Source organism: Aotus nancymaae, unplaced genomic scaffold (genome assembly GCF_030222135.1).
Source record: "Aotus nancymaae isolate 86718 unplaced genomic scaffold, 86718_ANA_hifiasm-v0.15.2.pri h1tg000020l, whole genome shotgun sequence".
Classification (NCBI taxonomy): Eukaryota; Metazoa; Chordata; class Mammalia; order Primates; family Aotidae; genus Aotus; species Aotus nancymaae.
In genome coordinates, this window is record NW_026988432.1 from 20,559,782 (window position 1) to 21,136,497 (window position 576,716).

Here is a 576,716-nt window from a genome sequence, read left to right on the forward strand (position 1 = left end):
CAGCTAGTGTGGGCTTTCCCACAGCACATGTACAGACTTCCAAACAATGGAGCCGAAATTTAGGAGCCACTGTGACTGACGGACCCATAAGAAACAGGAGTCTGGAAAACAGCCAAACCAAGGCGGAGAAACATGAAACAGCCACCCCCCTCGCCCCACCCTGAGGCCTTTTCAAAGACATAGACTGAACCATATTGTCACTCCCAAGCCAAGTTTAACTTCTAAAGAAATCTTTTCAAGATGTTCAAAGCGCCAAATGTAGTTTTGCTCTAAGCGCTACCATCTGCCACTACAGACAGGCCCATCCCGTAATCCCTGGCTCAGGCAGAGGCCCGTGGAGCAGGGTTGCCTGCTGTGCCCACTGGAGAATGCACATTGGCTCATGAGTGACAAAGGGCCCGCCGGGGCTCTGCCGGCTTCTGGGCAGTGGCACACGGAATGCCTCAGGGTGTGGGAGTGGTGGAGGAGACAGCACATCTGCATGGACAAACAGCACACCTGAGCTGGAGCCGGGTCTCAGAGCGACACCCAGAAGCCCCGAGGTCACTGTGAGCAGGGAGGGAAAGCTCAAGGTCTGCCAGCGAAGCTTGGAATTCCTTAGCCTCCAGAATCTCAGGTGCAAATAAATGGACACGTATTTGATTTCAAATGGAAACCCATCTTGCGTTGGTTTTAGTTTCTCTCTTTTTTTCTCTTTTTTTTTTTTTCTGTTCTGGAAAATTCCATCATGAGTTGGCAGGAAATTAAACAGCTGCCCATTTTCATGGGTGAACTAATACTCCTTGTGAGCTCTACCTCATCCACCAACTTCAAGTTCGTATGTCCAGAGTGCAGGAAACTCAAGACAGGCCAGAAGGTCTGTGACTCTGGGGCCAGGAGCACAGCACGGAGACTCAGAGCCAGAGAAGGAAGAGATGCAGGGGCAGGGCCCCTCTCGGTGGAGGGTGAAGGGGCTCAGGGATGATCTCAGGGTTAAGGGAGATCAGGGAGGCCCAAAGGATCAGAGTGGAGCAGAAGAAGGCGAAGTCAGCCAGGAAACAAGGTGACCACGAGGGCCTCAGATGTGCTCTCACCCTCTGAAATCCCCTGGAGCCCTGAGACTCAGTGTGGCCTTAGCAGGGGAGAGAAAGCCCGGGATCCATGGGCAATGCCTGTCCCAGGCACAGGGGTAGGGAGAGGCAGCATGAAGACCACATCCTCCAACATAGAGCTCAACTCAAAACACTGTGATCATTGATCCTGGGAGGCAGATGCCCAATTTGCTGTCCCCTGTGCTGGGTGATGAGGGAAGCTGGAAGCCAGGCAGGAGGGGTTCCCTGAAGCTGTATGTCGCTCTGGGCGGCAGCAGGGGGCAGTAGGGTGGAATCGTTAGAGACGCAAAACTGGGAGCCATGTACTAGCTGGGATGACCCTAAGCAAATCACTGAAACTCACTGGCCTTCAGTCTTCCCATCTGTGAAAAGGGCATAGCCGATGATAAAAGCACACAGCTCACAGGGTGGTGGCAAGGATTAATAGACATGAAGCATTTAGAATGGTATCCGGGACTTCATAGATGCCAGAAGAGTCTCAGCTGTTATCATTATTATCATGCCTTTATTTATCACAGGAGTGAGAGGGGGTCGGTCTCAGATGGCATCTTGGTTGGTGGAGAAAACAGAAGAGGCAGCTTTGACCACAAAACAAAGCTGGGCTCCTCTCCTGCAGAACCAGAGGCGGCATCAGCTGTGGGATTCCAGAGCTGATTTGGCAGCTTTCCTTCTGCCCTCCTGGCACCATGCCTGGTGGCTTGGCAGATCTGAGACCACCTGCAGAGAGGCTGGGAGTTCGGTGCAGATGCCTGTCAGGAGCTCTGGGAGGAGAAACCCACTCCTCGGGCTCTGCACAGCCACAATTGCCAGACGTGGTCTGGCAGCAGGCGGGTCTAGGAATCAAGGTTCAGATGGGATCCAGCCCATACTCAGGGAGTCCTGTGGGCCTGGGGACAACCCGGCTGGCTTGGGCCACAAAGAGCCATGACTGAGTTGTAAGAGGATAGAAACATGAGATTGGCTTGGTTTGGGGTTGGGGTTTCATTTTCTCTGGTGCCTGACCGGAGTCTGGGGGAAAGCTGTTAAAACGCCTTGAAATCCGCAGCCACCACTTCAGCCAAATGCCCAGCCTACCACGCAGGCATCTAGAAGCACAGCGAAATGGCTGCACGAGGAGGCTCCAGATTCTTCTTCCCTTCGCCCTTCCCTTTCCTTCAGGGCCCCTTGCACCTGACCATCGTGAACTGTGTAGCGGGCCTGTGGGGAACATACTGCTCCCATGGGTTGGGGAGAAGTTTCTGCAAGTGTATTTATTGTCCCAACAATTAGTAGAGGAGATGCCACTGGCATTTAGAGGAGGAAGACTGGAACCACTAGAGATCCAGACCCCTGAGTTTCAATCCGAGTTCTATCACTGATTGGCTACGTAAACTTCTTCAGCTTCAGTTTCCTCATCTTTAAAATAGGAATAATAATCATGCCTACCTCCTAAGACTGTTGTGCACATGCTGTGAATCAATCTGTACAAAGCCCTTAGAACAAAGCCTAAAACTTACAAATATCAGTGATCATTATCCTGAAATCTAAGGGACAGTCCCACAGAATAAATAATTGTCCTGTGTTCTGTGTGACTTTCAGATGTTCCACTGAACATAGGAATAGATTGAAAAACGTCTTCGTAGTGATCTGAGCCTGAAACGTAACTCTTTCTTATATATAAACACAAAACATTTAAAAGGTTTTAACCTACGGTGAGTCTCCCAGGATTACAATCACTGTATTGAACCAGACACAGTGTATTCACCTCCTCAGATGCTCTTCACTGCACCTTGCCACCCAGGCTTTCAGCTCCAAGTGAGTCTCAGCAAAGCATCCTCGGGATGTCCCACCCGCTGAGGCCCACCAGCCATGTGCCCGTGTGCCATGAATCTCAGGATGCTCCTGTTGCTTCTAGCATCACATCACCTCAAGGAGGTGCAATCTGGCTTCCTGCTCAGTTGCCTGAGGGACCCGATGACGTAACCCAGAAGCGCAGGAGAGTCAGTTCCCCATGGAATGAACTTCAGCCATTGGGTATCAGGATTCCCACTTTCCTCCTTCTGCCTGGAACTGTTCTAAAGTTTGATTTCTCCATACAAGCTGGCTGGAGACTTTCCATGTGGCCGAGCGTACACACCCACGTCGCAGTGTGTCTTGAGGCAGCCGCTGTCCAGCAGCACATCGGTTTGTGTGGCTTTCCACCTTAACTGTCGCTCTTGCTTGTGTTTCATGCTTGCTGCCCTGGGATTGCACCTCTTAGAGAAAGCATCGCCACTTTACCCCTGCCTCATGCTGCAATCTAGGAAACAGGCTCACATTTTTCTACAGAGGGAGCTTCCAGTGTGTCTTTACCAAGAGTTAATTGCCATTTCAGAAAGATCACATAATCAGCCAGCTGTGGTGGCTCATGCCAGTAATCCTAGCACTTTGGGAGGCTGGGGTGGGTGGATTACCTGAGGTCAGGAGTTCAAGACCAGCCTGGCCAACATGGTGAAACCCTATCTCTACTAAAAATACAAAAATCAGCTGGGCGTGGTGGTGCTTGTACGTAATCCCAGCTACTTGGGAGGCTGAGGCAGGAGAATCACCTGAACCTGGGAGGCGGAGGTTGCAGAGAGCCAAGATCACACCACTGCACTCCAGCCTGTGTGACAGAGTGAGATTTCCTCTCAAAAAAGAAAAAAAAAAAAGAAAAAGAATCACGTAATCAACAGCAACAACACTTTAGGTATTGAAATCGCAAATACAACTTGCCTCCATCAGTCTGCGTGAATAGCTGTGGCATTCATTTGAGTCCAGTTGTGCCTGTGTATTTGTTATTGAATTACTTTATTATAAATGACTTTCCTTTTATTTCTCCCTTATATTACAGGTAGGGCATTACATTGATTTTTTATTATGGATATAGGCAGGTTATATTATAATGCAATATCAGGATAGTAAAGACGTCATTACAAAATATTTGTCATGTAAAGAGGAGACTAGGTTGACAATGCTGAGAAGCCATGGTAAAGGAGAAAGAGCCCCAGACTGGCCCTAGGCCACTGGCCTGCCGTGCCCTAGTGGATAAGACACCAGTCTCCGCAGGCATTGGTTTTTCCTCCACAAAATGAAGAGGTGGAGTGACAGGCTCCCTTGAGTCCTCTGCAGTTCTGCCACCCAGAAGTTTAGTTTCCAGAGCTGTTATCTGCTGCCATTTTCCCTTTCTTCCCTTTTTTTTTTTTTTTTTAAGAGATGGGATTTTGCCATGTTTCCCAGGCTGGTCTTGAACTCCTGAGCTCAAGTGATCCACCCAACTTGGCTTCCCAATATGCTAGGATTACAGGCATGAGCCACTGTGCCCAGCCAAAAGCCCAAAATGTGGGTTTTATGTTATGTGAAATTTATCTCATAGCAAAATTATCACACAGAAAAAAGTCAGCTCCATGTTCCCCATTGCCATCTCCCCTGCACACAGCACTATCCTATCCAGCTTGATATCCAAGCAAACATCTCTACTGACAGCATTTCCATTCTTCCAGGTCTCAGGAATGGCCGGTCTCAGGGCTGTCCTCTCTCGGATCTCTCACCAGCCACCTCTAACCAGTTGTTTGCCATGGCCTGTCTGTTCCCACTCAATCTCCTCCTCCCCCATCGACTCCCTTGCACACCCCAATAACCTTGAGAGAGAACTCTTCCCGAAACTCTGCTCCAAACACATCACCACTCTGCTTAGAAACTTCAATGGCTCCTCATGGCCTAGCAGGGTTCTCTCCCATCTGGCTCCCGCTGACATTTCCAGCACCTTCTCCCGACTCCTGTCTTTTCTTGAACAAGTTCTGCCCAACAAGGAGGAAAGGGCTGACAGAGTGAAGGCCCCAAGGTATGTGGGAATGTGACTCCTTTCACTTTAAATTCTACTATAACTAGAAAGTTTTGGGCAGAGTTGGACATGTGCACTTGGCTTCCAGAAGACGGAATTCTTTTAACAGAGTCAGAGAAAACATTGGCTTCCTGCCATGACATGAGATGCAGAGAGGAGAGTTGGGAAGCGTTTTAAAGATGGCACTGTGACTACACTCACAAATACTCTCCATGAGGAAGTAAAAGAAAGCACCTGCAACTCCAGCTGGGCAGACCACTCTCTAATGGGCTCAGATGTGGACGAGTGTGTGAAAAGGTGGGTCAACCGGTCAGATGTCACAGACTTGGAACATTCGTGGTGGAAAGGAAAAAGCCCCAAAGAAGAGACTTCAAGATAAATGAGAAAACACTCAAGACAGCAAAAGTCTCTTTTAGTAATGTTGGAGAAAGAATACTTATTGTCAATAGTTGCTGTTGATTGATGACCTTACTATGTAGCAGGTGAGAAACCTACTGTTCAATTCCCTAAAATCAACCTATTCTCCCAATCATCCTATGCAGGGGAACCATGCTGGTGATCCCCATCTTATACATAAAAAGTAACGGAGGTTTAGAAGGATGAACTCTCTCTCTCAAGGCTACCCAGATCATTTTGCAGAAGTCCCTGGATTTGAATCACGCTCCTGCTTTGTGGTTAAAGACACAGGGGAAGTGGAGCTCCTTACCTCTTTCTATATCCTGAATAGGGCCAACCAAACACGGTCAAGAGGAGAGGAAGCCTGAGATTTGGCATGAATCAGAGCACTGGGCAGCTGCTGGGTTGATGAGGGAATGTTAGAGTGAGACCTGAGTCCCCTTAGGGTGTCTGAGCCGCTGAATGGTTCATGCCAGCCCCATGCACACGGGAGCGAGGTTTTGAGCAGTGCGCCATAGGGACCTGTCCTACGTTTTATCAATGACTTGCATTAACACAGGAAATGTGGATACAACCAGAAAGTAACAAGCCAATTAAAAAATGGACAAAAGGCGAATAAACATTTCTTCAAAGAAGACATACAAATGATCAAAAAGCATATGAAACAGTGTTCAACATCACTAATTATTAGAGAAATGCAAATCAAAACTATAATGAGATACCACCTTATATTCATTAGGGCGACTGCTGTGAAAATAGTAAACAAACAAACAAACAGAAAATAACAAGTGTTGGGGAGGCTGTGGAGAAATTAAAATTTTGTGTACTGTTAGTGGGAATGTAAAACGGTGCAGCTGTTATGGGAAACAGTATGGCAGTTCCTCAAAAAATTAAATATAGAAATAGCCTACGTTCTAGCGATTCTATTTCTAGGTAATATGCCCAAAAGAATTAAAAGCAGAGTCTCAAAGAGATATCTGTACACCCGTGTTCATAGCAGCATGATTCACTCTGGCAAAAGGCGGAAGTAGCCCCAGTGACCATCGCGAATGAGTGGATAAACAGATGTGGCGCATATGCAGAATTAAATATTATTCAGCCTTTTAAAGGAAGGAAACCCTGACACATGCTACATGGATGAACCTCGAGGACATTATGCTAAGTGAAATAAACCAGTCTCACTAAAGGGCAAATACCATAGGATTCCACTTATATGAGGTACATAGAGGAGTCACATTCGTAGAAACAGAAAGGAGAACGGCGGTTGCCAGGGGCCAGGGGAAAACGTTTAAGGAGAAAGCTGCTTTGAAAGACGGAAACCGTGCCTGGAAAATAGAGGTTATGAAACCTGTATTCCAACCCTTGGTCTTTCTGCATGGAGCCAGGCTCTCCCCATCTGATTCCTCATGAAGTTCCCACCCACCCCCTCAACTCCTGCACAGGCAGAGCACAGCCTGGATTTACTGTGACAGGGTGCAGAGGGAGTTCTTTGCTGCTGCCTTTTGGGGAGGGGGCACAGCTGGTTGTTCTTGAACCCTAAGTAAGTCTTGGAACAAAACAGTTGCAAATGAAGCTATTAAGAACCCTGATTAGCTTAATAAGGGCTTTTGAATAGCAAAACAAACAAACAAGTAGGAGTCTTAAATCAGCATCATCAGCTCTGTGTGTTCCTGGAGCTTGAGGGGTTCCTGCCAAAGGAGCAGAACGAAGGAGGCTCGGGAGAGGCTCCAGGGCCTCTTTCTGAGGTGCTTCAGAATTTGGTAGAGGTGGCTTCTTAGCAGGTTAAAGAGTGACAATTTTACTTACAACTGGGGCTTTGGGGGAAGTTTAGACACCACTTGCAAGTTTCCAGAATGTGGTTTATTTAAAACCAGAATTTGCTGAGGACCCACTAGTCCAAGGTTCTGCCCTTATAAAGCCTGACTTCCAAAGATGGTCAGGGCAGTCACAGCCGCCAAGATCCAACAGACTCAGACTCAGGGTCCTCCCGTTATAGTCTCCAAAGCAGAGCCCTTACTCCTGAACAACTCTGCCCATCAGCTGTTTTGTCAAAACCAAGGCAACAATCAAAGCAAACCAGAAAGCAAATTCTGGGCACCCCATAGCAACCAGGGTTGGCCCTGGCATCAATCTGTGGGTGCAGGGCATCAGAGCGCCTTGCCTACCGGGTGGAGTTGGGGGATTCAGAGGGCAGTTTCCACACTGGGAGGAGTGGGGATGGCTGGGCCTGAACCTGCTGGGGACGGCTGCCCATCCTGCTGGGTACCCTGTCCCAGGCCCTTGAGATGCCCCCAGGACATGGAGGGTGACAGAGTAGCCACGTCAGATTGCAAGGGGTGCAAATGCAGAATCCTGGGGCTCCCAGGTTCACCGAATGGGACCCTGGAGCCGTATGGCTGGAGTGTGCATGGCTAGGAAGCTGGGTTTCTGACACACTTCCAGCAGATTCGGGCACACTCCAGTTTGAGGCCATCCTCTGGGTGACAGCTTTGCTGCAGGGGTCAAAGGGTGACGGATGAATCAATTGCATTGACTTTTAAGGCTGAAGGAGTCGTGAAGCCCAGCCCAGCACACTGGGCCCAGAAGCAGCACATTGAATATTCACCTCCTCCTTCAGCGTCCATTTCCCTCCATCCATCCTGGCTGTGTTTCAGGACTAGCAGTAAACCGGACAGACAGAATTCCTGTCCTCAGGGAGCTGCCGTTCCAGATGATGACAGTGCCTTAAATTCAAATAACACTGTCACGTCATAGTCACCCATGGTTCTATCAGCCTGTTGTCGTGTCTATTGTTCTGCCAATTTACAGATGAGAGAATAAGCCCCAAGAACCCCAAGGGCTTGGCCATGGTCTAGAAGCTTGTAAGGGAAGGACAAACCCTTGAAGGCAGTGCCTTCTGCCCCTCAGGCCAACCCGTGGAAAATTACTGGGCCTCATCTCTGTAGAGCAGGGGTTCTCAATGGGCGCACATCTCCAAGGGACACTTGGAGACATTTTTGGTTGTTACAACTGGGGTTGCTACTGGCATCTAGTGGGTAGAGGTTGGGGATGCAGCTGAGCCTTCCACAAAATGCACAGCAAAGAATGATCCACCCCAGATGCCAACAATGCCGTGGCTGAGAACAGAGGCAGGGCAGAGATTCATATTATTTACCACAGTAGCTCAGCTGCTTCATAGAAGTGCCATGAGATAAATACATTCTTCACTTTACAGAAGAGAAAATTAAAGTAATGAATGCCAAAGGTCCCATAATTAGAACCAGGCAGAGCTGGGAGCTAAACCAGCGTCTGTCCTGCTCCAAGTAATCGTGCTTTGCCCTTGAACCTCCTGGTCACCTTGGTGCCAGGAGACTAGGCTTAGTGCAGAAGGAGGAGGCCTGGGTCTGAAACAGCTTAGAGAAGCACCTTACTCCAGATCCCCGCAGATCTGAGGGCTCCTTACTTGCTGCTGTCCCCGGGGCCCTGCCCAGTGCCTCATTTCCCACTAAGGAAATTCCCTTGAATTTTTTATTTTTATTTTTTTGCAGATGCTGATGTTCAGGAGTCTATGCTCAGCTTGACATTGAATCAGGTTTAAACTGGAAGTCTGTCCAGACTGGAGCGGGTCTCCAGTTACCTTGTGTGACAGCCGCAGTGGCTCGCCCTGCTGCCACCACCCTGGCCCCTGCTCTGGGGGTGCATGGAACCTCCCCCAGCCCACCAAATTGGGCCCATTAAAAGGCTTTCCAGGCCACACTCAATAGGTTCACAGCACCCACTTCCCTGGCAGCCTGGGGCCAGGAGAGGCCCTCTCTTTCCTTGGGGATGAGCTGAGCAGAAGGCAGCGGGAGGGGGAGATCAGAGATTCCTACCATCCAATTCAGAAATAATGGATTCCTACAGGAAAGTCACTTCCAGGGACAATTTGGCGGTATCTGCTGATTGGCATCACTTTGGAGGATTTATTTATTGAAACCTACTGGGAGGTGGGTGTAGCACCAAGGACCCACCAGAGCAGGGCGTTTATGGAAGTAGCGCAGCTGGTTCCCATGGGAATGCAGATGCAGACGAGGCCAACCCAGCTTACCCCAGCATAGCAGCCATAAAGTCAGGGATAGAGAGGAGGGAGGGAGAGAGAGAAAATGCTTTGCAGGACACTGCACACTTGCCGGGCTTCTCCCCAAAGCTTGGGGTTCCTCTCCTCACTGGCTTCTGGCCCCTTCCTTTTCTCACCCTCCTCACCCCACCTAGGCTCTAAGTGAGGAAAGAGGTGCCACTCCCAGGACTCATCCCTCTGCTCCCCAGAGCGAGCCTTTCCAAAGCCTCAGGAGGAGGACCATTCCAGGACGGAATCGTTCCTGTGCTTGAGATGGAGAGGGTATGTTAAAGTGGTCCAGCGGGCAGGAGAGATGGTCGGAGGCATGGCCCATCTGTCAGTCAGGGCTGGGGTTTGCAGACATCAGCCTGGCCAAGCTGGGACTTTTGTACCCCAGCCCAGGTGCCAGCGAGTTCAGCGAGGCCACGTCTGAAACGTAAAATGCAATCCTGGCAATAATTTCCCTGTTTTCATATCTCCAATTTATGATACATTGCTTGGCTGGGATTCAAAGAAGCAGAACCATGAGGAGTGATACAGAATGAGGAGCCCACTGCAAGGATTTGACTGCTGTGGGAGCTGGGCACACAGTCTTATTTCCTCTGAGTAGGGTCATGTGCCTGAAGTCCCAGGGCCAGTGTTCAAATTGAAAGATGGGAGTGACAGGGGAGAGCAGGGACAATGGGACCCCCTGCCCTGCGCAGTGGACAAGGTGGAAGCTGCCTTGGCCTCTCTCTTTCCAGGCTCCAACCTGGCTACCCGGGAGGCCTGCCTGCAGGAAGAGGCACGTTTCTGCCCCGGAGCTGCACTGGCTCGCACCTGGCCACAGTTTGGAGCAGCTGAAGGAAGGAGTCCTCTGGGAGGTGGGAGACTGGGGAAGGTGGAGGGTGGTTGGGGAACTAAGAGGAGGTGTGGAACATGTGTTAATAATATACCCATACTGTCCAGGCACCGTGGTTCACGCCTGTAATCCCAGCATTTTGGGAGGCTGAGGCAGGCGGATCACTTGAGCCCAGGAGTTCGAGACCAGCCTGGGCAGCATGAAGAGACCCCTGTCTCTACAAAACAATACAAAAAATTACCCAGGTATGGTGGTGCGAGCCTGTAGTCCCAGCTATCCAGGAGACTGAGGCAGGAAGATCGCCTGAGCCCAGGAGGCGGAGTTTGCAGTTAGCTGAGATCATACCACAGCACTGCAGCCTGGGTGACAGAGGAAAACCCTGTCTCAAAATAATTCATCATCATCATCATCATCATCATATACCCATACAAATCTAACTCAAGGGAGGTGGGAAGAGGCAAGGGAGGTAGGGGAGTTGGGGGACTTGCAAATTGGTTGGGGAGGGGAAAAGGTATGGGTAGATTTGGGGGTTGGGGGCTGCCTGAGGTGCTTTGGCCAGGCATGAGCTACAGCAGCGCCTGCACGGACACGCCAGGAGCCGCGTGGCTCAGCATCCCTTCCGACTCACCCATCGCGCACAAATCGCACCTGCACGATGCTGGAAAGGGAATTACAGAAACTGCTATTCAGCTTAGAATTTGACACACTGCAAAATCACAAGATTTTAAAATTCTATATATAATTGTGTTTTGTTTGTTTGGTTTTATAGTTCTTGCTTGTGCATTTTTACACATGTGTGTGTGTTTGTGTGTTTTTTTTTTTTTGTGTGTGTGTGTGTGGACTCTCCTTGGATTGAGCATACCTCTGCTTTTCTCAGCTGAATTCCTTTGAGGAACCCTTGAAATTCTGACAGAAAAATGAGCACCACAGCAAGAGATCTGCTGGAAAAGATGTGGGGCGCGCGTGTGTATTCAGGCCGTGTGTGTCTGTGTGTGCCGTGTCTCCAAACTCATTTCATGCTGGGGGTGGGAAGAGGAGAGGAGAGAGTCAAAGACAACAACAGAAAATGAAGCGGCACATTGCGGCTGTGAGGCCAGTGTCCTTTCCCCAAGAACCAGATGCAGATTTCAATCAATTCAATCAATGGGCAATGTTTGCCGGCCATAAAAATAGCCCAGAGGTTGCTGGTCAGCGGCTCTAAGATGGATGACCAGTGGCCCTGGAGGTCCCAAAGGTCAAAGATGACTATCACCTTAAAATGTAATCTGTGCCGGCCCCCAGCCCTGGGACTGGCGGGTGGGGCGGCATCTGCAGCCCTGCACCAAGCCAGGCCACTGTCAGCCACAGACTGGCAGGGGCATCCTTGGACCTGGGCCGTGGTGTCTGCCTCACCCTCCTCACTCCACCTAGGCTCTACGTGAGGAAAGAGGTGCCACTCCCAGGACTCACCTATCTGGTCCCCAGAGCGAGCCTCCTCAAAGTCTCAGAAAAAGTAACATTCCAGAAGGGAATCATTCCTGTGCTTGAGATGGAGATGGTATGTTAAAGTGGTCCAGCGGGCAGGAGAGAGAGTCAGAGGCATGGTCCATCTGCCAGTCAGGGCTGGCATTTACAGACATCAGCCTGGCCAAGCTGGGACCTTTGTACCCCAGCCCAGGTGCCAGCGAGGTTGGCGCGCCCATACTCCCGAACCCTGGCCTGAGGCTGCCATTATGCCTGGCAGAGAAGCTGCATATTTCTCCATCTGTCACTGCCCACTATGGTGCCCCATAGGCGGCTTCAAAAGGGCAGGGCTGCTGTTTGGCTTTCAACTTTATGTCCCTTTGCACTAGGCAGACCCTCGCCTCCTGCCACTCTGCATGGCTGTGGCAGTTTCTTAGGTATCATCGTCTTTCATCTGTTGCGATGAGAAGGGAAGATGGCAGCCATCCCTCTGTCCCTGGTGAGCGATGAGTGAGTGGCCTTGCCGTCCTCACCTTCCTCCCCTCCTTGACTACGGCTCTCTCATTTCATTTGGCTTTTCCCTCCCTCCTCAGTCTGAAGTCACCTGCTGCATCTTCACCCAGACATTCTTTCCTGGGCCTTCCTGCATCAGCATAGAACGGGAGCAGCATGGGTTGCATCTTAGAGCCTCGCAGCTCATCTTCAAAGCTCTCTTCCCTCTCCCTGCTCACTGTCTGATGAATGCCAGATTTCTTCTCCCCATTTAGGTTCGCTGGTCTCGTTACTTTTTCCATCTTCTGTGTTGCATTCGGGCAGTGCTTAAGGATGAGAAAGGTCTGATGAGCACTTTGTTGAACTACATTGTCTCCTAAAACGGACTGCTTCCCTTCCTGTCCGCTGTTGCTGGCTGGTTGCTGGGGCTGCGGACTCGAGAGCAGGGTCTGTCTACTGGTCTGCCTATTGTCCTTCCACAAATCATCGCTGTTCGGCTATTTAATGGTCGACGTGTCACCGGAAGATGCAGTATTTCCCAAAAGTCAGGAAGCAAATAAATTATTATAGTTTAAAAATGAATCTATTTATTGATCTCCTTCTTTTACACTATTAATGCTAATTGTTTTTCATGGTGCATGCATTTGGGATTCATTGAAATGCATTCTTAACGAATTTCCAAACACAAAAATTATAGCAGGATAACAGATAGCACCAAATCATTGTACCATTTCTCAAAGGCCTTCTGCTCTGAAGAGACCTTGCAAGGTGAGGAAGAATCGCATGTGTTTGTCTCTAAGATTTGAGATAGTGCGGCTAATAGTGTAGATGTGTGGGTGGACACTCTAGCTAGCTGCATTGTTTGAGTACCTACTGTGTGCCAGGTTCCAGGCTAGCTTGTTTACATTGTTTCACTGAATCCGCACAACAGCCCAAGGTCAGTTTTACCATTTCCACTTTATTTACTCAGAAACTGAGACCCAAAGAGGGTCACACATCTATCAAGTGGAGAACCCAAATACAAGCCCAATTTAATCTGGTTCTAAAGCACTTTTCCCCTGGGCCCCTCTCTGTGCTGGACTGGTATCACACTGGCTGCAGCAGATTCATGCCAGCGGATGTGGTCCCTCTTTCTGCCTGTCTGTCCCCTCAGAGTACATCTTGGGCCTTGCTGCTGGATGAGTCCAAGTCACAGCACACAACTCACACTCACATTGGTCTGTTCCTTCTTAACCATCACATCAGACAAAAGGCAGCATTGTGCCTTTACAAGAGGAGACCACTGTCTGTCTCTCCTTATTCCTCTGTAGTAATACTTGAGATAGACAGGCGGCCAAGCTAAAGGTTATACTTCCCAGGGTTCCTTGCAGCTGAGTGTAGCCATGTGACTATCAAGATGTTAGCAGACTTGACGTGTGCCGTGAGTTTGGATGTGCGCCTTGAGTCTTGATGTGTATCTTGAGTTTTGTCTTTAAATGGAGGAAAGAGTTTATTCCCATTGTTTTCCCATCTTATTGCTCTCTGGAATATAGATCTGATGGTAGGAGCTGAAGCCGCCATTTCAGACCATGAGACAGAAGTAGTGTGGTAAGGGCAACAGAACCAGAGGATAGACGGAGCCTGTGTCTCAGATGCTATGGAGATCGTGTCTCAACTGGGAAGTGCATGCCTGGCCTGGGCTATGAGAGAATTAAACACATCTCTGGTGTTCAAGTCATGATTATTTTCATCCTCTGTTATAGCAGCACACTTTTGTCCTAACTCCCGCAACTGCCCAAGAGAGTGCGTGTCATGATGGAGGTAGGAGGCTTAATGATGAACACCCACAGATGTCCACATCCTAGCCTGCAGAACCTGTGAGTATGTCATCTTGTTTGGTAAAAGGGACCTTGGAGATGTTATTTAAGAAACTTCAGATGGTGAGTTTATCTTTGGTGGTCCTAGTGGACCCACTGTAATCACAAGAGTTCTTATGACTCAGTGGCAGGAGGATCAGAGAGAGAGAAGATGTTATACCACTGGCTTTGAAGATGGAGGAAGGGGCTATGAGCCAAGGAATTCAGACAGCTTCTAGAAGCCGGAAAAGGCAAGGAAAGAGAACCCTCCCAAGAGTATCAGCCAGCCCTGCTGACATTGAGACTTAACCCCGTGAAGATGATTTTGAAATTCTCATCTCCAGAACTGTAAAATAATAAATTTGTCTTGTTCTAAGGCACTAAGTTGGAGAAATTTATTACAGCTGCAATCAGAAATACAATGGGAGATCCAGATAAAAGGAGAATTCAGTCCATGAAGGAAAGGGTATGTTGGGGTGAAGTGATAATGCTGTTCTGCATGCTCCCAAAGCCCGTCAGTGATCTTCTCCCCAGCCTTCAAGGTCCAGCAGCAGCCTCCTCTCAGAAGCCTTTCTGGATCATACCAAGCAACTGGCTTCCATGCTGATCTCACTAGAGAAACTACATATTGGTATAGAAAGATAGGGCCTCCTGGGGAGAAACTGCGTATCACCCCAACCCTGCTAATCCAGAGCCTGGCACAAGTGGCCCTTCCTTGTGGAAACACCTGGCACCATGGTTGCCATCTGTGCAGACCATGGTGCCTTTGAGCTTCAGCCATTCAAAGGAACAAAATAGGTCCAAAGGAGGAAAGAGGTAAGTACACAGGCTGTATCCCTTCTAGCCAGGCCAGTGTGTATTGGCCTGAAGGCCCAACAGGCAAGATCTATCTCTCCAAAGGGAGAAGAGACCCTCCTAGAACTGCCAACATGGCACCTGTCTGCTCCCTCCCCACTTCCCCTCACAAGATTATGAAAACTTGACCTCACAATCCTTCCCCTGTTAAGAGAACTTGACTTTTCAATCCTCCTCACATAGAGTTCCAGAAGGCCACCACCAAGTGGTTGGAACCCACCATCCCTGCCCTAGATCTTAAGAGTAAGAAAAGCAATAATTAAAACAACTTCACCATTTGCAAAGCAACCACCACTATGATTATTACAGGCAGGAATCATCAATGGCTGCCAAAATTACTGCAAAAAAGGATGATGGGGAACAGCATCTTTACATAATCTCAAAGCATCTCCTTATAAGATACCTTAATTACAAAGAAAAAAAAAAACACAGTTTACATAGTTTATAGTTGAGAAAACTGACAGATTCTACCTTATTCATGTGATAAAAGTGAACACCGCCAGGAATGACCATTATGTACCTCTTGATACACTGTACTGAGGAGGACAGTGTCACTGCTGCGGTCTCCTGGCAAAGAGTGCACAATCTGAATCTAATCATGAAGAAACATCAGGCAATCCTGAATTGGGACTGTCTGTAAAGTAACTAACCTGTACTCTTCAAAAGTGTCAAGGTCATGAAAGATAAAGGAAGACTGAAGACCTGTCAGAGATGAGAAGAGGCTCCACTGGTATCAGAACCAAAGAAATTGTGGGGTCTTGGATTAGATCCTGGACCAGAAAAAGAACATTTGCTGAGACATTTGGTAACACTTAAGGTCTGTAACTTAGTTTAACAGTATTGGTCAATGTTAATTCATCGGTTTTGATTCTTGAATTATGATTATGTCACATGTTACCATTTGGGATGCCGAGTAAGGGTACATGGGAATTCTTTCTGCAACTTGTTCATAAGTCTGAAATTATTTCAAAATAAAGAGTTTATTTGAAAGCCTTCTCAATTGTCTGAACACTTTCATATTACCGATTTGATTTTATCCTAATTACAGCCTCTCAAGAGGGTGGCATTATCTGTATTTACTGTGAGGAAATGGGAGATTAAGTAAGGAAAGTGATTTATCCAGGTCCACCAAAGAGAAGTGGCATGCAGACCTGAGACTCGAATCTGAATGTCCTATTTCCAAGTCCTAATTGCCTTTCCAACTGGATGAACTGGTTTAAACCTAATATCCAATGCTACATGTCCTCATAAAAGAAGCAGGTGACTTTTTGAGAGACTTGGGTCTAATTAGGACATAGTCAAGAGTTCCGCTCTGGGGGCAATTCTGGTTCCATCTGCCTTCCCTCCACCCATGAGTCCACAGGCACACGCACAGCATCATCTATGATCAGAGATAGGATGACCTCTTGCCAGTCTTTGCATTCGCCAGCAATTCCACCCTTCTCGAGGCTAAGACAGGGGCTCTTTCCACCAGAAATAGTGTTAACAATGCACTGGGGGTAGAAAAGGATGCTTGCAGGGTTCTTAGCCAGTCAGGAGTTCAGTTCAGCAGGAACTTTGAATCCATTTAATTCTGGTTACAAATGAGTTGACTTCAGCTCCCAATCTATCAAAGAACTATTGAGAAACAGAGCGTTGAACTTGGAGGGAGCACATTTGGGTTCTGAGCTCAGATTGTCAGGGATTTTAATCCCAGTTTTCCCAAAATTGGCTAGGTTTATGCCTGCTGTCCTGGGGTAATTATTAATTGTTCCATCTTTCACCCTCAGAAGTGTCCCAGTTAGGACAAGAAACTATCTGGTCACCATACACAGTGATTATCTGGTTGAACCTTTGTTTTTCAAGGAAAGAACAGAAGGCCCAGAGAGGTGGAGTAACTTGCCCAAGGCCACACAGCCCTTCAGTAGCAGTGTCTCCAGAGGCTGCAGTAGTATTCTCAGGGGTGACCGCTTTTAACTATTTTGGTTGGGGTTTTGGTGGCAGTGCCTTCGGCCTCAGTTCTCAGTTTCATCCTTGGTTGCTTTCTCTGGGGCTCAGTCTCACCCTCTGCAATGGAAGGGGTTGCCCTGCCTTCATCGTCTCCCTCTGGGGCAGCTGTAGCAGCCTCCTAACTGGTCTCCCCATGCGCACTCTTACTCCTCTCCAACCTGCGCATCAGCCAACGGTTCCTTTGAAACACCAATCTCATCGTGTCCTCTTACTCCTAAACGCCACAACCACCTTGGGAGCCCTGTGTGACCTGACCCCTCTTGCAAACTACTCCCTATCCCCGTATCTTCCTTTCCCTCCCTTTGCTTATAACTACTGCTCTTTATCTGTCTCACCCACTGGAATGTAAGCTCCACAAGGGCAGAAACCAGGTGTCTTCTGATTCAAGGTTACATCCCTGGTGCCTCTTAAATGCTCAGCACCATGGATGATGAACAAAGATGAGATGACTTAGTGAATGATGTGTAGTCCTGACATTCTGATTCTATGGAGTTGATCAGAAAACACCTTAAGGCACCCAGGCCCCAGTGGTACAGTGTTTTCCCTGGAACTGATTCCTTTTGCCTGTGATGCAAAGAAACATATAACTAGAAGAATAACCTTATAGAATATGATCTATTTAAAATGAAACATCCTGAATCCCACATCTCAAAACACTATTCTCATCTGGAAGCTGCTGTTTCTTGTCCCGCCTTTTTCATCTCAACCATGTTTGTGGAACATGGACAGGAATCATCCTGTCAACCCCCTTCAAACAAAAACCAAACAGACAATAAAACCATTCTGGCCTTTGGACATCAGCTCTTCCAACTCCTCCATCATACAGATGAGAAAACATATGCCCCAGAGAAGCTGGCTTTAGGATCAGGGCTTGGGCTCCAGGGCTTGAACCAACCTTTTGATGGCCAGTTTGGGGCATTTCCTGGGAGAGCAGCATACCTTAGTGAACCCCTGTGCGAGAGGCCTGGGCTTCCACCTTGGGACATACAGTGGATGGTGGTGCCCAGAGCCAGCCCCAGCCTGGTGCCCAATGAAACTGTCAACAGCACCTGTGAGGTTCCACATGGACTCCATGAAGTGTTCTCAAACTTTAGGTGCACATGAATCATCCAGGAAGCTTACCAAAATGCAGTTGTGACCCAGGAGGTTTGGTTGCAACCTAAGGTTTTGCATTTCTAAACAGCTCCCAGGGAATGTTGATGCTGCCGCTGCCCAGACCACACTTTTTATTATTATTATTATTATTTTCAGTTCTGGGATACATGTGCAGAACATGCAGTGTGTTACACAGGTATACATGTGCCATGGTGGTTTGCTGCACCAATCAACCCATCATCTACATTAGGTATTTCTCCTAATGCTATCCCTCCCCTAGCCCCCAACAGGCCCCAGTGTGTGATGTTCCCCTCCCTGTGTCCATGTGTTCTCCTTGTTCAATTCCCACTTATGAGTGAGAACACGTGGTGTTTGGTTTTCTGTTCCTGTGTTAGTTTGCTGATAATGATGATTTCCAGCTTCATCCATGTCCCTGCAAAGGACATGCACTCATCCTTTTTTATGGCTGCATAGTATTCCATGGTGTATATGTGCCACATTTTCTTTATTCGGTCTATCATTGATGGGCATTTGAGTTGGTTCCAAGTCTTTGCTATTGTGAACAGTGCTGCAATAAACATACGTGTGCATGTGTCTTTATAGTAGAATGATTTATAATCTTTTGGGTATATACTCAGTAATGGGATTGCTGGGTCAAATGGTATTTCTGGTTCTAGATCCTTGAGGAATCACCACACTGTTTTCCACAATGGTTGAACTAATTTACACTCCCAACAGCAGTGTAAAAGCGTTCTTATTTCTCCACATCCCCTCCAGCATCCGTTGTTTCCTGACTTCTTAATGATCACCATTCTAACTGGGTGAGATGGTATCTCATTGCAGTTTTGATTAGCATTTCTCTAATGACCAGTGATGATGAGCTTTTTTTATTTGTTTGTTGACTGCATGAATGTCTTCTTTTGAGAATTGCCAGATCACACTTTGAATGGTACGGTAGTAGTAGCTCAGAAATCAGTTACCCATGTGAACTGAAAGATTGTGTCCCCTCCAAATACATACATTAAAACCGAATCATGAAAGCAACAGTATTGGGAGATGCGAACATTGGGAGGTGATTAGGCCATGAGGGCAGAGGCCCAGTAAATGAGATTAGTGCCCTTATGAAAGAGGCCCCAGAGAGCTCCCTCGTCCCTTCCACCATGTGAGGACACAGCAGGAAGATGCATTCTGTTACCAGGAACTGGGCCCTCCCCAGACACTGAACCTGCCCATGCCTTGATCTTGGACTCTCCAGCCTCCAAAACTGCAAGGAAGAAATTTCTGTTGTTTATAAGCCACTCAGCTTATGGCAGTTTGTTATAGCACCCCAAATAGACTAAGACCGCCATCTTGTCCTCTGGAAGGCCAGCTAGCAAATATTTTAGGCTTTGTGGGCCAAGAGGCAAAATTGAGACTATCGCACAGAGAGAAAACAAATTTCCATACATTTTTTATAGATGAAATTCAAAATATAATAATAATTGAATACAATATTTTTTTGGTAATGTGGGTCCACTAATAAAAAAACTGAAATTCTTTTTTTAGGAGTTCAGTAAGGAGAAAATCACGCTAAGCAGGTTTTCAGCATGAGGAATACACACTCTACCCGTTTCCACCCAGACTCTTCTTTGCTATCTAACACCATATTTCACAAACAGCAAGAAATATAGGTCCCAGGAAGTGAAACAACAAGAATTGTTTTCAGTGCATTTCTGAGCCAGCAATGAAATAGGTCCAATGTGACAGACACTGCAGCTCTGTATTTTTTGGCTATGAATCAATACATTTGAAGTAATTCAGCCTCCCACTCACCCCACGGCTTGTCATGTGGGATGGTGGCGTTCGGAGGGTCACGTAAATACGGTTTGTAGAGGCGGCTCTCACTCCCGGGGCTTGTGTTCCTGACTGAGGGACTGCAAGTCTGAATGGTGTAAATTGAATCTGACTTCCCCATGGCAGCAATGCTATTATGTGCGATTACGTGAATGGGAATTCGCTGTGGAAGGATCCCACGGGTGAAGGGAACAGTAGGAGTGAAGGAATCGAGGTGTGGTATTTTCCAAGAATGTGAGCGTTCTGGACTGGCAAATGCTGTTGGTCCCCATCTCTCCTCCACACTGGGGAACCCTGGGCTTCTGTCGCCTTCCTAACTCCCGCCTCTTAGATGTCCCTCAGCCCTACCTTTTGGTGTCCATCAGAAGGACACCAAAAGGAAGGGCTGTAGTCTGAGTTCTCAGAATGTCTTGATTAGATGTGTAGCTATCCCTGGCCTCCCTGGCACAACGATCTCCATTTTCTCAACGATGATGCACCCTGCCACCAGGTTTAGCCAAGATATGGGATCATTGTCGCCCTGAAAATCATTGAGAACTCTCCAGACCTCAGAGGAAACAGCCTAACTGTGTGTCACTGACTAACAATGTCTTCGTGCTGGCCTCAGCTCACAGCTGGAATCACTTCCTGCCATGTCACTGTGCATTGCACAGTCTGTTTTCAAGCGTTGGCTGCAAGGGGCTCAGCCAGTGGGGAAGACGATCATATCATATGACAAGGAATCAGAGGTGGATGTCTGCAGGGCTGGCGCCTCCAGAAGCCCAGGATTCTCAGGGGTGCCACTGAGGATTTACCCCAGTGAGTTGGCTTGAGCCGAGGTGGGTTCCAACGTAGGCCCAAAATGGCTTGTGGGTTCCCAGATATCACAGATTCACACAGCTATGTCCACAAATAGAAACTTCTACTTGAATGTCTCTTTTACTGGGGAGGAAAACCTTTCCCAAGAGCACCCCTCCCACCTCATGGGCCAGAATGGCATTGAAGACCTTACCTATACCACTAGGCATTGCATGAGCATGCTGGCTTGAATTAATCAAGCTTCCATTTCCAAGGTTGAAAAGAGACTCCAGCCTTGAGCACATGGTCATGTGGTGCAAAGAACAGAGCCCAGCCCAGGTTTAGAATCGTGGAATAAAGGGGAACATGGCTCTGGGTAAGAGACTGGCTACATCTGCTGCTCCCTGAAAACATCACCCGCCTTCATAGCTCAGTGCCTTCAGTGACGTCTCCCCTTTGTCTGAATGTTCTTCCAACCTGGGAAACTCCTATTCATCTTTCAAGATCCAGCCCTAATGCCACTAGCCCTGCAGAGTGACTGTGCTTTAAGTGGTAGAGAGCTGGGGGAAGCCTCTAGGCTCCAGCCAACAGCCTGCAAGGGCCTCCAGTGACAGCCAGCAGGAAAGTGAGGCCCCCAGTCCTACAAGCAGAAGAAATTGAATCCTGCCAACAATGACATGAGGTTTGAAGCAAATTCTCTCCACACAAGCCTCAGATGGGACCACACTCCCAGCCAACACTGTGATTGTAGCCCCTGAGAGATCTTGAGGCCAAGGCTCCCAGCTAAGCCGAGCCTGGATACCTGGTTCGGAGAAGCTGTAATGCTGTGTGTGTGTGTGTGTGTGTGTGTGTGTGTGTGTTTTGAGACAGAGTCTCACTCTATTACCTAGGCTGGAGTGCAGTTATGCCATCTCCATTCACTGCAACCTTTGCCTCCCGGGTTCAAGAGATTCTTCTCTTTCAGCCTCCCAAGTAGCTGGGATTACAGGTGTGCACCACTACACCCGGCTAATTTTGTATTTCTAGTAGAGACGGGGTTTCACCATATTGGCCAGGCTGGTCTGGAACTCCTGACCTCAAGTGGTCCTCCTGCCTCAGCCTCCCAAGGTGCTGGGATTACAGGCATGAGCCACCGCGCCTGGCCAAATGTGTTTTAAGAAGTTTGTGCTAATATTGTTACTGTGTAGATAATTAACAAACTCTGTTTCTCCCAACCCTCTCTAACCCATTCTCCTCATTGCAGCTGAGTGCTGTTTTCTAGCTAAATCATATCACATCTTTCAACTCGCAACTTTAGGATGGCTTGTGAGTCCCCTAAGAACGCCCTTGACCATTGTCTATGAGATTCAATACCGTCCGGATGCCTCACATGTGGCCACAGCTGGCTCACTACCTGCTGTCACTCTTCCTTCTGCCTCAGGGCCCTCACATGTGCTATTTCCTTCTCTAGAAGCTCTTCCTCTTACATCTGCTCTATTGACATCCAGCTCCTTCTCTTTCTTGAGGCCCCGTGTTATCTTGCCCACCCCTTCCCTGGGCTACTGGGTCTCAGCCTCTCCTTGTTTCTGTCATTGCTTGCGTTACACTTTGAGGTTGGCTTAGTCCCCACCCCAGCCCACTAGACTGTGACCCCACAAGGGCAGCTGTCACAACTGCTGCCTTCCCTCTGCAATCCCAGCACCTAGTTCTCTGCCTGATGTGTGGTAGATGCTCACTAGATATTTACCAGATGAATGAATGCATTTAATTCTCATCGGAATCTACCAGAATGTACATGTTCAAATGAATGTTTATCATAATGGCTCATAACTCTACAGTCAGAGGAGACATTCCCAGGGTGGATGCTCATTTCTTTTCTCTGTCCCCTCCTCCTCTGTGGTCCCATTGTTGCTTCAGGCTCAGATCACATGTCCTGGGGAAGAAAGCTCTGGAGACCAGCACTAGAAGATTAAAAACAAGGAATGATAAGGTGGCTCATGCCTGTAATCCCAGCACTTTGGGAAAACAAGGTGGGTGGATCACGAGGGTAGGAGTTCAAAACCAGCCTGGCCAACATGGTGAAACTCTGTCTCTACTAAAAACTATAAAAGGTTTTTCTATAAAAATCAGCCAGGTGCGGTGGCAGGCGCTTGTAATCCCAGCTGCTCGGGAGGCTGAGGCAGAAGAATCGCTTGAACCCAGGTGGCAGAGGTTGCAGTGAGCCGAGATTGTGCCAGTGTACTCCAGCCTGGGCAACAGAGTGAGATTCCATCTCAAAAAAAAAAAAAAAAAAGGAATGAAATCAGGGATGGACGGAGCTCAGGCGGCTGGGATCCAGGGAGGCAGAGCTGGAGGAAGCACTTAAGGCAGGAGACAGAGGCCTGAGATGCCAGGGAGGCAACCCAGAACCCAGTGCCTGTGTGCACAGTGCAGGTATCTGGCTATGCACAACCACTCAGCATTGCTCCAGGTTAAACCATCAGAAGGAGGGGTTGCCTGTGTGTGTACACTATGGATAATGGGCCTCACAACATCCAGCACATTAGCTAGATAGCCTTTGAGATGCATAAAGGATATGAGTGCCTGCACCGTATTAATTTCAACCTTGCTAGAAATGCCTGGAAAATAATAGGCATTCAATAAGTCATCATGGAATAAATAAATGAAGATTGAATTTTGAGGTCCTTGGTTTTTTATTGAGGTCAATATGAGAATAAAGCATGTCTCTTCCGCTGCTATAAAGCTGGCCTTGATGATAGCGTCCACTGATGGAGAGGAAAGAGCACTTTGGATTTTAATCCCAGCTCTACCACTTTACTAGCTGTGTGACCTTAGGCCAGTTGCTTACCCTGTCAGTGTATCAATTTTCTAACCGATACAATGTGGGCTAATTCGGAATTATTGAAAGACTTAAGTTAAATTGCATATGTCAAATGCCTAACATGGCCTCCAAGCACATCTAGACCCTCAACCCCTTGGCTTGTTAGAAGAGACCTAAGATGTGTTTGTCACAGAGCCACAGCCTGGGGCCTGCTGCAGGGCAAAGCTGAGGCTAATGGACGTGAGTATGGAGGAGTATTATGGTTTGCTCTAGCAAGTTCTGATATATTCCATTATTTCCTGGCATGAGATTATCAGGGATGGGGAGCTAAGGCTATGTAAACCTGATATGTGACAACAGAGACTGGAACGGCCCCTGTACTGGCAGGGGGTGCTCTTTGCTGAATCTGGCCAAGTAGAGAAAGTAAGTTTTGTAATACTTCTCTGTTCAAGTCACCTGGGAGGCAAACCATTTTTCAATCTGAAGTTTCGGAAGCATGCTTTAAACGTATTGGTGACTCTCAAGTTTGGCTGTAGGAGAGGAAGCTCTCCTTAGATGTTGCTAAGAAGTCCCTCTGGCTTTCACATTCAGCCTCTAAGGGGTGATTAATCACCCTTCAGCTTTTCATTGTCTTTTTCCAGAGCAATCCCACAACAGTCATCCAAATCTATTGTCTTTATAATTCCTCCTTTCCCTTACTTCTCAATGCCTGCCACATGGTACCCTCCGGCAAGTCCCCCTCCATCAGTAAGCCATCCAAGTATCATCAAGGAAAGTTTTAACAATTGTGCAGCCTAGCATGCCAGAGGCTGTCCATGAGGGACCACCAGTGATGGGTCCTTCTTGTCATGGGTCAATGGCTCAGCTCCCAAACTCCGTTTTAGAATCTGTTTTCTTGGGCCACTCCTAGTAGGTTCTCTGGGATGCAGACTGTGTGTGAGAGAGGTCTGCACATAGGAAGTTTATGGAGCAGTGTTCTCAGGATCAACATCTGTAGGGAAATGCTCAGGTCTGGGCAGAGAGAGAGGTTGAGCTGGGAGGCAGTTCACTGAAGGCTTCAGTCAATGCTCAAGGGAGTTCTGGAGCTGGAATGGCCTTTCCAAGTGGTTTGAAATGGAGAAATGGAGCTCAGGGATGAGTCTCTTATTTTATTTTATTTTTTTTTGGCAGTCTCACTCTGTCACCCAGGCTGAAGTGCGGTGGCAGGATCTTGGCTTATTGCAACCTCCACTTCCTGAGTTCAAGTGATTCTCCTGCCTCAGCCTTCTGAGTAGCTGGGATTACAGGTGCCCACTACCACACCCAGCTAATTTTTGTATTTTTAGTACAGACCGGGTTTCACCATGTTGGCCAGGCTGGTCTTGAACTCCTGACTTCAAGTGATCTGTCCCCAACCCCAGCCTCCCAAAATGCTGGGATTACAGGTATGAGCCACCACACCCAGCTCGGGGCTGGGTCTTTAAACCTCCTTCCTGACCCATCATGGGATGTGCTTGTCTCCCAGGAAAGGGAACACGACCTTGGATGAGACAGTCCTCTTTGGCTGGGAAGCAATCTTCAAGGAAGGACTCAGCACACAGCTGTTAGAATGCTTCAGTCCTGCGGTGGGATTTGGGTAGGGGGTGGGGCGGACCTGGGCAGTGCACTGTGTCAGGCATTCAACTCACCGTGCCAGTCACACACTAGATCCAGGATTAGGAGGATACACAGTTTATATTTAAAACAAGAAAAACTTAAAAAAAAATGAAATGTGGAAAATAACACAAAGCTGGAAAATCTTTTATTTGGGTTTTTGACACAGATTTCGAGTGTCCTTTGGTACAGGAGTCTGGTTTTCTGAAATTGCAGTAATGGCTGCAAAGTGAAGAACTTTCTGGATTGTTGGCAATATCTACCAATGTCCTTCAGGTTGTAGGTCTGAAAGTAGTTTATACCCATTCCAGTCACGCAAAACTTTGGCTTCCATAAATTCCTACCTTATAACATCTCCAGTGTCCTACTAATTAATTCCTATCTATTTGTTAAGGCCCAGCCCAAATGCTTCCTCTCTGGGAAACCTAAAGACACCAGCTCCTCAGAATTGATCACTTCCTGTGTTCTCATTACTCTTGGTCTTAGCATTTATTCCATAGTGTTATGGTTCTTGGTGAGATAGTGAGCTCATCAGCAAGAGGAAAATAAAATAAAGAACATACGCTTGGCATATTCTGAGGTTCAGTAAAAAATGCTGATTGAATACAAATGTTTCATTGCTGTATCTTTATTCATATCTAAAATAAAATAAATACCAGAATACATGCCAATGGAGGAAACTGGTTGAAGTTATCACTGATTCCTCAAAAAGAAAGATCACCGCATTAAATTTAGGAACTCGTATTAGCATCAGGGATGACTTTGAGTTTCTTAATGAGTTTCTTCCAAATATGCATCTATCAAGATTGAATAATACTCTAGGCAAAGTGGTCTTTCACTAAAACTTGAAGTGCCACTAGGTGTGTCAAGTTTTAGAGCATCAGTCCCCAATCTTTTTTGCACGAGGGACCAGTTTCGTGGAAGACAATTTTTTCAGAGAGAGTGGTGGTTGGGGACAGTTTCGGGATGATTCAAATGCATTATATTTATTGTGAACTTTATTTCTATTACTTACATTGTTATATATGTATAAATGTATATATGTTATATGTGTATAATAAAATAATTATACAACTCACCATAATGTAGAATCAGTGGGAGCCCTGAGCTTTTTTCCTGCAACTAAATGGTCCTGTCTGGGAATAATGGAAGACAGTGCCAGGTCATCAGGTATTAGATTCTCATAAGGAGAGTGCAACCTAGATCCCTCGCATGCACAGTTCACAATAGGATTCATGCTCTTAGGAGAACCGAATGCCGCAGCTGATATGACAGGAGGCGGAGCTCAGGCAGTAATGCAAGTGACCCGGAGCTCTGTAAATACAGATGAAACTTTGCTGGCTCCCCACCACTCACCTTCTGCTGTGCAGCCTGGTTCCTCACAGAGCACTGACTGATACCAGGGGTGGAGGACCGCTGTTTTAGAGAATACATTTCAAATTTGGGAAAACTAAAGCACTAAGTCATTAAGACGCTAACTTGGAACAAGAAGATACCGGCAACAGAACGTCCACATTGTTTCCTTTGCTTGGGTGATTCCATGAAATCCACTCTATAATACTTTGTCCAGAGTATTATTCAATCTGGATAGATGCATATTTGGAAGAAACACATTAAGAAACTCAAAGTCATCCCTGATGCTAATACTAGTCCTAAATTTAATGCGGTGATCTTTCTTTTTGAGGAATCAGTGATAACTTCAACCACAACCAACCAGTTTCCTCCACTGGCATGTATTTTGGCATTTCTTCATGCCTACAAATTTTGGTAAGAAGTGGGATGGCAACACAGCAATATGGCAAAGCAGCTGGGGAATACAGACAGAACCATGAGAGCCCTCCTTTGGATAGGATGTCTAGACCTATTTGTGGAGTCCAGATAGAGAGGAAAACATAAAACAAAAACCCAACAGTTTTGCAAAGAACACAGGTAATCTTGTTTATCCATTATCAATAAGGACTCCTGTCTCCTAAAAATACTAGCTTACATCTATTGAGTGCTTCCTATGTGCCACCCTTTCAAGCATTTGGCAGGTGCAATACAATGGATTTCACAAATGCAGCACATGTTTACTTGATACCCCTACGATTCAAGCACGTGCTAGACTCCTGGCCTTCTCTGGGAAATCTCAGAATATTAAGGAGGTTTGGCTGGCTTTTATTTTGAAACAAAACAAAATAAAAATTTCCAGCCTGATCTGTCTCCTCAGAATAGAATGGAATTTATTAAGAAGGTATATAACTAGAAGTTATATTTTCACCATATTTTTAATACTCATTAATTAGCATATGTTTGCAGCAGGCCTGATGATGTACTTGAGATACTTAGGATTCCTTTGTCCTTCTCAGCTTGTCTGGAAGGTATGGGCATCATTGGCTTCTTAGTTTTCTTATCAGTAGAGAAGCAAAGAATCTATATCCATCTGATGGAGGTATTTGTCTACAGAATGAATGGCTCTAACCTTGCTGGTAAGAATGAATTGTTCACCATCTTCCTAGAAGTGCATAAACCTCTCACTCAGAAAGACACTAATTAGAATATCTTCATAAGTAATTTTCTTAAAGGGACTTGGGAAACTAGAAAAAAATTAAGTTTTAGGTATAAGAACTCTTTTCTCATGCAAAAGATTGAACCGAATGTGAAGGAGGATCCAGGATTTACAATGCCATTGTGGCAGAATCAACATGAATTGCAAAACCAAATTCTGAGATATTAACACAAAACAATGTAACCACTAAAAAAAAAAAAAAAAAAATTGTAGCCAAAAGGTGTACAGAAGCAGGAATGCCTCTTGAGCATTCAATATTCATAGTGCTACTGCTACAAAATTTGAGTTTTGACTACAGAGAGATGAGCACCTTGAAACACATCATTGTGAGCTTGGTTCATTAAAGGAAAATTACAAGCACAAAACTGTAGTCTTTTTTTTTCTATTTTGTCAACGACAAAAAGAACTGAACATCTAATTTTCGAAATTCTTCTGGCTTTTCTTTTTGACCTTTGGTATTTGTATGTATTGACAATCTATAAACCATTGCACAAAAACACCTTGAAGTGTCAGGCTTTAAAAATGAGTCTTCTTTTCTCTTTCTCCTGTGCAGCTTGGATTATCTTGGCCTTGTCAAAATACATTCTCTAGTTAGAGGGTGGAAATATTTCCCTCCTGGCTCCAAAGTATTGATTTTCTTCACCACTCAGCTCTGTCAGTCAGCCGGAAGGGGTGAAAGGTGAAAGTTCACCCAGCACTGCTTGGCTTTACCTTCCTATTAATGTCATGGCCTTTCCACATTTGATCAGTTTATGTGATCACTGATCATATAGAACTGTTATTGGCCCTATTTTCCCTATAAGAATACATTTAAGTCAGATGTTAAAACATTTCCTGGGGCCCACAGTGGGCATCTGATAGGGCCAAAGATGCCTCAGACCACTCCTGTAAAGTTCACCAAATTCTTGTAGAATGTTATACTGTTGCATGATAATTGACTCAATTCAAGCTTTTCTGTGTTCTTATCTGAAATTAAAAGAAGTACATACGCTATATACGCATAACACTCTATGAGCAATAAGGACCTATTTCATTATTCTTGCTTTTTCTGAAAACCAATTACACTCTTTACCTCAGGGATTAAAATTCAACTCCAAACTGACTATGAAATGCAGTGAATTTAATGATCTCAGCCAGCTCCTGAGAGGCAGCCAACCCATGCCATCCAATCTGACAAGATATGATTTGGTGCCATTAACAGTCTATTTGGGAGCATGTGGGGTAGAGATAAGGCAACAGGCATGCAGTGCCCTTGCCCAAACCACAGAGGGTGCCATTGAGTTTCTGGAGGGAGAGTTTCTCTCTGGTTGTCTCACTTCTGCTCTACTGTCCTCTGGGAATAAGTCACCTTTCCCAAGCCAGCTCTCCAGGGAAATGAATGATCAGAGGCAGCAGGGCGAGGGGAGCATACGGATTTCAACTGAGGATGTTTAAGATGAGTGAACACCGGAAAAGGTAATAATGTGAGAAAAACAGTTTTCAATACAATTGTTTTATTTAACACACATATGTACACAGGAACATTCAGCACACATATAATCTATTAAGTGGAATCATTAAGAAATGTCTATTGAGGCAGACATTTTAATTCACTCGCTGTACACAGGGAGTTCAATCATTACATTTTCATACAGGCGTCACGTCATGTCATCTTTTGCTTGTAAATTACCAATGAAACCACATATGTCTCTACATGTACAAGGACAGGTCCAAATACAGTGCCAATGAAATCAATAAAACATTAAAGGTGTACGCTGGGATGACAATGCAGAGTTTATCTCAGTGCTGAGAAATCTAAGCTGGGATGAAGTTTGGGACTGTGGCTATTAAAATAGCCAAGGAGAGATTTATATTAACAAGAATGCGGGTATTAGTTTAGCAGTTAGAGATGACCTAATCATCAAATAGCATCCACCCCAAGGTTTTGCAGCCATAGCTTTCTACTGGCCTTGGCTGTCAGTGCAGACAGAATACGTAAGAGGCTGGCCCACCCCGTGGCCCAAGGCTGTTGCCCCTGTGGGGCTCCTGACTTTGTCTTAGACCTTCTTGGCTGTGGGAGCCATTCGTGTTTTGCGGTGGGCTGCCTACCGCTCCCACACCTCTTTCCTGATGCACAGAATATTTTGTCAAACAAACACAATGCTAGGGTATACATTTACCTCATCATTCCAAATAGAGATGTAGTCTACGATAAATTAATTTCCATTTAAGTTCATAAAGTAAACATATTTTGGGTCTAGAGAAGACTCTGGGCCCACTGGAAGACAGAGTGAGCCTTTTAGTTGACCTTACGTTTCTCTATCTGTACCGGACACGACAGCACGTTCATCAAAGTCTACGCTGTATAGGTCTTTGTTTCTCCCTTGGAAACTACATATATAATTTTTATAAATACAATGTACATGCATGTGCATAAATTCACATTTGAAAGAACACCCAACTCTAAAACCAAGGAACAGTATAGATTTGCCATCAATGGAAATAACATCATATCGATATGAAGGAGATGTTCTAGTGATCTTAATTTCTTAATATGTTCTTTAAAAATCTGTTTCAGTGAAATAACCAATATTTGTTCCTAGACCTTCATCCTCCTTTTTTGTATATTAGATAAACTCTGACAACCTAAACTTTTAAGACTGAATCCTCCTATTATCATTCTGGTTCCTTTGTAAACTTCACATATTTTCTCTGAATTTAACAAATAATTTTCTATGTTTGCATAATAAACTATTTTGTCCAGCTAACCACCCAATCAACAATTAGCCAACCGAACAACCCCCCACACTATATACAGATCAAGGTTTGTTAGGAGCAATTCATAGAAAATATTATTCTATAAATTTTTTTCATTATGAGCTAGAACCAGCACAATTAGACATAAGAAGAAAGTGATCTAGTTAAAGCTTACTTAGAAGTAAAATGAACACACTCATTGCAAGGTTTGCTCGAACAAATTAACTGAGAGCCCACACATTTTTATTCACACTCCTGAACATTTGTGCCATAGTTATGACTTTTCCAGAATACTTGTTTAAAAGAAATACCTTATTAGCTTTCCTTTAGTTGATCAGTAGTAGTTTGAAGGCTGAGTTATAATAACTTCGTAACTGACACATGCCACACATATAGGAAGTACAGGATTGTAAGGTTTCTGGGGGAAAGGGGTAAGCTCTTTCTTCAATAGGATCTTTAGCAGTAGATAGGAGATTCTTCATTTTAGGTACACGCTATGCTTCTGAACTTGGCTCTTTATCACCAAAGTCCCTTCGAGAGGTTAGTTACAGTGACTGGATAATTACATTAACTAGATCATAAGGAGTAGTCATTTTTATTTTAAACTACTAAATACACTATCAATTAAGCAAGAGATGAGCACTTTGGAAGGCTGAGTGTCTGGAAAACTATTTTCTGCAAGGAAAATATTTTTTTTTGTGTATATTTTCTCACGAATCTCAAATCGGTTAGCTGTTGATAAAGAAGGTAGTAGCTAAACTCTAGGAAATTGGATTGAGTAATTTCCTAGCAATCACCAGAAGAAAAGAACATGTAAACACAGAATCTTTTTGGTAAACAATATTTTAGGAAATTCAAAGGGCAATAATTTCCACCATGAGGACTGCCACATGACCTCAACAACCAGTGTCAGAACGGCCAGATTCAAGCAGCACTTCAGAGATGGGGTTGAGATGGCTAAAAATGCTGATCTGGGCTGGGAGTGCATCACAGTGTTTATTGATTTTTGTGCTTCTGTTGCACCAAGCAACAAGAGCGTTCCCAGGAACCGCAGGCTTTCCCCTTCCATCTCTGGTAAGGAAAAACTACCTGGTGACAGGATGGCCACATCCTGCAGAGCATGTGTGCGTGTGCCTCTGAATCGATAGATGGCCCAAGCGGGGTCTGTCCCCAAGAAGCATGCACAAGTGACAAGACCTGGCCACGCCCCTGGACGGCACTGGGGTGGGCAGGCCCGGGGAACAATCTGGTGTGAGGAAGGACAGAGTAACATCGGCTTAGAGAATTGAGAGAACTAAAACACAGTCACGGTGGCAGGCAGCAGTGTTAGACCATGAAGCGGTGCTCCTTCCCGTCATGAGCCATGAGGATGACGTTGCGGTTCGAAGTCCAGATGAGCCGGGCCAGCTTGAGGGCATTGTGGGAGCCGGGGGATGCGGGCTGTACAGGCGGCACCTGGTAGGTTTTAATGCAGCGCAGCTGAGGTGCCGAGTTCAGCATGCCAATGCTTCCCAGCAGTGATGTGTTCATCTAGAGGGACAGGAGAGCACATGTGTCACTTGAAGAGCCCTCTCCGTTTCCCTATCACAGAGATTGGGTTGATCTCTTCTGGCCACTTTCTCCTCCATCATGGCTATTCTCCTTCACCTGAGCTTGTTCTTAACCTCTCAAAGGTTCCTTTTGGTGTGCCTGGAAGGGTTCTGATGCTGTTACAGTAAATGCAGAAATCTAGAGGAATTTTATGGCGGCAGAACCTGACAACGGGAGAGTCCACGGAGCTTTAGGAAGAGAGCTAAATTATAGCTCTCAATAAAATGGTTCATTTAGACAACACAGGTATTTGGAAATTGTTGGTATTTAAAACTGCAGACCTTTATGTTCTTTACAACAATGCTAACTGCATTTCCTGAAGGATGAGTCAACGAAGACAAGCTTTGGGATTTGTAATTAGTTCAAGAAAATGAAGCAAAGTTAAGTAGTAGATAGAGTGACAGTTTACTGGATCAAACAAAGCTCAAAACTCCTCCCACCCCCATTTCCCACCTACTAATACCTTCACTCCTCACTTGCTTTTTAAAAACGTGCTCTCTGGAAAGCTCTGGCTTATTATAAAGTGCAGAACAAGAACCAATTTCATCTCAACACTATGTCTGTGCCTCACTGTTGCTATCATACTAAGGAGAGTCACTCTTAATAGTTTATTGACAATACCTTTTTATCAATTGATGATTTCTGCTTTTTGGCAGTTTTTCTGGATTTGATTTAAATTTTCGGTTTTCTTAATCCATTCATATAAACGAAAAATAACATGGAAATTATGAATCATGAACAACGATGCATTCAGGTTGAAGTACTAAATATTGAATGGCAGTTGCCTAAGTGAACTGCTTCCTAAGCAACTGAGTCTGAAGATTTCTTTGGATTCTAAATATTACTTAAAATGTTTTCAATAGCATCATTTGTGCTATTATAAAATCACATGGAAAGAATACTGAAAATCAGGAAAGAAGCCTGAGAATTAATATTTTTTCTTTGCATTAATTTTCATTTCCAATGCTTCTCTCCAGTATAACCTCCACCTCAATGTGTAAGATTCTAGAGATTTGCATGAAGCATGCAGATTATGATCCAACATCTACAAATGGTTGATCCATGGAACCCTGGCAAATCCTAGGACATTTAAGATGTGTTATCACTGGTATCATCCCCTGCATGTGGATCAGTGCAAAACACAAGCCATTCCTTTTTCTAGCCCTTCTCAGCAGCAGGATGGTGTCAGAGGGCGTAAATCATGGCATCTCTGGCAGAGTGCGTGCAGGCTCCACTGACATTTTCACAATTTAAATCATCTTGAGTAATAACCCTTTTAAGATGACTAATGTTACTGATTTTCCTGCATTAATAATAGTGCCGAACACAACACAGAGGTGAAAAAAAATCACTAGTGTACGAGGTCACATTTTAAAACCAAATGTATGGTTATTGTTAACTCTTTCTGTTAAAGTTCGGTTCCCGTTTCCAGCCAGGCGGTTCCTTACTGTCACCTTTTCAGAAGCTTGTTTCTCTGCTTCCTTCTCTCCTTTTCCCAAAAACTTCACAAAAGATAAAATCAAGGCCTTATTGCTTTCTTGGGTGCTTCCAAATAGTTAAAATACAAATAATGATGGTGAGCTTGATTTGATAGTTTTCACTTACACAAAAAGCAACAGCACACAGTAATTTAGTCTTCTCAAAGAAAAGATCCGAATGACGCAGAAGATTGCTGGTTAACATTAACTGGCATCGACGGGCATCGTGTTTTAGAAAAAAATCTAATTTCTCAGTTGATAAATAACTACAAGGTATTTTTCATTCTTTATAGATTTTCTATGCATATATGTACAAAGCTTGACTTCCGCTGGTAACTCAAAATGCAAGGGGCATATATATGCTCAGACACTTCCTTATTTTTAATTCCTCTCTTCAAATTTAGCCACAAACAAAAAATGAGTTAAGAGCTAAACACGAAAGGTAGAGAATATCTCATGGGAATGCTATAAAGATTCTAGAAAAGGCCAGTACAATTGCGTTCCTCCTACAGCCTGAGCCATCCTTACTTTGAAAAATGCCTTTGGTTGGGTCAGATAGCCTTCCTGCCTCAGAATAGGGATACGTGAAATTCTATAAGAGACATAACTATTATAGTTGCACACAGTTGAAACGATAAAGACCCCCATATTCGCTAAAATTCAATGCTCATAAGCATCCTTTCCCTGTGACCTCTTCAAATTCGGCATGAATCTTAAGTATTATAGTAAGTGTATTAATTTTTCCAATAAATCAGTTAAATAACTCTCTTTGAAACAACTATTTTGTTATTCAATATTAATGCTTTTTTGGCCAGCAAATGGCTACAAATGATGCTCAAGTGAGGACATCCTGAGTCTTGAATGAATGCAAATTATGTGGAATTATGAGATTTGGTAACATTCACTTTTTCTTGATTACAAAGATAGTAACTACTCACTGTGGAAAATTCAAATAATAAAAGTAGAAAAAAAGAAAGCAAAAATCCCCTGAAATCTCATGTCCCAAAGATAGTCACTGTTAAAATTTTGGTAAACAACCTTCCAGACCTCCACATATACATAAAGATAAAGAGGAGTAGATTTAAAAATTTTATATAAACAAGCTTATATTAAAATGTAGTTTTATAATTTGCTTTTTTTGTTCAATAAAATGTTGAGGGCAATCTTCTCTTGCTAATGACTACAGATTTACATTAATCCTTTTAAATGGCTGAATAGTATTCTACTATATAATGAAGTAAGTAAAAATAAATGAAACCAGTATCTACCTAATTTATTATTAGCATTTCTGAAAGAGCGTATTTGTTGGACGGTGGTGATAAGATTTAGGTGAGAGAATTGTGACTGTATTTCATTACCAAACTCCTCCTCTTGCTCAAATACCAATGGATACAGAGAAGTGAAATATTCACATTGTAGAAACATGGGGTTAGAAAATCAAAGGGCTTGATTGCCAAATTACATCGTTCGTAGATGAGAATGTCGATTCACTCAAATGCAACTCTGGCTTTTTTCTCCCCTTCGAAAACAAATGCTTCACAAAACTGGTTCTGTGAAGATTATTTTCTGAACACACAACACACACAGATATAATTCATCACAACAGGAAATGTTTTAATGCTATTCTCAATGTAAGTAATGCTGCACACAGACCTTACTAAGTCACTTGAGTAATTATCCAACCAATATTTCTCATTAACACTCATTTCTCAGCAAAGATTTTAATAGCTGATAGTTTTAGTAAGGTTCTGTATTAATAAGACTTCATTAAGTTTTCAAAATATATTACAGTACATTTACTGGAATAATATAAAAGTACTCTCCTACATCATTACAAGAAAACAACATGTATCTACCTAAATCAGCAAAGCCCATTTGGGGAAAGCAGTAGATCTAATATTGTTTTTGGACTCTTTTTAATTCAAATAAGACAATGACACTTCTGGAAGAGATTTCATCGTATTTTCCTGAGAAAGCTGAAATAACCTGTTTTTGTATCTTTCCTTAAAATTTCAAGACTGAGTTGGGTATAACCTAAACATTAAGAAATGGGTGAATTTTAAATTCTCGCATTGATTTTAGAGGCAAAAATGACCTGAGTGCTGCCTGGGCTGCTTTGACTCTGGCATGTACAGATAATATGAAGCAGCCTTTGGAATAGGTGAGCTTATGGACTAAGAAACGTGCTGCAGCCCCACTGAGTGCAAAGCCACGGGTCCAGGCACACAGATGTTATGGCCGAAGAAATGTGCTGCAGCCCCACTGTGTGCAAAGCCACAGGTCCAGGCACTCAGATGTGAGTGTACTTGGCAAAGCCCAGGGTCAACAGCAGAAGCCTTCAAAGAGGGGCTGGAAGATGAAAAGATGTTATCTCAAAAGGAAGCAGCCGTCTAATAAATGAGCTTGGTCTCTAGGTGAAAAGCATGTGACCCATAATCCCATCAATGACCTGGACAGTAATTTTGATATAAATAGAAAAATATTCAAGGAAGGGATGAGCATATCCAAATAAAACCTTCAAGATCTAAGGCAAAAAAGATAATTTACCATTTAGAAAATTCCATTTAAAATATTCCAGAAAATACTGGAGAAAGTCTCAAATCTGGCTACTATCTGAGGTATTCCTTATATAACAAATTGCAACAGGACCCATGACTTACTGATCTCTGTGTCTCTAATGCACAGGCCAGTACCTACCACTCGGTTACAATAAATGTAGAATGAGTGGAGCTTTATATAAATATTCCTCTGAGATCCCAAGAGAACAGGAAATAATAGAAAATTTTTATCAAAGTACAGCTGACATAATAGAGGCCATGGAGTTAGACATGAGTGGGGCAGGGGGGTGGGTGGGGGGCGGACAACAATCAGTAGCTAAACTCCTTAAAGAACCACTGCTGCAGAAGCCCAGTTTATGGACATCTAACAGAATCACTGTGGAATTTCAGGAGTGGTAAACACCAGTGCTGTGATTACTCACGAAGAAAATGAGGGCTGGGTGTGATCTCTGATAAAGAGAGCTTAATATGAGCGAATTAAGATGCTGGAGATATATTCTGGAGGAAAGGCTAATGAGAAAATAAACTGGAAAACTAAATTAGATAAAAGAAGAAGTCTGTGACAGATTTTGAAGTTGTCATGCTTTAATAGCATGTTGTTAATTAAGTAATTTATTGTATCCGTTTTACATTTTATTACCTATTGATTTTTTTCAACTATCACCCAATTGTGCTGAAGCCTTGTTTAAACTTTTGTTTTGTTTTAGCTTTCAAAGCAATCATCTGAATCTCATAAAACATAATGCCATCCTAAGAAAATAAAGGTAACAACAAAATTTTAAATTAACTTTTTTGGGGGTGTTGGTAATGTTTAACTTTTGATAATTACCAGAACTAAAAGAGTAAAGCAATTATAAAGAAGATGGGATAGCAATTAAGCAGTGAGGATAAAACACATTCTATTGCCAAAACTAGTGGCTCAAATTAATATTTATTTTATTCAGAATTAAACATAGGCATTCTCATGAACTGCTTACCAAAGACTATTTGAGATCTTATGAAATGTTTTGAATAGTTTGAGAATTATGAGTATTATGTGAGAAATTCAGAATGCAAAGAAAAATGAGATAATCACAAAAGGGACATGAGGTGTACACGAGGAAAACACCTTATTGTCCTATGCCCTACACGCTGCTAGAGTCACAGACCCAGGGACCTTTTGTGAAGGCCTCGTGTAAATGAACGGCTGGAGCCAGTGAGGCTTCTCCTGCCTGATTCCTCTTGGGCCAGGCCCTCAAACACGCCCGCCCTTGCTCACGGCTACTCACGCACCTGCGCCCCCTTCTTAACCACCCACGCCTCCTGACGCACTGTGAACATCCAGACCTTCCTACACATCACTCAAGCCTCAGCTTAGGTGTCACTTTCTCTGGAAAGCCTTCCCACAAACTTACTCTCAGGCTCCCCTTGGACCATAATTGCTTATTTATGTATGTCTACTCCAGACTGCAAGCTCCATGAGAGCAGAAGCCCCTCTTTCCAGACTGCTAATTGTATTCTAGGCACCCTGCAAGCTAGTGCCTGGCATATCATCAGCAATCAATACAGACTGGACGTCTGGTGAAAAGAGGGAGGGAGGGCAGGAAGGAGGGCCAGCAGGTAGGCTCAGCAGGGAGGCTTACTACCAAAGGCATATCATGCAGTATATGCTTTAAGACCCTGGAGCATCTACCCTTACCTGCCAAAAAGAAATGTGGCTGTCGGTGTTTGAGTAGGTGGCAAGATATCGTCCATCAGGAGCAAAAGCCACTGCAGTGATTGGTCCCTTGTGTCCATGGATTGTCTAAAATAAAATTCAGACATCATTAATGGTAAGCATTCCACAGGACAATGACAAATACACACATAAATGCATTCAATGTTGAACGAGTTGCATCATGGGTATTAGATGCTGCTATCTTCTTTGTTTGTAAAATTTAGCTTAGAAAAATAAGCAAAGCAACTGACGTTCTCTCATTGAGGGAACTCTCCAAGGACTCCAGTCTTATTCTGAGGTGTCCACCTGCCTCCTAGTTGGGAGGGCAGCATAAGCTCAAAGAAAAAGCATATATTAATGGGCAAACCAATGTGCTAATTCATTTATGTCCATCGCAGGGGAGAATTTTACAATTAAAAAGGTAAGAAACGGATACCAAAAGTATCCAGGAACCTTGCTCATCTGAAATAAAAAACAATCAAAGCTGTACTATAAAAATCCCCGTTGTGGAAGGAGTTAAAGACTATAATTCCATCTCCTTAATAATCATGCTTTATGCTTCATTTTCCACCAATTAACACTGTGTTTAAACACATATAGCTGCAATTAGTAAATATACATCCACACCCATGTGGGAGGTTTGAGCATACATATAAATCAAATACCATTAAAAACAAGTTAACAGGGATAGTTTTGAACTTCTGCCAAATAGCTATCATTGATTTAACCATGAATAATAAAAAGGAAGTTGTATTTTAGACTAGGTCTTTGAGAGAAGGTCCTCTCTAATAAAAACAATACTCAAGTCTGATGATATTAATAATTACAGAAGACACTGGATACTAAGCAAATTAGCATAATATTGTATTAATCTCCCTGCACTCAACTATTAAAAACCATCCTCGTGCCACACTAACCCATATTCAGTCTGGTTTACAAGCTGTAGGTTGGTCTCCTTCCTTTGTCTAGAAAGGAATCGGAAATATGTGCCCTTAAAGACAATTCAGGACAGGTTGGCTTCCGGCTGTCATTTTTGATAAAGAATTGTGAACCCTGAATCTCAGTGGGAGCATCAGGCTTGTTATGTGATTCAGCTCATATATACTGTGCATTTCAGACAACTTTTTTCATAATACATATGTGAATGCCTAAGATGAGGAAGAAGACAGAAAACAGGTCTAGGGACATAAGCACATTCCTCACTGCCTTTGCATTCTGTCCTGTCTTATTATTAGACTGTCAAGGGACTGTGGTGTCCCAAATAACACTGGTTTTCTAACACTCAGAAAAGAGTTACGTTGGTACGGAACTGGGCTTTGGGCAGGGAGAGAGCACTGATGTGAGCCAGACTTCCTGGGTTTACATGTGAGCTCCACTAGGTACTAACTGTGGAACCTAAGACCATGGGATTTAAGGCACTTAACATCTCAGAGTACCCATGTTTCTAAAGTAGGAACAATGATGATGATAATCTCTAGCTCAAAGAGCTTTGTAAAGCTTAAATGAGGTAATACAGAGCGTTCTGCACAATGCAAGGCACATAATAAGAATTCAATACTGTTAATATTTTTCTTACTCCTGTTTTAGAGATGACCAGACACATATAAACAGTCATATAACTCAACCACTTGAGTATATCATTAAATGAACCCTTCTCCAAAACAATGCCTTAATCACATATCTCAGCATCAGCATCACGTAGTGTAGCAGGTTGCCTACAAATACAGACTTCAGACCGTGGCATGTGATTAAACAGATGTGATTACTCATGATGCTGGCCCATAAATACACTAATTTAAGAAATGGATTGCACTTGCTGAATAATTATCACAAGAAACCAGCTTAACATCAACTATTCTAGAATGAGAATTATTCAGGCAGGAAAAAAGCTTTTAACCAATTAAATCGGAAAAACTGGTCATTCCCACTTACTAGGTCAGTTTAATGAGCTCGTTGGGAAAGCATTTTTAAAATCAAGGTTCAGTTCTGCTAAAAGTCTGAAATTCTGCTGGGCCAATCTGAAGCCATTTTATGGTTAATATACTAGAACAGTAAGGCCCTGACTTATAACAGAGATTGCAAACTCAAAATCCTTAAGCTGAGATCAGATCAAAAATGTGTTTGGTTTGGCCTGGAAAAATGCAAAAAACAATTTTTTTTTGAGCCCATATTTCTAATTCATCATAACTTATGTAAAATCAAGATTTCCAGCCTCTCCTGAAAAACTGGAGGATCGGGCAACAGTGGGCCTTTGTTCACACGTGGCAGCATCAGCCAGGGTGAGTGGCGGTGAGCACTTCAGCCTGGGAACGAGCTCCTCACTTCACCAGTCCAGAACTGACACAAAAGAAGACTGTGTACCAGGCTGCCCAGCTCACTTGTTTCCTGCCTGGTCCCTCCTGGCATTGAATGCAACCTTTCTATTACAAATATTTGATTCAAAATCCAAAGCTTCTTCCATGATCTGGGATCCTAATATTCTCTAAAACTGTGAGTAGACTAAAAGTTTTTCTAAGAAAAACTGACCCTTCTTGAAAGCCCCCAAAACCCAACTCTGTGTATAAGTGGACTGAGCCTCCTCCTGGAGATTGGGACCCTCAATTTCAAAAGAGAATGCCAAGCCTGCCTCCTTCAGCATAGCATCCTTCCTTAATCAGCAACCAGAAGGTTGCTTCAGTAACTTAGAGAACACAGCAGTGAGCAGGGTATAACAAGCAGGTCCAAAGGATGTTACAACCCAACGGACACATTCATAGCCCTTTCTTTGAGGCTAGCAAGTTAGCTTTTTGTAAAAGTAACAAAACAGACTCACTGGGACCATATTTGCTTCTTCAGAACAGTCTTCTCTAAATATTTTTTTGTCTTCATCTGGCTAGTATTTAAAACATCATGTGAAGAGTACGTCTATGTCAGCTGAAGAGACTGTTCACTGAAGTGTCTCTCATAGAAGATCTTGGGAAGTAAGTTCAGACTGTGATTTTCTGCCGGGCAAATGTTTGTTTTTCCAGATAAATTTGTTGTTTTATCATGTAACAATAATTACATAACCTAACACTGGCTTTACTGCCAGGAAGCTCAGAACTAAATTTATGCTCATTCTATACATCAAGTAATAAATACTTCCTCCTTCTCACTTTCTTCCTCATTGTTCTGTTTTCATTTGTTGTTGAAGTCCTGTCATATACTGAGTTCAACTTTCTTTGAAGTCTTCTTTGGACAAAGGGGGACTACATCTTGGATGAGAACAACATACGCGTGTGCACACACACGCACACACACTCACATACACCCCATGATGCTGCTAGGTGCCCCACGCGGCTACATTTTTAAAGCAACCTAAAGTAAAACCACAGAGTGCTGACTGCAGCTGACAGACAGACCTGCTGTCTCGTAAGAGCAAATACCGATCCAACAGTGCAGGGAAGTTCGCCGTTGTAAATGGCTTGGTACATCTGGTGAGTTCATTACAATCTCAGCCTGAGAGGTGCTTCAGCCCTCACTGTAATGGAAATGTTGCCATTGTCTTCTGTTCAGACTCTCTGAACTTGTAAGATCCGTGCAGGCACCACCTGAACTGATTTTAACCTCTACTCTGGTATTAGAGATGCAGCTGTGCGGATCACAGAGAACAACTTGTAAGTGCTTTGTGATGGAGCGGATTGGATGGTTTGGGTCTCAAATGCTGGACCCTGAAGAATATTTTCCAAAACCAGCAGGTTTCAACGGAAAAAGAGGTTTGGTAGACTTTTTATATGCAAATGAGCATCATGCCTTGTTATGTTTTTAGTCAAATAAATTGCCGTCTTGAAAAGACAGAAAAGGAATATAAAGAAATTAATCAAATTCAGGAAGTGCTATGAACAATTACAAAAATTCAAGCAATTATCCCTAGCAGGAGATAGAGTGTTGAACTGTTAAACACCTCCACCCCGTTTTCTCATTAAAGAAAAGGTACTGATAAGTAGAATAATGAACAATACTTAAGGTACCCAACAACTTTTAACATACATTTTCAATGTGCTCTGCAAAGAAATACCATTAACCTAGTTGTACAGAGAAGGAAACAGAAATGAGAATTTCTAAAACGATATGGTCAGCATCAACAAAGCCATGACTTTCTAGAATATTCTCTTTAAAACTGCTCTGCACATGGTCTGTCAGCTTCCTAATGACAAGTTTGGGACTTGAAACCAACCCACTTTGAGGTTGAATAAAATTAAAGAGAACATCTTACATTTATTTGCAGGTCTCATGTTTTCTTTAAAGGGGAACACAAAATCCTACCTAAACAAACCATTTTCTTAATTTTAACACAAATTATGAAAACAAGATTTCCAAAAGTAGGTAAAATTCCCCTATCATGCATACCAGCACAGGAAAAAGATTCGTCCCATTTACTAACAAACTGCAAAAATGCCGGAATGTGGACCAAACCTTGACAGCCCCCAAAGTCTCAGGGGCTGAGAGGGAAGCAGCCGGCGTGGCTGTGGGCTTCTCGGGAAGCAGTGTGGCTGACTTTACATTAAGTCAGGCAGCTGCAATTTGAGGGGTGCTTGAAAGGTCTACTGAGCCGAAAGATGTCCTCCCCAGTTGGCTGCACATGGCCTCTGAAATCTCGAAAAACGTAATTATGCCTTCACCTGAGGCATTTTCCCTAGAATGTGCTCTGGCAGAGGGCAAACGGGACAAGCTTGTTTTCATGAGGTACAAGCATGGCAGATGCCCTGACTTCAGGGTGAGCCTGAATGAAGTGTCTGTGTGTGTACGGAGGCAGGAAATAGGTGAGACAGGCCAGAAATTCAGGCAGTCAGTGCCTCAGAAGTGAGGAAGAACTCTGAAAAGGAGAGGCAATACCGAAGACCTGCAAATACCTGCATCTTCCAGTGCGGCTCCCACTCAATGATACTCGACAATGCCAAGTGAAGTGCTGAAGTCAGAAAATGGGCAGCTAAGGAGGGTGAACCAGGGCCTGATTTGCATGCCTTTCTGACATGCCAATACAGGAGCCTGTAGATTTCATGGCTGGCTGGCAGGGAGGTAACTGCTCAAGGCAGAGAGAAGACAAAGACATCGCTCTGACTGACAGCTCTGTTAGGCAAGGGAAAGGCTCATCAGAAAAAAGCCATTTCAAAAGAGTTCAAAAGTTAAGAATTAATTATGTTCAAGGAAAAAAAAATCCCCCCTTCTTTTCTCCCAAGCAATCAATTTATGAAAATTTTATTAGATATTTAAGGTTCATCTGCTCAAGAAAATAAATGATAGATTCAACAAATAATTTAGGCAGATAATAACGCCATTAAAAAATAGATAAGCTCATCTATGGCCGATTAGAAGGCTCAAGTCCAATTTAATTATCACGATGAACTAAGCCTTCTCAAGTCTTTTTGTGCATAGACTCTTAAGAGCACATGATGTTGCCAAGAACACTGAAAGGTCACCCATTCTGTTCTGTGTGTGGACAGGGCTACGGTGAAGCAGGTCAGACAGATGAAAATCTATTCTGTTTTCAAACATCTCTAGAGAAAGATTCCCAAATCGTCCCTGAGGACCCTTTTCAGTATTTAACAATGTGTGCTGTCAGGAAATTTTTCCCTATATCAAATCTAAATTCAAAACACTGCAGTTGAAGCTTGCTTCCTCTTGTCCTGGCCTCAGTAGGGATGGAGAACAGTGGTGAATCTTAGGGTGACAGCCTTTTAAAGGGCTGAGGGACTGTTGTGGCAACTTGCCCCCTCTTTTACTTATTGTTTTCAGGATTAAAAAAAAAAAATCCCAGTGACTATGACCTTTCCTTTCAGGTCTCATTTCTCAGCTTTTTAATAATTTCAATGGCTTTTCCTTTCCTAAACTCTAAGCTTTCCAATCCAGACATCTTAGAGTTGGATGGTATCTTAGAGGTCACCTTATTCGACTGTATCTCAAAATGTGGAATTTCTTTTTTTTTTCTTTTTGAGACGGAGTCTTACTTTGTCACTCAGGCTGGAGTGCAGTGTCAATGGCTCAATTTTGGCTCACTGCAACCTCCGCCTCCCAGGTTCAAGCAATTCTCCTGCCTCAGCCTCCAAGTAGCTAGGATTACAGGTGCATGCCACCATACCCGGCCAACTTTTATATTTTTATTGTAGACAGTGTTTCCCCATGTTGGCCAGTCTGGTCTCGAACTCCAGACCCCAAGTGATCCACCTGCCTCAGTCTCCCAAAGTGCTAGGATTATAGTCGTGAGCCACCATGCCAGGCCAAGATGTGGAATTTCAAACCAGACTGAGTACTGAAATTAGGATATTGGATGTCATTATAGTTTCTCATAACACTAAGCAGAATGGCCAGCATATGCTTATTTTATAAGAAAATAGCAATTGTGGCTGATGATCACCATTAAAAGATAATTGGCTAGAACTCTTTGAAAAGAAAAAGCTTGTACAGTTATTGGCATGCAGATGGCTGACATTTGAAGTGCCCCCAAGTTAACTTTAGGAGAGTAAGATGTGCACACCTGAGCCAATGGGCAGAGTCTTGGGGGTGCAGAAACATCGCGAGAGGCATCCACTGACAAAACCCCAGATGATCAGCCCCTGCTGTAAGTCCTCTTCTACCATTTTCCAAAAGACATTAGTACTCATTCTGCACCCTATTTTCATTAAACACGTACTCCCATTCATTTACCCATTAACTCTCTTCTATGTCCCTCTAGTTTACCAATTGTCAACACTTACATCAAATCACTTAGGTGCTTAAAAAGGCTAGTTTCTGTCTCACCATTGGGTCTTGCTAAAATTGCATCATATATTTTAATTTAAAACAAAAAGTGGATTTAGCAAAGGTCAACTACAAAACAGCTGTTGTCATCCTTCAAATAAATTTTACAATGGCATATAGAAGGGTGTATAAGCATGCATTAGTATGCTATGTTATAGAACAGGGCCTCAACCCCTGTGCCATGGACTGGTACCTGTCCATGGTCTCTTAGGAACCAGGCCACACAGCAGGAGGGTGAGTGACAAGTAAGCGAGCCTTTGCCTCCTGTCAGGTTAGTGGCAGCATTAGATTCTCACAGGTGTGCAAACCCTACTGAGAACTGTGCCTGCAAGAGATCTAGGTTGTACACTCCTTATGAGAATCTAACTAATGCTTGATGATCTGAGGAGAAACAGTTTCATCACAAAACCATCCATACCACTCAGGTCCATGGAAAACCTGTCTTCCATGAAAAGGTTGGGGACTGCTGCTATAGAGAATCCAATAAGCATAGCAAAAAGGCAAACTTTTGTAGCACGTGTGATGTGCCAGGTGCTGTTCCAGATGTTTTTACATAAACTTCTTAATCTTTGCATATCAACCCAATGAAATAAGCAGACCATGTTATTCCCCACTTCGTAGATGAGGGGACTGAGACCCAGGGAGGTGGGATAACTTATTTTGGTTATAATCCAGGCAGTCTGGTGCCAGAGTCTGGTGCCTCACAGAATAACAAGTAAAAGAAAGCTATGAACTGCTGATCTTCAATTTTCTTAGGTTGACTTCCCTACAACTGAGAAAGTCTTATGTATATTATATACTAACATCTATAAGTGACTTCATCACACCAAGTAACGAAGACCTTGAGTGATGTCTGGTGGCACTTGGAGACTGGGTGCAGCCCCAGCCCAGGCAGCTACAGCAGGGCTGCTTGGAAGCAAGAGCTTGTGGTGGCACTGGGCCTTCGGGAAGTGTCTGTCCCCTCGTTCTGGACAGGCAACAGTCAGCCCATCTTGCAGACCCTTCTGAATTTCAGGAGGCCTCACAGAACTCCTAGACTCCCAGCTCCAGGTATCATGGAGGTGGCTTACACATACACAGGAAGGTCCCTGGATTGGTCCAACCTCCCTTCCTATCCTGATACTGTCCTGGTCCACAGCAATCTCCCCTGCCCTACCATCTCTGTGAGGACGGCTGGGATGATGGTACTACCTGAAACATAGGAAGCCCATTTTCCCAGGGGAGGCTGCACACCTTAGCAGTCCTGCCTCCGTGTGGGGTAAGGCAGGGTCCTCTGGCCCACTGCCACAGTGAGAATGAAGAAACACTCTTTTCCTTTACCCACCTCCAGAGTTTAAACCTCTTAAAACAGAGTTTTCCTGACCTTCTTCACTGGATGAGAAGGAGGAGGGTGCCTATGTTGATTCTCCCAGACACCCAGGACAGAGGGAGATGGTGGCCCCATCTCTCTTACCAGTAGCCTCCCTCCCTGGTCTTTACTGCCTGAAGGTTTTCACCCTCCCATCAGCTTGTCTGTACCCCACAGGGGCAATTTAAAACAGAGTTTTCCTGACCTTCTTCACTGGATGAGAAGGAGGAGGGTGCCTGTGTTGATTCTCCCAGACACCCAGGCCAGAGGGAGATGGTGGCCCCATCTCTCTTACCAGTAGCCTCCCTCCCTGGTCTTTACTGCCTGAAGGTTTTCACCCTCCCATCAGCTTGTCTGTACCCCACAGGGGCAATACCTTCCTACAAGAACCATAAATAAGCTTTTTTAAAGGAAAGGATAATTACAGAATTAGGAACCTGTTTATTTCTCATGTGGGACCGAAAATATAAAAACTAAAAATATCGACCAAAATGAAAGTACATTGTAAATGCAATCCTAAAACTCTCTAGTATTGAAAAGAGCTCAGCTTTATCTTATTGGCTGTACTATCTCCTACAGTCTAAGCACATAAGTCTAGATGCTGCCCTTTGGCGGTTCTACAATGATTTTGAACAGAGATTTGAGAGTTGAAAATGGGTTGTTTATCTCTATAATTTCTTTTCTTGATGGAGGGCTGAGGCATTACTTTTTATTCCCATTATGCCAACTCTGTTATAAAGTCAACCCGTTTTGGCATTTTCCAAGCCAAGTTATTGAAACTATTCAATGAATTATTTTCTATAACCACTTAATTGAAAAGAATATATATTCAGAGGGAAAGACAAGTAGACTTAGTATCATTTAAACATCTTAATGGAAAATAGATTTAAGGATAAATATAATAAAGTGAGCTATCCTAAGTTTTATTGTAAGATATAATGCCTCAAGTAAACAGGCTTGCTTTATTCCTTAAAAACAGGTTCAGTGTTTACTGCCCATTTTCAGTTACTAAAAGTTACTTATATGTCATTCGAGGACAAACTGACATTGATGAATTAAAGCAGCTTTTCGATATCTACATATTGATAATCCTTATGACACAAGCAATAGTTTTCAATATTTCTGTTGGGGGTTATATAACATGCATGTGCATTTACACGCAACACCCTTATCTAGGAATAGTGAGAATCAAAATACATGCTCAAAACTAGTAAGTTCCTAGTAAGTTTTTCATGGTATTGAGGCTTATATTTTCACTAAGATACATTACAAATTATCAGAATTATTTTTAAAAGGAAGTTTTATGAATGGAAAAACAGAATAAACATGTAAGCCAATCGTTGCTTACCAAACTTAAAAATGTTGTAATCATCAGCAAACTCTAAAAAATAGGTACTGATTTTAGGAGTATTTTCCCTTCAATTTAACTGGGAAACTTTCAGATTTAAAGAAAAGTTCTCCATCAGTTAGACATCAATTCACCTATTAATGTTTAAGCCCTTCTTTTCCCTTTTCTTGCTGCAGATAATGAGGAACTAGCCTTGCTCTTCCCCGTTCTTCTGATTTATTAGGCCCAATATTTCCAGGATAAATGATAGAATATCCAATTAAATTATACATAATTGATATGTCCTTTCTTTGCATGTTGAAATGATTATATAGACTCATACTTTGAAAATTAGGTTTGCTAAAAATTCCAAACATCACAACCTGCCAAGTTAATATATTATATGATCACCACAATTTTTTGGCTAATAAAATTATAGCAGTATGTTTGTACTGTGCAACCTTTAAACTCAATAATGAAAAAAAAACACCCTAAAGACATAAATGAAAACATAACTTTTTCATATAATTTAACATTTTAAAATATAATTATAAAGCCACACTTAAAGATGATTTGTGGATACTCTACTGCTGAATACTAATGTAATTTAGATAAATATGGTTGAGTTTTAAATGAAAGATAGTAAATTATCAAATATTTACACTGCTCATATGAAATATTTATTGAAGTTTCACTTGCATATGCTTAAAAAGTCACACAAAATGTTTTCTTCAGATTTGGGCAGATACAAAAGCTAAATGTTTCTTGCAGTATTTCTAATATAAAACTATTTGAACACATGCTAGAAGTCTTATACTGCACTATGAGAATAAATCCCTCCTGCTTCCACGTGGAGTTCCTTAGCAGCATGAATGGTCTTGATTATCTCTACCCTCTCTAGACATTTCAGGCCTTCACATGGCAGGACTTGAGCGGACACATGTCCACACTAACTGGCCGGACAGCAATCACATTCTTAAGTAAATGTCCATCACGATGGGACTTGGCATTTTCGAGGGTCCTGATTTGGGTTATGGTTAACAGAAGAGGGTTTGGTTAGAGCAGGTCAGGACCTTCACATGCGTTCTCTCTCCTTTGTCACCTCTCCTTTGCCTGGTATAGTGCTGGTGACTACATAGTGTCTGATGTAGATTATACTAAAGCTAGAGAATTTGTGTTTTTCAAAAATAAGTTACAAAGGTATTTAACATTTTCACCATTCCCAAAAGAGAAATGGCTTGAAAGTGTAAAAAAAGATTATGATGTCAAATGAAATTCTAAATTTTATACATATATTAACCAACATTACCATACCTTTGGATTCATGTTTATTTTGGATAATGATAGAATGTATCCATTAGTACACATTACAGATTCAGAAATTTTACACTTTTATATGTAGTTTATTATGCCTCCTCCACTTATTAAAGGAGAAAATCAGATTAGTCTGGAACATAACCTAATTCACGTTGTTCTGCATTACAAGGTCCATTTCTTCTGTTAAGAAATGCCAAGTTATTTAGTCATGTAACCAAACACCACCTGTTTCCCTAAAACCTATTGAAATAAAAAAATAAAAAATGAATTCCCTTGATGATGGTGACTTACTACAGACTGATCTAGAATGAATACCTCCTAACTCAAAGTTCCTTTCACATTTTTACTCTTCTCAATACAATTTTAATAGTAAAATAATTGCCTTTTTCAAAATAAGTACAATAAAAATATAATTTAAAGAAAAGAAATACCAAGTTACAAAAAGATAAAATTAACCTTCTAGTTTTGATATAACTTGCAACATTTTTCTTACTAATAAAATCATAATATTCATAAAATATGCAATATTATGTCCTTTTTTATATAGCAATTGCATTTGCAAATCTCCCAGAGTAATTATTGTGGTAAAATAACACTGACACTAGTTGTATATATTTATGTATGTACATGCCTGTATACATATATACACACACACGTATTGTTTGCTCACTTGTATATGCAGATCCTTCTTGAACATAAAAAAATTAACCAAATTAATGACTTTTAAAAATCCACATTAATGATCATAATGACCAATTTGGTTTTGATACAAATTTCAATTATTCTCTGTTTTCATAAACTAGAACCAATGCAAAAAATGCTGGTTACATTACTACTAATTACAGCCGTACAATTCATATTAACACAAGCATTCCCTAAAGTTTAGCCAAAGGGAATTTACCTGAATGCAAGGGAAAGTGAATTAAATATCTATCACTAAAATTAAATTTTTTTTTTTTTTTTTTTTTGAGAGAATGGGAGTATTGCTTTCTTGCCCAGGCTAGAATGCAGTTTAGTAATGGGTATTGAAAACCACTTTTATGCCAATAATTATACTTAATGATGTAGACAGGAAGGAATAAGGGAAGAAAATAACAAACAAGCAGCTAACCAATATTTCATTTAAACCTATGAAATGCTATGCGCTTACTGAGGAGTGATTTACTTCCAATTATGTAGTCACTTTTGGAATAGGTGTGAGGTGGTAATGTATGTTTTGTGTATTTGAAGTGGAGAGTTCTATAAATGTTTATTAAGTTTACTTGTTCCGGGTCTGAGTTCAAGTCCTGGATGTCCTTGTTAATTTTCTGTCTGGTTGATTTATAAAATCGTTAGCTCTTCTTGTTACATTGATCCTTTTGCCATTATGTAATGTCCTTCTTTGCCTCTTTTGATCTTTGTTGCTTTAAAGTCTACTTTATCAGAGGCAAGAATTGCATCTCCTGCTTTTTGTTTATTTGTTTATTTTTACTCTCTGTTTGGATGGTAAATCTTCCTCCTTCTCTCTGTTTTGAGTCTTTGTGTATTGTTTCATGTGAGATGGGTCTGGATGCAGCATACTGATGGGTTTTGGCTTTTTATCCAATTGAAATATATATAAGTTTAATACTGGCATTTGATGCTAGCTGGCTGTTTTTCCCATTGGTTGGTGTACATTTTTCATTGTGTTAATGCTCTTTGCTTTTTGATATATTTTTGGAAAGGCTGATATTGGTTGCTCCTTTATATGTATAGTGCTTCTTTCAGAAGCTCTTGTAAAGCAGGCCTGGTGGTGGTGAAGTCTCTAAGTACTTGTTTGTTCGCAAAAGATTTAATTTTTCCTTCGCTCATAAAGCTTAGTTTGGCTGGATATGAAATTCTGGGTTGAAAGTTCTTTTCTTTAAGGATGTTAAATATTGGTCCCCACTCTTTTCTGGCTTGTAGGGTTTCTGCTGAGAGATCTGCTGTAAGTCTGATAGGTTTCCCTTTATGGGTAACCTGACCTTTCTCTCCGGCTGCCCTTAGTATTTTCTCCTTCATTTCAACCCTAATAAATCTGGCAATTATGCGCCTTGGGGTTGGTCTTGAAGAATATCTTTGTGGTGTTCTCTGTATTACCTGGAGTTGAATATTACCCTGCCTTGCTAGGTTGGGAAAGTTTTCCTGAATGATATCCTGAAGAGTATTTTCCAACTTGGATTCATTCTCTTCATCACATTCAGGTACACCTATTAAACGTAAATTAGGTCTTTTCACATAGTCCCATATTTCCTGGAGACTTTGCTCATTCCTTTTTATCCTTTTTTCTCCAATCTTGTCTTCTCGTTTCATTTCACTGAGCTGGTCCTCGACTTCTGATATCCTTTCTTCTGCTTGATCAATTCGACTGTTTAAACTTGTGCATACTTCGCGAAGTTCTCGTGTTGTGTTTTTCAGCTCCATCAATTCACTTATATTCTTCTCTAAATTGTCCATTCTCGTTAACGTTTCATCAAACCTTTTTTCAAGGTTCTTAGTTTCTTTGCATTGGTTTAGAACAAGTTCTTTTAATTCACAGAAGTTTCTTATCACCCACATTTTGAAACCTGCTTCTGTTATTGGAACACATTCGTTCTCCATTAAGCCTTGTTCTGTTACTGATGAGGAATTGCAATCCCCTGTAGAGGGAGAGGAATTCTGATTTTGAGTATTCTCTGCCTTTTTAGGCTGGTTTCTTCTCTTCATTATATATTTATCCCTCTGTTGTCTTTGTAATTACCGACTTTCTAACTAGGTCTCTGAGAGGACATCCAACTTTGATTCCCAGCGCCGAAATCTGAGCAATCCACTGCACCGGCCAAAACAGCGGTGTTAAGATTGATGGTGCTTTTCTGCCCAGGAATCTCCGGACTCTGCACCTAGAACTGCTGCTCTAAGGCGCCAGCAAAACCGCTGTGCCGGCCACAAGAGTCACTTTGGCGACCCGTGGGGCTCCTCTGCTGGGAATCTCCTGGTCCGTGAGCAACAAATATTCGTCTGAAAGTGTGGCGTCCTCTCGTTCTCTGTGCTTTCACTGGGAGCTACATGCCCGAGCTGCTAGTAATCAGCCATCTTCTAAAATTAAATTTTAGAGGAATATCTATTTAATGTTCTTCAAGTGGGAGATACATTGGCTTAAACCTTTGTATCTTCAATGCAATCATATTGCCTAATGATAAGCAAACCTAAAAGGCCAATTCATTACAAAATTCAATATTTGGACCATCAAACTCTAGTACTTAATAAGCAATTAATATTTGTCAATGAAAAATGTTTTGGTAATACAGGTGAAAATCAATAACACAGGCCCACTTGTACTCTCTACCACTGACGAGCTATCTAAATAACTACAATCTTTAAGAGAAAAAGAACTGCTTTGATGTTTTATGTTCTTTCCAAGTACACGTGAATCCTGTGATGCTCTCTGTTTATGATACAGAATGCACTTTGTTAATAACCTGCTTATAATTACCATGATGCATGTGACCCACAGACGTGAGCTTGAAAATAACATTCTATGCCTTATTACAGATGCTATTAAAGGCATACTTTAGTACTATGCATACTAATTTTATTCATTTTTAAGAAAAAAAAATTTTAAACTCAACCAAAAGCTTTTCATTTAAGATAATATTTTCCTTTAAAAGTAAGTGTATGAAGAAGTTAGTCTGGACACACTTCTGAAGGCTTAATAGATTTTATATATGAATTTGGCATTAGCAAAAATAATTTTTAGCAGAAGCATAATTTTTATTTAGATCAAGATGTCCAACCTGTGGTCTATGGGCCATATGTGGCCCATGATGGCTCTGAATGTGGTCCAACACAAATTCATAAACTTTCTTAAAAGATGAAGTGTTTTTTTTCCCCTTAATAAGCTATTGCTAGTGTTAGTATATTTTATCTGTGGCCCAAGACAATTCTTCCTCTAATGTGGCCCAGGAAAGTCAAAAGATTAGATATCCCTGATTTAACTTTTTTTCTTTGAAAAACATAGGGAAAGATATTTTAAAAAGGAAACTAAAAATTACCTATAGTACCACCATTTTTGAGGTACTTATAATAAAACTGAAAACCCTACCCGAGTATACTTACTCATCAAATCTCATCTGTTAGAACCACCAGGAGTCACTGGCTTATAGTCTTCCAGATTTCATTTAGCTTGTATTTGAAATCACAAAGTTTATCAGTTTTTCCTAGTATGAAGAATTTCATACTCCTATGCACTATTTTATTTTGCCATAAAAATATTTTACTTGCTCAGAGATGAGCTTTATAGTTGCCAGATCATTTTAAATGTTAAAATTAAAATTATAACATTACATAGTAAGTGTAATATTACATCATGCTTTCTAAAACTGTGCTTCTTTTTTTTTAAAAAAAGTATTAACAAAGAAACATTATTTAACACATATTTTGTTGCTTTTATAGTTTGGAAATTTTGAGGACTTATTTTTTTAAACAGATTTTTAAATAATAATATAATAGTTTTATGCTAAACATTTCCATTTCACAGTCAATTGAGATGAGTGGTTAGATACAGCATTGTACCTTAAGATGCCTGACATGGTGTTATAAAATACTTGTGCTTATAGATTTTTAATTTATGACTGTTCAGGTGTTGGAGTTTATCACTGCTTTGCCAAAGGTTAAGTTACAAAGGAAGTCAACCAGGAAACCTAAGAGTGCTCCTTAAATACACTACGGGTCTTCAACTCAAGGTGTTAGTACCAGTTAATACAGAACCGCAAATGTCATTTCTGAATTTCATCTTTGGAGAGTTTAGAATTAACTGAGAATTCCGACTCCTACTTCCTGTTTCAGCTATGAAAAACTCAGAACTCAATGTCATAATGGGCTCACTGAAAGGCAAATTCTGCATGCAAAGTTAAAAGAGAGTGAAACTCTAAGAACTTTTTCGATTTTAAAACTTTAAATACAAGAAATCCTTCTATTTGTAGTTCTGTATATTTACTGTGTCACTCCTCGCTATTCCATATGCAACGTGGTAATTTTTAAAATCAAGACCTGTTAGTGACATTTTTCTGTGCAGTACGTTGCAGTGTTTCCATATGGGCAGCCATCAAATGAGAGGTCCTAAAGTTTGTTTGGAATTCAGTTGTTTGGAACTCTGAACACATTTATCTGCAGGAACAATGCAGCAAATAGATTTCTGGGCCAGCTTCCAAAAGCCAAGATAATTCTTAATGTTTTAGAATTTATAGTGCCAGTTCAATCGCCTAAGCACTATTTATAATAGTTTCTATGGGGAAAAGCATTTCAAGGTCCAAGCCAAACCCAAGGAACCTAATTGTCTACTGTAGACACCAGAGACGTATAACTTGTAATGTCTCTGGCTATACAGGGGGAATATATGTGTGGCAGTAGGCAAGGGCAGTATGTGTGGGATGTCAGAGGCAAGGATGAGATTACCTATCTGGAGCTCCAAGATATTAGATTCTTCCAAACTCTAAGCTAAAATCAGGAAGACATTCATTTACCTCCTCCTAAACCCATGCTCTCAGGTGGAAGTTAAATTATGGGATTACTGTAACGGCCAGGTGTGAAAACTTGGAGATTTTCTGGGTATGAATGATTATATAGGCTAGGGTGTGTGTGTGTGTGTGTGTGCGCGCACGCGCGCGCACGCACACACACATGCAGAGGGTATGATATAACATACACATAATATAATGTGGAGGGTACAATGTAACACACATTCTCCATGCACAGAGTATACTATAATCAAAAGCCTTGAGGAAAGACTGTATAGCTTGCTGGGGAAAAACAAACAAATAAAAACCCTCCAGAACAATCAACGTTTACAGTGGAAGGAATTAAGTAGAGTGAGAGAAGTATTGATGGCAAATTAGTCTGAAGACAGGCCATAAAGGGCCTGGTGATTTTCTGTGAATATGCACTATGAACACATATTTAACATAAGGATTCTTAAAGCCAACAATCATAATATTTAAAAAAATATTTACTAAAAGGTATCATGTGATCCAAACCATCACATTTTGCATATAATTTAACTTTGAAAATACAGCTATTTAATATCAATCCCTGAACATTTTGCTATTTATGGAGATTAAAAACCTGAGTAACAACACGGTTTTGTTCATTCTATATTTAGAAAGTGTGTTTGAGTTTTGAATAGTAAAATGGTGAATAACTAGATCATTCTCTCTCTGAGTAATTACGGAGTACTCATTAAAGTGTTAACTACCATGTTTAAAAAGTTAGTAAAAATATTTTCTTTGGATTGAGGCAGATCTAAAAGCAAAATGTCCTTTTTTTTTGTATTTTTTAGTATAAATTCTATTTCAAACATAGCATTAGTCTTAAATTGAAAGTAGTTTTGTTTTGGAATGCTTAGGTTATAAAAGTTCTTTACGAATTTTAAACACTGAAGAAGCACACAACACAGAAGGATTAATTACTGAAGTTCATCCATGTTCAAGTTTGGCTTCTGTGAACAGTGTAGTAAATCTATACAAATACATCTCGCAAATGTCTCATAAATTCACATCTTCTCTGACTTCTCAACAATTTTCAACAATAGCAAGATAAAACTGCAGTGAAACAGAAAAATGTATAATTTACATAAACGATGTATAAAATTAATAACTGATTTTTTAAGTCAGGCATCTTTGCGCTGATTATTAGAACTGTTTAGAATGTGAATTGTATGACTTTTGATGGCTGCACACTCAAGGACAACAGTGAGTGACCTTGAACAGCAGTGTATAAAAATACATTTATCACTGAAATGGCATGCTGGCTGCCAGTCAATATATGCCTCTCATTTGTTAGGAGGCTCTCCCGCTGTGATTCCCTCATTACAATTTTGCTTTTACTTCCTGGGCAAATGACAACTAGAAAATGAGGCAGTTTCTTTCTTGACCAAACTTAATCCAGAAAAAATGAGCTGACAGCTGCAGCCATTCAAGTGTTACAGAACATTTTACACGTTTGTAAAAGACATGATTATATATTCTAAATATTGTATCACTAAATGTGACAGCCAACAAGTTATCTTACTTTCTTGGTGTCTTTTTGCTTACAGAATAGCTTCTTATATCCTCTTCAATCTGTTTTTCTAATTAAATAATTTCTGGTGCAGGATGCGATAAACAGCAATTCAGAGACACACTGTAGAAAACATTCTTGGATACTTAACAAAAATGTATCCAGCTAAAGTCTGACTACAGAAATAAATAACTCCTGTCCTACTTTTTATGATAATCATTTTCAATGCACAGTTTACATTTTTCTAGGATGCAAAATAGGTGTTCGTTTATTTGTACTATCGATATGTCCATATCAATAAAGAAAATCGTATATAGTACAGTCACATATAGGTTTAAACTATGTTTAATTTTGGATGTGAGCATTTTCTGACCCAAAGGTTTCTAGTCCGGGTTTAAGACAACTCAGGGCATAGTACATTATCATAGACACTATAAAATTATCACAAAATGCTGAACACCCAAACAATTTTTCCTTTTATTTAAAAAAAAATAGATAATATAGAAAACACCTCAGGAGGGGTAAAACAAAGGGAATGAAAACCTGAACAAACAATAATAAGGTATAGAAATAAACACCAAAAGTAATGACTGCTCTAATCAGGGGTACTTTGTTTTTTCTTCATTTAATGTGGTTGAAGAATTTCAGTTCCAGTGTAGATGGGTCCGGTTTTCTAGTTAGGGCTCATATTTGGGATTCTATATCCAGAAATTTAACATTAGTTCTTAGTAAGGAAACATTGAAATATAGGTTAGGTGGAGGAACATAAAAGTGATGCTAAGTGAAATAAGCCAGACAGAAAAAATTACATGCTATATTATATAATATTATTTATATAAAATTCTTAATCAGGCAAAAACCACAGTGCCAGAAAGATTGGTGATTCACAGGAGAAGAGGACTGACTGCAAAGGGGCAGAAGGACACTTTTTGTGGTAATGGGTATGTTCTTATCCTGATTGTGGTGGAGGTGACATGGCTGTACACATTTGCTATCACCCATCGAACTGTGCACTTAAAACAACTGAAGTTATTTTATGTGTATTTTACCTCGTTAAGGCAGTTACATATGCCACATGCACAGAAAAATAGATACATCAGGAAAGAGTGAGCTGTGGGAGCTTTTGTTGCTCCTGCCTGGACCCACTGAGAAATGAACATGTAGGCGCCTCACTATTGCGAGCACAAGGCTAAGGCTGTTCCCCAGAATGCATTTTCGAGTTTTCCATCAGGTCTCAACCGACAGTGCTCCCACAATTCCCTTGGGGAAACTTAACCACAGCCAACCATTTCTCAGTAAGGATGCCTTTCCTGTAAATCTGCTGGAAGCGTTCTTTTCCTTGAATTCTGGTTCATCACTCCCTAGTAGATTCATGTATGCCACAAGTGATACTTCTTTTTTTAAAAAATGTAAGCTTAATTTATATTATTAGCTATTGATTCAGGATTACTTGTTCAAATCATTCTTAATGTTTTTATTTTTGAGCTCTAAACCTAAACTTACATCTCTCTCTGTCTTTCTTTTGTAGAGATGGGGTCTCACGGTCTGACACTATGTTGTTCAGGCTGGTCTTCAAGTCCAGGGCTCAACTGATCCTCCCATGTTGGCCTCCCAAAGTGCTGGGATTCACTGTGCATGGCCCTAGATTGACATCTCTTATTGTCCACCAATATTTATATGCAACTGAAAAGCTAAATGATTTAGAGAAATATTTAAAAAATTTTAGAATCTACAATTACAAACTTCTATACACTAAAGATTCTACACCAGAAATTTATTAAGATCTATCTAATAAACAGCACAGTCCTGGAACTGACAGTCTAGATTTTACAAGAAAGCTTGTGAACATTTTCTAGAACCACCACTAAACTATAAGAAAACAATACAATCATGCACTTCCTGTGTGCATCACTGCATAACACCCCCCATGGGCATCAAGGAAGGAGAACTATCCAGACCCCAGGCACAATTAGTGCCTGAAGAATATCTTAGTTTATAGTGTTACTGCTCAGCTGTTTCCTTTATATAATCCTTCATATATAATCATATATTAGTGCTTGAAGTGTAACTTACTGCTTACATGTATCTAGTTTATATAATCATACTTAATACTTATATCTAGCCATACTTAGTTCTATATAATAGAAACTATTAAAAAATTCTATATAATTCTATATAAAACTATTAAAAATTCTATATAAAAAAGTTCTATATAAAAGAAACATACTTTTTTATATAATCATATAGGTATTGTAGTCGGAGCTGTACTGACACATTTAGTGCTGATTTATATAATCCTTCTATATAACCACATAGTAGTTTGTAGTAGGAGGAATGCCTAGAGCAGTCACAGAACAGAAGCAGTACATGGGAAAACAGCCAGACCAGGACGAGAACCAAAAATCAAGGTGGTGGCATCCCTACCTGAAAGGGCAGACGCTGTATAGCAAGCTTGGAGCAAGGGCCTCTCCTCCTGATAAAGGAGATGTAGTACCTTGCATCCAGTTCCTGTGGAAAGCAGGCCTCAGGCCTGAGATTCTGGAAATAACTGAGGGAGAAGAACCCCTCTGATGTGACCAGTCACGGCAGGTGTACACCCTATCAGTCTTTTCTCACTTCTGTGCTGGCTCAAATCCTCCTCCCATAAATATCTTAAGAGAAGAGCACAGTCTGTCAGCTCCCACTGCATTAACCCTACAGTATCCTCCTATTAGAAATCCTTTGAAGTCTCCAGCCCTCAGATAAGAAGTGTTGCGCACGACACCTGTTGCACACAGTCCACCTCCTTGCCTCAGTGACCTAATGGGGGTGGACCCCTTTTCCGTACACGGCTCTCTACTACTGCACATGGCACTGCCCCCTGCTGCGCAAGGCCTACCTCTCTGCCCAGGTGACATAATGGGGTGGTCCCCTTGCTTGTGACTCACGTGATTATATATGAAGGATTATATAAAGGAAGCAGCTGAGCAGTAACACTATAAACTAAGATATTCTTCAGGCACTAGTTGTGCCTGGGGTCTGCCAGTTTGCCTTCCTCGATGCCCATGGGGGGTGTTACCCACAGGCTTTCCTCTTTCTCCGAAGAGTAGAGAGTAATCAGTTAAGTATCTGCTGTTTGAGCTTACAAATGTTCAATAAGCAAATTCTCTTCGAAAAATAGATTACAAAACCACTACAAAACAAAATGATTATGGTCCATTAGAAAAAATAAATCTTTTTACAGAATATGGTATATATAACTAAAATAACCCAACAATGCAGCATAGGAAACAAAAATAATATTCGTTGAAGGAAGAAAAAATCAGTATTTTTATATCATGCTTAATTGACACCTTCTTTATTAAGAAAAACAGAAAATTAAATAATACAGGATCAGTGGAAATCAGCAAGAGTACAATTCATTAAGCCTTCTCCTCTTCTTGGCCACTGAATTAATTCTGGTTTGTAACAGGCTTTTAAAAGTATGAATGTGATTTTAGTTAATTAAATACAAATACTAATAAATCTCTTTTAAACCACTTTATAAGGAAAGGATTATGCCGTCAGGATTTTAGTTGACCGACATTCTCCCTGAATGTTTCCATACTAGAGCTTTTATTCTATGACTAGAAATATTCGAATACCTCCAATTCTTCATGTCCAGACTGCTCCCAGTGAGGACACTGTGATATTCTGGCCACCTGCAGCACTGTCCCAGGTCCAGAGGATAGGAATTTGTCACAGGGAATTCTGCCTCAAATGCAACTGAAGTGGAGGGAATTTTGTTGACAGGAGAAGCTCATGGTGGCCAAAAGATGGAAGATCCCTTCTGTTCACAGAACCATCCTGACAAGGACATGGAGTGGTCTGTTCTCTAGGCGGGGTTTCTAGCAGTCTATTTCTGCCCCAGCTACAGGGTTCTCTGCAGTTTTCCACTTTTCTTGCCATCCCCTTGGTATTGCTGGATATATTGTATAAGATGACAGTGTAAGAGCTTTAAATTCTCCTTATCAGTTTTTGTTATTTTTCCTTAATTGTTTTCTCTACTCTAATGTATCTCTACCTTTTCTCAGCTGTCAACACAAAGAATATCTTTCCTTGATAAGTCCCCGACAGCTTTTTTTCCTAGAGAATTTTCAAGGACTTAGATAGCCCAGACTAATATAGGGGCTTACACCATGGAGAAAGATTAAAAATATTTTTTTACTTCTTTTTCCTATTATTTTAGTCACCTCAGAATAAGTGGTTTAAAAGAGTTCTATGGATTTCTCTTTCTGTCCAACTGAAGTTTAATACATAAACCATTATCACTATTTAATATATATTATTTCCTAATATGTACTTATTCCTAAAATATTTATCTCTAATATCTCCACCCATCCAACAAATTTAACTTTTCTATATTTCTCTATTCAGAAACATTCCCCCAAACCCTAAATTCTTCACCAGGTTTCTTCTAACGTACACAATACAAGGAAACGAGATGGATTTTGTAGAATATGAAAAGACTCAGAACTCTGTTATTGTTTGCCATGTAGTCTCACATCAGACTAAAAGGTTAGACTGAGGATTTCATTTCACTGACAGTCTCTGTAAACTTCTTCATACTCTATTTGCTAATATAAGACTCTATGAATATTTTCATAACTCTGACTTCTTCCTGCAGGACATCCCCAGACACTGGAAATTAGGAGATAAATTATTATGCCTCCTATATGACACATTATTCATACTAGTAGTTGGAAAACTGTTGCTGAAAGCTTTTCTTCAGCTATTAAGTGCTATGATGTACCATCAAGAACTTGAGACAATCAAGAATAAGGCTTGCCATTTCTCAAGTATTCAGTATTTTTATATTTTTAAAATATATGCTCTCATTTTATAAGTAGAATAATCACTTATTTCTCTTATATAAATGGGCATTAAAATCACATTCAGACCCACAAAAAAAGACTATTACTTGGGTAAGAAAGATGACGTTCTATTCACACAATTTTGTACATTTAATTTTTAGTGACCAGTTTTTGTATAATGACATTTTACAAAGATTTTAACAGTTCTTGCATCATTTGATGATTAACTCGTTGAAGTGGACCCTCTAACTTCAGCTCATATTCCTTAATAGAATTCGATGTGGGATGTGCTATAAAAGCAGACAGCACAGTAAAGTACAGAAGTTAAATGATTAATTCAAAGTTAGTTAAGATCACTGGTTTCAAGTCTGCTGATAGAGTTTAACTCTTTCCCTGCAGATCATTTTGCCCCACAAAGGATGCCCCATTCCCATGTTTTAGGAAGGTCTACTTTGACCCAATGCTATCAAATAGAACCCATAAAAAAGCCTGCATCATGCTTACAACTGCAGAGTCAAATATATGTGCAGAGAGATGGCAGCAGTTGACCTTTGCTGCCTTGATGCCCAATGAGAATCCTGGGGAATGAGCATAGCTCCCAAGAGACCTGTAGTTTAAATCCAGTCTCTCATGGGTCCACGGGGGTAATACAGACATAAAAATTACGGATTCTTGTCTTCGCTGCTTATACCATGGGGCTTTTTGATATCAAATTTCTTTTGAAGAAAACACCTCAGCACTCTCCTCTCCGGTTTTAGAAGCCCCATGATGTCCAAATGTACAACTGATTTGTCTTCACTCTTTTGTTTTGTTTTGCACAGAACATAAGGAAAGCCATACGTGATAAGAAGTATGGCTTCCCTGCTGCTCTTCATCCTTCCTGGAAAGATTACCAGGAAAAATGGCTTATCTATGATCAGAACCAAGAGAAAGGAAAGCTGTGTAACACAGACACATATACATTCATTATTTAATCAGGGGACATATTATTGGATTTAAAAAACTGCAAGGGAGAAAGGCTAATCACCTTCTCCAACTCGTTTAGCTCTTGCTATATACATTTTACATCCCACTGTTACAGGCAGCTATTTGCTCATCTGTTTTCAATGTAAGTAATTTATTCATCTTTCTTCTGAAAAAGATGGAATCTAGAGATCAAGTGCCAAAAAAAAAATCCCAAGATAAATTAAAAAATATTTTTTACAAGGAGTGAATAATTTTCAAAGGCTTAAAAAAGGCTTAAAAAAAAACTGTAGGTTATATTTGCTTATTTTTAAGAAGCTCTAAATAAACAACTTTTCCCTACCTCTTTCAATTGACAAGGTCTTTGTCATCTGTCCAAATAGTGATAAGCACCCTTTGGATAATTCAGCACAACTCTATTTTACTTTGTCAAGAAACAACCCACCCACATATATTTATAATAATGCATTAGTTTAACTTCCGGTTTGAGTCATTAATACCCAACCTTACAAGTCAAATAGTAAATGCCCCCCAGATCTGACCCATGGGGAAATTCAAGAATGAATGTTGTCTTCTCAGCAAACACTTTGGCTTTGCCTGAGATGTTTACAAGTGTGATAAACATTTATTCTTTTTCTATATCTGCCACTACTGTGAGATTATTGATCAAATCATAGTTGAAAACACTCTGCTAGGGAGCATGGAGAAGGATATATGTTGTTTCTGAAAAGTAATTGCTTCCTTTCCTCTGAACAATTCGTTGTTTATCCAGGTTTGTTTTAAATTTGATTTTTTTTAAGGTCTCAAGGCAAGTCATACTCTCTTATAAGGTGCTCAGAAAATTAAGTATATAAATTCCATAATTTTCAGTAACAGTAAGGTTAAGAAATGTTATTCTTTGTTACTCCTTCTTCATTAAGCTTAGAAAAGATCTTTTTTTCCTTCTTTTTAGTATATTTGAAGGTAGATTTTATAGAATATCACATGCTCTTTTCTACTCAAGTGAAACATGAGAGAAGCATTTAAAAATAAGTTTAAGTGCCATATAACTGTCGCAGACTAAAAATAATGAGGAATATTTGTGGATAGGTAGACATGGAACGTCCTGCTGTCTGCTGAAAGCCTGATTTTAAGCCCTATTTTGTGCTGGTTGAAAGCAAAAGGAAGTAATGAGGCAGCCTCCACTGCCCGCTTCCTACTCATTCTGGGCACTTCCACCTCTACTGAGGGTTCTATTAGACCAACTGCCTCAAAGTTGAAAGTAAAACAACATTTTTACCATACATTGTCTAATTCTACACAATTTCCTAATCTACAAGAAGCCTAAGTTTACTTCTCTCCTAGCTGATAATTTTTTGGTTGCATCCATTTGTGAAAACTACTACAAATTTTACATTTCCGAATTAAGAAATGTAATTTCTCTGATAAATTTGGTCATAATACTGTTTTATCTTTCTGAAAATGTAATTTCTTAATGCTTTCTATGATGTATGAACTATGCAAAGTCTCTTTCAAAGCCCCAGAATCTACGAAATGAAGCCCTTATTTTTCTCTCTATACTTATATGCACAAAAGAGCATGCTTTATATAGAATCTAATCTTTCCTTTTAATTAGGTTCACCTAAAAGAGAGAGAGGGGGAAAAAAGAAGCAATGACCAGCTCTCAGGCAGACAGTAGATGCTTGATGACCAATTTAGGAGCAGAAACAGATTCTTAATCAATTTATATTACAGGAAATTTTTAATGCATGTGTAAATTAATCAAGGTAAGAAGAGATCACAGTCAGCTCCTTATTAAATACTTCTAAACTCACTTTAAAAAGTGGGACATGCTGATGCTCATATCCCTTTGGCAGTCCTCTCAAATTATTGCTCTATTCTGTGCTTTGGAATCATTAAGCCTCAAATACAGCAAGCGGCCCAGCTACCAAATGTGCATTAATTCCAACCACCCACTCTGTGGAGCCTAGCTTCCATATGCATAGTGCAATGGACAAAATAGCCCTTAACCTGCAGACCCCATTCTATCTCCATGACAGTGCCTTGGGAAAGGAGCCCACAGACATACATACATCACACCAAGCTCAGAGAGCTGATGCTGGGACTTAATCTGGGGATGTAGTACACACAGACAAGAAGCAGAGGTGAGGGGAACGTCAGAAACTGGGAGCATCCCTGTCTCATGAACTCTCAAGCGAAAAGAACTTTGTAACACTTTGTGTTATAAAAGACTAAATTTTAGAAATTTGGGATGAATGGAAGTAGAGGATGAAAGAAGGGCAAATCTATGACTTCAGGAAGAAGTAGGAAAGGCTCAGAAATAGGAGATTATGAACATGACTTAGAAAAAAACTGTGATGTCAAATAATCCTGGCAGTGTTTACTGCAGACAGAATGAGTGATGTATGGAACATACTTCTTAGTACATTGTAGATCTACTTTCAGTAGTCTGCAATTCTGGCATCAATCAGATCCTTTCCCAACCCAAATAGACGCTATGCATTCTATAATCATTTATACTATGCTTACATGAAACACACATTTTATACCCTTAAAAACTTGTTTCTGCCATGGAATATCAGGGAATAACCATTTTGAAGAGGAACCATTCCTATGAATTCAGGTAAAATGTGTGGTTCTGAGGAAATGGGCAGGATGTTACCAAAAGGTTTCTCAATGTCCTCCTCTATTTTAATTTATCCTATAACTATAGGCAGATACTAAGCACACCAGCAACCCCCTTCAGAATTTAATATCCTTAGCTTTATACCAGGCTCAGAAAATTAAAAAGTCTGAGTTTCAAAAGGAAGTTATTTTTCTCTCATATTCTAGCTTAAATTATTTCAACAAAACAAATATGAGCAACTAAAAAAACTAAATTGTTTTAGTAACTTAAAATCTAAATCTGACAATTCATGTGAGAAATGCACCACTGTTTCCTGAAATGTCTGTTGTAAGAATTAATAACGACTAGAAATTTAACATTGTCTAGCGTTTGGTGAGTCTGTAAAATCCTCTCTTAAAATCTTGAAGCCTAGAACTCTGGATGCTAGAAGAAAGAGAAGCTATGCTATCTCAGGGTCTGAAAGACTGAATATGTGCTAGAGTAGCATGCAATTGGATGTTTTTTTTCCCCTCCATAATGGTCACTACAGAGTATAGTTCATGGATAGTTTACCAACATAGGATGCTGAAAATCTTGCTACTTATTTTAAAAGCACAGAACTTTTTCGATTATGTTCTTGCAAAAGTAAACATATTTGGCCAACATCGTAAGAGTTTGTAATTAAATTTTTCAGGGAAATAGGAGAGAAAACACACAAAAAGAAAAAATTCCCAAGACTTACATAAACAATGTCTTTTTCTTAAAAAGATAAGAAAGCACATTTAATGGTAAAAATTTAACAGAATCATTGAACAAATAACTCAGAAATGCTACAAGCATAACAAAACTCAGGTGTTTCCAAGGATTTTCATTTATTTCAACAGAACATACATAACACACACATAATACAGTAAAAATGCCCCTTTAACTAGTAATGAATGGACTGGCACAGTGGCTCACACCTGTAATCCTAGCACTTTGGGAGACTGAGGCAGGCAAATCGCTTGAGCTCAGGAGTTTGAGACTAACCTGGTCAACATGGAGAAATCTCATCTCTACAGAAAGAATACAAAAAAAATTAGCCAGGCGCGGTGGAGCATGCCTGTAGTCCCAGCTACTTGTGGGGCTGAGGTGGGAGGATTGCTTGAGCCGCCCAGAAGGTAGAGGCTGCAGTGAGCCAAGATGGCACCACTGCCCTCCAGCCTGGGTGACATAATGAAACCATGTCTCGAGACAGAAAGAAAAGTAACGGATGAAACAATAAATAAAGAGTAATGGATAAGCGATGATGTCTGTTCCATTTAAATCAACAAGTAAAAATTAGTATACTAGTAAGGAACACTCTGTCTCCCAAGCACCTGCAATTGACTGACAACAATTTATCTGTTTGATTTCTGCCAAATATGTATCCAGTAATCTGAAAATTACCCTGGGAAATGGCTGATCACTTTACAGGAAAATACCATTCCTGTGAAGGAGTTTCCTATAAATTTGGATAAACAGGAAAAACACACATCCATCCCCTCCCACATCCCACCATCTTCCCTAGACAAAAGCTCCTTTTGACAGCCTGAACAAAAATGCTTTGCTAACACACTTAAAATGGAGCATTTACAGAGTTAAAAGCTGAAAAGGCCTATCCTGGGAGACTGAGGGAAATTAGATACATTTTTGCATTTCTTTTGATGCAAATTCAATTTTTTAAGAGCCTTTACCCTAGACACGACGTCACACTTTTTACGATAATAAAAATTTAAAATCATGGTACTGGATGATGTGGCTTCAAGAGTGGTCAGCAACTTTACAATTTTTCCAGGCAGCCTCATCTCATTATAGCAGATGGCATCATTCCAAAACAAAATAAAAGAAAAAAATTAAATTGATTACTATGTCAACCTTGGCATCCATATGCCAAATTGTTTTTTGATAAGAGCTAAGTATTAGGTAGAAACTTGAGAAAAATTATTTTCTCAGGGATACAAATTCTTGCTATATGAATTTCTTAAGTTAATAGATGCATATTTAAACAATCTGAGTATTTCCAAAATAATTAGCTTTTAAACTTTCCTTCTAATGAGGTCAATTTATTCATCTACTAAATACCTCGTTTCTTCCCTCAAATTACTCTATTTCACCTAACCTATTTGTTACATATGTAAAAGTAGATATAATATATAGTCAACTACCAGCAATGTTAATACAATATAGCTTTGAGTTTGGGAGGTGTATCATTTCAGAAAATGTTAGGTTATTATAGTAGCGAGTTAGCTTGCAGTTTGAATCAGCCAGGATTGTAGCTGTCGAAACATTAGTATGGTTCACCTACTTCTCTCATTCAAGCCCCAGATGAGTACGAACAACTATGCAGACACTGGGACATGTCTCTTCATGAGAATCTTACCAAATGCATGCTGTAGGTTCTTTTGACTATCCTATCCCAGAACTTCGAGTTCAGTGAAATATTTGGGAATTGATTGGATTGGCTTAGAGAAGTCTCAGGACAAAACTGGGCAAGGCAAGGCGCCAGAAAAAGTCTGGTTCATCATACCGTCATTCGACTATGTCTGCATTACATCATTTTTCAAAATAATTACTACCTTTTACCTGGAATAGTTCTCCATTACCGTCATATGCTCCATGTGGCCCTAATCTTGACTTCCAATTCATACTCCTAATTAAGACTATGACCTTTTCAGAGTTAACTATGAATATGTTCAACATTGTAAGAAACATGCTATTTTCTACTTTTGGCCAAAATTCAAGCTTTAATACTTTTAAATTAGCTTAAGAAAGTTCAGTCCTTTGGGAATAATCTCTGTGCACAAAAGCTCCACACAATCCCATGTTTGCTTTGATACTGGTCCTACATTTTTGAGATGACGAGATTTGTTAAGAAACATTCCATATAGATAATTTCATCATCATAGATATTCTATAGTTTCTTCCCATAGACATTTAAATTCACAAAACACCAAGTTGCTCTGTTCTATTGCTAGTTACATAAAGAAGGCAGGCACTCTCAACTTTCCAGCTCTAAAGGATTCATATTAATGCATTTTGCTACCGATAGGTCTAGCTCGGAATAGATTCTTAGGCTGAAGGAGTGATTACAGAAGACCAGCTGTCTTAAAATAGGTAAGGAAAAAGGAAGTTGTTATTTGATTAGCTGAATTATTCTTTTTCATTATGAGTACCTTATAAAATTAAGCAGCATGGGCTTGAGGTTACTTTACACTGAGCAGGACTCATTTTCTATTTTAATTGATTAATATGATTAATTAGAAGAAGAAATGGAGAATGTTAAAAATCAGGCAAAATACATTTGTAACAAAAATAATATATTTTGAAAGGCATGAATAGTCTGAACATTTTATTAAATTACACATGAACTCATAATGAGTAACTGAACTGAAAGATATAGATCATCTCTCTCCATTAATAGGTTGTTCTTAGAGATCGCTGGGATCACATTTTAAAGCAGGGTATTCGTATTCACAATTTAAATAATATCTTGGGCTGTTGCCAATAAGCCACATTTCAAAAAAAGGTATCAGTTACAGAGAGTTCAACAGACAGATTCCTTTTTCTTTCTTACTCTGTAATCACTGATACTTCTAAATCCATAGCTATGGACTGCCCACAGGCTCAATGTTATCCATAAACCTGTTTTGTTTGGTCCACATAATGTCTAAAATTTTTAGAGTTCTTTTTTTCCCCCACAACAGGGACAGGCAATCTCTAGTTTATCACGGTGCCTTGCGTCCTTCAAGGTTACTCCAACCCTCATTTGGCCAGTTTCTCCATTTAAAAAATGAGGAGAAGGCATATGGTAGCAAGTAGGAGGTGGTGCTGTCTTTGTAAGTTGTGTCCAAGGCTGAGAAAGGCATGTGCCTCAGACTTTAATCACAGGAGAACGGGGGTGAGCAACCTGACCTGAATGGGAACTGAATGAAATGAGAATCAGTCTAGTATCTAACAATACAATTTGATGTGCTAGTGAGGTAGGAAGTAGTTATTGGGTTTAGGAACGAAAGAGGAAGGAAGAGAAACCCTGAATGGGGAAATGGCATATGCAAAGGTCCTGGGGTGAGAGAGAAAAGCTGAGATTGAAACAACAACAACAACAACAAAAAGTCAGTCTGTGTATCCTGAGCACAGAAACTGCAGGGGAGAGTCTGGTGAGAAAAAAGCTGAAGCAATAGGTAAGAGAGTAAGATAGAATAACTATGGCAAATATAAGTAAAGCTACCTTCTAAGTATTATTAGTAACATAAACATTTACATCAACTCAGCCTTTATGATATTTGCATTTTAGAATCATTATGGAAACTTCTGAAGTGCATAACAGTAGACAGACTAGTACCTATAATGAAACTCTGTGTACCCTTCGCCCAGCTTCAGCATAATTTTGCTTTATCCAGATTCATCTTCTTTTTCCCCCTCTCCTATTGTTTGGAGGAACACCTTAGAAATCATATGTTCTCCTCTATAGGATATTTGTTTTTAAGGTAACTGCCTACTATTGTGAAAAAGAAGTTTAAAATAAGATGTAAAGGTGGAGTGAGGTGGCTCTCACTAGGATCTGGAAAAGCACAAGGATTTCCATATGGACTTCTGGTCCACAGCTCAGCACCTCTGATTCCCTGATTGCTCCAAGTTCATTTCCTGCTAGACAACAAGGACCTCAGATCTTTGTTTCAGACAGTTTTACCTGCCATGAATGGCAATGCAGTTCACATAATGAAAGGGGAATTCTTGGGTCTTCAGCTCTGTGTCCTTTGGTTTCCTGAATTTAATCCCAAATTATATTTTCTGCCTAGGATAGTCTCATCTTTTTAAAAAACAAAATTAATAAAAAATAGGAATAGTAATGAGTCAGCATATGCTTTAAGAAGTGTTTACTTTCTACCTGAAGAAAGATATTAGTTTTATATGGTCCTGTTTGCTCATTTAGTGGACACTTACTATAGACTTGGGTTTGATAAATATTTTAGTTTAAAATCCAAAGACTCTTTTAAGAATGAACAAACTAAGCCATGTAAGTGATATGAAGGCTGGATGCCATCAAGAGAGCAGTCAAGGTTTCAATAATATCCTGGACTTTTTCAATGTAGGAACTGTACCTACAAGAATAAAGGTAAGCTTGGCCACTATAATTTTTAGGGAAAAAAAAAAATACATTCTCTCTATTGAGACAAATATAACTACGTGGTATAATCAAGTATCATAAGTTATTTAATAAATAGGCACCAAAAGTCCTGACATTTTTGGTTGATAGAAATTTTTCCTAAAAAAGCCTTTCACTTTGCCAAGAATGTTATTATTTAAATTTCATAAGTAGATTAATAGTTCCAACATACCTTAAATGCCTAACTACTTGACAAGATCTTCTGAAAATTGCATACAAATTAGAGAGAGAGAAGTTGTACTAAGAAGAATTTTAAATCTTAATAAAACGAACAGACTCATTTCTTATTTGAACACCAAAAGATAAAAAAGACCATAAAAAAACTAATTACTTGGAAAAAATATCATTTTTTAAAGCCATAAGGTAATTCATTTATTGGAAATGTTGTGACAAGCTTGAGAAAAATTAACTTTCAAGGATTTTCTTTAGAATATGCCATCTAATATGTTAGTCATTAGCCATATGCAGCTATTTAAACTATCAGTAAAATAAAGAACTCAATTCCTCAGTCTTATTAGCCACATATGACTAAAGGCTATCACACTGGACATTACAGATACACAGTATTTTTACCATCACAGAAAGTTCTAATGAATAATGTTGCTTTAGAAGACACAGTTAAATTCACGCTGAAAACATTATAAAATTAGCCATGGTATTCTCACCATTTTTTTTTTTCAAACAACAATACAGGCATACACTCTAGAGAAGTATATCTAAAGGTAGGATCTTTTTCTCCATTAACAATCAAACCAAAATTACTGTAGATAATTCTTTTTTTTTCTTTTAAATACCAAGTCAGAGCCAATATAAGAAATATAAATTATTCTTCCCTGAAATATGATCAATTCACAAGAAACCAGAACCAAAACAAGGTTACAAAACTAACGTTTTGCTCCATCCTCCTCTCCCTAGGTCTATTACTAACTATGATAATTGCAAATGATAAGTTAGAAGGAATTTCCTAAACCAAACATCCAATTAATATTCCCTATAGAACTTCTGACTATTTAATAACTTTGTTTGAATTAAAGCACAACCATGCTTCTTCCGAATTTATAAGAATGCCCAATGTTTTTACTGGAGTAGGGTCTATTAACTGCTGCAAAATTATGATGACTATATATATTTGCCTTCCATGAGGTCTTTCTGAGGAAACTTACCTTTAAATAATAAATTTATATTTTTTAAAAGATGTACTTGCATGATCAATTGATACCACTTAAACAATAAAATCAAAGCTTATGGGTTTAAACTTTGGCTTATAAATCTGAGATCTGAACCAATAATTTTATAAAAGCACCAATTTGGATTGGCTGAGAAGGTGGGTAAGGAAATGTCAATTCCACCTCAACTGGAATGGTGCATACATGCAGCAATGATATCAATGAGCAGCAATGTGGTATGTTTATCATGAGATAATCACACCCCTAGAGGTTTAGAAGCACTCAGCTGAACCTTATGCCTCACAACACACTTGGGGTGTCATTATCTCATGATAACCATACTCCCTGTCAAGCCTTATTGCTTAATTAGAGGTTACGAAGGTGATAAGACTAAAAGAAATCGGATGAACAGTACCTAAGATGAATGATACCTTAATCAACTTAAACCTGGTGGCTGAAGGAAGCATGATGAACAAACGCATACAGTGAGTTACGTGCTGTTTTTAGAGAGATTTGTTAATAATAAATGAGGAAAAACCCAGTCTGCATTCCCAGATTATTTGAATTACATTTTCCAGGAGACGTGATATTTATGATCAATAATTTAAATTGTGTTTTCACACAGTATGTAAAATGTTCAAGAAATTAATGATAATGTGAAATTTAACTTTGACCTAAGATACCCGGCTTATGCAAGACAGTGATTCATCATAATCCAAGCATAGGATTTAAGTATTAAGTCTGCAAGGGAGCTGATCAATAACACCCACACCATGCACGATTTTCACAAAGTAACCTGAAACCAGAGACAAAAAATAACGTGACATGTCCTTTACTATTTTTTCTCTATTACCCCTTAAAATAATAAAATAAAAGCTTATGGGTTTAAACTTTGGCTTATAAATCTGAGATCTGAAAAGCACAAAAAGAAAAAAAAAATCATAGCACCAAAATGCTTTAAAGGCTATGCCGGAATATGTAACTTCAGTTCTTTTGTTCTGTTTTCATAAACAACTGCCATATTTGTGGACAGAATATAGCTCCAGATATGGCGCACTTGAAGCTGCTTTCCAATTCACTGTGAAACATCAATTATCTTTATCAAATAACAGTATCTCATCTCAGTCCATTATCAAGATGGAGTCTTATTTTAGCTGGACTGCAGCCCTATCTGTATATCAGGGCTGGCCGTGGTGGCAGAGCATGAGTGAAAGGCTGTGAGATAATCAATAATAATCATCAAATTGTGGTCGAAAGGTTGTGAGGATGGAAGTTTTTGATGAAACCTCACCTTTTTTTTTTTTTTTTTGGTGCAGATGATAAGGCTTAACCTTTGCAATACCTGATGACTATGTCTCAGTTAGAGGAAGCCTTGTGTACACTTTCAAGTGGTTCTGAACGTCCAAAGACACACTGAAATACTCAGGCTTAAGTGCAACACAAACCTCATGCTATCAAAAACCATCAGGTGGAAGGGCTCGAAACAATTGTGAACATGGTTATTGTAAACTTGATCCGCAACTCAGACACAGAGAATTCAAACCCTGACTTACTATGGCTGTTAAATCCCTGTAAGTAAAGGTCAGCTCTGAAAGAACAATGTTTGCATAACAATAGGTAAAACATACCCTGTTGTTTTTCCCAAAGGTTACTGTGAACTGTTGCCTAAGCCTATGTTCCTTGATTTTAAAAACGTTCTGCTTGAGACTTGAGAGGTTTAATGGCATCTACTCTCATCCTGTGTCCTAAAATGTTATTAATTTGGCATGAAAAATGATGAGAGGAGATTAAATTTTTTAATTCATGAGAACAACACTAATTTGGAGGGATGAGAAGTGGAATGATTTTCCTTTTTTTTTTTCTGTCATTGGGTTCTATTTACATCAAGTGGACACAAACTGAAGTAAATTAGCTGAGAAACAACTAGATTCAAATTAGGGACAACCTTGTTGTTTGGGGTTCTGTACAGATCTGTCATACAGAGGCAGCCCACTAAGGCTATACTATATACCACCCCACCCTCTGAAGCCACACTTGTGAAAGTTTTAATTTAAAAATCCTTATTTTATAATGGTTTGACATAAAACTATGTATCCCTCCAATATAAAACCTACCTACTAAAGTTTGATAAAACATATAAACTAAATCCATGAACCAGAACAAAGGAATTATTATTTCAAAATGTCAAAGTGTTGGTGGTTTGATAATACGAGAGCTTAAAAGCAAGATCCTTTTCTTTCTTAAATTGCAAAGTTCACTGATACAAATGGTCAAAATTTTAAACATCTTAAAGTGGTGAGCTACTAATCATTTGAACATATCGCTATTAGTATTACAGGAGATGTTTTGGAAACAGACCCTAGTTCAGGGAATTCATGAAGTGGAATATATACATACTAAGAAGTTGAAATTAGCTCTATTATAATTCCCAAAGTCTGAATTTATTTAAAGTAGGTTAAAGAAAATTCTGTTCAAATGAAAACACTCTAAACAACGTCAGTAAAAAGCAACCAACGATATTAACCTAACTTGTGACCTATCTTTTCTATAAAAATGTTCAACACAAGCATAGAGAAATTGCCCCTTTTTATGCTATATTGCCTTTTCTATAGTAATAGTTAAAATACATTAAAATATTTAAACTATCTTTAAGACACATGCACATTTTATTCACTCTACCAACTGAAAAAGCCTGTTTCTTCAGATTCCTGAGCTCCTTTTGAAGTGCTATAATTTTCCATCAACACTCAGAGCACAATATCTACTAATGCTAAGTGTGGATTAGGAAATATATGAAAAATAATTAAAATAATATTAATAAAATATATAAAACCTCCAATAAAAGTATGCTCGAGGAGACCCATTTTCCACTGATTAAAGCTTCAATTAAAAAAAGTCTTTCAGGGTAACTAAGAGGAAAGATTTACTTGATTACATGTAACTTGATACAGAGAAGTTAAAATGTATCTTGGAAGACATTTTGACAATGGCAAATTAGAAATAGACTAATCAAATACAATCAGAAACTTCAACATCCCCCACCTCCTCTCCATTCACTATAACAAATATGTAGCACATAACAAATCATAGCATAATCCTTGTGCTATAGTTTTAAATTTAGTTTTGAAAATACATGTTATAGCAACATGTCAAGCTTAATGTTAATACAAAATATTCTTTTCCTTAGCCCAATACTTTAAAACTGTAACATTTATATTAATTAAGCTAAATTTCATATTGACAATATATGCAAAGCTAGCACTGGCTTTTTTTTTAAGAAGATAAACGTTTAACAGTGTGTGGAATCTTGCTATAGAAGTAGCTATTAAAACTACACAGGACAGAATCCTAAAATTGCTACAACACTTCACCCCACATACAATAAATGTTCTCCAGAAACACTGTAGTGTTCTGAGGCTGAATCAGTTGGCTCCCAGAGCCGAGTAGCAATAAGATAGTATGTTTTATTATGAGTGTCATGGAGACGGTGTGAAAAATCAAGAGCCACAGGCAGTCAGCAGCAATGGGTCAATAACGCTCCCAGAGACATTGTGTAGATAATCAACAACAAGGCCCGAGGTTCTCTCGGCACTGCACACAGCTGAAGGGCAAATCAATACAGCCAGGGAAGGGCACTGCCCTGCTCCACTTCCCACAGTACACTATGGCTGCCGGAGGAAAAACACCCCCAAAACGAAAATAAAGGAAACTGGTTGTGCAACTAGCAATCACGAATTCATCCTTCAAAGAGGCTTCTAAAAAATCCAAATAGGATTCACTATGAAGTCTGCCTAAAAATGAACTCAGGGGAAAGTTTCATTTAAAAAGTGCTGCATAAATAGAGATTAAGACATAATGACTTAAGTATAACAAGGGTAAACATGGTGTTATGAAGTATTCCAGTTTATAATATTAAAATCAAAGTTTAACTAAAATTGTGCTGAGTAAAACATTCTAGTTTGGGAGATTTTACTTCGTTAACTTTGGTGCCTAGTATTGCTAGTGCTCAAACAGATCACGTTCATGTTTATCATCAGAAGAGTAAACAAGAACTAAAACCAGGCTACATTTTAGAAAGTCTGAATTATATTTAAATGACTTTGTTTCCAAAAAAGGAACGTAACATTTAAATGTATTCTATTGGTTCTGAGGACATTTTGCCAACAGTTTTTGTATCTGACACCTTGTTAAATATATGATGCTAATATTTCATATATTTCAGTAAAAATTCATGGGTAGGAATATGTTGATTTATTATTTCTCAAGAAAAAGGTGATTCAACACATCCATCATTCTGTTAATCATTAGGTGTTATTTCTAAGTTACTATGTAAAGCCATCTTTCTTGAAACATGAAGAAGAGGTGCTGAAAGAAAATATGACAGTGAAAAATTTTAAGGTTTATTTATTTTTCACAATTAAAGCCTTTTTTTTCAAACAGATAAAATAATATTTCTAAGCATTAAAACGTGCCCTAGCTCAAGACTGCGATAACTGTAAACACTCCTCAAACGCTCCTATTGTTACAAGATTTAAAAAAATATTAAAAAAGAAAAAACTGCAATTGTGTAAAACAGCATGTAAGTGAATTTAGGAAACAAATCACTGATCCCTTATAGCGTTTAAATTGTTATTTTAAAGGAATGTTATCTATTTGCTTATTCTAGTGATAAAGAATACCTTGTTTTTTGTTCACTGACAATTATTTATAGATAATGAAGAAAACAGTTCTATGCTGTTTAGTAAGATGCTACCATAAGAATGCTCCAAAATTATAATTATTCTGGGGACACATTTTTTGACTAGTAAGAATATGAATTAAAAAATACTTTCTTTGTTGATGGTTATATTTCACTGTTAGGAAACAGGGAGTGTGTGTGTGTGTGTGTGTGTGTGTGTGTGTGTGTGTTTATTGAAATATGACATCTATAATGTAAACGTAGACTCTAACTAGGAGAGAAACTGAGTATAAATTGTCCACTCTGGACTCTACATTTACGACTGGGAGGTTGGTGCAATACAGTTAGAAGCAGGTTTCCATTTTTGAAAAGTTATATTATCTAGTCACCATGACAACAAAACTGAAGTATGATAGCAAGCCACAGAAAAATTACTGCCTTTAAAATAGGAAAGGTGGCATCTTAAAGTAGTTTGAAGCTTTGTAATATTTACTTCATTAAAACACCACTTTTAGTAAAAATCTAAAGTTATTTAGTAGAAAATAGGAACCGTTTCATTATCAAATAAGACAGTTCAGACTGAGATGCTGATAACAACGCGAAGTGAGAAATGAAAAGCAAGAGTATACGCAGTCTTTTAAAAGGCAGTTCTCCTCTGGGATCCCTTGCTGTCCCTTCACATCTACCTATTATTAGAGAATTTGTGTTGACCTATTTAATTTTAGACCTTCCACCTCTTTGTCAAATCTGGTTGAGATCAGCTTGCCTAAGTCCTGCTGTTGTCCTGCAACTGAGGAGTGTGTGACATGACAGCTGGTTGATTTGCATATTTTTCTCTTATTGGCTGAGGAAACTGCCGAGGCAGTGAAATATTCCAAGACATAGATTTTAGATGCTTCCTCATTTTGAAAACTAGGAACATTTCTATATGTTTAGAGAGCATCTACAGAACACCAGACACTATACATTATGATGATGCTTTTTTTCCACCTAACATGAGCAGAAGTTAAGAATAATTTAGAATGGACTCCTATGGACAAAATGCTAGCAGATTAAAAACCCCTCAATTCTAATTGTGTTTAGAGGCTTTGGTGTTTGGTAGGATTTTTTAAAGTCCCATAACCACATGATCAATCCAGGTGATTTAAAATCAATGCCAAAGCCAGACAAAGGCTGTAGTAAACAGCTCTCTATTTGCTTCATGGAAAAAGGCAAAAAATCAGAGAGAAGCTCTTCTTGCAGTGAGATGCCTAAACCATATGAAAATAGCTCAAGCTTATGAAGCTTCTTGTATTTCCTGATGAAAATTTTCCTTGATGAAAATTCCAGAACTGAATCTTCACACACAAAAAATTAAGAAAAAACCTCTAAAAACTGTACTGCTCAATTGTGATACCTTTGCTACTATGAAAAGAAAGCCTTTGTTGTGAAACGAATAATGCTCCATACTTGGCAAAACAGATACGGTCATTAATCCAGTAAGCATAATTTCTTTTAAGAATATTCAGAAGCTGGTGCCTTTGAAACCTACCAAATCTTAAAGTAAAGCATGTCTTTGAAACCTCTGGACAAATGGCCCTTGTTAAAGTCAGATATGGACTTTTGGCACAAACTTAGGATTTCAGGTTTGTCTCAAAGTCCTTTCATTACTTTCATTAGCACAGACCTTGATGCCCCTTGGATTTTGGGGTTAACATTAAATTGACATTAAAATGGTTCCGAACAACAGTGTTCACATTGATCCATATACAGACAATGTGCAGGAGTATTTTTTTTCATGGCATATCCAAAGTCATATCTTTCACATCTCTTTTTAAACCCTTTCCTATTGCTGAGGGTTTTACCTTGGTAAACCTTGTTCTCTTGCAGCAGTGAAATATCCTATAGCACATTTAATAACAGACATCTTAAAAAGTAAAACTCTATTCTCTCCTCTTATTTTTCAAGCCAAGCAGGGTTTCAACTGGCCGTCTTCCCACTTAGTCCACTGCTGCCAGACCTTCACCTCACTACTGCACAGCGCTTGCCTTTGTAAAGTCACCAATGACCTTCTGTTGCCTAATCTGATGGACTTCTCACAATTTTTCTCTTACTTGACCTTTTGGGAGCATTTCTTCCATGAGACACTCAAAGCTCTTTGAGTATCTAAGGCACCACCATGTTCTGACGTTTATCATGCCCTCAAACCATCCATTCTCCCATTGCTGTCATATGCATCTCTCCATCTTATCTCTAAACACTGAAGTTTTTCAGGGCTTTGTCCCAGCCCGCTTTTCTTCTCACTCTACATTTATCTGTAGCCATGGCTCTAAATACATCAACAAGCCAATGATGTCTAAATATTTATGTCAAGTACAGGCGTGTCTGTGCTCCAGAGCCATGTATACAGCTAAAACCTTCGCATCTCCACATGTATATAGCTGAATACTTGTCAGGTATCTCGGAGCTAACATCAGAAACTGAACTATTAATTTTCTTCTACTCCTTATTCCATAAATTGCTCCTCTTCCAATGTTTCCTATCTATTCAGTTCCTCATGCCAAAAACTGGGAATTATCCTCAAAACATCATTCTCTCTTAATTACCATACCAAAGTCATCACAAATCCAGTCAATTTTACCGTTAGGCTTTATCTTAAATTGATTCATTTCTCCCTATTTTCACTGTCTCTATAACGGTCAAGGCTATCATCATCTCTAACCTGGAGTACTTCTGGAATAGCCTGAAACTAGTCTCCTCATTTCTACTTTTGTCTTGCTGAACCCATTCACCACACAGCAGCAAGAATGACCTTTTTAAAAAGGGAGATCAGATGTCACTTGCTTTGAACCCTTTATGCTTTCTCACTTCACCGAGGATAATACCAAAATTCCTTGTCCTGACCAGCGAGGGCCTCTGGTGAGCTGGTTGTGGCCCATCTGTCTGTCTCGTGTCAGGTTCATCTTTCCTCTCATTCGCTCCATTCAGTTCCTCAAGTACCCTAAGATCTTTCTCACCTCTGGGCCTTTGCACATGCTCTTCTTTCCCATCCACTTGATGCCTCTGTAATCCTTACTCATTATATATAGGTTTGAGTTAAATGCCACTTTCTTACAAAGGTCTGACATCAGCCTTTTAGTTCTCCTGGTTTTATACTTTTTCACCACACTGTATAGTTTTCTTTGTAGTATTTATTACAAAATGTAATAATGTGCTTGAGTAATTATTTGCTTGACTTCTTCTTTAGCCTGTAAGCTCCACTACCTGTCTTGCTAACCATTCTACATCACTGGCTGACACAGAACCCAGCACACACACCTGTTCACTAACATGTGGCAAATAAATGAATGAATGAATGAGCTCGCCTTGTAAAATCACACTCCATATGTCTTGGACTTCTATACACAGCTCTGCACCACTGCCAGGGCTTCTGGTATGCGAACGCAATCTGGGGGTGCTAGCCACAGCTTGTAGATGGGGATCAACACTCCCTCTGCAAGGGCTGTTCTAAGATGCCCCTTTATATTAGAAATATGGCTAAGGGAGAGAAGATAGCTCAGCAATTCCAAACAGTCTAAGTCTCTAAAAGGAGAGCACGCAGGAACCAACCTGAACCTCCTCATATCTCATCATGACCTTAAGCCAGAAAAGAGCTCTCTGGCAGAGCCTAACCTGAGTCCCTGCTTCTTTGTGTGTGTAATTGCCATTGTGGGTGGAGGACACTTAGCAGAGACCTCAGAATGCCTTGTAGTTTTGGTAGAAAAAAGGCTGTGGCTGCTGGTTAAGGAAGTGTCTCTGGTTGCTCTACTATAAAGCCTTGGTGCATAATTTCTTTTAGTATATCATTAAGGATGTAGTAACGAACTAAAAGCTTAGTATTTTCCCGAAATATAGAAATGGCTCATATTTTGGTAACTTCGTTGGATTTACCACTTGGAAAAATAAGGCAGCTAAAAGTGTTCTTCTAATTATCTCTATAGAAGAGGCATTAGTTTCACATAATAATTAACTAGAAATATATTACTTCAATAGTGTGGAGCACTAGCCTAGTGGCCAGCACACAGTAAACAGTATTTGTTAAATTTAGAAATTATTTGATAGATACTGCAGCAAGAGAAAATAGTCTTATCAAATTGTGAGAGAGATCCAGAGATAGGGACATCCTGAATTCTGTGTTGATCCGAGTAGTTAGAGAAAATGTCCCTGTTCGGGGCAATGCTACAAAGGGTTAACAAGATATTGGTGACTTCCTTAAGCACATTTTCTATTATTGATTTTATCAGATAGAGGCTCCCTCCTGTTGTAATTTGAAGAACTGAAAAGACATCAAAAAGGGAACTGTCGAGAGAAAAGGAGGCTATACGTGTCCTCAACAGGAGGGGCTTAAAATTCTGGCTGGGTAGTTTAGCATAACATCACAGGAAAATTCTCAAACTTAACACAAAAATCTAGGGATTCTAGCCCTAACTCAGCTCAGGGCAGTGAGAGAAATTTCTGGGTAGAAATACCTAAAACCTTATTAACTAAAATGTTATGATTTTAGGTAATATTTCAAAGCAAATATAGGAGTATGTAGACTGACTGCAACTATCTATAAATATTTATATGTATGAATAACCAGTATATAGCCATAAAATCATTGTTTGTGAGAATATCATGGGTTTGCCCCCCTCTAAACCTTTGTTTAATGCTGCTGCTACATTGCCTTTTCAATAATAAATCAAATTCCACTCATCTTAAAGTTCCATTTCAGCCTATATGATTCCAGATCTAAAGCAAATGACTTTTCCTTGTTTTTAAATTTGATTTTATAATGGGGACTTAAATATTAATTCACACATTATTTGTTCCTCATACAGTATGTTATTTTATTCCATAAACTCAGAGTTTCCAAATCCAGCCTTCCTTAGAATTACATATGAGCATGCTATAAAAATGTAGATATCTGTGTCCCTGCATTGAAGATTCTGATTCAGGAAGTCTGAGGAAGGAGGAGTCTACTTTGAAATTTCCTACATGATTCTGATATGTCACGTGGTTTGGGAAGAACAATGCTAAATGGCAATACCCAGTGAATTTAGATAAAAGGAAATCCTAGACAGATGAAAACATCCGTGGAGAACTAAACACACAGACATCATCATATAAAGGAGATACTGGGTTTGTATTACAATTAATGATTATTTCCCTTGAAAGGGCCTTGCAATTTTAAAAGCCCTTTCACATACCTACTTCTGGAAGGCACCTCACCTTTCTGGTCTCATTCCCTTTTTTTTTTTTTTTTTTTTTTTTTTGCAAAAATAAGGATGTTGGACAAAATTATTTCCTTTAAGCCTAAACAAATAGTCTTGTGTCCGATATATAGTAGCACTCAATTAATGTTTCTTAAATCAATGAATGCATGCATGGTTACCTCAGTAAAAGTCATGCAGAGTACACTGGGGGCATTGACAGTTTTTTAAAAAAATTGTCTTATACCTAATAAACTTGGGCTCAGAGAAGTTAAACAACAAACTTGGTAAATGGGTATACAAGTAAATTTTATGACTCCTCATTTGGTGCTCTTTGATGCTAGCATTCTTGCTGAAATTCGTGCATTAGGCCGTGTTGGGTGAAGGACAGTCCACATGCCTGTATTTTGTATTCATATCACTACCAATGAATGACAAACTGCTGTATAGGTATAATGGCATGTAAGTTGTTGCCTTCTTCTTTAACCTCTGTCTACAGTAGAGGCAGTAATTCCAGAGCCTTGATATACATGTCTACAAGTAATAAATCTGTGTGAGTTATGGCTGTGTCCTTGTAGATTTACAACTATAAGTTTTAATTCATCTCTGACAACACATTTACATAAATTACAGCAACATAGTAACAATGCCATATTGCTGGGACTTTCACCCAGAGAAACTCAAGAGACTTAAGGCAGCTGGCTTTCTTACTACTATAAAGGGCCACTCTCAGGATATATGAGATAGAAACATTTTACTTGGTGTGGTGGCCATTATATAGATGTTTTCTTGCTCCTTTAATTCCTCTGAAAGTAAACAGTTTTAAATATCTTTCTCTGCATTAATGAATATTCTAGATTAAGATGATACTTTAATTACTTAAATAGTTAAACGTTCAAAGCAACAAATGCAAATTATTTCTAAGCACCTACTTTGTCTACAAGCTGCTTAACAGCTCCCTCTAAAGCAGGAATACAGATCAGCTGAGCTGGGAGGGATGTGGGACACTAAGGTTTGCAAGGCCAGCCTCGCCTCTCAGTGCAATGAAGCCACAGGGAAGTGGGCCTTGGCCTCTGTGTAAGGCACCAGAATGGATGAGAGCCAAATCTTCCGAGGCTTATCCTGCACTCTTCCACCCCAGTTCAGTTTCTGTAGGAATAAAGGGGACAGCTAAGACTTTTAAAAGTAACTTTACTATTAATGTCTAGTTAGTTTTAAAATGTTTCCTGTTGGCAAGAGTTTTGTTCTTGGACCAAGGCAAAAATTCTCTTTCAAATTAACTGGACTGCCCTTTAAAGATGATTATTAATCAACTCACCACCATGATTTATTGAGTAGTTAAAAAGGAACAGTCATGAATCTAAATATCTTACATACATTGGCTTGATTAATCTTCAAGAGGCTCTAAAATTATTCCTATTTTACAAGCAAAGAAGCTGGTTTAAAGAGAGCGAGTCACTTGTTCTGGTCTCAAAGACAGTCAGTGAAAGGGCAGCTACCCAAACCCAGATCTATCCCAAAGCCTCTGCCATCAACCGTTACTTTCCTGTTGACTTGTCTCAAGAGTACTCCAGGGCAGATGTTACCAAGTTCCCTTGGGGAGGCAAATGTTGGTTGCCTTCTTTGGGCCAACCTTCTTCTTGTGCTCAGGGAAGGGTGAGGCCCTCTCCTCTCTCAGGAATGAGTCTCAGTCAATCATGGTAATTCCATTTTCATTCTACTGTAGCACCGAAAACCTTTATTATACTTGTTTGTTTCATCTTTGTCTTTTCTGCCAGATTGTAAATACCCTGCCCACTCAAGTAGTCATGCCCTTCTACATTTCATAGTGCCATGTCAATACTTTCAGATATCATGTGTCAAAGGTATTATAATACAATCTCTCTTAATTGACTTCCAATTTACTGACTCCCAGGGTTAACCAAGACTCTTATTCCCTCTGTCAAATATCCTAACTGGTGCCCAGCACATGAGTAATGCCTGTGGTTGGGAGGCTACTCTCTGATAATCCCACTCACTATTGCTCTAACTAGTTAAGTTCTATGACCGAGAGTTAACCAAAGCTGGATAAGGGTGGTGTGTACCTGTAGTACCAGCTGCTTGGGAGGATCACTTAAGTCCAAGAGTTCAGGGCTGTAGTGTACTAAGATCACCTGTGAACAGCCACTGCACTCTAGCCTGGGCAACAAAGTGAGACTCCCAACTCAAAAAAAAAAAGAAAAAAGAAAAAAAAAAGATAAAAGACAAGCTAATGCTAGTTGTGCTTGGCAATGTACATACGTAGACAGAGTACATATGATACATAATTCATAAAAGAGTGGAAAGAGGGCTTTTAAAAAACACATGTACACACATGAAATTAGGTGTAAGACAACTGTAAAAGATTGGAAAAAACACAAAAATCTACAATTATACTCCAAGAATGCTTCATGAGTATCTTTAATTTGTAAATCCACTTAAACAGAAAATGGTATGTCTTAGCAAGAAAAATGTGCCAGAACTACAACTAATGGACCAATATGGAGACGGGAGTTTTTGGGCCCACAACAAAAGAGATGGGAAATAAGATTGTCTTTAGAGAACTTAGAAGGAAATGGTTTAGGACATGTGTCATTTTACATGATTCTACACTTGAGCAATATTTTGGATGAAGTGACTGACTGCTGGGGCTGAGGTCCATCCAGGGCTTTAATGATACCCGGGTATATGCCTCTTCCTCTACCAGACTTGTGGTCTATCAGAAGTTCCATTTGAGACAGCATCTATCAAATCTTGACAAAACCCTCAAAATCAGCATCAACATCTCTTTACAACCTATCAGGAATGACAGACTCATGTCCTCATTACGTATGTTTTAGAGTACTTATGAGTCATATTTGGTAAATAACGATTATGATACCAAGCCTTGTTCTAAATTCTTTATATACTGAGAGTGGCTATAAAGAATACGAAGCAGTGAATTCTATCTAATATTTTCTGATTTTGTGGCCTATATATACGTCCACATATATGTTATGCTTCAGGCATAACAAAACCTTACAGTCCCTGGAATGCACCATCAGCAAAATGATTCTCTCTGCTTATCTTGATGGTTCATCCTCTCCCTGAAAAGTTTTCTTCTCTCATGTCTGCCCACAGAACACCTACTCAGGGGTCAACTCAAATATCACTTTTCTCCCCCAGAGACAGAAGGGGAATATAGATACACATATATGTATAATATATGTATATATATTTAGGCATTTATATTTTCTTTTTAGTGTTGAAGAGAAAAAGAGAATGGCTAGATGGAAAACAATGGCACTGAGAAATAGACAAAATAATGTGAATTTTTAATCAAAATACATTTTAGCCTATCTAATGCTTTTGCAAGGATGCTGAAATGCTTTTAATTACTGATCAGTGTGTAAACAGTATAACTGTCTTATCCCATTATAAATACTACAAAGAAAATAATTTATTTTTCTTGGTGCAAAATTCTCCAATACTGCCATTCAAAGTGTAACACAGATATAAGAAGTACTCATGGCCAAGTGTGGTGGCTCACGCCTGTAATCCCAGCACTTTGGGAGGCTGAGGTGAGTGGATCACTTGAGGTCAAGAGTTCGAGACCAGCCTGGCCAACATGGTGAAACCCCATCTTTACTAAAAATACAAAGAAAAATTAGCTGGGTGTGGCGGCATGCACCTGTAATCCCAGCTACACAGGAGGCTGAGACAGGAGAGTCATTTGAACCCAGGAAATGGAGATTGAAGTGAGCTGAGATCACGCCTCTGCATCCCAGCCTGGGCAACAGAGTGAGACTCGGTCTCAAAAAACAAACAAACAAACAAAACAAAAAATAAGAAGTACTTATGAGTGGTGGAATAAATAACAGAAAAATACTCCTCCACACAGTTAAAAATATTCTTTAAAAAATTTTAAACTTTCAGAATAAATGATGGTCTAATTTCAGGCATTGTTCTGGGTATCTGTTTCTCTTCCCATAGTTCTTCTCTAAATAGCATTTCACTTTTAAAACTAGAAGCTTGTTAGGCAATTCTTCAGTGCAGTGTCAGGAAGCCATTGTCTTCTCCAACCATTCATCTTATGATCACCCCCTGATGCCATATTTCTGGTTGTTGCTCCAGAATGTCACAGAAAACACCTGCCATAAAACCAGCTACTGAAAAGAACAGAAAGAAAATATCTAAAATGTCACTGTCTAAGAACTGTAGTCAATTCTCACTGCAATTTTTGCAATCACCACGTAAGTGACCTTGATGTATAAGCGTTATAGACTTCTGCTCAGTGAAAACTGTGCCCGAAGCTTAAAACTCTGCCTCAAAGAAACATCAATCTTACTGTCCACAAGATCCCTAAGGTCCACCGCTCCTCCTAACTAGAAGTAAAATCTTTGTTATTTTTAGAGAGAAGAACACATTGTTTCCCAAACTTCCATTAATATAGGTGTGTTTGCTGACATTCTGTTTAGGCTTGAATATCAGCTTTCTTTTGATATCTCGTATCTTAGAGTGCTTGACAGAATTAAATCTGTCATAGAAAATTACATTGGCTCATTTGCCTTAAATGCTTTAAATCACACACTGAAGACATTTTCATACTTTGCTAAGCCCCCTTTCTCCCAAAATATAGTTTTAGCTAATAGAAAATGTCAACATTTCATTATTTAATACTTTGCTAATACTATGTAACTGTTTACAACATCTATATTACTGATTCTTATAACAGATAAGAAATGTCTCTACTTATCTATTGGAATAGCTGTTTCTCACTTAAGATTTGTGAAATTCCCCATATCATGCTGATTTGAAAACTGCTGTAATACGAACCATTTAACACGTATCAGGGAAGACATTTCTGATGTTTCTGATAAGCATGCTTTCCCTATGTTTTCTGGGGTTTGCATATGTTGTACCTTCTGCCTGGAATAATGTCCCTTGCCCTTCCCCTCCTTTCACTAACTTCTAATTGTTAATTGCTCAGTTCAGATATCCGCTCCTTCAGGAAGCCCTTCCTAACTAATCCTCCCCAGACACTCAACAAATCTGGGCTAGTGTTCTTCTTGCTTTCTTCCCTAATTACTCCAGGCTGCCCTCCTTGAAAGGCTGAGCATGGCACTTCAGTGATGGATTTAGACCTGCCTTCTACACCAAATCATGTTCCCTGAGGGTAGGAACAGTTCATATTTATTTTTTGATCTCTTGTTTATAATAGAGTGTCTGGCACACATAAGAGCCATCATAAGTTTGTTTTATAAACAAAATGAATAATAAATCATGAATAAATGGAGAAACAATCTGTTGTCTAGAATGACAAATACAGGAGGCAAAACAGGGTAACAGTGGGGGAGTTCTTTTTTTTTTTAAGACGGAGTTTTGCAATGTCGCCCAGGCTGGAGTACAATGGCATAACCTCGGCTCACTGCAACCTCTGCCTCCTGGATTCAAGCAATTCTCCTGCCTCAGTCTCCTGAATAGCTGGGATTACAGGTGCCTGCCACCATGCCCAGCTAATTTTTGTATTTTTAGTAGAGATGAGGTTTCACCACATTGGCCAGGCTGGTCTCGAATTCCTGACCTCAGGTGATCCGCCCACCTTGGCCTCCCAAAGTGCTAGGATTACAGGTGTGAGCCACTGTGCCCTGCCGGGAGTTCCATTTTTTATGAGAATACCTGCAGTTCAAAAGGCATACCATTATTCACAGTTGCTTGTAAACTATTTGTGAAACAGTATCAGAGTAATCTAATAATAAAATGCACAAATCTTTTGACTTAGCAGTGCTCATCCAGGAATTTACCCTAAAAAAAATTCATGAAAGTTACATAAATAAGGATTTTTTAGGGCAGTGAAACTATACTGGATGATACAATAATGGGTGAATACATGTCATCATATATTTGCCTGTGCATGAGTGGGGGCAGGGGAATACGGAAAACCTCTGAATCTTCTGCTGAATTTTGCTGTGAATCTAAAACTGTTAGAAAAAAGTCTGTTAAATAACTGTTAATCACTTTACGCAGAAGGAGCCTAATATGGCAGTAATATTAAAAGCAATATTTATAATACATTTTTAAAAAATACTGGAGAACAAAATATCAGTAGGACAACAGATTAATGTGCTGGAAAAAATCAGGATAGACAAAGTGACAATTATTCAGCACAGATGAATGAGAACAGATCAGTAATCTTGAAATTTGCTAATTCCTTAGTTGATATTGTATTCATTCTGTTAGTTCAAATAGTCCTGGAAAAAAAAAAAACAGCAAAAAAAAAAAAAAAAAAAAGAAAAGAAAAAAATCCTAAGAAAGAAATTTCAACAGAGCTAGCCAGTATGAAGTAGTGTATACTACAGCAGGAGGGAACAGAATGGGGTGGGCTGAGGTAGTCTTATTCAAACCAACGGTTAAATAGGTTTAACCTACTGAGGTTAGGATAGCTAACATTTTTTAATATTGTTTTACATGTTTATAACACAATGCTAGAAGTGTTATTATGTCCATTTTATAGATGAAGAAACAAGCACAGAGAGTTTAAGTGCCTTGCTCAAAGCCACAAAACTAAGCAGCAGCTGAGAAGGGACTTGAATTCAGGCAGTTCAGTTTCAGAATCTATTAAGTATGCAACCACACTGCCTTCTCTAGAAAGAAAGAGGAAATAAATAGCCTAGTAATTGAATTTAGAAATCACATTAAATTTGGCATATTATAAACACCAGAAATAAAATAGTTATTTTGAGCAACAAATATGAATACAAATAAAGAGTTTGAGAGGGTTGTGTAACTTACAAGGGGTGTAACTAATACAAAGGGCAGGCAAAATAAATTTTAATAGAAGCATTAATGAAAACATTAACAAACACAGAGCCAACACTCATGGTTTAATGTGGATTGTCTTCAGCATTTTTGTTTGCCAGGAGTGCTTCACCTATTAGTATACAGTAAGTGTATTTACTCGGTGAGACATTTCAATATAATATAAAGATAAATGTAACTGGAACCAGGCATCTCCTGAAATCCTTACTGTGTTTATAATAAATCATCCAACAGATATTTCTGAATGCTTCCTGTGTAACCTGGGAAAGGATGAGGATAGGGAATGATAGAGAATGGGGTTATTGAATGAAATAGCTCACAGGAGGAGAGGATTATGTATGATGATCAAAACCAGAATCTCAAAGGCCTTGAAGAAAGGCCAAGAGCCTACTTTAGGCTGTTAGCAGAGAGAAAAGGTAGATTTCAGGTAAACCACTAAAGATAAGTTAAACTGGAACTTAGTAATTGGATATGGATAGGTGAAGGACAGGCGACATGACTTGAGGTGCCGTATTATCATGCCAGTTACAGGAAAAGGCAGGTTAGAAAAGATGCTGGTAGAAAGTGGGGGCTAGAGAGACTGACACACTGAATTTGAGACAACAGGATATCCAAATGGAAGCGGCTAGCAGATTGTTAAAAGTCATGAAGCTAGAGTTTAGGCAGGGCCCTGGCTGGAGACCTGATTTGTCTTACCTGCTTTGAGGGAATAATCAGTATCAATAATAATGTATGGATTTTCAGCCAAAGTCAGGAAAAAGAATACATGGAAGAAGAAATCTATATCCTGGGATTTTAGTGGAGTGGTAAGAGTTAACATTAAGGTCCTCTAAGAGATCAGGAAATGCAGTAAAAGAGATAGATGCAAACCAAGACAGGTGACAGTGCTATGGAAGTTAAGGAAAGATAGAATTTGAGAGAGGGAAGTCAGTTGTGTTAAGCCATGCCAAGGGTGTGTGTGGTTTCAGGGGCTCAGTAAAGGTGGAAGCTAGAAGGTGAGGGCTGCTGTAGGCCACCATTCACTACATACAATAATAAGGGAGACAAGAAGAAGGGTAGCTACAGAAAGGATAAGATGCCATTTTACAGGCGCTATTAAAAATAAATGTTCTATGGCGCTAATTAAGTTTATTTTTTATTTTATATTGTTGCACGGGCCTCAATTTCTTTTTCTTAAAGGTAACTCCCCAAATTATATAAAAACCAGGTCCCATAAAACCTGGACTGGTCCCTGGAGCCATGAGGAATGAAGTAGAAATATATACACTCCGCAAGTTAATAAGACGAGTCCTCAAAATTAGTTTGCATTTGGGAAAATAAAAATGTGAAAGAGAGAAGAAACCTTAATGAGGTTATCCTTCCCATCTTCCACGAACACTTTAAGGGGGTCGTAGTTAGTCTGGCTTTCCCATTAGTTTGTATATGCAAATGCTTGTATGTAACAATGTTGCTGGACTAGTTGGTGAAACCTTGTTGGCTGAAGAATGAAAGTTGCACAGTGATGGGATAAGTCAGGGTTCAAAGACTGGCGGAAACGATCTGGACAACACTCAGGGCTGCTTTCACTTCCATACTTCTGAATTAACAAGAGTGGGACAGAGGATATTCAGGAGTTAAGGGTGCAAGTAAATGCACACAGTATCCTACTACTGACTCCTCTTCTCATGGAGGGATATCTGAAGATCAGAGGTCAATGCATCCATCCCACATGGAGAAAGGAATCTGCAAGGCCAGGGGAGCTGAAACCGTAGGCTCAGTGCTCGGTAGGCAGCATGACAAGGCACATGTTAACATTCCAGAATTTACCTCCTGCTCTATATGGGATTAGAGTTAGACCACAGTTGCCACAGTTCTATAGATACCATCAATCTTTGCTTCTATTTTATTTCTTTCATTATCTGGCCTATGGCATGCCTGGTCATGGTTTACTATAGAAATATAGATATCTCTTTCATGACTCATAAGAAAGGTTTTCCTATGATTTTTCTGAAAAAATATCCTATTCTCTCCATATAGAAACAATAATTTGATAAGGTGATTCTGACATTCTGACATACTGAAACATAACTGTACCCAAACTAATATACTTGATATAATTATGGCACAATTTGTTTTGGTTTACCATGTCATATTGTATTTTTAAAGTTTTTTTACTCTAAAGCCTCAGAGTTTTTTAGTTGAGCATCATGCATTTCATTGTGCATCTACTATGTACCAGGCACTAGAAAACCGGAAGCTTTAAGAACAGGTTCTTTAAGGAACTTAAACTTTTCAATAGTAAACTTATTTTAATAATTTGATATACAGAAGTCTTCAGGTACACTTTCTTTCTCTCATCCATCATCGCTTTTTTTTTTTTTGGTAGCCCTATTACAAAAGCATGAGAAGTACCTACATCTACCAAAGTGGATGACGCCTCCAAGTGACACAGTACAGTCGCTCCGTGGTTTTCTCATCCTTGGATTCAATCAACGGCTGATGGAAAATATTTGGAAGCAAAATGGATGGCTGCATCTGCCCTGAGTGTGTATGGACTTTTTTTTGGTCATTATTCGCTAACCAATACAGTGTAACTATTTATATAACATTTACAATGTGTTAGATGTTATAAGTAATCTAGAGATGATTTAAAGTATATGACAGGACGTGCCAAGGTTATATGTAAATACCTCAGCATTTTATATCAGGGACTTGAGCATCCATGAATTTTGGTATCCCAGGGTGGTCCAGAACCAATTCCCTGTGGATACTCCACCGACGGATGACCATACAAACTTCATGAGGAAAGCTAGTTAACATGGACCTAAGAGAATCTTGCATAGAGTGAGCAGTTATTACAAAGAATGCATTCCAAAAGGATTGGAAATCAGTGAGATATGATATCAAGTCTGCCAAACCAAAGGCAAATACTGCTAGAGGGAAGATTTTCGTTGTTGATTTAACCAAACACATGCCTGGATCTCTAAGGAGTCAGGGACCCTAATTCATCTGCTTAGCAACAGCACAGAATATCAACAAAATTTAAGCACTTCTTCATAGGGAGTTAGATATTAAAAAAAAAAAAAAAACTAAGCAAAATTCTAGTCAGGTACATTCCTAAATCGCTGGCAGGCCCCAGTAAAAGCATAGTCAGTAGCAAAGCAGGACTTTAACTACTGAATCGCATCAAAGTTTCTGATCTCCATAATCAGTGGAGACTCAGCTACCACAAGCAGGAGCAGCCTGCAGAAAGGAAACCTTCACGTGACCTAAGGCAGTGCTGCTTTTCCACTCAAGCGCTCCCTACTGAGCAGGGTGAACTCCTAGCCCTAGCACCTACAAAAGCCCAGATGTCTCCAGTTTCATCTGTTAAATTCCCTAAAATTAATGGAATTTAATTGTAATGCAATATATTTCCAATTTTACTTTAATTTACTGAATGCTAACTATTTGGCTGGTGCTGTCTAAGAATTTTACATGAGTGACCGTATTGACTTCTGACACAGACTCTCTCCTTTGACCAAAACCTCCATCAGGCTCCTCTGAGTTCCCTGCTTGACTAGGCCTGAACTTGGGCTTCCCTCTCTGCCCTTCTTGAATCCAGTTTGAACAAGAATCCTAAGTCTGTTTAGAGAAAATCCCCCTTCCTGGGCATCTGACCATACCTCCAATATCTTAATCCCCTGGCCTGCCTTCAGCAAGAATCCTGTCAAGTCAGCTTAGCCAGAAACCCTTTATCCTTGATATTTCTTTGTAGTACAGCTGACTCTTGAAGAATACAGGGGTAAAGAGAGTGCCAACCCCCGCAGAGTTAAAAGTCAACATGTAACTTTTTACTTTCACCAAGTTTGACTACTACTTACAGAGCGCTAGATGAGCAGAAGCCTTACCAATAACATACAACAGTCATTTAACACATATTTTGTATGTGTGTTATATACTATATTCTTATAATTATGTAAGCTAGAGAAAAGAAAACGTTAAAATCATAAGGAAGAGAAAATCTATTTACTCTTCATCAAGTGGAAGTGGATCATCAAAAAGGCCTTCATCCTCCTCATCTTCATGTTGAGTAGGCAGAGGAGGAGGAGGAAGAAGAGGGGTCGGTCTTGCTGTCTCAGGGCTGGCAGAGGCAGAAGAGGTGAAGGAGGTGTAAGAGGGGGCAGGAGAGGCAGGCACACTTGAGGTAATTTTTATTGAAAAAAACCCCCAGGTATAGGTGAACCCACACAGTCCAAACCCTTGTTCAAGAGTCAACTGCAATCCTCCATGTCCTGACCCCACTCTGCTCCTTGGTTACAAATCCCCAGTTGTCCTTGTAGGAGCTGGAGTCTCTCCCTCACTGTGAGATCTCGCTGCGGTCACTATGCCCACCACCATGTCCCTCTTTGATAAAGTCTGCCTTACCATTTTTGTTAACAAGTGTGTAGAAAAATTTCTCTTTAACAGTTCTAACAATAATAGACATTATTTCTGTTACCATTTTACAAATGTAGAAACTTCAGCTTACAAAAGTTAGTAAACTTTTCCAAGGATACAAAGTTAATTATATTAACCTTATATTAATATAATTATATTAACAATCATTAACATAGAGATGGAGTTCAAGCCCACACAAATTTCTAGTTATCCTTATCCACTATATTATACTATAATGTTTTAAATAACTTTTAGTTAAATTAGTTAACTCTTCCTCCTCAATTATCTTAGGCAGGGGTTAGCAAACCCTTTCTGTAAAGGGCCAGATCATAAATATTTTAGGTTTGTGGATCACAAAACAGTATTTGCCAGTGACAACTACTCAATTCTGCCATTGCAGTAGACAGTATATAAATGAATGTGTGTGCCTGTGTTCCAATAAAACTTTATTTACTAAAACAACTGGTGGGCTAGCTTCGGGCCACAGTTTGTCAACCCTTGATATAAGGACAATTCATGTTTCAGACCAACATGCTCTATTATCCTGTGGTTTTGCATAATCTGTTTGGGAAGAACAAATTTAAAAAAAGGTTAAAAAAAAAAAGGCAGATGTCAATACCAAAAGCTAAGGGAAAGGGGCTTAATTTTTCCTTTATCTTTTACCAACCAATCTCAAAATGACAACAAGAGACATATATGACCCTCAGTCTCTCAGTCATGGGTTCTCTGCCCCACTGGGCCTCTTCTCAGCCTCAGGATCCTTTCTTCCCCTTCAGTGTGATTCCCCTCATCTAAGTGGTCATGCCTCATTTTTCCATCCAACTGGGACCATACCCCTACAGCCAAGTGAATTTTCTAGCTATCCCTTTATATATATATTTTTATGTGATAGCCCTATGCCTTTGTCCATGCTAAAAAAAGTTGTCTCACTCTGTCAACTGATTCCAACAGATTCTTTAAAAAATTCTTCACTGCATTCTTAGTTCAAAATGATCCTTTGATTCGCCTTATAATACACATCATTTCTAAACATGCTAGCCATATATCTACATATTTTGTTTCTGATGTTGGCTCATTTTTTCCAAATATTATAATGCTAGTAAAGTAAAAGAATTAAGAGAATAGTTTAAGGGTTCAGTGTCACTGGATATAACTGTAACTGACAAAAGTAATGATTGACATTAAAGATTTAGCTTTGTTTTCATGTTCTGAATGATGAGAGGAAGGTGCAGCCTTCCCTTTCATAAGAAGTGGAAAGTAAAGGTTATTCAATAATTTGGGTTGATAACTTTGGGTATCAAAATCAAGAAGATGAGGTAAGAAAAAATTATGGGGACACAAAAATGTCTAAATAGGCTGGGCATGATGGCTCATGCCTATACTCCCAGCACTTTGGGAGGCTCAGGTGAGCAGATCACTTGAGGTTAGAAGTTTGAGACCAGCCTGGCTAACATGGTGAGAACCCTGTCTCTGCTAAAAATACAAAAAAAATTAGCCGGTCATGGTGGCACACGCCTGTAATTACAGCTACTCGAGAGGCTGATGTGAGAATTGCTTCAACTGAGAATCACTTGAACGTGGGAGGCAGAGGTTGCAGTGAGCCAAGATCATGCCACCGTTCTCCAGGCTGGACAACAAAGAGAGACTCTATCTCAAAAGCAAACAAATCAAACAAAAATAAAATGTCTAAATAGACTAAAATGATATACATAAAATAGAATATGAAGGACATTACATATCCACGTTAAGAAAGAACATCTTTGATAAATGTTTCTCAAGTAATTTAGTTGAAAAGGATAAGATATTCAAAATCTTAATTTTTTCTGCATGCTACCAAGATCTTCACTGAGACGCCTAAGTAGGAAGAACAATAAACAAACATATCCTTAAGTACAACGTGGTCCTTTCTCATTAATTCTTAAAAGCTGTTCTCTCACTCATCCTGGGGTCGCCTCACTTTTCCCTCTGCTGGTGGCAGCTGTGTCTTATGTGATAACAGGGTCCTCTCTGTGATTTCCTCACTTCATTTCTAAAGAGGCCCCACAAGGTCACCTTTGTTCTTTTTTTTTCTTTACCTGGGAGATGCTTGTGGTTTATGTCTCTCAAATCTACTAGCAGTAATATACTCCAATTTAAAAAAATGGTCTTAACAAAAGAGAATCTGAAAATGCTATCTAAAGAACCTCTCTTATGAAAGGATCTTACAAACTACATGGAATTTAACTTTTAAACAAGTATTCAGAGTAGTTACATTGTTCTCATTGAGAAGAATATGGTGGGGAGTTAATGTCTTTTAAAAAATCATATACACAAACAAAAATTGACAGTTAAATAACTATGGCAAATAGTGCATCAACTGCACTCCCAAAAATGCACAATATACAGTCGCACGTTAGGGACGTTGAGAAGGCCTGAACAAAGAAACGTATTTTAACATTCTAACAGTATGATCCCTGACCCCTGAAATTTTTACCCCCCAACACCTGAAATTTTTACCCCTCAACACCTGAACACCTGTTACCATCTCTTAGAACTACTTCATGGAAAAAAAAGCCAAGCAATCTTTTAGATAGTTAATTAATAGTTCATTAAATTAAACAGACAGTTTAACATTTCAGCCACATCCTGATGAATTTCTTCCTATCCTTCTGGAAATTCCTAATATGATAATATGGTTGAATATGTCCACATTAATAAATGCTACAAAGAAATATAAGAAGCTATGACTTGGAACTATTTACCAATGCAACATTATAACTTTACCATGATCATGGTGGAGCCTAACCCTGATTTTGGTAAGTAACAGTGTGACTCTGGGATAAAGTGATTTAAGGCTCTGTGCCTCAGTTCCTTTATATCTAATGTGGGGTTAGATTTGCCCTGTCTTCTCAGTTGGTATATTTTGAGAATTAGGTGATTAAGATCAGGATCAAAATCAAGAAGAATTTTTCATAAACAGTGAAGTGTTATAAAAGCATCAAGAGTGTTATAAAAATGTAAAAAGTAGTACTTCCAGTACAGCATCTATTTCCTTTACATAGAACTATAATAAATGCTGTTGTGATTTCTTCTTTCTTGAATTGACTAGATCCCTGTCTTATAAGTGTGAAATACCTGATTTCACTTAGAGAGAAAATTAATTTTTGTTCATTGTGTCATAATAATGTATCCTTGAACTTTTCAGAAAACACATGGCAAAAATAAAAAGATCAGAAAACTCTGTTTAACATAAGAAGAGATGTATTGCAAAAGAGTTTGTTAGCAGTGCCACCTCACTCTGGGCTCTCTTACGAACTCTTCTGCGGCAGCCCTTCAGTCCCAGTGAATGAAGACAGTAGGGCTCTATATTCTTTGCGTCCTTCATTAAACTATTGATCCCTTCAGCATTATCCATAATGTTCCAGCAGCTCAGCACGTCAACTGCTGAAGTGCTAGTCTCTCTCTCCTTTCAATAACTTCCACGCTTTATGGAGAGGAAGTCACAATGATTTATTTACCTGACATTTTCCAGTCCGGATGTCATACAGGGCCACTGAACCATGGCGAGCTCCAACTGCTATTCTGTGATTCCGCTCATAGTAGCTGACCATGTAGAACCTGAGTTGAAATTTTAACAACAAAAACAAGAAGCCAGGTGAGATAACCTGCACGTGGAGGTGGACGGCAACATTTCAAAGCTTAAAGCCAGCTCTGATATACATTTTGAAGTAAATATATCTATAATATGTTATGATTTTTCAAAAATGTTTCGTTTTGGTAATTCTTGAAAATCAACTGAAAGAACAATGATATACATTATCACTTTGGCCTCTTAATAATTATTTTCAACAGAAAACAACTTATAATCACAAACATGCTTGAATTTTTGAAACAAGAAATAAGGGCTAAATACAAAAAGATTATATATGAAAATCTGGTTTTGCTACAGTGACTATTATGCAAATATTTCTATTTGAATTGAAATGGAAAAGATGAAAAGGGTTACATATTCCATGTAATTATGTCCTCCTGGTTTACTACAGTATTAAAGAGTAATATATACTTTCTGGCAGAACAATCATACGAAGGCTACATAAAATTTATGCTTAAGTTCGTATTCATAATTTAGAGTAAAATTAGAAAGCTATCCATCAGAAGAAGTTATCCTGTCAAGTTCCCCTGATTTCCCATGTTTACCAGCTTATCTAAATGATAGCTATGGCTTTTAGCAGTATGAATAAGCATATTTGGTGCTTATTTTGTATTGCATAAAAACAGGATTTAGTGAGGATGGTTTGAAGATTATATGAGATTGATTTATTATTTAATTTTTCTAGATTAATTTTCATGATGAGGTTAAGTATTTGAATTCCTTATCTGTGCATTGCCATACTGATTTCATGTCTATATGGCTAGGGCCTGAAGGTAAGAATAAAAATTATTTGAAGTCTAAATAAGAAATGATTTTATATCTGCAAAGAGTTTTGAATATATCTTCTCATTATCTAGCCCTGTTGTCTTGGTGTGAGCTGCCCAGATGAACAAGTGGTGTACCCTAAATGTTTAGGAGGAGTTTGCATCAATTCTACTGTACATTCCTTATCTTTTCCTCTTTGGTTCCATAATACCAAACTAACTTTTCTGTTAATATTTATATTTTATGAGCAGGGAGGGGGAAGCAAAACATGACAGAAAAAGAATCTCATTTCTCTAATGCTTTCTCGAGGTAAATATACTAAGGCATGGGACAGCATTTCTGAAATTCTAGTAATAGAGGCTGAGAGACACAAGATGTTTGAATGTGGGAGAATTCTGAAACCAGTGATATTCTGACAAAGCCATTTGGCATTGGCAGACACTATGACATTCATATATATTTCATAAATCCGGAAAACAAGCCATTAAACTTTTAAACTTTTGTTACTTATTACCAAGTAATATACTGAACAAGATGTTTGTGCCATCCCTAAGCCCCGCTGAATAACCAACCTCTTCCCCTTTAGTGGAAGGTTAATGCTTCATTTTTTTGAACTTTTAGTAACAGGAAGGAAACTACTTTAGTGTGTCCTGCTGGGAGGATTTTCTGTGCTCATGACTGGCACTCTCCTCTTTCTACATTGGTTTGAGAGAAGGAAGGATACAGAAAACTCCTAAAACATATGACGCTTCCCTGGCTATTAAGTGTTTAGGAAAAAGCTGGTTTCTCAAAGCTCTTCTTGCCCAAAGAATATTATTCCACCTTAAGAGAAAGTGGGAATCAGCATCTAAATCCTACCATTCTTATGCTTGAAAATGAAAATGATTTAGAAGAGCTTAAAAAACATTGACTATTTTGTTATTCAATAATTACAGTGTGTAAGTATTGGGCATCACTGTATCTATATGCCTATATCTACATCTGTATTTATACACATATACTCATGAATAATTTATCTCCTATTTGAGTACATGGAATATAATATATAACAAATGTTTTAGCAAACATCTATTCTATGCAGGTTAATAGGCATAGGAAAATACAATTTGCAGTGGTCTTTTGTTTTACCTATTATTTGCACAAATTTAACAACTATATTGCTAACATCCTTCTGCAAAACCGAAAATAATTACCCCCAAAATAACCCTCTTCAAAACAATACATTGGTAAAATATACTTGTGTTGACAAAATCTTACTTAGTGAAACTGGAATCAAAAGAGGTTTTGTTACACTGCCCATTTTCTATGCTCTGGATATCAAACTCATCCTTCTATATCATCTACAAACACCACTATTTATGGCAGAAAGAAAGATCAGATCTATTCTTAGAATCAAATCTTTACTCTGCCTGAAAGGGCCATATATATTACAGGTCTGCATTTTTCATTCTTTGGAATTTACTACAGGACTAATACTTGTAAACAATAAAAGAATTCTGGACGCTGAAGGTCTTAAGGCATGTTTTAATCTTAGGGTTTCTTGTTAAACTTTTTATTCCTTTAGCAGTGGCCCTCTTAACAGAAGAAATCAGTGGTATGTACGCAGTCACTTCCCAAGTATCCACCATGGGAACCAGCTGCAGTGAACCGATCCCTGCTGAGGCTTCCGGAGCCCACCATACTCCTAGTCTACTCTTTCCTGGAGCCAGTCCTCCTTGTGGGGTCTGTAAAGATGAAAGACAGTGAGATATGCATTACTTGCTTCCTGACTTGAAGGGATCAATGGATTGAAGAGAAGGGTCCACTACAGTTTGTAAAGCTGTACTTTTCTAATCTTGACCAACCTTGCATGACTGGATTTTTCCTAAGGGATGAACATTCCTCTAAAATTTGGGGGTCTCAGAGTAAGGGTTCTTGTGTCCTGAGCTTTCTGGAAATGGTGTCTCAGTCTCCAGTTCACTGTGTTGATAACACGTCACTTAGACAGTTGGTCATGACCTGGCAAGAATCCTTTTTTAATATTGATGTTTGAACAACAGTTCTCCTCTGCTAGGCAGACCACAAGGAAACTGTGAAGCCAGAGAGCACAGCACCACTCAAATCAGTGAAAGAAGAATAAAGTAGAAATGGGCAATGATGTAAAGTGTATTTCTTGCTGGAGCTGAGGTGGTCATCAACAAGTTGAAAGTCACTGATGTCCGGGCTTTCATCATTGCCCACATGCAGTCAGAGTAACTTTTCAACAATAAATCAAATCACCTCTGTTCTGTTCACAACCTTCCTTCAAGGTCTTGGCATCTCTTGCCTTTGCTCATGCCGCTCTAGTCACAGTGATCTCCTTGCACTTTCTTAAATATGCCAAAGGGGGGTTCCCGTTTTGGATTTTGACAGTTGTTGCTCCCTCTGCTTGAAAACCTCGTCAGCTTGTTACTGCCACTGCTCATGCCCTCACTTCATTTAGGTCTCTGTTCCAAAGTTATCTTGACCAAGGAGGCCTTTATGGGCCAACTTGTTTAACACAACAGTCCTTTACCCATTACTTTTAACCCAATATCCTACTTTTTGTTTATTATGCCCATCACCATTAAAACATTAAACAACAATTTTTATTTATTGCTTTTTATCCTCCATCAGGGACTTTGTGTTCTGCATGAATACATAAATATGGTCCAAACAAGCAGGATGCAACAGTAAGTGAAGTTTAAAACATTACACTTACCCTTCAGTCGCCAGTGTATAATCTATGCTAAACATGGATTTTTATGACTAATGGATACTCTATAGGGTCTAAAATAATCATTGAGATGAATAACAAAGGAAAGAAAAACTGTCCAAAAATGGCAGAAATCAAGAAACAGGCTCTCCCATGACCCTTCTAAAAATGTATTTTCAATTGAGACAAAACAATTGTAGATTTACAAGAAGTTATCTGTAAAGGCTCCTGGAGTCTCGGTATCATAGCATGAAACTGACAGTTATATAATAAAAATAGGTAATTATATGTTAGGGAATTAGAAAAGATTGCATGAGCTGAAATTCAAAAAGGTAAATACAAATAGTCTAAATAATAATATACACAATAAAATATATTTTCAAACTAAATGTTGTCCTGGAAAAAAAATGATTCTAAGAATTTGGCAAAGATTTATATCAGCACGCATAAATTTCAATAAAAATGGTATCATCACACAAAACATAATTAACAGATCATCGTTTATCAATCATTATTACTATTACTAGAACAGATTATTGGGGAGGAGTGATAGAATCCAGTTCTTTCAAGATGTATTTGCGACTTCAACTATTGAGGAGCAACTCACAGTGCGGTGTACAAACCCAAGACAGGGATGGTTTGAGTTAGAAATACTAATATGAACTGAGTCTACACTGGCACAGCAAATCACTCTGAAGCACACTATGTTGCTTGGGAGTTTGCCAAATACCAAGTGCCTGAGTTTCTAAACAACTTTGGCACTCCCTATTCATACTTTTCCTTGAACTGATGAACTTTTAATCTTAATCAAAAATGGCCCCCAAATAAGAGAAAATGCATGTAATTTAAAAGTTAATTTGAAAAAAGAAACAGAAAACATGCAACTCCCGGCAGAATTAGGACTTGGGAGAAAGATGGAAACCTGTAAAATCACTTCAACTATGACTTTGGCCATTTGCAATGATCTCAGGATGTTAAGTTACTGCTGTGTATCATTTCCTCGAACATTAGAATGCAACAAGAAACACTCTTCAATTAATCCAAGATTAACCTCCAGCTTCACATGAAACCACCTTAAATCTTAGCATATACAGAAGATAATATAGGGAATATAACTATCCTTTTTTCCCCCTAAAATAATACCACAATGACTACTATGTGCAGCTAACATTTACTGAGTATTATGTATCAGGCACTGTCCTAAGTATTTGTATTTTCATAAGTAACTGAGGTATTATGAGCAATTTTTATGAAGTTGTTTTTAGAAATTCTTAACATTGATTTAAAATGGTTCACAAACTTTTGACTGTTTTTCTTAAGACAATATCAAAGCAATATATACTTGTAAAAAACTCAAAACACACCAATATATGTAGGAAAAAAAGTAAGTCTTTCCTCTCAAATCCCTACCCCACCAACAGTAACTGCTATTAACTATTTACTGGATCTTCTGAGAGCTTTTTCTACCTTTTGTTTTTTTAAACAAACAAACAAGCAAAACCATTCAGACTGTGTCCTCCCCCTCTTACTCTTGCAGAGGAAAAGAACGATCATCAATGGCAAAGGCCGTTGCAGGGAAGCAACACGCTCAGGAGAGGATGGTGTGCCTCCTCTTTGTGGTTTCTGCTCTACATGTTCAGTGCAATTTCTCTACTTAAGAACCATAGAAATGATCCCTGAAAGTATAGTCTATTTTCTAACCTTTAATACAAAAGTGATGTGCACAGTACACATACTTTTCCGCAACTTCATTTTCCTCATGGGACGTCCCCTCATGTCAGCACACATGGATCTCATGTCATTCTTGCTCACATCTGCACTGTAGTTCTGTGTATGCGCATTGCATTATTTAACCATTCTTTTTCTGATGGGAACGTGGGCTATACTGTACATAGACCCTTGTATACCTAGGTATTTTTGTAGGATACATTCACCAAAGCTGTACCAAAGCATATGCACATTTTAAATTTTAATAGACAATGCAAAATTGCCTTCACTTTTCACTAAAAGTGTTCCTACTTGGTATTAGCAAACTTCATACTTTTTTGCCAATAAGAGGACAAAAAAGTATCACATTTTTGTTTTAATTTGCACAAAGTGACTTTAGATTGACTCGCATGGTTATAGTCTGCAGGATGTACATGTAGATTACATTCTTAATGTAAAGAAAAATTATTTGAAATCTAATCAACTGCACGTTGCATCCCTTTATTCATCATGCATACTGGATGGGAAAGGAAATACCTATGACGTATTCCCAATAAAACTATAGGAAAGATTTGATCCCACCACACAGGCAAGCTGGTTCTACAGGAAAGAACAACAGGATTTCTACAGTGGAGCAATGTACATGTCACTTTCACCCCAAGAAGGTACCAGTGACAACCAACCACCTCGACGTCCTTGATTAGACAGGACAAGATGCCAAAGAGCTCTTTCAGGGCCACACACTTGAGGAGCTCAGCCTGAAAGATTCAAGAGTAGGTGTTCAGAGAATTGGTCAACAGCCCCCACAGATGCCACAGCCACAATCAAGGGGGACAGTTTTGTTCAGGAAGAGGCACTTTCTAGAACATGTCTGTACACACCCTCCAGAATTTCAGACTGCCATGCTGCTAATATGTTTGAAAAATTCATAGACATCAAAGTGGCTGTGTTGTCAGTTTCTGGGGCTACGAATGGTGGAGGGTGGGGAAATGTTTTCCAGAAATGCTTCATTCCTGTGACAAGCATTAGTTCAAAAAACCAAATGAAATAGTTCTTATTCTGGGATGGTGATGGACACTGAGTAATTCCATTTGAGAGTCGCTACTTCCCAATCGGGGTCTTGCACACTGTAAATAGTCAATAAGTATTTCCTGCTGAGTAGTTAATAATCAAATTGGTTTCCCTCTCAAAAACTTGCCATAAGCACACTGTAGCTGGCATGTTAAAAGCAAGATCAAAAATGCTTCCTGGGCTGTCCAGGCATCAGAAATCCTGCAAGGAAAAACACCATGCATATCTAGGGTTTGAGGCACAATGGCTGAGAAACAGGTTCCTTATTGCCTGTATCTATACTTACTAATTGTGTGACTGTGAGTAAGTCCCTTAACTTGTCTATGTCTCAGCATCTTGATATGGAAAATGGAAACGACAATACTACTTATTATGGTGTTGTGTAGTCGAAATAAGTTAATGCAACAGAAGTACCTAAAACAGTGCCTGACACATAGTAAACACTGGTAGGTACACGCAAACCTTATCAGCTATCATCATCATCAATCACCTGCATTGCTGAATATATACTTCAGAAAGATTAAATAAGATGTAGTTCATTTGCTATTTTCCTAGGGTAAGTAAATGCCAACAAATAACATGCTAATAAATAAGGAAAATGAATGCTCAGAATATTTTAAATTTATATATTTAAAAATAGTTATGATTTGCAAGTATATACCTGATAATAATTACAAATTATTTTATAGTTTCAGTCTAAATTTGCTAGTATAAATAATAGGGATTTGGTGTGAAGCACTTTTTTATAGCATTTCAAACAGGCTGAAAATTAAATATTCCTTCTGTTATACAGTGAAATGGAATACTGCTGGAAGGTCTAGAGTTTTTTGCTTTAATACGAAGAACTTTAGTATTAAAAGACAGCCACCTGTCTGGGAGTTTTTAGGGTAGACAAACTGGACTAGAATGATTTTAGAGGGATTTCAACTAGTGAATATAGGAGTAACATCTATAATTATTTATCATGAAAAGTATTCTACAAAATGGAACCTAAGTTAAGAATTTTACTGGAATTGAGGACTGAAGCTACTTTACATCCCATTATTGTAATCACCATATGGGATTAAAAACAAACCACAGGTTTGGAGGAGTTTCTTAAAAAATGATCTCATGCACTGTTCTAAAGTAGACAGTGTTCATTTCCTTACTAGATTTTAAGTGCCCATTTAGCGTGAACAGAGCTGATTCAGCTTTTCACTTGAAAAGCAAAATCAATCAGTCTGTCTACATAATAACGAAGTTTAAGAAAAGGTAAGCTATCTCTGAAAATACAGACTTTTAACTGTTCTGTCTAGATTAGTTTTTTTATTCAGTTCAAAAGTTTAAATACTTACTTTACTTTGAATTTTAAAAATCTTATCTGTTATAGCTTTAATGTTTCCCCAATGACACTTTTTACTATTTTTTAATTTGCATTATTCTAATATATATCCAATTTGAAAGGAACACACACTCATTGAAAATAGAAATACAGATGATTTATTACAGAAAAATAGTTAGTAAGTGAAAGTTATTCTTTACCAACAATCCCCTCCTATCACTCCCAGTATCCGCCAGTCATAGCTTGGGGTGTGTCTTTCCAGATTTTTTTCTCTTCATATATATACCTGTATATGTATGAATACTGATCTTCACATATAGTTTTCTTTTTTAACAATTATTTTAGATACTCTTCTGCAATGTTGCTAGTTTCTTTTAAAAATTTCTCTTTTACTAACATCTTTCCATGTCAATAGAAATGGATTACCTCACAATCTTTTTAATGGCTGTATGATATGCCACAGTTCTCTATATTTAATAGAAACAATGGTAACAAATAATATCATTTAGAGGAAACAAGTGAATGAGCATTTTAATATAAAGCAAATTTTTCTATGTAAATATTACAAGATAACTTCCAAAGAAGGTCAACTAAAAGATAATCAGTTAAATCCAGCAAAAACAACATTAAACACTTTAAATTTCAATGTCAATGCTATTAAAACTCATGTGCTTTATCCATTTTAAGTAAATTAGAGAAAATTACACCCCAAGTCCTTTAAAGTTAGTACCCTCCTTGCCACTACTAATGTATTTAATATCTACTGAAAAGCCAAAGTAGTTGAGTTATTACATACATTGTTCAGTTCTATGCACAGGGTGCTTGAGAATATCTTCACTCTTGGCCATGAGATATGCAATGTAAAGGAAGACACACTGAAATTTTTGCAAAGCAATCACTGATTAGTCAGTCATTCACAATAGTGTTTCAGTAGTATTTCATTCAATGACAGTCATTCTTACATATAAAAATAAGCACAGATTTTGGAGTCAGAAGGATATGTCTACCTGATAAACATCTACTCATCTTTAAAAACTCGGCTAAAATACTACCAGTTCTCCTTTCTTCTATGCACAACTGCCAGCTCCCTCCTTTGTGTCCCTCTTATCATGGCTCTAAGACTCTTCTGTGTGTCCTGGATACCCTTTTTTCACAGTGTTTGTGACAGCTCACTGATTGACCTCTTTGTCTCTGTCAAGCCAACTTTAAGGCCCGTCAGGGCAGGGACTACCTGATGGGCCCAGCATGCCACACAGCGTAGACAAATAACTGAATGAATTGGAAATTTTCAGAAAAGTCCACAAGTGCTTAAAAATTATTTTACTTCGTTAAACTGAACAGGTTTGATTTTTTGATTCCTATTTCTTGAGTGGCTTTTTTCTAATTTTGGGATTGGGTACTAAGATTAACCATTTATTTGTTAAAAACCAGCCAATTAAAATATTTTCTTTTCATTTTTATTCTTAGGTTTAAAAGATAAACACCATATAGTGTGGTAAATATCATCATTAAATATGACTGACGTTTCTATTGATTCAACTCTTTAGTAAGTATACTAAGTGGATGATACGCTTTTTAAAAAAACACAGTTTATTTTTCAGAGATGTTTTAAATTCAAAGCAAAACTGAGGAGAAAGTAGAGTTTCTGTATTACTCCCATCTCTGCATACACATGGCCTCCCCACTATCAATATGCTGCACCAGGGTGGCAGCTTTCTGATAAATTTACACATCATTTACATTAGCGTTGGCTCTGTACATTCTACGGATTTTGACAAATGTATAATGGCATTCATCTACCATTAGAGTATCATATGTATCACATAACATAGTATCACTACCCTGAAAATCCTTTCTCCCCCGACCTCTGGCAACCACTAATCTTTTTACCAACTACAGTTTTGCCATTTCCAGGACGTCATATAGCTGGGGATCATGTAATAGATAGCCTTTTCAGATTGGTTTCTTACATTTAGTAATATGCATTTCTCCATGTCTTTTCATGGCTTGACAGCTAATTTTTTAAGAGTGCTGAATAATAATCCATTGTTTGAACGTAGCAGAGATAATATGCTTTTAAAAAACTATCCCTTCGGTTTCCACTTAAACTTTTCTCCCCATGAAACTTAATTACAAAAATAGCATTAAACAAAATAGGAACTCCTTGTTTTTCTTAAAACATGTGGTTTACTTTCCATATTGAGTTCTTTGTTCATTAAATAGTCTTAGTGTAGGATTAGGTTTGAGATTAATTACTTCAAAGAATTTTCAGGAAGGCATCGAAGAAGGTGCAGCATTCATATAGCCCTACCTTAGGATGCATATATTTTAATATGTTTCAGAATTTATTGTAAGATAATGATTGGTAATTATATATTTGTAAGTCAGTCATGAGAAAAGCAGTTGCTACACAAAATTTTTACTATTTTAGAGTTGAATGTTGCCATGGTTAGTGAGCACAAGAGCCCTTGTTTCATACAGGAGGAAACTGAAGTCGAGTGATGTGCCCCCGACTGCACAGCTGGGGGTGGCAGAGGTGGGAGCCCCCACCACCTGGAATTCGTGGTCTCACCAGAGGCAGTCCCACAGGGAGAGCTGACAGCAGTGCTTCTCAAGTGTCCATACTGACACCAAGATGTTATTTGCCCTTTTCACTCTCATTTTCTCACAAATGTATAGCTGAGTTTTCCAGATTTTACATGATCTGAGATATTACAGGTGGAAGCAGATAGGAGAATCCAGCCGACTTCTACTAAGCCAGAGATCAAAGAAGTTGGCAAACATCATTTTTCATAAAAATATTTTTATCTTAACATATAATAGGTTCTTTTTAAATAAAATAATTAAAAACTTTCTCAGTTTAAATTTCTAATATGGCAAATATTGATAGTTATAACTCACTATAAACAAATGTTGAGTTCTTCAATAATGTTTAAGAGTTTAAAGGGGTCCTAATATTAAAGAGGTTGAGAATTATTCACTTAGAGTTTTAAATCATTGAAAAAGCAGACTATATACATAGTGTGTATATATATGTACATGTGTATATACATAGTGTGCATATAAATATCTTAAGATATATGTATAATACAGATAGATATATAGTATATATGTAGCTTAAGATATATACATCATTTGTATATATCTTAAGATTTCATATATATTCCATATTTTGGGGAATTATATATATTCTGTAGCCTTGAGAACTTTGTTTCAAAGAAACAAAAGCAAGCTAAACACAAAGTGCTTAGGGTTGCTGAGAAGAGACTGTAAGATAACCTCGGAATTGACAGGATGAGATGACACTTAGGATGGGGAACAGGTAACTGTGAACTAGAGAAGGGAAAACCAAGGAAACAACAGTGAGGAAGAGGGTGTGAGAAAGAGGTAGGAGAGTGCGTGCCTGTCTCTCTGCTCCAGGAGCAGACCCTTTAATCCTCAGTGCAGGCACAAGGTCTTTGCATTCATCATTCAACAATGAAGGCTGCTGGGACTATAAGAGGAAATTATCAGAAAAGTTCCTGTTCTTAAGGGCTTAATGAGTAAAAAAAAAAAAAAAAAAAAGCATAAACAAGAGGAGCGTAGATTATATAAATTCTGTGAAGCTAAAAGGGTAATGTGAGAGTGACGGTGAGAAGGTTATCATACACGGAGAATCAGAGGAGGTTGACCTGAATGATGAGACCAAGCAGGCTACATCAATATCTGGAGGAGATGCCTTCTAGGCAGAGGAAATAGCCAGAACAAAAGTCCTGAGGTAGGAATAAGCTTGGCCTTATTAAAGGAAGAAAAAAAAGACTAATGTGCCCTGAGCCTAGAGAATTTGAGAACGGCACTTAGAGAATGCAAGGCTATCACATTTAATAGGATGTCATCTATAATGTGACCTCTAAACAATAGGCAGATTTGCTGCCAAGTATTACGTATCATGGTGCTTTAACATCAAATGCCCCTGGTTCCTTGAGGAGGTCCACTTCTGGAACCAGTGGCATTGGAATTTGAGGATAGTCAGGAATCCCAAGAAAAGTTAATGGTCCTTTAAAATAAGGAGAAGTTTCCAGATTTCTACTGAGCTACAGGAAACCTAGCCTTAGTTTTCCCGAAATCTAGCCTACCTTCTCTCCAGGCACTGAATCCTAGGAAAGGTTATCACTTTGGGATACAGGAGGTGCAGAAAATAGAAGTTTTAAGAAAGAAAAAATAAGTTTTGTGATTCTGTGCAACAAAGGATTTCACTAAATCTCAAACTGTGGTTTGCAGATTCCTTGGGGCCTTATGTTCCTTGGAGAAGTCTATGAGATCAAAACTGTTTTCATAAAAATACTGAGATATTCTTTGGCCTTTTCATCATGTTGATTTTGCACTGATGCAAAAGCGATGATGGGTAAAACTGCTGGCACTTTAACCCGAAGGGGCACTGACATGTCATAGTTTAGCAGTCGTTACACTCTTTCACTGCCATGCTGGCAGTGAGCAGAACAACAAAACGGTTTCACTTCAGAATATCCATGATGAAAAAGTTATTAATCGATTACATTTCAACCCCTGAGCACACATTGTTTCAATATTCAGTGTGACAAAGTGGAAAGTACACAGAAAGCACTTCTACCGTATCCTGAAATCTCATGGTTGTCTTGGAGAAAAAGGCTCAGAAGATTAACTTGCAAAATGAACTAGCTGCTTTTTTTCATCGAATGACACTTACTTGAAAGCATAACTGAGAGAAAAACTACAGTTATTTGAGAGATATTTTCTTGAATATGAACAAAGTTAAGCCTTTCCAGGAAAACAACAGACAAGATTTACTGCCAACAAAAAATTCAAGTAAAAAATTAGAATTTTGGAAACCTGTATCTGGCTTCTCAACACTCACTGACTTTTTTGAGGAGATCAAAGTATGCTAATATGAGGTCACATATTAGCAAATGTGGTATTTTGATACTGTGAAATACGATACGACCACATATGGAGAGCCTACATAACTCAATGGACCAACATTCTCCGTTGACCAGTGCATAACATTACAAAACTACCCACTCAAAGTGCAAGATATACTGGTGGATTTAATATGACAGTAAAAGTCCATATGACTGCAGATTCCATATTGCAACTAGCCCTTAAAAAACAGTCACATGTTGGGTTTTGGTGTAGTACCCAAGAAGATACAAAATTATCTGAAAAGGCTATTAAAACATTCCTCCCTTTTCAACTACACGTTTGTGAGAGCAGATTTTTAAATTCTGACCATATATTTCAACCAAAACAACATAACGTAATAAAGACATGCACAGATATTAAATTCCACCTGTCTTCTAGACAGTAAAGAGATCTGACAAACGTAAAGCAATGCCACTTTCTCAGTATTTGTTCTTTATTTTGGAAAGTATTTTTCATAAAAATGTTTTTACATTAATGTGAATAAGTTTATTTCTTAAATCAATATTTTTAAAATGCTCAGTTTTAATTTAAAAAAATAAAAATATAATCGTCATAAACAAAAACTCAGGTCTTCAATTTTGATGAGATCTTGAAACCAAAAAGTTTGAGAACCACTACTTTTAAAGACTGAAAAGCATTTGGCAATCAAAAATTTTTTGTTATGTGTGTGTGTGGACGTGTGCATGCACGTGAGAGATAGAAAGAGAGGCAGAAAGTGAGAGGGAAGAAGAGAGAGTGAACGAGAGACAGAGAGAGAGAGAAGGGGGGAGAGAGATTAGTGGGGACAAAAATCAGATTCGAGTAGATTAAGAGAGTGGGAGAGGTGATGAACTGGACACAGTGTAGACTCCTTGCCCTGGAGGAGGACGGACTGGACAGTAGGTGAAGAGGATGCAGAGAGAAGGAAGCATTTTTTACAAGAGAGAATAAAACACACTTCCAGGCTGAGAAAGCAATATCATAGAGAAGGAGAAATTAAGGATAAAAGAGATAGTTCTCTAAAGAGCAAGGTCCAAGAGGAGCTGAGACAGTGAGACAAAGGATGGAGAGGAAGAGGCCCGGGCCTGGACCTCAGCAAAGGTCAGCTCATCCTCTGATGAGATGGCTCATCCCTGTGTGTGCTCCTGACATGTGTGAGCCTGTGTAACAGCACACACTCAACTCGGAAGAACACAGAGCAGGTATGTGATCCGTTCAGCAAAGCTTGGCTTCACTTTGGTCTGACTGTGAGCACAAAAAAAGCTAGTCAGTTTGCCTGTTTTTAAAATGAAGGACAGGAGGCAGTAATTCATGACAGAAGGTCCTTTTCAGAATCAAAATTTTACAACTTGTAATTCCATAAAAATAATGCAGTAAGGTCACTGCTTATGTGAGAGAACTGGTACCATTTATTACGATGAAATTAAGGACTGAACACACGAAGCGGCACAGCTAGTGTCATTATTCAACCACAGTTATTGAGTGGCTATACTGAGCGTGTATATTTTTTAAACTAAAAATTGGGACAGAGCCCAACAAAGGATTTTTTTTTTTGAATCTGTGAATTTATTTACTTGACAACTCTTTAAAAACCATAAAAATTAAATCACTCTTGGTTATACATCAAATAAACTGCCCTAATTTAAAACAATAAAAGTGCATGAAATAAGGACCTATGTGGGAATGCGGGGGCATATGGTCTTTGGCCAGATGGAGCCCTCTACTAGTTGCTATAAAAGAAATGAAGGGAAAAGCCCCCTTCCTCAAGCTACTTGTAATGTGCATGACTGTGCAGTTTTAAGTGACCAAAAATCACATCTAGAGGTGTATCTAATTTTTGCTATGAAGAAATCCTAAAATCTCTTATGAATTACAATTTCATTAAAAAGCCCTAATCCTTTATTGGTCATGCATTACATCGCTGCCAGACCTCAAGATTGTAATAAAATCACCTTAAACTTAAAAAGTACATTATATTTGTAGAAGTATTTTATCTTCATTTCTAATTGACTCTTAATAGTAGCTTCTAAGAGCTTACATCTCTCTCTTCTGACATCAGTAAAGAATACTTTTGTCAAATAAAAAACAAGCATTCCTTTTGGAACATGTGCTTTTCACACATGCCGGTTCTACAGTGTTTTTCTCTTGGCTCAATAATATCTGTGCAGAACACAATGCAAGCCCTGCTCTACGCCTGCACATTTTATGCTGCTGCATCGCACTGAGTAGTGTAATACCAGTCAGCATTGATCGGTGACCAGAGAAAAATACAGAATCCAACTAAGTCAAGCATGGCACACTCCTTGCTGGTTGGTCTTCTGTGTGAGGGACTTCACAAGGGGATCTGAATTCAGTAACATGGCAACTTGCAACAGAATTTTAACAAGGAATTCTGAAGAAACTGCAGTGATGTTTATCCCAAGCCTTGAAAGGAATCAGTTCTACTTTCTTGGCGTCTAGGGTATTTTTAACTGAGGATGCTGTATTATTTATAGTTCAGGCAATTAAATGTAAATTACTCAGAACCCTCTAACAATAATTATCTAGAGTGCTGGATGATGCCTTTTTGAAGATCTGAGGACACTTAAAGACAAAGCCAAGGCCCAGTTGAGAAAGAACCTACAGAGATTCATTTCTTAAATGTTACCATATTGTGCTTCCTATTCTACTTATTCATAAACATAAAACTAATTCAGTGCTACAGCAGTCTTGTGGCTAATATGTTTGTGCTTTAAAATGGATGCAGTTGATCTCCTATATAATAATACAGTCATATTTGTTACAGTGATGAAAAATATGACAGGAGAACTATTTTGTATAATTGTGTTTTGAAGGATGAGTGTGCTATATTTTTTCAAGGGCACTGAAATCTAAGTAAATTTCTTGTATTAGTAGATGACACTATATTATTAATATCCCTGAAAGTAAAATATTAATTAGGAAATATTTAAAGCCATGACTATAAAGTTAATACAGCTAGTTAATAGTGTGTGATTTTTATAACTTTTACTGGATTATAGAAAAATATCTATAGCTATATAAACGACTCCAGGAAGATCTAAGTTATTTCAGATAATACGAAAAAAGTCTTTATTTTAGAAACGAATCATAGCTGATATTATTAAGAATGGTTATTTTACTTTCATATCTTTTGAAATAAAACCGTGTATTTCATATACACACATACAAGTACTTAGGTACATACACACATATATAATACACACACACACACACACACACACACACGCAAAACATAAAGGACTGAGGGAAGCTTATACTATATATTAAAAAGGTAGACAAGGAAGACAGAGCTGGAGGCATGATGATGAGGAAAGGAATACGGGAGTCAAAAGCCGTAACTTCCTAGACGTAAGCAGGGAATTTGGCTTTGAGCTGCTTAACGGCCAAGGCAAATTTTAGAATTCACACTGGTTATACAGGAAACAAACAAACAAACAAACAAAAACCTACAAAAAACAAAACACATTTGAAGTTCCTTAGGAAAACAAACAAAAATGGGCTGTCATCCAGATTTAAAAGGAACATCCAGATGGAGTCTTCATAGAAGGGACACTAAAGAATGTACCAAATGACATCAACACGACAGCCCTGAGACAATGGCACCTCCATTTTCTTCTGCACTCCCTTGGAAGGTGCCTCCTTTCAAATGGCAGGCCTGATGCTAAAGAGGAACACTGGCGAGGAAACCCTAGAGGAGACCAGACAGCCTAGGCCAAACATGCAGCTCTTGGATGATTTCACTCAATCTAGGGATGTAAACTAGAATACTCTGAGGAATGAATGGACCACGTGTATTCTAAACCAGCTTCTTAGTGCTCTGTGTTTCTCAACTGAGTTGTAGATAACACCTGATGAATGAAAGCTTGCAGTTAAAGCCTTCAGCAGGCATTCTGTGGCACTGTCTAAGGGCAAGCCTTTAAAAGTTCAGGGTGCATCTCTGGAATGAATGGGCTGAAGGAGTATGTTCAGGCATTTCCTTAGAAATTCCAAGTTTATTCAATACATAAAAGAATAAACATCCAAGGATTTAAGGTTTTAGGTAACACAATGTGGCCACAAAGAACAATGATTCAGGTTTTGTTTTTCTTGATTTTGGATTACTAGAGTACTTGGTTTTCAATGCTGAGTGTTGATAAAAATCACCAGGGGAGGCTATGAAATTGCTAGGCTTCAGGAAAGTCTGCTGGAGTGGCTCTCAGGTGGAGTCTAGAAATCAGGTCATTCCCTTGAAGGCAGTCTGGGAACAATACCCTGAGATCATTCTTCTCCCCAGTGCCTGACAGGGAGCAAGTATGTTTCTAAATTTCACCTTCCTATCTGCTCCCTCAGTTCTCTCAGCTAATTGGCACTGAATGTGCTTTTTTAAATACTCCGTTGTGTGAGCTCCTTCCTAGCATGTTCTTGATGATCATGGAATCTTTAAAACTACCTGGTTTATAAACTACATGCATATTTTATGTCTTTTCTATGAGAACCTGCAATTTCATGCTGACCTCAGTCCTACAGAGAGCTCTAGACTATTCTAGGACAGTGACACTGTACATAGGATAGATTTCTATGGAGCTGGACACGAGCTGCCCAACAGAAGAGCTGAACAGGGTGACTGTTCAGAGAAGTCAGCTTTTCTTCGCACAGTGGTCCCTAAAATGTTTAGACACAAATTTATGGCTCACCTCCAGCAAATACAGAGGACTTCTATTCTCACTTTGGCCTTGTCTCACTTTCCTACTCTTATTTTTCCTTTGCCTCAATTTCCTCACTATTTTTACATTTGATATTCACTTTCAAAGCTGTTTAAAATACTTTATGGAACAGGATGTTGTAAGTATGTGTGTATGTATGTATACGTGCATATACAAATGGAAACATACTGGTTAAAAGCTAGATATAAAAAATAATAATAAATAAGAAGGATAGGGTTTTATCTTGGAATTACAACTTTATTAGTCACTTAACTAATAAATATCATAATCTAATTCTCCAAAAATGTTTACATTTATATAATGCCTTCTTTAATTTGTGAATACATCTGAAAACATTTAGTTATCTGCAAAGTGCTATGTAGATGAAAAATGTATTATTTTATTAAATGCATTGCTATGATCCCATGTTTTAATATCAACAAGTGAGATTCAGTGATATAGAAAGAATGTCTATCAAATTTTACTGGCATGTGTTCTAATTCATTTCTGTTTTCAAACAGAAGACATCAAAAAGTTTTAAAACCTGATGGAAAAGCTATTATATAAACAAAATTTTTAAAACTAATTTTTTTGTATCAATGGTTTCAACAGATTTGCAATTTACAGCTTAAAATTTAAATATGTTTTGAAGAAAGATATCACAGAATAAAGAAATTCAGTTAACATTATAATTTTGTGACTGAATGTACCATTCATTAAATTATATATTGTCATTAATAATCTGCACTTTAATAAAATGGAAATTTTAATTTGTAACCTGATAAATAACTATCAAAATAAAGAAAATCTTAGAGAAATCACCACATTAAAGTTTTAAAACCCTGAACCTAAAAATGAAAACCCAGGTGCACATAAGAATTACAAGGGTGAAGGTGAAAAAACTAAACAACAAAATAAAACCAAAAAACCCAAACTCAAGATTATTCAGTAATCTATAATGCTGTTTTATCTTGGGACTCACAGAGAATAGTTAATTTTATGTATATCTCAAGTCAGAATACATTCTGTTTTTAAATACTCAATGACTTCAGGATACTATATTAGCTCTTAATCGGATTAATACAACTTTAGATGTTAAGATGTTTATAACATTGACTAAAAATTATTACCTTTTTACAGATATGAAGCTAACATCATCTTATAGTTTTTATACTTATATAATACTTTGAAATATATATTAGCTAATATTTTATAATTTTGGGTTTTCATATTATTATGAGAGATCCGCAGAAAACTAGTAATGTGTGAAAACCCTAATCATAAGCAATTTGCTGGATGCATCTATAAATATTTCATTTATGAAGAACACAAATGAAGTTTCACACCATTCTATGATCTATCAACCATAGGAACTGAATTCTGGCATAGGCAACATTATAAGGTTAGTCTACAATAAAACCCATAGCACATTTTAAAAAGGGTAAAAGGAAGGAAAGATAAAAAAGATGCAAAACTAAAGATTTTGAAAACAAACATCACATGTCTGAACTGCAGCTATTCATGCCACTGACTTTGGAGTTTCATATTTCATGAAAAGCATTTTGTACACAGAAGTCTCAAGTGCTATAAGGCACCTAGTAGAATACAATGCTCCAGACATGGCAGATATTCAATAAAATAATTTTAACTCCTACTGATATGTTATCTTTGTTGTTGTTCATTTATTAATCTAGTTAAAATAAGCCAATAGATGGAGTGGCATTGACCCGTGAAACTTCTGAGATCCCATGTTCTCTGAAGTCCTCTATAATTTATCATCTGTTGCAACTCACATTTAGCATAAGCTACAAGCTTATATTGTTAATCATCCTTCTATGTTTATGTGCTGACTCACAAATAAATGGGCCTATATGGCCTTTATCTTCACAATCTTAATAATATCTACAAAATTTAATAACTTTGTTATAAATCTGATGTTTCATAAAATTATATCAACTGGTAGAAAAATTACACATTTTTGCTTAACCTTTTCTGTCTACTGCCTATCAAATACAGTAAGTCCTCACTTAATGTGAGGATTTAATATGTTCTTGAAAACTGACATATAATGAAATCAATTGTACCACAGGCTAATCGATATAAACAAAGAGTTAAGATTCTATGGCACATTTCTGGTCATAAAAACATCACCAAACTTAGAAAGACCCAAAACACTTCCGATATTAAACACTGAAATAAAGTTGAGCTCTACATACATTTAACAAAGATTAATAAAAATTTTATCAGGACCACCGTGAGGAAGTAATTGAGAAAGTTCTTTTTCTGTTTTTCTTTATGGCCTAATAGCACCAGAGTTTCTCCATTCCTCACCAGATACCAGAGGGAGATAAGATCCCCAGCTGGAGCAAACTGGAACAAGTGACCACTAGTTGCCTTTACATCATTAACATTATCACTATAATACTAAAATTCCCTCCCCGCAAAGAACACCTCACATTTTGTGTCATGGGTTGTAGGAAGACGTATGTTTATGCACTGAGCCTGTGCATCTGGAGTCCCACCCTGCGCATGCTAACATTCCTCTCCCTCCCCAGTCCTTAAAAGTAGCGTAACTTCCATTTTTTTCGGGGAGAGGGTGTCTTTAGACCAAGAGATCTTTCCTCCTCCAGGCCTGGCCAGGAATAAAGCCCGCATGACTTTTTTTTCCTGCTTTGCGACTGATACAAAGCAAGGACACCTACCAGTGATAAAAACAAGTTAAAATCATTGTTTACTCACTTATTCTAGTTCAGGGTCATGGGTGGCTGGAGTCTCTCCCAGCAACTCAGGGAACTAGGCAGAACCAGCCCTGAGTTGCTGAGAGAGACTCCAGCCGCCCATGACCCTAGGATGATAGGATGCCATTCCACGGTAGAGTGCGCGTGTGCACACCACACGCTCTCGCTCAGGGCGGGAGCATTTAGAAATGCTAGTTCACCTAATGGGCACATATTTGGGATGTGTGAGGAAACTGGAGTACCCAGAGAAAACCCACATGGACCGGGGGAGAAAGTGTCAAGGCCACACAGACAGTGGCCCCAGCTGAGAATTGATTATTTTTTTCTCATCAACATTATGATGAAAATATGTTGAATGAAATGACATTATTCAAGGACCTGCTGTAATAGTCAAACTCCTTCCTATGAAATTCAAAGCTCTCTATACTCAGGCACTATACTAGACTCCCAACCTCAACCTACATTCTAGCTACTCAACTACACAGCATTTACCAAATTTGCTGTACACTTCTGAGTGGCCAAACATCTGTCAGTCTGGTTCCCTCTGCAATTCAAGATGACGCACCTCTAATTATCCTGTAAAGCCCACCCCATCAACTCTTCTGTGAAGCTTCCAGAATCCACCACCGCTTTTCCATTACCACAACTCCCTGAGAGGGCAAATCCCTCTCTCCATTTGGCAACCACTTTTATTAAAGCATTTTTCACGGATATTATTACTATTATGCCTTCTCCTTCATGAAACTTTCTCAGATTCCCATACCCAGAATTAAGCACTCCATTTATTGCCTACCTCAGTCCCTGGTATGTAATTCTAAGATAGCATAGGACACAGAAGTTGGAGTCATCTGTCTGTATAATTACCTTCCCTATTAGACCTTGTGCCCTGTGAGGATATCATCTTATTCATCATTGTTTCCCCAGGCCTGGCTAGTACTTGATACACAGTAGGTGTTCAATAAATGTTATTAAATTAATAAACAAAATACAATTGCTTTCTGCTGAATCAGAAAAATATTTATACTAAGCCTTCAGTTAAGACACATGCCTCCTTAGCATTCTAGCAAAACCCTAACTCTTCAGTGACCACACAATAGCAAACGAAAGTGAATACAAAGCAGACTAAGGTGGTTTTAGGGACTGAGGATATGGCTTGTGGAGGAGGCAGCCTTCCAGCAAAGGGGGAAAAACAGATCCTTCAAACACTGAGCACTTTTATGTTAACTCCACGAAGCTTCTTTACATGCCAGTGGCTGGTGCTGTAAGGAGCACCGTTAACAATCAGTAAGATAAGCCCTAATAAAACTGCTTCCTCATCACCTCCAGGAAGTGACAGACAAAAGTATATTTTCACTTAGAAATTGCCATAGAAAACAATTGACTGGGAAAATAACAACTACCTGTATCCTTAAAATCAATTAATTGTGTGAAAGATTTAACATATACAATTCTTAATAAGAAGACCATAAACCAAACACAGGGTATAATGTTAAAACATGGCTGTATTCTAATTTGCTGAACCCCTATCATAAGAAAATCTGCAACTGTAGACATGTGTGCTATAGTATAATCTTTTTAAAAATTTGTGTTTATGTTTTTAAATTTTGGGATGCATGAATCAGAAACTGCAAAATAAAGTGACTAGGATACTAGGTCTATTTAAATATAGAAAGAGATATGCAAAGGTTCAGAGTACAATCAATTCAGCAAATACGTGCTGAAATACATTTGCATAGTAGGTAATGCCACTGCTCTCAGGAAACCTCTAGGCCGAAATAAAGCATTCTACTACAACGTGTTCATAAAAATGAGCAAAAATAGAATATCACTGATCTTGTCTTAAAAAGGAAAATGTTATATAAGTATGAATAACTGGTTGTTCTGTTTTCTACAAAAACAATTATCTTCAATAGATTCAAATACTATTTCTATGGACTGCATGAAGATAAAACACTTTTTTAACAAGAATGTACCTCAATCTACAAACATTTTGAGAACCAAGCTTAAAATAGCTTTGAAAGAAAAATAAACATAATGTTACTACATTTTGGCTTAAAAAAAAACCCTTCATGCCATAATAAATATATGCTATATCATTATTAAATTACATATATAAAATTCTTAAAGTTATACTTAACAAATGCAATATTGTTTATAAAACTTTTAACTTTTTTTTGGCTTCTTTTCCTGCATTCGCATAAGGAAAACATCTATACTTAAGAGAATGTAATGCAAAGACGGGCCTTTGTATTAGAAATAAACTTTATCAGTGAAAACATGGCATAAAGATGTCTGCTGGCTAAAAAGAACATTTTCTTTCCACAGCCAGAAGCTTCCTAACTCAATTTTATAATGTAAATAATAATTAGAGTAATGAATATAAGAATACAGACATACTCAATGAATGTTCTTACTCATTTTTTCTAAGGTTTGAGCAATATATCTTCATCACCCAATTAAACAGCCCACTCTACTATATTTTTGACTATAATCTGCCTGTATTGTATTAGAAAGTAAGCAGGCATTAATTAATAAATAACTGGATTGCTAATTGATCAAGACTACTAACCATGCCAAAACTTTTGAAAATTATTTGTTACTGAAAATTATTTATTTTGCATGCTATTGAAGTCTTCTTTACCTGCAGATGGCTGGGAAACATTCTTGAAGACCTTTCTTTTTAACTAAAGATCCTTCAAGGCAGTACATAATGATGTCCATAACCTTTGAGAGAAAAGAACAGATTTAAAATTAATTTCCAATACTTAATTTTCCAAAATGTACATGATTAACTAAGGCCTCAAGTCTATATAGCTTGATTTTAGTATTTAAAATAAAAACAAAAGTAATTTAAACCATATGTATACTACAGCCTATCCTTTCTCTTATCTGTGAAAAGAAATTGAAAGGACAGTACAATAAAATAAAGAAAACAGACTTGTTTAAAGTCAATTCAAATTTATGTATATAATAGGTAGCTTTATTCAACACATTATATATTTTATTTATAATGAAAGATGTCAAAGGGAACATAACCTTTACATGTTACTCTAATACAGACCAATTCCATGTGAATGGTGAATGAACATGAAAATCGGTTTTTGAGGAAATTTAAAGGCTTCCAGAAATGGCACAAAAATTAATTAATTTTGGTTCTCTCTCTTACACACACACACACACACACTCTCTCTCTCTCTCTCTCTCACACGCACACACACACACACCCTCTATCTCTTTCAGAGATGCTGGAAATAAAGACACTGATTATATTACTTGATTGGAAAAATTAATTTAGGTTGCTGACATATCGTTTAAAACAGGATATTCTTACCTCCACAAGAAGATCTACAACATCCGTAGGCATCTTTTCAATAAGAATTTCAATGACTCTGAGAATTTCCCCTTTAGCTCGTGCGAGAGTTGTAGTGTGCATATTCTGCTGTGATTGGGTATTTGCTGCAAGAGCCGTATGTCTGTGTACCTACAAAACATTTCTACGCTGTAGATATGATTGACACTGATATAGTTTTACATTTCTAGCCAGGTTTATTTTTCATTTTCTAATACTATAGAAAAAAAATAAACAAAAGTAAACTTCTTGGGGGTGAGTCAGAATATATTTTGGCTCCAAAAACAATACTTAGTATAATAAAAACCCAATTAGGTATTGTCTAATAAAATTCTGTAAGTTCCTAAACATTATATGAGATGTTAATACAACACTGCCATGACATTTTTAAAAAGAAACATATTGAAGACTTGAGAATTTGGTACAGATGGAACTGAGATAGATAGAAGTTAGGAGATGCCCAGGAAGTAAAAGATACGATCCTTGCTCTCAAGTAATGATAGTGCAGCTGACCCTGGAACAACATGGGTTTGAAATGCATGACTCTGCTTATACTCAGATTTTCTTCTGCCTCTGGCTCTGAGACAGTAAGACCGATCCCACCTCTTCCTTCAGCCTATTCGATGTGGAGGTGACAAGGATGAAGACCTTTATGATGATCTACTTCCACTTAATGAACAGGACATAGATTTTCCTTATGAGTTTCTTTACATTTTCTTTTCTCTAGCTTACTTTATTGTAAGAATACAGTATGTAATATATATAACACAAAAAATATGTTGTTTATGGTTTCAGTAAGACTTCTGGTCAACAGTGGGCTAACAGTAGTTCAGGCTTGGAGCAGTCAAACGTTATTCATGAGTTTTCGACTGCCAGGGGGATTGGTTCCCCTAACTACCTTACTGTTTGAGAATCAACTGCAAATAATACTTTAACTGCACTCACTGTGTCCCAGAAAGTATTCTCTAAGTGCTTTATAATTAAGCTGGGAAATCCAAATGAACATGCCTCCAAAAACAATGAGCATGGCAAATAATATAAATTCAGTGTGATTTTCCCTATACAATTGTAAGCTTTATAGTTCAGAGGAGAAAGAATATTAACAGGCCACGGGCTAGCCTGGGAAGAGCCATGGAATAGAAGGCACAGAAATGGAGTAGGGGTCAGGGATAATAATAAGAAATACTTTAGTATTTCACTCTAATAGTCTAAGATTGAACAGTGAAGTGGAAAACTCGTGTGTTTTATTTATTTAATATTTACAGACAGGGTTTCACTTCACTGTGTTGCCCAGGCTAGACTCAAACTCCTAGGCTCAAGTGATCCTCCTGCCTCAGCCTCCCAAATAGCTAGGACTACAGGCACATGCCAGAGCACGAGGCTGAAAACTTGTTTTTAAAAGGTAATAAATGTGAACTGTTATTTTTAAATTACCTGTCCAACCAAAAGCTGGAGTAGAATGAATTCAAAGCATGGGTATTCTAACAGTTCATTAAAAAAAATACTCATATGTAAATGGTGCAAAAGAAGTTTGAAAACACAATTAATATAAGGACCTGTCAACACTAATGTGAGGCTTATTCAGTATATTCAATATTATGACTTGTACATATTCCACTGATGGGAAAAACCGGTTAAAAAAACTTCCAAGACTAATAAAATTGTCCATTTGTACCCACATATATATCTACACATTATGTATAACTATATAATACCTACAAAATACATAAATACATGCATATGTATATTTGCATCTAGCTATATTTTAAATCTAGCAGAACCTTACTATAACACTATGCACTATTAGAAAAATGCACACCCTTAGTCTACAAATTTATTTTAGATATGAATTCAAAGCCTCAATGCCTCACATAAGCCTATACAAACTGCTATTAGGACTTTCTTTCCTCCCCTCCCAGTGAAATTCACGGCACAAATACTTACAGCATGCCCATTAAGGGTAGCTCTGGGGCAGACATAGGCCCAATAGGTTTCAGTTTATCTGAGCAGACTCAGAGGTACTTATTTAGTATTTTAAAAATTCATCATAGCTACAGGAAAAACAACTCAGAGACGGCCCATACCCTATGGACACTGAGTCTGCACATTATTCATGCTGAAACAGAATAAACCTTAAAAAATATTTAAGAGCTAATCATCCTTTCCTTTTCCTCCTCCTACTAAGACCTACAGGAAAGTTCCTATAATTGGCTCATTGTTCTTTACTAGTTTTTCAGTTAGATGTGGGCAATTGAACACTAAGAACGTGGGAATCAATTGGCATTCAAGTCTTTATCTGTGACAAGTCATAGGAAAAACAATTAGCAAGTTTATGACTTACATTTTTTGTTTACAGTTGGAGAGCCAGTGCTAAATAAGTTTAGTTTTGATTACAAGTAGGTACTTATATGTGAAATATGTGAACACCTTTACTGTATGAGTTTTCATATGCCTGCTATAATTCAGATTGAAAAATGACTGTCAAATATTTACAAGTGAATTAAGTTGGAGAACAGAAATGAATACAGAAGCACAAGTAATGAAGGCACCACACCGTGGAATTCGGTGTGCAACACACAGACATATGTTCATTTCAGTACTAAATTATTAACTTGCGTTGTTCTACAACAAACTGGAAAGATGATTTGTGGATACAAACCCTCAGCTTATAGTATCAAATAATTCCTCTAAATGAGAAGATGGAGCATATTGAGAGGTTCCGCTCACCTCTTTGGCTATGGTGGTGATGAAGGCGGGTGGTCTGGCGGTGGCAATGAGCGAGAGGGCATGCCTCGCAGAGCGGGCCGAGTCAGCTGCTGGGCTCAGAGGCAGCCCCATTGTAATGCTAAACAGGGATCAGAAAAAAGGAAAAAAAGAAAAGCAGCATTAGAAATATAGACTGAAAAGATTAGACACAGCTTATAATGTCAGTTCAAGGTCAATGGGAGCACTCAAACAGTTAGAATATAATGGACTTGCAACAATGGGCGGTGATTAGGAGTCAGGGTGTTCTGGCATCAAATACAAAATGGAATAATTAACCGTGAAGATTGAAAACAGTATGTGCATCTGTCCAAAGTGTTAAAAACGCCTTGTTAACAAATTATCAAGAACTAGTACTGAATACATACCGTAAAGCTCAGAACGAGGTAAGAACGAACATCATGCTGGCTATTTTCAAATTTTTCCTAAAAATAGTTAATCATTTATTTATAAGGACATATTGAGACTGGATCTAAGGCTGTATATCTGAAGGCAAAATTCACTCCTGTCTGTAAAACTGTCACAAGTACTGAGAATAACAAAATTATTTTTCATTTGAAATATTTTTAGTACTGCTGGTTTACCCCAGTTTAGTACTTTTAGAACCAATCTATGGAATAGTATGCTTCACCAACAGGTATATAGTACTGATGCCAAAAATTCTATTACCTGATCCTAATTCTGTTTATATAAAGAAGAGGTGGCACAATGTCGTCCAGGCTATTTGTAAGACGCTGCACACAATGAAATAAATCTTCCCAAACTGTGAGAATCGTATGGTCACGATAGGAGAGTGATGCTATATTCACTCTCCACCTCTACTACATGAAAGCATAAATATTCTTGTTTCTAAGCTTCCTTTATATTATATATAATCCACTGTGAACAATATCAAGACTTTTATCAAAATGTGGCATGTGATCTGCCCATGAACTATATACAAGGAGTATTTTGTTACTCAGTATAGGATACAATTATAGTTTCCTGAGTTAACTATTTTTATATTTAGATATGTAATATGAAGACACATTAACATTTATCCTACTCCAATTAAATGAGTCTATGTGCTTTATGTGTAAATTGGATTGTTTTTACTAAAAATTCTCAAGAAGTTACAAGTATCTCCATAATTGATCTAAGAAGCATTATTTTAACTTGTAGCTGAAAATAAAAATTACGCAGGCATCCTCATCATTGTTAAAGGAAATTCTGCTTATAAGTCTTTGTGACTGTTATACTGCTTCAATCTCTGATAGTATAACTGTCTCTCTTTTTTCCACACCGAGGGTAGAGACGAAGCAGGGGCTCAGAGGAGAGGAGTATGGACAGTTTTCCTTTGATGTTTAACAGTAAAAAGAAAGATGTGAGCTGAGAGAACACACACATACTGAACAATACACAAGCAGAAAGCATCGGCAGGCATCTCCCCACCTCCCTGCTGTCGAAGAGCCCGATGCGCTTGGGTCCCAGTAGGAATTCCAAAGAGGTGTTTTGTGGGAAAGCAAGACAGGCAGTTGGTCAGTTTCTTTTCTGGATTAAACTTGGCTAATTGCAAATTCAGTGAAAGAAATGTTTACTATGTGAGTAGTGCTGGGGCTAGACTGCTTAATACTTACTGTAAAATTCAGATTATAAACCCAAATTTTAAGTCGTTTTAAACAATTCAAAAGCCAATTAAACTTTGTAGATACCCTGTGATGCTTCCTTTCATCAATCAATATGGATGAATACTGATGGTACTGAAAGGGCTATAAAAAAATCAAAATGTTATATTAATGGAATAATTCTAAACAAAATATAATAAAATTTGGCAAAATCAATAAAACCACAGAATACTGGAGTTGGGAAAGGTTTCCCAGGCAACATCCCTGACAAGTAGTCAGTCAGGGAAAGGAATGTCCATTTCCCAGGCGGCCCATCCTAGATCTGGAAGGCATGCTACAGAGGAAGAAGAACTGGGTGCAGAGCCCAAGGTCTAGGTTGGAAGCCAGGTTTTCTCAGTTATTTCATGCCCTTTGCATTTGCTCCAGAATGTCCCTATGAAGTGGTTGATACAGCTATTTACAAGTGAGAAGTGGGGTCCCAGAAGTTAAGTGAGGGGCTAGGTAGTTGTGTGATGTCTTTCAGGACAGCGAACCTTTGGAGAAAATACAGGGGGGAGGAGCGTGACCATATTGTGGTTACTTGGATTACTGAAATCAGTAATGTGACTAAACTCGGTGGCTTTGGATGAATGGCTAGATTGCATTTCTGAGAGAAGATTTTAGTGATATGTTATACTTGGCCTTCAGCTGTTTTATTCGATGTAATAATGGTTTGAATGAAGATACAGGATGCACAGTTATCAACTGGAGTGGTTATAAAGTTGTAAAGGAGAGCAGCCATATTACATAATAGAATTAAGATCTACAAAGTCATCAAAAAGATCAGACTCAGCTAAGTAAGTTGTACGTGTGGGTACAAAACTGACCAACTTTACAAGTGTGGGATTGGTAATACACCGCTGAACCAGGCTTGTGAAGTACTGAGGGTTGCATCTGAAACACAAATGTGTATGGTAGCGATCTGGCTGCCCATCGAGCTGCGGTGTGTCCTGAGAAATACAGTAATAGGGAAGGTGTTACTCCTGCTGTAGTTCATGGCTCTAGGCGCCTGTCTGTCCTCCCGTGGATATACTACTCCTTAGGGACTAAGAGGAAGGGTCTGGCTTCTGCAGGACAAGAGTTAAAGCGTCCTCCTAGAGTCCAGAGAACTCCAGTCCATCCCCAGCTGTGTGCTGCTGGGACCCCTTGCTATTGGAATCCAACATAAGCAGGATTGTCACAAATTCACCATTATTTCTAAGTTCTCACTTCCATCCCTTCTCTGGTTCTTTTCATGGAAGAGAAATGTTTAGTGAGAAGCTAAGAGAGGGAGGGAGACAGACACACACACACACACACACAGAAGAAATACAAATGTGTGTGCACCTGAGTGTGAGACTGGTCAGCTGACAGACTCAAGGCTCATGCCATAGTGACAAGTGGATACTTTCCTCTTACACTTATTCTGTGCCCTGTGGCCACTCTAGACTGCATCTATAACTGTAAAATGGGTATATTAAGATACTGACTTCACAGCACTGACAAGAAGACTAAATGAGGTAACAAATACAAAAATATCCAACCCTGCCAGGTCCTAGATTTTATGTACAATAAATGCTGCTTCTGACCAAAGATGCTTCTCATAACAAGCAGCAAAGTGAAGGGAAAATGAGATCAACTACCAGCAGGTCACTGCTTCAAGCCAAAAGGCCCTAGCCACACATCATCCTTCCCCCATGTCAACAAATGACCTTATAAATTTGGGGAAATCAGCAAACCTCTTACAGTAAGAAAAATGATAAAGGTTGGCGCTGGGTGGTGGGTCTAGAAGAGAAGCGATAGGGTAAGGGGGAAGGAAGTAAATCAAAGACATGTGAAGCTATTGCCCACTGAGTTCACTGGAAGCTGGAAAAGCCAGCACTCTGCAGAGGCATCAGTGTGTGCTCCTGAGGAATTCCCTCCATTGGTGTTCGGCAGTCTCGGCGCAGAACTGCAGAATGTGGACAGTTCTACAGCTCTGAGGCCAGGGCTCTGCAGAGACCTGGAGGGTATGGCATCCACAGTGCAAAAGTGAGGGGCTGTGTGAGAGTAGAGAGGTGGTCAAGGCATAGGGAGAAACCTTGTGTCCCTCCTCTAGTCTACTCAATTCACTGTCATCACAGTCATCTTCCCAAAGCACCAACTTTATTTCCTGGTTGCCCTGCTTAAAAATAACCTTCTCTACCACCTCTAGGAAAAACTCTAAACACCTCGGCTTGAGATTCTAGGCCCTCCATAATCTAGTCCCCTAATTTTCAACTCACTCTTTTCAACACCTATGCTCCAGAAGTCAGGCTAATTTCCAAGTTGGTCCCTAAAGGTCCGTTCCTTTATTTTACTGCAGTATTTTGCTAACGCTTCTCCTCCATCCCTTTCCCCATTGGCGCAGTCTCCTCCCTTCCCTCTGTTCAATTCTGGTCTTCCCACATGGTATTCTCTAACTACTAGAGCACTCATTGATTTCTGCTGAAACAAAAACAATCAACAACAAACCCCATTTATTCCAGGCCCTTAATACTAAATCACATTCTGCCAGGTCTTATCAATTAGTTTTGGATTATGAACGCCATATAGATTGGAAACATGCCGGCCAATTCTGTGTATCTCCCCAAAGTGCCCACTACAGCCCTTGGACATGGTGGCAGCTCCATAGTTATGCACTAAGTGAAGTAGCTGGCAAATTCAGCAGGAGAAAAAAAAAAAATCACTTAAGCCAGTTATTGGACTGAATTGACCAGGCAATGAAGTCAAACTAATTGATCTGGTAGTCCCAGCAGATGAAGTCTAATTCTACATGTAGTAGTCTTTAAAGGCAAGAACGCATTGTCTGTGTGATATAATTTAACGTGGGATTCTATCAGAATGAAGAAGGATCATACTATCAGAGGTTTGAAATTAAAGGAGTGTCAACCTTATTCTGGAATCTGCATGTAAACATGGAATGCACTCTTTTCATCTGATCCCACCTATCTGGCTGTTATGTGGATCATCTGTTACACAGGTTTATAGGATGGGTCTTTGGTTTCAGTCTTTATTCTAAAAAAAGAGGACATGATAGACTCTCTGTTTCACTCAGCATCTCACTATATGCACTCAATATGAAATATCAGAGGTGATGGATATTATAAATAAAAAATATGAATGGAAAAATAGTCCATACAGGCTGAACTCCTTCTTTACATGACTGCTCACTAATCCTGTTCTAAAGCTCACTCCATCATGGTAAAAGCATTTCAAAAGTTACATATAAGTATACTTCAGTTAAATGTCACAATTTAAAACTGTCAGACTTTATCATCTGTCAAATTAAGAAATAGTGTATGGGAATATTCCAGGGGGGCAGGTAGGGGAGACATATACATATACTTTCATTGAATAACCTGCAAATTTTTGTCAATAGTAATGGGGTAATGAAAACAGTTCCCCACAAAGACAAAGACTACTAAAATGAGTTTGAAAATGCATACTTAATGTATAGTAACTGGGATTCCCATTTTATTCCTTCCTGGTTAAACAGGCATATTAGTATTTGTCGTCAATTTAACAAGACATCTTCAATTCCATGTCGTACCTTTATTTCATAACTTACAGGTGGCATTAATTTCCTAAACTCAAAGGTGGCAATTCCTCCCTCAAATGTGTATCTTTAAGATCTATTTCCTATATGCTAAATACAATTACAGTGAATAAAAACTATGCTAATAGGATTTACTTATATGGCTTCCTCAGATTATAAATTTTCTGTTAAGAATAAATATCACAGAAACAGGAAAAATATGAATAGCTTAAATACGGAATCCTAAAGCATCTTAGTGTGTGTGTGATGTGTTTCTTTCTCCACTCCTCACCCCCAAAATTTAAGAATGGTTGAGATTTGAGTTAGCGTATAAAAAATGTTTTTCTCCAATTCTATGTCGTTCAAAAAGAATCCTTCTAATGTATGGCACTTATCTGTGTGTCATCAAAGCACGTGTGGTTTTCAGTGACTTTATGTTTCTCTCTGAATGTCTGATAAACTGTGATGATCCCAGAAAAGCAATCGGCAGTCTGTAATTCACTAATGTCCCTCAGCTGTGGCAGGATGCAATGACCGCCCGGCCACTCCAGTGGCTGGGCCTGCACTGCTCCACCGTTCTCTTTCAGAGTAAAGGCCCTGCCACATGAACGAGGCAAATGGATCAAAATCACAGACCACAACCAAGAGAGATGAAAGTCTAGCCTTCCAAGAGCACAAGAATTTTTTCTGCTTCTTTATAAAGTGGGATTTTCTGCTGTTTCTAACATTTTATCAATCAATATGTACATAACCATGCTGATCTAACAAAGTTACGAATGCATAAAAAGGATAAGACTATATGTTTCTACTTTTCTCACAATTAGCTGGGGATGGCTCAATCTATGATTTCAATGAAGTATGGCCTCAATTTTCTCTTAAACAGTTAACCATGAATGAACAGTCAATACCCATTATTTCAAAAACTTCCTCATGTAAGATTTTACCTGTGAATCACTCACCTTATTAAGGGTGGCATCACCATACGGTACAGGAGCTGAAAGATGGGAGGTGGGAAACCCGAGTGACAGTCTTGGCTTTTAGAGAACCACTGTAACCTCAGCCAAGTTGTTTAATGTGTCTAAACCTTATTTTTACTTAATAGTACATTGAGAGTATTAGATCAGATGATGCTGAAGAAGATTTTCATCTCTAAAATGAAAATCTTTAAATCCTATGACTTTAGTCAACATTTATTGTGTGTAAATCACTTGCCAAAGGTTATAAATAAATAAGAATAAACACATAATACACGGCAAGCACTCAGGAGTTTGCTGATATGTAAATAATGCTTTTACATTCTAGAAGGTACAAAATCTTTGAAGAAAATAAATTTTTTTTGAGACAGGGTCTTGCTCTGTTGCCCAGGCTGGAGTACAGTGGTGCGATCATAGCTTCTACAGCCTCAACCTCTTGGGCTCAAGTGATCCTCCTGCCTCAGTCCCCTAAGTAGCTGGAACTACAGGAGCATATCACCACACCGGCAAAATTTTTAATTTTTTTGTAGAGACAGGATCTCACTATGTTGCCCAGGCTGGTCTCGAACTCTTAGGCTCAAGTGATCCTCCCGCCTCAGCCTCCCAAAGTGCTGGGATTACAGGTGTGAACCACCATGTCCAGCTGAAAAGAATTTTATTAAATATATTTTAAAATCTAAAGTACACTGAAAATTCTGCTTACGTACTTTAACAAATTGTTTTAATTCTGTGGATGTTAAGATTTGGAATGCAGGATTGCATAGTGTTAGGAGCTTGGTTTTTGGAAAAAGCTAGACTTGGGTTTGAATCTTACTTTTTTCAGTGACTACAGTGTTACTCTGGACAAGAGGCAGCATCTCTCTCTCTCTCTCTCTCTCTCACTGATTCATTTGTTTTCTCATCTGCAGAATGGGGATGATAATGCCTATTTCTTGAATTTCTCTATAACAAGATGAGGACACTGGAGATATGAATAGCACGGTAACTCATAGGTAGTAAGCATTCAATAGGAGGACTGCATCCCAGATCTCTATATCCCTGCATAAGGATAGTTATGTGATAGGTGCTAAAAAGCAAAGAAAAAGCTCACCGCAACTATCTTCATAAAGTAAAAGGTATACCAATCCTTTCTCTGACCCTAATCTGTTCCCCTGAGATAACTGGGAAGGAAATTATGTTTGGGATTTATTTATTTATTTAGAGACAAGGGCTGGTTCTGTCACCCAGGCTGTGGTGTAGTGGTGCAATCACCACTCACTGCAACCTTGGCCTCCCAGGCTCAAGCGATCCTTCCTCCTCAGCCTCCCAAGTAGCGTGACTACAGGTGCATGGCACCATGCTTTGTAGCGATGGGGTCTCGCTATGTTACCCAGCCTGTTTTCAAACTTCTGAGCTCAAGCAGTCCTCCCACTTCAACCTCCTAAAGTGCTACAATTACAGGTACGAGCCTCCACGCTCAGCCACTATGTTTGAGTTTTACATGGGAGAAACCCAGTTTAAGTTCTGCAAGGAATTAACAAATAAAATTAGCTAAAAATAGCATTTTCCTCCATTCACCAGATGTTTGAAGGTACCATTCCACACCTTGGCATAGCACCCTGTGCTTTCCTACCCCTATCCTTCGCATGCCCCTGTCCTTCCCCTCCTTCTCCTCATCATCACTCAAATGACAGATTCAAATGAAACTCCTCCTTGCACCCTTTCTGGTTACCCAGGGTGACTCATTTCACTATGCCCTGAATATCTACACTTTTTACCTTTCTTCTCACTTTGTGTCATGGTTATTTTGAGGCAGATCTTATCTTTCCTGTAAGACTACAACTGTCATGGAGACAAGATCTTTGATTCAAATGTACAATTACAGATAATGCCTAATGTTGTTCCTTTCACATATTAGTTGCTCAATATGCTTGCTTAATTAATAAATAGTTAAAATTTGGCAAAATATCTCAAAACAGTAGAAATCAACTGTAGATATTTTGATTTCAAAAATGTAAAATTGCATATCAAAGTTGTAACCAATTCTGGAAAAAAAATACTCTATTTTTTTAAGAGCTGGGTCTCCCTCCTGCCCATGCTGGAGTGCAGAGTTCCATCATGGCTCACTGCAACCTTGAACTTCTTGGCTCAAGCAATCCTTCCCCCTCAGCCTCCTGAGTAGCTGGGACCACAGGTGTATGCCACATGCCCTGTTAATTTTTTTTTTTTTTTTTTTTTTTTTTGAGATAGAGTCTCCCTCTGTTGGCCAGGCTGGAGTACAGTGGCGTGATCTCAGCTCACTGCAACCTCCACCTCCTGGTTTCAAACGATTCTCCTGCTTCAGACCCCCGAATAGCTGGGACTACAGGTGCGTGCCATCACGTCTAGCTAATTTTTGTATTTTTAGTAGAGATGGGGTTTCACCATACTGGTCAGGCTGGTCTCGAAGTTCTAACCTCGTGATCCCCCCGCCTTGGTCTCCCAAGGTGCTGGGATTACAAGTGTGAGCCACTTTTTTTTTTTTTTTTAAGAGATAAGGGGGTCTTCCTATTTTGCTCAGGCTGGTCTTAAATTCTTGGGCTCAAGTGATCCTCTCACCTCAAGTTCCCAAGGTTCTGGGATTACAAGCACAAGCCACCAAGCCCAGCCAGAAAATACCCTATTCATCTCGAGGTATATACAGTGTTTTAGGAGACCCCTCAGGAGTCAGCTTTGAAGGAGATGCTGGTACATGGGGGAGAGGCAAAAGGGAACTCTGCCATGGTATGTGTTCTCCAGATGAGCAGGGGCTTGACTGGTTGCCCCTCCACAAAAATCCTGCCCTCATAAACTCACAAGAATATGAAGACAGGATCTCACTATGTGGCCCAGGCTGGTCTCGAACTCCTGGGTTCAAGTGATCTTCCTGCCTGACTGGTTGCCCCTCCACAAAAATCCTGCCCTCATAAACTCACAAGAATATGAAGACAGTGATCTCACTATAGGGCTTATTCTGAATACCTATTAAACATGGCTCTTTTTTAAAATAGGAAACATTGTCTATGTTTTTTTCTTTTTCGATAAACGTGAACTGAAATTTTAAAAAGCACAGGCCTAACATAAAAGCTTCTTCATAAAGGAAGCTTAACATCACAGACAGAAGCGAGGCGGCTGAGCGCTGTCATTGTGTACACAGTAAATCAGGCACAAAAAGGGGCAGCCCAGGAGGGCAGCACGAGGGTAAGAGCCACGCTTAACCCCCTGCACACATCGCTGCTCAGCTTCCCCCATCTCAGGCCTCGGCAGCCTCTGCCGAGTGTGTCACGGATGTAACAGGCCATTTTCAATCTAAATCTTGTTATAGATTAATAAGCAAACATTTTCTTGCTTATTATGCAATTTATCATGATGAAAATTACATTGGACTCCTCAAGGCTACATGCTGATACATTCATTTATTCAGAGCTGTGTATAGAAAGTCATACTAATCTTCATGACAGAAAAGGATGTAATAGCAAGATTTAAATTGCCTACTGAAAACTACAGTGTTTGTGTCTGCGGACAAACTACATGTAGATAAGACCTAAGCGCATCTATATGCTTGCTGATACAAGCTTCATGTAAATTTATTTAAAAACAAAAATCAAATAAAATATCAAATACTAACCCTGAATAAAAACCCATCACTTCTCCTCCCAAGCAACAAAACAGTGCGTACTACTGAAATTGTGTTTTGATCAGATTTACAAATAAGCTCCAAAATTAAGTCAAAGCAAAATTTTAGACAATCAAAAAATGTGAATGTTTCTCAAGGCAAACCAGGAGAGCTGCAATAACAGAAGCCAGCACTGCTGTCGTGTGGCGGGTACACACAGCAGCTGCAGCCAAGGGGAGGGCAGAGGTGGAAAAGATGTTCTGGGGGCTTCATGCAAAGGCCAGCTGCCTCGTACTACAGGCGCAGACTCCTGGGCTCAAATTCCCTCCTAATCCCTCAAGTCCATTGAGAACCTTCAGGCCGCCTGTATCCAGAAAACCATCCTGCCTACCATTATGCTAAACTGCTCATTCTAGAGTCGGGCAGCTCTTGGTCTGCTGAATACAAGGACCTAACAATGGCATCACCACTAATACTTCTGCCACACAGGAAGCCACTTAATCTCTTAATAAGGGCTCACTATTCAAAGCATTTTGCAAATATAACTCATTTAACATCAACTTTAGGAGACTGGTACTTTAATTAGCCCCAACTTGTAGATGCAGAGAGGTGAAGTAATCTGCTGGAGGGCATATGGCTAGGGAGACACCAAGGTAAAGTTTAGGATGCATGCTAGTATGACAGGAGGCAATGGTGGAGGGCAGCGGCTGTTTAGGTTTGAGATGAACGTCCTCTTTCTACCAGTCGTCGTGGGACTTTGGGCTGCAATGCCCAATCTGTAGACAAAGCCACAGAGTTCCATTCTAGCCTTCAGTTGCTTCTCTGGTCTCCACTTCCTGAGCACAGAGCAGTCAGTAGAAAACTACAGACCCAAAGCATGCCAGAACCTAACGGAATGGCAAAGCAAAGGGCTAAGAACTCTACTTTAAAAAAAGTTAACAATGACAAGAATGAAACACCATTCATTGAGAAAATCCAAGTGATGGTAACATTTTCGTTAAGGGAGGCACTATGGGACAGTTCAAGAATTCCAACCACTTCAGACCCACTGGGATGATTAGCTTAAAAAAATAAAAAATTTAAAAAAAGACAAAAAAAAAAAACAAATGTTGAGGAAAATGTTGTAGAGAAAACGGAACTCAAAGAAATGAAAACAGGTGTTCAAATACTTACACGCGAATGTCTATAGAGGCTATATTCACAATAGCCAAAAGGTAGAAACAACCCAAATGTCCATCCACAGGTCAATGGATTAACTATATGTGATATAACCATCAATGGAACGTTATTCAGTCATAAAAAGAAACAAAGCACTATTATATGCCACAACATGAATGAACCTTGAGAAACATCATGTCAGTGAAAGAAACCAGTCACAAAGGACCACAGTTTGTATGGCTTTGTTTATATGAGAATAGGCAAATTCACAGAGATAGAAAGCAGATGAATGATTGCCAGGGCGTGGTGAAGTGGCAAAAAGGAAGGACTGCTTCATGGGAATGGGGCTTCCATTTAGGGTGACTTCTGTGGGGAATTAAATAGTGGTTAACATTGTACAACACTGTGATTATACTTAATGCCACTGAATTATATACTTTAAGATAGCTACACTGGTAAATTTCATGATATGTGTATTACACACCAAAAGGAAAAAAAGAGAACTCTTGGCAGGAATTAGGAGGCTGAGTTTTCAAACCAACAGTAATCTCCACCACCAACAGGACCCCCTGCCCCATCAATCCTAGTCAGTTGGTCACGTGTGTTTACCACCTATTTCACTTCAACAGCTCCCTCAGTTCATCTTCCTCTTTTAGTACACTCTCTCGTCACTGCTTCCCTGGATCACTGCCACCTCCTCATGGCCGGTCTTTTACTGTGTGCAAGTGAAACCTCAATGAAGTTGATTTAAAAACTAATATAAGTGTGGAGGAACAACTCCTCAATTTGGCCATGTATGCTAGCTGTAATCATTTCTGTTCAAGTATCAACTAATTAATATATGTATCATTTTCCTTATAAACAATATTATACTATTATTAGCAAGTAATACTTCACGGTTTAACAAATACAATTGGAAAACTATGTCACATATCATTCACTGGCTCAGGGCTAAATCTCAATTGTGTTAAAATTATAGAAACATGCTTCCTTTTCTTTTTTTTTTTTTGATATAGAGTCTCATTATGTCACCCAGACTGGAGCGCAGTAGTGCAATCTTGGCTCACGGCAACCTCCATCTTCCAGGTTCAAGCAATTCTCCTGTCTCAGTCTCCTGAGTGGCTGGGATAACAGCTCACCATCAAGCCTGGCTAATTTTTGTATTTTTCAGTAGAGATGGGGTTTCACCATGTTGGTAAGGCTGGTCTGGAACTCCTGACCTCGTGATCTGCCCACCTCGGCCTCTCAAAGTGCTGGGATTACAGGTGTGAGCCACCGCACCCAGCTGAAACATACTTGTTTTTCACTGTCCATATCCAAAATGTCACATATTGAGACATTTGTCTATCTTTTGTCTATTAAACATGCTAAATCTATAGAGTGATCAATAAACCCACCACACATAAAAAATCCCTAAAACAAAAAACAATGACAAATTAACTGGAATCCGCACATACTTGGCAAGTTGTTTCTCAGCATCGGCACAAAGTTCAAGAAGCCCCATCAGAACAGCGGACACATCCATGTAAGGCTCCCAAACTGTGAACCCGCGTCCAATCAGATCAATGGCAGTTCTGCGGATAGTGCTGTGTGGAGGAAGTTTGGGGCTTGGAGGCTGGAGCAGAAGAAACGTCAGTGCCTTGCCTGAAATTACAGAATAAAGTGCAAAGCAATAAGGGATTTTTACTTTTGTAATCTTTTCTTTTGAAGCATAGTTTCAAAATACAATCCATTTTTGATTTTTTAACTGAAAAAGGTTTTGAACCTCAAGACTACACAAGATCTTGAACAAACAGTTTGCTCAGCCACATTCTTTCAAGAGAAAGGTTAAATTATTTTATACCATATTCTAAAGTGTTTTAAATTACATATTATATGTAAATTAGTACATATAATTTCAAAACATATCAGTGATCTTAAATCCCAAACAATGTTTCTCCCTCACTCAGGGTTCTGCAAAATGGAGATGGTTTCAAATAACGTAATATGGTATTTCTTAACCTTTCTTCTGCATTGAACACGGTTTATATGTAAAATACTCCCCCTCAGTAACACCTCTCATTACAGCCACACTGTAATGAAGGATGGAGAATGTAGAATATGTAGTTTGAAAAAGCTTCTTTCCCAAAGAATCCATGTTCCTCTATATTCTGGTGTATGTACTGATACAGTACAATGATGTGGAATATGTGGTAAGTTCTTCCTATGATCTTTGTTAAACATGTTAATAGTTCACTATTATTTCTAAATCTGATGAGATGACCTAGATGTTAATAAACATGTAAACCCTTGTGTTGAGGATGATGGTGACAATCTGTATACTTAATGCCTAATGGCTATTAAACCATAAAACATTATCTACTTCAAAAGGCATTTTGACATTTAAAAAAGAAAAACAGCAGAGGTTACAAAAAACGAATTGTAATTTAGAAGAGTTTTTGTTTGTTTTTTGAGGAGAAGAAAGAAACTAGTTCCTAAGCCACAGAAGAGCACAGTGTACTGATTAAGAGGAACACACGCTTTGGGTTTAAGACAGGGAATTAACCATGGTTTCATAACTTATTGGGGGCAGGCTCAAGAAGGTATTCACTGAGCCTAAGTTTCCTCATACTATAGGGCTTATTCTGAATACCTATTAAACATGGCTCTTCTCTAAACTAAGAAAATGGCATATAAACTTTAATACAACATATCTAGCCAACAAAAGCATATAATAATTTCTGTATCATGTTAATTGCTAAATGAGAATGGATTGAAATGGAAAGGAAGAGAAGTAAAGAGCATTGTAAAGCCAGGATAAGAGTCAGTGGATACACTGGAAATTAGTGATTCTCAATTTCTTCTCAGTCACAGGACCCTTTAAGAATCTGACGAAAGCCATCAGTCCTTTCCCCAGGAAACTACACACAGTCATACCCATGAAATTCTGCCGAAGAATGTCAAGGAGGCCATGGATTATGGGTTAACAATTCCTGCAGTAAACAACATCCCCAAATTCATACTTCATATGTGTATTTGTAAACTTTACTCTTGTATTTAATCATATAATTATAATATGTAAAGCTTCATGTTTTACTTTTGGATCAGAAAAATAATAAACTCCTTTAAAAAAAAAAAAAGGTAACACACAGTTTTCTATTTTCTGCCAGCACATATATGTCCTTTTATCACATGAAATGCTCATATTTTTAAAATATGAGCATGTCCCTTTTCCTCAGTAAGTCTGTTAGCTCCTTAGTGTAGAAACTGTGTTTCACATAACTTTGCATCTTCCAAACCACCAACCACAATGCTTTGCACACGTTATTTACATAAATGAAAAATAGGTCTGCCTTTACTGTAAGAGTATTTCTAATATAGCTTCCTGCCCTAGTTTGTCAAACTGGTATTTCAAAATGTCCAGAAATCTACCACTTTCCTGTTTATTTTTTACTTCTTGGAAGTTGTAAGAGCTATAGAAAAACTCCAACTGCTATTCTCTGCAGACATCCTGAAACACCAGCAGCAAGGGCTTTCAATCTAAGCAATAAGGCTCCCTGGAGGGGCATCCTTGCTAAGTAATGTTGCAAAAGGAGGTAAAGTTTCCTAAGTACAATGTTTTACAGCATTTCAGTCATCATTTTCCTTTGTGGCCCTTTATCATTTTTGTATTCATTACAGATGGGAGCATACGGGCGACACTAGAGACACCTTGCTGATTCCTAAGGGCCTCGTGGAGGGAGCTCTGGAGGAAGCCTCCTCACCACTCTGGACAATTTTTTCCTAAGAGTGAAAATAAACAAGTGGTCGATGTCTTGATATTTTCCATCACTGTTCTGACAAAGTGGGAAGGACAGCACAGCGGAATTGATCACTTGCACTTGGATGAAATAAGAGAAAAGGGTTTTCCTTTTCTGCTTCCTTTCAAAAGACCCTCCTTTCAGAAGACCCTGGCTCTACAAGGGCCAAAGAGTGCCTGCTGCTCCTCTGTCAAGCGTGGCCTCACTGTGAGGATGTGCGGCTCAGCAGGAAACACAGGGTTCCTGGAGCAGCACCTCTTCTCTCAAATCACTTTCTATTCCACTCAGTAATCTCACAAGTAAAATCACCCTACAGCATCTCTCCTTTAGTTCTAGTTATAGCCTCCAAGTAACATAAAGTAAAGATCCCTAAAGTCTTGGCAGGGCAGTTTTTACAGCTCTGGCAGCCATGTGAGGGCATTAAGAGAGGGGCTACTCTACACACACATTTCAAATCTACTGGTAGAAGTATGTTGTTTTCTCTTTTTTGCGGAGTTAATTTGGAATTACAAAGATGTACAAATGTTAAAACTCCTTATCTATCTCTGACAACTTTTCCCAAACAAAATATATAAATAACAGAAGTGAAAAAGGATTTTCAAGTTAAACCTTTTGAGTTCTAGACTTGTTGATTAATAGGAAGCTAGCAGCATTTCTGCTAACAGGGGTAACGACAATGATGTTATCTGGGATGCCTAAGACTGCAAACTTCTTAATCATCTATTCTTTCTGCTGATATTAAGAAACCAGCCTTGAAAAAATATATAATACAAAGATATGGCTAAATTTATTTCTCTCTTAACCTATATTGTATTGCATTATCTACTTTAGGGTTTTTCTAACTTATAATTCCGTAAGACATAGGTGCTCTGCAAGATGGATCAAAGAGGAACAAATGCAGAAATTAAGATAATCATAGTGCCTTCCCTTTTGATAGAAAAAGTGTCATGACAGGATTTTATGAATTTTGCCTCCCATGATTTTTCTTAAATGGTTGGTATGAGTAAAAGTTGTATATTTTAATCTGTATTAGAATCTAATTTTGTGGAAAATACCTATTTCCTTATTGTATATAAATGCACCACTATTCCACAATATCTCACTGAGTAGGCAAGATGAGAATGATGCTACCATTGACCATTATGACCAATCCCTTCTTAAAGGTATGGTATGAAAATGTTCAGCTAACTGGCCTGGCTTTCAGTCAAGGATTTTCACATTTGGTGCCAACCCACTGATTCAAAGATTCAGGTAATACCTATGAATTGTGTTCTGCTATACTCTTATTATGTGCTAGGGGGAAAAACAGAATAAGACTCAGTTCCTTCCCTTGAGGAAATTCATTCTAATTCAGGAGACAGGAGCAAACAGGCAATCTGAATATATTGTGAATTGTGTTATAATTAATTTTTCTAAGCACAAGATATCAAGACAGAACTTAACAGATGCACTTAACCTCATCTTAGGGGGTATAAGAAGGCTTCCAGGGGAAGGTGATCTTTATGTCACACCCTTAAAAATAAGTAGGAATTAGCCAATTAAAGGAGCAGGGAAAGAAAACATTCCAGGCAGAGGAAAGATCATGTGTAAAGACCAGGAAATGAGAGAGGACATGGCAAGATCAAGGCATTACATGTAGTTCAACAAGGCTAGAAACTGTGTACATATGTCTGGGGAAGGGGTTAATGGGCAAAGGGGAGATGAAGTATAACAGTGAGACAAAAGGCAAGGCAGGTTATTACAGCTCCAGGACAAAGGGCCTTATATGCCTTGCTAAGGAGTTTGCTTATTCTGGTGACAATAAAAAACCATTACAAAATTTTAAGCAAAGGAGAGATTTGATCATATTTTCATTTTAAAATGATCAATATTTGAGGTGTCCTGTGATTGGAAAAGGACAAGTACCCTTTTGATTCTGATCTTCTCATCCCCAGCCAAATGGGATTAATTAGAATCATAGAATTTCTGAATAGAAAGACCTTTAGAAAAATCTGGTATATTTCTATGTTCTAGAGGAGATAACAGAACCAGAGAGGATGAGTGGTTAGCTGTAGCTCTGGGTAAGGAGTTGAGGTCTCTGTGGCCTCGATGACATGTAATAACCAGTACACAACCTACATCTTTGCAACCATGTTGCATTCATGACACTACCAACTATGGATTCGGAACTACATTTACAGCAGATCCCAAGTCCACTTTCCCCTCCTTCTAATTTCAGCTGCAGTTACAAGCATCTCCTGAAAACAGAAGATTAAATGATGTCTTCTCTTTTCTCAAACAAGGAGTTTTGGTCACTGATGCAACAGCTACAGATAACAATACCAAGGTTCCTGTCATTGTCTTGCCTCTTAGTCGCACCATGGCTACAAAATGATTAATTCCACATCCAGCACAGCATCCACTGCCCAAGCAGGAAGAGGCAGAAGGATGAAGGACAGAAGGACCTGTGTCAGTGAAGTCCACTTCCCTTTTGAAGTCTAATTACATATTTCATTGCCCAGGATTATGCCATATAAAAAATCCCCTACTTTCAAGGAAGGGTGAGAAATGCAGTTTGTTGGCTGGACATATTGCCATTTTCAATAAAACTGAGGTTTTGTGACATGGAAGTGAAGAACAGTATGTATGTACATACGGTACACACATATTATGTGTGAACCAAAATCTTATTTGGTATACACATATTATGTGTGAACCAAAATTATGCAGAGATCAGAAATTTCTAAGAGTCTGCTACAAACTTGTTTTGGACAATGGCAAAGTTTCCAGTTACATGGTAAAATATGAAAAATATAAACAATCTACTAAGTCTCTTTCATAAAGCTGTATTTATTCAATTTAAAGGATAAAGATTTAAATTATTTTAAATTTGCTTATTCTGAAGTACGGCCTTACTATTTTGGTGAGGTTATGTTTGTACTACATTTTTTTGGTGAAAAATTTTTTTAATAGTGTGGTATTCTCTAATGTTTATAAAAAACAAAATAAAAAATTGAAAAAGTAGGCCGGGCGCGGTGGCTCAAGCCTGTAATCCCAGCACTTTGGGAGGCCGAGGCGGGTGGATCACGAGGTCGAGAGATCGAGACCATCCTGGTCAACATTGTGAAACCCCGTCTCTATTAATACAAAAAAATTAGCTGGGCACGGTGGCGCGTGCCTGTAATCCCAGCTACTCAGGAGGCTGAGGCAGGAGAATTGCCTGAACCCAGGAGGCGGAGGTTGTGGTGAGCCGAGATCGCGCCATTGCACTCCAGCCTGGGTAACAAGAGCGAGACTCCGTCTCAAAAAAAAAAAAAAAAAAAAAAAAAAAAATTGAAAAAGTACTAATAAATGCCCTCACATTTTATTTTTGGAAATTTTACTGGTCCATGATATTCAAAAGACTGGAGATCACTGCCATATGTAATAAATTTACTATCTTGGGGGAACTAAAAGGGCACCTTCTCTATATGAAGTAACACAATCAGTAAGACCTTTTACTAGTCACTGGCTCTTGACTGAGAATGTCAAGAGACTCCTAACTCAACTTGCTACAGGGTGGAATTCAGCATTATTCATGTCAATCCAGAGCCATCTTCAAGATTAAGTTATCAAATTATTGGTCTTTCTACCTATAAGCTAGGTGAGCAGTAGAGATACTGCAGCAGCTTTACAGTGACAATTTAGTGTGGAACATCTTACCACCACCCCTGTATGTCTGGCCAAATGTACAACTAAACTACTGAAATACAGATAGACTTAGAACACTGGAAAACAAATTAAAATGAAACAAAATCCTTTAAAAAGCAGAAAACACTTGAAATCCAGCATTGGAGACATCACAATGAACTTAGATCCTCTGGCTGTTGAGAAATGAATTCTGTTGTTATGCCATCAAGAATAAAATAGGTCATATTTTAATGCTATTAATTTATATCAAATTTTTCATTTTCTTAAGAGTCCCAACTTTAATCGTACTGTTTTTTTTAAGGTGCTATGAAAGAGCAAAGCTGCAAGAAAATATTTACACTTTGATGTAACAGCAAAATGCTAAAAAGGAGAAAAGGATTGAGGCAGAGAGAGCAAAATAAAGCCTATGTAAGCTGTGGTTAAACAGACGACAATATTATACTATGGGTAACTTGCTGCTGTGGCAAGATGAATATTGTTCAATCATGAACTGACCAATGAAAAATGCCAATGTTTAAAACTTTTGTAGTATCTGGCTATGTATGATGGCTAGCCCTTTTAAAAGCCATAACACACACCCACACACATGCATGCACACACATTTGTTCTCTCTTATTACTTAGAATTGCTTAATGAATTTATTTTCTGGAACATTTATTTATCCTTATCACAAAGCACAGACTCAATTTATTAATGCACCCTACATTTATTGAATGCCTGTTATAGGAAAACACATTAACTATAAAGAAATATAGTTACATATTTTTCTAAGCATCACATATCATCTTCAGCATAATTTGTTTGATAATAACACTTTCATATTGCGATTTCACTTTTTTCCTCTATTTCTAGAACAAGGGCAGGGTCTACACCTGATAATAGTACCTTCAGTTCACCGCACATACGCAACAACAGACACACAGAACTCGGAGTTCTTTTAATCACTAGAATTATTTTATTCATTTAAAACGCACACACACACACGTGCACACACACACGTGCACACATACACACAGAGTAACTGCCAGTGGTGTACACTAACAGAATACCAGAGGTGCCTCACACGTTTATTTTCTTATAACCACAGATGCAACTGAGACATGAATTGTGTAGTTTTTTTAAAACACAGTTTCCATTTGTGCAGAAATGGCACAAAATAACAATTTTAAAAGTTATAAAACTAGTGACATTGTTTCCAGTCTTCCATTTGTAATTTTTATTTCCTTTTTAAAATTTTTGTCTAAGTTTTCCCTTGATGCTTCCCTTAAACCTGAAGACCTCATAGGAATCTGTGGTTACCCTGCAGGAAGTTTCTAGAACCAGCCATCATAAGGCCCATAAACCACCAGTACACCCATTAGAAGACGGTGACAGTCAGTGGGTCACTGAAGAGGCTGATGGAGGGAAATGCGGACGGATGGCAAACAGGAAGGAGGCAAGGGAACTTGAATCAAATGGCAACCAATGCTAATGAAAAACGACTGGCCAGAGAGAGGAGTTTTTAGGATTAGAAATTAAAGCAGAAGCCAGAGTCAAAACATGTTTATTAGGGAGAATAACATTTACTTACTGGAATTATTACAAAACTGGAGAGTTTTAAAGAAGTTTCAAACACCCCTGAGGGATAACTGATGACTATTACTGCTGTCTGTCAGGAAACACATACAACTGCTTTCTTGGGCTTTGGTCACTCCTAGGCTGGTCAACTGGTGTAGTTAAGACAATTTCATTCCTCACACTTAAAAAAGAAAATCATGAATGAAGAAATAGCCACTGCCGGTTGTTGGCTCTGAATAGTGAAGAAGAAAGGTCATATTTAAAAAATACTTTAATTAATAGCTCAATTACAAGCAAATTCCTATGGGAGAACATATTATATGCACTTTAAACCAAATGAATTTATGATGATTTATGCCATTACAATGAGTGCAAAATGAATTAATAATGATTGGCCACTTATTTCAAACTGTAACCAAGTGAATGAAAGCGTTTTCCCACTTGCTAATGTCCATCAAAGAACAAGGATGGCAGAGTGCCATCTAGAATTCTATTCCTTTGCTTTATATACATCCTTGAATTAAAAATAATTCCAAGGTATCCATTATTTAAATATGGAATAACTAAGAAACACTTCTATAACTAGATGCTTAGTGTTAATGTAATTATTAAAAATTGCTTTCAAATTTTTTATGTCCTGTACTGCATACAAATGCCATGTCTTTTAATAGAAAGCATACAATAACTGTTAAATTAATAAATTAATTTATAAGGGTATTTTAAAATTCATTAATATCAGTTAATCAAAACAGTCTTCCAAGTAGTTAGCAATTTCCTGTCCTATAAAACCTGAATTCTCTTTGATTTAAAGTACATTTTTTCTGTTCTACTGAATTTCAAATTAACTACATTGTGTCATGTAGGGAAATTCAATCTCATTTTGCTTTCAGTATAATGTATTTTGGATGGCAGACCAAAATAGGAGATCGTCTTCACTTCCTACAAATAAACAAAAGGAGGATGTTACTTAATGCAAGCAGCCTTCTGCCTAAGGAGGTAAAAAGTGCTGAATATTTGATGGTCAGGGGATCAGCAATAAACAAGTAAATAACAGAAAGAGATGTTTATGAGGTCAAAGAGGTGTTTAAAAAATCTATTGATCTACCGAATCTTTAATTGACTAGTCCAAACATTTCTATATCCCCTTCCCAAAAGTGGGAGGTCTGTTGAATGGCATAAGTGAAAGAGATGGAAGAGGAAGGAAGGAGACAGACAAGAGAACAGCCGGGTTTCAGTTCTAGCTCGGGCACCTATTAGCTGAATGATCCTATTATTCATTTCGTATTTACTGAGCGCCTGCTGGCCCTATTTTAAGTGCAGATTTACAAAAGTCTATGCTCTTCTGAACCTTACCTTCTAGTCAGGACATAAAAACCAAATAAACAAATAGATAAATCAAGTGGCACTAAGTGCTTTGAAGAAAAATAAAGCAGAGTAAGATCCTAGAAAGTGACAGACAGGGAAGGACTCTCCAGAAGGTGACATTTGAACAAAGACTTGAGTGAGATGAAAAAGGAGCATGTGAGTATCTATGGGAGAAGCACAAAGGGCTCTGAGGCAAGAGCCTGCCTGGGATATCTGAGGGACAGCAAAACGTCCAGTGTGACCGGGTGGTGCTGAACAAGGCAGAGAGTGGTAGGACATGAAGTCACAGAGGTAGCTGTGGGATGATCGTGCTGCTGGGCCTTTTAAATGTGGGGTTTTATTCTATGTGTCATGAGAAACTTGTCAAAGGTTATGTGGAGGACAGTGATGTGGACTGCTTTCAACTTGAAAGCAGCTGGGTCCTATGTATGGTACAGACTGTAGTGGGGCAAGAGTGAAATTTGGAAGGCCTCTTGGGAGGCTGCCAAAGGCTCAGGCAAGAGAGAGTGCTGGGTTGGACTGTAACAGTAGTTATGGAGTAGTGAGAACTGTCTGCATTCTGGATTATTTTATTTTTTGAGACAGGGTCTCACTCTATCACCCAGTGGTGCAATCACAGCTCACTGCAGCCTCTACCTTCTCGGCTCACTCACGTGAGGCTCACTCACCTTAGGCTTTTGAGTAGCTGGGACAAGTGCACGCCATCACACCCAGCTAATGTTTATTTTTTTGTAGAGTGGGGGTCTCACTCTGTTGCCCAGGCTGGTCTCAAACTCCTGGGCTTGAGTGATCCTCCGACCAAAGCCTCAAAAAGTGCTGGGATTACAGGCATGAGCCACTGTTCCTGCTCTGAATTCTGGATTCAAAATATTTTCTTTAAAGATAGAGTAGACAGGATTCGTTTAGGGATTGGATGTAGTCATGACATAAAGAGAGTATAATTCTAAAAGATTGGGCATAAACAACTAGATAAATGGTGGTGACATTTAGTAAAACAAGTAATAATGATAAGAAGGGTTTCTTGCTGTTGTTGTTTTGAAGCAAGGGGCAGTATCTCATGTTTAGTTTTGGGACATTTCAAACTTGAGTTACACATCAAACATTTAAGGGGAGGTATCAGCTAAGTCACTGGATACACAAATCTGGAGATTGGTATAGAAACCAACACTAGAATTAAAATTAGGCTGGGAACAGTGGCTCATGTTTGTAATCCCAGCACTTCGAGAGCCTGAGGTGAGAGGATCACTTGAGCTCAGGCAATTAAGTCTAGCCTGGGCAACAAAGTGAGACCCTGTCTCTATAAAAATTCTTTAAAAAATTAGTCAGGCATGATATGTGTACCTACAGTCCCAGCCACCTGGGAGGCTGAGGCAAGAGGATCCCTTGAGCCCAGGAGTTTGAGGCTACAGTGAGCTATGATCACACCACTGCACTCCAGCCTGGGTGACACAGTGAGATCTTGTCTCAAAAAACAAAATTAAAATTAGTATTAAAAATTCACATACAGATGGCACAGAGGCCATGGAACTGGATGTGATTCCTAGAGAATTAATGTAGGTACTAAAGAACTTTTATAGGTTGAAAAGAAATATCAAGACTGAATACAAATGGCCAATGAGGTGGGTGAAAAGCAGGAGAGGATGATGTCACTGAAACGAAGTGAAGTAAGTGTCAAGTTTTAACACAGTTGGAATTATCATATGCTACCAAGAGACTGAGACAACGGCTGAGAATTACTTATTAGATTTGGCAATTTATCAGCCACTGGTAACCTCATGAAAAGAATTTAGTAGAGTGAAAGGCAGAAAAGCCTGGTTGAAGCAAATTCAGGAAAGAATGGTAGCTGAGAAAGCAGAGAAGGTAAATATAGTCAGAATATTTAAGTACAGAATGTACATAATTATATAGATTTCCTGTAACAATTTTTCTTTTTTTTTGAGATGGAGTCTCTCTGTCACCCCGGCTGGAGTGCAATGGCAGGATCTCAGCTCACTGCAACTTCCACCTCCTGGGTTCAAGCGATTCTCCTGCCTCTGCGTCCCGAGTAGCTAAGATTACAGGTGTGTGCCACCAAACCCAGCTAATTTTTGTATTTTTAGTCGAGACGGGGTTTCACCATGTTGGCCAGGATGGTCTTGATCTCTAGACCTCATGATCCATCCTCCTTGGCCTCCCAAAATGCTGGGATTACAGGCTAGAGCCATTGTGCCTGGCCAACAATTGCTTATGGCTACTGATAATTTGGTGCACATGTAACCTTCCAAAGGAAGAGCACGGTGGATGAAATGGATATGAGTGTCTCTGGTTTATGTGACACATATGTCTCACTAAAAATAAAGTAGCAGTTTATGTTCTATACATTGCCTCTCTCAGCCTACTCTGGGCCTGACTGCCTTCAGGAATCAACCAATCAGAGTGAGCCTCTGGCCTTCCCAGGGATAAAACTCACCTAACACTCCAGCTTCGCTCACTTTGGATTTCTACACGAACATATCTTCACCCTTTCTGGTCATCCATACACCGTTAAACGTCCTGTGAAGTGGGACTTGCCAAATAGATTCCAGGGTTCTGATGGTGCCGATGAACCTCCCCCAAAGCAATTAACTTACCACTCAGTCAAAGGTTCATGCTCAGTTTTTTATCCATTTGCACTAATGTAGAACGTTAAGAATTAAATTATCATTAAAAGGTACCTAAAACCCAAACAATGACATTCTCCAAAGAAATACCATTAATGTCAACCAAAAATATGGCAAGAAACTGAAAAGAAGTATTTTATTATAACTTCATAATTGCCTCTTCTTTTAAATAATTCACATAAGCTAATTAAGTAAGTAAGCTATCATTACAAGATAAATCTCAAAGTAATTTTATAGGTAGTCCAGTGGAGATTAAAATCATATGAAAAATTACTTGGTCTCTTTTCTAATAATCACAGTAAAGGATTGAACTGGAACAAGGAATTGCTGAATGTTAACCCTCTACAAATACATAGTCAAAGACCCCAAATAAGTATGCATTTGGTGGAAACTAAATATTCAGTACATTGTGATATGGATGCTAGAGTAAGTGTAGGAGAAATAAATTCAGAATGGTTTTACATGTTGGTAAATGGACAAATACTGACATTCTCAATACAGGCACTTTAAATGTTTCCTTTCTACACATTTATTTTATTGAAATTGAGTAAGGGGAAAAAAAGATGAGCAAACAAAAGTCACTCTGCTGCCCCTTTCTCAGTCTGGACATCTTTGTTTAAGCTTTGACTTGGCTTAAATGAACGAATTAATATTGACAAAAACATCAACTAAGCTAATGAGTTGTTAGTTAAGGCAATAAACATGTCACATTAGAGTCAGCGCAGTAAAGAGGTAATTAGCCCTGGAAAAGCCCGGCTGATTGGAGCTGTTGAGATCCTCTGCTCTTAACCTTTGAGTCCATTATCTAACCCAGGAGTGGTGGCTATGTTAATGGGAACTCGCCAGTAAACAGCAGCCTGACTAAGCAGCAAGCCCACAATCAGACTTCTGGGATGAAAGGGGTGCTGGTGTGCTTACGAGAGCCATCAACAAAGCTCCATGAAAATCTGCGACACGGCTCCTTCTGGAAGAGATGCCAATGTCAAACAAAGAGAGAAGGCAAATATATTTCCAAAGAAGTAGTTGGGGGTGTATGTATTTTTTAACAAAAGGACACATAGTAATTTTTACAACAGAATATGACAAAGGAAAAGTCACATCAATCACAAAATATTCTCCCTTCTACAAATAAGTATGCGCTGATCTTTTCAGGATAAAGCACAAGATATTATGATTTCCTAACTATCTCAGCTATAGAAGAGAAACTGAAATCACAGACAATTAAAAATCTTAATTTACATTCATTTAAGACAAAAAAGTATAACATGCTACTGTACTTCTGAAATCTCTCTGTTTACATGAGATTAGCCTTTAGAGCAGCTTGTTCTGTAAAATCTGGGTGTTTCTGGAACTTCTCAGTAATTTTACTGATTTGGCTTTAGGATAATTAAAACTAGTATTTCAAAGTCTATGTTGAAAAACAATGCTTGAAGAAAAATCACAAATAGTAGTACAAAAATCTATATAGGAGTTAAAACATACCATATTATATGACTAAACCTTCCATTCTAGATTACTGGGCCATTTCTGAAATACAGTGAAAGACCACATTGAGTTTGCATAATCTTCATATCAACTTCCAAAACAATTACCAAATACAAGCTAAGTTTTTACATTGCTTCTAATATCATACATGCATATCTATAGAAGATACTAACATATACAATAAACTGAGACTAAATTATCAGGAAATACCTATTCTTCCTTTGGAACTTTTCTTTTGGGCTTAAACAAGCATGTCATCAATTTGTAACACTACACTCCTGTTCAATTTTGAGCATTTTAATAATTCTATGCAATGTTCTTTTACAAAGGAAGGAAATATTCCATCCTAATGTTGTTACTATATAAGTTTGAAGAAAGAAATTGTCAGATATGCAGCTCTTGCCACTACTGCCGTACATACGTATGGTAGGGTGTGTGCGCATCTGGATGTTAAAGGGGGAGAAACAATGGGACATTTACTACACAGTAAATCAATATGCGCTATCTTTTTTCAGGCTGAGTAATTTCAAAAGGGACAGGAAGCAATTAGTTGCCTCATACCTTATTGGCTAGTGTATGGTTTTAATATTTTCTAAATTTTGTCTAAAATATAGCTTCTTTCTTACTAAATTTGCAAAATAGCAGCATATAGCTTTTCATTAGCTAATTATTTTATATAATCAAATTTAGAGTGAAAAGCACTATAACACCATCTTCATTTTTAACAAAAGGTAAAGGAATACCATAAGCCAAAATAAGAAATAAATATATTTTTCTGTTATTCTATTGTCATTGACAGCTAAGCATAACCTAAAATAACATAATACAGTATTCACTTATGTTATATATAAAACATACAACATTGTCCAAATGCTTCAAAATTGTCTAGAAGCAATAAAGAAAAATAAATGACTGTCAAAATATTTTTCAGACTTTACAACCATGTATTAGTTTAGCTTGCTATAATTATTTCTATAATAATTTTATGTCTAGGCAGCATATCATAGAAAAATAGTGCTCAATCTTTTCTTCTACCCCAACATACCTGAAGAATATGACATTGCCAAACCATGTTTTAAAATGGCAAACTGTTCCAAAATTGGACAGAGTATAGTTTTTAAAAGTCCTCCAGACGATCCAGATATATTCCCTCACTCCACATCTTGCCCCTGCCCCTTTCCACATAGGAGCCAAATGCTATCCTTCTCTCTCCAGTGACTAAAAAATCTATGGAGGGTAGAAGAGCTATTAAATAAGATCTGGATTCTAATCCCAAGCTTAAAATTTGGTAACTGTTTGATCTTGGGTAACAAACTGGGTATAAGGTTTCTCATTCAATGAGATAAAATGAGACAGAGGTAAAATCTACGCTTGAGCTGACAGGAGTAAAAATAACACAGTGTAGCCTCTTGACATATCATATTCCCTCCCCTCCATATTCGTGTATATATTTACAGAAAAACTGTTCCTTACTTTCTTCAACCACAGCTATTTATCCGGAAATTAGACTTGAAAATGGACGATTTTTAAAGAAGGAAAACTAACTGGACTCCAATCCCTTAAAAATACTATAAAGCATGTTATCAAACTAAGAAAAAATAGTGTAATGATTGAATGATGGGAGGGAAAGAGGAAAGAAAGGAAATTTTATTTGCTGACTGGCTGGTAGGTAGCAGCTCACCTGGCAGGTCCTGTGCTGGGTGTTTACATGTAGTATTTCATTCATTTCTGGAAACACCCTTGTGAGGGAGATGATACTAGTCTCAATTTTCAATATAAGAAAAACTGCTTCTCCAAAACCTTAAATAACTTATTCTAGATTATACTGTTCAAATTGCCAAAATAAGGTTGACCTTACTTGACAGCCTCTCTCTGACCATTATATTATATACAATACTTACTAAAAAGTAATAGTCTATGTCATATTCTACACTTAGGATGCTATCTGCAAAGAAATTTTATGTTTAATGAAAATAAAATACATCACATTGTTTTCTCCTGATGATCCCAGCAACTATACACTGGGTTTGCAATCATAGAACTGTTGAATCATTTTAACATATATGGAAAGTGAAAAGCCTAACTGGCAGAATTTCTCAAGGATGGCAGAAATTATTAATTTGAATGATCAACATATATCAGTACATAAAAATAAGTCAGAGAAAGGCAAACAAATATTCCAAAAACTGGTTTCCCAGTCTTTGCTCTGTTAACTCTGGCCTAGCTAAACTGAGCTAGCAACGCTATTTTTCTTCCTCTTAAAGTCTGTGGAGGGTGAATCAAATGTGAAAGCAAGATCAATTCTGTTCTAAGACAGTAAATGAGCTTAAGATCAGACCTGTTTCAGTTTATGGAGAGAATCTAACTATATGAGCTTAAATCCATGTTTATAGAACTATATTACAGAGGCAGAAGAAAAGAGAATACACTCCCCACTTGCAATGACAAACACATTTTATATGGCTATTGATAGTGCCAAAAAACCATTAAGTCCCACGTACCACATCCACATATAGAGCAGCTATGTTCTGCACGTTTGTAGCCCCACAAAATCATATGTTGAAACGTAACCCCTAAGGTGATGGTATTAAGAGGAGGGGGTCCTGGGCACCAATGAGATTAACGCCTTTATAAAAGAGGCCTGAGGGAGCCTGTTCACCCTTTCCGCCACGAGAGGACTCTCAGCAAGAAGGTACCATCGATGAGAAACGGGACCTCACCAGATACTGAATCCACTAAAGCTTGGATCTTGGACTTCCTAGCCTTTAGAACTGCTGAGCAATACATTTCTGTTTTCTAATAAATTACCTAGCCTAAGGTATTTTGTTATAGCAGCCCAAGTAGACTAAGATAACAGCTAAAGATTATAACAAAATATCTTCATGCCTGTTTTATAAAAGTCAAGAGCTAGAAGTATACAACCTTATTAGGGAGATCAGAAAACCAAAGCTCAGAGAGGTTGTTATGGTTTACTCCACACTAAAGAGCACGTCCGGCATGAGCATCATGGCACGTCCGGAAGTCAAACCTCCTATCTCAAAACCAGCATTTCCTCCAGGGTAATAGCAGGCTTTTACAAGAAGTGACGTTCAAAGTTACTATCATTACAACTATTATCATTTGAACTCTTTGATCACAACCATACCCCAATGCTTACCATATTCTCTGACACTGAGGAAGCGCTAAAAAATATTTGTGGAATGAAAGAATTTGATTCACACTTCACTGTCCATATTTTAAGCACTTTTCAAGGTCTCAGTTAAGTTTTACTTTATTTACCAAAATAAAGGAAACAGATGGTCACTCTGGATTTCAAGATTTTGTTCTTGAATCTCTGCAGCACATCATTATATCATTAAAAAATATCCACACTTGGAAAGCTGTGTGAAAAAGAATCTTGCAGATAATCTGGCCCAGAAGGTTCTAACAACCCTGGTTGGTATTTAGAATCACCTGATTAGCTTAATGAAAACACAAATTCTTGGCTCCACTGCAGACCTAGAGATGCAGAACACAGTCCAGTGGCATGAAGTTCACTATTCTGTGGGACAGCCAGTGCCAATCTTAGACTGTTTTCATTACATAAAATGCAAAGATAAGTAAAATAGAAGGAAGTGTAGACTGGACACAGTGGCTCATGCCTGTAATCCCAGCACTTTGAGAGGCCAAGGTTGGCAGATCACCTGAGGTCAGGAGTTCAAGACCAGCCTGGCCAACATGGTGAAACCCCATCTCTACTAAAAATACAAAATTAGCTAGGCGTGGTGGACTCTGCCTGTAATCCCTGCTACTTGGGAGGCTGAGGCAGGAGAATCACTTGAACCCGGGAGATGGAGGTTGCAGTGAGCCAAGACTGTGCCATTGCATTCCAGCCTGGGCAAAAAGAATGAAATTCTATCTCAAAAAAAGAAAAAGAAAAAAGAAGTGTTTAAGCCTTGCTGTACCCATCATCCAGCTCCAACAACTTTGAACCCGTGTCTAATCTTGTTTCATCCACACACCCCCATTCGCTTGCTCTTCTTTAACTCCCTCTCGTCTCCTTCATGCCTTCTTTCTTTCTTTCTCTTATTTACATCTGTCTCTTCCAATCATAATTCAAACATATTTCCTAAATCACTTAATCTACAGTTTGCCCTTATCCCCTTTCTTGAAGAAATCAGTTCTTGTATCCCATAGTCTCCTCAAATCTGGATCCTGCTGATTACATTCCTATGACAATATCTAAAGTGGTTTTCTAACCTCTGTAGTTCCTATAAACTGGTTGAACAGATTCTGTTTGAATTTCTGATGATTTCTCATACACTGCTATGTACTTCCATCAAAAGTGTACAATGCCTGTCTCTCTCTTACGGCGAGAATGGGAGCTACTGCCCAGGTCTATTAATACATTAGGGGTGGCAAAGATTATATTCCATCATTCCTTCTTCATTTATTGGCTACAATATTGCTATAAAGAAGAATTTCCTTTCATCAACCATTTGATTATGCTGAGGTACATTTGTATAAAATGTACTAATTTTCAAAATAAGTTATTTCCCTAGCATCATCCAAAAATGACACTGAGGTTTACGTGATTTTTGCCCCCAGTACTACTTTGAACTCTTAAATGAATCCAAGTAAATGTGATAGGTTCCTATTTCAACCCACTACAGTTAGCATTGTCTTTTTACTTTGCTTATAATATTTGATAGAAATATAAATAGATAAATTGCTCCTGGATTCTCAGTCACTGTATGTGGAGGTGTTTCGACATTAAATTACATTTATTTCCACACTTGTGTAATTTCATGTGTGTGTGTGTGTGTGTGTGTGTGTAGTTTCATAATAAATGTAAATACAATTTCATGTAGTTTTTACTACTAAATATAAAAGATTTTTCTTGAATTTAAGTTCTCAGGGTACATTTGTAACTCAAAATCCACTAGAATAAAAGTAGTCAGAAGCTAAAAAGAAATCCTTATCAATAACTTCTAAAAATTGTCTATAATCAGGCCGGGCACAGTGGCTCACGCCTGTAATCCCAGCACTTTGGGAGGCTGAAGTAGGACGATCACTTGAGGCCAGGAGCTTGAGACCAGCCTGGCCAACATGGAGAAACCCTGTCCCTACTGAAAATACAAAAACTAGCCAGGCATGGTAGTGCTCACCTATAGTCCCAGCTACTCGGGAGGCTAAGGCACAAGAATCTGTTGAACCCAGGAGGTGAAGATTAGGATGAGCCAAGATCGTGCCACTGCACTCTAACCTCGACAACAGAGCAACAGAGCAAGACAGTCTCAAAACAGAACAGAATACACAGAAATTGTCTATAATCGTAAAGGGAAATAATACAATCTAGAAGTTCCTTATTGTTTCAGGTAAGATACTCCGTAGATTTTAGGTTTAATTTTAGCTTTCAGTCTTTTCTTCACCAAAGTCCTGCCTTTTTCGTAGTCTTTAAGCCATACTTACCTTTCAATCTGTAAGACTATCTACCTACTTTCTTATGCTTATAATGGCTTCGGGTCAATTTTTTGCCTTGAGAATCTTTGCCCTAATAAATACTTTAACCTGCGTCAGTCCTTCTACCGATCTCTCATTGTTTTATAAAACAATTAAAAATTTTAATGTTCTCTGGTTCATCTGGAGATGATCACACCACAAAGATTCTGGCATTTTGAGGGTAGAAGCTGAAAAAAAGGTTAATTGAAGGTGAGTTTGCTTAGCAAGATAACGTATTCAAACATGAACTTACACATAGTCAGTTAATCATTCTAAATCAGAGCAAAAGACTCTGTGAACAGATTCTGTCAGGAAGAAAGTGCATTACTTATCTTGGTTTCCACATGTGGAAAGCAGGAATGGCTGCCACTCTCTACTCTGCACATGGGCAATAACTGTAAAAACCTAATAATGTCACATAAAAAATCATGAGTATCTTGAAAACAAAAGGTTACAAAAAAACATACTGTTGTCCAAAAAGGCTATTGTTGTTACCAAGTTTAGAGGTAATTAAGTCTAAATGCAAAACACTTCTAATTAAAAACTATATTAGATGAAGTTTTGAAAAATACACTGCATTAAAAATTATTTTAATGCCAGGCGCTGTAGCTCACCCCTGAAATCCCAGCACTCTGGGAGGCCGAGATGGGCGGATCACCTGAGGTCAGGAGTTAGAGACCAGCCTGGCCAACATGGTGAAACCTAGTCTATACTAAAAGTACAAAAATTAGCCGGGCATGGTGGCAGGCACCTTTAATCCCAGCTACTCAGGAGGCTGAGGCAGGAGAATGACTTACAGCCAGGAGGTGGAGGTTGCAGTGAGCTGAGATTGTGCCACTGCACTCCAGCCTAGGCAACAGAGCGAGACTTCCCTTCAACAAAACAAAACAAAACAAAAATTATTTTGAGCATTCTCATATTTAAGAATTCTGCAAATTTATCAATCCATCAATTTACATTTAGAGTAAACAATGCATTAACTAAACACTGTATTTACTGCACTTTAAAGGTTAAGCTGTGAGTCAGTAAATTAAAAATTCTCTGAATAGCACATTATAATTTAGCTACATTTTGAACCACAGTTAGATGGAATCAAACAAGGTCATAATCAAATTTTTAAAATAACTTTATTTCTGGATAATAGAAAAAAATGATTTGCTTATCACTAGTGAGATGGCAAGGAATCTACTTGTGGTCCATAGTACTTTTCTTGAATCTGACAGAACACCAAATCCAACTTCCATTGAAAATGGAAAAATGGCTTGGTGTGGTGGCTCACGCGTGTAATCCCAGCACTTTGGGAGGCCAAAGAGGGAGGATCACTTGAGGTCAGGAGTTCAACAGCATGGCCAATATGGTGAAATCCCGTCTCTACTAATAATACAAAAATTAGCCAGGCATTGTGGCACATGCCTGTAGTCCCAGCTACTTGGGAGGCTGAGGTAGGAGAATTGCTTGAAGCTGGGAGGTGAAGGAGGCTGCAGTGAGCTAAGGTTGCACCACTACACTCCAGGCTGGGTGACAGAGCAAGACTCCTTCTCTAAATAAATAAATAAAATAAAAATAAAATGAAAAACAAATATATCAATTGGCCACTGTTTTATTAATGAATACTAACTACCCACACTTTAACTCTCAAAAGAATAAGTAAATCTTACCACCAGAATGAAGATTATTAAAAATAATACTGAACTAATTACAACTTCATTCATGGAATTAAAAGACCTCAGTGAAACACCATCTGCAGAAAATATCAGAAAATAAAGGCGGGCCAATAAAAGATGCAAAACCTCAACGGTTGATGAGGTACTCTCTAGCATGTTTTTAGGCAAGGTTGTTATTAAGTATAAAACAAAAGCAAGTTACTACCACCTACTGCATTAATACACAATGCTGCCAAGGGGCAATCACCTTGATACTTAAGTCAGAAAGGCTGATACTTATTCCAGAAAGTTCCTGAAAGAAGAAACTACTAGGTGGTGTGTCAGGAGGGCAACCGCGTAAGCAAATTTGAAAGAATCTGCAAGGATTTATCCATTCCTAGGCATAAAATGCACTGTTCAGAGAGTGAGACATCTGTTGACCAAAATATTCTGTCGATACAGTGACGAGAATCACACCTTATGCTGTTGCAGTAAAAGACTGAGTCATAAATCACTCATTACATTTTACTTCCCTTAACATCATATTTGTCTGTCTTTTGTCTAGTTGTTAATTTGAGCTCTGGCTTATATAATCTGCTTTCATAAGCTGGTGTACTTCCAAATTCTAGCACAGTTGATAATTTACTATTAGGATGAGCCACGTGAAATACCAATATTTGACCATCTTTGACCATCAAAAATGGCAATTTCATACGGCACAAGCTAATATTTGATATTTGATGGTCCTTAATATCACTAAACCTGCAGCATCAGCATTCAAAGAGAATAATCACTTGGGGTTTTCATCTGTGTTTACCTGTATGGCTGTATATACATGATTTAAGGGAGGTACAAAATAAGAAAGAAACATTTCAATCTTTGTCTAGCATTTAAAAAAATCATAGCTTTTAAGTAAGCATGTTATATAATTATATATACATGTCCCTATATAAATGTCCACAAAGGCAAACTCTACTTTGTAGTTACCAAAATTAACTTGATTGGCAACTGGTAGGTTCAGCACTATGATTTCTGGGCAAAACAGCTTGAATGACATACTGCATATAACTATGTAATGCTGCTATACTTTAAAAGTAGCCACATCAATATTTTAGGACTTGTGTTACTGCCCAGAACTCTTCTCTTCCCAGAAGTGGAGTGGCCTGTTCCACTCAAGCCAACAGCTGTATGCAGTTCAGGAGGTCACAGAACTGACACTGGCGACATTCTGAGCAGACTGCTTTGTGATATGATGATCAGTCAGTCAAAGTAGAATTTTAAATGAGCTTGACCTTAACGATCCTGAAACTCTTCTCTAGCGCTTAAAAGTCCGAAAAATTCTCCACTTGCCAAAAGTAGTATTCCCCCTTTAAACCATCAACTCAAACATACTAGTAAATCCTCTGCTTGCCATTTTTATTCTTTCTTTACTCCTAGATTGCTGTCCCAGTGAACTGACAAGCACAGCTAAAATGGATGGCACTGCAACATTTTACAACATATAATGCAACTGGGCTGCCTTTTCTATTTTGGAGAAAATACATTGTAATGACCACTGGCACTGAGGATAAGAGATTATAGAAACCATTTCTTCAGTCTGATAAAGCACCTAGTAGCAGGCTCAGAAATCCATAGCAATTAAAAGGCAAATAAAAGTTAAATATAGAATTTGTACATCTATTGTACATTATAATCAAAGATGTGATCTTGTTAACAGATCATTAATTATTCCTTATCACTAACATCCCTGTGAAGTACTATGTAAGTGATGGGACATTACTAGGCCATTGAAATGCAAATTTGGGGGCAACAGTTGCCAACCATCATTTATTTATCTGTAAATGCAAAATGGAGTTGTGCTTATGCCACAAACGTAGAATTCATTTTTTTGAGGCATGGCCTGGTTTTCTGTTTCAAACCTACCCCATGACTAAACTGCCTCGAGATCTACCCAGCTATGATAAGAGTACTTCTCAGAAAGCAACAAAATAGAGAATAATTTCTTGGTTGTCCTTTCAAAACTTAAGACAATGACATTATAGTAACTTGATTAAAAAAAATTTTATAAAGAACATAATTAGCATTATTATTTTAAAACATTTTCATAGACACGGTCTTGCTATGCTGTGCACACTGGTGTCAAACTCCTGGCCTCAAGCAATCCTTCTGCCTCAGCCTCCCAAAGTGCTGGCATTACTAGCATAAGCCATCATGCCTAGCCCATGATTAGCATTATAAAGAACCAAGCAGAGAATAAAATTTTAGTGATCTGAAAATTTGGATTCATGAGACTGTATTTAGAATTCTAACAGTAAGTTATTCCTTCTAGAACAGTTAGCAATTTATAGTATCTCAGCTCCAAATCCATTGCTTCCCCCCTGCTTTGTAATACTGGAGCTGGACTCTGGAAACATGTCCTTTGCCAGCTGGCAGAATGTTAAGCTTCATTAGCAGAAGTCAATGGAGAGATCCTGCAAGGGGAAAAACACTTCCCTTCCCAAGCTGCTATGGACCACACCCAGCCCTTGGAAAATGGCAGGCTATGTGTCTGCAGACCAGCTTGGACCAGCCCATTAGCTCTGGCCCCAATTCCTAAAGAAACTTCCAGATTAACACCAAGCTGCCTACATTCACAGGCAGCAGTAGGCTACTTTGGCAAATTTCATTATCTCCAAGCCCGGTGTTCCCCTAGGAGTAACCGACTCTTTTTTTTTTTTTTTTTTTTTTTTGAGACGGAGTTTCGCTCTTGTTACCCAGGCTGGAGTGCAATGGCGCGATCTCGGCTCACCGCAACCTCCGCCTCCTGGGTTCAGGCAATTCTCCTGCCTCAGCCTCCTGAGTAGCTGGGATTACAGGCACGCGCCACCATGCCCAGCTAATTTTTTGTATTTTTGGTAGAGAAGGGGTTTCACCATGGTGACCAACCGACTCTTTAAAGAAAGTCTAATCTTAGCCTTGGAGGAGGGCCTCTCCCAGTTCCGAGTCCCTTTACTATCCACTCTTCCTCAGCCTAGACGAGGTAGTAGCTGATATTTTGTATATGCTGTCTCTGGACCCCTGAGTCTCTTTTTACCTCTTTTAGTAGTTTAATCACTTTCTACTAGTGAGAAGCTCTTTATCTTAAACTTTCCCTGTTTAGATAACTGATGTGGCTTCTATTTCTTACTGATTTACCTTCCTTCCTCGCCACCTCCCTTCAAGAATGAACGGGGACCAACATTACGCCACCTAAAGTAATTGTTTTTACTGCTCTGGCTTGGAGACTACCACATAGATTTAATAGTCTTCTAGAAAATTCTACTTTCTCTTTTATTTACAAAATCATGAAGCAGTACAATTCCGATACTATAAAAGTTCTCCAAAGTGCCCAGCCCATTTAATCTATAGATGACAAGATAAAATTTGTGATAACAGTGAAAATTTACTAAAATGCCTAAATCTCTCTCTATATATGTATATCCAGTAAGCTCAGTTCAGAAATCACTTATTAATCATGATGTTAATCTCCTTATTTGCTTAAAGGAGAAAATCTATAGGTTTGGGGCATAAATCACAGTCATCACTTAGGTACACATACATAATACAAAACTTTAAGGCATATATGGAATTCTTAGGGATTATTTCTAAAATTACTTATCAATGTGTCAGCACTTTTTCAATGGAAAAACTCCTTTATTCTTAAAGTTTATATGATGATCAGAAATCATTAACACAAGCATTTATTTCTTACACATTAGATATAGTCAAGATTAGTTTCAGGGTTGTACAATCTAGAGTGTTTTTTTTAAAACAGTAAGATACAAAACTAAAGGTAACAAATGAAAAGTATGTTGTACTGGGATCTAATTCCCATGAGTAGCTTTCCTTAGTGGGGGCTCAAGGAACACAACGATTAATTGCAGTGGGCATGTGCAAAAGAAAAACAACTTGAAAATGTAAAAGATGCCTTAAAATTTTCCGAAAATTCGGGCAATCCTTAGAAACAAATTATTGTCTTTAAAATAAGAATTTTTAAAACTTTGACGACAGTATGAAAGATTTTTTTTCTCCCATGACTAGCAACAAACAAAACTCAGAATATGACTTACTCTGATACTGTTTCCATTTTATTTCATGTAATATAATGGGGAAAAATACACCTATTTAAAATAATGAATTATAGGTAAGAAGCATCATGGCTTAATGGACATGAAATAAAACAATGTGAAAAATCTACTTTCTATTCTAAAGCCTACCTAATAATGCAATGACATATGCTAAAAATCTCTAATTATTATGCTTCTATTTTTAAATCTATAAATAAAACTGTACTAAACTTTCTACCCATGGGTTGCATAGCACCCTTGAAAACTGGAAAGGGAGAAATACTGGGGAAAGAATAGAAAAATTAAATTGCTGTTTCTAATTCTTAACATAATCAGCTACTTTGAAATATAGTATTACTTATACTACTATAAAATATAAATCTACATTCTACTACCTAGGAAGAACCACTTTTTAAGAACTATTTTGAAATAATCTTTGGCTTCTAGAAATCCTGCATAAATACAGAGAGTTCACAGAATTCTTCACTCAGATTCTTCTAAGGTCAACTTAAATAACCATTATATGATTATCAAAATTAGTTAGTTAGTATTGGTAGAATACTACTCACTAGCCTACAGACCTGGTTTGAGCTTCACCAGTCCCCTTTTTGGTTTGCAAGTCCACTTCTGGATCCCACACTGTATTTAGTTGTTGTGTGTCTTTTTTTTTTTTTCAGAGATATTAGTAGGCATTTATTCATTTTAACACAAGGACTAAAAAAATTGCCTTATTTGCAGTGCACTGTCTTCCTCAGGGGTGAATTCAAATGAATCCACCAAAGTATTTTTAATAAAAGCTATGTTTAAGTACGAACTGGCTCAAATATTTGAGAAGAAAAGTTAATATAGGAAAGCTACTGAGAGTACAGTAATCCACACTAGACTTAGTATGCAAACAAAACATCTTAAGTGTGTATCCCTATGTATATATTTACTGTAGACTGCATTTTTTAATAGTCACTTTAAAAATAAAATATTATCGCTTTGAATTTTGAGACTAAAAGCTGTCTAAGTCCTATGAAGAAAAAAAGACCTTTTGTCTTATGTCTTATGTGTGTCTTTAGTCTCCTCCTATCTGTGACGGTTCCTCAGGGCTCATCTTGTCTTCCAAGACTTTGACATTTTAACAATGGTTCATTTTGTAGAATGTCTCTCAGTTCCGATGTTTTCTCATAATTAGATTAAAAGTATACCTTTTGATTAGAATATCACAGATATATCCTTGCAAGTGTATCATTTCAAGGAAAACATTATGTTGAAATGTTTTATTACTGACAATGCTAACCTTCATCACTTGTTTAACCAATTACAGCGGATAAATCAACTTTCCCTTTGTAACTGATAAATATCTTGGGAGGAAAAACTTGAAGGCTGTGTTAAATATACTGATTTTAACATCCACCCGTGAATTTTGTCTGCAACAGTTATTTCTGTGGTCTTCGCCTAATCAAGATTTCCCTCATTCTTTCTATATTTATTAACTAGAATCCTTCTGTAAGAGCTATCCCTTACCCTTATTTACTTATTTATTGTGTTATAATAGTATAGCCTCATGGGTATTTTATTCTATAGATTATCATGCCATAAAATATATCACATTTTGTTGCCTAAATTGTTCCAGTTTTGACACCTTCAGCTTGGTCCCATGTCCTTTTGACATGCCCTTATCCTTTTTAAGCCCTTCCTTACTTTTTTGACATCACAGACATTTGTTCCAAGCCCTAAAATCAACTACTTCTCCAAGGAGTCCTGCTTCCTTTTATTTGAGAATGGTATTTCAAAACCAACATCTTAGCTATAGGTAGGGACATTGCTGCAGGAGTGTCATTACTCCTAGACCCTCTCAGTGGCCAAAGGTAGGAAATAAACGTTTCCATATCAATCAAGGTATAAAAAAGTATATTTATTTCTATATCTGTATGCATACTAAAAACTATGAGGTCATACTGATACTTTGAGATTCATTCTACGCTTTTCCTTATTTGTAATGGGGAGAAACATTTTTATAATCTTGGTCACTGTTATTTTAGGTACCTGAATCATACTATTTACTACAAAATTGAATCAAAGTGTAAACACTTTTATGCCCTTTTTTTGGCTCAACAATACAAAGGTAAAGACACAATAAAAATTATCAATGTCTCTACAGTATTTATAAAGCCTCGTGTAGTTCTGCCTGAATTCACCCCTTTCTTAGTACCCTTTAGAGTAATCATTGTTCTGAGTTGTGTGGTTATCATTCCCTAGCTTTTATTTTCTTACCATATACATTTGCATCCCTAATAATAAATTATTTCATTTTACATGGTTTTGAACTTCATAAAAGTTCATTTTTTCCATTTTCTTTTTTTGCTCAGTATATTTGTCCAATAGTTAATGTACATTTGCATTGTTTCCAGTATTTGTTAATTCAAACTGTGTGCTACAAACATGTTTGTACATGTTTCCTGGGTCACATGTGAAAAGGTTTCTGTAGATATAGAAAAGAGTAGACTCACAAGATAATATACTCAACTGTTTTCCAAAGCGACTAAACCAATTTACATTCTTATAATAAGTGTAAAGGAGATCTGGTTGTTCCAAGTCCTCAACAAAATTGGATAATGTTGGACTTCAGGTTTTCAGTTTGGAAGGTTAAAAAATACTACACTGTGCTTTTAATTTGCATTTCCTTGATAATAGGGTTTAGCATCCTTTCATAAGTATAGTGGCCATCTTTGTTTCCTTTCTGAGAAACACTTTTTCAACCTTTATCCATTTTCTGCTACGCAGTATATTTGTCTTTTTCTTATTTTTTAAATATAAAGGTAGTTAACCATCTCTTGTCAATGACCTATGCTACAAACACTTTTACTTTCTCTCCATGCCTTTAAAGTATTTTTGATTAACAAAAGTTTGTAAGTTTACTGTATTTGAATTTATCAGTCTTCTTAATGGCTTGGTTTGGCTTTCTGTCACCTATTTATGGAATCTTTTCCCATTCCAAGGTCATATTTTCCTGTATTATCTTTTTAAAATTTTGAAAGGTTTTGTCTTAAATCCACATGGAATTGATTTTTTGGTGATGATTGGCATTACAGGATCCAATTTCATTATTTTTTCTTATGGTTAGCCAATAGTGTATATACCATTTATTTAAAAATTCAATCTTTTATTTCACTAATCTACAATGCTAGGTCTATATAGAATCAAATTCCTAAGCATGTATGAATGATATCTGTGCTGCCTATTTTGTTCTATGAGTCTACTGGTCTCTCTTGAACCAAGGTAACAATGTAATAATTACTATACATTTAGAACAGAGTAAGGGAAATCCGTCCATCTTGTTTATCTTCTTTAGGAGTGTCATAGCTTTTCTCAGTCCATTGCTCTCTCATATAAATTTGAGAATCAGCATGTCAAGTTCAATAACAAATATTCAACTGGTGTTTGGAGTGGAATGGTATTAATCTATAAATAAGTTTATGGAAATTGACATCTTTATGATATCCACTACTCCAAGCCACAAAAAATGTACATTTCTTGATTTAGGTGTTTCAAAATTTCTTTCAGTAAGATTTTAAATTTTGTTCTGTAAGTCTTATATATTTTTTGTTAGGTTAATGCTTTGGTATTTTATATTTTATAATATTGTCTAGTTGAATTTTTTATTACCTACCTCAAAAGTTACAATGAGGATTATATGAGTTAGTATTTGTAAAGTGTCCAATATAGTAACCAGTATATCATCAGCATTATATGTGTTCATTGAATAAAACAAAAAAAATCACATATTCCATTTATCTCTGGCATATTCATTTTAGAATTTTGCAGTTATTAAAATAATGGTGATGAGATTTTGATGGTGATTGTGTATGATTTGTATCTTAATTTGAGAGTAACTGAGATATATGCCATATGGAATCACCCACCCAAGAAATGCAAACCATTTTATTTACTCAAATATTATTTTAGTTCCCTTGGTAGTATATTCTGTAATTCTTTTCTCTTTTTTATATTTTTAATTTTTATGGATACATGGTAGATATACATATTTAGGGGTACATGTGATGTTTTGATACAGTCATACAATGTGTAATAATCACAACAGGAAAATGTATTTAAGTGTAATCTTAGCTATGCAATTTCACTTGGTAGCCATAATTGTTGAGATTTTTTTTTTTTTTTACTATTTTATTCATTAAATTTGAGCATCTATTATTTTAACCACACAAATATCTATTCACCGTAAAAAAAAATTTTTTTAATCCAAGTGTATCTAGCACATTTTTCTTATCCTCTAACCTTTTGACAATTGGGTAAATTCAAATTGCATTGTCATCTGCATTCCTCCTACGACAAAATTCCTACCTGTAGCCTTTGTTTAAATATTTTTAATTTTGTTGTCTATATTTTTCTTCCTGGTTTTTAGCATCTTACTAGTTAGAAGGGTCTTTCGAAAAATGATGATTTTTTACATTTTCCACTTTGTTCACCAGTAGATAGAAAAATTATTCATTTTTGATTTAGCCTGCTGATTGACACCTGGATATCCTTGGTTTTCCAAATACACATTACAAGCTGTTCAATATTTGTAACTCTTGTTTCTTATATTGCTATATTTGCTAAAATGTCCATGCTAAATAATACCATTAATATGCTACTTGTTAGAATATATCTCATGTGAACCAATTAAGGATGATGTAGCTTTTAGTTTCGGCTTAATAATATTCTGTATCATGCTAATGAAATTTTTCTACTCATTGTTTATTAAGAGTTCTTATCTGGAGAAGATTCTGAATTTTAAAAATGTCTTTTTAAAAATTTTTTACTTCTGTTGAAATCATCATATATTTTTTCCTTTGACTACTTTATACTTTTTATATTGGACAATGTATTATACCATGAATGTCCAGGTTAACAGACAATGTACCTTCAAAAAGATTAGCAAAATCATCTCAACAATTACATAATAAAAGAGAAAGTTTCAGTTAAAATGTATGATACTACAAGGGCTGCTTTATGTATAACCACTTTAGTTTTCACTCAAAACTTCAGTCATTGTTCAATAAAACAGACAAAGACTCAGTGACTTAGTAGAGATTAACTATTATAAATAGGTAAATTATATATAGAATGTTGGAAGGCAACAAGTACTTTAAAAAAGAAAGTATAGAACAATACACAACGTATTGGATATGGGGGAGGAAAGGCAATAGTTTGCAGGATTAAATAGAGTGACCTTGACAGGTCTCATTGAGTAGTTGAGAACTGAGCAACTGCTTGAAAGAAGTGAAGGAGTTAACCAAGTAGGAATCTCAAAGAAAGAGTATCCCAGCAGAAGGAGTGCCTAGTATGCCTGAGAAACAGCCAGGGCACTGGAGTAAGCAAAGTGCACAGTAGGAGAAAAGTGAGTTCAGGTAGTGCCTTTCAGGGAATCAGAAGGACTCTGGCTTTTAGACCATTTGAGAATTTTGAGCCAAAGATTTTTTTTTTTTTTTTTTTTTGAGATGGAGTCTTGCTCTGTCGCCACACTGGAGTGCAGTGGTGCTATTGTGGCTCACTGAAACCTCCGCCTCCCGGGTTCAAGTGATTCTTCTGCCTCAGCCTCCAGAGTAGCTGGGATTACAGGTAGTTCCCACCACGCCCAGCTAATTTTTGTATTTTTAGTAGAGACAGGGTTTCACCATGTTGGCCAGGATGGTCTCAATCTCTTGACCTCATGATTCACCTGCCTCAGCCTCCCAAAGTGCTGGGATTATAGGTGTAAGCCAATGAGCCTGGCCAATCCACATTAGGTTCTTAAAGAATCACTACCACAACTACTATGCTGAAAGGAAAATAAGGATGAGGCAGGAAGGCTTTGCAGGAATCCAGTAAGAATAAAGGTAGGCAACCTTGGTGCTAACAGGAAAGGCAGTGAGAAGTAGCTGACTGCGGGATATATTTTCAAATAGACCCAGTAAGATATACTTGATAGATGTGTTATGTCAGAGAAATAGAGGAATTAGGGATGAACCTAAGAAACTGGAAAAAATGAATGAGCATCAACTGAGAGAGGGAAGACCACAAGTAGAACAGGTTTAGGTGGGAAAACAAAGAATTCTGATTATTGAGTTTTTGAAGGATATATAACATCTACCTTTCAAAGTTTTGTCAATTTTTTAGGAATCTACCCCGAGTTTTGCACATACAATGTGATGTCAAACTCCAACTTCTAAAACACACACACACACAAATCAGTTCTGCGGTTGTTGAAGTAGTGCGAAGGGTCTAGGCAGCCACTGAGCCATCTCCATCTAACCTCAGGGCTTTGAAGAAGATAATTTAAAAACCAAAGCCATGAGGAAAGAGCCCTACATTTATTGATTTCACACAAGCATTCAAGTCCTCTAGTGGACTTGGGTCTGGCAGTGCCCAGTTGAATTGGGTAGCACCAAGAAGTCCATGAGCACTTACCGTTTGACACACGGGCCAAAGGGCAAAGAAAAAAATAGACTTGGGCTCCCTACTATTCAACAAAGTCTTAGAAATTGTGTTTTCTAAGGACATGGCAGGGGGTCTACAAACAAGTTCACAAAATGCTTCTGTATACTTCTTACTGAAAGACTTTCTAAGAAAACCATCAAAAGCTCTGCAGCTCTTAGAGGGATTACACTAGATGTTTACGGTCCTTTCTTGACATAAAATTGTTTGAACTTACAGAAACTTAAATACTTTCAGTACAGAGACCCTGGTGCACTCATATATTAAGACATGCAAATATGAAGGAATCACTCTGCAGAACTTTCAGAAAACTACAGGCCAAGTTTATTTAAAAACTAGAAACCAGAATGCAGGAAAAAGAGTCACCAGCAAACAATGTGACCTGATATTAAATTGGCTACAAAGGCAATCCAGTGACAAAGAATTAAGAAAACTGAACTAAAATGAAAAATTGAATCAAAGTAACTAGTATATGCTTTAGGGGGCCGGCAAAAAGAGTCCTTTAACATGCTGCATCACATTCTAGACCAAAAAATTATTATAAAGCCTTCACAGTACTTAAATTCCTATAAGGATATAGTTCTCATTCTGCTTTTACTTGTAAATATTGGATGTTGTATAACAGCTTTATCATTTTTAACTGTGAGCTACACTTGCATTATACACCCTGTCTTAATGATATAATCTCATCTACATTAAACTAAAACTACCTAAATGTTACAACCACAGATGCTATACTTAACAACTGAAGTATTTTCTTCACCTAAGTTACCTCAAAGCCCTTTTGTATATTAAATGGCAAGAAAGGACCATTAACAGACTTTTCAAGGGGTTGTGAGTTTTCTGTTGTCTTTTCCCTTTTGTAAAAAGCCAGACAGTAAATATTTCTAATTTTGCAGTCCATACAATTTCTATAGCAACTACTTGACTCTGCTGTTATAGCATGAAGCAACCATTAATAATATGTAAACACATGGGTATGGCTGTGTTCCAATAAAACTTCATTTGCAAAAAATGGGAAGGGGCCCAGGTTTGACATACAGTCATGGTTTGCTGGTCTGTGGCCTACAGCACAATTATATTCAACATAACACAAGTATATAAAGCTGAGCATGTTTGGAGAATGAATTATGTAAAGGACAGACAGCAGAAAAATATTTTAAAGATGCTCAGCTTCAAACACATAGCATAGCTATGGACTACTGGAATGTATAAAAGCAGAACAACTGGTATAGAACAATTAAAGGACAATAGGCAAGTTCAAGTGTCAAAATAAATACAAGCACTCTACAGTTAAAATAATAATACATCACATTAATTTCATAGAAGTCTGTAATTTTAGATGGAAATGGCCTTAGAAATAGTCTTGTGAGAGTTACTTGTTTTCTGGAAGAGAAACTCTAAGTCTTTAGTGTAGTGGCTTAACAAAAAATGGTTGCAAATTAAAGTTATTTTTGGAGACGTAGGATGAGATTACATCATCAAGACAGCCAGGGTTTATAATGTAAGTGTCAAATCGCAGTTAAAAATGATAGAGCTGTTATACAACATACATTATTTACAAGTAAAAGCAAAATGAGTAGTCAAAACTTCCATCTGATCTGAACTTAGTATGCTGATGTGGTTGAAATGAGATACAAGGTAATAAATATATAGAAATTCATCCAAATACAATAACAAAAATATTTAGTATTACATTTAAACATATAAAACGTGTATCATAATGTGGCCAACGAAAGGTGTATTTTTACACAAACCCTCTGAGAATTAATGTGCTTTACCATAAACAGTGAAAATCAGTACGTTACAGAAAAGAACAGCATGAGTTTTGGGGGGAAAAATGCATCTGGATTGAGACTGTTTATAAGACAGATAACTTTAAGGAAGTTACTTAATTTTTAAGAATATCAGTTCACTACGTACCAAATGGTGATAATACTATCTACCTCATAAGGTTCTTATGAAGATCTAAAAAATATATACAGATTTTAAAAGAGCTATTTCCTTTCCTTACGCTCCTACAAACACATCTAATAACAACAACAACAACAACTAACATTTATAAGTACTTATATGTCAGCACTTTTTTCATGCATTGATTTATTCAGTCCTTACAATAACTCTATGAGGTAGGTGCTACTCTTATATATTATTCCTGTTTCTTAGTTAAGGAAGCTGAGCCACAAAGTATTCAAAGCCACATAGCTATGATGTGGTGATACCAAGATTCAAAACCAAGCTCTGGTTCTCGAATAACAAAATCACAATAAAAAGGCGGAACTACCTAAAGAAGTACTTCTGAGAGTAGCATAAATGTCATTTATTCACTCTGATTAGTTCCCGTTATCTCTTCCATTTGAAAATATTTTAAAAAGGTACAATTTGTGCATTCACATAGCTTCATGACCAGAGTTACCATAAAATACTCAATTTAAAATAATTACACAAGATCCTATATTCTACTGGGTTTCTCTAATCTGGCTACACATCAAAATTACATATGAAGCTTTAACAGACGCCTGAATTCCATCCCTGGAGTTCTGAACAGGGAGCCTACCTAAATGCCAGATACCCACATTTTAAAAACACTCTGCACGTGATTTGAGTACATAGCTAGAGTGAAGAGTCACTGTCTAAACACAGATGTAATGGTGATGTAAGTCCAGTGGCATCTGCAACCAGGATGATTTTCAAAGATAAAAATACAAGTGAGAGGTGGTGGTAAGGAACATGGGATGCTGAGTGAGTGCACTGAGAACGAACAAGACAGAGAAGAGAGTAAGGAGCCAGACAGGAAGGCCAGATTCATTCTAAGTGCTAGGATGGCCAGGTTGGAAACACAAAGGAAAGCAAACAGAAATGCAATCTCTGTGGCCACAGCGGCAGTTCAGCAACACAACCTGATAACTGTTTGTGAATGGTACAAATATCTGTTATTTTGCCATTGCTTATCCTTGCAAACGGCTTGTCGTTGTTGCTACTTTTGACGTAACTTGCAACAACTAGTTTTGTTATTAATTGCAATTTTGGCTGAACTAATTTGTAATTCTATATTATTTTTAAAAATCAAAATAACAGGTAGGCAATTATTTCTACAAACTCTTGCAGTATTTCTTATCCATTTTTATTTAATGACCTTCTTTTGAGAACCTAATGGAATCTGTAGATCCTTTTCCTAGGGGGAAAAAACCCACAAATGTCACAAATGTGGCATTTTCCATGTAATGGCAGATAGATCATGTACCTTGGCCAGCATTACAGTGCTTCTAAAGATTCACTGTGGGAAAAAATTAATTGCCTCTAATGTATCTCACACCAAAGAGAAAGCCATTCCCAAAACGCAGAGATGTGAATTTTTAATGTCTGTGCATATCCATAGCAACAGCACATTCCTAAATGAAAGCTTCAATAGATGTCCGTATTCACAGGTGACCTGGTACTTGCTGGCATTCCCTCTCTTCTCTGTAGCAGCAGTTCTGAATCTTCTTTATAACACACACAAAAAACATGTGAAATAGTGAAAATATACTGGTTTAGAGTTGGAACACAGGTGTTCAAGTCCAGGCTTGGTACTTTTTAGCCATGTAATCTTTTAAAAAATTTTTTATCTAGGCCCTCGATTTATTGCCTACACAAAGAAAGTTTAATCCAATTTTACAAATCCTTAGTAAATATATTTGATGGTACTAAGCAAAGCTTCAGTTTCTTCATCTGATAAATGAGAATAGAAATGGTACTTATTTGATAGGACTAAAAGAGTAAATAAGATACTACATGTAAAGTACAGAGCAAAATGGCGGGCAAAGAGTAAATGGTCAATGACCAGTGATTATTAACATGCCTCATATGGTGCTAAGTGTTGGACAAAAATGTGTGTCTTGCAAGGTAACAAGAGATATGTATGGAGTTGGAATTAAAAAGGTGTTAAATAAATGGTATTTCTTTCTCTCTCTATTTGTTAAAATAGAAAGGGAACTGGGACACACAAGTTAGCATGCTGCAGAGGAAGCCGGCGAGGCTGCCCATCTCCTCCTGACCAGGACTGAAGTCCTCCCGCTCCTCAGTTCTTGGGGCTGTTTGTGGCTGACAAGTCTCAGTGGAATCCCTCTGTGGGCTTTGCCCTAGGATAAGGAAAGCTGCCTTATCCAAAGTTATGCCCCCTTCCTAGGCCTCCCAACCCTTCTCCAATCCAATGACTGACTGACAAAGGGATATTAAAGTTGAGCTCTGATCCCTAATTCGGGACAAGTCTGAAGGGTCATCCCAGCTCCAGAGTTCCCCCAAGATCAACTGAGGCCTTCTATGCAACTAAAACACAATTCAACCTCCCCCTCTGCCTAATACTGTTTCACTCCCCTAAAGATAGATATTGATCCTAAGAATACCCCAGCACACAAATCTGCCTCAGAGTCTGCTGCCTCGGGAAATGACTTATGACACTTGCCCAAAGTCAAAAAGCTAATGAGAGAGCAAAATGGAATTTACTACAGATGTGCCAGCATAATTCCACAATTATAAAATGAGAAGAGACCCAATCAGAGAATGAAGCAAAAGACCTGTAAGGTAATGTCATAAAAAATACCTTAAAACATTCTAATAATGCCTCATTTGTAGATTGGAATAAAAATGCAGAAGGCTTTCTACTACAGTGTGCTGATATAAAACAAGACAGCAGTCATCCCGGCATGGGGAGAAAAAATGGGAAGGTGATGAAGCAGGTGAATTTCCTGGGATGCTTTGTATTTCACTGCAGGAGCAGAAGACTATTTGGACCAAAAGAAGCTTTAAAGTCAGAATCGTTCCTGCCTTTTATTTTATGCAAGAGAATACTGCAACCCAGAGGGATACATAGCTTACCCAGGGGTACAAAGTAACACTGGCCTAGTCCAGACTTCTCATTAATCTTCAGAGTCCTTCAGCTTTGTCTTCAATATGTCATTTCAATATATGTAAAGTGTAACTCCCACAAAAGATTCATCTATGTTCAAAAAAGTACAAGGTATGTTACAAAACTAAGTATGACTTTTGAATTATGCATCAGTGTTCTTTCCTCCCATCAGTGTGGACAGCTGAGGTTTCACTTACATTATGAGTTTTCACAGAATGCTTTAGGAGGAAGGTTAGAACTCACTATCTATGCCTCTAACTACATTAGCAATTAAAGTTCATTAAATATTGTATCTTAATGGCTTTATCTCAAAATGAAGATAATTATTATCTTATTCAATAGGATGCCATAAAGAGTAAATATTTAATGGTAGCAATGCATTCTAAATGCCATATAAACAACCATATAGCAGCTTCCAGCAGGTTAACATTATAATAGGTTAATATTACACATGCCTGATCAAAAAGAGTGCATGTAAGTAAGACACAGGATCATTGAGACATCTAACTGTTTTCAAACAGGAGAGCATGATTTAAACTGACAAATCTAAATTTAATTAAAACATCCCAATTCAAATAAGAAAGGTCTTGAAAATCCCTGTGGCAGGCAAATTTAACATCAAGGAACTTAAGACCTCTGAGCAAAAAAAAAACCAAAAACCAAAAAAAAAAAAACAGGTTAATGGGATAAAAGTAAAAAACAAATCCATTATTACCTTTAAAACACTTTTATAATTGTTAAAATAGGCTAAGAACAAAAAGGAAAAAAATATCAAGGACATTCTATACATTTTAAATTGGTTCTACTGGGTACTATATCATTCATTCTGATACAGAATTCCTTGCCTGCTACAAACTTCCATAGAATTTACTAAGAAGCATTGCAGCCTTCCCTTCCCACAGTTAATCCTTCACTCAAAATGCTCAAACAACAAGCCAGGTTCTAAAACACTTAAATATTTAAAATGGTTGCATAAATTTTATTTATTTTCATTGGGAAAGGTGAGGAGAAACTATGTAAAAGTCCCTCCCCATAGTGCAGTTCAGCCCAGGTTGAGCTCATGCCAGAAATACACTCTAGAATCCCTTTACATATAGTTCAACTTACTATCTTTTAACGATCCAAATGATCAGTACTAAGGTCCTTCGATTCCCAAGACTTCTTTGAAAAATCTGTTTCTACGCCGCCACAGCTTTTCAAATCCCTCTTTTCCCCTCTTTCCTTTTTTTTCTAATGATAGTAGTAACAATTTTCAAATAAATTATAGTTAGTGGATTACCGAAGTCCCCATTATTGTGTATCTATCTCATTTCTCAGTTCTAGTAGTAATGTTTTATAAATTTGGAAGCTCCAGTGTTAGGTGTATATAGATTTAAAATTGGGTATTTTCCTGTTGGACAAGTCCTTTTATCATTATATAATGTCCCTCTTTGTCTTCCTGCTGCTGCTTTAAAATTTATTTTGTCTAAGAATAGCTACTCCTGCTAATTTTTGGTGTCCATTTGCATGGAATATCTTTTTCTACCCCTTTACCTTAAGTTTATATGAGTCATTATGTGTTAAGTGAGTCTCTTGAAGACAGCAGATACCTGGCTGGTGAATTCTTATCCATTCTGTCATTCTGTATCTTTTAAGTGGAGCATTTAGGCCATTTACATTCAACATTAGTATTGAGATATGAAGTATTGTCCTATTCATTATGCTATTTGTTGCCTGAATACCTTGTTTTTTTTAAAAAAAAAAAATTATTGTATTTTTGTTTTGTAGGTCCTGTGAAATTTAGGCTTTCAGGAGGTTCTATTTTGGTGTATTTCAAGGATTTGTTTCAAGATTTGTTTCAAGATTAGAGTGAACTGGCAATCAACAGAGTGAGAAAAAATGTTTGCGATCTATGCATCTGACAAAGGGCTAACATCCAGAATCCACAAAGAACTAAAACAGATTTACAAGAAAAAAACACAAACAAACCCATTCAAAAGTGGGCAAAGGACATGAACAGACACTTTTCAAAAGACATATATGAGGCCAACAAGCATATGAAAAAATGCTCATCATCACTGGTCATTAGAGAAATGCAAATCAAAACCACACTGAGATACCATCTCACGCCAGTTAGAATGGTGATCATTAAAAAATCTGGAGACAACAGATGCTGGAGAAGATGTGGAGAAATAGGAACACTTTTACAGTGTTGGTGTGAGTGTAAATTAGTTCAGCCATTGTGGAAGACAGTGTGGTGATTCCTCAAGGACCTAGAAATAGAAATTCCATTTGACCCAGCAATCCCATTACTGGTTATATATCCAAAGGATTATAAATCATTCTATTATAAAGACACATGCAAACATATGTTCATTGCAGCACTGTTTACAATAGCAAAGACCTGGAAACAACCCAAATGCCCATCGATGATAGACTGGACTATGTGGAAAGGACTGTAAGGAAAATGTGGCACATATACACCATGGAATACTATGCAGCCATAAAAAATGATGAGTTTGTGTCCTTTGTAGGGACATGGATAAATCTGGAAACCATCATTCTCAGCAAACTGACACAAGAACAGAAAATCAAACACTGCATGTTCTCACTCATAGGCGGGTGTTGAACAATGAGAACACATGGATACAGGGAGGGGAGCATCACACACTGGGGTCTGTTGGTGGGGGGAATAGGAGAGGAACAGTGGCGGGTAGGGAGTTGGGGAAGGATAACATGGGGAGAAATGTCAGATATAAGTGACAAGGGGATGGAGGCAGCAAAACACATTGCCATGTATGTACCTACGCAACAATCATGCATGTTCTGCACATGTACCCCAGAACCTAAAGTGCAATAAAATATACAATTAAAAAAAAATAAATTACAATTAAAAGAAAAGTCATATAGAAGCTAATTCACAAATAATAGAATTTTGTTTAAAGATAAACTATGGTTAGAAAAGTGATGACAACAGTACTCTTTTACATAAGTAGGATAATGAGATGTAAATTACCCAGCATCCAGCCCAGTGCCTGAATGCAACCAACTAGCAGTTTGTTAATTCACCATGTTCCCACATTTATATACAGATATTTGTACTAAGCATTGGAAAAATTCTAAAGGAAACAGCATTTATTTTTACTTTCCTTGCAGGAAAATGTCAAATACAAAAGGATGCTGTTGAGAAATTACACAAAACACGTTAGACTTAAGTAGTGGGTTTACTGCTTATGTCTAACATGTTTTGTTGTAATTTCTTAACAGCAACAACTTTCAAGGGATAGTTTTAAAAGCACAAATAGTTATACTTCAGTAACCCTCTTCAAATGGGAGTATCTTAAAACTTTCAAGGAATAGTTTTAAAAGCACAAATAGTTTTTACTTCGGCAACCCTCTTCAAATGGGAGTATCTTAAAACTTTCAAGGAATAGATAGTTTTAAAAGCACAAACAGTTTTAAGACCTAGGTAGTTTAATGGAATTGATTTCTGGATGCTAAATTTGCTAATGATCTCCTTCCCTAAAACTGTGAGGGGTAGAAATTTCCACTTCAAAGCAAATAATCAAGGATTTAAGATTTCTGACTTTTAATGGAAAATTTGTTCAGGTATTTATTAAAAATTGATGATGATGGAGATGAAACAGTTAAATGTTCTAATGACTATATTAGAAAAAGCCATAAGTTTTATTTTTAAACATCAATATTCACAATCTCCTCAAGATACTGTGAAAATATATTTTGCAATTAAATAGCTGTCAATATAAAACGTGCTAAGGATTAGATATTTCTTGACACTCTTGGGGAGATATTGAGCAAAAAAATTTGAAACGCACTATACCAAATCATGTCAAAGTTTTATTAACCTCTAATATTCCAATGCCAAGCTTCTAAATAAGCAACTATTTATGTTAAGCTCTGGACTATCTGAAGTGACAGAGAAGCTAGACTAATTAAAGAGGTCTTTGTAGAAATGGTGAGATTTGAGTAGGGTTTTAGGAATAGATACTGGGGATCTTGAAGAACTTGAGAAAAGATAAGTAAGCCTGAGTGGGAGGTAGGGGCCAGTAAGCATGCAGTTGTTGGCAGTAGAGGGAGAGTGATGTGCCCAGGTGGAGAAGGGAAACGGTTTTCAGATCGCAAGACACTTGAGTTCAAGTTTAGGTTTTACTACTTTTTGGCTGAATCACTTTGAAGAAATCTTAAGCTTATTTTAAAGATCAAATGAGAGGAAAGACAGGAAAGAAAGGGTTTTTTAAATTGTAACGTTACAGCCAGGTGCAGTGGCTCACACCTGTAATCCCAGCACTTTGGGAGGCCAAGGCAGGTGGATCATTTTTGGTCAGGAGTTTGAGACCTGTCTGGCCAACATGGGGAAACCCCATCTCTACAAAAAATACAAAAATTAACCAGTCGTGGTGGCCTATGCCTGTAATGCCGGCTACTTGGGAGGTCGCGGCAGGAGAATCGCTTAAGCCAAGGAGGCGGAGGTTGCAGTGAACCAAGATTGCTCCACTGTACTCCAGCCTGGGCGACAGAGTGAGACTCTGTCTCAAAAAGTAAAATAAATAAATTGTAAAGTTATAGTACACATTAGTCATTAAGGCCTTTCCAATTGGGAGCCACTGAACAGCAGCAGTTTGCATAATGGTCAAAAGCATGAGCTCTGGAACAACAGACTAGTTGGAAACAAAACTCCTTTCCCAAAGTTATGATCTTTGCCAGGTTAACAAAGTAACGAAACCTCTCTATGCCCTGCCAGGGTTATGCAAAAAAATGGAGATAACAGGGATCCACTTTACAGGGTTATTACCAGGATGAAGTGAGTTAATGCATGGAAAGAGCTTAAAAAAAAAAAAATAGTGCTCAAAATAGTTGCTTTATTGTGGTTGGTGGTGGTATTGTTTAAATTTAAATGTTATTACTCTGATTCTCAAATTGACATCAAGAGATTCTCACCAATAAGTATTTGTTGAATGAAGTCTTTCAAAGAAAGTGATAGGAGGGGCAGCAAAGTCTATTGAAGGGCTTTTATAATAAAAGTCACTAACATGGCCATGAGTTTTACAGAAAGAGTGTGTGGCAATGGTCCAGTGAAGTTCACTGCTGTCATAAATAACAAAGTAACATGCATCTTTTTCTCTTACTTAAAGGCCAAAAAGCAAAAGGATCTATTGTATTTTGTTCTACAAGAATATTTTGTGATGTAGTCAGTAGGACTGCATTTGTTCTTTAAAAGAACACAATTTATTAGAAATAATTTTGCCATATAGTGCCACATGCCACTTTGACCTTACTGAAAGGAGTTCTGACACCCAGTACTAACACAGCTTATTTTAAAGCACCCTTATCCATTATTAACATACCAAGCATAGAACCAAAGTCAGTAGAAAGACATAGCCCTTTGAATTTTGATTGTTATAGTCTGTAGTCATTTTAAAACTGTTACTGGAATATTTTTGAAATTACAGGGGTATTTCATAATTCATCATGTAAGCTCTTTTCAATAAACACATTATTTATATGCATTACATATACATACTAATTTATTAATATGCCCATTAATTTAACAAATATGTATTGAGCATTTATTTATTGAAAGGAGAATAATATATTTTCCTTTCAAAAGAAAAGATCGGTGTTCTACCCCACACCTGACTTTTCACACCACATTCAGAACAAACTGCATAGTTTTCCAGAAATTATTTTAGCAGCTTTAACTTGAAGTTAGCTTTCATAAATTTTGGCTAAAATCTGGACCAACAATGCAAAAATACAAAGGTCAGAAATGTATATTTTGAGAAAAGCATTTAAAAGATAAAGTTTGAACTTTTAAAAAGGAGTTCAGGTTACTGTAACTAATGGGAAATGTGCCAGACTGCACTGCTTTCTAACTTTATGCAAGCAATCTAAATGGGTTAAAATTCAGGATATATTCAATATTATGAGATTTTGCTGACAAATAATATGTATTAAGAAGCAACGATCAGCATTAGAAATTTTAAAACTTACAAGTATGTCTGGCCAGCGAGTAGTTGGATCCACCACTAGTCAACCCAAATCCCTCAGGAATTTGGCTAGAGCTTCGAGGTCTGGTCAATAGCTTAGGAGGTTCAATTTCAGCACCAAATTCAGCTCCTATTACTCCAAGTAAAACAATAGCAGTAGCTTGCTTTCGTCTTTCCTCATAAGATGTAGAAATTTTTTTCATTTGTGGGATACTTGATAAGCAACCTGAAAACCAAAACATAGAATCTCAATTTAAAACAAATCAATAGAAAAAAGACGTATGATTAGAAAAACATTCAATATTGCACATTCCGGAAAGAACAGTATTTCCAACAAATGGCACTAGGAGAAGTGGTTACAAAAGAATGAATTTAGATAGACTACATCTTTCAGCATGCAAAAAAGCAAAAACAAAAAACCCTGAAAATTGATCATAGTCCTAAATATAAGAGCTAAAACAAAAGAACTCTAAGAAGACAACATAGGTGTATATGTTTGCAATTTGGAGCTATATAATGATTTCTCAGATATGATACCAAAAGCATGAGTAATTTTTAAAAAATTTTACATAGGATTTCATCAATATTAAAAACTTTTGTGCTTAAAAAGATGAATCAAGAAATGATAAAGACAACTCACAGACTCAGAGAAACTCTTTATCAAACCATGTATCTAATAAAAATTATCTCCAGAATATATAAAAACTCTTATGACTCAATAGTAAGAACAATCTAAATAGATATTTTTCCAAAGTTGTATGAATAGTCAATATGCACATAAAAGAATGCTAAATATCATTAGTCATTAGGAAAATGCAACACAAAACCACAATGAGATACCACTTCACATCCACTAGAATGGCTGCAATTAAAAAGACCATCGCAGTGCTGTTGAGGATGCACAGAAATTGAAACCCTCATGCTTTGTTGAGGGGCATGATAAAAATGGCACAACTACTTTGGAAAAAAGTTTGGCAGATCCTCGACAAGTGTGACATAGAGTTACCATGTGGCCCAGCAATTCCACTCCAAGATATCTCCCAAAGAGAAGTGACACACATGTACACACAGACTTGTACATGGATGCTCTTAGCAGCATTCTTCAAAATAGACTTGGAAACAACTTAAATGTCCATCAACTGAATCATAAGGAAAACGTATTAGGTTGGTGCAAAAGTAATCACAGTTTTTGCCACAAATCGTGATTACTTTTGTACCAACCTAAGTATATTCATTCAAAATTAGATTACTCAGCAATAAAAAGGAATGAAGTACTGATACATGCCACATGAATGACGTTGAAAACACTAAGCTAAGGGGAAGAAGCTGGTCACAAAGGACCAGATATTGTATGATTCCATTTATATGAAATGTTCACAACAGGCAAATCCACAGAGACAGAAAGCAGATTAGTGGAGTGGGGTAAAATGGTTAACAATTGCTAATTAGTACTAGTTTTTGGGGGCAATGAAATGTTCTAAAATTAGATTGAGGTAGTATCTGCACAACCCCAAATATGCTAGGAATCACTGAATTCAACATTTTAAAAGGGTGACTTTTATAGAACATAAGTCTTACCTCAATAAATTTTTTTTAGAAAGATTGCTAATTAATTTATTAAGTTGTCCATTAATTGAACAAATATTTATTAGGCATTCACTTTGGATCAGATAATTACAAAGCATGAAAATAGCCCAGGTTTCTAAGAATCTCACAAGTGCATGAAAAAAAGAGAACATCTTGGATTTAAGACTTAAAGGATAAGTCTTCCAGCCAATAAGAGGGCTGGGCCATACAAAGAGGAGAAGGATGATTATTACATCCAGTATGTGCCAGAATGCAAAACAGCAATCAGATATTTGAAGAAATACTTGTTACTGGAGCAAAGTTCAGCATAGTCTCATATTCAGAAGAAAGAGCAGAAGGATACACAAAAATATTAAAGAAGTTTTTATATCTTTACTAGGATACCAATAAATAATAGGAAATTAACATTCCTAATACATAATATTACTTCTAAAAATTTCCTTTTTCAACCTCACTCCTGCCACATTCTTTTAAGACTTACAGTTCTGCCCTTTTTTAGTTCTACTCGACTCTAAAAATAGTCTACCATTATTTTTTGATATTTATTATGCATTATAAGCATCCACAGAATTGTTAGAAAACATACACAGAAATCATGACAAACATGTACACAACTAACAAACTTTATAAAATACTGATGTTTTCCAAAGGTTTTCAATTTTAATAAAGTAATTAACTAACCTGGGTATTATCAAAGCCTACCATAGACTGTGTCTTGACCTCACTGCCTTGCCCTCCTGCCCTAAAGGTCACCACAATTCTGACCTTTTCAAATTTTATATCTATTATTTAATCATATCAATGTTACTTGAAATAAATTAATATATTTTCTGGACTTGAACTATGCTTCCATATCTGGGGTAAACCCTGGATAAACGTATGCATGGATGGGCAGTGACAGATAGATACACCGATAGATAAAACACACCGACAGACAGACCCTGAACTAAATTTGCTAATAGGCTTTTTTACATGTATGTTTATAAGTGAGATTGCTCTATAATTTTCTTTTCATCTTCTATACTTAGTATCAACATAATACAAGCCCCAAAAAATGAGTTAAGTAATGTTCACTCTCTCAGTCCCTGAGGTCCCCCTTCCAACATTCCTTGAAAACAGTTGAAGGATTCTTGAAGTTTCATGAAAATTCTCCTCTAAAACTATTAAGAGTCTGCACCTCGGGACACTCCTTATGTAGAGTCAGAGGGTAGGAGATGGTGGCAAAAGTAGCAGGATGAAGGAGGGAATATTTATTATAAATTTATATTCTTTAATAGCTCCTTATTTAGTTTGACTTTCTTAAATCATTTCCGGCAGATTATAATTTTAAAAGATTTGTTTCATCTACATTTTTAAATGTATCGGTATGAAATTTATAGTATTCTCCACATGATTAAAAAAAACTCAAGTATACCAGCAGCTATGGATCCTTTAAACATTGCACATTTATATCTTCTCTAATATTATTTTTCATGCTTTTCCCAAAGTTTTCCTGGAAATATATATTTTACCAAATTATTTTTGTTTTGGTTTTGATTTTTGTAGAGACAGGGTTTCACTATGTTGCCCAAGGTGGTCTTGTACTCCCGGCCTCCAGTGATCTTCCTGCTTTCTCTTCCCAAAGTGCTGGGATTACAGGCATGGGCCACTTTGCCCAGTCTCAGATTATTTTTAAAAAAACACTTTGGTTTTGATCTTATGTATCACTGCTTTCTATCTCGTTAATTTCTGCTCTTATTTTTATGATTTCTCCTCTACTATCTTTAGATTATCCTTCTTTCTGTTTTGCTTCTAGTTTCTTATGTTGAAGAGCACTCACTTATTTTCACCATTTCATATTATGGTTAACATTGCCAGTCACATACTTAATACACACATTTTCCTCTTATCAATTTTTTTCTGAGTAGCAATGCACTCAGATCTTTTCAAAGTCCTTTCAGGAACTGAGGAAGCCATAGCCTAGCTCCTGGCTTTACATTTTATTCATGATGTATTTTAAGTCCTCTTTAGCTCATAGGAGCCAAAAGCCTGCTTCTGGAAAGCAGCTAATGGTTTCAGCCCAGATCATTACATTTCTATTTCATTACTGGTCCATAGAGACATCTTTTTTGAGTCAGTTATGTCTCTTTGGTTTTCTCTTTGTATATTTTATCCATCATAGCAATGTATTTGGCACAGGAGGATTAAAAAAGTGAACTCCTGGAGCCATCTTGATTGGAGGTCAGCTTTCTGCTTTTTCTAATATTAATCCACCCAGTTTTTCTGGCCACTTTCAGTTCTTTGCTTTATATGTTGATTAAATGAGTACAACAAAGGTCACTCAAAGCTCAGTATGCCAACCCAGAAATCAGCAGCAAGGCCCTCTGAATACTTTTTGGTATTTTGTTTTATTTTATCTATTTGTTTTGCTTTGTTGTTCTGTATTTCTGGAGGTAAGGCAAACTAAAGAGGTGCCAAACTGTGAGAGGCCTTGTATGGCAAGCTGAAGACTTCTAACCTATGGTTAATTGAAAGCCGCTGAATAGTTTTGTACAAGGTGGTGATGTTAGATTCATTTACTTTTAAATCATGGTAGTGGCAGTATGGAGGATGAACTGTCAGGTCAAATAAGACTGGTGTCAAGGAAAACCAAAAGAAGACTCATACAATGATCAGGTGGAGAACAGTAAGAACCAGTGGTGATAGGAGTTCATTCCATCCATTATTGAACTTAGATATTCAACATGTAAGAATTGCAGGTCTTATGTATGCCTGGCATTATGCTAGATAAAATTAATATAAGAAAAGTAAAGCCCTGCCCTCATTGAACTTAAGGGGTACTAGACAGGTATTGGAAATATATAGGTTACAGAATAAATGAGAACTTTCTGGATATAAAGAACAGTATGTCCAGGAACTTAAAGCATGAAGTGGCCTGTGGATTTCTATTTCAAGGACAGGTAAATTGGCTGGAACTCTAACCCTAGGGGAGAAAATGAGGCAGGAGAGGCAGGCAAAGGCCAGATCATATACGATTCTATAGGTCATATGCACATTCCAACTTGTATCCCACAAAGAGTAGGAAGATGTGCAAGATGAGTTTTAAACTATAGCATAACTTAATTAAATTTATGGTTTCAAAAATTCACTGTAAGCACACTATAAAGAATATTAGAAGTGGGGTGATCACTTGGGGGGTACTGAAGAAATCAAGATGAGAGATTACAGTGGATTTGGTTTTGCGATGTTAAACAGAAGATACAGGAAGTAGAGAGCTTTATGATACATGGTGAGGTCTGAGAAGATGGAAATATGGCAGAAAGATTTGAGATGTCATATCCTAAGTTCTTTTTAAACTTCCTGATTAAAACAAAACACCTATGTCAAGAAAGTAGATACAGCCTTTCCAGAACTTTAAAAAACTTCTGGAGGACATGACTTTATAGTATACACTTTAAATTCCATTGTTTAGCTGTGCTGAAAGGCACAAAAAATTCTGGATGTTGGCAAGGAGACCTAGTTGAATCTAATAAATGGAAATTATAGTATATTATAAAGAATCTAATAATTGAAAAAGAACTGAGAAAGTGGCATGAGAGCACATAAGGGAAAAAGGAGAGTTGGTTACCTAGAAAACGAAGATGGTAACACCAGAGAGTATTACTTACTTGGATTCCCAAAATGTTTGGTGTGATTATGAGTACAAAAAAGATTTGTTATTGCTCTTATGGTTTCTTAGCTTCTGCACATTGTACTTTTTATTTCTGAAGTTAGTTCTGGATGTTTGCCATTCACTTTTAAGTAGTGTATAGAAAGGAAAAATCTGAAAGGAGCCCACAGATAATAGATTTATCTTTAAAAGTATTCTAATTGCTCATGTAAAATTTTGGTTATGACCCATTTTCTTAATTTGTTGAATTTTGTATATGATATTTCAGATCACGTGCAGGTTGATTAATGATGCTCCAATGTTACAAATTATTTTGTCATGGTAAATCATATTTTATGAATTACATTTTTTAATAAAAATATTTTAAGTTAATAAATATTTAAAATATCTTCTAGTCTGATACCAAAGTATGCATTTCTCTCTTCATGGAAATTTTCTGGTTTAAAGACAGAGAGGAAGTGTCAGTAAAAGCAGTAGCAGGGATATGTTATTACATATTCAAAGTATGACACCAATCTGTGATAGCTATGGAAACTAAAGCAAGAAAAAAACACCTAAAAGTGTAATCGTACTAAGAAAAAAATCAATAATCATTGCCTCTGTGTTTAGAGGAACCTTAATTCTAGAAAAAGTGGTATGTAACAGTCTGATAATCTGTATCTCAGGGCACACATTTAAAACCAACTTTGTTTATGTATAAGAACAGGCACAGGAGGAAAAGCTCTGTGGCACTGCATCTAGATTCATGTACTATATATTTTATTCTTTACATAGCATTCTTGAAACAGGAAGCAAACCGAGCTCCCCTCCCCCATGTCTCAGCAAGAGCATGCTCCATAACAATAGTTCAAAGGAAAGCTCTATTCTGCAGTTGCACTGATTGTTCTGTCAGCTGACCTCTGCAGAAGGGAATTGCTAACCGCTGCCTTGCTCCTTAGCTGACAAATGAATGATCGCAGCTCCATCTATTTTCACTATGGCTGCCTCTAGCCCAGGTGCTCAGACAGAGAGCCTGGTGTGACATCTTAGATCAAGATGAATTGGCACAAACTCCTGATCCAAGATTGTTTTATACCATTTAATTTAGTTTCTTCCCCTGCTTGGATGAGCACAGCTCTGGTTATGGATTTCTATTCTAATGTACTGAAGCAGGCCCTGAAAGAAGCCAATGAAGCAGCTGCTGGAGCAAGGGACTGCAGGGATACTGATCAATAGGCAAGGCATTGACCCCAGCCGTTCAGCCTCTGCAACAGCCACTGCTTGAAGCGGGAGGGGGCACAGAAGCACACATGGGTTGCTTCCAGTAGGAAATTAAACAACAGGGGCATTTGGTGAGCTCCGCCTCCATCCCTGGTCCCCCACCTTCTCTATGTTCCTTTTGTTTAATTGCCTCAATTTTGTCTTAACTCCCACTCCTGGGGAAGGAATTAAGACTTCAGGGAAGTTTTAATACTGTACTTTCAGTCATGTGTAAATTTTATTCCTAAGCTAACGGAAAGAATAGTAACAGGTGCCCTCTGCTAAGTGGCCAAAATATGAAATCTTAATTAGCTGTGAAGTACATCACTTGGTGTAGTTTAAAGTTTGGTATGTACATAGGCGCATAAGAACACCGTCCAAATGGCAATTAACACTACTGATGCTGAATTTCTACAGTATGTAATTTTTATCAGGATTCAGATCTAAAAAGATGATAGCCCTTTGTTAATAAGGAAAGAGGTAAAAAAGAAGGAAAAAAGGAGTCCCTAAAGGAGACACTGACTGATTAGTGATTCTCTAAGGTAGAGATGTCCATCCCTGCTACTGTTCTAAAAATAACATGGCAATTTCTCATTCCTACAGTTTTTCAAATTTGGAAATATCTTTAAATGATTGGTTTGCCTGTATTTTCTGTTAAATAATAGAAGAAATATGTAATTAGTTGCAATATTTCCCTACAAACAGAATGACAATCAAATGAAAGATTTTGAGATATTAAAAATAAAATAATTCTGTAAAAGTAAACCTTTCTACAGTTTCATTTGTCTCATGAAAATTTGGTATTTTTTTCACAGAGACATACCTTCATTTAATCATGCTAAGGGATGACATGGAGATCCATTTTCTTGACAGGACGGTTGATCACCCTATCACAGTAAGAAAATTAATACCTTCAACCAGCCCTGTGTGGAAAACAGAAGCTACATGTGATGGTAAAGGACATAAATATTCTACATTTTAAGTTGCAAACAGAATACATGTTATGTGTGAAAATGATATGTAGTCTCATTATTGGGTTACTTACAACAAAATACGAGGCTTTAATTTTGATTAAAACAACCATTTACTTCATACAGTGTTCTTCAAAAGTACATAATTGTCTTCAGATTTAGCCTAATTGACTCTAGATTTATACAAACAGGAGTAAACACTTTACTTACAGCTTAACTAGAATACAGGTAAAATATTTGAGAAGTTTAAGCTATTTAAAGGGCTATGAGATATTGATTACTTCATTTAAAAAGCAGTCAGAGAGTGCAACCAAGAGGTCAAGATAAATTTAACAGTTTGAAGCACTTTACTAAATAACTCTAAAGATCATGTTAATTGGCTTTGTGCAGTTCTAGGGTAAAATTAATTTTATCCTAGCTTACAATAAAAGGATTAAAAGACATATTAAGTTCTTTGGTTTTAACTGGAATAGGAATCAATGGATTTGAATTAAGGCTAAAGGCGGTTTTATGAGAGATGGACTACTAGCAGATACTTTATACATGCTATTAGCCATATATTGATGGGGCTCTATTATTGCATTAAGTATTAAAACCTTGGATAAGTAGATACCACCAATTTACTACTCTGAGAATACACATTCAGAACTGTGCTTTGACCTGAAAAACCTGTTTTCAAACATTCAATTCCTTATTTAGAAATAAGTGTCATAATACTTGTTACAGCTGACTTATATATAAGTAAATTTCTAGTAAAAAATTAAAATATGATTGCATTCAATCAGAACTCCCTTCAGGATAATTATATTGAAAACATAAACTAAAATATATCATTAGGATTTTTTTTACCCAGCATATTATATTAAGATTTGGGTTAACATAACAACTATATGCCAGAAATTTCTGGCACAAGATGGAGTCCAAATGACATTCACAAGGATACAAATAGTTTCTAAACTTGGTATCAATTGCAATATACCCTAAAACAGTCTTTAAAAGATGAGAAATGTCCATTTGTTCATGATAAATAAAATTAAACAATAAAAGTGTTACTTTACTGTTAAATATTTATTAATATGTTTGAGAATCATATGTATAGAGAGATAAATTGGTTTTACTATTTGCTGCCTGGCAAAGTGAAAAATACAATTTGCATTTAGTAAGACATAATTTTAGAAACAGCCATGACTTTGTAAGACTTTACAAACTGATTAGAAAAACAGTGAGCTCCAAGATCTCACAGCAGAAAACTAAATGGCAACATGTAGAGACTAAAATAGTTTGGATTAAGCTAGAAAATACTTTCTATTATGGTTCTTTACAGTCTTGTTTCATTTGCAATAAAGTGTATTTGCTAATATTAGATTTTGATTAATTATTAAAGAGCTTGAGCAAACTTAGCAAAGTGAACTTTGTTAATATTGACAATCCGGAGGACAAGCGAACTTTCAGAACTAAGACATGATTTCCTATGCACAATGTCTGCACATGGTTAGAAGAAATATAGTCTAAGCACATCATTCAAAGCCCTACCAATGCTAGTCAATAAAGCAACAAAATATTTATTTCTGTTTTCAGACCAGTAAAATATTCTTCTAAAATTTTCATTTTTATTTATTTATCTTTTCTCACTCCCAAGGATATTTTAAATGTGATACGGCATTATCAACACACACTGACTATAAAAAGCATATGTAAAATTGTATGCTGTACTAAGACCAGTTTAAAACTATACATGATAGTGAAAAGTGTCCGATCAAAATATATTTCAAACTAGATCTTCAAAAGTGAGTTAAATTCAAATTGTCCTTAGATGTACTTTAATCAAAATAACTTAACCTTTCTCCTGACCACCCACATTGAGGCGAGACATGGTGGCTCACACTTGTAATCCTAGCACTTTGGAGGGTGAGGCAGGAGGATTGCTTGAGCCCAGGAGTTCAAGACCAGCCAGGGCAACAGAGCAAGACTCCATCTCTAAATTTAAATTGATATACCTGGTTGCCTAATGGAATATTAACACTTTAAGATCTAGCTTCTTAATTATCACTGTATGCTGGTAATCAAATGTTAATTCTATATTTACATACGCATAGATACATTACATGTACATAATTATATAATAACACATAAGTATACAGCATTCTTAGTGAAGGTACTAAGACATAACACCTAAGGAAGCTAGAACTACACTTCTGTGATTTTTCAAAAACATGTTTTAGAATCATAATGAGAAAAATGTTGGCCCTCAGTGGAGTTTTCACAGCGTGAATAAATTGTTTCTATATATGTATGGCTCCAACGTTTTCCATACCTACTTGCTGTTCTTAGGTTGCTTAAAGTAGGGATGAAGTACAACACCACAAAAATGTCAAATTTTACCAGATATATAACAATAGTCTTTCAAAAAAGCTTGCTAACAATGGGGGGAAAAAACCTTAAAAATAAAAATCTTTTAATATTCATTTTTGAAACAACTTGGCTTTAAAAGAATTTCAAATGCTACATAAGTCACCCAATGTACCCCAAGTCTTTGAAGTCAAATACCTCAAAGATAAATGTATTAAATGGGAACACATAAAGACATAGATTGGTGACAGTCCAGGTTGGGAGAAAGGACTCACGATCTCACTGTCCTGGTGGTGAATCCAGGTTTCATAGGCTAATGTGGAGGACGTATGTTGTGGATCCATGCCATTGTAAATGTATGTAATTAAGTTCGTTTTTCTAAACCAAATGTGTTTATATAAATGTTACATATTATGTTCATTTGTTGGCATAACTTAGAGCTCTGCAATTTCTACAAAATGTGGCAAATAAATTTTGGTGATATAAAAAAATAAAATTGTACATGGTTGTATGGCCAACATGTAAATTTCTACTTGTGCACCTAAAGTAAATAAAATAAAGTGTGCAAGTTTTCTGTGTCTTCTTCTTTGCCTCCCAATGAGAAATTGAACTGATAAAAAATGGCTGTCATAGGGCACTATTAACACTTACTTTCAAATTTTCAAATTATCAAAGCTAGTGTGTGCACAGCTAATATTACGTTAGCAGCATAAGATTTTCCCCCACTGTATTAAACACATACTTTAGTTGCTTTGTGACACATCTGCCAATGTTTTCTTCACATCTACTGATAGAACATATGAAATTTGCTTCCCAAATCTAAGAGGCTTTTACTGCTGTTGTTGCTCCTGCATTATGTCCCCTCCTCACTTGAAAACTGAAGTAAACAAACATGCTATTAATTTGTATGTATGCACGATAGCCCCCTGCTGGAACACAATAGGTTCTGCAAATGCATATTTCTTTCTGTGGATGCTGATTAAGCCATTTTGAAATAATGCCTCTTGTATACACATGTATTACATGTGTGTGTATTTAACAAAATAGACAAAGCTATTTCCCAGTAAATCAGATAAATGCAAAATATATGACCATTCTAAAATGATTTTCTTTTTCAAAGAAATAATCACTCCTCTGAAGGTGTCTCAATTATTTTGATAATTATCACTCTTAAGCTTTGAGGGCAATTTACGTTTTTCAAGTAATTCATGTAACAATTTCTTATTTTTCACAAAGGTTCTGTCTTATACCTATTTTCTCACCATCTGATCATAATATATTTCTTTTCATTCTACCTGAATATCAAGTTAATTTTTTTTCTTTGCCTTTACTATTAGTGCAAACATTCTCAGTTTGAGAGGAAATTGAGATTTTAGTAATCCCATGTATCTAAGACATTTAAGTAATCAAAAGTCTTGTAGGTAAAAACTACCTCCAAAAATGTTGAATTTTTGTTTCAATTGAACTTTCAAAGATGAATCTGATAAACATGCCAAATTTTAAAAACTATAAATTGTAACACTGAGACCATTATTCACATTTTCATGAGAAAAGGAGTATTTCAGAAACACAGTGGTTAGTGGCTTGTAAAATTATACAAATCTGAAAACACAGCAAATCATTCTCATATATATTTTCTCATACAGTTACTACTTAGAAAAAGACAACTCTGGCAATGAGATTTACTTATAAAAATAGTGGAGTAGACATGGTACGTTTCTGTAAAAGAGCAAATGGAAAACATAAGACAACATTTGGTGGACTGATAGAATACCTCCTACGAAGATTTTATCTGTCCATGACAGCACAGTAAGAATTAAATAAACCTAAGGTGATATTTATTTATAAAATGACAAATCATTTATTGGATTTGCTTAAAAAATATTTTCACCTAGGTAATTATCAACTCAGTGATATAAAAACTGAGATGAAAACGACTTGCTGCTCTACTTCTGAGATATTAACAAGTACATCTGTTCATTTATAAAAAGTAACTGCAGTATTCATTTTTTTGAATTATATTAATGAAACAATGACACATGACTAAAAGTTACCATTTTTTAAAGGTTCATTTGGAATAAATTATCAAAAGGATCTCTAGCTTTGAAAAACGATCACCTTATTTTATATCTTCAGCTTTCTTTACTGTAAGTAGAAATAAAGGAGCATAGTTAGGGGCAACATAGTATCTTGGAAATTAATGTCCATGCCTTGGTGGTAACTGCAGATCTTGGAAAAATTGTGGTGGTAAAGCCCAGAGCAAAGTTTTACAGTAAAGACTTTAATTACCCAGTCCACGAGTAGCAGCCATACATTAGATTTTATCTTTTAATTCTATTTAAGTATCCTCAATTATTGAAACTTGATAAAGATTAACATATTCAACAACTTATTAAGAAGTAAAGAAATTTAAAGAAGAGATATAAAAAAATTTAAAAGAAAAATAAATAAGAGAAATAAATAAGATATGTAAAGGAGAAATGAAATAGATCAAAAACAATTTTGAATTTTAATTCACTAATCACATTAATAAATCAAGAAAGCAAATCTTTAAAGAAGAAAAAGACAAATAAGCAAAAGCAACTAAGCATTTACGCTAAAAGTTTAAAAGCCACGGACAAAGTAAATCATAGCCTCAGGCTATTAGGTATACATTGATTGTTAGTCCACAAATGTCTTAGAAAGTTGTCGAACAACAGCCAAAGAAATACGCATATTGGTAAGCGGCTTATGCCAATTTTCCCAGAGATTTCTAAGTAGCATCAGAGAACTTGAAGAACTAGAAAGCCTGAATTGCTCTTAGATAGCTATACACAATTTTCATTTCTGATCTTGTTACATGTTTTGAGTTTTCATTATTTTTAAGCTACATGTAGAGAAATGAATTATGTGCCTACAAAATTATTTCAGATGATTTTAAAATTATTTTACATTTTCTCATTTTATGAGGGAGATAACCAGTCTATCAAATTAATTCTAGTTGTTACTTGCCAATTTTTTTCCACAGACCTTTTTTCTATATACATAATTTCTTTTACTATATATCTTTTTACAAATGAGCATATATATTAAAATTTACTATTATTTACTGTACTACTTTATAAGATTTCCTATTATCTAGTTAATTTCATTTAAAATTTGGGTCTGAGTTGCCCCTTTGGCAAATATCAAACCGAAACTGCTTTCAGACCTTGAATTTTTGCACAATTATTCCAATGTTTAACTTAGCACATATGCCTAGAGATACTAAATATCTAATTCACTAATGTATTACAACTATGGATTTGGAAAGGCTACCACTCCAGAAATAAACATTAAGAGAAAACTTTAATGTTTGCCTATATACGTATGTAGTCAGATACTCAGGTTTGTAAGATGCCATGCCATTTTTCAAAACTAATTTTAAAACAATCTGTTTCTGCTACATGATACAACATAATCATTTTCTCAAAATTCTCCCTATCTATCTCCCTCCCAATGATTTGAATCATTAGGTTACTTTGGAACTTTGAAGACTAATCTCTTAATTAGCCTTTTATTAAGACAAAAATAACAGCATATATAAAAACTTAGAAAACATATGTATTGATGTTGGGCAAACATACATACTTAGGATGGCCCTTACTGTACTTAAACTGTTCTGAGACTTTAAAAAAAATTTTAGGCTGGGTGTGGTGACTCATGCCTGTAATCCTAGCACTTTGGGAGGCCGAGACAGGCAGATGGCTTTTGAGTTCAAGAGTTCAAGTCCAGCCTAGGCAAAATGGTGAAACCCCATCTCTATTAAACATACAAAAGAAAAAAAATTTAGCCAAGTGTGGTGGTAAGTGCTTGTAGTCTCAGCTACTACAGAGGCTGAGATGGGAGAATCGCTTGAGCCCAGCGAGCAGAGGTTGCAGTTAGCTGATACTGTGCCACTGCACTGCAGCCTGGGTGACAGATTGAGATCCTGTCTCATAAATAAATAAAGTTGATACAGAATAGATGTACATATTTTCAGGGTATATGTGATAATTTAATACATTCATGTAATTTGTAAAGATCAAATGAGTGTAACTGGGATATTCATCATCTTAAATATTTGTCTTTTCTTTATGGTAGAAAGGTTCAAATTATTCTCTTCTAGTTATTTCAAAATACACAACAGGCTCTGAGACTTTCTGACAGGACAAAAAAAGGGACATAAAGTCAAGAGGAAATAAACTTTACTGAGAACTCCTACCACCACTGCCATAAAATCACCAGTGTCAGTATCACAGATTGCCATATGATGGCTCAACACTGACAAAAATAATCCAAAGCAAGAATTTAATATGTGCTTATAATTTCTCTGAAACATAACTTCTCTTATTAGCAAAGGAAAAAATAAATAATTTAATGCTTAATCCATTGTTTTTGATTTCTAAAAAATACTTAATAGTATTTACTTATGGAAAAAATCTTTCAAAATAAGTAAAAGATAAAAAGGACCCCAGCTTAAAAACATCAACAAAAAAGTGAAGTTTTATTTTTTACTTAAGGTGCTTCATACATCTACTAATACTGTATTTGTTATAATGACATAATTATATGCCTACTACAATCAATTTCCATATTCTTTTAAAAAACAGAAAAACCATTAAGATCTAAAAAAACCAAAAAACATATCAGAAGCTGAGTATGTAAAGCATCTCTTAGGGCCAAGATAAGATGACTGGGTGAATCTTAAAATTTTAGAGAAAAAAAGGATATCATAGAGCTGCTCTTCTAATCAGATCAACAGATATTTTATAGACAGAAAAAGTTAAGTAGGTGAGTTGTGCAAGTCACAAGGTGAAGGGCACAAACAGATGTGGCATTCCTGGCAACATCATTTTGGATGGATCACCAGAATCTTCACTGGCCTATAATTGCAGTGTTTATTACACAGAAATTAGTTAACATTTGACTCCTACTCCAACATGAATCTCTATTATGTATCTTCAAATCTTATATAGTTTTAAATGTTTCTTTAAAAATAATAAGCAAGCAAAATTTATAATTAAAAAAGTCTTTAAAAAAGTTTTAGACCATATCTAATGTTATATATATTTACTACAGTTATCTTAAAAAAAATGTAGAAAATTCCAGAGGAGATATTCTATCAAGCATATGAAGTAACTATAGTAAATTGTTTTACTGTTTTTATATAGAAGACACATATGAAATACTGAAACATACCAAAAACAAAGTACTGAGCATAAATGCATTACCATACAGAAACCAAATACTTAAATGATTTAACAGAATGATAAAATCAGCATGCCTTCCACAGAAACATCAACCATTTCCACAGAAGAAAAATTTTGCCAAATATTACATACAGTCAAAAACACTAATACAAAATATGAATTTAAATATTTATTTTGCTACATAAATCTTCCTGTAAGTTAATGTCTACTATAAACATGCATGTGAAAATATTTTCCTAAGTCACATACTGTACCCCACAAAATTGCAAATAAATTCATAATCATTTCCAAAGTTTACTATGTAACATCAAATAATAGCTAAGAATCAACATAAGGGTTAAGACAATCATTTTCCACTGCATACTAGTGCTATTCTAAGCCAATAGTGTGTTTAAATCCACACCAATGAAATCAATACAGCACTGTTCTATTCAAGGTGAGACCAAATAAACCTGTCTGAAGCTTTGAGAAATAGGCTTTGCAGTATACTTTGAGTGCTAAATGCCTTTCAGTACAGAGATCTGTCATTAAATAATCATTAGCCATCATTCACTCTTCCTAAAAAGCTTAACATCTAAACTTGTTCAGCATCCACTAAAGCATTCGTATAGACTACCAAGTAAGTACTCATTAGCACTTAGAGGTGTTTCAACCACTCTGTTTTACCATGCATCATCTTTTCAAAAAAGACTGCAAAATATTAATATATATTTACTGTTGGATTAGAGTGCAATGAATACAAATGATTAGTAAAAAGGATATCAATGTAATGATCGGTCTTGTTTGGATAACACAGCATAACCTCACAGAGCTACAATCAACTCTTTCCTGGTTAATCTATCCAAATAAAACCCAATGTCTTTCCTCCCACTGAGTATCATATATTATTCAGTACCACATATATGTCAAATGAAATTAAGTTAATAATGATAGAGAATTCATCAGGAGGCAGTCTGGGCTTTGATCCGAAATGCATTTTAAAATAATGCTTCCTTTATCAACGCTATTCATATCTCAATTGCTAAATATCTACTATAATGGACCCTGACCTATTTTAGATATCATGAAGTAGAGAGACAAAACTGAGATACATTTTTCTTCTATTAGCTGAGAGGTTAAATAAATAACAAGAATGATCTTTATTTAGTAATGTTATTAGATGAAATGTATAAATTTGATGGTCAAGGTAATTTTCTTTGTACTGATAAGAAGTCAATTTTTTGTATGCTATTATACTAATCCTCTCCATTTCAAGTTAATGTTTATTAAAATGTCATTTTTGCAAGACATTAATTTGTTCTTCATTTTTAAAAGTTCAAATAAAAATATATGGCCAGATACTTATGATCTCATTTACAGTTTTATAACATCATTTTCAATTTAATACAGATTTCAACCTAAGTGAGAGTCATGACATTAAACATTTCATTTAACCAGATATTTGATATTTTCCCAGAAGTATTTAGATACCTAAATACAAAATAAATGTATTATTTTAGCTATTAGGTACTTTAAATACATATTGTATAAATATAACTTTTAATATTTAGAAATGTTCTAGTATTCTAAATATTCTAAGTCCATTTTATCTATGACTTTTTCATTTTTCTCTCAAGATCGCAACAAAGTTTCAATTGCTAAGATATGAGCAAGTAAAATACTACTTGGATAGTTTGGTAAATGTAATATCACAGTATTATATTTCAATTTATAAAACATTTTAAGCCTCAGAAATTAAAGAAGGTAATATTATATAAAACCAAAACTCATCGCAAATCATTTTATTGGTCAAGTTGTCTTTTACATGCAGTGTTGAGATTTTTGGAACTTTTTCAATACATTACAAGATATAAAACGGCCATTCATTTTCACTTGTTAAGGTGCATCAATAGGTACACTGAACTGATCAAACAGCTAACTAAAAACAAAGTACCAATTTAGTCATTATGAAAAGGACAAACTTCTTTGGAAAAATTCAAGAAAAATAACAAAGCTAAAAGTCATCTATTAATACTTGTATAATATGCAGGTAAGAAAAAAGGTAATATCCAAAGTCAGCTAGAATAATGTAAATATAAATTAGTTACTTTCTTAGAAAAGCCCCAATTCTCAAAATTTTATACTTTTGCAATAAATAAAAATGTTTACAATTATAATAATTTGCCAGAAAATGTAACACTTTTGCAAAAATATGTAATTTACAAAATTAGTACCACTGAACCTGATTATGGTCTGCCTTCTCGTAGAGGTATATTTTTTCAAAACCTCAGTAAAGTCTCATTTCTTAATCTATAAAACAGTGCTGGCAAAGTGCTTTTATCACTCTCAAATTCTGTACCAAGAATCTCACATTGCTAATCCCTTCCTGACTACAGAATCAATATTTATAACACCTTTCTTAAATTTTAAGAAATGTTTGCTTCTTTATTATTACAATCATTTAATTTAAAACAAAACTGATTTATTATCCCTACAATTCAATTTAGCCTCTTTAAGGCAAAAATAAGAAAAGGAATTTTATTTGTCCTCTCTAACACTACAATTGTTTTGTATATACTAAACAACTACGTTATAAAAAAGAAACAAAATGTTGTTTTCAAATAATTCATGCCTTTAAAGATATGTTAGATTAACTGTTAATACAAAAACATGATCAATAAAAGCAATTCATTCTTGACTCTCAAATCTCACTGGGTATAGGTGAAACTTCAATAAAACCGGTACTCTTCTGGATTTTACATTTTGAAGCATGATTACTATTTTATTGAAAAGTATATAGGAGTAACACACGATTCTAAATTATAGTCATTTTGAAACTAAGTTGCAACTTATCCTGATTCTTTATGAACAGACTAGGTTTTTATTGGAAATCAATTGGAAGGCAGGTAAAATTAGATAGCCATGGTTACCAGAATATCAATAAGAGATATAGCAATATCCAATTCCAAGTCTTATGCTAAATTAAAAAAAGATACTAAAATAAAGCTACATCCTCTGCATGCAAATGTTTAAGATGCAGACTATATTTTCAATGCCATTATATATAATCAGAAATACAGAATAATGAAAAAACATTTTCATTATTGTTACTTATCAAAATTATTATTGAAACAGGGTTTTATATTTTTCACTTGCAGGTTCTAAAAACTAAAACAACTAGACTGAAATGTAAGACTATAAAACACAATTTAAGCTTTATCACATTTCAAATATTTCTTTAATATAGGCAATGTTTTATATATATATATAAGAAAAACTTTTTAAAATGTAGTGAGTATGCTATGGTGAATTTAAGTGTTGACTGCATAAAATTAAGATAAATAAAAAACAGAAATGAGAGTTTATCACAAACTTTTAAGTACTATTCATATACAGTTAAGCTGTAATTACAACATAAACATTACTTATAATGTAAATATCTTCAAAATGTATTACATAATGAATTTACACTTGGAAGTTATTAAATCAATATCAGATCAAAATCCTCACGTTAAAAAAATAAAGTATGCAGACTTCCAAGATAATAGTGGATGACAGTAACATAATAGTAGATGATAGTAAAGTACTTCTAAAAATTATTTCAGTTTTGCTTCTGAATTTGTTAATTTGTATTTACATGCAAATTTTCATCTACTTTCTATTCAACTAGGTATACTTAGGCTTATTTGCAAAAAGGTATAACTGAATTTTTATAGAATATACTTACATATATTAATAATCCATCTCATTTATCCCTTAAACTTCAATTTATAGAAAGAAATGCACCTATCTATAGGTACAATAATCACTGAAATTTTTTTTGTGTGTAGAAGTACTGATAGAGTCCAACAGTGTAACTGTTAGTGGAATGTAACAGTTACATTACACTCAAGGCTATTAAGCATGCATTCCTTAACCTAATTAAGTGTTCAAAATGATGAGATTTAATTTTCATAGGAAAGATGAATCAATATTATACTAATTTTTCTTAAAATATTTCTCAAAACCTCTAAACCTTAACATGTTGTTCACTCCTAAAGTGACAAATAGAGAGAATCAGTAGGTTCTTGAAATATGCTACCAACAATCCTGTTCAGAAATGAAAGGCCAAAACTACATTAAAGGAAAAAAAATGAAACCACAAATAAGTAACAGAATTATAGCAGGCCCTACAGTATTGTAGAGGCTCAATACTCGACTGCTCTGCTGCTGGAACAACTCCAGAGAGAGTTAACCTGGTGTGATAAAAGACTTGACAAAGCAATTCTGACTGTGCAGCAATGCTAAGTTGTGGACTGATACAAGAACAGGAGGCCCAATCGCTGTCTTTCACCATGCACAATTTACACATGGCTTTATCAATAGCCTTAGTGCTGAATACAGAACACACTCTATTTGGCTTTCAGTCAATTAAGCTTTAAGCTGTCAGCAAACAAGACTTTTAAGTTAATTTTGAATCACCACGAATCAAGTTGAAGGTTGTGAAAGGGCGGCTCACATGCCGGCATGAAAAAAGGCAGTTTAATTGCCTCTGAATAGCTATTATATGCTGCAATTGGCCTATTGAGTCTTAGATGATCTATTTATTTATCAAAGTGCAACCATCAAAGATTAGAAAAAGAATGAATCATATAAACTGTACTTTCACTGTTTCATATAAGAAATTGAAAAGTATTTAAAAATTTTACAAAAGTATTTAAAAATTCTTATTTTTAAAGCAGATTTAATTTTTAAACAGAAAACATTTGTGAAATAGAAAGCAACACAAAGTAGTCAACATAGAAATAGAGCAACTGTATTTCCAGAGAAACAAAGAAATATTTTTAAAAGATAGTTTTTATCATTTAATATTTTCATGTATTATTTGATACAAACCAATGGTTTAGAACACATGTACTCCTTCATAAATATTTATAAATGTTCATGAAATAAAAGGCAGAAAGAGAATTATAAAATTGAACTAAATCAGATTTTAAAACATCTTGATTTAACATTCCTTAGATTAACTGCATCATTAATTGAGTGAAGAAAAAGAACACCAAATACATCATTTTAATAAAGACTCTTTTAACTAAGATTAAGGATTACTCAAGAAAATAGCAAAATCAAATTAAAAGGATTATTATATTCCTAAACTGCATGGTATCTATTTTCAAGGAAGACTGTAGTTGGTCACAATCCTAATGAGTTTTTTCCTGAAATTATTTTTTTCTATTGCATGTGATCTGGTTTATTATTATAGGGTTACTCATAAGTGCTGGATACGTATATTGATTTTTTTATTAGAAGAGAGCACTGAAGCATTAGGTCAGCTGAAGGGAGGGAATGCTCAGATTTTGTAAACATATGTAAACACAGATCAAATTTAAGGATGGCAAAACTCAACCAGTTTGCTTTAGCTGGAATGAGCTATGGTTCTTTTTTCACATTTTTACAAGTCAGTCCTTCAAGAGTAAATGTACTGAAGCATGCACTCATGATTACACAGGGAAATCATATGGAGATTAATGGCTATAAAGTATTAATGGTTATAAGAATTTAGATAGAATATAGGTTAATTTTAGTGTTCCCTCAAGAACAGTCACATATTCTTGGAAGCATGGGCCCATCATTCTGTTTCCAGTCAGCAGAGGAAATAGGCTTGGGAATCAGTACTGACTACCATCATTCCAGGAATTACCACACATTCAGGGGCTGAAATTCAATGAAAGAGTATGGAAACCCTTTCTCCTTCCCTCTTTTCTCATCCATTATTATCAAATACTTTTCTTGCATTTATATTCTCAAGTATCTTAGAATCATTTACTAGTTACTCCCTACAAAAATCAATGCGACTAAAACCATAAAGATAAAGACATTAAAGGACAGAATGCCTATATGACTTCCAAGGGAAACACGGGAAGGAAGCAGATTAAGAGTGAAGAGCCAGCCTAACCAGGATAACACAAAGTAGAAGCCACGTGAAGAAGAGATATTCTTCTTCATCATTACTAATAAGCATTAACAAAAGACTTGTGTTCAATGGTCACTAATGTTCACTGCACATCTCCTTTCATATTTGTATATTTTATATATTTATCTAAGACACAAGGTGTTCCAAATTATTTCACTTTACTCATAGAAACATCCGTCTATTCAAAATGGGTGGGAGGACATACTAGGGGATAAGAACAGGGTTTCTGCATTTTTGTACCTCACATTCAGGGGAGGAAGGCGAACACATACACAAATACAAATTACAAAGTATAATAATACTAAGAGCAGGCAAGTGAGTGACACAGAAAATAAGGCAGATGCTGAGCGTGATGGCTGACACCTGTAATCTCAGCACTTTGGGAGGCTGAGGTGGGCGGATCATGAGGTTAGGAGATTGAAACCATCCTGGCCATGGTGAAACCCCGTCTCTACTAAAATACAAAAGTTAGCCAGGCATGGTGGTGCACACCTGTAATCCTAGCTACTCAGGAGGCTGAGGCAGAGGTTGCAGGGAGCCGAGATCGTGTCACTGCACTCCAGTCTGAGCAACAGAGAGAGACTCTGTCTCAAAGAAAAAAAAAAAGATAGAAAACAATCAACTTTAGGAAGAAGGCTCAAGAATAAAGAACCTGAAACACTGGTTGATAAGCTGCTGGCTAGGGAGTGGTGGAGCCAGTATGCAAACCAGGCAGACCACCCCTAAAGCCAGTGCTGTTACCTACTATCCTAAAGAAACAACAAAAATTAGGTATACCAAGGTGTAATAACCCTTTCCTCAAAGATCTCAGAGCTTAATAGGAAAGCAAAGATAAATTAATAAATAAAACCCAAGGAAGAAAGCAATACTTGTCATTAAGCAAGGTCAATAACAAGAAAGTCATATTCAGAGGAAGTTGACTTCAGCAGCAGAAGGCAGGGCCTCACAGCAGAGGTGACACCCCAGATAAGTCCCTAAATACATTCAGATTTGACAAGAAATAAGGGTGTCCCTAAAGAAAAAGAAACCACAGCAGAAGTAGAGTCCTATCCAGGCTACCAACTCCTTCTGCCTCCCCTTGTGGCCATGGTCTTATTCATCTTTTGCTCTGCTCTAGTCTTTTGGCATAGCATCTACCATCTTCTAACACCATTATAAAAAATACACGAATTATTATACTTATTTCCCCCCCATCCCTTGCCCCTGCTAGAATGTAGCTTCAAGAAGGCAGGGATTGAGAAGACTTCTGTCATTTTGCTCACAGATGTTGCTCGAGGGCTTAGAACAATGTCTGGCATGTAGGTACTTAATAAATATTTGAATATTTGATGCTAAATATTTGTTGAATTAATGAATTAAGCCCAGAAGCAGAGTAACTCCAATTACACATGGGAAAGAGGAACCACTTTACTTTGGCCCAAGGTACAGATCCTGAAACAATAAGTGGGAAGTAAAGCTAGAAGGTGAAGTAGGCCAGCACAGTGCCTCACACCTGTAATCACAGCACCTTAGGAGACTGAGGTAGGAGGATTGTGTGAGGCCAAGAGTTCTAGACCAGCCTGGGCAACACAGAGACCCTGTCTCTACATTAAAAAAAAAAAATAAATGATAAAAATTTTAAAAATAAAAAGAATGGGCCGGGCACGGTGGCTCATGCCTGTAATCCCAGCACTTTGGGAGGCCAAGGTGGGCAGATCAAGAGGTGAAGAGATCAAGACCATCCTGGGCCAACATGGTGAAACCCCGTCTCTACTAAAAATACAAAAATTAGTTGGGCATGGTGGCACGTGCCTGTACTCCCAGCTACTCGGGAGGCTGAGGCAGGAGAACTGCTTGAACCTGGGAGGCGGAGGTTGCAGTGAGCCAAGACTGCGCCACTGCACTCCAGCCTGGCGCCTGGCAACGAAGCGAGACTCTGTCTCAAAATAAAATAAAATAAATAAAAAGAATGTAAAATAGTTTTAGAATACAGGGGTCTTATATACCAGGCTAAGGAGATTATATTCTAAAAGCGATGACAAGCCAAGGAAAATTTTTTAATTATATGATGATGATTAGGAAGATCAATTTGACAACTGTGCATTTAAGAGATCTGAGACACAGGCAGTAGCTACTAAAAGGGTATTGGCAGTGAACATGGAAAAGAGGAACTATTACGTAGCAATAAAAAGTCTAGAGCTAAGATGCACAAAGAGTGAAGAGTGAAACATGATTCTAAGGTTTCAAATCTGTGTGAATGGTGCTGCTAATAAAAATCAGTAGAATTCAAGTATAAAAGCTTAAAGTAACTGAAGGCTACTCACAAGGAGAAGTCTAGCAAGCATGTGAAAGTAAAAGCCTGAAGCTCAGCAGAGAGATGAGATCCGGAGAGAGAAAGCTGGAAATGATTCCCGGTCAGATGATAGGTAATGATGGGTGTACCAAGGAAAAGAAGACAGGAGAGGACGAAGCAGGGAATGCTGGGAAAACCCAGTCATGTACCAAACTTTAGGAGACAAAAAAGGGGGTCACAGAGAAGGTAGGAGGGGAAGTTTCCTTTCCTACTTTCTTAAAGTGACAAACCTCTACACAGCCTTTTGGGCTGCAGAACTGCTAGCTGGCTGTCCTCTGTGCTCCCACGTAGCTTCCTGCAAAGCCTCCCAGTACCATTCACAGGCTGTTTTGTGATTTGCCACTTTATTTTATCCCTCTGTTCCTATAGCATAATCCAGGGTGCTCCAGGATGTGTGTACACACACATGCGCACACACACACACACGTGTCTGAGTGTGCATATAAGACTACATGCTGCCAAAATACGTATGTGTATGTATATACGTATGCATAGGTGTGTACATAAAGCTTTATGCTGCTGGTTGGGCACAGTGGCTCATGCCTGTAATCCCAGCAATTTGGGAGGCTGAGGTAGGCAGATTGCTTGAGCTCAGGAGTTGATAACCAGCCTGGGCAATACAATGAAACTCAATCGCCACAAAAAATACAAAAATTAGCTGGGTGTGGTGGTACACACCTGTAGTCCCAGCTACCCTGGAGACTGAGGTGGGAGGATCACTTGAGCCAGGAGGTTAAGGCCACAATGACCAGAGATCACGCCACTGCACTCCAGCCTGGGTAACAGAGTGAGACCCTGTCTCAAAAAAAGAAAAAAAAAAGATTTTATGCTACCAATATGTTCCTGGTCCACTAAGAGTTCCACACTCTGAGGGAGAATACTATATGAGAAACTACTATTTATTACTTTCCTTCCACTCTAGTACAAAAAACAAAGAAGCCCTACATATTGCCTCAAAGGAAGGTAATTACTCTGAATGTTTTATATTGAACCAATAGAAGATTTTAGGTCCAATACTGCCCACAGAATTTACACCTCATTCCTAGTGAGGCATTCTCACAGGATCCACAGTGCTAGTTTATGCTGACAAAGAAGTCAGAAGGAATCAAAGCAGGTATTTCCCTCATATTACATAACTTTCTCCTTTTAGGAAAAATAATTATATAATATTTTAAACAGAGTAATTTAATATAATCATATAAGGGGAAAAGGTAGCCATAAAAATTTTTAAATAGCCGTTGTCTCAGCTAAAAATCTCTACTTCTCAAAAACACACTGGGGAGGAGGTGGGAGGATGGTAAAATGATATTACATACACTCTGGCTTCAAAGCATTGTTGCTGTTTTTTCTTAAAGACATTTTAGGAAGTACAGAAGGCTACTCGATACTTCATTATATGAGGTATCAATGTGGAAAAGACTTGGTAATTCTAGGATAATAGTCTATAAATATAGACTATAACAAATCTTTTTCTCAAGTAAAATGTTGATCATTCTTATTTAAATTTAAAAGAGAGGTAAAAAGTTATAGGATTTTTTTTAGACTGAGTCTTGCTCTGTCACCCATGCTGGAGTACAGTGGTGCAATCTCAGCTCACTGCAATCTCCACCTCCCAGGTTTCAACAATTTTTGTGCCTCAGCCTCCCGAGTAGCTGGGATTTCAGGTGCATGCCACCATGCCTGGTTAATTTTTGTATTTTTAGTAGAGACAGGGTTTCACCAGGTTGGCCAGGCTGGTCTTAAACTCCTGACCTCAAGAGATCCCCGCCCCCGCTGCCACCACCACCCTCCACCCCGCTCAGCTTCCCAAAGTGCTGGGATTACAGGTGTGAGCCCAGCCAAAGTTATAGAATCTTTAATACAACAGAAGTTGATTTCTTCTGTAGAATAAATATACACAAAGGCCCATCTGCTGTGAGGCAGAGCACTCACAGTATGTCAGAGCACTGTGATTGTTCTGAAGAGTCAGTCTTGGACATTTGAGAAAACTGCTGGAGGTTGGAAAGGGCTTATTCACCTCTCCTCTGGTTCCCTTCTAGGCTTTTCCTTGAGCTCCCCTGGCTTCTTGGCAACTCCTAACCAAGTGTTTCCCAGAGGTACCAGAGTGACTTCTCTTATAGATGCATCTAGGGTATGCAATTTGTCATGAATAGCTGAGCCCCTTCCCCTCTTTTTGGGATATATTTACTTGCAAAGAGCAGATATCCTGCTCTGCTCTCAGAGTGGTGAGTTTTACAGAAACTGGTGCACAAGTGGAAAGGCAGTGGGTTTCCAGCATAGCCTGTAATGCATAATTAATTTATCTATAAAATATATTAGATAAGAACAAAGGGCCAAGAATAACCAAGACACTTCTGAAGAAGAAAAGCAGGAAAGACATGCCCAATCGGATATAAAGACTAATTATAAAGCCACAGTAAGCAAAACAGCATGGTACTGGTGCAGGAACAAATTCATAAATAGAATAAAGTAAGATGCAAAAAAACCCAGGAACCAGATATACATATATAATGAAGAAATATTTATATGAATGAAAATGAAATTGGAATTCTATACCATACCAAAAAAAAAATCAACCTCAAGTGGTTTAACAACTTTTATGTCTGTAGGAAAACATTAAAACTTATGAATGAAAATACAGATGATGGCATAAGGAAAAATTTCCTAAGATCCTAAACACACTAGCCATAAAAGGAAAGATGAATAAATTCGACTACAGGAAAGAACTTCTCTTTATCAAGGGCATCTTAAAGAAAATGAAAATGTAAGTTACAAACTAAGAGAGGATATTTATCATATATATAACTGACAAACTGTTAGTATTCTAAACATATAAGGAACTTATACAATTAGAAAGACAACTCAATGGGAAAAAAAATGGGCAAAAGACTTGAACAGGCATTTCACAGAACAGGAAACACCTAAGTTGAAACTCATTAGCAAGAAGGGAAATGTAAACCAAGGACACAGTAAGACATCATTTTCTACTGTTATTAATAAGTGAAATCTTAAATGTCAAGAGTTGGATAGAATGTAGTTCAACAGCATCTCTCCTACATCTTGAATAAGAATGTGACTCTATAAAGTTAATCATTTGCATATCCCAAGACACAGTAATTCTATTCCTGGACATATTATGATATATATGTATTGGTTTTGTCCATAGTTCCTGGCTCATAACTCCCTTGGCCCTTGTTACTGTCTTTTGCTATAATGTTGGGATACTTCAGGCCCCAGAAGACAGAAACTCTTGCATTCATGAGGGATCTGCCCCACCATGACCCAAGCACCTCCCACCAGGCCCCACCTGCAACATTGAGGATTACATTTCAACAAAAAATTTGGAGGAGACAAAAATCCATACTGTATCATTCCATCCCTGCCCCCTAAATCTCATATCTTTCTCTCATTGCAAAATACAGTAACGCCTTTCCAACAGTGCTTTCAAGTCTTAACTCATTACAGCATTAACTCAAAAGTCCCAAAGACCAAAGTCTGGTTTGAAACTCAAGCTAAGTTCCTTCTGCCTATGAACCTGTGAAATCAAAAATAAGTTATTTACTTATAAGAGAGAATGGTATTACAGGCATAAGGTAAACATTCCCATCCCAAAAGGGAGAAATTGGCCAAAACAAAGTGGCAACAGGCCCCATGCAAGTCTAAAACCCAGCAGAACAGTCATTACATCTTAAAGCTCCAAAATAATATTTCATGTCCCACATCCAGAACACACTGGTGTGCAAGGGGTTGGCTCCGAAGGCCCACACTAATGGTTTTGCAAGGTGCAGTCTCTGTGGCTACTCTCACATGTTGGAGTTAACTGCCTGTGGATTTCTAGGCTCAGGGTGCATGCTGCCAGTGGAGCTACCATTCTGGGGTCTGGAGGGTGGTGGCCCCTTTCCCACAGCTCCACTAGGCAGTGCTCCAACCCCACATTTCCCACTCTGTGCTGCCCTAGCAGAGGTTTCTTGCAGGGGCTGTGCCCCAGTGGCAGGTGTCTGCTTGGGCTCCCAGAGTTTCTAATATAACCTCTGAAATCTAGGGGGAAGCTTTCAAGCCTCCTTCACTCTTGCATTCTGCGTACCTGCAAGCTTAACACCATGTGGAAACCACCAAGGCTTATAGCTTTTGCCCTCTGGAATGATGGCCTGAGCTGTACCTGAGGACCTGAACCACAGCTGGAGTTGGAGTGGCTGGGATATGGGGAGCAGTGTCCTGAGGCTAAGCAGGAAAACAGGGCCCTGAGTTTGGCCCTCAAAGCCACTCTTTTCTTCTAGGCTTCCAGGCCTTTGATGGGAGGGGCTGCCTTGAAGACTTCTGAAATGCCTTTTTCCCATTGTCTTGGATATTAGCACTTGGCTCCCTTTTAGTAACACTAATCTCTCTAGCAAATGGTTGCTCCACAGCCTGCTTGTATTACTTTCCTGAAAATGTTATTTCTCTGCCACAGGGCTAGCTTGAAAATTTTCCAAACTTTTACACTCTAATTTCCTTTTCAACAAGTTCCAACTTTAAGTCATTTTTTTGTTCCTGTATCTAATTCCAGGCTGTTAGAAGCAGCCAGGCCACAATTTGAATGCCTTGCAGCTTAGACAGTTCTTCAGCCAAATAATCTAAATCATCATTCTTAAGTTCAAACTTCCAAAGATCCTTAGGGTCCGGACACAATGTTTTTTGCTAGGGTATAACAAGGGTGACTTACTCTAATTCCCAATAACTTTCCTATTTTCATCTGAGATCTCATCAGACTAGCTCTTACTGTCCATATTTCTGTGAGCATTTTGGTCACAACCACTTAACAAGTCTCTTAGAAATTCCCAACTTTCCCTCATCTTCTTGTCTTCTGAGACCTCCAAACTCTTCCAACTTCTGCCTGTTATCCAGTTCCAAAGCAGCTCCACATCTTCAAGTATCCTTTAAAGCAATGCCCCATTCCTCAGTCCCAATTTTCCATGCTTGTTCATTTTTGCGTTGTTTTAAAGAAATACCCAAGGCTGGCTAATTTATAAAGAAAAGAGGTTTAATTTGGCTCATGGTTCTGCAGGCTGTACAGGAAATATGGTGTCAGCATCTGCTTCTAGTGAGAGCCTCAGGAAACTTACAATCATGGCAGAAGGTGAAGGAGGAGCAGGTGCATCACATGGCAACAGAGGGAGCAAGAAAGAAGAAAGAGGTCCCAGACTCTTTTAAAACAACTAGCTCTCACATGAACTACCAGACTGATTACTACCCCATTACCATGGGGATGGCACCAAGCAATTTGTATTAGTCCATTTTCACACTGCTAGTAAAGACATACCCAAAACTGGGAAGAAAAAGAGGTTTAACTGAATTTACAGTTCTACATGACTGGAGAGGCCTCAGAATCATGGCAGGAGGTGAAGGGCACTTTTTATATGGTGGTGGCAAGAGAAAAATAAGGAAGAAACAAAAGCGGAAACCTCTGATAAACCCATCAGATCTCATGAGACTTACTCACTATCATGAGAATAGCACATGAAAGACCAGCCGCCCCTGATTCAATTACCTCCCCTGGGTCCTTCCCACAACACATGGGAATTCTGGGAGATACAATTCAAGTTGAGATTTCAGTGGGGACACAGCCAAACCATATCAACTTTAATAAAAGAACCACCCCCATGACCCAAACACCTCCCAGTAGGCCCACTTCCAACAATGGAGGTCACATTTCAACATGAGATTTGGAGGGACAAACATTCAAACCGTATCACATAATCTCTTTAGAAAATAGAAGTATTTTTGTTAGTCAATATTCTACCTTGTCACAATACCAATCACTTCATGTCTATTTGTATACTCCAGAATACCTGGCACAAAGTAGACTCTCAATAAAGAATGTGGGGAAAGAACAACATTTTATGTTCTTATAAAAACCAGTGTTCACTAAAAATGCATAAGTGTTGAGGGCAGGCTACCAAATATATAATCTTATTTCAGGTTACCAACTTGTAAAAATAGCAAAAGAATTTCAAGTAAATTTCAATTTTAGTAGGAGTAGTAATAAAATAATTGTTTAGATTCTTTGTTAATTCCTGTTTTAAAGGACATATATTATGCAGTTTAAGAAAGAAACATACATCTAATACTGAATTATAAATACATGAAGACACATGAAAATGAAGCTAATCCGTTTTAAATTTGAGATTACTTACCAGCTAATAATTTGAATCATGATTTTAATAGAACTGCTAAATATAAGCAATGGAATGTAGATGGGATTCACAAGAAAATGAGTTTTGTCAATTTTAAGGTGGAAATTACCAACTAAATAATTTAAACTATGATTTTAATATAGCTGCTAAATATAACAGTGATAGACTATAAATGGGATTCCATGAAGAACACTGTATTCTACTCCCCATAAACTACATTGTTAGTAAACAGAGATTTATAGTCTCTGGAATATTATTCATTTACTTTTTATAAATTCTATTACAAATCTGTGGAAAAAGATATTTAAAATACAAATACATTTTTATAGATATTTTTTCCTAAAAAACATTATAGAAAAATTTAAAAATATTCAAAATACCAAAAATAATGCAAGTTTTATGCACAGAAACACTATAGGGTTTTGCAACTTTTCATATACAACCAACCAAGGTATTATCAAATAAGAAAACCTTTGAGTGAGCAAAGATCCCTTTTTGTAAATATGTAACATAATTGAATAGGGTGGGACATATCAGATCAATTCATTCCATGCCCAAATCATTATATCTATACAAAAGGAAAATATACAGCAGTCTTTGCTTATCCATAGGAGATATATTCCAAGTCCCCCAGTGGATACCTGAAACCTCAGAGAGTTACAAATCCTACATATAGTATGTTTTCTTCCTATACATACATATGATAAAGTTTAATTTACAAATTAGGCACAGTATGGTATTAACAACAATAACTAATGATAAAATACAAAAATTATAATATACTGTAATAAAGCTAATGTGAACGTGGCTGCTCTAACTATCTTATTGTACTGGACTGAAACCACAGAGAAGGAGAACTACTACACCAGGAAAGAGTCTTTAAATCAATGTAACTAGCATGACAATTTTAAGCCTTGCTAGTTCCTCAATTCTCATTGTCTCTACCAACCTGTGTGTGCATATTTTCCCTCTGATAAATCATTCATTTCTAGAGAACAGCAGCCTTGTAAGGCCTTGTTTATTCGAACTCATGTAAGGTTTCTCTATGGCTGCAGAGCTGAAGTTCTTTTTTCTCTTACCGTAGTGTTTATAATTTAAAGCAATGAATTAAAAGATTAGGCTCAAAAGTATGGCCCAACATTGTATTCTTTAAACTCCATGTGAAAGGAATAACAATTTTATTTCAATTTAGAGTCTAATCTTGACTGTCCTTAGTAGGCTGGAACACAATAAACACCATGGATCATTTAAAAAGCTACTCTCATATAAATAAAGTTGACAAATAGCATGCCAATGAGGAAAAATTTATTCTAATAATAGACACTGAACATAAGCATCAGAAATGATGTATCTTTTTTAACAAGTTAAAGTAATGGTCAATAGTTATTATAATGTTCTTTTGCCTCAACATCACTAATCATTAGGGAAATTCAAATCAAAATTACAATGAGATACCACTTCACACTCATTAGGATGGCTATTATTTAAAAAAAACAAAAAAGAAAGAAAGAAAATAGGCCAGATGTGGTGGCTCACCAGCACTTTGGGAGGCCAAGCCGGGTGGATCAAGAGGTCAGGAGTTCGAGACAATCCTGACCAACACGGCAAAACCCATCTCTACTAAAAATACAAAATTTAGCCAGATATGGTGGCACACACCTGTAATCCCAGCTACTCAGGAAGCTGAGGCAGGAGAATTGCTTGAACCCAAGAGACGGAGGTTGCAGTGAGTCGAGATTGTACCACTGCACTCCAGTCTGGGCAACAGAGGGAGGCTGGCCTCAAAACAAAAAACAAAAAAAAAAAAAGAAGAAAAGAAAAGAAGGTCAGGCTGTGGAGAAACAGACTACAGTGCACTGCTAGTTGGAATGTAAAATAGTACAGCCACTGTAGAAAACAGCATTACAGTTCCTCAAAATATTAAACCTAGAATGACCATAAATTACAATTCCAATCTTGTATATACACCTAAAATAATTGAAAGCAGGGACATGAACAGATAGTTCTATACCAATACTTACAGCAGCATTATTCATGATTGCTGAAAGGTAGAAGAAATCCAAGTGTCTGTAGAATGACAGATCCACCGCTGAATGGATCAACACAATTGTGAGCTCCTGACACAAGCTCCAATATGGATAAAGCTTAAAGCCACTATGCTAAGTGAAATAATCCAGACACTTATTTGATTCTACTTATGAGGTACCTACATTAGTCACATTCATAGAGACAGAGAATAGAACAGTGGTTGACAGAGGCTGGAGGGAGGAAGGAATGGGAAGTTAGCATTTAATGGGTATAAGGTTTCTCTTTGAGAAGATGAAAAGTTTTGGAGAAGGATTGGTGGTGATGGCTCAACAACGTGTATGTACGTAACACCACTGATTTGTTCACTTAAAAATAATTTAACCCGCACAATAAAAAATCTTTCACAGTTAAAAAAAGTGATCTAATGCCCAATTTTCAATAGTTGGATAGCCCAAAGAGGCAAATATTCATTTAATTAGCATCACTAATGGATTTTTATAAGAAAAAGGACTTTCAACATCAAAACTCATTTACTTCTTTTCATATGTTCAGAGGTAACAGGATAAAACATCAAAATCAAAGATTCCAGCTGCTTATAGCACCAGGTTAAAATTTAGTCGTACAGCAACAACATCAAATGCCAACAAAGAGAAGCAATAGGCAGCAGGTTAATTCTTTTTTGGTCTAAAATCTCTGTGAATTTTGGGGAGAGAAGAGACATTGCAGACCCAATAGTGACACGCAAATATGTCATTGTTTGGGTCTGCAATGTCTCTTCTCTCCCCAAAATTCTGACAGTATGGCTCTAAAGCTAAAAGTATATAACCAAATTAAATGCTATCAAAAATCTTCAAATAAAGTTTTTCTAAAATGTTAAAACACTGCCACTGTAATTTAGTAGTTTCCTTATGTGCATTTGCCATTGATCACTGTGTGTGTGTGTAAGAGAGAAAATATGAAGAAAACACTTAAAGACACAATGTGGCCTAACGATGTCTGAATCATCTCCCATCAAACATAGCAGCCAGTCTTATAGTGTCTACTTTGAAAGCATTGTAAAGCAACAATTGTTCTCAAACTCAAAAAACTGATGGAATTTGAGACTGTAAGTTGATAACCAGCAGACTTAAAAAAAAAAAAAAAAAAAAAACAGTGGCTAAAGCAATTAGATCCACTAAATCAGAAAGGAAGATTTTACAGACAAGGTATTTGGGGAATTAATTTCAACAGTATTATATTTAGCATACTTCAATGGGAATTTTGAATATGCTAAAGTACTATGAATTCTTTATCTACAGTCTCCAACACGACAAACTGTCAAGCACATAGAATCAGGGTACAACCTTATACCTTTCTTTTTATTTATCAAACTTTGCAACATAGCGTCAGTCCTTGCTATGGTTTGAAATGTACTTAATCCCCAATGCAACAGTGTTGAGACGTGGGACCTTTAAGGGATAATTAGATCATAAGAGCCCCACCTTAGTGAGTGGATTAATGCTATTATTGAGAGTGAGTCCCTGATAAAAGGATGATTTGGTTCCCCTTCCCCAACCTTTACATGCACACAGGTGAGCTCTATTGCCCTTCCACCTTCTGAAAGGAATGATGTAGCAAGAAGACCCTCACCAGATGCAGACCCCTTGACCCAGCCTCCAGAACCATAAGAAATAAGTCTCTATTATCCAGTCTCAGGTATTCAGTTATAGTAAGACAAAAGGGACTAAGATAGTTTCAATTAAACATTAAAATGAAAACAATAAATATGTTGATGATGACTAGTGAGGAGCCAAGGAAGATGAACCAGTGAGGGAAAATAACTGTTCCACGAAAAATTAAAAGCACTGAGTATGATGACATGTTCCTTCCATAACCTAGGTTCCTGAAAAAAAGCTGAGTAATCAGTATTTTAACACTTAATTGTAGAAGCATATCTGATAACTGAATCTGTAACATAAAACATTTTTATTTAACAAGTAGGAAAAGTTATATTATTCCTCCACCTCTGCATGCACACATACAGAGAAATATAAAAATCATTCAACCCCAGCATCCTAACTCTGGAGTCTGTGCTGTTAACCATGACATTACGCTCTCTTTCCATCTGTTAAAAATGTCAAGAACAGATCCAATCAGCTGTGTACCTTGAATGACTCTTGCTTTAAAGTAACAAAATCTACATAAACCTCAGTGTAGTAATAGTAATTCAACAGATTTATGTAACTTGTGGTAGAAAAAATATTTTTTAAATTTACATTTTCTATTAGGGCCCATCAATCTATACTATGTACGTGACAAAACAACCCCATTGTTTTTTTTTTGAGACAGAGTCTCGCTCTGTCACCCAGGCTGGTGTGATCTTGACTCACTGCAACCTTCACTTCCCAGGTTCAAGCAATTCTCCTGCCTCAACCTCCCAAGTAGCTGGAATTATAGGCACACAGCACTACGCCCAGCTAGTTTTTTCTATTTTTAGTTGAAATGAGATTTCACCCTGTTAGCCAGGCTGGACTCGAACTCCTGAGCTCAACTGATCCACCTGCCTTGGTTTCCCAAAGTGCTGGGATTACAGGTGTGAGCCACCATGCCCACCCCATTATTTCTAATTGTAAATTACATCTTTTCTCTTTTATTTAATATTATTTTATTTATTTTTGAGACGGGGTCTCACTCTGTCACCCAGGCTAGAGTGCAGTGGCACAATCTCAGCTCACTGCAACCTTTACTTCCCAGGTTCAAGTGATTCTCATGCCTCAGCTTCCCGAGTAGCTGGGATTACAGGTGCCCACCACCACGCCCAGCTAACTTTTTTGTATTTTTAGTAGAGATGGGGTTTCACCATGTTGGCCAGGCCAGTTTTGAACTCCTGACCTCAAGTAATCCACCCACCTCGGCCTCCCAAAGTGCTGGGATTACAGGTACGACCCATTGTGCCCAGCACTTTTCTATTTTATCGTTTGTTAACATACATCTTTTATAACAAAACTGTAGAAACATGGGAAATGTGATTTTTTTTCTTTTTTGAGACAAGATCTCACTCTGTCACCTAAGCTTGAGTGCAATGATGCAATCACAGCTTACTGTAGCCTCAACCTCTTGGGTTCAGGTGATCCTCCCACTGTAGCCTCCAGAATAGCTGGGACTACAGGGGCATACCACCACCAGCTAATCTTTTTTTATTTTTTGTAGAGACAGGGTTTTGCCATGTTGCCCAGTCTGGTCTCGAACTCCTGACCTCAAACAGTCCATCTGCCTCGACCTCCCAATGTGCTGGTATTGCAGGAGTGAGCCACTGAGCCCAGTCAAAGAGGGTCTTCTATAAGTATCAAGTTTCTAAAAAATAGATAATACTTAGTGTTCAGTTGGTATTAACTAAGTACTTAGTTTAATAGTACTTTAAAACTTTTTATTTGGTAACACTGAATATTTTCTACCAATATTTCTCTTCCTTGTTTGGATTATCAGTGCTTCTGATTTTTAAAATGTTATTCTTTTTACTTTTGTATTTCTTGATCATTTTGGTTCACTCTTAATTTTCTATAGTCCTCCATTGCTCTTCCATTTTAGAATTCTTTATTTCTCTGGAGAAACCCTCTAAGCCACTGTCATGGATGGCTCGCTCTTCTTGTCCTAGGGAAATCCCTCTTCCTCTCCTGACTAATAAAAATGCTATATAGCTTCCTTCTCCATCATGAGTTATTTCAGTTTTTCTGTTGTTCTTTTGTTTTTTGAGATGGAGTCTTGCACTGTTGCCCAAGCTGGAGTGCAGTGGCACTATCTTGGCTCACTGCAACCTACACCTCCCGGGTGCAAGCAATTCTCCTGCCTCAGCTTCCCAAGTAGCTGGGATTACAGGGACCAACACCACGCCTGGGTAATTTTTTGTCTTTTTAGTAGAGATGAAGTTTCATTACATTGCCCAGGCTGGTTTCAAACACTTGACTGCATGATCTGCATGATCTGCCCGCCTTGGCCTCTCAAAATGCTGAGATTACAGGCGTGAGCCACAGCGCCCGGCCGAGTCCTTTCAGTTTTATATTTCCATAAGCTCACTCCATCATTTAAAGTATTCCACCTGGACAAAATCATACCAGGTACATCTAATTATATGCCATAAATACTCTACCAACTTCAAAAACCAAGTGGCTGATTGCCATGGCCTTCAGCTTTATACTATTTTTTTTTCCCTCCCATGAGATTTTCTGGTACAGAAGAACCTAGACTAGTATAGCTTGGCTAATACTATAAAATTTGTGCCAATTCACTGATGTTAGATAATATTAAAGAATAGTAATAATTTTAATCACATTATAGATGAGTCATAGTGGAGTCAACTTATTAATCATATAAATTGAGTCTTATTAGTAAGGATATACACTGAAATGTTAATGAGAAAACGCTATCTGGAGTTTGCTTTAAAATAATCTAGTGAAGGGAAGAATAGGTGAAACAAATGACTATATGCTGACAACTGTTAAAGTAGGTAACTAGTAAATGGCTGTCCATTATATATTCTCTTTCATTTTGTGTGTGCTTGGAAATTCCCATAATGCAAATAATTTATGCAGACCCTGACTTGATGATTATACTTTGTAAACAGGTATAAAAACATCACATGTACATAAAAATATGTACAATTATTATATATCAATAATATGTTAATTATGAGAATTTATGCTGAATCAAACTGGGTTTCTTTTGTGTTAATTCAGCTTTGTAAAACACACAAGTATAGTGCATAAACAATATGGAGAATGGTCAGTGAGTTAAGGTTTTTATGTGAATAGATGTATGCTAATTATAGAGGCCTTAATCATCTTTAAAATAAGCATAGTTTTTATTTGAAAGTATCTAACTATAAAAAAAAACCTTAAAGCTAATAAAATTTTAAACCCTTAAAAATGATGTTTATGATTAACATGCTCTACACATTGAGTACCCAAAACAAGAACATCGCGTATAAACATCACTCAGTTCTAATTCCAATTCATGAGAATCTATACGACTGACCTTAAAATACAGGCTGTGTTTTTTTTTTCCAGTTTTGAGTACATGTAGCAAAATTAAAATTAGTGCCAAATAATTAAATCAGTAAATAATTTTTTAAAACTTTCAGTATGGGAACAATTCTGTTGTACACATTGTTGGGTGTCCCAGGATCAAAATTAAATAGATACAGATTTAGAAGTAGAAATTTAGTCACTGAAGTTTTTGTGTTCATACTCTATCAGCAGATGTTCAAAAATGTTAAGGAAAACTATGCTTAACTTCCTCAAAGGCAGCAGATCCAGTTTGGTACAATCAGTATATACAGTTCAATAAACAGCAGAGAATAGAAACCTAAAATTCTTTGAGCTGTATACCTGGTGCTTTAGCATAAGATATCTAAGAACTTAAATAATGATCAAAGAACATACTTTCAGGTATAAATAAGAAGTAAAAAAAAAAAAAAAAATCAAGCCACAACGACACAAAAATTTTAGCATAGGCTAAGTGCTTAGACTTAAATAATACAAACCCAGATTTGTCTTTTATGTATCACCAAATACAGTGCTTTTACTGAAACACTTTTACTCTTGTTCATAATGCTGGTTATTAAGATACAAATGCTTAAAATCTCAGAATTTTGTCCAAATAGAAACGTACTAGTTCTTCATTTTATACTAATATATATCCATCTTAGTTATGGAATAGTAGTCAGCTCTTAATGTTATTTTATTTTTAAAAACAAATAGGCTGGGTGCGGTGGCTCATACCTGTAATCCTAGCACTTTGGGAAACTGAGGTGGGTGGATCTCCTGAGGTCAGGAGTTGGAGAGCAGCCTGGCCAACATGGTGAAACACTGTCTCTACTAAAAATACAAAAATTAGCTGCGCATGGTGGGGCGGGAGGGGGCCTGTAATCCCAGCTACTGGGGAAGCTGAGGGAGAAGAATTGCTTGAACCCAGGAGCAGAGGTTGCAGTGAACCAAGATTGCACCATTGCACTCCAGCCTGGGTGCCAAGAGTGAAACTGCCTCAAAAAAAAAAAAAAAAGAAAATCAAATTATTCACTATAAAATGCTTAACTTCATGTTAAATTTCATTTCAATAAATAAATCAAATCTTTCAATATCTAAACTAAGTCCCAAGCTATTTTTTTTGCTTATTTTTCCCTTTTGTTTCTTCTTAAATTTACTGATAATGATTTGACAAAGTGACATTTTTAATATACTAATCAAAATTAGAGGTTATAAAACTTGTTTAAAATTTTACAATAGCAAATTGTTAAAGAGATTCAGCCTGTGACATTTTTACTTAAACTTGCTGGTGATTACAGCTGATGAGAAACATTAATAAATCCAATACCATTTTTCTACACAGCCATTTTGAAATGTCAGCCATTGCTAATCAATACACTTCTTTTCTGACTGGTCACAATGGCCACAAAATGGTCACAGTGACTAATTTTGATATCTCTTTACAAGTCACAACCATAAAAAGCCTGATTCGAGTAGTTGCTAGTTTTGTGTGTTCATCCTTTCTCACCATCGAAAGAGCCTAAGGAGCCAATTGTATTGACAGCAGTGGTCACATTTGTTTTTCAAATGCAAATGATTAAAATGTGAGCGACTTTTAGATTAACGTTCCCAAATTAAATTGCATCTTAACTGCATTGACATCTGTCATTCAAACAGATGTCGGCTCATAAACTTGACAAAAGACAAATTGTTTACGCATTTGTTGTGTGACAGATGTTTATCAGTCACAGCTCTGAGAAGTCAACTTTGAGTATAAGACATTCAATGAGTGATTTCTTTGGTTAAACTGCAAAAATTTGCAAAAAAATTAATACACTAATTATCCTATTAAAATTCCAAATAGTTTTGCTGAAAATGTATTAAATTATTTTAATTTGAAGTTATATGCTAATATAAAATTTTCTGTTGAGTAATGGACTATCTTTTCAGAAGTTTTAGTTGAAAGCTTCTTTCAGATAGTAAAAATTACTGCAGAGCATCAATCAAGTAAAATAAAATGATTCTTTGTGTACATATTATCTCCTTTTACTGATAATTTCATGGAAAATAGATGAAAAGGGATGCAAGAATGAATATTTTCATATTTAGCATTTGGAGAGGTTAAGTCTGTTTCAAATTTAAAAAAAGTACACGTCTAGGGTTGATTGATATACAATAGCGATTGCTAGATATGGTAGATGGTTATTCAAGGAGCAGTTAAACGCAAATTAAAAGTGTCTTTGATCTCTGTGTGACTGGCTGGTGAGGGACTCACATCCCAAAATGTGTGCTGACAGGATCTGCCCTAACCCTCAGAAATGAAGCCCAGCAGGAGCCCTGTCCAGGGGCTGACTGTGAGGCCCGGCATTGTCAGCAACAGTGAGCTAGGGGCTGGTTGCTTGGGAGTGGCAGATGGTTTCGTTTGTTGTGTATTTTCACTCTTACTAAAATGCAGGTGAATCCTGGCCAGACATGAGAGAAAAGTAGCCTTACTGCACCTGCCGCTTTTACTTCAAAAAGAATGAACTCCAGTTGGAAGCAAGTAAGAAAATAACTGCGTAAGTTTGGCTCTAACCACTCAACAAAACATTGTAAGTAGGTCACATGACTACTTTGTATATGACTACAAAACTTTCAATTAATCTTCACAGTTTTCTAATTTTCCTTAAAATTAAACTCAGCTTTAAAGAAAGCATCTCATATTTAAGAAAATTATTCTCAGAAAAGTATGAAGTACACTTATAAATCAGGTGCGTCACTTAACTTCATGAATCATATACAGTAAACTGCAAATATCTGAATTACAAAAAGAATCACAATTTTAAAACCAGAGGAACCTGAGTTATTTTTTATCCCAAACTTTTCCTAAAGTGATATTTAAAACTAATACAGTATGTGAATAATCTTATACCTACCTGTTTTACTATAACTTTTTGTCAACTTTAAAAACCAAGTAACATAAGACTTGTTTTAAATCAAGCATTTATACATTCTTACAAATATTCCACCAATAAATATTTGTCACAAAAATCACAGCAGATGCAAAGCTGGTAAAATGAGTTTCACATACTGTTGAGATGTGCCTAACTTCCTAATCTCCCTGACCAGATACTTACATGTATCTACTCTATCCCATGACAATCATACAGGCAATCACTCTCTAGGTGACCTCTGAAAATCCTAACGCTGTTGCTTGCTAAAAATTGCATTATCTCCAAAATTACTGCAACTCAAGGCACATCAAGAATGTTTTAAAATCCCTTCATACACTTACAGATTAGGTACAATACTACAAATGTAAAACTCATTATCATAAACCTACAGTCCATAAATGCTCATATTATGATCTCAGTATGGCATCTGAAGAAATCTCTTAGAGCATTATTAACAAGATGAATAAATCTGAATTATGAACAAGATGAAGAACTAGAGTGTCTTCACTAGTTCTTAAGACATGGGAAGCATATTTTTTGATATTCTAAAGATGTCTCTACTATACTCTCACATTTCATTGATATTTTGGTGTGGTATATCTTGTTCTACTTTTGAACATACCTTTTAAAAACTGAGCTAATAAAACACTGTAGAAGGGTTACATTATATTGAGCTGAAAAAGTGTATCTAGAGAATGACGTCAGGGCTGATGGATTAAAAGGTAGAGGAGATCCTTACCCATGTGCTGCAGGAGGCTTGTTGGGGCTTGCTCAGCAATTAACTAATAAACACAGACAACACAGAAAGCTTGTTCATCACATTCACAGAGGACATAAAGCAGGGAGAAATAACTAATGCACTGGAGGGCATAGAAAGAGATTCCCAGTCTGGATGATGGGCTCAAACCAATAAGGTGGGAAGCTGACAGAACAAATATCAAGTCCTGCTTCTAAATTGGAAGACTTGAGATAATAGAACTTCATGTTCTATTTTAAATGATTCCACTTTTAGTAGCAGACAAAAATGTGGGATGCTTTCTAAAGTAAACCAGTTTAATTTCAAAATTATATAGCATCCAGATAAAGGAACAAAATAGTTGTATAATATTTGCACTGGTCTGCTAGTGGTGGCATGCTCCATTCTCATGGACCTCTCCATGAGGTATTTCTCCTAATGCTATTCCTCCCCTCACCCCACATCCCGACAGGCCCCAGTGTGTGATGTTTCCCTCCCTGTGACCATGTGTTCTCACTGTTCAACTCCCACTTATTAGTGAGAATATGCAGTGTTTTGTTTTCTGTCCCTGTGTTTGCTGAGAATAATGATTTACAGCTTCATCCATGTCCCTGCGAAGGACATGAACTTTTTTTTTTTATGGCTGTATAGTATTGCATGGTGTATACGTGCCACATTTTCTTTACCTGGTCTATCATTGATGGGCATTTGGGTTGGTTCCAAGTCTTTGTTATTGTAAATAGTGCTGCAATAAACATGTGTGTGCATGTGTCTTTATAGTAGAATGATTTATATTCCTTTGGGTATATACCCAATAATGGGATTGCTGGGTCAAATGTATTTCTGGTTCTAGATCCTTGAGGAATCACCACACTGTCTTCCACAATGACTAATTTACAATCCCAACAGCAATGTAAAAAGCTTCCTATTTCTCCACATCCTCTCCAGCATCTGTCGTTTCCTTTTTAAAGATTGTCATTCTAACTGGTGCGAGATGGTATCTCATTGTGGTTTTGATTTGCATTTCTCTAATGACCAGTGATGATGAGCGTTTGTTCATATGTTTCTTGGATACATAAATGTCTTCTTTTGAGAACTGTCTATTCATATCCTTTGCCCACTTTTTGATGGTTTTTTTTTCTGGTAAATTTAAGTTCCTTGTAGATTCTGAGTATTAGCCCTTTGTCAGACGGATAGATTGCAAAAATTTTCTCTCATTCTGTAGGTTGCCTGTTCACTCTGATGAGTTTTTCCTTTGCAGAACCTCTTTAGTTTAATTAGATCCCATTTGTAAATTTAGGCTTTTGTTGCCATTGCTTTTGGTGTTTTAGTCATGAAGTCTTTGCCCATGCCTATGTCCTGAATGGTACTGCCTAGGTTTTCTTCTAGGGTTTTTATGGTTTTAGGTCTTACATTTAAGTCTTCAATCTATCTTAATTTTTGTATAAGGTGTAAGGAAGGGGTCCAGTTTCAGTTTTCTGCATATGGCTAGCCAATCTTCCCAACACCATTTATTAAATAGGGAATCCTTTCCCATTGCTTTTGTCAGGTTTGTCAAAGATCAGACAGTTGTAAATGTGTGGCGTTATTTCTGAGGTCTCTGTTCTGTTCCATTGGTCACTATCTGTTTCGGTATCAGTACCATGCTAGTTTGGTTGCTGTGGACAGGGTGATGCCTCCAGCTTTGTCCTTGTTGCTTTGGATTATCTTGGCTATACAGGCTCTTTTTTGGTTTCCTATGATATTTAAAGTAGTTTTTTTCTAATTCTGTGAAGAAAGTCAATGGTAGCTTCATGGGAATAGCACTGAATCTATAAATTACTTTGGACAGTATGGCCATTTTTGCAGTATTGATTCTTCCTATCTTGTTTTCTTGAGCAGTGGTTTGTAGTTCTCCTTGAAGAGATCCTTCACATCCCTTGTAAATTGTATTCCCAGGTATTTTATTCTCTTTGTAGTAATTGTGAATCGGAGTTCACTCATGATTTGGCTGTTTGTCTATTATTGGTGTATAGGAATGCTTGTGATTTTTGCACATTGATTTTGTATCCTGAGACTCTGCTGAAGTTGGTTATCAGCTTAAGGAGTGTTTGAGCTGAGATGACGGGGTTTTCTAAATATACAATCATGTCATCTGCAAACAGACAATTTGACTTCCTCTCCTCCTATTTGAATACCCTTTCTTTCTCTTGCCTGATTGCCCTGACCAAAACTTCCAATACCGAGTTAAACAGAAGTGGTGAGAGAGGGCATCCTTGTTTTGTGCTGGTTTTCAAAGGGAATGCTTCCAGCTTTTGCCCATTGTGTGATATCGGCTCTGGGATTGTCATAAATAGCTCTTATTTTTAGATACATTCCATCAATACCTAGTTTGAGTTTTTAGCATGAAGGGTGTTGAATTTTATCAAAGGCCTTTTCCACATCTATTGAGATAATCAAGTGGTTGTCATTGGTTCTGTTTATGTGATGGATTATGTTTACTAATTTGCAAATGTTGAACCAGTCTTGCATTCCAGGGATGAAGTCAGCTTGGTGGTGGTGGACATGCTTTTTAATGTGCTGCTGGATTTGGTTTGCCAGTATTTTATTGAGGATTTTGGCATCCATGTTCATCGGGGATACTGGCCTGATATTTTCTTTTCTTGTGTCTCTGCCAGATTTTATTATCAGGATGATACCAAACCTCATGAAATGAGTTAGGGAAGAGTCACTCTTTTTCTATTGTTTGGAATAGTTTCAGAAGGAATGGTACCAGCTCTTCCTTGTACCTCTGTAGAATTCGGCTGTGAATTTGTCTGGTCCTGGGCTTTTTTTGGTTGGTAGGCTATTAATTACTGCCTCAATTTCAGAACTTATTGGTCTATTCAGGGATCCAACTTCTTCCCAGGTTAGTCTTGGGAGGGTGTATGTGTCCAGGAATTTATCCATTTCTTCTAGATTTTCTAGTTTATTTGCATAGAGGTGGTTATAGTATTCTGATAATAGTTTGTATTTCTGTAGAATCAGTGGTAATATCCCCTTTATCATTTTTATTCTATTTGATTCTTCTTATTATTCTGGCTAGTGGCTTATCTAATTTTGTTAAAAAACCAGTTCCTGGATTCATCAATTCTTTGAAGGGTTTTTCGTGTCTCTATTTCCTTTAGTTCTGCTCTGACCTTAGTTATTTCTTTTCTTCTGCTAGCTTTTGAATCTGTTTGCTCTTGCTTCTCTAGTTCTTTTGTGATATTAAGGTGTCAATTTTAGATGTTTCCAGCTTTTTCCTGTGGGCATTTAGTATTATAAATTTCCCTCTAAACACTGCTTTAGCTATGTCCCAGCGATTCTGGTATATTATGTCTCTGTCCTCATTGGCTTCAAATAACATATTTATTTCTGCCTTAATTTCATTATTTACCCAGTAGTTATTCAGGAGCATGTTGTTCAGTTTCCATGTAGTTGCGCAGTTTTTAGTCAATTTCTTAATCCTGAGTTCTAATTTGATTGCACTGTGGTACAAGAGACTGTTTATGATTTTCGTTCTTTTGCATTTACTGAGGAGTGTTTTACTTCCAATTATGTGGTCAATTTTAGAATAAGTGCTACGTGGTGCTAAGAAGAATGTATATTCTGTTGATTTGGGGTGGAGAGTTTTGTAGATGTCTATTATGTCTGCTTAGTCCAGAGCTAACTAAGTTCAAGTCCTGAATATCCTTGTTGATTTTGTGTCTCATTGATCTAATACTGACAGTGGAGTGTTAAAGTCTCCCACTGTGGGAGTCTAAGTCTCTTTGTGGGTCCCTAAGAACTTGCTTTATCAATCTGGGTGCTCCTGTTTTGGGTGCATATACATTTAGGATAGTTAGCTATTCTCGTTGCACTGATCCCTTTATCATTATGTAATACCCTTATGTCTTTTTGATCTTTGTTGGTTTAAAGTCTGTTTTATCAGAGACTAAGATTGCAACCCCTTTTTGCTTTCCATTTGCTTGGTAAATATTCCTCCATCACTTTATTTTGAGGCTATGTGTGTCTTTGCATGTGAGATGGATCTTCTGAATACAGCACCCCGATGGGTCTTGACTATCCAGTTTACCAGACTGTCTTTTAATTGGGGCATTTAGCCCACTTACATTTAAGATTAATATTGTTATGGGTAAATTTGATCCTGTCATTATGATGCTAGCTGGTTATTTTGCCCATTAGTTGATGCAGTTTCTTCATAGTGTTGATGGTCTTTAAGTTTTGGTATGTTTTTGCAATGGCTGGTACTGATTTTTCCTTTTTATATTTAGTGCTTCCTTCAGGAGCTCTTGTCAGGCAGGCCTGGTGGTGACAAAATCCCTCAGCATTTGCTTGTCTGTAAAGGATTTTACTTCTTCATTTATGAAGCTTCGTTTGGCTGGATATAAAATTTTGGGTTTAAAATTCTTTTAAGAATGTTGATTATTGGTCCCCTACTCTTCTGGCATGTAGGGTTTCTGCAGAGAGATCCGCTGGTTAGTCTGAGGGGCTTCCCTTTGTGGGAAACTGGACCTTTCTCTCTGACTGCCCTTAATATTTTTTCCTTCAGTTTTCACCCTTGGTGAAACTGACAATTATGTGTCTTGGGGTTGCTCTTCTCAAGGAGTATCTTTGTGGTATTCTATTTCCTGAATTTGAGTGTTAGTCTGTCTTGCTAGGTTGGGGAAGTTCTAGATAAAATCCCAAAGCGTGTTTTCTAACTTGGTTCCATTCTGTCACTTTCAGGTACACTAATCAAACATAGGTTTGGTCTTTACACATAGTCCCATATTTCTTGGAGGCTTTGTTCATTCCTTTTCATTCTTTTTTCTCTAATATTGTCTTCATGCTTTATTTCATTAAGTTGATTTTCAATCTCTGATATCCGCTGTATCATGAACTCCTACAGGAACTCTCCCAGGTGGGGTTGATGTACAAAGTTTAGTCTGGCTACACTGAAGATCATGCTTCTACAGTGGCAGTCATCTGTCAGATATCCCACTAAGGTACACAGAGTGAATACCACTTCCTGCACATTTAACAGTAAAAAGTGTGCTGGGACAGCAAGCCATACCCTCTGAAAGATCATTTGTTTAAGGGAATCTGCAAAAACTTCCACACAAATATATATGAGTGAGTCAGACACCTTCAGTATCACAAACATCAAAGACGTACAGTGCACCACCCAGAGATGATGTGGAGTAGCACAATGGGGGTGATTGTTACTAGTGACATGCTGAACTGCGCTGTATGGCTGGAATTTTCTTTACAGACCTCTTCCTATTTTTTAGAAGTCCCCTTCCCTAATTCATAAGTCAACTGATAGATTCATCATGAGAAAATAATGAGGAGGGCATTAGCAATGATGCTTGAGCAAGAATGACAGTAACGAGTAATGCCAAACCAAATTTTTAAAAAACCCAAATTCAACATGAAGGATAGTGTTCCACGAACAGAAGAATGACCCATTCAATTGTGTGCTGTGTGTAGTGAAAACCCACAAAAGAGTATAAATGTCATTTTATGATGAATCTTATACATTTTACACCAAAACATCAAAATTATTTTTAGGTGATGGAGGGCAACAAAATCAACACAACTGAAAAACACAACTGATAAAATTTGAGAGTGTGGTAAGGCTCGGGGCACCTGTACTGCTTCTCACTTTTTCTTCTAAGTGCTCCCAAATCCTATTTAGTAATTTGCTGCGGACTTCTGGTATATGTGGACAGTACACTAACCAATTTAGAGCTGCTTGGATCCAATTTTCCCCATTTTTAAAAAAACAAAGACTTGTCCATCTACAGATTTTTATTCTCCACATTTCCTTTTTCAAAATTAACCAAGAGTGATTCTGTTATCACTGCAGCAAGTTTCCATTACCCTGAGATGCAGTTTACGAGATCATCAGGAAAAATGAACTTAAAACATCTGTGTTGCCTTCACACTTCTCATGACAACTGAGTATTTTTAATGTCCTTCCCAGTCTTTCCATCCTGCACTGTCTTACACCACAGTGAGGATCTCTCTTCTTTGTCGTCCTCTTGCTTGTAACAGAACTAGAAAGAAAGGCATGGGAAGAGGGAAGTGAGGGAAGAAACATACCTTCTGCTTATTTCCAGCTCATTCTGGCTTGGAGAGTGAGAAGACGAATGGCCTTGCCTAAAGTGGACAGATTGGCTCTATCATCAAGGAAGGAGCATCTACTGTCATGTTAGTTTGGAAATTAGCTGATTTTACATTCTGTACTGTATGTTACACTTTAAGGTAGGGTTGATTGTTAAATAGATAGAAGAGGGTTGAAAAATGTTGATGGAATGCATTGGCTACATCCCTTTGTGCTTGAGCTCGGTAGCTTTTCCCATGTCTCTGCACTTCTGCAGTAAGTGCAGGCTTACCTCTTACATAACTCCTGCCATTAACTAAACCCTGTACTCTGAATTCTCCTATCTACAGAGAATATGCACATGTACGTCATCTGTGCATTTGTGTGCAGGTATATCTAAAATTTGATCATCAGTTTCTCATCTAGAGGCTTGCTTTATTAAATCCTCCAGAGAATTTGCTGATAGAAGAAATAAGGCACTTATTAATGTTTTACTGAATAAAATTGAATATGCCTTATACTACTTTTCAGTGGTACTAAACACCTGAAAAAATACATTTACAGAAAGGGCAAAGAGAGAGAGTAGCTGGTTCAGATTCCTTGAATCCTTTCACATTGGATTTAATTCATCCATCTTTATTTAGGATAAATAGTTATAACAAAAAAGGATGAGAAAATACTCTCAATCTTTATCCTACCTATGAGTGAGGACTCCTCTTTCTAGTATGTTACATGAGGAGAAAACACATTCAGGTTCATGGCTATCTTCACTTCAAATATTAGGTATTACCTTTCATCTGCAATTTAAAACTTCAAATCAAAAGTGAAAGCCTTTATGCTTGACATCTGATTTTAAACCAAGAAATCATGGGAAACACACAGATGTTAGTAAATTTAATTATCTTTTGGTGTATTAAAAATGACTATGAAGTATCAGGAAGAAAGTCTTCAGAACCAGACATCCATTTTAAAACCTGTTTTCCCCTTTAACATGGTTTGCACAGTAAAAATAATCATTCACAGGTATGACATAAAGTCTGTGAATTATGTGACACTGTTGTCATTACTTTTGTGAATTACAACTTTTGGTCATATGGGTTTGATATCAATTATAAAGGCAATTCATGTAATATACAGATATATAATAGTGTGCCACAATCTAATGCAATTCATTCTTATCCATGAGGTATTATTACACTGCTCACAAAAGGCCAAACTTTGAGTTCATCCTGAAGGTTATTCACTCACAAGGATGGCTTCCCTCTACCACCCACCTGCCCTCCCCCAACCCCGATGTAGCACCTGCATTATTATCCAACTTAGTATTTCTGCTGTTTTCCTATTTGGTCTAAATTTAGCAAAAGAAATATATACTAGTCAATGTGAAACTCAAACCTTAAGCCTTTCTGATCTAATACTGTTTATGTGTTGGTGTATTTATGTGTGTGGTTTTATATGAACATGAAGTAGAAATTCTAGTTTATCTAGACAATATCTAAAATTATCTTCATATACTGAGTACCTATATTTATCTTTTAAGAAAACAAATTATTTCCTTCACATTTCAAACATTTCTTTGTACTAAAGTATATTAAAAATTAAAATGTTTCTATATGACACAAAAAGAAAATGACAAGTCATAATCCATACATGTGTCTCTTTCTCTTGTAAGGTTTATAAATGACATGATTTTGAACAAATTACTTCATTTTAAAAGCAAAAGATCTAGAAGCAATCGCCCAGCTTCAATCCTGACTTTGCCATTTCCTATGTGTGGCTTTTATGTGGCAAGTGACTTTACCATTCTGTGCCTCATCTCCTTCTCCTGTAAAACGGAAGTGACGATGAAGACATCACATGAATTGTGTGAGGATTTAAAAGAGCACAGAGCCAGTCCGATACATATTAGGTACTCAACAAATGCTGCTAAGTCACTGAGGTTATTACTTCTTTATATTCTTGATTTTGCAATGTGTTCTTTTACATAAGTTTGCAAAGATGGCATTAATTCCTACTTATTTGCCCAAACCCCTTGCAAAAATATTACAAACAACCTTTAGATGCACATACAAAAATAAAAATGCCCTTATTGGAAAATTGCGTTATGAAAGATTTGGTGCCAAGACAACAGTTGATTAAAGACTTTGGGTTTCACTGACAGAAATCCATCCCAGAAATGAGGAGGCACAGCTACCAGAGCAAGGAAGAAAAGAGTGACTGAAGAGGCAGCCACCAAACAGGGATCTCCAGACTTCTAAGAAACTGGGACCATCATCCACAAGTACATCTCCACTGTCTACCAAACCTGTAAGGGCCCAGGAAGACCACAGAAAGGGACTCTCTGAGAGTTCTATAAGGGTCTAGCTCTCTGCTTGTGCAATTCCAATAGCACATTCCACCTTCCACCTGCTCATTAAGACAAGTTAAAAATATATTTGTTCCAGGTATTTTTTCCCCTATCTTTTCTTATTTAAATGTATCACATTCTTCTAATTCTGAAGACATAATTTTTTCCAAGAGAAAAAGCTGAACTTTGAAACAGAAACAATAGTGACTAATTTGGTAAAGCTAATTATGTTCTTAGATGTGTTCCCAGTCTCATTTTCATAATATCAAGAGACAATTTATCTACAAATAAGCCTACATCACCTCATTAATGTGTTACCAAGATTTTTTGAGCCATTTAAATACTCACTAAGAAGACAGGTGGTAGGATTAAGGAGATATAAACTATTTAAATATAGGAAGAATATAGCAAATATATTTAGGTAAATACATAGTATATAAGAAGTGCTACTTGAAATGAGTAACCTTATGGATTAATTCAATCATTCATTCAATAAATATTTATTGAGAAGATGCTATGTACCAGCTCTTCTAGTGCTGGACATACAAGAAGGTAAAAGTCACACGCCTACATATGACTCACAAAGGCCAAGTGAAATGATTACTTAACAAAATTACAGATGTCATTATTGCTACATATTATTAAGCTTCAAGAGCAGTGTGTGTACAATGAAGAGGAAGATATTATATCAGAATGTAGACAGGATTCATGAAGATGACGCTCAAGCTGAATTTGAGAGGAATTCTTGGAATTTCATCCCATATGTGAGAGTTAAGAGCATGCCAGCCAGATGGAGATGGAGGGGCACATGCAAAGTACAAATCACAAAACAGCAGGGTACCCTGGGAAACGAGGTTAAGTATTGCTTTAGCTGATGGCATCAGAGATATAAGTCAGTCCTTGAAGAACCCTAGATATCTTGCCAAGGTATTTAGATTTGGGGCTATAATCAATGGGAAGTCACTAAGTAGCTGTTAATGAGGGTGAAGGGTGATGAACTGGCTTCTGAAACTCTTAGCGTAATAGAAGACACGACCGGGATGACAACAAGAGAATGAAGATGAAAGAGAATGATTTTTCTTCTGGAACGATAATCTGCCAAAGAAAAAACGCAAGTCTAGATCTAGGTATTCTCTGTGGAAACAGAGAAGACAAAAAACACTGAGATATTTAAGAAGCACATTTTACATGAACATACACTAACTCTGTGGACACTGTTAAAAAGGATTATTCTTGGGCTTCAAGTTTGAGATGTCACGTAAGTACTGGTACCATCAGTGATGTGCCTTTAACTGAGGTATACATATGAAAGGAGATGAGGGTTAGGAATAAATATAGCTCCTTTTTGTTTCTTTTGTTTTTTTTTGTTTTTCAGAGACAGAGTATTGTTCTGTCACCCAGGCTAGAATGCAGTGACATGATCTTAGACCGCTGCAATTTCTGCCTCCTGAGTTTAAGCAATTCTCCTGCCTCAGCCTCCCAAATAGCTGAGATTAAAGGCAGCTGCCACCACTATAAATACAAATAATGTTTTTATTTTTTAGTAGAGTTAGAGTTACACTATATGTACGCCAGGCTGGTCTCAAACTCCTGACCTCAGGTGATCCGCACATTTCAGCCTCCCAAAGTGCTGGGATTACAGGCACAAGCCACCGCACCTGGCCTATAGCTTCTTTTACACTTGGTATTTAGATATCTACAGGACACTCAGGCAGGATGACATATGAATCTGATGCTGAAAAAAGAAGGCTAGGTTGGAGATACAGATTTGATTGACAGTCATTAACATGCAAGTGGTAGTTAAAACCAAAGAATAGAAAAAGTAAATCACCCAGAGAGAAAATATGAGAAAAGAAAGTGTACCTCAGTTTTATACGGCATCATTTTTTTCTGTATTTTAATATTCGCGTCAAAAACTTTCTCAAATACTGTATTTAGGAACATTCTACTTATCCTTCAACACAAACTAAAGCTAAGCCTTAAACACTAAACAAAAAAGGAATGTTTTAATATATGGTTTCTTCTCCCAGATTTTTTAAAAAGGACAAAAAGATTTGAAATGACATACTTCACTCAGAAAACTATAAAATTTACACCCTTATTTTTCTTAATATCTGTTTTCATGAAAAGTGCAGAGGAAAAAAAACCCACAGCTTTAGTAATTTATATGTACTAAGAGCCTTAATATAGTAAACTCACAAATTTTGTAGTAGCTAACATTCTGAAGTCAAAAGCAAAAGGGTAGCGATAATTCAGAAAAAGTGACTTAAAGTTCACATACATCTAGACTACTTTTTAGATTGTTAAATGTAAGTTAAAGAATGAGAAAGGCAGAGGGTGCAGGTGGAAGTGTCTTCTTCTAGTTTACAAATTACATAGCCTCTGACTCCTGGCTAGAAAACAAGGTCTGATTTCTGAATACATAATATCTTCTATTCTTTGGAGCTTATCTGTACTTTAATGGTAAATTTCTTATCTTTCATTCAGAAAAATGTAAAAACATCTTATGAATAGGACCTTAGTAAGCAGTTAAATGCACAAATCAATATTTAGTCTCAGACTAGATGTCCTTTTCAGCTCCATCTTAAAACAATAGAGATGTTGACTTTAGTGTATAAACATATATTAATGTGTCAGTTTTATACCGATGACTTAAAAAAGCTGAACAATGAAAATTTATATGTATGCAAAGAAATGACTGTTTAATTATTAAAATACTTCTATTACTATATCACAACAGTCCTAAATAATGTTTGAAAATTTAAAGAATGAATACATGATGTTTTTTTCCTAAAGGAGATAATCTCTTGGTCTAAATTTAGAATAAAAATTTCCATTTTAAATAATGAGATTAGATGGACACAGTAGGACACCTGTATTCCCAGCTATTCAGGAGTTTGAGGTGAGAGGATAACATGAGCCCAGTTTTCTCTTTTTCTTTTCTTTTTTTTTTTTTTTTGAGAGAGTCTTGCTCTGTCACCCATGAAGGAGTGCACTGGTGTGAAGATGGCTCACTGTAGCCTCGACCTCCTGAGCTCAAGTGATCCTCCCAGTTCAGCCTCCCAAGTAGTTGGAACCACAGGTGTGCACCACCACACCTGAATCTGTCAACTGTGCTGCTGATCTGTACCAAGGTGTCCTTTTTGACAGTGTCAATGCCTCTTGACCCTTTATCATTGTTTTGGACAGTTTGTGTCCTTGCTGTATTGAGAGGCAGGACACCAAAATATGACCCTCAGAAGAGTAAAGGGACTTTCTTAAAGTCATTCACAAACACGTAGGTTTGTGAATGAAACCCTACCAAACTTCTGTTCAGTCTGCAATTAAGGTAAGATTATATTGAGAGGGTGTACCACTTCACTCTGAATCAGAATGCTATACTATACCATGATAAAAGACACATAAAGCAAAATTAACTAAGTCACACAAAGGTCTCCTTTAAGAAAATCAGATTAACAAAAATTTTTATATGTATATCAGCTTTAGTGAGATTTGCTGCATTAGTATAATTATAACCTATTAATAAGTAGGAATGTGTTATTTATAAATATTAGTTATATCTACATAGCAATTAAGTTATAATACTGGAAATAAAAGTATACACATAAAAGCAAAACACTGGTATACAGTACTATTCTTGTGACTCAAATTATAATCTAGAAGTGCTACTGTTTTTATTTTAAATTCTATTACTATTGTTAAAACAGATTCTAAATATACAGATTATAAATCCTAAAGCGAAGTCATTGAAAAGCACATTTCCCATGCATATTGTAGAATATAAAAATGTAAAACAGGTTTTAATATTTCTCTACATAAAACACCATTAATCCACCAAGGTGCCTAATATGTCTATGATATATAATTTAAAGCATATGGTTAAAGGAAACAATTTGATGAACCTCAAGACAGAATGCTAAGTAAAACTGAGTATATGTTGACCCAGGTACACTGGTGTTACTTGGTAGAGCTGATTAATAGATATTAGCTTTAAAAAGAGATAAAGAAGCTGCAGCATATTTTTAAATGAGAGTGAAAATTTCAATTGTATCAATCAAGACCCAATTTTTTTTCTCCTAGTCTTTGCAGCTGTTCTCTTCCAGTTAGGATTCTTCGTTTCAAATAAATTTAATTAGTTCCAATTGATCACAGCCAACACTTGTACAGCTTAATCCATGCTTTTTTACTTTTATAAGGCAAATGTTAACAAAGCCTACTAGGCTCAGATTCAAGTGTCATAAGACAGCATTCATATCTAAACTCATTTGTACCCAAAAGAAAAATTTCAAAAGGCATTCTGCCTTTAGTGAAAGCATTAAATTATACCTATTTTAATTGTTATCTTGCTCAGACTGTTTCTAGGAATTAAGACCCAGATTACCACAATAATAAAAGTAATACAACTACACACATTAACCTAGCTATAGCTTTCAAATAAGAATTCCCTGAAAATGCAGGCAAATATCTGTCATGATGTAATTTCTACTTATTTTATGAAGAAATATTAGAACAATTTCTTTAAAATAACTGGAAAAATCATCTGCATGGCTGCACTGGCCGGCTTTCCTCTTTGTAGTACTGGCTCTCTACAACACTGGTTACCCTAAAATAGGATTATTGTGCTTGAATCACCATTTCTCTCAATGCATCTACCATATTTTTCATAATGCAATTTCTATAGGATTCTAGTCAATGAAAAGAATATGGTTTTCTTCTAAACCCTCACAAAAATCTGTACCACAGCTTAAGCAAGTCACACAATCTAAAAGGTAACCCAAACGATCTACAGACTCCAACATGCTACTTGCTTTGACAACAGGGGAAAGAAGCCGTTTTTTTAGTTGTTTATGTTCTTCCGATATTGAACATTCTTGCCTCTAGTACCCATGACATGAAATGAATAAATCAACTGATAAAAGACATTTGTCACATATGTTTAACCAAACTTAGATTAAAATATAGTGTATGTACCATTAACTGACTCTTCAAACTAGATTTGCATTCTTAGCTTCTTGATTTTGCTAAAACTAAAATTAAAAAATCATATACTAGAATGCTATCTCATGTCTTTGGTAGCGCATAATTCAAAATTTCAATGTATTGATCTAATAATGCTTATTTGACTGCTCAAAAATTCAGCTTTTACTCCAGAATGCAAATTAAGTTATTCTACTATTGTAAAGGCAAATTTATTTTTGCTATGACTTAAACAACTTTTTATAGATTAGAAGTTCTTTAAACTTTACAGGGAATTAAAACATAACAAAAAACACACTTAGAACAGTATGAAAAGCAGTGACAACTGAATAAAACACAGACTAGTTTAAAAATCTACAAATAAAATAATTTCCTTTAGCAGCTACTGAAACAAACATCATAACTGTAAAGTACTAAATGACTTTCAGAAAAGTTAGAAGTTCCTGAAATTGTTCATATTTAGGTTGGATATTTTTCAACAATGAACTTATACATTAAAAAGAATTTTAAAGTAAGTAATAGCCACCACCATCATCTCATTTTTATTGAAAATCAGGTATTACCCAAGTTTGGCAATATTAGGCAGCAGTGGCACAAGGCTACAGGTATTTAAATATACACTGCGTAAATGTTCAAAGGAGATCTTAGGCTTTCTCCTTCCCAGGGAAAAAATATTTAAAGGCATTCAGGTAGCAACAGTAACCTGCCTAACACAGAGGAAAGAAAAGACAAGACAAGATGGAAGGATAGACAGAAAGACAGATGGGATGTGATTTGGGATGAGATGCAGGACAGGACAGGAGAAAGAGAGAGGGAGAGAGAGAGGGAGGGAGAGAGAGAGGAAGAAAAAGGGGGGAGGGAGAGGGAGAAAAGGGGGAGGGAGAGAGGGAGAAAAGGGGGAGGGAGAGAGGGAGAAAAGGGGGGAGGGAGAGGGAGGGAAGGAGGAGAAGAGAGGGAAGAAGGGAGGGAGGAAGGAGAGAGGGAAGGAGGGAGAGAGGAAGGAGGGAGAGAGGAAGGAGGGAGAGAGGAAGGAGGGAGAGAGGGAAGGAGGGAAGGAGGGAGGGAAGGAGGGAGAGAGGGAGAGAGGGAGGGAGAGAGGAAGGGAGAGAGGGAGGGAGAGAGGGAGGGAGAGAGGGAGGGAGAGAGGGAAGAAGGGAGGGGGAGAGAGAGGAAGAAAAAGGGGGGAGGGAGAGAGGGAGAAAAAAGGGGGAGGGAGAGGGAGGGAAGGAGGAGAACAGAGGGAAGAAGGGAGGGAGGGAGAGAGAGGGAGGAGGGAGAGGGAAGAAGGAGGGAGAGGAAGGAGGGAGAGGAAGGAGGGAGAGAGGGAAGGAAGGAGGGAGAGAGGGAAGGAGGGAGGGAGAGAGGGAAGGAGGGAGGGAGAGAGGGAAGGAGGGAGGGAGAGAGGGAGGGAGAGAGGGAGGGAGAGAGGGAGGGAGAGAGGGAGGGAGAGAGGGAGGGAGAGAGGGAGGGAGAGAGGGAGGGAGGCAGCGCGGAGGAACAGAGGGATGGAGGGACGCTCGCTCCCCTTTTCTTTTTTTTTTTTTTTAATTTGAGACAAGAGTCTTGCTCTGTCACTCAGGCTAGAGTGCAGTGGTGCCACCTCTGCTCATTGCAACCTCTACCTCCCAGGTCAAGTGATTCTCCTGCCTCAGCCTCTTGAGCAGCTGGGATTACAGGTGCCTGCCACCACACCTGGCTAATTTTTGTATTTTTACTACCACCGCACCTGGCTAATTTTTGTATTTTGTATTTATTTTAGTAGAGACAGAATTTTGCCATATTGGCCAGGTTGGTCTTGAACTGCTGACCTCAGGTGATCCACCTGCCTCAGCTTCCCAAAGTGCTGGGCTTACAGGTATGAGTCACTGTGTCCGGTCCTCCCTTTAATTTTTGTTGAAAAATTTTCTGGGCATGCTTCTTTCTAAATTACTGATTACTATTAAATATTTGTTGCTTCACAACAATTATACACTTCATAATCAAATTTTAAATTTTAACCATACAAACCCAAAACAAAAGCTTATTATTTTTAATACCAATAAAAGTATTTATACTAGGTTTTTATCCTCTGTGCATTCAAAGAAATTGAGCTGAATGCATTTCCAGATGCAGTAATTGAAACTCAGGTTTATGAGTATAAAAAGATAGGCTAAACATTTATAGTGTGTGAGTTTCCTAAAATTTGCTTTATGTTTTTCATCTAAATTTCACTTTAAGTGAAAGGTAATACAGATAAGAATGTTCAGTATACAAAGTAAATAACTTAAAAAGCAGCATTCATTTCTATAGTATAGGTATAAAGAGTAAGTTTTCTTATACAGCCTATATTGTATATACTGTGATTAAATTTTAGTATTCTTTAGTTTACCTGATAGTTACAAAATCTTTCAAAACTTAATGAGTATATTCCTCTATGAATTCCAAGGCTTTAGTAATGATCACAGCCTCTGAATTAAAAGGTCTCCAGAAAACAAGTGCACAGCTAGCAGGTTCATTGTTATAGCTACAATGAGCAAACCTGGACCAAACAGTTCCACTTCTTTTCACCTCAAGATCAAAGAGGACACTAAACGGTTTCATAAAACTAAATGCACCAGCAATACAAGTTTCCATCCTTTCCATCGAAATACTTAATCCCACCACAAACAATCTAGAAAACATTTTGCAATGTCAAACAAAGCTCCAACCAGATGTTCAAGATGTCTGTGCTTACCAGTGGTGATGTCATCATCAACAAGGTCATGTTCTTCCTCCTGGACTTTGGCTTCAGGCCCTGAGGCATCAGGAGCAGTGGTGATAGTTTGCATGGCTTCTGATGTGACTCCAGCTAAAACAAATGTGAATCACAAGGTTTCATTTTAAAACATGAAAAGGGAAACAGAAATTTTAAAGATTTTTAATTTACTTAATGGATGTAAACACATTAAAAAATATATATGTTCACCAAAATTAGAAAGATACAAATCAATGAAGAAAACATTTGCATGTGCTCTATTTATTTTTGTGTCTGTATGTACATGGGTATATACTATATTTACTTTTAATCTAGATCTGGGAAAAACAAACAGGATGCTGAAGTATTACATTTTTTACTTTATTCTTGTCAATGCTTTTGCTACAGTTACTTTAGCTGATTTACACAATTATGATGCAAAAAAGAGGAAAACAATCTGGAAAGTGAGGATTATTTTTTAAAGTTTACTTCTTTTTAATGTTAGTTTATAACTTGGGAGTTGGGAGGAAAGATGAGGACAGGAGAAGAATTTGTGCTCTAGGGCTAAGGGACCTGAAATGCATTGCCCAAAAAGAGTGTAACACCTCCCTCTATGAAGAAATTCAATATGAGGTCACATAATTATCACAATGAAAGAAGCTAACTGAAAGCAGACAGGCAAAGAAGTTCTGAGGCCAAAAGCTTCCATTCTGTAAATCACCTGAGAATTTGTCAGCTCACACAAATGTCATTTCCTTACATAACTATCCTTTCATATTTGATGATACATATTTGTTGTCAACTTGCATCTGTCACATTATTTTGCAATTTCTCAACAGATAGTAGGGGGTTCATCAAGATTTTTCACATGGTTATCAAAAGATGTTGTTCAGTCATGATAATGTACAAATCTGCCCATTAGGAGTTACTCTAGGAGTTAAACTTTCTGACCAAATAGTTTTATATGTATAGTAATAACTGCCTATATATAATCCATTTAAGTATTTAAAAAAAAAAAACACTTCTTTGGTTCAAGGAGTTCTTTTCTTCTAAGGGGCATTCACTTTAACATTTATGTGAAATTCAGCCTTGCCAACTCCAGTTAACCAAAGGCATCAAAAGAGGAAGAATCTTAGTCACTAACCACCATAACAGATCCAGAAATGGACCTACCAGTAGGCAGTTCCAAGCTCTAAGGATTTAAACTTGGGGGCTGAAACACACCATTCAGTACCATTACTTATTCAGAGTTGCTTTTAAAAATAATAATGCTAAAGAATGATTCCAGATAAATAAAAAATGACAAAGCTACCACTTCACATATGGATTTGTTTTCAAAAATATTTTTTTTTAACTTTTGTTTTAGGTTCAGGGGTACACGTGCAGGTTTGCTACATAAATTGCATTTTGTGGGGGTTTAGTGTACAAATTATTCCATTACCCAAGCATAGTACCCAATAGGTAGTTTTCAGTCCTTACCCACCTACCAGCCTCCAACCTTAAGTATGCCCTGTGTCCACGGCTCCCTTCTTTGTGTCCATATGTACTCAATGTTTAACTTACAGAAGCATTTTTATTGTTAGATTTATATGACTAATTTTAACATAAAGGAGGGGATATACTAGAAAAATATTAATTACTTTATTAGAGCTACTGGTAAAATAATTACAAAGAGGACATAAGAAGGTAAACATCACATTCCTAAACAGATATTACTCAAATACAAAATCAAAAATCATTTCACATTATTAAATCAATATATAAGTATTTGAAATAGCTCAGTCTCATTTCTTGCTTAGAACTTTGTAATATTTAAAATGATCAGAGAAACACTGAAAAAATATTAATAGTTTGGATTGTAACAATCAGTATTAGTATTTTCTTTTCCTATAAAACTAAGGGATCAATGAAAATAAAGCTGGTATTTATGTAGTAACGAGTTTATGGATCCATTTACATTTATCTCATTTAATCAGAGAGGCTAAGTAATTGCTCAACATAATATAGCTACTAAATTCAGGAACCAGAATTGAGACACAGGTCTTTTGATTTCAAACTTCAATATCAATTTATCACCAAGTCTTTCCCGGGACTAAGTTCCTGGGGACAGAGTGGGAGGTGTCACAGAACATCACAGCATAACCATGAAATTATAGAATCATACAATACTGATTATAAACACTACCAAGCATTCCATAGAGTTCCTGTGCTGTGCCAGTTAACTATTCAACCAAGGGTATTCAGTATTTTGTAACAGAGCTTAAAGAATAAACATGTACATCTCAAAGTAACAGGCACAAAGACCAGGGAGCAGTGCTAAAACTGGTTCTGTGATTGATGCTTTCCAAAACATAGTAAGGGTTACAAAATCCTCAGCAGAAAAAAAATACAAAGAAAACTACAGACCAGTATCTCTCATAAATATAGTCTCAAGAATTCTTAACAAAATAAAAGCAAAAGCAACATATGAAAAGAATTATATACCATAACCCAGTAGGGTTTATTTCCAGCAGGAAAGGGGTTCAATTTGCCAAATTGGATCAATATAATCCAAAATATTAACAGTTGAAGAAAAACAGAATTCCTGATCATATCAATCATTTGACAAAATTCAACATCCATTCATGAATTAAAAAAAAAAAAAAAACCTCTAAGAAAAATTGAAATACAGAGGAACCTGATAAAGAGCATCTACTAAAAGCCTACAACTAACATTACACTTAATGGTGAAAGTCTGAATGCTTTTCACCAGGAATATGGCAAAGATAGTCACACCACTCTTACTTATCATTGGAAGTTCTACCCAATGCCACACACACACACACACACACACACACACACAGAGTTTAGAAAGAATGATGTAATTGCCCTATGTGATGGTTAATTTTAAGTATTGACTTGTTTGGATTAAGGGATACCTAGATAGCTGGTAAAGCATTACTCATGGGTATGTGTGTGAGTGTGTTTCCTGAGGAGACTGGTGTGTGAGTCAGTGTACTGAGTGGGAAAAATTGGAACTCAATGTGAGCAGTCACCATTCAATTAGCTGGGGGCCCTGGTAGAACAAAAGAGCAGAGAAAATGCAAATTCTCACTTCTGGAGCTGGGACATTGTTTTTCTTCTGTCCTTGGACATCAGAACATCAGGTACTTCAGTCTTTGGATTCCAGGACTTACACCCAACAACCCTCTGGGTTCTCAGGGCTTTGGCCTTGGACTGAGAATTAAACCCTTGGCTTCTCTGATTCTGAAGATTTTAGACTTAAACTGAGATCCACCACCAGCTTCCTTGGGTTTCACACTTACAGAGAGCCTATCCTGGGACATTCCAGTCTTCATAATTGCATGAGCCAATTCCCCTAATAGGGGTCTGTCTTTCTCTCTCTCTCTCCATCTATTCTTTTGGTTCTGTTCCTCTGAAGAACTCTGACTAACATATCCCACTCAAAGATAAAATGATTGTCTACAGGGAAATACAGAGGAATTACTGAAACTAGTAAGTTAGTTTAACCAGGCAGCAAAATGTAAGAAAAAAAAACATGGAAAAATAACTATTCTATTTCTATATGTTAGTAATGAACAATGGACACCTAATTTTTTTTTTAAACCACAGTACTATTAGCAGTAATTATGAAAACCAAAATACTTAGATATAAATCTGAAAACCCATAAACAGGTCTTAATATACATAAACAACTTAACCCATAAACAACTATGAAAAACACTGACGAAAGGAAAGGAATCAAAGGAAAGCTAAACAAATGAAACAGAGAAATACACTGTGATCATGGAATCGAAAGATTCAACACAGGAAAGATGCCAATTATCCAAAAATAGATTGAAATGCAAATTTAATGCGATTTCTAACAAAGTCCTAGTAAGATTTTTTTGTAGATAAAAATATTCTAAAATTATATGAAAGACATAGGAATGAGAAAACAATTTCAAAAATGAATAAAGTAGAAAAAAGTCATTTTACCCCATTTTAAGACTTATATAAAGTTATTAAAACCATGTGACTTTGGCCGAGTGATGAACATTAGGTTAACATACCAGAATAGAGAACCAAGAAACAGACACACACCAATACGCCAAAATGATTTTAGACAGAGATGCAAAACCAATTGGATGGGTGAAGGATAATCTCTTCAAAACAGGGCTAGAACTACTGAACATCCAAAGATAAAAAAAAAAAACGAACTTTGACCCAAGGCTCATACCTTATATAACTAGTAACTCAGAGTAGATTGTGGACTTAAATATAATACATAAAAGTACAAATTAAAAAAAAAAAAAGGGAGAAAATCTTTGAAATCTAACTTTAGACTTGACACCAAAAAAAAAAAAAAAAAAAAAAAAAAAAACCTGGCAAAGTGGGCTTCATTAAATTTCTTAGGCTTTTTTTCTACAAAGGCCCTATTAAGAGGATGAAAGGATAAGCTCCAAACTAAGAGAAAAGATTCACATATCACATGTCCAACAAGCAGTTAGTACCTAGACTATTTAAGGAACTCTCAAAACTCAACAGTAAACAATCTGGCAATTCATCAGAAGGTTAAACAGAGTTGTCCTGTGACCCAGCAATTTTACTACTAGCAAATGAAAACTTATGTCCACACAGAAGCATCTACACGAACATTCACAGCAGCATTATTCATAAAAGTCAAAAGGTGGAAACAATCCAAATGTTCATGAACTGATGAATAAATGATGACATGTTCATATTATATATGAACTGCTATGTATTATATGCTAACACAAAGAAATAAAGTGTAATACATGCTATGGCATGAACAAACATTAACAATTTTAACGCAAAGTAAAAGAAGTCATAAAACATTACATGGCATATGATTCCATTTACATGAAGTGTCTAAAAAAGCAAATCTATGGAGACAGAAAGTAAATGTGTAGATTGGCCTAGAGCTGAGAGGGGTGGAGGGAACAGGGAGTAATGCTAATGGGTGCTGGGATTTCAGGCTGGGGTGTTAGAAAATGTTCTGATTGTAAGTAATGCTTGTACAACTCTACAACAGCTACCAAAAAAAAAAAAAAGCCACTGAATTGTATACTTTAAAGGGTGAATTTAATACTAAGAATTATGTCAATAAACCTGATTTTTTTTTTTAGTTTGATTTTCTAACATTCCAGATCAACCAAGATATCCATGCCACCTCAGTGTACTCCTGATACTTTTTTCTGCCATATAGCTAAAGAAAAAAGGGGAAGAAAACAGTCACGTAGAACATTTACACAATAAGAAAGCAAAATTCAACACGAATATTTTGTTTCAGAAAGGTATAATTTTCCATTTAAAAAAGTTTTTTAAATTAAACTCTATTCTTGATATTGACCATATTTGTAACTCTATTAATCCTCACAGTCAAAATTTCTGTATTATTTTGTTTCTAATCAATAACTTGTTTACTTGGAAATTATATTTCATTTTTTAAAGATCAGCAAAATATCCTAAGTCCCATAATACAGGGCATTATGATAGCGACAGACTACTTATGACTTCTAACCTTTCTGGAAGACAGTAAAGGGGCAAGAGAAACTGAGAACGGACAGCCCAAATTACCACACTCAACTCTCAAATCCAAATAGCACAGCTCATTTACAACTAATTTTAACCGTTTGCTTTCAGGAAAATCTGATAGGTACATTTAACTTTTGAAGTTTTCAGCCATATAGTTATGGTAGAAGATTATTAAAAACCATTATTTAATATACTTCTAAGTAAGGTAGCCATCCTCTCCAAAAGAAGGAATAATATTTTTTTTTAATTCCCAGCCATAAACTTGGCTATTTTTAGTTCTGTCAGCACCTTATGTTAATGGGTGGAGCTAACAGTAGACTTTCTGTAAAACATAAAGCAAAAATCAAATCAGTGGTTATCAGGGGTTGAGGTGTGACAAAAGCACTGACTATAAAGAAGTAAAATTTTTAGAATAGTGAAAACAACCTATACCATGACTATTTACATGTGTTTAAAACTCACAGAACAATACGTTTAAAAGTGTGCATTTTACTGTATGTATTCTTCCAAAACCTTAGCTTGTTAAAAAAAAAAGACACAATAGAAGGTACATCTCTGTCATAAAAGAGAATTGAAGATTATGCCAGAATACAAAATTTTCAAAACAGAGACTAGAAAAAATTTAGTTCTTCTTGCTACAAAAAGCCTATGCTTTGTGAAACATAAAAATCACTTCCCTCACTATTCAAAGACAATGAAATATCCTTGCAAAAAAAATTAAAAAGTCCACTAGGAAAATATATTTATGGAAAGTTCAGGGTTTTTTATATATTGATAATCAAAATTATAAATATTGTCAATTATATGGTGATATTTTGGCATGTTCTTATGTACTTGACATAAATGAGTTTATCTGTCAAATTATATGATACAAGCAAAGGTTTACTTACTTTGAGTATTTCCAAAGTATTTGACAGTGATGAATATCTCATAAAGGTTCAATAAATACAACCTGAACAGAAATGAGTACTTTCTATCTCATGGTACAAATTATGTTACTTAAATATACTAGAAAATAACAGTAAGGGTACTTTGAGGAAAGAGAAATGATAAAAAGATAATAAAAAATAGAGTAGGAAGATATAATAAATAAATACAATTAATGGTAAGACATGAGACACATTAAAAAAAAGTGAGTCTCCAAATCCAGATTTCACAAAATAAAAAAATCAATGTACATTATATCAAACAACAGTTCTCTATAAACAAGTTTTATACCATGAATCAGGGGGAAGACAGGGACAGAGGGGGAATGGAGTGGAGCAGCAAACTGGTATGAGTAAGTTTGGACACAACAGCAAAAGGGAAGTGGGAGGGTTGTAGCTGGTAGCAGAAGTGAGAATTAGAGGACAAGAAAGACTATGAGATCTTCATACTATCTAGATTTCTAAATACTTAGATAACTCTTCATGGTGAAAAATCTATATACATCAAACATTTCAATTTTATGCAATATTGTTTAAACCACTTTAAAAAATTTTTTAAATGTAAATATGGAAATGTGGCCTTCAAAATCAACAGAATTAAACTACACTCAACTAGTCCTACCAATAAAATTGGATATAGTATTCTAAAAATTATCTTTCATTAGCTTGTAAATTACCTTTTTGAATTTCAACTAGCTGACAGTATCTGAGTAATAATATGAACCCACAAGACTACAGTGTCATGTGATTAACATGAAAGACAAGGATAAAATACTAATTTTTAATACAGTAACATGTAAAAACCAGCACTTTAACCAATATGGAAATATAAAACCACTTCGGTTCATTATAGTTTTATTATTTTATTGACGATTAGATGGTAGTGATAAACATTATTAGGACTGAGAATGAAGGAGGAGATTTATAAATATTAACGAAAATTCCATTTCTCATTCTCAGTAATATAGATTTCCACTGAGATTGAAAAATAGATCCAAAAGAATAGCAGATATTTTTATTTCATCAGTTCCTCACAACTGTGGTTTTCTAGTGGTCCAATTAAAGTACACTGGAGGCAATAATTTGATATGAACATTTACTGTGAATGAAGTAAAATTTAACAATAAGGGAGTATGTGAGTATCTACAGTTTCTTTTCAGACAGAAGGCTTGAATTTATTGGAAACAGATCTCTGCAGTGACTGACCAACACTGCCTCACATTCCCCACAATCCTTATGACAGACAGACAGCCTGCCTCACATTAATTCACTTCACACCACTTCTATCGATCCACAGCCGGTTCCCCAGTCTCTCCGCACACATTGCCTGTCTGGCTGCCTACATCCACATCAGCACATACACACAAAGGCCATAGAAAGATAACCTTTTGCTTTCCATTAAAGACACAGTATCCACTTTTCCTTCTGCAATAACATCAAAAATATGAAATTAACAGTATAGATGCTGTCTTGTAGAAAAGTCTTCCCCTAAGAAATATTGAGGGTATTTACCCCTTATTCTGAATAAAGATCATTTCAATTTACTGAAAACAAGAAAGTTAGTTTCTTAAAGGTCACAAAGTAATTAGAGAAATAAAACTATAATTTAAAATAAGCAGAATGTCTTCAAAGCTCAAATAAGAATATAAGAATTATTTGGTAACATGAGTTTTGCTCTTTGTTTTTGAAGAAATGAAATGCATTTTTTCCTAACTAGTATTTTTTTTTTTTTTTTAGGAAACTGCTCTCATATAAAATTTGATTATTAACAATTCTAAAAGAACAAAAGGGAAACATTTACTGAAAAATACATAAAATAGAAAACAGGAAGTGTACTGTATCAATGGAATATTGTGACAGCATAATGCTTTTTTATTTCTCCCAAAAAAACAAAAATTGATTCATCATTAAAAAAAAAAAAATCATGCCATGCTTAATGCTTCTAATTCATCGCATGTCCTTTTTCAAAAATTTCTGTGAGATTGGCAGACTGTGAGCTGACACCACCAATTTTGATGTCAAAAGACACAAATAAACCAAAGATTATGCTGTTCGACCTACAAATTGTTATGAAACAAAGAAACTGTCTTGATCCACACCTGTACTAATGCATGAGCTTAAAATTGTAACCTCTGGCTGATTTAGAAACTCAAATATAAGCATAATTACATATCTCAGAACTGTGCTAAAGTATGTTCTTTTAGATAAGAGGGTACCTTTGAAACCCTCTTTTTTGGCGGCAGGGGCTAAGATCATCTAGACAGATGTTACATCATCAAGTGGTAACAAAAGCAGTGCACTCACTACCTACAGTACATTACACCTGTTGTTATTTATAGTAACAGTAAGCTGCTCTGGAAATCAAACAAAGGGAAACTGATGAAGGCTGCTGAAGTGGATGGCTTTTGAAAAAGGATGTTAAGATGTGTATTGGGCCTGAAGGATGGGATAGATCTGAGAGAGAGGGAGGCTGGCATTGCCAATATAAGCAAAGCCATTAAAATGGTAGACGTAACCATGTAAAACATATGATGACAACTGTGCAACTGGTTATCAGTAACCATGCAATGTTCCCTCATTATCTTAAATACTCAAGGAGCATCCAGGCTATTATGCAACAAATCCTGTACCAGAGATTAGACACAAAGGTGAAAAAGACATACCCTTAGTTTCCCAAAAGCTTGTATGTAAACTGAGGGAGTCATTAAACTTAAGCATAGAAAATACCTTAATTTTTTCTGTGTTTAGAAAAGGCTCTCCTGTATCAATGTAAAGAATGACTTGGAAGGACTCAATGAATGAAGGTAGCAATGAGGCCAATGATGTTAAAAACCATGCTACTGGGAGCCCTAGTAGTTCCTCAGAAGTGCCAGAGGAAGGGAGACCTCCACCCTCCCCATCCTTACCTCTTTATATGTGGTCGTGTGTATGCATGCACACACATTTTTACAGAAGATTCCATTTGTAGAAAGGATATTGCTTTTTTGAAAGTCTGAAAATCACTGATCTAATTGTTTTAAGACAGCATTTAATGGGGAGAAAATTAAGAGTAGTTTTCAGATAAAACATACAGAATGGTAGGAGTGTTCTCTAAGCATGGAGAAGGCAAAACGAAAAATTTATTCATTTAACTTTTGTTGATAGTTATACTAGGGAAAGAAAATAAAAATTAAGGTAGGGAAACACAAAGGACTTTACAGTAGAAAATCTAATAGCCATATTGAAAATACAGATTTATAAATGAATAGGTGAAAATAGTTTACATATGGAAAAAATCAGCTCTCCTTAGGATGGGAAGAGGAAGAAACACATGTCAAAGACAATTTCACAGGAAGGAAATACTTGAGTTCGGTCTTGAAATATGTATAAGAATTTACAATGAAATGACACCAAGTGAAGAAAATTCCAGGAAGAAAGGGTTTACTAAAAGTCCCTGGTGCATCTACAGAACAGGATAGCAGGAGCATAAAAAGTGTGAGAAGAGGTAGGCAATGAGGCTAATATAACATTTGAGGCTAAAGCCCCAAAGGTAATGAGAAACGGTACTGACAGAAAATTTGAAGCAAGAAAAAAATAAGTTTTCATTCTTTAAAACACACGCCTGGTTCCTGTATGGAAAATGAAGTAGAACCATCGGTAAATATAATTACAAGGTTGCTAGGGCTGGTAACTACACAATGAAAGTAAATAAAAACTTTAATACCTGAGATTTGGGGACAAGTAATAAAAATCCTATGATTTCTCTTTCTGGCCATCAGAATAATTCAGGAATTCGGTTTGGGTAGAGCCAGACACAGTTGTTAAAGACAATTACAGAGGCACAGAGTTTATATGTGGTGTCAATCACAATCTCCAAAGACACAATCCTGAATGTCATAATCCTAAATGTTGAAATCTCGAAAGATGGGAATCCTTAAAGATCAAAATCTCTACAATCTAAAACTCCAAATGACTACAATCTCTAGAGTCTAAAATCCTCAAAATCATAATCCCAAGAGAGTAAAATCCCAAATGCTGAAATCCTGAAAGCCCAATTCTGGGGAAAAGATCAGTGCAGTTTTTGGTTGTATGCAGGATAGTTGGCTACCTCACGTTAGCTACATCATGTTACATCATGTTAGAAAGAACTATTACCTTTTTATTGTCTTTATTTGGAAATTAAATGGGTTTAAGGAGATGTGGATGGGTATCAACCTGACAAGGGGTAGACTTGTAGACTTAATTTTGGTATCAATTTAACTAGATTAAGGAACATCTTGAAATCCAATACAAAGCATTACTTTGGATGTGTCTGTGAGAGTGTTTTCAGAGATGATTAATGTGAGAGTCCAAGTGGACTACGTGGAGAAGATCTGCCCTCAATGTTGGCAGAAACCATCCAATTGGTCTCCCAGAGTCCAGGGAGAACAAACACAGAAGGGAAAGAGGTCTGTCTTTAAGAGCTGGGGCAGATTTCTCTTCTGCTGTCTTAAATATCAGAAATGTGACTCCATGAAACTGCACTGCCACAACATCGACTGTGTGTGTAAGCACTGTGCATGTACGTAAAACGTTTAAAGTTCCTCAATAAATGAAGAGGCGCTCCTTTTGTACATCTACATTTGCAAAAAATAAAATCTCAGACTCTCAGCAATTTGGGCCATTGCCTGCGTGATGCCCTGTCGCAGTTCTGACTGCTCTCATCAAAAGACTTAGGTTGTCTATCACAGTAGCTCAGCAGACTGCCGTTATAAAGCTGGATACACACAATCACCAACCACAGTGATATACGTTAATAATTTCCACTTTGACTTACTTCTTTATGAATAGGTTCACCTACTCATAACTGCTATATCCACATGACTAGCATACCAGAGATTTTATGCTTACAAAATGTTATTGTTATTTTATTGTGATGTGGACTGTGAAGTTTTCTGACATGTTTTTTATGTTTCTCAAACAAATTCTCTATAAATCGACAGAATGGACAAGGAAAATGTGGCACATATACACCATAGAATACTATGCAGACATAAAAACTATGTTTGTGTCCTTTATAGGGACATGGATAAATCTGGAAACTATCCTTCTCAGCAACCTGACACGAACAGAAAATCACCCCATGTTCTCACTGATAGGCAGGTGTTGAACAATGAGAACACATGGACACACAGAGGGAAGCATCACACACTGGGGTCTGTTGGGGAGGACTAGGGGAAGGACAGTGGTGGGTAGGCAGGTTGGGGAGGGATAACATGGGGAGAAATGCCAGACATAGGTGACGGGGGGGATGGAGGCAGCAAATAACATTGCCATGTATGTACCTATGCAACAATCCTGCATGATCTGCACATGTACCCTAGAACCTAAAGTACAATTTAAAAAAAGTGTATTTTACTTTTTCCAGAATTATACTTTCAGGGTTTTGATCTTTCAAATTATGATTCTCAGGATTTCAGACTTACAGGATTTTAATCTTTTGGGATTTTTAGAGTTTGAGATTATGTGTTTCAAGATTATGGCCCAAATCCAGTTTAATCTACTAGCAATCCCAGCGAGGTAAACAACAAAAAGCAATAATTTCTGGCAACCCAGCCAAGTTGCCTTTGCATCATTGTATAAAACCTGATGAATATAAGATAATAGACAGTGATATGTCATACATTAAATTCAATCATGGGCCAGGTGTGGTGGCTCACGCTTGTAATCCCAGCACTATGGGAGGCCGAGTGGCAGATCGCTTGAGCCAGGATTTTGAGTCCTGTCTGAGCAACATGGCAAAAGTCCGTCTCTACAAAAAAATTTAAAAATTAGCTGGGCATGGTAGTGCACACCTGTAATCCCAGTTACTCAGAAGGTGGAGGTGGGAAGATCACTTGAGCTTGGGAGGTCAAGGCTGCAATGAGCCATGACGGCACCACTATACTCTAGCCTGGACAATACAGCAAGACCCCGTCTCAAAAAAATTAATTAGATAAACTAGATGGATACAAGAGGTTGAGTTTCGCACAGTGCCTGAGACGTAGTAAGTGCTCAATAAGTAGCATTAGAGTTATTACCATTATTTTTATCACTCATTTTTGCTTATTGTTACTCGTTTTTTCCTACCTTCAGGAAAATACTGAATATTCAGCTTTTTTCCTCCATTTCATGAACCCATTTTCTTATGCCTTTTTAAAAACTTTTATTGGCCCTGCGCGGTGGCTCAAGCCTGTAATCCCAGCACTTTGGGAGGCCGAGGCGGGTGGATCACGAGGTCAAGAGATCGAGACCATCCTGGTCAACATGGTGAAACCCCGTCTCTACTAATACAAAAAATTAGCTGGGCATGGTGGCGCGTGCCTGTAATCCCAGCTATTCAGGAGGCTGAGGCAGGAGAATTGCCTGAACCCAGGAGGCGGAGGTTGCGGTGAGCCAAGATCGCGCCATTGCACTCCAGCCTGAGTAACAAGAGCGAAACTCCGTCTCAAAAACAAAACAAAACAAAAAAAAAACAAAAAAAAAAACTTTTATTAAGTATCATTTCCCTTCTTTTAGGGCCACATTTCTAGACATCTTATGATACCTATTTATAAATAAGACACTTGATGGCAAAAAAAAAAAAATAGAGTATTTACATTCCAAAGAACCAATGTATCTTAAGTTCTTTCACTGCCAAATGTTATTTTCAAATATCTAAACACACACACACGCTTTTGACTCTTAGTCTCTTCACACACAGTGAATAAATTATTTGAAAATAAATATACAAGAATCTGGTTTTAATACTGTCCTAGCTGATGACACATTTAATTGGCAACAATATTCATGAGGTCACACTCTAAGGCATTTTGGATATTCCAATAACTTATCACAATAATAAACATTGCAATGTGCTCTGACTTTATTATTTGAGAATATTCAGTTCTTTTACAGAAAACAAGAATAAGAAGATGGATGAAACTTTTAAGAAGTGTTGTGTATAGATGGTAAATGAGTACCATGTAAGAATATAGGCAAACTAATAAGAGAAATTAAGTACAGACAGTAAGTTAACGACCTAGAAGATACATGATAAAAAGCATCAAAACAAGCAAGAATGTTACTTAGAGAAATAAACGGGAAGACAACTCATAAGATAAAGCCGTAACACCTCTCAAAAAAAAAAAAAAAAACAGGAGGAAATCTGCATGACCTTGGATTTGCCAATGTGTTTTTAAGAAACAACACCAAAAGCATTTTGGACTTTATCAATATTAAAAACTTTTGCTCTGCAAAGGATGTTGTTAAGAGAATGACAGACAACCCACAGACTGGGAGAAAATATTTGAAAATTATGTATCTGTTAAAGGGCTTTCATCCAGTACATATGAAGAACACTTAAAACTTTATTAGGCAACCCAAAGTAAAAAAAAAAACAAATTCTTACCAAGTTAAGAAAAATTGGACAAAAGATCTAAATAGGCATTTCGCCAAAATGGATATGTGGATGGCAAATAATCATATGAAAATATGCTCATCATTAGTCGTTAAGGAAATGCAAACTAAAATCATAGTGAGATATCACTATATACTTATTAAAAAAATGTCTGCAGTTAAAAAAATACTAACAATATCAGATGCTGGCAAAGATGCAGAGCAACAGGAAAGCTCAGTCCTTATTGGTAGGTACAACTGCTTTGGAAAACAGTTCCACTGAATTTTTAGTTATACAACCAAGCAATTCCATTCCTAGGTATTTGCTCAAGTGGAAAAAAACATGAAATTTATGAAAACTGGAAACTTACCTTGACATAATACCCTGTACATGAACAGCTACTGGAGCTTTATTCATGATCATCAAAACCTGGAAACAACCCTGATGTCCCTAAACAGGTGAATGGATAAATATACTTTGGTATAGCCACATAAAATACTATTTAGCAATAAAAAGCAATGAACTATTGATTCACACAATAACATGAAGGAATCCCAAATGTATTTTGCTATGTGAAAGAAGCCAAACCCAAAAGACTACATGTTATATTCCATTTATACGGAATTTTGGAAAAGGCAAAACTACAAGGGTGGAAAACAGATCAGTGACTGCCAGGGATTGGGAAGAGAGGGGTTGATTACAAAAAGGCTATATAAAGGAAATTATTAAGGTGCTACAAACGTTCTGTACGGTACTGTGGTGATGGATACTTAACCATTTATCAAAACCTAAAGATCTGCTACGAAGAATAAACTTTATTGTATACAAATTTTTTTAAGTAATGGATTAACCAAAATGCCAAGGGAACCCAGGATAAACTGTAGATTCTGACAAATGAATCTAGATGAATTAAAAATATAGGACATAACCTCACTGAAGGTGTAAATAAAAATAGCTGACCTTTGGAAAACAGGCCAAAAAACTGGTTATTGTAAAGCTAAAGACAAAAATAACTGTACACAATACTATACTATAATTGGTAAACTGGTTTTTTACGTGGTATGGGTTAGCAATTCTAAGTTACTTTTAATGTCTACTAGGGTTGAAAAAAACAAGGAAATACTGTAGATAATGAAAGACAGTTTTCTCAAATTTAAAGAAAAATTACAAATAAGCAAAGGCGAAAGATTAGAATAAATACTGTAGTAGTGGATGAAAATGAGAACTGTCAGTATGAACTCATGTCTCCTTTAATATATAGACACACACAAATACAGAAATAATTATAGATACGTGGGGCATACATGGGCTAGTGTGCATACATGTTTCTCAGTTCTGTCCACTTACAGGACCCAAAAGAAGTGAAATCCCAGTAGCAACAAGGACACCTAGCCCCAGATCTTAGTGTCTAATATCTCCATTAAAAGGAACCAGAGCTCCTTAGAGAAATGACTGATTCTAAGGAGGGCAGGGAAAATACAGATAAGCGGGGAGCATGTGCCAGAAAGTAAGAAACTGCTTCAGGAAAAAAAAAGATGAGGCCATATCAAAATGACACTGAAGCCAACTTAAAAGAGCTCCCTATGGCCAATGCCAGGATAATCTTAGCAATGAATTGGCATTAATAAAAGTTCTATTCCTCAGATAGTTATTAGGAGTCTGCTGAGGGCCTGGTGCTGGGTCTTTGGGGACAAAATATAAGATCCTGGATCTTGGTCACCAGGAGATCTCAGTGGAGTACTTTCTATATGTATTTATTTTTATGAAGACTATACGGCTTCAATATCACAATGGAACACATGTTATGTCTCAAAGTATGTATGTGTATGTGTGTGTATGTGTATATATATATATATATATATGATATAAAGAAAGAAGTAAAATGGCAAGCCTCAGAAAAAACTAAGCAATGAAATATATTGACTTCAGCCTGGAAACATGACAAAGTGACATCAAACTGCCGAAGATTTAAACATGCGTACGCTGTAATGAGCATAATGCATCCAGAGAAGCACATCATGACTCCACTACATTACAGTGATTAAACTTCACAATTCATTTTAAAGACTATTCATATCTAACCAATGATTTCGAGAATGAAAAGTTGAATTAAGGGAGCACCAATCATTGCCTCTGGCAGAGCTTTTAAAGAATTAACTTGCAAAGTTAAAAAAGAATGAAAAATGAGGCAGACAAGTAGTAAGACCACAGAGATACGACAGTGTATACAAGAGAATATAAACTTTCATTTTTAACCCCATCCCACAAATAAAAACATAGTAAAGTATATTTTTAAATAAGGCAGCTTACTCTTTGACTACAACTCTAATTTCTTCCTTACTCTGGCAGTGAGCAGGGAGGATCAGGAAAGGCAGTTGAGAGTCACTACCAGTAAAGAAAACTTGTAAAGATTAATAAAAGTACATCAACTACTTTACAGAGAATGCCAGCAATAAAGAATTATGCTTTAAAGAAGTGAATAATCCCTACCCACTTGCTGTCATGAGAATTATATTTGGTTTTGCAACCACTAATTTCAGTTAGAGTTTCATAGCACATTTAAAAGATGTGTTTAATTCTTTCAATGTGTGTGTGTGTGTATATATATATACACTTTCAATGTAAGTGTGGGTGTGTGTGTGTATATATACACACACACACACACACACACACACACACACATACACCACATATGGGCCTATAAGATTTTTATGTATTTACAAACAGTACAACTGTATTGTAACTATCTTAGTGTTATCAGCTTTTTTAAGACCTCCACCGCACATAATTTATCAGCAACACAATATATATGAGTATCAGTAACAAGTATTAAAATGTCAGTTCTGATGAAAAAAAACCAAAATATTTGACATGAAAGCCACAAATATGTAACCTCAAGTAATATTTAAGATATTGTCATCCCATTCCATTATCCTATTTCACAGATTCTACATTTATATAAAAACTAACAGATTTATACAGTACAGAGGTACTACACCCTCAAAAACAGTTTTAATATTTCCCTCTGAAAATATCTCTTTTAAATGAATTCCCCAGCACTTCCAAATACTCTATTTTCCAGCTGTTTAAGGGACTGCCTACACTGGGCATTCCGAGTCCTCCACCATCTCTATAATAGTTCTTACCGCACTGTTACACTGTAAGCTCCATGAAGACAGGGACCATGACTACTTTGTACATCAATATATTCCCCAGCCTAGAGCTGTTTGGCACTTAATAGTTATTGAACAAGCAAGGGAAGGAAAAAGGGAAGAAAGATTGAAAACAAGCTGTGATATATACATCGATCAGGACATTTACTTCACATTGTTTTAATCCTTTATTATTCACCAGAAGCAATTCTATATGCAAACATGGTGTTTATCAACGAAATTTTAGCAAATGTCCCACACATACGATCTATTTTATAAATTCTTAGTATCTATCAAAAAGTCTATAATACAAATTATATAATCCATTTATTAAGAAAACTGTTTTATAAAGCAATAGCAAATACTAAATAGCAAAGAAAATGGGTAATTCAATTTTACATAAATAACATCGAAAAATACTACCAACTTAACTGCAGTATCACCCTCAATAACATAAGCATAAACAGATTACTTAGAAACCTAATTGGAGAAAAGGCAACAAATTTCACGTTTAATTATTCTAGCCCACATGTTTAATTATTGTTAGTAATAATTCTTACTACTAACATTTTGGGTTGGATAATTCTTTGTTGGCAGTGGCAAGAGGTGTCCTGTTTAGTAGCATCCCTGGCCTCTGTCCACTAGACGCCAGAAGCATACTCTGTCCTAGTGGTGAGAACCAAAATGTCTCCAGATTATCACCAAATGTTGGGGTGGGAGATTATGCAAAATCCCTCCAGGTTAAGAACCACTGTGCCAAGTCAAATGAGTCTCAAAGCTACAGGTAAACTCTTCAAGTCAAGTGAAGTGGCTTACGTTATATCCAGAAGAATAGTATCAAAGTCAACTCCCTCTGCCCCTACCCCATAGCCACTATTATTGGTGGAAATGTGCTGCCCTACCAAAGCAGATTGATGTGCTTTTATAGTGATTATCTAGTCACCATAATTAAATTTTCTATTATAAAACTCAAGTAAAATCATTATATCCTTTAAAAATAAAATGCTTTTAACCAAGGAAATATTGTCATCTTTGGTCCATTAATAGCATCAATCGTCATGTAACAGATTACAGAAACATTTCCAAAATTAGTGTACATTTCCCTGAGGCATAAATATAAAAGTGATGGCAGTGATGGAAAGTGGAAAAATAGAAAAGAACATTTACAGGTAAAGATGATAGGTCTGAAGTGCCTATAAACGCCCAAGTGAAGATGAAGATGACTGAATGAAATGGAATCTCATTTCTTTTCATATCCAGCAGCCAGAACAATGCTGTGCTCCATGTATGTGCACAATACAATTTGTTTAACTGACTTAATGTTAAGTTTTAGCTGACTTATTTTGTATAGATAGATGAAAGTACATTCTGATAAATCCACAGGATGGGGTTGTTTCTTTGAGAATGGGAAAATCATTCTAATGAAGGGATCCAGTACTTCTGAGAATCATCATCAACCCAGTAAAGAATTGAAATCAGAATATCTTAATGAACTTGTGTTCAATCAGGATTAACTGCTTTTTCCCACATATCTTCTCTATTTTATGACATTTGTATTTTAAAAACTGGATGGAACTAATTAATCACCATTCAATCAACTATAGAATGAATCCCTAAATTTTCTATTGATTTCTGGTAAACTACTAGAAGGTGGATTTTTGTTGTTGTTACCGTTATTCTTTTTACAGCTCCAAAGTTAACCTCCTTGGCCTTCATCAGGTAAAGCGACAACTAAGGAGCCCACTGAGGGCCTCACACAGGCCCCTTCTATGTCCACAAGATTAGAAGAAAGCGTATCCTTAGCTCAGTTCAACTTCATTTAAAAAGAGCTAACACTGGCCAGGCCAAGTGGCTCAAGCCTGTAATCCCAGCACTTTGGGAGGCCGAGGTGGGTAGATCACAAGGTCAGGAGTTCAAGACCAGCCTGACCAACATGGTGAAACCCTGTCTCTACTAAAAATACAAAAATTAGCTGGGCGTGGTGGTGAGTGCTTATAATCCCAGCTACTTGGGAGGCTGAGGCAGGAGAATTGCTTGAACACAGGAGGCGAAGGTTGCAGTGAGCAGAGATTGCACCACTGCATTCCAGCCTGGGCAACTGAGTGAGACCCTGTCTTTAAAAAAAAGAAAAAAAAAAAGCTAACACTACTTGCAAAAGGCCCATCATGGATGCAAACACGTAATACCAAAGAGTTCCAGCAACTCACGAGTCTAAGTTCTGCAATCTGAGGCAGAGCTGAGGGACACTGAATCACAGTCAGGGTCATGCTATTCTGCCAAGGTGCCTCAGGGAGGGAAAGAAAGGCATGATGATGTGTGTGAGCCAGGACCTGATGGACCACTATAAAGAGTCCCACAAAAAAAAGAGACACTCTTCAGTCCTAAGGTTGCAGTTTGATTTCTTTTCCCTCTAATTAGAAAACAAAATAGAGCAAAATCAAACAAACTCACTTCAAATTTCTAAAAGAATGCAGTGGTGCATTCCACTTTCTTTAAATTTGAAGGTGATTTTAATTTTTGACTTTTCTTTCATGCCATGAATTTTCTTCTACGTCATTCACTAGCACATTTTAATCTAATAAAAATTAATGAAAATGTAAAAGAACCTATCATAGTTCATAGATTTAGTAGGTATTAAATCTTTTTATTACATAATTACCAAGCATCTACAAAATTGGTAACAGGACAATTAGATAGTGACACCTCATTTTTAAGATAGTGACACCTCACTTTTAGCAACAAAATGCTATTAAGTTCTTTTTAGTGGAAATTTAACTTTTGGAAACATTAGTGTATTTCAAGTAAAATCTCACCGTAGTTATCATGCAGAAATCTTTGTACACCAGCTGAGCCTTGTAGAGTTTTCTAAAAATGAGAGTTTAAAATCAGTAGTCTTAAAGAAACATACACAATCAGTAGATATGCATCTCTAGGTCTAAGTTCTTCATTTTCAAGTGAAAATTAACTAGATTAATGTCCCCAAAGTCAGGAGATCGCCTGAGTGGGGCAGTGGGGAGGAGTGAGCCAGTAGAGTAACAAAGAAATGGAGGTGAAGAAGGAAGATATCCTCACAGCGAAATCTTAGTTGCCTGAAGAAGAGGCACCACTTGCAGTGGCACTATATGCATAACTATCCAACAAATTCCACCAGTGGGAAAACTATGGGATTATATCTCTATATAAATTGCATTGATGTATATTCAGTGATCTATGATTGTGGTTATAAATATGTTTAGTGAGTTAACTAAATGGTACAGTTGTGATTTCAAGCTAAAAAATTTAACCTTCAAAGTATAGAAACTCATTACAATGTCATCAGTGTTACATAATACAATCTTTGTTATATTCACATTTCCTATTTAACACTGTGTTGGAGATATTAGCTAACACAATTGTGCAAGTAAAATGAAACAAATGAATGTAACTGTGTTATCAAGTTGATGGTATAATCACATAGGGAGAAACTATTTCCAGTGATCTTTAAGCACAGTAATTTAACTGTTCATCTCCAATGGTTTACACCTTAACAAGGAAAAGAACTATAAGCAAACAAACAAAATCAAACAAATACAAACAAAACTAGGCACTGGGGTTCCCCTCTGAATTCAAGACCAGCCTGGGCAACACAGTGAATACAAACAAACAAGAACATCCACACAATATTTTTGGTAATCATACTGTATACGGCAGTGCTGACAGTATTCTGAACTGTTGTGTATTATGGAGGAAAGCAGATGAATCATTACATGGATACGGTGAGAGAAATAAATACAAATGTAACCTTAATCAAATTAAAACTTCAGTAGTCCCAAATTTATTGGGCAGTATTAGTATAAACTCAAAGTATTTTATATACTCTAAGATTCAAATGAAAGTGTGCATCCATGTATCTACCAAAAAAGCAAGCAATAGTGAACAAACAGCAAGAAGTATATCTAGCACTTTGTGATCTTAAAATACAATTTCCCATTAAAAGGACCAAGGTTTTTACCTGAGTTGACTCAGGTCTGAGACAGGAAATGCACAAGGTGGGTACAGAATGTCAGTGATTAAGCTATCAAAAAACTACCAGGGTCTTATCAAAAGGATTCAGGAGTCAACTAAAAAGGCTTCCACTGATCAAAGATGGGAGAATTTCTGTAATAAGAATTATTATAATGAACCAAAACCTAAACATCCATGAATTCATATTAATGCTTAAATATTTTAAAAATCACTTCAAGTTTTTGTCATTTCTGAAGTATAGCTCAGGGCACAGAATAGTTGAGGCGGATAAGATTCTCCTTGGATAAGTATTCTAGCTAACAAATGAGGAAGGAATGTTAGAATTTATAATACTGGGACCTGCTACTCTAATGAAAAGGCAAAACTCATCACAGTATAAACTTGCTAATTTATTCTACAAATAAATCATAAGGAAAGGGAGGAGAAAGAGCTAAAGATATGTAGGTGATCAATTGATAGAAATTCTACAGATTAAAAGAAATATGAGACATGTTAAGCAACTGTCATCTATGCTTGAATGACTTGAATCTTAAAATGAATAAAGTTTAAAAAAATATGAAATTATTGGGAAAATAGAAACACTGAGTTATTGAATAATATAGAAACACTGAGTTATTGAATAATATTAACAAATTAGTTTTAATTTGTTGGCATCCTTAGTGTAAGCTTTGGTTTTTAAAAAAGAGACTATCTTTTAAGACACAAACATTTACAGATAAGGCAATATTGTGTTTGAGAACTGCTTTGAAATAATGCACGGCAAAAGATGATGAGATAGCAAGAAAGTAAGATCACCCAGAAGTCAGTAACAGTTGAAGTTAGGCAACAGGTATATGAAAATTCATTATATTACTCTCCACCTTTCTCTATGTTTGATATATTCCAAGATACAAATGTTTTTAAAACGGAATAGAAAAACACCTCGTTTTTATCCAAAACCAGTCTCTAAAATTATACTTTGACAAACAGATCATTTAACAAATCACCCTAACATCTCTATGCAGCAACTCTAAGGGAAATAAGAAAAAAAAAAAGATTTCCTGATTAATAAAGGTTAATATAATTTCTCTGAAATGGTCCCTGTTTGATGTGTTTTCTCCCCAAATACCTACCCTTCTACCAATCACTACCTAAGAATGTTTGACACAATTAATAGAAAGGAAAGATGTAAGCCTGCTTTTTAAAAGAGCATTTAAATGATTTTAGCCAAAAGTTAAAAAAAAAAAAAGTAGTATGTTTCTGTATATCCTACTCATCTGTTTGAATGATAAACTTCAAGAAGTGTTTGTTGTTTACCATAATCATCTCATGCATACCACAGGGCTACAAGAGCATGTTTAGCCAATGATAAAAAGAGAAAGCAAGTATGCACAGAATTAGTAAGAATTCCTCAACCAAAAATTTAATCTGAAACAAAATATCTTGCACATACTTTTAAATGCTTAGTGTGAAAGAAAAATAATCAAAACTTAACTAGTATGCTTTCTAGAAATTGATTTGCTGATTCTACACAGAACATGTCAGAGAAGCTTTAGTGTACTTACTATGCCTTGAAAAGAGAAGAAACCAAATTAACAGATTTAACTTCATCCAATGACAGGCAATTCATTAAGTCAGACAGGCAAGTGATTATTATAGAGGTTTGTCAAGTGGAACATGGCTACTAAAAGATGACCGAATATGTATACGAATCTACACTCACATTATACAATGACAGTTATATAATAACAAATAAGTTCTAAAACCAGATAGTTGGCCAATCCATGTCTGATAGGTTATCACATTTTAATTCAAAAATGATGAAGTATATAACAGATAAGATTGGGCGCATTCAGGGTGGCATGGTGGTAGACTGAACTATGTATCAAACATTAAGGTAGTGCATTCAAAATGGTTTCTGTGCTTCCAGGAGACAACGACTTCAGTCACATACTGAATTGGATGCACATACTGAGCTGGCACTCTGTTAGTGTACTTTTACTTGGTGCAATCTATTATGAAACTCTGGAGAAGTAGCAAAAATTTATTTCCCAAGTTGCAATACAGGACGAAAGGAGTTAGAGAAATAAAAGTTGTCCCACATTACAACAAATTTTAGTTGCCTTATATACAAGGGAAAGATTACATTAACTCTTTACTAATTCTGCCCTGTATCATAGTGTATGTATGTGCACACATGTGCATGTGTTAACGAAAATCATTTGTTAAAGCAAGAAGGCTTTTAGAGAACAGATAATTAGATTTCAATTGTGCTACGTAGAACCCCAGAAGACAAAAGAATAGCATGAGGATTTCAATGCACATGAAACATTTTTCCCTTAAAAAATAAAACCCAAAGATTTAAAAGCCTAAAGAAATACTTTTTATCTGTTGGAACTCTGGTTAAGATTTCATGTGTAAGTTTACTACCTAAAATGTTTGAACAACATGGATCTATTCACTCCCCTCCTTTTACAAAAGAAGAAACTGTAATGTACGTAAGATTAGTAAAGAAGCTAAGTGATCTCTCTGTAGTTACAGCTAACACATGAAGAAGAGTTGCTCCTCTTTCCATTTAATTACCAACCAATAATCTGGTTCAGTAAATTATCACTTATGTATCATTAGAAAAATCCTGGGCCGGGCGCGGTGGCTCATGCCTGTAATCCCAGCACTTTGGGAGGCCGAGGCGGCTGGATCACGAGGTCAAGAGATCGAGACCATCCTGGTCAACATGGTGAAACCCCGTCTCTACCAAAAATACAAAAAATTAGCTGGGCATGGTGGTGCGTGCCTGTAATCCCAGCTACTCAAGGCGGCTGAGGCAGGAGAATTGCCTGAACCCAGGAGGCAGAGGTTGCGGTGAGCCGAGATCGCGCCATTGCACTCCAGCCTGGGTAACAAGAGCGAAACTCCGTCTCAAAAAAAAAAAAAAAGAAAAGAAAAGAAAAATCCTTAGCCAGGCACAGTGGCTCATGTCTGCAATCCAGCACTTTGAATGGTCAAGGTAGGAGCATCACCTGAGCCCAGAAGTTGAAGATCACCCTGGGCAACAGACGAAGACCCCTTCTCTACAAAAGAAAAATTTTTAATTTAGCCAGGCATGGTGGCTGGTGGACCTGTGGTCCCAGTTATGTGGGAGGCTGAGCCAAGAAGATTGCTTGAATGCAGGAGGTTGAGGTTGCAGTAAGCCATGATCATGCCACCGCATTCTAATTACTGTCATCTAATTTAGAAACTATGAAATAAAATAAAAAAAAAAATACACACTCTTGGTGGAGGAGACAAGGTTTACAAGAATTGTCTTTTGAAACTCATTTCTCCTGTCTCTCTCACTTTCCTTTTGAGAATCATGCTAGAGTCCCTTTGCCACAAGAGTGGGTAGTGACAAAACCGAGTAGGAAAGGTTTCTGGCCCCAAGTATGCATCGACTTCTAAGCGGGAAAAGCTTGGGATGGTCTCAGAATCCTGATCGCACCTTTAAAATAGGTGACATCTGAGATGGTGCGATTACTTTAAGCCCTAAGTAAATATTTTATGAAAAGCACCATGGCTCTTTAGATTAAGACTGAAAAGGCTCAATCCTCTACCCATCCCCCAAAATTCAGAGACTCATCTCTAGTTTAGTTTCTCTGTGATATTTATTTGCTTTGAAGACAGATCCCTGCTTAAGGGAAAAAAAACAAACAGATAAAAATCAAAATAGAACCTGAGTAAGACATAGTAGCCACCTGCTAGCAGGGAGTAAAGAAAAAAATCTTCTCCACTTCATACCCAAGATATAAAGGCATATCAAAAATAACTTACATCTTTGTACCTGCAAAATATGCCAGAACTTATCTTAAAATGTTTAATTATTAGAAGGATGTAATTTAATTATATGTTTTAAATCAGCAGGAAAATTCATGTACTAAGAATCATCCACCTCTTTTTCCATTTCCATTCCCTAAAGCTGGATGTTCTTTATTCCAATACCACATTTCAAATGTAAGTTTCATCATCTTTTCCTGGTAAAATGTAAACTCTCTTCATTAAGATTTTAAAAAAAGAAAAAAAAAAAGAAAAGCCCTGACATTATAGCACTGACACTGACTGTCGAAACAATTTTTTAAAACAATAAAATAAGTGGTTGTAATTATTTTCATCTCCAAATCAAGAAAAATATTTTCAAGTGATAGGTAAGTTTTACAGACAAACACAGAAAATATGTACAGAAAAATTACAAAAACGCCAAGTACTGTTACAGATGACTGGATTGGCATTTAACAGGCTGAAAGAAGCCAGATCAATCTCAATCTTGCTGGGGTCAATTCGGGTGCTCAAACAAATAAAATAAATTTTTTTCTTTATGTTTGTGTACTAGAGGTGCTAAAATATTAACCAAGTCTGCAAATGTCATGCACAATGAAACCATTTATAAATATTAAAACATTTAAAATACATATTTGTATCAAAATCTGGTTAATAAAAACAGCAGATGTAATAAATCATTAAGACAATATCACTAAGAAAAAATAAAATATAAAATACCATACTTTCAAAAAAAAGCAGGAAGAGAAAGAATAGATTAAGATATTCAGGTATAATTTGATTGTTTTCATCCCAGAATTTATAAATATTAGAACAAACTGTATCATTAGCTATAATAAAAATATTACAGGTAAAAAAAGGTTAATTTTCTTGCAATGACTTTAAATCACTGTTTTCCTTCCAATCCATAAGATCTATTCTGTCATATGCAGACAAGGCCAAACTGAAATAAAACAATGCAAGTACATACCATCCAATCAACAAAGAGATAAGAGAATCAGAAACAGGGTACAAAATTACAAATGCCTCACAATCCAATCAAAGTTGGATTTCTATATCCATATTCACTGTCGAAGAGGTAAAACATCAACTCAGATTTTGCTCTATAAAAACAAGTTGGACAGGACTCTGAGTATCTGTACTGGAATGTGTACTAGAATAAAGAAAATTTATATTTAAAAGCTTACAAGACACTTGTTCTATTACAAAGACATGTTCTGGTATTCAAGTGCAGTGTTTTTGTAAAGTACTTTATTTCCATTAGCATTACAAATTTTTGTTCTTCAGCAAATCAGCAAGAGAATAATGGCATAAATCAATATACTCTTCACAGAAACTAATATTAGGTCATTTATTATAGAAAAGAACACTAGAATCTCAGCTAAAGGTGTATCAGGCATTTCCATTTGAACATCATTTTTTTTAAATGAATGTGTCGCAGGTTGAATCAGTGTTTTCTTTTATAACAGAGTCTTCATAGCCTTAAGTATATACAACTTTCAAAGCAGATGGTAAGTGAACATCTCTAAGAAAGTCAGTTATGCCTCCTAGGGGCCTTGCCACCAACTGCAACTCTAAGAGAGGTAATGAATTTCTGCACTGAAGGTTTGGAGATAGGGAGAGACTTGTCAATGAGAAAAGTGGGACATGATGAAAGAACTAAAGTTACTTCAAAGCCTTTCAAGCCCAGCAGTTTTGCTCAGGGTCCTAAGAGAGGGCCAGGTGAAAAGTCCCAGACTGGATGGACTCCCCCATCTCCTCACTGCTATACAAGGGACATGTGATTTAATTTCCTTGTGCCTCACTCCTTGCTTTGTTCCACAAAATGGCAAACTGTCATGGGGTTCCTAGTGACATCCTGAGCGCAGACTGTTGGCTCCATTGTTAGAGGACCGCTTGTGCAGAGAGTTCCCTGGCAGCAGGAAGTGACTTCATCCTGCGGAGTTCCTAATGTACAGAATTAACTTGATTACAGGAAGGTTTCTGTTTATTACTTAGAAGTCAAGTCTAAATAACCAATCCATCCAGGAATACTTTCATTTTTAACTTGCTACACTTTATTACTCTAATGTTCAAGACTTATTAAAAAGATAAAAGAAAAATCACGAGAATATTAAATGTTACCTCAAAGAACCCAAGTCACATGGAACGAATTTTCCTTTTAGATAGTCGTGACTGATTAAGAACAAATTTCATTGTTATTCCATTAGGTTAGTGGCCAAATATAGATAAGTAGAACAGTTTAATGCTGCTAAATACATGATCAGTCTAGAGCGCTTAAAATTAAGCTCAATAGCTCTGACACTCTGGAAGAAAAAAGAGGAACAAATCCCTCAGGTCCCAATGAAACACTGCAAACAGATACAACATGGATACAGTGTGCTTTGCATAATATACTTTGTCTTAGACAAACCCTTTCTGCCTTATGATATAAAATATCACACAGAAGTACTTTTCATATACATCACTCAGTCATAATTTAATACTTTCCCCTTCTAATGACAATGCATAATCATTTCCAATTGGCTTTGTGAACAGTGTAAGACAACCATTACAAGTATTTTCGAAGAAATCTCATTCTTTACTTTCAAATAGTTCACAAAACAGGCCTTATAAAAGGGGTATTTTAGAATGATTGAGTTCTTCATGAGCAACTTTCCCATTCTTTCACCAATTAGAATATTCTTGCTCAAAAAGAAAAGACACCCAGAATGCCACAAAGGACGTAGGAAAGTAGACCAGCAAGCAGAAAGTGAGGAGCCAGCAGGGACAGCACAAGGTGTTTACCTAAAGCTTAGGTATATTTTCATCAGAGAGCGCTTGTTCTTAGCCAGTTTACTCTTAATTTACATTTAACTCAAGCTTGGTTGCCTGGCATCCACACCCCCACAACACTAGAAACAGCAAATTCGCAATCAGGGTAAAAGCTGTTAGAGGTGAGATGCAGTAGCCCAACAGCAATAAAAATTGGTAACAATTACTAGACAATTAAAAAAAGAAGAGGAAGGAAAATTGGTTAAAAAAAACCATAAGCAATGTAAGAGGCATATCCATCTGGGCACTTTTCCATTCAAATAAAGAAGTATAATCTCTTCAGTAAGCAAGTGGTGGTAATTTTACAGCACGGGCCAAAACAGCAACTCCGCCTGAGTAGATGTTGAAAAAGCCAGAGACTTTTTGAAATATTTCAACAAAAAAATTGATATAGTTTTAAAAATAACCTGAGCATCTAGTCATTTAAAAACCCTTAGTCATCTAGAAAACCATTCCTTAAAAACAACTATCTCAGAGAATTGCAAATATCAAGGCATATCTAAAAAGAGAAGAATGCTGTATAGTTTAAGGCCTTTGGGTGAGGGAAAGACTCACATCATGTTTATCAAATCCCCTCCTATCCTTTCCCCCACCCTCTTCCTACGAACAAACCGTAAAAATATCAGCCTACCAAAGAATACAGTAATATTTAAATTGTTTTTACCAGCTACAATATCCTTTCCAACTCCCTCTGTTACATACAGTTTCATCTTACCTTCTTGTATAGTGTTGGTCCATCCACATTTGTGCTCAGAATGACCACTACTTTATCATCATCAGAAAAGTGACTTCGATTCCAGGTTAAAATAGGTACTACAGTGTGGCTTGTTCAAAGTCAAACCCAAAACATTTACTAAGAGTGTCTTTCATTGAACAAAGAAATCCTATTCTGTTTCCAAGGGGGATAAAAAGACGAGCCTAACCCTGGTAACCTTAACACAAAAGGAAGCTAAAAAGGCAGGGACTCGATAAGAACAAAGGATTGTGCTTTCTGATGACATCAATACGTATTAAACACGATGTGTTACACATCCTTCTATCAATATCTGAGGTGATAAATTTGCAAATTAATACTATGTTGGCCATAAATGCATACAATTACAACGGCACCCTCTTTAGAAGAGATTTTGATTTATATAATGGTGGTGACTTTTACGTGTTTAATGTTTCTGAAACTAAAAGAGGAGATGAGCCCCTGTGAGCAGGCAGAATACAATGTACGAGAAATAATTACGCTTGTGACCTCATGCCCTGTAAGGTCACTCTGCGTCGCAGGCCAAAGGAAATCAGGAAGCATCAGCATTTGCCTCAGAGTCGTCATTGACTGAAATGAAGGGCAAGTGTGGGCACATTTCATAAACCAGCGGGTGCCTGACCTCATAAAAAAGTCAATTCTCAAAATGCTACATGCAGAATGTCACAAATAGGACATACATAAAATTGGGTTCTGCCAAACAGCTTCACTTCAAAATAAATCTGAGACAACTCATAACATTTATCTTCACCGGAACTGTAATACAAAAGTTTCAGAAAATAACATTTATCCCTATTTATTAAGTTGGTGCAAAAGTAATTGCAGTTTCTGCCACTCCTTTTAATGGCAAAAACTGCATTTACTTTTGCACCAACCTAACAGTAAAAATAACCAGTAAAAATGTTTTAAAGTGTTATTGAAACATAAAACCAACAAACATGCTAAAGACTGAGGACTCAGACAAGATTTATAATATTTCTGTAAGTCAGTGTTACAAGAATATATGCAGTAATTATTATTTAAGTCCATTACCATTAAAATAGGAATCACAATGCATTTATCCACAAATTATCCATCAGAAACTAAGCAGCAAAAGTTTATATACTCACAATATTTTAAGAGGATAAGATAATGTTTCCTGACTGGTTCAAGAAAAGAGCACCGTTATCTGAAGCAAAATTTTCATAGCACTCAATTACTACTTGATGTTTTTTTGGAGATGGAGTCTTGCTCTGTCCACCCAGGCTAGAGTGCAGTGGCCTGATCTCAGCTAACTGCAACCCCCGCCTCCTGGGTTCAAGCAATTCTCCTGCATCAGCCTCGCAAGTAGCTGGGACTACAGGTGCACGCCACCACACCCAGCTAATTTTTTGTATTTTAGTAGAGACAGGGTTTCGTGTTGCCCAGGCTGGTCTCAAACTCCTAAGCTCAGGCAATCTGCCCACCTCAGCCTCCCAAAGTGCTAGGATTACAGGCATGAGCCACCACGCCTGGCCAGGACTTGATTCTTATAACAATCTGTGAGCTGGCTTTTCAGTTAAGACAGATTAGTGCTCCTTTTTCTTCCTCAGTCGTCTCCAGTCTCCTGCCAGAATCCCTGGGCAATATAAATTAAAGTGAATTCTGAGGCAGTGGCAATGAAGAGAACAAAGCTACAGAAACCAACATAGAAAAGGAAAGGTACAGCTGGCCAATATTCTGTACTTGTATTATGCGCTTTACATAAAAAGTTTACAAAGGGTTTCTCATTTAATGCTGTCATGTGTCCTGAGAGCCAGGTATGGTGGTGGGCACCTATAGTTCCAGCTACTTGGGAGGCTGAGGCAGAAAGATCCCTTGAGCCTAGGAGTCCAGCCTGGGCAACACAGCAAGACCCTGTCTCTTAAAAAAAAAAAAATAACCCTGAGAAAAGCAACTGGCCCATTGTTTCCTTACATTCTCAAACAAACCTGCGAAAGGCTTATTGCATAATGTACCTAAATATAATATAGAAAATCCCAGCAAGACCAGATGCCTTATCATCTTACTCGCAGCCCAATCACTTACTGACTAAAGAAGAGATAGTTAACACCCACCTTAAACTTAAGCTTTCAGATGAAGTACTATCACAGTCCATCAGCCCAGTATGCCATTCTGCTCTTCAGGTAAGAGCATTTTCTGAGTTTCAGACAAATATGTAATAAAAGGACTTTTAGACAAAGCTCGATTCTAAGTTGGGAGCGGCCAATATTGCTAAGGAATTATTGTGTTTTGTAAAATGCCTAGAATTATTAAATTATAAGAAAATATCTGATGAGTGGTCTATTTATCAGATATATTTTTTAATATTTTGCCTATTTTTATGATTAAGAAGATTCCTATGCTAGAAACGGGTTTTGCATTTCTAAAGCAATACTTTACAATGTAACTTGCCACAATGAACATCTCAAACATTAATGACAATGGTAGAGGCGATTTCAGTACAAGCACGTGGATGGCAGGCGTGGGCTGTCTACCAGCTGGCTCCATAACCTTTTGATCCCTTCGGACAGCAAATCTGTTCAACAGCCCTATGTGGTCATTCCTCATTTGTTGTATGCTTTCTTCTCCTTTCATACGTTCAGAATCCCTGCTCCCTTAGCTTGACACCCTTTGATTAAAATAGAAAGCTCACACTAAAGCAAACTAAAACGACTTTTACACTCAATGTAAAAGTTCCAGAAAAGATTAATGTATTATATCAAGAGTTGTCAGTGCATGATGTTTCAGTTACAAGTAAAATGTATGTTTATCTTTCACTAAAAAAAAAAAAAATTACAATAAATGACAAGATCAAAGTTTTAAGTAAGCCAGCAGTTAGTTAATATATGAAGTACTCGGCTACTATAATTAAATATAAAAGACAACATAAATACAAAATTTAAACATCCAACATAACACATAAATAGAAAGGTTCAAATATGACATAAGAACAGCTTACTTTACACTTATTTAAACAGTAATGAGACCTATATCAAAGAGTAATTTTCTTAACAATTTTTTTTGACTCCATTTTGTTGTTAAACATAACTTGGCTGCAAGCTAAATAACTATTTATTCTCCCACCTTCACCCCCATTTCAATCCAAGTATGCCAGAGTAAGCAAGATGGAATAAACAGTGGTTAATGTACTTTCTCACTTATAAGTGGGAGCTAAATTCTGAGTACACAACGGCATACAGAGTGATATAATAGATTATGGAGACTCAAAATGGGGAAGGAGGAGGAGGGGTGAGGGATAACAAGACTACATATTGGGTACAATGTTCAGCAATGCGCACCTTTACCCTTCAGGTAAAAGGGGGCACTAAAATCTCAGACTCTACCACCTTACACTTCACTTCATCCACGTAACCAAAAACCATTTATACACCAAAAGCTATTGAAATAAAAATATATATATTTTTTTGAGATGGAGTTTTGCTCTTGTTGCCTAAGCTGGAGTACAATGGCACCATCTCGGCTCATTGCAACCTTCACCTCCTGGGTTCAAGCAATTCTCCTGTCTCAGCCTCCTGAGTAGCTGGGATTACAGGCAGCTACCACTACACCTAGCTAATTTTGTATTTTTAGTAGAGATGGGGTTTCTTCATGTTGGCCAGGCTGGTCTCAAACTCCTGACATCCGGTGATCCGCCCACCTCGGCCTCCCAAAGTGCTGGGATTACAGGCGTGAGCCACCATGCCTGGCCAAAAAATAATTTAAAAAAAACAATGGTAGATACGAGAATAAGTATTGGAGTCCATCACTTAGTAATGGAGGGAACTGCAGAAAATTCTTTAATCTTTCCTGGCTTCCATTAACTCAACTGAAAGAAAACAAAATGCTGGGAGGCAGAGGCAGGGTGTGATGGCAATAGTGTGCATTTTACAAGGTTACTGTAATGGTTAAATAACATAACACAGACCGGGTACTTAGCAGCAAAGTCTGATACAGAGAAAGTGTCCAATTAATGTAGGAATTATTTTACTTATATTTTATTCTCTCTGGGCCTAACAGACCTCTTGCCAAGCAACATACACAGTTGTGGCACGGTTACAGGGAGTAATCTGTGGCTACATCATGCTCTTTAACCTTGTAGCTAACTGATTCTCTTCTTCCCAGGAATAAAATAAAATGGCATCCACTACAATTGCTAATGGCATCTCTTTTTCCAAACCTTTTTCTCTTTCAAGAATATAACCTTGTATTAATCTTTGCTTATAAAGGTCTAAGAAAACACCAATCAGTGATCAAGGCTTAGCAATTATCTTTAATTCTACCCTATCTACATTTAGGTCTGGATCCCATAACCTCCCTTCTGCAATAGCCTCCCAGCTACTTATTCTACTTTTATCAATTCCTCTACTTCACAGTAGTCCATTCTAAATAAAGATGTCTTAAAAGCATGTCTTAATATTTCCTTAATAGCATTCTCCTTCTAAAAACATTCTTCAGTGATTTGCCATTGTCTATTTTCACCTTCAACCAACTCTGTAAGTACTACAGTCATAGGTGATCCTTAACTTTGAGGATCTTGTATTCAATAAATTTTATGATTAGCTGATCGTCTAACTCTATTTTCTGGAATATTATAAAGTTAATGTCCATAAATTATGAACAAAGAATACTTTTTTTTTTTTTTACACACAAGGTTGTCAGGGGAGTTAACAGAGGGTGAATCTCATCCCTTAGGCTTCTAAAGTTAGAGGTCAGAGCCTAGATCCCATCAAGACCTAGATAATGGGAGATGACCCCAATCTAGCAAGTGGGTTCAGATGCCAGGCAGCCAAAAACAGTTATAGATGACCACTACCGGAAGTGACCTAAATACACACATTAGGTGCATTATAGCAGGACTATGCCCTAAAAGAACTGGGCAAATATATTCTTGAACAACGAATACTTTTTCCACACTACCTTCTCATATACTCAAAGACAGAGCTCTTTTCATCCCAATCCTATTTTTTTTGAAAGTTATTTTTTTATATTCTGGAAATTTTAAAATCTACACATATTTTTAAAAGAATCTTAAGCCTAATACCTTACATAGGGTCCATGTGTCTAGATGCCCTGTGTTTTTTTTAACTTCATTTGCTTTATTAAAATAGAAAAAATTTCCAGTAAGCAAATGACAACCTATATTCACCGAGTAAATATTTTATTGCTCAAACAATTAAGAATTTTAACTGGAGCTGTTAATATGCGATATTTTGGTTATATGTGAAATATATTTTTGCATTTTTATAAAGTATTCAACACATGAATCATGCTTACTGTGGGCTAGGAATTGTTCTATGCACTTAACAAAGATTAACGCATGCCACACACATAATAATCCTATAAAGTCCTATTATCATCTTTATTTCAGCTGCGATAAAACTGAGACTAAGAAAGCTTAAGAAAAGTGCCCAAGGTCACATGCTTGATTAAACATCCCCTATAGTCACCATTGGCAAAGATATGGTAGAGTTAAACCAGCTGTAACAGTTATAAGTCCTTCTGAATTTTGTTTTCATTTTCCTTCTTGTACAATAATATACTGTCCATCTGGATATATGTAATGAGTACTTCATTACCAAGAATAACTGGTATTGGTAAAGGGTCATTTAAAATGAGTCCACTTAAAACCCAGGCCAAATTTTCATAATAAAGAGTTTTTTTTTTAACTTTCATTAAGACTTTATCTTTCAAAATTGAAACTAATTTATAATGAATATAATTTAGTCACTTAACAGAGACCTTCAAAAATTTCTTTAGTAACTAAATTTTTTTTAGAAAAATACAAAACAAACCAAATGAACTGGAAATGAGTATGCTCTCTCTGGGAAGAAAAAAAATGATAACAAAATACAACTTTTTTCCAATGTGCATTCAACGTAACATAATTACAAAGGTTTTATTTTGCAAAAGAATATTCAAAACATTTCAACAGTTTTTCTAACCTTTTCAAATTATACCCTAAGAGATCTATCCATCAAAATCCTTTCCAATTTTCTCTTGCTAAATAGTGCACGAGTCTAACTCTCTACTAGATCTTTGTTTTTTAAGGATTCACAATTCCAACTTCAACTAGCAAGAGAATCTGCCTTGTATCTGAACTTACATATCAGCAGATCAATATCTAACAAGCTGGCACCCAAAAGCATAATAATGCAATGGGCAGAGGCACATGTTAGTTTTAGAATCGGATATTTGATGGGGAATTTTATAAGAAGTCAGTTCATTAATGAATATTTTGATATAGACAACCATTGCCTTTTGTTTTTTAAAGCAAGTTAAAAACTACAGAGATTCAGAAAATAATAAAGCAGAATTTGAGTATCCGTTCTTTTCACTTTAAGGTTAAAGACTCACTTTTATTGATGGGTAGTAGCATATATGTGAGTATAGGTCCTTTTTCTACATATGCCTGCAAAGCTTTGGAAAGAAACATGAGCACTCTTACGTGATATGACGTGGTCTATGTACTGAGGTAGGTAAGGAGCCCAGGCATCGATGGCTTCCTTCCTTCCTGCCTGCTCAATTCTTCTCAGTTCTGCTAGAAGCAGGGCCTGCGCGGCTTCTCTCACCTAAGACCATAGACCCAAACGTAAAAGCAGAAAGTGAATTAGTTGAGGAGGTATTTATAAACTAGAAAATTTATAATGAAGCTAGAAAGCATAAAAACCATATTTACATGAAAAAAAACTATTAACTGAATCAGTTAACTATTTAAAAATTAGATGCTAGCAAATCAAAGACATTTTAATTAATGATTTCATTGAAAAATATTTTAACACTAATGGAAAGAATTAGGTTTCAACAGTTTAATCATCTTTGGGGTTAAGACTTCATTTTCCAAAGCATTCTTGAACTTTAATGTAGCATTTTACTTTTAAAATTTCTATATTAACATTATCATTAAGCCACTGTAAGAGCTATTAAATTTGGGGTTTTTTTTAGCTTGAAGAAACTTAACCTTATCTATTTAATTTCTTTATGTTATATATACTAAGTAGATATTATTTATACAAATATGTATAAATTAACATGATTCACGTATACCTAAGACACATTTAAATAATTTGTTTTTGACAAATAGGTAAATATATTCCTGTATAAAGGTGTAACTTCTTTTAGTTCTATAGAGGAAATCACTTTTCAAAATTATATACATTTTTCTTTCAATGTGGCATACAACTTTTATTTTGCAGTTTTGATTTAGTTTTATTTTGGCAAAAAAGCCACAGGCATGAAGTCAAAAAAGCTAGTCAATTATTAAGTGATGTACCAACTTATTAACTCTTTTTTTTTTTCTGAGACCAAGTCTTGTCCTGTCGCCCAGGCTGGAGTGCCATGGCATGATCGTGGCTCACCGCAGCTTCCACCTCCCAGGCTGAAGTGATTCTCATGCCTAAGCCTCCCCGAGTAGCTGGGTCTATAGGCATGTGCCACCATGCTCTGGCTTTTTTGTATATTTAGTAGAGACAGAGTTTCGCCACATTGCCCAGGTCTCACCCGCCTGGGACTCTCAAAGTGCTAGGATTACAGGCTTGAGCCACCACACCTGGTCTATTAATTGTTTATAATTGAAAAGATAACTCAGCAGCATCTAAATAAGAGTTCCAGTAAAAAAGCAGCATCTAAATAAGAGTTCCAGTAAAAAAGTTGTTTTTAAGTCTAAGTGACATCTGAAGTGAATTCAAAATAGTAGTCAATGAAAACCCATGAAAATATTAGTACTGTGCGGATACCACTTAAGTTGAGGGAAGAAAGTCCAGGAAAGAAGTATATTACTTGTACTTATATTTGGAAAATTAAGAATCCTGAATAATATAAACTGCTACGGCTATACAGGTCAAACGCCATAATAAGAAAAATCTTTATTAAACATTTCCAAGTCCTTGGTAATATTATATTCCAACTAATATTCAATGCAGAATAAGGCCATTAACACAAAATGATGGCTGCTATTTATTGAGATCCTACCATGTGTCAGGCTCTGTACTTTCCGTTTTACTTGCATCATCTGATTTGATAATGACAGCAATCTCATGAGGAATATATTATTATCCTCACTTTACAAATGAGCTTTAAATAGGTTAAGTAAATTGCCCAGGGTCACAAAGTTAATAATTGGTGGCACTGATATTTAAATCCAGGTCTCTTCTAATTCCAAGGCCTCCTTTTACAGTAACAGTACCTTTCATTGAAATATGGCTATTCAATTAGAATTTATGTGATGATACTGAGTGTGTATTTCTGGGGGAGGCAGGTTTATGTATTTTTTTATGCAAGTGTGTGTATGATCTGTACAGAAACCGAACTTAAAAGCTCCATAAAGTATACAAGACTATCAAACAGTCACAGAATTATTTTAAAAGTAAACAAATAAACCAGCTGGAACATTACTGGTTGGTACAAAAGTTGAAAAAGAAAACGTAAGTCATGAATCCACATTTTCTATCACATAATGAACAAATTATAAATCAGATAAACATTAATCATTTTTGTTTCAAGTTTACGACCAATGCATTTTTAATATTTTTGTTTTTTATCTTTATCACCTCAGCATTACCTCCAAGCATCGATCTTGCCATCTTCGGGCCAGCATCTCCAGAAGGGGAGGCCTAAATTTATCCAATCCCAATAGGTCTGGCAGCATAACACAGTGCATAGCAGCTAACTGACTCCAACCTGTCAAAAAATGTCATATGTTAAAAACACTTTAAACATTTTGGCATTCCCTAGAAGTTCTTTATGTAAGTATACCAAAAACAAAAAAAGGCAGATATGCTAAGTTATATTACAAATGATTTCAATTTAATAGTAGACATTTTGTAAAAGGAATTATACTAAATGTATTTCATCCCTAAATCATGTAATTGGTGCCTATAAGAATTTTCAACATCTTAAAACAAATAAATTTCCACAGGAAGTATATCCAAATTCACAAGAAAAACATACTTCTTAACAGTCCCTCTAAAATAAAACATATATTAAAGAATGGTAAAACACAGAAATAAAGACATATCAGAGCAATAGACTTGAAATCAGTCAGTTAAAAGGGTATTCACACAGATATCCAAAGATAGGTTTATGTCACTTAAGGCGCTCTGTGTGTTACTATTGTTCAGCCAAAAGGGATGTTCTCCCTTTTTGTCAGAGGACCTCTCATTAAGGTACTTACTGACCCCTTTTCTTACAAAATGAATCAGTTATTTCATCACTATCATAACTGATATAAGTAACATAACTTAAAATTCTGAGAGAGAAAAATGAATTCAGACATTCCACAAAATAAAAATCTGACGATTCAAAAATTTACAAAATCTTAAACATGGTTAAACCTAATCTATGGGAATAAAAGTTACTTTTTCTAAAATTCGAATTCACAATATGGAACTTGATTATAGGAAAAAAGATAAATACTGTATGCCAGTGCAATATTTAAAAGTATTAGGTAACAGACATGCTCAAATAGTCACTTCAACCCTATTTTAAAGGTATGTGAAAAATATATATACAATAAATGCCTCTTATCAAATTATAGATGAGGCCACTATTAACCCATGAAAATTACCAATACCTCCTAGGGATAATAAAGACAAGTTATCAAGGATGGCTGCAAACTGTCTGCTATCATATTACAAGGTGAAATATCTGTGAACACAGAATTTTAGCAAATCAGTGTTTTGAAATAATCTGAACTGTAATCTTCTTGAAATAATGACAAAAACCTTACCATAAAACTTTAAATAATTATTGGAATTGTTAAAGGGAGTGAGTGAGTGAGAGAGGGAGAGAGACTGACAAGCCACTTATCTAAAGATTCTTCCTTTTAGTGAGGAAATTCTCATCAACTATCATAGTAATAAACATGTCATTACATTACTTAAGGTGATGGGAACATATTTTAGATTATAACTTACAACAGAGGGAGATATACTTTATATATACATGTATGTATATACCTAGCCATTTCCTAAAGTATTTCAATGTTTCATATAAGTATAAAGTACATTCATGAGCTAAATTTTAGTATGATGATGATTCTCACCAAAGCCCAAAATCCAACAGTGTATTTTTGAATTAACAAATATTGTAACAAATGTGACCCTAATTATTTTTGCTAAAATTCAGTCTTAACATACAAACCTTAGTACAGTTCTATGACAAGGAAACCAAAAATAAAATTATACTTTTAAGTCCTCATGTTTTCTTTCCAAAGGAGTGGTACTTGCTACATGGGCTCTGTACTTTATAGACATTGCAACGTTCCTTCCATTTGAATGGACTAGTAATATTGCTTTTTCATGAAGAGCCAGGTCTTCCTGTTATAGTTTTGATTTTGAAAATTTCTTCCTTTTTATATTATGCAAAGTGTTAACTACAAACACAATGAAGACACTGGATTTAACTCAGAGCTCATATGTTTCATTAAGCTTCCAGGCAGTACAAATACTACTAGAAAGTCTTATCGAATAAAGGTTTGTAGATCCAATTCCCATTTTCAGAGCTCCAACAATACTTTTGACTTGTGTTATCCCACAGAGATAATATGGTGCCCAACTACACCTTAAATACTGAAATAATGAATTTTTGCCTGAGCCTAAAACAGAAAACTAGAAGAACAGGTAAATTCCTATCGGTCTATAATTACTGATGCCAATAATCAATCTGAAGACTTTTCCAATGAGAATGTTAATTAAGAGACTCCCTAACAACTCCCTCTAACTAGCATACACAACCGTGTAAAGAGAGCAAAGTGTGTCTGTCACCAAGTAATGATACATAAAATAAATTCATTAGCTCTAATGCCAGAGATCACATGGCAAACATCAATCCACCTTTAACACTGACTTTACATCAAAGATTGGCATATTTGCACTTTAACAGTTTTTTAGATTATAGGAAACATGGTTTATACCAGCCAGGGGTAACGTTACATTTTTATAACTGGCTCTTGTCATTGACGCTAGCAAATAAAGTCATAAAATGGGAACTTCAGAATCTCATACATAACAAAGCAGATGAATGCATAACTCAGATAAAAAGAACATGTCTGTTAGAATAAAGCACAGATTGAGAGAAAGTTGTTAGGAAGTTGAGAGAGATACCTTCATTTACTAAGAAACAGGTATGTAAAGCAGGAGCAGAAACAGGGTCAGAGCCAGAGTGATCAGCATCAGACCGAGCGGAAACGACAGGTGCAGCGACTTGCAGAGGAAAAGAGAAGAAATAAAGAGGAGAGAATTGAAGTACAGCAGTTTCTGAAAAAAAGCTTAGTATTAGTGAAGAATGAAAAACAAAGTTGGCAAAACAGAGAATGTGGAACTGAAACGATGTTTTCATCAGAAGGGCATGATCATTAAAGATTACAGCAGAAAAATGATATATTTTATTGAACAGTAATCACAATATAGTTCAAATTCCTCTTAAAGTGAAAATCTAATATTCTGATAAATGTATTGACTAATACAAAACATAGCTCTAAAACAACTAAAGCCATAATGAAAAAAATGACATTAAAAATTAGTAAAATGTTATTCAATTTTTAAAATGTATCACTTAATGAAAAAGCTTTATGTTGGTTTTCATACTGTGGGTTACATTTTTCGAATAGTTTATTCTCTGACATTATGTGTAAATTATTTTTAAATTTACAAACCAATATTCACTGAGATCACTTCTACTTTTCACACTTTTATGAAAACCCAATTTAAAATATTCCAACTTGCAAAGAATATATATACCATGTTTAACTCTTATTACAAGAATCCTAACAAGTTCATTCATTGAAGTGTTTTTTAAAAATTATTTTAAAATGCCTCATACACTAAAAAAGGTTTTATGAATTTTATAATTCTTATCGAGGTACCAATTCACTCCCTACCCACCCCCAATAAAGTTATGTTGCCAAGAAAATGTTTCAGCTTAAATTATCATATGAAAAAGCAAAGGGACCGTATGGCACACACATTCTACAACTGGAGGTCAATGTTAAGATTTAGAGGTCACCATTTGACACTTCCTTCCTATGGAGAAATTACCATATGTCATGCACAAGCATCTTCAAATTAATCCCTCTCCTTTCTTCTGTCATTGAATAGCAATAGGTTTGGGCTCCTGAACAGATTAAGCATTGTCTACTGAATGATATGTTTGCTTTTCATGCAGTGAAGTTCTTTTGTGACAACAGGACAGCTGCATGAAAACAACGTTTTCATAATTTCCACACGAATGCATCATAATGTCAATCAGGCACGTGTGAGGTAAACAGCAGAACCAAAAGCAGTCCATGAAAAGTGACACAAAAAGAAACTCACTCCATAAACCCTGAGCAGCACATCTTGCACAAATGAAAGTTTCATCTGGGAAATTCTAATTCTTATTATAAGAGATCCGGTTTTTGTTCCTTATGATATTACAATTATTTTATAATGTTATACTTACAAAGAAATAGAGCTGCTTTTAATTCTGTATTTCATAAAATCTATAAACTCCATTACAAAGTAATCTTGCAAAAAATCCCAAATATTTTTATATTCCATGGAATAATTTTTTTACTTTTCATTTTTAATTACAAATTCAGTGATTATGACCTATAAATTATTCATCCTCCATGCAAAAAGTTGGTAAGCCTTGGTAGCAAGGAGCAAATTTTCAGGTTTTAGTTTTTGTTCTATCAAAATGTTCCTCTGGTGGCTTGAATTATGACTTTTCTATAATTTCATTTTTTCAAAAATGGGGAGAAATTATTATCCCTGGAAAGGCTGTGTTAATTTTATATGGTTTTACCCTTAATTCTGAAAGGACAATACAATGAGAGGGTGAGGAAATTCAATACAAATGAATAAAAGTTTAGGATTGAGTAGTCATTACCCTAACATAGGTCAAATAAGTAGTGGGATTGTTTCCTATAAGGAACGAATGTAAAAGGAAACTAGAAACGTTACTGGCAGAAGTGCTAGAGTAAGCATACGTCTTAATACAATATTGTTCAACATATATAACTATTTTTAAGGAAAGAAAAAACAGATCCTGGGTATTGTATTTTTGAAGTCATATTTAAATGACATTTCATTTAGAAAAAAAGCCACTGACACTCTTCCTTTAATAAATTTTGTGGGCACTAAAATAAATCAGAAAATACTGTAATAGAAATCAAGGAATCAGATCTACTATGCTTTCAAAATCTCTGCATCACCACCAAAAAATATTTTATTCACACTACCTCACAAATGAAATGGCAAACTCTAGAGCACTTTCATAATTCATCAAGAAATTAAACTCTGCTACAGCTTTTACAACTGCCTATATAAAAAATCAGCAAGTAGCAGAAAAAAATTACTTCCAAAAAGCTCGATTTAATAAATAATAAATCTGAGGTTTCATAGGGCACTGAATATGAAAGATTTATACTGTAAAACACCATCAAACATTTGATTTCTTAACAGTAAAGCTACTATGTCACCTATTAATTTGCTTCTCTCATTAAGGATTAGCAAAACATAAGGGAAAACAGTTTTAGCACAGCTTCAACATAGTGACAGAACTAACACAGTGCCATTATTTTATCTGAACCTCTTTCAAATGCTTACTCTCATTAGACAGGTGAAGATAAACCTGTGTGACAACATGTACATGCACACATCTGCCCCAGCTTCCCCTTAAACAGCACATTCATACATACTCAATATATACAACATCCCTAGATTCTGCTTCTGAACAGGTATGTTTCAGTTTTTAATTGAAATCTGATTCTAAGCTACACTTAAATTTGATTCTAAACCACTCCCACTGTGATATTAAAAGTATTTTATAGGACAGAAAGTTAAGGTACTTCGAGTGGCAAGTGCTCCATACATATTGTTCTAAATCTCGTTACCTCCTATCACACATACACAAATAGCCCTTTTCAATACATTTTTCAGAGAAAAAAATTTACAAAGTACAAAAAATGTGATGCTTAAAAAACTAAGTTTAAAAGCTTAATACTAATAAAAAGAATAAAATTAGTTACTGATGAGTCCTTTTAAAGTATTTCACGGTAATCATGATATCATGGGGAAGGTGGGTGAGGGGAGAGAAGGAGGAAGAGAAGAAAGAAAACATGAAAAAATTACAAGAAACTTCGTAGAATTAACCACCATATACTTAACATAAAGGCATTCGTCACTAAGTCTGCATCTAGTCCAGATATTATACAGCAACAATTGCCTTTTTAGAAGTTTTCCTTTGTGTTAATATTATGTTTTAGGTAGATGGGCATTTTAGCCATCTTTTAAATCAACAGGAAACATTAGGATAAATCATTAATTCAGCTTTCATTGCCTCTTTTTTAATGCCTGACTTTTTGAGGTACAAAACTAGGTAAAGCAACCACCTGTTTGGTTAAGCATAATATATCTTATCTTCAATGCTTTATGCAATTGCCATAATTAATGCACTAACTTTGCTATGAATGCAAAATTGGCAAGGAAACTCTAATTCTCCTAATTCCTTGTTATCTGAAAAATTCCCATTCGATATTTCCTAATGCCAAAAAGATTACAAAATCTATACCAATACATTTAACTATTATCATGACTAGAAGATTAGAAAACAAATACATTAGTAATGATCAAAAAAGCTTCCTCTTTAAAGAAAGGAAGGCTGCAACCTTGTATGTGTAGTAATCATAAAGACTGTGTCTTAGAGCCCCATTATAATGCTATCCTTTAGCATAACACCACCAGATGCAGATAAAAACAAAAGTGCCTCATTAGGGGTCCTATTACTATTTCAGGAACCCTACCTCATTAAACTAATCAGCAAAATATGCCCGATGAGCTAGAGTTATTTTGTTATTATACAAGAAGGCATTGAACTTTAATTCTGCATATTTTAATATGTCCAATAGAATTGGCAGCTCATGCAAGATGTATGGCAATAATATAAGCACAGTTTTAATAAGTCAAACAGTATCAAAAAGCTCATTTTGAATATAGGATTCCACTACCCCATCCCCATGTATGGCTCCTGAGAGGAAATTATTTTCAACCATTTAAAATATTGGAGGGAAATAGGGGAGGGACAGCGGGGGGTGGGGAGTTGGGGAGAGATAGCATGGGGAGAAATGCCAGATAAGGGGAGGAAGGCAGCAAATCACACTGCCACATATGCACCTATGCAACAATCTTGCATGTTCTTCACATGTACCCCAAAACCTAAAATGCAATAAAAAATAAAATTAAATAAATAAATAAATAAAATGGGTCCCAGTGCTTTGGGAAGCTGAGGAAGGAGAATTGCTTGAGGCCAGGAGTTTGATAACCCAGACAACATAGCAAGACCCCCTCCCCATATCTAAAAAATATTTGTTTAAAAAATTAACCAGGTATGGTGGCACACTTCTGTAACCCCAACTACTTGGGAGGAGGCTTAAGTGGCAGAATCACTTGAGCTCAGGAGTTTGAGGTTACAGTGAGCTATGTTGCACCAAATGAGACCCTATCTCAAAAACACAGAAAGAAAAAGAAAATTAAGTTCATCCATCTTAAGCGTAGTCATGACTCAGCTACACTATTCTTCCACTTTCTCATCTCTATTCAGATCAGTAGCAATTAAAGGACAAATTTTAGAGACATGTATTGTGTCTCACCTTACAGAGTGATTTTTAATGGACAAATGCATGTGATTGACTGATTGTTTTTATTGCATGTAAACATAACATGTCTAAACGATGTAAACATAAGATAGATTACCTGTTAAGGATATGTGTATTAAATTCAGCAATATCTCTCAGCAATTCACAAAAAGGCTATGATTCCTGGGTGTTCTGTCACTTGAATAAGTTTAGGAACATTTGCCCCAATTGTCCCTATGTCTACTCTTCCATTTTTTTTTCATTCTCTTCCAGACCCCAACCCCACCCTTATTCTCTTCTCGCTCCCCAGAGCACCCTTCTGAGCTGAAGGCCTTCGACATGCATCTTTTCCGTGTTCACAACCCTTCTTTCTGCCTCAGAGGCACTCTTCCCCATGTCTGCTCTCCCACCCTCTGCCACCTCCTTGAAACTATGTGTGATTCCCTTTTCTCCTTAGTATCTTTCATCTCCTTTTCTCCTTGGTGTCTTTTATCTCCTCTTCTCTGTGGGATCCTACTGCTGTAAAAGAGATTTATCCATCTAAGATGCTGAGAAGTTAAACTTCCCAAAAACTCTTTATCCAGCACTGAGACGTGGATCACCACCAACAATGTTTTAAGAAAAATGATCCAATGAATAATGCTCCTAGTCTTTGTTTAGCAACCTCTCCCACAACATCAAGCAGCATCCCACTTCAAGACATGAGGACCAAGGGTAGCCTGTCTGCCCCAATTCTTTTAGGCTAAGCTGCTGTGAAAGGATGTGCAGGCTAAGACTTCTTGGGTCTCAGGAGACTCTGAGAGCTACATCCTCAGTGCTCACATTGCCATGGTCACTTCATTGTGTAAATAAAGACAGCTGGGTCCTTCACCAAAACCAAATAAAATACTTGTTTTCTTCAAAGAAAAAAAAAAATTATATTTTCTCCCCATTTGCCTTCTTTTCTATGTACCTATTTCTAAGTTAAACCCTTCAACAGCTTCTCAATGATTTTCTACATAGCAGTATCATTTTCCCATGAACCATCTCTTCGGAAGCCATCTCACATCCCAGCTCATGTCTGCCACATGGCTGCCATCCCAAGACTTCCCTTCACTGTCATCCTGTCCGTTCTCCCTCAGTTCTCTCTTCAATGGGTTCCCCAGTTCCTGGGCCCCGTGCTTTATTTTTCCTTGGTTTACTTCTTTATTCTGATGGAGCACATCTTGTAAAACCTTGCTGAGAAAAGGTACTCAATATGGTAATAGTAATTTTTTAAGACTATGAGGCCTGGAATTACCATTATTCTGCCTTTTTATTTGACTGATAGTTTGCATTCAGAATTCTAAAAATGCAAAAATCATCTTTCCTCAAGGTTTTTTTTGTGAGACAGGGTCTTGTTCTGTCACCCAGGCTGGAGTGCAGTGATGTGATCACGGCTCACTGAAACCTCAACCACCCAGTCTCAAGCCATCCTCCTAACCTCAGCATCCCAAGTAGCTGGAAATACAGGTGCACACCGTCACAACCAGATGATTTGTTTTTGTTTGTTTGTTTGGTAGAGATGGGGTTTCGCCATACCACCCAGGCTGATCTCAAACTCTTGGATTCAAGCAATCCGCCTACCTCAGCCTCCCAAATTGCTGGGATTAAAAGCATGAGCCACCACGCTCCACCTTTCCTCCACATTTTTAAGAAACATACATCTTCTAACCAATCTCCATAGCCCTCTCTAGCTTAGGGTTACTATTAGGAAGGCCAATAACATTTTTACTCCTTATATATAACTAATGGAACTGTTAAAGTTAGTCCAAATGTTTCAAGAAACCATACAGAGAAAACAAACATCGTTTAAGTAGTATGATCAGGTAACAGATGTATTTGGAAACTAATGACAAAAGCAATTATATTAGCAGCTACGATAATTTCAAATGTACTACTTACACAATGTTAAAGTTTTTGTGGTACTGGTATTTCTAGACACTGCATTTCATAAATAAATTCCTATCTGAGTAGTTACTGCAGAGTTCTTGGGCATAATTGTTTGCATCAGTTGTTGTAGGGAATAAATGGAAAACGCAGAGGTAAGTGCATGGTATGTACTAAGTAAATACATTTAGTCATGTTACAAATTGATTAATACCATTCATCCTGGTGCTGATACAAACAATATATAAAATCCTTATTTAAGTGATGGACTCATTAATAATCTAGACCCTTTCCATTAGATAGGGAACCACCAAATGAACACATTTAGAAGCAATATAGAAATGCAATGTCCAAACATTCTTAGGAAAAAAAAAAGGGGAGGATATCCTTAAAACACCATAAAAGAAGAACACCAAAACTAGGGGCAATAGGGCAGTACAAAAGGTGCAGGCAGCAGAAAGGTAAGAACTTACCAGAGCAGAATGAATTAACAGCCCAAGAAGGCACTCTGACAAACAACAGGCACACAAGACAACACACAAAGGTGCTCATGTATCAGAAATGCAAAAAACACAGATGTGATGAAAACTTTACCTTGGTCTATAACTCATATCAAAAAGTCAAAAAACAGACAAAGTTTCTGTAAAAGGTCTCCCTCATTACCAACATCCAAGATAAACCAATGAATTCTCTAAGACCAAGAACCATGGGGAGAGAGTTCATTATTGTAAAAGATAAATTTATAACATAAACACCAACTTGAATTTGGTATATGAAGGCTATTAAAATTTTCTACTTCACTAAACACTAAATAAGTGACAATTACTATATGTCAGTATTGAGCTAAGCATACAAAAACACACGAAGATTAGACAAAGTATCTGCCCTCAAGGCACTCATTGTCTAGAAGAGCATATAATAACCAATTAAAATATTATCATAAATTGCACTCGTGTGGATTTTCTCCAATAGATATAAGCACCTTGAGGGCAGAGATTTGTCAGCCCTTATAGCTTCAGCACTAGTTATTGACATATTGACACTAGAAACATAAAGAGAAGGTTATCTATAGATGCATTCATTCAGTAAACATTTGCTGAGCTCCTTCTATCAGCCACTGTTTCAAGCACTTGGGATAAAACACTAAACAAAGCAGAAAAAAAAAAATGTCCCTATCCTTTGAGCTTCCACAGAAAATCAAATGGGTACACCAATTTAAAAAAATAAAGGCACAGAAGGTCAAGCCCACAAAATTTTAAGGGATTCTCAGATCCATTCCTTAATCTGATATATGGACTCTATGTTAAGCACAATTTATTTCTCTATAAATCCTGGAAAAGAATGGTGATTAAACTATTGGTTAATTTATGTAAATATTTCCTGAGATAATTTAACAATAACTACTTTTACTTCTAAGTTTAGACAACCTAAATTGAACCCATTTCTGAAAAATAAAATTGAAAGAACATAACATAATCTTAAACTTTACATCTTTAAATCATAATCTTAAACTTGCTTGGGTACCTCCCACTGAGTAAAAATGCAACTACTAAACAAAGATATGGTCACAATAAAGATAAGCACCAGAGACACAGACCAGAGCTTATGTCATGAGATTAATGAACAGAGAGATACAGTACCTTAGAATGTAAAACAGTCAGACATAGAGACAGAGGCTCACTTCTGTAATGGCAGCACTTCGGGAGGTCAGGGTGAGAGGATCACTTGAGCCCAGGAGTTCAAAACCAGACTGGGAAACACGGAGAAACTTCATTTCTACAAAAAATTTAACTGGGCATGGTGGCCTGTGACTATAGTCCCAGCTATTCAGGAGGCTGAGGCAGGAGGATTGGTTGAGCCCGGGAGGTTGAGGCTGCAGTAAGCCATGATTGCACCACTGTGGTACAGCCTACGTGACAGAGTGAAACTGTCTCAAAGGGAAAAAGAAGGCAGAAAAGCCTAATACTATGAGCAGATTTAGGGCTATATTTACCATGGATAGGTGTGGTTATTTGATATCCCTGATCCCTTTTTCTCTAGTAGCATGTTTCAAAAACTGCAAAATCAAGTGTCTAAAAATAAACTGTATGAAAAAAGTAGGTAACAGTCAGGCACAGTGGCTCACGCCTGTAATCCCAGCACTTTGGGAGGCTGAGGTGGGTGGATTATCGGAGATCAGGAGTTCGAGACCAGCCTGGCCAACATGCTAAAACCTTGTCTCCACTAAAAATACAGAAATGAGCCAGGCATGGTGGCAGGTGCCTGTAATCCCAGCTGCTGGGGAGACTGAGGCAGGAGAATTGCTTGAACCCAGGAGGCAGAGACTGCAGTGAGCCTGCCATAGCACTCCAGCCTGGGCAACAAGAGTGAAACTATGTCTCAAAAAAACAAAAACAAAAACAAAAAACAGTAGGTAACTGACAGTAAATGTCAATTATTGACAAACACTGAATTAACAAGTCTACTGTTAGGCAAAATAAACCTCTTGTGAAGATATTATTTTCCAGTGAAGTTCCCTAATATTGGTTATGGAAAATTATATAAGCTTAACTATCTAAACTATCTTTATTCTCAAACCCAAACATCTATGAAAGTTCCAATCCCCAGCTTAAGGCCTTACTATATATAAATTATTTGGCAGTTAAACAAGTATTAGCCAACATGTAAGCGACAGCTTATTGAATAGATGCATATTCATATTTGCAATACAACTTAAAACCACATTATGAGTCAATGTGCATAGTAGAGGAAGCCAGAAAAAAAAAAAAAAAAAAAAACCTGTAAGAGGAAAATGTTTAAAATCAAACCAAGCTAAGAAAAGCCAGAGTATAAAGATGAAGAAATAATGCTCTAACTGCTAAAATCTTAGAGAACTCAGAGCCCATTGTCTGTCTCTCTTACCATTTCCAACCCTCAATTGGTTATACAGGTTCATGTGTTATCTACTAGACACATTTACTACTCAAGAGCGTTTATGTCAGACCAATCTCTCTAACCTCCCTAACAGAGTTGTTAGGAGACAAAAAGAACATAATAAATATTTTCGAAAAAACAATTACACTATCTATTTATTTCAATATTAAAATAGAAAGTGAGCTTCATAACGGTATCTTAAACTATTTTACTATGTAACTCTCTCTCAGTAGGAACTGCTGACCTTCATTTACTTTAGAAGAAAAGCATACATGCTTTCCAAATGAAAATTCCTAAATCTATTGCCTTAAGTAAATGCTTTTTTAAAAACGACCCAATTTTCAATTCCTTCTTCACTGCTCTCAAAACTCAATGCTTTTCTGAGAGAAGAAATATTAAAGTATTTCAACTTTAAAATCTTCAGACTTGACCAGGTGGGCAAATCTAACACCATCATGGTGGTGAATATATAATGTATCATGACAATGTCACAAAACATGAAAGAATGCTTCTATCTACCATGATTACAGAGAAGGTAAAATGTAATGCAAGAAGAATCAACTGCTAAGAATCATAACGAAGATAATGAGGAGGACAACAAATAGTATCTCTAGCAGAAGCCAATTTTACATGAATCGTCCTGCCATTGATTTGTTGTGTATATTGTGGAAAATATTTTCAGTGAATTCAGAAAACCAAAACATACATTATCACAGAAAAAGCATGGGATCTAGAGTTAAAAAGCACTGGTTGTGTCCTAATCATACTACTATTACTAAGAATATGTTAAACAAGTCCCTTACCTTATGAGCCTGTTTCCATTTCTACCGGTAATAACACTCTAAAAATATCACAACTCCATATATACAAATAATTTTTACTATATAAAATAATAGTATATTTGGAACATTTTTAAATAAAGGGAAAAGAACTTCCACTTCTGGCCAAGATGGAGTAACCAGAAACAGATTTGCAATCCTGCCCAAAATGACCAAAAGCAAACAAACAAAAAGACAAAATGTATAAAACAATGATTTTCAAGTCACTGGGCATCATGCAATGAAGGGAGATGGGAGACAAGCAATGTGAGCCCTATGATGCTATGATTACCCCAGGTTATTGCCTTAAGAGTATCTAGGCGAAGATACATGGGGAACAAAGTGAGCAGCCCAGCAGTCTCCCTGAGTTGAGGAGACAAAAATGAGAGTCTCAGGAAACCAGGGCAGCTAGAATTCACTGGACAGAAAGAGAGCTGCAAAGATCAAAGCTCTTCAAAGGATCCCCCTCAAGTATTCAGCAGGATACCAATCAGTACCTGTTTGTAAAAGAAACAATTAGAGGTTGGGGGAAACCATCTAAAGGACCAGAAACTGCCTGCTCCCAACAGCCTAAATGGAAAACCTCACAATTCACAGGGTGTTGGATATGCTGGAAGGTTTTGCCTCAGTAATGGGGAGTAATTCATCTTAGAGGACTGCTCCAAATCCACCTAACAAATCATAAAAGCAAGACCAGAAAAAAAAAAAAAAACTGTTTCCACATAACATAAATGCAGCTCATAACAAAGCTCAAGATTATTAAGAACACAAAAGTATACAGTATCTAACAAGGCAAAATTCAAACATCTACCATCTAATCTAAGATTATCAGTCATGCAAAGAGGCAAGAAAGCACAATCCATAAGGAGGAGAATAATTAATTTAAACCAATCCAGAACTGACAAAGCTATCAAAACTATCAGTGAAGGTGTTAAAACATTTATTATAACTGCAATCCATGTATTCAAAGCAGTTAGGTAGAGACAAGGAAAAAACACTTGAAGACCCAAATCAAAATTCTGGGGACACATATAACAATGTCTGAGATGCAAAGTGCATTGGATGACAGCTGGGCATGGTCACTCATACCTGCAATCCCAGCACTTTGGGGGACAAAGACGGGGGAAGTCACTTGCGCCTGGGAGTTCAAGACCAACCTGGGCAACACAGTGAGACATGATCTCTATAAAAAAGTAAAAATAAATTTTGGAAGTGTGCTGGATGGGACCAACACACTAGACATTACCGCAAAGAGACTAATAAACTTGAAGACATTGCAATAGAAACTATCTCAATCAAAACACGAAGAAAAAGAATCCAGAAATGGAAGAGCACCGTGATAGGTGAAACAAATTTAAGCAGCCTAGTGTACATGTAATTTCAGTCCCTTAGAGGAGAGAAAAGACTGAATATTTGAAGATTTAAAAATTTTCAAAATTAATAAAAACTACAAAATTAATAAGCTCAATGAACCCCAACCACAAGAAACAAGAAGAACACTACACTGAAGAACCACATAATCAAATTGCTCAAAACCAGTGATAAATAGAAAATCTCAAAAGCAACAAGATTAATAAAGTAATGATACAGAGGAACAAATATAAGAACGACATCAAATTTCTTGTTAGAACTAATGCAAACAAGAAGACAATAGAATATCATCTTTGAAGTATTAAAAGATATAAAAAGTCAACCTGGAATTCTATACCAGGGGAAAAAAAAGGCTTTCAAAAACAAAGACAAATAAAGATGCTTTCAAACATACAAAATCTTGAAGAAAGCAGATCCTCACTAAAAGAAAGCTTAGCATGTGGGGCTTAAAACCTTAGATGAGAGGTTGATAGCTGCAGCAAACCACCATGGCACATGTATACCTATGTAGCAAACCTGCACGTTCAGCACACGTATCCCAGAACTTAAAGTGAAAAAAAGTAATAAAAAGAAAGCTTAAAGTAAGTCCTTTTGTTAGAAGGAGGATTATACCGGATAGAAATCTTGATCTACACAAAGGAACGTAGAGCACTAAAAAAGGTAACTACTTGGGTAAATATGTATTTTTTCTTATTTCAGTCTCTTTAAAATATAATTGACTATTAAACACAAATCATAAGAATAATTTGTGAGGTTTATAACATATATAAAACTAAGACAGCATAAAGACCAGGAGATGAGAAATGCTAATATTACAAGGATTAACATTTATATTAAATGTTAAATAGTATAATACCACTTGAATGTACACTGTGATAACTGAAAGATATAGACTACAGACTCTAAAACTACTATAATAATAAAATCATTAGCTTATAAGCCATAAAGGAGACAAAATGGAATCATAAAAAAAAAAAAAAACTTGTTAGTCTAAAAGATGGCAGAAAAAGGAAAAGAAAAAAAATAAGTACAACAAAGAGAAAAAATAAGGTAGCAGGATAACAGATTCAAACCTAACCATATCAACAACCACATTAAATGTAAAGGGCTTTTGCATCCCAAGTAAAAAGCAGGTCAGATCGGATTAACAAATAAGACTCCTATATGCTGCCCACAAGAAACACATCTTAAACATAAAGAACCAAATATGTAAAAAGTAAAAGGTGAAAATATTATACTACAAAAGTAGCCAAAAATGCTGAAATTACTCTTCTATTATAAACAAAGTAAAATTCAGAGCAAAGGTTATTACCAAGAATAAAGGTCATTTCACAATGACAAGAGTCAAATAATCCAGAAGAAATAACAATTCCAAAGGTTTATGTACCTAACAAGAGAGCTTCAAATTACATGAAGCAAAAACTGGGATAAAAATGCAAGAAGGAATAAACCCGTAATTATAGCTGCAGATTCAATACCCTTATTTCTTTGATAAAGACAAGCAGGCAGAAAAACCAGCTAGTATCTGCTAAACTTGAACAGAGGCAACTTGACCTGACTGACAGTTATAAAATATTCCACACAACAACAGCAGAATACACATTCTTCTGAAGTACACACAGTATATTGACAAGACAGACCATATGTGGGGCCATAAAACAAGCCTCAATAAATTCTAAAGGACTTATATTGTACAACATGGCTACTATAGTAATGTATTTTTTTTTTTTTTTTTTTTTTTTTTTTTTTTTTTTGAGACGGAGTTTCGCTCTTGATACCCAGGCTGGAGCGCAATGGCGCGATCTCGGCTCACCGCAATCTCCGCCTCCTGGGTTCAGGCAATTCTCCTGCCTCAGCCTCCTGAGTAGCTGGGATTACAGGCACGCGCCACCGTGCCCAGCTAATTTTTTGTATTAGTAGAGACGGGGTTTCACCATGTTGACCAGGATGGTCTCGATCTCTTGACCTCGTGATCCACCCGCCTCGGCCTCCCAAAGTGCTGGGATTACAGGCTTGAGCCACCGCGCCCGGCCTATAGTAATGTATTTTTAAGTAAATATATTTTTAAGCAAATTTTTATGTAAAATTTTAAAAATTTACTTAAAAAATTGCTGAGAGTAATTTTAAGTGTTCTCAAGGTACACATAAAATGATATATATAGTAGGTCATAGATAGGTTAATTAGCTTGATTTAGCCATTTGATATATGCAATGTATGTATGTATCAAAACATGTACACTGTAAATGTATGCAATTTTATTAGCTCATAAACAAAATAAACTGAAAAAAAAAAAAAAAAAAAAAAGGGGGATTCAAACAACACAAAATAGAGTATCTGACCATAAAGCAAAAACTAGTAACAGACGGATCCCAGGAAAATACCCAAGTGTTTGGAAATTATATTAACTCATTACTAAATTATCCATGGGTAAAAGAAAAAAAAATCAAAAGGAAAATTGAAAGTACAATATAGTGTGTAGAACATCACAAAAACAATACTTAGGGGAAAATTTCTATCACTGAATGCCTATATTAGAAAAGAAGAAAGGTCTTAAATCAATTATCTCAGCTTTTACATTAAAAAACTAAAAAGAGCAAATTTAAAATAGTAAAAATGAATATCAAACCAGAAATGAATGAAATAGAAAAATAGAAATCAATGAATAGAAAGCTGGTCTTTGAAAAGATCCAGAAAACTGCTAAACTACAAGCCATACCAATCAAGAAAACTGGAAAAACCATAAATTATGAATAACAGAAATGAAGGAGTGAATATAATTTCAAATCCTACAAATATGATATTAAAAGGAAAATAAGAGATTACATACCACATTTTGCTGATAAATTTGACACAAATGATCAAAGTTCACCCAAGTAGACATTTTTAAAACCAAGCAGAATAGACCTGTATCTATAATACGGTTAAATCTGTAGTTAAAAACCTTCCCATTAAGAAAACTCCTGGCCTGTGTGCTTTCACTAGTGAATTAGATCAAAAGACAAAAATCAAATAATCATTTCAATAGATGCAGAAAAAGACATCTGAATAAAATGTAACATCTTTTCATAATTTTTAAAATCTCAAAAAACTAAGAAGAGAATGGAACTTTTTCAATATGATAAAGAACATGGAAGAAAAACTTATAGCTAACATTATACTCAGAAGTGAAAGACTCAATGCTTTATCCAGCAGATTGGGAATGAGGCAAGAATGTCTGCACTACCTTTTTCAATTCAACATCATTCTGGAAGTCCTAATATGTGTGATAAGAAAAACAAAATGCATACAAATAGAAAAGAAGTAAAATTATCTTTATTCACAGGTGATATGATTTTTGGCGTGCGCGCGCGCGCGCACACACACACACACACACAGAGAGAGAGAAGGGCTGAAAATCAGGACATAACCATCCATCTTAAGTCCAAAAAAAAAAAAAAAAACACCCAGCATATTGAATCCAAAAAATACAGGATGTAAACAGCCAGCAGAATTTAAGGAAGTGGGGAAAAATATGCACTAGAAAGGATAAAGTCAAATTGAGTTCATTAAAATGACTAATAAGATTGATAACTCCCTGGTAAGGCTGATGATGCAAAAAAAGAAAAGAGATAAATTATTAAAATCAGAAATAAAAATAAGGACATACTACAGGGACTAGAGAGATGAAAAGGCAATGTTATAATCTCTAATTTCAATATATTTGAAAATGTTGCATCAGAGAAACTCTTAAATATGTACTAAACAAAACTGACATGGAAGAAACAAAATCCGAAAAGTTAAACAATCAGAGAAGTTGAACTCAGAATTTAAAAACTGCCTACAAAGAAAACTCTAGATCTAAATCCAGTAAATTTAGATCTAGAGTTTGAATTTATGAAAGAAATGTTGCTGATCTGATACAAACTCTTCATGAAAATAGAAAAAAAAGAAAAAACATTCCACAACTCAGTTTTTGTAACCTGAATAATCTGAAAGCTTCTAAGGATATTAGAAAAAAAAAAAAAATTGGGGGGGGATCCAACATGGCCAAATAGAAACAGCTCCAGAGTGCAGTTCCCAGCAAGAACAATACAGAGGGCGAGTGCCCACTGCATTTCCAAACAAATTTTCACTGCCCACAGACCAGGAGATTCCTGGGCCGAAAAGCGCCACGAGTTTTCAGCATGGCAGTTTCAGCTGGTGCCTGCTTGGCTCACAGAAACTCACACACATCTGGGCGGTCATTTCAACTGGCACCTGGAACGCCTGGGAGACAGAGCAACCCATTCAACTGAAATGGAGGAGGTAGAGACAGAGAGCCAGGCGATCTGGCTCAGCAGGTACCACCCCACAAAACAAGGAATCTGAAACGCTCTGGATTCAGAGTTTCGCAGCAAGGGCAGCTGGACCCAGGATGGTCCAGCTCAGTGGAGGTAAGGGCAACCACCACTACCGAGGCAGTCCGCCACTACTGAGGCAGTTCACACAGCAGCTGGGCAGAGCCTGTGGCAGCTCAGCCACACCTCTGCTGGCAGACTGTGACTAGACTACTCTGTGGGGCAGGGCATCTATGAAAAAAGGCAGCAGCACAACAGGAACTGAAGCTGGCCTTCCTAGTACAGAGCACCTGGGAAAAGAGGCATTATGAGTTCCACTGCAGCAGACTTAAAACTACCTGCCCAGCAGCTCTGCACAGAACAGAGCTCCCAGCATAGCACTTGAGCTCCTGTAAGGGACAGACTGTCTCCTCAAGCAGCTCCCCGACCCCGTATACCCAAAAAGACACCTCATAAAGGAGAGCTCAGGCTGACATCTGACAGGTACCCTTCTGGGATGAAGATAAAAGAAACAGGCAGCAACCCTTACTGTTCTACAGCCCCCACCAGTGATCCCCAGTCAAGCAGGGTCTGGAGTGGATGTCCAGCAGTCCTGCGGAAGAGGGGCCTGTTAGAAGGAAAACTAAGAAACAGAAAGAAATAACTTCATCATCAACAAAAAGGACATCCACTCAGAGACCCCATCTAAAAGTCACCAACTACAAAGATCACAGGTAGATAAAGCCACTAAGATGGGAAAAAACCAGCATAAAAAGGATGAAAACACCAAAAACCAGAACACCTCTCCTCCTCCAAGGGATCAAAACTCCTCACTAGCTAGGGATCAAACATGGATGGAGAATGAATCTGATGAATTGACAGAAACAGGCTTCAGAAGGTAGGTAATAACAAACTTCTCAGAGCTAAAAGAACAGGTGCTAACCCAATGCAAAGAAACCAAGAACCTAGAAAAAAGGTTAGATGAGATGCTAACTAGAATAAACAACTTAGAGAAGAATATAGATGACTTGATGGAGTTGAAAAACATAGCACGAGAACTTCGCAAAATATACACAAGTTTCAATAGCCAAATCGACCAAGCAGAAGAAAGGATATGAGAGATTGAAGATCAACTCAATGAAATAAAACAAGAAGGCAAGAAAAGAGAAAAAACAGTGAAAAGAAATGAACAAAGCCTCCAAGAAATAGGGGATTATGTGAAAAGACCTAATCTGCATTTGATAAGTGTACCTGAATGTGATGGAGACAATGAATCCAAGCTGGAAAATACTCTTCAGGATATTATCCAGGAGAACTTACCCAACCTAGCAAGCCAGGCCACTATTCAAGTCCAGGAAATACAGAGAACACCACAAAGATATTCCTCAAGAAGAGCAACCCCAAGGCACATAATCATCAGATTCACCAGGGTTGAAATGAAGGAAAAAATGCTAAGGGCAGCCAGAGGGAAAGGTCGGGTTACCCACACAAAGGGAAGCCCATCAGACTCACAGCAGATCTCTCCGCAGAATCTCTACAAGCCAGAAGAGAGTGGGGGCCATATTCAACATCCTTAAGGAAAAAAACTTTCAATCTATAATTTCATATCCAGTCAAACTAAGTTTCATAAGCAAAGGAGAAAGAAAATCCTTTATGGACAAGCAATTGCTGAGCGATCTCATCACCACAAGGCCTGCCTTACAAGAGCTCCTGAAAGAACCACTAAACATAGAAAGGAACAACCAGTATCAACCACTCCAAAAATGTACCAAATGGTAAAGACCATCAACACAATAAAAAAAAAAATGCATCAACTAACGGGCAAAATATCCAGCTAGCATCAAAATGGCAGAATCAAATTCACACGTTAACAATATTAACCTTAAATGTAAATGGGTTAAATGCCCCAATCAAAAGACATAAACTGGCAAATTGGATAAAAAGTCAAGACCCATCAGTGTGCTATATTCAGGAAACCCATCTCACATGCAAGGACACACATAGGCTCAAAATAAAGGGATGAAGACTTATCAAGCAAATGGAGAGAAAAAAAAAAAAAAAAAAAGGCAGGAGTTGCAGTCCTAGTCTCTGATAAAATAGACTTTAAACCAACAAAGATCAAAAAAGACAGAAAAATGCATTACATATTGGTAAAAGGATCAATGCATCAAGAAGAGCTAATAATTTACGCTCTTCTTGATGAAGAGCTAAATATATACGCATCCAATACAGGAGCACCCAGATAACATAAAGTTCTTAATGACCTACAAAGAGACTTAGACTCGCACACAGTAATAGTGGGAGACTTTAACACTCCACTGTCAATATTAGACAGATCAATGAGATAGAAAATTAACAAGGATATTCAGGACTTGAACTCAGATCTGGACCAAGCAGACCTAATAGACATATACAGAAATCTCCACCCCAAATCCACAGAATATACACTCTTCTCAGCACCACATCACACCTACTCTAAAATTGACCACATAATTGGAAGTAAATCACTTCTCAGCAAATGAAAAAGAACAGAAATCATAAGAGTCTCTCAGACCACAAGACAATCAATTTAGAACTCAGGATTAAGACACTAACTCAGAACCGCACAGCTTCATGGAAACTGAACAACTGGCTCCTGAATGTCGACGAGATAAACAATGAAATGAAGACAGAAATAAAGATGTTCTTTGAAACCAATGAGAACGAAGACACAATGTACCAGAATCTCTGGGACACATTTAAAGCAGTGTCTAGAGGGAAATTTACAGCATTAAATGCCCACATGTGAAGGAAGGAAAGATCTAAAATCGACATCCTATCATTAAAAATGAAAGAGCTAGAAGAGAAAGATAAAAAAAAAACTCAAAACCTAGTAGAAGACAAGAAATAACTAAGAGCAGAACTGAAGGAGATAGAGACACAAAAAAACCCTTAAAAAACAAAAAAAAAAAAAAAAAAAAAAAAACAATAAATCCAGGAGCTGGTTTTTTGAAAAGATCAACAAAATAAACTGCTAACAACATTAATAAAAAAGAGAGAAGAATCAAATCAATAAAAAACGATAAAGAGGGTATCACCACTGATTCCACAGAAATACAAACTACAATCAGAGATTACTACAAACTCTATGCACATAAACCAATAAATCTGGAAGAAATGGATAAATTCCTGGACACTTGCATCCTCCCAAGCCCAAATCAGGAAGAAATTAAAACCTTGAATAGACCAATAACAAGAGCTGAAGTTGAGGCAGAAATTAATAGCCTACCAAGCAAAAAAAGTCCAGTTCCAGATGGGTTCACAGCTGAATTCTACCAGATGTACAAAGAGGAGCTGGTAACATTCCTTCTGAAACTATTCCAAACAATACAAAAAGAGGGAATCCTTTCCAAATCATTTTATGAGACCATCATCATCTTGATACCAAAACCTGGCAGAGACTCAACAAAAGAAGAAAACTTCAGGCCAATATCCATGATGAACATAGATGCAAAAATCTTCAACAAAATACTGGCAAACTGATTGCAACAGCAAATCAAAAAGCTTATCCATCACAATCAAGTAGGCTTCATTCCAGCGATGCAAGGCTGGTTCAACATATGCAAGTCTATAAACATAATCCACCACATAAACAAACCAAAGACAAAAACCACACCATTATCTCAACAGATGCAGAGAAGGCCTTCAACAAAATTCAACAGCTCTTTATGCTAAAAACTCTCAATAAAATAGGTATCAAATGAACATATCTCAAAATAATAAAAGCTATTTACGACAAACCAACAGCCAATATCATACTGAATGGGCAAAAACTGGAAGCATTCCCTTTGAAATCTAGCACAAGACAAGGATGCCCTCTCTCACCACTCCTATTCAATGTAATATTGGAAGTTCTAGCCAGAGCAATTAGGCAAGAAAAAAAAATAAAGGGTATTCAATTAGGAAAAGAGAAAGTCAAATTGTCTCTATTGCAGATGACATGATTGTATATTTAGAAAAGCCTATCATCTCAGCCCCAAATCTCCTTAAACTGTAAGCAACTTGAGCAAAGTCTCAGGATACAAAAATCAATGTGCAGAAATCACAAGCATTTCTATACACCAGTAACAGACTAACAGCCAAATCATGAGCAAACTCCCATTCACAATTGCTACGAAGAGAGTAAAACACCTAGGAATACCACTAATAAAGGATTAAAGGACCTCTTCAAGGAAAACTACAAACTACCGCTCAACGAAATAAGAAGGACACAAACAGATGGAGAAACATCCCGTGCTCATGGTTAGGAAGAATCAATATCGTTAAAATGGCCATATTGCCCAAAGTAATTTACAGATTCAAAGCTATCCCCATCAAGCTACCAATGACTTTCTTCACAGAACTGCAAACCACCTTAAACTTTATATGGAACCAAAAGAGAGCCCGGATAGCCAAGACAATCCTAAGCAAAAAGAACAAAGCCGGAGGCATCACGCTACCTGATTTCAATCTATACTGCAAGGCTACGTAATCAAAACAGCACAGTACTGGTATCAAAACAGATATACACCAATGGAACAGAACAGAGGCCCTGGAGGCAATGCCACACATCTACAACCATCTGATCTTTGACAAACCTGACAAAAACAAGCAATGGGGAAAGGATTCCCTGTTTAATAAATGGTGCTGGGAAAACTCATTAGCAGTGTGCAGAAAGCAGAAACTGGACCTCTTCCTGACACCTTACACTAAAATTAACTCCACATGGATTAAAGACTTAAACATAAGACCTAACACCATAAAAACCCTAGAAAAAAACTTAGGCAAAGCCATTCAGGACATAGGCATAGGCAAGAACTTCATGACTAAAACACCAAAAGCTTTGGCAACAAAAGCCAAAATAGACAAATGGGACCTAATTCAACTCCAGACCTTCTGTACAGCAAAAGAAACAATCATTAGAGTGAATTGGCAACCAACAGAATGGGAAAAAATTTTTGTAATCTACCCATCTGACAAAGGGCTAATATCCAGAATCTACAAAGAACTAAAACAGATTTACAAGAAAAAAAACAAACCCATCCAAAAGTGGGTGAATGATATGAACAGACACTTTTCAAAAGAAGACATATGAGGCCAACAAACATGAAAAAATGTTCATCACCAATTATTAGAGAAATGCAAATCAAAACCACATTGACATACCACCTCACGCCAGTTAGAATGGCGTTCATTAAAATATTTGGAGACAACAGATGCTGGAGAGGATGTGGAGAAACAGGAAGAGTTTTACACTGTTAGTGGGAGTGTAAACTAGTTCAACCGTTGTGGAAGACAGTGTGGCGATTCCTCAAGGACCTAGAAATAGAAATTCCATTTGACCCAGCAATCCCATTATTTGGTATATACCCAAAGGATTATAAATCATTCTATTATAAAGACACATGCACACACATGTTCATAGTGGCACTGTTTACAATAGCAAAGACCTGGAACCAACCCAAATGCCCACTGACGATAGACTGGACAAGGAAAATGTGGCACCATGGAATACTATGCAGCTATAAAAAATGATGAGTTTGTGTCCTTTGTAGGGCCATGCATGAATCTGGAAACCATCATTCTCAGCATACTGACACAAGAACAGAAAATCAAACACTGCATGTCCTCACTCATAGGCGGGTGTTGAACGATGAGAACACATGGACACAGGAAGGGGAGCATCACACACTGGGGTCTGTTGGGTGGGGCAAAGGAGGGACAGTGGGCGGGGTGGGGAGGTTGGGGAGGGATAACATGGGGAGAAATGCCAGATGTAGGTGACGGGGGGATGGAGGTAGCAAACCACATTGCCATTTGTGTACCTATGCAACAATCCTGCATGATCTGCACATGTACCCCAGAACCTAAAGTACAATATTAAAAAAAGTCTTCCTAAATAAAAAAAATTAAATACAATAATTTATAAGACAATACATCACAAGATTGATTTTATTCTAGGATGCAAGATTGGGTTTATGTTCTAAATTTACCACATTAATAGAGGAAAATTAAAAGTTATACAATCATCTCAGTTGATATAGAAAAGGTAGTATAAAATTCAAATACACTGATGATAAACATTAGGAAAGAAGAAATAAAAGGTAGCTAGTTTCTTAACATCTATAAAAGCATACAGGAAATATCATAATTATGAAAGGCTTAAAAGTTTTCTCTTTAAGATTGGGAATAGAAAAGGTTATCTCATATGACTACCCCAACATTCAAAGGAATCCCTAGGTAAATTATTTTAATCAATAGGTGAATTCGGCAAGATTGCTTGATACAATATTAATATAAAAAAATCAACTGGATTTCTATACTGGGGCACAGAAGTCAAAAAGAGTTAAATAATATCAGTTGAGAAAATTTTTTTAAATTCAATATACAAATCCTATATATATATATTTATATATCTAAAGGATATGTAAGACATCTACACATAAAACTATGAGTTATGATAAAGAACACCTAAATAAATGCAGACATATCAAGGTGATGTATTTAATGAGTGAATCCCATAAAGATATTATCTCCAAACTTATCTAAATTCAATGTAACTGCAATTAAAATCACAACAGGTTTTCATGGCAATTGAGAAACTGATTCTAAAATTTATATTGAAATTCAAAGGTACAAAAATAGCCAAGGCACACTTTAAAAAGAATAAAGTGGTAAGATTTGATCTACTGAATATCAAATCCCATTACAGAGCAACGGATTAAGACACAAGGCTAGACAAACCAATCAATGAAATCAAACATCCCAGAAACATTTCATCATCTATAAAGAAATCTTATTGGCCAGATGCAATGGCTCATGCCTGTAATTCCAGCATTTTGGGATTACTGAGTAAGTGGGACTGTAGGCTGTACAGTTTGTAAGCCTCCTAAGTGGGACTGTAGGCTGAAGTGCAAGGACTGCTTGAGCCCAGCAGGTGAAGGCTGTAGTGAGCTGTGATTGTGCCACTGCACGCCAGCCTGGGTGACAGAGCAAGACCCTGTCTCCTAACAGAAAAATATGTAAGAGTTGAACATTTACTTCACAAAAAAGATACAGAATTGAGTAATCAACATATGTGTTTAAACTAAATAGTAATCAGGGAATGCAAATTAAACACATGAGAAACTATTATACACACATCAAAATGGCTGAAGTGAAAAAGATGGAAAATATTAGGTGTTGGCTAGGATATCTCATCAGCTGTATATATGAGTTCTCATTGCTTCATATCCTAGTCAACACTTAATATTTTCTTTTTCACTTTAGCCATTGTGATGAATATGTATCAGTTTCACACTTAGGAAAACATTTTAACATTACCTACTAAAGCTGAAGATACTCAGAAATTCCACTTTTAGTTATAGACAAAAGAGAAATGTTTATAATATACACTAAGTTTAAAATACAAGGATGGTCATAGAATCATTTATGAACACCAAATGCTGGACACCATCCAAATGTCTAATGACCAAAAAAAGACAACTGCAATCTATTCATTCAACAGAATACTACACAGCAATGATAATGAACTAACTGTAGTCAAAAGCAACAACACTGATAAATACCACAAAAGAAGCCAAACAGAAAAGCATACATACTGTAGAGTTGACTCAATTTATATAAAACTCAAAATATAGTCAAAATTAAACAATAAAGTTTCAAAATTTAAATCTTAGGTGGTAGCTTCTAAAGTGCTGGCAATGTTCTAATCCTTGTCCACGCACATAGTTACAAGGGTGTTCTACTTTTAAAAAAATCACTGCACATTTCTGTTTTGTTCATGTTTCTATATGAACATTTTCTACTTGCAAGTGTGAAATAAAATGTAATATAACCTTAATTATCAGAAAACTTTTATATAGTTTAATATAAACTATGACATAATGATCCTATAACTTTAATTAGAGGTCAGGGAAATGAGAAGGGTGACTGTGTGGGGTTGGAAATGATGGATGGGAATGGCATGGTAAGTGTGGAGTTTATCTTCCATAATGAGAACCACCTGACAGTGCCTAACACTGAAAATCAAGCACACCATTTAAGGATGTTAAAGTAAGTCTCATATAATCAGCGAAGATAACAGTACCTGTTCTGTCAAAGGGGAAAACTACAAGATATAAAGTTGGGGGTCTACTGTTTAACAAATCTTGTGAAAACTACTGTTTGACTCTTTCAAAGTTAAAAAAAAAAAATGCAGAGGTGGCGAGAAAAATGCCAGTATGCCACCATTTTATAAGCAGAACCTGCATCAGCCCATCTGTTGCTTACTTCTTTACTTTTTTCTATCACATTTTGTGAGAGTCAGTATTAACTCTGCCTAAAGGAAAGTTCTCTAGAGAGACACAATTCCCCAACTCTCTTGATTAGCTCATTTGTCAGTCTTAATAGGAATATGAAACATATACTGAGAAACATCTAAGTATATTAATTATACTCGGGAATACGTAGGAATTATTAGTAAAGGAAAAAAGGAAGAGAAAGTCAACCTTTCTTCTCTTTTATCTCCTAATGAAAAACAAAGCTATAGGTAAAAGTTAAAGTATATAATGACTTAAAAAGAAAACATAAAAAGAATAGTTTAACAAGGATTTCTACTTGTGAATAACACCTGAACTATGGGGAAATGGCAGGAGATTAGCTATAGTATGAACTATGAATTTAAGCATTTCTAAATGTAGTTTAAAAAATAGGTATAACTTTTAAACTCAAGATACACACAATTAAAACACTACTGTTGTCAAGTTAAGGTGCCCCTAATGCATAAAAATAAGGCCAAAGACAGTATAATAAAGTTATATGAAATATGCTCATTTATCATTTCTAAATAAATCTGATTTATTCTTAACTGACATCTTAATTATCCATATTTACATCTGGAATATAACAACTTTTCTCTCTTTTAACAATCCAAGACAAACAAATGTTATGATTATACATTAGCTATGCCTTCTCAGTTTCTAGAGCTAAAATGTCATGTCAATTACTTAATAAGATTTAATTTTACCTTGTTTAATCTGTCCTTGCACGATATTACTGGAAGTTGGAGGGGAACCCCTTGCCTTAGAAAGGTCTGGGGTGCTTGGTCTAGGTGGCCTTAAAAAAAGAAGAAAAAAAAATATAAGATACACTTTGACATTGTCATATTTCCAGAACTATTTAAAATATAAAATGTTCTACTTCTTAACAAATCACAAAAGAAACATACATACAACATTTTCAACTTACCGTTCCAGAAAGATTTTTTTTTTGTTTGCACCTATTGACGTTCTCTATTTCAAATGACTAAATGTTAGCAAGTAAAAATCTGACATGTACAATTTGTGATTTTTATTAGTTTAAGAAATATTTTCTAACATACTTAACCCTTTGTTCTTCAATATTCAGATGCTGAGATTTCAGACTACTCCACGGCATTAATCCAAATGAATTTATAGAAAGACAGATTAAAAGCCTTCAGCCCTAAAACCTGAAAACAGTCATGAGGCATTAAGAAATCTTGGACTCTATAGGCAGACTGTCTCAGTTGTGAATTCTGACACTACCACTTACTAGCTACGTAACTTTGGGCACATTACATCATCTCTGTGTCTCAGTTTTGTTATCTGTAATAAAGGGATAACAAAAGTACATACCTTATAGGGTAAAGAGCACTAACAAGTTAGTTTTTGTAAAGTGCTTACAACAGAGACTGACACAAATTAAGCGCTATGTAAGTATTTGTTAGAATTTTAATTCTTCATATGGTAAACACTCAATAGAGTATAATAAAAAGTTGTCTCGATAAAAAGAAATTGAGGCTAAGTATTCTAGAAATATCAAAATAGTATTCTGCATTTTTAAAAGTTTTTTCTCTATTGAAAAATTCTGACTCTACTTCTCACAAAATTCTGACACCAAATCTCTGAACACGTCATTCATGACATATAAGTTACAATGAGAAGAAGCATTTAACCAAGTGGCTTTTTTTTTTTGAGACAGTCTTACTCTGCTGCTTAGGCTAGAGTACAGTGGCACAATCATGGTTCACTGTAGCCTTGAACTTCCAGGCTCAGCCCCTCAAGTAGCTGGGACTACATGCATATATCACCACGCTCAGCTGATTTTTATTTTTGTAGAGGCAGGTTCTCACTATGTTGCTCAGGCTGGTCTCAAACTCCTGGCCTTAAGTGATTCTCTTGCCTCAGCCTCCCAAAGTGCTGGGATTACAAGTGTGAGCCACCATTTCTGGCTTCAAATATACATTTTGAATTGAATATTAGGGCAAACTTCAAGGACATACCATTTTATAATTATATTTACAAGAGCTAGACTACACGACCAACTTCCTCATTCCAAATTTTTAGAAGTAACAACTAAGTATGTCAACGTATATGTAAAAGTATATAATTTTATTATGTTTTAACTGGGCATTTTGAAATTGGTGTTTTAAAATGTAGAAGGGAAACAACCGAGATGACACTAAAGTAATCAAGTTGTATAGAGTCAAAAAAGAGTAACAATGACAAAAACAAAACAGGTTTCTTTTTTGGTAACTTAAGAATAAAAATCAAACTATCATGGTCACACCTGGTAGGACCCTTCTTCATATGATCACCAATAAAAGTTGCATTGGTCATACTCATTAAAGTATTTGCCAAAGAAATGATAGACAGGAGATGCTGTGTGGTGACGGCTCGGGACACTCCGTAAGTTCCCTTTCCTACTCCCTCAGTCGCTGGCACCTTCCTTCCCACTTCCATTTTCCCATGTGACAGTTTACAAGCAGGCTGATTATAACCAGGCAGCATCAGTGACATATGGCCTCCTCTTGACAAGAGACCAAACGATACTGTGCAGTGGGGTTTCAACATTCCAAGGCGATCCAAACAAACTTCATCCAGTACTTCATTCAAACCCCAGGCATGGAGGCAGGACATGAACAGCTTTGCAGTGTCCATAGTTAAATTATATTCTAATAGGGTCAATGGCTTCGATTTGCTGGACCGATATTCAGGATCACTTTCTTCCCTTCTCTGCCTCATTATCTCCTCATCCTCCTCTTCATCATCAAGGAGGTGTTCCTTGATGTTCTCTTTGATCGTTTCTTTCACTTGTTGGAAGAGAACCGCTGCTCGTTTTCCAGTTAGAAAAGAGCCCCCTTTGTCTGAACTGCCAGATGCTTTTTGCAAATTCTCTGGGGAAATAAGCGCAGTATTCGGCCTAGAGGCTTCTTCAGTCAGGAGTTGAATAATCAACGCTTCCACATCAAAGAAAAGCACATGTATGTCCGGATCTGTTAGGTTTGTCTTTATTGCTTGAACCATCAGGGAATTATGAGAATATTTAGGTAAATTTCCCTGTAATAAATATTTTTAAAACATAGTTATAATTAAAAGTGCTTAATTTCATATATTAATAAACAATCAGACAAATTAACATGCTTATTAAGCTGTACTTTTAGGAATCTATATCATGAAAGATAACACACTAACTTCGCCCATCAGCAACATGTAAAAGGTATCGGCTTACACAATTAGAAGAACTTTATATTGAAACAATCACAAAATTGCCAATTAGTTTAAAAACGAGGAAACTAACAGCTTATTATTGAAAAGAGGGTTATTTTTACTCATAGGACAGATTAAAATTTGTTTCAGTAATTTATGAGCAAATTCTGTCTCTGTGGAATAATCTGTTTACCGTGGCTCCCAATCCTTTAAGTTGCTACAACCATCATACCCCTCCTTTTTCCGTTTTACCTTCAATCTCTCCCTAGTCAGATTCCATTCCCTGAATAAAGAACGTATTAGAGTCTACTTAGATTCTTTAAAGAAAAAAAAAAAAAGCTATCTTTCAACCATACTCCCTCTTCTATTTCTCTCCTCTTCTAGCCAAATTTGTTCCTTTTAGCCAAATTTACTTAAAGTAGTAGACTAATCCAATGAGAATTCTTCAGTCCCTCTCTTCCCTAATGTCTTTGCAGTATATAACACTGTTATTTTTTTGCTGAGCTAGAAAGAAAAAGAGAGACAGAACTAGAAGAAATAATAAAAAGCTCCCTCTCCAGCATCCTGGAGAGTACCTCCTGGTAAGTCTACTTCTGTCAATCTCTCCCTCTCAGGCAGCTGCCCTGATAACTCATTCTTCCTCCCACATGGAAACTATCACCTACATGTAGATGGCTCTCTAATTTCCATTATCAGCCAGACCACTCTCCTAAAAGGAGTTTCAATCCTGTAACCTCAATGGCTTGTACTGGGATGTCCTCCAACACCTACCTCACATTTTAACGTGCTCATCTCCACCCCCTCACTAACCCTGCTGTGCCTCCCGATTCATCAGTTGGGAATCTATCCCACCGTCACGACAGAACTTCAGACCCTTATCTTTGATCCTCAAGACAGGTTTCACTGTCCCGAGTCTCTCCTTACTCCAACATATGTGACCTCCACAGAGCCACAGACTTCTCTCTGAGGCAAAAATCTAATCACGTAACTCTACCAAAAACTTTCCATTATCATGAATTAAGAAAACTAGACAATACAAAATTCTTAAAAACTAAATCAAAATATAGGTAAGTATCTCTCTGATCTTGAGATGAGAATGGAGTTTCTAGACATACTTAAAAGTTCAACTACTACAAAAAACATGTTAGATGACAACCAAAAAATAAGAATAAAATGTTCCAGAAATAGGACTGATAAAGTTTTAATAAATACAAACATTTCTTAAAAGCAATAAGAATACTATTGCCAAAAGAAAAAACAAAAAGAAAAAAACTTTGAAGAACAAAGACAGTAAAAGAAAAATAAAGGGTGCTGCTCAAATTAGTGGTCAAGGAAACAACAGTTAAAATAATCACAAGATGCAATTCGTTAAGTTATCAATCAGTAAACACTAAGAACAGTATAGAGAAAGTCAAACTCTTACACTGTAGGTGTGAATTTAAATAGTTTGAAAAGAGTAATTTCGCAAAATGCTTCATGAGCCTTTATAATTGAAATTGTTTGATCCAATACATTTATTTCCAGGATCCTATCTTAAATAGTCAGAAATACAAACAAGGATTTATGTTCAAAGATGTTCAGTGAAACAGTATCCATTATTTTAAATTGGAAACCTAAATATATAACAATAAGGAAACCAGTAAATAATTTATTCATAGCCAAATAATATAACAACAGTATTTACAAATCATCTTTCCTGGGCACATCTAACCATGTAGAAAAATACTCATGTTCCAATTTTAGTAAGATGAAGCTATACACACATGCACATGTACATGTGCACACACACACAACCCACCAAGTATGATTCCAATTTCACATATTTAATACTTAAGTACATATACATACACACACACATATATACATACACACATATATCCATGGCAACAAAGATTAGAAAGAAATGCCTGAAAATATTATTAGAATTTTGTGATGGAATTATAGAGCATTTTGTTTGTATTTTCATATATTTCTTAGATTGTATATGATCATGTAATCAATATATATTACTTTATTAGAAAATAAAGCTCTAGAATAAGATGTGCACTCCTTTAGCACAATTTTCAAGGTCCATTACAGTTTGATATCAAATACTTTCCAAGTTTTAACAAATAGGCCCTAAGACCGTAACAATGGGCCCTCACATATAAATCCTTTTACTTATTCCCTTTCCCAAAATGCTGTTCTTTTACTCCACCTCCAATCCCTTCTCTTCCATAGACACCCTATTATTCCACAAGGTAGATGTGTATCAAATCATCACACTGTACACATCACAATACACACAACTGACAATCTGTCAATTGTCCCCCAGTAAATTTGGGGGATGGGAGAAAGAGACTAATTCTGCCAAGGAAGTTACTCCACAGTGAATCCAGTTCCCGTAATGTTTTATGTCTACGACACATATTTCTATGTCGTTGCCATATTTATGTAATTAGATATTTACATTTTCCTATACTCTACACGAACATTTCAAAATCAGGGACCGATCATGTCTTAGTCATCTTGTATAGTCTTAAACCTATCACAGTACCTAGCAGAACAAACAAAGAATATTTTGAAAACTGTATGCAACTGGTTGGTCTAACTAAGTGCAGTGGTGTTTAGAACCAATTGGTCACAACCAGTTACAGATTTCTTTGTCCCTTCTCCACTCCCATTGCTTCACTTGACGAGCCTTGAAATTTTTTAGTAAAATTATTTTAAATTGCCAATCAGCTATTCTGTCATAAAATTACCACAAATCCCCTTAACTGGTCTCTCTTCTTAGTTTCCTCCCCTCTGACCATGTTTCTGTCTAGCTTAAGAGATTTCAACATTCTGTTGAACCCAAGGATAAAATCCAGACTTATCTGCAAAGCACAAAACATTCTCTAAGAGATACTTTTGCTTACCCTTCCAATTTCATCTCTAACCACTATCCCTATAACTTCTGCCAAATCAAACCACTTGTACTTTCCAGGATCAAGTAGTTTCAGACATTTGTATTTCTGCATATGCTTATGCCAGAATCATGCTCGCTCCTGAATCTGTCTTCTGCCACTCAAGTCATACATACTTCTACTCATCCTGCAAGAAATATTTCAAGTGGCTTCTCTCCTAAAATTACTTACAAATTTTTCAAGCAAATCACTACCTTCTGTGTAGAAACTTCTGCTCTGAATATTTCTATACTACAGTTAAGCATACATATTTATGTACAGTTATACATGTGATAAATTTATACTACACAATCATAAAGTTACAGATGCAGAAATAAAATCAAGACTTTCCAAATCTCATTCTCGTATCTAATTCATTCATTCCCCCTTGTGTGGGGGACACAAGACATAACGCTTATTATGTCTTGTGTTTGTACAAGGTACTGAGAGTACCAAGATGAGTCAGAAATGGTTTTTCTAGTCATGGAATTCAAAACAGATGATGCTGTGTACATAAGTTATTAAAATGTAGGATGAATGGTGCCATAAATAAACAGATAAGGCACAAGAAAGAGACGCAATGGAGAAAGTACCAACTCCACCTCTGGTGACTGGGAAACCCTCACAGAAGATGTAAGGAGCAATGAAAAGAGCACTCCTGGCAGAATGATGGCCAGGTGTGAAATAGGACAAAGGCAGAAGTATCACACGATGGATACTACTGAAACCACAAATGCCCAAGATGAAGAATGCAAGGCATGGCTTTATCCTGCAGGCTTGGGAGCCACTAAAGCAGTATTTTTCTCAGAATCATCAGGAGTGCTTGTGAAATAAAGCTTCCTAGGCCTGATATGAGACCTGAACCAGTATCTTTAGAAATGCATCAGAATCCAATGAGCACCCCAGATGACTTTATGCAGTAAAGTTTGAGAACTATTGTCTAAAGGCTTTAATGAGGGGAGTAACATGATCAAACTTAATTGTATAAACATTTATCTGCCAGCAATATTGGCTAAAGGGAGCAAGACAAGAGTCATGAATATGAAATGGAAGGCAACTGAAACCATTCAGATGAGGGAAGACAGAAATATGCAATAGCACTGAGCATGTAGAAAACATGACAGATTGAAGAATATGCATACTACCCTTTTATTTCTCACAGCACTGTGCTTTATACTTGCTTTTTCAAACACTGAATGGGTAATGTGAGATGCTATGCTTACTGCTTTTTACCTACCAACACTAGTTTGAGTGAATAATAAAATTATATACAAATATTTTATCTAATACTGATATGAAAATTATTATTAATAATGATAGCTACACCACATACGAAGCTGTTATGGCCTAAACACCAGACTAGGTATTAGGGCTGGTTATGTCACAGCAAAAGATAAAATATCATCATATATCAATATTATGTAGACAGAACTGACACTGGGTATGAAGGAATAGGTAATAACATTAGGTAAAACAAGAGCCCGTCACAGTGCTTTGGCAGATGCTGCCTTTCCAGGAAGGATCTGCAAACTTCTTTTAGCAGAAAGAGACCATTACTACCAAAGAATATAAAATCAACCATGTTTAGTAAAGAAATTATTGAAGTAGCAAGACTGACTTGAAACAAAAAGGAGGTAAGAGTGGTAGCCTCAAGATAGCCCTTTAAGCTCTCTCTTCTGATGTCAACCATACATGCCCCCTTTTGGCACCTGCAGATCTGCCAATGTTTCTGTCCCTTCCTGGGAGGTGTGCCAGCAGACAACACACGTGCTTGGACACCTGAAAAGTCATCTAGTGTCTAGGACAATGATATCTGGATGCGATTGTGTGTGATTCCTCTTATCAGAACTTCTCAGTGCACTGATTGTGTCATTGCAGCAAAAACTGTACCTAACAGCAAGCCACAGAAAGTTTTTAAAAAAGAAACAAAACAAAAACAGATGAGAAGGTAACAGGAGGAGACTAAAGGAGAGAAAATGAGTAGCTCCCAAGTCCCATAGATAAACTATAATTTCTGATATCACCAAGTCCTGCATAACTTGTAATACCTGACAACAGATTTAACTAACCCAACAAATTCTTGTTACAACAACATATACGTATGCAGCAAAGTTGTGAGGATAATATTTTGGCTAAATGCATGGAAATGGCAGAATTAATCACCAACATGTCTGATACTATAATATATTACACTAAGCTTAATTATAGGGAAATTAAAACATTTATCCAATTCACAAGTCTCTTGGCTTAATCATAAGATATTCATGTCTAGAGCAAACTAAGTCATTCAAACGAGCTTATATTCTTAACAATTTCAAACACAGGCTATCGGATCCAGGAAATTCTCTAGCAGGAAGCTGAGTATGCTTGCTCTGCTACCTTTATTAAGAACATTCGAAATGTGTGCTCACAAACTCACCTTTACATTATCATGGAGGAAGATTAAATTCAGTTTAACAAATATTTGTGGAGTGCCTATTACGTACAAGATGCTTGGGAGAAAATAAAGCCTCTGTCCTTAAGAAGAAAGCCAACAAGGATAGCTAAATTATAAGGTATATACAAATGAAAAGGTCTCAAATTTGCTAGTAAAATTCAATGATAAATGCAAAATACATCTATCTACACACCTGCTTAGAAGGGTAGTAAGAGAGACATATTTGACATTTTCAATGTAAGAACCAAGTCGATTGTAACTTTAAATACGGATCTAGCCATTTCAGACTTTAGATAAGGAATAAGACTTAAAGTAATTACAGAAATAAAACCACAGAAAGAAATTATTGGACTGCTTCCTTGTTACTGAAAGTGAACCTGTAGCAATTATAGGTTAAAGGTAGCAGGTAAAATTGTCTCTCAAGTGAAAACCCAAGGAAAAATAACAGAACTATGATCATAAGATTAATCTGTATTCAAGCATGGATATTTTTCAGCACATAAACACACAGGCACACACACACACCATATGCAGTAGCCTCCAGCAACAAAAAAGCAATAACTTAGAATCTGCAGAGGAAAAAAATGTTGATGAATCCGTGTTTATCATTTTATATATTTACAATGTTTATTAAATACTTGAATATATTCTAAGTTGTCATGTCTAGTGAAATACCCGAGAGCCTTGTCTCCTAAAACCAATATTATAATGATATTTTCAGTGTATTTGGTTTTATCCAGTGACAAAGAGAAATGTAAAACACTGGCAATAATTGTACTCTTCCACCATTCATTTCAATGATCCTGACTTAAAGCTTATTCATTTCTGAATTGTTTCTTAATACTGCAGTTTTCAAGAGTATTCTAAAATACCCTGTAAAATAATTTACTATTTATCTTGAATGAACACTGAGTCCAATCTATAATGATATCAAATGGTTCATGCTGTTAATTAAAAGGAGTTTATTTCTACCAGCAAGCACTACAGACATAGGCTGATTTTCATGCTAAAGTATAAAGCAGAAGAGTTAATAACTTTAAAAAAAAATCAGACTCTCTTTTGAAACCAGAGATTAAGGATACTAAGAACAAGGCAAAGAAATATTACACATCTCACACACATACACATACACACACACACACACACACACACTTCTATAGACATCAATACCGAATCTTGAAATAGAAAACTAAAATTTACTTGACAAATCTTAATATACTATTCTACAGAATTATGTAACCATCATATTACATTGCATGTTCTAAATAATTTTAAATATCCTAAATATGGTGAAAAATGGTTTATTGCCTAATAATATTCTGACAGGAAAACTAAATTAAATATTCAATAATTTTACTAGATTTAGTATAGAGTATTTGTTCAATAAGAGTTTTAAAAAATTTCTGAAATTCTGATGCATGTTAAATGTGAAAGGGTCACTGAATAAAAACAAATGGATGCCTTGCTGTAATTTTTAAATATTCTAAAATTAACTGAAGGAAAAACCATCATCTACTAAAAAGTATGGTTTCAATATTAAATATTTTAAGTACTCGAAAAAAACAAGAAAGGAAGGAAGGAGAAGGGCAGAGAGTGAAAAGGCACAAAAACTAGAAAATATCAATAAACTGTGGAAGACTGAAATGGGTATTTGGTGCCCTCTGCTGTTGTTTTACTGTTACTTAACATTAACAGGATAATCTGAGGGTTTTTTTCCCCCCCAGAGAATCCATTTATGTTGGAATTAAACCATATATACTACAATTCATCTTAAATATTTTATTTTAGACAGGATAAGACTTCATGAATAGGTGTGAATGACAATATAGTCATGGAGCTGACTTTTCATGTGTTTTCATTAAATATATTAATAAGCCTAGAGATATTTAACTGACTGAGAGGTTTCAAGGTTTGATATTGCACTATAATTTATTTAATGATATAAATAAAATATATAAATCACTCAAATTGTAACCATTACATACAAATGTTTAGATCATGTCTTTGATAAAGAAAATATCTTTCAAAGATAGTTCTGTAGGCCATGTCTTACTGGATGCCTGAATAATAATATCCAAATAGTAAACATATATTAAGAGATTAGAAGATCAATATATTAAGAGCTTTCCACAACAGCAGCACAAAAGAGATTGATTTTCAACTCTTCCCAAAGGGCCAAGTTACCAAAGTAACCAGTGTTCCTCCATTGTGCAGACCTTTACATGACTCAGTTAACTTCCCTAGCATCAATTATTCTATCTTCCAAATAAAGAAAAGACTGCCTACCTCAAAGAGGTGTTGTAAACAGCAAACAGATAACACAAGCAGTATTCCTTTCACTGGTAAGGGAGAGATAACAAAACCCTGCTCATTTTATCTTAAATGAATGTATTAAAGATACATGTGAACATAGTTTATACCAAGTAAAGGAAGGAAAAATGCAAAAATCCAAAGAGCTCCTGGTATAGCACACCCTTCTAGATATGCTGATACCCTTAATATGCTTGTAAATGAATGGAAACAAGGTGAGATTCTGGGAGGCTCAACTCGGTAAGAAGGAGGATAAGACTAATAATGACAAAATGAAAAGAAGAAAAAACTGCCCTACTCTACCCTGGGTCACTTTGGTGAACAAGCCCTAATTTCAGAAATATTCGTGCTCATGTAGATTCTAACCTATTTTGAACCCTCTTCTCCCATCACTGTCCAACTTGGCCCACATCTTGCTCTTCTCTTCACACAGTGGCCATGCCCACTGCATCTGCAGAGGCTGCTACCTTTACCTGGGATGTTCTTTCCCCACTGTCCTCCTAATGTCAAGTCTGTTTCTTCTAAAAAGCCTTCCCAACAACCCTCCAGGTCAGTTTGTCTCCCTGGGGCTCTCTCCCACTTGGTTTATACCTTAAGTAGTAAAAGGCTCACCACAATGAGTTGCACTTTTCTCCCACATCAGAGCAGAAACCCAATGCCAGGGCCCACTGGGTGTGGGTGTAACTGATGCCCTCTCCAGCTGGTTCTAGCTTGGGACCAGCTTATAGTATATACTCAGTATGTGCTGAATGAAGGCATGAATCAATCAATCAAGAGTATTAAACTAGTGTATGTTGAATAACTATTGTGATAAAATGGGATGACATGTTTGAAAACATTTAACTTCATTACAACCCTATTATCCCAATTTTAAAACCAAAACCACGTTGAAGAGATAAGTCAATCACCCGAGGTCACACAAGTCAATGGTGACAATACAGGAAGTCAGGTTCCTCCTACCACTTCCTACATGTTTTGAATAATTATCAAGAGACTCAACATTCAATCTGTAGAGATTTTAGAGAGAATGGAGGTGGTGAGGCAAAGAGTGAATCCACTCCATATTAGTTAACCCTCATATCCTGGGTTATTTAGTGATTCAATGAACACTTTGCGCTGAGCACTGGAAATATAAGCAGCAATATGGTATGGTCCTTTGAGAAGCTCTTTGTCTGATACAGAGCAGTGGTTCTGAGCAGGGGTAATTCTCCCCACCCCCCACTCCCAAGGGACGCTTGGTAGTGTCTGGAGACACTTTGCTAGTGACAGCTCAGAAGGAGTGCTAATAGCATCTAGTGGGTAGAGGCTAGGGATGCTGCTAAAAATACAGCAGGGCACAGGGTTCCACAAGAAAAAATTATCCAGCCAAAAATGTCAATAGTGTTGAGGTTGAGAAACTCTGATATAGAGAAATAGAGATGGAAACAAATATATCTACCTGCTTACATATATTGGTACAATAGAGTAAGTACTAGGATAGCAATATAATCCAGGTGCCAGAGGATCAAAGAGGAAGACCCAATTTCCCCTGTCTGATTTGGCTGATTATACCTGAAAAAAATCAGGAAGCCTTTGCAGGGACAGAGGTCACAGAACTCATCCTCATGAGATGAGAAGGAGTTAGCCAGGCAAAGGGTGGGACAAGCATACAGCAAGCACTACACTTACTGAAATATAAATAAAGGGGACTAAAATCCAATTAACATTACACTGTAACAACCTAAAATCCTGGCTTATGCTGCTAAATCTCCTCCCATTTTACCGTTCCCTTTCTTTTTCCTACCTCCTCCTTTCTACCCATCTATTTACCTAGAAAATATCACTTTTACCAGAGCTGATTGCTGCTTGGTTTGACTGTGATTGAGGTGTGAATATGATTAGGAAAAGTATTTTTACGCAGAATAAAAGATCAGTGGAAGACATTAACAGAAAGATCTTTGTATATATTTTACCTGTCGTAGCCAACTGACAGTATTGTATAGAATTCCAGCCACAACCACTATGTACGAATTATACTTCCTATACCCGGACACTGCAGTAAACCGTCTCCCCAAGATAACTGGGAAATACATTTCTATCCAAGGTTAATTTTAGGGCCTGCGATATCATGTCATACAAATCTTATGAGATTTACATTGGAAAACGTGTTTAAACCTTGAAATTATTGTTCCTGGCTCACACCCTTGCTGGCCATCCATTGTCCTAGGAAAGTTCAGTATCCATACAAGTCAGTGATTTTCAACTTAACGGTCTGCAGTTGTTGGAGGTCAAGGGGCTTCTTTACAGGATGTAAAAGGATTCAAAGTAGAAGGGCAAATGACACAATGTTAAACAAAGGGTCATTTAGTAAAGTGAGTTACTAAGGTTACTTTTGCTAATTTTGCTACAAGTGCTATTTTTCTATTTGGCTATTTATAACCTTAAATTAGCATGTGACTAGTTTTCCAGAACAGGGGTCCTCAAACTTCAGACCACGAACTCATACTGGTCCACAGGTCCATGGTTTGTTAGGAACGGAGTCCTACAGCAGGAAGTGAGTGGCAGGCAAGCAAGCATTACCACCTGAGCTCTACCTCCTGCCATATCAGCAGTGGCATCAGCTTCTCATAGGACTGCAAACCCTATTGTGAACTGCACATGCAAGGGGTGTAGGGTGTGTGCTCCTTATAAGAATCTAATGCCAGTTTCATCCCAAAACCATCTGCCAAGGCCATGGAAAAACTGTGTCACGAAACCAGTCCCTGGTGTCAGAAAGGTTGGCGCTTGCTTTTCTAGAGACTTTCAGCATTCTAATTAAATGTCAGACTATTATGAATGTAGAATAATGGTACGAAAATTTTAAGCATATGAATACCAGACGATCTCACAGAAGAGATGCCTTGATAATGCATCATAAGCGCTGGCTTTCAAATGCTGTTATCTTGCTTTCAAACTGCAAGTTCCTATTAGATTCCTTATTTAGTTTGGGGATTTTTACTTGCATCAACAATATTTTAAACTATAATTTTCCAAAACACATTCATAAGGCATATATGAATCCTGTTGTTAAATCATATCTTAATCCCTACTCCCAAATTAACCTGTTAGATGGCACTGCATTCTTATCACAAGGCTCTTTATCCAGCGGGAGGAGAAAAGACCAGGAAAGTGCACCACCGAATTCTAAAAGCCATAGTGACTTTCACAACTTCTTGGCTGTCTAAACTCCAGTCAACCTCCCCTCTACCCAACCTCAGCCAGCCACTCCTGTGGCCATGCACACTAGGTCCTGTTTTTACCCAAGAAACCTAAAATGCTAATATCCCCACTCTGGCCACACCTTCTATAGTTCCAGATCTTCCCCCACACCTGCTCTTCAGCCTCTTGGAGCACAAACTGCTGTAACCCGTGTGTGGGAATCATCTGGGAACCATTGAAACTTCCCACACACAGGTTGCAACCCATACCAATTGAATCAGAAAATCCTCATGTAGGAGCCAGGTGCCAGTTATCCCCAAAGATCCGCAGGTGATTTCAGGGTGCAGCATGATTTGGGAACCACTATCATGGGGCATTCGGCCCCTGGATTCCACAATTTCATCAAAGACCATCAGCCCCTTCCTGCCCTTCCTTGCCTGTCCAACCACAGTCAGTCCTATCAGTCTTTCACAGTCACCCTCCATTCCCTTCTACATCTCCATGTCAACTACAAATTCACAGTGAATCCTTATACTTGCTCTTAGACTCCCTCCTTTGCTAATTTCTACCACTCTCATCAGGTCCTCTCCTCAGGATCACTTCCTTCCTCCCCATAGACAATCTTACTTCCAACTTCTGGGAGAAATGGGAAGGAATGTTCTTTCCTCAATCCACATCTGCTAACCACAGAAACATACACCCATCCGGACGCCCAGCCTGTACTCTTTCCCTTCGGTTTCAGAAATAAAGGTTTCCTCCTCCACATCAAGGCCAACTGCATTCCTTCCCTTTATCTTTGAAATCGCCCAGTCTCTCATCCTATGGGGAACCTAGCTTCATCAATTATCAATTCCTCCCTAACCGGATCTAGAACGTTCTTCTCACTACTGGATCATCAACCCCAGCCCACAAATACTCTCAGCTGTCTTTCCTTCTCTTCTCATAGACACATTTCAAAAGTATTATACATTTGCTACTTATTTCTATTTCTACACTTTTCATTGACTCCTTAACCCTCGACAATGAAGCTTCTGCTACTAACAAACTGGGAAGACAGCTTTTAAAAAGAAAACTAATGACCTCATTGACAAACACATTTAGGATCACTCTACTCTGCCTGAAACTCTGGATTCCCTCTGTTTACAGGTCAGCCCATTATCCTGGCTCTCCTCATATGCCTCACACCATTTCTTCTCTGTATCAGTTTCTTTTCCTCCTTTAAGGTTAGTAAACCCCGAGTCTATCTCTGAATGATCTCCTCCACTTCCACGGTACAACAGATGCTGGAGAGGATGTGGTGGAGAGGGACGCTTTTACACTCTTAGTGGGAGTGTAAATTGGTTCAACCATTGTGGAAGACAGTGTGGCGATTCGTCAAGGACCTAGAAATAGAAATACCATTTGACCCAGCTGGGTATATACCCAAAGAATTATAAATTATTCTATAATAGAGACACATGCACATGTATGTTCACTGCAGCACTGTTTACAATAGCAAAGACCTGGAACCAACCCAAATGTCTATCGATAGACCGAATAAAGAAAATGTGGCACATATACACCATGGAATACTATGCAGCCATAAAAAACGATGAGTTCATGTCTTTTGTAGGGACATGGATGAATCTGGAAACCATCATTCTCAGCAAACTGACACAAGAACAGAAAACCAAACACCGTACGTTATCACTCATAGGCAGGTGTTGAACAATTAAAACACGTGGACACAGGGAGGGGAGCATCACACACTGGTCAGTAGTGGGGGCTAGGGGATGGGCAGCGGGGGTGGGGAGGGATAAATGAGGGGAGAAATACCAGATATAGGTGATGGGGGGATGAAGGCAGCAAACCACCTTGCCATGTATGTACCTATGCAACAATCCTGCATGATCTGCACATGTACCCCAGAACCTAAAGTACAATAAAAACAAAACAAAAAAAACCCATCTTTGTATGTCTCATCACCACAGCCCTGCCTCAAGTTTTACTCTCTCAGATTAAAGGTCTGGCAGATATTACAACATAGATGTCCCACAGGAACCTCATACTCACCACACACAAAGCAACTTCTCATCATCCCAGACAAAACCCACTCTTACATTCGATGTGACAGGTGACAGAGCTACTTTCTATCACCCAATCAGAAAATGTGTGAGCTAACCTTCTTTATCACCCATATCTAAGCAATCACAAAGTCTCACGAATGTAACTCACAAATAGTTCTTGAATTTAAACTCTCCCCTCATTACCTCTTATCTGTTTTACATACTGGCTTTCACATATAATTCCTTTTGAGAGTAGAACTACAAAGCTTTTTTTTTTTTTTTTAAAAGTTCAAAAGTCACTGAGGTTAAAGATAAAGCTTAAGCACCTTCATATGGTGCTTCAATGGACTCGCCTCATTCCCCACTACACCTGTCCCCAGCACATGGAATTTCCTACTTCCCGCTTTGCTTGGGCCACCTGTTCCTCCTAGAACAAACTGCAACCCATCTCCTTTCCATCACCTGACTATGTCTACTCATTCCAGAACGTCTCCTCCTCCAAGAAGCCAGTCCTGATCACCTCAAGCTAAGACAGGCTTCTGCAACACTTTCTGCATTTCTCAGCCATCCCACCTACTTTATTAGATTGTATTTATCTGGGGTATTTTCTGAAGATAATTATGACTTATTCATTTGGTTCCCCAGGGCCTAACCCAGTACCTAGTAGTAAGTGTTAAACTGAACTTGACTGATTCAATTATTTTCTAACAGAGGCTTTAAAAGTCAAAGTTTGAAAAATTTCTATATGGTCTCATAAAAAGCAGATTTTCAAGCATATAAGATAATAAATTATTTCATCTCCCAAAATACTAAATTAGTAGTATTTTGCCACAACTATGTATATTCCTAACAAATTACTTCACAATACCTTTGAGTTCCCAAATAAGAGTTAAATATAAAGTATCATATACAAGGGCTAGAAAGCTTTGGCTACTGAAAAGGTCATAGGGTCTAACCGACCCAACACTCCCTATTCTCTCAGCATTCTGCTATTTATTATATGAGACAGCTTAAGAAATTTATCCTTAGTTGTATCTAACCTACATTCCACAACAATCTATATTTCTTCTTAATATAGTGTATTTTTGTTAATGTGTTTGCAAGGAAAAACAAAACTGTTCTGAATTTAAAACCATCATAGAACAAGACTGCTTACCCTTGGCTCAGAATGTGATGAATTACATTTAGTATGAACCATGAATTCCATTCATAAATCCATTGAACATCTATTATATGTAAGGCACAGGGTCAATAAGGCACTAGAACTACGGGGTTTATTAGGCTTCAGGAAGGGTTGTTCTGTTGTGTATGTCATTATTTGATGGTGCTATGCAATCACCACAATAAATCCAGTCATGTCTAATTCAAAAACCCTTAAAAAGGAAAAATAACCCAAAAATCCTGTAATCACCAGAAACTTAGCAAATACGAATTAAATATTTAGTTTTGAGAATTTAGTTTTACTCTCTAAGGAATAAAATACACTAATGTAGTGGTTCAGATTGCATTCATGGCCACCTAAACTAATTTCCTTCAAATTAGAGAAGAGTTGGTAGAAAATTACCCTGAGTTGGAAATTTTCAGAGTATCCATCCCAAACTCTGAAATATACACACATGATGCACACATACATTTACACATAAAGAAGCCGATGCACTCACAACCTACATCTAGTCTCATTTTCTACGTGTGTGAGAGTCCTATCAAAGTGGACTTTTAATGGAGAATTTGGAGCAGATGTCAGATTTGTGGGAGTAGGAAGGTCCAATTCAATACAGAAAGATCAATCATAAGGTATTATCTGGGGAAAAGATCATAAACTAGAAGAGTGGCAGAAACAGAGAAGACTGCTTTCAGGAGGAGATAAAAATGATAAAAGTTCATTTTTGATTGGTTTTCAAGAGAAGATGGTTGAACAGCATTTTTTAATATAGATAATGGGACAAACAGTGATGATATTTACTAGGACAGAAAGAGTATTGGCAAACTTTTTCTGTAAAGAGTCACAAAGCAAATACTTTAAACTTTGGGGGCCACAATGCTTTATGTCACATATTCTTAAGAATACTTTTAAAATATAAAAACTATTCTTAGCTCAAGGGCCCTATTGACCTATAGTAGGCCACAGTTTGCACACACTGGGTAGTAAAAAAATAATGAGAAATGGAATGTTCTATGGCACATGATTTTGAGTTCAATCTTAGATATGTTAGTTTTAAAGTACCTTGAATAAATCAAAGCAGAGATCAAGGAAGCAAGAGGACCATCACTGGGAATGTAGAAAGCAACAGAGCTTTTGAAAGTCTTGTGGGGCTAGAGAGAAAACTGCATATTCAAGGGACCAAGATCCTAGTGAGAAGAGAAGGAAAGAAAACAGAAGTTGACACAAGGCCATTCATGTCACTTGCCAAACACTGAAGTTGTGTAGGGAGACTAAGAATGTCTCTAGAAAACAAAATGGAGTTTTTAGCAGAGCTGTCATGCTAAGAAGGCAAGAATTAGGATTCAGGACTCAAGAACCAAAAGATCCCGTTAAATACTCTGGGCTCTCAGTTGGAAGCCCTGGAAGTACTAGAGAAATAAAAGCAAAATCATAGGTAGACAGATTTAAAATACTGCAACCTAGCCTTGACACAGACCCTGATTATATTAATTTGGTCAGCCTTTATTCTATCTGACAAGCAGAGAAAGGGTGAACGCCCTCTGGAAGAGGATATCATTTGAACAAGCTACATTCTTTATTTACAATGTCTGATATTTAATCAAAAATTACACATGCCAAGAAATTATAGCATATAACTGAAATTATAGGCAATTAAAAGAGACTCATCAGTGATACAGATATTAGAGTTGGCAGATAAGAATTTTAAGATAATTAGAATTAATTTATTCAAGGAAATATAGAAAATAGTGGAAAAAGAAGATTAAAAAGATAAAGAATTTCACCAGACAACTGAAATCTATTTTTAAGAAGGATCAAACGGGTACTCTAGAAATAAAGACAATAATAACAAATAATTCAGTAAATTTATTTTACTGTGGAATAAGAGCAGAAAACATTAGTCATGTGGAACACATAAAAAGTTACATGACAACTAAAATGTAAAAAGGGGACAAATGGAGTTGTAGTGTTCTAAGGCTTTAGCACTATCAAAGACATTCTAACAGGAATAATTTGTTTTGAACTGTAGTAAGTCAAAGATGTACTTATAATCTCTAGGGCAAAAACTAAAAATACTAAGAGAATGTATAGCTAACAAGTATAGGAAGGAGAAAGTAAAATTTAAATATATTTGCAGAATCTGAAAGAGGCCAAGAAAAAAAGAAAAATAAGCAAACATAGAAACAGGTAAGTGAAATGGATCTCAAATGTTAAGATGGTAGATCTAAACACTAATTGTATTAGTTTTAAGAAAAAATAGAAATAGAGTAGCAGAGATTAGCAGTGGCCATAATAGTTAAGAGAAGAGCAAAGAGATCAGAGGTTTATAAAGAAACAATTTAGAAGAAAATCCAGCAGTCTAGGAACTTGGTAAGAAGGTGTAGATAATATTTTATCCACATATAAATCTAGAACACATTATTATAACCAATGTTCACAATGAGTTACCAAAAAAGAGTTAACATTCAATACCTCTTAATTGAAAGCTAGGAATGCATAATGTTTCCTATGCAAAAGCTATCAATGATAGACTGGATAAAGAAAATGTGACACATATATACCATGGAATACAATGAAGCCATAAAAAAGGATGAGTTCATGTCCTTTCCAAGGACATGGGTGAAACTGGAAACCATCATTCTCAGCAAACTGACACAAGAACAGAAAACCAAACACTGCATGTTCTCACTCATAAGTAGGTGCTGAACAATGAGAACACATGGACACAGAGAGGGGAACATCACATACCAGAGCCTGGGGGGTGGTGGGTTAGAGGAGGAATAGCAGGGGGTGGGGAGATTGGTGGGAGATAGCATTAACAGAAATACCTAATGTAGATGACAGGGCGATGGATGCAGCAAGCCACCACCATGGCACATGTATACCTATGTAACAAACCTGTACTATCTGCATATGTATCCCAGAACTTAAATATGTATTCTTTTAAAAAAGGAAGGTGATTTTATCTATCTAAATGATCTGGACATTTGGCTATCTGGGATTTGGCTATCTAAATGATCTGGACGTTTCAGATAATCCACAAAGTCCATATTTTAATATGCCAAATCATGGAGGAGAATAAAATTCTCCAATTGCTATTCTTAGCTTATGAGTGCCACGATTCAGAAAGCAATGAAAATTCTGAAATGTTATTATGATACCCAAATATTATTCTTTCAGAGGATCATATCTGTTATCACGTGACTGTTTTTTTTTTTTGAGACAGGGTCTCACTCTGTCACCCAGGCTATAGTGTAGTGGCATGATCTCAGCTCAATGAAGCCTCAACCTAATGGGCTCAAGCAATCCTCCCACCTCAGCACTCCTTCCCCCCCCACCACAGTAGCTGGGACCGCAGGTGTGTACCACTACACCTTGCTAATTTTTGTGAAGTCTGGATTTCACCATTGCCTAGGCTGGTCTCCAACTCCTGAATTCAAACATTCTACTCATCTAGGCCTCCCAACATGCTGGGATTACAGGCATGAGCCACTGTGCCCGACCAATTTTTAAGTATCTCTATATCACATAATCACCAAAGCTAATAACAAGCATGTTAGAAGATTATGATTATTTTGTTACTGGAATATTACTTCTAATATCTCTCCAGAATGGATGGGGAGAAATGTTTCCTTCATTTGATTGAGAAAATGTGTTTCCCCACCTAAGCCACAGACATTTACTCCTTTGTTTTCTCAAGACTGCACAGCTTAGCTAAGGCTACTTTATTAGGGACTAGACAACAATTAGTGTAATTTAAAATTCTGTCCTAACAACCACTGGGGACAAACAAAACTTGCAAATGTATGAATATGTAATAATTTATATACTTATGTTAACATATTCATATTTTCTATTAAAATATTTATTAAAGTTTTGGGATAGAATGTTAATTGATTCTTCAAAGGTCATACATATCATAAGAATTCTTCTAAGGACAAAAACAGTTCATTAAACAAGGCCTGGTATCCTGTACACAATGTCATTTGGCTTGTTCTTGTCTGTACCTTACAGTGCCCTTTTCACAGTGAATCATAACGTCAATTCAATCAGTACAAATTTTTTAGAGTGAATTCTGCAAGCAAAAAACATAAACTATGTTCTTGGGTTATATTTGACTTCCAAATTCCATTCTCTCACCTAGTTACACAGAATACAAAGCTACTGACCTTTGCAAATATAGCCCATTCATTTTTTTCAGGCTTTTGACTAATTAGACAACATGAGAGAAATGTAAGGTAAAAGATAAATCATCCTGGTCATTTTTCCACTTCCTCAACCTCATCATTTTTCACCATAAAGTGATTCAGACTGGCACAACAATGGCCAAGATATAAAGCTGCAGAACAAAAAAAATACACACAGTAGGACGAAAAAATGAATTTCACGGCAGTAAAGGGCTTCTCGCTTCACTAATAAAATCCCTATAGCCCAAGCTCTCTTTACAAAGAACCATGGATGTGGGATGAGAAAAACATATCAGAAACATCACCTGATATGCTAAGACCATCTTAACATATTCGTGTATGTATTCACCAAGTATCATGTGCAATCTGTAAGTGACTGGTTGTCTATTTTACAAACTTTCTAACCGGTGAACTGCCTATGCTGGGTGGTGTTGGGATTAAAAAAAAAAAAAAAAAAAAAAAAAAGATGGCTTTACCTCCAAATAATGATAACCACCTCTTCCTTTTAACAGATATCACAGCCTACTTTTATTCTCTTCCACTAAAAATGACTTGGTACATTCATCTCCCTCTCTTGAATCATTACCAATTACAAGAAAACTTTCTACTAAAGGTAAACTCTCCAGCTCTGTTCTTAACACTATATCCTCCTGCATTGTTCTACCCATTATCCTCTCCACCAACACAAATGCTTAGTGATCTCCTAAACAGAGTATGAACCCTGCTCTTAAGCCCCTAACCACTGAAGCTTCTATCTTTTTCCATCAAAAGCAAATTTTTTCCACTCTACCTCCACTTTTCATGATCAGCTCATTGTACCCTGATTTCTGACCAAACCAACTCTACCAAAACAGCTCTCTTAATAATCACCAATGGCTTTCCTAACTACTAAACCTAAACACCCCAATTCTTAATGTTATTTCATTTCTCTGATAAACTGTGGGCCCTTAATTTTGTTTTCTACTGTATGTGTGATCTAGAATCTGCCTGTATGATTTCTCCTTCTCTGCCTCTCACTGGCTCATCTTCATCTTCCAGATATCTAAACAGACATCCTGTCTTAAAATTTCTTCCATTTCCATACTCTGTCTCTCAATAATATTATCCTATGATGATATGGCTAAAAAAGCATTTCTTAAAGGATAACCTTACAAACAACTCTCAATTTCTATCCCGTAATTCTGTACCAAGATTGTGTAATGCATTACCAGTAGTCAAAATGTATTAAATAAAATTCATTCATTTTTCCCATTCATTAATTCATTCCACAAATAGTCATATTTTTAAAAACAGTCAGTTGGCTAGAACTGGAATAATCAAGGATGGAAGAACAAAATTAAATGAGGGAAGCATATGTCTGATCACATAGAGTCTCATAGGCCACTGTAAGAACTTTGAATTTTGTTTTAAAGATGACAGGAGGCCACTGGAGGTTACCTGCCCAAGGTCACCCATGGCCAGCAAGTTATAGAAACATAATTTGAACACAGACATATCTGTCACCAGAACCCAGGCTCTTAACCACTCTTTTGAACTGCTTTTATAAAAATAAAGCAAAAGCCATTCCAGAGAACTATCCTTACAATCTTGATATTAACAATGCCATCTTCTGATGTAGGGGTCAGCAAACTATGGCCCATGGGCCAAATCTAACTTACCACCTGCTTCTGTAAATAGTTTTATTGGAAAGCAGCCATGCTCATTTGTTCACATATTGTCTACACCTGCTTTCACACTATAATGCAAAGTTAAGTCTCTGTGACAGAGACAGCGCACAAAGTCTAAAGTATTTACTATCTAGTCCTTTACAGAAAGAGTCTGTCAATCCTTATTCCATCCAACTGTCTTTAGGAGCAAGAGTTGCCAACTGGGGACAGTAAGAACTAACTTATTTGCAGTGACAATTCAAGAATAAAGCATATCTGAAAAAAAATCAGACAATAGCAGGTAACCCAAAATGTGAACTGCAGTTTAAGGCTCTACACTCCAGCATCTATTTAGGAAAAAAATATTACCATTGCTATCCTATCTCACCACCATGCCGCTTATTTCTCAAAGGAATTTTGCTGACCCCGCACACACTCCAACTCCAAAGACTACTGCTAAGATGCACGTCTCCTATTACAAATCATCCTCAAAGCCTATTGATGGCCTGCACATTCCTGTTAACAGCACTGCCATTCTCTCTGCAGCCGGGTTTTGGTGTCTGAAACACTCTTGAACATCAAACTCTTCAACACTAGAGTGAAGTCCTATTTATTCAACTTATGCAACAGCTTACTAATGATCCCGTCTTCCAAATTCCCACTGCTTAATCCTATTTCCAGTCCCCATGACCTCTTACTTTATCATTCCAGCCTCACACTTCATTTCCCAAATCAGTATTTGTAAGTGTCTTACACACAAATGTTAAATATGACAAAATATTACTTAATCAAAAGGGTCCTTTTAAAACTATTGGACATCATTTCACCACCCATTAAATTCAATTATGTCCTCGGCTTTGCATTCAAGTTCCTCTACAACACAATTCTAATTGACACCTCAAACTAATTTCCTAGATTTCTTGAGCAATTACCATTTTTCACTAGTATGTACCATAAACTCTGTGTAGTTATACTACAATGTAATATAGTTATACTACATTGAGTATTGGAAATAAAAAGATGAACTGAATTCGTGTCCTGAGGAAGCTCAAAATCTAGTAAGGAAGACAAATATAAAGAACAAAAAATATCCTATACAAAGAGAAAAGTGTTTTGGGAAAGTTACGAACAACAACAACAACAAAAATGAGCACAAAAAGAATGTAAGAACGAATTCTGCCAAAGTATGTGGAGGGGCTAAGGGTTGGTGATGGCTTCACTGTCCTGAGGAAGAGTGAGATTAAAGACATAAGGGTGGGTAAGGGAAAAGAAGGATAGGATAGAGGATGCAGGATTCCTGCTATTTCAAGCTTTTTTTCCCCCTCCCCAAGGCAGTGGTTTTAAACCAGAGGCAATTTTTGCCTCTTAAGGGAAATTTGATAATATCCGATTGTCACAACTGAAAAGAGGAGGCTATTACCAACATGATGTGATGTAGGCAGAAGAGAGAAATGATGCTCAACGTCCTACTATATAGACTACAGCCCTCTAACAACAAAGAATTATCCATCCCAAAATGTCTATGTGTCACAAATGAGCTATCATGGTCCACAGCTGAAAGGAACAGGAGTAAAGGAGGGGATAATGTTGAGGTAAGTTGAGTGAGGTAAGGATGGGTTAAAATACTGACAATACAGGGATGACAAGGAAGGAGAATCAGTTCTATCTAGACAACCTCACTCACCAAAACCAAAGGAAGAATGCAAAACTGAACAAAACTTCCTTTTGCAAAGGAAGAATGCAAGTTACTAATGAATGCTCCACATCTAAAGGTTCATGAACACAGACTTGAGACTGCAAAGCAGGGGTCTTAAGACAATCAGTTATGAGGCAATGTTGAAGACAAGGGCAAAAAAGCGAAAGCAAAGGCTCTCTGCACTTTCTGTTCCACACCATCCAATTCAACACACAGTTATTGCGCAGCTGCTGCTGGGTGTCCTGGAAAAGCACAGAGATAAGTCAGTCAAAAATCCCCACCCTCAAAAACACTGAATTTCTGTAGGGAGAATTAGATAAGTATATAAGTTACCATAATATAAAGAAAAAAATACATGTCATAAGAGAAATGCAAAGGAGTTCAAATATACACAATCTTGCAAAAGACTCATTGCATAGTAATGAAGTATAATTTTACTTAATACCTTCTAGTATAAGGAAAAAAAAAATCATAGGATAGTAAATTCTCCATTTTGTTGAAGTTTTGAATGTCCAGTACAATTAACATAATTAGCAAAATAAAATATATGTTACTTCCAAATAGCCATGATTGCTAACACTATTCCACCAAGATACACTTTCTACAGAATATCCCAATACAGGCTTCACTATCCATTGAAAGACTCATGTAAAAAGATATATATATAGATCCAGTATCCTAGAGTTGAGTCCTGTACCATTGAGAAGCTTGTAGTTGTTTGTTTTTTTTAACTTTGGGTGGGTTTATTTCTCCTGAGGTTAGAAAGTTATCCAGAGGACAGCTCTTTAAATATTCCCTTCAGAAGGAGCCTCAAACTCAACATGAGAAAATAGTTAGAGAAATCCCTAATGGTCCAGCCAACATACATTTTTCATAAAGTGATTATCCTCCTGCAGCCTCAGCTTCCTAAGCCTTTTTCCTCCCTTCTATAATTGTTTTCCTTGTAGGCCAAGCAACAATTACCACTGCTACAAGACTAAGGAGGTTCACAAGCAATATATTTTACAATACATAAGTGTAGTGTCCCTGATATCTGGTGCTTTTATCACTAATTGCACTATAAAATACGCTATTAAAACAGGGACAAACAAGATAGTAAAAATCACATAATGGACCATGACCACTTATAAAAGCCATTCATAACTGTTACTGTACCACTTATTTTTCTTTAATTTTCAAGTTACATAATTATTTTTCCAAATTTTTACTTCTAGGGGATACCATCAAGAGAAAGAATATATGTGGGAGTTACACAACACACATGTATGCTCTTAAACATATTGTTTTATAAATTTGCTCAAAATTAAATTACATATCATATCAGAAAATGTTCTATGAATACTGAATTCCTAGAGACAGCTACGTGATTCCTTGAAAGTAATTATAGGTATGGCCAATGCATTTAAGCTGTGATTTCTTCACACACTTAGGGTATGTTACTGAAAGCATAAAGTGTAGAAGGATTTCACAATTGTTGAAATATACAATACAACACACTGATAAAACATTTATATCTTGAGGGAAGAAAGAATGATCAAAGTGTGACATTACTGCGAATTACTGGAGGATGTGGGTCAGTGGAACTGCCTACAGTATTTCATGTGTCATCAGCACTCACTAACTCATGGGTCATTTTCAAGTCTACAGATGAGCCTTTCAACCCCTTCACTATTTATTCACATATCTAACCATTTTAAAAAATGAAAATCAAGAAAAGATACTAAAAATAAAAGTATTTGTGCTATCCATTAATAACTCTAATGAATATTTAGATGGAACTGGAATTTTAAGTAGTGATTCAAGATGAAACATTGAGATTCTCTCTAGGTTTCATTTAGCCATTACTAGAGACAAACTAATTCCAATTATACCACATTACACAAATACCACAGACCAAACAGTGGCTAGCCTCTGCAAAACTACAGGTAAGTAACCAATTCACAAATTGGGATTGTTTTTGTTGTTGTTGTGATGGAGTTTTGCTCTCGTTGCCCAGGCTGGAGTGCAATGGTGCAATCTCGCTGCAACCTCCGCCTCCCGGGTTCAAGCGATTCTCCTGCCTCACCCTTCTGAGTAGCTGGGATTATAGGCATGTGCCACCATGCCCAGCTAATTCTGTATTTTTAGCAGAGATAGGGTTTCTCCATGTTGGTCAGGCTGGTGTCGAAGTCGTGACATCAGGTGATCCACCCACCTTAGCCTCCCAAAGTGCTGGGATTACAGGCGTGAGCCACAGCACCGAGCTGGGTTTTTTTTTTTTAAATAGTATAGTCTTCAGTTAACTGAAAAAGTAACTTATACTTTCATTATTAAGTGTCGAAAAGGAAAGTATGATTGAGCTTAGGTCTCAGAAAAATTGTAATATTTCTACAACTCCATCATACTTTATTCTCAAACATTTTCTTAAATCTTTGAAATAGCTTAACCTTACTAAAGTCAGAAACTAATCTTAAAACAAATGATACATCACAAGTACAGACATCTAATTGTACCTGAATTATTTTTTTCCCCTCCTAGGGACATTAGCTAGTGCTCAATCTTTCAAAAGAAAGATTACCAAAAAGTAAGACAGATTGTATACACAATGTTTGCTCCAATTTCATAAACTAAAGCACTTAATTCGGTAGAAAGAATTTTAAAATATTTGAATGGTAAGAATAATTTGCTTTTTCAAAATGCCAAATACTTGAAAAACCCAAACTATGTTGGATAAACATAAATGAAAAACAAAAGCTTATTTTTCAGGAGTCATCTCTCAAAAATTATTTTCTAAGACATGCCAAAGCTATGTTACTAAATGCAGTTAAATGAGGTCTATACACTTCAGGAGGCCACATACAAAGCTTACCTTGTCAGATGCCTCAGAAGCCAAGAGGTTAGTTGCAAGGGTTTGTAGCTTATGATGGGCCATATTTTTAAGAGCAGCAAGACTACGTCTCGTCATAGCTTGTTTTAGGTTGACTGCTGGATGACTAAGTGAGTCAACAGCAGCAGGAACAGCTTCATCACAAGCGTTTAGAATTTCAACTGCTGTTATCCCCATCACACAACGATCCAGTGCACCTGAGAGACAAATACATTCACAAATATTACATAATACGACACAATTTTAAATCATTTTAAATGATTTAAAATGTAGAGAAAAATGGTATGAAAATTTTTTTATGTAGAAACGTGTCTTATCAATGCTTCCTGGAAATATCTTTTTGTACTTCCATCCTCTAACAATCTTCCATGTGGTACCACCTTAATTCCTCTCCCACAAAGTCCCTGACACAACTTCCCAATTAAGTCAAGTTCAGAGCTAAGATTCCAACAACCTCCTCCAGACTTTTCCACTCTTTCTACCTCCCAGATGGCTTTCTTCACTACTCCCATCCCATCACACCATTACAAACATTAAAATCTGTTATTGGAGGCACTGAGTAAGTTGTATAGCAATCTTAAACATAAAAAAACTTACTAAAATTTGTTTTCCCCTTGAATAATTGCTGAAGCTTCTCCTTCTCTAAGAAACTTCCACAAATGGAAAAAATATTATAATTTCTTCATTCTGTCTGCAAATTCTTGACTCTTACTCTCACCATCCAGCCAAATGTTTCTTCACATGTTTGTGGAAATTACCACTACTTTTACTTACAACTGGCTTCTTCATTTGGCCATGCTTTCCGTTTATCTCCATCTATACACCTCTTGTCTAAGTCACAAACTTCCTCCAATGCATGCTTCACTACCTCCTTCACCCATTTTTCAAGGTTTTAATGTTACATTTTCAATGAGTTATTCCCTGGCCATCTTATCAAACTCTCCCTTTTCTGCTTTATTTTCTCCACAACACAACTACCAGCTAACATACTGTATGTTTAAAGCTTTTATTTTTGACCTGCCTTTCTCCACCCAGAATGTAAACTACACAACAGCTAGAGAATTTCAGATGTTTTGTTCACTGTTGTATCCCTGCTACATTGAACAGTGCCGGGCACACTGGAGGCACTGAGTAACTATTTGTGGATTAAATGGAAATAGGAGTTACCAGCCTCAAAATACAGAGTTCTAACAAATCTATGAGAAAAAAAATAAGCCAGCAAAATAATGTTTAAAGAATATGAACAATCGAAAGAAGAAATACAAATTGATAGTAATCATACAAAAAGATGTCAACCTCAGTAATAATCAAATCAAGTTGAAGCAATAATGAAACACTATCTCTTACCATACAGATATTCATCATTCTCGTGGTAATATACTTTTGGTACAAATAAAAATTAGTAATTCTTCTTTTAACAAATTCTATTAAATTTAAAACTCACATTTCCTTTAACACAGGAATTCCCATTCTAAGATTATGCTAAATAATGATACCATATTCAAATATATGTGTGAGAAGTTATTGTCTTAATCATAAATGAAAAATTTTTTAGAAACCTAAGTATCTATCATTAGTAGACTGAGTCAATAATTTATGATGTATCCACTAAAAGGAGTACTGTGAAGTTACAAAACCAATCTTTAAAATGAAGCTCAGCTATATATATTAACGTAGAATAAAAGCCATAACATATTGTTAAATAAGTTAGAGTACAGTCTTCATAGTGTAAAAGGGAGGAAGGGATATTATAGTCACAGAAAAATAGTCTCAATAGATGTACACTCACGGTTAACAGGGTATATTTACATGGTTGAATTAGTACAGAACTTCATATTCTTGTATCTGAAGATTTGTAACATATCATTTTTTTTTTACAAATATATATATTTGTAAATATTGTGGGAAATGATTTTAATTAAAGTTAATTTGATTTTGAAAATGATATTCTTTCAGATATCTTAAAGTTTCACAGGAATAAGTTTGGAATTTACTGTTCTAGCTCTTAATTCTCTATTAAATGTGGTTTGTAGTTATAATGGAAAGGCTTAAATGACCTTCCCTTCTTGACATCCAAAATAAAATCATTAATCAACAAATAAGTGAGAACATACTACCTGCAAAAGCACCAAGTAACAAATTTGCTTCCTGGCGTCAAAAGTTTATACCTCCTTTTCCCTTTTGAACAACTAAGCTCAAAGTTAGTAAATAGAGCTGAGGAAAGGTAGGGTTCCATGTCAGACGAGGGCCATTGTGGTAAAAAGCGGGCCTGCAACAGCCCAGGGCAGTATGTTAGAGGCTGAGATGGTGCAGATGGAAGCTAAACAAGAGGGAGGTGGTGGCAGAAGCTTGGCAAAGGGTTCAGCCCCAGAAGCATGTGCATCAAGAGACACTGATGGAACCTGAGTGGAGAGAGGAAGGAGTTCACACAGGGAGGCAGACCAGTACAGAACCCAAAGGTGGGTCCAAGAAATGAACACATGAGAAAGCAACCGGGCACAGAAAGTTGAAGTCTAAGAAGTATGAGAAGGGCATCCACATGGTGAGGGCGAACGGTCTGGGGCCTAAAAAGTGAAGGTATCTATGCAGTGGACAGTTTTGCATAGGCTGCTGGATCCCAAAAGGGGAGAAAGGATGTCCATGCTGGGAAGAGTAGACAGGGTATCATCCAGGATGGATAAAAAGCACATCCACTTGAGGAGGCAGCATCATCTACTTGTGTTGTAAAGCAAGACAATGCTGAAAGAAAAAAACATGTCCAGTGTGAAGGGACTCCACTGACCAAATCCAGGACATCACATAAAAGTTTAGGAATGTAATCCATTGTATAAAATAGAGATCCAGCTGACATAAATGAATAATTTAAGTGTTTGATAAAGAAAATCTATTTACATGGCTTCAAAGTACCTCCTCACAAAATGCTAATTACAAAAAGAAAAAAGATAACTTTCCAGTGAAGAAGTCAAAAAACAAAACATCTTAAGTGACCTAAGTAAACACTAGTGATGAAACAAATTAAAATCATGCCAACTGATAAGATGTAATAACAAGGCAAGACCCAAAAGGATCAAATTGTTTCCCAGTAACTTAACTGTGTCCCACAACAAAGCTCAAAAATATTTAGAGGAATACAAAAATCTCCAATAACCAATAAAATAAAATTCACAATGCCTGATATCTAATAAAAAATTACCAGGCATGCCAAAGAATGATCAATGAGAAAAAAACCAAGTCAAGAAAAACCCAGAACTGACAAAGATTAAAATTAGAAGACAAAAGCATTCGAGATTGTAATTGTATTCCAGCTGTTCAAAAGGTTTGCATAGAGACATAAAGATATCAAAAGACCAAAATCAAGCTTTTAGAAATGTAAACTACAATGTTTGGGATGAAAAATATACTAGATGGGAATAATTAGATTAGACATTGTAAAAGAAAATATCAGTAAACTTGAAGCATACCAATAGAAGTTATATAAAATGAAATTAAATAATTTTTAAAAATGACAATACCATCACAGTGAGCTGCATAACAACTTGAAATGGCTTAAAATACATAATTGGAGTCTCCAAAGAAAAGGAAAAATAACAGGGCAGAGAACATATTTGAATAAATTACGGCTGTAAGTTTTCCAAATTTGATAAAATCTATATAGCCACAGATCCAATAAGTATAACAAACCCCAAGAATGAGAAATATAAAGAAAATCACAATCAAACTGCTCAAAACCAGTAATTAAGAAAAAAATTTAAAAGCAGTCAGAGAAAAGAGATGTTCTTTACAGAAGAAAGGAAAGGATGACAGCAGGTTTCTCACTGGAAATAATGCAACCCAGAGACAGCTGAGTATAGAAAGCAAAATGGAAAGCAAAAAACAAAAACCTGTTGATCTAGAATTCTATACCTAGAGAAAATAGCCTTTAAAAATGAAGATTAGAATTTTTTCAAACAGGCAAAAGCTGAAAGAATTCATCACCTGCAGACCTACACTAAAAGAAAAATATTAGACTAAAGAAAAATGACTTGAGACAAAAATCTGCATCTACACAAAGCAATAAAGAGCAAAGGGAATGGTGACTACATAGATAAATATACTAGACTGCATTCCTATTATTTAAGTTTCCTTACAATACCATAGATTGTTTAAACAAAAAAATGAAAAGAAAAAAGCAATGTTCCAAGTGAGTGAAAATCATGAAAGAATATGGATGATACAAGCAACAAGAATTGGGAGTGACCCAATTATTCTTGACTAGAGCAACTGGTCTGCGTAAAAGAACAGTAAGAGGTAAGGACAGAAAGGTAGGAAGGCACCACACTATGGAAGATCTTATCTTGAAGGCTTTATGAACTAATATTGTTCATGGTTTATTCATTAAGACATTAATATGAACCAAGTGTTGTCAATGTTTTCTTTCCTAAGATTAATTGACCAGCAGAGTACAGGATGAACTGGAAGAAAGAGTAGGCAGAGCACCCAATAACGATAGCCTAGGTATGGGAAAATATGGCCATAAATTACAATGGTACACTGGAAAGAATAAAAAGAGTAGGTGAGGAAGACCTAACGGGAAAGACTTAGTGCTTAATTGTATGGAGGGGTTGAGAGAGAAGGGAGTGGTAAGCATAGTCATATCTCCACTCTAACAACCTCTTACTTCAAAGAGGGAAGCAGTGAAAATGGTAACTAAATAGGTAAGTAAATATGTATGAGTTCATAGAGTCAATCATCAAAAGAGAAAAAAACTGATTATACTTGGTTTTACCAAGGTTTTAGTCAATTACCTTTTTTTCATAACCCATTCATTGTGTCTTCCCCTGTCCTGTAGTATGTTTTGTAATAGAATGAAAAACAAAAATGTACAGAAAAGCTGATGATGTAATGGCAACATAGAGTGAAATACAGATATAAGATCTAAGTTCCACTGTATTAAATACTACAGGCAAAGAGTCAACTACATGAAGAAAACACTTGCCACTAAAACCCTCCATTAATAACAAAAGACTGAACTGCAACACTACCTCCCGATTCTCTTCAGCAATTTTAATAACAAGAGAAAAACATCAATTTAAATACATCTAACTAAAAGCATAAAAACATTTTCAAAAATTAGACCTAAGGAATAATAACAGTCACTGAGACTTGACTTGTATGACAGAGTCCCTGAAACCCATGCTTTTTGTTAACCATGGTTTACGTTTTTCCAAAGACATACAAATACACATTAATTCATAATTTCCTGCTACATTTACACTGGGGTCTGTTGGGGGGAAATAGGGGAGGGACAGTGGGGGGTGGGGAGTTGGGGAGAGATAGCATGGGGAGAAATGCCACATATAGGTGAAGGGGAGGAAGGCAGCAAATCACACTGCCACGTATGCAGCTATGCAACAATCTTGCATGTTCTTCACATGTACCCCAAAACCTAAAATGCAATTAAAAGAAAAAAGATACTTAAGATCAAAAAGATGATTCAAATGCATATTTCATGGAATAAATGCAAAAACAAATATTAGAAAACATGGAGAACAGAACATAAAAATAAAGAAGGTCAAAGAATAAATAAATTCACAAGTCCTCATGCACTAATTTCTGATAGTATTTGTCAAGCATTAACAGTATTTGCACTTGTACAATCAAATAGAATAATTATACATACAGGAGTAGATATATGATGTGGGAATTCACCTTTGTTATATAGCAAGAATGATAAAAAGAAGCAGATGAGAATGTTGTTTAGGCTTGGTAATGGCTAGGTAAGAAGAACATTTTGTAACATCAGTCATTACTTTCTGCATGCCCGTTTCCCAAACAGACAGGATTCTGACCTTCCTGTGAGAATGGCACTGCATACTTACTGGGAATATCAAATGTGAAGAATGAGATGGTTGATCTCAGAAGCACATAAACAGCTCCACAAAAGCCACCTAGGTCAGTGGCCCACCTTTAATAAGTTCATAAGAGGGAAGCAAGAGGTTCATGTGGCCAAATCTTGTTGTTAGCACTTGGCTAATTTTTTAACTATTTAGAGATGTGAAAGAATAATTTCTATGGCCATTACATCACTATTACATTGTCATTGCATATAAGATGATATTGCAATAAAAGAACAAAAGATTCTGAAACTCCATAGCTCTATACATTTTGTATTACTAGCTTCGACTGCATTTCACAAGGAAATGTAAACTGAAAACACAAAGTACTCATTTGAAGGAAAAAAAATGCTTAAAAATGCCACATAAAAGTATAAAGGAAAGACACTTCAAGTGTTTTAAGCTAGAAACATCAGTATAACTCAAAACAGTAACTAGAAAAATTGCCCCATATGTAAAACAGGGTTAATGTGGTAAGGCTGCATTTGTAAAAATACATTCTCAAAACACTAAGAAGAGGATCAAGTATCTCCTCAGAGTTTAAATACATTTCATACATGAAACCCCAGCTGAATCTGATTTTTCTAGCTTCATTTTTTATTTATTTAATAAATAAATAAATTTAATAAATAAATAATGTCAATACCTCCAGGATGTACCTTACTGACTCCCCGAGGACCTTTATATCACTAGCTACAGCACGAACAGCAAGGAGGAAAAAAACAATGTATGTCTCCTATTATGGTTGAAATCCAAAATAAATTCAGCTTTTCTATAGCATTTATCTTGATTTATGAATGTCATATTGACTGTTTACCCAAATCTTCAGCATGTAATTTGTGAAGTTTCAATATTACATGCTGTATTTTATCTAAATTGGGCTTAATTATACTAAACTGATTATAACAATAACCTCTTCCAGTACCCCTACGGTTAGGACCTGTTTGTCATTTCCTTCTAGAAAAATTACTACAATAGTAGCTTTGTCTATCAGTAAGGCCTCATTTGTAAATAATTTCATTTTATATTCTTCATGAATATATTTATCGTGTCTGAAATATTCAAGTATTATATATTTAAGCATTAGAAAAGTTCAGAAAAATGATACTCTCTTCATATTTGAGAAAGTCCTAGACAAGTTTACTATAAATTTTTACTTAAAATATATTAATAGTTTAGTATACATTTTTATTTAAAAAGTATCAGCTGTTAATAGCTATAGTTTCTTCTTTTAAAAAAAAAAAAAAAAAAAAAAGAGAGGCTCTTGCTGTCACCCAGGCTGGGGTGCAGTGGTGGAATCACAGCTGACTGCAGCCTCGACTTCCCGGACTCAAGCGATTCTGCCACCTGACTGGGTGGGACTACAGGCACATGCCACCACAGCCAGATAATTTTTGTATTTTTTTTGTAGAGATGGGGTTTCACCATGTTGCCCAGGCTGGTCTTGAACTCCTTGGCTCAAGCAATTCACTCCCCTCTACCTCCCAAAAAGCTAGGACACTACAGGTGTGAGCCACCACACCCAGTGTTAATATTGATAGTATTTTAATACAGTGTCTTACAAATGCCATTATTGCTATAAGAACTTGAATCCTATTTCCAAAAAATTATTTCTAAATGTGGATAGTCATATTCCCAAGTTCAACAAAGTAACAAGTTAAGCAAGCTTAGAACTGCACACACATATACATATACACACATTCTGTTTACTGCATCCAGGGAAATATTATCTCATTTTATTTTCTCAGAAACGTTTTAAGATAGGAAATGTTACCCTGATTTTACAGATGAAGAAATTGAGAGACAAATATCCAGTGACTTGGAATAGGTCATAGTGCTAGCTAGGAGTCTATCCTAAGTTCAAACTACATAGTCTGACTCCAGAGCCAAAGGCAAATTCTGTATATTTAGTTTATGACACAGACCAAAAAAGAAAACACAAGAATGTGCTATTAAGCAGATAGGACATAACATGGAGACACACAAAAGAAAGATATAAAATTGCCTATGTAGTATAACAGCAATTTTTTTTTTTTTAATGCCTAGAAAGGGATTAGAAATATGCCAAAAAGGTTAACATTTGACACTGAGCAATGAGATGTGGGCTCATCTTTCTTCTTTTCTAATACTTTTGTGCTTTCAAAATTTGACCAAAAGTATGAACCTCTTTTACAGTGAGACAAGAGAAAGAAGTTACATGCAAAAGCAAGGGAGTCTGACAGGCTTCAAGAATGCTTTCTCCTGTCAAGACTACCAGTGTACTACCAGTTAAAGTGAAGACAATAAAAGATTACTGAAGCTTATGGCTACTTCCAATAGGTTTAAGAGAACTCCCTTTTTACAACAGTGCATGCAGAAATATGTATATAGTCTGATTTCAAAAAAAGACTATTTAAAACAAAGATGGAGAAAAGGAAAAAATCTTGTAGAAGTATTAGTACAGCTAGGAATCAAAAGAAAGGCTTTAATAACTGATAGATGATTACTGAAAATTGTAAAAGTAAAAACGGAATGAGTTTCAAAAAGGCCTAAACCAATAAACATTTAGTTACATACATACAAATTTCTTAGGGAAAAGCATGGCAGTCTCTGTACAAACATTACATATCATGCCTGTGCTTTTAAGTTATGTATTACTTCTTCTACATTATACCCCCAGAACATAAACTTTCTGACATCTGAAATTTTAAATGCTCTCTAGAACTTGAAAACTTCACTTTAATTACCTCACACAATTAACTTCCCAGCATTGGTTTTCTGCTGTTGAAAGAAAAAGAGTTATCTTTTTCACTATTTGTGAACCTGAGATAAAAACGATTTCTTCTTATTCAGTTTACTCGTGAATTATAGAGAAATCATATATACTTTGTTGTCTGTATGTCTGTCCTCATCTGTATGTTATCCTCAATTACATGCTTTTAAAGATTCATGAAATATTCTACAAGCATTTGGCATAGAACAAAAGAGAGGCCATTTAAGCAATTAGAAATAAAAGCAGCAACTATTTTATATGTCAAGGCTTTTTTCCTCAAATAAAAGACATTTCCATTTCTAGAAGACTGAAATATACCCATTTAATTTACTATAGTATCTCTTCATACTCGTCTTACCAGTATCCATCTGCCAGACGTACACAGAGCCATCTGAACACCCCACTACCAGGTAATCATCAGAAGGCCTCCATTTGATTACTTGAATAGGAAAAAGGTGACGAGATGCCAACATTATGCATTTTTTCTCTCGCAAACTTAGAAGTCCTACTGAGTGATCACTGGCTACAGAGCAAATGCAGTGCTGTACTCTTGCCTGAAAAGAAAAATAAACCTTAATTATATTTAAATTAAATTTAGAATAAGATGGATCCTGTCTTCAATAACTTAGGGCAAAATTAATTATACATTTGCTGCCACTGAAAAACCACCACAATATTAGGTCATGTTGAAAAGCGTGTTTCTTTATATTACACATAAAACCCAGATCAATCATTAAAAATATTTTTATACTAAATTAACTCTAGATTAAAGATTGTAAAAGGTACACTGGAAAAACTGTTCAAATCTAAAGATGACCTTACTAAAATGATTGCTATATCAGAGCAGGCAAAGCTAGGAAAAAATTGATCTGTTATTAGGTGTTCTCTTTCCACAGTGTGAACTTCCCTTTGTTTGCTGCAGGAGCTGCTCTCTGCAGTGCTTCTGTCTGTGACTCTTTCATTTAGACCAATGCTCTTCCCTGCACCTTTGCTCAAAAACAATACCCTCACCATCCCTCTGCACAATCATTTCTCGGGAGTCACAGCTATTCGAATTATCTGTAGATAGGCATTCCTGTTTCCTTTACAGTTTCTATAATGTCAGCAGATAGATCACCTCAACTAGCCACACAATAGCCAATTAAATGTTCTGCTGTGTATTTTCTGCTCGCCTCTAGTTTTTGCCCTTCATCTCCTTTTTAGAACAAGATAAGATATAAATAATCAAAGATTTTCTCTGGTAATAGAGAACTGAACCTATGACCTAAAAAATTAAAAATTAAAGTCTAGAGTTCTGTAAAACAATTTATAAACAATTGAAAACTTTTCAGTGACTTAACAGATTATGCTTTCCAGGTCATATTGAGGGAAACCATATGAAAACAGCCATCTGAAACTCCTTCTTGTACATATTGTGGTTCTCTCTCTCTCTCTCTCTCTCTCTGACTTTCCCTTGTATGGGACCTAAAGAAAAAATGTGTCAAACCTCACCCTGCTGGGGTTCTTCTAAGCAAACAGGCTGTTTTTAACTGAAGATCGGTATCTCAGTATCTTTCCCAAATGGGACATGTTGACAGGTATTAGGTTAAAAAAAAAAAAAAAAAGAAAAAAGGGAGGAAGGTAGTGGTCAAATGTGCATGGGAAATACTGACAACACTGAAATTAGGTAGTAGCTGTTGTTTTTAACTACAGAACTTCCAAGAACGTTTAGAATGCTGTGAATGAAATTATCTCTTCAAAGGGATACAACAGCATTTATCTCCAAAGTTGTTTGATCATAGTAATCTTAGTAAGACCTAGTTTTAGATGAGCACACTTTGGAAACTCAGGACTGAATTTTCTATCTATAATAGTGCTGGACCTTGGGCGTAAGTATTGAACATGACCTATCAATGGTCTCATTTGCTTTCTTCCCCATATTATTTTCACCATGATTTAGCTTTATTTTTATCTTACTAGATGATGTTTATTTCTGTAAAAACCTAAAATCAATATTTGAATGAAACAGCATAGGAATAAAACAAAGATAACAGTAATATTTAACTATTTACTTTGTTCTTAAATTCAGGTGTTTTATTTTTATTCTTTGTTAGCTTTATTTGTACTTTTTGTGTTATAATCACACACTATTCTCAGCATAACAGGTGTTTACTCATTTTAAAAGTTAAGAAAACTAAGTTCAGAGAAGTAGTATTACAAACCTTTACTAAAAATTATAGATTTCTTAAGCATTTTTAAGCTTACTTATTTTCCTGATAAACATTTACTTGAAACATGAAATGTGATCCTTGATGTCTTCACAAAAGACATTAAAAACTGAGGGGCAGTTGACTGACACACACAAATTAGTTTTGTAATTAACAAATAAATACAAACAAAATGGCAAACTACAAAAATAGTTAAATTTAGGTTTATTAGGACAAAACTGGGTTAAATACACACACACACACACACACACACACACAGCTACATATGTATGTTGCTAACTCAAAGCAACAGACTAATACAAATGGATGATTTGCATTTCTACAGCTTATCATCAGTACTGACTTTGTCAAATATTTCCATTATTCATTTTATAAAAAGCATTGGTTGCTACATTAATGGCTAGCTACAACGTTCTATTTTGCAACATTAATCTGCCAAAAAGTGGTCATTTTATTTATCTACCTCAAAGAAACAGTTATCTTTGTCTATGGGTAAAATTAACTTAAATAATGATGCCTAAACAGTATTCCTCTTAATCTATTCATATCCTTTCATCAGGCACTAGTCAGTCACAGTATTCACACATCCAATGCTACTGTATTTTATATATATAAAATGTTCAATAGAGCCGCTGTGTTGCCCAGGCTGGTCATGAACTCCTGGGCTCAAGCAATCCACCTGTCTCAGCCTCCCAGAGTGCTGAGACTACAGGCGTGAACCACAGAGCCTGGCCACCGACTCTACTTTTGATTCTGCTATTTAGAGTCACAAACTCTCCAAAATCTTTTTTAGAAAGAGCTAATCCCTAATTAGTGCCACACATCTGACTACTTGCTAGTCCCCAAGTTGAAAGTCATTTCATTCATGCTCACGTACACTCTAGTCATTCCTTTTCAAAAAGTAGAGAAAATGAAGTATGAATCAATATGGAGTTTTGCCAATATTTTCTACTGTTAGGTGTTCCTAAAATTCTGACCTATTGGAGATCTCAACATCTGAGGTGACACAAAGCTATGACAACCACTGAGCTACACATACTCTCTGTCAAAGATCTCCTTACCATAGTTTGTAATTTAGCAGAAAGAGGATTACAGCCATTAAGCAAAGAAAAAGGCTTTCCCATTCTTATGACAAACCTGACCTTCCGCATTATCAACCTCTCATGAGAAGTTTCCCTGTCAAAACTTTTCACCCTCCCCCGTAGATATGCAGGCAGATAATTTCAAAGGCTTAAGAAAATGTAATCTATTTTCATAAGACTTAAAAGCTCTACATTATTACTCTTATATAGTAAAAATAAAGGACACACAAAATGAATATTAAATAAGAGCATAGGATCTGCTTTAAAAAGTAATTGAGATGTAATTTTCTGAAGGTTAATAAAAAAGAGCTTTAACTCCGAGATTCTAGCATTTCTACATGATGCATTCTCTTCCCACACATCTATTTAACTAAATATGTTTTAAAGAATACTTTTATTCCTCTTTCGCATAGTATAATAATGAAAATTTGCTAATAACAAGCTCCATCTACAAAAAAACTGTTTGGTCCTGGCCAAGTGCGGTGGTTCATGACTATTAATACTAGCACTTTGGGAGGCCTAAATGGGCTGATCACCTGAGATCAACAGTTCAAAACCAGCCTGACTAACATGGTAAAACCTCATCTCTACTAAAAGTACAAAAAGATCAGCCAGGCGTGGTGGCGTGCACCTATAGTTCCAGCTACTCGGGAGGCTGAGGCAGGAGAATCACCTGAACCCAGGAGGCGGAGGTTGCACTGAGCAGAGATCACACCATTGCACTCCAGCCCGGGAAACAAGAGTAAAACTCTACCTCAAAAAAAATAAAAAAAAGTTTGGTCCAAAATAAAAATTATATGCCATCTATATAAATAATAAGTATCTAAAGAGTTAACTTTAGCTTTACTGTAAATAAGAAACAGACTAGAATAGCCAAAATAATCAAGAATGAAAACAAAAAAAATCAATATTACTAAGCCCAAGAAAGAATAGTTATTAGAGGTACTTAACTCACAAGAAAAGATGGTTCTGTGCTTTTTAAATATGGATTAAAGTAAATCTAATTTTTCTTCTTTCAAAAAATGCTAGTCCAACTCATATATAGAAAACTGGCCTGAAGTAGAAATGACCCAATATAGTAAAACCTCATTAATTTTGATTTCACTAATTAATGGAGTTGATGGCTACCTTTGAAGCCTGTGTGAAAACAAATTAATGGTATAAACAAAGCAAATGTCTAGCCTGTTTAAGTGTAAAAGGAAAAAAAGACTATTCAAGCAACACTTTGATATTAATTTTAATTCAAACAATGAACAGAGTAATAAATAATTCTCAGCTATCTGTTAAATGAAAGCACTTAAAAGATTTGCTAAAACACAATTAACTTGGTTTCCTCTTATCTGTCCTCAAAATTATTAAGGAAGCACTTCTTAAAGAATACTTTATAACTCATATTTCTTCCTGATTTACACCCAGCTTCTTCACGAATGAGTTGAATTAGCACAATTCCTTTATTATTAAATTCTAGAGAGCTGCATTACTGAACACCTATTTCACCTGCACTAATTCTATAATTTGATTAATTCCCTTCTACTTCACCTTTTCCCCTTTCAATCTGGAAGAGTCACCTAAACATGATTCAACACCAATGGCATTATAACAAGACAATGTATAAAACATTCAAACTGTGTACGTAAAATAGTAATACAACAGCTAAAAAATGTGAACCTCTTATCTTTAAACTTATTTGAAAAACATTTATGCCTCAAATTTTGATTACACATGCACTAAAAAATTTTGATATGTGTTCCCAATAGTTGCTTATTTGTAAATTAGTTATGTTTAATTCTGTGCAATATATCACATAAATTGTAAAAATGTGCACAAACACATATTTTAAAAGGATGACTCAAAGTTTAAATAAACAAATTTAACAATAAACATTTCTCAAATGTCTCACTAATGTGAATAACTTAATATTTCATTAGCCAATATCTCATGTCACAAAATAGATCCTTAGGAAGGTTTCCTTGTTAATGACAGGATGTAAATACAAATTTTATATAATTATAAATTTTTTGCTGACCTCCTGCCAGGACTGATCAAACGATCATTAAAACTTCTAATATAGAAGAGATTTTTCATTAGAACTATCTTCCATCCATATTTTCCCTGCCCATTTTGTGATGATTAGGTTTCCTTAAGCAAACAAATTTTAACTGCAAACAAACAGGATGAAAGCAACTCTGGCACCCCACTTGAGGCACACCCACTCTTGCCTGAGATACGTGTCCATCTGGTATGCAAAACAGGCAAGGCCACCAATGCCCCTACTTCTAGTAAATGTTCATAAAGCTCAATTTCCTAAGATTAAAAAATAAGTTCTAAGATTTTCTTCCTATACCCCCGTTGACTGTCTCACATACTCTACTTCAGTAACCACTGCTGTAAACTGACTTAAAGAATGTAAACATAAAATTCCATTAAAAAATTTTTATTGTCATGGAACAGAACTTATGGAGCACAGAAGAAGCATTCTATCAACTTAGCTAGTATCTTACAGGTGAAAGTTATTCAAATTCATGTTCCAAACACTGTATTAATTCTTCCCTAGATGCAATATGCACCAATGATATCAAATGCCAATGAAAAGGCTAACAATCAACAGAATATTTAACCAAGTAAAAACTATTTGATGAAAAAATAATAAGTCGGAGCAAGGAGAGAGGGGAAGACACTGGCCCAAAACAAGTGTATTCTTAGGTCAATCATTATTTTTCAAATAATTATAATCCTAAACCAAATAAAGGCTCACTGGATTTGCCAGTAAATAATCCTCACAGTACATTAGTGCTGAACAGCAGAATGCCACAAGCTATCACAGAATCTGATAGAGTCAGAATATACCACCTAGGTCACCCAGTCTGACCTTATGCATTTTACAAGACTTCATTTTAAACCATTCCCAGAAACCTCTTATGTAACCTGTTCCTAAGCATCTGCCATGAATTACAGAAATCAGAGACAGCTAGTTTATCCCATCCACTAGCTCTCCAGGGAGATGATTCCACTTTCCAACAGCTCCCAATGTAAATAATATATATTTTTTATGTTCTACTTTTGCTAATTTGTTTTCTAAACCAAATTACTCTTTTTTCCATATCATTTCATGAGCAATGGTCTTATTTGCCCAGAACATTTTTCGTCTGAATAGTCGCTAAACATATGAACACTCTATTGTCTCTCCTTTTAAACATGCCCATCATGAGACAAGCTATAAAGAACCAGCTTGCTCATAAATCAATCCTACTATTCTCTTAATCATTATTTCTTATACTTCCCAGAACTCTTTCCATGGAACATAAATGTGCAGTTAAGATGCATCATTTATCACATTAAATATTCTACCTGAAGGGAAAAAACAGCCTATGAAATTATACATTAATTTCACTTCTACATTTTCACAAAACTAGATTTTTTAAAAAAAAGCTTTAAAAATCCAACTTTCATTTAAAAAGTAAAGGACTATTTAATACGTGTTTTAGGAAAAAAAGACCATCTGGTCCAACCAAAACACTGATTAACAAACTAATTGGATAATTACATAAACAACAGAACTTTTAGAGACTAGTTCTAATGTCTTCCTTTATTCACTGTAGAGAAAAACAACATGGAAGAAATAGTGGCTAATTAGAACTCTAATTCTTGAACTGCTTATTAGTAAAATGACAAAGAAATATGAAGGATTTAAAACAAGACTAAGAAAATAAGGCCTATCAAAGAAAAAACATTTATTTAATAAATAACACTATGATAATTTGTTAGCTTAGAGAAGCAGATTTTTGTCCTTACCTCACAATCATAAATACGTTTTAGATACATTATTTTATGTTTGTTTTTAATTTGGCCATGGTTTCTCATCAAATTTTATCACATTTCTGGGTGGAATAAGATTTCAGAAAGTCAAGCACCACATGTTCTCACTCATAGGTGGGTGTTGAACAATGAGAACACGTGGACTCAGGGAGAGGAGCATCACACACTGCGGGCAGTTGTGGGGGTAGGGGAGAGACAGTGGGGTGGTGGGGAGGGAGGGGAGGGCGGAGAGGGATAACATGGGGAGAAATGCCAGATATAGTATGCACGTAAAGTTAAATAAATTAAAAAAAAATAAAAGATTTCAAGCTTCAAAAAATGTGGAAGAAACTACACATAAAAATTAAATTTGATTACATAAAAACTGAAAATATGTGTAGGCTAAAAAATTCAACAGTACATGATAAATTAAATTCCAACAACGACAGAAGCCACATAAGCTTAATATTTTAGTTAAGAGCTCAAACATTAATAACCCTTGGAGACAAAGAAAAAAAAAGGACAAAAAGAAAAATGTCTTAAAAAAACAAATTTTTAGAAAAATTAGAATATCTCTAGGAATCAAAGAAAAGCAAATTGAAACATTAAAATACAATTTTTACGTGTCCCCTTAGACAAAGATTCTAAAAATTACAATACCAAATAGTTAACATTTTTGGGGTTCATACTTTTTGCTAGGCATGTTCCAACTGCTTGGCAATAATTTATTATAGTCCCATAACAACCCATTGAGGTAGATACTATTATTTCCATTTTTAAAGATGTAGAAACTGAAGAATGGAAGTAACTAGCATTTGTGCTGGCAAGCAGAAATGAAATGGGAGCTGAGTGTAGAAAATAATTTCATAATATACTTCAGCAGTCTTAAAAATGTTAATAAGCTTTAATATCAAATTTGAGGACCTGACATTTTCATTGAATAGAATATATCCAAAAAAAATCCTAAATGAAATATTTACATACAAAGACATTCGATATATTATTTAAAAGATATTGGAAACAAATACTCAAGGTAGAATTGCTAAGTAAATATGGTATGCTCACATAATGTAAAATTATTTTCGTAAGTGAAATAACTTGGAAAATATTTATAATACTAAATGAAGATGCAATGTGCACAGAAAACTATCTACAGTATAATCACAAGGATATAATAAAATGAATTTTAAAAGCCTAAAGGAAAATATATCAAAGTATATTAATTACAGTTCTCTTAATTATCAAGAACAGGTGACCTTTTACCTTCTTATCTCTATTTTCAAAAATGTTAGTAGTGGCTATACATTAATCAATGTGGAATGAAAACTATGCCACATTTTTAAAGAGCAAGTAATGAGTTACAAGTAAAAGAAAAAAGGAGACTAAAACTGAAAAATTCCAAACTTGAATAATCAAAGATGAAAAAAGATCAATTATACAAATCAATAATGAAAAATGTCAAAAATTGGAGAAAACCAATTACTTTGAAATAGACTACTAAATCTACTAGATGGCAGCATTCATCAGTTCAGGCTGTTAAGTCAGACTACTCAGGATCAAATCCGAGTTCTGCCACTTGCTAACTGCATGACTTGGATGAGATATTTAACCTGAGTCTCTTTTTTGCATATAATGTGGTTAACAGCAGTAACATACCTAACAGATTTGCTGTGTGAATAACATGAAATAGAAATTCACACAGTGACTAACATGTCATGAATACAAAAGATACTAACCCCATCATTATTATGTAATTATATACCATAGATTCTATCTTTTAGAATGTAATTGTATTTATTTTCTGAAGGGGTTAAGTGTTGCTGATGTTTAAGTGTTGACCAGAAAATATGAAAATACTCATAATTCTTCAAGAACATGAGTTTCCATTTTTCAGTAGTTTCTTCTCATATAAATATCTCTGCTTTAATTTAATCTGAATAGTCCCATCTGCATAATCATCAATATTACATACTACTATAAATTACATTAATAAAGCTTTATAACAATTTATAAATAAAATACAACTCCTTAACAACCAGCTTCTATAGTTCTCTGAATATTGTGTTTTTCTACTGAATAGATTTTAATATTTTAAAGGCATGAAGTGAAAAATAAAGTGCTTTAATTTCATGTACATATTTATGGGTTAGAGAGACTGAGATGGTTAAATCTGCAAGCCCTCAAAATATGCTAAAGTTTTTTAAGCAACTTTCCACTCTCCATACACCATTCAGCTGTCCCTTGGCATCTGTCCAGGCCAACAAACCTTGGGCTGCACACATTCAGGGAATAAGACTTTCTTGAAAAAGACTGCATGGTATTACAACTCCCAAGGGCTCTCTGTTGGGCCTGCCCTTCTACTTTCTCACTCCTCAATTTAGAACTTAAATGGCAATCACACATCTGACCAAGCGATTTTTAATCTGTCTGCTTGGCCTTACCTGTTTATGCAGATCATACCTGCATCATTATAAGAAATAAACACTGGGCCAGGTGCAATGGCTTACACCTGTAATCCCAGCACTTTGGGAGGCTGAGGTGGGCAGATCACTAGGCGTCAGAAGTTTGAGACCAGCCTGGCCAACGTGGTGAAACCTTGCCTCTACTAAAAATACAAAAATTAGCCAAGTGTGGTGGCAGGCCCATATAATCCCAGCTACTCAGGAGGCTGAGGCACAAGAATCGCTTGAATCTCGGAGGTGGATGATGCAGTGAGCCGAGATAGCCACTGTATTCCAGCCTGGGCGACAGAGCAAGACTGTCTCAATAACAAACAAGCAAAGACTAAATTCACACACCTCTGATACAACCACAGAAAACTTTCTTTCCTTTCTCATGGAAACAAACAGGTTGACAGATACTGTCCTCATTTTTCTAACTGGAGATGCTGAACAAGCAGTAAATTAACAGAACACAATATGCTAAAAGTACCTCTTTGTTGAGAAAGGATGTTGGCTTGTTCTTTAAGTCTGTATCAAAAAACAGAGAAACCTAACCTCGAATGTCCACAAAACACTATAGGCTAGCAAGAATGTTGTGCCTAGCCCACAATTTATGACCTAAGAGCAATAAATGGGGTTAACCCTCCCCCTTGATCATCTGGGGTCATGTTGACAAAGGCTTTGCATGGGTAATAGCCATACCCCATTGCAATCTACCCACAAATGACCAGAAAAACATGACCCAGTTTGGGCTTCTCAGACAGTTGAAAACCCCAATTTTCAGGCAATGAGCAGGAAAGAATGGTACTTAGGACTACAATTTCCAAGGAATTAGGGGAGAGTAAAAGCCCTTTATCTAGTTGTTGCCTCTTAGTTTCTACCTCATGCAACAACAACAACAACAAAAGATGCAAAGTTAGGCTGTCAGAGAAAGGGCATCCCTAATCTGTACAGGTTCTAAAACCACCTGGCCATAGTTGGGAGACAAGCAAATGAAAAGTACCTAACAGAGAAACACAGTATATCTACAATAAAGTCATTTGAGGCCAGGCACGGCAGATCACACCTGTAATCCCAGCATTTGGGAAGGCCAAGGCAGGCAGATCATTTGAGGTCAGGAGTTTGTGACCATCCTGGCCAACATGGTAAAACCCCGTCTCTACTAAAAATTAGCTGGGGGTGGTGGTCTGCACCTATAATCCCAGCTACTCGAGGAGGCTGAGGCAGGAGAATTGCTTGAACCCAGGAGACGGAGGTTGCAGTGAGCCGAGATCGTGCCACTGCACTCCAGCCTGGGTGACAGAGTGAGACTCCATCTCAAAAAAAAAAAAAAAACTTTTTTTTTTTTAGAAAAAGTCATTTGAGTACTGAAAATGAACGTACAAACTGCCCAGATTTAGGCCTTTATCATCCAAATGAAAATGTAGATAACTGAAAATAGAAATAATGGCAACAATGATGATGATTCAATGACCTCTCATTACAGGCCAAGCATTACTTCTAAACCTTAAACCAACACTTCACAGAAAGTATGGCTAGGGTCCAGAGACGTTAAGTAGTCTGCTAATGCCACTCCAAGATGGGCAACACAAATCCAGGTCTCCTTGTTTCTAAAGGCTGTTCTCACTGACCTGACCAATCAATGGTTCCATTATTTCAAGCTGCATACAGCTACAGTGTTCTCTCCAACTCCTTTAGAAAGTCTTCACCAATGACTAAGAAAAACCATTGCTAATGACTCCAAAAAGAATCATCATAAAAGTCAACTGTGCCATTTGTTTTTTTCTAAGATGTTACCATCCATTTTCATTTCACTTTACTAGCTTGTCAAATTTTTAGACCAATAACATGAATATTTTCCCTTTCAGTACAATTCTGTATTTTATTCTCTTCACTTTTTTCTTCCCTAAGTAGGATGCAATAAAGTTTCCTAATGCAGCTACAAAACCATCACTCTGATCTCTTGGTCATGATTTTCAAAGTAATGTACATCTGTCCAATTCCTGCCAGCATCTGCTTAAATCCAAGTGTTATCTATTGTAGACAGATCCATCAGGTACTAGTTAGGAAAACTTATCAAGTGTTCCAGACTCCTCCACATAACATGCATAATGCTTAGAGCATCTGCAAACAGAGGTTGTTAATGTGCCATTTATGATTTTATAAATACCTACAAAACCAATATATTCAAATATCATACATACTGACCTTCCTTAAAGTCTTCCAAAGTCACCCAAAGTAGTCTTCCTAAGTGCCCTTTCTATGTACTCCCTAAGGGCTTTGAAAAACACCTTTTCATAAGATTTATCATACTCCATTATAATTACTGTCTGCTAGTCTGCCTCCCTCATCAGTCTAAATACTACCAAAAAAAAGGTGTCTATATCTCTGGTTCTAGAAAGTACCTGAAATATGGCAGACACTTAGATATTTGCTCAATGAATGTCTAATCAAAAATATGTTGCACCAAACTGAATACTACCCTTAAAAGGTAATTCATTTCTTCCCATAAATTTCTGCCATTTAAAAATAAATTTAGAGGGCAGTGCATGGCAGCTCACACCTGTAATCCTAGCACTTTAAGAGGCCAAGATGAAAGGATTGCTTGAGGCCTCAAGTTCAATACCAGCCTGTGCAACACAGCAAGACCTCATCTCTAAAAAAAGAAATTAAACTTAAATAAATTTAAACTCATTTTGAAATTGTCTTATGATTGAGTTACACAACAACTAATTTTTCTTAATACTTTCTCTCCAGTCCAAAATAAAAAGTCAATTTCATCAGCTACTTCATTCACAAGGTTTAGCATCAAATCACTTCTGACCATTATTAAAAGTAAATTTCATGCCTAATCAGCAATATGATTTAAGATTTTTAAGAAACCTTTCCAAAACATAACAATTTCTAATTTTTAAAAACGTTTGGCATGATATCAGCACAGTCAGAATAAGGATGCAGTCTTTCTCATTACCGTTAAAGGGGCCTCTCACTGACAGTCCCTTAGCACTGAGTTTTCTGGCCTCCTACACAAGAGACAGGTGTATGATATTAGGTTAGTGCAAAAGTAATTGTGGTTTTGCCATTAAAATAGCAAAAATTACTTGCACCAACATAGTATTTGAATGTATACATAATACTCAGCATCACAGGGTCTCACAGTGTCACCTATGCTGGAGTGTAGTGGCGCAATCAAGGCTCACTGCAGCCTTGAACTCCAGGGCTCAAGCAATCCTCTCACCTCAGCCTCCCAAGTAGCTAGGACTATATGCCCATGTCACCCAACTCAGTTTTTTTTTTCTTTTTCTTTTTCTTTTTTGGTAGACAGGGTTTCACTATGTTGTCCAGGCTGGTCTTGAATTCCTGGCATCATGTGATCCTCTCAGCTTGACCTCTCAAAGTGCTGGAATTAGTGTAGGCCACCATACTCAGCCTCAATTTTTTATGTTAAACACAATCGTAGTAAAAATTTGAAGAACATAAAATTATAAGGAATATAAAACCAATCAGAATGCACAACTAATACAGTATTGGCATATTAATACATCTGTGCTTTTAAAATGTGAGAGCTATACTTACATATACTCTACAAACAGCTGCTTTCGAGACTAGAAAATTAGCAAGACTTAAAAGATTATAAACAGGATGATGAAGAATTATGGTAGTAAAATGGTGACTGTACAAACCTATTCCTCATCATTTGAAGAGCAATTTGACAATACCTATTCAAAAGCCTTTAAAAAATTAATATGCCCTTTTTTACAGAAACTCCAAGTAGAAGAAAGAATTTATCCTGGTCAGGCATGGTGGCTCATACCTGTAATCCCAGCACTTTGGGAGGTCGAGGTGGGCGGATGATTAGGTCAAGAGTTCAAGACCAGCCTACCCAACATGGTGAAACCCCGTATCTACTAAAAATACAAAAATTAACCAGGCTTGGTGGTAGGCACCTATAATCCCAGGTACTCGAGAGGCTGAGGCAGGAGAATCACTTGACCTCCAGAAGGCAGAGGTTGCAGTGAGCCGAGACTGTGCCACTGAACTCCAGCCTGGGTGACAGAGCGAGACTCCGTCTTAAAAAAAAAAAAAAAATTATCCTAAGAAGCCATTCCAGAGTTACAAAAAATATTTAGCTATAGTAATTATCACTCCCACTGTTGATAACAGGCAAAAAAAAAAATTTTAAGCAACATTCTAAAATGTCTAATAAAAGTGAATTACAGAATATCATTTAAAATGTTGTTGGAATATTCTTAGTTATAAAGATGACCATCTTTAGAAAAGTCTATTTTCTGTAATTATGTATTTTTAAAAACAAAATTAATATCAAAAAGATGGAGCCAAATAAATAATATGAAAATGTTCTCAAAATCTAAGATAATTAAGTGTTAAAGGAAAAAGGAATGACACAGAACATTATGCACATTATATTTTAAGAAAATGTTAGGTCTGCTTCCTGCTTTTTGCTTAGTTTATATTAACAGTTTGCTCTGCTTGACTTCAGATATTATGCTATAGGTATAGATATTGCCTTTTAAATGCAATATTCAAATTAAATTAGTAACAAAAATCCAGAATCGAAAAAGTGAGATAAGAGCAAATTCAAGCAAAAGCTTTCAGTACTTTGTCAGAATAATAGTGTATTTTAAAAATATCTGATTTGTTAATTGCTGTTACTGGCCATGAACATTAGCCACACTGGTATACATAGTCATGTGTTCCATTCATATTATACCTGTTTCTAGGAGCCAGGAATCTAATACTGTCAACTGAAGGCACAAACACTCATGTTCAAGCTAGATGCCTCACAATCCTGTTTTCACAAATCCATGCTGCCCCCTTCTGGGTACTGTTGGAGATTATGTGACCAGAAGTTTAATAAGGTAAATTAAACAAAAAGTAATCATTTTTAAACTATTAAAGAACTTAGCCTAAATACTTACATGTAGAAACATACTACGGTACTAAACAACTTTAAGGCAGTTTCCAAAACTTCTGTTCTGAATAATTCTAACAGAAAGACAGTTCTGAGAATCTAATCATCAATGCAAATGAGTAAATAGTAAATAGTTGTAATACTAAAAGTAAATAAAACAAAGCAGCTTTCCTACTCCTTCCACTGACTCTCAGAAGCAAACCAGGGGCCAGGCACAGTAGCTCATGCCTGTGTAATCCCAGCACTTTGGGAGGCCAAGGTGGGAGGATCACCTGAGGTCAGGAGTTCGAGACCAGCCTGGCCAACAAGGTGAAACCCCATCTCTACAAAAATACAAAAACTAGCCAGGCATGATGGTGGGTGCCTGTAATCCCAGCTACTGGGGAGGCTTAGAGGGGAGAACTGCATGAACCCAGGAGGCAGAGGTTGCAGTGAGCCGAGATCTTGCCACTGCACTCCAGTCTGGGCAACAAAGCGAGACTCTGTCTCAAAAAACAAAACAAAAAGCAAACCAGGGTCTGAATTTGGCACTAGCTTTCCCTTCAGTTTTAATATTTTTACTGCCTATACATGCATACATAAATATACATTATGAATTTGTTTTTAAAATATCAATAAATGGTATAATACTGTATTATACAAAGGTTCTATACCACAGACTGTACTTCTAAATCCAGCTACTTGCCACAGCTGAAAAATCAACTAAGAAAATATGGATAGTTTCATGCAAAATATCACAATTCAATAAGTTAGAATTATTCTACGGAGTGATTAGTATTTTTTAATTTCTCAATTTTCATTGTCAATTGTACCTATCTGGCTTATTAAGGAAAATGTTTTATAAAGTAGTCTTGATATTTTAAAATAATTTTCTTCCCTTAGTATTTTTTCCAATAAATAGAGTTTCTTTCTCTAAGAGTAACCTATATGGAAATAAAAGAAAAAGTTCCTGGGTCTTGGAGAGTAGACTCCTGAATGCTAAAGTGTACAATAAGAGGAGAATGAGAAATAACAGGGAAAGGTAAAATAAACTGTGAGGGTGATGGAAGGGAAGATGTCAGATCATCTCATCTGTAACTACCTAATTCTAATGATGGCACCCTAGAAGTTTTCTGCAGCAGCACTCCAAAGGTGTTCAAAGTATCTGCCTGCCCTTTCACCAGCTCTCTTCAGATTCCCCAGGCAACTGGTACATTCCTGGCCTTCTCTATCCTCGAGTTCAGATTTTACTAATTCACCCAGATCTGGAAATCATTGCATCTCTAACCATGCTGTGTTGCATAAATTTCTTAGCTGTCAGAATAAAATTAAGCTAATATTCTATAGTTCTGAAGCATTAAAACATTTTAATACTGAAAATATCTGAAGGATTAATCAGACATTGCACTCAGGGTTAAGGGAACCAAAAACCTGGAGAACAGGAGAGAAAGGGAGACTTGTACTTCCTTAGTAACCATTTACACCTTTTTGCATTCTATACTATGTACATCACTACCTATTTATAAAATATTTTTAAGGTACCATAGTAAACAGACCAAGTACAGATGAAAATTTAATACCCCAGTTTAAATTTTAGCTGTTTTACAAAACGTTTCTAATACATCTCCTATATATATTTGAAGTGGCAATATAATAAAAGGCTCCACTTTAAATTTGAATCCTATTAAAATTTCCATAAGAACTGTCACATCTGAATAGCAATAAATCATGAGAAAAACCACTCATTTAAAAACAATAAACTTGGAATGATAAAAATGGTACAGGGCTTTATATCTGTCATATAATTTATATACTGTTTTTGTGAACAGCTTCATTTTAAACAAATGATACAGTAGTTTGTTCTATCAAGAACTGAAACTTTGCATTCTATAATCTTAAGAAAAAAATAGAAATAGCAAATAACCTTACCAAGACCAGCTCAGCCGTAGAGCCCCCCCACCCAGGCGGTGCTGAAGGCATTAAGAAGCAGACACCCAGATAGAACAGCAAAGTGGGGCTATCCGAGGGCCAAAAGCCTTCCAAGCTGGAAGCCTCGGTGACTAACAGCATTCCGAGCTGAGGGCCTCGAGCAGACGCTGACCCACATAGTTAGTCTCTCTGAACAGGTGATTCTTATTAACAAACAGGTGTTTGGTATTTTTCTCATAGAACAAAAACTAGGTAGGCAGTTGGTGCCTGCTTACCGCTGATCACAAACTAAAAGGTATTCTCTCCACGCGAGAGCCACAGGAGCAGGATCACATATCCCGTGCTTAAAGAATTGTTTTAACGGGTGTATGGTATACATACGCTGTCTTGCCAGTTTAGAATGCCCCAAGTAGTTTTCCACTGGGTCCCCAGGCAACTGGTACACTCCTGGCCTTCCCTATCCTTGAGTTCAGATTTTACTAATTCACCCAGGTCTACCTCTCACAGCTACTCAGATCTGGGTATCATTCTATCTCTAACCATGCTGTGTTGTGTAAATTTCTTGTCAGAATAAAATTAAGCTAATATTCTATAGTTCTGAAGCATTAAAATATTGTAATATTGAAAATAGCTGAAGGATTAATAAGACATTGTACTCAGGGCTAAGGGAACCAAAAAGCTGTAAGGGAGACTTGTACTTCCTTAGTAACCATTTACACCTTTTGTATTTTATGCTATGTGCATCACTACCTATTTATAATTTTTTTTTTTTTTTTTTTTTTTGAGACGGAGTTTCGCTCTTGTTACCCAGGCTGGAGTGCAATGGCGTGATCTTGGCTCACTGCAACCTCCGCCTCCTGGGTTCAGGCAATTCTCCTGCCTCAGCCTCCTGAGTAGCTGGGATTACAGGCACACGCCACGATGCCCAGCTAATTTTTTGTATTTTTAGTAGAGACGGGGGTTTCACCATGTTGACCAGGATGGTCTCGATCTGTTGACCTCGTGATCCACCCGCCTCGGCCTCCCAAAGTGCTGGGATTACAGGCGTGAGCCACCACGCCCGGCCTATAAAATATTTTTAAGGTACCATAGTAAACAGACCAAGTACAGGCGAAAATTTAATACCCCAGTTTAAATTTTAGCTGTTTTACAAAACGTTTCTAATACATCTCCTATATACAACATTCGAAGTGACAATAAAAGGCTCCACTTTAAATTTGAATCCCATTAAAATTGCATAAGAACTGTCACATCTGATTAGCAGTAAATCAGAAAAACCACTCATTTAAAAACAATAAACTTGGAATGATAAAAATGGTACAGGATTTTCTATTTGTCATATAATTTATGTACTGTTTTTGTGAACAGCTTCATTTCAAACAAATGATACAGCAGTTTGTTCTATCAAGAACTGAAACTTTACATTCTATAATTGTAAGAAAAAACTAGAAATGGCAAATAACCTTACTAAGATCAGCTCAGCTGTAGAGCCCCCCGCCCAGGCAGCGCTGAAGGCATTAAGAAGCAGACACCCAGATAGAACAGCAAAGTGGGGCTATCCGAGGGCCAAAAGCCTTCCGACCTGGAAGCCTCGGTGACTAACAGCATTCCGAGCTGAGGGCCTCAAGCAGACGCTGACCCACGTATTTATTCTCTCTGAACAGGTGATTCTTATTAACAAACAGGTGTTTAGTATTTTTCTCATAGAACAAAAATAAACTAGGTAGGCAGCTGGTGCCTGCTTACCGCTGATCACAGACAAACTAAAAGGTATTCTCTCTCCACGAGGGAGCCACGGGGGCAGGATCACATATCCCGTGCTTAAAGAATTGGTTTAACAGGTGTATGGTATATATATGCCGTCTTGCCAGTTTAGAATGCCCTAAGTAGTTTTCCACTGGGGGGAAGGGGGCGGCGGCTAGGTTTTCCTTGCCATGGTTCTTTTAGCAAACAATTCATTCTATCATACACTCAGCATTTCTCAACATAACCTAATATTAGAAAATCACAAATTCCAACACCTCTCAAGAAGTCAATATATACTTAGTCAAACCTTTCAGGTCTTTTGAGTAGTTTACCAAATCTCCTTGTTTCTCTGCAGACCTACAACATGCCCCTGCCATCATTCACCAAAACATTTGCCATTTATTATAGTCTGCCTTCTACCAGGCTTATTTAAATACTTGCCCTATCCTCCTCCTAAATCGTAAGCTTATATTTCTTGGAACATTTAAACACATTACTTCCCCAACTGTTCTCAATAACCCTTCAGCACTATACAATCCTGAATTATTTCAATATTTTATATCTAAAACAGTATCTTCAGATTTTTTAATTTTCTTACATTTTAATTCTTTAATCTGTATCAGCTAAATATCAGTTAAACCAGACTATTCAATGAATCAAAACTGAATTTCAAAGAACTTTTCCTAAATGAACTTCTGCTTTTTTAAGAAACAATATTAAATGAAGTACCTTTAAAAAATGGAAACAAAAATCCTTTGACACAAAATAAAAGGAAAAATCTATTCAATTTAGGTATTCTACATAATACCATATTTAGGCAATAGTTGTCATCTTTGAATACGCCAAATTTTTTAAGTAATTAAAAGTCCCACTAACAAAAGAATAGAGAAATAGTTCATTAAAAATAAAGCAAACAAAACCACTTAAGTCTTGCACTAAATTAATGCTATAGTAGGAATTTGGAAAGACTTTGAGATAAAAAGATACTAAAAACAGCTCAAAAATGAAGGAGTGGGGAAAGAAATGATGACAAACACCTAAACAGCAGGGAAAATAAGTACATCTTGTCTACTGACATGTATGTGGAGTTGGGAAAGAGGGTCTGGAGTCTGTCTTCAGAGTCCATCTCCACCTTTCAGCTGCAGCATCTGTGCTACATAGCAGACAGTTTTTCAGTTTTTGTTTACTATCTAAGTTAGGAGACACATAATGAATTATTTTGCTGAGTACTTTTTCTTAAAAACTTTATACATTTTAGGAAACATAAAATGTGACAATAAAATCCGAAAGGAGAAATAATCAGTCTGTACATTCTTATTCACAGTTAAAGCAATTTTTACACATAACTGACATTTCTTGGTTTTAGAATATCTTTCCTGAACAACCAAGAAGTCAAAACTCAACTTCTACCTGAATTTACCTAAGATAAATCCCAAAACTCTATTCTAATAAACAAGACAGATGACAAATTTTTCAGCATTTATCTCTAATCATTACTTTTGGTAAATATTTAATCTTTCAACTACAAATAGCTGATCAACTATTTCAACTACTTATTGCCCGATCATAACTTTTAAACAAAAATAAAAATATATTCTGCTAAGAAGAACAGGACACTAGATCAATTTATGAGAGGGACTATTCAAGCATTAGAATCAGTATATGATGTAGTAAACTTGAATCTCAGCCACACAATCATTCTCTAAACATTTAGCAAACATCAAACTCTTCTTTGCCTTTTATTAACCAGTTTGGCTCTTTGATCTTTAAACATACTTGCTGATGTGCATAAAACCACCTAACCAGCTAACTGAACAGGTTATTAAAAAGGCAGTCATTATCTGTTAAATTACCACATAGCTAAAAGCAAGTATCTCTGTCTTCATCAGTACTTTAGAATAAAAATTAATTTTTTTTCTTTTTATAATTTCAATTTTTTTAAATTAAACTTCCTTTTTAAGTTCAAGAGTACATGCACAGGTTTGTTATATAGGCAAACTTGTGTCATGCGGGTTTGTTGTACAGATTATTTCATCACCCAAGTATCAAGCCCAGTACCTATTAGTTTTTTTTTCCCAATCCTCTCCGTCCTCCCACCCAAGAAAATTTCTATTGTTAAGCATGCAGTAACTAAGTTACAAATTGCAAACACATTATTTTTCAAATACTATACTTCCTTATTTAGATCACTTTTCCTCATATTCTCCAGGCCAACTACCACTTTTGGTTTTCCCAAGTCTAGTAGGGAGCTCATTCTCCATTTGGTTGCATATATGTCTATTATAGTATTTTATTCCATACATATTATTTTTAAATGCAAATAGTCAAAACATTTTATTATATTAAATACCGATTTGAAATTTTTTTAAAATAAATTTGTTTAAAAAACACTCACACAGGAATATATAAGCTAAAATATATAGAATTAACATATTCAAACAGAGAACATGACCCTGTGTAAGCCTTCCAAACTTTTAATCACATTTGTAATTTAAAGAAAAACTAAATCTTATTCTATGTAATATTGTTATTTTAAATATTTTATTCTCACACACACCAAAAACAAACAAAAAAAACATAAATCAAAACAGAAATGGTTGTTCTAAACTGGTACAGAATTATCTAAATAATCAATTTTACCACTGAAAATTAGGTATTTCACCAAATGTGCATTCAGAGAAGAAAATTCCCATATTTCACCATAGGACATAACTATTATAAAATGAAGTTTAGAAGGGGGTCCTAACAATACCTTAATTTATTTATGTAATTACAATAATATCTATTTCACTAAACTATGATATAATATTGGTTATTTAAATAAATACATGGCAATTTTTCATAGTGAATAAGAAATTAACAACCTAATTGGAAGAAAGGAATAAAAAAGAAGGAAGAGAACAATTAAGGAGGTAAATTTGCAAATCTGCTAGGAAAAACAATGAGAAACATTGGTACTAGAATTTCTTACAAACCCACCAATATCAAATCAAACAAAATCTAGCACTGGCAGAACACGGTTGATAAAATACATGATCAGGAAGATTAAGTAAGTAACTAGAAAGGCCAAAAAAAATGTTGTGGGTTTTGAAATGAGACATCTTGTAGATACTGCAGCAAATACACCAGTAAAACTGTTTTCAATTTCAGTAATACCAGAGCTGGTGACAGTGAATGAATTATGATAAGCATGACATGCATACAAGAAGACAATGTGTCTGTATGTGCACACGTGTGAGTGTTGGGAGATAGTGATTATGCACACAAAGATGACTAATCACATGAGTAAGTCCCATGATTAATAAACAGTTAAAAAAAAAAAGTACTGTTATCAGTCCTAAGCCTTCCTAAAATCTCGTATTTCTATTTATATGACATCATGGCTTAACTTAAAATGCATCACTAAGAAAGCAATCTGGTTCCACAAAGGTATGTATGAAATTTTCCAAAATCATAATCAGTGACTGCTAGGCTTTGTCTCCCTTGTTACAACAATTTTTTATTTAAATGAACTCTGCTGGTAAGTATTTTGCCTTTACTAACACATACATTGTCTTTGCTCAGATGCACCCCAAAATAATGAGATTGTACAATGTTTTCAGGCATACTTATATTATTTTAAGATATAAAATTGCAACTTCATTCAATAAACATTTTCTCAACTGCTGCTATGTTTCAGAAACAAGTCAGACCATTTAGGAGCTAATAACAGGAAAAAACTACTATGTCCATCTTCTATTTCTATGTGCCCCAATAGTTAATGATCATAACTTTGCCTAAATATGTTACTATTATTTTAGTTTTAAAATTGAAAGGGTTTTTATTAATTCTCTTGTCACACTTTCTTTAAGTTAGTCTAGATTCCATTTACATCACTGATAGTAGCATAACTCCACTCTACCATAGTGAATAATCTTTTATAGAAATCGACTTACACTACAGTTTTCAGGTGGAACTAGAAGTTGAGTAATCTCACCACCATGAACACAGAAGATATGTTTCATTTCTCCAGAAAATATATCCCAAATTATGACCGAAAAATCCACACCTCCAGATATCAGGTATCTTTGATCATATCGAGCTGAGACCTGATGAGGATATAGCAAACATGTGACTTTGTTCCGATGACCACGGAGTGTTCTGTGAGGTGGCCAACCTGTGAACGAGGTTTTGGATTTAAAATGGGAAAATTAAAGATTTGCCAAGTTTCAGTAAGTAAAAGTAAACATGAATGTTTAGCATAGCTATAAATTTTATCACGGCAAAGACTTCCAATTTTATCTTCTAAAGCAACTCTGCCTAACTCAGTCTACTAGCCACATGAGACTACTGAGCACTTGAAATGGGTAATCCAGATTCCTCTGTGCTATGAATTTAAACTAGTCAGGAGATTTTGAAGTTGGTACAAAAAATGTAAAATATTTTATCAACAATCTTCATATTAGAAGTTGAAATGAAAATAGTTTTTGCTATATTGGGTTATATAAAATATAGCCAATTTCACCTGTTTCATTTTATTTTTTAACATAGCTATTAGAAAATTACAGGTGTGGTTATATATATGGTTAACATTAGATATCTACTGAATATTGGGATGCCGAGGCGATCAGATCACTTGAGGTCTGGAGTTCAAGACCAGCCTGGCCAACATGGTGAAACTCTGTCCCTACCTACAAAAAAATACAAAAATTAGCTGAGTGTGGTGGCACATGCCTGTAATCTCAATGACTTGGGAGGCTGAGGCAGGAGAACTGCTTGAACCCAGGAGGCAGTGGCTGCAGTGAGCTAAGATCACATCACTGTACTCCAGTCTGGGCAACACAGCAAGACTCTGTCTTGAAAAACAAAGCCTTCTGCTGGATGGTACTGTTCTGGAGGATTTTCAGAATTACTGGTAATATAGTAATTATTTAGTAATCCATAGAGATAACTAAGAGATGAAACTGTTAACATATATCAGAGATAAAATTAAATATTTCTTTATTTATAGTCACTACATTGTATTAATTCCAATAAGAGACATTGAATATTTTATTATCTGTGCATTAAACTCTACCAACCACATGGCACCCCAACAACTAACTACACTGATTCATTGTATTTATTTAAAAACAAAGAAAAAAGACATTTTCAACATCATGAGTAAGAGCTGTCAAAACACTCTAGACATGCAGAGATCTTGGGTATACCTCTTCTGAGCATGTGTTCCCCTTGCAACAGCTGTACTATGGCCGTCTGTGTGGCAGGTACAATAACTATGCTTCCATCTTCACGGCCACAAACAAGTCGTCCATGTGCTGGTATGTACACACTTGCAGTTACTTTAAGAGGTTCATTACTACTGGGAATCACACTCAGCTGATCTATGATTCCAGCAGGACAAGGATTCAGTTTATCAAACGCCTCTTGCAAACTAACAGAAGTTGTCATTGCCAGCCCTGTAGAGGTTTGGTTTTATATAAAAGAAAAACATTTGTGCATGTTAAAAAAAAATTAAGATAATGTTGACTTATCCAGTAATCAAAGAAAATGATATATGTATATTATGAATGTGTTATTCAGCAGTTCATATTTAAGTTACTAAATTAGTTAAGAAATTGTTACACATGATTTACTATTACCTGCTTCACTTTCCTGTTTATCAGCTATGTCTGATATGTTCCAAATATTCAACCTTCCAGAAGAATCACCCTGAATTAATAGTTTATGGAAATATTCTCTGCATCCGTAGAAGAACCGAGTAACAGGAGGACAAATTAGCAACTGCCAAAAAAATTATTCAAATATCTTTAGCTGTATTTTTAATCAAAATATTTCACACATTAATGCTTTTCAAATAAAGATGTTAGGTAAGTTGCTCCAGTGGTAAAGTTTAAAAAGTGTTTATAGCATGATTATTCAACAATATTTCAATGTAATTTTATAGCATTAACATACATGTCAACTAATATTCAAATTTAGTATAACACACATTGAAACAAAAACTGTATTTACAGTCTTTCTCTAAAATTAGTATTTATGCTCATTTTCTCCATAATAACTCATGATTGGCCACAATAATGCAATGTAACTGCCTATTATTAAATAATTTACACAGAGTTATGCTTTATCAAAAAGAAAAGTCTTCACTTAAGAGGTCAAGATGAGAGAACTCACTAATCCTAGCTTTTTTTGTTCACTTCTAATTAGTCATTAAGAATAGCAACAAAATTAGGGCACAGTGGCTCACGCCTGTAATCCCAACAATGGGAGGAAAAATCACTTGAGACCAGGAGTCAGAGACCAGCCCTGGGCAACAAAGCAAAATCCTGTCTCTACCAAAAAAAAAAAAATTGCCCAGCATGGTGGCACAGGCTCATAGTTCCAGGTATTCAGGAGGCTGTGGTGGGAGCATCACTTGAGCCCAGGAGTTTGAAGCTACACTGAACTACCATTTCACTACTGCACTCCAGCCTGGATGACAGAGCAAGACCTTGACTCAAAAAAACAAAAAGTAGACCAGGCCCAGTGGCTCATACCTGTAATCCCAGCACTTTGGGAGGCCAAGGCAGGCAGATCACTTGAGGCCAGGAGTTCAAGACCAGCATGGCCAACATGGTGAAACCCTGTCTCTACTAAAAATATAAAAATTAGCCTGGTGTGCTGGTGCGTGCCTATGATCTCAGCTACTCAGGAGGCTGAGACAGGAGAATTGCTTGAACACAGGAGGCAGAGGCTGCAGTGAGCCAAGATCATGCCATTGCACTCCAGCCTGAGAGACAAAGAGAGACTCCATCTCAAAAAAAAAAAAAAGTAACAAAATTGAACTATCAACCTTGTGCAACTAGAGGACTCCATTGTTAAAATCAGTATATTTTTCAACTAATAGAATATCATGTTTTACTTGCTCATATTTTCATAATCAATTTGAACCTAGCCTATGTTAACTATCAATTCCTAGGAACAAAAACCATTCATTAAGGTCTTATGTGTACTTTTCATTTTCAGCTTAAGACTTCATGCCTTCAGTGAAGTACTGTCTGAAAACAGTAAATATTGTCGCAGACTTCTACTAAAGTTCAGAGAATTACTTCACAAATACTGGATGGTTAAAGAACAGAATCTTAGCCTGAAAAGCAAGAATAAATTCGACTTCAGTTTTGACAATTACAATTAACAATCTAGTTACTGTATTCAAATACTGGCTAATCAAATATAGTAATTAGCTAGCCAAATGCATTAGCTAATGGAAACTATATGTATTAAGTATAACCAATTGTTTAAATTATTTTTTTGCTTTTAAGAAAGGGTCTTGCAATGTTGCCCAGGCTGGAGTGCAGTGGCATGATCACAGCTCACTGCAACCTCCACCTCCCTGGCTCAAGGAATCCTCCTGTTTTAGCCTCCCAAGTAGCTAGGACTACAGGCATGTACCACCACACCATGCTAATACTTTTTTTTTGTAGAGATGGGGTCTCACCATGTTGCCCAGGCTGAAATTTTTAATTGATAAACTACATATTTAACAAGGAGAATTTGCTATAGCAGCTGTAATAACCAATATTCTGTATTTCAACATACCACAAAGTACATATTTTTAATTTAAAATGTATTAGGGGGCTGATTTTTTTTAATGATATGCATTTTTTTGTTTTGTTTTGTGTATGTGTATTTCTTATACAAGTCATCATTCCTTAGGTTAATTGGAAGTGACTATCTAGGTTAAAGAGTAATAAGTAGAAGTTTGAGTAAAGAACAGACAGGCTACAGAAGATCTTAATTGTAAACAGATGTATAAATTCTATATATACAAGATATTCATGGAAAGAACAATTCCCTTCCTCTAGCCATCCTGCCACAAAAACATGAGACGTAATGTTCAGAATGATAAAGCCGTGGAAACCCAGAACATCAATTAATGAACAAACAAACAAAAAAAACCTCTGCTTTCAAAGCCAAAGCTTCTTTCTCATTGCTCAATATAGAGTTGAAAACCCAGTACTAACTGCTATTGTACTTCAACATTAAGTGGATATTAAGTACGTTTTCAGGAATCACAATAAACTTTTGTTTTTATAGAGAAAAAAATGTTTTATTCCTCATTTCTAGTTTCTAATGATTTAAACTGCTACCTGATTCTCTGGAGGTATTGTCATGCCTTGTTCAACTAATGAACTACTCAGCATTGTTATGTAACTATGTGTGCTCTTCTAAAATTACATCTGTCACTATATTTATAATTACATATTAGTATGTAAAATAATTAACACCATCAATATAAACTTCATCAAAAAGTCAATTTCAAAATGCATTTAGCATAAGATCACTTGCACTCTTAGAAAAAGCAATGTTATTTCATAGGCATATTATGTATTTTAAATAAGTAAATTTTGAAATGTCCTTATAATTGTCCATCTCAAAATGTTTTCCATCTAATACAGTGCTTTGCTTTTGGTTTGGTTTGTTTTTTTCTTGAGACAGAGTCTTGCTCTTTCGCCAGGCACCAGGCTGGAGTGCAGTGGTGTGATCTCGACTCACTGTAACCTCCACCTCCTGGCTTCAAGCAATTCTCCTGCCTCAGCCTCCCAAGTAGCTGGGACTACAGATGAGCCCCACCACTCTCAGCTAATTTTTGTATTTTAATTGAGATGGGGTTTCACTATGTTGGCCAGGGTGGTTTTGATCTCGTGACCTCGTGATCCGCCCACCTCAGCCTCCCAAAGTTCTGAGATTACAGGCGTGGGCCACCATGACCAGCCTAACACAGTGCTTTGAAGTGTAACAAATCTTTCAAATGTATCAAATTCTATCAAAAGATAACAATAAATACAGTTGTAAAAGTTTTTCAATGTAACTTTCAATTATAAATGATAACTCAAAAATTTTACCTCTTTATCTTTTCGATCCAAGAGGCTATGTTGTACAGGAGGAATTAAATTTTCAACTGCTTTCCCCACATCACTGCGGAATGAATCACTAGCTGGAAGGCAACTGAAAATGGGAAAAATACAACTCAATTAAAACACTGACATTAATATGTTGTAATTCCATATGACAAGGTTTTCTGGTATTGGCCAAAAAGGGGATTTTAAAGTTATAGTTAATTTAATGCAGGCATTAAATTAAATAATTAATAGTATAAAAATATTATCCTTCAAATAAAAATCCACCTAATTTTTGCAGTTAGAAGTTAAATTGGAATTAAAAATCTAACTTAAGAAGTTCTGAAGTGTTTTACCAAAGTTAAATATTTATACTATATACATTTTCATAAAGTTCAGGTTGTATCCTAAATTCTGAATCTTTTACTTTTGATGACAGTTCTAATTTATTACTTACTGCATACCTTGCAGGTAGTTTGTAAATATAACTTTGTCCATTTTCTGTCCAAATGATGACTTTATCTGCTGAGACAAAGTCCCCTCCAGTCCATGTCTGTCCATTTTCACTAGGACCTGAACACAACAAGGAATAGTCTCCAGCATCGAACACCTGCAAGGAAGAAAGAAATCCACAATCAACTCCATGTTGTTGTAATAAATAAGATCCAGCGACATTTCAAATTTTAAAAAAACGAGTCTAGAAATACATTTAGAAAACTCAGTTCGCTGCATCAGATAAAGACAAGATAAGGAGAGTTTGTCAATAAGCCCTAAGAAAGGTCACCTTCAATAGGGAAAACACAACTAAGCCTCTAGTTGAGTAACCTCCCTGTGGACAGTAATAGATTATGACAAGTAGAGCGAGGTTGCTCCCCCAACAGGAAGAGTTATCCTCAGACTTTCTATCTAGAGAAAGTATTCCATTAAAACATTGCAAATAATAGGAAAATCAACCTCAAGAATGCAGGCTTCAGTCCTGTTTTATTTCTATGTCTAGTAACAGCATTCTCTCTTTTTTTTTTTTTTTTTTTTTAAGACAAGGTCGTTCTCTGCCACCTCGGCTGAAGTAAAGTGGCAATCAGAGCTCACTGCAATCTCAAACTCCTGGGCTCAAGGGATTCTCCTACCTCAGCTTCTTGAATAGCTGGGACTGCAAGAGCATGCCACCATGCCCTGCTCTAACTTTTTAATTTTTTATTTCTTGTAGAGACAGGGTCTCACCATGTTGCCCAGGCTGGTCTCGAACTCCTGGGCTCAAGCAATCCTCCTGCCTTGGCATCCCAAAGTGCTGGGATTACAGGCATGAGCCACCTTGCCTAGCCCAGTAACAACATTTCTAACAATAAACTCTGGCATGGGAATAACTCGTTATTATAACGGAATTACTTTGCTTTACATTATTTCATCAATGTTCTAAAATACTATAGTTAACAGGCTCAATTTTACTATGTAACAGTTTTCACATATAAAAGTCAAATCACTGTAACTTCACCAACAATAAAGGCTAGTAACCTTATAGGGCTTCACATTTGCAAGGTACTGCAAAGTTTACAAAGTACCTTTACAATCATTAACTCATATAACCCTTAGAATCACCACAGGTGTTACTATTCCAGTTTACAGACAGGAAATGAACACAAATAAGGATTTGATCAATTGCTCAAAGTCACCTGTCCAGTAAGTGACAGCTAGAACTAAAAACCCTGCTTTTATAATTCCTAGCAGAATTATTCTGTCACTTTCAATATTTGAAAAAAGTACATTAAATGTTAGAAAATTTTCCCAGGAGGAATGAGTAATTCTTCATTCCTCAATAGCTCAGAGATTTTATTTTACTTTTCTTTAAAGAAAACAGTGAAGTTGCTTATGTGGAGCCTTGAAGTTAGAATACATCCTAGCTGCATTAACCATGATTTATTATAATACTTATCAGTGTTTAACATTAGCACTACAATTATAGCCAAGAAAACTTCAAGAAAGAATAATGAAGGGAAACTAGCCCACAGGCCTATTATCTGTTAAAACAAATCATAAAACTATGAAAATTAAAACAATACAGTATTAATTCATGGATGAGCAGACAAATCCAGAAGTCTGCAAATAGGTTCAATAATGTAGGAATATTGTGTATTATCAAGGCACAACAACAGATGAATGAATTATTCAACAAATGGCATCAGGAACTGGGAGGGGTACATCTGGAATAAAAATAAAATTGCATCTACATCTCACAATTTATACAAAATAAATTCCAGATTAAAGATTCAAAGGTATGTAAGACAAAACCACGTAGGCCAGGCACGATGGCTCACACCTATAATCCCAGCATTTTGGGAGGCCAAGGTGGGCAGATCACTTGATGCCAGGAGTTCAAGACCAGTCTGGCTAACATAGCGAAATCTGTCTCTACTAAAAATACAAAAATTGGTTGGGCATGGTGGCGCATGCCTGTGGCCTCAGCTACTTGGGAGGCTGAGGCAGAAAAATAACTTGAACCTTGGAGGTGGAGGTTACAGTGAGCCGAGATTACACCATTGCACTCCAGCCTGGGAGACAGCAAGACTCTATCTCAAAACAGACAAAAATAAAAATAAAACTATATAAAAATTAGGGGAAAAAGAACGACTTTATTTTAATCTCAGCTTATGGTATGCCCAACTGAAAACTTCTTCATGATAGTAAGAATCTTAAAAGCGATTCTGGTGGGTTGTAGTACTATCTCAGTATTGTCTTAATATGATGATTAATGAAGCTGAGCCTCTTTCTATAAATTTACTGGTCATCTGGCTTTCATCTTTTGTAAAACATTTTTGTCCAATTTCCTCTTGCCTGTATTTTTCTTCTTGATTTTCAGGAGTTGGTTTTTTTAATAAAAACTGAACAATTCTTCATCATCTATGTATATCGTAATTATCTTCTCTATGTGAGTTGCCTTTTTACTCTTAGATATGCATTTTAAAAAAGAAAAAGCTGTTCTCACATAATTATAAAACGTTTATAATGGACGCAAATGAAACTGGTACTACATAGTCTATCTGGAAGGGGAAGAGAAGTTCCGGGGGGAAAGAGACACATTTTTCACTGTACACTCTTGTACTTTTTTTTTATACCCTGAAACAAAGTCTTGCTCTTTGCCCAGGCTGAAAGCAGTGGCACCATCTCAGCTCACTGCAACTTCCGCCTCCAGGTTCAAGCAATTCTCCCGCCTCAGCATCCCAAAAAACTGGAATTACAGGTGTGTACCACCATGCCCAGCTTTTTTTTTTTTTTTAATTTTTAGTAGAGATGGGGTTTCACCATGTTGGCCAGGCTGGTCTCGAACTCCTGACCTTGTGATCCGCCCACCTCAGCCTCTCAAAGTGTTGAGGTTACAGGTATGAGCCACCGTGCCCAGCCTATTTTTTACTGCTATTTGCATATGTTTTAATTTTAAGACAAAGGAAGAACGCTATAAAACCTACTCTAAGCAAGTAATGGCTAGTTTTTCCTCTCTAATATTCTAAAATAGTAAGTGACAATGATAATGTTAAGATGTTGCTTCCCTAGTCAGTCCTTTCACTATACGGCCCATCCCCTTGTATTCTAAGCTCAGGAAACAGTCCATTCCATGTTCTAATTGTGAGACAGTATAGCATAGTAGTAATGAGAGAAGCTCCAGCAGTCAGATACCTGCATTATAACTCAGCAACTTCACTACCACCCATTTATATATCCTTTGTCAAGATATTTGTCCCCTCACTGCCTCAGTTGCCTCATCTGCAAAATGGGGAAAGTACCAAGTCCTTCTGCGGAAAGCAGTCTCGAAGAGGGCCCCAGTGATCCCAAACCCTGGTGTTCACACCCATGTGTAATCCTCCTCCCTAAGTATACGCTGCCTTTTGTGACTGTTTTTAAAGAACAACATGCAGTCAGGAATGGTGGCTCATGCCTATAATCCCAGTACCTCGGGAGGCACTGAGGCAAGAGGATTGCTTGAGCCCAGGAGTCAAGACCATCCTGGGCAACAAGGTGAGACCCCATCCCTGCAAAAACATTCTAAAATTAGCCAGGCATGTTAATGCGTTCCTGTAGTCCTGGCTACTCAGAATGCTGAGGTCGGGGGATCCCTTGAGGCCAGGAGTTCAAGTGAGCTATGACTGTGCCACTACACTCCAGCCTGGGCTACAAAACAAGACCCCATCTCTTTAAAAAAAAAAACAAAACAAAAACAAGAAACTGGGTGACAAAACATGTTTGTTGTTTTAAACATGCTAACTTCTGGAATGATTTACTATTCAGAATTAAATAGCTAATCCACCTAACCTCAGAAAGTTGTGAGGATTAAAAGAAATAATACATGGCAAGCTTTGAAAAAAGTGCTAGTCACAGAACAAGTGCCCAAAACATGGTTTTTTTCCTATTATAGAAATATTAAAATCTGGCAACATGGAGGTAATATGCCTCTTCCATCATTAGCTCTGATGTGATATGAGAAGACTTTCCAACTCTAAGAAGCCAGGGAAAATATTCACTATTGGCTTTAATAACACCCTACAAAGAAATGTCCAACCTGTAGAAAACTCCCTACCATTGCTCATGTTGTACTGACAAGATAGTGACTAAAACAGTAGCAAAAAGGAGAAATTAAGATGAATGAAATACAGTCTCTAACTGAATCATTCCATAAACACAAACAAACAAACAAAAACAACTATACATAGCCAAGTCTCAACTTCTCAAAATGTGATATCAAAAGCAGACATGAATTCCAAATGGCTAAAATAGTCTTGCACCAAGTACTTCTTTAGGGTTCTTTGGAAATCTGATAAGCCAATGTCATGAAGGGTAAATATACAGTTTTTTATTTATATAATTATCTTACCCTCCAATATCTGGAACACACAACCAAAAGTGACCTTTGTGTAAATGCGCAAAAAGAGATGCTTTGGCAATTCTGACAATAAATTGGTTTGGATTCCTCCTCAAATATTGGTTCAGTATCCTGAAAAGAGAAAGATTTGTAAAACTTTAGGAATAGCTTGGTTGTCAATTAAAATTATCATACAAAGATAAAGGCAACAAAATGAAATAAAGGCATCACTTGACATGTTCATCATTTTGGCCCCTCAGCTAAGAGCCAAGGTAGTAAAAAGCAGCAAAGATATACCCTAAAAGCAGCTAGGCACAAATATCATTGCTACAAAATCCCCTGAGCTTTCAATTCTGATGAGACTCCGAGTGTCATCGCTCTGGTAATGACAGATGCTAAAGTCTGCCTTAATCCTAATTTTTGTAGCTACATGTGCTTTTAAAAAAATCTAATCAATTCCTCTATTTTCTCCTGAATTTCATGCCTAAAAATTCCCTAGCTGAAGAGAGTAGCATCAAAATTGTCAGAGTCTTAATCTTTCTCATTAATATAAAATAACAAGAAATTCAAGCCAAAGAACTGAAACAGATGACTAAAAATGGCTTTGTATATTTTTTGTAGTGATTTGCCTTATTTTTTTTCCTTTGAGTCAATTTAAACAGAAGCAGTTGAGGAGAACTCCACCTCTTTTATGTTTCTCTTCTTCATATCCTGTGCAATATGTTTCTCTATCTTACATTTGTGATAGTGCAGATGTTGCCACTAAAAGTGAATAAAAAATTCACTCCCCTAGCATACTAGAGAATCTTCCATACTATGTCTATAAGAAAATTATCAAAAAAGAACAGCTTTTTCCTTCCTCCTTAAAAAAAAAAATGGAAGGAGCGTATCATTACTAAAATTTCAAACTACAGAGAATAAAGCCAGAAAAATCACCCCAGTTTCCTTTTTCTCACCTGCGTATCACTTATTTCCGAGGTGACAATCCATACTTTCAAGATGCCAGTCACTGAGAGTGCCACCACAGTGTCCTCTAAAATGAGAACGGACAAAAAAGCAGCCCAGGTTACAAACATAACATGCTTGCTTTCTAATATTTAGATGTTTTGCTAAATGAAATTAGACAATAGCATGTTTTACATACAATTAGCAGAAAAGCACAACTCTCTATTTCATGAAACAGAAACCAGGTTTTGAAACACAAGTTAATGAAGATGGCCGACCACTTAAAATTAAAGGAAAATTATTTCTAGCTAATTAAATTTTTTATTTCTAATTAAGAAGTTTTTAATAATTTCAAATGTTCTTGATTAACAATGAACTTTTACATTTCAAAATCCATTATTTATCATGGATGAGCTCAGTCACTTTATTTCTTCAAGGCACTAATTTCTCCCCTCTTCCCACATACCTTGCCCAACTTCCAGATATTTCATTGCACATTACATCCTCCATAGAATGTAGTCAAGAGAAAAATATGACATAAAACCTAAATTCCTAAGCTTCGGGTAAGGGACCAGTGACAGTACTAGGGTCATGTACAGAATTTTGAGAGGATGAGCATTAGAAGGCAGTCAATTCAGGCTCCAGAGGGAGGGAGGTGAATGTTAAAAGCAAAATCACCTTTTTCTTCACTAATTAACCACAGAACCTTAGATAATAAACTATCTTAAATTCAATTTTCTTATCTGGAAGCAAATATAAATGAGTAACAAGAGTATCTATCCTAATGAGTTGTTATAAAAATTAAGACACACCAAGGGAAACCATTCAGCACATCCTAAATTCTCAACAAACTTGAGTTATTACTGTCATTTAAAAAATTGTTATCTTTAAACAAAAACCTTACCAATATCACATAGTTCTCTAGGCACTGTAAGGCATTGGAATGAATTATTAATTGAAGTTACATTCTATTCTTTTCAGACTACAGTGTATACATATACAGAAGGAGTGTAAAAATTTTAAATATGCAAACTGCTTGGTCACAAACACAGATCTTTTTTAAATAAAGGATTCATTGTAACTAATATTAGAGGTAAGTATATGAATGATGAGTTCCCTATTGCCTGGAAAATTAAAGTGAACCTCATTCTCACTGTTATGTTTAGGAATAAAGCAGTAATTCTCTAAGATGCATAAAAAGCCTCTCTGAGAAGGTTCACATGAAAGAAACCTGTTCAATTTTGTTTTACCAAACATCTCCCAAATATATTTGACCAGAGATTCCACTTTTTCACTAATATCTATTAACAAACTTGAGAACCAACACTCTCAAGAACAGCAGCAGGAAATGAAGCTGAACACAGCCAGGCTCATTCACTGATGTATTGTCTGTGGCTGCTTTTGTGCTACAACAGCAAAGGTGAGTAGTTGAAACACAGATTATATGACCTGCAGAGCCTACAATATTTCATATCTGGCCCTTTATAGTACAAGTTTGCCCACCTCTGATCCACAAGATGAATTCTCTAGCTGATATACAGGGCTGTCAAGATCTGTCTTCTGCCAACTCTGCCAGCCTCATATCCTGCCACTCCTTCCCTCATACTTCATGCCCCAGAAAAAGATAATTTATAGTTTCACACATACAACTGTCATAATTTCAATGCTTTTGTCCCTACAGACTATCTCCTTTGCCAGAAACATCCTGATCACATGTCTGCCAAACTCTTCCTCATCTTCCAAATCCTAGATCAGACGGTATCTGATCTGGGCAGCCCTCTATTGCTCTCAAGCAGCTTCACTGACATCCTCTTCATACTGTTTTTCCATCTTGCACACTTTGCACTCTAAACTGTTATTTGTTTATATATAATTATCCTTTATTAGAATCTGACTCCCTTAAATATTACTATTTCAATCGCTTGCACCTGGAAGATTGTAGCCATTCAGTAAATATTTGCTGAATGACTACTGAATAAAAAGCTACATGCTGATTTTCCAACCTAAGAGGTTACAAAGGGAAAGCTCCTATAAAGTTGAAGGCAATTCACTAATGGGAAGCACTGTAACACCTCGGTTAAAGGAACTACTCCAGGGTCCATTTGGCCACCAATCAGCCACATACTTACTTTGTGATCTTAAGCAAAAACTCCCTCACCCTAACCCTCATCATTCTCCCATCTATATGATGAATATTAACAGTACCTACCCCACTAAGTATTGTGAGAATTGGTCATATGTAAATGCTTAGCACGGTGCTTGGTATTGTAAAAACACAATAAAGAAAAGTCTTCATGGTAATGGTGCTGGTGACACTGGTGGTAGTGGTGGTCGTTATTGACCGGCCTCTATAGGAAGCACATAACTATGAAGTCACTTGAAAGTAAAAGAATGCTCCTTAAAAGGCTTATAAAAGTAAACATTCAATGTTCTGCATTAATTCATGCTCTTTTCCTGAACAACTTTACTTTTTCTTTCACGATTGTTACTGAGAGGTTTCAACAAAAATGAAGAAAAGATAATATTTATTGAGCACCAAGTACATATCAGCCCCTTCCAGTAACTTTCATTAAATTTAACTGTGTATAATCTCTCCTTTTGCAGTATCTCCATTTGAAATGCAAACATTTCCTATGCCTCTTAAGCAAGTGATAGAATCAGGCTTTAGAAATAGACAGGTAAAACTACAGTTACTCCCACCACACCCCCAAAGGTTAAGATGTTCTTCCTCCACTTCAGAAAATCACCCACATACTCTGTTAAAGGCTGGTGATCTATGCATCACAGAATGGAGATAAGCCAACAATTAACTCTTCATTCAATCAAAGATCCCTTTATGAAGGAGGAAACAGACCATAAATTATTGCTGTAGTTATTTCTTAAATAGAAGACTATAGCCCAAAGTATTAATTTACGATAAATTATAGAATTTTATAGTAAATTAAAAATTAAGTCATGGTACTAAAGTTCCTAACAGGCATAAAACACTGACCTTGTGTTCGGTGGGATCGAATAATACTCATGGAGCTAATCCAGTCTGGTGATATCTTTGATACTAAGGAGTATAATACTTCAAGGCTGGTAGCATCCACAACAAGAATTTCAGGGTAATGTCCATGGCATAAAAGCCTTCCTTCTCGCTGATTCCCAACAGAGAACTGGTAGAACTACATTCATGCCAAAAGGAAAAACATTTCTGAGTGTTTTTCTTTAACTTAGATACTTGATAAATATGCATTCATCAAGGTTATTACAATATTCTCCTAAAGCTCAACTTCTTCGGTAAGAATTTTAGCTATTTACCAAATGGTACATATTATATGGGTATATGCGCACATACATATATTAAGTTATATTGATATTTTTAAATAGCTAACAAAAATTATTTTCCTAACATCTTATCCTCCCTTTTGAACTATTTTGAAACAGAATTTGTGATAATTGTTTTTATCCCCCTCTAGCATTTAAAACAGAACTGTTGAATAAATTAATAAAACACTTGAATAAAATCAGCTTTACAAATCAAATCAAAAGGGAAGCTCAGGCAGGTCACAAAAATAATATGAATTTTAAATGAGTAGAAATAAGGAAGTATACCCTTATAATTGCTAGTTATGCAAATACAATTTAGAAGAATGATTGATGTTCAAACATAATCTGGGCCTCAGCTTTCTTATATGTAAAATTATATACTCCTATTTAATATGTAAGGGTGTCAGGAGGTCTAAATCAAACACAATACAAGAAATGCCTACACCATATTTGCTCAATAAATGTGAGTTACCTTCTCTTCCTTTCCACTGAAATCATTAATTGATCATATTTTTAATATAATTCATAATTTTCTTAACAACACAATAAACAATTAATAAACTGAAGTACAGAGAATGTGACAACTATGAAAAAGTAAAAAAGAATACCAGGAATGTAAGTCAGAAACTACAAATTCCTGTGTCACACTCTACAGGCATATGAAACAGTCATGTCTTCTGAAGAGCTAGAAAGTTTAAAAATACGTGTCCAAGGACCAACTGCATGAGCAATAAAAAGGTTATGGTCCAAAAAGCAGGTCAATTTGTGTCAATCACAAGCAGACTCACAAAGGCTTTTACAAGGAAGAATTCCATTATTTAGGACCTAGAGCAGTCCCCCAAGCAGTAAAGGGGCTCTCACGTAGGTAACCAAGGTAGCCCAGAACAGCAGAAGCAGTGGCAATCTGCTTTCCCTGTAACTTTCCCCATTAGTCTCCTCTCCTTTCCTACCCCTCCCAACTCTTCTATCTTATGAGGAATACTTTTCCTACTTCAATTCTAGTTTTCTTGTCCTATTACTACTACCTACCATTTTTCATATAAAAATACAGGCTTGGTGTTTTAAAAATATTTTAAATTATATACTATAATAGTTTGTACTTAGAATCACAGAAATAGATACTAACCTGTATGCCAGTATGTGTGCAAGCTAATTTTGTAAATTCAATACATCTGCCATCACTCACATCCCAGAGGCACATCTCTCTATAAAACAAAATAATGGTCAGCTTTGAATGTGACTTTTTAAAGCGCCATTCAACTTTGTCACAGTGATTTAAAATTAATCTTCCATTAAAACTAAGACATTTCAGAAAAAGTAGCATATAGTCATTATTGCTATTCATCAAAATTTCCAGTCCTCCCTCCTACCTTCCTAACCCCCCACCCCCAACCACATTCCACATCATTTCTAGGCCCATAAGAAGACTGCATTTCCTGTTTCCCTTTTGGTTAGTGAAGTCTCGTAAGTAGTTCTGGCCAGAACCAATGCAAGGCCTTCCACAGTTCTGTTCCAGAGAGTGGCTGCTTCACACAGAGGTTGCTCCCTCACTCTGAACCTCAAATTGAGGACAAGAGTGAAGCAGAGTAGAGGCCTCAAGTGACACATGAGGGACAAGTGACAAAAACAAGAAAAAACTTTTAATTTGAACTACCGAAATTTTATATTTGTTATCCAAGTAGCTAAAGAATTTAGAACTGCAAAAAAGAAAAGTTAAAGTCACCTGAATTCCAAACCTTTGTAAATTAAATATAAGATTCTGGTTTTTATTCTGCATTTATTGTAATTTTGTTGAATGCATACCAAACAAATCTCAAACTAAAGATATAACACTGAAAATCAGAAATGTCAACATGCCTTGTCTATTGAAGAAATAAATTTAACAGAAAAAAATTAATAAAATGCAACAATCCTGATACTATTAGGGTTTTCTCTAAGATACCATTTTTCTATATCTCACATGGTATTATATAAGACAATTCTTCAAAGAGCATCCAATTTAGAATACACATTGTAATGTAAATTATCCTTTAATTGACCAAAAGCTACAATATTTTTACCTTATGTTGCTTTTTCCTCCAATGAATTATACAAGGTTCTCTTCAATAGGGAGAACAATTTTTGTTTTGTTTTGCTTTTTTTGAGATAGGTCTCACCGTGTCACCCAGGTTGGAGTGCAGTGGCACAATCACAGCTCACTATAGCCTCAACCTCCTGGGGTCAGGTGATCCTCTCACCTCGGCCTCCTGAGTAGCTTGGACTATAGGCGCACACCATCATGCCTGGCTAGTTTTTGTATTTTTTTGTACAGATGGGGTTTTGACATGTTGCTCAGGCTGGTCTCGAACTCCTGGGCTTAAGTGATCCGCCCATCTCGGCCTCCCAAAGTGTCAGTAGGATTACAGGAGTGAACCACCACAGACAGCAACAATTTCTTTTTTCCTTTTTTCTCTTTTTTTTTTTTTTTTTGAGACAGAGTCTTGCTCTGTCACCTAGGCTGGAGTACAGTGGTGCAATCTTGGCTCACTGTAACCTACATCTCCCAGGTTCAAGCAATTCTTCTGCCTTAGCCTCCCGAGTAGCTGAGACTACTAGCATGTGCCACACCAGGCTAATTTTTGTATTTTTTTTTTAGTAGAGACGGGGTTTCACCATATTGGCCAGGCTGGTCTCAAATTCCTGACCTCGTGATCCATCTGCCTCAGCCTCCCAAAGTGCTGGGATTACAGGCATGAGCCACCCCGCCCGGCCAAACAATTTCTTATCTAATTCTCCTCAAGATCCACAATTTTCTTCACTAGCATATTGTGTAGATATAATTTCCTAAGCACCAAAAAATGTTTTGAAAACTTTTTAATTTTTTTTTAAAACATTTAATAACATTGGGCCTTAGAACTACTATTCAATGACCTGCCTCTCTAAGGCGAGCTGCATTCTGAGACTTGGGAACACAAATAGTTATGTTAGTGTATTAACACATATCAATATAATTTTATGAACTTTTTCATGGCATCATCTCCAAAATTTACGCTAGCCTAGCATTATTCAGGTTTTTAAAAGGAAATCTCAAAGTTGTCTGCCAATTCAATAAAAACACCATAGAGATGAATGATCATGCTTTAACTTTTATAGTATTGTGAGTTTCTCAAAAGCAAGCCAAAGGATATACCATAAATTACAATAAAAGTATTATAAAATCATTAACATAGATAAAATTTACATCCCTGAAGATTTTAAATATCTCCCTTTAGGTTTAGACAATAAAAAGCATTTATTTAGGAGATATTCTAAAAGAAAAAAAATGCCCCAATACTTAGAAGACACTGGTGCTAGTTATAAAGACTCATGAGAAAAAGACAAATGAGAAAATACTTACCCACTTTCAGATGCACTCACAATATACTGTTTGTCACTGGAAGCACAAGCTTTAGACAAACAAGTGATCGAAGCTGTATGACCAAACAACAGGGCTCGAGGATTAACCTAGAAATGCAAAAATATGCTAGTTTCAGTACCAAACTTAAAAATTAACCTTTTATTTGAGGGCCAGCTTAGCCCTCAATAATACAATAGAAGACCAGGTAGACTTCTAAGGTTTTTTACTCTAGTCCCTGGTTCTTGAACAGCACTGCTAGAGCTGGGGGGAATCTTCCAGCCCTGAAGAGGACATAGGCCTGGCTGGCTTCACTACTGGCTGATAGTAGAGACCAGGGTTTTAAACAAACATAGGCAGTAGCCAGGGAGTGGTTACAACAGGCCTTAAGCAAGACCCAGTGCTAGCTGGCTTCAAGTCTGACCCAGCACAGTCCTAGTGAAGGTGGCCACAGGGGTGCTTGTGTCATTCCACCCCCAGCTCCAAGTGATTCAAAACAGAGAGACTCTGTTTGTTTGGGAGAAAGTATGAAAACAGAACAACAGTCTCTGTCTGGTAATCCAGAGAGTTGTCCCGAATCTTGTCCAAGACCATCAAGGCAGTACCTCTAAGAGTCTGCAAGAACCACAGTGTTACTGGGCTTGGGGTCTCCCTAAAGCAGATACAGCTTAGAACACAACACCTAAGTCCTTTAGAATATCTGGAAAGCCTTCCTAAGAAGGACAGGTACAAACAAGCCCAGACAGTGAAGACTACAATAAATATTTAATTCTTCCATGGCCAGACAAGACAAACATCTACAAGTATCAAGACCATCCAGGAAAACATGACATCACCAAATGAATGAAATAAGGCAACAGGGACCAATCCGTGAGAAACAAATATGTGACCCTTCAGACAGATAATTCAAAATAGGGTTTGAATTCTGTTTTGAGAAAACTCAAAGAAACTCAAGATAACACAGAGAAAGAATTCAGAGTTCTAGCAGATAAATTTAAGAAACAGATTAAAACAATAAAAAAGAATCTAGCAGAAATTCTGAAGGTGAAAATGCAACTGGCATACTAAAGAATAGATTAGAGTCTTTTTATAGCAGAATTGATCAAGCAGAGAAAAGAAATAGTGAGCTTGAAGACAGGCTATTTGAAAATACACAGTCTAAGGCAATAAAAGAAAAAAGAGTAAAAAGCAATGAAGCATGCCTATAGGATCTAGAAAATAGCCTCAAAAAAGCAAATCTAAGAGCTACTGGTCATAAAGAGGAGGTAGAAAAGGAGATGGGGTAGAAAGTTTACACAAAGGAATAATAACAATGAATTCCCAAATCTAGAGAAAGATATAAATATCCAAGTACAAGAAGGTTATATAATGCCAAGCAAATTTAACCCAAAGATGACTACGTCACGGTATTTAATAATTCAACTCCCAAAGGTCAAGGATAAAGAAAAAATCCTAAAAGCAAGAAGAGAAAAGACACAACATATACTGTGCCAGGCGCAGTGGCTCACACCTAAAATCCCAACACTTTGGGAGGCCGAGGTGCGTGAGTCACTTGAGGCCAGGAGTTTGAGACTAGCCTGGGCAAAATGGAAAAATGCCATCTCTACTAAAAATACAAAAATTAGCCAGGTATGGTGGCACATATCTGGAGTCCCAGCTACTTGGGAGGCTGACGCACAGGAATCGCTGGAACTCAGTAGGCAGAGTTGCAGCAAGCTGAGATCACGCCACTGCACTTCAACCTGAATGGCAGACAAAGACTCTGTCTCAAACAATGGAGCTCCAACACGTCTGGAGCCAGACTTTTCAGTGGAGATCTTACAGGCCAGGAGAGAGTGGCATGACATATTTAGAGTGCCGAAGGAAAAAAATGTTTACCCTAGAATAGTATATTCAGCCAAAATATCCTTCAAGCATGAAAGAGAAATAAAGACTTTCTAGACAAACAAAAGCTGAGGGATTTCATCAACCCTAGACCCATCCTACAAGAAATGCCAAAGAGAGTACTTCAATCAGAAAGAAAAGGATGTTAGTGAGCAATAAAGAATCATCTGAAGGTACAAAACTCAACAGTAATAGTAAGTGCATAGAAAAGCACAGAATATTGTAACACTGTAACTATGCTGTGAAAACTACTCTTAAGCAGAAAGACTAAATGAAATAATCAAAAATAACTACAAGTTTTTAATACACAGACAATACAGAAAGATACAAATAGTAACAATAAAAAGTTAAAAAGCTGCCAGGCCCCTGGCTCATTCCTGTAATCCCAGCACTTTAGGAGGCCAAGGCAGGTGGATTGCTTGAGCTCAGGAGTTTGAAACTAGCTGGGCAATATGGGGAAACCCCATCTCTACAAAAAATATAAAACTTAGCCAGGCATGGTGGCATGTGCCTGTAGTCCCAGCTACTTGGGAGGCTGAGGTGGCAGGACTGCTTGAGCACAGGAGGACGAGGCTGAAGTGAGCCAAGGTCATGCCACTGTACTCCAGCCTGACTGAAAGAGACAGAGTGAGACCTTGTCTCCCTGCTAAAAAAAGTTAAAAAGCAAGGGGAGGAAGTAAAGGTGCAGAGACTTTATTAGTTGTCCTTCTGTTTGTTTGTTTGTGTTTATGCAAATAGTGTTAAGTTATTATCAGCTTAAAATAATGGGTTATAAGATAGTATCTGCAAGCCTCATGGTAATCTCAAACCAAAAACATGCAGTGGATACACAAAAAATAAAAAGCAAGAAAATAAATCATATCACCAGAGTAAATCACCAGCACTAAAAGGAAGACCTGACAGAAATAAAGAAGACCACAAAACCATCAGAAAACAAATAACAAAATAGCAGAAATAAGTCCTTACTTATCAATAATAACACTGAATATAAATGGACTAAACTCTCCAATCAAAAGATGGAGTGGCTGAATGGATGAAAAAACAAGACCCAATGATCTCTTGCCTACAAGAAACACACTTCACCTATAAAGACACACATAGACTGAAAATAAAGGGATGAAAAAAGATATTCCATGCCAATGGAAACCAAAAAAAGCAAGAATAGGTACACTTATATCAGACAAAATAGGACTTCAAGACAAAAGCCATAAGAAGAGACAAAAGGTCACTATATAATAGGAAAAGAGTCAATTCAAAGCACCCAATACCACAGCACCCAGATGTATAAAGCAAATATTATTAGAGCTAACCAGAGAGATAGACCCCAATACAATAATAGCCGGGCATAGTGGTGCACGCCTGTAGTCCCAGTTACTGGAGAGGCTGAGGCAGGAGGATAACTTGAACCCAGGATATCAAGGCTGCAGTAAGCTATCATTGTATCACTACACTCCCCAGCCTGGGCAACAGAGTGAGACCTTATGTCCAAAAAAATAAAAATAATAAAAATAAAAGTGAAAGACTAGATGTTTTCTCTCTGCTAAGATTAAGAACAAAACAAAGATGTCCACTCTTGCCACTTCCATTCAACCTGTACTGGAGGTGTTATACATGAATATTAGGCAAAAAAATAAAATAAAAGGCATCCCTATTGGAAAGCAAAAAGTAGAACTATCTCTGTTCGAGAGTGACATTATCTTATATGCAGAAAATCCTAAAGGATCCACTAAAAAACTATAAGAAGTAATAAGTCCAACAAAGTTGCAAGAAACAAAATGAATAAACAAAGTCAAAGGTATCTGTATACACCAGCAATGAAAAATCTGAAAATAGGGACAGATCCAAGATGGCCAATAAGGAGCAGCTCAGGATTGCAGCTCCCAGCATAAGCGTGGAGGGTGAGTGGACGCCGCATTTCCAGACAGATTTTTATTGCCCACAGACCAGGAGATTCCCAGGTGGAGGAACCCCGCAGGTCGCCAGCACAGCTATTTTGGCCGGCACGGCGGTTCTCCATACAAAATACACAGATCCAGGTGCCATTTTAGCTGGTGATTGAAGCTCCTGGGAGACAGAGTCACCCATTCAACTGATAAAAAAGAGGACTGAAACAGGGAGCCAGACCAGGAGACTTCTGGGCAAAAAAGTGCCACAAATCTCAGTGTGGCTGTTTTAGCCAGCACAGTGGGTCACTGCACAGGAAATCACACAGATCCCGGCGCCTTTTCAAGAGGCGACTGGCACACCTGGGAGACAGAGTCAACCGTTAAACTAAAAAAAAAAAAAAAAAGGGCTCTGAGGCAGGGAGCCAGGAGATCAGGATCAGCTGGTCCCACTCTCACAAAAAAACAGCAATCAGAAACGCTCTGTATTGAGAGCTTCACAGCAAGCACAGCTGAATCCAGGATGGTCCAGCTCTGTGGGGGAGGGGCATCCACCATTACCGAGGCAGTCCACCACTATTGGAGGTAGTCTGCCACTGCTGAGGCAGCCCGCCATTACAGAGAGAGTCTGCCATTATAGAGGTGGGCCGCCATTGCCGAGGCAGTTCTAACTATACCCATATAAACAGGACTGCAGGGAAGTTCACACGGCAGCTGGGCAGAGCCCACAGCAGCTCAACAAAGCCTCTGCAGGCAGACAGTGACTAGGCTGCCTCCTCGCTGGGCAGGGCAGCCCTGAAAAAAGGCAGCAGCACAACAGAAACTCATAAATAAAGCCCTAACTCCCTGGGACAGAGCACCTGGAGAAAAAAAGGGGGGGTTTATGAGTTCTGCTGCATCAGACTTAAATGTACCTGCCCAGCAGCTCTGAATGAAAAATGGAGCTCACAGTTCAGAATTTGAGCTCTTATAATGGATAGACTGTCTCCTCAAGCAGCTCCCTGACCCCGTATATCCAAAGAGTCACCTCATAAAAGAGAGTTCAGACTGACATCTGGCGGGTATCCTTCTGGGACAAAGATAGCAGAAGAAGAAACTGGCAGCAGCCCTTACTGTTCTGCAGCTGCTGCAGGTGATCCCCAGGCAAGCAGGGCCTGGAGTGGACCTCAGCAGTCCTACAGCAGAGGGGCCTGACTGTTAGAAGAAAAACTAAGAAACAGAAAGAAATAACTTCATCAACAACAAACTGGATGTCCACTCAGAGACCCAATCTGAAAGTCAACAACTACAAAGACGACAGGTGGATAAACCCACAAAGATGGGAAGAAACAAGTGCAAAAAGGATGAAAACACCCGAAACCAGAACGCCTCTCCTCCTACAAGGGATCACAACTCCTCAACAGCAAGAGAACAAGGCTGAATGGAGAATGAGTGTGATGAATTGACAGAATCAGGCTTCGGAAGGTGGGTAATAAGAAACTTCTCTGAGCTAAAAGAACATGTTCTAACCCAATGCAAAGAAACTAAGAACCTTGAAAAAAGATTTGATGAAATGCTAATGAGAATGGGCAACTTAGAGAGGAATATAAGTGAATTGATGGAACTGAAAAACACAACACGAGAACTTCGCGAAGCACACACAAGTTTCAACAGCCGAATTGATCAAGCAGATGAAACGATATCAGAGGTCGAAGATCAACTCAATGAAATAAAACGAGAAGGCAAGGTTAGAGAAAAAAGGGTAAAAAGGAATGAACAAAGTCTCCAAGAAATATGGGACTATGTGAAAAGACCTAATCTACGTTTGATAGGTGTACCTGAATGTGATAGAGAGAATGAATCCAAGCTGGAAAATACTCTTCAGGATATTATCCAGGAAAACTTCCCCAACCTAGCAAGGCAGGCCAATATTCAAGTCCAGGAAATACAGAGAACACCACAAAGATATTCCTCAAGAAGAGCAACCCCAAGGCACATAATCGTCAGATTCACCAGGGTTGAAATGAAGGAGAAAATGCTAAGGGCAGCCAGAGAGAAAGGTCAGGTTACCCACAAAGGGAAGCCCATCAGACTCACAGCAGATCTCTCAGCAGAAACCCTACAAGCCAGAAGAGAGTGGGGGCCAATATTCAACATCCTTAAAGAAAAGAACTTTCAACCCAGAATTTCAAAGCCAGCCAAACTAACATTCATAAGTGAAGGAAAAATAAAATCCTTTATGAACAAGCAAGTACTTAAGAGATTTCATTACCACCAGGCCTGCTTTACAAGACCTCCTGAAAGAGGCACTAAACATAGAAAGGAACAATCAGTACCAGCCACTTCAAAAACATACCAAATGGTAAAAAGCATCGACACAATGAAGAAACTGCATCAACTAGTGGGCAAAACAGCCAGCTAGCAACAAAATGGCAGGATCAAATTCACACATAATAATATTAACCCTAAATGTAAATGGGCCAAATGGCCCAATCAAAAGACACAGACTGGCAAATTGGATAAAAAGCCAAAATCCATCAGTGTGCTGTATCAAGGAAACCCATCTCACATGCAAGGATACACAAAAGCTCAAAATAAAGGGATGGAGGAAGATTTACCAAGCAAATGGAGAGCAAAAAAAAGCAGGAGTTAAATTCTCGTCTCTGATAAAATAGACTTTAAACCAACAAAGATCAGAAGAGACAAAGAAGGACATTACATAATGGTAAAAGGATCAATGCAACAAGAAGAGCTAACGATCCTACATATATACGCACCCAATACAGGAGCACCCAGATACATAAGGCAAGTTCTTAATGACTTCCAAGGAGACTTAGACTCCCACACAATAATTGTGGGAGACTTTAACACCTCATTGTCAATATTAGACAGATCAATGAGACAAAAAATTAAAAAGGATATCCAGGACTTGAACTCAGACCTGGACCAAGCAAACCTAATAGACACTTACAGAACTCTTTACCCCAAATCCACAGAATATACATTCTTCTCAGCACCACATCACACCTATTCTAAAACTGACCACATAAGTGGAAGTAAATCACTCCTCAGCAAATGCAAAAGAATGGAAATCATAACAAACAGTCTCTCAGACCACAGTGCAATCAAGTTAGAACTCAGAATTGAGAAACTAACTCAGCTGTGCGGTTGCACAGCTTCATGGAAACTGAACAACTGGCTCTTGAATGTTGACTGGATAAACAATGAAATGAAGGCAGAAATAAAGATGTTCTTCGAAACCAACGAGAATGAAGACACCACATACCAGAATCTCTGGGACACATTTAAAGCAGTGTCCAGAGGAAAATATATAGCAATAAATGCCCACATGAGAAGCAAGGAAAGATCTAAAATCGACACCCTATCATCAAAATTGAAAGAGCTAGAGGAGCAAGATCAAAAAAACTCAAAACCTAGCAGAAGACAAGAAATAACTAGGATCAGAGCAGAACTGAAGGAGAAAGAAACACAAAAAACCCTTCAAAAAATCAATAAATCCAGGAGCTGGTTTTTTGAACAGATCAAAAAAATAGACCACTAGCCAGATTAATAAAAAAGAAAAGAGAGAAGAATCAAATAGATACAATAAAAAATGATAAAGGGGATATCACCACAGATTCCACAGAAATATAAACCATCATCAGAGATTATCACAAACAACTCTATGCACATAAACTAGTAAACCTGGAAGAAATGGATAAATTCCTGGACACTTGCCTCCTCCCAAGCCTAAACCAGGAAGAAGTCGAAACCCTGAATAGACCAATAACAAAGTCTGAAGTTGAGGCAGCAATTAAGAGCCTACCACCCAAAAAAAGCCCAGGTCCAGATGGGTTCACAGCTGAATTCTACCAGACATACAAAGAGGAGCTGGTACCATTCCTTCTGAAACTATTCCAAATAATCCAAAATGAAGGAATCCTTCCCAAATCATTTTATGAGACCAACATCGTCCTGATACCAAAACCCGGCAGAGACTCAGCAAGAAAAGAAAACTTCAGGCCAATATCCATGACGAACATAGATGCAAAAATCTTCAATAAAACACTGGCAAACCAATTGCAACAGCACATCAAAAAGCTTATCCACCATGATCAAGGAGGCTTCATCCCAGGGATGCAAGGCTGGTTCAACATATGCAAGTCTATAAATGTAATTCACCACATAAACAGAACCAAAGACAAAAACCACATGATTATCTCAATTGATGCAGAGAAGGCCTTTGACAAAATTCAACAGCACTTTATGATAAAAACCCTCAATAAACTAGGTATTGATGGAACATATCTCAAAATAATAAAAGCTATTTACGACAAACCAACAGCCAATATCATATTGAATGGGCAAAAAGTGGAAGCATTCCCTTTGAAATCCGGCACTAGACAAGGATGCCCTCTCTCACCACTCCTATTCAATATACTATTGGAAGTTCTAGCCAGAGCAATCAGGCAAGAAAAAGAAATGAAGGGTATTCAAATAGGAAAGGAGGAAGTCAAATTGTCTCTATTTGCAGACAACATGATTGTATATCTAGAGGACCCCATCATCTCAGCCCAAAATCTCCTTAAACTGATAAGAAACTTCAGCAAAGTCTCAGGATACAAAATCAACGTGCAAAAATCACAAGCATTCCTATACATCAATAACAGACTTAAAGAGAGCCAAATCAAGAACAAACTGCCATTCACAATTGCTACAAAGAGAATAAAATACCTAGAAATACAACTAACAAGGAACATAAAGGACCTCTTCAAGGAGAACTACAAACCACTGCTCAATGAAATAAGAGAAGACACAAACGGATGGAGAAACATTCCATGTTCATAGTTAGGAAGAATCAATATCATGAAAATGGCCATACTGCCCAAAGTAATTTACAGATTCAACACTATCCCCATCAAGCTACCAATGAACTTCTTCACAGAACTGGAAAAAACCACCTTAAACTTCATATGGAAAAAAAAGAAAGCCGGCATAGACAAGACAATTCTAAGCAAAAAGAACAAAGTGGGAGGCATCACACTACTGAACTTCAAACTATACTACAAGGCTACAGTAATCAAAACAGCATGGTATTGGTACCAAAACAGAGATATAGACCAATGGAACAGAACAGAGGCCTCGGAGGCAACACAACACATCTACAACCATCAGATCTTCGACAAATCTGACAAAAACAAGCAATGGAGAAAGGATTCCCTGTTTAATAAATGGTGTTGGAAAAACTGGCTAGCCATGTGCAGAAAGCAGAAACCGGACCCCTTCCTGACACCTTACACTAAAATTAACTCCAGATGGATTAAAGACTTAAACATAAGACCTAACACCATAAAAACCCTAGAAGAAAATCTAGGCAAAGGCAAGGACATAGGCATAGGTAAGGACTTCATGACCAAAACACCAAAAGCATTGGCAACAAAAGCCAAAATAGACAAATGGGACCTAATCAAACTCCACAGCTTCTGCACGGCAAAAGAAACAGTCATTAGAGTGAATCGGCAACCAACAGAATGGGAAAAAATTTGTGCTATCTATCCATCTGACAAAGGGCTGATACCCAGAATCTACAAAGAACTAAAACAGATTTACAAGAAAAAAACAAACAAGCCCATTCAAAAGTAGGCAAAGGATATGAACATACACTTTATAGAAGAAGACATACATGAGGCCAACAAACATATGAAAAAATGCTCTTCATCACTGGTCATTAGAGAAATGCAAATCAAAACTACATTGAGATACCATATCACGCCAATTAGAATGGCGATCATTAAAAAATCTGGAGACAACAGATGCTGGAGAGGATGTGGAGAAATAGGAACACTTTTACACTGTTGGTGGGAGTGTAAATTAGTTCAACCATTGTGGAAGACAGTGTGGCGATTCCTCAAGGACCTAGAAATAGAAATTCCATTTGACCCAGCAATCCCATTACTGGGTATATATCCAAAGGATTATAAATCGTTCTACTATAAGGACACATGCACACGAATGTTCATTGCTGCACTGTTTACAATAGAAAAGACCTGGAACCAACCCAAATGTCCATCGATGATAGACTGGACAGGGAAAATGTGGCACATATACACCATGGAATATTATGCAGCCATCAAAAACAATGAGTTCATGTCCTTTGTAGGGACATGGATGAAACTGGAAACCATCATTCTCAGCAAACTGACACAAGAACAGAAAATCAAACACTGCATGTTCTCACTCATACGTGGGTGTTGAACAATGAGAACACATGGACACAGGGAGGGGAGCATCACACACTGGGGTCTGTTGGGGGGAAATAGGGGAGGGACAGCAGTGGGTGGGGAGTTGGGGAGAGATAGCATGGGGAGAAATGCCAGATATAGGTGATGGGGAGGAAGGCAGCAAATCACACTGCCATGTGTGTACCTATGCAACAATCTTGCATGTTCTTCACATGTACCCCAAAACCTAAAATGCAATAAAAAAAAATTATATGGATTTAAAAAAAAAAAACCACAATTACTTTTGCACCAACCTAATACATATTTATTGTGTACATATTGTTTTGAAATAAACAAAATTAAACTTGAAAAAAAAAGAAAAATCTGAAAATAAAATAAATTGAACAATTCCATATCTAATAGATTCAAAAAACTAAAATCCTTAGACATAAATTTTATAAAAGTAATACAAACCTTATATTCTGAAAACTACAAAGTAGCACTGAAAAAAACTAAAGATCTAAATACATGGAAAGGCATTCAATATTCATGGGTCAGAAAACTTGATACTGTTAAAATGGTGATACTCTCCAAATTGATCTACTAAGTCAACATACTCTCTATTAAAATCCCAACTGGCTTCTTTGTAGAAACTGACAAGCTGATTCTAAAATCCATATGGAAATTCAAAGGACCCCATCAAAACAATCTTGAAAAAGAAGAGATCTGGACTTCCAAAACTTAATATGAAACAACAGTAATTAAGATAGTGGATATATAAAACAACAGTTATTAGGACAGTGAGTACAGACACATAGAGGATATGGATAAGAACAGATATATAGAACCACAAAATAAAATTGAGAGTCCAGATATAAACCCATGGCATTTATGGTCAATTGATTTTTCATAAGAGAACCAATAACATTCAAGGGAGAGCAAGTAGTCATTCTGACAGATAGTGCTAGGATAAATTGATAGTCACATGCAAAGGAATGAAGTCAAACCCTTCTCTCACACCACAGAAAAATTAATTAATATGTATGGAAGACCTAAATGTAAGAGGTAAAACTATTATATAAAATTCATAGGAGAAAAACACAGGGATAAATCTTCATGACCTTAGATTTAGCAATGGTTTCCTAGGTGAGACAACAAAAACATAAGCAAACAAAGGAAAAAGAGATAAACTGAACTTTATCAAACTTAAAATAGTTTTTGCTTCAAAGGACACAATCAAGAAAGTGAAAAAACAACCCATAAAATGGGAGAGAATAACTGTAAATCTTCTATCTTTTAAGGAATTTGGATCTAGAATATGAGTAATTTTTCTGATTCAATAATAAAAAGAAAAATAACCCAATTTTAAAATGGGCAAAAATAAAATTTTAAGTTAAAAATATTTTTAATGGGCAAAGATTCTGAACAAACAGTTTGCCAGAGAAGATATACAAATGGCCAATGAGAACATGAAAAGAAGCTTGACATCATTAGCCCTCAGGTAAATTCAAACCAAAACCACGGTGAGGTACCACTTCACACACACAATTAGGGCTAGAATCAAAAGATAACAGCTATTGATTGACAAGGATGTGGAAAACCTGGAACCCTCATGCACTGCTGATGGGAATGCAAAATCATGTAGTTACTTTGGAAACAGTCTGGCAGTTCCTTAAATAAACATAGAGTTACCTACCACATGATCAGCAATTCCATGCTCAGGTGTATACCTAGGTGCACTGAAAACATGTGTCCACACAAAAACTCATACACAAATGTGTAATATTCATAGCAGCATGACTCATAGAGGCCAAAAATAGAAACAACCCAAATGTTCGTCCACTGTCAAATGAACAAAGTGTGGTATACTTATAAAATGAAAAGTCATTTGGCCATAAAAAGAAATGAAGTATTGATACATGCTACAACATAGGTGAACCTTGAAAACATTATGCTACATGATAAAAACAAGTTCCAAAAAAACATATATTTATATGATTCCATTCATATTAGATGTCCAGAACAAGCAGGACGTTAGTGACAGAAAGTAGATTAGTGGTGGCCAAGGTGGAATGAGTATTGGGAGTGATTTTTTTTTTTTTTTTTTTTTGGAAACTGCGTTTCACTCCCATTGCCCAGGCTGGAATGCAGTGGTGCGAGTAGCCTCGACCTCCTGGGTTCAGGTGATTTTTCCACCTCAGTCTCTGGAGTAGCTGGGACTACAGGCATGCGCTACCACACCCAGTTAGTTTTTTGTATTTTCACTGGAAATGGGGTTTCGCCATGTTGTCCAGGCTGGTGTCAAACTCCTGGACTCAAGCAATCTATCCACATTAGCCTCCCAAAGTGCTGGGATTACAGGTGTGAGTCACCATGCCTGGCCCAGGAGTGACATGTAAAGAGTACTGGGTTTGTTTTGCAGGTGATGAAAATGTTCTAAAATTCACCTTCGTAATGGCTGAACAACTTTATGAACATACTAAGAAACATCAAAATGTACGTTTGAAACAGATTAACTGTGTGGTATGTGAATTATATCTCAATAAGGTTGTTTTCCAAAAAAAAGTAATTTTAAAAATCACCTTTCTTGACCTCACCTTTCATACCAGCTACCACTCCATTTTCTCTGTTCCCTTTTACAAAAAATTCAGAGTTTCAGAGAAAGGAGTTACAAATAAGGAAAGGAGAAAAGTAGGATAAACGCTGTGGTGTTATGTTGGAATTAAAGGTATCAGTGTGAATGTGTGTGTGTGTGTGTGCGTGTGTGTGTGTGTCCCCAACTCCTATTTTCCTAGCTGTGTCCACTGAAAGGCCTGGAAGCAGAGCACACTGAGCACTCCATAACATTAAGGAATGACAATAAAGGCACAGTCATTTCAAAAATCAATACAACAAAACTTACACTTTGTAAAAAGTTTTGCCCTCTTCAAAGCATTTCCCATAGAAGGTTTAAGCATTTTAAATTTTCTACAGCCTATTTGGAAAACCTCTTTTAGTATGGGTCATAATCTTTTGAAAAATCTAAAATGTAACAAATAGTAAGTCACTTAAGGTAGATATTACATTTGAAAATGGCCGAAAGCCCTCAGAAGTAAACTCTGATTTACTTTTTATTTTATTTACCCCCAGTAAATAATGAATCTGTATACTACTAGTTTTAGTCAAAACACATTTTTCAGAAAATGTACTGTGGACCCAAAAGCATCATTCAGGGACTATGTTATCTTCTAATGAGCAGATTTTTATATCTAAAATGTGCAATAGGCATTTTAAATACTCACTTCCAGTTCTACTGAAAGATCCCAGAGACATATTTGTCCATCATGGCATCCTGTTACGACTGTGGCCCCATCATCTGTTAAAAGTACTGCAGAGATGCAATGTGTGGGTGCTTTTCGACCCCAAAGAACAATGGGCAGAACAAGGCTGTTTCCTGCCATTATGTTTTCAAACCTGAAAATGTTACAAAAATTGTCAGATATTAAAATATTTCTCTCGAAAACATGTTACACATTTTTGTTATAAAACCAACAATTTGAAAATAATCATATAGTCCTGGGAGTAAATTGCAGTTACTTAAATATTATTTTCAAAAAAATAACTAGTTTATCATAACTACTCTAGATTCAGATGCTTACAAAATAATACACAATCAACACCTGTGGAAAGAAAGGAATAACATGTAGGCATTCACAGTTTTTAAAATTTCATGAAAGGCTAGTGACTTCAGTACCTCATATTCATCTAGGACTTCACAGTTTATAAAGCACCTTAATGTATACTATTTCATTTTGATTCTCACAACAGCCTTTAGAGGTTGGCAGACTAGAAACTGAGGCATAAACATTACCTGCTCTAGAACACAGAACTAGCAAGTCATAAAACTCAAATACAAATCGGACCTTCAGATCCCAAGTTGTATGCCTCCATTAAAAAAAAACAGGCCAAACTGTTCTCAGAATGTCTGGTACACACCAACTCTACTATACCACCACCACTAGACAACAATTATGAAGAACTTTCTAAGTCCCGTAAATTCTTCTGAACATTGTATGTGTGTGTATGAATATAAGTACGTATATAAACTCAATTAATCCTTACAATAAATCAGGAGAAAAACACTATTGTCATTCCTTTTTCAGAGACAAAGGTACTGAGGCACAAAGTGACGAGCGATAGAGCCCAGATCAGAACCCAGGAAGCCTGACTTCAGAACCCAGGAAGCCTGACTTCAGAACCTGCGGTCTTTCTCACACTGCTAGGCTACTGATGACACATGAGGTCTCCAAACCAGTAATAAATACCAATGCCCAAGAAAAAACTCAGTCCTGTTTCACACTGTGATAAACATTTTTAAAATTTTGTCCAGTGAGAAACTCATTCAACCAAATTTACTCCAAACCTGTTATGCCTGAAGGTCGTGAGTCTTTTATTGTAAACTCTGAACCTTGAGGGAAGAAAAGAATGTCTTTGTAAACTCATTTCTCCATTACAGGAAAAAAAAAAATGTAGTTTCTGGTTGAGGGATTTAAATTTGAGACGCTAATCAATTAATCAGAACATACTGGAGTGCACCTCTTGCAGGTGAGCACTAATAGAAAAAAGTATTCCTTAATATAACAAAATTAAAATCTAATTGGCAAAATAATATTTAGGTATTAAAAACTGTGGTTAAAGACCTAGAAAACAGAAGTTCAGAGAAGTTAAAAAAAGAGACTGGAACAGTCAAAGAAAGCTGCATAGAAGAGAGGACCGTGCTAGATCTCATTAGACACTAGGGGTCACCTATAGCCTGACAGATGGCCAATCAAAAGGTATAATCTTTAAAGATAAAATAAGGCAATGGCCAGGTACAGTGGACCAAAAGTTGGGAGGCCAAGGTTGGCAGATCCCTTGAGTTCAAGAGTTCAAGACCAGCCTGGCCAACAGGGTGAAACCCCATCTCTAGTAAAAATATAAAAATTAGATGGGCATGGTGGTGCATGCCTAAAATCCCAGCTACTCAGGAGGCTGAAGCAGGAGACTCGCTTGAACCCAGGAGGCAGAGGTTGCTGTGAGCGGAGATCACACCACCGCATTCCAGACTGGGCAACAGAGTGAGACCCCGTCTCAAAAAAAAAGAAACAAATTATAAACTGAGGCAAGTAAAAAACTGAATGACACTGGAATGTTTACTAAAAACAATTTATATTACATCTTTTATTTTTTGTTAGAAGCAATAGTTTTCAACAGTTTGCTTCCCCCAAAACTTTATCTTTTTTGTTACAAGGGTATACATTTAAAGAAAAAATCAGAAGTCCACTTCTTATTAGTAAAACCCTATTTGTGTCATGACAGCTTCATAAATTACCATGACACTAACAATTATTTCCATATTCCTAACTGACATTCAAAAATAAAACTAGGCTGGGTTTGGTGGTGCATGCCTGTAATCCAAGCAGGAGGGGAGGTAGAGATGGGCAGATTGCTTGAGCTCAGGGGATCAAGACCAGCCATCTCTACAAAAAATACAAAAATTAGCCAGGCGCAGAGCTGCACTACTGTAGTCCCAGTTACTTGGGAGACTGAGGTGGGAAAATCATCTGAGCCCGGGAGGTAGAGGCTACAGTGTGCCAAGATTGTGCCACTGCACTCCAGCCTAGGTGACGGAGTGAGACCCTGTCTCAAAAAAAAAAAAAAAAAAAAGGAAAAAGAAAAGAAAGCTAAGCACATAACCAATTTTAATCAATTTGGAATAGCATGTTCCTGGCTGAATCACATATCCAACTATGACTTTCTCAAAAAAAGAGAATCTGGAAGGAGTTCACATCACCAGCCGGGCACAGTGGCTCACGCCTGTAATCAATCCTAGCACTTTGGGATACCAAGTCGGGCAGATCACGATGTCAAGAGATTGAGACCATCCTGGCCAACATGGTGAAACCCTGTCTCTACTAAAAATATAAAAACTAGCCAGGCGTGGTGGCACTCACCTGTAATCCCAGCTACTCGGGAGGCTGAGGCAGGAGAATCACTTGAACCTGCAAGGCAGAGGTTGCAGTAAGCCAAGATCATGCCACCGCACTCCAGCCTAGGTGACAGAGTAAGACTCTGCCTCAAAAAAATCAGTTAAGTTAAATTAAAAAATAAATTATATCACCAAAGAAGATTTCTCTCAAGTAAATAAGTGCTAAGCACTGAATACTACATGGTGAGATCTGGAAAGAACACCATTTCTCTAAGCTACTTGGCGACTTGTATTCAGTACGTACGGCCTGGCTTAAATAGAATGCAAACAGATTCAGGACTACGGACTATAGGGTACTAAATGCCCCAAAACATTTTTTTTTCTAATACCTTAAAAATCTAATAAAAATGAAACTTTAGAAAAGCCACCAGAAGCACTAATAAAATAATGTGAAATAGACGATAACATGGCTTATGATAGAATAGTATATGACAATCAAATACTTCTAGGAAGGATTACCACCAAATTGGCAACCACATAAACCTAGTTCTAAGCAACTGACTAAAACAAAAAAAAATGGGCAAATTAGCCAGAACCTAGCCATTTCATTAGGTAGATCACAGGAATCTAAGTTCAAATTTCTTTAAAATGAAGAACGGATGAGCCAAGATACACTAAACTGCCAACCCAAGGAATGTTTTTAAGGGGAAAAAAAAAGGGCAATGTAAATCCAGAGCATGCAGTTTTTCAGCCATCAGCATTCAACCAGTGTATGTATTAGTTAACAATCTATGCTTAACTTAAGTTCCCAACATTATCTCCTATTGTAGCAAAAAAGTTAGATATGTTCCAAAAAAATTTATACAAAGTGGAAGTAAGCAAGTCACAGGACAGGATTTATTGGGATTAAAAAAAACTCCTATTTTTATGGAAAATGCTAAAAGCAAAAGTGACTGAATGAATGACTAGAATAATCTGTTATGAAAATGACTTTAATAGAAACTCTCAAATAAAATTACCTTACTAATTCTCCAAAATTTTATATATATAAAATATATTCATATTTTGCAACTAATACATTGAGGGCATATGCTATCTTTCAGATTTCAACATGATCTTACAAATAGATATGTTCTTAGAGTAGACACTTCTAAAAACAAAATAATACTAGGAACATTGAGTTTTCATTGACATTTGTGTCAAAATCTAGCTTAAAATTACATTTAGACTGCTTATTCAATAAAAATGTTTAAAAGATAAAGCTCTAGAGTCAACAAATATCAGCAGTTCTAGATTCTACTTCTCATTTTAGCACTAATTATGCAGTCTTTGATGATATCATCTTATTTGAGGCTTAGTTTTCTCAAGTTATTAAAATTAATATTGAATCATTTTTAAGTCAACAAATCCAATAAGGAACCAGGGTTCTTAGAGATAAAATTTCAGTTATCTCTTTTGATTAATTTCAGGTATTGCTTTATTTCCCCTAATTTCATCTACTTCTCAACTCTATATAGAAATAATTTAAAATACTGCACTCCAGTCAACAAGAGCAACAAAAATAATAACTGAAAGAATGGTGGGCCTACAATCAGAAGACCTATATTCAAATTCTTACCCCTCCATGTGATCTTGACAAAGTTATCTCTCTAGGTCTCAGTTTCCACATCTGTAAAAGATGTATAATAATTTTCTCTTCCTCTCAGAAAGATGTCATAAAGATCAAGAGTCCATATATGTAACGCAACTAGTACAACACCTAGCACATGGCAGATGCTCAGTAAATATTATTAAAAAAAAAACCACAGATTCTGCTGCTTCTTCACATTCTGCTTGTATATCTACAGGTTTCTTCCAGCACTTAATATTTAATAAGGTTGGACTTTCCAACAGGTTAATACCTTTCATTGACTTTCTGCCACAATATAAAAGTATTACTGTGTATGCTTGTCAAACACAATTCAAATTGTACAATTGTACAATGCAAATACAGCAATTTCGTTCTGTATTACTTTATTGGAAATAATACTACCAACTTCCAGCCCAAAACTAAAATGGCTTTCAAATTAAATTTCAATCTCCTAATAATCAGTATACATTTTAGAGCAGCATTTCTCAAGTTTCTAGTTCATGCCTATACTATGGTAGGTATTACAACAATAAATAAAATAGACACAATTCAACTATCCAATGGGGCTTACATACATGTAAACAACTACCACAGAGCATGAGAGAAGTCTCAAGACACATGAAAACACAAAAGATGGATTCCCTAACCTAGACTTCAATGGGTCTAGGAAGGATTCCTAGAAGAAATGATAAATAGAATGAGAAGGAATTAACTACAATAGGCTCAGGTAATCACACGTTCAAAGGGCCAGAGATACCATCTCAATTCTTTCTGAACAGTAAACACTAGGGCTGACATTTAGAGTAAAAAGAATGGCGAGAAAACAACCAACAGCCAACATACATCAGATCATAAAGAGCTTCTTGGTAAGACATTTTAAAGAGTTTGGACTTTAATTTGACAGCAAAGGGAAGCAGGTAAATTAGTGTTGTAAATCTGACACTGCTTTTCAGAAAGATCACTCTAGCTGTTATATAATAGAGAGGGATAAAACTGAGGAGCTGAAGAGCAACAAAGCTATTGAAGTTCTGCAGGAGAGAAAGGGTGGTGCCTAAATTTATCACGATCTCTCATTACTTATTTCTGGGGCATCTCTGTTCATGGCTGTCTCCACTACTACTCTTTCAGTCTCCCTGGTTACAAGATGCACACTCTGTGTACTCACTATCAAACGATGCTTAGCACAGTATCTGCCACATAGGACGTCTTTAATAAATATATGATGAAGGGTATTCATGGTGAGAATACTACTAATAATAATACTGATATGAGAGCTACTTTAAAGATATAAGAGATAGGACTTGGTGTTCAACACACCAAGGTGATCAGGATGCAACATGGATTCTGATACAAGTTTCACACAGAGGTACTTTGAGGATAAAAGAAAAGAAAAAGGCAGTTTTAAATACTGAAAGCTTTCTAAGTAAAGGATGGGTATTATTACAATACTGATGCCCAGGGAAGTATCAGAAATTTAGATTCCAACATGGAAGATAAAGTATTCTATGCTTAACCATAATTTATTAACTCTAGGATTGGGGATGAGAGAAAATACAAGGTTCCACACTGATCTTCAGTTGGGCCACATTGTAAAGAGACTTAAGGTCCAACAGGCAGATATCTACACAGAGAATCAATATGCTCAAACTTTTTGAGATAGTATGAAGGTTGGATTAACACAGAGAAACAACTCCAGACAGAGAAACCAAATATGATGCCACTGCAATGAGCCTGGATACTCAGTGATAAGAAGCTTAGCTAATATTAGAGTACTGAAAGAAAAATAGGAGACTTTATAGAGGAAGAAAAATAAGTCATGGGGGGATTGGTGAAATACATAAGGCCACAGACAAGAAGACTATTGTTTTCCAAACTGGGTGGTAAAGAAAGAGGTAGGAGGGAAGCACGATGAGATGGAGGAAGGAAAGCGAGAGCAATGACGCTAAAGAGGAAAAGAGGCATAAACTGGTCTCTTCGAAATTGTAACTCGGAAAGTATTTTCATAAAATGATACCGGAGACCTCAACAAAAATTGTCCCACATGAATGGTAAAAAGGCAATGAGCCTTTGCCAAACCAAGCCATTTCAAAAGTTTATGAAATAACGCTTTGTCTCCTGCTGTTTTGCTTTTATTTTTTTTATTTAAGCATTTAAAAAAGAAAAGCTTTTATATTTGGAAAAAAAAAAATAGCTTGGCTTCCCAGTCTAGAATGGAGAGAAACATAGCTTGTTATCATCCTGGGGATGTTTTATTTGGGTGGATATTTAGGTCTGTTAGCAACTCTCTCAAGATCACACAGCAAATTGATCTCAGAGCTCAGAGGCAAACACAGATCTCCTAGGTCCAATGAAACACTTTTCACTATCCTATATTGTCTTCATTTACCACAAAATTCCATTTATCAGAAAGCTTCATTATCCAGGCATTCTGGTTAATCAAGATTTTGCCAAAACATAGTACTCATTAAAAGATAAATGGAACTACAGTGTTTACAGATAAAATCACAGGATGTCTGTGATCAGTGGCTCTTGGGAGAGGGAAGAGAATATGGACTAAGAGGTGCTGGAAGGAAGGAAGATGGAATAGTATCATAAATATGATGGATGCTATGTGCCCAAATCTTCCTTCAGGAAAGAAGGACCCAACTGCTGAGAGAGCTCTCGGCAGACAGGCCCAGGTTGTCAGCACCACTAAGCTCTGCCTCAGCCCAAGAGAGATGTCTTGTCCAAGCTCTTGTACCCTTCCCATGGGACAGCCCACATCTAGTAATGGATCCATATGGAAATATAAAGGCCAGACCCCCTCACAATTCAAGATATCTCTGAAGGGTCATCCCATCTTCAGAACTTCCCCCAGGGTCAATTGAGACTCCTTTGAGATCCATCACCATTCAACTTTAACGTGGGGCCAAAGCTATTTCCTTTCCCTAGGTGTTGATCCTAAGAGCACTCCCTAAGAAGCCTGAGTCTCCCTCTCAAAGTCTGCTCGCCAGGGAACTCAAACTGTCAAAGTCAATATCGAAGCCCTTTTTGGTACAAAACTGTTCATTATACTGTTCTTTCTATTTTTATATGTTTGAAAATTTCTATAATTTTTAAAGGGTACCTGGAAAGAACTTCGATATCCACAAATCAGGGATTAGTTAATACATTATGATAAAGCTTTACAATGGAACACTGCAGTATGAGATACAAAACAAACACCAAAACATATAGTGGGTACACACACACACACACACACACACACACACACACACACACTTCGAATAATTCTGGAATGATAATGAACAAACAAAAAACAGTAATAATGACTGCCTTTTAAGAGGAAGAATAGGAGGAGGAGACTGGGCTGAGTAGAAGTCCTAATTCTCAACATAAATTCCTGGTTTGTTGTTGTTGTTGTTTTTGCATCATCACTGTATTTTCCATTATAATACAGTTAAATAAAGGAATAAACTGGCCTAGATACACCAATTTCTTTTTTTGTTGTTTGTTTTTTGAGATGGAGTTTTACTCGTCACCCAGGCTAGAGTGCAGTGGTGCAATCTCGGCTCACTGCAACCTCCGCCTCCCAGGTTCAAGGAATTCTTCTGCCTTAGCCTCCTGAGTAGCTGGGACTAAAGGCCACCCATCACCAGGCCCAGATAATTTTTGTATTTTTAGTAGAGACGGGGTTTCGCCATGTTGGCTAGGCTGGTCTTGAACTCCTGACCTCAGGTGATCCACCTGCCTCGGCCTCCCAAAGGGCTAGGATTACAGGCATCAGCCACCATGCCCAGCCACACCAAGTTCTTTTGTTTTAAAGTTGTACATATGCACACAACATCGGGTTTTCAAAATACATTTAGGTTTAACAAGTATTTATCTTTAGGCTATAATCTTTTTAAATGTTAGCTCCTTCTACTGTGAGTGTCCCGTCCTAAACCGCATGATTTCCTATTCCTGCTACTCCTATTTTCACTACACCTTCCAAATGCTTCATGCATAACACCCATTCATCTGTTCCACTACAGACTGTTTCTCAAGGATAAAATCTATGAATCTAGCACCTTTGTTATCTAAGCATTAACAAGCAAACTGCATATCTGCACCTAAAACACTGACTTTTACTAGTGGTCAGTATGTATTTATTGAATGAATAAACAGAGAGGAACAGTAACCAGCATTTCTTAAGCCCTCACTATGTGGCAAGGGCTATATTAAAGGTTTCACGTACAGCTCTAATTTAGCTCTTTTGAGGAAAAAAATGTCTCTTTAAAAAAAAAATCTAACTCCTCCTGAACCACTGCAAAAATCTTCCTCCCTTAATTATGTTTTCACCGTCTACCATTTCAATCTATTTTATAAGTTAGCCTTTGCCCTTCAAACATGTCTACATTTCATTTTTAGCCAAATACCTTCCCTGGCCTCTACTTGTAAATTTAACAATCTCTCTCTCTCTCATTACAATTAGCATTTTGAAACATGGTCTTTAACTTGGTGCTTCCATTTCCTTAGTATAAAAGGCCTCATGTACTCTAGTCTCGGCTCTCAAAAACACTTAATTTAAGGACACTCAAGATCTCCCACTACATGAAGGGGTCAACAATCTTTCTAAAACGACACTCCAGGGCAGAACTCTCCAATATTGCAGAGACAAGCAATGCCTTACAAGAGAAGTGAGGAAAGACGATGCTTTGACATTAATCAATTGTTGATAACCTATTCTTCCTCAGTTCAATTATCTTATATATACTCTATAGCTGCTAGCGTGACGTTGCTGATTTTTTGCAATGCACTCTTTTTTTCTGGTACAGCAGACTGTCCCAATTATCTTCTTCCCATTTTCTCAGCTTTCCTCTACCTAGACATGTGAAGGCTTATAGAGCCCTAAGAAAAATTCAAAAGACTTAATCCTGTTACCTTACATTGGTTTTTTTTTTTTTTTTAATTCGATGTGCCTTTAAAAAACTTAAAATGAAATTACCTTTCGCCTTGTGATTCCTCCCAAATTTTTATTATGAAAAAATCTCAAATATACAAAAGTTCAAAGTAGAATATAACAATCACTCAAAAAATATTATCTTGTCATATTTCCATTGGCAATGTGGTATATCTACATACATGCTATATATATGTGATATATATATGCTATACATATGTGTGTTTTTTAGAAGTCTATGTGTATATATGTGTATGTATTTGTGTGTGTGTGTGTGTAGAACCATTTGAAAGTAACTTATACATGTCATGATGATTCACCCTAAATGCTTTTAAAGACAGAACTTAAAAATAAGGGCATTCTCCTTCATAAACACAATACCATTATCACACTCACTATTATCAACACCATAATCATTCTCTAATAGCATCTACAAACCAGTCCATATTCAAATTACTTCAATAGTCTATAAAATGCTTTTTATAACTTTTTCCCCCAAACCTGCAAACAAAATACTCAAGTTTTATGCACTGCATTTGGTTTTTATGGACTGAATGATATATCCTCCAAAATTCCTACGTTGAAGCCCTAACCCCTAGTGCATTTGGAGGTAAGGCCTGTAAGAAGGTGATAAAGGTTAAATGTGGTCATAACAGCAGGACGCTACTGTGATAGGGCTGGTGTCCTTGTAAGAAGGGGAAGAGACACAAGAGCTCTCTCCCTCTCCACCACTGTGAGAACACGGTGAGAGGGCAGCCATCTGCAAGCCAGGAAGAGAGCCCTCACAGAGAACAAACCTTCCAACCTTAATCTGGGACACTTCTAGCCTCTAGAACTGTGAGAAAATCAAATTCTATTGTTCAAGCCACTCAGTTTGTGATAATTTGTATGACAGCCTGAACAGGCTAAAAAAGCTGTTTGGGCTCTTTAGTTCTAGAATAATCCCACCTTATTTTTTTAATACTAATTTTAAGAAGCCAAACCAATTGTTGGAGAATATTCCACATCTGAAGATTTTTCTGATTGTTTTATATAGTATCATTTAACTTGTTCCTCCATCATCTGTTTTTTACTATAAACGAAGTTGGATCTAACAACGTTTGCCTCAAGTAAACATTGTTGGCAAGAATACTCAATAGGTGGTGATGTACACTTCACACGGCATCACCTCACTTATGTCACATTTTCCTATGAGCAGCAATTCTACCTTTGACCATTTGATTCAGGTGGTGACTACCAGATTATTTTCACTTTTACTGTTTTTCTTTTTCCTTTTGAAATGATCAATGCCCTATGGGGTGATATTCTGATAAGACGATCCTGTTCCACACTATCCCAGTTATATTGGAATCACAAATGATTTCTAAAAGCTATAAAGCAGTTAAGATTACATACAAACTAGTATTAGATCAATATTAATTCCTCCACACTGTTTTTCTAGCTCTCAAATACAAAAGTCTGTATTTCTATCCTAACGACAGAGCATTTTCACAGGATAGTCAATATCTTCTCAGTCTGTGTCCCCAGGCAGGCCCCCTGTGACTTGCAGACAAAAACAAATTCAAATTTTCTCTCATGAGAATGGGCACACATGAACTGGTATAGGCCGTAGCTACCCACCTACCAATGGGGAATATGAGAAGCAAGTACTAAACCCTAAACAGCTAAATGTACTTGCCACAGCTGCAGTGAAAGAAGTTTGTAAAAGTTTATTCTTTTTTTTTTTTTCCATTTTTTTTTATTGCATTTTAGGTTTTGGGGTACATGTGAAGAACATGCAAGTGTATTCAAATTCTCAGAGAACATTCCTACATCATTCATCAAAAGAATGTACCCAAGTCAAGATCACAGTATGATGTGATGAGAACATGATCATTAAGATGATGTATTTTCTTTGTGCTTGTGCATTTACCACCATTCAATTGAAGATTTGGAAAAAACAAAAAAAAACTGAAGCAGATAATGAAGACTCTGTTTATTATACTACAATGAGACAGCTAGGTCATAAAAACATACTAAAGAAATTACTCAGCTGCTTCCTTATAACAGAGTGTTTCAAAATTTAAGAGCTTATAAGGGACACAACCTTCTGAACACTTAAGCAGCTGACAAGATTACACTTTCTTATTTGAGTGGTAAAGAAATATACTGTACTCTCAATGAACCTGACACTTTAGGACTGAGTTGGTTAAAGGAAGTTCCAGTATTCAGTTTCAAAGGAACATGTGGAATGAGCAGATGGCAACAGGAGACTACACTTATTTCTTATTGCTAAACAGCCCTCAGTGCATGAGAGACAGATTTGGAAAAACTGCAGAGCTATCTGGTCAAAAATAAATCACATTTTACAAGTGATTCATAGATTCTGAGGCATATAAATCATGTTTTAAATTTCTGCAGGTGCTATTAGAATGACTGAATTCTTCTACTTATACTCTATCCATCACCAACCTACATCAATTTCAAGAGTTACTGATTAAGCTAAAAGCCCATTATGCCCACCAAGACCTTACTTTTTAAAGGAAATAAATTCTATTTGGTAGAAACAACTTCAACTTTCTCTTGCCACCCACCTCTAATCTCACCTGCATCTCCAATCATTCTAACTTCTTCCCTTACATTGCCATCCCAAGTCTAAACTGAGCACTGAACTTTCTCATTGTATATACGTTGAATTAAACAGAAAAAGAAGAAACAAACATGCTTCCCCAAATTGGAAGCTGAATTCCCACATTCGTCTTGGAATCACTAAAATATGTTGGGCAATTGTGAAGGTATGAAAGTCACACTGACTGGAGAGGAACCCAGCTCTACATTTCCCAGTTTTAAACTCTGAGGAAATATGTGACATGTCAAATAAGACTTCTCATTTATAACATGACCCTCCTCCTTACAGACTATAGAAAAGTGCTCTGCCTGTCACAAAAACTGCCCTTGGCAAGGTCACCAATGGCCTCCCCACTGTTAAATCCATTATCAAGTTTTATCAAGTTCTAATCCTTATCTTGCTTGACTTACCAGAAACATTTGACATAGTTCACATTCTGTCCTTGAAATACTTCTTTACCTGGCCTCAAAGTCTTCATCTTTTCCTGACTTTCCTTCTTCTTATTCCTTGGTTTTAGCCTCCCTTCTTACTCTTTTGACTTTAAATGTTGGCATTCCCAGAACTTAGTCCTTAGACTTCTCTGTCAACACTCCCTCCTTCAACGATCTTAACAAGCCTGGTCGCTTTAAATACCATCTACAGGTTGAGTACCCCTATCAGAAATGCTTGGGACCAGAAGTGTTTTAAATTTCGGATTTGTGGATATTTATATTATACTTACAGGTTGAACATTTCTAAACTGAAAATCCAAAGTCCAAAATGCTCCAGTGAGTATTTATTTGGAGCATCATGTTTATGCCCAAGAGTTCTGGATTTTGGATTAGGGATGCTCAACCTGTTTACACTGACAATTCCCCAATTTATAGTGTGGGAAGCTTTTCTGAAATCCAAATTCATATGTCCAGCTTTCTACTCAGCATCTCCTTTTGGAAATAAGTTTCTCAAATGTGGTATGTCCAAAAGTGAGCCCCTGCTCTTCCTTCCTCAATCATGCCCCTCCTGCAGTCTTCCCGTCTCAGTAACTGGCAACTCCAGTTTTATAGCTACACAGACCGAAATCCTAGAATCATCTTTAATTACTCTATTACTCTCTCACATATTCCATATCCCAATCCATCAGTAAACACTACTGGCTATACCTTCAAATCATATCCAGAATCCTGCAACATCTCAACACTTTCACTAGAAACACCCCATTCTCAATCAGCATCTTCCACCAGGGATAACACAACAGCCCTCTACCCGGTCTCCCTGTGTCCATCTTTGCTCCCCTTCAGTCTCAACACAACATATACAGTAATACTATTTAAAAAAAAAAATCATGCTGTGATCACATCTCAAAATCTTCCAATGGCTTACCTGTCTCACACAGAGCAAAAGCCAACTCTACACATGACTGTCCATCTTACATGAGTGAGGTGGTTGTTCTCTCCCTGCTCACTCTTTTCTATCTGCTCTGATTCACTGGTGTTGCTCAAAAATACCAAGCAGGACCTCACCTCAGAACAATGTCCCCCACCCCAGCTTCCTTTTGGCACACTCCCTCACCTCTTCGAATCTCTGTAAAATATTACCTTTTTAGTGAAGGCTTTCCTGACCATCATAAATTGCAAAATCTGCCACTCAAACAGAATATTTACAATCATTTAACATACCATTTGTTTTATTGATTTATCATCTGCCTCTTCTGCTATATGTTCTATGATGGTAAAGCTTTGTGTTTGGTTTCTTCTTTATTGTATTCCCAGTGCCTAAAATTCCTGCCACACAGAAGGAATCCAAATACTTGAATAAATGAACAAACTAGTGAATAAAATATGTTTGCATTGGTTTAAGTAAAGTTGCACCCATCCACAAATTAAAGTATATCTCGATTTTATATGCTTTGGATTTCACAGGAGAGTTTCTTGTCAATTAATTCTTCTACAATAATGTCAAGAATTAATACAAGTCTCCTTAATCAAAATGTTATTAACATATTACTGCTTTTTCCCCAGCTATAGTTTTTACCTACAGTCCTGCCTCTTTTATTCTATCATGATATATACACAGCAAAACATACCTTAGGCACTATGAAGCAAATTAGTGACACAATCACTACTACACTCCCTATAGCCTATTAATTAATCACAACACTGTTTCTTAAAAGTAAGTGCAGTGATATTTCATTCGTGTGAGTTTTCTGCTCCAACCGATGAAAGTTTATACTGTCTGTTTCTATTTCAAATGTTTAGAAAAAAGAAGAACCCTTATGGAAGACAGCCAAATAAACTTGAATGTGAAAACAGAAGGTAACTGGCTAACGCTATCAGTCTGCTATCACTGACATATACCAACCATCAACATTCAGTAAGAAACATGATGTGCAAAATACTAGAAGAGTATCTCCAGTGAGCTTGAAGGGTCATAAATTACAACTGCTAAGCTGAATGGGAGACTACATTTTCAAAGTCATGTATTTCCAGGCCAAGTGCAGTAGCTCATGACTAATTTCGGTACTTTGGGAGGCCAAGGCAGGCAAATCACTTGAGGTCAGGAGTTCGAGATCAGCCAGGCCAACGTGGTGAAACCCTGTCTCTACAAAAATACAAAAATCAGCTGGGTGTGGTGGTGCATGCCTGTAGTCTCAGCTACTTGGGAGGCTGAGGCAGGAGACTTGTTGAACCGGGGAGGCAGAGGTTGCAGCGAGCCGAGACTGCACCACTGCACTGCAGCCTAGGGGACAGAGCAAGACTCCATCTCAAAGACAAAACAGAACAAAAAAAAGAACAAAGTCACGTATTTCCAGAAATTTTCTATTTTAAAGAGCCTGCAGAATAACCCTTAGCACTTCAGAAATCTTCCCTCCCCTGAACTGACCAATGTCCTAACATTCATTGTTCCAACATTTTATGGCTCTAACTCAAGTAATCATAAGCTCCCCCCGCCCAAAAAAAACCCTGTAATTTCATTAAACATCACCAACATGTTTTGAAAAAAAAGAAATCCAATTTTATTTAAAATAGTAAATACCTAATGAAGATCATATATATGTTTCTTAATAGAAAGGAAATAAAAATTTCACTTGTAACCATAGGGACTTTCTGAATGAAGTCATGATATAGGATTTCTGCTTCCAACAAAATTTTTTGTGTTCTTTTGTATTCAGCAAAGTCACCTGAATTATCGAATACAGATCAAGACAAACGAACCATAAAGATGGAATTCAAATTGTAAGTTAACATTACAATCATAGTACCTGTAAGTAAGAACATAAGGTGTTCTCTTATTGTTGACAGGATTTCACGGAGCCATCCATAGCTCTCAGTTGATTTTGCCTATGATCGATGGCATGCAAATATGTAAGACTATTAATTCTTTTAAAAGTGCAACAATTAAATGGACAAAAATGAAAACAGAACCTACAAACCTCACTAATTCAATAATTTAATTGCCAGGTGCGGTGGCTCACGCCTGTAATCCCAGCAATTTAGGAGGCCTAGGCAGGCGGATCACTTGAAGTCAGGAATTCAAGACCAGCCTGTCCAACATGGTGAAACCCTATCTCTAGTAAAAATACAAAAATTAGCTGGGTATGCTGACGGGCATCTGTAATCCCAGCTACTAGGGAGGCTGAGGCAGGAGAAACGCCTGAACTCAGGAGTTGGAGGTTTCAGTGAGTCGAGATCACACCACTGCACTCCAGCCTGGGCAACAGTGAGCATCCATCTCAAAAAGAAGAAAAGTCCTAACAAATTAAAAAACTGTCACAGGGAGATGTAACAGATAAACCCAGAAATAAAGGTACTATATAGTTCCAGGCCTCACCCTACAAGCACTAAAATTACTTCAAGATTTATACTATGGATTTTGATTTCTGTCAAGTAGAACACAAAAAGACAAAGGTAGATAATCAATATATGAAAATCAATCACATTTTCTTATATCAGCACTAATTTACTTAAAAAATAGGATACCATTCACAGTATTTTTATAAACTACAAAAGAATTTTATTCAAAGTCATAAGTGAAAGGCCATTCCATGTTTTCAGATAAAATGTCCTAATATTATAAAGATATCAATTTTCCTCAAAATAAATCTATGAGTCAAAGTTCTACTGGTATTGTTTTTAGAAACTCAGACTAACTCTAAAATATGTAGGAAAGAATAAAAATCCACAAATAGCTAAACCAACTTTGAAAATAGGCAAAGATGAGAGAAAATGCTCTACCAGAGAGTTAACATCATTAATATTTGGGAAATGCAAATTAAGACCACACTGAGATGTCATTACACATCAGAACAGTTAAAAAAAAAAATGGTGGCTGGGCATAGTGGCTCACAGCTGTAATCCTGGCACTTTGGGACGCCAAGGCGGGCAGACTGCCTGAGCTCAGGAGTACAAGACCAGCCTGAGCAACACGGTGAAACCCCATCTCTACTAAAATACAAAAAATTAGCCGGGCATGGCAGCATGTGCCTGTAGTCCCAGCTACTCCAGAGGCTGAGGCAGGAAAAGTTCTTGGACCTGGGAGGCAGAGGTTGCAGTGAGCCGAGATTGCACCACTGCACTCCAGCCTGGGCGACAGAGCGAGATTCTGTCTCAAAAAAAAAAAAAAACATAGTGACAATATCAAATTCTGGTGAGGATGCAAAGAAATGTAATCTCTCATACACTGCTGGCGGAAATGTAAAATGGTATGGCCACTCCAGAAAACTGTTCAGGAGTTACTTCAAAAACTAAACATACATTTACCATACCATCAGGCAACCACGTGGGTTCCTGGGCATTTATCCCAGAAAAAAATGAAAATTTAAATCCATACACATACACCAAAAAAAAAACTGTAAAAGAATGTTCACAGCAGCTTTATCTGTAACAGCCAAAAATTTAAAACAGCCCAGACATGCAGGTGAATGCATAAACTTGGATATATACATACCATGGAATACTACTCCACAATTAAAAAGTACAAACTATTGATATATGCAACAATTTGGTTGAATCTCAAAAACTCTCATTCAACAATTTGGATAAATCTCAATTTCAAAAGATTACATCCTATGGGATTCTGTTTATATAGCATTCTGGTAATGACAAAATTATAGATAGAAACTGATTAAGGGATGGTTAGGGTAAGGGAGGTGGATGTAAGTAGAAAAGGGTAACATGAAGAAAATCTTTGTGTTGATGGAATAGTTTCATTTTTTTTTTTTTTTTTTTTTGAGACAGGGTCTTACTCTGTCCCAGGCTAGAGTGCAGTGGCATAATCACAGCTTACTGTAGCCTCAACCTTCCCAGGCTCAGGTGATCCTCCCATCCCAACCCCCAAGATCACAATCAATTTTTGTATTTTTTATAGAGATGGGGTTTTGACGTGCTGCTGGTCTCAAACTCTTGGGCTCAAGCAATCTACCTACCTTAGCCTCCCAAAGTGCTGGGATTACAGGCATAAGCAACCGCACCCAGCCTAGCTCTGTATCTTGATTGCAGAGGTGGTTACAGGAATTGACACAGGTGATAAAATGGCACAGAACTATACACAGGCATTGTAGAAAATCAATTTCTTAGTTTTGATACTGTACTACAGTAGTATAAAATGTAACTATTGAGGGAAATTGGGTGAAGCTGCCTAAAATGTAACCACTGGCGGAAACCAGACCTCTCTTTACTATTTTTGCAACTTCCAATGAACCTATATCAAAATAAAGCTAAAACAAAATAAATGGGAAGAGTTCATTTATATAGGGGGGAAAATATACTACAAAACCATAGTGTTAAAACAGCATGATGTCAGAACAAGAACAAACCAACCAAAGAGAAGGATTCAATATTCAGAGTATATACGAGCACCTAATACACAGTAAATGTGACACCACTATCTATGGGAAAAGGGAAGAAAGATGCCAGGAAAACTGGAAAGTATATGGAAAATCAACTGGATCACAAACTTGTGATACATAAAAAGTTAAATTCTGCATGTATTAAAGACCAATAAGTTTAAAAGAAAACTATGAACTTAGCAGTACATAACATAACAGAGAAACTTTGTGGCATAGCATTGGGGAAAGGCTTTTTAAACAAAACTTCCAAAATACAAACCATACAGCCAAAACATTTTTTAATTTGATTGTATCAAAACATAAGATTTCTGTTCAATGAAGAACATCATGAAAAAGATTACAGACAAATGACAGATTAGGAACAGATATACTTATAATATTTAAATGACTAGTATCTATGAAATTCAAGAAATGTTTGTAAATCAACAAGAAAGAACAGAAACCTCAAAATAAAAATGGGTGAAGGGATGAACAGGCAATTTCACAAAGAAAAAATTCAAAAAGATACAACACACATGAAGAAAATACTCAGATTCATTAGTAATAGTGAAATGTAATTTAAAATGAGATTTAATTTTATATCTATTAGTCTGGAAAAATTGGAGCACTGAATAACACCAAGCATTTGTGGAGATACAAAGATACAGGAACTCTCACAAGCTTCCTGCAGGTGTACAGACCATTGCTGCTTGTTCTAAACACAATCTGGTGATGCTTCAACAAAATATATGAAAACCAAATAATCCAGAAATCACATTTGGATCTATAACTCAATGAAAGTATCCCAGAGGTCTAAAGTGTATCCTTAACATGATATTATCTATAGTGGTATGGAAATGAAAATAGCATGGTTATTTACAAATAGGAGAGTAGACAGATAAACTGTAGTAGATGTACATTCCGAAATATTGTGCAGCACTTAGAAGAAAAGAACCGCAACACAGTAGATCTTTAAAACAAAGCAGTGAGATAAAAAAAACTTCATGAGATATATAGCATGATATGATCTCTATAAAGTTAAAATGTGGGTACCCAGAACAACATACATTTAATAACACATACAAACAGAAGAATACACATCGTACAGAATAGTTGCAAATGGGTCGATGAGCAAGAGAAAAGAGCGGGAATTAGAAATAAAAAACACTGAATGAGGCTGGCTGTGGTAGCTCATGCCTGTAGTCCCAGCACTTTGGTAGGCCAAGGCGGGTGGATGAACTGAGGCCAGGAGTTCAAGACCAGCCTGACTAACATGGTGAAACCCCATCTCCACTAAAAATACAAAAAAAAATTTTTTTGTATTTTTAGTGGAGATGGGGTTTCACCATTCTCCTGCCTTAGGCTCCCTAGTAGCTAGGATTACAGACGTGGGCTTGGTGGATGAATGAATGAAAAATGCAGGCAGGGGAGATGCCTTGAACAGCCCAAAGATGATCATTGAATTCAGTAAGATTAAGTCAATCTTCTGCACCTGAAGTCCAAAATGAACTTTAAGGATGCATACATCTAACATACATCACACCACTAAAGCTAAATATCATCCCACCCTTCTCATGAAGAAAGCACAAAACAAGCTCACTCCTTTTAAGATTTTCGATGCTAAGTGTGTTACATGGAGAAACCACCCAACTTCCTTTAACTTCAAAACAGAACTTATATACAAGATAAAAGGAAACTGTAAGATACAAAACCTCCAAAATTTAAGTTACTACCCCCAAAATTTAAGTTAAATTCTTACAGTGATATCCAAACCAAGCCAAGCCCAGTCCCTTCAATTCAACCAGTCAATGACATCATTTAAAATTTAGCTACAGGTGGCAAGAAGAAAAAATAAAGGGCATACTCTCATTTTTCTCTGCAAATGTTTCTCTGAAACACTCTTAAAATAAGGATTGGCAGTAAAACAAATGAATTTCTCTACCATAATCCCTAATTGACACTAATAATAAAGCATTAATTATATTTATACTGGTTCATTTTCCCAACTTATAATAACTAATATGTTTTGTTCTGGACGGAACTAGGCAGTTTTTTATTCTAATAACGAAGGCATTTCAATACATATGTCCACTTTTAAGCTGACCTCCATACAGTCATGAGTTTGCTTATAAAGCAAGAAGCAGACGGAATTAAAATTTCCGTTCAACAAAATGTCAAAAACTCGGTTAATTTATTTCATACAACAGGCACTTCCTGCAACCTTGCCCATAAAATCCTAAGGCGTAAACATCTGAAAGAGTCGGTTTGCCTCTTCTCTCATGGCAAATATTATATTGAAAGGAAGCTGTAGCTGCCACTAACTAAACTCTAAAATCAGCAGCATCAACAGTATTAGTGCAGCCTGTGATGCAACGGTAGCTTCCCTAGTTTCAGACTATATATAACCCAGCAAATTCTCCCTGAAAAACTGACATACCAAATGGGTCAAAACCATAAAACGGCAATTTGTGAATCAAACGTAGGGTAGTGCTGACTTCAAACATAGCTTCAGAACGCTGGGACGCCTCAGTAAGTGAACGGGAGTGACTGGTATCCGCTCAGACAAGTACTAGGGCAAAGGGATAAGAACTGGCAGGTGGCATCTCAAAAATGAAATTCTAACAGTGGTGTCAGTACCTTAGGCATGGGCAAGAGTAATACCAACAGGTAAGGAAAGACTATATGAACCCCAAAAGCAAGCACATCGCCTAAAATTGCTGTCAGTAACCACCCACGTTCATCACCAACCACCTGATCCCGTTTAGACTGGGACTGGGACACAGGCAGTCCCACCCCAAAAGCAAAGCAACTGTCACAAATAGCAAATATCACTCGCCAGGCGAGGGAGCCCCAAAGACCCCCGGCGGGCCCCCCAAGCTCTTGGTTACGGCGCCTAACTGTGGGCCCGACCTGCAGGCGAAGTAAGGAGCAGAGCTTGCAGCCGCAGAGTTCTGACAGCTGGCACCGCCCCCGGCTAGAGCGGGCTTGTGACCTTTGACCCCCGACCCCCGACCTCCACGGTGCAGACACATCCCGCCGTGGGGTTTCTCACTGGGAAGCTTGAAAGCCCCCTTACCTGTCACAGCTTCATCTCATGCCGCGATGTAGTCTATCAGACCACCGGTGGGCGCCCCAGCCAAGGACGACAAGGATAGGGCGGAACTACCGAGGATGCGGGGTGCGCAGATCCGGCTGGGGTAACCTTTGGAGCGGTAAGCGCTACCCAGCCGCCGTCTCCCCACTGAGACTGCAAGGTGCCGGTGCTGCCGCCGCTGCAGTAAATCAGCTGACAACAGCCCCAACTGCCGTGACTTTCCCTGCAACTGTCGCAAAAATGAGGGGGCGGGAAAGACTCACCATTTCCCTACATGCACGGCATAAGCCGGCGCGGAGAGAGCCGGCCACGTTACCATGGAGACAGAAGGTGGTGAAAGGGCCAGCTGTGGGCAAGGAGTGCACGGCCGCCATTTTTCTTGTGGGAAGTCTGGTCTAGGCTGTCCTCTCGCCTCTAACACCCATGTTGGGAGGACCAAGATGGAGCGAAGGATGAAGTAGCAACCGTTATTAGGTCTTTCTTGGAACTGAGATGTTGCAAGTTTACACTTCTGTCCCCATGACTCGGCCCAGATGCCTGGAAATGTCAGTTGCTGTTTCCTTTTTGCCTCTGAACTTAACTGTTGCCCGGGACACAAAGGGCCAGACATAGAAGAACTCTGCCACTCCACTAGAGGAAGTCTGACCTTGTGCAATACTCCTGCAGAGGAGAGGGGATGAATATACTCTCTCCGTGTGGGCGGCAAAGAGTGGTGGAGTGTGAGCTCTGCCTTCAGAGAGGCAGTATATTCAGATCCCGGTTCCTCCACTGCACATCATTGGTGTCATCTTGGGCATTTTGCCTCTTCTTCATTCTCTTCTAAATTTCCTCATTTGCAAAATAGGGATAATAACCTGTGGATGTCTAGGAAATTAAGCAAGCTTAATAAACGTTAATAACTTATGCCTGCCCATCTTCCACTCAAATATGGGTTGAATAAATGAATGAATGGCAACCAAGGGGAAAGCAAGTGCCATGCTGTGGCCAATAGTCAGTTCTGTTAAAAAGATCAAAAGATGTTCATCCCATGGCTTTTTTTTCTTTACAGGCTCACTAGTTGATGTATAGGTTAAGTTTGAATCCTGTTGCAGTCATCAAAAGTTATGGTGTACGTATACCAATAACCTGGGAATCTTGTTAAAATAAGTTTCTGAATCAGTAGGTCTGGGGTGAGTTCGGAGATTCTCCATTTCTAACACGCTTCCAGGTAATGTCCATGACTACTGGTCCTTGGAAAATACCTTGCATAGCTAAATCCTACTAGGCACAGGGCCTGGAGCATAGATAAGGGAACAGAACAGGGCAGAATCAGCTCTTTCAGACAGGATAGTTTCCTTGCTAATTTGCCAAACGTATGCTGAGTGTTGGTTTGGTCAAAAGGCTTCCTCTCAACAATTTGTTGTTTGTGCTAATGGCAAACCACTACCTGTCGTTCTTTCCAGTATAGACATCTTCCCCCAGCAACACATCAAGACCCATCAGTGTCCTGGGTTGCTTACCCTTTGTCCCTTCACTCTGCATCCAACTACTGCACTGTACTGTATTGTTTCTTATATGCGGTTTCTGTTTATTTGTAGAGACAAGCTCTGCTGCTACCATAATGAGAAAAACAAAATCATAATGACCAGAGAAGTGAATAGAACTTGAAAATCAATAATTCTGAAATTTTCTTGTACTGCAAATTGGAATTCTATGCTTTTCTTCTACTTTTGACTAACTGCCTTACAATCAATCACATGAGTAGAGGGGGAAAAATGATGCTGAATAGAAGAAATTGATTCCTCAACCATTTGACTTCAGTATACTCACTCCCTCTGTTGTGATGATGAATACATTTATACCATTAAGTTCATAATCCTTTTTACAATTTATAAGAACTTTTTTGAAACATGGGAAGCACAGAGTGGTTATCATAGAATAATCTTAGGCTACCTTATATCTTGTTGGGTTTGTGATGGATAGATAGTATATCTTTCCTAGATAAAGACTCTTTTATTCAACAAATATTTATTGAATGCTTACTATAAGTTTCAAATACGTTCCTAAAAATGCAAAGGTTAATAGGAAGATTAATGAGAAACTCTCAGATAATTACCACTCTGGTCTCTCTCTACCAAGTTTATAAAAGTTATTACCAAAATCTATAGGTTTATGGAATCTCCTGAGCCACAGAGCCAAAATAAATATTCAGATATTAACGAATAAAATGCTTTAGTTCACACATTTATACACACACACACACACACGCACACACACTTTTTTACATATAACCTGAAAATTTATATTAAGATTTGTATCTTCAGTATGCTGACCTTCAGTATATTTATCTGAATAAATTATTTATTCCTTTCATCTAGAAGAACTATACAAAAATCTTAACAGATTTAACTAATTAAAAATTCAGTTCAGGCTGAATGCAGTGGCTCATGCTTGTAATCACAGCACTTTGGGAGGCTGAGGCGAGCAGATCACAAGATCAGGAGTTTGAGACCAGCCTGTACATGGTGAAACCTCATCTCTACTAAAAACATAAAAAAATTAGCCAGGCGTGGTGGTATACGCCTGTAATCCCAGCTACTTGGGAGACTGAGGCAGGAGAATTGTTTGAACCCGGCCGGGGGGGGGGGGAGGGGGCAGAGGTTGCAGTGAGCCAAGATTGTGCCACTGCATTCCACCTGGGTGACAGAGCAAGACTCTTCACCCAGTTCAACGTATATTTCTTGAGCCTTAGCTGAAGGTCAAGCTGAGAAAGGGAGAATCTGACATACTCAGCTTCCATGGAGGAAGGCAGGCTCTGCTTCCTACTGAAATGCAGGAGGTAGGGAATTCCCTAAACACTAGAAAGTGTGTTGGATGCTGGGCAACTAAAAAGAATGACAAATTTCCACGAATACAGATAAACTATAGTACAGTGCAGGATGAGAAATGCCAAATTAAGGAGCAAGGAAAAAAAAGAGATGAATTATTTCTAGGTTGGGGTAAGGAAGAATAGTCACATTAGGTCATATGGAAGCCTAGAAAAATTGATTGGATTTAGATTCAGAATTGGGAAAGGGCCAGGCATGGAGGCTCACACCTGTAATCCTGGCATTTTGGGAGGCTGAAGCAGGTGAAATCACCTGAGGTCAGGAGTTCAAGACCAGCCTGGCCAACATGGTGAAACCCCATCTCTACTAAAAATACAAAAATTAGTTGAGCATGGTGGTGCATGCCTATAATCCCAGCTACTTGGGAGGCTCAAGCAGGAGAATTGCTTGAGTCCAGGAGGCGGAGGTTGCAGTTAGCCAAGATCACATCACTGCACCCCAGCCTAGGCAACAGAGAGAGCAGATTGGGCCTGGACCAGGTAATAAAAAGCAAACATGGGAAAACAGAATAATGTCAGATAACAAGAGGCCTTTAGTGGCCATATAAACTTTTTGGTCTTTATTCCAAAGACAATGAAAAGTAATTGAAGACTTTTGACCTATAATTAGAGTGGCTGTTTTCCTAACCATATGGTATTCAGGATTTTAAAACTGCTTTACAATGAGTTATCACAATCTTAGTGTCATAGTGTCTTAAAACAACACATATGTATTGCCTCACTTTCCATAGGCAAGGAGGTCAGGCACAGGTTACCTGAGTCCTGTGCTCATGCTCTCACAGGACTACAAGTGGGTGTCAGCCAGACTACAATTCTCAGGTGGAGGCTGGATTAGGGAAGAATCTGATTCCAAACTCCTATCAGCTCATTGAGTTCCTTGTGGCTGTCTGACTAAGGGCCCTGGCTTCCTATTGGCCCTCAACTGGAAGTGGTCATCAGGTCCTAGCAGCCACCCACAGTTCTTTACCACATGGGCCTTACTAAAGACTCTCTCGCAACATGGCAGCATACTCCTTCAAAGCCAGCAGGGAGAATCTCTCTACCGAGCACAAGAAAGATGGAGTCACATAGCTATAGATACAGCTATGGATATGGACATGGATATAGATATGGAAATGGATATAGATGATAACCAAAATTAGGGAGTGATAGCCATCACCTTTGCCACATTTTATTGGCTAAAGTAAGTCACAGGTTTTATCTGCATTCAAGGAGAAAAGATTATACAAGAGTGTGATTCATCAGGGGTCACTTAAGATGTGCCAGCCACAATCACTAATTTGGCAGGAATGTACAGTGTAAATTAGGTGGGGAATACAGAGAGGCCCAGGAGACAAGTGAGATGTCATCATTGTTGTAACTAAAAATGTATCGTGATCACTGCAACAGAATCATAAATGAGACCCCAGGATAAAGTCATGAATTTCATCATCTTAGAAGCTTTTTGTTTTTTTGAGATGGAGTCTTGCACTGTCACCTAGGCTGGAGTGCAATGGCATGATCTTGGCTTACTGCAACCTCTGCCTTCTGGGTTCACGTGATTCTCCTACCTCAGCCTCCTGAGTAGCTCAGATTACAGGTGCATACCACCACACTCGGCCAATTTTTTTATAATTTTAGTAGAGACAGGGTTTCAATACGTTGGCCAGACTGGTCTCGAACTCCTGACCTTGTGATCTACCTGCCTCAGCCTCCCAAAGTGCTGGGATTAAAGGCATGAGGCACCGCACCCAGCTTTAGAGGCATTTTTAAAACTTAAGTACTACTCTGTCCTTAGAATTTAGTAGCAAATTACCCTACAGCACACCAGTGCCTTTTAGATTTCTTAAGTTCCAGGTTAGCTTTCCAAAAGGCAAGGAGGCTTGCTCTTCCATTTTGTGAATTTCAAAAGAAGGAGCTAGACCAGTGGTCTAACATTGACTTTATTGCTGTTATTTGCTGATCACTTCATGTGTGCTGTTATTTTTTTCTCATCGAGGTTATTAGTCTTAGTTCAGTGTTCCCCACAGTGCCTAGTACTCTGCTAATAATCCCCCTTCCTTCCTGGACCTTCTCCCGGAAAAGTCCTATCATGGTTGATGGCTTTATGTTAGTACCAAGAGTCCCCACACTTTATCTTGTGACAGAGGCTTTATAAGTGTTCTTTGCATGATTTTTGTGTAATTAAAACTGCCTATGCAATTAAGAGATTCCTTTTGCACTTTCTCACATGACATGAAAGTCAAGTGTTGATACTTCTCTTTTTTTCCTGTCTCATGACTTCCATGATTCAAACCATTTCTTTCCAAGTAACAAAATGTCTTTTTCTAGAAACATCTCTAGTTGCTCCATACTCAGGCCTTTTAGGAAGGAGTAAAGGTGATAAGATTTGGGGTGCAAAACTGCCTCACAAATGAGGGTTTTGCAGCCCCCTCATTAAACTATCGAGAGTAGCAAAGGCAAATTAGAATAGACAAGGAAGGAGGAGCTGATGAGTACTAGTGGTAGCCCTGGTCACCAACTGCAGCAACCGGGCTGTAGATCGTCTACTAACCTCCCTCCTCTAAGTTTCCCATAAGGAAGAGAGGATGAGCAGAAACTTGGAAGAGGTGCTCCCCAAACCTGTGTGGAGAAGGGGACCCATTGTTGTATAAATAGTGGACTATGGGAGACGCAAGAAGCACCACCCAGATTCCCCTTCAAGAAAGAACCACTTCTTAGCTGCAAGGAGACTGGTTTGCTCACATTCTTGCTGTTAGCTTCTTCAGGGTTACCTGGGCTTTCCAGCTGAGGTCACACTAATCTTGGGGCAGCCTCTGACAAATGACTGAGCAAGGTGAGGAAAGTTCAGGGCACATTCTTCTTGGGGAGGCCCCCAGTTTAGGGGGTGGTATTAAGGCATAGGAATTTCTGCTCCCATGGGGGGACTCTTTTAACAGGCAGTCTTTGTACTAGAGCTCCCTCTTGGGTTAGTAGAGACTTCGTCAGATCCGCTTTTTCCCTTCCTCCACCCAATCCTGCTTCCTCCATTTTCCTCTCTCAGATGTGAGATAGATAAACCTTTTGGACTCCTCACTCCATCTCAGCATCAGCTTCCCTGAGAGAACCCATCCTGCGCCATGACACCATTTTTAACAATTAATAATCAGGAGCTGTCATTGTATCTTTGCAACTTTTCTCTTGGTTTTATTTTTTTCCGAATAAAAAGTTGGGAAAAAAAAGAAAGATTAAACAGAGTTTTAATAAAAGAGAGACATAAAACTTATCAACCCATGCAATGCATGTGTCTTATTTTGATACTGATTCAAGTAAGCTATAAAATAAATTAGGAGAAAAATGGGAAATTTCAACTGAGTGGGTACTTAACGATATTAAAGAAACCTTGTTAACATGTTAGAATGTTACAATGATATTTTGGTTATGTTTTTAAAGGATTCCTCATCTTCCAGATGTGCAGGCTGAAATATTTATGTATGAAATTGTAAGATGCCTAACATTTGCTCCATGATAATCTGAGGTAAGGAAGACAGTGGCAATGACTCTTAACTTTACTTCCATCTTCAAGAAATAGTACATTCTTTTACTCTAAATCTAATTCACTAAGGTAAAAAAAAGTCACTTATTCACTGTCCAGTGGTTTTAGGCACTATGCTGAGCTACATGTGCAGACTTGGTTCTTGTGGTCAAGTTACTCGGTCTGGCAGGGAGGCAGGGAGACAGGCAGACCCACCACCGTGAGCAGTGATGTACGTGGTGCTTTCTACCAGTTGCTGTGGGGCTGATCCTCCTACTGACCTTCTAATACTAATGTTTTGAATTTTGGTGGGAAATATTGTTTTTAACATTGTGTGAATAGCCACTTCCTTATTGTATAGAAACCACTAACATACATTTGACTTTTACTGGATTTCTTCAGTATCTGGCCCTCAGATGTACTCAGATATTCTGACATCTGCTACTTAAGAACGGACTGAGTGATGACGGTGTGATGTGTTAAGTGTGTGTTTGTGCAAGGGCATGCCTGAGAGAGTGCTTTGAATACAGTAAAGCCTCTGTGAAAAGTTTTATCAGCCTGGCATGGTGGCTCATCCATCCCTGTAATCCTAGCACTTTGGGAGGCTGAGGTGGGAGGATCACTTGAGGTCAGGAGTTCGAGACTAGCCTGATCAACATGGTGAAATCCCATCTCCACTAAAAATATAAAAATTAGCCAGGTGTGGTGACATGCATCTGTAATCCCAGGTACTTGGGAGGCTGAGTAGGAGACTGGCTTGAATCCAGGAGGCAGAGGTTGCAGTGACTTGAGATTGCACCACTGCACTCCAGCCTGGATAACAGCATGAGCCTGTCTCAAAAAAAATATATATATCATTTCCTTTCTTGTCTATATTTTCTAGCTAGATAATATCCACAACACCACAAGCAAAAAGAGCTTTTACAGCTAGTGATTAAGTGAAAACATACATTGTTAGTCATGTTTAGTTTTTCAGTTCCAAAGAGTTCATTCCAATAATGCTAGAGAAAGAATGTTCATTTCCCACAATATTCATATACTGAAACCCCAATGTGATGGTATTTGGAGATGGGGACCTTAGGGAGGTAATTAGGTCATGAGAGTAGAGCCCTTATGAAAGAAGACACAAGACAGAATACTTGCTCTCCTGTCTTGCTCGCTCTCTCTCCTCCCTGCCCCATTTCTTCCCCACTGTATGAGGATACAATGAAAAGACAGCCCTCTTAAACCAGCAACAGAGCCCTCACCAGACATGGATTTGGGCCAGCACCTTGATCTTGGACTTCTCAGCTCCCAGAACTGTGAGAAATAAATGTTTGTTTAAACCACCAATTCCATGGTACTCTGTTATAGTAGCCTGAACCAAGACAAACCCTCAACATACTCTTAAAAAATAATAATAAAATTTAAAATGCAGTTTTTATTGCAGAGGCTGAGGTGTTGGAAATATTCTTCTAAATATCTGGGCTTCTTAATAGAAACTCTAAGCAGCTTTATGACCCTGGACATCAGATATACATTTCAGAAGAAAAAACTATTTTACATATTTGGCAAATACCTGAACTGACTCTGAGAATTGCCAGTGAATTTCTTTAGTATACTCCAGGATATCTGTGACAGTGATAGAACACTCTATAGCTTCCTAGGAAACCCTCTCCTCCAAGGTACCGCCTAGTGTCCAAAACTTAAGAATATAATGTTAGTGGGATAAATGGTACATCTGGAGACTTGATGGCATCTAAAGAAACATATGCTATCCAAGGGGAAATGACACCCTTTTGACTAAAAATATATTGTGCCACCTCGGGACACCTGGGAAAATAATATATTCGATTTTCAAATTCAAGGCATACAACTAGAAAGAGTTTGGAAATCATGAAGCAGGACTTCCTTTCTATTTAATATTTATATTGCATAAATATTGCACAAATTACACCAGACTGGAGGACTGGAGGGCATTGGCTCAATCCTAGCTCAGTACAGCCTTAAATTCCTGGGCTCAAGTGATCCTCCCACTTTAGCCTCCCAAGTATCTGGAACTACAGGTGTATGACATCATGCCTGGCTTGAATTCTTAGATATGACAGCAAAAGCACAGATAACAAAAGAAAAAAAATAGGTAAACTGGATTTCATTGAAATTTAAAGCATTTGTGCCTCAAAGGACATCGTCAAGAAAGTGAAAAGACAGCCCATAAAATGGATGAAAATATCTGAAAATAATTTAACCTATAAGGGATTGATATCCAGAATATATAAAGAACTCCTACAACCCAACAGCAAAAACAAACAACCTGATTCAAAAATGGGCAAAGGACTTCAATAGACACTTCTCCAAAGAAAATAAAGAAATAAACATTAAGCACATGAAAAAATGTTTAACACCTTCCATCATTAGGGAAATGTGAAATATCACCTCACCCACAAAGAAGACTATTATCAAAAAAATTAAAATTAGCAATTGTTGCTAGGATGTGGAGAAATTGGAACCCTCGTACATTCCTAGTAAGAATGTAGAATGGTGGACGCACTGTGGAAACAGTTTGGCAGTTCCTCAAATCACTAAACATAGAATTACCACATGATCCAGCAATTTCACTCCTAGGTATATACCAAAAAGAACAGAAAAGCGGGACTTGAAGAGATCCTTGTACACCAATGTTCACAGTAGCATTATTAACAACAGCTAAAAGGTAGCAACAATCTAAGTGTCCATCAACAAATGAATAAGTAAACAAAATATGATATACTCATATAATGGAACATTATTGAGTCTTAAAAAGGAATGAAATAAATTTTGATATATGCTATAATATAGAAGAAATTTGAAAACATAGTGCTAAGTGAAATAAGCCAGGCCAGGTGAGATGGCTCACACCTGTAATCCCAGCACTTTGGGAGGCTGAGGTAGGAGGATCATTTGAGGTCAGGAGTTTGAGACCAGCCTGGTCAACGTGGTGAAACCCTGTCTCTACTAAAAATAAAAAAATTAGCCGAGCATGGTGGCACACACGTTTAATCCCTGCTACTCAGAGAGGCTGAGGCAGTAGAACGGCCTGAACCTGGAAGGCAGAGGTTGCAGCCTGAGTGACAGAGCAAGACTTTGCCTCAAAAAAAAAAAAAAGAAAAGAAAAAGAAATAAGCCAGTCACAAAAAGACAAATAACTGTATGATTCCACTTATATGAGGTGCCTAAAATAAGCAAATTCATAGAGATAGAAAGTAGAATAGAGACTAACGGGGATGGGGAAAAGGGAAAACGGGGAGTTATTTAGTGGGTACAGAGTTTCTGTCTGGGATGATGAGAAGGTTCTGGAAATGGATAGCAGTGAGTGCACTTAATGCTACTGAGTTGTGTACTTTAAAAACTGGTTAAAATGGGCCAGGTGCGGTGACTCACATATGTAATGCCAGCACTTGCGGGCCTGAGGCAGGAGAATTAGTTGAGCTCAAGGAGCTCAAGACCAGCCTGGGCAACAAAGTGAGATCCCATCTCTACAGAAAATTAAAAAATTTGCTCAGCATGGTGGCATGCACCTGTCAGCCCAAATACAAGGGAGGCTAAGGCAAGTGGAACGCTTGAGCACAAGAGGTCGAAGCTGCAGTGAGCCATGATTACGCCACTGCACTCCAGCCTGGGCAATGGAGCAAGACCCTGTCTCAGAAAACAAAAAGTTAAAATGCTAAATTTTATGTATGTATATTTACTCAATGTATATGTATATGCATATATATGAGGAAATCCTGCTTCACAATTTCCAAACCCTTTCTAGTTGTATGCTGTGAATTTGAAAATTAAATGCATCATTCAATCACATATATATATAGTGAGTAAATATATAAAGTTATATATATAGGTTCATCACCTATCTATGGGTTCCATTTTAGCCCATACCCCTGGAAATGGAGCTATCACAAAACTGTACATTCTGAAGGACAGGAACATGTAACAATCATCTTTAACTTCTGAGGCTATGGCACAGTGCCTGTCGCACTGGAGGTCCTGAAGAATTTGTTGTGGTTGTCAGTGAGCTGATTCCAATCTTAATTCACTGAACTGTACTGGTCGTTCAGATAAAAACCAGTGACTCCCTTGCTACATTAAAAGGCATTTCACAGCCTTCAACCTTTTGGTCTTTGATACTTTACTTCTGTGATAGTCCTCCTGAGTCTCTGCTTCTTTAACTTTTCTCATTTTACTCCCTATTTGTAGTTGTCCTTAAATGTCTGTTGTAACTCTTTGCTTTTCTGTATACTTCCTTATGATCTACTTTAGTGGTATCACCTATGACTGCTATGCTGGAAACTCTCATATATTTATCTCTAGTCTGCTATGTTAATCTTCTAGCCTCCAATTTCTCTGGTGTTAAACATTTTTTAAATTTTCGTATCAGGCAGAGTCACAAAAAGAAAAAGCATATTCAAAATGGGTGAGTATAATTTGGTAAGGGCAATATTAACAAATATGTAGATAGGGTTTAGAAAAATCAAAAAAAGCAATGGTAGGCTGGGCCTAGTGGCTCATCCCTGTAATTCCAGCACTTTGGGAGGCGAAGGCGGGCTGATCATTTGAGGTCAACAGTTGGAGGCCAGCCTGGCCAACATGGTGAAACCCCATTTCTACTAGAAACACAAAAATCAGCCAGTGTGGTGACAAGCACCTTTAATCCCAGCTACCCACAAGGTTGAGGCAGAAGAACTGCTTGAACCTGAGAGACAGAGGTTGCAGTGAGCCGATATTGCACCACTGCACTCCAGCTTGGGTGACAGAATGAGAGACTCCATTGCAAAAAAAAAAAAAGCAATGGTGTTGCTAAAAAGAAAATAAAAACAACAACATCAAGGATTGAGCAGTGAGTAAAAAAGTTTAACTGTAAAGAAGGGGACTAGATTCATCATACAACTAGGCTCTGGGTAGTAAGGGTAGTTCTTTTTAAACCAAAAGATCTTTATTGGTATTAGGAGAGTGAACTTTCCAGGTGTTGCCCATTAGCTTGTGGTATCTGGGCTTACCAATTAGGCTAGTGCTAGGTGGCTGGCAGTTCATGCTATAAGCCTGGGAAATCCATCTCGGAATTATGGCTTCCAGGTACCTCTGTCTCCTATGGGTGCCTGCCTTGGGATTATAGTGGTGAGTGTCTCTGTTCTTTATGTGAACTATCCAATTCAGTACTCTCTTGTCTAGTCAGGAATAGGTAGCATTAGGTTAGGTGCCACACCCAGTGTCAGGTTCCAGCCCATGCTGAGGTCTGAAGGTAGTGGTTGGATGGATGGCAGATAGCTAGCTGAAAGAACACTCGGGGGGTTGTAGGCAGGTAAAAGATGGTTTTACTCAGCAGCTCTCTTACACTGTCTGTTTCTGTTTCAGCTGCCTGCTCTGGCCCTGCCGCTTCTGCCACTCCCACACCTGCAGCTGCATTCCCTGGTCTGCAAAACCAGCTCTCCCTTACAGGGTGGGCAGCTTAATTCTCTCTGGGCATGAGCCAAGCCATGCTGTGCTGTATGTACAGTGTCATCAGGGCAGTTATACCTTTTACAAACAAAAGTGGCTCTGAACCAGGCGATGAGTCTTCCCATTTTATATCTACATAGCTGTGATTATGTAACAAGTGGAGTTATGCGCCTGTACTCCAAATTCACTGAGTCACGCAGGAATGTTTACCTTGGCCTACTCTTGACCAAAGCACATCCATTTTCCTTACACTAAGTGGCTGGCCCAGAGTTTCTCTGGTTAGTATCTGGGTGCTACCAACAGCTTGGAGTGATTTCGACTTCCATGTCTAAAGAGACAATAGAAGACAGTGATTGCAGGAACCCTAAGAGAGTAATGGTATGACAAGAGCTGTAGTCTTTGGTGGAGACACAGACAGCCTGTGAACACAGCAGGAAGGGAGCTAAGGGAATTACTAACTGGATCTCATTTTCTTCTATACTCCAATCTCTTAACAAGAAGCTCCAACAGAGGATCCTATTGATGCAGTCCATGTAGGCAGGTTCCTAGAGCCAAGAGCAAAGAAAGGTAGCGAGTAGACCTGGAGGGACACATGGTGCCCCTATTAGAGCTAACTTTTACAATGCCTCTTTTCATTTTGCTTCTTAAGAATCTATAACCTATCTTGCTTTCATAAGCCCTGTTCCCCGCTTCATGTCTACTATAGCTCATGTAGTGGCGACCATTTTTACTTGCTTCTTAGGTAAAACTGGAAGGACAGTTGGGAATAATAAGAATCCATTTGTTCTGGATTAACTGTGCCCCCCAATCCCACCCAAATTCATAGGTTGAAGCCCGAACCCCCAATATGATTCTAAGTGGAGATAGGACCTATAACTTTTAAGGAGGTAATTAAAAGTGACATCATCAGAGTGGATCCTTAATCTAATAGGACTTGTGTCCTTGTAAGGAAGAGGATCAGGCTAGTACTGTATGTGCATGTGTGTGTGCACAGAGAAAAGGCCATGTGAAGACACAGTAAGAAGACAGCCATTTAAAAGTGAAGGAGAGAGGCCTTAGGAGAAACCAACACTACCAGCACTCGGATCTTGGACTCCCAGTCTCCAGAACTGTGAGAAATAAATTTCTTTTAAGTCACTCAGTCTTTGCTATTTTTATAGTAACCCTAGTTGATTAGCTGAATATACACCATTGTTTATAAACATCTTTTATCAAGTATCTTATATTTTGGTTCTTTATAAACATCATCCACTATAACCTTTTACCGTCACAATCCTAGAAAGCTGGTGTTATTAATCCAAGACTCACAGACAAGGAAGCTGAGGTTCTGAGAGGTTAGGAGTTTGTGCATGGTCATAAAATTTAAGTAGCAAAGCTGGGCCCGGTGGCTCGTGCCTGTAATCCCAGCACTTTGGGAGGCCGAGGCAGGAGGATCACCTTTGGTCAGGAGTTTGAGACCAGCCTGGCTAACATGGTGAAATCCCGTCTCTATTAAAAATAAAAAAAAAGTAGCTGGGTGTGGTGGTGCGCACCTGTAATCCCAGCTACCTGGGGGGCTGAGACAGGAGAATCACTTGAACCCAGGAAGCAGAAGCTGAGGTGAACCGAGATCACGCCAGTGCACTCCAGCCTGGGCAACAGAGACTCTGTCTCAAAAAAAAAAAAAAAGTAGTGGAACTTATGTCTATCCATTAAAACTACTACAATGTGCTGATATCACATGAAAAAGGAATGTAATTACTGTGCCTCTGGTGTGGCTGAGTTCAGTTAAGAATTAATTATTTTCTTTCTGCAACACCTTGAGCTTTCTCTTTTCGCACTTCCCGAGCTTCAACTATCACACAATTTGATGACTCTCAAGTCTTTAACGTCATCCTAGTCCTTTTTCTTTATTTCCAGACTCACCCTTCTCACGATCTACTGTACCTCTCATTTGGATGTCCTACAGGCATTTTAACTCATTTTTAAAAAGCTACACGATTGAAATGTTTGAGTTATCTTAAACTCCTCTGTCATCTCACTAAATTGGCCCAATAATTGTTTCTCAAATATATACTTTCCTCTTCACTTCCACTGCAGATGCTTTCATAATTTAGTTCCTGGATCACCCTCGCTGCTACCCGATGGCTTTTCTAAAGATACTTTTTCTATTTTCTTTTCTTTCTTTTTTTTTTTTTCAGGCAGAGTCTAGCTCTGTCACACAGGCTGGAGTGCAGTGGCGCAATCATGGCTCCCTGTAGCCTTGACCTCCCCATCTCAAGGAATCCTCCCACCTCAGCCTCCAGAGTAGCTGGGACCACAGGTGTGCCCCATGACGCCCGGCTAATTTTTTATATTTCCGGTAGAGACGGGGGTTTCACCACGCTGCCCAGGCTGTAAACATACTTGTAATCTCAAAATTGCCCTGCAGTGATTCTTCCATTCTCTTCCCGACAAAATCCGAATTCCTTAGCTAGTCATGATCTAACCTTGACCTTCCCTCCAATTTCATCTCCCCAGCTAAGTCCAAAGACAAATAATTTGCCACCTAGCCTAATATTTAAAAGAGTACACTGGCATTAGCCTACCTTGACTTGAAATCACAGAACCTACTGGGCAGGGATTAAATGACCTAGTACACATATATAGAACTTATCTCTGGCGTGGTTCAACATGTGGTAAATATTAGCTATTCTTATCCACCTTCTCAACAATCCATGCATTTGCACCTGGTGGTCCCCTTGCCTGGAATATTCTCTCTCACCATCCATCTAACCCCTGCTTCTCTTTCAAGATTCAATCCAGAAGTCAGATTCCTAGCAAGTTTACCCTGTCCCACCTTCCCATCTCGTTTGTCTCCATCACTTCCTATTCAAATTATTGTTTGCGTCGGTCACTAGACCGTGAACTTCCTTAAGGAGGGATAGTGTCATCTTTTTGGTCAAAATCTAAACACAGATGCACGATACTTTCTCAATGACTGTACAGAGAGTGACCCATATGTAATGAAGCCTGTTAATACATTTTTCCTCAACCTTAATTTGTCTTGTGCGTAGACCTGCCCCGAATACAGTACAGGAGCACCTTCAAAGTACTTCCAAAGGGTGCCTTGAACAGCAACTAAGAAGCCTGGAGTAAAACAAGTGCCCTCTTCACCGTCTTAACACGTGAACCTAGGTAGAAGCCTCAGGTCTGGAAAACGCGGAGGAATACGCCAAATTTTGGGTCTCAATCTGCGCCTGCGCACGTGACCCCTACACGTCTGCGTCTGCGCCGCTCAAGGTAGCGCGGGCTACTCAGTCGAAGGAGGGGCACGCTTCGCGTTTTGGGATTGGGCAGTGAAGGCCAAAACGGACGGCGCGGAAATGACGCCAAGGCGCGCAAGCGCCGGCTGCCCTGCGGCGCAGTGGCTGCTGGGTGCCGCACGCCTGGCCTTCCTTCGCTACTCACCTCCTCCTCCCCTCCCCGCCCCCTCGGCCGCTCAGCTCCCTGGCGTGACTCGGCACGGAGAGTCCCGGGAGTAGACGCCGCGGTCGCCGCCTCTTCTGTCCAGGCCTCGGCCTTCCTGAGCATCTCTGCTTCCTCTCCCAGGTCATCTTCTCCTTCAGTTTCGAAGCCGGTGGCGTCGCGGCCACTCTGCCGGGTTCACTGTGAGGATGGTGGGGGTGAAGCCGGTCGGGAGCGATCCGGATTTCCAGCCAGAGCTGAGCGGCGCGGGCTCCAGACTCGCAGTGGTCAAATTCACCATGAGAGGGTGAGGCCAGGCTCGAGCCCTGTGGGTCCCCGCCCGTCCTTCCGTGCGTTCCTTTCACTCTTTGTCGGCCCTGGTTTCCTAGCCGCTGTCTCTTGCTCCAGAATGTCCGGCGGTGGCCGCAGCCCCAGGCAGCTGCCGGAATTAGGCCTCATTTCTCGGGTGCGAACCCCCATTTATTCACAGGGGGCTCCCGGGCGGGCACGGAGGCCCGGCTGGCCGGCTTCCCCAGCTCAGGAGATTCCTCCCCTGCTCCTTTTCAATCCTCCGACAAACTCTGCTCTTGGGGGTGTTCCACCCCTATTCCTTCCAGCCTGCGGGAGTCTCCACAGCCACCCTTGCCTGAGCCAGACCCCTTCTTCCTTCGGAGCCAGCTGTCATTTGCATCTCCGGAGCTGCAAAAACCTAATTCACCGAACACTTTGCTTCGATTCATGCATTTCTCTAAAGCTTTTGAAGATTGAGATGGGGCGATCCAACTAATAGCGTAGCTTAGCCTTTTGAACTAAGTTAACGTTGGTTTTGGGTGCTTTTTTTTAATTATTTAAACTTTCTTTGTTCTTCGTTCGGCCACTAACTTGTAGCCTAGACTCCTCTGTGTGCGCGATTGCAACTGATCACACACGACAGTCCGTATGTAGTGTATTTCAGGTGGACAGGTAGCCGGATATCTTAGTTTGACCAGGCTGTTTTTCACTTGATTTAAGAGGACAGGGATCTTGAAAAATGTTAACTGTCTTTGGTAAATTTCAGCAAAATTATAGGTCGCAGAACTGGTGGACGTTTTATAATGAATGTGTAATAACGTTCCTGTGTAAGAATGTCATGTTGGAACTCGGCATTGGGAACCAAGGTTTCACGAATGTGTGTGTGTGTGTGTTTCACAGATCTCTCGTGTATGTCGATAGTATTTAGTTAGAAGTATTAGAGGTCTCCGTTTAATTTTCCGTGACCCCTTGGCGTTATTTATACATCTAACTTGGAGCAGTCTACTACTGGTATCACTGTTGATGTAACACACTTTCTTTTCCAGGTAACTATATAAACACAAGGCAGTATTTTGGATTTCAGAGCAAAAAACATAGTTCCTAGTACATGGTTCACTAAATGTTTAGTATGTAAATGATGGCATTAGGATTATGTCGTTTTAGGGAATGGATACAGATAGGTATCAAAACAAGTTAACACTTATTTTTGGATCAGTCTCTCTTACACCGAATTGAAAAAGGATAGTACCTTGGATTTCATATGGTGAACTAGAGTACCTATATGATATGTGGAGTTTTTCATTTACCAAATTTAAAAGAATAAGTTATGTCATATATATTAAAACACCTAAAAGGAATGTCAGAGTTCTATGAATATGTCTTCTCATTTTTAGCAATTTTGCAATGTCTATATTCTTTTTTTTTGTTTTTGAGACTGAGTTTCGCTTTTGTCGCCCAGGCTGGAGTGCAATCGTGCGATCTCTGCTCACTGCAGCATCCGCCTTCCGGGTTCAAGGGATTCTCCTGCCTCAGCCTCCTGAGTAGCTGGGATTACAGGCGCCCATCACCACGCCCAGATAATTTTTGTATTTTTAGTAGAGACAGGTTTCACCAGCTTGGCAAGGCTGATCTTGAACTCCTGACCTCAGGTGATCCACCCGCTTCGGCCTCCCAAAGTGCTGAGATTACAGGCGGGAGCCACGGCGCCCAGCCCTATATTCTTAATAATAAGGGAATACCTGTAGTACATTAAGTATCTAGGCCACAGTGGAAGATGGAGGATATGATTTCAATAAGGAGTCTCACTTTTAGTTTACTTTTCTAATTCTGGCCAGTTGAAGCTTTTATACTTTTGTCCTTCAATGATAGATTCATTGTCCCCCTTACCATAGCGGTGGGAGAGATAATAGGGTAATAAATAAATATTGAAGTGAGAAAAGTGGGGAAACATTGCTGTGAAAGAAATTTTTTTTTATCATCAATATGATGTCATTTAAGCATAAGCATAACTGCAGACATTGATTGGTAAAGAACTGTTATATTTAAAAAGGCGTTTTAGTGGAATTAAAATTATTTTTCTTTGTAATAATTGAGGAAAAGTTAATGTTTCAATTTAGAGAACTTTTACGTTCAAAACTATATTTATATTACATTTACAAATCTGACAAGATTGTATTTACCTTTAATGTTCCTCGAACATACTGGCCATTAATACATCCTGTCTACACTCATTGTCAGTAGGACCCCAGATGTATGTATATGAGGGGTCAATATGAGACTCACAACTGTATTCAGTGAAATCCTGTAAGAAACCTCTTAGATCAAAGTTAATGCTGTCCCAGTTTAGACTGAGGGCATAGTTTCTCCAACACCTATTTCATTTCCTTTTCAACCCTATTTTAAACCTATTTCTTTTTCTTAACCTCTGTGCTTTATCCATTCTCAGTCTAAATTTTGCTAAAATGATACATAGATTGTTCTCCTGTGTAAGAATCTTTAGTGGCTTATAGTAAAATATATATAACATAAAATTGACCATTTTAACCATTTCTAAGAGTGTAATTCATTGGCCTTAAGGATAGCCAGCCCTCTGTATCCATGGAGTCAACCAAATAAAGATAGAAAATATTTGGGGAAAAACATTGCATTTGTGCTAATAATGTACAGGCTTTTTCTCTTGTCATTATTTTCTAAACATTACAAACTATTTTACATAGCATTTACATTAGGTATTATAAGTAATCTAGAGATCATGTAAAGTATATGGGAGAATGGATGCAGGTTATATGCAGATACTGTGCCATTTTCTATCAGGCTCTTGAGCATCTGTGATTTTGGTGTCCTGCTGGAGGTCCTGAAACTAACCCCTCATGGATACCCAGGCATGACTCTACATTCACAATGTTGTGCCACCATCACCACTGTTTCCTAGAACTTGAGACAGAAATTCTATATCCATTAAAGGATGACTCTCCATCCTCACTTCTCCAAAGGGACAAAGCTGTACCTATTAATCAGTAACTTGCACCTCCCCATTTACATCTTTGGTAACCTCTGTTATTATTTCCATTTCCATAAATTTGCCAATTTGGGGCACCTAAGTGAAATTGTAATAATATTTTTCCTTTTGACTTCATTTAGCGTAGTGTTTTCAAGGTTCATCCATGTCTTAGGATGTCTCTGAATTTCATTCTTTATAACTGCATAAAGTGTTCCATTTATATATATGGCAAATTTTGTTTACCCATTCATCTTTTGATTTGCAGGAGTTCTTTATGTATTATGGATGTTAATATTTAATTTGCAAACACTTTGTCCCATTCTGTGGGTTGTCTTTTTCTTGACGATGTCCTTTAATGCACAAGTTTTTAATTTTGATGAAGTCCAATTTATCTATACTTTTGTTGCCTGTGCTTTTGGTGTCATATTCAAGAAATCATTACAAGATTTAACGTCATGAAGATTTCTCCCTATGTTTTCAGCTAAGAGTTTTATAGTTTTAGCTTTTAAGTTTAGGTCTTTGATCCATTTTGAGTTAATTTTGGTATATGTTGTAAAGTTAGGGTCCAATTTATTTTTTGGCATGTGGATATCCAGTTTTTCCAACACTGTTTGTCTATCAAAACACTGTCTTTTCCTCGTTGAATGGTTAACACCTTTTTCCCAGAGTATTTTTTAAGGATTAAAACAGTCAATGCTTACATAGTCTTACTCTGTGTAAGGAACTTGTTTAAACTCTTTATAAAATTGACCAATTCATTCCTCAGAATAACCCTAACAGCTATCCCCATTTTACAGTTGAGGACATTGAGTCACAGAGAGATTAAATATCTTGTTTAATGTCCCATTAGTGAATGCATCATTTTAATTGTAAAGTGCTGTTCTTGCTCTTCCCAGACTAAGGAGAAAAGAAATGTACATTCATCTCTGTGTATCTGCACGGAGCCTGACAATTTTCAGTATGCATTTCGTTGAATAATTTACGCCTCTGTCTGCAATTTAGTTCACTCTCTGATATTCTTTCTGGTCACGTTTTTAAACAGGTGTCTCCAAATCTTTACTGACGTCCAGATACATTTTAGTGGTTATAAGTAGTACCAGTTTTGTTGTTAAGTATCAGGTTTGTGGGTAAGTGGTTAAAAATAAATACACTGTGTTGTCTGTCATCCCATCATCCCCCGGCCCCATTAAACAGCGTGAATGATTTTTGTCTTGAACTGATGAATGTATCACTTTTGTAATGTTTATTATGCCCTGGGTTTTTTTGAGACAGGACCTTGCTCTTTGCTTAGGCTGGAGTGCAGTGGTGTGATCATGGCTCATTTGCAGCCTCAACCTCCTGGGTTCAAGTGATCCTCCCAACTCAGCCCTTGAAGTAGTTGAGTATTAGGCATGTACCACTGTACCTGGCTAATTTTCAAATTTTTTGTAGAGATGGGGTTTTGTCATGTTGCTCAGGCTGGAGATGTGTTGAATTTTCTTAAAGCAGATCTGCCTTTGTAGTTCGCTAGGGTTTGTTAGAATCCAAGAAGGAATTAAGTGTATATTAGGATGTTGAATTCTAATAGTTACGATAGCTTGTTCAAATAATTAATTAAATGTATATTAAACATATGTTAATTATATACCACGAAATTACTGAGGACTGAAGGTAGTTTATTGAATTACAGAGTTAGCAGGCCCAGTAGTCCATAGAAAGCAAGGCAGAAAATGTTAGCAAGTGAAGTAGGTAGCTGTAAGACTAGAGCACGTTGAAGCCCTAGTCTTCAGAGAACAGAGTTGCTTTAGTTTTTAAGTTAACTTTTTATTGAAGTACAACAAGTGTACAAAAATGTACAAGAAATAGTTCATTACCAGCACCCCAGAGTTCCTGCACCTTCCCAGTCTTCTTCCCATTACTCTTGAATTCTAACACTACAGGTCAGTTTTGCTTGTATTTGAACTTTCTAGAAATAGAACCATATAGTCTTGTAGTCTGTCTGGCTACCTTTCAAGAGTGTGTACTTAGTTTAATCTTGGCAATTGATTTGGAAATAACGAAAGGCACTGAATAGGCCACTGTTTTGGACTTTTTAGCAGTCAGTTAGGAGTTGGGTTCTGGGATCGAATTCTAGCTTAGTAATTTGTTCTTGGGAGTTATAAGGCTTAAATAAGGTGACATGAGTTTGTGAATGCATAACATATAGTAAGTGCCCAATGAATGCTAGCTGTTTTATGTAATTAATAACACCAATTGTGATTAACCCTGCCCATTAGTAAATATAGTACAAGTCTTACCCTGCATGGAAAAAGAAAAAAACTCCTTTTACCATGGCTTTAGAAAGCATACATTTTTTTAATCCACTTATCAGATGTATGCGTTTACACAAGTTGTTGCTCAAGATAAGTCCCTGGCTACTGTAGCAAACAGAAAAGGACAGTTAGCTAGTTCATGAAACAGTATTTATTTTATAGTATGACTGTAGAAAAAAATGTATTAAAAAGAAGCTAATGTAGTTGTTTCAAAGAAAAGCTGATCTTGGATGCATTTAGGAATTGCCTGTTCGGGCCGGGCGCGGTGGCTCACACCTGTAATCCAAGCACTTTGGAGGCCAAGGCGGGTGGATCACCTGAGGTCGGGAGTTCAAGACCAGCCTGACCAACATGGTGAAACCCCGTCTTTATAAAAAAAGGAATTGCCTGTTCTAGCTGTGGCCCTGCCACCGACTAGGGTGTTTGGTCTTGGGCAGGTCATTTTCTGGTCTTCAGTTCTTACTTATTAGTTAATTATATTAGGCTATGTCTGGTTTTTTTCCTTTTTTTTTTTTTTTTTTTTGATATGGAGTTTCACTTTTGTTACCTAGGCTGGAGTGCAATGGAGCGATCTCATCTCACTGCAACCTCCACCACCCAGGTTCAAGCGATTCTTCTGCCTCAGCCTCCCAAGTAGCTGAGATTACAGGCATATGTCACCAGGCCCGGCTAATTTTGTATTTTTAATAGAGACAGGGTTTCACCATATTGGTCAGGCTGGTTTTGGACTCCTGACCTCAGGTGATCCACCAGTCTTGGCCTCCCAAGTGCTAGGATTACAGGTGAGAGCCACTGTGCGTGGCTGGGTTTATTTCTTTATACATTGTAGAAAGCTAGCGGTTTACTGTATTATTTTTTTCAGAGAGCATAACTCAAAATCCTTCCAACATATACATTTTATATATTGGAATAAGATAAGTGTTCAGTCAAAGAGAAGGTTTAGAATAGGAAAATAACTTTTTTTCCCTTAATTTTAAATCTCTGGACTAGATCTCTTGAACCTTTTGCAACGAAATAAAAAATCCTAGATTGTGCTAAGGGCTGCTAATCAAGGTGTGTGCAAGAGAAAAAGGTGTCATTCTCAAATTCAGGCATACTGGGAGCATTATATTTTAGAGTTGGGAAAAGTCCCTGGATAATCTAGTTCTTTTATTTTATATAGAGAAATCAGGTGACTTGTTCATGATCTTAGCTAATGGAAATGTGTTTACTCTTAACTGCTCATGTTAAGGAGGCAAACATCTTATGTAAAATGATCAGCTGGCTGGGCACGGTGGCTCACACTTGTAATCCCAACACTTTGTGAGGCTAAGGTGGGAGAATCACTTGAGACTAGAAGTTTGAGACTGGCCTGGGCATCATAGGCAGACCTTGCATCTACACAACAACAAAAATTATCTGGGTATGGTGGCATGTGCCTGTAGTCTCGGCTGCTCGGGAAGCTGAGGTGGAAGGATCACTTGAGCCTGAGGGATTGAGGCTGCAGTGAGCTGTGATTATGCCATTATACTCAGCCTGAGTGACAGAGTAAAACCCTAAATAAATAAATAAATAAATAATCGATTTATTTGAATGTTTGGTTTGTGAAAGTACTCTGCTGTACATATTTGTTCTTTTGTATATACTTATGCTTCTCTGCTTTATGATGTATTTTGATTTTTGACTAAAGTTCCAACCTATGATGGCTAACTAAAATGAAAGAATCTAGATAAAGTTAAATCTTGAAACAGATTTTTGCACAGTAACCATAATTTTAATAGTCTTTTCAGCTGCAAGATGTATATCTGTAACACCAGTTTGCTAATAAATAATTGATGAATAGAGAGATGTCAGTGTGATTTGGAAGTTGTGTTGGTTCGTATGTGATTTTTCCTAGGTAGTGAAAAATAGAAATAAAACCTTCATCTAGAAGCAGAAAGCTCTTAGCCACACAGGCAGATCCCCTTTCATGTTTATTTTAAGAAAGTTAATGAAGTTAAATAAGAGTGCCTACACCTAGCGCTTGTTCCCCAGAAGGGTTTATTTTAAGTATTACATTTTCTCTTGTCCCTTCTTTAATGGCAGCCCCACTGGCTCAGAGCTCCACTTCAGTCTGCTTTGTGACAACACCTAAGCATCATTTCCAGTTAATTTTGTTCATTTCAAATATTCCCCAAGGTAGCTTCCAGCTCTGAGCCACATGCTGGGATGTCCATCTTTTTCGTGAATCCTAGTTACTGTCTTTTTTTTTTTTTTTTAAATGGAGTCTCGCTCTATCACCCAGGCTGGATTGCACAATCTTGGCAATCTCGGCTCACTACAACCTCCACCTTCCAGGTTCAAGTGATTCTCCTGCCTCAGCCTCCTGAGTAGCTGAGACTACAGGCACCTGCCACCACACCCAGCTAAATTTTGTATTTTTATTAGAGATGGGATTTTACCGTGTTGGCCAGGCTGGTCTTGAACTCCCCACCTAAAGTGACCCACCCACCTTGGCCTCCCAAAGTGCTGAGATTACAGGCATGAGTCGTGGTGTCCAGTCTAGTTACTGTCTTTCTTAGTGATCTTGTTACAAAGTTACATGGGTTTCAAGTAGTTTGCCTCAAACTTACTTTTCCCATAAATCCTCTCTTTTTGATGTGTGCTTTTGCAGGAGGGTGGTTTTCATGAGTGGATATATTGTGTTACAGTGTGGATACCTCTGTAATTTGTGACATCTGTATAAATGCAGTTAACATTAAATTCTTTATTCTCAGCTCATTTAATATTTTAAAATGAAAACACCTGTTCATTGCATAAAAGTAAAGGATGCAGAATTATGGATACTTAATAAAGTGTTCCTGAAATCCTCTTCCTTTTCCAGTCTCACTTGCCTAAGTAATTAATGCTAACTGTTCATCGTGCCTGTCTATCTTTTTAATATGCGTTTACATATATACATAGATTTAAAATGTGATCCTAGAGAACATTTTACAATGAGACTTTCTTGCCCCTAAACAATACAAAATATCCCCTGGTGTGGACATGTCATAACTTTTTTTTTTTTTAAGACAGTCTTGCTCTATTGTTCAGGCTGGAGTGCAGTGGCGCAATCTTGACTCACTACAACCTCTGCCTCCTGGGTTCGAGCAATTCTCCTGCCTCAGCCTTCTGAGTAGCTGGGATTACAGGCATGCGCCACCATGCCTCGCTAATTTTTATGAGATGGGGTTTCATCATGTTGGCCAGGCTGATCTCGAATTCCCAGGCTCAAGTGATACACCGTCTTTGCCTCCCAAAGTGTTGGGATTACAGGCGTGAGCCAGCATGCCTGACCCGTGTCATAACTTTTAAAACTATTTTTCCATTGCTTGCTGTTTAGATTGTATTCTAACTTTTTACTGTTACAAACATGTTACATTGAACTTTCTTATACTACTTGTTATTATGAAATAGAGTAAGTGTTGTTAAAATGGAATAGACTTTCAAAGGGAGATTATTGGGGCTCAGCTTGTGTTCATTTAAAATGAATAGATATGACCCAATCAATGGTTTTTGAAAAATGATGTAGCAATTTATATTCCCATTTATACAGTTTAAGACTAATTTAGTTGACTGTAAAATATTATTTTCTTAGATTTTTGATATGTGGCTTGAGGATAACACAAGGTAAAAATGCCGATTGAAATGTTAAGAATGTGGACTTGATCACAACTTTGAGTTTTAACATTTGTTTTTATTTTGTGCTTTAGAATTTGCTTTTTCTTACATTTCTGTATCAGAAGGCTAACATTTTTCTTATTTCTGCAAACTTTTATTGAGACATATGTGGCACACAATTAGAAATGTGTAGTTCAATGAATTTTCAGAAACTGAACACACCTATTTAATCAGTTTCCAGACAAACAAAACATTGCTAGCCTCCAGAAGTCTCATTCTATCAGTAACTCACTAAGGTAACCACTGTCCTGATTTATGATACCATTGGTTGGTTTTGCTTGTCTTTGAACCATATGTAAATAGACTCGTATAGTATATGCTAGTATACTGTATGTTGCTTTCTTTCCTCAGTGTAAGAAATTTGTAAGGTTCATCTATGTTTTTCCAAGAGGTTTTACATCAGTTATTTTCATTATTGTATAGTATTTCATTGTATAACTGTAATTAGCTTACCCATTCTTTTGTTGATAAGAATTTCATTGTTTCTAATTTTTGACTCTTAGAAATATTACTAATAATACTTTTTCAGATGTTCTAATACGGTAAACATTTCTCTTAGATACATCCCCCAGGAATGGTGATGGGTTGGTGTATTTCTAGTAGTTTCTTTTTTTTCCTCCAAAATGGTTAATACCAACTTGCACTGTCACAGTATATAAACGTTTAGTTGCTCTGTATTCTTGACAAGACTTCATTCTTGTTGTAACTATTTTTGCAGAGTTGGTTTTAATCTGCATTTCCTTGGTATCCCTGGTGACTAATGAAGTAGAACATCTTTCCTGTTTTATAAAAGAAAGTTTTTGACTTTATTTATTTAATTATTATTATTATTATTATTATTATTATTTGAGACAGAATCTTGCTCTGTTGCCAGGCTGGAATGCAGTGGCGCAATCTCGGCTCATTGCAACCTCTACCTCCTGGGTTCAAGCGATTCTCCTGCCTCAGCCTCCTGAGTAGCTGGGATTACAGGTGCTCACCACCACGCCCAGCTAATTTTTTTATTTTTAGTAGAGACAGAGTTTCACCATCTTGGCCAGGCTGGTCTTGAACTCCTGACCTTGTGATCCACCCGCCTCGGCCTCCTGAAGTGCTGAGATTACAGTTGTGAGCCTCCATGCCCAGCCCTGTATTCTTAATATAGGGATTACAGGCGTGAGCCACGGTACCTGGCCGACTGTATTTATTGACTGTTTGGATAATCTCATTTGTCAAGTACTATTAAAGTGTTTATTCTTTTTCTTTTGGGGTTCAGTCTTGTCCTTATTTTTTGGTAGGAGTTGTTTACATATTAGAAGTGTAAGTCCTTTGTTTGATGTTTTGCAAATACTTTTTCCCAGTCTCTCAAAGGCATTTTTGGATGACTTAAAAGGTCTTAATCTTCCAGCTTATCAAATATAGTCCAGTTTGTCATTCCTTTTTTTTTTTTTTGAGTACTTCTTTTGTTTTGTATAAGAAATCATTGCTTAGTTCAAGGTTTTGAAAGTGTCTTCTGTACTTTTTCCTAAAATCCCCATTGTTTCACCTTTTACATTTAGATCTATAACCCATCTGGAATTGGTTTTTGTGCATGATGTGTTGAGATTCATTACTTCTCCTGTATGAGTATACAGTTGATCTGGAGTATTTAGTGAAAAGACGATCCTTTTCCCACTACAATACTACATCAAGTTTTTCAGACATCAGAGTACTGTATGTGAGATGGGTCTGTTTTTAGAATTTTCTTTAAAAAGAAAACTGATTGGATTAGTTTGCTCATTCTTGTACAAGTACTGTATTCTCTTAATAAAGTTTTATGGTAGTTCTTAAGATCTGATAATACAACATTTTTCAGATTTGAACCTCGAAACAGCTTGGGCTGTCCTGTTATTTCTCTAGGATTTTTAGAATTGAAATTTGTTAAATTCTACAAGGAAACCTGCTGAGATTTTACATCAGTTGTAAACATCAAATCAAGGAAAATCAGTATCTTGGCAATATTGAGTTTGCAAATTCATAAGCAGAGTGTATTCCTTCATTTATTTAGGTTTTCTTTAATTTCTCTCAGAACAAAGTCAGAAGATTTAACACTATTAGATATGAAGACTAAATATAACATCTGGGCTCATTAAGACAGTATAGTAGTGATACAAGTGTGTATAAATAACTTACTCAAATAGACCAGAGAATGTGGCTTAAGGTTGCGGTTCATGCCTGTAATGTCTGCACTTTGGGAGGCCAAAGGCAGGAGGATCACTTGAACCCAGGAGTTTGAGACCAGCTGGGCAATGTAGTGAGACCCTATCTGTCCAAAAATGAAAAAAAAAATAGCTGTTTAGCTGGGTGTGGTGACATGCACTTGTAGTTGCAGCTACTTGGAAGGCTGAGGTGGGAGGATTGCTTGAGCCTGGAAGATTGAGACTACAGTGAGCCATGCTTATGCTACTGTACTCCAGCCTGGGTTACAGAATGAGACCCTGTCTCAAAAAAAATAAAAAATAAAAAAATAAACCAGAGAGTCAAAGCCAGGAATATCAGTGTTTGTTCTAGTTTATGTTTAATTGATGAGTGCTTCAGATTTACAATCTTTAGTCTTATTTTAATGTTCCTTTTCCTTTTCTCACAGGTGTGGGCCATGTTTGAGGATTGCCCCAGCATTCAGTTCTATGAGTAATAAATATCCACAGGCTGTTTTCTTGGAAGTCGATGTACATCAGTGTCAGGTAAGGGAAAGGAATCTTTTTAAATTTACTTTTGAATAAATTTGAATCCAACATTAATATTCTTCATTTATCTCTTGATGCACATAGTACTTATTCCTTTGAAGATAGGAAGATGTTATGTTGATGTCATTATTACAGATGTCATTATGGCTACATTAGTTAAGAGTAGCATGTTATTAATTGCTTCAGGTTTGTATTAATCACCTTCTGATATAAAATTAATACGATGTTGTTAATAGGTCACCTAGCAGTTCTGTGTATTACATTTCCTTGTGTTTTGCAAACCTACAATTATATCTTCTACCCCTGAGGCATTGGCCGATTATACAGCAATGGTAAGGAGTTCTTGGTTATAGTTTGAATTGATCAGTTTGTAATCTTATCTCCAAATCAGCATACTAAGCAGAAACTTTTTAAAGTGTTCCTTACTTTTTTTTTAATTTATTTTTTCTTTGAGATGGAGTCTCAGATCTGTCACCAGGCTGGGGTGCAGTGGCACAATCTTGGCTCACTGCAACCTCCACCTCCTGGGTTCAAGTGATTTTCCTGCCTCAACCTCCTGAGTAGCTGGGACTATAGGCGATTGCTACCACGCCCGGCTAATTCTTTGTATTTGTAGTAGAGACGGGGTTTTACCATGTTAGCCAGGATGGTCTCCATCTCCTAACCTTGTGATCTGCCTGCCTCGGTCTCCCAAAGTACTGGGATTACAGGTGGGAGCCACCGCACCTGGCCAAAATGTTGATTACTGTTGATTGAGCCACAGTGTTGTAGGTGAATTGCCCTGATTACTTAGTTGGAATGGTATGTGACAGTCCTGTATTTGTATATGTAGAAATGTGGGGAGTTGTTAAGAAAAAAAAAAATTGGAAGTCTCTTTCCAACACTAAAAAGTGGAGTCTTTAGTTCTGATTAAGGAACAACTCTACAGCTCTGCAACTTTATCTTTGTTAAGTTTCTGAGTGTGGTAAACATTTTAGAATATTATGTAGTTTGTAGTTTGGGGATTTGTTACACACGTTTATGTTTCAGCACTTAGTCACGTGTTATTCAACTGTATCATTGGCCCCTGATTTAATCACTGTTTCTGATATGAAAGTGCTTTCTCCTGGAGCTTTGCTGTCAGGTATTGTAACCACTGGCTACATGTGTTTACTGAGCACTTTAAATGTGGCAAAGCCAAATTGAGATGCACTGAAAGTATAAAATACACATCAGATTTTAAAGACTTAGTATGAAAAAAAATAAAATAATGCATTATCTTTTTATGTTGATTAGATTGAAAATATATATATTAGGTTTGCTGTGATATTAAAATTGATTTTAATTATTTTACTTTTTAATTATAGATAATAGAAAATTTAAAATTGCATATGTAGCTCATGTGCTACATGTCCATTGTTTTGGGCAGCACTTCTTTGTAAGGTCAATCATAGTTTTTTCACTTAGAGGCTTTGAGAAGACATTCCTATGTTAATCTTTATGTTATTTTTCTTTAAACAATATAGTAGTGACATTCATAATATTTGAATATGTAAGGTGCCATATTTGCTTTACTGGTTCCTTTATACTTGTTACGAAAAGTTTAAACTAGGATACTCAGTGGGTATTAGGTAATTTCCATTCAGTAGTTAGTCTTATAAAATTGTGGAGCTAGGACAGAATTTAAAAAGATAGCTGCTGGAATGTGTTTGATAGGTGACCAAAGACATTTCTATAAGAGTAAAAATTGGGTGACAGTTGCAATACAAAATACATTGCCTGTTTTTCACAGGCAGATTGACTACTGTTTTTCAGATGCGCACTTTTTTTTGTTTTTTTTTTGAGATGGAGTCTCGATCTTGTTGCCCAGGCTGGAGTGCAATGGCGCCTTCTCGGCTTACCGCAACCTCTGCCTCCTGGGTTCAAGTGATTCCCCTGTCTCAGCCTCCCAAGTAGCTGGGATTATAGGAGCCCGCAACGATGCCTGGCTTAATTTTGTATTTTTAGTAGAGATGGATTTTCCTCCATGTTGGTCAGGCTGGTCTTGAACTCCCAACCTTGGGTGATCTACCCGCCTCGGCCTCCCAAAGTTATGAGACTACAGGCATGAGCCACCATGCCTGGCCAGATAGACACTTTTTTCTCGTAGTAGTAGTTTGTGTTCACTTTATTAATACCATTCTTGGTTATTCTTTTTGAGAAATACCTGTTATTATGAAAGACCTGTCTGGTGTAAAGCACAGTTCCGGCATTGAAAGCTAATTTTTCTATTGGATGACATATTTAGCAGTAAAAATGATAAAAATATAGACGATGTTCTTTATAGTGTGTGAAAGGGTTATGTAGCTATGCCCAAAGGGGAACTCTCTTAGGAACAGTTCTATTTTTTTCTTAAATTACAATTAAGAATGCAGTATTTTACATGTTTTTACTTCATGCTTATGATATTTAACTTCCATAAAGGTATAGAATGAATATTCAAAGTGGTTTAAGATTTAATTCATAACACTGTCCAACTTATCAATTCTAGGGAACAGCTGCCACCAACAATATATCAGCAACACCTACATTTTTGTTTTTTCGAAACAAAGTGAGAATTGATCAGTATCAAGGAGCAGATGCTGTGGGATTAGAAGAAAAAATCAAGCAGCACTTAGAAAATGACCCTGGAAGCAATGAAGACACAGATATTCCAAAAGGCTATGTATGTAGACTGGAAAGTGAAATCATAATGTATCTTATACATGTCATTATTTGGTTACAATGAAATATAACTGGTTTTATGTTCTATCTCTTAATGGTTTACAATACTTTTAAATAAGAGGTTTCAAATTAAATTTATTATCTGACTATTGAGTTTTGTCTGTATGTGTATGTCTTTGTGTGTGTTAAGCCCCTATCATAAACTGTTTTTCCTAAATTTCTCCTGATTTTCTTTGCCACTTATTTTTTTATCTGCTTTCTGAGCTGTTTTAATAGCCATTTAAAAATACTTGCTTTATACTTTTTTTTTTTTTTTTTTTGCGAAAAGTGAAGACGTGTATTGGAAATTTTTTTTCACTTTTTGACAATTGTGTAAAATGTCTTACAAGTTTTAATTATGACATTATATATTGAACTCCCTTTGCTGCCACTCACTTCCTATAGCTTTATCTTTTTAAATGTATGCCCTCTTTTCTGGCACTCTATGTTTAAAAAAAAAGTCTAGTTACTGATTTTGTTTTAGAATTAAATGTGACTTTAGTATCACATGTATTATTCTAGGTTTTAAGAGTAAATATTTTAAATAGCAACATAAAGACTTAAGAATCTAAAGGATAGTGTTTGAAAACTTCAGAGTATGAGTAGTTATAATGCAGCATTTTTAATTTGAGAGTTATTCAAGAAAGAAGCAAAATTCAGAAGCAGCACTTCATGGTATTAGATTTGTTTATACATATAGGTAAATCCTGAATAATAATGTAGTTCTTAATTTCTCTGGTTATAAAGTTACTGCACTGGTAGATCAAAGAATGAATTTTTTTAAAAGTTACCTCAAGTTAAAGCTAATATCCTAAACAAGGTACTTATCAGGCGTTTTAAAGCAGATTTGTTTCATGGAGCTACAAGTCCTCTCTGTATGTCTAAATTCATGCCAAATGAAGAGAAGCTATAGTCTAATAAATATGAGAGATTCTGTGTATGTGTGTGCAGTAGGAGATTGGGAGGGTGTCAGAAAGCATCGGTAACATGTGATACCAGCCTTAATTTAGGGAAGTACAATTACTGTTATTTAAAATAGGCCTGTAATTTGAAGTTGTAATGTTCAATTAGAAAGTATCAATGTATTGTTTATATCATGGTTGTAATATCTTTTGGACAGTTTCAGAAATAATTTAACTTGTAAACCATTGTGTTTGTATCTTTTTATTTTTTCCCTTTGTTACTAAGGGTGTTTTGCATTAAAAAGTGTTATAAGCACAGTAGTCTTGTTGCTTAGTTATAGGCATACTTCTTTACACATCAGCTATGGTATGAGTGTTTTGGCCTCAGATAGGAAATAGGCATGAAAAAATGAAATTTTAAGAAATAAAAATTTAGTTTTTGTGTAAATGTTATGGATAAAATATGAAAAGCTGTTTTTTAAAAAATTCTCTTTTTTTCCTATCAGGTGTCAATCAAGACATTAAAGTTTTGAACTATTTAGGTCTTACAGGGTTATTCAGTATTTAAAACTGGTACTCTGTTCCCAAGACTATTATTGTTCTTAGAACACAAGTAGAAACTTACTGGAAATAAGAGTCACTGGATGGAAACCTTTCTCCTAAGTAGATTTAAATATAAGCATTGCAGGCCAGGTGCAGTGGCTCATTCCTGTAAACCCAGAACTTTGGGAGGCCAAGGCAGGTGGATCAGCTGAGGTCAGGAGTTTGAGGCCAGTCTGGCTAACATGGTGAAACCCCATCTCTACGAAAATACAAAAATTAGCTGGGTGTGATGGCGGGTGCCTGTAATCCCAGCTACTCAGGAGGCTGAGGCAAGAGAATCGGTTGAACCTGGGAGGCGGAGGTTGCAGTATGCCAAGATCATGCCACTACACTCTTAGTCTGGGCAACAGAGCGAGACTCTGTCTCTAAATAAATAAATAAATAAATAAAAGCAGCATTAACAATTGTTTATAAAACTGGGAGTTTCTTGGAATCAGTTTTGGTGATTATGTTTTAACACTCAGAGGCTATACAAGTTGTTGATTTATACGTCCTATTGTTTTGAAACTATTTACCTGAGGCCAGAGTACGACGGTATGAGAAGTTTTTAAAAAAATCTTAAGATTGAATAATTTTAATTCACTTTAATTTAAAAAGAGAAATATATGTATCTATTTTAGGGGGTTAAGATATTGTGAAAGATGTAGTTGTGATGCTCAAAAGGTGAAGACTCATAATTCTAATTCAGAACACTTTTTTTGTGAACATAGTGACTTAAAAATTGATACATAATAGTTGTGCATATTTATGGGGTACATGTGATATTTTGATACTTACATGCAATATGTTACTCCAAATCTTCTAGCTATTTTGAAATACACACGTTATTGTTAATTGTAATTACCTTTCTGTGAATAATGACTTTAACTTTCTAAAAATGTTAGTTGAAGTTGGGAAAAATTTAAAACCATATATCTTTACTCCCCCATATTTGCTAAGAGTAGATTATGTATAGTGTGGCTTTATTTTTTAATTTATTTTTTAAAATATCTCCACAAGTGGAATTTTATTGATGGCTCTAGCTTATTCCCTTCCGAAAGATGAACTGCAAACAAATGAAGTGAACATAAACTCAAGATTTTGTTTTTATAATAAAAGAAAATATGACACTTAGAACTGGACCACGTGACCCTTTCTCTTCTTATCTACTCCCAGTTCAAAATGCTTGCATCTTTTAATAACCAGCATTCTCTTAGATCTGCAGTTGGGCTCAATGCACTCAAGCCTTAACACAATCTTTGTAGTTTTAGCCTTTTTCTGGAAAATTGACTTAGTCTGCCCACCATAGCCACTCTGCTTCCTGTCATAAAACTGCTTTCCCTGGGCTTTCAGAGAATCCTTGCCCTTCTTGTACTGTGTCACTTTTGTGGGATTGGTATTTGCCACACTTCTTTTTTTTTTTTGAGTTGGAGTTTCGCTTTTGTTACCCAGGCTGGAGTGCAATGGCACGATCTCCACTCACCGCAACCTCTGCCTCCTGGGTTCAAGTAATTCTCCTGCCTCAGCCTCCTGAGTAGCTGGGACTACAGGCGCACACCACCATGCCCAGCTAATTTTTGTATTTTTAGTAGAGATGGGGTTTCATCATGTTGACCAAGATGGTCTCGATCTCTTGACCTCATGATCCACCTGCCTCGGCCTCCCAAAGTACTGGGATTATAGGCGTGAGCCACCGTGCCCAGTACTACACTTCTTACAGAAAGTCCAGCAAGTTTTAGGAATGTTCACCGTGTTTGCATGAGCACTATTGGCAGGGAAAGCTGTTTTTTATATTTTTTAAGTTTTTTTGTTTGTTTGTTTTTGAGATAGTCTCGCTTTGTTGCCCAGACTGGAGTGCAGTGGCGTGATCTTGCCTCACTGCAACCTCTGCATCCCGAGTTCAAGCGATTCTCCTGCCTCAGCTTCCCGAGTAGCTGGAATTATACAGGTGCCCGCCACCACGCCCAGCTAATTCTGTATTTTTAGTAGAGACAGGGTTTCACCATGTTGGCCAGGCTGGTCTCAAACTCCTGAACTCAGGTGATCTACCCTTTTCAGCCTCCCAAAGTGCTGGGATTACAGGCATGAGCCACCACGTCCAGCCTCCAAATATAATGTTTATACTTTTTTTTTTTTTTGAGACAGGGTCTCACTCTGTTGCCCAGGCTGGAGTACAGTGGCACAATTTCCGCTCACTGCTGCCTTGATTTCCTGATCTTAAGCCATCCTCCCAGCTCAGCCTCCCAATTAGCTGGGACTAAAGGCACACGCCACTGTACCCAGCTAATTTTTTTGTTTACTTTTTTTTCAAGACCAAGTCTTACTGTGTTGCCCAGGCTGGTCTCAGACTCCTAGGCCCAAGCTATCCACCCACCTCAGCCTCCAAGTGCTGGGATTACAGGCATGAGCCACTGTGCCAAGCCTTTTACTTTTTCTCTCTATTACTGGCATATACTTTTTTTGGATCTTTATTCTGAGTCTAACAATTCAACTGTAAAATATTTATAGACACTTAAGGAAACTTGACCACTGATTTGATGTTAAATATTATTGATTGTGATAATGCTATTGAGAATGTGTGTTTTTTTTTTTAAAGCTCTTATTGCTTAGAAATTCACACTGAAATGTTCATGAATGAAATGAAAAGATGTTTAACATTTTTCAAACTAATCAGGAGGAGAGTTAGGATGTAGTTGGGGGTTAAAGATGAGGCAAGAGTGGCCATGAGTTGATGATTATTGTAGGTGGACGTGGTAGATACATGGGATTCACTATATTATTACACTTTTGTTTGTTTGAAATATTTCTTGTTAAAAACTTTTTAAGTCCTTATTTGTTACTCCTTAAATTGGACATCTTCAAAGGTAAATTTGGCCACTAGAAGAGGGAAACAGGCTTTCTTTGGATCTTACAGATACTTTAATTTGCATACTTTCTTCTGTAAAGCACATTTTTTAAAGCGTAAGTCAACGTTTTATAATCTTAGTGTTAAGGACATAATTTCTGATACTTAACAAGTAGGATAAGCCTAGATTTGGCTTTAATAATCAATGGTAGATCTCAGAAATGCAAATGAAAGGACTATCCTAAAATTGTTTTATGAACTGTTTTAAAAGAGTTTTCTTAAAATTGCCTACGATTTGGATTTTTTATTAAAATCTTGGTTTAATTTTTTTTCAGATGGATTTAATGCCTTTTATTAACAAAGCTGGTTGTGAATGTCTTAATGAAAGTGATGAGCATGGATTTGACAACTGTTTACGAAAAGACACGACCTTCTTGGAATCTGACTGTGATGAACAGGTAATTGAGGGCTGAAGTTAAGGCTTGTGGAGATTATCAGTATTTATGCCTGCTCTTGTTTCTTTATCTTGTTCCATCTTGTGGTTTATGTCTCCTTCCCAGATGATCCCTTCTTCCTCTCATTTCTATAGCTTTTAGTTTCTTTGACTTTTGTCTTTTGACCACACGGACCCACCTCCTTTCTCTGTTCTTGTACGTGGGCTGCCAGGTGCACTAAGGAAAATCGCTAACTCTTGGATGGGACCCGCTGCAGAACTGAGCTGTTACACACTGTTGCGTCCTTTTGTTCATCTTTGACCTGTCTTCCATACTTTCTTCTCACCCAGATGAATTTGTATCTGAGAAATAGAGACTAATGGGATGTGTACTTCCTGTGTGATTAACTCCTTTCTCCTAGATATAAACCTCTGTTGTATTCTTTGTTTCCCTGCCTTGCCCTTATCACAGAGTAAGTGGGGTGTTATCAACTTGATCAAGCTTTTAAAATATTTGTTGTAGCTGTTATTTTTCTCAATTTACTTTCTCTTCCATTGTGTCTGGTTTGTCCCATTCCAGTTCATCTTCTATATGGTAACAAAAGTTATTTTTCTGAAGTATAAATCTGCATCTTTTTCTTCCTTAGAAGAGTGAAATAACTCTTCACTGGCTTTAGGAAGAGGCTGGCTTGATCTGTTTTTAGCTTTCTAGTCTCTTCTGCTCTTCACCTACAGTTCAGTTTCCTAAATATACCATGCTTATTTTTTAATATACTATTATGGGTCAAGTATAAAAAGTATTGGTGTAACTAAAGGAAATAGCCTTGTAATTTTCTTAGGCAGATAAACCACAATATGATTCTGAAATCAGAAATACAAACCCCATCTTTCTATGCTTTTACCCCAGAGCCATCTTATTTTACAGCTTTGAGAGTATCATTCACATTGTGTTCCTTATCAATGATGCCCTAAAAATAATGTGATAATGCTTATCAGCAGGACTGGCTCAGGCTTCGTGAAATTTTCCTGCCCAGGAAATCTTGTTTCCAGGGTAGAAGCATAGGTATTTATACCAAACACACTTTTGGCTGGAAAGAAGATGGAGCAAATGATCCAGGAGAGTATCTGAGAGAGAAGCATTCTGATAGTGTTTCGTATTCCTGTTCCCTTATGTGACCTTCCAGATTCAGTCAGTCAAGTAAAATGTAGGATGAAAGTTTGGGAGTTATTTCAGAGCTGTAAGAGCCCTATTCTCTTGAGTTTGGGAACAGGGTCCATTTCAGGGCTAGTCTCTGCATAACCTATGTATTGCCTCTAAATTGTCAAGTAATGTGGAAAGACACTTGTCAAACCATCCTAGAGCTGTATGCTAAAATGTATAGTTTACATTTGATTTTAATTTGCGATTTTTGTTTGACTTGTTAGAAAGCAGGTTGCTTGCCAGTTTATAGCTCACAAGACCTTAGATTTCTATGCATAGTTTAGTATTTACTTGATTAATTTTTTGTATTCCCTTATATAAATAATTGATGGTGGTGCTTCTCAAATGTTATCTAATCAAGTGACTTTCAACTTGCTGATTTTTCATACTACATTGGTTTTGTTCAATGAATTAGTTTTTTTTTTTTTTTTTTTTTTTTGGCCTGTTAATTCTACTTCAGTAGTTTGTGTACTCAGTGTGTTCAAGAGCCCTTTTCAAATGAAACTCTTTTCTCCACAGCTGCTAATTACTGTGGCATTCAATCAACCTGTTAAGCTTTATTCCATGAAATTTCAAGGACCAGATAATGGTGAGTAAAGCATAGTTTTTCTTTAAACTAACTTCCTGCTTTATAGAACTGTTAGCATAAAATTAAAACTTTTTATTAAATAAAGGTAGAGGTAGTTTGTTGTTATTGTTGTTGTTGTTGTTATTGTTTTGAGACGGAGTCTTGCTCTGTCACCCAGGCTGGAGTATAGTGGTGCAATCTTAGCTTGCTGTAATCTCTGCCTCCTGGGTTCAAGTGATTCTCCCACCTCAGCCTCCCAAGTAGCTGGGACTACAGACATGCACTGCCATGCTTGGCTAATTTTTGTACATTTAGTACAGGATTTTACCATCTGTTGGCCAGGCTGGTCTCGAACACCTGACTTCAAGTGGTCCACTCGCCTCGGCCTTCCAAAGTGCTAAGATTACAGGTGTGAGCACTGTGCCTAGGTTGTTTTGGAACAAAGCAAAATATAAATGAATGGGTAAATAATGTGAGATTGTTAGGTACTGAAAGTATGAAAGAAAGGAAACTTATTTTTATGCTTTTTTATTTTAAAATTTGTTTCCTTTTAATCTAAGAAGTGCTGAATCCTTTTTTCCAACTGTTCTAAAACTGTAGGTTCTGAGCAGCCATATTTTAGAATCAAAACTGGGAAAAATTTATTTCAAACCCCTTTTATTTTAAGTGAGAAAACTGAGGCTCCAGATATTCCTGTTTGTGCCCTATTAATAGTATCATCTTTTTTATGTCGATGCATGTAAATATGATTACACAGACTTAGAATTTCTCTTCTTCTAAAAGAAGGAATTTTCTTTATTTACTCCCCCCATTTTTTCTGTTTCTGTTAAGCTTTTTCTGAGGGGGAATGGGGAATGGAGACTAGGGTTCTGTTTTTTGTTTTTTGTTTTTTTTTTGTTTTGGTTTTGGGTGTTTTTTTTTTTTTTAATTGATTGGAAGAAATAGCCAAGGCCCTGTTTAGAAGATAGCATTTTCTTATTGATTACGCTAAATTTTTATGTTAATAATTTGACTTTCACTCTGAAATTACAAAGTATTTGTATAAGCAAATGCTGTGGAAATGAGTTTTACTTTTCCTTCATCAGCCACAAAATATGGGTCTTAAATTGTGCTTTGAGGCTGGGTGTGGTGACTTATTCCTGTAATTTCAGCACTTTGGGAGGCTGAGGCGGGTCAGTCACCGGAGGTCAGGAGTTTGAGACCAGCCTGACCAACATGGTAAAACCCTGTCCCTACTAAAAATAGAAAAAATTAGTGGAGTGTGATGGTGTGTGCCTATAATCCCAGCTACTCTGGAGGCTAGGGCAGGAGAATCACTTGAACCTGGGAGGCAGAGGTTGCAGTGAACCAAGATCACGCCATTGTACTCCAGCCTGGGCAACAGGAGCAAGATTCCATCTCCAAAAAAAAAAAAAAATTGTGCCTTGAAGTTAAAGGGATTAAGGCATTCTATATATGGGGCTTTACCACGTAGCACATCCTAACGTAATCCCTAATGAAATTTGGCAATTTGTATTATTGATTTTTTTTTTTTTTTTTTTTGGCTAAATGTTGTCACTGATAATACTTTCTTCGTAAATAACTAAATGTACCAACTATTGGCAACTATAAGATCTAGCTCAAGTGCTATTTCTTTTATGAAGCTTTTTGTTAACCTGCATATGTAGTCAGAATCCACTGTCACCTTCCATGAATCTCCTCTCCTGTGGTCTTTTATTATAGCATGTCTTTTGTAGTTGGGGGCAGGCAGGGATTTGCCATGTGTGTGTGGGGTGTGTGTGTGTGGGGGGGGAGGTGTGTGGGGGGGTTTATATTCCTAACATTTAGCATCGTGTTAGCTCGGCCAAGAAGGTACCAGTAAATGTGTATTGGAAAATAAAGGATTGGCTGCCTAGATACTCGGACTTTTATACAAGTTCTAATAATAGATTTCTTTGAAGTATATGTATATTGATTTGTGTGTGTCTTTGTGTCTAGTATGAGTGTAGTGGTAAACAGAGTATAGTATGTTTGAGGTTTTTAAACATTTCATTTTATTCTACTATTTTATAGGTCAGGGTCCTAAATATGTAAAAATTTTTATCAACCTACCCCGATCTATGGATTTTGAAGAGGCAGAAAGAAGTGAACCAACTCAAGCTCTGGAACTGACAGAGGATGATATTAAAGAAGATGGCATTGTTCCACTTCGTTATGTTAAGTTTCAGAATGTTAACAGTGTAACTGTAAGCAGTATTTCATTCATGTGTATTTAATAGGTTTGTGAGTAACAATACTATTTTCAGTATCCTAGGTGAGTCTAAGTGATTCTTTAAAGTGGTATTTGTCCACTCAGTTTGAAATGAGTAAAAATGTACAATGGGATAGTTAAATTTTCTTCTTTTTAATTTATGTACCCTAAAGAGGAAGGATGGATTGATTTTTGAATATTTGTGGGTTTTTGTTAGTTGTTTTATATGTATATTAAACATACACATATAAGTACTGGGTTTATACGCTTTAGCCACTACACCCAGCCTTTCTGAAGATTGACTAGTGCTTTTGCTAGAAGTTTATTCTACCACGTTATACTTAAATTGAAGATATTTGTGCTTTATTCTTTATACCTGATAATAAGTAGTGATATGTTTATAAAATCCTATTTGCTTCTTGAATATGGAGTTTTAAAGTGTGGTGGTCATGATCTTAGTAAAAATGACTTTTTATTTATTTTTGAGATGGAGCCTCCCTTTGTTGCCCAGGGTGACTTGAACTCTGGGGCTCAAATAATCCTCCCACCTCAGCCTCCTGAGTTGCTAGGATTACAGGCATGCACCACTGCACCTGGCTTAAAAATGACCTTTTAAAAAAATAATATTACATTTTATTAGATGACCTAAGGTATCTGAATTTTTTTTTCCTTTGAGGCAGGTTCTTGGTTCTTGCTTTGTTGCCCAGCCTGGAGTACAGTGGCACGATTTTGGTTAAGTATGGCCCTCACCTACGGGGCTCAGGTGATCCTCCCTCAGCCTCCTGAGCAGCTGCAACCACAGGCACATGCCACCACACCCAGCTAATTTTTTAGTTTTGTAGAGACGAAGTCTCCCTGTGTGGCCCAGGCTGGTCTCAAACTTCTGGGCTCAAGCAGTCCTCCTGTCTCAGCCTCCCAAAGTGCTGGGTTTATAGGCTTCAGCCACTACACACAGCCTTTCTGAAGATTGACTACTAATGCTTGAGATGATTTTAAGTGATATAGTTTAGATATCATTATAAAAATGCCACTCATAAGAATCAGCTACTTTTTAGTGGTTATTAATTTCTTTTAAAAAATTTAGCATTGAAACCCAGCACATACTTCTCACCTACAGTCATTTAGAGTAATGGGTAGGACAGTTAGAAAAGAATAGCAGAATACTTAGAAAAAGAAATTTGGAACCAGCGCAGAGCCACTGAGAATGTCATGCCAAACTGATACAATTTGTTTGTTGTGATGGAATAATTTTATTTTTGTAAATTAGAAGAATGCTAAAGTATGTGTTCATTTTAGAATATTTTTGAGAGTTTCACAGAATCTATGTAGTAATATGAAGAATTATAATTGTCTGGGTGTGGTGACTCACACCTGTAATCCCAGCATTTTGGGAAGCCAAGGGGGCAGATTGCTTGAGCCCACAATTTTAAGACCAGCCTGGGCAACAGGTGAAACCGTATCTACAAAAAAATACAAAAACTAGCTGGGCATGGTGGTATGCCTGTAGTCCCAGCTACTCTGGAGGATCACTTGAGCCTGGGAGATTGAGGCTTCAATGAGCTGTAATTGTGTCATTATACTCCAGCCTGGGCTACAAAAAAAAAAAAAAGAATTTTAATCAAGTTGAGTTTTAAGTATTAGTAATATCCTACTCAAATGAAATCAAAGAAAATGGTTATATTAAACTTAGAATACTGGTTATCAGATATTTTCTTGAAAGAATTTATGGTTGCCTATGAAAACAACAAGAACTGACCAATGAGTGCCATCTCAGAATGAAAAGAAGTATGTTATTTAAATCAAGAAGCAATTTTTAGCTGGGCATGGTAGTGCACCTGTAGTCCCAGTTACTTAGGAGGCTGAGGCAAGGGCTTCACTTGCACTAAAGAGTTTAAGACCAGTCTAGGTAACATAATGAGACCTTGTCTCAAAAAAAGAGATAGGTGCAATATTTTAAAGTAGACAGCACCTAGAATATTGTGTTTTCAGAAATGGAGCAAATTTTAAAAATCCCAATATATGAAAAAGGATCAATGAGTAAAGCTTTTAGCTTTTAACATACTGAGGGGAGTTTTTAAATAAAAAGTATAAAGAATTGAGCTTAAAAAAATATGAGGTGCATAGTATTGTTTTGGGAGCTAATTCCCAATACTATTTTTTCTTTTAATATTCTAGGTAAGAGAATGGACACAGGAATATTAGAAAGAATGTAACTCAGAGATTTCTCTCCGTGAAAAACTATGATTTTAATAAAATTTCCAATGATAGTCTGTCCCATTGTAATTGTAAATCTTAATACTCTTTCAACATTCTCTGTATTTAATTGCTGGGTGTGTGTCTCATGCCTGTAATCCCAGCACTTTGAAAGACTGAGGCAGGTAGATCACTTGAGGTCAGGAGTTTGAAACCAGCCTGGCCAACATGGCGAAACCCTATCTCTACTAAAAAACACAAAAATTAGCTGGGCGTGGTGGTGGGCGCCTGTCATCACAGCTACTGGGGAAGCTGAGGCAAGAGAGTTGCTTGAACCTGGGAGGCAGAGGTTACAGTGAGTCGAGATTGTGCCACTGCACTCCAGCCTGTGTAACAGAGTGAGACAAAAAAGAATTTAATTATGACTCTGCCATACCATCACACTAAATTATCATGAACTTGTATATATGGGTGTCTTGCCATGACCTCTAGAGAAGGTGAGAATAGCAGGGCAATTAGCATAATGAATAGTCCTATAGGAGTACTAGTCTTAATGTTATATGATTTAGGTTTTTTTTTTTTTTTTTTTTTAAGTTAGAGTTTTGCTCTTGTTGCCCAGGCTGGAGTGCAGCGGCATTATCTCGGCTCACTGCAACCTCTGCCTCCCAGATTCAAGCGATTCTCCTGCCTCAGCCTCCCAAGTAGCTGGGATTACAGGTGCCGCCACCACGCCTGGTTAATTTTTTATATTTTTAGTAGAGATGGGGTTTCGCCATGTTAGATAGGCTGGTCTCGAACTCCTGACCTCAGGTGATCCGCCTGCTAAAGCCTCTCGAAGTTCTGGGATTACAGGCATGAGCTACTGCATCCAGCCTAGATTAATTTTTACAATAAATAGAGAATAGTGATTATTCTCTATTTTAATTATTAGTTTTGATTATTTTGATTATTAATTTAAGGAAATTGATTAAACTTAAAGCATGTTTGTGAAGAAGGATTATAAGTATACATGTAAACTTTTTTTTTGGTAGATATTTGTTCAGTCCAATCAAGGTGAAGAGGAAACAACAAGAATTTCATATTTTACTTTTATTGGTACTCCAGTCCAGGCAACAAACATGAATGACTTCAAACGAGTAAGTTTGCTTAAATGATACTTAGGGGTAGTAAAAATATAATTTTAATGGAATAATTTAATGTATCTCAACCTACACACTTTCTTTTAACCAAGTGATTCAAAATCATGTCATGAAATTTTACAAAGCTAAGCTAGGATAGAAAGTTCTAATTATATTTTTGGATATCCAACTAAAAGGAATCTTTAATAAAAATGATGTCTTAACTGATAAGTCTTTTAATGAATGACATCAATATAAGGGTAAAAATAATAGTTTGGTTATAGAAAGTGGTTAGTAATAATGGAAAAATGAAAGTAAGTTAAATCATTTGAAAGCAGTAGTGAGAATTAAGGAACTTTTTGTTGATAGTAAGATTCTGATTATTATTTCTCATGAAATTTTTTTTGCCTTTTTTTTTGGTCTGATGAAATTTTAAGTTACTTGAATAATTTTATTTGAAAAAAAATGAGCTGAGTTTTAATATACTGACATATTAACTTTCCAAACCATGTTTGTATGCTGAAATAGCACATTTCATCAAATAATGGTATAGTAAATAGGCAAGTTTTCTCAGTATTTTTGTATATCTTTATGTGTGTGCATTTTTTTTTTTGAAAAGACAATTATAAGAATTGTAAAGAATCTTTACAATTCTTTGAAAGAATTTATAGGGTACATGGGACCTTTGTTAATCCAGACTAATTTTTAAACATTACTGGAACAGCTTTTAATTGGTAACAGTTCCCTAGGGTTACTCTCAAATATACAACCACAGATCATCAAAGTGCTACTTAGAGCTTTATCAGTACAGAGCCTCAGTTGCTATATATTCAGTTTAAATGTGGCAGCACAGAATACTTAGGTATCCCACTGTCTCTAATGACTGCGTCTGGCAGGCAGTCTAGAACTTGAGGAAGAGTTTCGCTAGGCCTGGCAATTCCTAGGTGGAGAGGCTCCCAGCGGACCGCTGTTGTGGAACTGAAGATGGAGAACATCTTAAGCACTCTTATTCTTTTTGGTGATATCTACAGATCTGACTTAATTCAATTATAGAAAAATGTATGAAGTTGCATAACAAGGGATGATCTTAGAAAATTGTATGCTCTTTTTGCCAATTGAAAACCTGGACGATAGGTATTTTAACTCATCTTTTTCCAGCGACTATTTTCCTGTCTCACAGCATGATTAACTTTTGGGGACTGCAGGAATAATTATCTACTTAGAACTGTTATGTCTAGATGTTTCGCATATGTTTAATGACAGGTCAGAAGAAGCAGAGATTAAACATCTACATTTTTACAATATGAAATATGTTTTATTGGGAAAATGTGTGAGCAACAAATATTTCTTGGCTGCCTGCTTTGCCTTTTTAGATGCCATTGGACTTGGCTTTAATTGTGCCTTGTGTAGTTTGTTCTGAGTTTAATTTTTTATAACATCTGTTATGATAAATCTTATTATTTTCTCATATCATAAATTTGATTCTGCTTTCCTGTTTCTCACCTTAGTTTATGCTATTTGATTCTCATTTTTCCGTAAATAACCACCATTCTATCTTGTTCATCTTCATACCAGCTAGCCATTCAGCTAAAGTTTCTCTAATTTGCATGAATAATTGTCCATCTAACTATCTGTCTCCACCTCGTTTTTAACATTCCCCTCACATCCCTTCTAGCCTTGTATTTTCTCTTTTTTAACTGTCAAACTACCTTTTTGAGGGCTGTCTTTGGGATAGCAAAGATATTAGAACTTTCTTGCTTGAGCGTATTTGTGCTTGTTTTATAACAGCCATTTATTCATTTAATTTTTTTTAACTTTAAATAACTATACAGTAGCAGTTCTCAAGCTTTTTGGTTTCAGGACCTCTTTATATTATTAAATACTATTGAAGCCCAAAAAGAACTTTTGTTTATGTATTTGTCATTTAGAAGTTAAAACTGGTAAATAAAAAAATATATTTATTTGTAAATGATGAACACATGTTAACATAAATATTTTTAAATTAAAAATAAGCATATTTTCTTTTCTTTTTATTTTTCTTTTTTGAGATGGAGTCTCATTCTGGCACCAGGCTGGAGTGCAGTGGTACGGTCTCGGCTCACTGTGGCCTCCGCCTCCCAGGTTCAAGTGATTCTCCTGCCTCAGCCTCCTGAGTAGTTGGGACTGTAGGCACCTGCCACCACGCCCAACTAATTTTTGTATTTTTAGTAAAAACGGGATTTCACCATGTTGGCCAGGCTGGTCTCAAACTGCTGACCTCAGATGATTTGCCCGCCTTGGCCTCCCAAAGTGCTGGGATTACAGGCATGAGCCACTGCCCGGCCAAAAAATAAGCATATTTTCTAAAAGAAAAACCAATTTAGTAAGAATAAAAGCATTGATTTAGAATTTTTTTTTTTTTTTTTTTTTTTAGACAGAGTTTTGTTCTGTCACCCATGCTGGAGTGCAGAGGCCCAGTTATGGCTCACTTCAACCTCAAACTCCTGAGCTCAACTGATCCTCCCACCTCAGCCTCCTGAGTAGCTGGGACTACAGTGTGTGCCACCAAACTTGGCCGTTTTATCTTTATTTTTGTGTGGCGACAGGGTCTCACTGTGTTGCCCAGCCTTGTCTGTTTACAAACCTAATAGAGTCCTTTCCTTCTCATATCTGCTTCTGCATTCAGTCAGCTTTCCTGTCACACATCATATAGCCTCTGAAAAACTTCCCTGGATACTTGTGGAGCGAATGAGAGTTTAAAAGGCAAAAGACAATTTAGCATTATGAAAATAGTGTTGACCTCCCAGACCCATTGAGAGGGTCTTGGAGACCACACTTTGAGAATTGCTACAAGAATAATTTGAATACCATAATTGACTCCCTTATTGGTGTTCTGGGCTTAGCCCCATGCTTTTAATGTTTAATTAATTTTAATTGATGAAGTGATTTTCTTATGTCTATTACAGTTTCTTCTAATATTTCTGAATGACATTTGTACTGTAGTCACTGATTGTCTTTTAGGGTTATTCTTTAAAAGTAAGCTAGTATTTCATTGTTTTTATATTGTACAAAGCAACAACTTCAATGTAGTAAAAAATATAGAGGGTTTTTGTGTAACTGAAATTGGCCAGATTAGTCTTTGTACAGATAAGAGTTGCTTATTACAAATTATAATTGAGTTTGGTTCTTGTTGAAGGAAATATATTAGATGTGTGGTATGGTATGTTTTGTCCCTATAGTACTAGTAAAATATTCTCTCCTTATCTGTGGTGGGGGAATAGGTTCTTAGACCACCCCCGGATGCCTGGAACTATGGACAGTAACAAACCCTATACACACTATGTTTTTACAATGGTGCAAAATTGATATGCATTCGGTAGAAACCATTCTCTTAAGTGTGGGTCAGTTACGCATTTTTGACTTAATGTATTTTCAGCTTACAATGGATTTACTTATTTTTTTTTTTTTTAAGACTGAATTTCACTCTTGCTGCCCAGGCTCTAGTGCGACGGTGATCTCTGCCTCCCAGGTTCAAGTGATTCTTCTGCCTCAGCCTCCTGAGTAGCTGGGATTACAGGTGCCTGCCACCATGGCCAGCTAATTTTTGTATTTTTAATAGAGATGGGGTGTCACCATGTTGGCCAGGCTGGTCTCCAACTGCTTACCTCAGGTGATCCGCCTGCCTCGGCCTCCCAAAGTGCTGGAATTACAGACATGAGCCACCATGCCTGGCGTTTACAATGGGTTTAATCAGGATATATTACCCCATCGGAAGTCGAGGAGCATCTCTTCATGTTTATCTCTGATAATGTTTAATGTATAAATTAGGCACAGTAAGAGATTAATAACAAGGCCAGAGCATAGTGGCTCACGCCTGTAATCCCACCACTTCAGGAGGCTAAGGCAGGAAGATCATTTTAATCCCAGGAGTTCAAGACCAGCCTAGTAAATATAGTAAGACTCCATCTCTATAAAAATATCCAAAAAAAAAAAAAAAAAAAAAAAATTACCCAGGCAAGGCAGTGGCTGCACCTGTAGTTCCAGCTACCTGAGAGACTGAGGTGGAAAGATCACTTGAACCCAGGAGTTCAAGTCTACAATGAGATAGGATCAAGCCACTACATTGCAGCCTGGGTGACAGAGTGAGACCCCATATCAAAAAAAAAAAAAGAGATTAACAACAACAACTAAAAATAAAATACAGCAATTATAACAACATACTGTGGTAAAAGTTAACGTGGATATGGGCTCTCCCACGCTTGCTCTTTCTCTCACTGTCTCAAAGTATCTTATTGTACTGTACTATAGGCAATTGAAACTGCAGAAAGTGAAAGCATGGATAAGGAGGGACTACTGTACAGTCTACAGCAAGTTTCTATCTACAACAAATTTATATTCTTGTAGGATAATGGACAAACAGGGAAAGTTAATCAAAATTAATCAAAGCTTAGTTCAAGGGTCTCTTTGTCCTCAGAGTATTCTCAGACTTTACCAGCTAAGTGACTTTTCCTTTTCCCAGAACAATGACTGAGAAAGTCTGAGAATACTTTGAAAAGAAAGAGGGCCTTGCAATAATTTTTGAGAGTAGAGTTTGGACAGTGCAGCAGGCGGTGATGGGTACCCTTGATAGAATGGAAAAGTAGGGACCTGGACATGAACTTAGGAACGTGGAGGATTCATTAAAGGACAAGTCACATAGGGCATTTCTTTTCTTTTGCTCGTTTGGTCAGTCTGAATTATGAGAAAGTATATACATAGTAATCATAATTGAAAATTTCAAAATAAATTTGGCTTGTATTTAATGGGCACAGGGAAGAAAATTTTGATGACCGCTGTTTAGTGAAGGGCGCTATATAAAAATGGCTTAATGAATGATAAAGTAGATCGAATGTTTAGCATTTTTAGCTAATATTTTTATCTTGTGTGAGCTGTTTCTGGATAATTTCAGTTTTCATTATTTCACTGACTCTTGTATCACTAAGATGACAGAATCTTAGTGCTGTTGAATTTGCAATGTGGATAGAAATCTTAAACGACCTTACATGCTTTTACAACATTAAAGGTTAGATTTTTAAGGTTTGACAGACTAGAATACCCCTTCCACTTGTCTGTTTTTGGCTCTTAATAGGCATCATGCACAGATTTTAATCTATACTTTGGCTGTTTGCTGTTGTAAATGGATTCTTTGTGTTGCAGCATGAAAAGCTTGCCATTGCCATCTTAATTGAAAGTAGTTGTTTTTGCTAAAATATGCTGTTTTTATGAATTGCTTTATTTTAATACAGAATTTTTAATTAAAATTTTTGTAAAAATATAAAAAGAAAATGATTGTAGGGGCTTCTGCTTCTTAGGAAATGAGGTGCATGTGAAAAGATTTTTATCACTATAAAAATGGACTTTGCTAAACTGGCCATTCACCGTATCAGCTATTTTTGTAACATTTCTGTCTGTTTATTTTTCAGCTTTTTTAATCCAACTCAAATGAACTAAAAACAGAAGATATTTTAAAATGAAGTAATAAAAAGATTGACCTAATGAAGTAATATAAAGATTGACCTTGTCTCACTCTACTCCCCTCCTTGCTTCTCTGCTCATCTAGCACCTGTCTGCTCTCACCCTTCCCATGTTCTCGCCATTCTTGGTGCAAGATTTCTACAGCTTCTATCATCTGGATCAGCCTTGTTACCTAGGTTTCCTCAACCATATCTTTCTTCAGATCTCATCCTAGTCATGTTTCTCAGTTGGCCTTTCATTTTGTTTGGCTTTTGTTTTGGGCTTGCAACTAGGTGCTTTAAGTTTATTACCATACCATGTTGCTCACTAGCCTGTTTATTTTTTTTACTTTCTACCATTTCATATTTAATTTTGTACTACATTTTGAGACATATCACAATAAACTTAAATTGTTATGAATGGTTTTAGATTTAACTAGTTGTTGAATAACGTTTTAATCCATTCTAAACTTTAAATTTTATTTTCTAGGAACTATAGAATTCTTTTGGAAATCAAATATGGCAGTTTCATCAAGTTCTTTTATATTTGTGCTAGTTTAGTATATTGATTACATTTCAGTTGAGGGGTGTTGGTTTTCTTTTCCTCTTAGAACGTTAGCCCCATAATCTTTGTGATGATTGATTAGGGCATGTCCTCTGCTTTTACCTACCCAAGTGAGCTCAAGACCAGTTGAAGGACTTATGGACTGAATATTAGGCTGGGTTAACATATTAATATAGAAGATCAATGGATTCTTTACTGAATAAATATTTTCTTACACATAATTTTTATGTACCTAGAGTTTGGTTTGTCTGAGGTGTAATATAGACTTAAGAATGAATAAAAAGAGCTTTGCATTTGGGATGACTATGTTGGAATGTTGAATTTCTTCTTTTTTACAGAAAATACACATTGGCAAGTTGAGAGTTATCAACCTGTGAAACAGTATGCAGATTTGTGTCTTCTGTATCACATCTGCCAGAAGTTTAATTTTTAATATTATTTGTTTTGTTTTCTTTTGCTTAATCTAATAGCTTTGTGTTTTGTGTTTCCCAAGTAAAACAGTGATCAGTAATACTCTCAGTGTTTATCGGCACAAAATTTACGTGTGATACAGATAATGCCACTTCCCCTTCTAGTGGCTTTTAAAACCCAAATTTCTTACTCTTATCCACATTCTGTTATATGAAAATGCCTTTTTGTCATCTTGCTGACTTGTGAGCTTTCTAACATGATGTCTTTGGAACAAAGGGGAATTCCTTTAAAGTACTAGAAGTGATTTTTCTTAGGGTGGGAAAAACATTTCTAGGATTGTGTGATTGGGATTTCAGTGGAAAGTTTTCAGATCTCTCGTGAATGACGTTGACACAGCTATGTTATATTTCAGACCAGACATGTACTGATGACTTTTTTGAGTTTTGCTGGTATAGATACTGCCATTTAGAATAAAATCAATTTAAAATATGAAAATTAAATTTATAAATGTAAACAGAAATCTTTCTACACAAACATTCAGTATTTTGCTAGTAGGTTTCTTTCGAGACATTTTTGCTCTGAGAATACATTATCTGATGATAAACATTAAGTTATAGGTAAATTTCTCAATTAGAACATAGTTTTCAAACTCTCCTGCAGATAATTTGTTTTCTAGATTTGTTGGTAGAAAACAAATTTTTATTTGTTGGTAGAAAACATTTTTATGCTGCCACATATATAGCAATCAGAACATTTTATAAAACCCTCCAGTAGAGGATTTTTCTAATCATTGACAGAAACAAGGTTTATTCATTTCATTTTTAATAATACACTTACAGTAACCAGGGTTTTTTCGTAAAAAAGAAACCAGGAAAAATTAGTCGTTTTTAATCTATTTTCATTGCATGTCTATGTATTGAGGGGAAAGTCTAGAAATTTGCTATATTGGGCATGAAGACATGAGTTTAGCATACCCTTCTAATTCCAGATTATTTTGTGATCGACGTTTGATTTCTAATTATCTAAAAATAGTATGTCAAATATGTTTTACTCATATAGCATTGTTCTTTAAATTAACTTTTCTAAACTTTCAATTTTGTTTTTAAAAATTGCTATACTTTCTTTAAAAAAACTGTGTGAAATCAAAGATAGCCTGCATGTGTTTTATTTTTAATTCCTTGTGGCTGGAGGGCAGGGGAGGTCACAGTTTGCTTCAACAGTGAAAATGTACTGCATGCCAGAAAAGATCCAAGGATAAAAATTAATACCAAGGTTTTAAACTGATTACTATATTAGTGTTTTTTTAATAATCCATATTTAAAATCAATAGGATATACATGTAAAGTTATTTTTGTTTTTCTAGGTAGTTGGCAAAAAAGGAGAAAGCCACTAAAGAACAGAAGACACTGGACTACCATATTGCAATCAGATCTACAGCTCCTGGATAATTGCTTGATTCTCGCCAGAGACTGTCAATGTTTCATTAATTGCCATTACCAATAAATCATTGCTTTTGTTCAGATGGTATCACTAGTGTTTCCATTGTAATCTTGACACATACAATTGTAAATAAAAGTCACTACTTTTGCCAACCTTAATTTTTGTCATTCTAAATCAGTATTTTCTCTTTCTGTGTATTTGAAAATTGGTCAGCTTCTAATTTTAGAAGAGACTTAAGTGTCTGGTAACGTATTGATTGAAAGCCATTTTCTTTAGAAAAGCAGAAACTGTTTTAGGGAATTAAGGAGTACATGTGCACACATTCATAGCAAGTGATTTTGATAAGTGGTCTTGGAGCAGCTAACCGTGTTCAAATGAGTACTAACTTGTATTTTTATTAAAGGACATTTGGATATCTGAGCTGTAGAAATTACTCAAATTATAAATTAGAAGAAATAAACAGGTTTAATGAGATTTAACTACTCTTACCTAAAACTTAGTTAATGGGGTCCACAAATTCTTTCTTGGTATATACCAAGATTTTAATCTTTTCTGGTAAATTTTAAAATTTTAGTTAGCCTTTTTTTTCCCATCTGTTTGGGAGACTGAGGCAGGAGAATCAGTTGAACCCAGGAGGCAGAGGTTGCAGTGAACTGAGATTGCGCCATTGTCCTCCAGCCTGGGCAACAAGAGCAAAACTCTGTCTCAAAAAATGAAACCAATAGGAATTATTATCTTTAATCAAGTATTATCTGAACTCCCAAAATGTGCAGTGTAAATATACAAGAATATGATTTAAGGTTGAAAATGAGGTGGCCAAATACAAATGTTTAAAATGTCTTTCACAAAAGGCTGGTAAAATATCTATTCTTTTTTATCTTAGAATTGTAATCTAAAAAGTATTGGTAGATTTAATTTTAAAATATCTTGAGTATTTTTAAAACATTATTTTTAAAGAGTGCATAAGACTGTAAAATTGTGATTCAGTTAATACATTTGAGGGCATTCTTGTCTAGGAATGTGGTAGAGATACCATTTGCCTTTGTGAGAGCAGTGTATTTATACATGTTTATGAAAATAATTTTACAGAAGTTTTAGTGTTGAAATAGTCCCTTTTTGAAACCTAAGTGTCATTAGATAGTTTAGTTCATTTGTATATGGGCACTTTAACTGGCCTGTGATGATGTCTGTATTTTAACACTACTTACACAGACCATCAGATTAATCACATCTGAAATTAAGGATACGATTAATATGCAGGGTTTTGCTTTACAGTTTTGTACACTTAACCTTTTTTAGTAATTGTTAAAGTGCCTCATCCTAAGTATTGCTGACCTTGTCCTATTTATACTTGACAGTTTGAAAACCCAGTGAAAGAATTTCATATTTGTAAAGGATTGGGCATCAGATTTATATTGTTTATGTGATTTTTCTATAACAATTGGTTGCAGTATACAAGCATACCATAATTCAAATTGTAAATATTAGTGAAAAATGAATGTTTATAGGTAACTATAACGTTTCACTTGTGGGAAGCTTTACAAATAAATATGCATAATTGGGATTATTTAAAATATCAAGCCGAAATACTAATGTTTTCTCCTAAAACAGTATATATATTATATATATACATATATGTATATATATAATATATATACATATATGTATATATATAATATATATACATATATGTATATATATATATAATATTTACATATAACACTGAATTTTCCAGATGAATAAGAGCATTTGAAAAAATGTAACTCTTGTTATTTTAACTGAAGTCATTTATTAGATAGTGCATCTAGAAAACTGATATTCGATTTCTTGTTTGTTTTGTCAGACATAGTAAAGAATCTCGTGATTTGTGTATTTTGTTACATTTGACATCAGGTGTTTATGATGAGAAACAAGTGAAATACCCTGTTCATAATAGAAACAAAGCACTGCAGTAGGAAGTCTTTGTCAGCTTAATGCTGAAGCCAAGAGTAGCACATTCTTGTGCTCATGGCAGGCTTTTATAATCCTTCTGAGTTTTCTTTTTTTTTTTTTTTTTTGGAGACAGAATTTCACTCTTGTTACCCAGGCTGGAGTGCAATGGCGTGATCTCGGCTCACCGCAACCTCCGCCTCCTGGGTTCAGGCAATTCTCCTGCCTCAGCCTCCTGAGTAGCTGGGACCACAGGCACGCGCCACCGTGCCCAGCTAATTTTTTGTATTTTTAGTAGAGATGGGGTTTCACCATGTTGACCAGGATGGTCTCGATCTCCTGACCTCGTGATCCACCTGCCTCGGCCTCCCAAAGTGCTGGGATTACAGGCGTGAGCCACCGCGCCCGGCTGTCCTTCTGAGTTTTCTTTGACATCAAGCCCCACATTGTTCCCCAATCTCAATATTGTGTTGGAGGCAGCCACATAAAAATTAGAGTTGAAACCTGCCTGCTATCCTTTGTCTCACTGTTTGAGGATATGTGCAATGTTTTTGGAAGCGATTATAGATAGGACTGCTGTTGTATATTTGGCCTCAGCATTTTATGACTGCAATTAATATCCCTGATCATGGACTTTTTAACCTAAAATAGTTCAGATCTTCCCTTGTTCCTCTTAATGTCTAAAAGCTTTAATTCTATAATAAGAAAGTTTTGAAGTTGATTAAATTAGTTACACCCTTTCCTTTGTAAGCTTTAAAAACATGAAAGAAATAAGGCTTATATTGCTTGTATTGATATTTATATAGTTCAATTTAGTAGGTTAATTTTTGTGTTAGGTACTATCTCTTCTGGAATTGTTCATCTGTAATCTTAGATGATTTTTTAAAGATAAGTAACTAAGAGTAAGAAATCTGGCCCGGAACAGTGGCTCACACCTGTAATCCCAATATTTTGGGAGGCCATGGTGGGTGGATCACTTGAGGTCAGGAGTTGGAGACTAGCCTGGCCAACATGGAGAAACCCTGTCTTAACCAAAAATATGAAAAATTTAGCCAGGTGTAGTGGCAGGTGCCACACCCAACTGCTTGGGAGCCTGAGGCAGGAGAATCGCTTGAACCTGGGAGGTGGAAGTTGCAGTGAGCCAAGACTGCGCCACTGCACACCAGCCTGGTGACAGAGTGAGACTTCGTCTCAAAAAAAAAAAAAAATCCATTCATAGAACTGCTAAAGAAAAACTTTAAAGGAGTACTGTGCTCATTTAGCTTTAAAACTCACTGTTAGAGGTGTGTATTTTACAGGGTTTTCCAAACATAGATTATGTACGCTTTATAATATGCATAAAGCAAGTATGCATATATAACATCCATATAGTAAATAATTTTAAAATATTGTCCGTTCCCCAGTTAAGCCTGTATTTCTTAAGACTATTGATGTCATTTTAAGCATGTTTTAAAATTCAAGTTTTATTTTTAGATCTGTAAGGTTTTTTTTACATGCTAGCACTATAGGACTAAGAGGACAAGTGGAGATTTGTAGACTAATAAGATTGCTTTTAAACTTTGTGGCCCATGTACAATTATTAGTTGGAGAATGTATAGTTAGATAACTATAAGATAAAGAGATAACTTTTATAATTTGAATGTATTAAAATTGTGCGCAGCTTGGAATTAAAATCTTAATCTTAAGGATATGCAATGTTAAAACTGCTAGAGTATTTTTCCTTTGTGCTTGCTCTGCTTCTCTATGGGAAGAGGAATTTTATTTTGGAATTAATTTTAACTTGAGCAGACCAGAATTGTGAAAACATGATCTGTTGTTTTATACTTGGATATGCATTTGGAGACATTGGCTCATCATACTACTCAGGAGCAAGATCTCTGAAGTTTGAGTCCCTGCTCCTCCACTTGTTAGCTGTGTTATCTCGAGCAACTAACATCCTTCAGAGCTCGAATTTCTGGTATAAAAATAGGAACATCTATCTCTTAGACTTGTTCTGAAGATGTGCCTTACTTTGTATCTGGAACAAGGAAAAGTATCTTCTGTATCCTGCTCTCATCTGTCACCGCTTTTTAGGCCATCATTACTTGCTTGGCATACTGCAGTAGCCTCCTAATTGTCTCTCGGCTTCTGGTCTGGCTTCTCTCGTGTATCCTCCACATGGCTTCTGGTTATCTTTTCTTTGTAATCTCTACTCCGTGCCCCGCATTTCTTCGATGTGCTGCACTGTATTACCAGGTACCAGAATGTACCTTAATATCATATGCCTTCCTCTGACCTAACTTTTCCATCTGACACATTTCTACTTATCTACAAGGCTCAGTCCAAGCAAAATTGATAAAGGAAATAGTCATAACAATTGTGCATGCCTCCTCAGCTGCCGTAGCACCCTGTCATTATTTCATCCGGATGTGTATCAAGCTACTTGTAATTATCTGTAGTCTTATTTGGCCTACTAGATTGTGAGCTGTAATACAAGGATTTTGTCTCTAGTATGAAGCCACTTTCTTTGGTTTGTATCATTAAATACGGTGTTGAACAAATTATCAGGGTCCAAGAGGAGATGCTTGGGGTGAGTCAGAGATTAAGTAGGAATTTACAGTTGAGGAAGGTAAGGAAGATAATTTAGCTGAAATAAAGGAAAAGTGCATACCGTGTTCACAGAGTGGGAGTTAAATGTAAGAGACATTTTAGGGAAGTGAGGAAGGAGATGAAACTGGAACAGCAAGTAGAGACCATAACGTGAAGCTTCTCTTGCCGTGTGAAAGAGATCAAACTTTATCCTTAATTTATGGGAGGAGCGAGCATAGAGAAGTCTGATGTCTCACAGGTTTCTCACTTTTACAATTGCATATAGAAGTGACTCTTAGGAGAAGCAGAAAGTTTGGAGGGGAAGATGAATATGGTTGTGGATACGTTCCCTTAAAATTCATTTTTGGTATTTGGGTGGCAATGTCGAGTAGGTAAAAAGCCAGGAATGTGATTTTAGAGCCAGAAACGGAGCTAGGAGCTGTTTAGATGATGAAAACTGAAATAGGTGTATGAATAGGGAGAGAATGAAACTAAGGAGCAAATGTTAGAGAATACTAAGAAATATTAAAGAATTGGCAGAAGAGGAGCCTGGAAGGTAGAGTAGTAAACAGGAAAGGGAGGAAAAACAGGAGGTGGTGATCAAGTAGTGTTCATGTATCCAAGAGGGAGCAGTCATCATCTTCAAATGTGATGTTGAAATTAGCTGGGATGTCCAGTTGTTAATCCATTAAATTGTGGAAACAGTCTTTCTAGTGCTTAATTATAAGAATCATTGATTATATTAATAAACTTTCAGTTGAAAGAAGCATCAGCAGACATAATTATTCTGAAACCCTTCTGGCAAAGAAATGTAGACACTTTTATAGTCTACCATTGAACACAGTTTTACATGACACTTTGCTTGAAGATTGATGGCACTATTTTGTAAGAGAATATGAAACACTACTTTGAAGTTGTCATTAAAGGATCTTATAATCAGGTGCTTTTTCTCTTGTATTTTGTTTATAATTATATATTTTGTCCTATCTGTCATTCTAGAACATTTTTTTTCTTGATCGCTTTTGTTCTCTTAAAAGTTTCTAATTTCACAAAGATGATTGCTGACAAGAGTCCTGAATAGGCCATTGATGTTCCTTAGTAATAAGGGTTCTAATTTTGGGGTTCAGTATCAAATATATAAGTTGTTAATACCTGCTCCTTTGGGGTTTCCTACACCTTCATTAGATCCCTGTAATCTCCCTGTGACAAAGTATGGTAGAAATAGCATCACAATTTCATTTCCCTGGCCACATAATTATCTCAAAGGAGTTAACACACTGACAGTATTAAGGACGCTGCTTCACGAGTTTAGCCTTGACTGCAGGTGACTTTTGCATTTAAAAATGGGTATTTAACTCAAAAACAGATAATGGCAGGGAGCCTGGGCATAAATGCATAGGCCAACTGGAACCACTGGGATAGGCTTGTACAGAAGTGAATAGATGTCCATTAAAAAAATTCCTCCTCAGCCAGGCATGGTGCCTCACTCCTGTAATCCCAGCACTTAGAGAGGCCGAGGTAGGCAGATCACTTGAGGCCAGGAGTTCGAGACCAGCCTGACCAACGTGGTGAAACCCCATTTCTACTAAAAATACAAAAATTAGCTAGGTGTGGTGGTGTGTGCCTGTAATCCCTGCTACCGGGAGGCCGAGGCAGAGGAATGGCTTGAACCTGGGAGGTGGAGCTTGCAGTGAGCCAAGATTGCGCCACCACACTTCAGACAGAGCCAAACTGCCTAAAAAAAAAAAAAAAAAAAAAAAAAATCTGATTTTTATTTGAATCCAGCAACTGTAAGGGAAAGATATTTGGGTGTTCATATTTTGGCTTGAATTTTTACCTTGAAAAGAATTTTGGTGGGGTGCGGCGGCTCATGCCTATAATCCCAGCACTTTGGGAGACTGAGGCGGGCGGATCACCAGAGTTCAGGAGTTCAAACCAGCCTGGCCAACATGGTGAAAACCCGTCTCTACTAAAATTACAAAAATTAGACAGGCGCTGTGGCAGGCACCTGTAATCCCAGCAACTCGATAGGCTGAGGCAGGAGAATCGCTTGAAGCTAGGAGGCGGAGGTTGCAGTGAGCTGAGGTCGCGCCATTGCCCTCCAGCCTGAGCGACAGAACAACGCACTGTCTCAAAAAAAAAAAAAAAAAAAAAAATTCTGGAATAAAAATATTAACCCGCATTTTATATAACTGCTTCATTGCTTCCTTGTTTTGGTCCAATATACTTGCTTTTCAGAGTGCTCTAAGCAATTGTTTCCACGATTCTCTTTAATATATGTGTGCCATTTCAGGAATTAGCTGTTTTATGGGCATATAACTTTATAATAAAGCGCGTAACTTATTTGATGGAATGAGATAAGCTTCCATGGAATGAGAAGATTTACAAGCCATTTTTTATGTATAGCAGTTCTCACCCAGAGCAATATCTCAGATTTATTTTACTATTTTGTTTCATTTTTGGAGATAGGGTCTCACTGTGTTGCCCAGGCTAGAGTACAGTGGCATGATCAGGTATATTTAGATAAAACATAGATTATTGATTACCTTAGTACAATATAAATCCAAAGTTATTTAAGCCATATACATGTGTGCGCATGTGCACACACACCCCCTCCCCCACCAAGTGGAAATCGAAACTCCTTTCATGATAAAACACTCAGAAAAGGAGGAATAGATTACCTTACTACACTATAAACCCAAAGTTATTTAAGCCATATATATGTGTGAGCACGTGCGCGCGCACACACACAGTAGAAATCGAAACCCTTTTCATGATAAAACACTCAACAAAGGAGGAATACAACATTCTTAACCTGATAAAGACATTTACCAAAAACCCACAGCTAATATCACCCTTTATGGTAAGAGACTGGATATTTCTTGCTAAGATCAGGGTAAAGAAAAGGATATCTGCTCTCACTGCTTATATTCAACATTGTGTTGGAGGTTCTAGTCAGGTTAATAAGTCAACAACAAAAAATAAGCATCCAGATCAGAAGAGGAGTAAAACTATTCATAGAAGACATAAGACTGTATGTAGAAAATCCTAAAGGAGTCCACCTAGAACTAATATGAGTTCAACAAGGTTGCAGGATAAAAGGTCAATATTTTAAAAATTGTATTTCTACACACAATGAACAATCTGAAAATGAAATTAAGCAAACAATTCACAATAGTATCAAAAGAATAAACTAGGAATAAACACAAAAGACATGTAAAACTTATACTCTGAAAATTACAAAACGTTGAAAGAAATTAAGATATAAATAAATGCAAACCTCCTATGATCATAAATCAGAAAACTTTATTAACATGGCAATCCTCCCCAAACTAATCTACAGATTCAATCCAGTCTCTATCGGAATTCCAGCCGACTTCTATATAGGAATTGACAAACTGAATCTAATATAAAATTTCAAAGAATTCAGAATATCCAAAATAATCATGAAAAAGAAGTACAAAGAAGGACTTACACTATCTGATTTTAAAACTTATTACAAACCAATAGCAATCAAGACAGTGTCATACTGGAAATATTCAACTCCTTTTTTTTTTTTTTAGTCCTAACCACTAGACAACCAGGGATGGAACTATTAAACCCTTATAAGAAAACATAGAGGTTCCTGAAAGCTGGGGTAGGGGGGTGAGGGCGGAAGAAAAGAAAGAGGTAAATCTTCATGACCTTGGATTTGGCAAAGCATTCTTAGATATGACCAAAAGTATGAACAAACAAAGAAAAGTAGGTAAATTGAAATTTCATAAAAATTGAAATGTTTTGTGCTTCAAAGGACACTATTGAGAAAGTGAAAAGATAACCTACAGAATGGAAGAAAATATTTGGACATCATATCTCTGATAAAGACTGATATTTTGACTATATAAAGAACTCTTACAACTCAATAAGAAGAAAAACCCAATTTGTTTTGTGTGTCTGTTTTTGTTTTTTGAGATGGAGTCTTGCTCTTGTCGCCAAGGCTGGAGTGCAATGGCACGGTCTCCCTTACTGCAACCTCCACCTCCCAGGGTCAACGAATTCTGCTGCCTCAGCCTCCCGAGTAGCTGGGATTACAGGCACCTGCCACCACGCCCAGCTAATTTTTGTATTTTTAGTAGAGAAGGGGTCTCACCATGTTGGCCAAGCTGGCCTTGAACTCCTGACTTCAGGCAATCAATCCACCTCAGCCTCCCAAAATGCTGGGATTACAGGCGAGAACCACCGTCCCTGGCCAAGAACAATCCAATTTTAAAAACAGGTAATATGAATTGAAAAGATGCTAGACAGTCTTAGTCATCAGAAAAAATGCTAATCAACACCACAATGAGATACTACTTCATATCCACAGGGTAGCTAGAATCAAAAATTAGTGCTACAAGTATTGGTGAGGAGGTGGAGCAGTCAGAACCCTCCTACACTACTGGTGGGGATGTCAAATGGTTCAGCTCCTTTGAAAAACAGTTTGACGATTCTTTAAATGATGAAGCATAGATTTACCATATGACCCAATCATTCCATTTTTAGTTACATGCCTAAGAGAAAAAAACAAAACAAAACATATATTCACACAAACACTTGTACCTCAATGTTTATAGCAGCATTATTCATAATAGCCCCAAAGTGGAATCAACCCAAATGTCTAAAGAAAGGGGTTTAGGGCCTTTTCTGCCTTTTGTTTTTTTCTCTCTATCCTTTCAAGGACTACTAGTTGCTAGCTTATCGATGAACTTTGCTGTTTATATTTTGGCTCAGAGTCCCTGAAGCCATTTAAAGTTGTCATCTATTTTAAGATGAAACTTCTCTCCCTTGTCAAAAACAACTTGAAAGTTGACATGCATCTTTCAATTTTTTGTCATCACAGTTTAATTGACTGTTGTTTCTAAATAGACTTCGTGCAGTCTATAGAATTTCAGAATCAATGAAATACAGGAAATGAAATCAATGAAATGCCCCTTTTGCTTTTTAAAGGACTTTAAAGAAAAAAAGGGATATTAGAAAAAAAAGAGATTAGTTCAAACACAGGGAAATTTGTGATTCAGGTGTACTTTTATAAGTATTCTTATACATAGAACATTTTCACGAAAGCTCAATATTTATAATTCTTGAACTAAACTCTTTTTTTTTTGAGGCAGAGTCTTGCTTTGTTGCCCAGACTGGAGTGCAGTGGCACAATCTCAGCTCACTGCAACCTCCACCCCCTGGGTTCAAGCAGTTCCCTGCCTCAGCCTCCTAGGTAGCTGGGATTACAGGTGTCCACCACCACACTCAATTCATTTTTATATTTTTAATAGAGTTGGGGTTTCACCATCTTGGCCAGGCTGGTCTTGAACTCCTGATTTCGTGATCCACCCGCCTTGGCCTCCCAAAGTGTTGAGATTACAGGTGTGAACCACCGTGCCCGGCCTTGAACTAAACTTTTACATGCCAAATGAATATTTTAATTTTCTACTTGGAGAATACATTTACAGGTGGAAAATTATTTCAATACTTAGTTTTCCAAAAGCTTTAGCATATTTAATGCAGTCACCATTCTCCCAATAGGCTGATCTTGCCTATAAAATCATAAAGATTAGCTCGTGGCTGCTGGAGAATAAAGGTCTCAGTCCTTAAAGTGGCTATCAACCAAGAAATGTGTAAGTAATGATGGAGTTAGAAAATCATTCATGGATGCTAAACCTAGTGAATGAAAGTTTGAGGAAAAACAGGACATTTACACATCTCAAAATATACCTCCCCAAATAACTTAATTTCATAGGAAAAATAGGCAGACTCCACCTTAACCAAGTAAAAGTAAGTCTGTCTTGATCTCCCTGACTGGTCTAACTGCTTAATTGATTTTCATTCATCATTAGAAATCACCTACTAATTCTACTTCAAAAGACAAAAACAATACTTTAAGATTCCTACAACTTAAAATTTGAAACATTATTTTCTTTGGAGTTAAAAAATAAAGAAATGAAAAGCAACAAAAACGGGAGGGTGGGGGTGGGATTTATATGCAATTATTATTACTTTTTTCTTACCACAATTAGGAAAAGCACATGGCTTTGACAGATGTAGCACCAATAGCTTAAAACACTATATTTCTCATGCCAGATGTGAGAAAGATTGCTGATTCTCCTAAGAATGAGAGGCTTATATCCACATAATTAAATTTCAGAGCTGAAGTAGTTCAAACTCCTGCTGCCCCTTTTTTAGGATTTTTGGGCACCGAATTGTACCAAAGACTAAAAACAAACCCAAAACAAACAAACAAACAAACAAACAAACAAACAAAAACCAAAAACCAAAAAAACTAATGATTTCAAGACAAGAAACTTAAAGAATCAGAATTTGGTAAATAAGACTTTGCTCAAAGGAAGAAAGGCAGGTGAAAAGAATCTGAGAACCTGATCTACAGACTTATGACTTAATAACAGTTTTTTACACGGCATTTTTGAAGATAACTACAAGACTACAAGACTGCATTACAAATAATGTTTTTTACAATTACAGATCATAACATGGGCGTGTTACAAATCAACATCTAAGTTCCTTTCTTGAACATAGATCTGAATTTGTTTTCAATCTAATGTCATAAAGAAAATTACCTGTCTGGAGCTTTATCGCAACAGATTCTAAATTTCTATATAACTTTAAGTGAAGTGATTGAATACTTTATAAAGTTTTTTCCATTAAATAATACTTTAGAGGCTTTATCTATGGTCTTTGGTCTTTGGTCAATGTTAAAAACTAGAACTGAATCTAGACAGACAGACAGTCGCACAGGCACACATATACCCCAACAAAAAAGGTAACAGTAGTTGTAGTTTTTACGTTATGTAAATATATGTGGGGTTGATAATTTTCTCTCTGCATAAAATTGCCTCCTGAATGGACTTCTGGTCTTATGATCTTCCTCGGATGGCTATGGCAGTCTAATTTTCTATGCTGTCCCCTGGTTGCCTGAAACTGTGGCTATTTCTTCAAAATGTAGTTGTGAATTAGCTGGGTGTGGTGGCGTATGCCTGTAATCCCAGCTACTTGGGAGGCTGAGGCATGAGAATCACTTGAACCTGGGAGATGGAGGTCGCAGTGAGTTGAGATAGTACCACTGCACTCCCGCCTGTATGACAGAGTAAGACTCTGTCTTAAAAGAAAGAGAGAAAAAATGTAGTTTTGTGTAAACTTCTTGAAGCTGAGTCTTTCTCTGATTTTTCTTATATTTTTCAATGCATATTGAAATGATAGAATTAAAAACGACATTTGAGATGAACTAGAACTCTCACTCTGCACAGTGAACTATATCCTCAGATACCTTCTAGTTTCCAAGTGTACCTCAATTAGTGTTGTTTAACCAGGGAGAGCAGTAGGAATATTGTTTCCATGTCAATGTAAAATAATATTTAATTAACTTTTATTAGCTTCAACTCACGCTGTTGGCCCTATGATTTATTTTATTTTATTTTTGAGACGGAGTCTCGCTCTGTCACCCAGGCTGAAGTGCAATGGCATGATCTCGGCTCACTGCAACCTCCACCTCCCTCGTTCAAGCAATTCTCCTGCCTCAGCCTCCCCAGTAGCTGGGACTACAGGCGCCCGCCACCACTCCTGATAATTTTTGTATTTTTAGTAGAAACAGGGTTTCACCATATTGGCCAGGCTGGTCTCAAACTCCTGACCTTGTGATCTCCCCACCTCAGCCTCCCAAAGTGCTGGGAGCCACTGCCCCTGGCCAGCCCTGTGATTTTTAAAATCAAAAAAATTTTTCACTATTCTATCATATCAGCTTTGGGTTATCTGCCTCTAAATATCCTTTCAAAAAAACATGGGTACTTATATATTTTTATTTTTATTTATTTATTTATTTTTTTGAGACAGAGTCTTGCTCTGTCACCAGGCTGGAGTGCAGTGGCGCAATCTCGGCTCACTGCAACCTCTGCCTCCTGGGTTCAAGCGATTCTTCCGCCTCAGCCTCCCGAGTAGCTGGGACCACAGGAGCGTGCTACCACGCCCGGCTAATTTTTTTATATTTTTAGTAGAGACGAGGTTTCACCGTGTTGGCCAGATTGATCTCGATCTCTTGACCTCGTGATCCGCCCACCTCGGCCTACCAAAGTGCTGGGATTACAGGTGTGAGCCACCGCGCCCGGCCGGGTACTTACATATTTTAACCTGACACTGATTCTGCAGAATTACCCGCAGTTTGGGGTTTTCTGATATTTCCTCATGTTAAAATCCAGGTTATACATATTTTCAGAAATACTATTGAAGTGATATGCCTTTCTCTGTACATCTTTTCAGGAAGCACATGGTGTCTGTTTCAATATTGGTGATGTTAGATTTGATGACTTGGTAAAAGTGGAGTCTGACAGTTTTCCCTTTATAATTTATAAGTACTTTGGGAGGCTGAGCAGGGTGGATCACCTTAGGGTCAGGAGTTCGAGACCAGCCTGACCAACATTGCAGAAACCCTGTCTCTGGGACTAATGGCACACCCAGCTAATTTTTTGTATTTTTAGTAGAGGAAGTGTTTACAGGCATGCACCTGTAATCCCAGCTATTTGGGATTCTGAGGCAGGAGAACCTCTTGAACCTGAGTAGCAGAGGCTGAGGTGAGCCGAGATCATGCCACTGCGCTCTGGGCAACAGCGAGACTCCGTCTAAAATAAAATAAAAAAAGTATTTTTTTTGAAAGCTGTTTTGAGATATGTGAACATCCTGTTCCTTACCAACATTTTATTTGCTAATTTTAGCATCCGTTAATGATTTTCTAACTCCATTATTCTTCTATCTTTCTATTGATAGTTTACCATATGGAAGAGCTTTTCTTTTCCCTTTATTAATTTATTCATTTAATATTTATATCAGCACAGGCTTATGGATTCTAATTTTTTAATGGGTTATATCATTTTTTTAATACTTACATTGTCCTAGATTTGTTCTGTGAGAGCCTCTGCCAGTTGACACTCATGTTGATTTGACATGTCCCTGAGATTCTCTGAGTACTCTTTAGACTTTGTGACATAAAGTTTTCCAAGTTCAATAATATCTAATTAACTTTTAGCTTCAACTCATGCTGTTGGCCCTATGATTTTATTCCCCGCCAACCCCTCTCCTGCCTCTAGCCCAAGCCTAGAATCACTGATTTATTCAATAAGTGGTTCCTTTTAGTGGAGAATGATGCTGAGAAACCAGAATCTGGGTGCTAGCCATGTTTATTCCCATTCGTATATCTTTGCTTCTAGACCTCTCAATGAGCGAGATAGGAAATGGAATAGAATGGGGTGAAATATTTATGCACATATATAACCAAACACATTTTTATTTATTTCAATATCCTTTAAAAATAAAAACTTCATACGGATGCCTTCAAGTCCAATCCAACAGCACAGAGAACATTCTAGACTTCCTTGTGTCTGTATTTACATGTCCATTTCTCATATGAAAAACTAGCTCCCATTATCCTCAGTATATTGACACGTTTGCTCAAGCCAAGAATACAAGAAGTAGTTTTAAAGTTGCTACTATGTACCCCAGAAAATGGAAACCTACTAACTAGAGTTTATTTATTTAGTGTTTTATAAAATAAAATTTATATACCTTGAAATGCACAAATTACCATATGGATCAAATGTCCACTTAATTATATTCTTTCCCCACTAGTCCTCCCAACCTTAAAACCAACCACTGTTTTTGATGTTTTTCACCATAGATTTGTTTTGCTTGTTCTAGAACTTCATACTAATGAAATCATATAACATGTATTTTTCTGTATCTAACATCTTTCCTTAGCAAATGTATGTGAGATTATCCATGATGTTGCATGCTTCAGTAGTTTTTTTTTTTTTATTGCTTAGTAGTATTTCATTGTATGTATGAACATGCCACAATTTATTTATTCATTCACTCAGTGATGGACATTTGAGTTGTTTCCAGATTTGGTCTCTTACTAATAAAGCTTCTGTGAACTATCTTTTACAAGTCTTTTTGAGGATGTAGGCTTTTATTTTTCTTGGCTAATATCTGTAGAATTACTGGATCAAAGGATAGGTGAATGTTTAACTTTAAAAACAAACTGCCACATCTTTTCCAAATGGCCCATTTTACACTCCAGCCAACATTGTATGAGGTTTAATTGCTTTACATCCTTGCCAGTGTTTGGTGTTGTCAGTCTTTTTAACTTTAGCCATTCTAGGGTATTTGCAGGAGTTTCATTATGGTTTTAATGAAACTCTGATAACTAACGATGCATTTCTCTGATAACTAACGATGCTGAGTAACTCTTCATATGTTGACTGAATTTTTTTGCTTTTATTATGAGTTTTATTGTCATAATAATTGTACATACTTATAGGATACAGTGCTATTTTGATACATGTATATCAATATATATATACATATATATACAATACATATACAATACAATACATATACAAATACATATATACAATATGTAATTAGCATGCATATTCATCACCTCAAACATTTATCATTTATTTGTGTGGAACATTCAAGATTTGTTCTTCTAGATATTTAAAAATACACAATAAATTGTTAATTATATGGCCAGATGTAGTGGCTCACACCTGTAATCCCAGCAGTTTGGGAGGCTATGACTGGAGGATCACTTCAGTCCAAGAGTTTGAGACCAGTCTGGGCAACATGGTAAAACCTTGTCTGTACAAAAAATTCAAAAATTAGCTGGGCATTATGGCACAAGGCTGTAGTCCCAATAGATAGGGAGGCTGAGGTGTTGAGGCTGCAGTGAGCGAAGATCAAACCACTGTACTCTAGCCTGGGTGACAGAGTGAAATGCTGTCTCAAAAAAAAAAAAAAAATGGTTAATTATAGTCACCCAATAGTGCTATAGAACACTAGAATGTATTCCTTCTACCTAGCTGTACTTTTGTAAAATTGATATTTTTTATTGGGTAGTTTGTTTTTTTATTATTGCATTATAGGATTTCTTTATATACAGATGCTCCTTGACCTATGAAGGGGGTATCTACAGATAAAGCTAAGTCAAAATGCATTTAATACCCCCATAAACCCATCATCAAGTCAAACCATCGTTAAGTCAGAGACCATCCATATTCTGAATACATGTTCTGTGTTAGATGATAGTTTTGTGAATATCCTCCTCCAATGGCTTGCCTATTCATTTCCTTAATGAATAGACAAAAATTTTGAATAGACAGAATTTTTTATTTTGATGGCATTCAATTTGTACATATTTTTCTTCTATAGTTACAGTTTTCTAGATCCTGTCTAGGAAATCTTTGGTTACTCACAATTCACAAGGATATTCTTGTATGTATTCTTCTGAAAGCTGTAAACTTCTATTTTTTATGTTTATGTCTATATTAGTCCATTTTCATACTGCTGTAAAGAACTTCTTTAGACTGGGTAATTTATAAAGGAAAGAGGTTCAATTGACTCACAGTTCAGCAAGGCTGGGGAGGACTCAGGAAACTTACAATCATGATGGAAGGCAAAAGGGAAGCAAGGCATCTTCTTCACAAGGCAGCAGGATAGAGAAGTGGCCAGCGAAAGGGGAAGAGGTCCTTATAAAATCATCAGATCTTGTGAGAACTCACTCACTATCACGAGAACAGGATGGGGGAAACCATCCCCGTGATTCAATTACCTCCACCTGGTCTCTTCCTTGACACGTGGGGATTATGGGTATTACAGGGATTACATTCAGGACGAGACTTGGATGGGGACACAAAGCCTAACTGTTTCAATGTCCACGGTCTATCTGAAGTTAATTTTTGTATGTGATGTCAAGTAGGTCAAGGTTCATATTTTATTCACAAGACTATCCAATTTTGTAGTATGTTAGAAAAACTTTCCTTTCTTCATTAAATTCCTTTTGCAACTTATTAAAAAAAAATTAACTACATAAATATATTTATGGACTCTCTATTCTATTCCATAAATCTATTAGTCCACTGTTATGTGACTAGCACACTGTCTTGATTACTGTAGCTTTGTAGCGTATGTTGAAGTCAGGTAGTATAATTCCCGTAATTTTTTTTTTTCAGACTGAGTCTTACTTTGTTGGCCAAGCTGGAATGCAATGGCACCATCTCAACTCACAGAAACCTCTGCCTCCCAGGTTCCAGTGATTCTACTGCCTCAGCCTACTAATTAGCTAGGATTACAGCTGCCTGCCACCACACCCAGCTAATTTTTGTATCTTTAGTAGAGACGGGGTATCACTATGTTGGCCAGGCTGGTCTTAAACTCCTGATCTCAAGTGATATACCTGCTTTGGCCTCTCAAAGTGCTTGGATTACAGGTGTGAGCTGCTCCCAGTCAATTACTGTAATTTTCTTCTTGAGATTATTTTAGTTATTCTAGGCCCTTTGCATTTTCATTTTAGAATCAGCTCATTAATCCCTTTTTAAAAAGCATTCTAGTTGGATTACCTTGAATATGACAACTTAACTATATTGAGTCTTCCAATCTATATATATAGTAGGTATGTATCTATATCTACATAGGTAGATGTAAGTATATATGTCAATATAGATATGTATATTAATATATGTATCTATGAAGAGATATCTATGTATCTATGTGTAGATATATAGATATATGTGTATCTATCTCTGTAAATGTCTCTGTATATCTCTGGTAATACTCCTTGCCTTGAAGTTTATTTTGTATGAAGTTAATATAGTCTTATCTTTATTCTGACTGTTATCATGGCATTGCTTTTTCCATTTTTTTACTTTCCATATATCTGTGTCTTTGTATTTAAAATATGTCTCTTGTGGAAAGGATGTAGATGGGTCTTTCTTTGTTAATCCAGTGTGAAAAATCTCTGCTTTTTAAATTGGAATTATTCTATTTACATTTAGAGTAGTTGTTGATATGATTTATTTAGCTTAACCATTTTGCTATATGTTTTCTAGTTGTCCTGTGTTTAGTTTTTCTGTTTTTTTTCCACCTGTATCCTTATGCGTTACTCAGAATTTATCATAATTCCCTTTCAATTTCTCTTTTTTATAATTGTTCTATGGAATGCATCATGTATCTTTAATATATCACTTAGATTTAATATATTATGCTACTTTACATAAAATACAGGAAACTTGTAACTTTTTCGTTCCACTTAGCCTTCATCAGTTGTGCTAACATTGTCACATATATTATAATTTACATGTTATAAACTCCACAATATGGTATTATAATTTTACTTAAAGTCTTTTAACAGTGTGAAAAATTATATACCCTTTTTCTGTTCCATTTTCTTCTTTCCTTCTTAATTCCAATTAAATGCATACCAGTCCTTTTTACTGTCTTACCATTTCTTCTGTGTTTTCTATCCTTTTATTTTTTTGCATTGCAGTCAACATATTTTCTAATGATACATCTTTCAGTTCTCTTATCCTTTCTGCTGGTGTTCTAATCTTATATTTATATATCAAGTTCTTAATTTCAATATTTATATTTTTATTGGATTCTTTTCAATAGATGCCAGTTCTCTGATGATATTCTCCATCTTTTTATATAATTAAAAAAATTTCCTATGTCCATTTCTACATAGCAATTTACTTATTTTAAAGTCCTTTTCTGCTAACTCCAATATCTGAATCACTTTTGAGGTTGTTTCTACTGTCTATTTTTCTTTTTCTCTTGGATTTTGGTCATTTGGTCCTATCTCTTGGTGTGCCTAATATGTTAGTATTTATCTAATATCTATTACATTTAATACATTGTATATGAACAAATTGTAAAGGCTCTGGGTAATATTATCTTCCTACAGAAAGGACTTACTGTCTGCTAAGTGGACATAGTGGGGCAGGTTACCTTATCCAATGAGTAACTAAGCTGAGTCCAGGCAGCCTAATGTATCAGGTTGGTGAAAAAATAATTTTGGTTTAAAAGTAATGGCAAAAACTGAAATTACTTTTGTGCCAATCTAGTAGGTACTGAGGCTCCTTCCCTGTAAGACTGAACTTCAATTCTTTCTCCTTGACATTGTGAGACTGACGAACACTCTATTTTTCAGAGTTTTCTTAATTTCTTACCTCTGATCTGACACAGTTTCATAATTTGGCAAATGACTTGAGGGAAAAATCAGCCGTGTGTCAAGATTTGTTCTCTACTTCTATCTTCTTGCTGAGATTTTGGATCCTGAACTCTTTGACTTTTGTCGTCTAGATCTGAGAGGTGGCCAGCAGCTCTCTGGTCTCTCTGCTTCCCAGTAGAAACCTTTCGCCTGTGTCCTTCGTCCAGACTTTCAGCCATAATCAGTGAGAGAAAAATGTATCTGCAGAATGTTGACTTACCTTTCAACAGTTCCTCCCTCTGTGAAATCAGCCCCTTAAGTTTTGGATGCCTCAAGAGTGCTCCAATGTGGATGCAATCACATTTTATCTAGTGTTCTAGTTATTTTCTGGTTTGCCAGAAATTACTTTGTCATAACTGGATAAAGCAGTCTAAATATAGCTATTTTAAAGTTTATGTCTGAATATTCAATTATTTGGAGTCCTTGTGAATCTGTTTCTATGGACTGTTGTTTCTTTTCATTTTTATTCATGTTTTTGATCTTTTTAGTCATCTTTTAAATAACAACTTAGATATAGTAGACACAATTAATTATACAAAATTAGTGTACAATTTGATATGTTTTACCCTATGTATACATCTGTGGTACTATAACAACAGTGAGGAAAGTGAAAATATCCATTACTCCCAACATTTCCTGTGCCCTTTGTAACCCCTGTTGTCTTCCTTCTCAGATACTCACTGATCAGCTTTCTGTCACTATGGATTAGTTTGCATTTTTTAGAGTTTTTTTCCAAAGATTTTTTAGAATTTTGTATAAATAAAATTACACAGTATGAATTCCTTTTTTCTTCTGACTTCTTTTATTCAATCTATTTTTAGATCTATCCATCCATGTTTTTGCATGCATTAATATTTATTCTTTTCTACTTGTAGTGGAGACTTACCTCATTCATTTAAATATATGCTTTAAGGTATATTTACTTCTAGGGGAACAGGTTTAACTACCATGCATGATGTCTGTTTACTGCGGTGTAGAAGACCAACTGTTTTCTAATCTTTGACCCATTAGCTATTCAAAAATACATCTATTAATTTCCAAACAGATGGATATTTTCTAGATATGTCTGTCTTTAATTTCTAGATTAATTGCACTGAGGTCAGAAAACATTTATCTGATTTAACCATTGAAATCTGTTGGAATTTGATTCATGGCCCTGTATACAATACATTTCCGTAAATGTGGTTTTTGAAAATATACTTTAAAAGAATGTATATTCTTCAATCACTGGATACAGCTTATATAATATGTCCGCTCTGGTAATACCTGTCTTTTAACTGATATATTTAGACCATTTGTATTTAAAGTGATTATTAATAAAGTTGGATTAATGCTTACCATATTTGTTACTGTTTTCTGTTTGTTGCCTTGTTCTTTGTTCTCATTTTTGTCTTCCACACTTTTCTTCCTTTTGTGGTTTTAATTGAGCATTTTATGTAATTCCATTTTCTCTTCTTTCTTAGCATATCTTTTTTTTTACTTTTTAAAAATGTTTGCTGTAGAGTTTTCAATATACATTTCCAACTAATTCAAGTCTATTTTCAAAAAACACTATACAGCTTCTCACATAGCACAAGTACAGATAATAACAAAATAATCCTCATTTCTTCTTCCTATGCCTTGGATCATTGCTGCTATTCATTTCACTTACACATAAGCATAAGTAAGTGTACATCTGTATAAATATATGTCAAATAATATGCATTGCTGGTATCATTATTTTGAACAAACTTTTATGTTAGATCAACTAAGAATACAGAAAAAACAAAAGTTTTCATTTTACCTTCACTTTTTTCTTCTCCAATGCTCTTTATTTAGATCTGAGTATCTGACCTATATCAATTTCCTCTTCTCTGAAGAACTTATTTTTAACAACACTTCTTGCAAGGCAGGTCTACTGGCAACAAGTTCCCTCAGTTTTTGACTGAGAAAGTCTGTGATCTTCTTGAATCTATGGCTTGATGTCTGGCATTGATTTAGGGAGAACTCTGTCATTATTGCTTCAGATATTGCTTCTGTTTGTTTTTCTCTTTCTTCCCTTCGTGGAATTCCCATTACGCATATATTACAGCCTTTACAGCTGTCTCAGAGTTCTTGACTATTCTGTTTTTTGTTGTTATTGTTGTTGTGGTTTTCAATCTTTTTTCTCTTTGCTTTTCAGTTTTGGAAGATTCTAACATTATATCCTAAAGCTCAGATATGTTTTTCTTAGCCATCTCCAGCCTACTAGTGAACCCCTCCAAACCATTCTTCATTTCTGTGTTTTTGATCTCTAGCATTTCTTTAGATTCTCAGAATTTTTATCTCTCTGCTTACATTATCCTTCTGTTCTTGTATGTTGTCTACTTTTTCAGTTAAAGCCTTTTGCATATAAATCATAGTTGTAAAAAATTCCAGCTCTGATAATTCCGACCTTCCTTGCAAATCTCATTCTGGTTCTGATGTTCTTTTAGTCACTTCAGGTTACGTTGTTTGTCTTTTGGTATGTCTTTGTAACTTTTTTTCTGTAGGGTGGACATGAAGCACTAGGTAAAAAATACTGTGGTAAATAGGCTTTTAGTAATGTCATGGTAAGGTGCAGGGGAGGGGAATGTTCTATAGTCCTGTGAGTAGATCTCAGTCTCAGTGAGCCTTGCCTCTACCCTGTGAACGTCACAAATTCTTCTCAGCACCCCCTTGCCCTCTTTGGGTGGGACAGAATGGCTGGAGGGGGCTGGAGATGGGTATCTTCCCTCCCCAGGTCAGGCAGGCTCCGGTAAAACCCCAGCTGGTTAAGCTCAGGTGAAATGATTTCTACCGAGAGCAGTCTTTGTTAAGAACAGCATACTTAGTCAAATTTCAAAAACGGTTGCTTTGCTTGTACTCCTGCGGGGAGTACAAGGGAATTTTTCTCTGATCTTCACTGTGAGAATCCAATAGAGCTCCTGGAAGTAAAATTTGCAAAAATGTGGGGTCCCATCCTATTACTGGGTCCCCCTGTGTTCTTAGCTCTCAGGCTTATCCACATGGAGCCTCCATCACTTCATCAGTCATAGTTTAGATTTTCTTACCCTAGAGCTGGTTCCTGTGCAGGCTTCTGCTCCAGTACATTGATTCTCTGTATCTGCTTCTCTCTCCAATTTCTGGGGCAGTGGCTACCCCTGTGACCTCAGTGACGGATCTCTGTGAGGAGCTAATGCATCTAAGAAGAGTTGTTGTTTTTTCCAGTATATTTAGATTTTTACTTGTTTGGATGGAATGATGAACTTTTATTTATTTAATTTTTTGAGATGGAATTTCACTCTTGTTGCCCAGGCTGGAATGCAGTGGTGCAATCTCAGCTCAATGCAACCTCCTCCTCCCGATTCAAGTAATTCTCCTGTTTCAGCATCCCAAGTAGCTGGGATTAAGGTGTGTACTACCACACCCAGCTAATTTTTGTATTTTTAGTAGAGACTGGGTTACACCACATTGGCTAGGCTGGTCTTGAACTCCTGACCTCAGGTGATCCGCCCACCTCGGCCTCCCATATTGCTGGGATTACAGGTGTGAGCCACTGTGCCGGGCCAGAATGGTGACTTTTAAGCACCTTATATTCTAAACCAGAAAACAGAAGTCACCTTATTAATTTTTAAAATCGTATCTCCAAAGACCTATATCACCTCACACCAAGGTGAGGACAACTTCTTTTGAGCAAAATTATTTATGACATTTTAAAATTGAAATATATATATATTTTTTGAGACATGATCTCACTTTTACCCAGGCTGGAGTGCAGTGGTGCATTCTTGACTCACCACAACCTCTGCCTCCTTGGTTCAAGCTATTCTCCTGCTTCAACTTGGGATTACAGGCTCATACCAACACAGCTGGTTAATTTTTTTGTAATTTTAGTAAAGACAGAGTTTTGCTGTGTTGGCCAGGCTGGTCTTGAACCCCTGACCTCAAGTAATCCACCCACCCCGCCTCCCAAAGTTTTGGGATTGCAGGCGTGAGACACTGCGCCTGGCCGAAATACATTTTTTTTCTAGGTAATACGGCTAGCTTTCAAAGAGTTTAAGTATACAGAGAAAAATAATTTCTTCATCTCCATATCTCTACCCCCACTTCTAGTCTCTGGATCTTTCTCACAGGGAACCACCACTCCCTATTTCTTATACATTATTCTGGAGATGTTGTTACCTGCATGTTTGTAATGTCTTTTGGTATATGTTCTGTTTCTTCTCTACGTCAGAAGAGCTATGGAGATACATATCTATAGCTTTTTTTCTCCTTTTGTTTTGGGTTTTGTTGAATTTAAATATGTATTTATTATCCACTTATTTTAAATATATATATCTTAAATTTAACAAAATAACATATTTACATATCTTTATATATTTATTTAATATATATTTAAATTTGACCAAAAAAACCCCACAATTCAATAAAGCCTCCTTGATATTGAGGTAGTGATTAGATGTATCTTTTCATGACTACTTTCCTGTTTACCAGAACTAAGAAGTGAGCAGACTCGGTTGGAATCCTGCCTTGACTGTGAGAGTGAGGATATATTTTCGTCTTCCAGGGGCACGGTAGGTAGGGAGCCGCAGTGCTGATACCGAGCATGGCTGGCGTCAGAGCCTCGGTCTGCCAGTGTGTCGGCGCTGGCACGACCTGTCCCACATGCCTGGGAAGCTCTTGCTGAGCAGGGATTAGGATGCCAGCATCTGATGCACAGGGTTGCTTCCTGCTCCCCTTGGAGTCCTGACGAGAAATGACCTTGTTCAACCCTGCTGAGCTTCCTAGATTTACTGGGCTTATAGCAACACATGGGAAGGAGATTATGTTTATTTTTAAAACATAAAAAAATGCAACCTTCCCAAGGCCTTTGTGGTGTCTGTGTGCAACAACACAAATATACACACACATGTGATGTATGTATAATCACTTCTAATTAACTTCAGCTCTTCCTGCAAAACTAAGTGTGAAGTCTTAAAGACTTGTCAGCTTCTCTGCCTGTGAAATTTATCTACTTCTAATTGTGAATAACAATACATTCAAGGTTAGCTATAAATGACTCAGATTTCACAGGAATTGAGTCTTAAAACATTTTTGTGGTATGTTTCCAGCTAAAAATGTCATTATTTATGCTTATCCGGAATGTTTTTTTCCCCTTAAACCAATGTGGTTCTTTCTGACATCCGTGAAAAAATAGATGTGATTGATTTCAAAGTCAGCCCAAATTTAAAAGGTATAAAGCCACAAAGATGCCTAAAATAAAAATGAGTATACAATTATAATGGATTGAAAGATGAATTCCGTTTACAATTTCACAAAACATAATATTCAAATAGTGAATATCAAATAAGATTAAGAATTTATTTCTCACCTTCTGCCACATTTAGAAAACTGGAAATGCTTCCAGATTTCGCCACTAGATGTCATGAAGAGTCCAGTTAAATACAGGAGGTAGTCTCATGTACTGCCTAATAAAGAAACTTTAAAAGTTTTTTCCTGATTTTGTAGTTAATTTGGATAGGAAGCTATTTCCTTTTGGGTTTTATGACAAAAATATTTGTTATGGATTAATTTTAAGTGAGATATTAGGAACTCTTAATGTGATCAGGTGTTGAATGCTGGGAATCTAACCTATTAAGTAGGCACTGGCATTATCTCCAGGGAGAAGGTCACGTGCTGAGTGCAGAATCAGAATTGTGCTAAGATCTGCTCTGGAGACCTTAGCTTGTATGTCCCTGCCTTCCTTTCCTTTTGAAATAGGCATGGGCTTGTCAGATGTGTGGTCATCATGGCTTCACAGGATTGTTCATAAAACTAGACTAGTGAGAGGAACAAAAATGGGGGGGACTTCCATGATTAGGTGACAATGTTTGAATTTAGACTTGGAGATTCATTACCCAAAGTAATTCTGGGCGACTAGAAATGATCAATTGAAGTTTAGAGAGAAAGTTTGATTCAATAAAAAGAACTTCCTAAAAATATAATAGTCCATCATGTAACACAGGGCCTTATGAAGCAGTGAGGTCCTTGTTGCTGCAAAGCTTCAAGCGCCTACCTAGTGGCCATCAGTGGGGAAATACCCTAGAAGAGACTCTATTTGGGGAAGAATATTGGACGAAGTGACACTTAGGATTCTTAGAGCAGTGATTCTACACATGGTGATGACAATCATTCAACAGCCAAGAAGGAAGCAAGAGTTGAAAATGTGTGCTTATGGAAATACAAATGAAATAGCTGAGTTTACTTAAACCAGGGAAAATAGGGTTCTTAAAGAAGCAGGGACTTGCTATGATTCTGCTGTTTTGTGAGGCTCTGCCTGGGAAGCATTGGTGAGAAGGAATTCTTCGACCTTGGTGCTTCCAGCCTCTGGTTCCAAAATGCTCCCCATCCCAGGGACACAGCTCTTCCCTCCCAAGGACACATGGTCTATTTGGCCCTCCTCTGCTCATCGAAAGTTGATCTCAACTCATCCTTGAAAAGTAAATCTGAGGGTAACTTCAGTGACAATCTTTCCAGTGCATTGCATTTTATTAGGGAACAAAGCCTTAAGGCTAAACTAAAAGACTGAAACTCAGTCTGGCAATGGAAGGTCTCAGCTGGCTGTAGGGGAGGAAACGGGCCCTCATTTGACCTCTGGACAGTTGCTTTTTCTGCCAAGACGATAAGCCCCAGAGTATGGCTGGCTCTTGAAGGACATCACGTGAGCGACCGAGATTGATAAAAACAAAACAAAACGTTTCCACATACTTTTTGTTCTTAACAAAAGGACCACAGCTGAGATATGACCTAACGCTACCCAAGACCTTGAGGTGCAATCCTAACATGTATCAGGGAACGTGGCTAGATAAAATCGACTTAAGTATATTCAATAGAAGCCAGATTTTATAACATCTTTCTAAACTCAGAGTTTGGTAAAATATCATATGATTAGCCTAGAAGGTGGGTTTACTATTTCCTTCTCATGCCAAGAGTGAAAAGATTTCCTCAGGCTTACACTTTCTAGGTGTGCAAGAGAGTTGCTCAGCTGTTTACTTGGACTCTGGGCCAGATGTTAAAGGAAATATTTTCGTCTCCATTCCTACAGTATCATAGATGCTTAGAGCTGGGGTGATCCCTGATGGACCCCATGGATCTATAGGCCAATGTCTTAATTCCACAGATGAGAAACTGAGGCCTGAAGTAGCTTTCTGACTGGCAGTTTGCTGTCCCTCCCAAGGGGATGTTCTTGAAACACAGGGAGAGGTTTGTACTGACCCCCACACATATCTCCACTTGGCCCTGCAGGGAATCGAGAACAGAGATGCCTGGGTGAGAGGGCACATATGATCCATCGCTATCATCTACATCAATGGTTCTTATTATTTTACTACCAAGGGCTGAATGTAATAACTGCTCCTCCTCACAGCGGGCCTTATATTTTGACAGATTATATCTACAAAACAAACCCCGTTTGTGAAGTATTTGTTATTGCAAAAACTTGCAAACAGTGTTGCTATCAATCTCAACCTTCTGATCAGTACAGAAAGTCGCGGTTTCAGCCTCAAGTTGATGCGAGCCCAGCCCATTGCAAAGAACTTTGGTGTTTTAGCCTGAGCAACCTTCTGAAAAACTTGCTTTAGGAGCATTGAAGTGTAGGACAGCTGAGGCCCTCCAAAGGTTTGGAAGCTCAGGTTCACTCCCAGATCACTGACCTGAAGGTTATTCACGAGATTCCTTGGCCTCGACTTCATTAACGCCCCTCCCTGAGTTAACCCTGGTTCATCATGGAGTCGGTGTGAGGTGAGTGTGCAATCTACCACCATCTAGCATCTGCATGATTGCAATGGCCTCTTCATTACCTCCCTGCTTCTACCCTGCCTGTCCTCCCTGGATCTATGCCCAACAGAGCAGCTGTTAAAGTCATTCGACACTCCACTGCTCCAAACCTGCCATGGCTCTGCCTTCTACTCAGAGCGGAAGCAAAGTCCTTTCAGTGATTCCAAGGTCCCACCTGCTCTGGCTCTTGTCCCCACCCCTGTGCTCCTCTGATGTGGTCTCCTATTCCTTTTCTCAACCCACTCCACTCACTGAGTGGGCTGAGTCATTGTGGCCAACTTGACGTTTCTCAGTCAGTCCAGCTACGGTCCCAACTCTGGCCCTCTTCTTTGCTGCTGTCCCTCCCTAGAGCTCTATTCTCCCAGGTATCTCAAAGCCCAGCTCACTCGCCTCCCTCAGTCTTTACTCAGATGTCACCTTCTCACTGCCATCTTCCTGGCCACCCCATCTACCATCGAAACACCCCAGTCCCCACCACAAACTCACCAGTGCCAATTCCTTCTCTTTTCTTTCCTTTCTTTTCTTTCTTTCTTTCTTTCTTTCTTTCTTTCTTTCTTTCTTTCTTTCTTTCTTTCTTTCTTTCTTTCTTTCTTTCTTTCTTCTTTCTTTCTCTCTCTCTTTTCTCTTTCCTTTCTTTCTTTCTTTCTTTCTTTCTTCTTTTTCTTTCAGCAGAATTTCACTCTCATAGCCTAGGCTGGAGTACAGTGACACCATCTCAGCTCAGTGCAACCTCTGCCTCCCAGGTTCAAGCCATTCTCCTGCCTCAGCCTCCCAAGCAGCTGGGACTACAGACACACACCACCACATCCGACTAATTTCTTATATTTTTAGTAGAGATGGGGTTTCACTATGTTGGCCATGCTGGTCTTGAACTCCTGACCTTAAGTGATCCTCCTGCCTCGGTATCCCTAAGTGCCGGGATTACAGGCATGAGGCACTGCTCCTGGCCAAATTCCCTCACTTTCCATCCCTTTCCTCTGCTTTTTCTCCCTATCAATATCTAAGAACCCAAATACTTTGCTAAATAAGCAAAATATTATTGTCTGTCTTTCCAGGTAGAATGTAAACTTTGTGAGCACTTTGGGAGGCCAAGGTTGCACTGAGCTGAGATCATGCCACTGTTCTCCTGCCTGGGCAACAAAGAGTGAAACTCCATCTCAAAAAAAAAAGAAAGAAAATTAAATGTGTTCAAAAAGAAATTATTGCCTTTTTTGTTTATGGTTGTGTTTAGTGCCTAAAAGGGTGCTTGACACCTAGATATCACTCCGGAAATATTGAGGGAACAAGCGAATGAATGCCAGTGATCTCACTATGCTCCATGCAACGTCAGGCTCTGATTTTGAAGTTTTCTGTGTAAAGTAACGAAATACTGCAGTAAGTTCTAGGTGCAACATTTTAGGAAAATCACACAGAACTGTGGGTGAGAAAAAAACAAGTTGTCACCCTGGCTCTGCTAGAGTCTCATGTTGTGACCTTAGGCAAATTGTGAAACCTCTCTGTGCCTCGTTCCTACATTACAGATGAGAAAACAAATATTGGTATTATTTCTGTCACAAGGTTTTATAAGAGCGAAACGAGAAGGGGCATGCAAGTATCTTGAAAAGTTAGCCCATTTAAATGTAAGAGGTTTTTCTTCTTTTAAAAATTAAATGTGTCCCACTGGCTGCAGTGGCTCACACCTGTAACCCCAGCACTTTGGAAGGCCGAGGCAGGTGGATCACCTGAGGTCAGGAGTTTGAGACCAGCCTGGCCAACATGGTGAAACCCCATCTCTACTAAAAATGCAAAAATTAGCTAAGGGTGGTGGCAGGCGCCTATAATCCCAGCTACTCGGGAGGCCGAGATAGGAGAACTGCTTGAACCTAGGAGGCGGAGGTTGCACTGAGCCGAGATCGCGCCACTGCACTCCTGCCTGGGCAACAAAGAGCAAAACTCCATCTCAAAAAAAAAAAAAAAAAAAAAAAATTAAATGTGTTCAAAATATAAAGACTGAAAAGAGGTTCTAAATCTAGTGTTGAGAGGGAAATATGGAAGGGAGTGAAGGAATAGGAGCATGAAATGATTGGTATGTCAAACCTCAAGCAGAAATAATTAAGGAGAAGAGGACATTGAAAGTTTGGGTCTTTGGACCCACGCTGGAGACCCACAGCACTGGCTAGGGTGGTGAAATATTCTTTACTCCAAACAAATTAGGCCAAGTGATGAGAAGGATCAGATGTTATAATAACAGCAGCTACTGTCTATTTTACTTACTTTTTTTTTTTTTTTGTGAGACAGAGTCTTGCTCTGTTGCCCAGGCTGGAGTACAGTGGCACAATCTTGGCTCACTGCAACCTCTGCTACCCACGTTCAAGCAATTCTTGTGTCTCAGCCTCCCAAGTAGCTGGGATTACAGGTGTGTGCCACCCTGCCTAATTTTTGTATTTTTAGTGTAGTCATGGTTTCACTATGTTGGCCGGGCTGGTCTTGAACTCCTGACTTACTTCAAGCGATCTGCCTGCTTCGGCCTCCCAAAATGCTGATATTACAGGTGTGAGCCACTGTACCCAGCCCTATTTCACTTTCAATTGTGAGCTTCATACTATAGGTTTTAGCTGGGTTATTTAATCATCACTAAACTCAGGTGGGTCTTCTGATCTCTCTTTAATGGGGCAAAATAGCGAGGTTTAGAGAAATCAAGTTATTAAGTTCAAGTACCTGTATATAGTGCCTGGGACATAAAACCTATTCCTTTTCCACCCTCTGGTGCTGCTTTCCATCCATTCTCAGCTAAGAGAGAATTCTGAAATAGATACAAAGTCTGGAATTTTTATAAGATCAAAAACTCTCAGGTCTGGGCATGGTGGCTCACGCCTATAATCCCAACACTTTGAGAACCTGAAGCAGGAGGATTACTTGAGGCCAGGAGCTGCAGACCAGCCTGGGCAAAATAACGAGACCTTGTCTCTACAGAAAAATTTAAAAATTAGCATCCGCCTGTAGTCCCAGCTACTTGGGAGGCTGGGTGGCAAGCCTGCTTGAGCCCAAGAATCCTAGACTACAGTGAGCTATGATTGTACCACGGCACTTCAGCCTGGATGACAGAGATCCTGTTTCTTTAAAAAGAAAAAAAAGATTAAAAACTCTTATTTTCTTCCACATAATAACATCTCACAATGTAGTACATGATCAAATACCGTCGCTCATCATTCTCCCATCTTTACGTCTGTGTTCATCTTGTCTCTTTAACCAGCTTTTAATTTCTCAGAGTACCTACCATGGTTTTGGGCATTCAGTGGCTCCTCACTGAATTGTTTGGCTAAATGGGTTCAGTTTCTTGAATGCTTGGAAACTACTGCGTGACCGTTTGTGGGACACTAGAATTTTAAGCTTTCTCAATTCCCTGTCTCCCACCTCTCTGGAAAAAAAAAAGAAAGAAAATGAACATTAGATTAGGGAAGTCGGTGAGGAAGAGAAGTTTCCGTTTAAAGATTTTTTACAAGAATGAGTTGGTCGTGGAGATTTTGACTCTTATTTGTACATCTAAATAGACTCAAGAAATGTAAGCATCTTAACCCCAAAAGCTTTAACGTATCATTTCTGCACACTTTCTAGCTTAGAAAAGGGAAGCTATTCATTTTCCAAAATATGAACACTACATAAAAAATGAATTGATCTAATTTTCCACCTAATTGTATAGTTCTGGGATTTTCATGGTTCAAGGCACCTAAAATGCACTTGAGCTCTGGAAACAGAAGCCAATTTTAGAGAAGTGACGAGTTGCCTTTCCTTCTCCAAGATTGTATTGGGAAACCACCACAGACCATTGTAGTCCAAATTACTGCTTAACTTAAAGGCCTTTTAACTGATTTAGCAGATGATTGCCCACAGCTTGGCACTGAGCAGCCTGAAACCACAGCGGAAATCACTAGCGTAAAAGAGGAAAAAAAAATGTAGTGAAGATGTTTATGTTCATTCAGAAGTCTACATGGGTGTGTTTAAGTAGAAGTTATAGCCAACTTTGACTTTTAAAAGTTCTTTAGGAAGTTTTCTGCTGAAGAGAGAGTAACAGAGAGAAGTTATGATTTTCCATGTCTGAAAAACCTATGATGTGCCTTCTAATTCCATGGAGACAAAAAATTAATGTAGTTGTATTTTATATCAAAAGACATACTTGAGATGTTAAAAGTGTGTTTCACATTAAAAAAAAATTCATTGTGTTTTAAGTTCCAAGATACATGTGCAGAATGTGCAGGTTTGTTACATAGGTAAACGTGTCCCATGGTGGTTTGCTGTACCTGTCAACCCATCACCTAGGTATTAAGTTCAGCGTGCATTAGCTATTTATCCTGATGTTCTCTGTCCCCCTGCAACCCCCTCACATTTCATTTTTATTTTTTCACAGTATGCAATGGAAACAATATATTCTTTATTTTTTTAATAGGTGGAGAAGTAAGGAAGCAGTTTGTATATTACCTCTCAATTTCTCTCTTTCATGCCCCCTTATAATATGGATGCTGAATGACATCACTAACATCCACACTGAAGACAAGTTGGATTTTAGTGACTGTTTTCTCTAGGTTTTGTGGGTACATAAATGGACTCACATATTTTCTGTCTGATAATAGTTTCCAATTTGTATACATTCTCCAAAGTTCAGGTTTTTAGATTGTCAGTGTTGTACAATTTCCCTAAACAACATCTGTGATGTCTGAAAGAAAAATAAAATCATTCTAGGTGGAATGGAAGAAAAAAGCATGAGACATTTCCGATAGACTCCAATTAAAGAACTTTTGCAAATCATTGCTTGCACCTTGGCTTGAACACTGTGCAGTTTGTATGGGTTTTAATTTGCTTTCAAGTGTGGTTCAAGGTGTGGATATTGATCTATAAACCCCCGATGGTTGGTCCCTGGGTACCCAGCAACATCTTTGTGTACCGGCATGACAGCTGAGGTCAATTAGAGTGCGGTTAACCATTCTTGAATCTGAACACTCTGAAAAGGTGTCCTAGATAAAGTGCCTCCAACTCAAGAGTCTCCTTTTCTGGTTGGCCTGGGTCAGAAAGAATCGCAAAGCAAGGCCACTTAGCGAGAATCTCCTCTCTACCCACTCAGGCTCTCTTAGGTTATCTCCCATGTCATGCCCCACCTCCAGGTTGGGAGACTATGGCTTTATTTGACTCTGGGCACTGTGAATAGTGCTTGCTGGGCCTGTCTTCCTGTGTCCATGGAGCATGCAATACTGAAATCAGCATTGCTCAAAGCGTGACCCACCAACCACTCACATCATTTGGGAGTGTGTTAAATACACAAATTCTTGGATCTCATCCCACACCTACTGAATCAGAAACTCTAGGGGTGGGACCAGCAATCCATGCCTTAAGGAGCCCTCCAGGTGATGCCAATACACTCTAAAGTTTAGGCATCCCTGGCATCTGGGATGATTTCAGGGACTACGAGGTCTCCCTCCACCTGTTACACTCCAGAACTTTCCTGGGAGACACGTCTTGTCTGCAGTTTCAAGCTTTGAGTCTTGCAATATGCAAATGCCTAGGAGCATTTTAAGCTGGCATCAGCTATTTATATCTTAATATGAACAGTTTCATATTTTGCTGGCTTTAATAGAAAAACTGACCTAAAATGCTGATTTTCTTGAGGAAAGGATTCTCTCCAGGTTTGAAGGAAAATGGTGCCACCAGGAGGAAGCAGGGTACGTAGGAAAAATTTCCTTTGGGTTACAGTTTTCCTTAGAGCCAGCTTTATGTCTTGTCATTGGTGCCAATTTGCTGAGGAATGTCAGGAGGCTAAAAAGTCCCAGGCAAACAGAAAAAATACTGAAGGATTCAACATATTAATCAAGGAGGAGTCTTTGCTTAGAGTTAAGAAAGTGTGGATTAGTCAGTGTACCCCCAAAATGTTAAGGAAGAAAATAAGCTAACTTGGGAAATTGAGTGGGACACATCTAAGAGGGAATTTTGTTTGCCCAGAAATTTACTAGGGATTCTTTCTTTCTCTTTCTTTCTTTCTTTCTTTCTTTCTTTCTTTCTTTCTTTCTTTCTCTTTCTTTCTTTCTCTCTTTCTTTCTTTCTTTCTTTCTTTCTTTCCTTCCTTCCTTTCTTATCTTTCTATCTTTCTCTTTCTTTGATGGAGTCTCACTCTGTCACCCAGACTGGAGTGCAGTAGTATGATCTTGGCTCACTGCAAACTCTGCCTCCCAGGTTTAAGCAGTTGTCCTGTTTCAGCCTCCCGAGTAGCTGGGATTATAGGTGCATGCCACCACGCCTGGCTAATTTTTGTATTTTTAGTAGAGACAGGGTTTTACTATGTTGGTCAGGCTGGTCTTGAACTGCTGACCTCAGGTATCTGCCAGCATCAGCCTCTGAAAGTGCTGGGATCACAGGCATGAGCCATGGCACCTGGCCTCCTCCTCAAAGGCTTTCTTTATCTCTACCACAGAAAGAAAAAAGAAAAAGGTAACAATCAGATTTCACCCACTACGACTATAGCTTGCATCGGTTGTGGCGACAGAGGGGAATTTATATTTTCGTCGTGGTGGAGCTGAGTAATTGTCTTAGAAGCAGCTGGCTTGCCTGGTGGACTGAACTTGGGACCCAGAGACAGGGAACATGGCTTTCTTAATCCTTTCTCTACCATCAGTTCCGCGGAGCCCTGCACAAGTCTCTTAACTTCTCTGTGATTGTTTCTTCCCTGTAAACCAGGAATAAAAACATTCACCTGCCCCTCAGGGGGACTCTGGGGGACTGATTGGTAGATGACAGCACTGCCCTTTATATTTTCAATGTGCCACATAAAAGCTGTTTTGCTTGTTGGGGCAGTCTTTCTTTGTTTTCTTACAGAGCAACCTTTAATGGCGCTTGAGAAAATCAATTCCATTTGTAAACTCTATCAAGTAATCACATGGAACTTGAAGCTTTAACTTCTGAAACTGAAGTTGCACAATAGGAAATTGCCAAGTGTGGATATTATAGGAATTTTAACATGCTGAATGCGGCCTTGCATTGGATAATAATGGTATTGAGGAATGTGCAGCTGTTTGTATTGGAGTGAGTAGTCCCAGTCCTTGGAGAGCAGGGAATGGCAGGAACTGCCTCTAACTATTGTAATCTACAAGATTATCCCATTAATCATATTTGTCTCTGGGAGTACCTTAGTTCTAACTCTAAGTGTTGTTTTTCCCTTGATGCATCACATGCAAGAAAGCTTCTAACTGAAAACATTACAGGGACAAATTTCAAAATGTTCCTAAACAGAAGATGAGTTTTAACTGCCAATAAAATAAAAGTAAACTGCACACATCAAAACGTGGTCTGATTAGATTTTTTTGGCTTTTCTGTTTCTTTGTATTTTTTTAAACCTATGAAGTGTTATCATTTGTTATGATCTGGATCGCTGCAGTTTTTTCCTTGATGCCTGCATTCATTATCAGACAAAATAATGGCTAAGCGTTCCAGGCCTGTGGGCTAGTCGGGGAGCGAGTGACCCATCTCTTCTCTCCTTTCCACCCAGAATGAAACAAGACCTAGGAGACGCAGAGTAGTCTGAGGACAAAAATAAAAAGCACATTTAAAAAATGAGATTCAGATGTGTAAGGTTGAGATGATACATTTTTATTAATGACATAATATCGGGAGACATTAGCCCGGTTGCAGCGTGTTTCAAGGCCTAGGCAGCTTCCTCTTCAGCAGCTGGTGTGACTTTTCATGCTGTTTCTGGAGCTTTTTCCTACTGAGAAGCTGTACAAATTTTAGGGTATGTGTGTCTCATCTCAATAGCTACTTAAGAATATGGTACTACATTGATTCCAGGATTTAAAAATATGCTCTGTGCTTTTGCATGTATCTCTGTAATGAATAAACGAGCTGTATATGTTCTTACACACGTGTACCATTCACGCAGTGGTTTTTAATATACATCAGAGCTAAAGACTGAATGCTGACAGTGCTGGAAATGAATAATACGTTTATTAACTTACATGTAAACCTCAAACAAAGGAGATGACTTTTTGTTTATCTAACAAGTTCTGAATTGATTACAGACCAAAAGTGGCAGTTAATATATAAAAACACATTTGTAATTGGTAAGAAATATTTGGTTTCTTGGATCATGTATTTCAACTAGATGGTCCAGCAAAACTGGTACTTTCAAATTTGAACTATATTAGATGAAAGTATAAGGGAAGTAATAAGTATACTGTTTAAGAAATAAGTAACTGAACTATAATGCCAGAAGTAGGAGTAGTTGCTTCATGAGTTGATAATTCTTAAGTCTCTTTCTTTTTCTTGAGTCAGGGTCTTGCTCTGTCACCCAGGCTGGAGTGCAGTGGCATGATCACAGTTCACTGCAGCCTCGAACTCCTGGGCTCAAGGGATCCTCCTGCCTCAGCCTCCCAAGTAGCTGAGATTATAGGTGCGTGCCACCATGTCTAGCTAATCTTTGTAATTTTTTGTAGAGACAGGGTCTCACTGTTTTCCTCATGCTGGTCTCCAACTCCTGGCCTCAAGCAATCCTCCTGCCCTGGCCTCTCAAAGTGTTGTCGATTATAGGTGTGAGTACTTCACCCAACCTAAAGTTTCTTCCTTTAAAATGGATCACTGCAGTGGACCAAAGCCAGAGAGAGCTGGGTGCCAGTCTAGACTGTCTCTTACCAGTGATGTGATCTGTGGAAGTTCACTTTAAGGCCTCAATGCTTCTGGCTTTTCATTTGGTAGACGGCAAGAGCCACCCGTGCCTTATAGAGTGTGAAGTGCTGTGTGAAGTGTTTCAAGGACTCCACCCCAAGTCCTGAAATAAGGTGCAGAGGCGTCCAAGGTCCTGGTACTGTCCATGAGGTGTGAGGCACATTTGTCCCCCTCCACCTCCTTGTGCTGCGAACTAAAACAGAACAGCAACATCTGCAGCCCTGTGTCAGGGGTGTGGGACAGTCTGGTGAGGGCCACCAGGGGGCCGACTGGCTGTAACGGGCATAGGTAGCCACTTGGCAGCCAGAAGGGGAACTGAGCCTGATCTGTGGGTGTTCCCAATGGGGTCAAATTGCCTGGTGTCAAGTTACCCTGCTTCTCTAATCCACAGGCTAGTCAGGGGTTAGAAATAAGCACTGTGTGCACTCTCTGATTTTAGCCTCTAAGATTCTGCTGCTTGGTTTTTAGGAGGAGAAGGAAAAGAGATTGAACAGTGAAGGGATAGGGGACTGTCCCCAGGCCCCCTCCCCTTAGCAAAATTTCCTCTTGGCAGTACTGTCCCCGGCCAACTCTTTTCTGCCCAAATATCATGCAAGGTGGCAGGGCTATGCCTACAGCAAGAAAGAGATGAACAGAAATTTGTCGGCTGGCCAACTCCATTCATTGTTTTCAATTTCAGCTTAGCAACCATCTCCTTCTGAAAGACTTCCCTGAGTCCGCGAATCTCTGCCACCCTTGAGACTTACTGTACGTCAAACTATATTACAAGGCAAAAATGAAAACAAAGAAAAAAAAAGACTTACTATAATTGTCTACTCACTCATCTCTACTCCAGACTAGACTGTAAGCTCCAGGAGGGCAAGGATTGTGCCTGTCTTGCTGAATCCCAGGACCCTCTACTCAACATGGACAAATGATCCCAGACATTGGAGTCCAAGGTGACTGGAATATGGTATAAAAACATAGGGAAAGGCCTTCCCAGCTTTGTCCTCCCAGTTTCTCAAGGTGAGGCAGCTTCACCAGATTTTCCTTCTGAGTCCAGGTCTGGGGGTCTCAGGAGCTGGGGCTCCCAGGCTGGTCCTTCCGGTCCCTGTGCCCCTGGGTGTGCCACAAACCCTTTTCTCCCTGGGATTCTGCCCAGGGCATTGTGTGAAGTGAGTGTCTACTCTTACCCACCTCACAATACCTTGCAGTCTAGAGGAAATCTTTGAAGTCTCGTCTCTCCCTCCAAGCTTCTCTTCCCGTGGATGAGCCAGCGGGATTGAAAGCTTTGGAAACAATCTGCTGTTTTCTGATGAGGTTGTTGGGTGGCTGCAGCAGGAGCATGAAAAGGGGGTATAGCAGCAGAAAGCAGCAAATGTGAGGCTGTAAGCGTTTACAGGAAAGGCAATTGGCCTGCTGGTCGGGAACTGAGAGTTTTGTGTCAGTTCCTCCCAGAGCACAGAGCCTCAGTGAGGACGACATCCCCAGTAGCCAGCTGAGTGACTGCAGGGTGGGGATCACCCATGCACGCTGGGAGGAATGGCGTGAGATGAGCCACTCTTTTTGCTGAGAGAAATTGGGACTCACAATTCAACCCATAATAGTGTAGATAGTTTTATGTACAGAATCCTGTAATTCATTGTCTATGATCAGTTTCACTGCTAAGTACAATCTAGCTAGGGATGTATCCTTACTGTGAAATTTAATTAAAGTTCAATTTCAGAAGTGTAACTGGTTATTTTGTGGAGCAGAAATGCTAAGAACTGGGCAAAAGCAAATAATCATAGCTACTGTTGGTTAACTTTTTTTTTTTTAATGTGCCATGCCCTATTCTAAGTACCGCATGCATATTAACTGAAAAAGTCCTCATCAGATGTGTATGAGGCAGGAACTATCATTACCTTCATTCCACAGTTGATTGAACCAGGGAAATTTGCCTAGTCACACTGCTGAGATGGCAGAGCTGGGATGTGGACATGAGGGCTTGCGCCCTGAGCTCCCTCTCACAGGAGAACCCTGTGGACCTGGCAGTCCTTCCTGGGATGCTCAAAGAAGAGGACAAGGGTCTTTCCTCTTCCTACTAATCAGGCCAGCAGGCAGGAGGGCGGGAGAGTCATTACCAAGGCTGGCATGCCATCACCTCGTTTTCACGGATGGTACTGGAGTTCTCTTTCAGTTTACCTTGGAGCATTTGACCATCTTCCCTCTTTCTTCGGTGTCTATTTTTGTTACCAGAATTTACTCAAGATGCATCATGAATAATTGATGGATGATTAGAATCCAAATTCCAGCCTTTTAGCATCATCCTAATTTTTTTTTAATTGCAACAGTGACATATAAGCAGAAAGAACACCAGTTTTTCTTTCCTGCTGCCAAAAAGCTTCCTATTAACCTCCTGTTTTTCATCTGAATGAGTTTTTCGGAGGCCTCAATGATTTAAAAATTTCTTTAGTCATGTCCTGTATGATTTGTGTGGCTGTGCTCATATGCTCATAGTTTTTAGAATTTGTTCTCTCTCTATCTCTTTTAAATTTAAAGATAACTGCCTCCTTGGGTTAGGCAATGATCCTAGCTCAGCAATGTATGACAGAATGATAACCAGCTCTCCAAAAGCTTTTATTGCAAGCTGGGGAGAAGATGCTTGTAAGTCAGGAAATGTGATTGACTCCTAGGCTGAGCTCTGCCACTGATCCCTGGGGCAGTACTTCCTCTTTCTGGTCCTCAGTTTCCTCACCTAGTCAGTGAGGAAGTTGGACTATTTGATAACTCAAGTTCCACAGCTCTAAGCAGGTTCTATGAAATCACAGGGCCATGTTGAACTGCCTGAAGCTCTTTTGTTAAAAGAGAACTGAGGTTCTCTTTTTCTTCCCTTTACCAGCCTCTAAACTTTGTCCTCTTCTGTCTTTCTTTGATCTGTGTGTCTGAACTGAGACAAGTAATCCAGCTCATTCTTGGCGCTCATCACCAGTAAAATTCCCCATGTGTTTTGCTGATTCTCTGCTCGGGTAATACGTTTCTCCCTGCCATTTCCCGGAGTCTATTCTTAATGTCTTCAGATTCTGTAGAACATTCTGGAAACATTATCAAACTAGTTAACAATAATAATAGTGTCTCTGTATACTCTTTTGAATGCTTTCACATACATTTTCTAGACTCTCTGCCACCAACTAACACAGAACTTTGTTCTTAGCACATGCTAGGTAAATATTCAGTAAAAATGAAATATGTAAAAGGAGGCTTCTGATTTTACAGATGAAGAAGCTAAGGCAGAAAAGTGAGCTAACTTTCTCAAAGCTGCAGTTAACTGGTTGGGAAGAACTGTTCTCAGGTTAGTGCTCATTCCACAAATCCAGATGCCTTTTGCGTCCCAGTTGCTGGCATCCAGTTTTCTTGTCTCACCTTTTGGTTTTGGCAAATAGAGTTACCAGCCCCTGCTTACAGCCGGAGAAGACTCATCATTTCTATGCTGCTCTTCTCTTCTCTAGAAGATGGGGTATGACTCTCTGACTAGATGGATAGAGAAGGCATGGTGTGGCGCCAGCACGCTGCCTGGCACAATATCCTTGCTCAATAAAAAATGATGGGGCTGAATAGATGAATGATTGACACATCCACAGATCTGGAGTTGAGTCTAGTTACCAGCCAGGAGGATGTCTGTGGAATTTCTAGTTTAAATCACTCCACTCCACTCTGCATCTGATGCACAAACAGTCTAGACTGTTCATATGTTTTCAAATACCTGCCATTTTCCAGAACTGTCTTATAGGCTGCCTTAAAGAGGTGGCATTAAACCAACACACATCTAGCAAACTCCACTCCTGTTGGAGGACATGAATCTTGATATCCACATTACCATTCTGCAAGACTGGGCTGATAGGGTCAAGTACTCAGCACAGGTCATGAAATTCTTCAACCATCTGCAAATCCTTACATATTTACAGCTTTCGGCTTTTTTTTTCCTCTAAAATGTTTTCTCGCAACTGCCGACGAGAAGCAACACTAATCAATGTGGTTTTCAATTTCTTTCTTTTCCTTCTTCCTGCCATGCTAAAGAAGTGTCTGGTAGTCAAATACAGAGGCTGCAGGTGGGAAAAGGACAGAAACAAAGAGACACCCGCCCGCTGGATTTCCAGCCTTGGTCTGACCCCAGAATTGAGTAGTTTCTTCCCTCTTGTGGCTGCTCCTCAACCTGACTCCTTTAGCAGGTTTCTGTATTCTAGTCACTGTCCTGGCTGTCCAAGTACAAACCTCTAGTGTCTTTCAAGTGGATCCAGGAGTTATTTTTGAACATTTTCTATGTTTAGCAAATTCATCCAAGCACAAGCATGAAATACATGAAACTGCAAATTTTGCTTATGCCAGAGCACTGAGAAGTATCATGTGTGTGTATGTATATATATCATATATTAAATAATATTAATAAATGGGGAAAACCATACATGCAGCCTATAAATGCTTGTTTTAAAGGGTCCTCACCTTGGCTTGCCCATGCAACACACCATGCTTTGCATCTGAGTCATCATAGCAAGCATGCCAGCCAGCCAGCTAGCCAATGTTCTGTTCCAAGGAAACTCAATTACACCTGCATCTATTTGATGCAGGTGAGCTGTGGCCATGGGAGCTCGGAGACCTTCCACTGTGCTCTGCTATGGACTGTGCTTCCTGTGATAGGACCATCTGAGATGCACATGAGAAAGGAAGCATATGGCTGTCGACAAAGAACCCTGCACCTTTTAATTTATCCCATCTCCACAGATGGGTAACCTGAGCTTCAGGGATGTGTCCAAGGTCATAGAGTTAGCTTTGTTCAAAGCAGAAAGGGCCCTAGGGTTCTGAGTTCCAATTCCTGGCTGGGCCCTTCCCTGCCTGAAAATGAAATACGCGAATAACATTTCTTGATGCTTTCTTCTCTATCTTGATTGATGCTACCTACCATTTTCCTATCGTGGTGTGACAACAAATGTGCTTATACAATTCAGCCACTCCCAATATACCATCGTAATTTTTATATATTTAGCTTTGTGCTTTTCATACAATAACTGTCGTTCCTGTATCTACAACACCTGCTTCAAGTAGTGGATGTGTTACCAAGGGATTGTGAGCAATCAGTTTTTTAAAGTTGTCTGTCTTCTCACTGAGTTATATTTTTTTGTCATTATTCTTATTTATGATTGGACTTAATAATGTTTTCTTATTCTAGTCAAATTGATCAACTTTGTTATTGATTTTCCTAGCTATGTCCCCACTCTTAGCTTCTCTGCTAGGTAATTATGAATCAGTAAATGCTCATTAAATGCACATTAAATCAAATTCTTTATAATGAAGAGACAGAATAGTGCAATGGTCATGAGAGTGGGATTTGGAGATTCAGTGAAACCTATGTTTGAATCCTGGCTTTTCCTAGATTACTTGGGTTGCCTTAAGCAAGTTGATTAAACTCTCTGTAAAATTAAGATAACAACCCTCCTGGGCTTGTTGAAGTACAGTGTGAGATAAGGGACATAGAAACACCTGGTACAGCGTCTGACACATATTCTGCACTCAATACACTTTAGGTTTTGTTATTGAGCTGTGTTAGGCACTGTGCTAAGCTCTTGAGGACAAAAAGGAAAACGAGATTCTTTCACTAAATCACATGGGGTGACAGACCTGTAGACAAACAGCTGTAAAATGGTGTGACGTGTGCCATAACAGAAGCTGGCTCAATGTGCTAGAAGGGCACAGGGATTCAAGCATTGGAGTCAGATTTCATTTCCCAAGTCAAACCATTCACGGTCTGCTTTCTCTCTTACATTTGCTGGGGAACTATATTTTCATGTGTTTCCTATCATATAGTCTATGATATTATACATCTTATAAACTTATACCCTTGTATTGTAAATGGGTTTTATTCCCAAACTCATGTGTACTAAACTTCATGGGAGATTTGGGGATTTTGAAGAGCGATTCTAATTATTTTTGATTCTAGTGCTATGAGTCTAAGCCTCCCTACCCCTAAATGCCACTCATCTGTACCTAGGGTTGCTCTGGGTGGTTGAGAGAGGTCTGCTGGAATGATTCATTAATCCAGGTCATCCATTTATCCAACAGATACGGAACCCATGCCATGGCCACACATATTGTTTTGGATGGGAGGATGCAAAGACAGCCCACCCAAGCAATCAGGCCTTGTCCTCAAGGCGCTTATTTTTGTTTTTTATTATTTATTTATTTATTTTTGAGATGTGGTCTCGCTCTGTTACTTCGGCTGGAGTGCAGTGGCGTGATCTCAGCTCACTGCAACCTCTGCCTCCCAGGTTCAAGTGATTCTCCTGCCTCAGCCTCCTGAGTAGCTGGGATCACAGGTGTGCACCACCACGCCAGGCAAATTTTTGTATTTTTAGTAGAGATGGGGTTTCACCATGTTGGCCAGGCTGTTCTTGAATTCCTGACCTCAGGTGATCTGCCCACTTTGGCCTCCCAAAGTGCTGAGATTACAGGCACAAGTCACCAGACTCGGCCCAAGGGGCTTATTTTTACATAGGGAACGACAAACAGGCAAGTTGTGTCAAATACATCACTAGAGTTTTGAAGCCAGGGCTATAGGAGAGTGGTCAATTCTTCTGGGGCCAAGTGCAGTAGCAGGGAGTAGGGAAGGTCAAAGCTTGCAGGGTGAGTGAGTAATCACGCCAATTATAGTTGGAAAATATTTTTCTTCTTCTGAGAAAAGAATTGCAGGTAGCTGCCTACAAGCAGAGGCATGCAGTGATTGAATCAGACAAATATGTTATCAAGTTCCATGTTAAGGGACTTGAAAGAAGGTGTTGTTCTCAGCAACAGGGTTTTATTACCCTTAACATCACTGGGCTTCCAGAGGTTTTCTGTGTGGTTGGCAAAACTCATACTTCCAAACTGACTTCAAGAAAAGACTAATGTATTGTAAAGTTGAAACTTACCCAGAGAGTAGATTTTAAATGTTCTCATTACAAAAAGTGATACGTATGTGAGGTGATGGATATGTTAATTAACCTGATTTAATCATCATGTGATGTATACATATATCAAAACATCATGTTGTACACCATAAATATTTACAACTTTTCATTTGTCAATTAAAAAATAAATACATAAAATGATCAATGAGAGAGAAGTGGTATGAAATGTACTTTAGATATATTCTTTTTATGTTTACTGAAAGTTTAAAATATAAGTAAATGTATTCAATTAGATAGCTAATTGAGCAAATTTAAACTTATTAGAAGAAAAGAAAAAAAACCTGTAATCTTTACCCTCCTAGAAATAACTACTATTGAAATTCTGATGACTAAGCCTCTAGCTTTTGTAATAACAAAAACAAATGAATATGAGATCAAACTATAAATTATTCTATAAACTCTTTTTACTCAGCACACTATAGTGTGAATATCTTCCTATGTCTCTCTCTCTCTCTCTATATATATATATTTTTTTTAACAAGGCAAAATAATTATTATAACTTTAAAAATAAAAAAGTGGCAATGATAGAAAAAATACTACAATAACCAGTGAATATATCTTTCGAATCTTTGCTAGACCTTGTACATCTATTTAAAAACAACAACAAAACAGAAGAGAGGATTAAGAGGCACACATGGAATCTTAGTCTATAATTACTCTTCTATAAAAGTAATGAGACTGGATGTGGTGGTTCATGCCTGGAATCTCAGCACTTTGGGAAGACGAGGTGGAACCACCTGAGTCCAGAAGTTTGAGATCAGCCTGGGCAACATAGGTAGATTCCTGTCTCTAAAAAAAAAAAAAAAAAAAAAATAGCCAGGCATGGTGACATGCACCTGTGGTCCCAGCTGCTTGGGAGGCTGAGGTGACTGCCTGAGCCTGGGGGGTCAAGGCTGCAGCGAGCCATGATCATTCTATTGCACTCCATCTAGGGCAAAGAGCAAGATCTTGTCTCTAAATAAAATAAGATAAAATAAAATAAAAGTAATGCGAATTTTCTTATAAGACACCCCCTTCCTGGGCTTAACCAACATGGAAAATACCTGTCTGTGTGTGTATGACAATAAAGATGGACTTTTCCTGGCTGATATGGTTTGGCTGTGTCCCTACCCAAATCTCATCTTGAATTGTAGCTCCCATAATTCCCACATGTTGTGGGAGGGAACTGGTGGGACATAATTGAATCATAGAGGCAGTTTCCCCCATACTGTTCTCATGGTAGTAAGTCTCATGGGATCTGATGGTTTTAAAAGGAGAAAACCCTTTCACTTAATAGTCATTCTCTCTCTCTTGCCTGCCACCATGTAAGATGTGCCTTTCACCTTCCGCCGTGATTGTGAGTCTCTGGGGAGATGAGATGGTCCATGTGCTCTCTTGTCCCTGCTGCCACCTACTCAGTGGGTTTGGAAACATGGATTTTGGGCTGTACATAGTGGCTCATGCCTGTAATCCCAGTACTTTGGGAGGCCAAGGCAGATGGATCATTTGAGGTCAGGAGTTCAAGACCAGCCTGGCCAACATGGTAAAACTCCATCTTTACTAAAAATACAAAAATTAGCCAGGCATGTTGGCTGGTGCCTGTAATAGCAGCTACTTGGGAGACTGAGGCAAGAGAATTGCTTGAACCCAGCGGGTAGAGGTTCCAGTGAGCTGAGATTGCACCACTGCACTCCAGCCTGGGCAACAGAGCGAGACTCCATCTAAAAATAAAAAGAAACAAACAACAACAACATGGATTTTGTAAAGGAGAGAGTCTGGCAAAAATGCTCCATAGGGATTGGAAGAGACAGACTGAAGAGACTAAGGCCAGAGAGGAGTCCAAATATGAACCACCACAATCATAATTACAGTCTGTGGATTCCTTTTCTGTATCCAGTACTGTAATGCACAGTACATTTGTTTACAAAGATCCTATAGGATAGATACTGCTGTTGTCTCCAACTGATGATCAAGAAATGGATACTAGGAAGGGTCATGTAACTTGATCAAGGCTACCCCATAATAGACCGAACTGAAATACAAATTCATGCAATTTGTTTCCAGAATCCATGCCATCAGGCTCCGTGGCACACCTACAGAGGTGAAGGCACAAAAATCTGGAGGTGGGGGCCGAGGGAGAGATGAACAGATTGCAGAGTCGGAAACAGTTGTAAATAAAGAACTGACAGAAATAGGCAAGCCTAGGAGGGAATTAGTTTTGATATATTATGTATATTCTATGCATTTATGTATAAGGCCTATTTCTCAAATGAATTTGAAATAGCTTCGATTTGCTATCTTAATTTCTTAAAATTTTTTCCCATGGCCAAATAATAGATATCCCTAAAGTTTATAACCTGACATACACACAATTTGCATCCCAGTACATATGACTTTTAAAACACATGACTACATTTAAGCCTAATTGTTTGAGGATCTGTTTCATTACTTGGTCATTTACTTGGCCGTATACATTGAAGAGTGATTGTAGCTCCTGAGTCTATCTCAGTTTCACAAATTTTACATTTGTGCTGAGAACCTCTGAGGTAGGAACCTTAATTAAGCAAATGATTAGTAATGAGAACAGAAGTAAGCAGAAGTCTGGTTAAGAATAATTAGATGATATATCCTCTGCTGGAACATTGATAGATTTTAGCATTAAAATGTATGAACCAAAAATGTGGCTTTGTCTTGAGAACTGAAGGAACCCCGGCTTTTTTTTTTTTTTTTTACTAGTGGCAATACTACGAACCTATATTTGAACTTTATTTTTATGCTCTTGCATATAAAGACTGAACTTTGGTTTGAATCTTCAGCTGCTAAACCATAAATTTAATAATCATCAAAGAAAGGCCTTAGGAATGCTTCCTGGTATTGTGTCCTTTGTCCTTAGGTTATTCTAATGAGATTAGTGACGAGAGAGTAGAATCCTGATTTTAAGGCTGAGCAAAGAAAAGCAAAGAGAAGGTCATGATGCTCACCAGCCCTGCAGCACCGTGACTGATCTGGGTGCCCTGACTCCGGAGCCGCGTTCTCTTCAGAGAGAACTTCCAAGCCGCGTTCCCTTGTGTCATTCTCATCAAATTTGAGGATTGTTGGCCGGGTGCAGTGGCTCACGCCTGTAATCCCAGCACTTTGGGAGGCCAAGGCAGGTGGATCACGAGGTCAAGAAATCGAGACCATCCTGGCCAACATGGTGAAACCCCGTCTCTACTAAAAATACAAAAAAAAAAAAAAATTAGCCAGGAGTGGTGGTGCGCACCTGTGGTCTCAGCTACTCGGGAGGCTGAGGAGGAAGAATCGCTTGAACCCAGGAGGTGGAGGTTGCAGTGAGCCGAGACTGCGCGACTGCACTCCAGCCTGGTGACACAGCAAGACTCCATCTCAAAAAAAAATAAATAAATAAAAGAAATTTGAGGATTGTTGTGAAAAAGAGATATTTAATGGCTGGAGCACATTACCCAAGACAGAATCTCTGCAAACATTGCTGATGTTTCATAGGCACAGCAGGATCGTGGAGAGCAGCCACTGGAACTGTCTTGGGAGGTCAGGCGTTTGACTCAGCTTAGCCCCTAACTCTGGGTACTCCAGGCATTGAGTATTTCATGATCACAGGCATAGCTAACTTTCAGGTAGTTATAAAAGTGCTTTGGGGCCGGGTGCAGTGACTCGTGCCTGTAATCCCAGCACTTTGGAGGCCAAGGCAGGCGGATCAGAAGGTCAAGAGATGGAGACTATCCTGGCCAACATGTGAAACCCCATCTCTACTAAAAATACAAAAATTAGCCGGGCTTGGTGGTGCATCTGTTATTCCAGCTACTCTGGAGGATGGGGCAGAAGAATTGCTTGAACCCGGGAGGCGGAGGTTGCAGTGAGCTGAGATTGCACCACTGCACTCCAGCCAAGCGACAGAGCAAGACTCTATCTCAGGGGAGAAAAAAAAAAGCACTTTGATAAGTATAAAGGGTTCTGTGAGTATGAGTAGAGCAGTTGTTAAAAGAAATTACAAAGAGGAAATTTCTCTTTTCAGTGTGAATTTCCCTCCTGTTGGCATAGAGGCTTTTGGCTTGCTGGTGGTTTCCTTTACGTCTCTTTGTGTGTTTGTCTTGGAGTTTATCAATGTTCCCTTCAGCTAGGTCACCTGTTCAGGAGCCGAATTTTCAGTTTGGAGACTCAGCACGTTATTCAGGCCTGTGACCTCACAGCGCCTTCATTCTTTCTTTGCTTCCCTCATGTCATTACTTCCTTGTGATCTGAAAGGACTGAGAGTGGAGGGAGGCAGGGAAACAATGTCAGTCACACTTTAGGAGGCCGAGGTGGGCAGATCACTTGAGGTCAGGAGTTCAAGACCAGCCTGGCCAACAGGGTGAAATCCCATCTCTACTAAAAATACAAAAAATCAGCCAGGCGGGGCAGCACTCGCTTGTAGTTCCAGCTACTTGGAGGCTGAGGCAGGAGAATTGCTTGAACCTGGGAGGTGGAGGTTACAGTGAGCCGAGATCATGCTACTGTACTACAGCCTGGGCAACAGAGTGAGACCATGTCTCAAAAAACAAATAAACAAACAAAAACCAACTCAATGTTAGTCAATTTGGCTACTTCTAGGAGTTATAAATTTGTGTGTGTGTGTGTGTGTGTGTGAGGAGGTTAAATTTATAGATAAGGTGAGGTGGACTGGTGAATCTTACTTGTTCAATCTCTTTCTGCTCCTAATTATCAGAGATTACAGTAAGCTTGGCTGGGTTTTTGAAAGGATTTGTAATATTTTTAAAGAAGGGTAAAGGGAAAATAAATTTGGTTAAAATTTTTTCAGTTCTTGGGGTTCATTTTGCTTTGTGTGTTGTCATTTTGTTTTTATTTCAGGGTTTTAGGGGAAACGCAAAGGCAAACTATAATTTTAATATATTGTAACACATTTTAGGGCACATTTGTGTGTTTTGCAGCTCCTTTCAAAGGAGAATTGCTATTTGTCTTCAAATCACGGGGATTTGGATTAAAGTTACGGAGTGTCTGATTAAAAATTAGAACCTGAGATGAATAGTAGGGAATTAAAGCATTTTGTCATAATTTAATTTTTATTCCTTTCTAGAAAAAAAATTGCTCAACATAACATAAGCTGGGCCCACTCAAATGGGGGCACGCATATGTTACCCGTTCTGCCAGGCTCACAACCAATTGGAGTGTTAGCTATTTATAAATTCAAGGTTGACTTAAACCATCTCACCACCACACAGAGCTCCCTCCTTAATAAAAGAAGATCCACTGGTAGGTGTTGGGAGCAAATGTTTAACAAGCATCTTCCGGCCCTGAAATATGGAGGAGGAGAGGAAACGTATGGCAGTTGCAACTGAGGCCATAGATGGCAGTACGAAAAGACTGCAAAGGGAAAGGACGATGTTAGAATCAGTCTGTCCATATGGGGACCTTCCCTGATGGGGAAACCAGTGGGGGAGAGAGGCAACAAAGAAACGTGATGAGAAAAGCACGAGAAATATGCCTACCCCTTCCAATAAGAAAAGCAGGTGGTTATTTTTGACTCTAGGTGGACTTGCTTCCAGTGTGACCTAGAGGTGCTCATTTGAGAAGGTAAGTCAGAGCAATCCGGCAAGCTGTTCTGTGTGTTGCTCTGTTGCTGGGAAGAGGGAGGACACAGAAAAACTCCTTTTCCTTTTCTGTGAAGAACTTAAATTGCAGGGCTCTAAGGCAGCGGATGGGAAAGAAGATATATCAGTTAAGCCTCGTTGAGTTGCAAGTGCCAGAAAAATCTAACTGAAGCGTACTTAAAAAAAGGAATTTATTGGCTCTTTTATAGAAGTCCAGGGGCAGTTCTGCTTACAGGGATAGCTGTATCCAGGGTGTCATTAATAAATGGGTCTTTACATCTTTCCATCCTGTTCTCCTCCATGATAGCTTCATTCTTGAACTGAATGTGTTGGTGTGATGACTGCCAGGACCTTCAGGCCAAAGCATTCCAGATTCCCGCCTGCTGCAAAAATAGCTATTTTCTCCCAACAGTTTGAACAAAAAAAAATCTTGGGCCTAATTTTTCTGGGTTTGAATTGGGTCATGTACTTGACCTTGAGCCAGGAGAATGGAATATGCTGATTGCTTAGGCCTGGGTTACACAGCAGCCCTAGAGTTGGAGATGGAGCCAGATGCCGTAAAGCACAAGTGCATAGACAGGAATGGACATCGGGCAGCCAAAACACAGCAATGGGCACTAGAGAAGGGAACCTCAAATGTGTTGAATGTCACCTATGAGGTGGTTGGTTTGTTCGCCTTTTCTCATGCAAAGTTCCCACCCTTCTTGGAGGAGGTCCTGATATCTGCCGTTTTGTAAATGAGCAAACTGTGACTCAGAGAGGTTAAGCAATGTTCCCAATGATGCCCACTAGTAAGTGGCGGAGCTGGGGTTTGAACCTATGCCTACAAAGCTATGCTAGTATTCTCTATGCATTTAACCAACATCAAAGACCAGTCATCTGGCCAAGCACAGTGACTCAGGCTTGTAATCCCAGTACTTTGGGAGGCTGAGGTGGGAGGATGGCTTGAGGCCAGAAGTTCAAGTCCAGCCTGGGAAACAAAGTGAACCACCATCTCTACCAAAAAGAAGAAGAAGAAGAATAAAAAGAATGGGGCATGGCGGTGTGTGCCTGTAGTCCCAGCTACTTGGGAGGCTGAGGTGGGAGGGTCACTTGACCCCAGGAGATCAAGACTGCAGTGAGCTAAGATCAGTCTGGGTGATAGAGTGTGATCCCATCTCTAAATAAAATAAAATACAAATCGATCACCTACTGATCATCTAACCAAATCCTCCTTAGCTCTCCCACTCCCTTTTTGTTTTACAAGTACAGTCATGCACCGCACAATGACATTGTCAATAGGGACTACATATATGACAGTGGCCCCATAGATTAGAATACTGCATTTCGACTGTACCTCTTCCATGTTTGGATATGTTTAGACACACAAGTACTTATCATTGTGTTACTGTTGCTTACAGTGTTCAGCACAGTAGCATGCTGTACAGGCTTGTAGCCTAGGAGCAACAGGCTCCATATCACCCATGTGTGTAGTAAGTGACACAGTCTAGGTTTGAGCAAGTACACTCTGTGATGTTCTTACAACTGCGAAATTGCCTAAGGATGCATTTCTCAGAAAAAGATTCAATCGTTAAGTGATGTGTGGCTGTTTAGTTCTGTCCTGGATGACACTGAGGCATCTGTCTATAGGAAGGGCAGAGGTATCTCCTTTGCTGACATCAGACTCCCACCGTTTAGCTCTATGGAAATAGGGAAGACTGAGCTGCCACCTGGGTCTACTGACTGTCGGGGTCATAGAGTAGGGGGGGTCTCTCTCCATTTCTCTTCCCCCTTCCTTAGATCGCATCATCACTCCATGCCTACTTCTACCCGGCACCTGGGCTCTCCTCTACCAGAGGTTACCTCCACTCCACGTTGTCAAACCAACCTCACTCCCTTGCCCAATATCTGAAAACACCATAACCTATTCCACCAAACCTCAGGTCCTCTGCATGTCACAGGTCTCTGTAACCTGGTTCCTTATCCCCCTCCCCAGGCCACTCTGCCAATCTTATTTGCTAGACTCCAACTCAGCTCTAGTCAGGTTTGCCTCCTCACTGTCCCACAAACCTGCAAGGTTCATTCCCTTCTTTGCACCACAACTCGCTGCCTAGAATAACCATCCTCCACCCCCTCCTGTCCAGAACCATCAGGCCCAGCTGTTCAATGTGGTCCCCCTGCATACTCCCATCCCCTAGTCCCCTAAACAACATTCCATTTTCATTCTTATATATGGAAACACTCACACATGCACACTTCTTCACAAATACATACATATGCATATACATGTATATATACATTCATACATGAGTGTCTTCTCATGTATTTCAAATATTGTTCCTATGAGAACATGAACTCCTTGAGGATAGAATTCCTATTTCCAATTTTAAAATTTTAAATTAATTTTATTTATTTATCCATTTTGGGGGTATCCTTCTCATGCTTGGCCCAGTTGTAGGCTTGTAATATACCTTTTGTTGATATAAAATTGTTGACTGCTTCCAAAAATGTATCAAAAATATGCCTGTGATAATATATCTAATAATAAAGAAGAGCTTATGCTAGAAAGCAACAGTCTTCTGCTCTACTTCTCATCAACAGTTTCAGACTTTAGGCCAGGTGTGGTGACTCGCACCTGTAATCCCAGCACTCTGGGAGGCTGAGGTGGGCAGACCTCTTGAGCTCAGGAGTTCAAGACCAGCCTGTGCAACAAGGCAAGACCCTGTCTTTACAAGAAATACACACACACACACAATTAGCAGGGCATGGTGGCTCGTCCTATAATCCTGGCACTCTGGGAGCCTGAGGTGTGTGGATCACTTGAGCCCAGGAGGTCAAGACTGCAGAGAGTGACAATTGCACCACTGTACTCCAGCCTGGGTGACACAGTGAGACCCTCTCTCAAGAACAAACAAAAAACAGTTTTCAGACTTTAGTTGTCTCAGTGGTTCTCTCTATAACTCTCGTCTATCTAGACAGTCTGTTTACACAGCTATTTCTTGATTTATAATTAGATATGTTGACTTTCCTATGCAAAAATTGAGAATTTGCCTCATTTTCACTAATTCCTTCTAACCAGTGTTTGGTATATAGATTATTATTTTATCCTTTCGGTTATTCTTACTAATTTTGAATATTATACTTACTCTTCTATTTCTTCTTCCATTAATTTAAAATATAAATTAGCATATTAATTGATTATTTGAGGGAAAGGGTTCGAACTGATGACAAGTCGTCTAACTACTTTTTTTTTTTGAGGCAGAATCTTATTCTGTTGCCCAGGCTGGAGTGCAGTGGCATGATCTTGATCTGAGCTCACTGCAACCTCTGCCTCCTAGGTTCAAGTAATTCTCGTGCCTCAACCTCCTAAGTAGCTGGGATTACAGGCACCTGCCACCATGCCCAACTAATATTTATGTTTTTGGTAGAAATGGGGTTTCACTATATTGGCCAGGCTGGTCTCGAACTCTTGACCTCAAGGGATCCGCTCGCCTTGGCCTCCTAAAGTGCTGGGATTACAGGCATGAGCTACCATACCCAGCTGCATCTAGCTATTAACAATACCCTTTCATGATATTGTGAGTGTATCAAAGAGTGTAATGTTTATGCATACATAGCCCATATAAAACCTGGCTCCCCCATGGTCCTATCTCACCTTACATGGCATTCAAAGAAATATTGATCCTACACCAATTTTAATTGCTTTAATTGAAAAACAATTAAAATATATACTATGGTTTCTTATGGAAGTGTTAAAAACATACCATTTTTAAAATCTCATACATTTTTAACTGAACGTATATTCTTTTTATCCTATTGTACATAGGTAAGGTATTATTACATAATATTAATAAATTGAAAGGCTAGGGCTTTGCATGACCCCTTATTATTTTGTGCTTAATTTAAGTCAATTGCCATTGAAAAGAATTTACTTGTTTAGGGGAAGAACAAAGTGGGTAGGTAAACTGCTGAGACTTGGTGAGACAAGATTGCGGCCGTGTAGGGTGGCTCGTGTCTCTAATCCTAGCACTTTGGGAGGCCGAGGTGGGTGGATCACCTGAGGTCAGGAATTTGAGACTAGCCTGACCAACATGGTGAAACCCCATCTCTGCTAAATACAAAAAATTTGCCAGGCATGGTGGCACATACCTGTAATCCCAGCTACTTGGGAGGCTGAGGCAGGAGAATCGCTTGAATCTGGAAGGTGGAGGTTGCAGTGAGCCAAGATTACGCCACAGCACTCCAGCCTGGGCAACAAGAGGGAAACCTCGTCTCAAAAAAAAAACAAACAAACAAAAAAACAGATTCTATCTGTGAGAGATGGGGCTGAAAGACAGGTGGGAAGCTGAGGGGGAAGGAAGGCAGGCAAAAGCAACCACTTTAGACAGCAAAAATTTTCTTTTCTTAAGATTAGAATATTTGGGGGCCCAGTGGTTTTGTTATGATACAAATACAAAATACATATTACAAAATTATAGTGGCACAAAAAATATGTAATGAAAAGTTTATCTTCCTCTCACCCCTGGACTCCAGGCATTCGATCATCAGTTTCCTCTAGTTTGATAGTGATGTGCATATACGAAGTTATAAACGTATGTTCCTTTCCCTCCACATACTGTAGCATTCTGTAAACACATGCTTGTCCTGGCTTTTTTCCTTTTAACAATATAGGTAGGATCATTTGATAAAAATTCATACAGAGTTGCCTTTTTTTCTTTTAGCATTTTATGAATGTATCACAATTCATATAAGTCATATTGGAATGGTTTAAAAAACATGTTATTTAAATAAAGTCTTAAATTTATTGTTTACAGGCCCCATGGATGGTTTTCTTAAGTGGTTTCTAGTCTTTTGCTGTTTTAAACCATGTTGCAATGACTGTCCACTTAGGTATCTAATTTTGCACATATGTGAGTATATTTGTAGTTTAAATTTCTATAAGTGGAATTACCGAGTCATAAGTATTGTAGTTTAAAACTTTGCACATACTATATACTTGTAAATAGATATCTATGTTATATATCTATGAATAGGTATTTGCTAAATTTTTCTTCATGGGAATTTTATCAATTTACATTCTTTTTTTTTTTTGAGACCGAGTTTTGCTCTTGTTACCCAGGCTGGAGTGCAATGGCGCGATCTCGGCTCACCGCAACCTCCGCCTCCTGGGTTCAGGCAATTCTCCTGCCTCAGCCTCCTGAGTAGCTGGAATTACAGGCAAGCGCCACCATGCCCAGATAATTTTTTGTATTTTTAGTAGAGACAGGGTTTCACCATGTTGACCAGGATGGTCTTGATCTCTTGACCTCGTGATCCACCTGCCTAGGCCTCCCAAAGTGCTGGGATTACAGGCGTGAGCCACCGCGCCCGGCCCTCAATTTACATTCTTACTCTTTTTTTTTTTTTTGAGGCTTAGTCTCACTCTGTCGCCCAGGCTGGAGTACAATGGTGTGATCTTGTCTCACTGCAACCTCTGCCTCCCAAATTCAAGCAATTATCCTGTCTCAGCCTCCCAGGTAGCTGGGATTACAGGTGCCTGCCACCACCACAGCCGTCTAATTTTTAAAATATTTTTAGTACAGATGGGTTTTCACCATGTTAGCCAGGCTGGTCTTGAACTCCTGACCTCAGATGATTCACCTACCTTGGCCTCCCAAAGCATTGGGATTACAGGTGTGAGCCACCATGCCTGGCCCTACTCTTTTAAAACATTAAAATTTTTTTTATTGAACTGAAAATGCATAATCTAAAATTTACTGCCTTAACCATTTTAATTGTACAGCTCTGCTTTAAGTGTATTCACACTGTGCAATCTTTAGAACTTTGGTGCCCTGCAAAATTGAAACCCTATACCCACTAAACAACAATTCTCCATTTCCTTTCCTTCCATGCCCCTGGCAACCACCATTCTACTTTCTGTCTCTATGAATCTGACCATTCCAGATACTTCATATAAATGGAATCATATAATATTTTTCCTTTTGTGATTTCATAATGCCCTCAAGGTTCATCTATGCTGTAACATGGGCCAGAATTCCTTTTCTTTTTAAGGCTGAATAATATTTCATTGTGTGGATATATCACATTCTGTTTATCCATTTATCTGTTGTTAAGCAGCATTTGGATTACTTCCACCTCTTGGCTATTGTGAATAATGCTGCCATAAGCATAGATGGGCAAATGAGATTCTGCCTTAAAACCTTTTGGGGCCGGGCACGGTGGCTCAAGCCTGTAATCCCAGCACTTTGGGAGGCCGAGGCAGGTGGATCACGAGATCCAGAGATCGAGACCATCCTGGTCAACATGGTGAAACCCCGTCTCTACTAATACAAAAAATTAGCTGGGCATGGTGGCGCGTGCCTGTAATCCCAGCTACTCAGGAGGCTGAGGCAGGAGAATTGCCTGAACCCAGGAGGCGGAGGTTGCGGTGAGCAGAGATCGCGCCATTGCACTCCAGCCTGGGTAATGAGCGAAACTCCGTCTCAAAAAAACAAAAAAACAAAAAAACAAAAAACAAAAAAAACAAAAAAACCTTTTGGGTATGTACTCAGCAGTGGAATTGGTGGATTAATTTTATTTTTAAGTTTTTAAGGGGCTGCCATATTGTTTTCCAAGTGGCTAGACCATTTTACATTCTTGCCAACAGTACACACTATCTTATGAATGAGAATACCTGTTCTCCAACACTTATGTCAACTCTAGTGCATGGCCAGACACTGATCTTTGCCAAATTGAGAGACAAAAATGGTTTAACATTACTTGACATCTCTCTCTCTCTTTCTCTTTTTATAAGAGAGCTCGATCACCTTTCGCTCTATTACTAAGCCTTGTGTATTTCCTTTACTGTAAGCTGTGGTGATATTCTTTGCCCATTTTTCTATTGAGTTGTTAACATTTTATTTGTAGTTTCTCTATATTAAACAAACAAGCCCGATTTCTGTAAAATGAGATGGAAATATTATTTTCCACTTTGTCACTGTGTTTTGATATTTGATTATAGTAATTTTGTTTTTCTCTAGACGGGTTCCATTTTGTTGTAGTCAAATTTATCAATCTACTATTTACGGCTTCTGTGTTATTTCATACATTCTTCAGAAAGGCACTTTGGCTTCAAGATTGTAACAAAATTTTCCATGTTTTCTTCACATGCTTTTATGCTTTTTGTGTTCTTGAAAACTTCATACATGTGGAATTGATTTTATTCTATTCATTGTCTCAACAACCTTCCGATATTTTCCCCTGATGTCTGGGAATTTGTAAGATCAGAAGCCTGTACTACAGAAGCTTACTTTTAAAATACTACTTGCACCCAGCTACTCAGGAGGCTGAAGCAGGAGAATAGCTTGAACTCGGGAGGCGGAGGTTGCAGTGAGCCGAGATCGCACCACAGCAGTACAGTCTGGGCGACAGAGTGAGACTCCATCTCAAAAAATAAATAAAATAAAATAAAATACTCCTTGCAAATCAATTTTGGTAAATATTCTTCCTCTCATCCACTTTAGTTCACAGTACATTTTTAAAAATAATCTGTTCTGCTAAGATGGAAAAAAAGTAGAGATTTTATCCATTCTTGGGCTGGGATTTAAGGGAGAGAAAGTTTATAGTGACCAGCAGGAATCTTGAACAAAGGTTCAAGAGGACAGGGTTCGGGGGCTTCTGGATAGTCGAACACATGAGGTTCCAGGAGGATAGTGCGCTGGGAGAGTGTGGAAGCTCCACATCCCTGTCTCCATATTTCGCCCTGTGCATCTCATAATCTATTATCATTTGTAGTCTCTTTTATAATTAACTACTAAACGTTAAAAAAATAGAATATGAGTTTTGGAAAGAATTGTTGGGCTACTTGCATAGCCTCATTTTACACAAGAACCTTGGAAAATTAGGCCTTGCTCCCTGTTGCTAATCACAATAATTTTGTTAGTTGTATAATTGGTACTTTGACACTTTTTTTTTTCTTTTTTTAACTTTTTGTGGAGAACTGGGTCTCACTATATTTCTCAGGCAGGTCTTGGACTCTTGGGCTCAAGCGATCCTCCTGCCACTGTCTCCCTAAGTGCTGGAATTACGGATGTGAGCCATCATGTCTGGCGATGCTTGTTTCTCTTGATAGACTTCAAATTCCAAAAGACCAGGGAACATGCCTATGTCATTTAATAATTCGTCTTTAGCAACCAGAAGAATACTTGTCTCAAAATGCACAGAGTGAATGACTAAATTCCTGAGGTCTCCAAACACATTCCTCCTCTTTTGTCCCCAGCAATTTGTGCACCTTTTAGGGAGAGGAACTGCAACTCAATAGTCTTCTTTACCAAACTTGCACATAGTATCTGTTCATTCTATGCTCTTTGAATAAATGAATTCACATCATTAACAATGATGCCAGCACACCAATAGCCACTGATCTAGTTCACACGTGTGTAAGGTAGGTGCTTAATTCACCCAGTCTTACTAAGTGCACGGCAGCTCTGGAAGTTGAGGAAAATCTCAAAGTCTCAAACAAGCATCGGGACATTCTTTCATTAATCCCGTGTAGACATCAGAATGTTGACCATGATTTCCGCATTGGCTAAGGAAAGAATGAAGAAAACTTGACATTTCAATTGCTGTCTGACTTCTTTGAAGAGGCCTCATGTTAAGAAGGTCAACTTGGAAACACTGCCATTTTCTACTTGAATGGAACCAGATTTATGAACCCACTTAACTGATCATTTGAGAACATTATTCTTAAATTACAGGCCAGTTTAAAGATAAAACAAATGAAAATAACATTTATTGGAGTTTGAGACCAGGCTGGGCAACATAAGGAGATCCCGTCTCCACAAATTTAAAAAAATTTTTAAATTAGCTCGGCATGGTGATGTGCACCTGTGGTCTCACCTACTCTGGAGGCTGAGGTGGAAGGATCTCTTGAGCCCGGGAGTTTGAGGCTGCAGTGAGCTATGTTCGTGCCACTACATTCCAGCCTTGGTCACAGAGCGAGACCCTATCTCAAAATCAAGCAAACAAACAATTCCTTAAATGTTAATTAAGGGCAGTTATTTTAGTTAGAAAAGGTTTATTCCCTTACCAATGAAATAATCTTAGGATTCCCAGCTAGGCTGCTTAAAGATTTTAAAATGCAAATAGATTGATACCTACTTTTCTAAAAATATACATTTTGTAAAGGGTGCAGGTTGCCATTTTCTTTCCTTCAAAGACAAAAGGAAAAAAAATTGTGTTCAAGCTTAAATAACTTATCCTTAAGGCAAAGTCCGTGTCACTTCACCGTGGTGAGCTGACAAAATTGCTCAGTTTGCAAGGAATTAACTCCCACAGCTGACAGATCAGCAAGAATGTAGTTCCAGGGTTGACCAATTACATTATGTCACTAAAGGGAGAAGGGGAACTTTCAAGGGGACAATAAAAAACAATCACAGAACCAAAACCTAAAGAACCTACAGTCAGGAGATGCCTAAATGGAGCAATTGAGGAAGAAACTCATCTAAGATAGAAACACAGAGCGGCTCTTGCTTGGAGAATGTCGTAAAAACACTGATGATCCTATGCCATAATTAGGTGGCAAATTAACGTTATAGAAAATATCCGAGTTATGTAAAAATAATTTACTTTAAAATAATTTTGAATCTCCATTTTATGTTGCAACTTATTGCTGAAAAATATTCCATTAAAAGGAAGCCAATATTTGCATCACTCTGTATGTGGTCGCATTTAGTACTATTTTATATTCTGCTCTTTTCGCTGGATATGATTTTGTATCCGTATTTGCTTATTGCTACGTGGTCCAGTACTCATATTCTTTCAGTAGATACATAGTTTACAGAACTTTTTTTTTAATTCAAGGAAAGGAGTTTTACGTTTTTGAATTCATGTAGTAACTGCTGACAGCACAAGGGGAAGTGGAAAAGTTGAAGTTGCCTATGCATTTAAGTCTCCTGTAAGTGCTTTAACAGATAAGATGTGCTTTGAATGAACTCACCCATCGTTTGAATAAAAACTGCTGGGAAGGTGGTGCTTAAGTAGTTTGTGGGCTTTGATGCAAATAGGGTTGACATTCCCTTTGCTTCCTGCATTGTTCATGCTTCCTTTCAAAGCTGGTGTACTCCAGCCTTGGCCCAGTGTGTTCACAGGGCTGTGCAGAGCCCCAGTAGGAAGGTTCTGATCTCAGCCCTGAATTCCCAGAACTTTCAGAATTCCAGATTCCCAGGCCTTATCCCAGATTGGCTGCCTCAGAGAAGGGGTCTGGGTATTGGTGTTTTTTTCAAAGCTCCCTAAGTTGTGATAGAATGCAACCAGGACTGAGAACTACTGGTCAGAAGACTATTAATTGTTTAATGATATGAGTCCTCTGATTTATATAAACAGGTTGATTTAGGTCACTGGAAAGCAAAAGACTTATTTTGATTCCCTGCACAGCACATTTGTCAACATATGCCAACCACTAAAGTGAAAATAAAACAGACTGAAGTGTTGATGGGTCAAGATCAAAATATGTACTTATTTAACAAATGGGTATTAAGCATCTACTGTAGGCTCTGTTTTAGGCAATAAGAATGACTTAACCATTAACAAGATGCGATCACTCTTCTTTTCATAGTATCATTGGAAAGATAAAATATATAAAATTATATACATGTTATACATATAGATATATTATATACATATGTCATATATATCATACATAATATATCAAAACCTGTTTTGATTCACAAGAGCTGTCCAGGCAAAATGCAACCAGAGTCTAATATGGCTTTTATTGGGGAAGGCTTTGAGGAGGAAGGGACATTCGAGCTTCTAGGGGTGACTGGGAAGAATTGCACCCCATCCGGTGTGGGGAAGGCTGGGAGATGAGGAGCTGGAAGGGTGATAACACTGGTGGGAACGAGGCTGGGAGAGGGACGACGTGGGGAGTAGATGGAAAGCAAGAAGTTTTGGTGTGGTCCACATATTCCCGGCCTGTATGGAGCAAAGGGTTAGATAACACGGGTCTTGAATTTCAGCACAAGGAGACAAGGATGCTACATTTTGTGTTAGGTGTGGAAAGAGGGTGTTGTGTTGTTACAGACACTTTTCCTTTGGAAAATTTGGGAATGCATTGGTGTAAAAAAAAATGCATGGATGAAGAATGTTCTATCTAGATGGAAGACTGTCTTAGTTTGGCTATTATAACAAAGCACCATAAACTGGATGGCTTATAAAGAACAGAAAGTTATTTCTTACATTTCCGGAGACTGGAAGTCTGAGATCTGGGTGCCAGCATGGTTAGGTGCTGATGACGGCCAGGTTCCAGGCTGTAGACTGCTCACTTCCGGCTGTGTTCTCACACAGCAGAATGAGGGCAAGAGAGCTCTCTGGTGTCTTATTATTTTTTTTTGTTTGTTTTTTGAGACAGAGTCTTGCTGTGTTTCCAGGTTGGAGTGCAGCGGCACGATCTTGGCTCAGTGGCATGATCTTGGATTCAAGCGATTCTCCTGCCTCAGCCTTCTGAGTAGCTGGGATTACAGGTGCATGCCACCACGCTTCACTAATTTTTATATTTTTAGGAGAGACGGTTTCACCATGTTGGCCAGGCTGGTCTCAAACTCCTGACCTCAGGTGATCCGCCTGTCTCAGCCTCCCAAAGTGCTGGGATTACAGGTGTAAGCTACTACACTGGGCCTCTGGTGTCTCTTTTATAAGGGCTCCACCCTCATGAACTAATCACCTCCCAAAGGCCCCACCTCCTAATGCCTCCATCATGGGATTAGGGTTTCAATATGAATCTTGGGGGGACACAAATGGTCCATCGCAAAGACTGTAGAGATAAAGATGTCTAAATCCATCCTGTCTGGTCTAAGCTTTCCTAGAATTGTTCATCCTCCCAGGGTGACCTCTGAGAAAGCCGGGTAAATGTTGTGTGTTTTTCGCTCTTGCCACATTCAATAATGGCTAAAGACTCAATTAGCTTTATACGAGCTCAACAATCCTAGTTTTCTGTTGCTCAAACACAAAGACATCATCTGTCTTCCTCAGACACTTCAGCTGTTGAATAGAGGAAGAGGGTGAGTTTGTTTAAACAGCAGCAGGGGTAGGTGTGCAGTGTGCAGTCTTAGGTAAAAGTGCACCCTAAAACCCAGAAGTCTAGAGGAGCTGGCCTGTGGACGAAACAAAATAAACAGTGAGTGCACCCAACACTATGTGTGGCACCTGCTCAGTGTAGAACAACTCTTAACATTGTAAGAATCAGGGCCGAGCACGGTGGCTCATGCCTGTAATCCCAGCACTTTAGTAGGCCAAGGCAGGAGAATCAGGAGGTCGGAGTTCGAGACCAGCCTGGCCAAGATGGTTAAACCCCATCTCAAACTAAAAATATGAAAAATTAGCTGGATGTGGTGGTGAGTGCCTGTAGTCCCAGCTACTCAGGAGACTGAAGCAGAAGAATCGCTTCAACCTGGGAGGCGGAGGTTGCAGTGAGCCGAGATTGTGCTACTGCACTCCACCTTGGGTGACAGAGCAAGTCTCTATCTCACGCACACACACAGACACACACACACGCACACACACAAAAAACTGAAACAAAAAACCATTTAAAGAACAGTTATGAGCTAGTGGACTCAATGAAGTTTGACTTGTGTGGTTTTGTTTTGTTTGTAATTTTAAAAGACATTTTGCTTTTATTTCTTAAAGTGTTGTCATTATAAAGAGAAGTATAGAATGTTGACTTTATGCTCTGGCAGCATTTCAGCTTTAGGCCATGTTTGCTTCACATTTTTTTTCCAAGGGGGAAAAATTGAAACATAGACCTAAACTAGCCTGAGCTGTTGATGGTTTAACATTTGATATAAATGGTGTTTTTCTATACATATATTTGGCAACTTCCTTTACTTAATATTAAGTTTTTGAGATTTACTCATATAGAGTCTTATAGTTTATTGACTTCATTGGCCGTTTAAGCATATCATGCTACATATTTATTGTTTATTCATTCACATTCATAAACATTTGAGTTGTTTCCTTACAATGTAAGTTACCAGCTTACAATGGATTTGCCGTAGTGAATATTTCTGTATGTGATTCCCTGTGAAGATGGGAGGGAATCTCTAGGACATTTGTCCAGAAGAGAAATTGCTGGGTCATTAGATATGTTGCCTGTAATCCCAGAGACTCGGGAGGCTAAGGTGAGAGGATTGCTTAGGCCAGGAGTTCAAGATCAGCCTGGGCAACATAGCAAGACCTGGAAAAAAAAAGTTAGCTGGGCACAGTGGCATGTGCTTGTAGTCCCAGGACTTGGAGGCCACAGTGAGCCATGAAATTGCCACTGCACTCCAGTCTGAGTGACAGAGCGAGAGACCCTGTCTCTTAAAAAAAAAAAGTACAAGAACTCCTAGTCGCTTGTCTCTCAAAAAAAAAAAAGCACAAGAACTCCTAGTCGCTTTTTACCAATGTCTTCCACCCTGTGGTATCCTCTGCTATGGTGTAGGATACTACACTATTTGGGCCCTGCACAGGGAATCTTTTGGGATGATAAATTTTCTTAAACTGGATTATGATGATGGTTACTCAACTTTGTAAATTAACTTAAAAAATCATTGGACTGTACGGTTAAAACAGGTGAATTTTATGGCATAAAATTATATTCCTATAAAGCTGTTAACAGCAACAACAAAAAGATTTAGTCTCTAAAGACAGACAGCTTTGGGGTCAAATTCTGATTCTAAAACTATTTAATTTCTCTGTGCCTTAGTTTGCCCATCTGTCAAGTGAGGATATTATACTGCCTATAATAGCCTGTTAGAAAGGAATAAATAGATAACACATGAGCTTTGTGCTTGGCACTTAGAGCTCCATAAATGTTAGCTTAGTATGACTTTCCCAGCACCCAGAGCCCTTGCACTGACTTTGATGTTCCACCTGCTTCTTCCCCACCTGCCACCTGTGCCTGATCAGCTTTCCTCAGCTTATTCCATGTTTTGGCTCGCTCTCATACCCACCTTCCCTCTTCCTTTATCCAAACAAAATCTGTTCTGAACACCTCCCCCACTGGAAAAGTTTAGACATACTGATGCATAAAAAGTTTCTCATGACTGATAATGGTTTATTTGCATTTTAAACAGCATAACTGAAAAATAATTAGAGTTAGAAAATGTGAAGAGATAATGTATTAGCCTGCAAGGCCTGCCATAACAAAATACTGGAGATTGGGTGGCGTAAGCAACAAGAATTGTATTTTCTCACAAGTCTGAGGGCTGGAAGTCCAAGATCAAAGTGCTGGCAAGTGTGGTTTCAGTTGAGGACTCTCTTCCTGGCTTGCAGAGGGCCGCCTTATTGCTATATCCTTGCATGGCTTTTCCCTGTACACATGCAATTCTGGTGTCTCTTCTTATGAAGACACCAGTCCTATTGGATAGGGTCCCACCTATGACCTCATTTAACCTTAATAAACTTTTTAAAGACTTTATCTCCAAATTTAGTCATGTTGGGGATTAGGACTTCAACAGACGAATTTTGCAAGGATGGTGGACATAATTCAGTTCACAACAGGTCTTATAGAAGCCGTGGTATACTTGAACATGAGGGCAGTCAACCTTCAGGCAGAATGGTTTCACAGGGGTGCCCTTACTAGCATCATGTCTTTGGCTCATGTTCTGGTTAAATTAAAAAACCCAGGCACTTGATTCCATCAATGCAAACAGAGCTGATCAGATTCTCAGGAACTCACAAGAACTAAACTAACTAGAGATGGAAGTAAAAACCTGAAGCTAGGAGTGAGGGTTGCCCTTTTTTTTAAGCCCAACGTTCTTGGTTCTCTATTCACTTTGGCTATAATAGCCTGTTAGAAAGGAATAAAGGAGTTCCTGGGGAGGAACATTAGTTAGTGCAAATTAGATGGTGAGTGTGGAGTTAGAGCTGAGGACAATAGGCTTGAGAGATACTTTTCCAGCCTATTGAAAGCTTGGCAAATTCTCCCTGCTTTATCACCTGGGGCATCTTGTTGATGACCACATCCAGTATCTTTTACTCTTCCTAAGTAATAGAGCCAGGCTAGACCCAAGGCTGTCTAATCTCAAGCCCAAATCTCAACCAGGAAAATTCTGGGCCTCCCTTTCATCTGCTTCATGGAGCTATCTTTTCTTTTAGAACTCTATTTATCCTTCATGTAAATTACACTAAAATTACATAATTTTGAGAGGGATATACTCAAGAGCTCCGTGATCATGAAATCTGTATATGTTATTATTGAATATAGTTTTCCCCATAAAATGTGGTGAAGAATAGCTTAACATTTTTAAGCAAGTCTTTAGCCCCTTGGTAAGGATGAATTTGGGTGTGACAGTGAGTGAGTACAGTGGAGGCTGGTTGATAGACAGTTGCCGGGTGCTTGATCAGGCTTCTTCTTTAGCCAAAAACTCAGAGCTGCAGACTGGTCTCACTGTGTGCCTAGTTCAAATTCAGGTCTTGGCAAAGTAATAGGTTAACAAAAGTCATAGACCATCAGGACTGTTGCTAACTGACATATTGAATTTGGGGATGTCAATAAATACTATTTAATGCATCACTTAGTGACAGGGCTAGGTTCTGAGAAATGCATTGTTAGGCAATTTCATCATTCTGCAAACATGATAGAGCATACTTACTGTAAACCTAGATGGTGTAGCCTGCTATGCACCTAAGCTACTGCTCCAGCAGGCTGATGGTCTAGCCTATTGCTCCTAGACTACAAACCTGTACAGTATGTGACTGCGCCAAATACTGTAGGCGACCGAACCATAATGGTGAATATTTGTGTATCAAAACATATCTAAACATAGAAAAGGTACAAGAAAGATGCAGCATTATAATTTTATTGGACTATTACGGTATATGTAGTCCATCATTGATCAAAATGTCATTATGTAATTCATAACTCTATAATTCACTGATTAGGTTTCAGCTTTCGTAGAAAATGTCACGGTTGTCTTCTACCTTATTTGAAATGACCTCTTAATTGCTTCATTTGTCATTAGGCATTCTTGTGTTTCTTCAGCCACACTTTTTTTTTGAGACAGTCTCACTCTGTTGCCCAGGCTAGAGGGCAGTGGTGCAATCTTGGTTCACTGCAATCTCTATGATTGCAAGAATCACAAGTGATTCTTGTGCCTCAGCCTCCCAAATAGCTGGGACTACAGGTGTGTGCCACTGAACCCTGCTAAGTTTTCTATTTTTTAGTAGAGATGGGGTTTCACCGTGTTGCCCAGGTTGATCTCAAACTCCTGGCCTCAAGTTATCCACCTCCCTGGTCTCCCAAATTGCTGGGATTACAGGCATGAGCCACTGTGCCCAGCCTGAGTGACACCTTTATAGACAACTTTTTAGAACACTGTTAAAGCTCTAAGCTAAGCTGTTTACCAAAGTGACTAGTATGATTCAATGTATGTTGATTAATTTTGCATGTTTATAGAATTCACTTACTCGTTTTCCCTCTTAGAGGGTAACCTCTTCAGATTCTGGAGTACTTCAGTTTATTGTTAAAACAGACTGTAGCAATCATCTCATTCTGGCCACCTCTGACTTTAAACAAATCTTCAGAGTCAATACCCAATTTCAAGGAATGAATCTCTTGCGTTTGAATTTCAGGCATCAGGTTGGTGAGGGGGATGCATGTTCTGCTCCTGGAATTCTGGATCATGGGTGATTAGCTCTCGCTGTGTGGAAGAGACTAACCTACTTTCAATTAGCAGTTACCCTAGAAGCATTCTTCACTCTAATCAGAGGCAGAGTGGGAAATAGAAGAGGCAAGATGAAGGAAGCACAAGGATTGTCAGGGTCAGGTTGTTGGTGCAGTCTCCCCAGCTTCCTGGAAGGTGAATGTACCAGTCTGTTCTCATGCTGTTGATAAAGACATATCCAAGACTGGGTAATTTATAAAAACAAAAGGAGGTTTAATGGACTCACAGTTCCACATGGCTGGGGAGGCCTTACAATCATGGTGGAAGGCAAAGGAGAGGCAAAGTCATGTCTTACATGGCAGCAGGCAAGAGAGCTTGCGCAGGGGAACTTGCATTGATAAAACCATCAGATCTTGTGAGACTTACTGCCGTGAGAACAGCATGGGGGAACCACCCCTGTGATTCAATTATCTCTACCTGGCCCTGACTTTGACACATGGGGATTATTACAATTCAAGGTGAGATTTCGTTGGGGACACAGGCAAATCATATCAGTGAACTAGCAAATTGGATACAGGAACCTCATCTTATGGTGACATCACAAGTTCCTAGGTCTGAGTCAAAATAGTTTTGAATCTTTTTGTTTCCCACCTTGACTGCAGGTGCATAAAGACAGGGGAAAAGCTTAATGTCATTAACAGAAGAGAAGGACATAGACCTACAAGCAGATAAACAGAAGTTAGAACCCCTAGAAAGAAATGAGAGTAGGATTGCAGCAGAAACCTGGGAGAGAAAAGGTAGACGCAGACATGGATGAACTAGACAGAGGCTGTTCTAGAAAATGCATGAAAAGTGATGGTGAATGAGACTGTTTATTTGTGGAACTCATGCAGTATTGACTTCTTGACACATGCAGCGTCCATGGAATACCAGAAAACCAAAGGCATATTGTCATTTGCAGATGGAGAAGGTGCCAAATAGAAAATCTATATACATGCCAAGAGGAAATGATCATTTTACTCATTTGGACTAATTTTTGGAAGAAGCAAAGTCAAATTAGCATCAGAAAGACTTAATCAGAATATTTTCATTCTAGTTATTTATTGATGTGCAACAATTTACCCCTAAACTTTGTGGCTTAAAACAACAACAATCATTTTATTATGCTCATAGATTCTGTGGGTCAGCAATTTGAGGGCTGCCTGGCTGAGTGGTTTTGGCTCTGGGTCTCTTCTATGTCATTGTAGTTACATGCGGCTGGAGCCAATGCAGTGGGGGCTGGTGGGCTAGCTCTCTTTCTTCTTGAAGTCTCAGGGTCCTTCCCCGTATTTTGTACATGAACTAGTAGCATCAGGGAAGTCAAACTGCTACATGAGGATGCAACTCTTCAAAAGCCCCTGTCCAAGAATCAGGTGGAAGAGGAATTGCTTTCTGTGCCCTCATCTGAGGTCACATTACGTCACTTCCCCCATAGCTGTAAGTCTACAGAGATTCAAAGGGAGGGTGTGTAGACCCTGCCTCTCAATGGGAGGAGGGTTAAAATCATGTTGTAATGAAAGCCATGTAGGATGGAGTACATCATTGTGGTCATTTTTGGAAAATGTTATTAGCTGCAATTTTAGAAAGATCTATTTTTATAATTATTTTCAGATATGAGCAGAAATATACACTAGTTAGAGAAAAATTTGCACAGTGAAGGTAGCTTGCACTGCCTGGGGTTGTCCTTCACTTGCATCCAGACGGGCTGGGCAGTTACGTATTCAGGCTTCTGTCCTTGTCTAACTCCTTGATTTTTATAATGAGTTGTTAGTCCCATGTCCAGCTCAGTTAATTGTCTGTTTGAAATCATGTTTCTCTTAGCTGGTTGCAAAGAATATTCCATTCTCAGGTAGTGCCTGGCAGCTTTAAGCAGCAGATGAGGGCTGCCCAATACTTATTTTAAGAGCTGAATTGTGTCCCCTAAAATTCGTATGTTGAAGTCCTAACCCCCAGTATCTCAGAATGTGACTGCATTTGGAGATAGGGTCTTTCGAGTGATAACTGAGTTAAAAGGATGCCTTTAGGGTGGGCTTTAATCCAATAGGGCTCACTTTATAAGAAGAGAACATTTGAACACAGACACACAGACACGAAAAACCATGAGAAGACACAGGGAGAAGATAGCCGCCTACAAGCCAAGGAGAGAGGTCTCAGAAGAACCCATCTGCTGCTGACACCTTGATCTCAGACCTTGACTGTCCAGTCATAAATTGACAACAGTCAATACATTTCTGTTGTTTAGGCCACCTAGTGTGTGCTATTTGTTATGGCAGCCCTAGCAAACTAATATACTTATTCAAGGTTTCACCACATGTAAGGTATTTTGAGAGGTGTCTTTGAAGGGTCTATTTTTCTGGACTATGTTTTCAAACTTATTTTTATTATTTTTTGAGTCAGAGTTTTGCTCTTGTCACGCAGGCTGGAGTGCAATGGTGAGATCTCGGCTCACTGCAACCTCTGCCTCCCGGATTCAAGCAGTTCTCCTGCCTCAGCCTCCTAAGTTGCTGGGATCATAGGCATCCGCCACCACACCCGGCTAATTTTTGTATTTTGAGTAGAGATGGGGTTTTACCATGTTGGCCAGACTGGTCTTGAACTCCTGACCTCAGGTGATCTACCCGCCTCGGCCTCCCAAAGTGCTGGGATTACATTCGTGAGCCACAGCACCCGGCCTCAAACTTATTTTTTAAATCAGCAGATGTCTTTTTTTTCTCTAAAACTAAATACATTTCTTTTATCTATAAAATATACAAATAGTATTTTATTGGTATACAATTTGCTTAGAAGTTTGAAATCGTTCCTTATAACAACGGCACCCAATGGGAACAATGAGATGGTTTCAGTACACAAGTACTCAGAAACTTACAACATTTGGGCCAAAAGTAACAGCTGACTCCTTCACCTCTCCCCTACCATGCAGACATGCATTCTTTTTGCTCACAAAGTTCAGCATTGGGTTATGAGAATAGTACTTCAATCTATTTCCAGGCCAGAAAAATGGGAGGTGGAAACTTAGCATGCAGCCTGTTCAAGGTTACTGATCTCCTCATCAAATGACTGCTGGCATCTACACCTAAGTTCTAGAGGAAGCCCCGAAGGGCCCGAGCAAGACCGCACCTGAGCAAGACTGCCTGGTGACTATGCAGGAAGATGTGTCATAATCTGCTGCTCTTATAGGGCATGGTGAAACAGGCATGGACTTTGGAGCCTGATGATCTAGCTGTGAATCTTAACTTGACCACGACTAGCCATGCAACCCTGGGCCAGACCTGTCACTCCCCTGAGTCTCAGTTTCCTCATCTGTAATAAAGGGGATTTGAACACCAGCCTTGTGGGTTCTTGTGAGGATTAAACAAATTAAAATGCGTGTTTACCCAGCACAGTTTTTGGCATATGGCTTATTAAATATTTATTTTTCTTTCCCCTAGGAGAGCAAGTGCAGAGCTCAAATGAGATAATGTAGATGGAAGTGCTCTGTAGTCTGGGTATAGTCATCTCTGTGTCAGTTGGAACTGTGATGTGGTTTGACATCGACTCATTCCTGACCATGTGGGCCATAAGTCAATGGATTCTCATTTTCTCTTGGGTGGGAGAAAGGAGTAAGAACATCCAGAGGGGAACATGGGTGTGCTGGAGACTGTAAATGTGCTCAGTGTCACTTGTGCAGGCTTGAAAAACTGATGGTCAGAGTGAACTTTGAAAATGTTTTTATAGTGTAGCGGGCATGGTGTTTCATGCCTGTAATCCCAGCACTTTAGGAAGCTGAGTGGGAAGGTCTCTTGAGGCCAGGAGTTTGAGTCCAGCCAGGGCAACATAACAAGACCCTAACTCTACAAAAAGTTTTGAAAAATAGCCAGGTCTTGTGGGGTACACCTGTAGTCCTAGCTACAGCCAGAGGCTGAGGTAGGAGGATCACTTGAGCCCAGGAGGTTGAGGCTGCAGTGAGCCATGATTTCTCCACTGACCTCCAGCCTGGGTGACAGAGCAGGACCTGTCTCTAAAATAATAATGATAATAAGGTAAAATAAAATGTTTTTTTCTCAGTTACCAAGTCACTAGTTTTATGAAAGATTTTGGAATGTAATGGATGACTCAAGAGTTCATGCCCTACCCCAAACGCCAAAAGGATTTATGTCAGAATCTGACCATTTAATTTCCCAGGTCATCACATTTGCCATTTGGACACTGGCATATTAAATATTATTTAATAAAGTTAGGTTATAGCTAAGAGTCTGTTTTGTGGATTTGCCACATCCAAAAAAGGTATTTGTACTGGAATTTGTGTTTAAATCTGCAAAGAATATAGCCATTGGAATGCAGAGACCAGGTGGGCTGAACAGGGCTATTTTCCTTGAGCAATCCTGAATTAGCATCATAGATATTGAGGATGGATAAGCTAATGTTGCCCTCTGCCAAGAGGGACAGCTGTGTCCACCTGAGCTTCTCATCCACACCTGGGGACCCCCACGCTGTAGCTGGGCTCTCACAGTTCATCTTTGCTCTCTAGTCTGTTGGTTCTCCTAATCAAGGACCTCCTGGACTTCGGTCTGGCTTCATTATAGACACCACCCCCTCACCACCATCATTCATGAAGTCAATCTTTTCTTTAAAGGCCCTCTCAACATGGAAGAATTCCATACGATAAGCATTCATAAAGTTTCTCCCCAGTTTTGCAGTTTACTCGGCTACCTTCTGCAAACAATCTTCCCTTTCCCCCGTCTTTCTGTTAGTTGGTTGGACCTCGAATGCTCCCACCTCTGGCATGTAATGTGTGGGTAGGAATGAGTGGGTGGGATAAATACCTGCCTTAAGTTGCCACCTGCTCCTTTGCCTGACATCCTCCATTTAGGGATTTACTTTATGGGGCTTTGCAGATTTTCCATTCTATGGTTTTTGTTATCATGCAGACTCCCCTGGGAGTTGTTCACCTTACCGAGATCTTGGGCAGCTGCTGATAGGGCAGTAGGCCTGCAAGTGAGGATAAGCATTTCAGGAAAACTGGATGGGAATGGGCCTTCTTTAAGAAAATGGGCTATGGTTTAGGTGGTAGAAAGAGTTCAAAATCTCTACTTTGCAGTTTTCCTAGGGTTCCGGGCCGAACCGTGAGGAAGAAATAATTAAATGCTTTGATTTGTCTTCTAGGTATAGGAAGATCAAATTGGCTTAGTGTGAGAGTAGAGCAGGAAGAAGAGCATACCTGTTTATTTCCATTTTGGCAAAAGTGTATGTGTGTGTGTGGCACACACGTTCACCCCACAATAAGTGCCAGCAATTGGTATTAGTAATCTGGAGGGAGGCGATGGTAAAAAAGTATGGGAGATTTTTGAATCAGCCCATTCTTAGTGAGCTGGCACTAACAGGTATGGTGAGGACTGTAAAGAGATGTAAGAAATTATGTCTGCTCCCTGAAAACCTTTCATGTAATGGGGGTGACCAGATGTCCAGAGAGAAAGGTAACTTTGCAATTGGAGGCCTGTGTGTTTAGAGCCATACTAGATATGATAAGTACTTTGGAATTCAGAGGTGGGCTGGGCTGGTTAGGAGGGGCTTCATAGAGGAGGTGACCCTTGAAATGGTCTTTATAGGATGTGGGGCGGAGTGAGGCTCAGAGGGACAGGAATGAAAGCCGAGTATTCCAGATAGGAGAAAGCAGAAGTTCCTAGGGTTTATCTGGAGGGCAGGAGAGAAGCAATTCAGCTGGCACTCAGGGTTTGTGGAGGAGATTAAGGGAGGAGAAGCCAGGAGAAGAGAGATATTAGTTGAGGTAGTACCGTGGGGAGCCTTTGGTGCACAAAAAGTGGAGGCTGACTAAAGCGCAGGTTATGAAATGGTCATGAAGCAGGAAGCTGGGGGTGCCAGCGTTCACTGGGGAAGGTGCTTTGGCTTCCCATGAGGGGCAGGCCTTACTTAAGACCCCAAGTCAGCTATGGTTCCTAGAATTTAGAGGAGGAACTAGGCTGAGTAAGAGGTAACAGGGGTGCACTGTCTGTGGCAGGAGGGACTTCTGTGACCCCTTGTAGAGCTGGGCTGTTGTGGACCACCCTGACGCCCTAGAAAGGTCAACACCAACATTTATAGAAATGTCAGAAAGGGACAGGCAGACCCAGAGACTCTCAAGGGTTGGCCATTCCTGCTGCTTTTAAAAAAATAATTTATTACTTTCAGATTTTTTTTTCTATTTTATCTTAAAATAATTTCAAACTTGAACTAAACTTGTATGACTAGTATAAAGCACTTGAAAAATTCTAAACTATTTGAGAGTACATTGCTAGCTTGATGTTCCATCACTTCCAAATGCACCCATGAGTAATCCCTGCAAACCAGGACATTCTCCCACATAACACAAGACAACCATCAAAGTCAGAAAATCAACACCGGTCTGTTGCTAATGCCTGATCCTCAGAGCTCACTTCTGCCAGTTATCCCAGTACTGCCCTTTACAGTAAGAGGATCCAGTTCAGAGTCACGCTTTGCATTTATAACTCTGCCTCTTGAGTAGGGAAGAAAGGAAGAGAGGGAGGAAAGAAGAAGGAAGGACGCTCCTTTTCGATTTTTCAGACCATTGAGACTTGCAGAAAGTAACAACAGACAATGTAATACCTTGTCTTCATTTTCTTTTTACCGCCTGGTCATCGTTCAGTTATCTGCCCAACTGAAAGGGAATGTGATAACACAGATAACTTTGGAACAATTTTGGATTTTTAAATGCATTTTCCAATAGTTTTGTAGCTATGTTTTTTTCCTGGTTTTGTTTAACTTCCATAAACACATAGGTCAGAGATGTGCTGAGTAGAAGTAGAATCTGGCTCTTGTGATCTGTTGATACTTCCAAAAGTAGAAAACTGATTTTTTTTTTTTTTTTTTTTTTTTGAGATGGAGTCTATCTCTGTCACCCAGGCTGGAGTGCAGTGGCATGATCTCGGTTCACTGCAACCTCTACCTCCCGGGTTCAAGTGATTCTCCTGCCTCAGCCTCCTGAGTAGCTGAGACTACAGATGCACACCATTATGCCAGGCTAATTTTTGTATTTTTAGTAGAGATGGGGTTTCACCACATTGGCCAGGATTGTCTCAATCTCCTGACCTCGTGATCCACCTGCCTCAGCCTTCCAAAGTGCTGGGATTACAGGCATGAGCCAACGTGCCCAGCCCTGAGAATCTTTTACATAGCATTTATTCTCAAAGTGGATCAGTTGAACCTTATCACAACCCCTACAACCTTGCTTCCAAGCTACACCTGAGGAAACTCATTTGTAAAGATTGGCAATTGCTGCTTTAGCTTCATGTCAGTATAGAGTCTCAGGTTTACTGTAATTGTTTATTTCATATGACTTTCATCTTCCATTTTGCCAATGATTCACGTGGAGTGTAACATGCATCTCTGAGTGATTTCTTGCCCTCGAACTTGTCTTCCTTTGATCTGATTGCTTATTTCCTGAACAACAACAAAAAAGGGAATTTTCAGACAAGGTACTGAAGTCACCCTTCATCTCCTTTTGGTTTGAATTCTTCGGCATTGTTCATTCATTCATTTCATGAGCATATACTGTTGCCATACATGGGCACACATCTATGAATAAGAATAATGTTTATTCTCAAGGAGCTTGCCATTTGAGCTGGGGAGAAGAGCACATGTGAACATGGCCTTTGCAGCAGATACTGACCCTACCAAAACGAGGCCAGATAAAGTGCCCTGGTTTTGATCACCAGGGAGGGCATTGTGGAGAGTGTGCATTGAGTTGGAACATGAATGGGGGCAGACAGGGCCCTTCGCTTTCCAGTAATGTTGGAGACTCCACCAAGGAACAAATGAATTTCTCCAGGGCCATGTTTAGTCAATACTACGATGTTCACATCAGCTCTCTGGTGTTAGGAAGGGGCACATTAGTCAATATCTAGATTCACAGAACTCATAGCATCCTGGGCTCCCAGGAGGAGCAGAATCTTCCATAGTAATTTAACATACTCAGTTTACAAACAAAAAAATGGAGGCCCCAAGAAATGAGGTTTCTCAACTCAGGTAGCCCTGCTGAGCTGACCACAGATCTCCCCACTTCTGTCCTGTCCTACTGTTCATTCCACCATCCCCTTTGCCCACAAAAGCCAGGCTCCATGTGGCTCACAGGCCGAGCTGGCCATTTTGTTCCTGAACCCAGGGAGGGCTGAGCAGTCCTTGGCAGTGCTCCTGCGGTCTTCATAGCAATCCATGCATGCAGAGGGACGGGAAACACCCTAAGCTCTCAGCTCTGTGGCTGCCCCCATCCAGACCTGTGCTTGGGGTCCTAAAGGGTGAGGACAGCACCATAGGGTCTAGGGAGGGGTTGCAGAGTGGGGATCAGGCAAGAAGCTGGGGATGTGGGGGAGAGATGCTGCTTTGCAGAAACATTGAAGAGAGATTTTCCTGGGTCTCTGACTGGTGGGTCTGCTCCTCTAAACCCTTTTTTTTTCTTGACCAGTGTCCTTTCTTCCCTCTTACCCTTCCTCCTTCTCACTGTTTAAATGTTTTTTTTTTTTGGTCTGGGCATAGTGGCTCACGCCTGTAATCCCAGCACTTTGCGAGGCTGAGGTGGATAGATCACTGGAGGTCAGGAGTTTGAGGCCAGTCTGGCCAACAAGGTGAAACCCTGTCTATACTAAAAACACAAAAATTAGCCAGGTGTGGTGGAGTGTGCCTGTAATCCCAGCTGCTAGGGAGGTTGAAGCAGGAAAATCACTTGAATCCAGGAGGCAGAGATTGCAGTGAGCCGAGATTGTGTTGCCACACTCTAGCCTGGGCCACAGAGCTAAGCCCTGTCTCAAAAACAAATAAACAAACAACCAACCAACCAACAAAAATCTTATCTTTTTTTTAAACACTGTTAATTTTGGAATAATTGTTTTTTCATAGAATGTTTTAAAAATAATATAAACCGACCCCATAGTATAAACCAATCCTTCACTCAGTTTCCCCTAATGGTTATTTCTTATGTAACTATGTGCAATTACCTGCCTGTTTTAAAAACCTCAAATTCCTCCCCCTTCCACATCCCTCTTTCTCAGCATCTTTGGTTTACCTAGCATAGGGCTCAAGACCTTCTCAGACAAATATCTCATGTCTATAACATGAGGGTAGTTTAGCCTAGATTCAAAGGTTTCTATTCTCAGTGAGGAGAAGGGAAATTATGATACAATTATCTTAGCAAATTCTAAAGGGAAGTACAAGTGTAGACAGGATTATCCTGAAGATACTAAACCCATGGCTGCCATATTTAGTGAAGACTGAATGTATCCTGAGACTTGGGAGCCAAAGTTGATTTGGCTTTAGTCTCCTGGCAAGGGTGGTATTGAGTAAAGCCTTTGTACCATTGAATAGAACCAGTAATAGAGTCCTGGGGCACGGCCGTGAAAAGAGTCAAGGAGAGTGGATTGTTCTGCTCCTGCCTCTTTCCGAGTCTCATCTCTGGAGCTCACTCCCTTATGCTATCCCTGCTGAGAACAGCTTCTTCATCATCCCTTCACCAAATCACTGAACATCTGGAACTGAGACACTTGTTCCAAAAAGAGTCTGGGTCAGGAGCTCTCCTTCAAGAAACACGTACAAACCTTGTCATGGGCTCTCTCTCATCACATTCATCTTGCCCAAAACTGCCAGGTCCATCTTCGAAAGCCCCACTTCCCTCGCATCCTTGCAGCTGAACATCTTCAGTAGCAACCCTTTGGCTTCCGAACCTGTTCTGAAGCCTCCATGTTCATCTTCTTAGAGTCTTCCTGCAATCATGAATCATCTTCCCTCTCTAGTTTCTATGTATACTTCCAGGTATGATCAGAGCCCCAGCTTCTCCATAAACTAAGTCTCCCTTGATTATTCCCACCCATAAGGAGAGTTCTGTTTAAGAATTCCCATTGTTGATTGCCTATACTGGCCCCTTGGCACTTGATACTGCTGTGCATTGTTAGTTAATCTTTCTACAATTGGATCCTCAGTATAACTATACCATCCAACCTGCCACTACTGCTGAGCATAACTTTGCAGCTGTCTTTGCACATTTGTGTCTGACACTCAGGAGGCAAGCCCTGGGCTGGAGTTTTCGGATGGACCTGCTACATTCCTGTACTCTGTGTGCCAGTGGGAACAAAAAGGAATGTCTGCTGGCTTTAAAAGTGGAGGTAAGGATGCCTTAAGGGAGCATCAGGAATCACCTGGGGAAGACTTTCTCAAGTAATAAGGGTGTTTGGTTGCTAGGGAGCCAAACAGGACAAATGCTGCTAAATGTTCGCCATACTTATATAGGACATTGAAAAGGCCGGCCTTCCTTCCTTCCTTCCTTCCTTCCTTCCTTCCTTCCTTCCTTCCTTTTGAGACAGAGACTTATTCTGTTGCCAAGGGTGAAGTGCAGTGGCACCATCTCAGCTCACTGCAACCTCTGAACCTCTGCCTCTTGGGTTCAAATGATTCTCGTGTCTCAGCATCCTGAGTAGCTGGGTCTACAGATGCGTCCACGGTACCTGGCTATTTTTCTTTCAAGCAGTGATGAAGTTTTACCATGTTGGCCAGGCTGGTCTTGAACTTCTGGCCTCAAGTGATCCGCCCTCTTCAGCTTCCCAAAGTGCTGAGATTACAGGAATGAGTCACCACGCCAAGTCAGGACATAGAAAATTTCCGAGTCCCAGTTTTCTTATCTTTGAACTGAAAATAATAATATTCATCAAACAAGGTTGTCTTCAAGATTAAAGAAGGTTATATGTGCAGTCCCATACTGCCTGACATAAATGAGCACTTAACAAATGTGAGCCCTTCTCTTGTACTGCTAGTTCCTTAATCCTTTACCAGGAAAAATTTTCTCCATAACCCTTTAGAGCTACTCATCTGGACATAGTAACTTTAATGGGAATCTCTAATGACAATTCCCTTCTAGTCTTTTGTGTGTGTCTATTTAAATGTCTCCAAGCCTCCTTTGCAACAAAAGACAGCCTGCTTTTACTTTATTTTATGATATGCCTTCCTTAATTGAAAATTGCCACTATGAGCTTCACTGATTTTTCTTTTATTTCATTTCTTCTTGATGATTTTGAAATTCTGGATGGATGAGGACTAGTTCGGTTTTATAGTTTGGGGCTGCGTCTGTCTCACTGTCTGTCATAATTGGTAGCACCCAGGGAACCTGGAGAAGCAGAGCTGAGGGCACTATTGACTTGACTGAAGATGCGGGCATTGTTACAACTGGCAAAGTCGTGGGTAGATATGAGTCTGTGATCTCAACTGAGTAACAAGTGGTAAACCAAGAATTGATTCTGTTGCTAGGGTCAAATTTTTCCAAAGGGCAGGTGGAAGTGTTCAATTGAGTATTATCCTCAGGTCACAAACACCGCTCTTCTCCCACCCAACTGTAGGTGTTCCTTCAATGGCCCCTTATTATCTTGACTCATTTTTGACAAATACCCACTCTAGGGTTGGGGCTCTGCTGCTGCTGTTGTTGCAAGTAACCTTTACAAACAAGTCATGCTGAGGAGATGAGTCATTTAATCACAGTCTGCGTGGCCCCACCAGCCAGTCCCCAGCCTGCGGGGCTGAGGTTGAGGAGGCTGCACTGTGGATGTCAAGGAAGGAAAGGGGGAGCAACTTCTCTCGCTCATCAAGAAAGTTACTTCTGGGCTGCCATCTGGCAGCAGAAATTACTTCTCCAAAATTGCTAGTATAAGTTAATGGGGCCTAGAGTACAAATAACAGGCACATCAGCCACAACCTGGCCTCATTGGCTCCTTCTTATCGTGCACAGAGACGTGACTCTACTGGATATGGGGTGAGAATTTTTTTCCTTCATTTTTCTTTAATATCCCCACCGGGGCAGTACATAAAAGGCTTATACATTCTACAACGTGACACCTCTTTGATGCTTAACTCTTTACATATGTTTCCATGAAGGAGACTGGGGTAGAGCTGCCAGATTCAAAGAGGAGCCACACAGAAGACCCAGGAGCCTGAAAACAGCCTGGCTTTATGGGTGTTCCTGTGAAAGTCGATCTCCCTTTGGATTTATGGCTCTCGTTTTATTTCTTTCCTCCCTTCTCTCCCTTCTCAGACAATTGAACCACATGCCTCAGCTGCTGGTGCATTGATAAATATTTTCTGAATGAATGCATGAGGAGAATTATTGCCAATGTGCATCAGGATGTGTAAAGATGACCACGGAGAGAAGCGGATGGAACTGACCCTCACTTAGGCAGTGACCTGAGGTGGGGGACCTCGCTCAGTCCCTTGGTGACATGAACGAGAGTATTGGTAAAGAAGAGAAAATGAAGACACTTGGTTTTATGCCATCTGGGATAATGGGCTTCCTTTTTAAAGAAAGTGTTTAGAAAGAGGAAAGATAGGCCAGTAGGCATGCAAGGGGGAAAATATGTGTTTTAGAGCCAAGCATAGTCCCCTGGCTTACAATGGTGATAAATAAAGGAATGAAGTAGATAGATGAGCCACGGTGAAGTACTGGATGATTCAGAGTTGGGAGCCAGCCACCTGAAGTCCTGGGGGGTTCTCGAGGTAGCTTGCTGTTCTAGAGACTTAATTACCACTGTAACTCATGACACATAATTGCATGTCAGATAGGCTAGTCTTCGTGCTGAACTGCAGCCTTTTGGAAATAAATGATGCTTATTTCTCTTTCTCCTACAAACTGACCCACTAGATTTCTAATACACATCTTATTGTTCCTCTTTCTTATCCTAGTTCTTCAACGGAAATAGCAGCAGCGGCACGATTTCATGTAGAACTCACATGAAACTTGTAGAATCATAAAATCTTAAATTTTTAGAGTATATTTAGAGTATATTTGAGAGCTAATCTCAATTGCAAAAGTCCCTTGAAGTTGATTAAAATAAAGAAAGAAGCAAGTCAAATTTTCAGGGAACCTCGGTTTTAAAATACATTCAATCTAATTTTAATTTAGGAACTTTGTAATCTCTTTTTTTTCTATAAAGAGATACTTCTTTTTTTTTTTTTTTTCCTGTCTCACTCTGTTAGATCCAAATTCCATTACAGTGTGAGGAATTGTGAATAGAAAGTAAGTAGTTTCCTTTCAAAGAGAAAGTTGAAGATGGAACCCAAAGCCATATAGAAAAATCTGGAGTTTTATTAATTAATCATGTCATTGTTTTACTGAATAGAGAATGACTGGTCTTTAAATTTTTAACATCTGTTTTTTCCAAATAGTCATCTTTCATTACCCTGTGTTCATTAATTTAATGAAAAGACCATGATTATCATCAAACTCCTGAATATGGGGCCAGATGTTTTGAAAATTATTTCTAATGTAAGAGCTTCTCACCTTTTCTTAAAAATATTTCTTTTGGCCTCCCATTAACCTAAGAGCATCTAACATGACCGAAGCAAGGAGAAGTCTGTTGGTGAAGATTTATATTTATAGTCCTTGATGAACTGAATACATTTACAAGCTGCATTTTGAAATCATAATAATCTCATGTGAAGCAATCAAAATTCCAAAATCATCTAATCAAGAATGACATCAGAGGCAAACAATCTCTAGATGGAGTAGGTATAATTCCCTCTGTAAATCTTCCATTTAGAGCAGATGTTCTAATTCTGTGGATTAAGTCAAGGAGTGTTGAACTAAGTTGTCCACAAGACAGTTATTTAGAAAAGGTGAACTAATATGAACTTGAGTTTCTTGAACAGAAAGACAGGGAGACTACTCATAATCCATGCCTTCCTCCTCTAGCTCATAATCATCCTCACTCAGTCAGCTGAGGGGAACCGGGCTGCCAAATAAAACAGAAAGGTCATTACCAGAGAGAAAGGGGTGATTTCCAAGGACAGCCTTGGAGTGACGTAAGACTTGCAGAAGTGTGCATAGTCTTCCTTCTATGGGAGATTCTCTCCCTATTCCTTGCCTTTTAGCCCCTTTCTATAGGATTGAGAACAAAAAAGAACAGCAGCAGGTTCTGCAGCTTTTCAATTCCAACGAGTAGCTATTTTGGTTCATTGATCAAGCAAGACATATGGATTCAGAAATACAAGATCTGTATGTTTTACTTCTGCCTCACATCGCATCATTTGGCATCTCAATTAGGTGGACCTCCTATGGCGGGAAAGAGGGTGTGGAATGCATTGATATGGCCCTAGTTATTGTAACATTTGGGCCCTGGCCCCTGATCTAGAAACAGAACTGTCGGCTCCAAAGGTCTGTTGTTAACAGTTTATGCAGTGTTGTCAAAAGCTGCATTCATTCTTTACTGTTTTCTTATTGCTTTTATAATAAATATTTACAGATTTATTGCATACTTATTTTCCAAATGGATAGACATTTTTAGAAATGACATTTCTGAAAGTGCAGAAGCTATCTGGCACATATACAGTGTATCGTACCATGTGTTTTCTGACAAGAGCATCATCGAAACTGTCTCTGTAGTTTATCTGATGAAACTCGATTGCAATACGTTGTATCAAGTTTATGGCCCCATTCTTCTCCTCTATGCTTTTTATTTTTACATCTGACATAGAGAAAATGGCAAGATTTTCTTTATTCCCTAGCAAATGAATCTGTAAAAGCCACAGAAACTTCTCTCTTGTTCACCAACGCAGAGGGAGATCCTGCATTCCACAGCTTGTCCCCTCTGCTAGAGAATTTATTTTGAGGCACATTGTCAGTCTATTGTCTTTCCTTTTAAAGAAAGGAGAAAGTCATGTAAAAAACCATAAGATGTCCTAATGTTTAAACTGTAAATTATTTTTTTAGATGCCTGTTATTAGACAAAGGGTGCTACAGCATAAGAGTCTTGTGGCTTCTTTGGGTGTCATAGCATAATGTGAAGCTGTGGCTATTTCTCTGACAGACTACAGAAGAGTTCCAATACCTGCAGAAAAATAGACACAGTGACATTCTTGGAATTGTAGGATAGTGGAATAGAATAGGACAACACCTTATTTTATTATTTTATTGTCTTGGTTTTGAAAGAATCATGTTTTGGTTGTGGAGTACCTTTTTCTTCAATTAAAGGTTCAGAGTTTAAAGGAGTATCTATAAAAATACCCACCAAAACCTAGGAATAACATCACAACCTCTGAGTGACTTAGATTCTGTTTATGAGGGGTTGATTTGGATAGTTTATGGCAACAATCAAGGTGTCTGTGTTTATAATTGTTAACTCTTGACTTTAGTTGAAATGATATAGCAGACATAGCTTATGATAATTTTTTGACCAGTTTTGTTCCCGAAAGAATCTGCAATAGCAAGTCAGCTATGCCGTTAAACAAGAAGGAATATAAAAGACAGATTTTACATGTCTATTTATATTAAAACTGCAACTAGGACCAATGGGTGAATATTTCAAGGAAGGAGACTTGGATGAATTAGCAGGAAAACTTTCAAACCATAGATGCTTTTAACCACAAAATGGCCTCTTGGAAGGAGGGTGAGCCCCTCTTAACAGGCGAATTTAGGCAGGTTGATTACCCAAGACTAATTTTGAAGGGATTCATGCATTGTATTAACAGATTTTTTTTTTTTTTTAAAGCAGTCTCACTCTGTTGCCCAGGCTGTAGTGCAATGGCATGATCTTGGCTCACTGCAACCTCCGCCTCCTGGGTTGAAGCGATTCTCCTGCCTTAGCTTCCTAAGTACATAGGATTACAGGTGCTCACCACCATACCTGGCGAATTTTTTGTATTTTTAGTAGAGACGGGGTTTCTCCACATTGGCCAGGCTGGTCTTGAACTCCTGACTGCAGGTGATCCAGCTGTCTCAGCCTCCCAAAGTGCTGGGATTACAGGCCTGAGCCACCGTGCCCAGCCTGTATTAACTGATGTCTTAGGGCTCAATTCATTGCAAGCATTCTAAGAGTCAGTGTTCTATTAATTTACATACATAAAATTTCATTAAAGTAGGATTTCATTAATTTGTAATTTGGAATAATTGAGCTGAAATCTTTCATTATGTAGCACATACTTTTTCTTTTTAAGGAGAGTATAAATAATATTAGAGGAAGATTTTTAAAACACTTGAAATATGCTGCTGTGTTTAAATGCTCTAGAAGCATCAATTTGTTTAGGAAAATACTCATTCTAAATCATTTATTAAAGTATTGATCTCTATTGGCTAATACCTCTTAGTATAAACTTGAAAGTAATTCAACTATTCCTTTGAACATGCTCTAATAAAAACACTTTTTTCCTTCTAAAACGTCTAGTTAATGTCACTTTACACATATTTCTGTACTTATTTTAAATGATAATTTTTTAAAAAGGTAAAACCAAGACAAATATAAAATGAGCATATGCTAATGATTTTAGTTAACTCGCTAACTAATAAGGGAACCAGAAAAGTGTTATAACTGGTTCCAAGTAGAATCCAAAGAGCAGATGTATTTATAGGTTATTAAGAATGCCAAAATGAACTTGTTTAGGTAGATGCAAAACTGGCTTCTTTCACAGTGGGAGAGGCAAGTCAGCAGACCCTCCTGTGGACAGATTTTGCCTTTTTATGGACAGGAATTATTTGCATTATTATCAAACTTCTATAACTTAACTTATATCTCTTCAAAGTTGTCAGATAGTCCAGTCAAGGAGAAAAAAAGGCAGAGAAAAACGGCATGGATGAACCAGTCAAGAATACCACCAAATTTAAAACCTTTTCCAGCTTTTCCTTATTCTCACACACCCCCCACCCACATTAAGCCATATCGCTGGGAAGTTATAGTGATGCTATGTTAGACATAGTATCCATATCTATTGATATTAAACCAACCACTTCTGTGTTCATAACTCAAGGAAATTTCAGCAATTCACTTCATCTCACTTTCTGCTCCCAAATCCTAACAATGTGGTGAATATTACATCCAAGAGCATACGCTTTATTTTCAAGATGAATGAGATGATGACATAGAAGATGGAAAGGCCAGTCAACCTCAGGTTCATGTGTTCCATGGAGGGCTGAGCTTCTTCAGCACTGATTTGGCACATGTCTTCATTTTTTTGAGTTTCAGATAAATGATACAGGAAAGGTGTCACCAATGATGTCGTTGGTAGGTAAGAAATAATGAAACTCATTGGGGAGGAAAACCCCATCTAGATCACACAACACCTAAATGACAGCTGTCTTTTCAAAGGAATCATGTTGGGGCATTGAGCAGTTAGTGGCCAAAGAGCTTGAGTACATTTTTTGATTATCCTCAAAGATATGATAAGGTTGAACTTTACCTGAGTCCTGGGCTTTCAGAGTAAGTGTGGTTAAGAAATCCCCCTGTTGACTGCGCATGGTGGCTGATGCTCGTAATCCCAGCAATTTGGAAGGCCAAGATGGGAGGATCCCTTGAGCCCGGGAGTTCAAGACCAGCCTGGGCAACATAGCGAGACCCCATCTCTGAAGCAGGCAAGCAAGCAAACAAACAAACAAAAAGAAAAAAGAAAATGAGAGAGAGAGAGACAGAAATCCCTTAATCATTTTGAGTTCAAGGGAATGAATGACCACAAAGGATTACCCAGCCCTGTAGATTTTGAGATAAGATCCGTTTTTATCCTTCCTCTTGACCTACAAAATACTCTTAGATGACTCCACTGTCTATCTGCCTCTGTAAAACTAATTTCTCTGGGATGCCATTCCTTTTCTTTGAGATAGTCCTTATAATAAACATTCTTCCTATTGCAATAGCCTGAATAAAATCATATTCCTAATTGTCCGATGCATTTTGGAGAAGTTGGAATTATATTTTTGATCCTATGAGTATAAATTTGTTTTCTGGAAATGCTAAAAATCATAAAGAGACAGATATCGTAAAGAGTTGAGTGGACAGGTCACATTGCCATTTTGGGTAAAAACCCTGGTTTTAACGTGTAGATGATGATTTTCTCTTGTGACATATAACCAAGCTGGGAAAACCAAAAAAAGTTGAAAACACAATCCAAGCAATGGCAATTATATTGAATAAGTTATAGCCCCCTGGGCAAACATATTGAGAGGGTACCACTAATTTTTTTTCTGAAACCATGAATTACTAAATATAATTTCTTCTGTATTAAAGGAACCAGTGCTATTTACCTCTATGTTCCTCAGTTTCCTTATTTGTAAAACTAAAAGGTTGGGCTAGATGATTGCTAATATTCTTTAATTTTTAATCCTGTGAACTCTTTGGTTATTACTGGGTCCAGCTTTTGTAGTACAATTGTATCACTTGGTTTCAGAGTTTCCAGGGAGCTAAGCAGTGAAGAAATTGAAAGGTTGGTCTCTGTATCTCCTCATAATTCACCTCCAATCTGAAATCTTGAATGAAAACTGTTTTTAGCATGCAATGTAGTTTCCAGAGCTTTGAAAAACAGAATAGGTTGATATGTGTTTTAAAAAGCCAATTCCACCAGGCGTGGTGGCTCATACTTGTAATCCCAGTACTTTGTGGGGCTGAGGTGAGAGGATTGCCTGAGCCCAGGAGTTCAAGACCAGCCTGGGCAACATAGTGAGACCCTGCCTCTACAAAAAACACAAAAATTAGCCAGGTATGATGGCTTGTGCCTGTAGTCCCAGATGCTCTGGAGGCTGAGGAAGGAGGAGCACTTGGGTCCAGGAGGTTGAAGCTGCAGTGAGCTTGATTGCACCACTGTACTCTATTGCCTGGGCAATAGAGCAAGAGTCTGTCTCAAAATAAATAAATAAATACAGAATTCCCTCAATGAGGATGATTAAATACTAGAGTAGAGGTGGGCTTTGGGGGAGAAATAGTTAAGCATGGCATAGGCTGTAGAATATGAATATTGAAGTCTATTTTATAGCACTTTGTATATACCAGGCACTGTTCTAAGTGATTTAAACCATGAATGCATTTATTCCTTATGCCCTATGCAGGAGGACTATTGTTACTACCACCATTATGCTGTTGGAGAAACTAAGACACAGGAAGTGAGAATATCTTGCCCAAGGTCACAGAGTTGTAAGGGAGAAAGCTAGAGTGTGGGGCCACACTGCCTGGTACAGGATACTGATGACCCTGTCATTTTATAAAAGTAAAAAGAATCTCCCATCCAACTATGCAAACTCAACATCTACAAAGGGACTAAACAGCATGTCTCCTAGTGTAGAGGAATAAAATGCCTGACCCAAGGCCATAAAATGACTTGGCCTTAAAACCAAGGAAGCCATGGCTCTTCGTTTTCAACTCCCAACTTCTTACTCATTGCTAGTTTATTCCTGCAGTTGACACTCTGGAGAAAAATGAGTCTCGTTTAAGAGTTTCTTTTCTAGAGCTTGTCATGCTGCAGAATTCTTTAGTGTTTCAAGCTCATGATAATATGTGGTCTTTGCTAGAACTCCTGTGGCTTGACAGCAGCTTATACTAGAGATTATGGCGGCTTTTGTTTTCTTAAAAACCTGGGCGCTCTTGGAATTTAGGCTTGAGAAAACAGAAGTGAGATTGGTTTGGCTCCAACAGAGCAGTGAAGTGTAACTAATACTGTGTTATTAGCACGGGGTGAAATTTTCAACTTTCAGTATCTTGATGAAACATAGACAATAAAAATTGCTCAGTGACTTTTTCTAACCTTTCTAACCTGTATTTTACTCCCCAAGACCACGAGCCACTTTGCATTCTCAGACAATAAGCTAGAGAGCTTGAAAGTGTGCCACTCATGGCGAAGGACAGCTTCCCCTAAACTAAACAGCTACATTTGGCAAATCTAAGTCTCAAGAAGCCCTAAAATTTTCCAGGTACTGAAATATTCTTCTTAATGACAGATTAAAATAGTTGTCAAGGCTTTGATGGGGTGAGAATCTGTCATTAAGAAGTTCTGAAAAAGCTAAGAAACTGCGCTGGTCAAGTCCCCAAGTGTGATAAGAAAACATTTTCTGCATCCCCGTGGATATTTAATTAATCTAATTGTTTTGAGATGTTCTATTTTAAAATACAGTAGGCAAAAAAAAAAAAAAAAAAAAATACAATGTATTAAAATCACAGTGGTCTTAGTCAAGGCCCATTAACACTGCAAGTATAGAAATCTATACACATATCTTTATTTGGGGTTTGTCTAGTTTTTCTCTCCTTTAGGCATTTCGGAAGGCTTGGAATACGGTGTATGACTTTGAAATGCACTTTCTAGCTGTCAGGAATTAAGTGATCAGGGACAATCTGTTTTTGTATTATACAAAAGAAAAAAGAATGCAGTTTGTTGCTACCTTATATATTTTTTTCCTTTGGTGGGAAAAGAAAGCTGTAGGAAGAATCAGGACCAGTTCACAGCCCTAATAATGAGATCAGGTTGAAGACATCCTCTTCCATGGATTTCTCAGATCTCTCCTTCCCCCCACCCCAAGTCTCACTGTGGTGCTGGGTCCAGGCAAAGGTCCTCCCCGGAATTCCCCAAGTTCCTGATCTGTCAACTGGCTGTTTCCTGATTGCAGGCAATTTTGGCTTGAGCAGAAAATATGTAATGAAGGTCAGGGAGAGAATCATCAGGCCTTGCATTAGTTTGTTTTCATGCTGCTAATAAAGACATACCTGAGACTGGGTAATTTATAGAGGAAAGGGGTTTAATTGACTTACAGTTTTGCAAGGCTGAAGAGGCCTCAGGAAACTTACAATCGTGGTGGAAGGGGAAGCAAACACATCCTTCTTCACACGATGGCAGAAAGGTGAAGTGCTGAGCAAAAGGGAAAAAGCCCCTTATAAAATCATCAGATCTCGTGAGAACTCACTCATTATCATGAGAACAGTATGGAGGTAACCACCCCCATGATTCAATTACCTCTTACTGGGTCCCTCCCAAGACACATGTGGATAATGGGAACTACAGTTCAAGATGAGATTTGGGTGGGGAAACAGCCAAACCACATCAGGCCTCTAGCAGAAGGTGGCAGGGAGAAAGAGTGAGTCAACCGCAAAACTGGAATGTAGCATCTGAAACAGAAACCATAGTTCCAGTCTAGCCCTGACTCCAGACTTTGAGCAAAACATTTAAATCCATTTTATCACTTGGAAAAATAAGGGGGTCGAACTTGTTAGTAGTTCTCAAACTTTACTTTTAGCTTCAAGACTCATTCTTCCAAGGAAAACTTATACATAAGATGGGACAAGTCTTAGCTCCACTCACCCCCTGGACTCTCCTTCATCTTATGCTCCACCCTCGATTGCATTAGCCCCAGAAGGGTTCTAAGGAATGTGATTGGGGATCTAGATGGGATGTATGTTAAGGACTCTCAATGATTCTCCCCAGTGTGGGATGCAAGTGTAAAGAGAAGGTTTCTCCTTCCATGTACTGAGATCTAATAGGAGAGAGAGACAAAGGTAACAAATATCAAATGATTAAGGAACACTAAAGTTCCACATACTCAGTTCTACCAAAGAGAATGATGTTAGCTTTGCCTTTTCTCTCGTGAGATTTACTAGTAATTGTACCCTTAGAATAGCGAGTCTTAACCTTTTTGGTGCCATTTAAGAAACTGATGAAAATTGCACATTCAACCACAATATTTTGAAATGATTTCAAGGTTTTTCAGATGCCCAAAGCCCAACCATGGATCGTGGACTTAAGAGCACTGCCTTAAAGACTGCCTTAAAGACTGACTTAGTTTCTAATCTCAAATTCTTCCAAGGGCCTTAGTGGTTGGTCCCAGATCAATGCCAGAAGTATTTGCGTTTTCAGGTAGAAGTTGTAAAGGTGAAATAACCCAAAGGAATGACTAATCCTAGGAATTTTGGGACTTACTGGTAAATTAATAAGTGAGTCTTATTAACAATCTTAGGAAAAATATATAATAGTGTTGTTTGCAAAAAACAAGCATTGTTATTTTCATTGGCTTCTGAAAATTTTCAAGATCATTTATTTTTATTTCTTAGAGACAGAGTCTTGCTCTGTTGGCCAGGATGGAGTGCAGTGACATGATCCTGGCTCACTGAAGCTTCAAATTTCTGGGCTCAGTTGATCCTCCCACCTCAGCCTCCTGAGTAGCTGGGACTACAGGTGCTTGCCACCATGCTTGGCTAATTAAAAAAATTTTTTTTTTTTTTTTTGTAGTGATGGGATCTTGTTATGTTGTTCAGGCTTCAAGATCATTTTAAATCACTCCTGTTTTTAATATGGTACACATATGTGGGAGAAGTAGTCTGTATTCCTCCTGCCTATTTGTGGCAGATTATCTCCAAAGCCAATAGCTTTTCTGATCTATGGATATGTATGCTGTTCCTTCCTTCAAGGAATGGAATCTATTTCCTCTCCCCTCTTGTTACCAGTGGAAGGGGTCCAGGTTCTTGGCATCTTGAACAAAGAATTGGACAAAACGCACAAAGCAAAGAAAGGACGAAGCAACAAAAGCAGAGATTTATTGAAAATGAAAGCACACTCCTCAGGGTGGGGGTGGGGCATGCAAGCAGCTCACACCGGGTTACAGAATTTTCTGGGGCTTAAATACACTCTAGAGGTTTCCCATTGGTTAGTTGGTGTACACTCCATGTAAATGAAGTAGTGGCCTACAATCAGTCTGATTGGTTGCAGAAAGCAGTCAATCAGAGGCTGAAGTGAAATTATAAAGTTACATCCTATGCAAATATCTGATTGCTGGCAGAAAGTGACCAATCAGAGGCTGAAGTGAAGTTACAAAGTTATACTCCTATGCAAATAAAGATTTGGCCTGCAGCCATCCTTTCTGGTTGCAGGAAGGAATCAGTCAGAGGTACTTTCAATTTTTCTCTGCCAGGCAGAAAAGGAGGGGAGGTACAAAGGGAATAGCCTATGGTCCTTTGGTCACGTGGGCATGGAAAGGGGATTTTCCTTCTGATTTAGTTCTAGAAAGTCAGCATGAATTGACCTTTGGTTCCCTGCCTCCAGATCCTATTCTTCTGCCTCACTCTAATCTAATCTGGCCTTGACTTGCCTTGACCAACAGACTGCAGCAAAAGTGACACCTGGCCAGTTATGGTCCTGTCGGTTTTTACTTTGACTTCAGCCTCTCTCTCTCACTTCAGTTGCCAGATAAAGAAGCTTGCACTCAATTATGAAATTATGAGAGGTCACAGGAAAGACATCCTGGAAGATGAGAGGTCATCTTGGACCCTCCACCTTCAGCTCAGCTCCCAACTGAATGCCACACATGGGTGACCTCAGCCTACATATTATGGAGCAGAAGAACTGCTCAGCTGAACTCAGCCAACCCACAAAATTTTAAGAATAATGAATTGTTATTTTAAGCCATTAGATTTATTATACAACAATAAATTACTAAAACATTAACCCTCAGGCATCTATAGGCAAACAAATTTCTTAGATTTCTCACATGCAACTGTAAATCTTGACATAACTTCTTCTTCGTCTTTTTTTTTTTTTTTTTGGCAGGATGTCTCTTTGTTGCCCAGGCTAGAGTGCAGTGGTGTGATCCTGGCTCACTATAGCCTCGACCTCCTGGGCTCAAGTGAGCCATCCTCCCACTTCTGCTTCGTAAGGGTAGGAAATAAAGGGGTGTGCACCATAGCTGGGTAGTTTTTAAATTTTTTTTTTGTAGAGACAGGGTCTCACTATGTTGCCCAGGCTGGTCTTGAACTCCTGGACTAGCACAGTCCTCATGCATCAGCCTTCCAAAGTGCTAGAGCTACAGGCGCGAGCCACTATGCCCGGCCAACGTAATTTCTCATTGTTTAGATATTTTATCAGTACCTTTCTTGTTTAGTACAGTGTATGGATCCTACACTGGGTTCTCAGAACCACACAGAAAACATATTTCACAGTTGACTAATGAGGGCTGCCTGTGGTCTAAGTACTCATGGACTGATTTTCCTTTTAGGAGATCCCAGGGCTGGAAAGTTTAAGTCACTGATTTTCAACTTTGTGGTGCATCCTATAAATCATAAATCCATTGTTTTTCTCTTACCTCAGGTGAATAGTGCAAGTTACTTTTCCAGGGAAAGTGACTCAGGGTGACAAACACAAATGGTTTAATTACAATGGTGGTCTAGTTTTCTAATTTTGATATTTTCAATGATTTATCAGTTATCTTGTTTCATAAGAGAATCCTGTTTGGCGTGTTTTGTTATGGAGGCTATAAAATGGATTTGAATGAAAAACAGAAAGTAAATACGTAAAATCAGTGGTGTACTGGACATTGCAGTGCCAAAGAGGTTGTATTAAATGCCAGATTGTTATTTTTCCTTTCCTTAGGCCTGGTTCTGTCCACCAAAGACTAGGCTAAGGGCCTGAAGCTCATGGTGAAGGAAGTAGTCACACAGGAGTGGCTTTTTCTAGTGGAAATGGTATGACTTATTTAACTGTACCTCCTACATGACACACCCCACCTCCCCAAGTTCTACAGGTTTTTCAGACCCTAGAATACATGGGGCAGAAAGAAGAAATTTTGAACAGTTGTAGTACAAGATGATCATCATTTATTGATTTTGTCTGAAAATAAGTTTGCTGTGGCTGCTGGTATGTGTGTATTGTGTATTTCCAACCAAAATATGTGACATAATACTTATGTTAGAAGCTGAAAACCATGAAGTTTTACATAAGAGAAGTCTAAGCAAGACAAAAGGAGGTCGACGGACGTATAGAAAGGAGAAGGGAGGTAGATGTAAGGCAGGAGGCTATTAAATGTGTGTCCTCATTCACTCTTTCTGGGCCAAAGTCCCAGAGTAAAAAAGTGTTCTAAAGAATTGAGGGGAACGTCACGTGTCATTCAAAGGAAAGAAAAACAGTCCTGTTAATGAAATTTTGTAGAGTTTATTTAAGAAACAAATAATTTCCTCTCTAACTAAGCCTGTGTGTCGCTGAGATCCGGATTATGTAACTACGGAGTAAGGAGATACAAATGCAAGGAAGAGGAAAGAAGGCAGAGCAGGGGCAATTGAGAGGGGGAGGAGACAGGGCCTGTGTATAGAAGATGAGGGATGAGAACGCGTCAGTGGAGAACTTTGGAGTGAGCAAGAAGCTGAGGAAAAGAACATTGGAGAAGGAAGGGGGCAGACCAGGAAGAGCCAGAGTCGGGGAAAAGATGAGGAATGGCAAATCGGATATGGGCATGAGAATCTGAATTTGGATTTCAAGAACCAAAGGACTTGCAAGAATGTGGTGCATCATATTTCTTTCAAGTCTCTCAATATGAAATGTGCATGTCTGACAAGCAGAAGGGCAATGAGGTGAAAGGCATGGGTTTTATATCTATATGGATCACATACCAGCTCTAAATTATATTACATACCTTGATTTTGGTTAGCTGTGCAATAATTCATGTCTCTGTACCCAAGGTACATTGGATGAGAGAGTGAAAAGCCCTGAGAAAAGCCACATTTATGACCAAGGAATGGCACTTTCATAATTGCACCTTTGCACAGCCTGCTTGCATATCTCTGCTTTAATGCTGTCTGTATCATCTGTTCATTATAATGTCCTTGGTAGAGTACCCATGATTTCCTTTTTCTGATCTAGAGCCTTTGAGTAGGTTGATGAAGACATGGCCAGACTAGCAGCTACTTTCTTCATTGAATTTAAATAGTTTATATGTAATATATATGTGTGTATACACACACACACACACACACACACACACACACCCCACCAACACCCCGTAATCTATTTTAATGTGAATGCTTAAAAAAACCTGTTTGGATCACCACCGTCTTCAAATTGATCTTTTCAAAATATCCATATTTTCCTTTGTGTCTGTTTTAGCTTGGGCTACCACAACAAAATACCACAGACTGGGTGGCTTACACAACAGAAGTTTGTTTTCTCACAGCTGTAGAACTAAAAGTCCCAGATCAAAGTCCAGCAGGGTTGGGTTTTGGTGAGGGCTCTCCTCCTGGCAATAAGGACACAGTCCTATTGGATTAAAGTTGCCCCTTTAGAACCTCATTTAACTTGAATTCCATCCTAAAGACCCTATCTCTCGACACAGTCTCATTAGGAGTTAAGGCTTCAATGTACGAATTTTGGAGCGACACAATTCAGTCCATAACAGAATCTTGGCATAGATTAAAACAATCTGAATTTTAATAGAATTTACATTTGAATTAAACTTAATTTTGAGATACTTATAGATTCATATGCAGTTGTAGGAAATAATACAGAGAAATTTGATGTACCCTTTACCCAGTCTCCCCCAGTGGTAACATCTTACAAAACTATGGTACAATATCACAGCCAGGATATTGACACTGATACAGTCGAGATTCAGGACATTGATACAGTCAAGATTCAAGACACATTCATCTCTAGCGGGATTCCTTCTGTTGCCTTTTTATAGCCACACCCACTTCCCTTCCATGGTGTGGAAGTATTATGGTTTGTTTAACTATAGTTTGCACCTCCCATTGACCAGACATCTGGTTGTTTCCAGGGTTTGGTTATTATTAAAAAAGTTGCTACAGACATTTGTGTACAGATTTTTATGTGAATATAAGCTTTAATTTCTCTGGGATAAACGCCTAGGAGCATAATTGCTGCTTTGTATACACGTTACATGATTAGTTTTCAAAGAAACTGCCAAACTGTTTTCCCAAGTTTTAAACTGTTTCCATTTTACATCCTGCTGGCAATATAAGAGAGGTCCGGTTTCTTCATATCTTCGCCAGCATTTGGTGTTGTCACATTTTCTATTTTAGACATTCTGAGAGGTGTGTAGCAGTATGGTACTGCAGATTTAATTTGCATTTCTCTAATGGCTAATGATGTTAAACGTCTTTTAATGTGCTTATTTGTCCACATATATATTTTAAACATTTGGTTGTATCTGGGAAGAAAAACATTTAATTGCTCTTTAATGTTTATTTCATATACTTAGTTCCATGTTTCTAGCCTTCATCTGTGGAAATCAGTGCTAGCTGCAGAGAGGAAGCTAAGCAGAGATTTCTAACATACTGGACAAGGAAAAGAAGTAGAGATGTTATTTTGAGCTGGATGTCATTCCTTGTTAAAATAAAAAAAAATTCCATTTTATGTAAACGTCAGTGTAACACGGTATAACAATAATAAAGATTATTGTTTTATATCCCTCATAGGTCTAGTTCTTTTACCTCACATAATGTTAGGAGTTTTTGTAGCTATCTTAAAGACGTTGTTATCTTTGGCAGAAGCATGGTGGCTTGGCTCAGAAAGCAGGCAGTAACAATGATATCAGTTCCTTTTTATATATTTTTTCTTCTCCTGGAACACCATGTTACCTAGAATACATGAGAATCTGGCAGAGGTCTCCATTTTCTTCCCCTGTATTCCTTTCACACCATCTGTTTGGGTGTGCTAGAATCCACTGGAATGTCTTTACAAGGTGTCAAAACTCCGGGAACTCCACTCTTTGGCAGCAGAGAAAGAAAGGATAAAGTGATCATGGGAGTAGCATGGAAGAGAGAATCTGGGGGAGTGTCTGTCACAATCAGAAAAGAGACAATTTACAGCGTGGTTGAGTCCAGGGTTACTGTGATTTCTCCCAGGCTCAATTTTTGATAGAGGTGTCCAGAGTGGACGCCATGCAAGCTCCCTCCTTATTCAATGAAGGGAGCATCATGTGATGCTGCAAACCCTTTATGTGCCCATCTAGAACGCTGTCAGACAGCCAAACAAGTGCAGGGCGAGGATTCAATGGCATGAGCAACCCCCAAGTTTAGCACAAATCCATTTGTGTGACGGGTTAGAAATCCAGTTAATTGTTAAGTCATTTCGAAGGCAGGATTTGAATTTTGTTTTTTAAAAATAAAAACAAAACAAGACAAAACCCAGTCTCTCTATCCCCTAAAACTAGTTTATAAACTGTATCATGTGAAAATCCAACTTGGAAAGAATTCTAGTTTGACTTTAAATTGTTTGTTCGCAAGCTCATGAAATAACATGGTTCTTGGACTCATTAACTCTTATTTATAAACTTAAGGTTGTTTTGGAACAAGAAGCATAACATTTACTAAAAGGAACACTGAAATGTATTTGTCTTTTTAATTAAAAGAATACTAAGAAATGAAGTCTGCAAAACACAAAATCTTAATATTGCAGTAGGATTTTCCTTCATTAAAAATATATATCAAACCATTGTCTGATTGAAACTAAACACAAGTTAAACATATATAGATATAAATTATATAATTTACATTTATTATACTTAATCCAGGTACACATGCAAACACATTTGTATATATAAATTATGTATGAAATACTCATAGCTAAAATTTATGTGGCTATATTTGAAACTGTGACATCAGAGATAGGCTTAAAACACGTTTAATTACATTACCAGCGTGTATAATCAGAGTTAGAACTACTGATAGATTTTGCTGACAAGAATTATGGAAAGTAGCAGCTAATTCAGGATTGTTCTATTACAGATATTACAGGGGAAGCAAGTCTGGAAAGTGGATTTAGACTCTTACTATACAGTTTTTTGGTGTGAATTTTATCATTAAAAAGACATATTTCTTAAGCATTTAGGCAAGCAAATTTTGGAGTAAAATAGCAGTGATTATTTTTGATAACTTTCTATGAGTTTCACCTTGTATTTATTTAGCAGAAATTCATTATAGATTGCATAAAAATATAAAAATGTATAATGTGAAATACACATTAAATAAATACATAACACACCCAGTTGTTTTTTTTTTTTTTTGTCTTTTAAGGGAACCTTATAAAAATATGGCATCAATTGATTTGGAACATGATAAGTGTTTATAACAGAGTAATAAAAAGAGCTCTTTCCCCTTAAAATGCTATAGGGTTCTGTGGTCAATGCTTTTAAGACCCTAAAATACGCATGTTCACATTTCCTCTGAGCAATGCATTTAAAAGAGGGGAGGATACTTTTTAAAAACACAGATGCTTTTTTTTTTTTTTTTTTTGGTATTTTAGGTTCTGGAGTACATGTGCAGATCATGCAGGATTGTTGCATAGGTACATACATGGCAAGGTGGTTTGCTGCCTTCATCCCCCCATCACCTATATCTAGTATTTCTCCCCTCGTTATCCCTCCCCACCCTCCCCATCCCCTGCTGTCCGTCCCCTACCCGCTGCCAACTGACCACAGTATGTGATGCTCCCTTCCCTGTGTCCTCGTGTTCTAATTGTTCAACACTTGCCTATGAGTGATAACATGCAGTGTTTGGTTTTCTGTTCTTGTATCAGTTTGCTGAGAATAATGTTTTCCAGATTCATCCATGTCCCTATGAAGGACACAAACTCATCACTTTTTATGGCTACATAGTATTCCATGGTGTATATGTGCCGCATTTTCTTTATCCAGTCTATCATTGATGGTCATTTGGGTTGGTTCCAGGTCTTTGCTATTGTGGAAGACAGTGTGGCGATTCCTCAAGGATCTAGAAATAGAAATATCATTTGACCCAGCAATCCCATTACTGGGCATATACCCAAAGAATTATAAATTATTCTGTTATAAAGACACATGCACACGTATGTTCATTGTGGCACAGTTTACAATAGCAAAAACATAGACGCTTTAAGTGTCCTATTCAAAAGTTTATTTTACTTACAGTTTGGAAATATTTTCCGATAAGAACGACTGAATTTTAGCAACCATAGCAAAAAGTGATCTTCTTTGACCAGAAGACTTTGACTCCCCGGAAACAAACAGCCTTGCTCAAAGGAGTTTACTTTTTGTGTTACATGATCACACTAAAAAAAATGAACGGTATTTGAAACGACCATTTAGTGAAGTGACATCAAAGGCAGCTTTGAAAAGTGTTTCAAACAATGTTGGTATTCTGCTTTACAGATATTAAAAAGAAAAACACTGTTTCACTCCTTCCCATTCGTATCTTCTAGATTCTTGCCTTGATAAGATATTCACACATCTTTCTGTGTTCAGGGTTTCTGGATGCTTAAGGATGTAAGCCACAATATGAGAAATCCTGTGGCTATTTCCAATAAGAGAGTCTCTCACAAGTCCCACTGTGGTTCAATGTCTAGCAAGGTTCTGCATAGAAATTTTGGGATTGAGATTAGTGTAGTTTTAGGTTATGAGGCATTTACCCTGAGTAAGGGAAATTTCCTGACTGTGGAACTTCTCTGATCCTGGCAGATCAGCGAGTCAGCCAAACTATAAAAAAGCATTGAATTTGGGTAGTTAGATACCCCCAGCCTGCATTTTTAGAGTTTAGTTTGGGTTCATGTTTGACTTGGGAAGCTTCAGTTTGGATCATATCTGGCTGTGGGTTACTCTCAAGGTAAGCCCTCCAAGAGCAAATGGAAAGCAGTACTCAGAACCTGGGATGAGATTTGAGTACAGAATCAATGGTGGAGTGAAACGTGACTGTTTGGAAAGTCGTGGGGAAATATGAGCGCCCAACGAGTAAGCGAAGTCTCTTTGCAATATGTGAGAGACTGCAATATTTTCCTCTCTCAAAAACCTTTGGGGTCTATTTGTAAATGATTACACAAAGGTGGATAATATCGTCAAATAAATTAACATATTGTACACAGAAAGATCAGGTGGACAGAATGAGGGGGAACAGATGGCCAGAGATTGCTTCCAAGCATAACTGCAAAGGCTGGTGGCCCAAGAGGGGCCCGAGGAAAGATTCTGAGGCTGCCACGGGCTGGACACCATTCATTCACTCATTCATTCATTCATTCCACCAACCTTTATGGAACTTTCACTCTGTGCCAAGTCCTTGTGTAGGCTCTAGAGATTCAACAGTAATAAGAACAATAAAAGCAGACAAAAGTTCCTGCCACATTGAAGCTTTCATTACTACAAACCAAATATATTATTATTAAAATAGTTAATAATCAGAAAAGCTATTAAAAATAGCAAAGCATTTCAATTGAATATTTATATGTGACAGCAATACTGCTTAATCTATAGAGAGAAAAAGATTTAAAAATCAAGATTGGCTTTCTGCTTCCAAAAAGGAACTGACTTCGAATAGATAAGGGTTGTATGTAAGAAACACTTTCTAAAAAAGAAATAGAAAAGGCTATTTCCAGTAACTACTATCAATCTCTTAAGTAGGTTATAATCTCCATTTTTTTAAACATGGAAACTGAAATTCTTTTAAAAGTTAACTAGCAATTTTTTCCTAGTATTTTATTTCTGAGATTCTCACGAACTGGTCAGAATTAAATGTAGTTATTACATATTTAAATAAATAGGGTGCTAATTACTTGGACAAATATTTTAAGTGAAAAATAGAGCAAAGGAAATGAGAAGCAAGTTTATAAATAGTGTAGCGATATGATTTGAACTTCACGATTTTTTAAATCTCATAGTATTTCTGTTATTTTAAAATAAAGGAATAAAATATCAGGTTAAAGCATTAACTGCCATACAAACTAAACACATAATTGTAGATAAAATAGAGTTAAAAGAGAGCATTCAACTTTATATGAAAACATGTGTGGGTCTCATTCAATTTGACTATAACAAAGGAGCAGATTTTTGCTCATTTTGAGTCCATTTTCTCCATTAACCTCATCCACTTCTCAGTGAGTCTCATTGTATTAAATAGTGCAAAGTATGCACTTAATGAGTTTATGATTTGTATCACTGGAGAATTGCTGAAATGCCAGGTTGTTTTCATGTGTAAAATACAGATCATCTTTCTCTTTTCTTGATGAATTATAGGTCAATGCCTAAAATATTACATGGGTAAGTGAATAAATGAATGAAGCATGTCTATGGACAGAGACTTGCTCTTGCAAATGCTCCACTCAGGGTCCCATCCATCCAAACTTAATTCATTCAGCAGCAGTTGTGCTACTCCCAACCATAAGTAAGAGGTAAGTGAGGCCTTGTTGAGAAAGTATCATTTAAGCCATTTGGAAATCATGAGCAGAAGGTTCGAGGAGGGATAAGTGGCCTTGCAGATAGAGGAAGTGGGTATCAGAGAAAAAGAGGCAGGAGTGAATCTGAGAGGGAATAACAGTACTTGTGGTGCTTTTTATTTATTTGTGTGGATCCAAATTTCCATCTGGTATTTATCCAGTATCATTTTTCTTCTGCCTAAAGAAATTTCTTTAACATTCATGTAAGGCAGGGATGCTTGTGATAAATTCTCTCAGTTTTGGTTAGTCTGAAAAAATCTTCATTTCACCTTCATTTTTGAAATATATTTTTGGGATATTGACAGTTCTTTTTTTTCCAGTATAGTATTTTAAATATGTTGCTAGATTGCCTTCTGGCTGGCATGGATTTTGGCGGGAATCTGCTGTAATTCTTATTTTTATTCCTGTGTATGTAATGTGTCTTTAATTTGGCTGCTTTTAAGATTTTCTTCTTACCTCTGGTTTTCTGCAATTTATTTTGATGAGCTTTGATGTGGTTTTCTTCATGTTCACTCTCCTTGGGGTTTGTTGAGCTTCTTGGATTTGTGAGTTTATCGTTTTCATAAAATTTGGAAAAAATTGTGCCATTATTTTTAAAAATATTTTTTATCCTCCACACACCTTTTTTCTGGAACTCCAGGTATGTTGGAGTGTTTGAAATTTCCCACAGGTCAATGACACGTTGTTCAGAGTTTTTAGTCTTTTTTCCCTCTATGCTTAATTTTAAATAGTTTATCTTGTTATATCTTCAGTTTATTGATAATTTCTTCAGTAATTTTCCAATATAGTGTATTATTGAAAATTTTCAGATATGTAGCTTTCATCTCTAGAAGTTTCCTTGATTCTGTTTACATCTTCTCTCCATATCCTGTTCATATTTTCTTCTACCTTCCTAAACATTTGGTATGTATTTACAATACATGTTTTAATATGTTTGTCCCTTAATTACATCATCTCTGTCATTTGTTGCTCTGTCTCTAGTGACTGATTTTTCTCCTGGATATGGCCATATTTTTCTGCTTCCTTGCATCTCTGGTAATTTTTGATTAGATGATGGACATTGTAAATTATACTTTGCTGGATCCTGGGTTTCATTGTAATTTTAAAAAGTGTGTGAGATTTGTTGTGGCACCTAGTTAACCCATTTATGCTTGAGGTTGCAATTTTTTGAATTTTTACAATCAGACCTTGGCGATCACCTTGAGCACTAGGATATAAATAACTCCTACATGCTTAGTGTTCCTGTAGTGGAACACTATGCCTACATGGAATACTTGAAATCCATCTGATCCCTTCAAGGATTGGTTAGATTCAAATCTAACCCTTAGTTTAGGGTTAATTTAGCTTCCTTACTTAGGCAAAATCTTTCAAAGACTACCTTATGTTCTGTGTATTCCACAGTCTGGTCGATGGAAGCACAAATGATAGCCCATGTGAGCTTCAGGAGTTCTTCAACCTACTGCTTTCTAGAGTTTATTTCACTGACTTCTATAGTTTCCCCTCATGCATGTGCAGCTTTTCAGATTTCTGGAGCATGCTGCTGTTCTCTGTGCAGCTCTTTCTTCTGTAGTATTCCATCCTGTACATTCTGCAGACATTGGCCTCCCTCAGCTCCAATCTTTGTCTTCACCTTGAAGTGAGAATGCTGAGTTTCATCTGGGCTCCCCATTCTGTACTACCATGTGGACACTGTTTCCTGGCAATTGTAGAGCTCACTTCCTTTTTCTTCATATATTGCCTGTTACTCGATGTCTGAAAATAATTGTTTCATGTATTTATTTTTTCTGATTTTCTAAGGCAGGAGAAGAAACACTGTCTCAGATACTCCATTAGGTTGAAAACACTGTTTCTTAAAACTTTTCTTTTATTGTGACAACTTCAAACATATACCTAAGTATACAGAATGATATAATGGATCCCATGTACTCACCAACCAGAATCCATGATTACTAGCTTATGTCCAAACTTCTTTAATCAGTATACCCTTCTGGTTCTTATAGGGGAAGTTATTTAAATTTATTTGAACAAATCCCATATATTTAATAATCTCATTTATAAATATTTTTATATGCATTTTTAATAGGTAAGGGCTCTTTTAAAAAGCATAACTACACCAGAATTAGCATACTTATAAAAATCAATAACAATCTCCTAACACCATGAATTACCCAGACAATGTAAAATTCCATATTGTCCCAGAGGGTAGGGTGTGCTTGAGCGATATATTCTCAGTGAATGATATCACAGGGAATGGTCATATCCAAGCTTGAATCGCTGCCTCTTCTTACAGACCCCTTTCTTTTCAGATTTGCTCTTCTATGAGCAAGTAACACTCAGTAGTTCCTATTCTTTCCCTTCGACAACTGCCAGTACCCATTCTTCCCTCTGGCCCTTCCCAACGAAATACCTTCTCTTGTTTCGTCTGAACCCCAAGTTCATGTGCACGCCTGGCAGATTAGTATCTTTAAAGATATAGGAAACATCCTAAAGTGTCTTCCAGCCCTGACATAATTTGAGGTAAAGAGAAAGTTGCATGTAGTTTTAGGAACATAGTGCAATGCTTACTCTGTCTCGTGATTCTGAATGAGTGAAGAGAGAACAGCATTGTCTCTGAGAGGCTGTGCTATAATTTCTTTGACTCACCTGTAATCATGACATTTAACTTATTTTGGATTTTCAAATTTTTCAAAGAAAGTCATAAGATATTTATGTTTATCAAAACAGTCATGATTTAAAAACTTTAAACAGCACTGATTAATATCAAGCAGGATTCTCCTCTTCTAACATAATTAGCAATATTGGGCTTTAGGGGTGATTTCAGGGGAACAGGAAAGGTTTCTGTTCTTCCCTGCTCACTCTCTACTTCCCAAATTTCTCCCCTGTTCTTGGATGCTTGCAATTTTCTGCATTGCGAAAAAAAATCCACAGATTTTTTAAAAAAGTGTTTTTTTTTAAATCAGCATTATTGATATTTAGTTCATATACCATGAATTTACCCACTTAAATGCACAATCCAGTAGCTTTTGGTATATTTGAAGATGTGTGTGACCATCACCACAATATAGTTTAGAATACTTTTACCATCTAAAGGGAAATCTCATTCCCATTAGTCCCCATTTTTCCCTTCAACCCTCCCCGTCCTGGGCAAACACTAATCTACTTTCTGTCTCTATAGATTTGACTATTCTGGACATTTCATATAAATGGAATAATACAACATGTGACCTTTGACTGGAAGAGAAGTGATTTGAAGTGATTTAAGATCTTAAGAAGGAAAAAGACTACTTTCTATCTCTTTAAACAGGGTTTTGATAGGGGAGGAATAGACCCTTTTAGTACGAGGCAGGTGATGAGAACAGCCAAGGCAGAGTGAGCAAAGAGGGGTGGACCTGACTTCACAGTGCTGGCTGGGCCAGGCCCTGGCTCTCGGCCCCAAATGTCAAAGCTTCCAGATGATAATTCAGATGTTGGTATAAAGAGAGGACTTACTCAAGCGGTCCCATGTATAGCTGCATGTAAGCCCCAGTTACTGTCTGTCACATTCATAAATACTGGAAATGAGACTTATAATTAGACCTCACTTAACTGACATCTCACCTGATTTCTCACTGAGCTGCTTACAGGCCCAAAGCGCCTTCTTCCTCTGCCGTGGCTTGTAACGCAAAGCACTAGAACCATGTTGCACAGGCTAGCTGCCCAAGCAGGCCAGGTAATGGGGCACAAGGCTGTCATTTTTATCATGAGGAAATAGGTCTTTTGGTGTAATTTTCTTCCAGTAATTAGTCTCTCTGCGATTTTAGACTCTGTGTCATGTTGTGAATGCAACATGTTCGACAGCATTCCTGCCGAGGAAATATCTTCTATGGTGGGTAAGCAAATATCATGTTTCATTAGAAATATCACAAAAATTTCACCTGAAACTTCTGAACAACTAGGGGGAGGAAAACTCCTAATGACAACAAAAGGTCCGCTTATGCAGGAATCCACATGAGGGTGTCTTACAGGGCAGTTTGAGAACCAGCCTTGCTAGTCCTTCCTCCAGCACATTGGCTAAACGTCTGCTCTTATATGAGTGATGTCGTCTTCTGAGACAATTGCTTTCTATTTGCCAAATGGCGCTATTTAATTAAGAAAGGTAAGTGGATGGTCCAAGTGATGTGTGTGTATCAAATTAAACCATTTTCTTATGCCAGATGTTATGTAAGTCAGGTTTTTACTTTACCAATTTATATTTCTCTTTATTTTTCTGTATAGGTATATGTCTGTTAGTAAGTGATCTCAGTCTTTTGTAGGACGAAGCAGAGGAAAAAAAATACCTTCCTTCTCTTTGGTGGATGAAATGAGATGCTCATGTAATAATGTCCTCCTTTTGGAATAGAGATGACATTTGGAAGAAACACTTATGCTGAAATGCATAGGGCAAAAAAGCCATAAAATCTTTTGCTGTAAATGGAGTTAGTTGGAGTAAGATTCGGCCATGAGGGACATGTGGAATGACTAGAATTCTCAGACACTACCAGTGAGAATATGCAATAGTGTGGCTGCTTTGAACTACATTTGGCAATATCTAATAATGTCAACCATATACTTACTCTATGATCCAACAATTTCACTCCGGGACACATACACGAAAGAAATAAGTTCATGTATAACACGTAACATGTATAAGAATGTTCTTAGTAGCCTTACTCGCAATACCAAACAACTGGAAGCAACCCAGATGCCCATCAACAGGATAATGGATGAATAAATTGTGGTTATCTGTAAGGTTTGTTCTTGGGTTCTTGCCGAGTTTAAAAGGAAGAAACTGAGGCCAACACAAGAAGATCCAATATGAAGGGTTTATTCAGGCTCCCGGGCGAGGTTCTGCAGTCCAACAGGAGGGGCTGGAGAAGTCACACGGACTCCTCTCAGACGTGGGGTTTTATAGGGAGTGAGGGAGCTCGATTGGTTGTGGGAGAGCAGGACTACTATTGGATAAGGTTACAAGCCTTTGTTTGCATACAGGACTTGGCTGCTATTGGTTAGAATTACTCAGCTGCTATTGGCTAGAAAGACTCGGCTGCTATTGGCTAGAAAGACTCGGCTGCTATTGGCTAGAATCACAAGACCCCGCTTGCATACTGGGTTCTTTAAGGGAAAGCCAGGCTGTGCGAGAAGGGGAGAAGGGACATGCCCGAGCATGTCCGAGCTTTCGGACAAAAGGTGGGGGTGGTGTGCATCTGAGCTCCTGGCGAGGCAACCGGCCTTACGGTATCCCTACAAAAAAATACTACAGAGCCATAAAAAGAACTAGTGGCACACAAAAATACAGATGAATTGATATTATTTTGAGTGAAAAAAGCTAGAAACAAATGAGTTCCTACTGTATGGCTCAATTTAAATGATCATGAGTAGGCAAAAGTAATCAATGATAATAAAAGTCAGAAGAGTGGTTACTTGGCAGAGAGGAGAGCAATATTGACTGGGAAAGGTATGTGGGAACTTCCTGGGGGGCTGAAATTATTCTGTATCTTGATTTGTGTGATGGCCACACAGATGTATTTATATACAAAAATGTATCAGTTGGTATCCTTTAGATGAATATACTTTACTGTAAATATGCACACATCGCTTCAGTTTTAAAAAGTCGATATTACAAAGTATTGGGCTGTAAGAGATCTGAGAGCTGGGCATACTGGTGAGATTGCCATATTTGGCTTTGCTCTTTTGCCCATGCAATCCATCCACAATAAGTTACTGCTGACTCTCTTCCTCTTTTGGGGTTGCATGAAGCTCATTTTACAAAGAGAAGAAATATGCACTGACTAATCCAATCCACCACCTAAAGGTTGTATTTAGAGTTATGTTGGATCTTCATGACATTCAAAGATAGAGCAACTTTACCAAAAAATAGATTTGCTCTGCAGGTTGCCTTGAAAGACCATTTTAAGTTTGACACCACTGACTGCCTCTCTCTTTCCTTTCACTGGATTTCAAGAAGCAATATTAGAGGATGCATTCCATGTATTTCTTAGATTTCTAGGCCAGGTACGTCAGGGCGAAGCTGTACATTTGAATACATATCAGAGGGAGAGATGACCAGAAGAACACAGTGAGAAGGGACAGGATCGCCAAGAAAAGCATCTTGGTATCAGCCAAATACATGTAAGGGAGTGAAGGGCACTAAGAGGAACCAAGAAGACAAAGGTGGGAGAAACCTGTCTTTTTTTGCAGGCATCTTGGTTCCTGGTGCACATTTCTCAAGTTTTTTCTCCTCTTTCTCTCAGAAACTTCATCTGTTTTAATGACGTCAGTTTTCTGCTAATATTTTCCACATCCACACATTCTGCGCTGCCTTCACCTTCGAACTCCAGCTCTAAACCTCATTCCCTCACTCAGTCTGCACATTGCAGGTGCTACAAAATATGTATGGAAGATCCTTGAAAGTGTGGGGTCAGATAGGGTCAAGGAGGTAAGACGTTTGTGGGGGAAAAAAGAGCACACTGATGGACTAATGGACAGCTAAAGACTGAAGATGCAAGAAGAGAAGAAGATCCTAGAAGTACTCCGAGGGGCTTCACTTTGGGAAGAGGGAAGAAAGGAGGAATGATAAATATGAAGCTATTTGGAACTACAGATGTGTCTGTCTGTTTTAAATCACTTTGCAGTGAGTCTGCTTCAAACAATGCTAGTACTTATTTAGCTATTGCTATTTGCCTAGCACTATGCTAAGTGCTTATGCATACCACCTCATTTAATCCTTAGAACAACCCTGCAAGGAAGATACTGTTATTAGCCTTTTTAGATGGGGGAACCGTAGCCTAAAATACTCAAATAATTTATGTAAGGTCTCACAGCAATGGCATGCAGGATCTAGGGCATGAATCTAGTCTGCTTGATTGCAGAGTTCATACTCACAACCACTAGGCTGCCTTGCCTTCTTCTGGACATAGACACACCTGGTAGTACAGCCCCTTGCTACTGCCTGAGGCCCCCTCTCACCCCGCTGTCTGCTTGAACTGTACCTGTCTCCATGGTCCCAGGATGCTTTATGTCCTGCTCAGTTTTGCATCCAGGCAGACCGTTGCAGGGAGAGGGCCACATGCAGTCAAGCAGGTTGAGATGGGAGGATGCCCCTGTCTAATCTATCCTGATGCATATGAAGAAATCGGATGAAAGATGGGAAAAGCAAATTGCAACTGGAGCTAGAATGGTCTTGAATTTAAGAATGAGGAGTTGAGGTGCAATTTAATTGGCAGTGCAAAGCTACTGAAGGCTTTTGATGAGAGCTGGGCTTCAGGGAGATAAACCTGACATCCCTGATGTGGGATGGATTGGAACAAACAGGAGGTGCAGGTGAGAGGCTTTTTACAACAGTCCAGGTGAGGCAATGGGCTTAGTAAAATGAATGTAGGGAGGGCAGAAATGAGAGGATGGGACCTACTAGAGAAATAGTTTTTCCTAGTGGTCCAGGTGGGGAATGTGTTTATCCAGCCTCCAAGAGAGCTAGTAGAAAAAAGTATCTTGTTCATTTAGCACTAATTCAAATCCGGATACCAAAGGTGAACTTTCAAAGGCCCTTTGTAAACTGATGCCAACCTTCTCGATCCATCTTTTCTTCTCACTCCTTCCTAAATTTCATTCTCCACCATGGGTAAGCTGGTCTTACTCTTCCACAAACTTGCTATGATCCATAATGCATCCCAGATTCTGTCCCTAACTCTTAGGGTGGTCTCTGTTTTCTCCATCTAATCAAGGCAAGTTTTAAAGCCCATTTCTCCCACAGAGATTGTGCTGAAGATACCTACTATTATTTATTCTCTCTCTTTTCAAGTCCCCAAGCCTGTCAAGTCAATTTCACATGGTTTAGCTGGCCCTTTGTCTTCTAGAACTCGCTGGAGAATGGTTGGTAACCACCATGTCCGCAAGGCGTAGTCTGGCCAGACACATGGCAAATGTTCAGACCCACCCACTGTTTGAGGTTTGCATATAGAGAAACTAGCTTCCACACAGAGCTTTGCTATGCTGAAGTTAGTTCAGTCTTCAAGCTTAGTTTTCAGTGAAATGCCTCTTAGCTAAAAGGAAGTGTTAGGAAAAGCCAGGAGAAGTGACTGGAGATGAAGCAGTGAGGAGAGGGTAGGTTTGAAAAAAGAATCGCTGTGAGTGTGCATGCTTTGTCACACTTAGCCCTTTCTTGCCCCTGCAAACTCTATCACACACCTGTCCTAGAGGATGAAATGTCCTCTTCATTGGCTTTGGGGCAAGAGGGAACCCAAGGTCTATCCTGAAAGAGAAACAACAGTGAAGACTCAGGACCAAAGTAGAGAAACAGAATTTGCATGAATATCCATGACTAAGGCACGAATAGCGATGAAGGAAACTTGCCGTCTTTGTAGTAAATGAATGTCCATTTTAGTGCTCCATGACTGGCACACGCCCAGCCTGCATTAGCATCTCCACTAAGGTATGTCTTCCATAGCACCTGTTTCCCCATAAGGCACCTGATGGGTGCCAGCTTAGTGCTTCTTGATTGATAACATGTGTTGCTATTTATTTAGTAAGATCTTACATAGTGCTCACTACACACATGTTTAAAAATGTCAGCTTTTAAAATCCTTGCAACCACCCTAGTGGATACTATTACTATGATTGTCCTTAGCTTAATATGGGACAATGGAGGCACCAAGATGGAGAAGAGATGGCAGTAAGACGGCAGTCAAAGGCCAAGCATCTTCCCTTGTTTCACAATCTACCCAAGGCTTAGTTGAGTGTTAGAATTGTCCTTTCCCACTTTTAATGGAGGAGTCCTCAAAGCCAATCCAAGATATTAAAAAGTAGCAATTAGATGTTAGTGTCCTTGGTAGTTCATCATCCACACTCACTGACAGGAAGGAACAGATGCTGCGTGAAGATCATGCTGTCATGGACGTGGCGCAACAATTTGGGCTTGATGGATGTCACTCCCTCACCGCTCCTCCAGGCAGACAACCTGGGGCATGGCAGCGATGGGAGGTCTCTGATTGGTTACCTCTTCAATCTAGACGTCTTGAGCTTTCCAGGAGTTTAGCTGCCTAGGAGGGAATCCTTTCTCAGTGATTCTGTGTTTGGGATGCTTTTTGGAGTGGATTTTTCACCAAAATTAACCCCACAGTTCTGGAAGCATAGTAACATGATCTATCTATTATGGTGATGAAACTCCTATGTCACAGGCTAGCATTTTCTGTTTTTCTTTGAGATGAAGAGCTGTTTGTTTGATGAAAACACTTTGCAACTGCCTCTGTTCTCTCTAAGATGGCTCAGAGAGACTCATTTTTGTGTGGTAAAGGATAAATACCCTAAATAGCCTTCCTGACAGGTATAGGTCCTGGAGGCTTTCACAGAACTGCTCTGAAATTCAGGGGTTTAGAGTTGAAAAAGAAAATGGCTTCCCTTTTAATTTAATTTGAGGGCATCTAAGGCTCTGTGTGTCTCCATTCTCCACCTAATTAGGCTGGAAAAGTATTCCCAACTCCTCCCATTGGAGCTCTGACTCTTTGGGTTAAGACATCCCAACTTTAGGAGTACCCTCCTGTACAGTGAGGGTCAGCTGGGGGCCTGTGTGTGTGTGTGTGTGTGTGTGTGTGTGTGTGTATGTGTGTGTGGTATATACAACATAAGGCATTGCTACATTACTATTACTTAATAGTTCTAAAAAGAAACCATGAAAATAGAGTTCATCAAATTATACTGAAAACCTTGTATTACATACATAACTGACTTGTGATGATATAACAAGGGTTATTTTAGGACTCAGGGTATCTGGAAGGATGTGGGAGTTGAGAACAACCACTGGGAGAGGAAGGAGAATCGATCTGCATGAAAGAGCTTACTTGAGAAGCAAGACTGTTTTTGCCTTGGCATTCCCCACTGTGACTTGGAATATAGAGAAGGAGGCAGACCTGAAGGGGAAAATAAGAGAATGAAAATGCTCATCATGCCTAATCTCCACTCCCTTGGAAGATTTTATGTTTGTTAATGCTGTATAAAATCTCAGTTTGGGTGTGAGTAGGGGTATCTGTGTAGGCATGATAACTTACCTTGTTTATTAAGGGTGTGATTAACTACCTTGGTTGTTTGCCTGGTGGAAATGTTTTAAATGAACATAAATGGCTTGTGTTTTAGTTAAGGCTGCAAAGAAACTGCTACACATTCCTTGTGAGACTCCCAGTGCTAACTTGGAGCTTGGTTACTTATCAATTCTCCGGGCGGTCCGCCTCTTTCAGGATGTGCTTGCTCCCCATCTCCACACCTCTCTTTCCAGATGAATCCTGTTGTAAGGGCCAGCATGCTCACTCAGGAGGAGTTTGAATTTGTCATTGGGGTGACTTGGCTCACTCTTCTGCTCCTGGGTTAATGAATGTGTCTTAAGACTACATTTTGGGAACTGTGTTTCCAGTTTTGGTGATTGGATCTCTAACTTGTCCCCCATGACTATATGTCCGACTTGACAACCTTTCCAGGTCCCTTTGACTTATCGAGGTCTTCCTTATCTTTTCAATTTTTTCCTCTTCAACACTCCACCTGTCCCTCTGACTCCTTCCCACCTCTTTGGGGTGGGATTTCTGTTTGTTTGTTTGTTTTTTTTCCCCCCTACTGGGGACTAGAGCCCTGTTACTACTTACAAGGTTTCCTAACGTCCACAGAATAAGGTCTGATCCTTGATTCCTTACTGCTAAGCTTGCCTGTCTACTAGCTACCTTGTGTTGCTGGACTTGTTATACACAACTTGCTGGTCTATAATACTATCCCTCAATTATGCCTCTAACTTATTAAATCAGACCTTCTGGTATTGGGCATCGGAATTTGCACTTCCTACTGGCACTTAACATTTGAGATCCACAATAAGGGGACATCAGAATCACCTGGAGGCCTTTTTAAAACACAGGTGTCTGGGACCCACTCCCAGAATTTCTGATTCAGTAGATCTAGGGCAAGAACTATTAAGTTCCATTTCTAATAAGTTCCCAAGTAATGCTGATGCTACTGGCTTAGGGACCACACTTTGAGACCCACTGCATGAGACAAATGTTTGTCTTCATATGGTCTGCCTGATGGGAATTTCTCTCAGTAGCTAGAGCTGAGCCTTTATAGCCTTGCCTCATCCTAGGAGGTAGGACCAGGTGCGGGCTCACTCTGCTTCTACTCTGGACCTTTTGTGCATATTGTATAATGAGATATGTCAGGCTCCAAATGTCCCAGTTTTACTAGTAAAGGCAGCATGAGCTTCAGAATAAGAACAGGGGAGACCATATTTTTTAGGAAATGAAGGATTAACCAGGGTGGCTACAGGAACATTAAAAAAATTTTTTTTAAAGCCAGGCATTTTGGTTCAGATAGTCCTGGCTTTTATTTCACCCAGGTAGAGGAGGAAGAAAAAAGATTACTTTGTTTTGACGATATGGGACTCAACCTCAAAACCAGGCTGCTGGAGGAGAAGATGGAAATGTGATCTTTCCTTCTGTTACCTGGGGGCAGAGCCTTGTGGATGAATAGGTATGTTCTTGGGTTTCTGGCTTCCCTGGCATGACACCAGGTCCCAGCCCTGGTGAAAGCCTGTATGAGCGCTTATGTGTTCACCTCCTGTCCTGGCTGATGCAGTGAAGTTGTTTGAATTAAACATGCTTGATACTTGCTCTAGCTAAAGAAAGCTTGTTTATCATGATGCAGAGGAATTTTTAAAAATTATTTTAAATTGTGGTAAAATACACATAACACAAAATTTACCACTGTAACCATCATTTTTAAATGTTATGATTCAGGGATGTTATGGTTTGAATGTTATGGTCTGAACGTCCCAGGACAAACATTCAAACCATAACATTACTGAATCATACCATTTAAAAATGATGGTTAAAATGGTAAATTATGTACTCCAATTATGTACTCCAAAACTCATGTTGAAAGGTTGAATAATATTCCATTGTATAAATACCACATTTTGTTTATTTATTCATCCATCAATAAACCCTAGGGTTGCTTCCGTCTCTTGGCTATTGTAAATAATGCTGTTATAAACATGTGTGTACAAATATCTATTTGAAAAGATGTGTAATTGCTCATAGTTATGGTAATTTTATGTTTAATTTTTTTAAGAGACAAGGTCTTGCTATGTTGACCAAACTGGTTTTGAACTTCTGGCCTCAAGCAATCTTCCCACCTCAGCCTCTCAAAGTGTTGAGATTACAGGCATGAGCCACTGTCCCCAGCTTTATGTTTAATTTACTGAGGAAATGCCGTAATATTTTCCATAGTTGATACACCATTTAAGAAGTCCCACCCATAGTGCACAAGGGTTTCAGTAGAGGAATTTGTTTTGAGGGTGCTTGGGCTGATCTGGCTTCCCTCGATTTCCTGTATAGTCCCTTGTCTTTAGGAAGACTGAAGAGCTGAACTCGGTGGAGACTGGTGGGAGACAGGTGGCACGTTTAAGGGGCAATTGAAGAGTTTAATGAAGAGATAATTCAACATAGGTGAGAACAAGTTTACAGAAACCAACAAAAGATGATGAGGGCCCAGCCAGAGGGAAGCTGCTACCACATCCTTTTACCTTGAGGAGGTAAAAGGAGGTAGTTGTTTCTGGAACAAACCCAGTGAGAGTTGTAGCCATGGCAAAGAGACCACTGAACCGAAGTGTGGCTTTAAATAGGGGACTGTGGTCACTGTCATGCCACAGCAAGACAGGGAGAAGCCTGAGGGAATGAAGACCCTGAACTTCCTCTTTTCCTGCCCTCTGATTGACTGCTAGTTACTCCCATTGGTTGAAGCCAGATGGCAAGTGAGCCCAGTGCTATAATCTACAAAGAACTTTTCTATACCTAGAGCAGATTAGAGAAGGGAAGAGAACAGATATGGGGGTACAATAGAGAATTAGCATGGTGGATGTCCAGGTCTTCTAAGATGTGTTCACAGCAGCTTCATTTTAGCTCAACACAGCACCTTCATGTGTGCAGATCTTTGCCTCTAATGTCACAATGAGGAGCATAAGACTGTTTCAGAGAGGGTGCACGAGTCCCCCTGGGTGGATATTCACTTCTAATTAATAATGTTTCTGTATTTGATTCCTAATGATGGCAGGTTCTTTTCCAGTGGGACTCTGTTTCTTATCCATTTGTTTCTACATTTGTGTGTTGCATCACACTCCTCAAATAGCTGAGAACAAGACACAATTCAGGTATGTTTTACCTCTGGGAAGATGCACTGGATGAGTCTAAAGGATGGAGGAGGAAGAGCCTTCATCAGTCAAATGTATGAGAGCTAGCTTCCTTGGGCAGAGAAAAGGGTTGTGAAGAAAGCTACTTGCCAATAGTGAAGAGAAAGAAAAAATTGTACTGAAGAAGAAAGAGTGTGAAAGACTCCCGAAGATCAACTTGTCTAGTTAGCCATTTTACTGTCCTGAGAGTCATATGGCAGAAAACATGGAGAGCTGCACAGCCCATTCCTGTGGTCTTCATAGGAGCAAGAAATAACCTTTGATAGTGCTAGGCACTGAGATTTCAGGGCCAATTTATTATTAGTGTATAGCCTGGCTCATCCTGACTAAAATAGGGTCCAACTCAAAGTCACTTCCTCCGTGCCTGTCCTTGCTGTGCTACGGAGGTTTCTTCCAGTATCTTGTCTTGCCTTGATTGTAGAAATTATGCTATTGTTTATACAGAAACTTCTTGAGAACAGGTACTGTCTTTGATTCATTTTTATGTTCTCAGTGCACTTGTCCCTAGTGCATTTCTATTTTTCCAGCTCAGTGCTGAACATAATGTAGGACTCGTGACATTTTGAAATGAGTAGTGCACTCAGCATAGGGGCTGTGATGGATTTGTGTTGGCTTCTTCTAACAATCCCTTCCAGGCTCAAACCTCTGGAGTGGGGAAATCATTACCTTTACTTTTAAAATATAAGATTTCTTATATATTAATATGTTGAATAGTATAAAAAAGAAACAATAATTGCCCATCATCCCACTGCCTACATAATGCTTGATGACACCAGAATAAAAAGTAACTGGCTGGGTGCTGTGGCTCACGCCTGTAATCCCAGCACTTTGGGAAGCTGAGGCGGGCAGATCATGAGGTCAAGAGATTGAGACTATCCTGGCTAATGTGGTGAAACCCTGTCTCTACTACTAAAAAATACAAAAATTAGCTGGGCCTGGTGGTGTGTGCCTATAGTCCCAACTACTCAGGAGGCTGAGCAGGAGAATTGCTTGAACCCAGGAGGCAGAGGTTGCAGTGAGCTGAGATCATGCCACTGCACAGCCTGGTGACAGAGTGAGACTCTGTCAAAAAAAAAAAAAAAGTAACTAAGGCACATAGCTAGAAAATTTAAATAGTAGAAAAAGGTCCCTCTTCTCAAAGGTAAACACTTAAAGTCTTGTGTATCCTTGCAGAAAAATATGCAAATACGTCTCCCTTGCAGAAACATATGCAAATATGACTTTTTCTTTGTGTGTGTGTGTGTGTGTGTATGTACACACACACAGATAAACATATCTTTTTTGCATTAAAAGAGTATGTGTTTAGTCAAACAAAACACACTTTTTCTTAAATTTTTTTCCCTCTTTAATGGTATACCTGGGTGATTTTTCTACACTAGAATAACTGTTTTATTCTTTTAAGGGCTCCAACAGTATCCTTTGAATAGATATATCAACTTAGGTAGCATTAGCTTCTTATTTATTTATTTATTTACTTGAGACAGAGTCACACTATCACCCAGGCTAGAGGATAGTGGTATGATCTCAGCTCACTGCAACCTCTGCCTCCCCATTTCAAGCGATTCTCGTGCCTCAGCCTCCTGAGTAGCTGGAATTATAGATGTGTACCACCACACCTGGATAATTTTTTGTATCTTTTTTTTTTTTTTTGGTAGAGATGGGATTTCACCATCTGGGCAGGCTGGTCTCAAACTCCTCGCTTCAAGTGATCTGCCCACCTCAGCCTCCCAAACTGCTGGGATTACAGGCATGAGCCACTGCGCCCAGCCTCATTAACTTTTTGGATGGCATTTTAGGAACACTTTTGAATGAGGAAAGGAAAGTTTATAGCATGTGTCTTAATCTGTTTTCTGCTGCTACAACAGAATAACAGAGAGTGGGTCATTTCTAAACAATAGAAATTTATTTGACTCATGATTCTGGAGGCTGGGAAGTCAAAGAGCATGGCACCAGCATCTGGTGAGGACCTTCATGCTGGATCATAATATGGCAGAAGGGCAAGTGAGCTTGTAGGAGACAGAGAGAGGAAATCAAGCTGAATTCATCTGTTTTTAATTTTAATCAAAAATCCACTCCTGGGATTACTAACCCACTCCCATGATAATGGCATTAATCCATTATCTAATCACCTCTTAAAGGTCTTACCTTCCAACACTGTCACAGTGGAATTTAAATTTCAACCTGACTTGTGGAAAGAACATTCAAATGATTGCAGCATGAATGGAAAAATCTAAGAGGTGGGTAAAAAATGAGAAAGAAAAAAATTGGAAGGAATAGAAACACGTGAAAAAAAGTAAAAATTTAGAAGAACAATAAAAGTAACCAAACACATCTGAGGGAGAATTTTGCTTTCATTTCAGATTTTGGATATGTTGAATTCTGTAAAAAATGAATTTTGTAACTGTTGTTACAAAGCAACAGTAGGGATTTGAACTAGGTTCAGAATGACCAGAGGGAGAGAGAATCTTGGCAGCAGTCTCTAATATTTACTAGACTTGAGAAGTACAGAGGGAGGATAGGCCATCTGGACAACAGTTACATTTGTCAAGTCAAGAAGTGACCAAAACACATGGTAGCATCTTATCAGTGGGAATAGAGAGGCTATATACATGAGAGTTTGCAAGTGAGTATGGCTGCAGAGCTTAGGAGAAGAGAGATTTCATCACTAATGTTTGCGTTCAGAAAAGGAATAAGAAATAGGGTTTGTGGCTCAGAAGACAGACAACTTAATCTGGTATTAGTCTAGGGAGTTTGGGTTTATATTAGATGTGTGTGTGTGTGTGTGTGTGTGTGTGTGTGTGTCTGTGTGTGTATACACATACCCATGCATGCCAACATTTTTTTAGAAAAAAATCAGAGAAAGGAATGGTCACAGAACTAATTTTAAAACACCTCTTCTTATCTGTCAAACACTATGCTAGGTATCTCATATAGGAACATATGTTCCCTCATTTCTCCCACCAACTGTCTTGTGAAGTACTTTTTATGATCTTTATTTGAGATAAGGAGACTGATGTCCTGAGAAGTTGATATTTGACTGGGACTTGAACCCAAGTCTGTTTGCTTTCAAAGCTCATAGAAGAAAGCTGTTTGCTTTCCTCTATGCCAGTATACTGTGAAATCTTTAAATATATTAGGAACACCAATTAAAATGGGAAGGGATTCGTTATATGGGTAGAATATTATCTGGGGACAAGGCTAAACATCTAAATATCTAATAAGTAAGAAAATTATTATTTTTCATATAGTGTGTATGTGTCCAGAAAATAACCCACTGAGTGTGGATTGAATGGGCAATTGGTGTCAGAGCATGTTGTTTGAGCAGTCCATGATAGGAAGGAAAGGGCTAGTTATGGAGTGTGAGAGAGATTTGCTTTTATAGACAGCCATGTTCTCTGTGGTAGGGATGTAGATTGGGAGATCTATTCATGATCAAAGGAAGGCAGGGTGAATGCATCCAACAGGTCAGGGAGCCAGATTTGAAAAACAGAAGAACAAAAATGTTGGCCAAAACATGCTTAGGAAAAGGAAACTACCATGAGAAAAGGGAAAGGGAAGAGAAGCCCCTCAGGGGATCTAACAGGGCTTGAAGGGAGGATGTTGAGACTCCAGAAATAACACCATCAAGAAAAACAAATGTTTAGGACAGAACAGAAGAGATCTGGCAGTGAAGTGGAGGCCAGTGAGCAACACCACACAACTGGGAGAGGATTTGTAAGATGTGGGATAATGGAGAAATGCACAGTCAATGGGAACCACTCTCTCTTTCTCTTTTTTTTTTGAGACAGGATCTCACTTCGTCGCTCAGGCTGGAGTGCAGTGGCTTGATCTTGCTCACTGTAAACTCTGTGTCCTGGGTTTACCATGTCTGGCTAATTTTTGCATTTTTAGTAGAGACGAGTTTCACCATATTACCCAGGCTGGCCTCAAGTGATCCACCCACCTCAGCCTCCCAAAGTGCTAGGATTCCAGGCCTGAGCCACTGCGCCCGGACCGGTTCTCTTTGCTATTTGAGCACTGCACAGACTCACACTAGAAATTTTGTCCACACCTCACCACATGTGGAGAATCTAGGGAGTGATGAGGAGATGACGAAGAAAAGCCTAAAGTGTTTGAAGTTAAACAAAATCATTTCCAGATGGAAAAGTTAGAAGGATAAATTATTTAAATGTCATAAGTGATATCAGAGGGGAAACTGATACCCATTCTCTGGTATATGAAGTCATATGAAATAAAGCACATTGACAGTGCTGGCTGTCTCCCTTTAGAGACACTAGAGAGAAGTGGCCAAACCCCATGTTTTGTTGAACTTGATCACACAAAAAGAGACTCTCTTTCAGTGATGGTATTTAGATCTGAAAGGAGGTACAGAAACTCATTCTGTGGAGAACATCACAGTATCAACTATTCAAACAGAAGATGTTTTCATCTCTCTTGGATCCTATAGGGAAATTAAAAAAAAATTCTTTCGCCTCTTTAGGTTTTGGCCAGGTTTGGAAGGTGAAAAACCTGTGCAACTATATTTAGAAAGAAGCTATTAGAGTAAGCAAGTTCCGCTCATTGAGCATTGATAATTATCGGAAATCTCAACGAGGAGTCTGTTAGTGCAGGGTCTCTCTGGAGGAACTGAAAAACTCTGGAAATTCATATGAATGTTAACTTTATGTGTGTGCCAAAAAGGACAGAGTTTGCTATTCTGAACCAAAACTTGAGAGCTCTGGAAGGTCACTTTCAACTCACATGGATTATTTCTCTTTCACAGTGGTCATTTCCCAGAAAATTTATTTTGTAGGCACACAACAATCATAATTATCAGTCCATGCTTTCAGGAAAAGCATGTACATGTATTAAAATATCTGCATTCTGTTGTTTATATCGCCTACATTTTTTATTATTAAAAAATGGAGTTTATTATCTCTTCCATTCTAAGTGTGTTGCATATTTTAAAAAATTAACTCATTGCAATTGAGTCAGGATGATAGTGACTTTTAGGGGCCATTTTTTACTGAGAGGGACATGAGAAGGCTTGTGGTGAGATGGAAATAGTCTCTATCTGGATGGTGGTCACCTGAGTGTACACAAACGTAAATATTCATTGAGCTGTGTACTTAAGATTTGTGTACATTTTGTAAATTATGCTTCATTAAAAATAAGCAATGCCACCCTTATAAAATATTTTTAAAATACAGAAAGTAGAAAAAAAGTAATTTATTACTCAGTAATTTATTACTTTGTCCAGAGAAAACTACTGCTAATCAGGTAAAGTATTTACTTTCAATATTTCTTTCAATGTATATTCTTTATGAATTAAGATTGTAATTCTTATATAATTTATATCCCTTTCTCCCACATATTTAACACAATCATTTTCATGTAATTATAAACTTTTGAAACATGTCAGTTTCTCTGAAGATAATGGGGTGGAAATGTGAATGCTCACAGAGGGACACTCTGAGCAATGTGGCACTAAACCTCAAATTTCAGTGTGGCCTGGCTCAGTGCTCTGTGGGAGAGACAGGTAGATTTGGGTAAAAGTACAGAAAGGTGAGGTGATTGACAACTTCAAGTTGTCGAATGGAAATAAATTTTGGAATGATAGGGTGTGTGTAGGTTCTGAAAGACCCTCAAGCAAATCAAAAGAGGTGCAACTTCCGAAGAGATGCCGTCACATAGTGAAATCCAGAACATGTTACATTAAGACCTCAGAACTGCCTTAGTGGGTGTGCTATGGATGGGTTAATAAATATGAGTTGGGTCATGATAGTTAGTTCCTAGTCACTCTGGGTGTCTGGATGAGGCTTGGGTGTCTGCAACCCCTGGGCCACAAGCCGATGCCTCTGTTGACCTCAAGTGACATTCTCTAAGTACATCCTAAAGTAAAAGTGGTTGAGAGGTCCAGCCCCACATGGAAAACTGTCTCACCTTCCAAACTTGTTTGTGGCGTGAGATTGAACATACACTATTTGAGTGAGCCATACTCTAAACAAACAGCATGAATTATTATGCAGTTTCTGCTGGAAGTTTGCAAACCTCCAGTTGAGTAATAATAGCACATCAAACATTACCTTCACATCTCTTCTCAATTTGTCCAGACAAGAACCCATAAGGTATGTGTTAGTAACTTATAACTAAAGAGTCCAGAGGTCATGGAGGTTGATGATTTGCCCAAGGTCACATAGTTAGTAGGTGGTGAAGTTGGTGTTGAAACCCAGATTTTTCTATCTGATCTTTCTATTATTCAAATGGTTTTTAATTCTCCATTTTTTTAAACAGCTGAAACTTTTTTCCCCCAAAACCAAATATTTGGCAAAACCATAATATATAAAAAGGGCTAAACGCAGAGCTGCTGTCGCTGAAAAGGGAGTGGGGGACCCAGCATGCTTTAGCAAAGCCCTCAGCTCATCTTCCTTGGCACCCGCGTCACCTCTGTGGGACCCAGACCGCAAGAGACCCAATTTGAAGATGCTGCCCTCTTTCTTATCACTTCATCGGGGTTAGTCTTGGCAGTCCTTGAGGATTAAAAGCAAAAACCGAGTTCTTTTATACCATGCCTTAGTCAGTTTGGGGTGCTATCACAAAATACTTTAGACTGAGTAATTTATTAATAACAGAAATTTATTGCTCACAGCTCTGGAGGATGAGAAGTCCAGAAGTTTAAGGCACCAGTAGATTTGATGTCCGGTAAGAACCTGGTCCTCATAAATGGCAGCTTCTAGCTGTGTCCTCACATTGCAGAAGAGATGAACAAGCTCCTTTTTTTATAAGGACACTAACCCTATTCATGAGGGCTCTGCTCTTCTGGCATAATTACCTCCCAAAGGCTGCACCTCTTAACTCCATCAACCTGAGGGTTAGGTTTCAACATACGAATTTTTGGTGGGGGAAACACTAACATTCAGACATAGACCAACATTAGTTTTCAGTTTTTAAGGTTTTAATTTTAGTTTATCTCTTGGCTCTTTGGTAGTTGTGTGTATTTCCTCAAAGAAAGATAAGGGTTATATTTTCTTGAGCTTGTACATATCTGATACTGCCTTAGGTTCCTATTATACAACGTAGTAACTCAGCTTGGAATAAACATTTTATTCACTAATTTTCAACCTCCAAACTCTCTAGATGTTTCTCTATTGTCTTCTCGTATTTAGTGTTGCAAACACGTTAACTTGCATGCTATAATATTTACATCTTTCTAGTTAATTTCTTTCAGCCCAGATTTTGATAATTTTTTTTTATTATCCTTGTAATAAAAAATACAACTAGAAGTTTAAGTAAGGTTGTCTATTTATGATTCTACTTGTAATATGGTCACTCATTTCAATATTCAAGTTGTTTCTCAGGGTCGAACATTTTCTATAACTCTATCTTCAGTTTCAAGAGCTATAGCTTTTTCTGCATGTGTTTTTAGCTATAAAAGATTGTGAACAAAGATTAAACCTTTCATTTTTTTCTCATAATTTTTTATCTTTATGTAATTTTTCTCCAAATTCCAGGAAAGTGTCTCAAGTAAGTTCTCTGTATTATTCATCCACTTTTCTGAAGTTTCAAACTTGGCTCTTTATTGGTCCCAGTGGCCGTTTTAATTTTTCTATTGCATTTTATTTTTTTCTTGCAATCCTTCTTGCCTCACCTGTGTTCATTTTTATCTTATTCTAATTTCTTGTCATCTCATGCTCCTCTTTTCTTTTTACTTCTTCGTCGTCTTCTTTTTTTTTTTTTTTTTTTAATGATTTTTTGTTCCTATTATATGTCCCTATTTTTTCACCTTTATTTTCTTCAGGGTAAAAAGCCATTAAGTTTCTCTGATTACTCATGTGTAAATATTCCATTATCATTGTCTATTCAGACATCAGAGCAAACCGTAGAGTAAGCTGAATGAAAGAAAGAAAGGGAGGGTCTTTACCAGGCATTACTGTAGTCTCTCTCTTTTCCATAGGAGTTATGCTTCAAGAATCCCAGTGGATGCCTGAAACCATGGGCAATACCAAATCCTATATTTATTATTTTTTTCCTATACATATATACCTATGATGAAGTTTAACTTATAAATTAGGTACAGGAAAATATTAACAACCATAACTAATAATAAAATAGAACAAGTATAACAATGTGCAGTAATAAAATTTATGTGAATGTGGTCTCTCTCTGCCAAAGTATCTTAACTGTGTTATACTTACCCTTTTTCTTGTGATGATATGACATGATAAAATGCTTATCTGATGAGATAAGGTGAGGTGAATGATGTAGGAATTGTGACATAGTATTAGGCTACTATTGGCCTTCTGATGATCTCTCAGAAGGAGGACCATCCTGACATCCGTCAGGAGCAGGTGATGGTGTCGATGACTAATAGGTGGGTAGCATACACAGCGTGAACATATTAGACAAAGAGATAATTCATGTCCCGTGCTGGACGGAGTGGGATAATGCAAGATTTCACCATGCTACTCAGAATGACACACAATTTAAAACTTATGAATTGTTTATTTCTGGAATTTTCCAATTAATATTTTCAGATTGTAATAGTATAATGTTGACTGCAGAAAGTGAAACCACAAATAAGGGGAGACAACTGTATTGGATAAACAGAATCGAGAAATACGATACAGCCATAAGAAGGTATTTAGTATAGCACCAAATACATAGATGTTCAACATGTAGCAGCTATTGATATTTGTTTTCCACATGAAATTTCATTAACGCCTTAAGACATTACCACTCCTGATTTATAAATGAAATTCAGAGAAATTAAATGATTTTCTCACGTTCATGCAGCTATTTGATGTTAGAGTTAAACCTCCCACATTTCAGTCATGTAAGAAGATCTTCTGAGATCCAGCGGTCATCTGGAGACAATGTACATTTACATCCTCAGGTTTCACATGAAGAAACAAGCTTGAAGAAGAGGAGGCTTGTTAAGTTTTTATAACTAATTAGTGGTAGTGTCTGGACTAGAATACACTGCCCCATAACTAAATTTTCCTTTCCTATTTATTGAAATTGCACAGAAAATAATCACATACATGTTGGCTTTATTCCTCCTTCTGCAGAATTTACCCCCATCATGCTGGCTGTTGTAGTTTTTATCTGTACAGCTTCTCTTTCTTTGGGGAAACCATTTCTGTCCTATTCTCCACTGTTCTGGTAAGATGGTCAGTCCTAGCAGCTGCCCACCTGTCTGCATGTACAGCACGTATAATATGTCTTATAATAAAAACAATGTTTTCCCTTTGTGTGCAATGGTGTAAGTAAGTCGGTGATAGGACCGAAATATTATTATTATTATTATTATTATTATTATGTTGAGATGGAGTCTTGCTCTGTCGTCCAGGCTGGAATGCAGTGGAGCGATCTTGGCTTACTGCAACCTCCGCCTCCCAGGTTTAAGCAATTCTCCTGAGTAGCTGGGATTACAGCCTCCTGAGTAGCTGGGATTACAGGCAAGTGCCACCATGCCAGGCTAATTTTTGTATTTTTAGTAGAGCAGGGGTTTCACCATGTTAGTCAGGCTGGTCTCAAACTCCTGACCTCAAGTGATCCACCCGCCTTGGCCTCCCAAAGTGAATAATACTATTATTAATGATGATGTTAGTGTTTACAGAGTAAAGAAGTAAAGTGTGTCTTTATTCGACCACATTGGATGAACAATACTGTGAAATGTGAAATAGCAAGAAGGGTGTCAGTTGCACTTTATCTGCCGTTCTCTAAACTGTTGCCACTCATGTCAGAAAGTCAGAGAACAGCAGTGCATATACCTTTGGAGTATAAGGTGATAAGGTTGCGGCTGGGAGTTTTGAGGGTTCTAACAAAAAGACCACTTTCCTCTTTACCTTCTTCCTTACCCTACTTAGGTTAGTATACACGCCCACATTTGCTGTGGATGGCGGTAATATTTATGCCATTTGTTTTCCTGAGTCATGGAGTACACTTTCAAGCTACAAAGCCAAATGAGAACATATTTTTGGGAAGTAGAAGAAAGTGCAATGAAATTCAGAAATAATACTCCACACAGACTCAAAAAAACTAATAGTTTAATCCAAACAAATAAAGTCCAATCTGACACGTATAATGGCCTCTGAAACTTAAGCCAACTTTTGTGGCACCAGAGTCCTGTGGGAAGCAATTTGAAAATGATTACTGAGAGTGACATCTCTGTGTGCTAACTGATGAGAATGTCACAGGCTGCAGACAGCAACCCAGGAGTCCTGATGTGTGGTACAGTCTCCTCACCCTCTGGAGAAAGTCCCATTGGAGAAGGAATGGGTGGCAATGAATCAATTACCTGGGGACAGAGTGCTTTTGTGGCGTGCCCTCTTATGCAGCAAAAATTATGCTTCTGGAGTTGTAACATAAGTTGAGTCATTTGGACTCCTGGGGATGAAGGCTGCAAGTACACGGTGAATTCTGTGAAATTATTCTGAGCTCACCACTAGCAATGATGGCCTGGAGGAGGAGAATGAGGAGAAGGGAAAGTTAGGGGCCTTATCATACTCTGCACCTTTCCCTCCCTGCTGGAAAATGGGCCGTCGCAGAGGCCCAGAAGACCCGAATAGACCTCCACCTGTGACTCAGAGCTCGCCTTGGCCTTGCTGTGATGGCTTAATTTGCCTGCTGAAGTGTTGGTGTCCTGCCCTCTGTGAGTGTGAGTCAAGCCCCCTAATAGACGGCATCCAAAGAGAAATCCACTCCAGCTTGCCCCGGAATCCATGGTGATTGCCTCTCAGCTTTTTTTTCCCCTTCTTTCTCCTCATATATTTGCCAATGTGTAAAAAACATCAGGTATGTTAGGCTGAATTTTGTTTCCCAAAATTCATATGCTGAGGTCCTAACCTCTAGTACATCGGAATGTGACTATTTGGAGATAAGGTCTTTAAAGAGGTCATTAAGTTACAATGAGGCCAGTAGGGTGGGTTGTAATTCAGTAGGACTCTGACCTTATGCCAAAAGGAGATTAGGGGCCAGAGCAGTGGCTCACGCTTGTAATCCCAGCACTTTGGGAGGCTGAGGCGGGCGGATCACTTTAGGTTAGGAGTTCGAGACCAGCCTGACCAACATGGTGAAACCTCATCTCTACTAAAACTACAAAAATCAGCCAGGTGCAGTGGTAGGCGCCTGTAATCCCAGCCGCTCAGGAGGCTGAGGCAGGAGAATCACTTGAACCTGGGAGGCGGAGGTCACGGTGAGTTGAGATTGTGCCACTGTACTCTAGCCTGGGTGACAGGGCAAGACTCGGTTTCCCAAAAAAAAAAAGAGATTTGGACACTGACAGGTACCGAGAGAAGCCCAGGTCAAGGATAGGGTCTCAGAAGACACCACCTTGCCAATGCCTTGGTCTTGAGATCTTCCAGCCTCCTGAACTGTGAGACGGGAATTGTTTGCTATTTAAAACCACCGAGTCTATGGTACTTTGTTACAGCAGTCCTGGAAAACCGCCACCCTGGGACTGTGTTCTACCTCATGCTGTTGATGCTCACTGGGGTCCTGGAGGAGGGGGGCCACCCCTGGTGGGGCCTGAATGGCAGACACAGACCCCTGGCTCCAGCCCACTCAGATGTGCTGCCCTGCATTTAGGGCCTTTACAGTTCCAAGTGCCAGGTGACAGAGTTATTATTTTTTTCCACATTAAAAAACGTCAAGCTGATCAAAGAAACAAACACTTTTAATGAAACATATGTGGGACACTTAGAAGGAGAAGATTTATAGTGTGTCTGCTGTGAAACCAGAAGGCTTATGGAAAGTGTGAAGTAGGGGGAGAAAGATAAGGGACTCTGATGCCAGAGGAGACACGGCCTAAATATTAAACAGAAGGAAAAATCATTCTTGTCTGTAAAATCACAACTCATTTCCGTATTGAACGTAAATCACTAGTACACACATAGGCCATTTTCATCTAACTACACTCGGGTCTTTTCACACCCATCACAATAATGTACACTTCGATCTTAGGGAAGGAAATGAGACTTAGACGTCGAGATGTAAAATTGTCAGGATTGCTTCAAAATGCAAACTCTAAAAATGCCCCCTCGCTCTCCTTCAAATGTGGAGGGTTGAGAATAATGTGGATATATATGTCTAATTTTCAAAACTAGACAATATTTTAACTCCCTTTTGCAAATTCAGATCTAAAATAAAATCCTGCATAAAGATGGAATGCTGGCCAGACGTGGTGGCTTATGCCTGTAACCCCAGCACTTTAGGAGGCCAAGGTGGGTGGATTACCTGAGGTCAGGAGTTTGAGACCAGCCTGGCTAACATGGAAACCTTGTCTCTACTAAAATTAGCTGGGTGTGGTGGCGGGCATCTGTAGTCCCAGGTACTCAGGAGGCTGAGGGAGGAGAATTGGTTGAACCTGGGAGGCAGAGGTTGCAGTGAGCTTAAATCGTGCCACTGCACTCCAGCCTGGGAGACAGAGCGAGACTGGGTCTCAAAATAAACAAACAAACAAACAAACAAAAAGATGGAATGCTGCCGTATGAAAAGACAGCAAACGATTCCACTTTGGAATACTCGTGCCACCCACAGTACAGGCAGAGTGATCCTATGTTTCACATGGCACTAAAGCTGTTTTTGAATATTTTGACCAGGTATTAAATTAATATTCACTACATTTCTAAAGAAGTCTGCAAAATATGTGTGAGTTTGTCTGTATGGTTTTTAGGAAGGACAATATGTGCATTTGCTATGGTATACAAATTATGACCAATATATTATTCCTTTCGTAATATTTACAAAATATGTTGCCTTCAAATCCATTTGGAAATATCCACAAACCTGTTGTCTGTGTTTTCACAAACGTAGATTTTTCTTTCCGGTTGGCAATTTCAAGCTTGAGCCGGAGAGCAGGTGGTCAGGGAAGGAGGGAGCCAGGGAGCTCGTGCAGCTGTGATTCACCCCCGGCCTGGCTGCTCTCCTCCACTGCTCTCTTTCCTTTCCCTCGAGTGCACTCCGGGAGGAGGGATCTCTGAACTGCTTCAAGTACAGACTTTTCTTTTTCCTTCTTCTCAAAGGATCAAGGTCATCAGGAAGTAGGGACCCGATTAGAGAGCCAGAAATGAAGAGTGTGTGTGTGTGTGTGTGTGTGTGTGTGAAAGAATGTGTGTGTGAGAGTGTGTGAAAGACAGCATGTGTGTGAGAGGGTGTATGTGTGTGTGAGAGAGGAAAAAGCGTGTGACAGAGGATGTATGTGTGTGTAAGAGAGTGTGAGTGTGTGTGAGAGAGCGTTGTGTGAGAGCCAGTGTGTGTGTGAGAGAATGTGTGTGTATGTGTG

General features: G+C 37.7%; 2 protein-coding genes and 1 pseudogene across 8 annotated transcripts; 1 reads left to right on the forward strand and 2 right to left on the reverse strand.

Annotated features, from left to right (window-relative positions):
* Positions 1-29,019: 29,019 nt before the first annotated feature.
* WDR7 (WD repeat domain 7) lies at positions 29,020-419,672 on the reverse strand. Of its 4 annotated transcripts, none has more exons than XM_064379106.1 (28): positions 419,655-419,672; positions 383,694-383,865; positions 370,449-370,555; positions 368,199-368,277; positions 366,753-366,927; positions 363,772-363,848; positions 362,828-362,947; positions 358,431-358,576; positions 357,973-358,075; positions 354,727-354,868; positions 354,295-354,543; positions 353,041-353,261; positions 331,352-331,547; positions 322,351-322,565; positions 296,999-297,768; positions 295,437-295,525; positions 270,595-270,693; positions 268,053-268,171; positions 265,941-266,064; positions 231,143-231,256; positions 174,883-175,104; positions 133,293-133,479; positions 120,877-120,994; positions 118,132-118,281; positions 117,442-117,524; positions 94,732-94,831; positions 37,584-37,688; positions 29,020-31,809 (listed from the first exon to the last, which is right to left on the reverse strand). In XM_064379106.1, the coding sequence occupies exons 2-28, from the start codon at positions 383,850-383,852 to the stop codon at positions 31,606-31,608; spliced, it is 4,473 nt and encodes a 1,490-aa protein (XP_064235176.1). In that variant the 5' UTR covers positions 383,853-383,865; positions 419,655-419,672; the 3' UTR covers positions 29,020-31,605. The 4 variants fall into 4 exon arrangements, with proteins under 4 accessions (XP_064235176.1, XP_012301854.2, XP_012301855.2 ...); XM_012446431.2 differs by lacking the exon at positions 419,655-419,672 and adding an exon at positions 404,398-404,623; XM_012446432.2 differs by lacking the exon at positions 419,655-419,672 and adding an exon at positions 386,385-386,403.
* Positions 99,843-100,035, reverse strand: LOC135276185 (small nucleolar RNA U3; annotated as a pseudogene).
* A 22-nt stretch (positions 419,673-419,694) lies between the features above and the next one.
* On the forward strand, positions 419,695-454,455 carry TXNL1 (thioredoxin like 1). 4 transcript variants are annotated; one of them, XM_012446444.3, is made up of 9 exons: positions 419,696-419,958; positions 431,518-431,614; positions 434,127-434,300; positions 439,003-439,125; positions 440,821-440,890; positions 442,922-443,094; positions 446,324-446,428; positions 452,785-452,827; positions 454,221-454,455. In XM_012446444.3, the coding sequence occupies exons 1-8, from the start codon at positions 419,861-419,863 to the stop codon at positions 452,821-452,823; spliced, it is 879 nt and encodes a 292-aa protein (XP_012301867.1). In that variant the 5' UTR covers positions 419,696-419,860; the 3' UTR covers positions 452,824-452,827; positions 454,221-454,455. The 4 variants fall into 4 exon arrangements, with proteins under 4 accessions (XP_064235177.1, XP_012301867.1, XP_012301869.1 ...); XM_064379107.1 differs by lacking the exons at positions 452,785-452,827; positions 454,221-454,455 and adding an exon at positions 449,862-451,844 and having other exon boundaries at positions 419,695-419,958; XM_012446446.3 differs by lacking the exons at positions 452,785-452,827; positions 454,221-454,455 and adding an exon at positions 451,852-452,744.
* The last annotated feature ends 122,261 nt before the right edge of the window (positions 454,456-576,716 follow it).

Coding starts and splice junctions, on each gene's coding strand:
- WDR7 (XM_064379106.1), bottom strand. CDS start 383,852: ATGGCAGGAAACAGCCTTGTTCTGCCCATTGTTCTTTGGGGTCGAAAA. Junction 368,278..370,448: donor GTGAGTGCATCTGAAAGTGG/GTAAGTATTTTC, acceptor TTTGTTTTATAG/AGAGATGTGCCTCTGGGATG. Junction 133,480..174,882: donor CTCGCTGGCCAGACATACTT/GTAAGTTTTAAA, acceptor CTGTAATTTCAG/GCAAGGCACTGACGTTTCTT.
- TXNL1 (XM_064379107.1), top strand. CDS start 419,861: ATGGTGGGGGTGAAGCCGGTCGGGAGCGATCCGGATTTCCAGCCAGAG. Junction 439,126..440,820: donor AATCTGACTGTGATGAACAG/GTAATTGAGGGC, acceptor TTTTCTCCACAG/CTGCTAATTACTGTGGCATT. Junction 440,891..442,921: donor ATTTCAAGGACCAGATAATG/GTGAGTAAAGCA, acceptor ACTATTTTATAG/GTCAGGGTCCTAAATATGTA.